The sequence below is a fragment of the Schistocerca serialis genome, chromosome 12, assembly GCF_023864345.2.
Source record: "Schistocerca serialis cubense isolate TAMUIC-IGC-003099 chromosome 12, iqSchSeri2.2, whole genome shotgun sequence".
Lineage (NCBI taxonomy): Eukaryota > Metazoa > Arthropoda > Insecta > Orthoptera > Acrididae > Schistocerca > Schistocerca serialis.
The window spans coordinates 20,978,027-21,554,742 of record NC_064649.1 but is presented as its reverse complement, the minus strand read 5'-3'; the positions used below and the strand labels follow the sequence as shown (position 1 = coordinate 21,554,742).

At 41.9% G+C, this 576,716-nt stretch overlaps 4 protein-coding genes and 1 pseudogene across 6 annotated transcripts; 1 reads left to right on the top strand and 4 right to left on the bottom strand.

The window, feature by feature from the left end:
* Positions 1–63,292: 63,292 nt before the first annotated feature.
* LOC126428246 (carbonic anhydrase 1-like) lies at positions 63,293–188,823 on the bottom strand. The gene is made up of 7 exons (XM_050090161.1): positions 188,556–188,823; positions 169,140–169,178; positions 121,400–121,564; positions 100,137–100,275; positions 85,671–85,776; positions 79,879–80,106; positions 63,293–63,522 (listed from the first exon to the last, which is right to left on the bottom strand). The coding sequence occupies exons 1-7, from the start codon at positions 188,605–188,607 to the stop codon at positions 63,352–63,354; spliced, it is 900 nt and encodes a 299-aa protein (XP_049946118.1). The 5' UTR covers positions 188,608–188,823; the 3' UTR covers positions 63,293–63,351.
* Positions 188,824–194,949: 6,126 nt separating this feature from the next.
* On the bottom strand, positions 194,950–195,067 carry LOC126428519 (5S ribosomal RNA; annotated as a pseudogene).
* Positions 195,068–211,769: 16,702 nt separating this feature from the next.
* On the bottom strand, positions 211,770–222,772 carry LOC126428358 (tyrosine-protein kinase Src42A-like). Its single transcript, XM_050090289.1, has 2 exons — positions 222,764–222,772; positions 211,770–212,868 (listed from the first exon to the last, which is right to left on the bottom strand). The coding sequence occupies exons 1-2, from the start codon at positions 222,770–222,772 to the stop codon at positions 211,804–211,806; spliced, it is 1,074 nt and encodes a 357-aa protein (XP_049946246.1). The 3' UTR covers positions 211,770–211,803.
* Positions 222,773–261,062: 38,290 nt separating this feature from the next.
* Positions 261,063–478,367, bottom strand: LOC126428298 (carbonic anhydrase 1-like). 2 transcript variants are annotated; one of them, XM_050090220.1, is made up of 10 exons: positions 478,283–478,367; positions 428,126–428,234; positions 381,286–381,377; positions 376,881–376,955; positions 344,369–344,410; positions 328,416–328,583; positions 316,558–316,705; positions 306,390–306,495; positions 280,038–280,265; positions 261,063–261,602 (listed from the first exon to the last, which is right to left on the bottom strand). In XM_050090220.1, the coding sequence occupies exons 3-10, from the start codon at positions 381,338–381,340 to the stop codon at positions 261,372–261,374; spliced, it is 1,053 nt and encodes a 350-aa protein (XP_049946177.1). In that variant the 5' UTR covers positions 381,341–381,377; positions 428,126–428,234; positions 478,283–478,367; the 3' UTR covers positions 261,063–261,371. The 2 variants fall into 2 exon arrangements, with proteins under 2 accessions (XP_049946177.1, XP_049946178.1); XM_050090221.1 differs by lacking the exon at positions 261,063–261,602 and adding an exon at positions 269,131–269,246.
* On the top strand, positions 468,037–560,906 carry LOC126428297 (F-box only protein 28). Of its 2 annotated transcripts, none has more exons than XM_050090219.1 (7): positions 468,037–468,426; positions 468,532–468,808; positions 514,727–514,975; positions 521,099–521,294; positions 539,217–539,430; positions 543,678–543,834; positions 557,012–560,906. In XM_050090219.1, the coding sequence occupies exons 2-7, from the start codon at positions 468,557–468,559 to the stop codon at positions 557,660–557,662; spliced, it is 1,719 nt and encodes a 572-aa protein (XP_049946176.1). In that variant the 5' UTR covers positions 468,037–468,426; positions 468,532–468,556; the 3' UTR covers positions 557,663–560,906. The 2 variants fall into 2 exon arrangements, with proteins under 2 accessions (XP_049946176.1, XP_049946175.1); XM_050090218.1 differs by having other exon boundaries at positions 521,099–521,357.
* The last annotated feature ends 15,810 nt before the right edge of the window (positions 560,907–576,716 follow it).

The following is a 576,716-nucleotide window of genomic DNA, read 5'->3' as shown; positions in this document are numbered from 1 at the left end:
CCTGGCTGAGGTAAACATCTCAGACAGCTACTTGTACAATACAACACTGTGTCCACACCTTGTGCGAGGTTACTTTAACACATTACAGTTGTAACAGACATCTACAACAGAGAGAAAACCACAGTTTACACATTACAATAAAGCAAATCAATTATGTACGAATTTAACAAACTGCCAAACACAGGCACATAAAAGGCTGAAACAGTCAGTGTGAAACTTCCTGGCAGATTAAAACTGTGTGCCGGACCAAGACTCGAACTCAGGACATTTGCCTTTTGCAGGCAAGTGCTCTACCGACTGAGCTACCCAAGCACGACTCACGACCCATCCTCACAGCTTCAGTTCTGCCAGTACCTCATCTCCTACCTTCCAAACTTCACAGAAGCTCTTCTGCGAACCTTGCAGAACTAGCACTCCTGGACGAAAGGATATTGTGGAGACATGGCTTAGCCACAGCCTGGGGGATGTTTCCAAAATGAGATTTTCACTCTGCAATGGAGTGTGTGCTGATGTGAAATTTCCTGGCAGATTAAAACTGAAGCTGTGGGGACAGATTGTGAGACATGCTTGGGTAGCTCAGTTGGTAGAACACTCCCCCACGAAAGGCAAAAGTCCCGAGTTCGAGTCTCGGTCTGGCACACAGTTTTACTCTGTCAGGAAGTTTCATATCAGCACACACTCCACTGCAGAGTGAAAATCTCATTTTGGAAACACCTCCCAGGCTGTGGCTAAGCCATGTCTCTGCAATATCATTACTTACAGGAGTGCTAGTTCTGCAAGGTTCACAGAAGAGCTTCTGTGAAGTTTGGAAGGTAGGAGACGAGGTACTGGCAGAAGTAAAGCTGTGAGACCGGGCGTGAGTCATTCTTGGGTAGCTCAGTTGGTAGAGTACTTGCCCGCGAAAGGCAAAGGTCTCGAGTTCGAGTCTCGGTCCGGCACACAGTTTTAATCTGCCAGGAAGTTTCATATCAGCACACATGGCGCTGCAGAGTGAAAATCTCATTCTGAGTCAGTGTGAAACTTTCACACTTAAGTAAATCAAAAGTACATTAGTTAATGCCTTACTACTAATACATCACACAAACAAATATTCATAGCTCAAAGCTGAGAGAGCACATACTGGCAAACATGTATTCGGTAAACACATTATGCAATTCCATACGTCAGTTTAATACACAAATAACAGTGTACAGCATGTCATTGACATACTAACTACCTAGCCAAATTAAGAGTGCAACTACTCTGGAGAAACTTAGTCCAAATGAAACGTCCAGCAAATTTGCACTGTTAATCAGACAGCCTTTAGCCTTCAGCACGGTACAACTAACCTGCTCCGCACCGTGACCTGCTGGGATAATGACAGCATGCTGTACTCTCAAGTATGTTTTCCGGTTGGTGTCAGTTACAAGGTTGCCTCCCAGCTGACCATATACCTCAGAACTGGCGGCCAACACACGACCAGTACAGATCGTGGTGTCGCTCTCAGCCACCAGCGCCCCACTCTATGCTCGACAGACAAACCCCGGATGCCACTGCACTGCTTCTGTGTGACCTTAAGATCCTCAAAGCCAAAGAGTGTACAGGCTATCACTGGGATGTCTCAACTTTTTCCAAGAGCAATAGCTACCCACAGAAGAATTGATATGGAAGTTCAAAATCCATTCATTGATTGGAAAGATCTTCAAGTATTTTTTAAAAATAATAGCAGCATGATCATATTTTTGCTAGTCAGCACTGATGTGGTACTGAATGGAAAAGATATATTCTTTTAAAAAATGGCTTTTGAATGCTGGCATGTTTTTCTCAAATCTAAGCCGCACTCGAATCTAAGCCGCACCTGAAAAATGAGACTCGAAATCAAGGAAAAAAAATTTTCCCAAATCTAAGCCGCACCTGAAATTTGAGACTCGAAGTTCAAGAGGAGAGAAAAGTTTTAGGCCACACCTCCAAATCGAAACAAAGTTGGTTCATTTTAATATGAGACACAATTTAGGTCGAATGAATGACGATACAACTACAGTAGTTTGGTTCGAGTCGTAAGCTTAGCACTTAAGCTTTACAAGGTAGCCATTGCTATGCGTCAGGCGCTCCATCCGTATTGATACGGGTACCCTTCCTTTTTCACGTGCTTCGTCTGGTTTGAATTGATTGCTTATTTTTCTTTGATCTGATAAGTGCCATTTTCTTTGTTATAGGTGTTTACGTCACTCTAAGCTGAAAATGCATTACTGTACAGCGTGATGCATTGTTTGTCGCATTCTGATAGTGCATGTTCATGGCCTGTCGCTGCTCACGGCATGGTTTGCTTTTCTGCGCGCTTGCGCAGCTTACAATTAAAAAAAAAGATAGGAATTGTCTCATTAGCGAAACAATGGCAAGAGACTGCTGTTTGTTGTTACTTACACTGCTGCTTTCTTTGATAATGATCAACAAGAACCAAATAATAGACTGCGTATGATAGATGTTCTGAACGAGAGTTTAGCGAAAATTTTTCCCCGTTTGAAAATCTTTGCAGACGCCGCTTTAGTACATTACATTGCATTCTGCACAGAAATTAGTCATCTTAGATTTAAAAATCTAGTCAATTGCCGTGCTTCATTTCTGACTGTATCACTATTAGCCATAAGAATTATACGAATATAAACATGACATGACATGATATGTATATTCTTCCGCGTTTGCTGTTGTCTCACTCTAGTTTCGTAGTTTATTAGGCAGATAGGATTTAAATGAGATAGCAGCAAACACGAAAGAATACATTGCAAAATGTTTATATTTGTATTATTCTTATGGCAAAGATTGTGATTCACAATTCATAAAAGTTCCTATTAGCAACCATCTCTTCTCACAGGTAGGAAAAAATTCAGAACATAGAGTTAGCCATATTGACAAAAACCCCAAACAGTCTTGCCAGTTGTATTTTCGTAGTACATAGAAATGATGCTACATTCGAAGATCAACAATACGGAATTTGTATTCACTTCGTTGTTTCGTTGGATAATGTATGAAAACGCAGTGGTCGAAACTCGGGGCGGAGAAAAAAGCTCGTCTTCCACCCTTTTGAGGTTTTGGCGCCAGTATTTATCTTTGTGCCTACAAAGCAAGCCTGTGTAGCGCTACATATTTTCGACGGCAGAAGTTAGTTGTGGCGGCACCTACCAACATTTTTCAGAACTTCCGCTTACTTTGCACTCGATTCTAAGCCGCAAGCGGTTTTTTGGGTTACAAAAACCAGAAAAAAAGTGCGGTTTACATTCGAGTAAATACGGTAGTTACATAATTCCTGCAAATAATATTAATTGTAAGAATCAAGTCAATGAATAAGTGTACAATAAATTGTGGTTAAGGATCTTCAATTTGCAAATCATGGTACATGTCATATATACACACACACACACACACACACACACACACACACACACACAAAAAATTGTTGTTACCATTGTCTCTTATGCCAATCATACCATATGTGCAATTATTATATCATTATTGAACTACAAGGCATGAGGGAAGAAAGTACTGTTTTGTACTGTTGGCACCACACCCCTAGTGTCACAGTTACGTGCATTAACACTCACCCCTCTGGTTCATTGTCTTTACACTGACACCATTACATGCAGACTGTCTTGTGGTTACATTTGTTGTTGATGTTTCAAAATGTCTAAGACAATCTCTGAGCCTGCCAACTTTGAATTTTGTTCTGTAATATGTTTTGGAATGCAGAGAGTGTTAAGCCAGCTGAAATTCATCATCAGCTCATAGACATTTACGGTGGAAATGCAATGACTGATGGAATGGTGAGAAAGGGGATGAGACAGTTCAATGATGGATGGACCAGCGTTTATGACATAGTATGAAGTGGGTGGTCTTCCTTTGTCAATGACAGTTTAGTTGAGAAAATTTGTGAAAACAGATGGTTCACAATAAGAATGCTTAGTGATAACTATCCACAAATTCCAAAAACAGGTTCTACATCTACATCTACATCCATACTCCGCAAGCCACCTGACAGTGTGTGGCGGAGGGTACGTTGAGTACCTCTATCGGTTCTCCCTTCTATTCCAGTCTCGTATTGTTCGTGGAAAGAAGGATTGTCGGTATGCCTCTGTGTGGGCTCTAATCTCTCTGATTTTATCCTCATGGTCTCTTCGCGAGACATACGTAGGAGGGAGCAATATATTGCTTGACTCTTCGGTGAAGGTATGTTCTCGAAACTTTGACAAAAGCCCGTACCGAGCTACTGAGCGTCTCTCCTGCAGAGTCTTCCACTGGAGTTTATATATCATCTCCGTAACGCTTTCGCGATTACTAAATGATCCTGTAACGAAGCGCGCTGCTCTCCATTGGATCTTCTCTATATCTTCTATCAACCCTATCTGGTACGGATCCCACACTGGTGAGCAGTATTCAAGCAGTGGGCGAACAAGCATACTGTAACCTACTTCCTTTGTTTTCGGATTTCATTTCCTTAGGATTCTTCCAATGAATCTCAGTCTGGCATCTGCTTTACCGACGATCAACATTATATGATCATTCCATTTTAAATCACTCCTAATGCGTACTCCCAGATAATTTATGGTATTAACTGCTTCCAGTTGCTGAACTGCTATTTTGTAGCTAAATGATGAAGGATCTTTCTTTCTATGTATTCGCAGCACATTACACTTGTCTACATTGAGATTCAATTGCCATTCCCTGCACCATGCGTCAATTTGATGCAGATCGTCCTGCATTTCAGTACAATTTTCCATTGTTACAACGTCTCGATACACCACAGCATCATCTGCAAAAAGCCTCAGTGAACTTCCAATGTCATCCACAAGGTCATTTATGTATATTGTGAATAGCAACGGTCCTATGACACTCCCCTGCGGCACACCTGAAATCACTCTTACTTCGGAAGACTTCTCTCCATTGAGAATGACATGCTGCGTCCTGTTATCTAGGAACTCCTCAATCCAATCACACAGTTGGTCTGATAGTCCATATGCTCTTACTTTGTTCATTAAACGACTGTGGGGAACTGTATCGAACGCCTTGCGGAAGTCAAGAAACACGGCATCTACCTGTGAACCCGTGTCTATGGCCCTCTGAGTCTCGTGAACGAATAGCGCGAGCTGGGTTTCACATGACCGTCTTTTTCGAAACCCATGCTGATTCCTACAGACTAGATTTCTTGTCTCCAGAAAAGTCATTATACTCGAACACAATACGTGTTCCAAAATTCTACAACTGATCGACGTTAGAGATATAGGTCTATAGTTCTGCACATCTGCTCGATGTCCCTTCTTGAAAACGGGGATGACCTGTGCCCTTTTCCAATCCTTTGGAACGCTACGCTCTTCTAGAGACCTACGGTACACCGCTGCAAGATGGGGGGCAAGTTCCTTCGCGTACTCTGTGTAAAATTGAACTGGTATCCCATCAGGTCCAGAGGCCTTTCCTCTTTTGAGCGATTTTAATTGTTTCTCTATCCCTCTGTCATCTATTTCGATATCTACCATTTTGTCATCTGTGCGACAATCTAGAGAAGGAACTACAGTGCAATCTTCCTCTGTGAAACAACTTTGGAAAAAGACATTTAGTATTTTGGCCTTTAGTCTGTCATCCTCTGTTTCAGTACCATTTTGGTCACAGAGTGTCTGGACATTTTGTTTTGATCCACCTACCGCTTTGACATAAGACCAAAATTTCTTAGGATTTTCTGCCAAGTCAGTATTCATTGAACGCCTCTCGCATAGCCCTCCTCACACTACATTTAGCTTCGCGTAATTTTTGTTTGTCTGCAAGGCTTTGGCTATGTTTATGTTTGCTGTGAAGTTCCCTTTGCTTCCGCAGCAGTTTTCTAACTCGGTTGTTGTACCACGGTGGCTCTTTTCCATCTCTTACAATCTTGCTCGGCACATACTCATCTAATGCATTATGTACGACGGTTTTGAACTTTGTCCACTGATCCTCAACACTATCTGTACTTGAGACAAAACTTTTGTGTTGAGCCAAGAGGTACTCTGAAATCTGCTTTTTGTCACTTTTTCTAAACAGAAAAATCTTCCTACCCTTTTTAATATTCCTATTTACGGCTGAAATCATCAATGCCGTAACCGCTTTATGATCGCTGATTCCCTGTTCTGCGTTAACTTTTTCAAATAGTTCGGGTCTGTTTGTCACCAGAAGGTCTAATATGTTATCGCCACGAGTCGGTTCTCTGTTTAACTGCTCAAGGTAGTTTTCAGATAAAGCACTTAAAAAAATTTCACTGGATTCTTTGTCCCTGCCACCCGTTATGAACGTCTGAGTCTCCCAGTCTATATCTGGCAAATTAAAATCTCCACCCAGAACTATTGTCAGAAATCACTTAAATTTTTGGAAATCGTGTTCTGGTTGGTTTCAAAAAATGCTTGCAAATGTCCACAAAATGGAGCAACTTTGACAGTACTTTGACATTTCTTGTACAGTGTTGAGGAAGAGTAATTCTTAAACAGAGTTGTGACAGGTAGTGAAACTTGTGTTTGCCACATTACTCCATAATCAAAACAACAATTGACGGAGTGGAGGAGCTCAAGAGTCCCCCAAAAACAATTCAAAACAACATTGTCAGCGCAAAAAAATCACATATACTGTGTTCTGGGACAGACAGGATATTCTGCTTGTCAAGTTCCTTCCCTGAGGTAAAACCATCAAGGTGGTGCAATACTCCGAAACACTGACAAAACTTTGGTGCACAATCAAAAACTAAAGGTGTGGAATGCACAGTTGAGGCACTGTGTTACTTCATGCCGCTGCACATCCCCATTCTGCTAGTGTCACTCAAACACTTATTCAGTAATTCAGTTGGGAGCTGCCCCAATCTCACAGCTTTTGACTACCACTTGTTTTTGAATTTGGAGCACAATTTTGGAGGAGGGTGCATTTACAGTGATGCCGATGTAAAAAAATAGTATTTAGCAATGGCTGTCTTCACTAATGGCATCTTCCTATGAAGAGAGAATGGAAATGAAATGAAGTCCCATGCTTCTTGACAGAGTGTAGGGGATCGATGCGGGAGACCCGCACTGCCGAAGTAGGCAAGGCCCTAATAGAGGTGGTTTGCTGTTGCCTTCCTCCAACCATAATGGGGTTGAATGATGGTGATGAAGACAACACAACACAACAACACCCAGTCGTCTCGGGGCAGGTGAAAATCCCTGACCCCGCCAGTAATCGAACCTGGGAACCCGTGCTCGGGAAGCATGAACGCTACTTCGAGACCACAAGTGGCAGAAAAGTTATTTTCCCATTATGACAAATGTCTGAACAAAGATGAAAAATAGTTTAAGAAATGTTCTTTCTTGTAAAAATAGATGTTTGTTTGGAAAAAATGTTTTTATGAGGTTTTTTTGAGAACAGTACTTACTTTTCAGCATGCAACATACTTCTACAGAACTGTAGAATTCATCTAATCCATCAAAAGTTGTCACTTTAGCTTTCAAACTTGTGCTCATTTTCTAACAAAAGCCTGCGTGAGATCATTCCTGGCTATTAGTTCCACTGTATTTCAGCCTATATTTATCTTAGTAATGGCATTTTACTGGCGTGATTTTCTTGAGATTTTGGTCTCGTAAGAGTGACTCGTATTCGTAGAAGCAGAGGCACCTCTTGTGTGATGGTTGTTCTCGTGTCTAATGTCCAGAGCACTGGTATCCATAACATATTTTTGAATTACAACTAGCATAGAAGTTTACACAAGTATATGTGGTATATAAGAACTCCTGTCACAAATTCGAAGGAAGATTTATAAGTTTACTGATCTATAAATCATGTTCCTTGGTAGCGATCTTTTTAATGTCTACTTGTTGACCAGAATGATCTTTAAGTAATTTCTAAAATAATTGAATACTGCTATATCAGCATACATTTTGAAGTTAATATGTGTTAATTGTCATTATCTGTCATGGTGATGATACAGGGCGAGTTACTAACTTTTGCCACCTAGAATAACTTGAAAGTATGATAGAAGCTGAAAAGTTTGTGGGACAGATGTTGCATGGAACAATGAGGGCCATATGAGGAGGTTGGTTTCTTGTTGTTAGGTGGAGTCATGTCAGAGATATGAAGGTCAATGTTGTTTTTTAAATGGGATGCTATAGTTTGGTACTTAGTTTCTGATAGCAGCTATAGAGACAAATCCAATGATAGGTAACAGTAAGGTGCTACAGAATATGTTGGAAGTGATGACCATTGGTATAAATGCAGTGCTGCAATCTCCTTATCATGGATTGTGTTGTATTCCCTATCTCTTCGGCACTTACCCAAAGCACACACGCTGACAATTATCTCTTGTATGTCATGCAAATAGTAAATATTCACAGAATATGGTGTATCCATCCAACATGCCATTGACATGTATACACCATTTGATGGTTTCACAATACAACACCAATGGGGATGGTAAGACTAGTATAGTCAAATAAAATGAATGTGAATGACGTATTCCTTCAAAGAACAAGTTGATATGCTTATTATTTACGTAGAATGCCAACAAAATTCAATGAGAGCTAGAGACTTACACGCTGAAAGATATCCTCAACATACTCATCCTACACACTGTACGTTTAAATATGTGTATGATAAACTGAGAACAACAGGACCATTAATGCATCGGAAACATATCCGGCAAAGGAAAATTACTAACGAGGAAACAAAAATTGATACTCTTACCGCTGTGGTTCGAGATCCTTGTGTTAGTTCATGTCAAATTGCAAGAGAATCTGGCATGAGCCAGAGTAGTGTTGTTTGTGTTCTGCATCACCATAAATATCATCCTTACCATATCAGTCTCCACCAAGAATTAACTGGTACAGATTGTATGCGTCGCATTGAATTCTGCTGATGGGCTCAACTTCAGATCCAGAGAGATGACACGTTTCTTAATTTGATTTTATTTACTGATGAGTCTACACTCATGAACCATGGAAATGTTAATTTGCATAACATGCATTACTGGGCAACTGAAAATTCATGTTGGCTGCACCAAGTTGCACACCAAAAGCCATGGTTGGTAAGTGTGTGGTGTGGGATTCTGGAGGACAGAATTATTGGCCCCTATTTCATTGAAGGAAATCTTAATGTAGGAAGTACACCACATTCCTGCAAAAAACATTAGGTCTGTTATTGGAACAAATGCCTTAATGCCTTTAGGAACAAGGAAAATAATGTGGTATAAACATGGCAGGTGTCTGGCACATTTTTCGCTGATGGCTAGAAATGAGTTGCAGAGACAATTCCCAAATCATTGGATTGGATGCGTAGGAGATGTGTTGTGGCTGGCTCATTTGCCAGACTTAATGCCTTTGGATTTTTTCTTGTGGTGAGTCTTAAAAGATATTATTTATAAAGAGGTTTCAACTACACCTGAAGATATGTGAGAGAGAATTGTCAGAGCATGTGCTTCGATAAGTGCTGATTTAATAAGGACTTCCTCGCAATCCATGATATGAAGATTGCAGCACTACATTGATACCAATGGTCATCACTTGGAGCACCTCCTATAAATTGGCGTTCATGCCGCCTTTTTGACCTTTGTTGACCTTCAAACACCTTACTGTTACACATCATTGGATTTGCCTCAATAGCCTTATCAGAAAATAAGAACCAAACTGAAGTGAGGCCCCCCCCCCCTCCCAATCTCCCAATCAACAAAAAACCAATGTCATATTATGGCCTCCCTTTGTGCCATACAACTTTTGGCCCACAAACTTTTCAGCTCCTATCATACTTTTGGAGTTATTCTTGGTGTCAATAGTTAGTGATTCACCCTGTATATTAATCTTCATAAGTTTCACGTACCAGATCAATAAACTCAGATACAGATGCCAACAATAATTTATCAACAAACAATTACTGTGTCATACAAATGATCATATTTACTTAATTCAGTTGTATTTCAGCATATACTACTAACATGAAAACTTACATGACTGAATGCTAAACACATGCTGACTCATCAACACTGCTCGTAGATTACTTAGCATGAACTCACTTGAAAAGTGATGCCTGCACACACCTTTACGTGATGCTACACACCAACACAGGCCACCAGGGACTCAATTGGTTTGCGCATAATGTCCATGACATGTTAAAATGCAAAGCTATGACATTAGAGAGTAACATAAAAAGCAGGAAAAGTATAGAATACAAATACAGTCTAAGTGAGCCATGCTCTCTTGTATCGGTATTGTCTCATAGTAGAAAGTGTAATTAGATGAATGACAAACACTAACTTCACTTAACGAAGGCTTATTCAGCACTTGCACATACAAGAATGCATAGCAAACTGCCTCGTGCCAGAACACATACGGTATACATACAGTTACAAAACATTCAAGCACAATGATTCTTTACATTTATGGATACTTCTATAATGTACTTGAACCAAATATAGAAATTAAAATTTTACAGTTCAGATGAGTTTTGAACTCACAACCCTCCATAAAACAGTGTAGTATCATAACCACTACACCACAGTGACTGTGCTATTCAGCTTCTTCTGTGACATGGCTCCCTCCTTAAGAGAACAGCGTCTCGATGTTAAGTCCTCCTAGTCCGGGAATGAGTCATCAGTCCTGCATACTCCGACTCCTGAAGACTGATGTTTGCACTGGTGGTGATCTTCTTAGAACTTCCTTTGCTGCTACATTCGTCATCACCTTTCTGCTTGTTACCTGTTGCTGGAGCTTCAAATTTACCCTGGGTTGCAGGATCCTTATAGGGTTTTATTCGAAGGATGTGGACCGTATCTCTGATCTTTTGTCGTCTTATGTCAGGTTCGAAATCTTCAACTTCATAAGTAATATCAGACAACTGTCTTACAACATTATAAGGTCCAAAGTAGCGCCTGAGGAGCTTCTCAGAGAGACCAACCTTCTGAACAGGAGTGAAGATGCAGACAAGGTCAACAGGCTGGTAGACAACAGGGCAGTGGCTTACATCATACCTTCGGCAATCATTTTCTTGAGCCTGCATCATGCAGAGTCGAGCTAACTGCCAGAGCTTCCTCAGCTCTGGTTAACACCTGGCCTATGTAGTTGTCGTTCACGTCATCAGGGTGTAACGCAAACACAGTGTCCATCGTCGTAGTTGCCTCACACCCATGCATGAGGAAAAATGGTGTAAATCCTGTGCTGTCTTGTTTGGTGGTGTTGTAAGCAAACGTCACGAAAGGTAGCACCCCATCCCAGTTGCTCTGCTCAACACTGACGAGCATTGATAGCATGTTGGCCAAGGTCTTATTAAGGCATTCAGTAAGCCCGTTAGTTTGCGGATGGTAGGCAGTCGTCATACGATAAGTAATGTTGCACCGACAGTTTCTCTCTGTCACAAGATTCAATTGAAAAACTTTCCCTTGATCTGTAATTAATGACCTTGGGGCACCGTGTTTTCATGTATTCTTCCACGATGAATTTGGCTACCTCAGATGCTTCGGCAGTTTCCACGGCTTTTGTAATGGCATAGCTTGTCAGGTAATCGGTGGAAACAATAATCCGTGCATTGCCACTAGCAGACATTGGAAATCATCTGAGGAGGTCAATCCCAACACGCTGGAAAGGCATTTCGGCTGGTGGAATTAGTATGAGCCGGCCAGTTGGTTTCTGAGGAACTGTCTTTCTCCTCTGGCACTCTCAACAGTGTGACACAGTGACAGACACTCCTAAATAAACCTGGCCAGAAAAATCTCTAGTGGATCCTATCGTATGTCTTAATAAATCCTAAATATCCAGCCTCAGGTGTGTCGTGCAATTTCTGTAGAACATCTAAGTGCACGTGTTTAGGAATCACTGGTCGCCACCTCTTTCCAAAAGGATCAAAGTTTTTCTTGCAGAGTACTACCTTAAATTGTCCTTTCACATCCTCTGACTGATTTAAGGCAAGCATAATTTGAGATATCTTGTCGTCCTTCTTCCGCTCAGCAGAGAGATCCTGGAGTGCAGCACGACAGTCACTATCTTCATCAAAGTCTTGATGGTCTTGCACAGGATTTCTTGAGAGACAGTCGGCATCTTGGTGTTTTCCACTTTTGTACACTATGGTAATGTCATACTCTTGAAGATGTAGTGCCCACCTGGCGAGTCATCCTGTTGGATCCTTAAGACCTGTTAACCAAGAAAGTGAATGATGGTCCGTAACAACTGTGAATGGCCTTCCATACAGATACTGTCAAAATTTGCACATGGTCCAGATCACAGCAAGGCATTCTCTTTCTGTAGTTGAGTAGTTTCTCTATGCTTTTGTAAGTGCCGTAGAAGCATAGGCTATAACCTTCTCTTTTCCATCCGAAATTTGCACCAGAACGGCACCGATCCCATACCCACTGGCATCTGTGTGTAGTTCTGTAGGTGCTGTCTCATCATAGAGGCCAAGTACAGGGCCAGTCAACAGAGCTTTTCACAGCACATTTAAAGAATCTTGTTGAGCACCACCCGAGATAAATTTATCATTGGCTTTTACCAACTCTGGGAGTAGCCTGGCTTTGATACAAAAGTTTTTGCTAAAATGACTGTAATAAGAACATAATCTGAGGAAGCTTCTCACATCTCTAATACTTTTAGGAATAAGAAAATCTGTTATAGATCTCACCTTTTCTGGATCTGGCTGCACAACTTTGTTTGATACAAGGTGTCCAAATATTCCGACTTCTTTTGCTCCAAAGAGACACTTTCTTGGATTATGTTTCAGTCCGCCTTGTTGGAGACACTTAAGAACAGCCCTCACTCTTTTTATGTGTTCATCAAATGTCTGAGAACACTATAATGTCATCTAAATAACAAAGACACCTTGTCCACTTCAGGTGACTTAGAAGATTATCCATCATCTGTTCAAAAGTTGCTGGTGCATTACACAAACCCAACAGCATTACCTTAAACTCATACAGGCCCTCAGGGACGATGAATGCAGTTTTGTCACCATCAGCCTCATTTACTTCAATTTGCTAGTATCCCAAGTTCATATCCATGGTTGAGAAAAACTTAGCCCCCTTCAGACAATCTAGTGTATCGTCAATTCGTGGAAGGGGGTAAATGTTTTTAGTTGTCTTATTAAGCTTCCTGTAATCAACACAAAAGCACCAACTGCCATCTAGTCAGTCAGTCAGTCCAAGCAAATCATTTTTAAAAGTTCTCTGCAAATCATGATCATTGCCCTTCATAGTTACCTCATAGTGTGTTTAAGGCTACTGTACTGAGCTAAAGGTTTTGGGGCATGTCACTGTTGTTAAATATTCTTGCCCCCCAGAGTGCTAGTATCATACAAGTTTCTGCACACTTGCACTTAATTCTGATTATTCATTTAATGTATGTTCATGTTTTAATATGTACAGATTTTAGTTATGTTTTAGATGGATGGCCTGGCCAGATTCTCAAGGTGTTTGTTGAGGCCATTAATAAGGAGAAATTGGCTAGTTTCTCTCCATTGCCCTATCTGATTTTGAGGTAAGGTCGTGTTTGGCCTTTCTTATGTGACTGCATCCGTCTTGGGCCTTACATTCATGCCTCAACACCCAAAAATTTTTGGGGTATTTCACCTTTTTCTTTATCCCTCAGGGCAAGTAATTGTAACTGTTTGCAGTTTAACTAATTGTTGTGTCAAATTGTATTAAATTTGGTTTGTCTCCTTTAGAGCTTTTATTGAGTCAATTTGTTTAATACAAAACTTAATGGATACTAAAATTCAAACTTGATGATTTAAGTTTGTTTTAAAAAATTTGTCATTTAATTGCACCTAATTGAAGGGGCTTAGGTGTCTATTTATCTTGTGCTTCCTTTGGTGAAGGGCTATTTTGCCTGTATTACTGTTTGATTTGGACCTGTCTTGCTTAGGCGACTCCTTTGCTGCACTGTCTCGTACCTGGCAGTGCTTCTCAGCTTGGTTGCGGGGCCTGGGGGTGCCAGACATATGTGTGGCTATATATTTCCATGTGCATCTGCTGGCAGGACACGTCTCTGGAATGCTGTTTGTCGGACAACATGAGGTCTGACGCTGTCACTTACCTCTGCAGGCACCTTTTGTGCCATTTCCCTCAGCTCCCTAAGTTGAGTTTGCCTTTCCTTCTGTAACCTTTAGCTGTTTGTTCCTCAATGCCTAAAGTACTGAGGTTCTGTCTGGCCCCTTTATTGTTAGTGTTGGTGCAATCCTGTGATATTAAGGACTTACCGGTCTTGACTCAAATACTTGTTATTCAGTTGAGTTTTTGGTAATGAATTCATTCTGTTAGAGGGGAACTTTTTAAAAGATTGTTGTTCTGAAATTGTTTCAGAACCCCACTGCTAACTTGGTATTGCTCTTTTTTCTTAGGAGGGGGGGGGGGGGGGGTGATGATTTCATAATCGGGTCTTAGCCTCCCACAAGGAGCTCCAATCCTTTTCCTATTCCTAGAGATATCACCAAGCAGAGATGCTGTTTTGATTTTAAAAAGGTGTAAATGATAGGGTTACTTAATTACAATGAAGTCTTTCGTGATGGTACTGTCATATAAAACATTCTTGGACTCTGCTGTTTTGTCAAAAAGTGACATATTGAGACCGCGGCTGCATACAAAATATAGGTTGACTCTTGCACAGAAGATTACAGCAAACATCCGCTTTTTATAATGCTATTTATTTACTTAAATAGTGTCATTACCAGTTCTGAACCAATAGGTTTCCCTAGCTGACAAAACTTCATCAGATGGGGAAACAAAACTCAAAATGTAATGTAAAATAGGCATCTGAAGATTAACCTATATGTTGGAGACCGACAATGACACTATTTAAGTAAATAAATAGCATTAGAAAAAGTGGCAGGTTGCTGTAATCTTCTGTGTAAGAGTCAACCTATATTCTTGGACTCCTTGTGAGGTCAGTTCAGGCTAAAACCTCAAGCTTTTGACAGATACTTCAGTCATCCTTGTAAGGAGCAACTGATTGTCTAAACTGTTGCTGTGGTTGCCTTATATAGCCTATAGATGGATTGTGATATTTGCTTGTGATTCTGTCCAAAAGAAAAAAAGAAACGCGAAAGTGCTGAACATTCACATGATGAGGCACTGATTGTATTCCTTCATATGTGCAACAGTACATCCAGAAAAATAAGCAGGGTACTGCTGTGAAGACAAGGTGTAAGACCTCTTTTCCAACTTCGTAAGAAGATAAAGGAGAAGGTACACATTGTTAAGGTGTGTAGCTACGTAACATTCCTTGTGAGTGTGGAGCCAGTTACAGCAGACATTCAGTCATACCATTTCCAACTGCTGTGCAGAACATCATCAGCATCAAGAACTGGAGAAATCTGCAGTTGCTGAGCACAGCCTTACAAACAATAACAAAATATTATTTGATGAAAATAAAGTTTTATGCCAGGCTCCTACATACTGGGATTCTGAAATTAAAGATGCTATAGAAAAAAGAATGTGCAACAAGAACTTCAACTGTGATGGCGGATATAATCTTAGCTGTACATGGAAGTGAGCTCTCGATGCAGAAAAGAGGCAGAGATATTCATTGCAATGTTTACGATACTACGGAAGCAGTGGTACCACCAGTGTAGATGTTCACCCCCTCTGTGACAGCATTATGTAATTACTACTAATCACAAGCTGTCCATGGGCTAATAAGACCAGCACAGGAGCAGTTGAGACAGTCAGTCACTCCTGATGAAGGTGATGGAGGCAGTCATCTAAAACTTGAGGTTTTACCCTGAACTGATGTGGCAAGAAGTCCAAGAATGTATTGTACAGGTTTATTTCATGTCACAGAAATATTGGCATGCACTAAGATTTACAAAAACCCACTAAGTATTTTCTGTATACTCAAATTTTCTAATTGGAATTTTTCGTATCCTAATGTGTTATTCTAGCAAAATTATACATTTTGGGAAACAGAAAAGTTAGGGGTACTTTTCACTGGACTTTTGAAAAGATTGCATTTTAATGTATGAAATTTTTGGAATACAACAACTTTGCTTACATGCATTTCTGAAAGAACAGACACTGTTGATCCACAGCTATATGGAATACTTAGGTATATAAATCTGATGTCAAGAAATTTGCCATCTGTGAATTAATTTTGAAGTAAAAGGATTGTAGTAAGGAATAATGTTTGAAATCCAAGTTTTCAAAAAAGAAAACATGTTGGGGAGACCATGGCAAGTTGACAAGTGGGGCAAGATGGCTAATGACATAGTTTAGGTTCATACTACTGGGTTGTACCCCATTGTCAATACTACTAGCACTCCTCATGGCAACACAGTAAAAACTATGACCTCTGAGGCACTGTCACCACTCGTAGAATATTTGTCATGTACGTTATCTGATGGTTTATAATTTTCAAGATGTCAAACATAAGCTCTTGTGGTCTGACAGGTATGGTTTTCGGATTTTACTTGTTGGACATGACAGTATGCATTTCACAGTCACTATTTCTTTGTGTTTTGTTGTTGTTGTGGTCTTCAGTCCAGAGACTAGTTTGATGCAGCTCTCCATGCTACTCTATCCTGTGCAAGCTTCTTCATCTCCCAGTACCTACTGCAGCCTACATCCTTCTGAATCTACCTAGTGTATTCATCTCTTGGTCTCCCTCTACGATTTTTACCCTTCGCACTTCCCTCCAATGCTAAATTGGTGCTCCCTTGATGCCTCAGATCATGTCCTTCTAACCGATCCCTTCTTCTAGTCAAGTTGTGCCACAAATTCCTCTTCTCCCCAATTCTATTCAATACCTCCTCATTAGTTATGTAATATACCCATCCAGTCCTCAGCATTCTTCTGTAGCAGCACATTTTGAAAGCTTCTATTCTCTTCTTGTCTAAACTATTTATCATCCATGTTTCACTTCCATACATAGCTACACTCCATGCAAATACTTGTAGAAAAGGCTTTATGACACTTAAATCTATACTCGATGTTAACAAATTTCTCTTCTTCAGAAATGTTTTCTTTGCCATTGCCAGTCTACATTTTATATCCTCTCTACTTCAACCATCATCAGTTATTTTGCTCACCAAATAGCAAAACTCATCTACTACAGGGTGTTTATAAATGAATATTGGGGTTTTAATGCTTTATAATATTTATTACAGTAAACTTACAGTTATAAATGATATGTCAAATGAAAGATCATCTCAAACAGTTTGGTTTGGCACCAGTGTGCATGCACAGAATGCAATGTATATGCCTCAATCTGCTAGACAGTGATAGTAGCGAAGATGGCAACTAGTGAACAGAAAGCGCTTTGTGTTTTGTAGCTTGCAAAGACCGACTCTGTAGTTACTGTGCAACGTGCATTCTGGCTGAAGTTCAGTTGTGATCCTCCAAGTGATAACAACATTCGTAGATGGTATCATCAATTCGAAGACACTGGCTGCCTTTATAAATGGAAGAGCACAGGATAACCAAGAGTTATTGAAGAGACTGTTGAGCGAGTGAGAGAGTCATTCACTCATAGCCCAAAGAAATCAGTCCAGAAGGCTAGTCGTGAATTAAAAGTTTCTGTGTCAACTGTTTGGAAAGTTTTAAGAAAACATGTACAACTATGTCCTTATCGTTTACAGTTACTACAGGCTCTAAAGCCAGCAGACCATGGATTACTTGCCAACTTCACAAACGAAATGTTGTTTCATGACAATGAAAATGTTCTGGATCATGTTGTCTTCAGTGATGAATCGACCTTTCACCTTAGTGGACATGTTAACACTCACGATGTATGTATCTGGGGCTCAGAAAATCCTCACGAGATGGTACAAGTGCACCGAGATTCCCCTAAAGTGACTGTTATTGTGCCGTATCCCAGGGGAAAGTTTATGGGCCTTTCTTATTTGGTGAACCTACTGTAACTGGCACTTCTTACCTTGATACACTACAGCAATGGCTCTTCCCTCAGTTGGAATAAGCTGAGCCAGAGAACTTCATTTTCTAGGAATTTGTAACTAAAATATACCCATTTGTGGTAGATTAAGTACCTGTAATTTTAATGATAGAAAATTTTAGTTACAGCACATGATAAAGCCTATTAAATAATAGAGCTATACCAAATTTTAGAACCATAATAGTAATGACATCCAATACAAGTTCTAGTAAAGGTATGGTTCAAAGGTAAAGATCTACTGTTAGTTCCACTATAAAAATTCTAGAAGGCAAAGTTTTTATTCAAGTGAGCTGAAATTTTTTCTGTGTTTTGAAACAGCTTACCAAAATACATGCAAGAATTAAGAACAATCTAAATTAATTCATAACTTTGTTATTAAAGATTACGTGTTTGAGAAAGTGGTCGTTCAGAGGCTGCTGCCGTGTGCATAAGACAGGTTACGACAGATGTTCTCTCAGCTGCCCATTGTGTCACATACATAAATACAGCCCAAGCAGCAGGAAGAAGATCATGCTGCACTCGGCCACTGTAAGATCCATGTTTGTTAAACATGGATTGCGTTCTGCCTCAGATGACGTCAGAGACAGACTGTGACAAATGGTGTATTTGTGGTAAAAACTGACAGAGGACTGATGAGGACTGCACACCATCCTGAAAGCTTAGATCTCACTAAAGGAACTGTTAGTGTGCCATCCATAATAATTACAAATCTGCATGGCAAGTGGTGACTATTGTTTCCACTTTTGTGACCAGAATTTATTTTGAATATTTATTTGACTATTAGTAGTCAGGGCAAAGGACTATTTGGTAGGAACATACCGTAGAGATCGCCTCTGAACTGATGATAGTGCTGTTTAAGATAAAAATATTTACTGTCAACTGAACATTCAAAGTGTTGTACATGAGATACTTTTCTCAATATATGTATGAACTAGAACTTTATACCTTCATTTATAATCATAGTCCTGATCCCACTAAGTAGAAGTAGACTAGAAACGTTCCTTTCAGTGGGCTGGAACAGAATGTGGCCATGCAGACTGAAAACAAAGGTCAGTATGTTCTCCATCGCTTTCTGTGTGGCCACAAAAATAGTTGCCAGGCTTGCGTGAGAAATATGGGAAAATATACAACCATCCATATCCCATAAGTTTTACCCACTGCCCCACAAGAGTATTCCAGTCAACATTGTCAAAAGCTTTCTTTAGGTCTACAAATGTGGTCAGGTGATTGGGTGTCACTTGTGTCACATATCCATACGGGAGATTTCTATACTCCTAAACATCCCTAGGTCCACCGTTTCCATGAAGTGGAAACCTGAAGGGACACAACAACACAAAAGTGTACTGGCCGACCTCGTCTGTTGACTGAAAGAGACTGTTGACAGTTGAAGGAGGTCATAATGTGTAATGGGCAGATGTCTATCCAGATCATCAAACAGGAATTCCAAACTGCATCAGGATCCACTGCAAGTACCATGACAGATAGGTGGGAGGTGAGAAAACTGGGATTTCATGGTCAAGCAGATGCTTATAAACTACACATCATGTCAGTAAACGCCAAATGATGCCTCGCTTGGTGTAAGGGGCATAAAAATTGTACAATTGAACAATGAAAAAACGTTGTGTGAAGTGACAAATGACGATACACAATGTGACGATCCAATGGCAGCGTGTGGGTATGGCTAATGTCCAGTGAACATCATCTGCCAGCGTGTGTAGTGCCAACAGTAAATTTGGAGGCCGTGGTGTTATGGTGTGTTCGTGTTTTTCATGGAGGGGGCTTGCACCCCTTGTTGTTTTGCATGGATCACGGTATAGGTCTACATTGATGTTTTAACCACCTTCTTGCTTCCCATTGTTGAACAGCAGTTTGGGGATGATGATGGAATCAACACAAACGAGCAATTGTCCATAATGCACACCCTGTGGTAGAGTGGTTACATGACAATAACATCCCTGTAATGGACTCGCCAGCATAGGGTCCTGACCCGAATCCTATAGAACACCTTTGGGGTGTTTTGGAATGCCAACTTCATGCCAGGCCTCACTGACTGATGTCAATATCTTTCCTCAGTGCAGCACTCCATGAAGAATGGGCTGCCATTCCCCAGAAACCTTCCAGCACCTGACTGAACATATGCCTGCAAGAGCAGAAGCTGTCACCAAGGCTAAGGGTGGGCCAACACTGTATAGAATTCCAGCATTACTGATGGAGGGTGCCATGAACTTGTAAGTCATTTTCAGCCAGTTGTCTGGATATTTTTGATCACACAGTGTATCTTCTAAGATAAGTCATAGGGTCAGTATTGCCTCACGTTTTCGTACATTTCTATGGAATCCAAAATGATCTTCCCTGAGGTAGGCTTCTATCAGTTCTTCCATTCATCTGTAAAGAGTTTGTATTAGTATTTTGCAGCTGTGAGATATTAAACTGATAGTTTGGTAATTTTCACACCTGTCAACACTTGCTTTCTTTGAGATTGGAATTATTATACTCTTCTTGAAGTCTGCACCTGTCTCATGTATCTTGCTCGTCAGATGGTAAGAGTTTTGTCAGGACTGGCTCTCCCAAGGCTGTCAGATGTTCTAATGGAATGTTGTCTACTCCCAAGGCCTTGTTTCAGCTTAGGTCTTTCAGTGCTCTGTCAAACTCTTCACGCAGTATTATGTCTCCCAGTTCATCTTCATTTACGTCCTCTTCCATTTCAATAATATCGCCCTCAAGTACATCGCTCTTGTATAGACCCTCTAGTTACTCCTTCCACCTTTCTGCCTTCCCTCCTTTGCTTAGAACTGGTTTTCCATCTGAGCTCTTGATATTCATACAAGTGGTTCTCTTTTCTCCAAAGGTCTCTTTAATTTTCCTGTAGGCAGTATCTATCTTACCCCTAGTGATATATGCCTCAGCATTCTTATATTTGTCCTCTAGGAATCCCTACTTAGCCATTTTGCACTTCCTGTCGACCTCATTTTTGAGACATTTGTATTTTTCTTTTTGCCTGCTTCATTTTCTGCATTTTTATATTTTCTCCTTTCATCAATTAAATTCAGTATCTCTTCTGGTACCCAAAGATTTCTACTTTCCCTCATCTTTTTACGTACTTGATCCTCTGCTCTCTTCACTATTTTATTTCTCAAAGCTACCCATTCTTCTTTCACTGTATTTGTTTCCCCCATTCATATCAATTGCTCTCTGTGATACTCTCTACAACCTCTGGTTCTTTCAGTTTATCCAGGTCCCATCTCCTTAAATTCCCACCTTCTTGCAGTTTCTCCAGTTTTAGTCTACAGTTCATAACCAATAATTGAGGTCAGCGTCCACATCTGCCCCTGGAAATGCCTTAGAATTTAAAACCTGGTTCCTAAATCTCTGTCTTACCATTATATAATCTATCTGAAGCCTTCCATTGTCTCCAGGCCTCTTCCACATACACAACCTTCTTTAATAATTATTAAACCCGGTGTTTTCTATGATTAAGTTATGCTCCGTGCAAAATTCTACCAGGCAGCTTCTTCTTCGATTCCTTACCCCCAATCCATATTCACCTACTACTTTTCCTTCTCTTTGTATCCCTACAATTCAATTCCAGTCCCCCATGACTATTAAATTTTTGTCTCCCTTCACTATCTGAATATTTTATTTTATCTCCTCATACATTTCTTCAATCTCTCCATCTGAGGAGCTAGTTGGCATATAAACTTGTACTTCTGTGGTAAGTGTGGGCTTCATGTCTCTCTTGGCTACAATAATGCATTCACTATGCTGTTCATAGTAGCTTACCCACACTCCTATTTTTAATTCATTATTGAACCTACTCCTGCATTACCCCTATTTGATTTTGTACTTACAACCCTGTATTCACCTGACCAGAAGTCTTGTTCCTCCTGCTACCGAAGTTTACTAATTCCCAGTATATCTAGCTTTAACATATCCATTTCCCTTTTTATATTTTCTAACCTACCTGCCTGATTAAGGGATTTGACATTCCATGCTCCGATTCGTAGAACGCCAGTTTTGTTTCTCCTGATAATGTTGTCATTCTGAGTAGACCTCATCCGGAGATCCGAATGAGGGACTATTTTACCTTCCGAATATTTTACCCAGGAGCACGCCATCATCATTTAACCATACAGTAAAGCTGCATGCCCTCGGAAAAATTACGGCTGTAGTTTCCCCTTGCTTTCAGCCATCCACAGTACTAGCACAGCAAGGCCGTTTTGGTTAATGTTTCAAGGCCAGATTAGTCAGTCATGGCACATAGCAATTCAGGCATGGTGAGAATTATTTGAAAAAGTCCTTTAAATGAGAATATGATAAAAAACATGTCTGCTGCTATGTTAGTGGTCAAGGAGGGAAGAATGAATTGCTCAGGTGCAGCAAATGCTTATGATATTCCCAAAGTAACACTCCTTCGCCATTTGAAGAAAAGTGATGTAAAAGTTGGATGATTTTATTTATTTATTTACACACCAAGTTCTATAGGAACAAATTGAGGAGCAAATCTCCAAGGTCATGGAACGTGTCAGTACATGAAATTACAACATAAAAGTAATAACAGATAAAATAAAATGTTTATGAACCCAAAAAAATCAAGTCATAAGTTTAAGCAAATGCAACCAACAATACGACAAGAATCAGTCTAATTTTTTAAGGAACTCCTTGACAGAATAGAAGGAGTGACCCATGAGGAAACTCTTCAGTTTTGATTTGATTGGATTACTGCTAAAATTTTTGAATTCTGGTGGTAGCTTACTGAAAAGGGATGCAGCAGTATACTGCACACCTTTCTGCACAAGTGTTAAGGTAGTCTGATCCAAATGCACGTTAGATTTCTACTGAGTATTAACTGAGGGAAAGCTGTTTATTCTTGAGAATAAGCTAATACTCTTAACAAGAAATGACAGTAAGGGGTATATATTTTGAGAGGCCAATGTCAAAATTCCCAGAGTCTTGAACTGGGGTCAACAAGAGGTTCGTGAACTTGCACCACTTATTGCCTGAACCACCCATTTCTGAGCCAAAAATATCCTTTAGAATGGGAAGAGGTACCCCAAAATATAATACCATACGATATAAGTGAATGAAAATAAGCAAAGTAGATTAATTTTCATGTCGAACAATCACTCTCTTCAGATATAATTCGAATAGTAAAAATGAAAGCATTAAGTCTTTGAACAAGGTCTTGAATGTGGGCTTTCCATGACAGTTTAATATCTATCTGAACACCTAGAAATTCAAACTGTTCAGTTTCACTAGTCATATGCCTATTCTGTGAAAATATCTTGCATATCTCTCTCTCTCTCTCTCTCTCTCTCTCTCTCTCTCTCTCTCTCTCCCTGTGTGTGTGTGTGTGTGTGTGTGTGTGTGTGTGTGCGTGCGTGCGTGCGTGCATGCGTGTGTGTGTCTATATATATTTGAGTCTTATTTTAGTAGAACATCTAAGCTGTAATAAGACAAAATTTTAAATTAGTACAAACATTTTAGAAAAAGCCTATTCACGGTAGAAGACTCCATTAAGTTTTCACCAAGGACATCTAGATAATTTGAAGAACTATTTAACACCCAATGGAAAAATAACTACACAAAGTGCAGCATCATAACAAGCTCACCAGTAAAACATGTTGGTTGATAAGGAATCACATGAGGCTGAGCAAGAGTATTTAAAGAAACAGGCTTTGGATACAAAGAATGGTGTTGTTACCAAGGAATCAAAGTACAACTTGCATAGCAAAAAGGCTACCCTGTCCGAAGTTCTGACACAAAAGATATCATCTCACACTTCCAAAGAAAGCGTAGTGCATTGACCTGCATATGATGAGATCCACATTCTCATGCAGTACTTCCTTGGAAATGTCTTGACCACCAAATTCTTTATTTATGGTGCATCTTGAATGATGTAGCCATGTATGGAAGTGAAACATGGACTATAAATAGTTTGGACAAGAAGAGAATAGAAGCTTTCAAAATGTGCTGCAACAGAAGAATGCTGAAGATTAGATGGGTAGATCACATAACTAATGAGGAGGTATTGAATAGGATTGGGGAGAAGAGAACTTTGTGGCACAACTTGACCAGAAGAAGGGATTGGTTGGTAGGACATGTTCTGAGGCATCAAGGGATCACCAATTTAGTATTGGAGGGTAGCGTGGAGGGTAAAAATCATAGAGGGAGACCAAGAGATGAATACACTAAGCAGATTCAGAAGGATGTAGGTTGCAGTAGGTACTGGGAGATGAAGAAGCTTGCACAGGATAGAGTAGCATGGAGAGCTGCATCAAACCAGTCCCAGGACTGAAGACCACAACAACAACACATTGAATGATCATCATCAGACAACTATGACCAAAATTAACACAAAGGCAGCGTATATGTAAATACTAAAAGGCCAGTGTAACATCTGGAATGAAAGTACACATTCAGTAAAAGCAGTTAAAATATGCATAGAAAAGCTCATACAAGTGAGAAATACAAGAGAAATGTAGAATGTCATTGCAGTTGGCATTCAGCATATTTTCCAAAAACAGTACTTTGATATGCCGCATGCCACACAGAAGCAGCAGATTTGAGAACCATATTACTTCAGCTTGGCACCATACAGTGTTGATGTCAAAGGTTGAAACATACTAGGACATAGCGTTTACAATAGAAAACAATGTAAATATCTCTTACCACATTACATCCATTTTTAGAATGAGCTTCACATTGTCAATGAAAGAATATAACAACATAGTATATGTTACGAACAAAACCTATCATGAGACATGTACAGGGTTGCCACTGGTTCTGGAAATCAGGGAATTTCAAACACATCAGGAATATTTAAAAAAATACTGGAATAATCTCATTCTTGTCTCAGTACACGAAATCATTTGTTTACTGAGGCGTTGTGCATCATCGCTGGCTGGGTGCAGTTACACTACTGGCCATTAAAATTGCTACACCATGAAGATGACGTGCTACAGACACGAAAGTTAACCGACAGGAAGCAGATGCTGTGATATGCAAATGATTAGCTTTTCAGAGCATTCACACAAGGCTGGCAACAGTGGCAACATCTACAACATGCTGACATGAGGAAAGTTTCCAACCAATTTCTGATACACAAACAGCAGTTGACCAGCGTTGCCTGGTGAAACGTTGTAATGATGCCTCGTGTAAGGAGGAGAAATGCGTATCATCACGTTTCCGACTTTGATGAAGGTCGGATTGTAGCCTATCACGATTACGGCTTATTGTATCACGACATTGCTGTTCGTGTTGGTCGAGATCCAATGACTGTTAGCAGAATATGGAATTGGTGGGCTCAGGAGGGTAATACGGAACGCCGTGCTGGATCCCAACGGCCCGTATCACTAGCAGTCCAGATGACAGGCATCCTATCCGCATGGCTGTAATGGATCGTGCAGCCACGTCTCAATCCCTGAGTCAACAGGTGGGGACGTTTGCAAGACAACAATGATCTGCATGAACAGTACAACGACATTTGCAGCAGCATGGACTATTAGCTCGGCGACCGTGGCTGCGGGTACCCTTGATGCTGCATCACAGACAGGAGCGCCTGCAATGGTGTACTCAGCGACAAACCTAGGTGCACGAATGGCAAAACATCATTTTTTGCAATGAATTCAGGTTCTGTTTAGAGCATCATGATGGTCCCATCCGTGTTTGGCGACATTGCGGTGAATGCACATTGGAAGCATGTATTCGTCATCGCTGTACTGGCGTATCACCCAGCGTGATGGTATGGACTGCCATTGGTTACAAGTTTCGGTCACCTCTTGTTCGCATTGACGGCACTTTGAACAGTGGACATTACATTTCTGATGTGTTATGACCCATGGCTCTACCCTTCATTCGATCCCTGCGAAACCCTACATTTCAGCAGGATAATGCATGACCGCATGTTGCAGGTCCTGTACGGGCCTTTCTGGATACAGAAAATGTTCGACTGCTGCCCTGGCCAGCACATTCTCCAGATCTCTCACCAACTGTAAACATCTGGTCAATGGTGGCTGAGCAACTGGCTCGTCACAATACGCCAGTCACTACTCTTGATGAACTGTGGTGTCGCGTTTAAGCTGTATGGGCAGCTGTACCTGTACATGCCATCCAAGCTCTGTTTGACTCAATGCCCAGGTGTATCAATGCCATTATTACGGTGAGAGGTGGTTGTTCTGGGTACTGATTTCTCAGGATCTATGCACCCAAATTGCATGAAAATGTAATCACATGTCAGTTCTAGTATAATGTATTTATCCAATGAATACCCATCTGTCATCTGCACTTCTCCTTGGTGTAGCAATTTTAATGGCCAGTAGTGTAAGTACATGTGCCATTTCTCTACTCCCTTATTCTTACTGCTTCTCCCCTCAGCTTGTAATCAGTGCTACCACCACTTCTTGCCGCTGGCCTAGCAGCTGCTGACGGGAGGCGTGAGGAGTGGTCTGTTTGGATCTGATTCTCGGAGACTGTAGACACAGTGGCCTCAGACAGTAGTCATGTGTGCATAAGTTGTGTCTGAGTGACTCAGTGAATGTGTGTGTGCTCTCATTTTCTGACAAAAGCTATGCCTGACAATGTAGTTGTGAGAGGATGATAGTCTTTTCTATGTGCCTGTCTGTGCCTCACCAATCATTTTTACGGTGAGTTGCTAGCTATCCTCATTATGATTGATTCTCAGAGTATTTGAACAAGTTATCTGTTGCACTGATTGATCACTGCCATCTCATTTCATCGACATGCTGTCTGTGACTCGTGAATAGCTGGCCACTCTCACCGATCTGGCTGCAGGCTGGGTCTGTCTGTGTGTGATGTAAAGCAGAAGATTTTCATGGTTTGTCCATGGACCCAGGACTGTCTCACCACAAGTACATTGCACAATGTGGTGTTTTATAGACTTTTTATTTGTTCTAGTACATTTTTGCTGTTCAAAAGTAGTTTATATGTCACAAAGTATGGACGATAAGAAGAAGAAAATTGTCATTCACTGGCTGTTTGTACATTATGTACTCATATATTTCTTCAAAGAAAATTCACACAATACCTGTAAAATAATAGATATAACACATTTTGTAATAGTTGACTATAACAAACATAGAAGAACCAAAATTATATTGGTGGTCACCTACAGTGTTGGTTTACATAATTATTCCCTGTCTTATACACTTCTTTCAACCTGCCTACTTTTTTCTAAGGTTATTTCTGAAATCTGATGGTATTTTAAATCTATCTTGTGAGTCCAAGGAAATGTGTATTTTTGTCACCAAATGTGATTTGTTTTATTGAAATAAAATAACATCAGTGGTCTTAATAAAACACATATATCATCTGACTTACTTTCTCCACTTAAAAACAGTTCATTACAAAAGATGTTGATGTTAGTACTTAAGATTTTTGCTCGCTTAAGGAAACTTCATGTGCTTGCAAGTTTTTTTAGATATTTCCTCATTCAAACTATTGTTTCTGGTACCTTACCTGCAAAGACAGTTTGTCAGTGTACATCTTAACATACCCTTGAGATCTCAAAATCTGTCAGGGCAAAATCCTAAAACTTGTCTGGAAATCAGGGGATTTCACTTTGGGAAACTTGTGGCAACCCTGATATACAAAGGAGGCACAGCACACTAGGCACAATGTCCAAATATTCTACCAAGAGGCAGCAGTGTAAAGGCCATCATTATAAAGAAAGACAATATGAATTTTCTAATTTTTTTCAAACAAAGCAAGGAACAGTCATCCTATTGAGATCTCAGATGGGCCATGTCAAAACAAACAAAGCCTCATCATAAGTAACAAGTTTTCTAACCTTGTTGGAATGGACTGGGGATAGGGGAGATGGTTGTGGGGGAGGGGGAGGGGGAGGGGAAGGCACTAAAGACAGGGAAGGGACAGAGGAGGTGGAAGTAGGATATGGTTGGGATGGGACAGGGTTAGTGGGAGGTGAGTAGGAAAATAGGCAAGAGGTAATGGGTGAGTAGGGGAGGGTTGGGTGGAGGAGTGACAAAGTGGAGGGAAGCTTAGCATGAAGGGACAGAGGACAACAAAGCAGGAACAGGGGGATGTTACACCAATGACACATTTTCACTGAATTTTATATAATTAACATAATAATACTTAAAATTATATTGAAACATAATGATTTTATTTTCTATCTATGTGACATACAGGGACCAATACAGAAAAAACATCATGAATATATTTTGGTACATAGCACTTTTTGAAGTACATAACCATTTTTTATCTATATGACATGCAGCCTGCCCATTGATTAAATGAGATATAACATATCCTTTGTTTAGGAACAATATTTATAAATGGACCAGTAACCTGAAATGTCATCAATATGTTTACAAGTATAGCAGTATCACTGAAGCATGTTACTGGCAGAGGGGAGGGGTTGGGGGCGGAGAGAGGGAGAGAGGAGGAGGAGAGAGGAAGGGGTATGAAAAACTGGATGAGTCATGAACAAATACATAACATTATTCAAATACTAACAATTTGAAGAGGGAACATTGTGTACATGACCCACATATAATAGAAAGGAATATACCATGTCTTTGAATACCATGTAGTATGTATCAGTCATGATCTTCAGAAGGATTCCTGAAGTCCTCAGGCTGTTTTAACAGTGAAAGAGAAAACTAGTATTTTATATTTTTCAGAATTTGTTGAATTATGCAGATAAACACAATCACAACACTACTTTTACTTCCACCAAAAAAGAAAGAAAATGAAAATTTTCCAAAGCACTTCCAACCTCTCTAATGAGAGACAAGTGCATGTCGAAATGGATATGCTAACAAAACACAATGTGATATACACCATGATCTGATATATAAAAAGTACAACTGTACTAACTTTCATGCCGAGTGGTAGTATCTATAATGAATTATATTGTTCTAGAACATACTAGAACAATGCTATCAAAATAATATATGTATTTAATGTCCAGTAATTACAAATACTGAAAAGTATTAATGAAGTGCACTGTTGATTTTTAAAAGGTCTGTTAATCATATTTGTAATGGTAAAAAGTTTAAATAATACCACAATAACATTAAAAGTGTCCAAAACATTCGACTCAGAATAGTTGTTTATGTTTTACAGAATTGCTTATTTCATGCATGTAAAAAAAGTTTGATTGAAGCTGCATACTTCATTATAATCAGGTAATCGACTGTTAGCTAGTGAATCATAAAATATTGCTGGATACATCATGGAGCAGATTTGAAAATTTGTAGCTACATGTGGTTTCTTCGAATCAAAATGTTAAACTGAAAGTAAATTACTTGCTTTTCTCATGCTAATGTTTTTTAAAATCATGTTCTTTCACTGTTTCAGTGTATAATTGATAGGATGACTATCATCCTGTGATTTTATGTTCAGTGGTTGAACTTCATACAAAAACATGAAATACAGATGCATTGGAAATTAGCTGTGTATCTTGACATTCAGTTGAAATCTAGCATAAAACTAACATTGTATGATTCCTTTAATCAGTTTGCCCTTATTTACAGTCCATTATAACATAGACTAAATAAAATGTGTTCAGCACAAGTGAGCTGGAAAACACTGTGTTAAGTGTCTAAACATCTGTGCACAGAGAGGTTTTAATGATTTATTTATTTATTTAGCATCCATGTCATTGTACAAATGATATTGGACTTGTCATACATAGAAACTAACAATATAGAATATACAAAATGAAATTGTCTACAATTGTATTTGTCATACACAGAAATTAAAATATAGAATGTACAAAATGAAATTGTCTATAATAAATTACAGCAAACTTACAGCTTCTTTCCACATAAATGGTTTATAGTAATTTGTTTCTCAGTAACAATATATAACTAGTACTATAGATGGTAAAGTATAATAAAAGCTGAAACAAACAAAGATAGAAAATTTTGGAGGTTAGTTTGTAAAGTCATTTTCTTGGTCTTCAAGATATCCATTTATTGAGTAGCAACATTTATCAACTAAAAATTTTCTAAATTCTAATTTAAAATTTGTATTGTCCTTTAAATCTTTAATGTACTGAGGCAGTGCATTATAGAGCTTAATGCCCATGTGGCTTACATGCTTCTGAGTTCGTGTTCTTCTTACTTGTTCTATGTGGAGATCAGTCTTGTTCCTTGTGTTATAGTTGTGACAGTCTGCATTTGTGTGGAGATTGCTTAGATTAGCTTTGGTTAAGAGTACACATTTAAGTATATAGACTGATGGCAGAGTAAGTATTCCTAAAGTAAGTATTCCTAACTTTTTGAAAAGAGGTCTGCAGTGAGCTTGTGTCGGACTGTGGGTAATTATTCAAACAGCCCGTTTTTGTAAAATAAAAATGTCTTTCAAATTAGATTTTGAGCTGGCCCAGAACACTATTCCAAATGAGGCAACAGAATGAAAGTATCCAAAGTATGCCATTCTGATGCCTTCTAGAGTGCAAACATTTGCAATAACTCTCAATGCAAAGCAGGCCAAGTTAAGTCTGTGTGTAAGAAATTTTGCATAGTGTTTCCAATTCATAGCTTCATCTACATGCATTCCTAACACTTCTGCAACACTGAGTGCACTCAACACTGAGTGCACTCTCTCTATTAGTTTGTCATCCAGTTCTAGATTAATGTCTTCATCCTGAATCATTTTATCAAACTGTATGTAATTTGTTTTCTTTGCATTGAGTGTAAGTTTATTTTCACTGAAGCAAGTCTCAATATTTTTTAGGATTTTGTCAGTAGTTGACTGTAATGAGTTTTTAAAGTTGCTCACTATCAGACTTATGTCATCTGCATATAGTACAATTTTGGCTGTATCATATTGTAACTGTAAATCATTGACATATATGAGAAAGAGTAGTGGTCCTAAGATGCTGCCCTGGGGTACTCCTAAAGGAACTTCTTTTGCTTCTGAAACTAACCTCATTTTTTGACATGAATTTAAAGTGGTGAGCCCTACAATCTGAGATCTGTTTTTGAGATATGACTCAAACCACATTTTAACTCTTCCTCTAATACCTACTGCTTCCAGTTTATCAAGGAGGATTTCATGGCAGACCGTATCAAAAGCTTTAGATAGATCTAAATTGATTCCTACTACACTTTTGTTTTTCTCCAAATTTTTAATTGGGTGTAGTCTATGATTGCAGTTTCTGTGCTTCGTTTTGCACAAATACCATGTTGATTACTATTCCAAAGTTTATTATTGTCTAGGTAACTACTGACTCTCAATTTCATCAGTTTCTTGAATATTTCGGAGGAAGAAGTGATATGGGACGGTAGTTTTCTATTTTATGTCTGTCTCCATTTTTAAATAGTGGCCTCACTTTTGATATCTTCAGTTGCTGAGGAAACACACCTTCACTAAAGGATAAATTTGCAATATGTGCTAAAGGTTTTGCAATCTGCACTGCAGTCCTTATTATGATTGAAACTGGTACTTCAGCAACACCGGCTGCCATTTTTCGTTTTAAGCTTCTAATCACTCTACTCACTCCCTGTTCATTTGTTGAAGGAATATTCATGCTGCAGGTAACCCTTGGAGCATGTACTATTTTCTGTTTTGTGAAGTTTAAGTTTAATGAATGTGGTACATTTAAAAATAGTCATTAATATAGTTTGCCATTTCCTTCTTTTCTATATTGCAATTTTCACTGCTTTTGAGTATTATTTCTTCCTCTTCTCCCAAGGTAGTAGTTTTATTCCTCACAATGTCTTGGAGCACTTACATTCACTTCCCAATACATTTACTTCATAATGATTTTTGCTTCTCATAATAAAAATCAGTTCCAAATGAACTTTGTTGTTGTTGTTGTTGTTGTTGTTGCTCCTGGTGCTGCTGCTGTTGTGGTCTTCTGTCCAAAGACTGGTTTGATGCAGCTCTCCATGCTGCTCTATCCTGTGCAAGCCTCTTCATTCCTGAGTAACAACTGCAACCTACAGCCTTTTGAATCTGCTTAGTGTATTCATCTCTTGGCCTACTTCTATGATTTTTACCCTGTCGCACTCCCCTCCAATACCAAATTGGTGATCCCTTGATGCTTCAGAATGTGTCCCACCAACTGATCCCTTCTTCTGGTCAAGTTGTGCCACAAATTCCTCTTGTCCCCTATTCTATTCAGTACCTCCTCATTAGTTACGTGATATACCCATCCAGTCTTCAGCATTCTTCTGTAGCACCTCATTTCAAAAGCTTATATTCTCTTCTTGTCTAAACTGTTTATCGTCCATGTTTGACTTCCACACATGGCTACACTCCATAGAAATACTTTCAGAAAAGACTTCCTGACACTTAAATCTACACTGGATGTTAACAAATTTCTCTTCTTGAGAAACGCTTTCCTTGCCATTGCCAGTCTACATTTTATATCCTCTCTACTTCAACCATCATCAGTTAATTTGCTGATAAATAGCAAAACTCATTTACTTACTACTTTGTGTCTCATTTCCTAATCTAATTTCCTCAATGTCACTTGATTTAGTTCAACTGTATTCCGTTACCTTTATTTTGCTTTGGTTTATGTTCATCTTTTATCCTTTTTTAAAGACACTGTCCATTCCATGCAACTGTTCTTCCAAATCCTTTGCTGTCTCAGACAGAATTACAATATCATCAACAAACCTCAAGGTTTTTATTCCTTCTCCATGGATTTCAATCCCTACTCCAAATTTTTCTTTTGTTTCCTTTATTGCTTGCTCAATATACAGATTGAATGACATCAGGGAGAGGCTACAACCCTGTCTCACTCACTTCCCAACCACTGCTTCCGTTTCATGTCCCTCGACTCTTATAACTGCCATCTGGTTTCTGTACAAATTGTAAATAGCCTTTCGCTCCCTGTATTTTACCCCTGCCACCTTTAGAATTTGAAAGAGAGTATTCCAGTCAACATTGTCAAAAGCTTTCTGTAAGTCTACAAATGTTAAAAACGTAGGTTTGCCTTTCCTTAATCTATTTTCTAAGATAAGTCGTAGGGTCAGTATTGCCTCACGTGTTCCAACATTTCTACAGAATCCAAACTGATCTTCCACGAGGTCGGCTTCTACCGGTTTTTCCATTCATCTGTAAAGAATTCGCATTAGTATTTTGCAGCTGTGACTTATTAAACTGATAGTTCAGTAATTTTCACGTCTGTCAACACCTGCTTTCTTTGGGATTGGAATTATTATATTCTTCCTGAAGTCTGAGGGTATTTCGCCTGTCTCATATATCTTACTCACCAGATGGTAGAGTTTTGTCAGGACTGGTTCTCCTAAGTCCGTCAGTAGTTCCAATGGAATGTTGTCTACTCCCAGGGCCTTTTTTTGACTCAGGTCTTTCAGTGCTCTGTCAAACTCTTCATGCTGTATTGTATCTCCCATTTCATCACATCTACATCCTCTTCCATTTCGATAATATTGTCCTCAAGTACATCACCCTTGTATAGACCCTCTATATACTCCTTCCACCTTTCTGCTTTCCCTTCTTTGCTTAGAACTGGGTTTCCATCTGAGCTCTTGTTATTCATACAAGTGGCTCTCTTTTCTCCAAAGGTCTCTTTAATTTTCCTGTAGGCAGTATATATCTTACCCCTAGTGAGATAAGCCTCTACATCCTTACATTTGTCCTCTAGCCATCCCTGCTTAGCCATTTTGCGCTTCCTGTTGATCTCATTTTTGAGACGTTTGTACTCCTTTTTGCCTACTTCATTTACTGCATTTTTATATTTTCTCCTTTCATCAATTAAATTCAATATTTCTTCTGTTACCCAAGGATTTCTACTAGCCCTTGTCTTTTTACCTACTTGATCCTCTGCTGCCTTCACTACTTCATCCCTCAGAGCTACCCATTCTTCTTCTACTGTATTTCTTTTCCCCCATTCCTGTCAATTGTTCCCTTATGCTCTCCCTGAAACTCTGTACAACCTCTAGTTTAGTCAGTTTATCCAGGTCCCATCTCCTTAAATTCCCCCCCGTCAAGTGCCCGTGCGTAATATAGTAACTTGCATCTTGTGCTGGTCCTAATTTCAAGTTATTGTATTTTGTTGAGAAAAAAAAACTTATGTATTCTCAATAAAGATCAGGTGCTGACAAAAAGCATTGAGTTTGGTTTTCAAATACTTAGATTTGTTTCTGAATCTGGAGGCACTGTTTACACAAGAAGTCACTTGACCAAGGAGCTTCTATAAACACCTAAGAGTAGAAGTGCGTATGTTCTGACTCAAATGAAAAACATAGATAAACAAAACATTATGCTCATATATGATGTTGATTAATAACTTAACACAAAACTTCTTTTTAAATATGTTAATGAAAAGAATGTACTTTAACACTTTCCCTTGTTAAATAGAAATCAGCAAACAGGCCAAAACAAAACAAAACAAAACAAAACAAAACAGAGTTTTACAACACTCCTATTTGATTACACAATATCTTCATATGTGTCTTCAGTAGAGCTTTGGTCATGATGTCCGCTACCTGCTCTACAGATGGGATTTGATTAACTCTAATTCTTCCTCCATAAAGTTTCCACAAATAATGGAATGCTTGATGCTAGCGACTTTTTTTTACTGCTAAATTGTCAATCCAGAGAACTGGAGTTTCAGATAGTCTTGTTTCTCCAAATAGACAAATTAACCAAATAATCTCCTTGACAGCTTCATTTGCAGCAACTAGTTCAGCTTCAGTTGTAGATATTGCTACCATGGTTTGTCGCTGACTTAGCCGTGATATCACCCCTCCTGTGTAGTTGATGACTACTCCAGATGTTGATCTGCCTGTTTTTGAGCAGCCTCAAAATCTGCATCACTGTAGCATTCTAGAGTTGTGCTCTTTCCTTTTGATTTGTATGTGATTCCATATTCAGTCGTTCCTGATGCATAACAAAAAACCCTTTTTACTCTTAATATATCATCTTTGGTGGGATTCTCGAGAGATATTGACAGAACACTTACACTGAAGGCTAGGTCTGGTCTTGTGCCAAGCATCAGATACATTAATGCTCTAACTGCTTCTCTATATGGAAAAGGCTGTTCTACTGGGTCAATCTTCACCTGACTATGAAACACCTGTAACTTTCTACACTGGGGTAGAAACTGCTTTACACTCTGAAAAATTGAAACATTTTAAAATTCTTTGTGCATAAGCCTTCTGGTGAATCTTGATACAGCCATTCTTGGCATTTTTAGTTTGCAGACCTAAGTAATAGTTTGCAGGTGCCATTGTGATCTTGGACTCCTTTTGCAATTGCTGAAATAAAATGCTCAAATCATTGGAATCAGTGGCAGCTAGCAACCCGTCGTCAACATACAAAATTACCAAAACTTCTTTGCCATTTTTATTTTGTATGTACAAACATGGATATACTTGGCTTGCTCTGAAATCTAGACCTACCAAAAATTCTCTGAATCACTTGTTCCAGCATGTTCGTGCTTGTTTTAAACCATACAGCCTTCTCTTCAACCTGCAAACTCTGTTGGAACCATCTTCATAACCTACTGATTGTGCCATATAAATGGTTTCGTCAAGTTTTCCATATATGAAGGCTGTTGACACATCAAACTGTCCAAGATACATTCTTTTAGTTGCAGCAACGCTCAGAATAGACTGAATCATTGTCATTTCTGCAACTGGACTATAAGTTTGATTGCAATCTACACCTTCTTGTTGACTGAACCCTTGGCAACCAGTCACGGTATTGCCTTGGCACCCTCGGGTAAGTCTTCAAGCTCCGAGGTTTCATTTTCGATCAGAGGTTCCGTTTCTCTGTCCATTGCTTCTTTCCATTTGAAGCTGTTTTTATGTCTAAGTGCATCCTCATAGGTTTCAGGAACTTCAGTTGTGACAAAGAAATCTTCTGTTATTGTTGCATAATCAATGAGGTATTTTGGTCTCTTTAATGATGAATAATCTCTTAACTTCACTCCTATTTCTTCTTTGCAAGTTTCTGGAATGTCATCAGATTCTGTGTCTAAACCAGTTTCATGCTCCAAACTATCTTCTGAGTGTGTATTTTTCTCATTCTCTGGTTGGATTTTAATATAATCTGGACCTGCAATGGGATTTTCAACATCTTGAAATGGTAGCGTAACTTGTTCAGTACAGCATCACAGTTTTTCTTCAAATTGCACATCTCTGGACAGCACAATTGTATTACTTTCTTCTATCCAAATCCTGAAGCGTTCATCACCATCATAACCAATAAGATATCCTTTCACAGCTTTCTTGTCCATCTCCCTTTGTTTTTCACTTGAAATGTGTGCATAACACATTGAGCCAATGAGCCTAAGATGTTTAGTTTCCAGGCTTTTTCCATTGTCACAACTCGTAAGGACTGACACCTTCTAGAGATCACTTCCCTGTATTGTTCAAGATGTAAATTGCTGTGTTAACCAGTTCAGCCCATATCTGCTCTGGATAAGTGACGTCTGAATTTGAATACTTAAGTGTCCTGGCCATCTCAACAACTGTCCTATTATCCCACTCACAAATACCGTTTTGCTCAGGACTATAGGGAACAGTCAATCGCTGTGTTATACCATTTGAACTTAAGATGGATCTGACCTCTTTGTTATCAAACTCCTTGCCATTGTCACTCAGCATCTCTTTAACAGAGTACCCCAATGCCTCTGTACATGAGAGAAAATGTTTGAGAATTGAACTCAACTCTGATTTTTCTGCAGAAAAATAACCATAGCGAAACTTGGTGTAATTGTTCTTGAACAAAACAAGGTAACATTTCTCCTGGAATGACTCATGAAAAGGTCCACACAGATCAGCTAATATCAACTCAGCAGGCCTTCTTGACTTTTCTCTAGTTCCAAATAGTAGACGATGCACTTTCCCAAATTTGTATGGTTCACAAATCTCTGGCCCTTCCTTAACATCAATGTTAAATTCCTTTTTGAGTTTTGCTTTAACATGTCACTTGTCTTGATGACCCCATCTCTCAAGATACAGTTGAAGCCCATCAAATCTATCTTCCACTTCTCTAGCACTGAGGGCTTAATTTCTGCTTTGTATAAAGTGCCACCAACTTTACGATTTCCACAAGGTCTCACTCTACCAGCAATTGTCAAAGAGCAATATGTAGTACTTGACTGAAATACACTATTTTTGTTATGATCTTGGGCAGCTAAAACAGAAATAAGGTTTTTGGAAATTTCTGGTACATACATCAGTCAGGGTCAGCTCTTCACATCTCCTACCAACGGTTGACAGAATCCAAATTGATTCTCTTCCTATTGCTTCTAGACACTTCTGTCCAGTGGCCTTTATACAGCAGGGATTGTTGAATACTTCAAAGCTGACAAAGTAAACATGACTATTTGTCATATGTTTTGTTGCTCTATTGTCAATCCACTAATTGTGTACATCCACTTCTAATGAACAAGCCTTGTCACAAATAGTAAATCATGCTACATTCGTTACTACAGTTTTGTCCATGTTTTTCTGCACAGTTGTATTTTTAGCTGGTCTTCCCTCAGCAATGCACTTCTTACAGTATTTGATCCAGTGGCCCAGTTCTTTGCAATAGATACATTTTCCTTTAATTTTGAATTTGTTAGTTTTTATTTTGTTCTGTACACCTGATTTGACTGGTAATTCCTCTTGTGAAATTTCTTTCAAACATGCACAAGTTCCTTTAATTCATCAAACGTTTCCTTGCCATCTTTCGTTAATAACATCCAACTTGATTTAAAAGAGTCAAAGCTTGCAGGTAGAATATGTAAGACTTTACATACCAATATCAGATCAGGTAGCACAGATTTTCCCTTTGCTTTAAGCCCGTTGTTTAGTTCATTCCACAGACTTGGTAACTTCACTATGTGTGTGGAGATGTCTTCTCCCTAAGTCCAATTAAATGCAAAGAAATCTGAACAAATCTTGAACAGTTGGTCCTTTGATGATGCTTCGAAATTCTGCTTCAATGCCTCCCATGTTTGTTGAGCTGTTTCTTTGTCCATTATCTTCTGATACACTGTGTCTATAACTGCACTTGTAATCCTTGACTTGGCATAACTGTTCACTTTATGATAAAAATCTGACTTGGCTTTTGATCCTTTATTGCTGCATCATTAGCACCTTCAGACAGTGGCTCAGGTTTTACTGACTTTCCATCAATTACATCTAAAGCTCCTTTGTGATAGTCAATTAGATCTCATATTTTTCTCTTCCACATTGGCCAGTCAGTTTCACTATTCAGTGGCTTGATATGTTTTACCAGATTCATTTCAACTCTAAAACCAAAAACACTCTCTCAAATATGAGTTAAAAGAAAACTGTATCTTTCACTTTTTGCACACATTTTTACACACGTAACTGGGACCAAAACCTATTGTTTTCTGTTGAGAAGAAAAACTTATTTATTCTCAATAAAGATCAGGTGCTGACAAAAAGTGGTGAGTTTGGTTTTCAAATACTTAGATTTGTTTCTGAATCAGGAGGCTCTGTTTACATAAGAAGTCACTCGATGAAGACGCTTCTAAAAACACCCAAGAGTAAAAGTGTGTGTTCTGACTCAAAAATAAAAAAGAGAGATAAACAAAACATTATGCTCATATATGGTATTGATTAATAATTTAACACAAAACTTCTTTTTAAATATGTTAATAAAAAGAATTTACTTTAACACAAGTTATCTTCCAGTGGAGTATTGTATAACTTTGAATGTTGAGCTTCTCAAAATTTTTGTCCTTTTTTGTGACTGACTGAAGTCCCTTTGATTCACTTTTCTTCCATTTGCACATTTACGGATCCAGTGTCTATGCTTTTGCACTCAGCATCACAAAATGATTTTCACTCCCTGAATCAGAGTTCTTTAGATCAGTACACCCAACTACCCTTTCCACAATATCAACATCTATAATAATTATAATAATAATAATATCAACATCTATAATAATAATGAATTAAGGATTGATCCACTTTTTTGCAAGTACACAAATTATTGTTTTGTTTTCTCACCCCAACATGTTTCACCACTTGTGTCATCCTCAGTGGATATTTAATCATTTTCCTGAAATACATACATACAGGCAATTTTTAGGTTAAAGAATATGATACATCAGATTTCTTTGTCATTTACACTGTATGTGCACTTTGCCTTTTATTTTACATTGTGTGTCTTCTGTGACTGCCGACCAAAATCAGCCACAGGTCTAAATTAGTACACCATGTCATCTGCATACATGAGGGATGTTAGAAAATTGCTGTACTGAACTTTTTTTATTACTGGGTGATAAAACAAAACAATAATTTGTGTACTTGCAAAAAGGTGGACTCATCCTTAATTCATTGTTATACAAATTTAAATATTCTTTCTTGTTGTCAAATCTCACTTTCTTGTTTGTTTCATCAGCTAATTTTTCAATTTCATGACCATATTCCACAAAACAATCATAAACTCCAGTTTTAGATTTGATAGTGTAGACTATACTTGCTTTACTATGATCATCAATAAAAGTGAGAAAATATCTGTCTCAATGCAACCTGTGAGTTTATTGAGGCCTATTTAGATCAGTATGAACTATCTGTAACATTTCCTTTGCTTTGCTTTAGTTGTTTTCAAAAGATAAATTGTGCTTTATTTTCAATACAAACTTCTCACTTCATAAATTCTGATTCTAAATTTGTTGGCAACCCATCTGCCAACTGATGTTCACACTACACAATCTATCATTAAAATTTACATTCTCAGTCTATGATGCCATTTACCTTTACTCACATACTTCCCTTACCATTCACACTATTTCCATTAATCACTTTCTTATAAATTCACTTCTCATTTTGTACAGCCTATTTTCTTTCAAAGTAACAATTGCAAGTCAATTATTATCTTTATAAAAAACTTTTGAGACATTGGCCAAATATACAATTTTATATTTTTCTATTACTTTACCATAGCTAATCAAATTTCTGTCTGTATCTTGTGTGATGTAAAATACATTTCCCATTTCAGCTGAAATCATGCCATCATAAAATGGAAAATAAGTAATTATATTCCCTATTTTTGCAGCTTGCAAAACTCTACCGTCCATAATTTTTACATTCACAGGCTCGTTTGAATGCATACACTTAGAAAAATAATTTTAATTACAAACAATGTTATCTGTGCAACCAGTATAGAAAAATAATTTTAATTACAAACAATGTTATCTTTGCAACCAGTATACCAATAACCAATTAGAATGTACATTGTTATCTGACTCAACATTACTAACTGCCACTGTACGTTGTAACTCTGTTACAAAACAGCTCAAGCTGTTTCCATTCTGTTGACAACCTTTCAAACCATATTGTCCGCCTTGACCTCTTTGTCCCAAGTATCCTCCTTGTCTGCGCTCATTCTTGCTCTTGAAGCCACTGTATAGCATTTCTTCATTTTCAGATACATTTCCATTTGCCACTTCTAGTTTCTGTAGTTTTCTCCATCAAACACTTTTGTCTTAATGTCAGCCATGTCCAATTTCACAAAGCACACTTTTCGAATAACAATATTCCCCTTAGTCCGCAACCAAACACTGCTTTTCCAAATACCAGTTTTCTTTCTACTTAACAACCACAAGCTGCTACCATATTAAGAATATTTATTAATAACATGATAAATACAATGCGCATCTGTCTTTCCACAGTGAATGCACTCATGGCATGGAATTGACAGACTGTTGGACACAAATATATGCTCATTGTTGAGATTCCTCTCAACACTGTTGATACTATCAATATAAATGCACCACTTTCCAACAGTCTACATCTGGGGTGGCCCAGATTTCTGCTCGTGGGCCATGCCACGGTCCGAGTTCCAAAGCGCTCAGTCAGGCTCGCTTCACATTTGCCCCACCACCACGCCACACTGTATGAGCATGAGGAGGCGGCAGAGGGGGGGAAAAGGTCAATGCACTGCATTTAAATGGCTGTGCAGCCACAATACGTATGACTTGGTTTTATATTTTACATTTCTCAATGACATAGATCACAAACAAAACAAGTCTTCAGTATTAATTAATTATTTTTGGCACACTGAAGACACAATATAATTTTCTTTTCATCTAGTACAAGCTGTCGGCACATGTACAAATGCAGCCAATTTCGCAGAGTTTTGCTCTCAGGCTACTACGTAATTTTGACTTATTTAGTTTCATAGTAAAAAAACTTTCACATAAATATGTCGATCAAAATATTGTAGCACTTTTGCAACCTCATTAAGGGGACTTGAAAAATCTATCTGCGAATAGCAGTAAAGGAAACAAAAGAAAAATTCGGAGTAGGTATTAAAATCCATGGAGAAGAAATAAAAACTTTAAGGTTCACCGATCACATTGTAATTCTGTCAGAGACAGCAAAGGACTTGGAAGAGCAGTTGAACAGAATGGAGAGTGTCTTGAAAGGAGGATATAAGATGAACATCAACAAAAGCAAAACGAGGATAATGGAAAGTAGTCAAATTAAGTCAGGTGATGCTGAGGGAATTACATTAGGAAATGAGGCACTTAAAGTAGTAAAGGAGTTTTGCTATTTGGGGAGCAAAATAACTGATGATGGTCGAAGTAGAGAGGACATAAAATGTAGGCTGGCAATGGCAAGGAAAGCGTTTCTGAAGAAGAGAAATTTGTTAACATCGAGTATAGATTTAAGTGTCAGGATGTCGTTTCTGAAAGTATTTGTATGGAGTGTAGCCATGTATGGAAGTGAAACATGGACAATAAATAGTTTGGACAAGAAGAGAATAGAAGCTTTCGAATTGTGGTGCTACAGAAGAATGATGAGGATTGGATGGGTAGATCACATAACTAATGAGGAGGTATTGAATAGAATTGGGGAGAAGAGGAGTTTATGGCACAACTTGACAAGAAGAAGGGACTGGTTAGTAGGACATGTTCTGAGGCATCAAGGGATCACAAATTTAGCATCGGAGGGCAGCGTGGAGGGTAAAAATTGTAAAGGGAGACCAAGAGATGAATACATTAAACAGATTCAGAAGGATGTAGGTTGCACTAAGTACTGGGAGATCAAGAAACTTGCACAGGATAGAGTAGCATGGAGAGCTGCATTAAACCAGTCTCAGGACTGAAGACAACAACAACAACAACAACAATAACTTGACGGGTGCTCACCTGTGCATAAGTTACAATGCAAACAATTTGAGTAGATTTGAAAATTGTTACAGTGATACTCATTTTAAGTCCACTTTGAAAATACTGAAATATTTGTATCTACAAAAGATATAAAGTTAAACCATCAAAGAGCTGAAAATATTGATCTATTGGATTATTTTATAGTTGTGAGTTGGACAGGTCCTCCTGTAAATCGGAAGTCTTGAGTTAGGCAACACACTAAGATTGTTTGGAAACATAATATTTGAGAAATCTAAGAAACAAGGAAGTGTTATAAAATCTTCTACTCCTGCTGATTATTTAGTATAGTTGGAATCTGTCCCTGAGATTTAGTTAATTCTAGATATTTTGAATATTTTTGGTGCAAAGACTGATGAATCTATTCAAGTATATGAAGTCAGCTCAGGGCAGTCAGTATGGCTAGATACGGCAAATTTATGAAAAATTTAAAGTATATTAAAGTACACTACCATTTTGTGAGTGAATGTTACATAACTGTAATTGCAAACATTTGTAAAAAAAGGTTCGAAAAGCAATGTAGCAGCCACTTTTACCAAATTGTTTTTTAGCAAGGATAAATTTGTAAGATTTTGAGAAATGTTGAATGTAATTTGATGGGATATAAATGTCAGGAGGTGTGCTGGAATATGGTACATACACATAGGTAGTTCTGACAGTCAATAGGGATCTCAACAATGAGTATAAATGTGTATATAAGAGATAGTCACTTCCATGCTACGGGTGTGCTTACTATGTAAAGATGTACGTTGTATTTATCTTGTTATTAGTATATGTTTTCAACATAAGCAACATTCAGCAAATAGGACTAGTTTTGGACTAATGACTATGCATGTGATCTTGTCACATCCAAAAACTAGTTTTTAGTAAATTTTTATTTACTGTTTGTAAGTACAATAATGTGTAAGAATGTTTCAGAATAATTTTTTTTTACAGAATTAATTTTTATTATTTCAAATTTTTGTAACAAGTACATAAAAATCTTAAAAGTAAGAAGTATTATTTTACAAGTAGTTTATCATACTTTGTTTGTGAAATATATTTTTATTTTAAAAAAGTCCTGAGTTTGAGTCTTGGTCCAGCACACAGTTTTACTCTGACAGGAGGTTTCACATTAGTGCACGTTCTGCTGCAGAGTGAAAATTTACGTTCTTGTGTCAGGAGTTTTGGGAGAAGCGGTGAGGGTAACACAGTTTAAACATAGGAAGTGTTCACATGTGGCAAGAACATGAATAAATACAAGAAATACTAACATTGGTCTTTGGATTTAATTTTTTTTTTTTTAAAAAGGAAACTGGACGTACTTGAACAGATATAACTAAGTGTAGTGCTTAATGCTCTTGAATAATTTCAAAGTTATTGCACTAAACTAATATTTATTTTGTGTGAACCACAGTCACAATTAAATTCATTACAAAATCAATCCTCATGAACAATCATTATTTTGTTAAACTGACAATGTAAGTATGTACTTGGAACTGATCCATATACGAACATCCAAAGCTGATAAATAAATAAATGAGAGCAGAATTGCTTTAACATTTTTTACTAATTTCCAGAATTCTGGAAGACATTATGTCAGCAACTACTCTGATTAAACAAATTATGCTATAAATCGTAGAGAACTGTCAAAGTTGCAAAATTAAATTCCTTCATTACTTGCTGACCAATTTCAGGCCTAAGCTCATTATCAAATCATCTAATTGCATAGCTAACTACATAATTTGATAATGAGCTTAGGCTTGAAACTACTCATCAATTAATAAAGAAAATTAATTTTGCAACTTTGACAGTTCTCTGCAATTTGGTGCTATAACCTTGTTCCAGTCATTGGGCAGTTTGTGTAGTTCTTTTAAATTATGCATACAAATCTGTCATTGAAACTTTTGGGGAGAAAGAAATGAGTAAGCTGAGACAAATCAGTAAGTTTGCATATTTTGAAATTTTCGTTCAATAATTTCCTATGGAAAGTGGTAACACGACTCAAATAAACCCTTTCCATTCCTCAAAAATGTGCTGTAAGAAGAATATGTGGTGCTCACTTGTGACTATCTTGTCAGTATCAGTTTGATGAGTTAGGCATTTTCACTGCTGCGTCACAGAGAGAGAGAGAGAGAGAGAGAGAGAGAGAGAGAGAGAGAGAGAGAGAGAGAGAGAATATGTGTGTGTGTGTGTGTGTGTGTGTGTGTGTGTGTGTGTGTGTGTGTGCGTGCACACACACATACATTCATCTCTTGGTCTCCCTCTATGATTTTTCCCCTCCACGCTGCCCTCCGATGCTAAATTTGTGATCCCTTGATGCCTCAGAACATGTCCTACTAACTGGTCTTCTCGTCAAGTTGTGCCACAAACTCCTCTTCTCCCCAATTCTATTCAATACCTCCTCATTAGTTATGTGATCTACCCATCTGATCTTCAGCATTCTTCTGTAGCACCACATTTTGAAAGCTTCTATTCTCTTCTTGTCCAAACTATTTATTGTCCATGTTTCACTTCCATACATGATACACTCCATACAAATACTTTCAGAAACGACTTCCTGACACTTAAATCTATACTCGATGTTAACAAATTTCTCTTCTTCAGTAACGCTTTCCTTGCCATTGCCAGTCTACATTTTATATCCTCTCTACTTCGCCCATCATCAGTTATTTTGCTTCCCAAATAGCAAAACTCCTTTACTACTTTAAGTGCCTCATTTCCTAATCTAATTCCCTCAGCATCAGCCAATTTAATTCGACTACATTCCATTATCCTCATTTTGCTTTTGTTGATGTTCATCTTATATCTTCCTTTCAAGACACTGTCCATTCTGTTCAACTGCTCTTCCATGTCCTTTGCTGTCTCTGACAGAATTACAATGTGATTGGTGAACCTCAAAGTTTTTATTTCTTCTCCATGGATTTTAATACCCTAATGAAGTTTGTTATAAATAATCCACTACAGTTTTAAAAGAACAAAGATTGTAGTCCCATCAACAATGATTGTTAACATCAACCAGGAGATAAGGGACTCAGTAAGTGAACTTCAAGAAACTGCATAATTCTGTTGCAACTATCCATTTGCTATTTTATTTATTGTGCTATACACAGTGGTGTAGCATGAGGGGAGACTTTGAGACTGTCTCCCCTGTATTTGTGCTTAAAAAAGATGCAATAGTAACTCATAACAAAAAAATAAACAACTTTCTACCAAGAGCACTAAATGTGTGAAGACACTAGTTTTGTAGCCCGCACCGCCGCACCCTGAGTATTGGTGTATCTGCCTGCTTGAGACTTGACTGATCTCTGTCTCTTCCTCCCTTCACTTACCTGGCCGTGTGCGCCTGAGCGTTCTCAGCTCCCCTCCCCTTCCCCTCTTCCACGAAGGCCGGTGCGCTGCACTTGCTAGCAGGTATCGAGATAAGTGAACTGTCGCGTGGTTTGTGTTCATAGTCATTCTTGTGTGATTTTAGTGCACATTTTCATTGTGTCGCCAACATGAGTGAGCCAGCAACTGAACACCTTATAGAATTTTTATTAAAGACACCCTTTTCTACATTAGTGTACAAAAAAAAGTGTGAATTGAAGGACAAACGACCTACTCCTATACTCAGTGTAGTTTTAAGTGAAGCCAAACAAAAATGCACTTTTCAGACAGTATGGTACAAAAAGTATAGTTGGCTGACTGCGAATCCAGTTAATAACAGATTATATAGTTATATATGTCTTCTGTTGAGTGGTGAAAAGGAATGGTGCAATGAGGGCATTTGTACAATAAAGACAGGAAAGCACAAAAGCATCAGATATCAAAAGTCACCTGCAGAACAAAGAATGATTTCATTTAATGGGCGAAATTAAAACTGAGCACACCCTTTCTGAAGCCGCTCGACTGACGGCAATAAAATACAAGGAACAAGTTGCATCCAACAGGAGAGTATTGGCTCATCTCATTCAGGTAATTGTATTTCTTTGTAAACAAGAACTACCCTTTTGCAGCCATTGAGAAGACCAATACTCCAGCAACAAAGGTAACTATCTGAAATTGTTGGATTTACTAGCTCAAGGAGAGCACTTAATCTGAGACCATCTATCATCATTTTCAACCTTGAAAGGAACTTCTCCAGATATACAGAATGATGTAATAGAAATGATAACTCTGGCAGTTAATGAGAAAATTTCATTTCGATTCAAGCTGATGAAACATTAGACGTGCCATGCAAGAGTCAAATGAGTATATTATTCAGGTATTGTATTGCAGACAAAATTGAGGAGAGATTCGTTGGATTTTGCGATGTTTCTGGAGGTAAAACTGCTGAAGGTTTGTCAAACATGATTCATGCAGTATTGAAAGAATGGAATGTGGAAGGAAAAGTGGTTAGCCAACATATTATGGCACTTCAGTGATGGCGGACAGAGAAAGAGGACTACAACAACTGGTGAAGCAGTTCTGTCCCTATGCTCTGTTTCTTCATTGTTACACACATCAGCTGAATTTTGTACTATTACATGCCTCCAAAATCATACGACAAGTACGCATGTTTATAAGTGATCTTACTGCTTTCCATTCGTTTTTCAGCAAATCATCAAAACGAACTGTGTCGCTAACTGAGAAAGAATTTAAACTGCTACATGCAAGCAACACTTGCTGGAGATTTTGATACAGGGCAGTTTCAACAATATCTAGTCATTCATCAGAGCTATACAGTGTTTTTAATTATATATTTGATGATACAGACTCTCAGTGGGACCCAGAATCTTAGAGCTGTGCTGTGGGAATGAAATGATGGATGGATGATCCTACATTTGTCTACTTGCTTTGCTCCTATCAAGGGTGCTTTGTTTATGTTGATCATCTCTTTAATGTTCTTCAGTCAAAATCTGTCAGTATAAATGCTTGCTACGATGAAATAAGAACTGTTTTGAGAAACTTACGACAGTTAAGAACAGTAACATTCGTTGATGAATGCATTAAGTGCAGCTTGTGTTTGAATGGCAACTTATCATTCTGTGATAATTGAAAGACATCTCTCAGGGCACTAAATTATGAGATACTGGATTTGCAAATGGTTCAGATGGAAAGCTGATTTCAAGAATCTCCCCAAATTCAGTTTGATGAACTTTTGAACGTAAAGTGTTTACTGAACTATCAAAAAGAATTTCCAAAGTTGAAACTGCTTCAGTTATTAGTATCCTTTCTTAAAACAAGAACAACTTCAAACTGAACTGTGTAACATATACACTGATGAGAAAAAAACACTTATATCCAAGAATCCTCTTAAAGTACATTGTCAACAATGATTTAGACTCTGTTTATGAAGAAACGAAGTTCCTGCTTTTGGTTTTGACCCTACCCGCAACGACAGCAAGCAGTGAACAAAGCATGAGTACTCTTAAACGAATGAAGAATTATTTAAGGAATTCAGTGTCCAGCACCTGGCTGTCATGTTTGAGCACGCTAGCAATAGAAAAGACACTACTTGGAGAGCTATCCAGTGATCAGATCTTTGTAGACAGAGTTATAGACTTATTTGTGGGAAGAAAAGACAGGCACATTGCACTTGTGTACAAGAAAATATAAGTGCTTCTTCTCTTGCTGCTGGAGTTCTAAAACTTTGTCATCGTTTCTTGAACAAGTTAGTTATTATTATTATTATTATTATTATTATTATTATTATTATCATTATTATTACTATTATTTCTTTCCTTTCTCAGACGTTATGTCTGATTAATAATGGAAAGTCACGCAGACCTTGATCAAGCATGGCTTCCTTTTAACTGTACGGTAGGTGTTACATTGCATTTAGGAACTCTCAGGTAATTGAACATGTATCAATAATTACAGATTTCTGTAGTTGTATCTATACGTTTGGATATGGCTGTATTGCGTTGATGTACTGGTGGATATTGTGTGGTATAACTCCTGTAGTTGATAGTATAATTGGTATAATGTCAACTTTATCCTGATGCCACATGTGCTTGACTTCCTCAGCCAGTTGGATGTATTTTTCAATTTTTTCTCCTGTTTTCTTCTGTATATTTGTTGTATTGGGTATGGATATTTCGATTAGTTGTGTTAATTTCTTCTTTTTATTGGTGAGTATGATGTCAGGTTTGTTATGTGGTGTTGTTTTATCTGTTATAATGGTTCTGTTCCAGTATAATTTGTATTCATCATTCTCCGGCACATTTTGTGGTGCATACTTGTATGTGGGAACGTGTTGTTTTATTAGTTTATGTTGTTTGGCAACTTGTTGATGTATTATTTTTGCTACATTGTCATGTCTTCTGGGGTATTCTGCATTTGTTTGTGTAGTAACACTGTTCACGTTTACGTCGCACTTCACTTAGCGTAGACCAGGACTGTGTCCTAGGCCTGCCCGATGTTAACTGACTGGGCACGGCCCGTGCTGCCGGAGTTGTTGTTGTTGTTGTTGTTGTTGTTGTTGTTGTTGTTGTTGTCATGCCGGCAGAGGTCGCGTCCGAATTCTTGCGTGCCCTCTGGTGGACGGGACTTTACTTGCGGCAACTACCGCCCGTGACGCGCCGTGCCAATGTGCGCCTCCCGCGATCTTTCTGGTGGCTACTACACTCCTCCTCCTTCGGGGGGTGAAGCCACTGTGATCCACTGCGTCGGAAGGTGGAGCGTCGGGCAGGAGCGATGACCTCCACATCCATTGGATGGCCAGAGTCGAGGTGATCTGCCAACCCTCGAGCCAGAACCTTCGAATACGGCTGGAAGTGACCCACACGAAGAGGCCCCCGTCGTCCCACCACCGGAGCCCGGGACAGAACGGGTGACAAGCTGTCGAACTCCGGATCCTGTTCCACCCCGGGAGGGGCAAGACCCAGTGGCGGGGACGAAGGGGAAGGGACGACCACAGGTGAACCAACCTCCTGAGAAATCGGGCCTGCTAGGGGGGCCGGCTCTCGCTGTGGCATCTCGAACGATGGCGATGCCGGTGCTGGAGCTACTGGAGGCTGCCAAGGCTGAGAACCATTGCAGTGCGGCAGAGGCACAGCGGGGAGAGGAGGCAACGTCCCCTGTGAAACCAACACAGGTGCTGCCAATGGGGAGGCCGGTGTCCGAGAGGGCGGAGGGTGGGTGCCTGAACGTGGACGTAGCTGATTTTGGTGATGACGTACCACCCGGCCCCCCACCTGCAAGGTATAGAGCCGGCAGCCATTTTGGCGCAGGACCACCGCTGGTATCCAACGTGGATTGCGACCAAACCCACGGGCCCAGACCGACATACCCAGTGGAAAGCCAGGTACTCCGTTTTGTGAGGACTGACGAGGACCAGGCCGGAGGAGGTGCAGCAGAGTCCTAGGTTGACGCCCATGGAGGAGCTCTGCGGGGCTGCGTTCTCCCATTGGTGTGGTCCGGTATGCCATCAAGAAAAACGTCAATGCTTCCTCCGCAGGAAATTCGTGCACATACTTTGTCATCTGCATCTTAAATGTGCGCACCATGCGCTCGGCTTCCCCATTCGATTGTGGATGGAAGGGGGGAGAGCAAATGTGCCGAATACCGAAGCGTATACAAAAATCCTGGAAGGTCTGCGAAATAAACTGCGGTCCATTGTCCGAGACCAGGGTGATTGGCAGACCTTCCACAGGAAAGATTTTTGCTAGTGCCTGGATGGCAACTTCTGAAGTGGTTGAGGAGCAGCGAACCACATATGGGAATCAGGAATAAGCATCAATGGCAATGAGCCAAAAACCGTTGAGAAATGGGCGCCAAAGTGGATGTGAACACGTTCCCATGCTTGGGTTGCCAGCGGCCGTGAAGATAACGTTGCCCTGGGAGATGCTTGTTGGCTCGCACACTGGGAACGGGCGGCCACCAAGTGCTCAATTTCGCTGTCAATACCGAACCAGTACTCATGTCTGTGAGCCAAGGTTTTAGTACGGGAAACACCCCAGTGCCCCGCATGTAATAACGTGAGGACCTCCCGTCGTAAACTTGCAGGAACAACCACGGGAGGAGCAGTATCATCGGTAGTCAGAAGGAGAACGCCTTCCAAGACCGAGAGGCGGTCCCATAGAAGAAAATAATTACGAAGAGGGTCCGAGGCCCAGCCCATAGGGCGGGATGACCACCCCTGCTGAATGAGGCGAACTACTTGCCGGAGAACCGAGTCAGCTGCCGTTTCCCTGGCGACTCGAGAACTAGTGATCGGGAAGCCTTCAACCGCTTGGCGGGACGCCACATCCAAATGAAAACATATAATCTCCTTCCGATCGAACGTAGGCTCCGGGCCCACCGGAAGACGGGAAAGAGCGTCGGCGTTGGCATGCTGTCCTGTAGGGCGAAAATGAATGTCATAATGGTACTTAGAGAGGAACAAGGCCCAGCGCTGTAGTCTGTGGGCCACCCTATCCCGAATCTGAGAGGCGGGGCCAAATAACGATATTAACGGCTTATGGTCAGTGATTAACTGAAACTTCGTGCCATACAAGAAAGGGTGAAACTTGGTAACAACGTAGACAATGGCCAAAGCCTCTTTTTCCACCTGGGAGTAATGGGCCTGTGCGGGACTAAGCGTTTTAGACGCAAACGCCAGTGGTTGCTCGGAACCATCTGCGTTGCGATGGGCCAGGACCGCCCCCACCCCATACTGCGAAGCATCTGTAGCCAGGACCAACGGCTTATGGGGGTCAAAAGTAGCCAAACAGGGGGCTGACGTGAGGAGGCCCTTCAACGAGGTGAACGCTCGCTCGCATGCAGGCGACCAATCAAAAGGAACACCCTCGTGCAGAAGGCAGTACAGGGGGTGGGCTATAGTGGAAGCCCTGGGAATGAACCGGTGGTAATAGGCTATCTTGCCTAAAAAAGCTTGTAACTCTTTCAGCGAAGCGGGCCGAGGAAGGTTGACGATACCTTGGACCAAACTTCCTAGTGGCTGGATACCGTGCCGAGAGATGGTGTAGCCCACATACTCAATGGATGGTTGAAAGAAGGTTGACTTGTGCAGGTTGCAACGCAAGCCCACAGACCTGAATTTGAGAAAGAGGGTGCGAAGGTTGTGCAAGTGTTCCTTCGTGCTGCGGCCTGTGACAATTATGTCATCCAGGTAATTAATACAATGAGGAATTGTCGACGTGACATGCTCAAGATAACGCTGGAATATCGCCGGGGCACTGGATATTCCAAAGGCCAACCGCTGGTATTGGTAAAGGCCAAACGGGGTGTTGACGACCGCCAACCGTTTGGAGTCCTCATCAAGTGGTATCTGATAATAAGCCTCCGACAGATCGATTTTCGAAAAATATTGGCCTCCCGCCACGGAGGAGAACAATTCATCAGCACGAGGCAAAGGATAGGTGTCCACCACCAATTGGGCATTAATGGTGGGCTTGAAATCGCCACAAAGACGTAATTTTCCCGAGGGCTTCCTTACAATAACTAGGGGCGAAGCCCACTCACTGGAAGAAATGGGAAGAACGACCCCTAGGGCTGTCAGCCGGTCTAGCTCTTCCTTTACCTGAGGGCGGAGAGCCAAGGGGATCTGCCTCGCGCGTAGAAAACGCGGGCGAGCCGACGCCTTCAACGTTAAGTGAGCTTCAAAATCTGAAACACGCCCCAGGCCCTCCTCAAAAATATCTGGAAAGTCGGAGATCAAAGATTCCAATGATTGATAGGGAACGTCTTCGGAGACCAACTGTATGGTGTCCGCGATAGAAAAACCGAAAGCTTGAAAGGCATCCAGGCCAAAAAGGTTAGCTGAGCCCGCATCACTGACAACAATAAAATTAATAGGCCGAGTGACTGATTTGTAAGTCACGTCGGTAGTGAATTGACCCAGTAGGGGAATGAATTGTTTACCATAACCGCGTAGACGCCGGTAAACTGGCGCCAATGGGGGCGATCCAAGGTCGGAATAAGTTTGTGCATTCAACAACGAAACTGCCGCGCCCGTATCGACTTGCAGTTGTAACCGGTGCGACCGAACCGACACCTCGATAAAGAGAGTGCGTGCCGATGCGTCGGGAGCCTGGCCCGATGAAACTTCCTGAATGTCAACGTCCATGTCCTCTGTACTTGCTTCCTTCGATTCTTTTGAGGCTGAGCGGCAAACTTTAGCAATGTGACCTTTTCTATTACATTTGCGACAAACGGCCCAACGCTAGGGGCACTCTGACCGATCATGATGTATATAGCACGACGCACAGGACGGCAACAGGGGCCGGCGGCCGGAATTCCGTTTACGCGCCGTGCGGGAGCGGCCGTAACGGCCGGATTGTACCGCTCGCACGTCGTCCACCCCTGACACAGTGGATGCGGCCGCGCCGCCCTGAACCTCCACGACGTCGCACCACGCTTCCAGCTGTTGACCTGCTGCGTGAGAGACTTCATACTGACAAAATGACACTTGCGACTAAGACCGTGCAGGGTAGCGGCCCACGCCCGGTAAGACTGATGGGGCTGTTTCTTGCATTGATAGAACTCGACCCTAGCCGCCACAACATGCGTGCGGCGGCGATAATATGAAGACAGCAATGAACACAATGCGTCAAAAGACAAGGACGAGGGTTCCTGCAACGGCGCTAGCTGCCGCAAAACTTGATACAGCGAGGGAGATATCCAAGACAAGAAGAGAGCACGACATACCTCCGCACCGGCAACATGAAACGCCTGGAAATGCTGCCGAAGGCGATGTTCATATGCGTCCCAATCCTCCGCCGTCTCGTCATACGGGGGAAAGGGAGGAGGGAACGGTGCCGGAGCAGACGGCGTGGAGAGCAACGCCGGAAGCACTTGTTTCATGGTGGCCATGAGTTCCGTCTGCTGCGCAACCAAAACTCGCACCAAATCCTCCATGCCGTGGAGAAGCTGCGAAACCGGAACAACGACGCATCACGCGAAAGAACGACCCTACTCGTCGCCAATTGTGTAGGAACACTGTTCACGTTTACGTCGCACTTCACTTAGCGTAGACCGGGACTGTGTCCTAGGCCTGCCCGATGTTAACTGACTGGGCACGGCCCGTGCTGCCGGAGTTGTTGCTGTTGTTGTCATGCCGGCAGAGGTCGCGTCCGAATTCTCGCGTGCCCTCTGGTGGACGGGACTCTACTTGCGGCAACTACCGTTCGTGACGCGCCGTGCCAATGTGCGCCTCCCGCGATCTTTCTGGTGGCTACTACAGTTAGTATTGTACATCCGCTTGTGATGTGATCTACAGTTTCCATTTGTTGTTTGCAAAGACTGCATTTATCTGTTGTGGTATTGGGTCTGGTGTTTATTGTTTGATCCTGTATTGCAATCATGAATCCTTCCGTCTCACTGTATATATTGCCTTATTATTATTATTATTATTATTATTAGTGGTGGTGTTAGTGGTAGTAGTTGTTGTTTTATTTGATGCATTTTGTTTCATTTGTTTAAATTATTGTTTCCTGTACTATTTTGTCTCCCTATAACTGTAGAGTCTCCCCAACCTTTATAACAACGCTACGCCACTGGCTATACGTCACTGATTTAAGATGTTCAAAACTAGTTCACAACATTACAAATACAGATCACACACAGCAGTGAGTTGTTATATCAATGAACTGGCCCTAGCCTCCACTTTTTGACTTTTGTATTTGCAGTTTTGCATCAGATAGCAAAGTTTAAAGCCATTATTTGCAACATTTAGGGTATAATTAAAATCATTTAATGGAAACATGTTCATCATTGACAATAAAAGTATTGTACCAGAAAAAATTGAAGTGACAAAACAACAAGTGTATTGGTCTCAGAATTTTACCTGAAAAAACTACAAGCTGTACAACTTCGCTTCTGCCGTATTTTCCCCAACATTTGAGGCTTTAATGAAACAAATTGGTTACACATGTATCATTAAAAGTATTTTCCCTCACTGGCCACTACTTTCTCCCAAATTTCAGGCAGTGTACAAATCCCGTGTCGAAGAAATTGTTCATCTTTTGAAGCGATCCACGAATCGATCCAATTTCCAACTTCTTCACGAGATCGGAAGTGTTGGTCAGCCAGGCCGTGTGCCATTGATCTAAACAGGTGATAATCAGAGAGAACAATGTCTGGAGAATACAGCAGGTGGAGTAGGACTTCCCATTTTAATGTTTCCAAGTATGTTTTGACCTCTTTTGCAACGTTGGGTCGTGCGTTGTTGAGCCGAAAAATCACTTTATTGTGTCTGCCACTGTATTGGGGCCATTTGTCTTTTAATGCTCTGCTGAAACACATTAATTGTGTTTGATAACAAGCATCTGTGACTGTTTCACTTGGTTTTAACACCTCATAGTACACGACACCGAGCTGGTGCCACCAAATGCAGAGCATGATCGTCGGTTTTGCCGTGAGTGTGGAAGCATGGCCAGGATATGCCCACGATATTTTGCATTTAGGGTTATCGTAATGAACCCATTTTTTGTCCCCGGTCACAATGCAGTGCAGAAATCCCTTCATTTTTGCCTCTGTAGCAACACACAAACGCCGTCCAGGGTCTCTTGGTTTCAGCTGACACGGGACCCAAGTTCCTTCTTTCTGAATCATGCCCATAGCCTTGAGACATTTTGAAATGGCTTGCTGTGTCACTCCCACTAATCGTACCAATTCTTCTTGAGTTTAATGTGAGTCTTCACTCAGCAATGTCTCCAATACTGCATCTTCAAAAATATTCTCTCTTCCACCACAACGCGAGTCTACGACGTTAAAATCACCGTTCTTGAAGTGTTGAAAACACTCATGACACATTCTTTCACTAATAGCCTCTTACCATACATACTTGAGAGCATTTGATGAGACTCAGCCACTGTTTTCTTCATATTGAAACAAAACAGTAACACCTCCGGCAAATGACCTGAATTAGGCTCATAAACTGACATTTTCAATCAAGAACAACTTCATGATCATCATCATCATCTTGGACAGTTTCCAGCCACTGGCTGGGTCTGTCGGGAACACAAGCCTCTCCATCGTGTTCTGTCTTTCCACCATTCCCCCTCTTCCACCTTCGTCCAGTTCTCTCCTCTTCTCGTCACACATTCCTTCACTCCCTTCACCCATCTATCTCTTGGTCTTCCCCTGGGCCTCTTCCCCTCCAGTTGCAGATCAAACATCCTCTTTGGAATTCTTCCCTCATCCATTCTCTTCATGTGTCCATACCACTGCAGTCTTGATTTTTCTATCCTGTCCTGTACTGGTTCCTCCTTTAGTCTTTCCCTCACATACACATTTCGCAATCTGTCTCGTCTTGTTACACTCAACCTGCTCCTCTGGAACTTCATTCCACTAGCTTGTATTCTACTTTTGTCGCTTTTGTGCATTACCCATGTCTCACTTCCGTATGCCAATATGGGGACAAAGTAGGTTCGGTATATAATTCCCTTGGATTTCTGTGGCACCTCCTTGCTCCAAATAAGCCCCCTAATGCATTTGAAGAACTGCCCTGCTTTTCTGCACCTTTCATTTATTTCCATTGCGTTTCCCCCCTTACTTTCAATCATGCTTTCCAGGTACTTGAAGTTCTCTACCACTTGTAGTTTTTCCCCTCCACAAGTTATATCCACATTTGGCCTATTCTTCTTCCTTGTTGTGACAATTATTTCACTTTTCCTTGCAGAGATCTTCATGATGCAGACAAAAAATCGACTAATGTTTGAATGATGTTATGTTGACCAAGGTCCAAGCTAACTGCCTGATGCCTGCGATCTGTTTCTTTCGACCGCTACATACCTTTGTCAACACCTATCGGCAAACGGTGGACGCAAAGTTGTACATTTACAACAAACATAACCTAAGGGACTATGGAAAGGCTTTCAATCAAAGGCTTCACAGTCCAGAGTTCGTATGCCAATCAGGCAAAATCACCATGAGAATGAGGTCATTATACCACTGATGCACCGGGTTGAAGATGCCTGTTTGGTAAAACACCGTGTCCTGATGCATAAAGGAGCCCGTAACTGGTTCCTCGTCCAGCAGGAATTGTTAGCATTTCAAGACCACCTTTAGCAGACAGAAGATAATGAAATCACGGGAGGGAGAGATTCAGACTGTAGGGCAGATGCTTGAGTGTCCCACACTTGAGTTGGTCCGCAGTGGATGAGCCTGGTTTCCCAGATCAACAGGCACCTTGTGTCAAATCACAAACAGTGCAGAACTTGTTGTGCCTTTCCACAATGGTGGTTTTCATCAGACATGCTGCCCTGCACACATTTTTAATTCTAGGATGGATGTCTAACAATGTTTGTCCTTTGGCAACCAAGAAAAGAATAACAGCACATTGGTCCTGTTTGGGTGCACCTGGTGATAATATTTCTATGTTTGCTGGGTGCATGTTGGAATGACGAGAATGCCACATGCCCTTGCCTACATGTCAATGCTTGTATACCTATATCAGAGTCATACTATGCTGCATATATGCTGCAGCAATGCCCTCAAATGGAAGATTTGTGATCACACCTTATACATAAAAACGCAAATAGGTAAAATAGAAACTAGTACTACTACTACTACTGCTACTAGGTGATCAGGCCCAGTGGACCGCATGCTTCTACAAGTTTCCTCCTCCATTGTATTCTGTCCATTGCTGCTATCCGCCTTCCATCTACATCTATTGATGCCTGGTTTAATTCTTCATGGAGGCCTTCCCTCCAACACTTCTTGGGTCTCCCTGTGGGTTTTCCGAGGCCATCTGTGATCTTCCATCTGGGCCACATGGCTGGCCCACTGCATTTGCTTAGCTTTAACAGTTCCTGCTATGTTGGGCTGCTGGTATAGTTCCTCAAGCTCTCGGTTGTATCTGATCCTCTATTCCCCTGTGTCTGCACCCAGAAATGGGCCGAAGATCTTCCGAAGCACTTTTCTCTCAAAAACGAGGAGCTTATGGAAGTCCTGTTTCTGAATACTCCATGTCTCACAGCCATTTAGAACAACAGGCTGGATCAGGGTTTTGTACAGTCGAAACTTGAACTGCTTGGAGAGATATCTGGACTGAAGCAGTTGTGCTAGGCTATAGTAAGATCGGTTTCCTGCTTGTATTCTAGTATTGATCTATGCTTCACATGAGCATATAAAAGAATTATGTGGGAAGATCTGAAATAGGCATAATAATTAATAAATGAAAAACAAGTGCATCTCTAGAGCTACAAAATTAAAGCACTATATTACAGAAGGAAAGCCAGTATATTCACATGCATGCAACTGTTTGGCACTGTTCTACCAGCAGGATAGGCTATAGGCTCTTGAAAAAGGGATCATCACTAAAGTAATACCAACAAAATGAAAATAAGAAACAATGATGAGATCTGATATAACATACATATGCTGTACAATAAGAGATAATAGCAAAGTGAAGACTTTACTTTTTCAGACATCTTTACGAAATGGAAGAAGATAGGTATTTTTGGAAAAGACATTAGTAATATACTGGATCCCAGAAATATGAAAAGAACATTATAAAAAAGTCAGAGACAAGAGGTGGAAATTCTTCTAGAACTAAGATCCTGTATTTAGAAGTCTATCAAGGCAGGAAAAAGGTGTACATATACTGTAAAGCACCAAGAACAGTACGGACACAAGAAAGAGAAAACCCACAGAGGGAGAAGATTAAGAATTAAATGTATTTGTCTCAACCAGGTAACAGTGCAATAGTGGTCTGTGTATCACCTAATACATGCATATTTGTAGCTCATGATTTTGACACTGTCATACAGTTTGGAGTAGATTTTTGATGCTTTTGTTTGCTAATTAGAGGATGTTGCATGATTTTGTAATTAGATTTTATAACTGACATAGTTAACAACATCAGGCAAATACATGCAAGTGAGGTGTATTTTATTGCTTACATATACAATATGGCCAGTTATATGTGAAATTTGACCCTATAACAAAAATTAAAATAACAGGAGTTGTAGTAGGGGGAAGCTTGTATTTACATGGTGTTAATGATATTTCTTTGTATGAATTAATGAAACTTAAGCACTGATACATTTGAAAACATATGCAACAAATATAATTAATAATTAATTAATGGAAATTTGCCTATTTTGATCATTTTAAAATTTTATGAAATTTTCTAGAGGAAAGTTTTCTGTTAAAAAAAATCAGTATTTTGGATGTATTATTTATTTGTGGAGAGTATATTCTCATACTCAAAACATTATGGATTTTTGATTCTTCATTGTAAATCAAAAAAGTTAAAACTGTAAAAACGAAAAACTTTGTAATTTTACACATCTACATAAGGACCGGTGCAAGGCTGGCTGAGAGAGTTGTTGATTGTTGGAGAGAAGTTCTCCCTTTGTATTATATATGTGACAGATTTGTTTGAATCAAGAATGTATTATTCTTCGACAGTTTGAAATTATGACACTGTTTTAAATGATGAGTCAATACATAATTACATGATGTTAAAAATGATGTTTCACTTTGAAATTGGAATTATGCCATGGACCTTTCGTGATCTTACACAGTGTGCCAAATTTACCAGATAAGTGCTTATTAAGATTCTACACTGGTAGAAAAATATTGCAGTGCCAAGAAGGAGATGAGATATGCTATGGTCATATGACTAGGGCCTCCCGTCGGGTAGACCGTTCGCCGGGTGCAAGTCTTTCGATTTGAAGCCACTCTGGCGACTGGCGCGTCAATGGGGATGAAATGAAGATAATTAGGACAACACAACACCCTGTCCCTGAGTGGAGAGAATCTCCAAACCAGTCGGGAATCGAACCCGGGAGCTTAGGATTGACAGTTTGTCGTGCTGACCACTCAGCTACCGGGGGCGGACAGGAACTGAGTGACATGAACGAAAGCTGGTAGACACGTTTCTACATCTGAAAGATGATATCTGTTCCAATTTCACACCAGTTGCATAAGAGTGGCACTAATAGAGCCAATATGAGGATGCAAATCAGGTTTGTTTTTAATACACTCTGTAATGGTCATAAGCATTAGTCACCTGTGAGACTGGAAGTGGTGAATTGATGTTAGTCAAGAACACCTTCAAGGTGACAGAGAACCCATTATCAACACCTAACTGAGTCTGAACAATGTCGTGTAAGAGAGCTACAAGAATTTGGATTTACATTCTGTGATAATGCAGAAAGACTAGCCACAGTACATGTTTGGTGGCAGCAGTGGTCACAAGAATACATGGTCGCAAGAAGATGGTGTTCTGTGCAGTTACATGGCAATACTGAGAGGGAAAACCATCACATTTGGTGTACAGTTCTGGTGCACAGTACTGCCCATGCAGCAGCAACTTGGGCAGGGGTTGCACCACAGTGAAACAACAAGTTGTTACAAACTGGTTTCTTCTAGGATAGCTCTGAACCAGATGCCCTGCAGCATGCACTCCACTGCCTCCAGTCCAGTGCCATTTATGACTTCAGTGGTGCCAAGCAATAGCTCACTGGAGGGCAGCGTGCAGGTCTGTTGAGTTTTCTGATGAAACCCGGTTCTGCCTCGGTGCCACTGATGGCCGTGTGTTGGTTAAAAGGAGGCTGGTTGAGGGCCTGCACCCAACCAGTCTGCATGCTAGACACACTGGACCTACACCTGAAGTTATGGTCTGGGGCGAGATTCTGTATAGCAGGAGCCCTCACGTGGTTATCCCATGCACCCTGAGTGCAGTTCTATGTGCCAGTCTCTTGTCTTGGCCTACATTATCACCAGATCTCCAATTGAGCAAACACAGGGTGGTCGGAAATTCCCATTACTAACTTCTAGGACATGTAGAGGGTAGTGAGTACATAACATTTTGAATAGTAACCCATGTCCAGAAATAAATCGTTTCCATTCTACGACAGTTTCAATGCAGATGATTATCTCATCCACACCCATGTGAGGAATGTACACTACTGACCATTAAAATTGCTACACCAAGAAGAAATGCAGATGATAAACAGGTATTCATTGGACAAATATATTATGCTAGAACTGACATGTGATTACATTTTCACGCAATTTTGGTGCATAGATCCTGAGAAGTTAGTACCCAGAACAACCACCTCTGGCCATAATAACGGCCTTGATACGCCTGGGTATCGAGTCAAACAGAGCTTGTATGGCGTGTACAGGCACAGCTGCCCATGCAGCTTCAACATGATACCACAGTTCATCAAGACTAGTGACTGGCGTATTGTAACGAGCCAGTTGCTCGGCCACCATTGACCAGACATTTTCAATTGGTGAGAGAGCTGGAGAATGTGCTGGCCAGGGCAGCAGTCGGACATTTTCCCTATCCAGAAAGGCCCGTACAGGACCTGCAACATGCGGTCGTGCATTATCCTACTGAAATGTAGGGTTTTGCAGGGATCGAATGGCGGGTAGAGCAACAGGTCGTAACACATCTGAAATATAACGTCCACTGTTCAAAGTGCTGTCAATGTGAACAAGAGGTGACTGAGACGTGTAACCAGTGACACCCCATACAATCACGCCAGGTGATATGCCAGTATGGCGATCACGAATTCACGCTTCCAATGTGCGTTCACCGCAGTGTCACCAAACATGGATGTGACCATCATGATGCTGAAAACAGAACCTGGATTCATCCGAAAAAATGACGTTTTGACATTAGTGCACCCAGGTTCGTCGTTGAGTACACCATCGCAGGTGCTCCTGTCTGAGATGCAGTGTCAAGGGTAATCGCAGCCGTGGTCTCTGAGCTGATAGTCCATGCTGCTGCAAATGTCGTCGAACTGTTCGTGCAGATGGGTCCCCATCTGTTGAGTCAGGGATCGAGACGTGGCTGCACAATCCGTTACATCCATGTGGATAAGATGCCTGTCATCTCGACTGCTAGTGATATGAGGCCATTGGGATCCAGCACGGCGTTCCGTATTACCCTCCTGAACCCACCGATTCCATATTTTGCCAACAGTTATTCGATCTCGACCAATGCTAGCAGCAATGTCACGATATGATAAACCGCAACCACGATACGCTACAATCCGACCTTTATCAAAGTTGGAAACGTGATGGTAAGCATTTCTCCTCTTTACGCGAGGCATCACAACAACATTTCACCAGGCAACGCTGGTCAAATGCTGTTTGTGTATGAGAAATCGGTTGGAAACTTCTCTCATGTCAGCACGTTGTAGGTATCGCCACCGGCTCCAACCTTGTGTGAATGCTCTGAAAAGCTAATCACTTACATATCACAGCATCTTCTTCCTGTTGGTTAAATTTCACGTTTGTAACACGTCATCTTCGTGATGTAGCAGTTTTAATGGCCAGTAGTGTACTTAGGCGTGACCCAGTACAATTGTTGCAATCCATTTGAAAAGAATACTGACTCGTTCCGTTATTACTTATGCATTTGCATTACAACTTACACCTCATGGTTTACATTAGTCAACAACAACAAGAACCCAGCATCTAAGGCGCCAGCCGCAACGTACCGATGCATTACAACAGTGGTTCGATGTGGCGACCACCAACATGGTTACACACATTGTACCTCTGAAGCATGTTCTGGTACACTCTCTCCATCCCATCTGATGTCCCTTCAGTGTCTTGTGCAGTGGCCAGAACTTGTGCCAGCAGATCTTTGCCTGTCTCTATAGGTGTCTCATAAATTAGGCTCTTCATACGACCCCACAAGAAGTAGTCCATAGGGGTTAAATCCGGCGATTGTGGTGGCCATGCGGTTGGACCACCATGGCCTATCCATCTTTCACCATACCATCCGTTGAGATGCCTCCTGACAGCCAGTGAAAAATGAGGTGGTGCTCCACATGCTGAAACCACATTTCTTGATGGACATTCAGTGGTACAGTTTCCATGAACGGGACCATTACGTGTTGTCAGGAGGCTAAGTATGCAGGACCTGTGAGCTTGGATGGACGGAGGTATGATCCAGTCACATGACCGACCAGAATACCTGCCCACACGTCAATTCCAAATCTGTGTTGAAATCCCTGAGCATGCATGGCATGAGGGTTTTGATCTGCCCAGACATTGCTATTTTGAGCATTCAGAACACAATCCCTTGTGAACCTACATTCATCTGTAAAGAGAACTCATTGTGGAAACGGGGGCACGTCAATGCAATGGTGCAGGAAGCGTGTTCAGAAGGAGACACTTTGTGGAAAGTCAGCTGGACCCATAGCGTGTACCCTTTGTAAGTGGTACGGATGTAATTGTTGCTCATGCAGGATGTCCAAGACGGTACTGTGACTAACAGCTATTGCACACACAATTGTTCGCAAACTCGTTGACGGGCTATCTTCAATGTGACACAGTACACCTTCTTCAAATTCGGGAGTGTGGTGTTGCCATGAAGCACCATAGTCCTGCCTCCTCACGGTGAAGCTACCTGTTTCTCGTAGCCGTTGTGTAACTTGGGCAAACAGTTTGTGTGAAGGAGTGTGACGGTGTGGAAAACGTTCGTGATACAGCCTACTAGAATGTCTTCCATTACCTCCAGCTTCGCCATACGCAAGGAGCATGTCTGTGTATTCTGCAAATGTGTCCTGCACCATGTATCCTCTATCGGTGATGCACAGGTATTGACTCCATCTCACAGCAAAGTGGACAATAAGTGACATCTGGGGATCATTTGACATAGTACACTTCATCGCGTCTACCTTGTTGCATACCAGGACAGGCAACTCTGAGACGTTTCTGTTGCCCTAGGCAGACACTGACGAGGTACACATCTGAACTGAAACTGTCGCAGAACAGAAACGATATGATTCCAGACACGGGTTCCTATTTAAAATGTTCTGTACTCACTACCCTCTACAAGTCCTAGTTTGTAACGGGAATTTCCGACCACCCTGTATATGGAACATCAGACAACTACTCCATCATCATCCACAAACACCATTAACTGTTCCTTCACTGACTAAGTGCAACAGGCATGGAAATTCACCCCACTACCTGACACCGGACAACACAATGTGTGCACCTTCGCACACCTGAATTCAACATTCTGCTGGTTACACAGGTTATTATGTACCAGTATTTCACATTTTCAATGGCTTATCTCGCACATACATTAACCTATGACCTTTGCAATATTAATCACTTAAATATGTTACCTAGACAGATGTATTCCCAAAATTTAGTTACTTTGCATTAATTATTTTTAGTGTTGCATTTTTTTTCTGTCAGTATATATATTCCTCCTGTCAAAACATCATGTGGTTCTTCTTCTTCTCCTCCTTCTCCTCCTCCTACTCCTCCTCCTCCTCCTCCTCCTCCTCCTCCTCCTCCTCCCTTTCACTCACTCACTCACTCACTCACTTACTCATTCTCCCTCTCTTCCTTCTTTTTCTTTTTTTCAGCTTTATGCTCCAAATTAGATAGGAGGGTATACTGCATGAGCTGGAATGACTGGGAAAGAATATGTTGCAAGCAGTGTGTTGCTCAGTGAGTTTTATTGACAGCTGTTATACACTGGAAGACTGAGCTCGCCATCTACTGGCGGCGCCTGCTGTGCTGTCCCCTTCTCCTGGCAGCAGCACCACGGCGGCGGCTGCTGCTGAAGGCGACCAAGCTGACGGTACGGTTGCCCAGCGGCTGCAGCGGCCTCCGGTTCGAGACCAACAGGCTGCCGTCCTCAGTCTTCAGGGTGCGGAAGGCAGCCACCTGTCGGCATCGGAATGCAACCGGTATGCTGTGGCCACAGTGAGTCAACGACAGTTCCTGTCCACCTCGGTATCAAACTGAACATTGTACAACACTAATTTTAATTAAGAAAGCAATCCCATATTTTAATGACGAACACCATCCAAAAATCATATATAGGGCATGTATAATAACAAATATAAAAGAAAGCTAATAAAATGTAATTAAATTAAGTCAGGAGATGTGGACACAATTAGATTAGGAAAGTAGACAGTAGAAGTAGTCAACAAGTTTTGCTATTTGGGCAGTATAATGTAATAGATTGAGATTTACTTATTGTAGTACCATATATGATACATCTGGTTACTGAATGTGATGATATGTTACAACTTTCATTGTGTTGTTTTACATTTAGACTTGTGTTTATTTCCACCTTTCGTGTCATAAAATTGTAGTTGTAGTACTTCATCTACAAAAATTACTATAGAAAGCCTGCTTACAATGTTTCAAGAACTGGCTTGAAAGAATGATTCTAGGAGTATACCATAAGGTAATAGAAAACTGGTAAGTCACATTGGCAGTTAAGAATATGGCTATCTTTGTAATGGATTCACACCTTTCCCAGTATGGAAACCATAAGCAACACTTTTACCTATTCCACTAGCACACAGAAATGAAATGGAATAAACGACAATCTGTACACCTTTGTAAACATCTCAATCTAAATTGTAGGGCTCCACAAGGGTCAGTGGTTGGTCCTCTATTTATCATACTCTGCTTAAATGATACTGCAGTGACTTTAAAGACAGTTAAAAACACCGTAATGTTCATAGATGACACAAAAACACTACTCAGGGGTCCCAACTCAAATTTAGGAGTCATGACAGATGCGATCTGAAAATGCCTACAATTGTTGACAGCTAACAGTTTCAGTCTTAAGGTCACAAACAATCTAACAATTTCTAACAAGGAATAATGACCTGTTGACAATAGAAGTATAGATTAATGGTCACACAGTACATGACACATCACTCAAGCAACCTTACTGTGTTGTACACTGCACAGGCCATACCGGTTCTCTCACCCGGTGCTATAGTCAGGTGTTTCTCTTAAGAATCGTCAGGCGCATTTTATTTGGTGTTTCAGCAGATAATAGCAAAACAGGTACTTCTTGTCTCATGCGACGCCCATTGTCACATTGTCAACAGATAGCAATGGTTTGTCTTCCATTACAAACAGAATTCTTTTTAAATCGGAATTTTATGTGCCCATTAGACAGAGCACTCCCAAATTATCCTAGTCCGATATTCGTGAAATGGGCAAACAGAGGCGATAAAATGCAAAGAATAAACAGCAATCCAGTAGCGCTCCATGCATGGCGGTAGCAGTCAGCGCGCACCAGAGCACTGCTGTCTGTTGGGGTACTGCCTATCCTTCATGTTTTACCGTCGCTGCTAATACATACCGTATCAATATCATAAATATTGCACCAGGCTAATTTGGAAGAGCTCTATCGAATGGGCACGTAAAAATCTACTTTAAAAATCATTTTGTTTGCAACAGTAAACAGATTCACGCTTTCCATCAGCTCTGGGCATCATTCATATGGAAGTCGTAATGAGCTCTATTTGTTTGGGGCGGACTCCAGCTACAGAATGCAAATATGAAAAACACCAGAGAAAATGTCCCTAATGATTCTTAGGGGAGAGACTATATGGTGTTTCTCACATTTGCATTCTGTAGCTGGAGCCTGCCCCATATAAATGCGCGCGCGCGTGTGTGCGTGTGTGTGTGTGTGTGTGTGTGTGTGTGTGTGTGTGTGTATACAGGGTGGTACATTGATCATGACGGCGCCAAATATCTCACGAAATAAGTATCAAACGAAAAAACTACAAAGAACGAAACTCTTCTAGCTTGAAGGGGGAAACCAGATGGTGATATGGTTGGCCCGCTAGATGATGTGACTTACCGAACGAAAGCGCTGGCAGGTCGATAGACACACAAACAAACACAAACATACACACAAAATTCTAGCTTTCGCAACAAACGGTTGCTTCGTCAGGAAAGAGGGAAGGAGAGGGAAAGACGAAAGGAAGTGGGTTTTAAGGGAGAGGGTAAGGAGTCATTCCAATCCCGGGAGTGGAAAGACTTACCTTAGGGGGAAAAAAGGACGGGTGTACACTCGCACACACACACACACACATCCATCCACACATATGGCACTGCCATAGGTCAAACGGATATCAACTGCGCTTTTTTTTTATATAGGAACCCCCATTTATTATTACATATTCGTGTAGTACGTAAAGAAATATGAATGTTTTAGTTGGACCACTTTTATCATTTTGTAATAGATGGCGCTGTGATAATCACAAACATATGGCTCACAATTTTAGATGAACGGTTGGTTGGTAACAGGTAGGTTTTTTAAATTAAAATACACAACGTGGGTACCTTTGAACATTTTATTTCGGTTGTTCCAATGTGATACATGTACCTATGTGAACTTATCATTTATGAGAATGCATGCTGTTACAGCGTGATAACCTGTAAATACAACATTAATCCAATAAATGCTCAAAATGATGTCCGTCAACCTCAATGCATTTGGCAATGCGTGTAACGACATTCCTCTCAACAGCGAGTACTTTGCCTTCTGTAATGTTCGCACATGCATTGACAATGTGCTGACACATGTTTTCAGGTGTTGTCGGTGGATCACGATAGCAAATATCCTTCAACTTTCCCCAAAGGAAGAAATCTGGGGACATCAGATCCGGTGAACGTGCGGGCCATGGTATGGTGCTTCGACGACCAATCCACCTGTCATGAAATATGCTACTCAATACCGCATCAACCACACGCGAGCATCATAATTTGTTGCAGGTCGTGGTTGACATTTCACATGTGGCTGAACACTTCCTGTTTCCTTAAATAACGAAACTATCCAGCGAACAGTCCGGACACTTGGATGATGTCATCCAGGATACCGAGCAGCATACATACCACACGCCCGTTCGGCATTTTGATCACAATAGCCATACATCAACACGATATCCACCTTTTCTGCAGTTGGTAAACGGTCCATTTTAACAGGGTAAATACCGTCCGCACTGGCGGAATGTTACGTGATACCACGTACTTATACGTTTGTGACTATTAAAGCGCCATCTATCACAAAGTGAAGAAAGTGGTTCAACTAAAACATTCATATTTCTTTACATACTACACGAATATGTAATAAAAAATGGGGGTTCCTTTTTAAAAAAAACGCAGTTAATATCCGTTTGACCTATGACAGCTCCATCTAGCGGGCCAACCATAACGCTATCTGGTTTCCCCATTCAAGCTAGACAGGTTTCGTTCTTTGTAGTCTTTTCGTTTGATGACTATTTCGTGAGATATTTGGCCCAGTCACTATCAATGGACCACCCTATATATATAGGAACCCCCATTTATTATTACATATTCGTGTAGTACGTAAAGAAATATGAATGTTTTAGTTGGACTACTTTTATCATTTTGTGATAGATGGCGCTGTGATAATCACAAACATATGGCTCACAATTTTAGATGAACGGTTGGTTGGTAACAGGTGTGTTTTTTAAATTAAAATACACAACGTGGGTACCTTTGAACATTTTATTTCGGTTGTTCCAATGTGATACATGTACCTATGTGAACTTACCATTTATGAGAATGCATGCTGTTACAGCGTGATTATATATATATATATATATATATCTAAAAACAAGGATGATGTGACTTACCGAACGAAAGCGCTGGCAGGTCGATAGACACACAAACAAACACAAACATACACACAAAATTCTAGCGTTCGCAACAAACGGTTGCTTCGTCAGGAAAGAGGGAAGGAGAGGGAAAGACGAAAGGAAATGGGTTTTAAGGGAGAGGGTAAGGAGTCATTCCAATCCCGGGAGCGGAAAGACTTACCTTAGGGGGAAAAAAGGACGGGTGTACACTCGCGCACACACACACACATCCATCCACACATATGGCACTGCCATAGGTCAAACGGATATCAACTGCGTTTTTTTTATATAGGAACCCCCATTTATTATTACATATTCGTGTAGTACGTAAAGAAATATGAATGTTTTAGTTGGACCACTTTTATCATTTTGTGATAGATGGCGCTGTGATAATCACAAACATATGGCTCACAATTTTAGATGAACGGTGTGAGGCAAACTGCCCCACAACTGTTTAACTAGTCCTCCATATAGTGCATACAGCCTCTGCGATTGAGTGAAGTCTGAGGTGTCCCACTTACGTTCTGTTGGAGAAAGGTCTGTAGATCTTTGTGGCCACAGCAGTACATAGAGACACATGCTGTGTGTAGATGAGCACTGGCTGCTGAAAAATGACACCGTTGCTTGAAAGATAGCACATGAGGTCAGAAGATGTCCGAAACATGCTGTTGTGCTATCCAATAAGAGATAATAGATGAGGACGCAGGTTGTCTGTGACGTAACATTATATTATTATGAGGAGCGGTCGAAAAGTTTCTTGCCATAATGTCTCATGCAAACACCACCACCTTTTATTTATTTGTTTATTTCATTCGTGTTCTGTAGACCCATTAGCAATAAATCGCTTGGGTGTAGAACGTGTCATTTACATAGATTTTAGACATTTGTTTATAATAATAGACTGTACAATGAATAATATATTACATAGAAAAAAATGTTTACAAGAATTGTTTTTTGTAAAAAGTTACAAATTACATTGAACTGAGTTACAATAGATCAAAATCAATTCGCATATTCACATACATAAATTCGTCCAGTGAGTAAATGGTTTTACTTAGAAGATATTGTTTAAGTTGATCTTTAAAAGTAGGTGGATCAGTAACTGACATTTTTTTTATAGTGTCCCATTGTAGGTATGCAAGTCAAATTTTGCGCCTCCAGCTTCAGTAGTTTTGCCGCTAGGGTGCGTTGTATACCGTAGTGTAAGCAAAATGGCGAATATCGAGAGAATCAAGAACCGTGCTGTGATTGAATATCTTCATTTGAACGAAATAACGCCAAAGGAAATTGCGGAGGACGTGCGGAATACATTTAAGGACAGTGCTCCATCTTATGCAACAGTGAAAATCTGGATATCCGACGCGGAAGAACGAGTGTGGAAGATGTGCCAATGAGTGGAAGGCCCGTCATTAAAACAGTGACTGCAATTCAAGATCCAATTCTGCAAGTTCGTCGAACAACGTCGCAGTACATTGAAACTACATAACTACATTACAATCTCCCATGGGGTGGGGGGGGGGGGGGTGCTTATGACATTGTTTTGGATATTTTGGGAATGCAGAAAGTTTCATCTCAATGAGTACTGAAAGACTTGAATGCAGATCATAGACAGGAACGTGTGCAGTGTTGTGAAGCAATCGTCTGCAAATCTGAAGTGGATGAAGATGGCTTTCTTACAAGGTATGTGACAATGGACAAAACGTAGGGTCTCCACTTTGATTCTGAGATAAGTCACAACAATGGAAACATCCTTCATCCCCTACCCAAAGAAGAATCCAGGTGCAAAAATCTGCCGGTAAGGTGATGGCATCGGTCTTCTGGGATACAGAAGGAGTAATTATGATGGATTACTTGCAAAAGGGCGTAACTATCAAGGCATCATACTATTGCACCCTCCTGCGCCATTTGAGAGAAGAGGTAAAGGAAAAAATTCACGGAAAATTGGCACGCAGAGTTCTTTCGCTTCAGGATAATGCTCCAACGCATAAAGCCCTCACAACACTGGAAACTCTGCATGACTGCGGGTTTGAATAGTTACGTCATCCACCATATTCTCCAGATTTGGTTGCATTTTTCTTTCCCAAACCTAAAAAAAGACCTCAGAGGACGACGATTTGACAATGACGATGTTGTGAATGCTTGGTTGGACTTGATATCGAAGACCTTTTATTAGAATGGTTTGAAGAAGTTATCTGAGCGTGCCCACAAGTACGAGGGCGGTTCAGAAAGTAACCTCCGATTGGTCACAGTGCGGGTTGTGGGGGGAGTAGCGACGCCATCTGTGCGTTCACACACTCAACAGGTCAGTCGGCATCAAGCTGTGGTCGAGTGAACGTCGTACCTGCGCTAGTTTAGTTTTTGTGGCAGTTTGAAATGTGTGCTGCAATAGAAAACCCCGCCAAATGTGAAGTGCGTGCTGTCATAAGGTTTTTTACAGCCAAAGGATATTCTGCAGCAGCTATTCATCGTGAGGTTTGTGCCGTGTACGGACCAAGAGTTATGAGTGAAGGAGTTGTCCGTGAATGGGTACGTTTATTTAAAAGTGGACGAGAAAACGTTCATGATGAAGAGAGGAGTGGTAGACCATCATTGGTGACTGACGAACTCGTTCAGACAGTTGATGCAAAAGTTCGTGAAAATCGACGTTTCTCAATGTCGGAGTTGTCTACTGGTTTTCCACAGATTTCTAAGACTCTCTTGTACGAGATAGTGACAGCAAGATTTGGTTACCGTAAGTTCTGTGCACGATGGGTGCCCAAAATTCTTACCGACCACCACAAAACTCAAAGAATGGCCTCTGCATTAGACTTTCTGTCACATTATGAGGATGAAGGAGAACCATTGTTAAACAGAATCGTGACCGGTGACGAAACCTGGATTAAGGACGTGAACCCTGAGACAAAAGAACAATCAAAGACGTGGGCACATTCAAATTCGCCTACCAAACCAAGAAAAGCCTCGCAAGATTTTTCTGCCAGAAAACTGATGGCAACGGTGTTTTGGGATGCCAAAGGGGTGTTGTTGGTTGAATTCATGGAACGTGGTACGACCATTAATCAAGACGTGTACTGTGAAACAATAAAAAAGTTACGACGGGCTATACAGAACAAACGCCGTGGTATGCTGACTTCCGGCATCGTTTTTTTGCACGATAACGCCCGTCCTCACTCTGCTCGCAGAACAACGGCCCTTCTTGAGTCCTTCAAGTGGGACGTTATCAACCATCCACCTTACAGCCCAGACCTGGCGCCAAGTGATTATCACCTCTTCATGCATTTGAAGAAATGGCTCGGGTCACAGCGGTTTGATGGCGACGAAGAGCTCAAAGATGCGGTCACAGGCTGGCTCCAGGCACAAGCGGGTGATTTTTATGCAGAAGGAATTTCAAAGCTTGTGAAGAGATACGATAAGTGCCTCAATCGCTATGGAGACTATGTAGAAAAATAGTGCAAAGATGTAGTTGTAAGATGTATATATTAAAATATTTTTATTTAACTTGGTGTATTTTTTTAAATCAACCGGAGGTTACTTTCTGAACGGCCCTCGTATGTTAGTCTGTATTATATTGAAAAATAAATTGGTGTTGTGAAATTTCTGTCTTTCTTTATTTGTAAGGCTAGAAACTTTTCCACTCCTCTCGTGTTTTTATAGTTTCCCCAATAGCTACATGCCATGACCTGAATTCGTACCAAATGATTTCAGACACCAAGACACCTTTAGTATCATTGCTATGCCTCTCGAAAACGTTCGAAGAATGTCTGACCTCTTGCTGGGTCACTACCGTATTTACCAACAATTGTCATCTGGTGTGGTGCATAACCACAATTCATTGTTGAACACAATGCAATGCCATTCATTGGCAGTCCACGCTTTTCGGTCATGACACTACTCCGAAGCCAGCCATTTGTGTTGTGATTTTAATGGCAACCTGTGCATGGGACGGTAAGGCCGGTATTACACTATCAAATTTCTTTGTCAAATAACTTTGTCAGAGACATTTGATGGTGTAATAGGGAACTTTGTGAAATCTCGTCTGTCGTCAAATAAATTTGATCAAATCTAGGGCCTCGTTGTCGATTTGATCAAAGAAGTCACTTGTCTTCTGTTCACTGCAATGTGACATGTTACCGCTGCAGCATTCTGTCATCTGTAGTGTTTTTGTAATCATTGCCAGTAAATACAATTGGTGTGTACCGTCAACTACAAAATTAATAGAGATGTATGAAGCTGATGAGGCACTTTTCAACGTGAGGCACCCTGAATACAAAAATAGATTAAGAAGATTGGAGACCTGACCTGACCTAACCTAACCTAACCTAACCTAACTCTCTCCTGTAGCAAGAAATCGGAGTGTTACAGTGAGCCTCTCTTCTGCAGATATAGCAGTTCCTAAGTGAGCATTGTGCTTTGTTATATGAGGATACACTTCCCTGACCACATACTGAAATGTATGGTCATCCACTCTTAAGTAGTTGATATACTACTTGACGTCCTCCACTATAAGCTCACATAACAAATTTTGTTGAATGCTTTTATTGTGTCGTCGTAAAACCCACGGCTCCACCCAGGTACGTTTCCTTTTTTCCCCCCGCTTCTCTTCTGCATGTGCACACAGTGCAATTGTGGTACATAGAACTGCTGCAGTTAGTAACAAGTTGTGGTTGTCAGCCATCTTGAACTTTGACAAAACATACGATGACAGTGTAATACCCCTTTTTAGCGCCACATCAAAGATCTTTGTCAAATATGTTTAACGAATATTTGATCAAATCGTCGACAAAGAAATTTGATAGTGTAATATTGGCCTAATTACCTAGTCCAGCTGCTCCTGGTCTCTGACCAACGGTGTGGCATGACGCAGAAGGTCGTAGGGATCTATTACTTGTTCTTGGACGGCAGATACAGACGTAAAGTGATCACAGTGTCCTCGGTACACAATACAGCGATTAACAGGAAGCGTTTCTCAATATTCTCATTGGAATTCTTACATCCAGGTATTTGTACAAGTCAGCTGATTCCAGTTATGACTCACTGATGTTGTAGTCATGGGATAGTGCTTCTTTGCGTTTTTTGATTTGCGCAACTGTACATTTCTGAATATTTAAAAGAAGTTGTCAGTATTTGCACCACTTTGAAATATTATCAAAATCTGCAGGATGTCAGTGAAGATTTTTTTCAGATAGTAGTTCACTGTACAGGGCTGCCAGAAGCACTCTGAAAAACTTGCAAGTGTATTGCAGGGTAAGAATGTGCTGAGACATAACTGTTAAGAAAAAAAATCTGTATGTTGCGCCGTTTCCGATTTAATGAGCACTGAAGTTAGTCAGTCAGGTCGTTGCACGTGCAAATTCAAGAGGTCTGCCAGATACTACTGTTCTTGTAATGTAAATGACAGCACCCGAGACTGCTCAGCATTTGGCCCGGATTCGATCCCATATCTAATTTTTGTATCCTGCTCTTGTGAGGTTTTAGGAAAACAAACTAAGAACACATTTACTGTCTCCGGCGGGCCGCTTGAATTTGCGGAAGCAATGGCCTGATTAGCTAATTTCAGTGTTAATGAAGTCAGAAATGGTGCAACGTATCAAACTTTTTTCTTAATAATTATACTTAGCACGACCTACCCTTACAATTTTTCAGACTGTTCCTGTCCACTTTGTAAATAGCTGAACCATCTGTTTACTATAAATATAGTCTTATAGCCCGCATCTCGTGGTCGTGCGGTAGCGTTCTCGCTTCCCACGCCCGGGTTCCCGGGTTCGATTCCTGGTGGGGTCAGGGATTTTCTCTGCCTCGTGATGGCTGGGTGTTGTGTGCTGTCCTTAGGTTAGTTAGGTTTAAGTAGTTCTAAGTTCTAGGGGACTGATGACCATAGCTGTTAAGTCCCATAGTGCTCAGAGCCATTTGAACCATATAGTCTTATAGGTCTTTAAAATAGAAGATGACAAGCAAGAATTCCAAATGAGATGTAAACAGACAATTAGGGGAACTGTGAATGAAATGGTTGGTAGCAGATTCATATAGGAGCAGGCAGTACAGGATCCTAGCTAAGTATGGTACACCATAAATTGTGTATTTTATTATGTTGTATTTTCACGAATGTGGTACTACATATTAATCATTTAACATTATTTGAAACCATTATCTGCAAAGATAAAGTCTATCATATCATTTCTTAGGCACAATTACGACTCTGTACAAACTGAAACATTGTGTGAAGATTTTTGTCTTGAGTAAGTTCAACGGCTTCAAATCCAGGAAGGCAGATTTTCGTTCATGTATTGCAATTTTTTGTATAAAATACGTTGAATTTTAGAATAGAAGTTTCTCAAAAACATTGTAAACGTCACAGTTAATCGTTCAAAATGTAAGTAGTCCAAATATTCATAAGCTTTAACGCGGTCTTAAAGACACATTGACGTATACACCAATAGTATTTCAGTATTTGTACATTAGTAAAAGGCACTAATAAAACTGATTAACGACTTTTTTCAAAATTTTTATGTTTCGTATTCAATTGTTAAAAATTAATCTTACGAAATTTTGTACAGGTAAGTTTCCTGTTTAACGAAAATATTTATCTTAAATGTGTCATTCGTTTACGCAGAATATGTTGTCATAACTAAAACTTTGTGAACCTTGAATTCATCGTTGTAGATCAAGTTCATAAGTTAAAATTTTGGCCATATAAAATTCCTGATAACTGATAATAATCATTTATATGAAGGTGGATGCGAGACGATAGGGCGTTTGCTTCATGATCCAGGGTAACTACAAAGACTTAAAGTTAGCATCAGTGGTGTGCTACATTTGTATCAATTACTAACAAAGTTTGTGAAATTTGGCTGTCATCTTGTTCAAAGGGTCGAATGATTACACATCTGAGCGAAATGAAAAATGGTGTTTCTCGCTCTGTAGTTTGTCCTGCAACATGTACACTACTGGCCATCAAAATTGCTACACCAAGAAGAAATGCAGATAATAAACGGGTATTCATTGGACAAATCTATTATATTAGAACTGACATGTGATTACATTTTCACGTAATTTGGGTGCATAGATCCTGAGAAATCAGTACCCAGAACAACCACCTCTGGCCGTGATAACGGCAACCATACGCCTGGGCATTGAGTCAAACAGAGCTTGGATGGCGTGTACAGGTACAGCTTCCCATGCAGCTTCAACACGATACCACGGTTCATCAAGAGTAGTGACTGGCGTATTGTGACGAGCCAGTTGCTCGGCCACCATTGTCCAGACGTTTTCAGTTGGTGAGAGATCTGGAGAATGTGCTGGCCAGGGCAGTAGTCGAGCATTTTCTGTATCCAGAAAAACCCGTTCAGGACCTGCAACATGCGGTCGTGCATTATCCTGCTGAAATGTGGGGTTTCGCATGGATCGAATGAAGGGTAGAGGCACGGGTCGTAACACATCTGAAACGTAACGTCCATCGTTCAAAGTGCCGTCAATGCGAACAAGAGGTGACCGAGACATGTAACGAATGGCACCCCATACCATCACGCGGCGTGATACGCCAGTATGTCGATGACGAATACACGCTTCCAATGTGCGTTCACCGCGATGTCGCCAAACACGGGTGCGAACATCATGATGCTGTAAACAGAACCTGGATTTATCCGAAAAAATGGCGTTTTGCCATTCGTGCACCCAGGTTCGTCGTTGAGTATACCATTGCAGGCGCTCCTGTCTGTGATGCAGCGTCAAGGGTAACCGCAGCCACGGTCTCCGAGCTGATAGTCCGTGCTGCTGCAAACGTCGTCGAACTGTTCGTGCAGATGGTTGTTGTCTTGCAAACGTCCCCATCTGTTGACTCAGGGATCGAGACGTGGCTGCACGGTCCGTTACAGCCATCCTGATAAGATGCCTGTCATCTCTACTGCTAGTGATGCGAGTTGGTTGGGATCCAGCACGGCGTTCCGTATTACACTTCTGAACCCATCGATTCCATATTCTGCTAACAGTCAATGGATGTCGACCAACGCGAGCAGCAATGTCGCGATACGATAAACCGCAATCGCGATAGGCTACAATCCGACCTTTATCAGAGTCGGAAACGTGATGGCACGCACTTCTCCTCCTTACACGAGGCATCACAACGTTTCACCAGGCATCGCTGGTCAACTGCTGTTTGTGTATGAGAAATCGGTAGGTAACTTTCCTCATGTCAGCACGTTGGTGTCGCCACCGGCGCCAACCTTGTGTGAATGCTCTGAAAAGCTAATCATTTACATATCGCAGCATCTTCTTCCTGTCGGTTAATTTTCGCGTCTGTAGCACATCTTCGTGGTGCAGTAATTTTAATGGCCAGTGATGTACTTCTGGTCGGCCATTGACAACAAAGAAACCTTCCTAATAAGTATTTTATTTTTGTGACTGAGTATGTTCCTCTTGTGAAATTACTAACATCTTTTGATTAGGTCGCTTTCTTGTCTATTTGTTTGGTACAGATTTTGTAATTTAAACTGCACCCTACCAATGTTTTCTTAGGACTTGAGTGATTTTACTTCAGGAAATTGAGAAAATATCTCTCTGAACAGTTATAATAAAAATGGTTGAAATGGCTCTGAGCACCATGGGAGTCAACTGCTGTGGTCATAAGTCCCCTAGAACTTAGAACTACTTATACCTAACCAACCTAAGGACATCACACACATCCATGCCCGAGGCAGGATTCGAACCTGCGACCGTAGCGGTCGTGCGGTTCCAGACTGTAGCGCCTTTAACCGCTCGGCCACTCCGGCCGGCTACAGTTATAATACCTTTTATTATTATGAACTTGTGTTTCTAAATTTAATGATGGAAATTACACTTCAACTATATCCTTTACGTAATGTGAAAATATCGTGATGTTAGGAATTATTATTTTGAGGTTGTAGAAATATTTTACAGCTATGAAGAATTATCTGTCGTATGGACATTAAATATTTTTCTTTCTGCCTCGAACTAAATTGGAAGTTCCTTTAATTCTGAAATATTACTTAATCATGCTGTCCGCCTCTGGTAGCTGGGTGGTCAGCGCGACGGAATGTCATACCTAACGGCCCGGGTTGGATTCCCGGCTGGGTCGGAGATTTTCTCCGCTCAGGGACTGGGTGTTGTGTCGTCGTTATCATCATCATTTCATTCTCATCGACGCTCAAGTCGCCGAAGTGGCGACAACTTGCAAGACTTACACCAGGCGAACAACGGTCTACCCGACGGGAGGCCCTAGCCACACGGCTTTTTCATTTACTTAGTGATACTCAAGCCATTGTTAATACAAGCTTCTGCTAGTGTGGTTTTAGGTAAAGATAAATTTTCAACAATCAAGGATAACCATGCTGTGTTAACAAAATCGGCTTCGTATGTAACATTAAAATGCAGGTTGTTCAGAGCGTTTGATATGAAAGAAAGCTAATTTTAATTTACTTTTGGAATTAAATTGAAATACCACATGAGCTTCCACCCATACAAGAACTGATCACATTTACGTAAATGGTAAGGAGAGGAAAAGATTTTCGTTCCAAAGCAAGAACAAATTTTTAAAATTCAACACTGATAATTGTTATTTAACGTTAATTAACTTACATGAATAGGCATAAACCCTCTATACATCGAATGGCATACAGAACTAGAGTGCAAGAAAGGACAGGAGCTAAGCAACAAGATCAAAAACACAAGCGATAAGCGGGAGATACCATGACGTCTTTCCTTTATATAGTAGTTCATCAGTTTCAATACACTACTTGTGATAAAAATACTTTAAGTATGTATCATTCCTGTTACCACTAATTAGAGGCATCACAAATTGATTTTAAAATTGCTTCCCGACGAGCTAGAGACTTGAACAGCATAGCTCAGAACTCAATGACAATGCAATATTAACTCGTTTTCTTGTCTTGTGTGTGGTGGAGGGTACTTTATTTACCACTATCGTTTTCCGATGAGCTAAGAGATTTGAAACGTTCAACATAGCTCAGAACTGGATTAAAACGCAATATTAACTCGCTTTCTTCTGTGCTATGTGGCGGAGCATACTTTGTTTACCACTATCATTTCCTGATAGGTTAAAGACTTGAACCTATCAACATAGCGCAGAAGTCGATGATAGTGCAATGTTAACCCGATTTCGTGTCTGGTATGTGGCGGAGGGTACATTGTATAGAACTGCAATTTCCCACTTTTTCTGTTCTACTTGCGAATGTTTTGTTGGAAGAACGATTACTAAATGGTTCAAATGGCTCTGAGCACTATGGGACTCAACTGCTATGGTCATAAGTCCCCCAGAACTTAGAACTACTTAAACCTAACTAACCTAAGGACATCACACACATCCATGCCCGAGGCAGGATTCGAACCTGCGACCGTAGCGGTCGTGCGGTTCCAGACTGTAGCGCCTTTAACCGCTCGGCCACTCTGGCCGGGAACGATTACTGGTAAAGCCCCTATGTGAGCTCGTCGTTGTCTAATTTTTACGTTCGAAGTCTTTTCGTGACGTAATAGTAGGAGGGAACAATGACTTGGTTGACCCAGGTGAAGAGAAAACTGAAATAACACCGAAATTTACTACATATTTCCGTTGTAATCTCATCAAAATGTCTCAAATCGATTGAAAAATTTGATGCACACAAGACTAAAACGCAGAAAATAATTATTTTTTAAAAAAGCTTTTTAATACAATACGTTTCTAAAATGGACTAAAAAGTATAAAATAATTTCTCCTAGCCCCACAATGATTCCTAACCCCATACAGATACTTCTAAAAATCTGTGCTTGTGAATTTTTAAAAGCTGTGAAAATATTTGTAGCATTTCAAATAAAAAACCTGGGATACATGCAATACATAATTCATACATGAATAGTTCACCTACTTACTATAACTATTTCATGTGCCCCACCCTTTTTAATATTTTAACGTTATTTTATCCTGCATATATTTTTATAGCTCTTACAAATTCACAAGCACAAATTTTCAGGACTATCTCTATGGGGTTAGGAATATATATATGGGCCTAGGAGAAGTTATCTTGTACTTTTTATTCTATTTTAAAAATGTGGTATACTAAGAATTTTTTATGTAAATATTATTATTTTAAGTCCACTGCACTGTTGCACTTACATAATTGGCTACAGATAGGAGGACATATTAGACAGTTTCCTGCGTATAGCTATGATTGTTTCATCTGGTCAGTTGCTGCATTTATAAAATATAGAAAGGAAACAAAAGAAAAATTACAGAAAAATGAGCAGAATTTGATAGTAATAATTTAATACTACCAATAAATATTTATGTAGATGTCGCCTGCAAATAATGGTACCCATTCGATGACAGAGTTATCACATGCAAAACATGATATGTGATATACTTAATTCGTAATATTTGATAGTTCCACGAGAAACCGAGAAGTGGCAGCTCATCTCTAATTTTATATTCTCGCTAATGACAACTTCAGTAAGATGTACTCATATAAACAGTGGTAACTGCCAAAGTATGGCTACCAGCAGTAGTATCCGTGGAAGAAAACTGCTCTTACGGATGATACTGGGAATCTGAGGATAACTGTGACTCAAATAAAGATTCTGAATATATTCCTGAGGGTGCATGGCCTTTGTTGCTAATCAGTTAAGCACGTAAGCAGTGTTGAATTGTGTCCCTTACCACAGATTACTTGAATTTAAGTGACAAAGTGATGGCAGAAATGTTACAGCCCATTCTTAACATTGTGTAGATGCAGTAGTAAGATGCTAGCTAATCGTTATAATGTGCAGAATCACAGATTAATTTTTGACGTTGTAATACTTTATTGTTGTAAATGTCGGTAGTGCAGATATTAGTATCATAAAGTGGAACAATTCGAACCGTTTAGATTTGTATATTTGAGAGTTTTCAGAATAATGCTTCGTTAACTTGCCCAGCAAGTGAACAGTGGGGAAGTCAGTGTCAGTTGTACTGAATTTGTAAGTAAATAGTGTTAAGCAACCATTGACGAATTTTTAGGAAGAAAATTTTGGGTAGATTTTACCGTTTCAAAAATACATTGTTACTTTAAATATTTGAAAACAAAGACCAATCTGAATTTAAAAATAATGGTGGATGTACTTAAAATATCTTCTCTGAGATTTCATTGAAACTTTCATGTGCATTTTCTGTAAAAGTTTTTATTCTAGAAATATTCGTAAACAGAGACCCATCTGAATTAAAAGAAACACAAGGGATGTACTTGAAATATCTTATTTATGAGATCTGAGCGAAACTTTAATTCACAGTTTCTGAAAACAGCCAGCTTGTCCCATATCACTTGTAGAGCCAAGGTCTTCATATAAAAATTGAAACATTAGCTACATAAGATGAAATATGCAAGTGCATCTTAATGTATATTAATCATGTGTATGGTGTTCTTCAATTGGCCAATCTCGTTGCAACATGAACAGCAAGCATCTCAATACACACTTCCCAGGGGCATATCTGAAGTAACTTCTACTTATGCTGATGACCCTCCATCCAAGACGTTATAATATTACAAATTTTGTTTGATATCCCTGTTCCCAACCATATAATCGTACCATTGTACACTGTACATTACATAAAATGGTGCAGTACTACCTGCTCGCTGGAGATGGGGACATGCTGGTGGAAGATGATCCAGGTGACGGCCTGATCACAGGGCGGTGTCGTCAGTGATCCAGGGTACGTGTAGTACAGGTGCCTGTCGTTGGGCAGAAGTGATTCGAGGGCCAACCTGGTGTCCAGGTTGGTCACATCACCATAATTCTGGATGCGCTGCAGTGCCCACACAACTGGAGGCAGTACTGGGTTGCCGTTTTCGTTGTGCTGCAGAACCAGTGTACATGTCAGACAGGTCAGATCCCACCAATCGTGCCTACAACTGGGGATCTCTGTCGAATTTGTATTCACCTAACATACGAGGGGTAATCACAAAGCCTTAATTATAACCTCGAAAAAAAAATAAAGTTATATAATTATTTTCTTGTCTGAAGATAAAATCTTCTATGAAGTTTGTCCAGTAAATAATGCAACATTTATTTTCTGAAAGCAGGATGGTTTTATTCACAATTTAAATACACCACTTTGTTCCTCAATTCTTTCAATTGCGCTGCCATCTCTCGATAGACATCAAGACACTTCACTGAGAGCATTCCCAGCGAAAGATGGACAAACCGAAATTAATGTCCACTCATAGCTGTCCGGATACATCTACATCTACATTTATACTCCCCAAGCCACCCAACGGTGTGTGGCGGAGGGCACTTTACGAGCCACTGTCATTACCTCCCTTTCCTGTTCCAGTCGCGTATGGTTCGCGGGAAGAACGACTGTCTGAAAGCCTCCGTGCGCGCTCTAATCTCTGAAATCGACGTCCATGACTGTGCCGGGGATGCTGGAGTGTTTCCCAACCTAATCGCTGAAGCATAGCTTTCGTCCCATTGGCAGTGTGGAGGTAGGCATAATCGTGGATGATTCCGAAATAACAAAATACTGTTAGTAGCGAGTAAATTTAGTAGGATAATTATGCACCACCCCAGGAAATAAACGGCGGCATAGCTGCCAAACGTATTCTACAATGTTTCGAATTCTCCATTAGACTCGCCACAGCCAAAAAACTTTCATTAGCCGAAGTGTTTCTTAAGCTAGCTATCAATGGGAATGCTTGCGCTTCTAAAACGCGGTGACATTAATTACCACGTGTATAGGCAAATGGATTTTATTTGCATTTCTGTAATCACAATTTATATCGAAAGTGTAGCTACGATTAATATGCTCAAGTATCGACTGCAACTAGAACATTTAGAATAAAGAGTAGGGGGAATTATTTATGCGGCCCTCATCCTCAGCATCTGCCGTAGCTATTTTCGTTGTTAGGATTTCGTCACCTAAATCGGTAAAAATGGAATCCTACTTGTCTCACTTTCTTGACCGTCTATCTGTCTACGCAACCCTTAAAGCCCGCTTACCTCGAGTACGGGTAGACATAACAAGCGGAAATGTATCGCACTTCCTGCGGTATACGGTCCCTTGGTGGTGTAAAAAAGTGAGCTTCTATGTCAACGCAATCTTAAGATACGGCCGTTTATGTAAAATTCAGTAAATGGCTCTAAGAACTATGTGACCGAACTGCTTAGGTCATCAGCCCCCTAGACCTAGAACTATTTAAACCTACCTAACCTAAGGACATCACACACACCCATTCCTGAGGTAGGATTCCAACCTGCGACTGAAGCAGCCACGCGGTTCGTGACTGAAGCGCCTAGAACCGCTCGGCCACCGCACCCGACGAAACCCTTTTCACCTCTTGTATAATGATAATATATACTGTCTAGTGAGGATAAACTGTATTCGCCAACTCAAATCGTTTGATCACGGAAATTTTACGAAGCTACATTCAAATTTTGTTCGAAGTTGTCTGCAATATGCACTAATAAACATCCTAGGTACATCCTATACGATATCCACTTCTGAAGAAGCTGACAGATACTGCAGTACCAAAACAAGTAGATAAGAATTTATTGTTATTGGTCCATGCAAAAGGTACTGAAAAGGCTATGTATGTAAGGATAATTGATCATTTAATATCACACCATTTGCTGTCAAATGTACAGTTCGGCTTTAGGAGTCGTTTAATAACTGAAATGCTATATTCTCTTTTCTCTGTGAGGTACTGGATGGGCTAAACTAAAGGTTTCGAACGCTTGACATATTTTTTGATTTAACTAAGGCATTTGATTGTGTTGATCACAAAATATTGCTCCAGAAGTTGGACCATTACAGAATACGGGGAGTAGCTTACAATTGGTTCACCTCTTACTTTAGCAACAGGCAACAAAAGGTCATTATTCACAATGTTGATAACGGCTGTGATGTGGGGTCCTGTCAAGTGAGGATTGCCCCAGGGATCAGTGGTGGGGCCACTCCTGTTCCTTATTTATATAAATGATATGCCCTCTAGTTTTACGGGTAACTCTAAAATATTTCTGTTTGCTGATGACACTAGTTTGGTAGTAAAGGATGTTGTGTGCAACATTGGCTCAGTTTCAAATAGTGCGGTACATGACCTTAGTTCATGGCTTGTAGAAAATAAATTAACACTAAATCACAGTAAGACTTAGTTTTTACAGTTTCTAATACACAATTCAACAAAATCTGACAAATTTCACAGAACAGGCAAATGATTTGTGAAACTGAACAGTTCACAATCTATGTGAACAGGTTTCACATAGATAGTATGCTATTGTGAAAAGCCCACGTTAAGGATCTTGTTCATAGACTTAGTACTGCCATTTTTACTATTCGAATGGTATCATAAGTGAGTGATCGTCCAACACGAAAATTAGTTTACTTTGCTTATTTTCATTCGCTTATGTCGTATGGTATTACATTGTGGGGTAACTCTTCTCGTTCTAAAAGGATATTTTTGGCTCAGAAATGGGCAGTTCGGGCAATAAGTGGTGTAAGTTCACGAACCTCTTGTCGACCCCTGTTCACGAGTATGGGTATTTTGACATTGGCGTCTCAAAATGTATATTCCTTACTGTCATTTCTTGTTAACAATATTAGCTTATTCCCAAGAATAAGCAGCTTTCACTTGGTTAATACTCGGCAGAAATGAAACCTGCATCTGAATCGGACTTCCTTAACTCTCGTGCAAAAAGGTGTGCAGTATACTGCTGCATCCATTTTCAATAAGCTACCCCAAGAATTCAAGAATCGTAGCAGTAATCCAGGCGCTTTCAAATCGAAACTGAAGAGTTTCCTCATGGGTCACTCCTTCTATTCTGTCGAGGAGTTCCTTGAAAAATTAAGGTGATTCTTAGTGTATTGTTGATTGCATTAATTAAACTTATGGACTGACTTGTTTTGGGTTCATAAAAATTTATTTTTATCTGTTATTACTATTATGTTGTAATTTCATTTACCAACATGTTTCACGACCTTGGAGATTTGCTCCTCAATTTGGTCCTACGGAACTTGACGTGTAAATAAATAAATAGAGACAATAAAAATACCTATACCTGATCAGTCGTTGCCCTTGTCAAGAAAAATCTATACCAGTTGCTAAGCTATGGTGGTGTAACGTCAAAATTATGGTACAGATTAAGTTGGGAACCAGAATGAAAAATGTTCCTTTCATTGCACAAAAAAGGCGAATATGTCCTGAGCAGAGTTAGAGATGTAAAAGAAAGGAAATAGCTTTTCGACTTACCTGCGAGCTTCAAAGACATTTTAATGAGAACATCTTGACGTTTTAGCTCATTTTTACGAATTAACCCTACTTCCCCAGCGCAGTGAGTTCTCTTAGTTGCATGGTGTTGGCGCACCTGTATTTTGCAATTTATGAGCTAAAGTCCCTGAATCTGCTCCCAAAATCCAGAAGATCGACCAGCCATGGTAAACGTTATGTAACATCAAATGGCTGAAGACCACACATGTAATAGCTAAAAAACTTTTTCTGGAGGGATAAAGTTTCTGAAGGTGGAAGTAATGCTAACAAGTAAGAAAAGCGCGCATATGTCAAGATGTTTTGATTTAAATGTCTTTGGAACTACTAGGTAAGTCGAAAAGCTAGTTTCCTTCTTGTAAGTCTCTAACTGTGCCCAGGACATATTCACTCTTTTTCGTGCTATGATAGGAGCATTTTTCATTCTGGTAACAGCAGTAATGAGTTTACATACACCTATCAGCCAGAACATTATGACCACCTCTACCTAGGAGCCAGTATCTCAACCTTTCGCATGGATAACATCGGCGACGAATCATGGTATGGAAGCAGTGGTGTTCTGATAGGTCACTGGAAGGAGTTAGCACCACATCTGCACATAAAAGTCACGTAATTCCTGTAAATTCTAGGGGAGAGGGTCAATAAGCTCCGATGCCAGGTTGAATCACATCCCAGATGTGTTTGATCGGGTTCAGATCTAGCGAGTTGGAGGAAGGGGGGGGGGGGGGGGGACAGCACATTAATTGGAACTCGCCACTGTGTTCGCTGAGCAACTCCACCACACTGCTGGATTCGTGACATGGAGCATTATCTTCTTGAAAAATGCCACTGCCATTGGGAAACATGATCGACATGAAGGGGTGCAACCTGTGTAAGATACTTCTTGGCCTTCATAATGCCTTGCATGAGCTCCACTGGACCCCAGAGAATAATGGAGCCTCCGGCAGCTTGTCTTTATCCCGCAGTACTGGTGATGAGGAGCTGTTACTCTACAAGGTGACGGCTTCGTAGCTTCCCATCGGCATTATTAAGACAGTATCAGGGTTCATCAGACCGTGCAACACTCGGTCACTGCGCAAGCGTCCTGTGCTGATGGTCATGTGCCCATTTCAGTCGCAGTTGCTGATGTCATAGTATTGACATTGGCACTTGCGCAGGTCACCAGCTGTGGAGGCACATATTTAGGGGTGTTCAGAGCAATGTGTGTTCTGACACAACTGTACACTGCCCAACATTGAAGACTGCTGTTGGTTCTGCCACAGTTCGCCGCCTGTCCTGTTTTACTAGTCTGCCCAACCTACAAAATCTGACATATGTAACGAGGTGTGGCTTTCCAGCCTGATGACACGTGGACGTGCTTTCACCTTGGTTTCGTCACATGTTGAAGACACTCACCACAGCACTCCTCGAACCAGATACGTCATCCAGTATCCGAATTCTTTGTGCCCTCGGTCAAACTCGGGTAGATTGCGTGTCTTCCTCTTTCTACACGTGGACAGCACACTCACTGATACTACATGCACGGTGCATGTGTTTGTTAGTCATTCCTCGCCGGGCGACGCTGGTATACCTGGACAGATTTATATCGATGGTAGGCCTGTGGTCGTAATGTTCTGGCTGATCAGTGTAAGTGTTTAGTACATCTGTTTAGTGTAATATCGAAGAAATTGCAACTAAGAGAAACAGGGGGTGGGAGGAGTAAGGGGTGTATAGTTGTAGAGGGAGACCAGGGCTTCGGTAAACTAAACAGGTTCCAATGGAAGCTGGTTCCAATAGTTATGCAGAGTGAAGACTAGCACGGGGAGGTGCCTCAAATCAGTCTTCAGTCGATCTGTAATAACACTACTGTCGACAGCACATGAAATTATAATCTTCATTCTTCCCTTTACTGGCCTCGACACCTTCTGACTATCAGATACTCTCACATGACGTAAATCTGGGCAAAACACTTTCAGTTGGATGCATAGAAAATGAAGCCATTGACAGGTATTTGATGAACTTTCCAAATTCGCAGAACAGGGATGGAATCTAATCACCGGTAATCGTTGGAGAAATTACACACACCCAATAAGGAACCTGTGCCATGCCACATTATTTTCTCACATAGATGTTGTAGGTATATATAAAGCAGATGATAGAACATGCAGTGGTGAAATCTTACATCTAAGAGGACCGACAGCACAGCAAAGCCGTCGCTATATTTGGCGGCGTTGGATGGGTTTCCGTACTCGTCCTTGTAGAACACCATGTGCATCTCCATCGTGGAGCTGAAAATGAGAAAAAACTAAAGAGCTAGAGTCAGCAGGGACGTCGGTGAAATGCGATACACTGGAGGAGAGTACAAGTGTGTGTGTGTGTGTGTGTGTGTGTGTGTGTGTGTGTGTGTGTGTGTGTGTGTGCACGTGCGTGTATAGTTGATCATCAGAATACTGCCTCCTGCCTTCCCAATTATCCCCTCCAAATACCCACTAAACCAAAAACTCAATCATCTGAACAATTAGACCCCCTTTGCCTCTTCCTTATACCAACTCCCTGACAGCTAGTCACCCCACACTCAACATTCTACAACGCGCATCCCACGACGCCTATGACACCACTGTGGAATAAACATGCTATTGCCCTTCCCTATCGTTCCTTTCATAAAAAAATATGAATTAGACCCCCTTTGTCTCTTCTTTATACCCACTCCCTGACAGCCAGTCATCCCACACTCAACATTCTTCAATGCGCATCCAACGATGCCTATGACACCACTGTGGAATAAACATGCTATGACCCTTCCCTATCGTTCCTTTAATAAAAAATATGCTATACACACACACACACACACACACACACACACACACACACACACACAGGGAGATGAAGAACACTCATATATTAACATTTCTTTTTGCATGTAGTCAACAAATACTGACCTTTTCAAACAGCATGCTTGTGTACAGTGGTTAAATACATTTTATAACATTTATGTCCAATGGATAATGTGCTAGGATGATTAAATTGCAAACCAAAATTATTTATTATTAAGTAAATGAGTTTTGTAATGTAACAGATTGAGCGAGGTAATGAAAAATGCTGTACACATCTTTAGTAATTGACCTGATACACATTGGACTATGTACATAAACAATTGTCACTGCAACTTTAATTTTCCACTCAGTGTAACTATTGATTCATTATCTCATACAACCAATGTTTATTTGTCGTATAAGCACTGTTATGTTCCTAGCATTTACATAATTTCAAATAGATGTGAACATATAACATCATTCAATACAATATGATGTTCAAACACGAAAGTTGGTGAAATGATAGATAAAGTTATTATGTATTTAATTAAAATCGGATAATTTCTGATTGTTGAAAGCAGTTACGAAGTCAATTTGAAGCTAAAAGAATGTACGTTACTAAATTCTGAGTAGAAAATCCGTATTTATATTTTGTGTACTATGGAATTGTGAATTTTACTAAGTCATCTTCATTTCTAAAAATTATAATTAAGTTAAATACTATTATCAGTAATAACTGAACTGGTTCTGATTGCTAAAAGTTTACTTGGAGTTACGCGGCTAGATCGATAAAACCTACTGACGTGTGTCAGGGCACTCTAGGTTCAGTTTATGTGAGTGCACAAGATTATACCAGTATGCACATCTGATGTCAAAGTTGATTTTTTTGTGAAAATTCAGTCAAAAATGTTTATGCACCATTAAATTGCCTCTCTCTCTCTCTCTCTCTCTCTCTCTCTCTCTCTCTCTCTCTCTATATATATATATATATATATATATATATATATATATATATATAATACACACACACCAACCAACTCAAATAATACTGTTCAGGCCTATGTTATTGTTGCAGTGGGCAATCAAACTTTCAGGTTAAGAATCTCAAAAATAACTATGACTTTTTCCTGACACCACAATATTCTGTAATTATGCCATTTTGTAAAAGCATATGAAATTCAAATGCACAATTTTTCTCATTGTGGGGTGGCAGGTGTTAAAGATAATACAGAAAAATTACAGATACATCATTTTTCGATGTACTCTCCACTATGTGTAGTGTACCCATTCCACCACTTTAGGACTACATTGGAACCTGGTGAGAAGAATTCTTTTGGATGTTAATGAAGAGCTGGTGCACCATTTATTTTGCCTCATTACCACTTCCAAAATGCTTTCCTCCTACTGCTTCTGTGAGCCATCTGAATGCATGAAAATCTTCCAGGAAAGGTCTGGTGAGTAAGGTATGTGTTCAAGACATTCAGAGTTCATGACCTGTATTATTACTATGACTGAAGTGACAGTACGGCAAAGAGGATTGTCGTGTAGCAACATAACACTTGCATCTGAAAGTCCTTACCATTTACTTGTGATTACATGGTGAAGGTGATTTCACTGCAGATTTGAGTATTAATTATGGTCACTGTTAATCCCCTTTCCATGTAATGCTCAAAAATTACCTTTTTGAAGCCCAAAAGGCATTTGATGATGACTTTACCTGACAATGGTTGAGTGCAGAGTGTTTTTCGGTTTTGGTGAACTATGGTACCATTCATTGCTGGAAATCTTTTGGTATTTATTTATTTATTTATTAGCTTTTAGGTCATTTCCCATTTAGCCATCTAAATAAAATTTTTGAGCTATAGTACTTCGTTATTACAATTCCTTACTATGTTTTTTAGCTGGTTTATGTAAGCCAGATACAACATTTTTGCTTAAGGACACAGATATAACTTGTTAGACTGAAGGTTCAAAATTAGAGAATATGTCGTATTGTTTTCAGTCAGTTAAAAAGAGAGTAAAAAAGAGAAAGAGAAAAACATAAAGGAAGGTACACACCACATGCAAGACAATTAAAAGATTTAAATAACTGAAAGAAATACAATCAGTATATTTGCGGCACAGGTCCTAGAAGAGTTAGTAATAATTAACTGTATTAACTCATGTAAATAACAGACAATTTCAAATTTGCAAGTTTTTTCTATTCTAGTTCAACATTGATTCATCTGATTGCATATTAGTATATTACATCTACATCATGAATTTAATGTTGTTGCACACGAGAAGAGAAAGAGTTCCTCATAAAGCCTGTCATTTGAGACTGGTGATCATACATGTAAGTTTCATCTCCTGTTGCAATTCTGCCCAGAAAACCATAACTTTCAGTCTCGAAATGTCGCAAACATTTCTCACAGCCATTGTTGCGACAGTATTTCAGTTCGGCACTCTGCTGATATGGCACCCACCTTGTGGACGCTTTATTCAATCACAGCACAACACAGATGAATTTGTGTGCTGAGACAACACAAATACCCAAAATGGCGGTTATTCAGTTTCCAGTTATATGTCTGTTTTCCTTCACAAGCCCTGCAACCATGGTACAACTTTTGTTTGTCACTACACAGAGCGCCTTCCACAGAGGTTATGCCTCTTTCAAAGTTTCTACACCACTTGCACAGTTTCTGCATTGTCACACACAAATGACAATACTGCACTTTCTTCCTAAAATGCCTTTCTACGTGTTTAACTTCTCAGAAAAAAGAAACTTATCACAGATAGCTCCTCTAATATGGTGCAAGCAGACACTGCAGCGTCCATCTTTGCACTGACACCACTTCGTTTTATGTGATGCAACAAGATCTCTGCCAACTGTAGAGCTCTTGGATAAATCCTGCCGCCTGCCAAGTTGACAGTACAACTATTAGGAATTTTATTACGCTTTTAAGGTTCCCATTGGAATCACCCTTATATAAAGTCATTTCTGCAGCTAGACCCGTACCCTGTAAACCCCCGCGTGTTGCATAGAAGACGGTACCTATCATTGTAGCAATTATTAGGGCTTCTTTCTGTTCCATTAATGTAGAGAGTCCAGGAAGAATCACTGACTGCATGCCCCCGGGCGTGCACTGATTATTCTAATCTCATCTTCACAGTCCTTGTGTAAGCGACACACAGAGGATAGCAGTATATTCTAAAGTCATCATTTAAAGCTGGTTCTTGAAGCTTTGTTAACAGACTTTCTTGGGATGGTTTACATCTGTCTTTAAGAATCTTCCAGTTCGATTCCTTCGGTATCTCTGAGACACTCTCCCATGGATCAAACAGACCTGTGACCATTTGTGCTGTCCTTCTCTGTACATGTTCAATATCCCCTGTTAGTCCTATTCCAGAACCAGCCACATGAGTGATTTGTAAGCAGTCTCCTTTGAAGACTGACTGTATTTCTGCAGTACTCTACCAATAAACCGAAGACCAACACCTGCCTTGCACACAACTGAGCCTATACCGACATTCCATTTCATGTCCCTTCAAAGTGTTACACCCAGGTATTTGTATGAACTGGCTGATTCCACCATTGACACATTTATATTCTAGTCATAGGATACTACATTATTTTCGTTTTGTGAAGTGCACAACTTTACATTTCTGAACATTTAAAGCAAGTTGGCAGTCTTTGCACCACTTTGAAATCTTATCAAGATCTGACTGACTATTTATGCACCTTATTTCAGATAGCACTTCATTACAGATAACGCATCAAGGGCAAAAAGTCTGAGATTACTATTAATATTGGCTGCAAGGTCATAAATGTACAACATGAACAGCAAGGGTCCCAACACACATCCCCGGGGCACACCAGAAGTTACGTCTACATCTGATGATGACTCTCCATCCAAAATAGCATGCCGTGTCCTCACTACCAAAAAATCCACAATCCAGTTACATATTTCATTTGATAGCCCATATGATCGTACATTTGACAAATAAGCACAGGTGTGGCACTAAGTGAAATGCTTTTCGGAGATCAAGAAATACGGTATCAACCTGATTGCCATGATCCAAAGCTTTACTATTTCACGAATTAAAGACATATTTGCAAAAGTCTGTTAGGGCTTTTAAATTTTTCATTCCACTGTTTACAAAAGTATCACCTCTACTATTAACTTGTCGTTTCTGCTATCAAGAATAATTTTGTTTTATAATTTATCTTCGACTTTAAGAAACTTAGGACATTGATAATTGCTTACGAGACACGATAAAATATTTGAAAGTTTGTGCTGGTAATGGTCTGTGCATGCCTGTTTCCGATACATGATGTAATGCACGTTCTCACCATTGCTCATATTCAACACACCTGGAGAGAGTAACTGATAATCCTTTTCTTGCTCCACAATAAATTTGAACAAAGGTAAGCAACAGTAAATTAGTCTAATCAAGTAAGTTGATTCTAACAGAAATACGTAGGGTCTTAAGAAACTAAGTTACAAATGTTATCCGCACTAAGACCACGCTGACCCGAATCTATGGGGAATGGGGAGGGAGGGCAAACCGGGGTATCTGTCGCGAGCGGCAATTTCAGGGAGTGCCAAATTTATATCATTGAAGAAAGAAAACCTAGTTTCTCAAAGCGCCTAGTATCCAGCACACATTGTCCAATCGATTATTCATATGATTTTGAAACGCATTCCTATTGGTTTTTGAACAGATTTATCATCTTCTGGGTTGATTTCCGACCGAATCATGATTTTTTAATGTGCCCATGAACTGGTGCTAAACTGTTCGCTTTGACTCTGTGCCTATAGTCATGTTGTGCAAATGGAGATGATGTATTAATTATTGACGACGCCTTTGGCACAATTGTTTTATTAATTTCCATTGCATGGTGTAATTTAGATTTTTTACTTCTGATGAAGGTGTATTTATATCCTGCAACTGTTTTGGCTGTCATCCTTTATCGTGATGAAATATACGCTTGTGTCAGAATCAGGAAGGAACAATAACAGTGGAAGACTAAGAACGGAGTGATCGGATTAAAAAGGGTTTAAGATAGGAATGTAGTCTTTCATTTAAACTGTTCGATCTACACATCGAAGAAGCAATACCGGAATGAAAAGAAAAGTTAAAGAGTTGGATTAAAATTCAGGGTGAAAGGATATCAGTGATAGGGTTTTTTGATGACATTGCTCAGTGAAAATAAAGAAGAATTACGGGATGTGTTGAATGGAATATATAAGGGATGCCAAGAAAGTAATGCACCACATTTTTTTGTCTTAGCTGAAAACAATGCTACGAGTCTGAAATGTTACGTATGCATTATTTGAAGTCTCCTGACTAAGTGCGCCAAGTTTCCGACAGATAGCGTACCTGCAGAACAGTTTCAAAATGGCACCTATCGGTGACGTATGCTACAAGCAGCGTGCCGTCATTTAATTTCTCACTGCAGAGAAAGAAACTGTGGGGAATATTTACAAACGCATGTGCAAAGTCTGTGGATTATCTGCTGTCGACAAAAGTATTGTTCGTCGCTGGGCACGGAGGGTGAGCTCATCAGAAGACGGTTCGGCGGAGGTCCACGACTTGCAGCGGTCGGGGAGACCATCCACGGCTGTCACACCTGCATGTCGCAGCGAGCTGGTGTTGTCATTCGCGAGGACATGGGAAGGTTTACTGTAACCTGTGGACCTTCAACTTGACGATGAAACACAGAAATTGTGTCGGAAATGAATACAACAGGCACCATGCCGACTTCTCTCCGGGAGAGTAATGCTTCTAACTGTCTGGGCTTTGATTCTTTCCTGGGATTCCAGTAATAGATTCGGATGGACATGGGTAGGTTTACTGTAACCTGTGGACCTTCAACTTGACTCGGCAGTTGGCGTTGCATGTGTCAATCAGCAAAGGAAGTGTGGCTGCAATTATCTGCACTCTTGGATATTCAAAAGTGTGTGCAAGATGGGTCGCGCAGTGTCTAACGGCGGATCACAAATCGCACAGAAAAAACATTTGTCTTGATTTGTTGCAACGTTTTGAAGTTGTCCCGGATTGTGTTAGGTGATGAAACCTGGGTTCACCATTTTGAGCCCGATACAAAGCGACAGCCGATGGATTCCCACTCCCCACAAAAGAAAAAATTCAAAGCAACTGCTTCCGCCGGTAAGGTCATGATCACTGTGTTCTGGGACTGTGATGGCGTGATTCTCACTGATGTGATGCCAAGAGGCGGTACCATTAATTCAGAAGCATATGTCAACACGTTAACAAAACTCGAGACGCACTTCCGGCGACTTCAGCACCACTGCAACCCAAGAGATGTTTTGCTGCAACGCGATAACGCTCGGTCCCACACAAGTCTACGGACTGCTGAACACATCGCAAAACAGGATTGTACAGTGTTACCCCATCCACCTTACAGCCCTGGCCTAGCCCCTCGGACTGCGACTTGTTTGGGTAACTAAAGATGCCATTTGTGGAAGACATTTTGAGGACGATGATGAGGAGGTGATCCTCACAGTGAAGCACTGCCTCTGCCACCAGGACAAGGATTGGTACCGACAGGGCATACACGCCCTTGTTTCGCGCTGGAGGAACGACATAGAACGAGATGGAGATTACGTGGAAAAATAGGATGTGTAGATAAAAAACCATTCTTTCGTGTGTGTATTTCTCATTATGTTCAATAAAGAATTGTTGAAGAGAAAAATGCGGTGCATTACTTTCTGGGCAACCCTAGTAGATTGAGAGTAAATTGAAGAAAGAGGAAAGCAATGAGAAGCAATAAAAATCACGGTAGCGATAAATTTAACATAAAAATTGGTGACCAGTGAGCGGATGAAGTAAAGGAATTATCTCTCTTCGAAGTGAAATAACCCTGACGAAAGAAGCAAGGCAAGGCAAGATTAACACAGGCAAACAGGTCGTCTCTGGTCATAAGAAGTCTCCTCGTATCAAACATCGGTGGTAATCTGAAGAATAAATTTCTTAGAATGTACATCAGAGTACAACATTGTGTGGTAATGAACCATGGACTGTGGGAAAAACTAAAAAGAAGATAACTGAAAGGTTTGATATATGGTGTTGATAAGAAGAACGGACAGGATGATAAGACATGTGTTAAGACATCAACGAACAACTGCCATGTACTAAGGGGAACTGCAAAGTGTGAAAACGATATGAGAAGTCAAGAACTATAATGCAGGATGTTAGGGATACCACTTCAAATATTGTCATCACTGGTACTTTAATATGTTCCCACTTAAACTTTTTTTTTTCCTCTGCATCTAAAACCGTTCATGAAAACATATAATTTAATATGTTCCCACTTCAGTGTGCTATTTTTCTATTTCGTCCTTTGTGTCTAACAGTCCTCCCTCAAACACCTCACATAATTTACTTCTCGCTGCTTTCTGCGTTATCATAACAGCACAACTATGTGGAGTACCCCTGTTAGTATAGACTAACTGTTTTGCGTCGATGTGTCCGTACTTCAACACCTAACATGGTGCTCAGGGGAAAACAAGCTTTAATAGTGTGCTCTTTCCACGTGTACTTCGAGGTACTTACCAACCTAGAAATATACTACTCCTAATGGCTATAGTTATTAATCTGCAAATGAAGTAAATAATGATGTAATGTTGATCAGTGCTCTGTCATCAATCAGCAATAAAAATACCTGAATTTCTACCCCTAACACTTCATACTGGAGGAGTCACCTAAAAGATACACCCCAAATGTTGCACGGTATGGAAAGTGCTGTTAATGTGCTGTTTTCAAAGAATGGACTGGTAGTCAGGGGCTCGTATTGTTAGCCAATAAACAAACTGTAATAAAACTTAGAAAGTTAAGTTTTTCAGCAAACATACACATTTTATATGGAACAATGCCTACTGACACTAACATATTAAGAGTGGGATAAATCAGAGCGTCAGTGGTGTCACTTGCAGGATTCTAGTGCACGTCATTTACTTTAAGATGTATTTGAAAAGTTTCCGCACTGACCCTTGTGTGTCCCACAGCCTGCATAGTTGTTATGTTGTTACGTTTGCTGATTGCATTTGTGTGTTCCTTGAGTGCTTGTGACGTGCTAGTCAGTCAGTGTGTGACAGTCGAAGCTGCAGGTCGTGAACGGACGGTGGGATTTACCAGTGCAGAAAAAGCCACCATGCTTGTGGTGTACAGAGAGTGTAGGAACAATGCTGTTCGTTCTTGGATCGGGTATGCGGTAAGATATCGCAATAGACGTCAACCATCTCGGCAGTCAGTTATCAACCTCTTCAATCAGTTACGCGAAACTGGCAGTGTAACACCTGCACGACGTAACAAAAGGAAACAAGTGACGGCAGAGGAGGGGGAAATTCACAGTAGATCAGCGTGTTAGATCGCGAGGATGAGGAAGTGCAATGACGCTGGCAACTGCAGTGATCTGTATACAACCTGGATGTACAAGTCTGGTCTCTGAATATAGAACTGCAGCGTGTCTGCAAATACACGTGCTTTGCATCGTACGCCATATTGTAGTTTGGCAAACAAATTTCCATCGGTCTGCATGTGACAAAGAATTGCAGACAGATTTCTTGTTTTGAACTTGATGTCAACATATGAGGTAATAGGTTTATGAAGGAGAGGAATTGAAAAGTATTTTCTTTTCGTGTTCTAGTGACGTTTCCTAGCAGCCATGTTGTAGTCTGGCAAGAAACGAAATATGAGCATCTATGGCTGGCATCATAGAATGGCTGAGGTTCAACATCCAGGTAGCATAGAGATCACTCGCCAAATGTCTTACGCATTGCCCATTGACATAGGGGTCTTTTTCTACCACGTCGCTCTCCATCAAGAGCTACAGGAAAACTATTATGAAAATCGCGTTAATTTCTGTACGTGGGCATTGAGACAGGACACTGAAGATGTATCATGTATCTTGTTTACTGCTGAAGCCACATTTACCAATTATTGCCAGGTAAACTGTCGACGCATGCAGTATACAGGGTGGTCCATTGATTTTGACCAGGCTAAATATCCCCCGAAATAAGCGTCAAACGAAAAAGCTACAAAGCATGAAACTTGTCTAGCTTGAAGGTGGAAACCAAATGGCGCTATGGTTGGCGCGATAGGTGGCGCTGCCATGGGTCAAACGCATATCAACTGCGTTTTTTTTAAATAGGAACCCCCACTTTTATTACATATTCGTGTAGTACGTAAAGAAATCTGAATGTTTTAATTGGACCACTTTTTTCGCTTTATGATAGATGGCGCTGTAATAGTCACAAACATATGGCTCACAATTTTAGACGAACAGTTGGTAACAGGTAGGTTTTTTAAATACAGAACGTAGGTACGTTTGAACATTTTATTTCGGTTGTTCCAATGTGATACATGTACCTTTGTGAAATCATTTCTGCGAACGCATGCTGTTACAGCGTGATTACCTGTAAATACCACATTAATGCAATAAATGCACAAAATGATGTCCGTCAACCTCAATGCATTTGGCAATACGTGTAACGACATTCCTCTCAACAGCGAGTAGTTCGCCTTCCGTAATGTTCGCACATGCATTGACAATGGGCTGACGAATGTTGTCAGGCGTTGTCGGTGGATGACAATAGCAAATATCCTTCAACTTTCATCACAGAAAGAAATCCGGGGACGTCAGATCCGGTGAACGTGCGGGCCATGGTATGGTGCTTCGACGACCAAACCACCTGTCATGAAACATGCTATTCAATACCGCTTCAACCGCACGCGAGCTATGTGCCGGACATCCATCATGTTGGAAGTACATTGCTATTCTGTCACGCAGTGAAACATCTTGTAGTAACATCGGTAGAACATTACGTAGGAAATCAGCATCCGTTGCACCATATCGATTGCCATCGATAAAATGGGGGCCAATTATCCTTCCTCCCATAACGCCGCACCATACATTAACCCGCCAAGGTCGCTGATGTTCCGCTTGTCGCAGCCATCGTGGATTTTCCGTTGCCCAATAGTGCATATTATGCCGGTTTACGTTACCGCTGTTGGTGAATGACGCTTCGTCGTAAATAGAACACGTGCAAAAAATGTGTCATCGTCCCGTACTTTCTCTTGTGGCCCAGTGGCAGAGCTGTGCACGACGTTCAAAGTCGTCGCCATGCAATTCCTGGTGCATAGAAATATGGTACGGATGCAATCGATGTTGATGTAGCATTCTCAACACCGACGTTTTTGAGATTCCCGATTCTTGCGCAGTTTGTCTGCTACTGATGTGCGGATTAGCCGCGCTAGCAGCTGAAACACCTACTTGGGCATCATCATTTGTTGCAAGTCGTGGTTGACGTTTCACAAGTGTCCGAACGCTTCCTGTTTCCTTACATAACGTAACTATCCGGCGAACGGTCCGGGCACTTGGATGATGTCGTCCAGGATACCGAGCAGCATACATAGCACACACCGGTTGCGCATTTTGATCACAATAGCCATACATCAGCACGATATCGGCCTTTTCCGCAATTGGTAAACGGTCCATTTTAACACGGGTAATGTATCACGAACCAAATACCGTTTGGTTTCACCCTTCAAGCTAGATGAGTTTCGTTCTTTGTAGCTTTTTCGTTTGATGCTTATTTCGTGAGATATTTGGCCCGGTCACTATCAATGGACCACCCTTATATCTGTTGACAGTCCCCATTGGTCCATTGGTCCTTGGAGTGTAAACGTGTGGTGTGGTATAGTGAACCATCAGCTCATAAGCGCGTTTTTCATCGATGAAGCACTGAAAGTGTACAAGTATCGCAACCTCCTAACAGACCATCTTCCACACATGCTAGACCACATACCTCTTCAGACTAAGAGGAACCTGTGGTACCAACGTGATGGATGTCCAACCCATAGGCACGAAGTACCACAGCATGTCTTCACGCGTTGTTTCCAAATCGTTGGGTTGGACACAGAGGATCTATACTTTAGCTGGCCCATTACCCAGATTTGACGCCCATATACTTTTTTTCTGTGGGGAAAGCTGAATGACATTGTCTCCAAGGACAAACCAACTGCACCAGATGACATGCGATAATGTATCACTGCAGCCTGTTCGGACATCCCGACTGAAAGGCTAGCATGTGTGCACCAGTCGTTCAGTACCAGACTGGAAGTGTGTAATGACGTTGCCGTTGGTAATTCTGAACGCAACCTATGATGGTCAATTATCTGGTTACTGTCAGAATCTAAGTAACTAATGTACGCACCTGTGTTGTTCTTTAGCGTGTGCTACCTCATTGTTTTGTGGCATCAAGAGATCACAAATTTAGCATTGGAGGGCAGCGTGGAGGGTAAAAATCGTAGAGGGAGACCAAGAGATCAATACACTAAGCAGATTCAGAAGGATGTAGGTTGCAGTAGGTACTGGGAGATGAAGAAGCTTGCACAGGATAGAGTAGCATGGAGAGCTGCATCAAACCAGTCTCAAGACTGAAGACCACAACAACAACAACAACAACAACAACAACAACAACCACATTGTACTAGTGTTGGTGTGGGAACTTTCCAAAATACGATATCTTGCAAGCGATTTGCATTAGAATCCTGCAACAAACACCGTAGATCCTTTAATTTAACCTACTTTTAGTTTGTTAATATCAACAGGCATTGTTCCATTTCAAAAACGTGTATGCTTGCACAAAAAATTACCCTTTCTAAGTATTATTAGAATCTGCTCTATGGCTAACAATACGAGATCCTGACTAGCAACTCATTCTGTGATAACCGCACATCAATAACACTTTCCATTTCCGCAATATTTGTGGTTAAAGTTTTAGGTGGTTCACCCTGTATGCTGAACAAATAACTGAGGACGTAAGTTGTGAATACTACTCTGAGATGTAGACGTTTGCACAGGAGAGGAATTAACAGTCAGCTGCGCCGAACCAGTCGGAACAGTGAAGAGTCCCTCCTGCCGCACCCCCGACGCTCCCCCGAAAAGCTGAAGCATCAAGGAATCTTCAGTTTGGTAATTGAGGGAAGTGTAGAGGCAGATGAAGACTTGACTAGAGTAAGCAAGTGCAAATGTACATACACTACTGGACATTAAAATTGCTACACCAAGAAGAAATACAGATGAAAAACAGGTATTCACTCAACAAATATATTGTACTAGAACTGACATGTGATTACATTTTCACGAAATTTGGGTGCATAGATCCTGAGAAATCAGTACCCAGAACAACCACCTCTGGCCGTAATAACGGCCTTGATACGCCTGGACATTGAGACAAACAGAGCTCGGATGGCGTGTACAGGTACAGCTGCCCAGGGAGCTTCAACACGATACCACAGTTCATCAAGAGTAGTGACTGGCGTATTGTGTCGAGCCAGTTGCTCGGCCACCACTGACCAGACGTTTTCAGTTGGTGAGAAATCTGGAGAATGTGCTGGCCAGGGCAGCAGTTGAACATTTTCTGTATCCAGAAAGGCCCGTACAGGACCTGCAACATTCGGTCGTGAATTATCCTGCTGAAATGTAAGGTTTCGCAGGTATCGAATGGAGGGTAGAGCCACGGGTCGTAACACATCTCAAATGTAACGTCCACTGTTCAAAGCGCCGTCAATGCGTACAAGAGGTGACCGCGCCGTGTAACCAATGGCACCCCATACCATCACGCCGCGTGATAACGCCAGTATGGCGATGACGAATACACACTTCCAATGTGCGATCACCGCGATGTCGCCACACACGGATGCGATCATCATGATGCTATAAACCGAACCTGGATTCATCCGAAAAAATGACGTTTTGCCATTCGTGCACCTAGGTTCGTCGTTGACTACACCATCGCAGGCGCTCCTGTCTGTGATGCAGCGTCAAGGGTAACCGTAGCCACGGTTTCCGAGCTGATAGTCCATGCTGCTGCAAACGTCGTGGAAGTGTTTATGCAGATGGTTGTTGTCTTGCAAACGTCCCCATCTGTTGACTCAAGAGTCAAGACGTGGCTCCACGATCCGTTACAGCCATGGGGATAAGATGCCTGTCATCTCGACTGCTAGTGATACGAGGCCTTTGGGATCCAGCACGGCGTTTCGTATTACCCTCCTGAACCCACCGATTCCATATTCTGCTAACAGTCATTGGATCTCGACCAACGGGAGGAGCAATGTCGCGATACCATAAACCGCAATCGCGAAGGGCTACAATCCGACCTTTGTCAAAGTCGGAAACGTGATGGTACGCATTTCTCGTCCTTACACGAGGCATCACAACAACGTTTCACCAGGCAACGCGCGATCAACTGCTGTTTGTGTATGAGAAATCGGTTGGAAACTTTCCTCATGCCAGCACGTTGTAGGTGTCGCCACCGGCGTCAACCTTGTGTGTATGTTCTGAAAAGCTGATCATTTGCATATCACAGCATCTTCTTCCTGTCGGTTAAATTTCGCGTCTGTAGCACGTCATCTTCGTGGTGTAGCAATTTTAATGGCCAGTAGCGTATTTTGCAGTAATTAGGTGGAAATGTAGAGGCTTACACAGGATGGAGCAGGGTGGACAGCGTATACAGTTCGTGTTGAAAACCACATCAACAGTAAATCTGACACGGGCACCGATACTTTAGATTTCTTAGGAAGTCACAGAGCTGTTTTTCGTCGTGATACCGTACATCAAAAGCATCACCAATGTAGCTGTACCACACCTCTTGTGTGCCGGGTACCGAGGCAATGCCCGTCTTTCGAAATAATATGCAAAAAAATTATCAACCCCTGGACTAAGCAGTTGCACGTGCCGACACTGTACAGGTGTTTATTGAAAACGCCATCTGATGTGAGGCAGAATGTGCTGAGATGTTAGAGAGAGTGTAGTGAGAGCTTACAAGTGCGAGCTGATGGCGTGCTCGCTGCCCACGGAGTCGTTGCTGCCCCAGTGGAAGTGCAGCTGTTGGAAGGCATACGGCGCCGACAGAGGTCCTCCGTGCAGCGTGATGGGCAGTGCCGGATCCAGTTTCAGCAGCGCTGAAAGCAACGACACGGAAGTTGAGCAGACCACAAGGTAGTGTTTCGGGCCATTAGTGTACACTACGTGCAGTGTTACTGTTAAGTACGAGGGTCACTTCAAAAGAAATGCACACTACTTCTGTAAAGATACAGTTTTCATTCTGGATGTGTGAAAGTTTTACAGTGTGTAGATACATTCTTCCCGCTTGTTTTCAAACTTAGTTCAACCTGTTCCCGTGAGTGGCGCCGTCACAGCATGTCTTCAAGATGGCTGCTACACTTGACGTTCGTCAGAAGCAACGTGCTGTCATAGAATTCCTGTGCTGTGAGAACGAGACAGTGGGAAAAATCCACAAGAGGTTGAAAAAGGTTTATGGAGATGCTGCTGTCGATCGCAGCACAGTTAGTCGGTGGGCGAGCAAGTTACGTGATGAAAGCGGGCACGGCAATATTGAGGATTGTCCTCGCAGCGGCAGGCCTCGTACTGCACACGCTCCAGACAATTCGTGACTGCTGACAGACGCATCACAGTGCACGAATTGTTAAGCTACGATGGTATAGGGGAAGGAAGTTTTGCAGAATACTGAAAGTGTTGGCGTTAAAAAAGGTTTGTGCCAGGTGGGTTCCCAAGACGTTAACAGTGGGTCACAATGAAACGAGAAAAACGGTATGCAGCGAACTTTTGGATCAGTACGAGAATGGTGGAGATGAATTTCTTGGAAGAATTGTGACGGGTGATTAAACACGGCTCCGTCATTTTTCACCAGAGACGAAAAGGCAATCAATGGAGTGGCATCATGCAAATTCACCCGAGAAAACAAAAATTCAAAACCACACCTTCTACTGGAAATTTTATGGCTATGGTGTTTTTCGATTCCGAAGGACTCTTGCTTGTGGAAATCATGCCAAGTATAACCTCCATAAATTCTGATGCATGACAATGAAGAAACTTCAAGCTCGACTCGTGTCCGACCACATGGGCAAAAGCAGGATGTTTTGCTGTTGCACGACAATGCACGGCCACATGTCAGTGAAAACACCGTGGAAGTGATCACAAAACTCGGATGGACAACACTGAAACACCCGCCTTACAGTCCTCACCTGGCCCCATGTGACTATCATCTCTTTGGGAAACTCAAAGACCCTCTTCGTGGAACAAGGTTTGAAGATGATGACTCCCTTGTGCACGCTGTCAAACAGTGTCTCCAACAGGTTGGTCCAGAATTTTACCATGCGGGTAAAACTTTCAAACATGTACAATAAAAGATGGATTTAAAAAAAAATTGTCTGCATTTCTTAGGAGTCACCCAGGTACTTCTAGGGTTTCAGGAGAAAATTGTACGAAAAGTACAAGAAATACAGAAAACAGAAACATATCAGTGGATAGAACACATCTCCACGTTTTTAACTCACACTGTCATGCAAACGACAATACTCGCATGCAGTTCGTTGAAATCACAACTACTGCTGCCCAGAAAGGCGGGACTGCAGCTTGCATTGGATATCTGTTCATCAGGTTGCCTATCTACAGGCAATAAGATGCGGATGTAAAATTAGAGTGGCTACACAAAAATATCGAAACACCGCGAGAAATGTATGCTTGAACATACAGGGTGTTTCAAAAATGAACAGTATATTTGAAATGGCAATAAAAACTAAACGAGGAGCGATAGAAATACACCGTTTGTTGCAATATGCTTGGGACAACAGTACATTTTCAGGCGGACAAACTTTCGAAATTACATTAGTTACAATTTTCAACAACAGATGGCGCTGCAAGTGATGTGAAAGATATAGAAGACAACGCAGTCTGTGGGTGCGCCATTCTGTACGTCGTCTTTCTGCTGTAAGCGTGTGCTGTTCACAACGTGCAAGTGTGCTGTAGACAACACGGTTTATTCCTTAGAACAGTGGATTTTTCTGGTGCTGGAATTCCACCGCCTAGAACACAGTGTTGTTGGAACAAGACGAAGTTTTCAACGGAGGTTTAATGTAACCAAAGGACTGAAAAGCGATACAATAAAGGATCTGTTTGAAAAATTTCAACGGACTGGGATTGTGACGGATGAACGTGCTGGAAAGGTAGGGCGACCGCGTACGGCAACCACAGAGGGCAACGCGCAGCTAGTGCAGCAGGTGATCCAACAGCGGCCTCGGGTTTCCGTTCGCCGTGTTGCAGCTGCGGTCGAAATGACGCCAACGTCCACGTATCGTCTCATGCACCAGAGTTTACACCTCTATCCATACAAAATTCAAACGCGGCAACCCCTCAGCGCCGCTACCATTGCTGCACGAGAGACATTCGCTAATGATATAGTGCACAGGATTGATGACGGTGATATGCATGTGGGCAGCATTTGGTTTACTGACGAAGCTTATTTTTAACCTGGACGGCTTCGTCAATAAACAGAACTGGAGCATATGGGGAACCGAAAAGCCCCATGTTGCAGTCCCATCGTCCCTGCATCCTCAAAAAGTACTGGTCTGGGCCGCCATTTCTTCCAAAGGAATCATTGGCCCATTTTTCAGATCCGAAACGATTACTGCATCACGCTATCTGGACATTCTTCGTGAATTTGTGGCGGTACAAACTGCCTTAGACGACACTGCGAACACTTCGTGGTTTATGCAAGATGGTGCCCGGCCACATCGCACGGCCGACGTCTTTAATTTCCTGAATGAATATTTCGATGATCGTGTGATTGCTTTGGGCTATCCGAAACATACAGGAGGCGGCGTGGATTGGCCTCCCTATTCGCCAGACATGAACCCCTGTGACTTCTTTCTGTGGGGACACTTGAAAGACCAGGTGTACCGCCAAAATCCAGAAACAATTGAACAGCTGAAGCAGTACATCTCATCTGCATGTGAAGCCATTCTGCCAGACACGTTGTCAAAGGTTTCAGGTAATTTCATTCAGAGACTACGCCATATTACTGCTACGCATGGTGGATATGTGGAAAATATCGTACTATAAAGTTTCCCAGACCGCAGCGCCATCTGTTGTTGAAAATTGTAACTACTGTAATTTCGAAAGTTTGTCTGCCTGAAAATGTACTGTTGTCCCAAGCATATTGCAACAAACGGTGTATTTCTATCGCTGCTCGTTTAGTTTTTATTGCCGTTTCAAATATACCGGTCATTTTTGAAACACCCTGTAAATGCAGATGACAGCCTGCAATGGCGCGGTTATTTGTTTCTCCTGCAAAAAAAATGTCCGCTCACTTTGTGGCGAATTTCTTCATCTCCTATCCCGTCCATGCGCGTGACCCACTACAAAACGTGTGATGTTCGCCAGCTACAGAAAGCTCTAGCAGAAGTTACATGCCTCTACAAGTTGCATCGTATGTTTTCTGGTATCAATTCAGCAGATCTATTAAAAGTCAGATATCTGTGAGTGAAAACCTCAATATATTGTTGCTTGTTTGATACAAAAACATCGCCAAGCCTGTGATAACCGTAAGTTATAGTTTCAACATTCAAATGCGATAACAGTCACTCCTAATAGCCAGCTTGTGGTCTCCGACGAAACCAATTACCAAAAATATTACAAGACGAATTGCCTGTGACAAAATTCTACCACTAATTTTATCCAAATCCATGTCTTTGAACGTTCAGTTCTCAGTCCCGACTCGTACAATATATCATGCGTATTTTGGTTCTTTGAAAGTCACAGTTCACACACAAAGTCGGGCTTTCTTGCATTCGTCTTTCTGGCACGTTCGCGTTCATTTTGCGGTCCTCCACCGTCGAGTTTGTAAGTAGCCTGTTTATGTGTTTGTATGTTGGCAGCCCTTTAGTCTGCATTAATATCATTGACAGCGCTGTGTGCCCTCTGTAAGAGACTCTGTGGCTGGTCAGACTCGTAGTTAGGAGCGTATAGCTAGCAGTTATGGAAGTTAGAAGTTGATAGTTAGCAGTGATGTCGGTTCGAGGTGAATAGTCAGCAGTGTTGGAGGTTGGATGATAATAGGTAGCAGTGGGGTTAGAGGTTTGAAGTGTTAGTGCGAGCGGATGGTCTGGACATGTGTCTGTCATGGAAATGTAAGATTGTTCATGATTATATAATTTTTTTGGAACTGGATGTCATGGACGATTATATCATTTTTGGAACTGGATGTCACATTATTAAGGTAAAATTTGCTAAATACGTTGTTTGATCTGCAACAAAATCTCTGTGCTAACCACATGCCTATTAGTAATTAGAGCCTACAGTAGTTAGAATCTTTTATTTAGCTGACTCTATTGGTGCTTGCTGTATCACTGTAGTTCGTTTAATGAAGATTTTTTTGTGAGGTAAGTGTCTTAGGTTATTGTCAGGATTTCTCCTAATTCAGGTCCATTCTTTTGTGTTAATTATTTGAGCAGTCAGATTGCGTATCGTTGTATGTTGTGTGTCATAAATGAATAGAATAACTTTGTGCTGAATTTGTCAGGGAAAGTTCTGTAGGTCAGTGTTGAAATGATAAACACAAGCAAAGAGACAGTACGTTCAGTTTCACACGGCAGTTTAAGAACACTGAGTAAGCATTCAGCAGTATAAGTGTGTATACATGAACATGGCTGACTTCCAAACTTTACTTACACTTTACGAAGCAATTCTGTAGCTCATAAAATACGTGCGAACGGACTGTTCTCTGATTGGCTGCTACACATCATATGCAATCCGATATTAATATTAAATGGCGCAATCCCACGTCTTTTACATTTGACCAATTCATTAAATGAAAAATTTAGAAAACTTCCAATTATCAAAATAACCTCTTCCATAAATGATTTAATTATTGCAAAATGTTTTTTGTTTCCCAGTACCATAAATGGGCTAGATGCACTGTACAAATTTCCCCTGAGTGTATGATTCACTCTCTCTGTACATCCACAGTCCTCATCATACCATACACGCAGTTAACAAACATAACAATCTTCATTTATTAAATCACATTCACATCATCATTAACAGTAATAATTAAACCCATTAAATAAAAAATATTAATAGAAGTCATAATATTCACTGAAGATACAGTACTGTTTCCAAAATGTATTGTTTTGACTACTAGATTCCATAGTGTACAAGATGCTAACACCCCTGAGCCACAGTCATTGCTTCTTGAAAGTGCTGCTGGATCAGAGCAAACATCTGTCATGCTGGAAGCGTGACATGTGTGAAGCTGTTTGCTCGCTAGTGTCAATCTTAAATAGGCGTGATAATCGACGCTACGCCTCAAGCCAAACCTGCAGCTTACGCTGTTGCATTTGGCCACGGTCGGAACATGTGCAAAGTCCCCAATACATTACTAGTGTCTGCCATGGTCAGGATAGTATTCTGCATAGTTGCGAGGGCATTGTCTACAAATTGTTGGTGGTCTTATGTTGTGTCCTTCCGTATCCTGTGTGTTTGTTGTTTCAAGAGGTGCCGTATTGAAGGTTTATACCATATATAGGGAAAGTGGGGAAACATCATCCGCTAAGTCACAACGCTGGTCGTAAGTCGGAGCTCACATAGTCCCTTCACTTACAGACTATCGACACACTGGGACTGAAGAAATGTATAGAAACATCACAAACAGGAGTCAGTCCCATGCGTGATAGTGTGTGCTGAACGTGTTGACATTCAAAACTGTTTCGAGTCATCTCGAAATGAATATAGAGCCTGTATGATTTTCAAGGGAATCATATACCATTCTTCCTGCAAAATAGTGGCAAGTTCAGGAAACAGTGATGGACGTAGATAGCGACCACGAACTCTTCTCTCTAGACTGCAGAGGCTCAATTAAATTGAGATCTGGTGATAGTGGTAACCAGGAGACAATTCAACCCCGTACTCACAAAACCAATTGTGTGAGCAGGGGCCTTGTTGTCTTGGATCACAGCATCACTATTGGGGAGCAAATATTGAACTGTGGAATGGACCTAATCAGCCGAAATTGTCACATGATCCATGGCAGTAATGCGACCTTGCAATCTGTGAAATGCCTCGATATGGCTGTCCAAGTCAACACTGAATCCTCCGATGGTCCACTACATGAATGTAAACACGGCCACATAAATAGTGTGAAATAAGACGCATCCAACCATAAGACTTTCTTCTATTGCTCCATAGTCCATTTTTGTGAGTAGGATTATTTTGTAGGTTCTGGTTCTCTAGCTTAATTTTATAAAAAATAAAAAATTGCTCGTTAACACTCACAATTTAGTTATATTTCACAAAATGGACCTAATTATCCACAACCTACAAAATCATCTCACTATCCCTTTACCAAAAAATTAACAATTATAATATCATATAATAACAATATAATAATATAATAATAACTATAATAAAAAATCATTTATTTTACATACATTTCCCATAGTTGAACATAATAAAATAAATAAAATGAATTAGTTAACAAAGGTAAATTACATTAAAAATTTTATATTGTGAATGTAAGTAAATTAATTAAAATGTATGAGTTAACAAAGGTAAATTATGTTAAAAATAAAATTGACAACAAAAAATGGACAACATTAAGAAAATAACTAAATAAATGTATTCGTTAACAAAAGTAAGTTATTTTTAAAATTTTTAACTGTGAGCGTAAATAAAAATATTAAAATGTATTACTTAACAAAGGTAAATTATATTTAAAAAATCAGTTTTTATTTTTTCTATATTTCTTAAAATGTTTTAGAAATGCATGTAAACATGAAGTTAACATTTTTATAAATTTAAGTTTTTCATTCATTTGTATACAAGCAAATGTTAATGATTAAAAACTTTCAGTAAGTAATCTATTTTTCACATCATATGTAAGATTCTTTTTACCATATACAACTACATAGGCAAGTGTATCATTTAGAACTTTATGATTAAAAGTTGTACAAAGTTTCATAGTTGTTTTTTGTGTAGTTACAAATTCTTTCTATGTGTCATATTAATTACATAAATTGGATAATTATTTATAAAACTAAATGGACAAATATCAATATCTGATTGTAGTAAAGTAATTATTTTAAACTCTAAAAATGCATCATATGCTTTTAGAAAATTATTTAGTGGATTAATATTCCACATTTTTGAGGAAAAACTTCATTTATACCATTTTTTAAATAAATATTCTGTACTTTAACATGATCAAATAATGACGAATCAACCAACTGATTATTTTTACGATTCGTCTGATATACAACAAAAACAAAATATGGCATATCAAATTCTGTAGAGTTATAGTAATTTGTTGTACCTAGTACAAAGCTGTTTTTACCAGATGAACTGGCAACTTCTTCTGTTTGAAATTCATATAAAGAAATAGGAATATTAGGATTTTTTAAAATATTTTCATGTCATTCAAGTTCACAATTTGGTTCATATTTAACAACATGTACACGAATTTCCATAGATCCTATAATAATTTTACGTTCTTTAGGTAATGTACTTTTATTTCAATTCCAGCATCATTTGTATCAGACCAACATAGAATTACATCTCCAGAAGATGAACTACGTGAAAAAATTACAGTTAAGTATCCTTCAAACATAATTTCTTTGTTGTTGTTGCTGTGGTTTTCAGTCCTGAGACTAGTTTGCTGCAGCTCTCCATACTGCTCTATCCTGTGCAAGCTTCTTCATCTCCCAGTACCTACTGCAGCCTACATCCTTCTGAATCTGCTTAGTGTATTCATCTCTTGGTCTCCCTCTACAATTTTTACCCTCCATGCTGCCCTCCAATACTAAATTGGTGATCTCTTGATGCCTCAGAACATGTCCTACCAACTGATCCCTTCTTCTAGTCAAGTTGTGCCACAAACTCCTCTTCTCCCCAATGCTGTTAAATACCTCCTCATTAGTAGCACCACATTTCGAAAGCTTCTATTCTCTTCTTGTCCAAACTGTCTATCACCCATGTTTCACTTCCACACATGGCTACACTCCATACAAATACTTTCAGAAACGATTTCCTGACACTTAAATCTATACTCAATGTTAACAAATTTCTCCTCTTCAGAAACGCTTTCCTTGCCATTGCCAGTCTACATTTTATATCCTCTCTACTTCGACCGTCATCAGTTATTTTGCTCACCAAATAGCAAAACTCCTTCACTACTTTATGTGTCTCATTTCCTAATCTAATTCCCTCAGCATCACCCGACTTAATTCGACTACATTCCATTATCCTCGTTTTGCATTTGTTGATGTTCGTTTTATATCCTCCCTTCAAGACATTGTCCATTCCGTTCAACTGCTTTTCGAAGGCCTTTGCTGTTTCTGACAGAATTAAAATGTCATCGGCGAACCTTAAAGTTTTTATTTCTTCTCCATGGATTGTAATACCTACTCCGAATTTTTCTTTTGTTTCCTTTACTGCTTGCTCAATATACAGATTGAATAACATCGGGGAGAGGCTACAATTCTGTCTCACTCCCTTCCCAACCACTGCTTCCCTTTCATGCCCCTCGATGCTTAGAACTGCCATCTGGTTTCTGTACAAATTGTAAATAGCCTTTCGCTCCCTGTATTTTACCCCTGCCACCTTCAGAATTTGAAAGACAGTATTCCAGTCAATATTGTCAAAAGCTTTCTATAAGTCTACAAATGGTAGAAATGTAGGTTTGCCTTTCCTTAATCTAGCTTCGAAGATAAGTTGTAGGGTCAGTATTGACTCACGTGTTCCCATATTTCTACGGAATCATAATCTTTAAAAAATCCACCAAGTTATGGTAATGGATAAAGTACTTCATTACTTTTACTATTTATTTCTCCTGTATTAAAAATATGTCCTTCTAAACTTATTTTGTCAGTAACAGATGAAGTTAAATGTAATAAAACTGTTGATGAAATAAAAGGATGTTCAATTCTAGATGAAAAATTATTTCCATTTTTTATTCTTACAAAGTCAAACAATTTAGTTCATAATTATCAATTAACTTTTTGTTTGATTTTCCATCATAAGTTTGATAATCTGTACCATCATTTCCAATAATACTAAAATTAATGTATAATTGTGCATCATTTCAATTTCTGTATCTGTTTTAGGAACATTTAAAATATTTTTATTTTTTTTCATTAACAGGAAATGAGTAAAACTGATAACTTTCAATTTTATTCATGACATAGTCTAATATTGTTTTAGTAATTATTCAGTTTTGTTCATGACATAGTCTAATATTGTTTTAGTAATTATTTACTAAGGAAAAAATTTATTAAGTTATTTTTTAAATAACTGTTACAGTAGCACCACTAAAGCCAATTAAAATACCTTTTTCATCAGTTATAGTAACTTCTAAATCTTGAATTGTATTAAAAAAAGGAACAATTACAGGTTATTTTGGTTCATAAATTTTTGGTCCACCAAATTCTGCATTAGGTTCAAGTGAAGCAATAACATTAGTTTCTTTATGGAAATGATCATAATGCTTTACATACATTCCAATAGCCAGATTGAACTTTATATTTATTAATTCAAAAGGAATTTTTTAGGAACATCTTTAGCTACAGCTTTTTCATTATGTTAAATCAACTTGATTATTAAAACCAAGTAAATTTCCAATACTATCTCGTATACCCATATATAATCTTACATCGCTTTCAATAGTAATTCTATTTAAAATTACATCTGCTTTTAATATGCATATTAAGTTTTTTAATGTATAATTTTTTTGATTTTTAAAACTATATTGACCTACAGGAATTTCTATTGTTTCTCTGGCACAATAAAGTTTCTTATTTTTTGTTGTAATATTTGGTGTTAAAAAAGGTGAATAAAAACCAACTAATGAAACATTATTATAAGTATCACAGTTAATTTTTTTCTAAGTATACTAGATTTATCACTAAGTTGAAAAAGGCGGCTCATTTACTACTTGAAAAATTATTAATAAATATGAAAGTTATTAAAAGAATAAAATAAATGTAAAAATATAAATAAATGAAAAATATAAATAAATAAATTATTAAATAAATGGACCAAACAGATTGGGAACCTAAAAAAGAATTCCAAAAAATAATTTAAAAAATAAACATGGTAAACCTTTACCAAATTCTATACGATGTGCAATAATTGGATCAATTGGTTGTGGAAAAACAACATTAATGATTGATAATTATATTTTAGCTCCATGATGGTTAAATTGAGATAAAAGTAAACATTCCTATATTTATTCAAAAATTTTAGAATAACCAATGTATCAGGAATTTATAAAACAATGTAAAAAAATTGAAGATAAAATTAATAAAGAAATTGTTAGCTTTATCGAAAGTAATGAAAACATTATTTCATTAGATGAGTGTAACGAAAATTCAGTTGTTGTATTTGATGATTTTATTTTATGAAACAAGATATTGTTAAAGATTATTTTACCAGAGGCAGACACAAAGGTATATATTGTTTTACATTTTGCTCAAACGTCTTCAAAATTACCAAAACCATTAGTTGGAGACAATTCTAAATTTTTTAAATATTTTTAGACAAGATGATACATTCTTAAAACATATTTATCATGAATTTGTTGGTGGAGATTTAAAGTTTGATTATTTTAAAGAAATGTGTAGTAAATGTTGGAATGATATCTTCGTTTTTTTAACAATAGATATGACTAGTAAACTAAATGAAGGCAAACGTAGAAATAAAATAGAACATTTCTTAACCACATAAACATTAAATAAAAACATTAATTTTAACATTAAGCCAAAAACATAAACATAAACACTTAACATAAATATGAAACATAATTAATGTTTTTTCTTCCTTAATAAATGCTTGCAAAGTATGATGAGTAAGATGTTTGAAAAGCTAAACAAAATAGAAATGAAGCTGAAGAATTGAAAGAAAAATTTAAACTTTGGGAAAAGCAATCAAGAACAGAAAATGAAAAATATAAAAAGGAAGATCATCCTGGTATTGATACTATTGAAAATGGAAGGTTTAGATAATAATGTTTTAAAAGCAGTTAAAGAAAATGTGGAAGTTGAAAAACAAATATTCCATATCGTCATCATATAGAAGAATTTGTAGATTTATCACCAATTAAAACATTAAAACATTGGTCTGATGATATTCCTGGAAAATATGATTATACATTTAGTGAAACAGAAATTAATGATATATTTAATAAATGTGAAGAAGAAAGTAAGTAAAAATATAAATGAAAATAAAAGTAAAAATATAAACGAAATTAAAAAGATAAATGTTAGTGAAAGAATGTTAATGTATATAAATCATATTGGGGATAAAGTATTTGGTTTAAACCTGGTTGGAATGTTTAAATATGTTTGTAATTTACCTGTAGAATTTAATGGTGATAGTTTAAAAAATTGTGATAAAACATATGTAAGTATAGACGGATTAATGAAACTTTTAACTGAAAAACAAATTACAATGGAAGATTTAAATAAAGAGTTTGATGCTGTATATTTATCTAATTATGCAGGTATATATTTAATTCAGGAGCATTATATTCTGATTATAATCCACATGAAGGTGGATTTTTACCATAATTAGTAGCTGCTTTACCATGTTTAGCAGCAATTGGTTCCTTAGCTGGTGGTTCTGCAGCAATTGCAATTGCAGTATTAAATAAAAAGAAAAATGATAAAGACTTAGAAGAACTAAAAAGACATAACTTAGAAATGGAAAAGGAAGTAGGAAATGGAATAAAAGAAAATCATTAATAAACGTCCTAATGCATTAAGTTATTTTGAAATAGAAAAATTAAATAACATATTAAAAATTAAAAGTTTCATTCCGTATACATGATTGATGAATTAGTAAGTAAACCATTTAAAACTGAATGTGGTATAGCTAATTTGGATATATAAGATGATCCTGGTACTCATTGGATATGTTACTATAAAAATTATAGTAATGTTGTTTTTGGTTTATTTGGTGGTAATATACCAAAACAATTAGTTAATTATTTAGGAAGTAATGAATTCTACTACAATACAGAAAGAATACAAAATTTTTAAAAGTAACATGTGGTCATTTGTGCTTCTTCTTTTAAAATTGCTTTGTTATAATTATAATTTTAATGATATTTTAGGTTCAATAAATGGACATTTTTGGAAATAAAATACATCTAATTAAACAAAATTAACAAGTAGTTAATACATCTGCATTAAATTTAGAAAATATTGAGAATAGTATTGAACAATTACAGTCATCAATAGATCCAAAGATAAATTAAATAATTTAAAATAGAATTTAATGTTATTTTTAAAATAACTAAAGATTATATTGGTTTTAAAAATAGAATGTTGATAATGAAAATGATCCAATTGATTTAAAACATGTAGTTAACAAACAATTCCTAGAGAAAGAATATGTTACAAAACCAGAATACGAAACCATTTTAACACAATTTAATAACTATGTTAATAAAGAAGATTATAACAAGTTACTTTTATATTTAAATCAAAGAAATTGTATTATGGATGGTACTTGCAACATTATAATAAGGAAATAAACAATACAAAAATAGTTTTCCTAGTGCAGTAGTTAAAATTGATTCAGTAGAAAGTAATGTTAAATCATTAATATCACAAATTAATAAATGCTTCGTTTAGAAAGTAAATGAAGATCTAGAAGTATTGAAATCATTTGATTATTTTTAACTTTATTAAATTTTTTATGTGTATGAATGGAAAATATACCTCACATGACTATCATATCTAATGTTTAAGTTAAAAAATAACTAATATTATGTCTAATGTAGCACCTAGTCACAGCCTGAAGTCTGCTTTAGCTGACACAAAGTTTAAAAAAGGTGATAAAGTTAGAACTAATAAATTTAGAGGTCTTTTTGAAAAAAAGATATTCAGCTAATAGATCAACAGAAATATTTGAAGTTGAAATTGTTATTCAATCTAATCAGATTTCAAATAGATTGAAAGATATAAATTTTTATGAACAAGACCTGCAGAAAACGACATATCCAGTTGTATACTTAGTTCAAAAAGTCCTGAGAAAGAAAGTAGATAACGTTTATGTGAAATGGTTAGGGTTTGAGAAATGACACAACTGTTGGATACATAAAGATAAAGTAACTTTATAAAGTAATTTTATAAAGATCTGGTTTACTATTTAGTTTAACAAATAATTAAGTTTTAAAAAAATATGTACCAAATATTTCCATCAAATTTTGAATGAAATATCTTTGATTTAATTATTTCAACTTTTATTTTAATTCTTTCATCTTTTATTTCAATTATTTTATTGTTTAATTTATTCAATCTAAGTACTTTATATATACAACAATCTTTACTTTTTATTTGACTTTTATAAAATTTTATTTTATCTTTGTCAAAAGATTCCTTTTGTATTTACAGTTGAATTATTTCTAACAAAATTTGGATGATTACTAATAATAATTGAACTATTACTAATTATAAATCTAATTAAATTAGCCTTATGTAAACTTGAATACCCTTGTATATTATTTATTTTACAAAACTGATGTAGTCTTTCAACAGGAAATTGTTCTAGTTGATTAGCATGTTGAGTTAGTTGAGCAGCAATGTTACTTTCCATTTTGCTCTTATATTTATTAAAAAATTCATTAGATTTGAAAAAATTATTAATTAAATGATAATTATTTAATAACTGGATAAGTATCATTATGAAATAGATAAATAATGAAAATAGAATTACTTTATTATTTAGTTTAACATTAAATAAATTTTTAAATTATGAGCTTATTATTCAGTTTAGCAATCAATTAGCTTGCTCTTCTATTTAATACAAAAAAATTCATTAGATATGTAAAATTTATTTTTATTATTTAAATGTTAATTATTTTATAGATGGATAAATATTATTTTATAACGGGTATTTACTCATAAAGGATTATTATTTAATAAATAATAAATCATAAAGTTAAAGCTTTCTCATTCTTAATATACTCTAAAGTATATTTCTTACATTTATTATTATGTTTATCTTTATATAATGTATCTATATAAAAATAATTTAAATCTTAAATTTCTTGACAAATTTTACATCTCTTTGTAGATGTAGTTGTTTCTTCAGTTACAACTTCATCATTATTCATTGTAGATTCCGATTTTTCTTCAATATCCGTTGTTAATAATATTATCGTTTGTTCTTCACTTGAATTTCGTCTTAAATGCTCTTTAAAATAATATTTAGCAACAGTTTTTCCACATAGACAAGGAATTCAATTATTATTGTAATTTTGTACATGATAATAATTTATACATGGTCTACATATAGTTCTATAACCATCTTTTGTATATTATTATGAAGTAAAGTTATCAACTCATATCTCTGTATTACAATGTTTAAAAAATGTTCTTTTCACAGAACAATCTTGTTGAACTTGCTCCATTTATATATACAAACAATTTATTAGATTTGTGAAAATGTAAATTTTTATAATTTTTATAATCATTATAATTTTTTATATTTTAATTTTAAATTAGTCATGAAAATTATTTTTAAAATAAGAATCCTCAGAATAATCAGATTCATAATACTGATTTCTAAATTGTTGAATTCTGGCAAACAAAGGATAATAAGATCTTGTAGTTAACCGGTAAAGAATCAAAGAATTGATCAAAAGATCTAATTATAGTTACTGGTAAAGACTCAAGTGTTGTCATTATGTCAACTGATGTTGGTTCTTTATTTTTAATAATAATTCTACAATGTAGACAATTTCCCTTTTCCTTTAACCGTTTATCAATACATTATTTATGAAAAATATGATTGCAGCTTGTTTTAACACACTGATTATTATCTTCATTAATTAAAGAAATAGGACAATCGATATCTTCTTCACATAGCTCAATAAGTATATAAGTTTCTTTTATTGTAGTTTCCATTTTGTTTAGGATCTCCATTTATAAGAAATAATTTTTATTAGGGATATAAAAAATAAAAAAAGAATAATTTTCAATGAATCATTTAGCTATATGTTCAAAAATACAATTTTTAAAAAATATCTTTAATACAATCTATGAATTTATTTTTGAAAAACTAATAAAATTTTTTTCAATATAAATGGAAACTACTTTAATCAAGAACCTAAATAATGTAAGTATTTCTAAAGAAATTAGAAAAGTAAATGTGTTAGAGGAAAATGTTTTATATATTATTTCGAACTGTGAATATTTAAATGCTAGATTCGGAGAACTACTTTGTCTAGAACTCATTAATGATTTTTAAGTTAATTTACCATATAGATCTTCTAAATTAATTGATGATATGGATCTTGAAATAATTGAAAAAGGACAAATGACATAAAAATATACAGGAATGAAGAAACTTAAAAATAAAAATAATGAATTTCATGATACAGGGTTTGCTAGTTAATACATTTTAGTTTTCTACTTATGTTCACAATGTAAAATGTTTTAAAAAATTATTTTTCTCATTAATTTTATTTTCTTTAAGTGTACAACACTAAGCCACAGTTAAGACAGTGTACTTAAAGTATGATTTAAAAAAGTATTGGGAATTTCATAGAGATAAATATCGAACAGGTGTACATAGATATGTATGTAAAGAATTCTGCAAAGAACGTCAGAAAAATACATTTACAAACAACAAATCTTAATAATCTTATGGCTGCTTCCCCCCAAAAAACATTCACAAACAACAAATCTTAATAATGTTATGGCTGCTAAAGCAGAAAGTAAAATATTTTATAAATTTCATTTATGATATATTTATTGTATTTAATGTATCACATTCACCTATGGGATATTTATGTAAAATAAGTGATTTTTTATTATAGTTATTATTATAATGTGTTGTTTTTGTTGTGGTCTTCAGTCCTGAGACTGGTTTGATGCAGCTCTCCATGCTACCCTATTATTTGCAAGCTCCTTCATCTCCCAGTACCTACTGCAACCTACATCCTTCTGAATCTGCTTAGTGTATTCATCTCTTGGTCTCCCTCTACGACTTTTACCCTCCACGCTGCCCTCCAATGCTAAATTTGTGACCTCTTGATGCCTCAGGACATATCCTACCAACTGATCCCTTCTTCTAGTCAACTTGTGCGACAAACTTCTCTTCTCCCCAATCCTATTCAATACCTCCTCATTAGTTACGTGATCTACCCACCTAATCTTCAATATTCTTCTGTAGCACCACATTTCGAAAGCTTCTATTCTCTTCTTGTCAAAACTATTTATCGTCCATGTTTCACTTCCGTACGTGGCTACACTCCATAGAAATACTCTCAGAAAGACTTCCTGACACTTAAATCTATACTCGATGTTAAAAAATTTCTCTTCTTCAGAAACGCTTTCCTTGCCAGTGCCAGTCTACATTTTATATCCTCTATACTTCGACCATCGTCAGTTATTTTGCTCCCCAAATAGCAAAACTCCTTTATTACCTTAACTGTCTCATTGCCTAATCTAATTCCCTCAGCATCACCCGAGATAACTCGACTACATTCCATTATCCTCGTTTTGCTTTTGTTGATGTTCATCTTATACCCTCCTTTCAAGACACTATCCGTTCCGTTCAACTGCTTTTTCAGGTCTTTTGCTGTCTCTGACAGAATTACAGTGTCATCGGCGAACCTCAAAGTTTTTATTTCTTCTCCATGTATTTTAATACCTACTCCGAATTTTTCTTTTGTTTCCTTTACTGCTTGCTCAATATATAGATTAAATAACATCGAGGAGAGGCTACAACCCTGTCTCACTCCTTTCCCAACTGCTGCTTCCCTTTCATGCCCTTCGACTCTTATAACTGCCATCTGGTTTCTGTACAAATTGTAAATAGTCTTTCGCTCCCTGTATTTTACCCCTGCCACCTTTAGAATTTGAAAGAGAGTATGCCAGTCAACATTCTCAAAAGCTTTCTCTAAGTCTACAAATGCTAGAATCGTAGGTTTGCCTTTCCTTAATCTAGCTTCGAAGATAAGTCGTAAGGTCAGTATTGCCTCACGTGTTCCAAAATTTCTACGGAATCCAAACTTGATCTACCCAGAGGTCGGCTTCTATCAGTTTTTGCATTCGTCTGTAAAGAATTCGTGTCAGTATTTTGCCACCGTGACTTATTAAACTGATAGTTCTGTAATTTTCACATTTGTAAACACCTGCTTTCTTTGGGATTGGAATTATTATATTCTTCTTGAAGTCTGAGGGTATTTCGCCTGTCTCATACAATTTGCTCACCAGATGGTAGAGTTTTGTTAGGACTGGCTCTCCCAAGGCTGTCAGTAGCTCTAATGGAATGTTGTCTACTCCCAGGGCCTTGTTTCGACTCAGGTCTTTCAGTGCTCTGTCAAACTCTTCACGCAGTATGTTATCTCCCATTTCATCTTCATCTACATCCTCTCCCATTTCCATAATATTGTCCTCAAGTACATCGCCCTTGTATAAACCCTCTATATACTCCTTCCACCTTTCTGCTTTCTCCTCTTTGCTTAGAACTGGGTTTCCATCTGAGCTCTTGATATTCATACAAGTGGCTCTCTTTTCTCCAAAGGTCTCTCTGATTTTCCTGTAGGCTGTATCTATCTTACCCCTAGTGAGATAAGCCTCTACATCCTTAGATTTGTCCTCTAGCAATGCCTGCTTAGCCATTTTGCACTTCCTGTCGATCTCATTTTTGAGACGTTTGTATTCCTTTTTACCTGCTTCATTTACTGCATTTTTATATTTTCTCCTTTCATCAATTAAATTCAATATTTCTTCTGTTACCAAAGGATTTCTACTAGCCGTCGTCTTTTTACCTACTTGATCCTCTGCTGCCTTCACTACTCCATCCCTCAAAGCTACCCATTCGTCTTCTACTGTGTTTCTTTCCCCATTTGTGTCAATTGTTCCCTTATGCTGTCCCTGAAACTCTGTAAAACCTTTGGCTTAGTCAGTTTATCCAGGTCCCATCTCCTTAAATTCTCACCTTTTTGCAATTTCTTCAGTTTTAATCTACAGTTCATAACCAAGAGATTGTGTTCAGAGTCCACATCTGTCCCTAGAAATGTCCTACAATTTAAAACCTGGTTCCTAAATCTCTGTCTTACCATTATGTAATCTATCTGATACCTTTTAGTATCTCCAGGATTCTTCCATGTATACAACCTTCTTTTGTTATTCTTGAACCAAGTGTTAGCTATGATTAAGTTATGCTCTGTGCAAAATTCTAACAGACGGCTTCCTCTTTCATTTCTTAGCCCCAATCCATATTCACCTACTATGTTTCCTTCTCTCCCTTTTCCTACTGTCGAATTCCAATCACCCATGACTATTAAATTTTCGTCTCCCTTCACTACCTGAATAATTTCTTTTATCTCATCATACATTTCATCAATTTCTTCATCATCTGCAGAGCTAGTTGGTATATAAACTTGTACTACTGTAGTAGACGTGGGCTTCGTGTCTATCTTGGTCAGTATGCTGTTTGTAGTTGCTTACCTGCACTCCTATTTTTTATTAATTATTAAACCTACTCCTGCATTACCCCTATTTGATTTTGTATTTATAACCCTGTATTCACCTGACCAAAAGCCTTGCTCCTCCTGCCTCCGAACTTCACTAATACCCACTATATCTAACTTTAACCTATCCATTTCCCTTTTTAATTTTTTAACCTACCTGCCCGATTAAGGGATCTGACATTCCACGCTCCAATCTGTAGAATGGCAGTTTTCTTTCTCCTGATAACGACGTCCTCTTGAGTAGCCCCCACCCGGAGATCTGAATGGGGGACTATTTTACCTACGGAATATTTTACCCAAGAGGACGCCATCATCATTTAACGATACAGTAAAGCTGCATGCCCTCGGGAAAAATTATGGCTGTAGTTTCCCCTTGCTTTCAGCTGTTCGCAGTACCAGCACAGCAAGGCCGTTTTGGTTAGTATTACAATGCCAGATCAGTCAATCATCCAGACCGTTGCGCCTGCAACTACTGAAAAGGCTGCTGCCCCTCTTCAGGAACCACATGTTTGTCTGGCCTCTCAACAGATACCCGCCCGTTGTGGTTGCACCTACGGTACGGCTATCTGTATCATTGAGGCACGCAAGCCTCCCTACCAACGGAAAGGTCTATGGTTCATAATTATTAATTATTAGGTAAAGGGATAGTAGGATGATTTTGTAGGTTCTGGATAATTAGGCCAATTTTGTGAAAAATAACAAAATTGTGAGTATTAATGAGCAATTTTTTATTTTTTATAAAATTTTGCTAGTGCAACAGAACCTACAAAATCGTCCAATTTATGTTGTTTAGGCACAGCACCACATTCTCCTGTTACGGGCATTTGCGTCCCTCCATATTGTTTGGGCGCTGACACTGTGCATGACTGACATTCAGTTCTGCAGTAACTTTTGCAGCTGTCATCTCCTTACTTTTCGTCACAATCCTCTTCAGTGACTGTCTGGCACGATCACTAACCTCACACTTCCACCCGAATTGTGACTTACTGGATTATTTGTGTTCGCTTGCCCTCTACAGAGCATAAATCTCGGATACAGTGCCCCTTGGTATACCAAACACTTCGGCTATCTTGGTTCCAGAAGCACCCTCCATATGAGCTCAAACAATATGCCCAAATTCGAACTCACACAGCTCCAACACAGTACACTGTTCTGACCTTGGATGACAGTTGCAATGCAATGAAGACCTTTCACAGCTGGCAGCCCTGGTCCAATACAGCAGCACCAGCTGCAATCTTGGTTAGTGTCTACATTTATGTCCAAGCATGCATTTCTCGCAGCGATCCCATCATGAGCCCTAAGACAGGCAACTCAACAGACACCCACACCTGTGGCAGGTGATGTTAGCTGGATTGCCTATCTTAAGGGGACATTGTATGTTCTATGCTGCAAATGTTAAATTATCGAATTTTGTGACCCATTATCTTGGAAAATTTTTAAGACACCAACTTACAATTTTCTATAATTATTGAATGCACCTTTGTAGATACAGTGAATAGAATTATTACTAAATTTGTACTGTTGGGGCATGTTATCTTTTTTTTTCAGACACTCAATTTTTTGACAGAATTTTGTGAATAAATGAACACAAAAACAAAACAACTCAGGATATCTGGTTCCATATGTGTTGAATCTCACACTTGGCATGCTGTGAATATTTCATGTCTCTACCATCAGTACTTTTTTAGAAAATGGGTCATTTACTGCAAAAAAATGTAGGGTAGGTCAGGGATATTGAGGTTTAAAACCTTTTTATTACAAATTCTTATACAGACTTAGATTACTGCGTCTTTTATACACTAGAATTGCTCTGGCGCATAGACTGTGTCTTTTTCAGTGTTGCAACAGCCCGGTGCTTGCTTCCTCCTTTTCTTTCATGCTTCTTTTGTCTTCCGCTTCACATACACGAAACTCTTCCAGTTCTCACAGTCCTTTATCTGTGTTCCGTCCCAATCTTACCCCTAACTTCTCCAGAACCTTAAACTTAGCCATATGGCACCACACAACATTATTGAAGGACTCATTCACATTCTGGGTCTACCCATGTAAACACTTCTTTAGTAGCTCAGGATTTGCCAATCTCGGTAAATAGGTTTGATTGCCTCCATTACTGCCAAAAGAAGGGAATTTTTATGCGTTAATTCATGCAGGGTGCCAGAAAATTCAGCTTGCCTATGTTTACACCAAGTGTTTGGCGGAGGTGGACACAAAGCATGACATAGATTTTCATCGGTTGATATTCGATGAAAGAAAGTGCTTCACACAGCTCTTTTCATCTTCTCTAAATTGTCACTGTTATCTCTAATGGCCTTCCCATAATATTTCTGTAATTTATCAATTACTTTGTCTGTTAGATTTCCAGCACATTTTATTGTCTAGCGATCAGGCAGTCTTGTGTTACCCAGCTTGGTTTTTAGGACTGATTTGTTTATTCGTAATGCCAACTTCTGAGACGTAGCAGTAGGATAAAACAAAGCAATTCACAGACTTCTAGACTGTGTAGTTCCCAAGATATGACTGCTCAACTGCAGCAGTATATGCGTAGTCAGTCGCACATCAACATTCAATATATTTTTTAAGGTCTCACAATTTTCTGATTTTAATGTATTATATTCCAAAATGTTCAGGAAAGTCCAAAGTATATTATGGCATAGAAAACAGAAAAGTCAAATTTCAACGAATTTCATGTAGTGCATGAAAGATTTTTCCAGGACAGTTTTATTTTGGTCGCCCTACGGCAGGCTTACCGGTGTGTCCATTGTTGGTGAGGTTGGCCTCCCATGGGATGGAGCCAGGATAGTACAGCCAGAGTGCCGGAGAAGTCGTATTCTTTGTGCGGCCCTCCTGGATGTTGACCGGGCTCTGCCGACTGCCTCCACACATGGGATACAGCTCTGCCCAGTGGTCCGGACCTACAACACCAGGGAACCACTTATACATGACTATCTTGCAAATTACAGATACAGGATAACAACCAGATTCCATCGACTTAGAAAACCCACATCATCTTCCTGTCAAGGAAATGACAGCATGCCGATAACAGCCAGTCCAATGTAGTGGACACTGGTTACTCCAATCTGCAGGAAATGTGGCTGCGAGTTGTGACTGATGGACCGCTCCCCTACCATGAAACCTGGGATGAGGACTGGGTGTCGTAGGCGAATGCACTCTGGAATAGGCAGCTCACAGATCTATACCATACAGCTATACATCCGTCACTCACATGCAGCCAGAGACTAGTCTCATCATTAAAGAGAACTGAACAGCTTTTCAGTCTCCAGTCGACCCTTTGAAGACACGAGAGTAGCTGTGCTTGGCAGTATCATGGTGTCACTGCTAGTCGGCCAGAGGCAAACGTGACCTTAACCCCACTGCAAGCACATGGTTCCCAGTGGTGCCTAACAACACATCAGGCGCAACATGGGCCCATATTCCATACATGGACGATGTTCAGTCACCCACTGCTGCCATCATAGTGTGTCGACCTTGATACCTATTTGTACTATGTGGACGTTCAAAACCTGGGTCTACAGGTGTGGGAATGCTGCACAGACTACTGTTGAAATCAGGGGCCGGCCGGTGTGACCGAGCAGTTCTAGGCACTTCAGTCTGGAACCGCTCGACCGCTACAGGCACAGGTTCGAATCCTGCCTCGGGCATGGATGTGTGTGATGTCCTTAGGTTAGTTAGGTTTATGTAGTTCTAAGTTCTAGGGGACTGATGACCTCGGATGTTAGTTAAGTCCCATAGTGCTCAGAGCCATTTGAACCATTTTCGAAATCAGCGGCACACCAATGATACGTTTTGTCCAACATGTTCAGCAGTTCATCAGTTCCACAATTAATAAAATATTCCGGATTATTATGCCTTCAACCATGGGGTAGCAGCAACTGCGTAGGAAGACAACCGACAACGGTCAGTTGTGCCCAGGCATTCAAAACATGTGACGTCATGCCACTGCGCGGAAGCACGAGTAAAAGGAATTTTGCTGCAGTCAGTAGCGAGCCAGGATGTGACTCAGAAACTCAAAGAAGCGACGATTCCCCTTGAAAACGTCCTCCACATGTGGGGACGAAACTTTGGGTTTAAATGCGAAATGCATTCGACCATGGCACAATAACCGGGAATATTTCCATAACTGTGTCATTTCCAGCCATTTGATAACCCGTTAATTCGTCCTTTCAGCTTTCTGCAGGCCCACTATGCGATCCTGTTCAAATGCTTGAAGCTGTCCAACAGGAGTACGTTACTCGTCGACAGGGCGTGGGTCTTCCCTAGAATGAATGTCTCAACCATTGTTCATCTCTAAGCTCAGTACAGTTACTGCCTGCAACGTCAAAACAGAGGGCACAGAGACAGGACTCCTGAGCTCCATCTGATCGCTGATGACCGCAACAGATGAATTGCTAACACTGTAACTCCTCAGTATACACATACCGCACCCAGGTGCCACTTAACACAGCCCTTGAGGGCGCTGCATATGCACCTTTAATCAGAGCAATTTGAAGTGGGACTTCAGTGTCCACTTCTACTAGCAAGTCACATCGAATCGGACAGCAGACAGAATATTTCAAGAATTTGGGTTTACTGGCTCATACTGACTGGTACAGTGGTCTCTCGTAACCACGTGTTTGAAATTGTCTCATTTGGGGACCCAACTTCACTGGTAGATTTTTGGATCTGTTGTCATTCGAGGGCAGTCAAATGAAAAGTAAACACGAGCCACAATCGGACCACAGAATGGTTTCATTCAAAAGTTATGACCGCACAAGTTAAGGCATTTATTCCACTGGGAGACCAGACCATCAGTTCCTGTTTTGTAGAACGCAGTGGACCGCTGACAGTTCCACAACTTAACACACTCTTGCTCTGTCTCGTCCGACTGAAATGGACGTCCATGACTGTGCTGGGGATGCTGGAGCGTTTCCCAACCTAATCGCTGAAGCGTAGCTTTCGTCCCTTTGGCAGTGTGGAGGTGGGCGTAATCGTGGATGATTCCGACTGACAGCAGGAACGGAAGAAATTCTGCGCAGAATCGGAGAGGAAAGGAACATGTGGAGCGCTGACAAGGAGAAGGGACAGGACGATAGGACATCTGTTAAGACATCAGGGAATTACTTCCATGGTACTAGAGGGAGCTGTAGAGGGCAAAAACTGTAGAGGAAGACAGAGATTGGAATGCATCCAGCAAATAATTGAGGACGTAGGTTGCAAGTGCTACTCTGAGATGAAGAGGTTGGCACAGGAGAGGAATTCGTGGCGGGCCGCATCATATCAGTCATAAGACTGATGACCTTAAAAAAAGCATTCCCAAAACCCAAGGATAAATGGCAAAGCCAACGGTGGAAACATTCCACATATTCCCCGCCAAACAAATCCAAACTGTTCACGTAAGTTATGGTAAGATCGAGATGACTTCACTTGGCGCCACCATTTCGAACCTGGGTACAAACGGCAAAGCAAACAGTGGAAACATGCCACAGCTCTCCCACAAAACAAATTCAAAACTGTTCACGCAGTTTCCGCTGAGGGCACGGTGGCTTTCTTCTTCTACTACAGGGGCCTTCTATTCATCGAGCAACCACAACCAATGTGCAGTGTTGTGAAGACAGTTTGCAGAAACTGTGATGTGCCACAAAGTCTAAACGGCCAGGAATGCTGTCGGACGGAATCATCCTGTTGCACGATGACGCCCACCCCAGCACTGGTAATCGGGTGAAGGCTACGCTTCAGCGATGTGGTTGGGAACACTGCAGTGTGTTCCACACAGCCGGACCTTTCACCGTGTGGAAGAAAGACATCTACATCTACAATTATACTCCGCAAGCCACCCAACGGTGTGTGGCGGAGGGGACTTTACGTGCCACTGTCATTACCTCCCTTTCCTGTTCCAGTCGCGTATGGTTCGCGGGAAGAACGACTGCCGGAAAGCCTCCGTGCGCGCTCGAGTCTCTCTAATTTTACATTCGTGATCTCCTCGGAAGGTATAAGTTGTTGTTTTGTTGTTGTTGTCTTCAGTCCTAAGACTGGTTCGATGCAGCTCTCCATGCTACTCTATCCTGTGCAAGCTTCTTCATCTCCCAGTACCTACTGCAGCCTACATCCTTCTGAATCTGCTTAGTGTATTCATTTCTTGGTCTCCCTCTACGATTTTTACCCTCCACGCTACCCTCCGATACTAAATTGGTGAACTCTTGATGCCTCAGAATATGCCCTACCAACCGATCCTTTCTTCTAGTCAAGCTGTGCCACAAAATTCTCTTCTCTCCAGTTCTATTCAATACCTCCTCATTAGTTACGTCATCTACCCACCTTATCTTCTGTAGCACCACATTTCGAAAGCTTCTATTCTCTTCTTGTGCAAATTTGTTATTGTCCATGTTTCACTTCCATACATGGCTACACTCCATACAAATACTTTCAGAAACGACTTCCTGATACTTAAATCCATACTCGATGTTAACATATTTCTCTTTTTCAGAAATACCTTTCTTGCCATTGCCAGTCTACTTTTTATATCCTCTCTACTTCGACCATCATCAGTTATTTTACTCCCTAAATAGCAAAACTCCTTTACTACTTTAAGTGTCTCATTTCCTAATCTAATCCCCTCAGCATCACCCGATTTAATTTGACTACATTCCATTATCCTCGTTTGGTTTTGTTGATGTTCATCTTATATCCTCCTTTCAAGACACTGCCCGTTCCGTTCAACTGCTCTTCCAAGTCCTTTGCTGTCTCTGACAGAATTACAATGTCATCGGCAAACCTCAAAGTTTTTACTTCTTCTCCATGAATTTTAATACCTACTCCGAATTTTTCTTTTGTTTCCTTTACTGCTTGCTCAATATACAGATTGAATAACATCGGGGAGAGGCTACAACCCTGTCTCACTCCTTTCCCAACCACTGCTTCCCTTTCATGCCCCTCGACTCTTATAATTGCCATCTGATTTCTGTACAAATTGTAAATAGCCTTTCGCTCCCTGTGTTTTACCCTGCCACCTTCAGAATTTGAAAGAGAGTATTCCAGTTAACGTTGTCAAAAGCTTTCTCTAAGTCTACAAATGCTAGAAACGTAGGTTTGCCTTTTCTTAATCTTTCTTCTAGGATAAGTCGTAAGGTTAGTATTGCCTCACGTGTTCCAACATTTCTACGGAATCCAAACTGATCCTCCCCGAGGTCCGCTTCTACCAGTTTTTCCATTCGTCTGTAAAGAATTCGCGTTAGTATTTTGCAGCTGTGACTTATTAAACTGATAGTTCTGTAATTTTCACATCTGTCAACACCTGCTTTCTTTGGGATTGCAATTATTATATTCTTCTTGAAGTCTGTGGGTATTTCGCCTGTCTCATACATCTTGCTCACCAGATGGTAGAGTTTTGTCATGATTGGCTCTCCCAAGGCCATCAGTAGTTCTAATGGAATGTTATCTACTCCCGGGGCCTTGTTTCGACTCAGGTCTTTCAGTGCTCTATCAAACTCTTCACGCAGTATCTTATCTCCCATTTCATCTTCATCTACATCCTCTTCCATTTCCATAATATTGTCCTCAAGTACATCGCCCTTGTATAAACCCTCTATATACTCCTTCCACCTTTCTGCCTTCCTTTCTTTGCTTAGAACTGGGTTGCCGTCTGAGCTCTTGATATTCATACAAGTGGTTCTCTTCTCTCCAAAGGCCTCTTTAATTTTCCTGTAGGCAGTATCTATCTTACCCCTTGTGAGACAAGCCTCTACATCCTTACATTTGTACTGTAGCCATCCCTGCTTAGCCATTTTGCACTTCCTGTCAATCTCATTTTGAGACGTTTGTATTCCTTTTTGCCTGGTTCATTTACTGCATTTTTATATTTTCTCCTTTCATCAATTAAATTCAATATTTCTTCTGTTACCCAAGGATTTCTACTAGCCCTCGTCTTTTTACCTACTTGATCCTCTGCTGCCTTCACTACTTCATCCCTCAGAGCTACCCATTCTTCTTCTACTGTATTTCTTTTCCCCCATTCCTGTCAATTGTTCCCTTATGCTCTCCCTTAAACTCTTTACATCTTCTGGTTCTTTCAGTTTATCCAAGTCCCATCTCCTTAAATTCCCGCCTTGTTGCAGTTTCTTCAGTTTCAATCTGCAGTTCATAACCAATAGATTGTGGTCTGAATCCACATCTGCCCCTGGAAATGTCTTACAATTTAAAACCTGGTTCCTAAATCTCTGTCTTACCATTATATAATCTATCTGATACCTTTTAGTATCTCCAGGATTCTTCCAGGTATACAACCTTCTCTTATGATTCTTGAACCATGTGTTAGCTATGATTAAGTTATGCTCTGTGCAAAATTCTACAAGGCGGCTTCCTCTTTCATTCCTTCCCCCCAATCCATATTCACCCACTATGTTTCCTTCTCTCCCTTTTCCTACTGACGAATTCCAGTCACCCATGACTATTAAATTTTCGTCTCCCTTCACTACCTGAATAATTTCTTTTGTCTCGTCATACATTTCATCAATTTCTTCATCATCTGCAGAGCTAGTTGGCATATAAACTTGTACTACTGTAGTAGGCATGGGCTTTGTGTCTATCTTGGCCACAATAATGCGTTCAGTATGCTGTTTGTAGTAGCTAACCCACACTCCTATTTTCTTATTCATTATTAAACCTACTCCTGCATTACCCTTATTTGATTTTGTATTTATAACCCTGTAATCACCTGACCAAAAGTCTTGTTCCTCCTGCCACCGAACTTCACTAATTCCCACTATATCTAACTTTAACCTATCCATTTCCCTTTTAAAATTTTCTAACCTACCTGCCCGATTAAGGGATCTGACATTCCACGCTCCGATCCGTAGAACGCCAGTTTTCTTTCTCCTGATAACGACGTCCTCTTGAGTAGTCCCCGCCCGGAGATCCGAATAGGGCACTATTTTACCTCCGGAATATTTTACCCAAGAGGACGCCATCATCATTTAATCATACAGTAAAGCTGCATGTCCTCGGGAAAAATTACGGCTGTAGTTTCCCCTTGCTTTCAGCCGTTCGCAGTACCAGCACAGCAAGGCCGTTTTGGTTAATGTTACAAGGCCAGATCAGTCAATCATCCAGACTGTTGCCCCTGCAACTACTGAAAAGGCTGCTGCCCCTCTTCAGGAACCACATGTTTGTCTGGCCTCTCAACAGATACCCCTACGTTGTGGTTGCACCTACGGTACGGCCATCTGTATCGCTGAGGCACGCAAGCCTCCCCACCAACGGCAAGGTCCAGGGTTCATGGAGGGGAAGGTATAAGTAGGGGGAAGCAATATATTCGATTCCTCATCCATAAACGCACCCTCTCGAAACCTGGACAGCAAGCTACACCGCGATGCAGAGCGCCTTTCTTGCAGAGTCTGCCACTCGAGTTTGCTAAACATCTCCGTAACGCTATCACGCTTACCAAATAACCCTGTGACGAAACGCGCAGCTCTTCTTTGAATCTTACCTATCTCCTCTGTCAACCCGACCTGATACGGATCCCACACTGATTAGCAATACTCAAGTACAGGCCGAACGAGTGTTTTGTAAGCCACCTCCTTTGTTGATGGACTACATTTTCTAAGCACTCTCACAGTGAATCTCAACCTGGTACCCGCCTTACCAACAATTAATTTTATATGATCATTCCACTTCGAATCGTTCCGCACGGATACTCCCAGATACTTTACAGAAGTAACTGCTACCAGTGTTTGTTCCGCTATCATATAATCATGCAATAAAGGATCCTTCTTTCCATGTATTCGCAATACATTACATTTGTCTACGTTAAGGGTCAGTTGCCACTTCCTGCACCAAGTGCCTATCCGCTGCAGATCTTCCTGCATTTCGCTGCAACTTTCTAATGCTGCAACTTCTCTGTATACTGCAGCATCATCTGCGAAAAGCCGCATTAAACTTCCGATACTATCTACTAGGTCATTTATATATATTGTGAAAAGCAATGGTCCCATAACACTGCCATGTGGCACGCCATAGGTTATTTTAAAGTCTGTAGACGTGCCTCCATTGAGAACCACATGCTGTGTTCTGTTTGCCAAAAACTCTTCAATCCAGCTGGTTTGATATTCCGTAGGCTCTTACTTTGTTTATCAGGCGACAGTGCGGAGCTGTGTCGAACGGCTTCCGGAAATCAAGGAAAATGGCATCTACCTGGGAGCCTGTATCTAATATTTTCTGGGTCTCATGAACAAATAAAGCGAGTTGGGTCTCACACGACCGCTGTTTCCGGAATCCATGCTGATTCCTACAGAGTAGATTCTGGGTTTCCAGAAATGACATGATACGCGAGCAAACAACATGTTCTAAGATTCAACAACAGATCGATGTCAGAGATATAGGTCTATAGTTTTGCGCATCTGCTCGACGACCCTTCTTGAATACTGGGACTACCTGTGCTCTTTTCCAATCATTGGGAACCTTCCGTTCCTCTAGAGACTTGCGGTACACGGCTGTTAGAAGGGGGACAAGTTCTTTCGTGTACTCTGTGTAGAATCGAATTGGATGTCTGTTTCAGTCAGACGAAGAAGTTCAAGAGTGGGTGCGGTTGTGGATCCGTCGGCATCCGCCCCCATTCTACGAAACAGGATTAGATCGTCTTGTTTCCCAGTGGGATAAATTTCTTAATGCGTGTGGTGATTACTTTTCAATGGAACCATTCCATGGTCATGTTGTGGTGGGTGTTTGGTTTTCATTTGACTGCCCCTTATATACAGACTACCAACGGCCTTGCTGTAGTGGTAACACCGATTCCGATCAGATCACCAAAGCTAAGCGCTGTCGGGCTGGGTCAGCACTAGGATGGCTGACCATCCAGTCTGCCGAGCGCTGTTGGCAAGTGGGGTGCCCTCAGCCCTTGTGAGGCAAACTGAGGAGCTACTTGACTGAGAAGTAGCGGCTCCAGTCTCGTGAACTGACATACGGCATGGAGAGCGGTGTACTGACCACATGCCCCACCATATCCGCATCCAGTGACGCCTATCGAGTGAGGATGACACGGCGGTCGGTCGGTACCGTTGGGCCTTCATGGCCTGTTCGGGCTGAGTTTTTACATACAAGGTGACAGTTATTGGACTAAATAAAATCTTTGCAAAAACAGACATAATGTCTGCAGGAATACCGCAATCACTGTTACTTTTAATCTGTCTTGATTGCATTTGTGAATTAGTAAATTAGTATCAGCGTCATTTCAGATCTGAAGATGGTTCTAGAGGAACCGAAACCTATCATGTGAAAATACGGGTCATGTGAATAAATATTTTTACAATCAATATGATTTATAAGTAAAAGTGCTGAACAAAATCGTCATAGCTTCTGAGCGGTTTGCGTTAGGACATTCTACCTGCACGGCTGACTGCGGGGCAATATGAGAAGTAGTGTACACATGCGCGTGGTTTGGTTTAGCGACGAAGCCCATTTTCGTTTGGACGGATTCATCAATAAGCAAAATTGGCCCATTTGAGGGTTGAGAATCCGCATTTCGCGGTAGAGAAGTCTCTTCACCTTCAATGGCTGGCTGTCTGGTGTGCAATGTCCAGTCACGGAATAATCTGTGACATATTTCTCGATAGTACGCTGACTACCGAAAGGTACGCGAAAGTTTTGAAAGATGATTTTATCCCCATTATCCAAAGTGACGCTGAATTCGATACCATGTGGTTCGTGCAAGACGGAGCCCGACCCCATCGAAGCTGGAGAGTGTTTGATGCCCTGGAGGAGCGCTCTAGGAACCGCATTCCGACTCTGGAGTAACTAGAAGCCACTGGCATGGGACTCGATTGGCCGCCGTATTCTCCAGATCTGAACACATGCGATTCCTTTTTGTGAGGCTGTATTAAAGACAAGGTGTACAGCAATAGTCCCAAAACCATTGCTGAGCTGAAAACAGCCATTCAGGAGGTCTTCGACAGCATCGATGTTTCGACACTTCAGCGGGTCATGCAGAATTTCGCTATTCGTCTGCGCCACATCAACGCCATTGATGGCGAGCATATCGAACATGTCATAACCTAAATCCGAATATCTTTAGAGTAATTACGTGTTGCATAAGGCGGGTGCACGCCGTAGTTTATAACTGATTTATGTTTTTTTCATATCTACATGTACGTGATTACTTTGCTATTCACAATAAAGTGTCTGAACCACCTTCAAGCTATCCCTCTACCGTTCCATTCTCGAACGGCGAGCGGGAGAAACGAGCACTTAAATTTTTATGTGCGAGCCCTGATTTCTCTTATTTTATCCTGATGATCGTTTCTTCCTATGTAGGTGGGTGCCAACAAAAAGTTTTTCGCAATCGGAGCCGGTCGGAGTGGCCGTGCGGTTCTGGGCGCTACAGTCTGGAGCCGAGCGACCGCTACGGTCGCAGGTTCGAATCCTGCCTCAGGCAGGGATGTGTGTGATGTCCTTAGGTTAGTTAGGTTTAATTAGTTCTAAGTTCTAGGCGACTGATGACCTCAGAAGTTAAGTCGCATAGTGCTCAGAGCCATTTGAACCACTTTTTTCGCAATCGGAGGAGAAAATTGGTGATTGAAATTTCGTGAGAAGATCCCGTCGCAACGAAAACGCCTTTGTTTTAATGATTTCCACTCCAATTCACGTATCATGTCTGTGACACTATCTCCCCTATTTTGCGATAATAGCAAATGAGCTGCCCTTCTTTGTACTTTTTCGATGTCATCCTTCAGTTCAATAACTGTCGCCCTGTATTACGAGCCACGTCAGTTTGCATCATTAGTTGTAATTCACTCTGTAAACGAGTACTAACACACGTTGGCTCAATACGCTCTTATTTACCAAGAGCCGCCATGACTTTTTGAATGTACATTAAAACCATCCTAAAATGTTTAAATCTCAGACAAAGTGGTAATTCGTACTCAATGCCGTGTTCTATGGTTTATTCTCGACTTGGAGATGGACCATTGTGGCATTTACAGTTCTAAAACCAGGTTGTTCCTTTGTATTATTAAAATTTAATGTGTTCTTCTTCCTACACCAACGGTTTTCAAACTTTTTATACCAAGGTGTAGCGCACCTTTTCAAATGGCTGCAAAGTAATATTTCTTCTTATAGGCTTCTGCGTAGTAATTACTAACATGACTTCAATTAATATGTTTGTGGAATTATAACAGTAACGCTAAAAGGACAGTAAAAAAACTGCACTTATAAAACGCCAATACTTCCGAAAAATTAATCTCTGCAAAATTTTACATAATAATATATGTTCTACGAAGTTTTAATTGCTTTTTATACGCAAGAGACGACAGTAATTTGTCTCCTTCTACCTCTCCCAGCAGCGGTACGGTACACATGTGTCTCCGTTGTAAGTTTGTTGCCCACAATAATAGGTTCAATTTCTTTCAAACTGCACTTTTATTTGTCAAATGATCTACCTTTCAGTTTTCCTGAGTTAACCATGTGTAGGAAATGAATTTTGGCAATTAAATTTAATTTGGCGGAGACTTGTTTGGTGACGCAACGATCTAACGCCATAACACGTCTAACGTTTGTTCTATATCTTTTGAAATTCGAGCATGTGTATACATCTACACACATACTCCGCAAGACATCCCACTAGTCATTTCCTTTCCTGTTCCACTCGCAAACAGAGCGAGGGGAAAACGACTATCTATATGCCTCCGTATGAGCCGTAGTTTCTCTTATCTTCACGGTTCTTACGCGAAATGTTGGAAGCAGTATCGTTCTGCAGTCAGGTTCGAATGTCGTTTATATACATTTTCCCAGCAGTGCTACTCCAAAAGAACGCCGGCTTCCCTCCGGGGATTCCCATTTCGGACCCCAAAGCATCTCCGTAATACTCGCATGCTGGTGGGCCGTACCAGCAACAACTGCAGCAGTCCACCTCTGAATTGCTTCGATGTCTTCCTACAATCTGACGTGACGGAGCTCCCAAACACTCGATCAGTACTCAAGAATACATCGCATTAGTGTCCTATACACAGTCTCTTATACAGGTGAATCATATTTTTCTACAATCCTCCCGATAAACTGAAGTCCACCATTCCACCCAGTATGTTGTCCTCTACGCCGGGGGTTCATCAGAGACAAGGGTAACGTCACGAGTGGACCAGGGAACTGTGATAGGACCTGTTGTTGTTCTCTGTATACATAAATGTTTTGGCGGACAGGGTGGGTTGTTTGCTGATGGTACTGTGGCGTACGGTAAGGTGCCGAAGTTGAGTGACTGTAGGAAGTTACTAAGCGACTTACAAGGGGACCCTCCAAACTGTAAATCACGGATTTCGATGCGCTTCAAATATGTTGTAGAGCCACTTACCCTGAGTACCTGGCTATCCGGTTTCTTAGCGACGGGCCTTGGTTTTTGAGAAAATCGATTTTGAAGTTCATTACGCGATTTCTATACCTGTAGCATTACATGTGCTCCGACCAATTTAGCGTAGCGCAGCGGTAAATGTTCACAGCTGTTGTGCTGGACGTACCGTGTTCGAATCCTGCTGGTGTACTTTTTTTTTTTTGTCAAAATCTACCAAATTTTTCAATTTTATTTCAAAGAATATCAACACAGTTTAAGGTGTGCCAAATTATAAATATGTATTCAGTTATTAATTTTTTTCCTTCATACAATATTACAAAATCTTATTCTCCATCGTCCACATTGCTTGATGTGCCAGAACAATATTATGGGTGATACTTATCACAGAAACAACCGAAGCACAAATTTTCGCAGCACCACGTGCTTTTTATGAAGGGAACAGTATTGCAGGGGCACGGTTTCTTCGTGAGCGATACCGAGAAACACAATTCTTTTGCATTAAAAAATATTTATCTTTCATCAACTAATTTCGATGCGATCCATGTGTATCTAATCATGCTTTCAAAATTAGGGGCGCTAAATTGATGTAGGATTAACGGATGTAATTTTATTGAACCTTCCCTAGAAGCGATCTCTCTATTGTCTTTCATCAAGTTAGGAGCATTCTGAAATTTTCGTGAAGATTTTCACCTGTCGGTAAAAATAAACACTGCAGGGCTGCCAATAAGGAGTGCGCTTTGGCGGGGCCACTTTTAGGGTGCAGGTGCTCGCTTTCCTTTCATCAGTGAATAGATGATCGAATAAAGTTGAATCGGTTTGCCCTCCACACGAATCGATAATGCACAAAAAATTTTTCTACTCACGTACAGAACACAAAAATTCTTCGTGCACCAATTTCGTGAACTTCCCGGATTTTGGCAGGACACGACTACATTTCTATATTTCCCAGTTAATTCGTCTACTCGTTTTTTAACGTTAGGACCAAATTTTCCGGACGTTTCTTACATACATAAAGAAACATATGGGAGCAGTATTCGAACACGGTAACTCCAGCACGGCAGCTGTAAACCTTTACCGCTGCGCTACGATGACTTGCTCGGAACAAGTGTAATGTTACAGGTATAAAAATCGCTTAATGAACTTCAAAAACGATTTTCTCGAAAACCAAGGCCCGTCGCTAAAAACCGAATAGCCAGGTACTCAGGGTAAGTGCCTCTACAACATATTTGAAGCGCATCAAAATCCGTAATTTACAGTATGGAGGGTCCCCTTGTTAGACAAAATTTGTAGTTGGTGTGATGAATGGCAGCTAAAAAATGTGGAAAAATGTAAGTTAATGCTGATGAGTAGGAAGTAGGAAGAACAAACCTGTAATGTTCGGATACAGTATTACTGGTGTCCTGCTTGACACTATGGAGTCGTTTAAATATCTGGGCGTAACGTTGCAAAGCGATATGAAATGGTACGAACATGTGAGGATCGTGTATGGGAAGGGCCAATGGTCGACTTGGGTTTATTGGGAGAAGTTTAGGAAAAAGTGGTTCACCTGTAAAGGAGGCCACATGTAGGACGCGGGTGCGACCTATTCTTGAGTACTGCTCGAGTGTTTGGGATCGGTATCAGGTCGGACTGAAGGAAGTCATCGAAGCAATTCAGAGGCGGGCTGTTATATTTGTTACCAGTAGATCCAAACAACACGTGTTACAGAGATGCTTCGGGAACTCAAATGGAGAACTGAAATGGGAATCATCTATTTATTTTATTTATTTCGTTAACAGTACAGAGTAACCCACCGCGGGTGGGTCAGATGCTTCTGAATCTAATAGAAAAGACTTCTCATTGTTACAATCTTATTGGTATACAGTTAATAGTGATTTTTTTTCGCTGGCGACGTTCTTTTCGAGGAACACTATTGAGAAAATTTAGAGAATCGGCATTTCAACCTGGTCACCGAATGATTGTACTGCGGCCAACATAAATAGCTCGTAAGGACTGTGAAGAGGCGAGAAATTAGGGCTCATACGGAGGTAACAGACAGTGGTTTCTTCCACGCTGTATTCGTGAGAGGAAGAGGGGAGGGATGACTAGTAGTGGTACATGGTACCCTCCGCCACGCACCCTACGGTGGCTTGCGGAGTATGTATGCAGATGTAGTAGGTGTAGATTCGCCTTCCCTAATACGAGGGGCGTTTGAAAAGTCCGTGCAAAGTCCGAGAGATGGCACCAACAGCGCGTATCGAGGACATGTTTGGTTAGTAGCATCTTTGGAAAGAACGCACACCAAGTTTCAGCCATATTGTCTATTTCTTTGTGTTTGGCATTCGTGTGAATCAAGGAAGTCGAGTGATTGTCAAAAAATGGACGAAAAGGAATTTCGTGTGGTGATTAAACATTACTTTATGAAAGGCAAAACGCCTCAGTAGTCTAAAGAGAAGCTTGATAAACATTACGGTGACTCTGCACCTTCGATTAGAACAGTTTATAAGTGCTTTCAAAATTTTCGGAGTGGCCATATGGGCACAAGTGATGCTGAACGTTCTGGACGCCCAGTGGAGGTTACGACTCCAGAAATCATTGATAAAATCCATGATGTGGTGATGGATGACAGAAGAGTTAAGATGTGTGTGATTGCTAGTGCTGTGGGCATCTGGAATGAATGGGTACATAATATTTCGCATAAACATTTGGATATGAGAAAGCTTTCCGCAAGATGGGTTCCGCGAATACTCACGCTTGACCAAAAACAGAATCGTGTGAAGTGTTGCAAGGATGGTTTGCAGCTGTTCAGGAAGAATCCGCAGGACTCTAAGCGTCGTTTCGTCACTGTGGATGAAACATGGATACATTACTCTACTCCTGAGACCAAACAACAATCTACACAATGGGCTACCAAGGGAGAATCTGCACCAAAAAAGGCGAAGACCATTCCTTCAGCCGGAAAGGTTATGGTGACTGTCTTTTGGGATTCGCAAGGGATAACCCTCATCGACTATCTGGAAAAGGGTAAAACTATTACAGGTGCGTATTATTTATCGTTAGTGGACCGTTCGAAAACCGAGCTGCAAGAAAAACGCCGCCGATTGGACCGCAAAAAAGTCTTTTCCATTACGACAATGCACTAGCACACACCTCAGCAGTTGTGGTCGCAAAATTAATGGAAACAGGATTCCAACTCGTTTCACATGCCCCCTATTCCCCAGACTTGGCTCCCTCGGACTACTATTTGTTCCCCAATTTAAAGAAATGGCTGGCGAGTCAAGGATTTTATTCAAATGAGGAGGTGATTGCAGCAACTAATAGCTATTTTGCAGACTTGGAGAATTCGTGCTATTCGGAAGGGATCAACAAATTAGAACAGCACTGGATGAACTGTATAAGTCTAAAAGGAGAATATATCGAAAAAAAGGTTTACCCCAAACACGTAAGTAGTTTTTATTTTTGCACTGACTTTTCAAACACCCCTCATATCACCATTATGAGTTCGTTCCACTTCATATCACTTTGCAGCGTTACGTCTAGACATCTAATCGACCTGACTGTGTCAAATAGCATACTACTAACTCTGTATTCGAAGGCAACGGGATTATTTTTTCCTACTCATCTGCATTGACTTACAATTTCTTACATTTAGAGTTAGCTGCCATTCATCACATCAACTAGAAATTCTGTCTAAATCATCTTGTATGCTGCAACGGTCACTCAACCACGGCACCTTCCCGTACACCACACCATCATCAGCAAAGAGCCACGGATTGCTGGTCACCCTGCACGCCAAATCATTGATGTGTGTAGAGAACAAGAACGGTTCTACCACAATTCCCGTGTCTCTCATGAAGAATCGCCGTCGAGAACAACGCACTGCGTTCTATTACTTAAGACACCTTCGAGCCACTCACATTTTCCGGGAACCTATTCCATATGGCCGTGCCTTCGTTAACAGTTTGCAGTAGGCTACCGTGTCGAAGGCTTTTCGGAGATCCAGGAATTTGAAATATGCCCGTTGACCTTGGTTAGCAGGACATCTTATGAGAAAAGGGTAAACAGAGTTTCGCGCGAGTGATGCTTTCTAAAACCACACTGGTTCATGGACATAAATTTCTCTGTCTCAAGAAAATTTATTATATTTGAACTGAGAATATGTTCAATAATTCTGCAGCAGCCCCATTTTGAGGGTCAGTTGTTTTACCCTTGTTATATACACGAGTCACCTGTGCTTTTTTCGAGTCACTGGGTAAGAGATACGCGATATGTGGAAGCTGGGTAAGGGAGGTGCCGTATAGTACTCCCTGTAAAACAGAACTGGGATTGTATGCAGATCTGGCGATTTGTCTGTTTTTAACACTCTCAGTTGTTTCTCTATGCCAGAGATGTTTATTACTATGCCGTCCATATGGGAGTCTGTTCGATGGTCAGGCGATTGTTTGTTTGTACTATTCTCCTGTGTGAACGTTTTCTTAAAAACGAAATTTAAAACTTAAGCATTCGTTTTGTTGTCTTCTGTTGCCACACCATACTCCTCCACGAATGACTAAGACCCGCTTAGCGATTTTACGTAGGACCAGAATTTTGGTTCAAATGGCTCTGAGCACTATGGGACTTAACATCTGAGGTCATCAGTCCCCTAGACTTAGAACTACACTACTGGCCATTAAAATTGCTACACCAAGAAGAAATGCAGATGATAAACGAGTATTCAACGGACAAATGTATAATACTAGAACTGACATGTGATTACATTCTCACGCAATTTGGGTGCATAGATCCTGAGAAATCAGTAACCAGAACAACCACCTATGGCCGTAATAACGGCCTTGATACGCCTGGGCATTGAGTCAAACAGAGCTTCGATGGCGTGTGCAGGTACAGCTGCCCATGCAGCTTCAACACGATACCAGAGTTCATCAAGTGACTGGCTTATTGTGACGAGCCAGTTGCTCGGCCACCATTGACCAGACGTTTCCAATTGGTGAGAGGTCTGGAGAATATGCTGGCCAGGGCAGCAGTCGAACATTTTCTGTATCCAGAAAGGCCTGTACAGGACCTGCAACATGCGGTCGTGCATTATCCTGCTGAAATGTAGGGTTTCGCATGGATCGAATGAAGGGTAGATCGACGGGTCGTAACACATCTGAAATGTAATGTCCACTGTTCAAAGTGCCGTCAGTGCGAAAAAGAGGTGACCGAGACCTGTAACCAATGGCACCCCATACCATCAAGCCGGGTGATACGCCAGTATGGCGATGACGAATACATGCTTCCAATGTGCGTTCATCGCGATGTCGCCAAACACTGATGCGACCATCATGATGCTGTAAACAGAACCTTGATTCATCCGAACAAATGCCGTTTTGCCATTTGTGCACCCAGGTTCGTCGTTGAGTACACCATCGCAGGCGCTCCTGTCTGTGATGCAGCGTCAAGGGTAACCGCAGCCACGGTCTCCGAGTTGATAGTCCGTGCTGCTGCAAACGTTGTCGAACTGTTATTGCAGATGGTTGTTGTCTTGCAAACTTCCTCATCTGTTGGCTCAGGGATCGAGACTTGGCTGCACGATCCCTTACAGCCATGCGGATAAGATGCCTTTCATCTCTACTGGTAGTGATACGAGGCCGTTGGGATCTAGCACGGCGTTCCGTATTACCCTCCTGAACCCACCGATTCCATATTCTGCTAACAGTCATAGGATCTCGACCAACGCGAGCAGCAATGTTGCGGTTCGATAAACCCGCAATCGCGATAGGCTAAAATCCGACCTTTATCAAAGTCGGAAACGTACGCATTTCTCCTCCTTACACGAGGCATCACAACAGCGTTTCACCAGACAACGCCAGTCAACTGGTGTTGTGTATGAGAAATCGGTTGGAAACTTCCCTCACGTCAGCACGTTGTAAGTGTCGCCACCGGCGCCAACCTTGTGTGAATGCTGTGAAAAGCTAATCATTTGCATACCACAGCATCTTCTTCCTGTCGGTTAAATTTCGCGTCTTCATGCTGTAGCAATTTTAATGGCTAGTAGTGTACTTAAACCTAACTAACCTAAGGACATCACAGACATCCATGCCCGAGGCAGGATTCGAACCTGCGACCGTAGCAGCAGCGCAGTTCCGGACTGAAGCGCCTAGAACCGCTTTGCTTGAATCTCATTGATATTCGTTTCACTTTGAGCAGGAGCCAAGCTGCGTCTAGTACAGTCAAGTACGAGCGTTAGAATACGTTTTATGCCGTGTTAACACGTATGTCGGCTGAGCGATAATGCGTACAACAGCTTTACCACTTCGACAGCAGTGGCTAGTCAGCAGCTCCGTAACCTGCGACGATGTAACCAGTTTCAATTAAGACGTAAAAAAGAGACGATCAAAGAAACAATATAGCTTCGAATGTCAATTAATTTTTAAAGGGAATGAAATAATATTCGGCAAATCTCCAGCTCTACCGCACGCTTCTTAAATGACCAGACAAAAAGCATAAAATACTCTCGTTCTCACCTTACATTGAATTCTAATTACAATCAAGAGTGACGAAAACTCCTAACTTAAAGACAGGGTAATTTTTCTGAGCAAGCTGTGTGTGATGCAAAAGCGTACTGCAGAGGCTTCAGCGTACGATTGTGTACTGAAGTCACGGAGGGTATTAATTACAGTCAGTCGTCTGATAATCTCTTAGCTCCTTCCTTATCCGAATCCGAGAAATAAATTCCAGTTCTGTAACTGTCATCCACTACGTTAATAACGAGTCGATCAACAACAGAATTCACGAAGCGACCCAGGCGCTGTATTTTCTCCTCTTCTTTTATGACGTGCCGTTCTATATCTCGCCAGTGACACGTGAATAGGCTGCGTTAGTTCCAGTACGTCTGACAGCTTAACAGTCTTGTTATTTTTCGGGCAAAATCCCTTAACTTGGCTCCATATCAGTTCTGTTGGGCTCGCATTGTTAATGTTACATGTGAGACTATATATGTAGTATAAGACAGTGGTCATAGTCCAAATAATGAGTATCTGAATTTTTATTTTTGCCGTAAAAATTAAATAGTTATGTTTTCTTAATTTAAGCAACCATTCTTAACAATCTTTCATAAAATATCGGTAACTAAGAATGTATACTAGAAATGAAAACAGGAATTTCGCGTGCAATATGTAATTAAAAACGAGAAGACGTGCATTGTTCATAAAAACTGATGACGAATTTTACAGCTGCGAGATGTAGGTATTTCAAATTGAACGAAAAACAGGTAGTTTAGGCGAGACTTGAACTCGCGACCCATGAACTGCACTAGGTTAGCAATGTACTCGGCTATTCATTCGATATGTAGATGTATCACGAGTGTATCAAATACTGTCGCTCAGAAAACTGCAAAGCCGATTTTTCTTTAAATTTGTGAGAATAGTTAAGAACCACCTATTTCTCGGCACGTTTCAACCGTGTTCCACACGCATGTTTTGCTACGGAGCAGGAAGCAGCCTCGTTCATTTTCATGCTGCGTATTAACATCACGACAGTCAGAGCACAACGGTTTAGAGACTGTGACTGTACACAAATTTCGAAATAAACACTACACAGCTAAACCGTGATAACAACAACGATGATGGCTGTTAACACATTATAACAACTTAAAGTTTCATCTAACGTAACTTAGTAATAACACACCTGATACATAAGTAGGACCTACTTCCAAGAGCGTAAAAATGTCAGTGTACGTGTGCTACTGCTTCTAACCAAACGTCGCGTTTGTGTTTGTTTATACGAAGCATATTCTTATGATGAACAGTGTGTTTTTTTCGTAGTTGTATGCCTCGCGCATCGACTTTTTTTTGCACAAAGTAATATTACTATAAACAAAGTTATATTTCGCAGAGAGTGCTTATCTTATTCGCAACGGGCTTGCCGCAGTGGTTACAATGGTTCCCGTGAGATCACCGAAGTTAAGCGCTGTAGCCTACCCCCATGAACCACGGACCTTGCCGTTGGTGGGGAGGCTTGCGTGCCTCAGCGATACAGATAGCCGTACCGTAGGTGCAACCACAACGGAGGGGTATCTGTTGAGAGGCCAGACAAACGTGTGGTTCCTGAAGAGGGGCAGCAGCCTTTTCAGTAGTTGCAGGGGCAACGGTCTGCCTGATTGACTGATCCGGCCTTGTAACAACAACCAAAACGGCCTTGCTTTGCTGGTACTGCGAACGGCTGAAAGCAACGGGAAACTACAGCCGTAATTTTTCCCGACGGTATGCAACTACACTGTACGGTTAGAAAACTATCGAACTATCAGTTTAATAAGTCACGGCTGCAAAGTACTAACACAAATTCGTTACAGACGAATGGAAAAACTAATAGAAGCCGACCTCAGGGAAGATCAGTTTGGATTCCGTAGAAATATTGCAACACGTGAGGCAATACTGACCCTACGACTTATCTTAGAATCTAGATTAAGGAAAGGCAAACCTACGTTCCTAGCATTTGCAGACTTAGAGAAAGCTTTTGACAATGTTGACTGGAATACTCTCTTTCAAATTCTGAAGGTGGCAGGGATAAAATACAGGGAGCGAAAGGCTATTTACAATTTATACAGAAACCAGATGGCAGTTATAAGCATCGAGGGGCATGAAAGGGAAGCAGTGGTTGGGAAGGGAGTGAGACAGGGTTGTAGCCTCTCCCCGATGTTATTCAATCTGTATATTGAGCAAGCAATAAAGGAACCAAAAGAAAAATTCGGGGTAGGTATTAAAATACATGGAGAAGAAATAAAAACTTTGAGGTTCGCCGATGACATTGTAATTCTGTCAGAGACAGCAAAGGACCTGGAAGAGCAGTTGAACGGAATGGATAGTGTCTTGAAAGGACGATATAAGATGATCATCGACAAAAGCAAAACGAGGATAATGGAATGTAGTCGAATTAAGTCGGGTGATGCTGAGGGAATTAGATTAGGAAATGAGACATTTAAAGTAGTAAAGGAGTTTTGCTATTTGGGGAGCAAAATAACTGATGATGGTCGAAGTAGAGAGGATATAAAATGTAGACTGGCAATGGCAAGGAAAGCGTTTCTGAAGAAGAGAAATTTGTTAACATCGAGTATAGGTTTAAGTGTCAGGAAGTCGTTTCTGAGAGTATTTCTATGGAGTGTAGCCTTCTATGCAAGTGAAACATGGACGATAAACAGTTTGCACAAGAAGAGAATAGAAGCTTTCGAAATGTGGTGCTACAGAAGAATACTGAAGATTAGATGGGTAGATCACATAACTAATGAGGAAGTATTGAATAGGATTGGGGAGAAGAGAATTTTGTGGCACAACTTGACTAGAAGAAGGAATTGGTTGGTAGGACATGTTCTGAGGCATCAAGGGATCACCAGTTTAGTATTGGACGACAGCGTTGAGGGTAAAAATCGTAGAGGGAGACCAAGAGATGAATACACTAAGCAGATTCAGAAGGATGTTGGTTGCAGTAGGTACTGGTAGATGAAGAAGCTTGCACAGGATAGAGTAGCATGGAGAGCTGCATCAAACCAGTCTCAGCACTGAAGACCGCAACAACAACAACAAGAGCTGTTGGGCGTGGTCGGCACTTGGATGGGTGACCATCCAGGCCGCTATGCGCTGTTGCCATTTTTCGGGGTGCACTCAGCCTCGTGATGCCAATTGAGGAGCTACTCGACCGAATAGTAGCGGCTTCGTTCAAGAATACCATCATAACGACCGGGAGAGCGGTGTGCTGACGCCACGCCCCTCCTACCCGCATCCTCCACTGAGGATGACACGGCGGTCGGATGGTCCCGGTAGGCCACTCGTGGCCTGACGACGGAGTGCTAATCTTATACTGTAGGCGTCGTTTCGGAAGAGACTTTCCGATATTCCATCCCTAAGGGGATGAAATTGGGGATGAAGGCTTTTTTTTAAAATATGTCGCTGTTAAGGTAGTTTTGAAGCTAGAAATTCGAAAGTAGTATTTGATTACTGGGCCAGAAATAAATATGTGTTTCAGCATTATTGGAAATTTAACCCTATGGGGATAAAATAGTGGGTGAACGTCTTTTTGAAAATGTATCATTATTAAAGAACTACTAAAATTTTTTTAAAGTTACATCTATGAAAACTGATATTTGACTTATCGGTTACAAATAAAAAATACGTGTTTCAGTGTTTTTGGAAATTCAACCACTAAGAAGGTGAAAAAGGGGATGAGATGTTTTATGAAAATATTTTGAAGTTAAATCTATGACAATTTAAATGTGGCTTCTCTGTTAGAAATCCAACCCCTAATAGGGTGAAATAGGAGATGAAAATATTTAAGGAAATATATCGTTACATAAAAAAAATTTGAAGCTTAATCTTTGAAACTGGTATTTCAGTTCTCAGTTAGATATAAAGAAATACATGTTAGCGGGTGAAAGTTTCTATGGAAATATCTCCTTAAGAACGCAAAAGGCCTCATTAATAAGAATCTTAGAATCCAGCTACCAGCATCGGTTTTTGGTCAGATGTACATTTCGGAAAAGACCATGTTTCTGTGACCGTATTTAGGGTGAAAAGTTTAGAAGTGTTGAAATTTGTGAACATCAATATCCGATTAAAGAAAAGCGAAAAAAAATTAGTTTTATGCGTATTTTGCAGCTTCAAAAATGACTATACTCAATACACTCCACGTATGAATTAAAAAACGCCTTCAGCCACAACTTTTCGTCTTTTATTCATTACGCTATGCATTTCGCATCCTGTTACGTGATTATGGCAGCCTCTAATTTAGAGATACGAAATTTTTATCAAGAAAACGAAGCAAACACCCTGTTTGTGCGACTATCGGCTATAACGACCGTAATCCGAACGTAATTATGTCGAAAAATAGGGTTTGTAGCCAAAAGAGTGAGGAATAACACGGTGTATTGCGATCATGGCCCGCATCTCGTGGTCGTGCGGTAGCGTTCTCGCTTCCCACGCCCGGGTTCCCGGGTTCGATTCCCGGCGGGGTCAGGGATTTTCTCTGCCTCGTGATGGCTGGGTGTTGTGTGCTGTTCTTAGGTTAGTTAGGTTTAAGTAGTTCTAAGTTCTAGGGGACTTATGACCACAGCAGTTGAGTCCCATAGTGCTCAGAGCCATATTGCGATCATGAATAAAACCTCGTACTTACCTCCTATCACTACCATCACACACGTTGTTTCCTTATTCAGAAAGGAACTACACTACTCCTCATTAAAATTGCTACACCACGAATATGACGTGGTACAGACGCGAAATTTAACCGACAGGAAGAAGATGCTGTGATATGCAAATGATTAGCTTTTCACAGCATTCACGCAAGGTTGGTGCCGGTGGCGACACCTACAACTTGCTGACATTAGAAAAGTTTCCAATCGATTTCACATACACAAACAGCAGTTGACCAGCGTTGCCTGGTGAAACGTTGTTGTGATGCCTCGTCTAAGGAGGAGAAATGCGTATCATCACGTTTCCGACTTTGATAAAGGTCGGATTGTAGCCTATCGCGATTGCGCTCGCGACATTGCTGCTCGCGTTGGTCGAGATCCAATGACTGTTAGCAGAATATGGAATCGGTGGGCCCAGGAGGGTAATACGGAACGCCGTGCTGGATCCCATCGGTCTCGTGTCACTACCAGTCGAGATGACCGACATCTTATTCGCATGGCTGTAACGGATCGTGCAGCCACGTCTCGATCCCTGAGTCAACAGATGGGGACGTTCGCAAGACAACAACCATCTGCGCGAACAGTTCGACGACGTTTGCAGCGCCTGCGATGCTGTACTCAATGACGAACCTGGGCGCACGAACGACAAAACGTCATTTCAGCAGGATAATGCACGACCGCATGTTGCAGGTCCTGTACGGACCTTTCTGGATACTGAAAATGTTCGACTGCTGCACTGGCCAGCATATTCTCCAGATCTCTCACCAATTGAAAACGTTGGTCAATGGTGGCAGAGCAACTGGCTCGTCGCAATACGCCAGTCACTACTCTTGATAAACTGTGGTATCGTGTTGAAGCTGCATGTGCAGCTGTACCTGTACACGCCATCCAAGCTCTGTTTTACTCAATGCCCAGGCGTATGAAGGCCGTTATTACGGCCAGAGGTGGTTGTTCTGGGTACTGATTTTTCAGGATCTATGCACCCAATTTGCGTGGAAATATCACATGTCAGTTCTAGTATAATATATTTGTCCAACGAATACCCGTTTATCATCTGCATTTCTTCTTGGCATAGCAATTTAAAGGGCCAGTAGTGTAAATTATTTTTATGAAAGCAACACAGCACCCCTACTTTAGGACACTGATGTCTTTGAGCAGCTGCGACACATAGTTTCTAAACCCTGCCCTGCGGGATTGGAGATTCAGATAATATCCTTTATGTTACAACTAGTAGACCTGTAGTTTTTGTCCGTGGCCGTGCTACGAAGTAATGCTACCAAATTACGGGGGTCGTTCAATAATTAATCCCCCACATTATTTTTTCTCAGGACATATTCATTGTTAAGCGTCAGAATTTGGTGACAATATACATCAACATGTCTTGTCCATGTCCTATTTTTCTACGTAGTCTCCATCACGCTCTATGGCCGTACGCCAACATAGTGAAAGAGCATGTGTTCCGTGCTGGTAAAAGCTCTTGTCCTGTAGGCGTAGCCATGTTTTCACGGCGTGACTGACACTCTCGTCATCTTCAAAGTGCTTTTCCCGTAGAGAATCTTCAAGTGGCGTTTGGCACGAATAATGGCATTCGCACGATTCAGCGTGTCTGGGCCAGTGGCTGTGACAGGACGTCCCGAGCGTGGCTGATCACAGAGCTCTGTTTCTGCTTTTCCTGAGTCTGTAACTTTCTTTACCCATCGCCCAACTGTACTTCTATCGGCTCCAGCATAGCCATACGCTGCACACAAACTTTTATGGATGTTCTCCACGGTTTTTTTTTTTCACACAAGAGTTCAATAACAGCACGCTGCTTGTAACACGGGTCGTATTTAGACGCCATTTTGACGCTGTACTACGGCTCTGCCATGTGCCATAACAGTTCGAAACTTCACCGGCGCACAGAACAAATATCAAATACGAAGCACCAACAAGGACGTTTATCTATGTTTATTAATGGCTTTTTTTGTAAAAAATGTGGGGCATTACTTATCGAACGATCCTCGTATATATGTGAAAACTCTAAAAGCATTTTAAATAAAACAAGCTTTATCGACATTCTACATCGCTATTCTTCACGTCTACATACGTATTTCTCAGCGTTGTCACCCTGACGACCAACACTTTTCTCCAAACGAGAGCCCAGTTTGTTGATTCGTTACTGTAGAATGTTTGACTTTGTTAACGGAGCCACACCCTCATCTCTGCTTGCACCTCTTCATCACTTTCAAAGTGAAGTCCTCGAAGGTGTTCTTTAAGTTTTGAAAACAGGTGAAAAGGGATGGGGCCAAGGTGGGACTGTGTGGAAGATGATCTACGACAGTGAACCCAAGGTGTCGGATTGTTGCAGACGTCGCTGTCCGCCCCTGGTAGTTGAGTGGTCAGCGCGACAGAATGTCAATCCTAAGGGACCGGGTTCGATTCCCGGCTGGGTCGGAGATTTTCTCCGCTCAGGGACTGGGTGTTCTGTTGTCCTAATCATCATCATTTCATCTCCATCGACGCACAAGTTGCCGACGAGGCGTCAAATCGAAAGATTTGCACCCGGCAAACGGCCTATCCGACGGGAGGCCCTAGTCAAACGACATTTACATTTAGCGCTGCGTGTGGTCTGGCATTATCGTGCTGAAGGAGATACGTGTGTGGACGAACTCTTCTGCGGCTGGAAACTCGATTACAGCATGCTGTTTCTCACGCACTGACACAGTTAACGTTACGCGTTACAATTCGAAGCCGTCTTTTCATTGTACGAACGACCCTGATGTAAACAAACCCATGTGCGGCCAAAGCTCTCAGCGGTTCGTAGCATATGTTCACGGGTGTTGTTACGCCACTGGAAGTAGATCCTAATCATGTATTAGATATTTTGTATTATAGCCTACCGCCAATGAAACTTTAAGACGTTCTAAAGCATTAACAAGTAGCAATGGTTTTGCTGTCCAGTATGCTAAGTGCTTACGACATGTGCAGTCGAAACCGGTTATAACGACGTCGAAGGGGCCGGCAGATTACGGTAGTTATAGCCGACAGTCGCGAAAACAGGGTTTTTACTTCGTTTTCTCGAAAAATATTTCGTATCTGTAAATTAGAGGCTGCCATAACGATAAAACTACAAAAAGTAGAAGAAATATAGTACACTTACAGTATTTACAGTACAATACAATAAACAAGAGGCGTATCCTTATGTTTACACGGTACGTACAGCAATAAATTGCCAGAAAAACGTAAAAATCTTTGACAAGAGAAGAAAGAAGTAGCAACATTGTAAATTGTTCAATAATGGCAAACACGGTCTTGAGATAAAAGCTGAGCATGTACAAAACTTGTTGTAAAGTGCCGTACAATACAATCGTCGTAAATTACACAACTATGTTCCAGTTGGGGGAAGTGGCAACAAAACGACTATTCACGTTGGTGTGTAGAATATATGAGTCTGGCGATATACCATCTGACTTTCGGAAAAGCATCATCCACACAATTCCGAAGACGGCAAGAGCTGACAAGTGCGATAATTATCGCACAGCCGGCCGCGGTGGCCGAGCGGTTCTAGGCGCTTCAGTCCGGAACTGCACGACTGCTACGGCCGCAGGTTCGAATCCTGCCTCGGGCATGGATGTGTGTGATATCCTTAGGTTAGTTAGGTTTAATTAGTTCTAAGTTCTAGTCGACTGATGACCTCAGATGTAAAGTCCAATAGTGCTCAGAGCTATTTGAACCAATTATCGCACAGTCAGCTTAACAGCTCATGCATCGAAGCTGCTTACAAGAATAATATACAGAAGAATGGAAAAGAAAATTGAGAATGCGCTAGGTAACGATCAGTTTGGCTTTAGGAAAAGTAAAGGGACGAGAGAGGCAATTCTGACGTTACGGCTAATAATGGAAGCAAGGCTAAAGAAAAATCAGGACACTTTCATAGGATTTGTCGACCTGGAAAAAGCGTTCGACAATATAAAATGGTGCAAGCTGTTCGAGATTCTGAAAAAAGTTGGGGTAAGCTATAGGGAGAGACGGGTCATATACAATACGTACAACAACCAAGAGGGAATAATAAGAGTGGACGATCAAGAACGAAGTGCTCGTATTAAGAAGGGTGTAAGACGAGGCTGTAACCTTTCGCCCCTACTCTTCAATCTGTACATAGAGGAAGCAATGATGGAAATAAAAGAATGGTTCAGGAGTGGAATTAAAATACAAGTTGAAAGGATATCAATGATACGATTCGCTGATGACATTGCTATCCTGAGTGGAAGTGAAGAAGAATTAAATGATCTGCTGAACGGAATGAACAGTCTAATGAGTACACAGTATGGTTTGAGAGTAAATCGGAGAAAGACGAAGGTAATGAGAAGTAGTAGAAATGAGAACAGCGAGAAACTTAACATCAGGATTGATGGCCACGAAGTCAATGAAGTTAATGAATTCTGCTACCTAGGCAGTAAAATAACCAATGACGGACGGAGCTAGGAGGACATCAAAAGCAGACTCGCTATGGAAAAAAAGGCATTTCTGGCCAAGAGAAGTCTACTAATATCAAATACCGGCCTTAATTTGAGGAAGAAATTTCTGAGGATGTACGTCTGGAGTACAGCATTGTATGGTAGTGAAACATGGACTGTGGGAAAACCGGAACAGAAGAGAATCGAAGCATTTGAGATGTGGTGCTGAAAATTAGGTGGACTGATAAGGTAAGGAATGAGGAGGTTCTACGCAGAATCGGAGAGGAAAGGAATATGTGGAAAACACTGATAAGGAGAAGGGACAGGATGATAGGACATCTGCTAAGACATGAGGGAATGACTTCCGTGGTACTAGAGGGAGCTGTAGAGGGCAAAAACTGTAGAGGAAGACAGAGATTGGAATACGTCAAGCAAATAATTGAGGACGTAGGTTGCAAGTGCTACTCTGAGATGAAGAGGTTAGCACAGGAAAGGAATTTGTGGCGGGCCGCATCAAGCCAGTCAGTAGACTGATGAAAAAAAAAATGTTCCAGTTACTGTATTGAAGAAATTAACCTACAGTACCAAAATGATAAGACAGGATTCTATATATAAATTAGACGATGGTCTACATTTTCTCCCACATTTCTCTTTAAAATGTTGTAGAAATGTGCTGTACCTAACCTATTCTAAATATTTAACATACATTGCCACAAAACATCAATAACGAATACAATACTACTCCACATCCGTACTTCACATATTCGAATTAAATTTTTTAGTTTTCTGCAATCATAGAAAAGATAATGTTGTGTCGCTTTTTAACCAGTTGCTTTAAATTCAAAATGCAAATCAGTATATACAGTATACTCTTCTGCTTAAGATAATCAGTTAGCTCTGTTTCCTTTTTGTTGTTTGACGATGCAATTCCTTTTAGTGACTGATTTGAAACCAAGAATCTGCAGAAAATAAGAGCCTGAAAATAAGCTTTACGTTTTTGATACTAACTCCAAATACGTAACAAACAAAAATGAACAGCAAGCGTTGTAGCCTATATATTTCTCAGATAATGTAATAAAAATACGTCGTTTCACATAATGAGCTGCAATAAACGATGTCGTGCTAAGCGATTTTTTGTAAATACGGCGTTTACTTGGAACTGAGAGGCGAGAACGCAGGATTTCGCTTTTATAGCCAACACGTCGTTAAAAGTGATGTGGCAATAAACGGCATAAACTTTCTTATTTCAAATCTCGGCGTCCAGTCGCTTTCTCTGAATTACTGTGTGCACGACGTTACGGTTAACTCAGACTTGTACATGTCGGATTGGTTTGTACACTACTGGCCATTAAAACTGCTACACCACGAAGATGACGTGCTACAGACGCGAAATTTAACCGACAGGAAGCAAATGCTGTGATATGCAAATGATTAGCTTTTCAGAGCATTCACACAAGGTTAGCACCGGTGGCGACACCTACAACGTGCTGACATGAGGAAAATTTCCAACCGATTTCTCATACACAAACAGCAGTTGACCGTAGTTTCCTGGTGAATGGTTGTTGTGATGCCTCGTGTAAGGAGGAGAAATGCGTACCATCACGTTTCCGACTTTGATAAAGGTCGGGTTGTAGCCTATCGCGATTCCAGTTTATCGTATGGCGACATTGCTGCTCGCGTTGGTCGAGATCCAATGACTGTTAGCAGGATATCGAATCGGTTTCAGGAGGGTAATACGGAACGCCGTGCTGGATCCCAACGGCCCAGTCGAGATGACAGCCATCTTATCCGCATGGCTGTAACGTATCGTGCAGCCACGTCTCGATCCCTGAGTCAACAGATGGGGACGTTTGCAAGACAACGACCATCTGCACGAACAGTTCGACGACATTTGCAGCAGCATGGACTATCAGCTCGGAGACCACTGCTGTGGTTATCCTTGACGCTGCATCACAGATAGGAGCGCCTGAGATGGTTTACTCAACGACGAACCTGGGTGCACGAATGGCAGAACTTCATATTTTCGGATGAATCCAGGTTCTGTTTACAGCAACCCGATGGTCGCATCCGTGTTTGGCGACATCCCGGTGAACGCACACTGGAAGCGTGTATTCGTCGTCGCCTTACTGGCGTATCACCCGGCGTGATGGTATGGGGTGCCATTGGTTACACGTCTCGGTCACCTCTTGTTCGCACTGACGGCGCTTTGAACAGTGGACGTTACATTTCAGATGTGTTACGACCCGTGGCTCTACTCTTCATTCGATCCCCGCGAAATGCTAAATTTCAGCAGGATAACGAACGACCGCATGTTGCGCGTCCTGTACGGGCCTTTCTGGATACAGAAAATGTTCGACTGCTGCCCTGGCGAGCACATTCTCGAGATTTCTCACCAACTGAAAATGTCTGGTCAATGGTGGCCGAGCAACTGGCTCGTCACAATACGCCGGTCACTACTCTTGATGAACTGTGGTATCGTGTTGAAGCTGCATGGGCAGCTGTACATGTACACGCCATCCAAGCTCTGTTTGATTCAATGCCCAGGCGTATGAAGGCCGTTATTACGGCCAGGGGTGGTTGTTCTGGGTACTGATTTCTCAAGATCTACGCACCCAAATTGCGTGAAAATGTAATCACATGTCAGTTGTAGTATAATATATTTGTCCAAGGAAGCCTGTTTATCATCTGCATTTCTTCTTGGTGTAGCAATTTTAATGGCCAGTAGTCTAAATATGTACTCTATCAATTTATCCTTTGAATATGAAATGCCGAAACGCTAAGGTTTTCACCCTCTTTTTAGTTTTGCATTATTATAAAAATATCACCAAACTACACAGTTGTTGTAGCGTGATGGATATAGTACCTGACTTGTATACGCAAAGCTATGCGTTCGATTCCACTCTAAATTAATTTTCTTAATGCTTATCGAAATCACATAATGTGTTGTACACTTGAGAGAACACTGAGGTTGAAAAGTCGTGGGACACCTCTAATATCGTGCTGGGCCCCTTTTAGCCCCGTGTAGTGCATCAGCTCAACGTGACATGGGCTCAACAAGTCGCTTGAAGTCCCCTGAAGAAATATCGAACCATGCTGTCTCTACAGTCATCCATAATTGCAAAAGTGTTGCCGATGTAGGACTGTGCACGAACTGAACTCTCGATTACGCCCAATAAATGTTCAGCGGGGCTCATGTCGGGCCATCTGGGTGGCCATATCATTCACCCGAATTGTCCACAATGTTCATTAAACCAATCGTGAACAGTTGTGTCTCAGTGACGTGGCGTATTGTCATCCATAAACATTCCACAGTTGTTTGGGAACAGAAAGTCCACGAATGGCTGCAAATGATCAATTATCGGTTCAGCTGGATCAGAGGCGCCAGTTCATTCCATGTAAACACAGTCCATACCATTATTGAGACGCCATTAGCTTGCAGTGTGTCTTGTTGAGTTAGTTAGTTAGTTAGTTGGTTGCATGTTCCATTGTTCAATGCACGGTATTGTAGCCGTTATGATGTGGAACGTATCAAGTGCACAAGAAATGCACACACACACACACACACACACACACACACACACACACACACACATATATATATATATATATATATATATATATATATATATATAAAATTTACCCCATTCCCTTACAATGTCACAAAATGCATATACTATATTTACAGATATTTATTTAATTCCTATTCAAGAATTCATCTGTCGTCTAGAAGGAGTTGTCAAGGAGAGATGATTTCAATTTATTTTTGAAGCTATTACTGTTGTCTGTCAGACATTTTATTTCATATGGTAATTTGTCGAAAATTTTTATAGCAGCATATTTTACCCCTTTCTGTGCCAAAGATAGGTTGAGTAAAGGATAGTGTAAGTCTTTCTTTTTTTTGGTATTGTAATCATGAATGTCACTGTTGTTTTTAAACTGGTCCATGATGTTGAGAACAAATTTCGTTAGTGAGTAAATGTACTGTGAGGCTGTTGCAACAATTCTCAATCTTTTATAAGGATGCCTACAAGGTGTGCAACTATGAGCCCCACACATTATTCTAACCACTTTCTTTTGAGCAGTGAATCCTTTTTGTCTAAATGTTGAGTTACCCCAAAATATTATTCCGTATGACATCAGAGAGTGAAAGTATGCAAAGTATGTTACCTTACTATTTTCTGTATCCTCGAAATTGGCAATTATTCTGAGTGCAAAAGTTGCTGAGCCTAGTCGCTTTAGAAGATACAAAATATGAATTTTCCAATTAAGATTCTCATCTATGTGTACACCCAAAAACTTAGTATACTCTACCCTGCCTACTGACGTCTGTTGATGTGTTATATTTATTGAAGGAACTGTACTTTTTGCAGCAGGAAATTGGATGTACTGTGTTTTTTTCAAAGTTTAGAGCTAGCCCATTTGCAGAAAACCAATTAAAGACTTTTCCAAAGACCTTCGTTGTATCATTTTCAATTGGAGTTTCTTTTACAGGATTAATAATGATACTTGTATCATCAGCAGACAGTGTCAGTTCAGCTTCCTGTTTCAGATAGGAAGCGAGGTCGTTCACATATATCAAGAACAGAAGGGGACTCATAACTGAACCCTGCGGAACACATAATGTAATTTCATCCCAGTTAGATAAAGCGGCAAACTTATTTAAATCACTTGACCGATATAAGGAAACTTTTTGCTTCCTGTTCTGTATGTATAACTTAAACCACTCATTTGCTATTCCATTTATACCATAGGATTGTAATTTCTGTAACATAATGTCATGGTTCACACAATCAAATGATTTGGACAGGTCACAGAAAATTCCTATTGGTGACATTTTACTATTTAAAGACTGTGCAACTTCGATCCATGCTGTCATGCGTTCTGCGCCATACTCGAACCCACCACCAGCTCTTACCAACTGAAATCAGGAGTCATCTGACCAGGCCACGGTTTTCCAGTCGTCTAGGGACCAACCAATATAGTCGCGAGCCACAGAGATGCGCTGGAGGCGATTTCGTCGCTGCCATAGCCCATTAAGGCCAAATTTCGCCACACTGTCCTACCGCATACGTTCGTCGTACGTCCCACATCGATTTTTGCAGTTATTTCGCTCAGAATTGATGTCTGTTAGCACTGACGACTCTTCGTAAACGCCGCTGCTTTCGGTCGTTAAGTGAAGGCTATCGCCCACAGCATTACCCATGGTGAAACGTAACACCTAAAGTTTGATATTCTCAGCACACTCATGACACTGTGGCTTCCGGTATACTGAATACCCTAACGATTTCCGAAATGGAATGTCCAATGCGTGTAGCTCCAACTACCATTCTGTGTTCACAGTCTGTCAATACCCTTTGTGCGGCCATAGTTATGTCGGAAATCTTGTCACGTGAATCACCTGAGTACAATTAATGACACTTCCGCCGATGCACTGCCCTTTTATACCTTGCGTACAAGATAATACCGCCGTCTGTACCGTAAATGCGCATATCGCTATCCCACGACTTCTGTAATCTCAGTCCATTAACGAGTATTGATTTATATTAATTTATCGTAGAAGTAATATCCTCGGAGTACTGAAGCAACTTAAATCAGTTAATAAAAGCAAGTCATCTGGTCCAAACTGTATACCAATTAGGTTCCTTTCGGAGTATGTTGATGCATTAGCTCCATACTTAACAATCATATACAACCCTTCGCTAGACAAAAGATCCGAACCCAAAAACTGGAAAGTTGCACAGGTCACACCAATATTCAAGAAAGGTTGTAGCAGTAATCCACTAAATTACAGGCTCATATAGTTAACGTTGATACGCAGCAGGATTTAGGAACATATGTTGTGTTCGAACATTATGAATTACCTCGAAGGAAACGGTCTATTGACACACAGTCAACATGGGTTTAGAAAACATCGTTCCTGTGAAACACAACTTGCTCTTTATTCACATGAAGTGTTGAGTGTTATTGACAAGGGATTCCAGAGCGATTCCGTAATTCTGGATTTCCGGAAGGCTTTTCACACACAAGCGGCTGGTGGTTCAATTGTCTGCTTCTGGAATATCGTCTCAGTTATGTGACTGGATTTGTGATTTCCTGTCAGAGACAGTTCGTAGTAACTGACGGAAAGCCATCGAGTAAAACAGGAGTGATTTCTGGCGTTCTCCGAGGTAATGTTATAGGCCCCTTCCTGTTCCTTATCTATATAAACGATTTGGGAGACAATCTGAGCAGCCGTCTTCGGTTGTTTGCAGATTACGCCGTCGTTTGTCGACTAATAAAGTCATCAGAAGATAAAAACAAACTGCAAAACGATTTAGAAAAGATATCTGAATGGTGCGAAAAGTGGCAGTTGACCCTAAATAACGAAAAGTACGAGGTCATCCACATGAGTGCTAAAAGGAAGCCGTCAAACTTCGGTTACACGATAAATCAGTCTAATCTAAAAGCCGTAAATTCAATTAAATACCTAGGTATTACAATTACGAACAACTTCATTTGTAAGGAACACATAGAAAATGTTGTGGGGAAGGCTAACCAAAGACTGCGTTTTGTTGGCAGGACACTTGGGAAATGTAACAGATCTACTAAGGAGACTGCCTACACTACGCTTGTCCGTCCTCTTTTAGAATACTACTGCGCGGTGTGGGATCCTTACCAGATAGGCTGACGGAGTACATTGAAAAAGCTCAAAGAAAGGCAGTACGTTTTGTATTATCGCGAAATATGGGAGAGAGTGTCTCAGAAATGATGCAGGATTTGGGCTGGACATCATTAAAAGAAAGGCGTTTTTCATTGCGACAGAATCTTCTCACGAAATTACAATCACCAACTTTCTCCTCCGAATGCGAAAATATTTTGTTGACACCGACCTACATAGGGAGGAACGATCACCACGATAAAATAAGGGAAATCAGGGCTCGTACGGAAAGATATAGGTGTTCATTCTTTCCGCGCGCCATACGTGGTTGGAATGATACAGAATTGTGAAGGTGGGTCGATGAACCCTCTGTCAGGCACTTAAATGTGATTTGCAGAGTATCTATGTAGATGTAGATACCTTTTAAAATTTCAAGTTTCCATATTTTTCCGCTAATTGTCGATTTTATTAATTATCTGGAGCTGTAATGTTTGATCTAATCTGCTTCCAAATCTTTTATTTTAATACCTTTAAACCTAATGATTTGAGCGTTTCAACGTTTTCAAATACCTGTTTATGAGAAGTATTAAGCAGAAGGAATTGGAAACAGACAAAACGTAACATTATTAACATCCAGTTGAGGAATGTCGAACGGAAAATTATACTCTCCCCCACGATTATCTACACTTGTCCACATCCCTGCGGGCTTGATGGTTGGCCTTACCCACTTAAATGCGCCGGTAAAGCGTTATGCATTGTATCTTCGGTGAGTAGTACAGGCGAGCTACGCTGCCGCATAAAACATAAGGCCATTATTGTATCCGACTATACACAGCTGAAGCTATATAGGAAATAAACCCAGTGAGATAACAGCGAACGCGGAAGAATATGGTGACAAAGTCATTTCATAGCGATAGCCAGCGAGTCTGGCCGAGCGGTTCTAGGCGCTTCAGTCCGGAACCGCGCGACTGCTACGGCCGCAGGTTCGAATCCTGCCTTGGATATCGATGTGTGTGATGTCCTTAGGTTAGTTAGTTAGGTTTAAGTAGTTCTAAGTTCTAGGGGACTGATGACCTCAGATGTTAAGTCCCATAGTACTCAGAGCCATTTTTATGTAATTAATGACGCTGTGTTTCAGTGAAGAGCACACTGTGATACATTTTTGAATGGGGCTTTAGGACAGGAAATGAATTACGGAATTAAAAATATAGGGCGCCATTTAAAAAAGTCATACCACTATTCATATCTTAGTAAAAAAAAACAAAGCTACAACAAAGGCATTCATGCTGATTGATGTCCCCCTGACGGCTAAAGAACATTTGCTTGAAACATTTTGTAATTTGCATCTGGACAAACTATTTAGAGTGGTCAACATAAATGGGACACCCTGTACATTATTTTTTAAGACGCCGTCTGTACTTCCCGTGTAATATTTAACAAAATACGAGTTACGAGATTTACATTGCCTACCATCGATACAACAAAACTGCATGTTCCTCTGTGTACGTCCATTCAGTGAATACCTCTTACTAATATCCTGAACCACTCACAAAACTAAATGCGTGTTACTACTCACGTGACTCGCCCCATTCTTTTGAAGCCTTGCAGCAAACGCCTATGGGTGACAGATCACGTCATGGGGAACAACTTTCGTCTGAGACATTTCGAGTCTACTGTAGGTATGTATACAAGGGCTAATCCGAAAGAAACCGAACTAATTTTTAGGAGGGCAGAGCTTTTGTAGTAGCGCATTTTGCCGCTAGGAGAGCATAAGGCGAACATTCCCGAGTCAGTAAGCCGAGTGCCGTCGCTGGAGAAGGTCGAAACTAGGTTCAACAGAATTTGTAATGATAAATGTTTCGTGTGATTGTCGTTTTTGCAATGGCTGATTTTCGTGAGCAGCGTGCGGCAGTAAAATTCTTCTTTTTGCTCGGAAAAAGTGGAACAGAAACTCTTCACATATTAAAAACGGCAGACAAGGAAGACGCTGTGAGGAAAACTCAAGTATTTGAGTGGTTTTTCTTTTTCAAAAATGGTGAAATGTCAATTCATGAGGAACCTCGTTCTGGTCGTCCTTCCACGTCTCGAACACATGAAAACGTTGAAAACATTCGTCGTGCATCCATCAGCGAAGATGGACGACGGACCATTGAAGGAACAATGGAGCTATCGGGGCCGACTTGGAGTTCAGTGCAGCGGAATATGACAGCAGATTTGAGAATGAAACAAAGATGGCTGCCAAATTTGTGCGTCGACTGTTGACTGCCGCGCAGGATTAGCCGAGCGGTCTAAGACGCTGTAGTCACGGACTGTGCGACTGGTCCCGGAGGAGGTTCGAGGCATCCCTCGGGCATGGGTGTGTGTGTTTGTCCTTAGGATAATTTAGGTTAAGTAGTGTGTAAGCTTATGGACTGCTGACCTTAGCAGTTCAGTCCCATAAGATTTCACGCACACTTGAACATTTTTTGACTGTTGGCTGCTGAGTAAAATCAAGGTCGCGTGGAAGCATGCATTGAAAGAAGAATCCCGAAATAGTCCAAACTTTTTTCAAAAATTATCACGGGTGACGAAACTTGGTTCTATGCCTACGATCCCGAACGAAAGCAACAATCGGACCAGTGGAAGACTTCAAGATCGCCTCGCCCCAAGAAAACTCGTCACGTGAAATCAAACATTAAAACAATGCAGATTTGTTTTTTCGATGTGAGAGGGCTCTTATATTCAGAGTATGTTCCGCAGGGTCACACAGTTAAACAGGCTTTCTACACTACTGGCCACTAAAATTGCTACACCACGAAGATGACATGCTACAGACGCGAAAATTAACCGACAGGAAGGAGATACTCTGATATGCAAATGATTAGCTTTTCGGAGCATTCACACAAGGTTGGCGCCGGTGGCGACACGTACAACGTGCTGACATGAGGAAAGTTTCCAACCGATTTCTCATACACAAACAGCAGTTGACCGGCGTTGCCTGGTGAAACGTTGTTGTGATGCCTCGTGTAAGGAGGGGAAATGCGTACCATCACGTTTTCGACTTTGATAAAGGTCGGTTTGTAGCCCATCGCGATTGCGGTTTATCGTACCGCGACACTGCTGCTCGCGTTGGTCGAGATCCAATGACTGTTAGCAGAATATGGAATCGGTGGCTTCAAGAGGGTAATACGGAACGCCGTGCTGGATCCCAACGGCCTCGTATCACTAGCAGTCGAGATGACAGGCATCTTATCCGCATGGCTGTAACGGATCGTGCAGCCACGTCTCGATTCCTGAGTCAACAGGTGGGGACGTTTGCAAGACAACAACCATCTGCACGAACAGTTCGACGAAGTTTGCAGCAGCATGAACTATGAGCTCGGAGACCATGGCTGCAGTTACCCTCGACGCTGCATCACAGACAGGAGCGCCTGCAATGGTATACGCGATGACGAACCTGGGTGCACGAATGGCAAAACGTCATTTTTTTATATGAATCCAGGTTTTGTGTACAGCATCACGGTAGTCACACCCGTGTTTGGCGACATCGCGGTGAACGCACATTGGAAGCGTCATCGCCATACTGACGTATCACCTGGCGTGATGGTATGGGTTGCCATTGGTTACACGTCTCGGTCACCTCTTGTTCGCATTGACGGCACTTTGAACAGTGGACGTTACATTTCAGATGTGTTACGACCCGTGGCTCTACCCCTCATTCGATCCCTGCGAAACCCTACATTTCAGGAGGATAATGCACGACCGCATGTTGCAGATCCTGTACGGGCCTTTCTGGATACAGGAAATGTTCGACTGCTGCCCTGGCCAGCACATTCTCCAGATCTCTCACCAATTGAAAACGTCTGGTCAATGGTGGCCGAGCAACTGGCTTGCCGCAATACATCAGTCACTACTCTTGATGAACTGTGGTATCGTGTTGAAGCTGCATGGGCAGCTCTACCAGTACACGCCATCCAAGCTCTGTTTGACTCAATGCCCAGGCGTATCAAGGCCGTTATTACGGCCAGAGGTGGTTGTTCTGTGTACTGATTTTTCAGGATCTATGCACCCAAATTGCGTGATAATGTAATCACATGTCAGTTCTAGTATAATATATTTGCCCAATGAATACCCGTTTATCATCTGCATTTCTTCTTGGTGTAGCAATTTTAATTGCCGGTAGTGCAGTTGGAAGTTTTGCTATGACTGCAGAACAGTGTGCGGCGGAAGCATCCTGATTTGTGGCAGTCGGGTGACTGGATTTTCCATGATGACAATGCCCCTGCACACACAGTCCTGTCTGTACGAGAATCCTTGACCAAAAATGGTATGACCACTGTTCCACCCCTCCCTCTTCCCTTCCCCCCCCCCCCCCCTACACACACACGCGACCTTCCCTTGTGCGACTCTTTTTTTTGTTTCCTAGAATGAAAAGAGGCACGAAAGGAAACGTTTTGCTGAGGTGAAGAAAATACAATGGAGGCCATATAGATGAAGTCAGACAACATTTTGAAAAATGGAATAACAGATTAGACTAGTGGATTAGTGGAAGTGGAGAGGATTTTGAAGGGGACTGAAGGTCTGTGCTTCAAATGTAAATAAATAAGTTAAAAAAGTTCGGTTACCCCCTCGTACTTTTGTACTGGTTATCTCCTTGAGAGTCTGCATCTACATCTACATCTACATCTACATCTACATACATACTCCGCAATCCACCATATGGTGCGTGGCGGAGGGTACCTCGTACCACAACTAGCATCTTCTTTCCCTGTTCCACTGCCAAACAGAACGATGGAAAAATGACTGCCTATATGCCTCTGTACGAGCCCTAATCTCTCTTATCTTATCTTTGTGGTCTTTCCGCGAAATGTAAGTTGGCGGCAGTAAAATTGTACTGCAGTCAGCCTCAATTGCTGGTTCTCTAAATTTCCTCAGTAGCGATTCACGAAAACAACGCCTCCTTTCCTCTAGAGACTCCCACCCGAATTCCTGAAGCATTTCCGCAACACTCGCGTTATGATCAAAACTACCAGTAACAAATCTAGCAGTCCGCCTTTGAGTTGCTTCTATGTCCTCCCTCAATTCGACCTGTTAGGGATCCCAACCGCTCGAGCAGTACTCAAGAATAGGTCGTATTAGTGTTTTATAAGCGGTCTCCTTTACAGATGAACGACATCTTCCCTAAATTCTACCAATGAACCGAAGACGACTATCCGCCTTCCCCACAACTGCCATTACATGCTTGTCCCACTTCATATCGCTCTGCAGTGTTACGCCCAAATATTTAATCGACGTGACTGTGTCAAGCGCTACACTACTAATGGAGTATTCAAACATTACAGGATTCTTTTTCCTATTCATCTCCATTAATTTACATTTATCTATATTTAGAGTTAGCGGCCATTCCTTACACCAATCACAAATCCTGTCCAAGTCATCTTGTATCCTCCCACACTCACTCAACGACGACACCTTCCCGTACACCACAGCATCATCAGCAAACAGCCGCACATTGCTATCCACCCTATCCAAAAGATCATTTATGTAGATAGAGAACAACAGCGGACCCACCACACTTCCCTGGGGCACTCCAGATGATACCCTCACCTCCGATGAACACTCACCATCGAGGACAACGTACTGGGTTCTATTACTTAAGAGTCTGAAGTGCTTAGGCACTCCGCAGCATGTGTGTGCCTTGTCTGTTGCCTATGTTACAGTCGTCTGCTCGGCGTGACATGGGGTAGGTCAGGAAAATTAAACTTGCTAATTAAACCCATCCTTAATGTTTTCATACTGAAGATTACTGTTTTAATTTCCCCATGTTTGCAGAATGCGGCACATCTGGGTAACAGACCCTACTAGTCTGGTGAAATCTCGTCGCCCCAGGGATAGTGAACACTAAAGGACGGCTAGTATCAAAGGGAAACATGAGCAAAGATTTTGCTTCTAACGTAGGTTGTTCCCCATGATGTCATGTATCACCTCCGTATGTATGATGCAAAAACTTTGAAACACCTAGTCACGTGAGACTTCATTTCTTAAAGCCAGATTGATCCCTCCAGAATGTTAATTTACTGTTTCTATACCCTTACAATTCATGTAATGGATCACACTGAGGTGACAAAAGTCACTGGACATTTCCTAACATATTGCCGGACCTCCTTTCACCCGGCTTAGTTCAGTTACTCGACGTGGCATGGACTCAAAAAGTCGTTAGAACTCATCTGCAGAAATACAGCATTGAGCCATGCTGTCTCTATAGTCGTCTGTAATTTCGGAAGCGTTGCTGGTGCAGGATCTTCTGCACAAACTGTGTCGTGTCCTGACATAGGTGGGTGAGGGAGAAAAAGGATTGCTGGTCAGTCGGCGCTCCCGAGCGGTACAGAGCAGAAGGCAGAAGGACAATTCACAGTGAAGGCATTTGATTGTTGTCTTCTATCTGAGCCAACACTGGTACAGGCATTTACTAGAAATGCAGGTGGTGAGACTCGGTAGGGAATCGTTGTGGGGACTCTTGGACAAACAGGGTTTTGAAATAGTTGTTTATTCCAGACGGGACTAACTAATCCACTGGAGGCTAATTCTAGGGTTAGAAAAAGCGTGAATAACACTGTTACAACAGAAGCCAGTGCAGAAGTCCCAGGAGTGGATGCTAACCACAGTAGCAAACACAAGCAGCATCTTAAGACAACAACTCAGTTGCAAAATAAAACATACTGAATGTGACGCAGTTCACTGAGGCACTCCAAGTGGGAGACATACGCGGAGCTGGACCGAGGCTGGAGTCGACGGACGCGGATTCGGCGGCCAGATCGTCTGACTGCATACTACGCCAAAATGCGGAATCTAGGGGTTTTAAAGAGTCGCGTGTGGGGACTGCTTTTCCCACTTAAAGCCATCCAGCCAATACCGCAGGTCTGTTGCAGGCGCCTGCCAACCACGGTATAGTTAGGTCCCCTCTACCGCTCCTAATGAAGTTGCAGTAAGTCCGCATTTGGTATCAACATCGTTCAGCTGAAAGCTAAACCTAACTGCTCTGCCAAATAAGGCTTGCAACATTATTGTTACACGTCATTTAGCCCTGCCCCTCGGACTCCCTGAAGTAGGGACTGCTAGGTCAACAGTTTTTGGCGTTTTCGCTCTCTTTCTAACCCTTGCGAGCCTACTGACGTTGCTGTTCTCAGGGCTGGTATCAAGCTGGCTTTATACGTTAGTACGTGCCTGTTGCTTACAAAGTTCTACGGTGGCAACCTACCACAGCGTCTAGACGACATATGAAGTTACATGTTAATTCCTTGAAGGGTAACTAACGGCCTGAGACCGCGTCTGCAGGCGTCTGCATTTTCGCAAGGCTCTCCCCTCACAGTTTACTTCATGTAACAATATCTCTCCTAGTTTCGTCTGCCCTCAGCATCGTCTCTACGTCCACGCCTTGGAACGCCTGTGCTCCTTCCTCAAAGCTTCAAGATAGCACTACAGTAGCAAGGAATAATCAATATACCGGGTGACCAAAAAGTCAGTATAAATTTGAAAACTGAGTAAATCACGGAATAATGTAGATAGAGAGGTACAAATTGATACACATGCTTGGAATGACATGGGGTTTTATTAGAACCAAAGAAATACAAACGTTCAAAAAATGTCCGACAGATGGTGCTTCATCTGATCAGAATAGCAATCATTAGCATAACAAAGTAAGAAAAAGCAAAGATGATATTCTTTACAGGAAATGCTCAATATGTCCACCATCATTCCTCAACAATAGCTGTAGTCGAGGAATAATGTTGTGAACAGCACTGTAAAGCATGTCCGGAGTTATGGTGAGGCACTGGCGTCGGATGTTGTCTTTCAGCATCCCTAGAGATGTCGGTCGATCATGATACACTTGCGACTTCAGGTAACCCCAAAGCCAATAATCGCACAGACTGAGGTCTGGGGACCTGAGAGGCCAAGCATGACGAAAGTGGCGGCTGACCACACGATCATCACCAAACGACGTGCCCAAGAGATCTTTCACGCGCCTAGCAATATGGGGTGTTTTTTTGGGTTCTAATAAAACCCCGTGTCATTCCAAGCACATTCGTCAATTTTTACCTCTCTATCTACATTGTTGCGTGGTTTATTAAGTTTTCAAATTTATACTGACTTTTTGATCACCTGGTATTACAACTGACGTCTCGATTATGTCCCATGAATGTTCGACTCATGCTGGGTGATCTAAGTGGCTCGAATTGTCCAGAGTGTTCTTCAAACCCCAATGACAAGGCGCATTGTTTTCTGGGAACATGTAGTCCATGAATGGCTGTAAATGGTCTCCAAGTAGCCGAACATAACTATTTCCAATAAATAATGGGTTTAGTTGGACCACAGTCCATTCCAGTCTCACGCCATTATGGTGCCACCATCAGCTTGAACAGTGCCTTGTTGACAACTTGGGTCCATGGGTTCGTGGGGTCTGGGCCACACTCGAACCCTGCCATCAGCTCTTACCAAATGAAAGCTGGACTCATCTGACCAGTCCGCAGTATTATAGTCAGCTAGGGTCCAACCAACATGGTCACCAGCTCAGGAGAGGTGCTGCAATCGATAGCGTGCTGTTAGCAAAGGCACTCGCTTCCGTCGTTAATGCCATAGCCCATTAACGCATATACCGCCGCACTGTCCGAACGGACACATTCGTCGTACGTCCCATGTTGATTTCTGCGGTTATTTTACACAGAATTGCAAGTCTGTTAGCACTGACAACTCTATGCAGATGCGGCTACTCTCGGTCGTTAATCTGGGACCGCACGCCGCGGAATTTGAATCCGCGCCAGACGTCATGGACGTCGTAGACCCCTAGAGGTCTCTGCACCATCGCGCCTTAAGCTGTGGCGGCGCGCGCCTCCTGGCCCGCTTTTAATGTGAGGGCGCCACAGTGGAACACGTGGTCCCAGCGACCAATAGCGGCGCCCCCGAGAGCGTACTTAAGCGCCAGCCACTCGCTCATCCAGTCCCAACCCCCAGTACCCTCTCCTCCTTAATGACCGTCCCTTTCCTGCCAACCTCAGTAAGGCCAACCACTTTGCCTCTCACCTCTCCGATGTTTTTTCCATACCAGATGATCCCCACTTTGATTATTCCCTCTTCCCTGACGTCATGGACTGTACGAATACCTCTGTTCCTCCCCTTGCTCCTAGCTTCCAGTACTTGGGCCACACACCACCATCTGCACTTAACACTCCCATCACTATGCAGGACATCAGCCTCACACTCTGCACTAAACGCAACACTGCTCCTGGCCACGACTGCATTACCTACCGCCACCTCAAACACGGCCCTCTCTCCTTCCTTTCAGTCCTTGCCACCCTCTACAATGTCATCCTAGCCACTGGCTTCGATCCCGACCTGTGGAAAACCTCCCGTATCCTGATGTTCTCCCAACCCAACAAGCCTCCATCTGATGCCTCTTCCTATCGTCCTATCTGTCTCACATCAGTGTTCAGCAAGCTCTTGGAATCCATCCTTTCCCGGTGCATCCATCACCACCTCTGCCAAAACCACCTCCTCCCCAACACCCAATGTGGCTTTCGACCTTCCTTCTCTGCTGATGACCAACTCCTCCGCCTCACTCATCTCCTCTCCCTCCAGCTTAACTCCCGTCGCTCCGCCATTTTTGTCTCCCTCGACCTCGAAAAGGCCTACGACCATGTCTGGCATCCTGGTCTCCTGTTTAAACTCCAAACCTACACCCTTCCTATCAACTACATCCGTCTGATGGCCTCCTTCCTCTCCCACCGCCCCTCCTATGTTACCATCCATAATGCCAATTCCCACACCTTCTACCCCTCTGCAGGTGTGCCCCAGGGCTCTGTCCTCTCCCCTCTCCTCTACCTCCTGTACACGGCAGATATGCCCCAACCCCCCCCCCCCCCCTCCAGTACACCTCTTGCAATATGCTGATGACACCGCATTCCTCGCCCTCGCTCCTACCCTCCAACAGTCCCAACGCCTTCTCCAGAATCACCTTGACCTTTTTGCTGCATGGTGTAACCAGTAGCTCCCGAAAATCAATCCTTCCAAGACCCAGGCAATCATCGTAGGTCATACCACTCGCTCCTTCTGGCTCCTGGATTTCTCCCTTACTGTCTGCGCCCATCCTGTCCGCCTCACCCCTACCCTCACCTACCTTGGCCTCACCATTGACCGTCACCTCACCTGGATCCCTCATCTCCACTCCATCCAATCCAAAGCTCACAACCGCCTCCAACTCCTCAAACTCCCCTCTGGCCGGACATGGGGGTTGCACCCCTCTACCATCCTCCACACCTACAAATCCTTAATCTGTCCCATCCTCTGTTATGCCAGTCCTGCCTGGATATCTGCCCCCCCCCCCCCAAATTCTATGAGTCCCTCCAGATCCTTGAGCATCATGCACTCTGCCTCGCCTTCTGTATACGCCTCCCATCCCCCACATGGATCCTCTATGATCTCATTCCGTTCCGCCATCTGCTCCTATTCCTCGAACATATCCGCATCCTCTACACCTCCTGCCGCCTTGATCCCCCTCACCCCCTGGTTGCTCCTCTCCTCTCCCATCCCCGCCCCCTGCCATGTTTTCACTGTTGTGTCCCCCCTACCCTCCATCTCTACACCCTTCATGTCCTTTCCCAAGGTGGCTTCCATCAACTCCCCCTCCCAGATGATGCCCTCTCTCCCTCCGTTTGTCCCTCCTATCAACTCTGATCCTCACTCCCCCTCCATTCCTCTGTCCTTTTCCCGGGCTCCCTCTCCCCCCCTTCCATCCTCTTTTTTCCCCACCTCCCCTCTCTCTGCCCCCTTCTCTCCCCTGAGTCCTTTTGCATTTCCCTCCTCTGCCTCTTCTCATTCCCTCTCGCGTCTGCCCTGCCCCTCTCCCCCTTTATGAGTCCTCTCCCTCCTTGGTTCCCACCCTTTTTCGTTTTTCCTTCCTCCCTCCTTGTCCTTCCCCATCCTCTAGGTCCCCCCCCCCCCATCTGCCTTTGGCTCGGGAGTGTCATCTCTGTGCCGCCATTTTCGTGCAGTGTTTTACAGTGAGTGTTTTACAGTGAGTGTTCCGTGTTGTGTTTTTTGGGAAGTGTTGCGAACGGCCATCATACTGTCGCTGGGTGTGCTTTCTATCTCTTGCGAACAGAAACCAGACTATCGCCATGTTTTTTAATTGTGTGTGTACTATGTTGCTTGTCTGAGTCCTGTGCCTTTTATTAACATTGCCAACCCCTTTTTCCTTCTGTTTTAACTTTCCGCATTTTTTCGCCATTTTACACTTTAAGTCACCATTTTATCGCCTTTTTTCTTGTTTCTTTTCTTCTTCGTTTTTTTAAAAAAAGTCTGTAGGCTGTAGAGCAGCGTACTAAGCTGCTGCCAATAAAGAAAAAAAAAAGAAAAAAGCTCATCCAGTCAGTCTAATCTCGCTTACGTCGGTTTACACCTCGCTTTGCGCTAGACTGCTACTTCCTGGTTCGTGTACGAGTTTGTTTCCTTGCGACTCCGTTGTTCGATCTTGTTGTACTCGTTCTTTCCTTCGTTGGTTGTGTCCGTCCTCTCCCGTTGTGTTGTTCGCGGGTCCCGCCGCGCCTTCTGTCATTGCTACCCCGCGAACGTCCTGGTCGCAGCTACAACAGTTAAGTGAAGGCCGTTGGCGCTGCTTTAGCTGTGGTGAGAGCTAATGCTTGAAACTTGGTATTCTCAGCGCCCTCTTGACATTGTGGATCGAAGAATATCTGACTCCCTAATCATTTCCGAAATGGCACGTCCCATGCGTTCAAAATATGTTAATTCCCATTGAGTGACCATAACCATGTCAGAAATCTTTACACATGAATCACCCGACTACAAATGACAACTCTGCCAATGCACTCTCCTTTTATACATTGTGAATGAGGTTCTACTGCCATCCATATACGAGGGGCGTTTGAAAAGTTCGTGCAAAGTCCGAGAGAGAGCGCGTATCAAGGTCATGTTTGGTTAGTAGCATCTTTAGAAAGAACGCACACCAAGTTTCAGCCATATTGATCAATTTCTTTGTGTTTGGCATTCGTGTGAATCAAGGAAGTCGAATGATTGTCAAAAAATGGACAAAAAAGAATTTCGTATAGCGATTAAACATTGCTTTATGAAAGACAAAACGCCTCAGGAGACTAAAGAGAAGCTTGATAAACATTACGGTGACTCTGCACCTTCGATTAGAACAGTTTATAAGTGGTTTCAAAATTTTCGGAGTGGCCATATGGGCACAAGTGATCCTGAACGTTCTGGACGCCCTGTGGAGGTTACGACTCCAGAAATCATTGATAAAATCCATGATGTGGTGATGGATGACAGAAGAGTTAAGATGTGTGAGATTGCTAGTGCTGTGGGCATCTGGAATGAACGGGTACATAATACTTAGCATTAACATTTGGACATGAAAAAGCTATCCGCAAGATGGGTTCCGCGACTGCTCACGTTTGACCAAAAAATGGAATCGTGGGAAGTGTTGCAAGGATGGTTTGCAGCTGTTCAGGAAGGATCCGCAGGACTGTAAGCGTTGTTTCGTCACTGTGGATGAGACATGGATAGATTACTATACTCCTGAGACCAAAGAACAATCTAAACAATGGGTTACCAAGGGAGAATCTGCACCAAAGAAGGCGAAGACCATTCCCTCGTCCGGAAAGGTTATGGCGACTGTCTTTTGGGATTCGCAAGGTGTAATTCTCATCGACTATCTGTAAAAGGGTAAAACTATTATCCATAGTTACTGGGCCGTTTGAAAACCGAGCTGCAAGAAAAGCGCCAGCGAATGGACCGCAAAAAAGTCCTTTTACATCATAACAATGCACCAGCACAAGCCTCAACAGCTGTGGTCGCAAAATTACTGGAAATAGGATTCCAGCTCGTTTCACATCCCCCCTATTCTTCAGACTTGGCTCCCTCGGACTACTATTTGTTCCCCAATTTGAAGAAATGGCTGGTGGGAGAAAGATTTTATTCAAACGAGGGGGTGATTGCAGCAACTAGTAGCTGTTTTGTGGACTTGGACAATTCCTATTATTAGGAAGGTATGAACAAATTAGAACAGCGTTGGACGAAGTGTATAAGCCTGAAAGGAGGCTATGTAGAAAAATAAAAAAGGTTAACCCCAAACACGTGAGTAGTTTTTATTTTCGCACGGACTTTTCAAACGCCCCTTGTATCTGCATATCGGTATCCCATTACTTTTTGTCACGTCAGAGTATAGCAGTAATAAAAATGGTTCAAATGGCTCTGAGCACTATGGGACTCAACTGCTGAGGTCATTAGTCCCCTAGAACTTAGAACTAGTTAAACCTAACTAACCTAAGGACATCACAAACATCCATGCCCGAGGCAGGATTCGAACCTGCGACCGTAGCGGTCTTGCGGTTCCAGACTGCAGCGCCTTTAACCGCACGGCCACTTCGGCCGGCATATAGCAGTAATAAACACAATACACACGTGGATAAGAGTCCATCGCAATTCATACCATCATTTTATGACTAACAGCTGTTTGTCTCGAACTAATCGTGGGACAGTTTTCTGGAAAGAAAGTAATGGACTTCTTGTCTAAAAAAACAAACACTGAAGACACGTAGAAGCATCCCACCTTACGCTTAAGGCGACAGAATTGGCGTTCAATAATAGAAGTTGGTACGGTTCGACAAAATGATCATATGATGAATAAATACTTTTAATAGTTTCCAACATGTATGCTCACACAATAAGCAAATAATCACAGATAAGAAAAAAGGCAACAGAACGAATGGGAAAGAGTATTGATATTCAGACATAGCAGTGCGACACTGTTTCCTTTGGCTGGAAAAACATCAGCATAAAAATGACCATATAGAATAATAACAATAATAAAAATTTGCTACTTCTCTGTATTAGATGTTTCTTCTCACACTTGGCTTCTTCACTCTGTGAATTAGGTGGGATGCAGAATGGTACTCACCATATTCTCCTTCGTATGAAAAATCCACCTGGGCTTTCCCTGAAATAAACGAAAAAATAACGTTAAAATATTTTCAACTGTGATGAGTAGCCTATCGAGAATCTCCATCTGAAATACTCTCTGTGAAGGTTTGTGTGAGGTTCCTTCCTTGAGTTTAGTCACAACTCTCCCACCAAACTAAATTTCTGATGTTCACATAAGTCTCTTCTCTTACAACTTGTTGTCAGCTGTTGAATATATATTCATTACTTCGTGTACACACAGGGTAGACAGAAACAGCCTCAAAAGCTTGTAAGGATGTTGCAGCGCAGGTTGTGCTGAGAAGTAATTCTTAAGAAAAAATTCTAAACATTGCGCCGTTTTCGAGGTAATTAGCATTGAAGTTAACTAATCAGGCCGTTTCATGCACATATTCAAGTGGCCCGCCAGATACAATTAGTGAAAGTTGTTCTCACAGCACAAATGATAGCGCACAACACTGCTCAGCCTTTGACATGGATTTGGTTCAAACTGCTGTACCATGTCCAATTTTTGTATCGCTCTGTGTAGGAAACCAAACGAACACATTTGGCGACGCAGTCTCTGACAGGCCGCTAGAATTTGCGCACACAACAGTCAGATTGCGCAACCTCAGTGACAATTAACTCAGAAATGGCACAATATATCGGATTTTGTAAGGACTATTTCTGAGTACAACCTACCCTGCAACACCCTTACAAGCTTTTCAGACTGCTTCTGATCTCCATGTATAGTGCGCGCGCGCGTGTGTGTGTGTGTGTATGTGTGTGTGTGTGTGTGTGTGTGGAGAGAGAGAATTAGGGTGAAAATGGTTCAAATGGCTCAAATGGCTCTGAGCACTATGGGACTTAACTTCTGAGGTCATCAGTCCCCTAGAACTACTTAAACCTAACTAACCTAAGGACATCACACACATCCATGCCCGAGGCAGGATTCGAACCTGCGACCGTAGCGGTCGCGCGGTTCCAGACTGTGGCGCCTAGAACCGCTCGGCCACCCCGGCCGGCCTCAGAATAAGGGTGAGTTAAATATGTATAAAGAGAGACAGAACTAGAGACAAAGAATGTGAATTAGAGAGAAACAAAGTAAGCAAGGAAGGTAGATACAATTGAAGAGAAAGACAGAAAAATGCTAAGAGTAAGAGAAATAGAAAGCAGGTGACAAAGAAAGAGAATAAGTGAGAGACATGGCAAAAGGAGAGGCAAAAACAAAAATAGTGGGGTATACAGATAGAGAAGAAAAAGAGACAGAGAAAAGAGGAAGGGGTGAGAGAGAGAGAGAGAGAGAGAGAGAGAGAGAGAGAGAGAGACAGAGAGAGAGAGAGAGAGAGAGAGAGAGAGCGCAATTGTGAAAGGGAGAAAAATTAGAAGGGAAGGAGGAGAAAGAAAAAAAATAGGGTAAAGTGGGATAAGGTTACCAGGGCAGGATTACTATCCATTGCATCTTTTTTTTCGCATTTAACGGCGCTGCTGCCTGCCGAAACCAGTCACCGCAGTTCTATTACACAGAATCATTGTTGCCAGCGAATTTTACAAAGGCAACTTGCACGAGTAAAAGTTTTCCTGATTCTCACTCGTCTGATCTATTACTCCTGTTAGCCTAGTCACATACAGAGTAAACTTTTTGTATAATATCATTGTTTAAACAACGTCATTTGGCCTAGAACTACAGTGCAGTCCACGATAAGTCACCCGATTGAATTTTAATCTATAAAATTGTGCGCTCAACTTGGTGCAGTTCATGGAAATTACGCTGGATATCGCTGCTAGTCCATCGCTTCCGTTGTGAGTCCGCCATTTCAGTTTGCCGCGATGGCGGACAAAGGACGTTTGACCGTCGCACAAAAAACGAAGATTGTGTTACTGTTCGCGGCGACGAACAGCGTTACATTGAGACAGAGAAGGTTTCGTGCTCATTTGGGCACACTGTGGGCTCCCAGCCCACAGACAATACGCAGATTACACAAAAAATTAGTGGATCTGTTCTGGAGTGTCGGCGACCACAAGCACGTACTGTACGTTCGCCGCAAAACATTGAAGCAGTTCGAGTGGCTTTGATTGGTAGTCTCAGTAAATCAACAAGAAGAGCCAGTGCCGAGTTGAGAATTTCACGCCGATCTGTACAAAGAATTATTCAATCCGACCTTCGCTTGTATCTATACAAGACGACAGTGGCGCATATGCTTACTGCGAGAGATAAGGAGTGGTGACTGCATTTTGCAAGGTGGGCAATCGCACAAGACCAAGAGGCAGTGCTACACAACACACGGTTTTCTAAAGGAGCTTATATGTACGTAAACGGTGTTGTGAACAAACAGAACGTCCGATTCTGGGCACTAGAACCTCCGCGAATAATCCTCACGAAAGACACCTACGGGGAGAAAGTGTGCGTGCGGGTCGCGATGTCGAGCCGTGGAATCATCAGTCCGTTTTTCTTCGATGCTACAGTAACTGGTGAGCGCTATTTACACATGCTGCGAAACCAGTTCTTTCTTCAACTCTTCATGCACGATGGAGCACGCCCCCGTAATGACATCGTTACGCTCGATTTCCTACACGAAAGACTTGCCCTTAGGGTATTGTCAAATAGATTTCCTGAACGTTATGCAGGAGGAGGAATGTGGCAGCGGCACATCTACATACATACTCCGCAATCCACCATACTGTGCGTGGCGGAGGGTACCTCGTAAAACAACTAGCATCTTCTCTCCCTGTTCCACTCCCAAAACAGAACGAGGGAAAAATGACTGCCTATATGCCTTGTAAGTAGGCTGTTTATGTTTTCTTGTTGGCAACGTTACGTAGCGCTCTGTATGAAAATCACTGGCTGTGCTGTGTGCAGTCTGTGGCTGCTTTGCATTGTTGTAATACTCGCCATTGTAGTGTTAGGCAGCTGGCTGTGAACAGCGCGTAGCGTTGCGCAGTTGGAGGTGAGCCGCCAGCAGTGGTGATGTGGGGAGAGAGATGGCGGAGTTTTGTGATTTGTCATGAACTGCTATATATATTATGACTATCAAGGTAAATACATTGTTTGTTCTCTATTAATATCTTTCATTTGCTAACTATCCCTATCAGTAGTTAGTGCCTTCCGTAGTTTGAATCTTTTATTTAGCTGGCAGTAGTGGCGCTCGCTGTACTGCAGTAGTTCGAGTAATGAAGACTTTTGTGAGGTAAGTGATTTCTGAAAGGTATAGTTTAATGTTACTCAGGGCCATTCTTTTGCAGGGATTTTTGAAAGTCAGATTGCGTTGCGCTAAAAATATTGTATGTCAGTTTAAGCACAGTCTTGTATAAATTCTTCAAAGGGGACGTTTCAGCCTCTGTACGTGCCCTAATCTCTCTTATCTTATCTTTGTGGTCTTTCCGCGAAATATAAGTTGGCGGCAGTAAAATTGTACTGCAGTCAGCCTCAAATGCTGTTTCTCGAAATTTCGTCAGTAGCGGTTCACGAAAAGAACGCCTCCTTTCCTCCAGAGACTCCCACCCGAGTTCCTGAAGCATTTCCGTAACACTCGCGTGATGATCAAACCTACCGGTAACAAATCTAGCAGCCCGCCTCTGAATTGCTTCTATGTCCTCCCTCAATCCGACCTGATAGGGATCCCAAACGCTCGAGCAGTACTCAAGAGTAGGTCGTATTAGTGTTTCACAAGCGGTCTCCTTTACAGATGAACCACATCTTCCCAAAATTCTACCAATGAACCGAAGACGACTATCTGCCTTCCCCACAACTGCCGTTACATGCTTGTCCCACTTCATATCGCTCTGCAACGTTACGCCCAAATATTTAATCGACGTGACTGTGTCAAGCGCTACACTACTAATGGAGTATTCAAACATTACGGGATTCTTTTTCCTATTTATCTGCATTAATTTACATTTATCTATATTTAGAGTTAGCTGCCATTCTTTACACAAACCACAAATCCTATCCGAGTCATCTTGCATCCTCTTACAGTCACTCAACGACGACACCTTCCCGTACACAGCAAACAGCCGCACATTGCTATACACCCTATCCAAAAGATCATTTATGTAGATAGAAAACAACAGCGGACCTACCACACTTCCCTGGGGCACTCCAGATGATACCCTCACCTCCCAGACATCAACCCATGTGACTTCTTCCTTTGGGGGTTCCTTAAAGACAAGTTGCACCACAGAAAACTCGAAAATGCCGTGCAACTTAGGGCCATCATTGTGGAGTTATGCCGCGCCATTCCAAAAGATTTGTGTTGGAGAGTCGTCACAAATGCACGTGTGCAAGTTGAAGAAGTTGTAAAACAAAACGGCAGTCATATTGAACATGTGATTCATTAGGTTATATTCAGTGCTTTTTTTAGGAAAAAAAGTTTGAGGGTACTTCGACATTGGATATAATGCAACGAAAAGTACTTATTACTGAAGCATGGGATACCACCTGTCTGGTTTTAGCCATGACGACATCATCAACACGTCGAACAAAAAAAAAAAGGTATCGGACTCTTCAGTTGACTCCAGCTCAAATTAAGCAGGCGATACCGACAAACACCCAAACATACAAGAGAATGTGGTATCGAACACTTCAGTTTACATCACCTCAAATGAAGCATGCGATTCCCATCAACTCCTGAACAATAAAAGAAAATGGTATCGTACACTTCAATTGACCTATAATAAACCCCAGATGAAACAGGCGAGTCCAATCAAACCTCCAGTCAATGACATCGCTTTTCCCACCAAAAACTGTAGTGGTATCGTTCGTATTGCAATTGCCAAGACGAAAAAATTAAATAAAAAATTTACGTCCGTGAAATAAATCTTTGGCACTCTTCCAACTGTTCAACATCGTAAAAAAATTACTTTGACGACGGAAAAGTTTGGGTACGCATCCGCCAGCGTTCCCTCAGAAAAACAGCACTGGTTATATTTCCAAGCTGTATTCTTTACTTCTATATCAAGAAATTACAAATCTTGTCAACAACAAATGTGTTATTCATGAAAGAAATCAGGTGACTTACCGTGCGCCACCTTGTATATTTTCTTGCTATTTCTTTCGGTTAGTAAGTCTGATTTGTGAACCACTAACTCCGACATGACGTCCGATCAGGAAAAGTGACCTCATTACTCGTCAGAAAAACCGGCCAAGGTGCTGAACCCCAATTAAAGAGTTAGCAGCGGCCTATACAAACAACATAGACTGGTCAGGGCGGCTCCATATTTGAAATCAAAAAGTTAGCCGCCATGTTTTTCAACATCAGGTTGCCTGATAACAGTTTTCTGCTTGCACGGAATCATACGTTTGTTCTTCTTAAGCAAATTCACTTGCTGCTGTCGTCACAGAAAAGATGCATTTCGGGCAATGATATCTATTATGAAGTGCGTTTATCTTGCACTATGTCACCTATAGCATAATAATTGCGATTTGCGAGCTGCTGCATTATTTGAGTGACTTTAAACAAGCGTCCCTTTGTAGTTACTGATGTATCTTTCCCTGAGCATACAGGCGAATTCGTTTATAACTGCCCGAGCGAGATGGAGCAGTGGTTAGTACACTGGACTCGCACACGGAAGGATGTCGGTTCAAATCCGCGTCCGGCCATCGTGATTTAGGTTCTGCGTGATTTTCCTAAATCGCTTCAGGCAAATGCCGGGATGGTTACTTTGAAAGAGCACGGCCGATTTCCTTCCCAATCTTTCCCTAAACTGATGACCTCGCAGTTTGGTCCTCTCCCACCAAGTCAACAAACCAACCGTTAATAACTTCTACAATCGGTTGTTCTACTTCAGACTGGAATTGCACTTCTCGCTTTGAAGAATTACCTTACCCATTTACGCGGAGAATATACGAGTGTCGTTCAATAAGTAACACCCCACATTTTTTTTAAAGCCATTAATATACATAGAAAAACGTCCTTGTTGGGCTTAATATTTGGCGTTTGTTCTGCGCGCCGGTGAAGTTTCGAACCGTTCTGGCAGACAGCAGATCCGTAGTACAGCGTCAAAATGGCGTCTACGTACGACTCATATTACAATTGTTTCAGTTTTACAAACTGTGTGTATTTTTTCTTAATAAAATAGGGGAACTTACTTATTGGACACACGTTAACTCATTCGTAAAGTAATCAGATGTTTGAAGCTGTTATATACATGGGACGTAGAGTCTTTACAGAATATCTGTATTCGGGCGAGGGGGGTGGACAATGAAGAGGGTTACTGCCACAAAAAGTTGCCCAACAAATCACAGTGACAACGATAGTTGAAAAATTCAGTTACGTAAGCTCATGTACAAGCCCACGACTTGAACATTAAAACAGAAATGACAACCGATAGTAAACCTAAAGCAATGGGAGTGTCAATACGCTAAATGAAAACTTATCTCCGTAAGCAACTGTATCTCTTTAGCTAACCTACAGAGTGCGTTCTATAAGTAATGCGTCCAATTTTTTTCTGACGCAACGGTACACCACAGCGTGTTGTAACCGGCAGGGCTAAGTGGAGGGGGGTATTAGCTTCAAAACGCCCTTTGTCTCATTCGGCTGCGAGCTGCCGGAGAGTCAGGACGTGCGTTTCCGTCAACCCCGCTTCGAGTTTATGTAACACGGCACAATGGATCATTCTGTAGAGCAACGGTGCGTTATCAGATTTTGCGTTAAACTTGGGAAGTCCGCCACCGAAACGTTTCCATTACTTCAGCATGCCTTTGGGACTGACTGCTTGGCCGAATCACAAGTTTTCGGATGGCACAAGTCGTTCATGGAGGGCCGAGAGGAGATCACTGACGAACCTTGCAGTGGACGGCCATCAACAGCACGAGTCGACGAAAATGTGATGCGTGTGCGCGATTGTTTGAACTTTGACAGACGGCTGAGCCTTCATTTGATACCACCAACTCTAAACACGTCAAAAAAGAACCGTTTTCCGCATTGTGACTGAAGATTTGAAGATGAGGAAGGTGTGTGCCAAACTCGTCCCAAAAGTGTTGACCGACGAACACAAGCACATGCAAGTGCTTCGGTGCCGAGAAATGTTGGAAATGTGTGAAAATGATCCTCATTTTTTAAACTCAGTCATCACTGGTGATGAGTCGTGGATTTTTGAGTTCGACCCTGAGACAAAAAGGCAGAGTTCAGAGTGGCACACCCCATCGTCGCCCCGTCCCAAGAAGGCATGCATGAGCAAGTCCAGATTCAAAACTGTGCTCATTGTCTTCTTTGACGTCAGAGGCACGAATTCGTACCTACTGGGACTACAGTGAACTCAGCTTTCTACTTGGAAGTGCTCAAAAGACTGAAAATGAGGGTCTCGCCCTGCCGAAGCGACATCGAGGACACGTGGAAAGTTCACCACGACAATGCGTCAAGTCACAGCGCCTTCATTGTCCATGACTTCCTGGCCAGGACCAATACCCCATTGGTTCCCCAGCCTCCCTACAGTCCTGGCCTGGCTCCCACTGACTTTTTTTGTTTCCTCTGTTAAAAGGAGTCATGAAAGAAAAACATTGGGACACAATTGAAAGCATGCAGGCGCATGTTACATCGACTCTAAAGGACATTCCATAAAAGGCATTCCAGGATGCTTTCCAGTCATGGAAACACAGCCTCCAAAAGTGTATCGACGCAAGAGGGTGCTATTTTGAAAATTTTTGATTATTTGTGCTAATATATTTAATAAATTATTTTCTATGAATTTGCGCAACGCACCTTGTACGTTGGCCACATGTTGTACTGAATGTTTTATTTGAATTTTAAGGTCCGATCAAATAGTTTCCATTTGAGGGCATTCCTGCAGTCTATACGCACGTATTCCAATGCAGATATACAAGCACCAGCATGTAGGCGAGGAATCAGTGTGGCATTCGTCTCTTTCTAAAGTGCGTGCGCTAAATGCTGAAATATGAACTATGGCGACGTTATTACCAAAGGCGTCCAAACAGGACCATTCATTCATTCATTCATTCATTCATTTCCATGCCTGGTCAGCATTTCCAGAAGGTAGCGCCGGCCGCTGTAGCCGAGCTGTTCTCGGCGCTTCAGTCCAGAACCTCCCTGCTGCAGTGGTCGCAAGTTCGAATCCTGCCTTTGGCATGGATGTGTGTGATGTTCTTAGGTTAGTTAGGTTTAAAGTAGTTATAAGTCTAGGGGACTGATGACCTCAGATGTTAAGTCCCATAGTGCGTAGAGCCATCTGAACCATCCAGAAGGTAGCAACTGCGATGGCCTTGTTGTTTCCCTCGATCAGGTCCTGTGTTGTGCAGGGTTGTTCAAGTTGAGGACAAATTAGCAGGTGGGCTGGGTCTTGTGTTGTTTCGCGCTCGCAGGATGTATCTCCATCAGCTGGAAGAATGCCCCATTTTCACATGTTGGTTGCGCAAAGAGGAACGCCCACCCTAAGACGATTGAGCGATCTCCAAATAGGGTAGGGCAAGTCATTTCCTGGAGCTAGCTCTTCCTTTACATGGATATCAGGTGGTAGCTTGCTCTCCCAACTGGTGATACAGTTAAACTCTGGTGTTCCCTCTAGTGGTTGAGTCCTGGCGATGAAGCTCTTTCTGGACTTCAGTCGGCGGAGCACAGACCGATGACCATGCAGTGGGTGTCGGGGATCATAAGTTTGCTTAGCCCACTCTACATCAGCAGCTACAGCCCTTCTGATGGTGTGGGGAGCTATCCCAACAATCGGGTAGATTTTATCGACTGGAGTTGGCTTCATACTTCCGGACAAGATTCGGACAGTCTCATTGATTGCAATATCAACCTATTTGGTGTGAGTGGATGCACTACACACAGGTGAAGCATACTCTGCAGCGGACACACACAAAGCAAGAGCCGAAATTCTCAGGATTGGAGGACTTGCTCCCCAGGCAGTGGATGTGAGCTTCCTCAAGATGTTATTCGGTGAACTAACTTTCAGCCTGGTGTTATGGCAATGTTTCTTGAAGGACAGAGTTCGGTCAAGGATAACACCCAGATATACTGGTGTTGAACAATGTTCCAGTCGTTTGCCTTGCCATGTAACGTCCAGTTCCCGCTGAGCTTCTCTATTCTTAAAGTGAAATGCGCACACCCGAGTCTTGTTGGGATTTGGCTTTAGATGATTGGCTTCGTAGTAGGAGCCAAGCGTATCTAGCGCAGAAGTCAACCTCTCCTCTACTTCTACAAACGTCTTTCCTTGAGCAGCCACTGCAGTACCGTCAGCATAGATGAAAAGCCTGGAATTTCCCGCTATGGACTGGTCATTAGTGTAAACATTGAAGAGCACAGGGGCGAGTACACTGCCTTGAGGTAAGCCATTCTTTTGTATGCGCCATCTGATCTTCTTACCGTGGAGAGAGGCTTGGAATCTTATCTTCTGCAGGAGCGTACCCATTAGGGATGTTAGTTGGTAATCCTTGGTGAGTTGGTGAATTTTCCTCAGCTACTACCCGTGATTGCAATATCAACCTATTTGGTGTGAGTGGATGCACTACACACAGGTGAAGCATACTCTGCAGCGGACACACACAAAGCAAGAGCCGAAATTCTCAGGATTGGAGGACTTGCTCCCCAGGCAGTGGATGTGAGCTTCCTCAAGATGTTATTCGGTGTCATATGCAGCTGTTAGTTCGACAAAGGCAACTCCTGTTATTAAATTAAAAGGAAGGTCACCGTTGGTCGTAATATTGACGTTTTATTAATAGCAGAATCGATTTTCAATCACATGGGGATCATCTTCGGTGCTGTACACATTAAACTCAGACACTGGTATCAAGTTATGAATAACCAAAACTGGGAATCGACCACGTGATCGAGTGTCTCCCCCTCCCTGCCCTGCCCCCTTCCCTTCCAGCGCTCATTTGTGTGCCATCGTACACTCATCCCAAATGATCATTATGCAATTCTGTAGAAGTTTCGACATTGCTGAATTTTTGGAGCTGTTGCACGTCTGTTAGTCTATTGCAGTGACTCCCAACCTGGGGGCAACTGCCCCCTGAGTGGTAAAATGAGATTTTCTGAGTGTTAAAAAGCCAAAAGGGTTCATTGTGTTTCAGTCATCAGACTAAATTACTTTTAAAACATCATGGCTATTATCTCAATTTTGTAAGACTTTGGTACTGATTATATGAGTTATCAGGAATTACGTTTTGATCAATTACTAGTGTTAACACATGGCACCACACGTTGGAGGTCACAGGCAAATCACACAGACCACCGAGTACACACGTTCTTTGAACTGTACATCCAGGAAAGAAAAATGAGACATACACTTAAGAGCCAAAGAAACTGGTACACTTGCCTAATATCGTGCAACGCCCCCGTGAGCAGAAGTGCCACAACACGACGTGTCATGGACTCGACTAATGTCTGAAGTAGTGCTGGAGGGAACTGACACCATGAATCTCGCAGTGCTGTCCATAAATCCGTAAGAGTACGAAGGGGGTGGAGATCTCTTCTGAACAGCACGTTGTAAGGCATCCCAGATATGCTCAAAAATGTTCGTGTCTGGGGAATTTGGTGGCCAGCTACAGTATTTAAACTCAGACGAGTGTTTCTGGAGTCACTCTGTAGTAATATGGACCTGTCGGGTGTCGCATTGTCCTGCTGTAATTGCCCAAGTCCGTCGGAATGCACAATGGACAAATGGACATGAATGGATGCAGGTGATCAGACAGGACGCTTGTGCATTTGTCACCTGTCACAGTCGTATCTAGACTTAAGGAGGGGTCCCATATCACTCCAACTCCACACACACCACACCATTACAGAGCCTCCACCAGCTTGTACAGTCCCCTGCTGACATGTATGGTCCATGGATTCATGAGGTTGTCACCATACCCGTACACGTCCATCCTCTCGATACAATTTGAAACGAGACTCGTCCGACCAGGCAACATGTTTCCAGTCATCAACAGTCCAACGGCGGTGTTGACGGGCCCAGGAGAAGCGTAAAGCTTTGTGTCGTGCAGTCATCAAGGGTAAACGAGTGGACCTTCGGCTCCGAAAACTCACATCGATAATGTTCGCAAGGTGGCACTTGTCGACGGCCCGGCATTAAAATCTGCAGCAATTTGCGGAAGTGTTGCACTTCTGTCACGTTGTACGATTCTCTTCACTCGTCGTTGGATCCGTTCTTGCAGGTTCTTTTTCCGGCTGCAGCGATGTCAAGAGATATGATGTTTTACAGGATTCCTGATATTCACGGTACACTCGTGAAATGGTCGTACAGGAAAATCCCCACTTCATCGCTACCTCAGAGATGCTGTGTCCCATCGCTCGTACGCCGACTATAACCCCACGTTGAAACTCAGTTAAATCTTGATAACCTGCCGTTGTAGCAGCAGTAACCGATCTAACATCTGCGCCAGACACTTGTCTTATATAGGTGTTGCCGACAGCAGCGCCGTTTCTCTGGCGCTTCAGTGTATGTCACAAACGCTAAATATGTCATGAAAATGTCGTCTGCAAGTTGTAGGTACTCGCTGCAATAGACCATAAATTGCTTCATTACTTACTCTGAAACGGATATATGAACTAATCAGCAGCACCACACTTTAGGATGTGCACAGAATTATCATTATCGCTGTTATTGCAATGGTCAGACACAAACGTCAACAGCCTGAAGTTTTGTAATGTCTGCCACTTCAGAAGCGCACAAATTTCAACTAGATGGATTTTAAATGGGGATGCATGGTGTGGGTGAAGCAAATGCCGCTATGGGCAGGAGTGCAGAGGCAGCACGTTTTATAACAAGTGTCTACACTCACAGTGGATACATAGCTTTGGTGACTGAGTTGGAAGCATCACTCGCTATTCACCGGGAATGGTTTCATCATTCACTACAGCACATACACACACCCACACACACACACACACACACACACACACACACACACACACACACACACAGAATGGCTCTGAGCACTATGGGACTTAACATCTGAGGTCATCAGTCCCCTAGCACTTAGAACTACTTAAACCTAACTAACCTGAGGACATCACACACATTCATGCCCGAGGCAGGATTCGAACCTGCGACCGTAGCAGTCGCGCAGTTTAGGACTGAAGCGTCTAGAACCCCTCGGCCACCGCGGCCGGCCACACACACACACACACACACACACACACACACACACACACACACACACACACACACACACAAACTAAGTATCATTTACACTACTGGCCATTAAAATTGCTACACCATGAAGATGACGTGCTACAGACACGAAATTTAACCAACAGGAAGAAGATGCTGTGATATGCAAATGATTAGCGTTTCAGAGCATTCACACAAGGCTGGCGCCGGTGGCGACATCTACAACGTGCTGACACGAGGAAAGTTTCCAACCGATTTCTCATACACAAACAGCAGTTGACCGGCGTTGGTTGGTTGGTTTGGGGGATTAAAGGGACCAGACTGCTATGGTCATCGGTCCCTTGACCGGCGTTGCCCTGTGAAACGTTGTTGTGATGCCTCGTGTAAGGAGGAGAAATGCGTACCATCACGTTTACGGAATCGGTTGGATCAGGAGGGTAATTCGAAACGCCGTGCTGGATCCCAACGGCCTCGTATCACTAGCAGTCGAGATGACAGGCATCTTATCCGCAGTGCTGAAACAGATCGCGCAGCGCGGTCTCGATCCCTGAGTCAACATACGGGGACGTTTGCAAGACAACAACCATCTACACGAACATTTCGACGACGTTTGCAGCAGCATGGACTATCAGCTCGGAGACCGTGGCTGCGGTTACCCTTGACGCTGCATCACAGACAGGAGCGCCTGTGATGGTGTACTCGACGACGAACCTGAGTGCACGAATGGCAGAACGTCATTTTTTCGGATGAATCCAGTTTCTGTTTACAGCACCACGATGGTCGCATCCGTGTTTGGTGACATCGCGGTGAACGCACATTGGAAGCGTGTATTCGTCATCGCCATACTGGCGTATCACCCGGCGTGATGGTATGGGGTGCCATTGGTTACACGTGTTCGTCACCTCTTCTTCGCATTGACGGCACTTTGAACAGTGGACGTTACATTTCAGATGTGTTACGACCCGTGGCTCTACCCTTCATTCGATCCCTGCGAAACCCTACATTTCAGCAGGATAATGCACGACCGCATGTTGCAGGTCCTGTACAGGTTTTTCTGGATACAGAAAATGTTCGACTGCTGCCCCGGCCAGCACATTCTCCAGATCTCTCACCAATTGAAAACGTCCGGTCAATGGTGGCGTAGTAACTGACTCGTCACAATACGCCAGTCACTACACTTTATGAACTGTGGTAACGTGTTGAAGCTGCATGGACAGCTGTACCTGTACACGCTATCCAAGCTCTGTTTGACTCAACGCCCAGGCGTATCAAGGCCGTTATTACGGCCAGAGGTGGTTGTTCTGGGTACTGATTTCTCAGGATCTGTGCACACAAATTGCATGAAAATGTAATCACATGTCAGTTCTAGTATAATACATTTGTCCAATGAAGACCCGTTTATCATCTGCATTTCTTCTTGGTGCAGCAATTTTAATGGCCAGTAGTGTAACTTTCATCATTTTAAAAACAAAAGTTTCCAAAGATAATTCTTTTTTATTCTAAAGTTTAGTTAGGCGTTAAAGTTGATGAATGGCGCCGAGGGGGGAAGGGGGCGGGAGGAGGGGCAAAGCGGTTGAGGGGTGGGAGTGGGTTAGGGTCGTCGTGGGGGTGGGGGGGGGTACTAGATAATATCTGATTACACTCAGGGGTAGTTGTGCAAGAAAGGTAGGGAACCACTGATCTACCGTTTGCAAATTCTATGGCAGTTTGAGCGCAGAACGAATTCTTCGTACTTCTCCTAAAAACGTGGCAGCGATTCCAGGTGATCCTACAGCCAGCGCTATTTGACTTCGAGAGCGTATCGGAGCTGAAATCCAAATTTCCGAGACCGAGGGTGGTGGCGCAGTGGTTAGACACTGGACTCGCATTCGGGAGGACGGCGGTTCAATCCCGCGTCCGGCCATCCTGATTTAGGTTTTCCGTGATTTCCCTAAATCGCTCCAGGCAAATGCCGGGATGGTTCATCAGAAATGGCACGGCCGACTTCCTACCCCATCCTTCCCTAATTCGATGAGACCGATGACCTCGCTGTCCGGTCTCCTTCCTCACCAACCCAACGCAACCCCAAATTTCCGACTTTTCCGGTGGATTTTCCAAGAACTGTCTTTCATACAAGCCTTGTCCTGAGAGTTACCAACTCAACGAAGACAAATCAGCTGAGTCGGTGGGGCCGTTCTCAAGTGATGATCTTTTATACACGCGGCAAATGAGTTTTATTTATACAGGGTGTTACAAAAAGGTACGGCCAAACTTTCAGGAAACATTCCTCACACACAAAGAAAGAAAATATGTTAGGTGGACATGTGTCCGGAAACGCTTACTTTCCATGTTAGAGCTCATTTTGTTACTTCTCTTCAAATCACATTAATCATGAAATGGAAACACACAGCAACAGAACGTACCAGCGCGACTTCAAACACTTTGATACAGGAAATGTTCAAAATGTCCTCCGTTAGCGAGGATACATGCATCTACCCTCCGTCGCATGGAATCCCTGATGCGCTGATGCAGCCCTGGAGAATGGCGTATTGCATCACAGCCGTCCACAATACGAGCACGAAGAGTATCTACATTTGGTACCGGGGTTGCGTAGACAAGAGCTTTCAAATGCCCCCGTAAATGAAAGCCAAGAGGGTTGAGGTCAGGAGAGGGTGGAGGCCATGGAATTGGTCCGCCTCTACCAATCCATCGGTCACCGAATCTGTTGTTGAGAAGCATACGAACACTTAGACTGAAATGTGCAGGAGCTCTATCGTGCATGAACCACATGTTGTGTCGTACTTGTAAAGGCACATGTTCTAGCAGCACAGGTAGAGTATCCCGTATGAAATCATGATGACGTGCTCCATTGAGCGTAGGTGGAAGAACGTGGGGCCGAATCAAGACATCACGAACAATGCCTGCCCAAACGTAGACAGAAAATCTGTGTTGATGACGTGCGGATTATCGTCAGCCCACACATGTTGATTGTGAAAATTTACAATTTGATCATCAGAATCGAGGAAGTACAGTACATACTGACGAAACTAAAATGAGCTCTAACATGCAAATTAAGCGTTTCCGGACGCGTGTCCACATAACATCTTTTCTTTATTTGTGTGTGAGGAATGTTTCCTGAAAGTTTGGCCGTACCTTTTTGTAACACCCTGTATAGATTAGGGAATTGCATATACAGTATATCCTAAATTCATTGCCCCTCTCTGTGAGTCCATCTTCTTATCCTCCCTCTCTCTCTCTCCCTCTGTATATCTCCTCCCATCACTCTGTCAACTTCCTCCTCCATCGCCTCTCTGTGTCGATTTTCGTCTGAATGTTCAGTAGAGTCTCGTGTATAAGTTTGAAGTAAATCGGTCAAGACTGTAACACAATATATTACAAAAATATATTGTGTATGTCCAAATGTTCGTTAGAGTATGGTGTAAGAATTGGAAGTAAATCGGTCAAAAACCTTTCCAGGTTTGTCGTGACAACGCTTCCCCCTTTATATAGGGTGACTCAGCAGGAAAGGCACATGCTTTGAGACGCGATAGTATTAGTGATTCTGAACAAAAAACTTCATATGGACATATGCTCTATTGCGAATGGTTTCCGAGACAGAACACATTTATCACTTTTGTACATTTCTCTTTAATAACTCGAAAACCATACACTCCAACGAAAACGTGTCTCAGTACACAAGTAAACTAAATTAAATTCACAACAAAAAAAGTCCTATTTATTTTTTTGTCTAGGACAAACAGTTTGCGTGTAAAGATCGCGAGGATATTGGAAATCTCGAGCGACGCACGTACGCTGTACCTTAGGTACTTTTTGTGGGCCAGTTTGAGGTGGTTTTCCGACTTGATAGACCACAAGAGGCCTGTGTCAAAATGTTCGTCTCATCTTCCTCTAACTACTGTGGTACGTTGCAAACAATGACAATGAATAATGCAGAAAGTAAATAGAAATGCACATTAAGTGTTATGTCTCGGAAAGCATTCGGAATAGGGCATATGTTCACATCAAGTTTTTTGTTCAGAATCACTAATGCTATCACCCCTAGTTCACGTACCTCTCCTCCTGACACACCCTGTATATTACATAGATTACAAAAGTATTTAGCCTATCTGTCTATGTTAGTCCGAAACTTACACGACGTTTGGAACGCGGATTTACTTCAAACTTCGTACACTCGTAGTGCTTCATTAGGACAACAAAATGTGTAAGCAGTAGCGCGTACTTCTCAAGCATTATTGAGAAGATCGCAAGATAATTTCGGTCGTCAAATATATACTTGTGCGTGGCCATTTGTACCACGAAGCGGCGGCAGCCGAGTGGGTAGCGTTCAAGTCCCGTAATCGCTGGATCGAGTCTCGTTCGTCAGTTTTTTTTATTTCTAACACAGTCATTTTCTTTACTATTTACATTACAATTGATATAATGGGAAAAACACGTGTTAATCGGATGAACTTTTATTAAATTTACAATGTTCTTTGGCAGTCTACAAATTTTTATTATCACAAATAATATAATATTCATAACTATAGACTAGTAAACGACCAAACGCACAAAGTGATACTGAAAATGTATGAGAAATCCCTTATACCTGGAAGGAGCCCGAAACTACTTGTTACCTCCAAGTTTTGACCTGCACACACGGCTTTCGAAAGATGTACAATTAATCGTCGCTTTCGACATTACGAGTACAATGGCAGGATGGTATTTTTCGTAAAAACATGGAAAACAAAAAGTCAAACGGCATTGAATAAATGCTGCTTCCGCATACGCAAGGTCTTTTGAGGTTTTCCGTGGAAAAACAAACGTCGTTAATATTTTCAAAAACCTCTCTTTCAGCCGATAATTTGGAAGCAAACCATGAACAACGCAGCATTGCCTCGAATATCGGCGCTGATAGTTGATCATGCAGTATCGAGTGTATTTTAATAGCGTCTTCACGACAAGCAGTTTCTCGTTCTTTTTCGATTGAATACGAACAATTTTGAAGACACGGACAAGCATACATTTTCAGTATCACTTTATGCGTTTTGTCGTTTACTAGTCGACAGTTATGAATATTATATTATTTGTGATAATAAAAATTTGTAGACTGCCAAATAACATTGTAAATTTAATAAACGTTCATCCGATTAACACGTGTTTTCCCATTATATCAATTGTAATGTAAATAGTAAAGAAAATGACTGTGTTAGAAATAAAAAAAACTGACGAACGAGACTCGATCCAGCGATTACGGGACTTGAACGCTACCCACTCGGCTGCCGCCGCTTCGTGGTACAAATGGCCACGCACAAGTATATATTTGACGACCGAAATTATCTTGCGATCTTCTCAATAATGCTTGAGAAGTACGCGCTACTGCTTACACATTTTGTTGTCCTAATGGACTACTACGAGTGTACGGAGTTTGCAGTAAATCCGTGATCCAAACGTCGTGGCCTCCCGTTGTTAGCTAGAGTATCGTGTAAAAATTTGAAGTAAATAACTCAAGAGCTTTTCGAGATTTGTGGTAAATACGCTTCTCCTTTATAAGCTACACATATATGTATATATTACCTACATTACAAAAATGTGTAGCCTATGTCCTTTCGAATGTTCAGTAGAACATTCGATGTCGCAGCTTGTGTTCATTAGAGTGTTGTGTAAAAATGTGTAGTAGATCGAGATTTTCTGTTACAAAGTTTTCCCTTTACATATTACACATGTATTTATGTATTATACGGTATATATAACAGTCAAACTGATTTTTCTTACTTATGAAGATATGTGATGACAGAACTGTCACATCGAACGCAAAGTATTTTTTTTTTCAGTTTTCTTTTACCTACCAAAATACCATTACTATCCACAATTACGAAGAAAAAGATCAACCAAATTGACGAGCGTTTCTCAAGTGATGATGTTTCACAATTAATTTTAATTTTGGGTTTTTCTGGTGGATTTTACAAAAATTTTCTTTCATACAAACCTTGTCTTGACAATTACGAACACAACAAAGACAAAAATCAACCATATCTGTCGAGCCATTCTTAATTGATGATATTTCATACATGCGGTAATTGACGTTAATTTCCGAGTTTTCCGTTGGATTTTGTCAAAAATCTGCTTTCATACAGACCTCCTACTGACAATTACGAACACAACAACAACAACAACAACAACAAAAGGAAACATTATCCAAATTGGTCGAGCAGTTCTCAAGTGATGAACTTTCACACAAGCGGCAAATGTAAAATGGTGCAAGATGTGCGAAATTCTGGAAAAGACAGCGTTAGGCTATAGGGAGGGACGGGTAATTTGCAATACGTGCAAGAGCCAAGACGGAATGATAAGAGTGGACGACTAAGATCGATGTGCTCGGATTAAAAAGGATGTAAGACAGGGATGTAGCGTTTCCCACCTACTGTTCAATCTCTACATCGAAGAAGCAATGATGGAAATAAAAGAAAGATTCAGGAGTGGAATTAAAATTCAAGGTGAAAGGGTATCAAGATACGATTCGCTGATGACATTGCTATCCTGACTGAAAGTGGAGAATTACATGATCTGCTGAATGGAATGAACACTTTAATGAGTACAGAATATGGATTAAGAGAAAATCGAAGAAAGTAATGAGAAGTAACAGAAATGAGAACAACGAGAAACTGATCAGCAGGATTGATGGTCACGAAATAGATGAAGTTAAGGAATTCTGCTACCTAGGCAGCAAAGTAACCAATGACGGACCGAGTAAGGACATCAGAAGCAGACTCGCTATGACAAAAAGGACATTGCTGGCCAAGAGAAGTTTACTAATAGCAAACATAGGGCTTGATTTGAGAAAGAAATTTCTGACAATGTAAGTTTGGAGCACAGCATTGTATGGTAATGAAACATGGACTGTGGGAAAACCGGAACTGAAGAGAATCGAAGCATTTGTGATGTGGTGCTACAGAGTAATGTTGAAAATTAGGACTGATGAGGTAAGGAATGAGGAGGTTCTGCGTAGAATCGGAGAGGAAATGAACATGTGGAAAACACTGTCAAGGAGCAGGGAACGATGATAGGACATCTATTAAGACGTCAGGGAATGACTTCCATGGTACTAGAGGGAGCTGTAGAGGGCAAAAACTATAGAGGGAGACAGAGATTGGAATACGTCGAGCAAATAACTGAGGACGTAGGTTGCAAGTGCTACTTTGAGATGAAGATGTACAGGAGAGGAATTGCTGGCGGGCCGCATCAAACCAGCCAGAAGACTGATGACTCAAAAGAATATTTCTCCTGTGACACCCCGCACATCATTTATTACATCAAAGTCACAAGAAACTAATCCGCAAATACGGCTAATGATTGTCTACTATCTCACCTGCGGCGGCGATGAGAACGACGCCCAAGACAAGCGCCTGGTGGAACACCATACTTCAGCTACGCTGGTGGACTGGCAGAACTCCTGTGTTTGCTCGCCCTGCAACGGCGAAGTGCAAACAGAAAATACCTGCACAGCGCAATTTCTGAAGCGGCGTAGAAAACAAGAGTTTCTTGTGGCGCTGTAGGTGGGGGATGTCTTTCGTAACTAGTCAGTCACCACAATAAGGTATCACACACAATGCAGCACCAGTTGAAAGTCTCTTAATGAGGCGTGTCCGAGGATAATTCTTCTATATTTAGGTGCGAAACGCGTTACAACGTGCTTCAAATTTTTCCGAAGACACCGTCACTTCCCTACGTAAATTAGTCGGAGTGACAAGGTAGCATAAACGCTCACGCCCTAATGCCAAGGGCGTGTTATCCTCTCAGGGTCACCAGATTATGGCAAACTGGCTGATAGAGCCGCACGGCGACTCCAAGAAGGTTATCTTTTTCCGGGTTGGGGCTTAACGACGTATGATTATGCACCTCGTTAGAAAATAATTACCTACGTATTAGCTTAGTGGACGAGGTCGTAGCGTTTTTCCATAACTTTGATCAACACAACGGATTCACATAATAGAGACTAAACTAAATACTCTCCGAACAGGCCTTGGAAGGCCCTACGGAACCGATCGGCCGCCGTGTCATCCTAAGCCCACGGGCGTCGCTGGATACAGATATCTACATCTATGTGATTACTCTGCAATTCACATTTAAGTGCTTGGCAGAGGGTTCAACGAACCACAATCATACTATCTCTCTGCCATTCAACTCGCGAACAGCGCGCGGGAAAAACGAGCACCTAAACCTTTCTGTTAGAGCTCTGATTTCTCTTTGCTTTAATGACTTCCATCCCAACTCGCGTATCATATCTGCCACACTCTCTCCCATATTACGTGATAATACAAAACGAGCTGCCCTTTTTTGCACCCTTTCGATGTCCTCTGTCAATCCCACCTGGTAAGGATCCCACACCGCGCAGCAATATTCTAACAGAGGACGAACGAGTGTAGTGTAGTGGACTTGTTGCATCTTCTAAGTGTCCTGCCAATGAAACGCAACCTTTGGCTCGCCTTCCCCACAATATTATCTATGTGGTCTTTCCAACTGAAGTTGTTCGTAATTTTAACACCCATGTACTTAGTTGAATTGACAGCCTTGAGAATTCCAACGGATTTCTTTTGGAACTCATGTGGATCACCTCACACTTTTCGTTATTTAGCGTCGACTGCCACCTGCCACACCACACAGCAATCTTTTCTAAATCGCTTTGCAACTGATACTGGTCTTTGGATGACCTTACTAGACGGTAAATTACAGCATAATCTGCGAACAACCTAAGAGAACTGCTCAGATTGTCACCCAGGTCATTTATACACACTCCTGGAAATGGAAAAAAGAACACATTGACACCGGTGTGTCAGACCCACCATACTTGCTCCGGACACTGCGAGAGGGCTGTACAAGCAATGATCACACGCACGGCACAGCGGACACACCAGGAACCGCGGTGTTGGCCGTCGAATGGCGCTAGCTGCGCAGCATTTGTGCACCGCCACCGTCAGTGTCAGCCAGTTTGCCGTGGCATACGGAGCTCCATCGCAGTCTTTAACACTGGTAGCATGCCGCGACAGCGTGGACGTGAACCGTATGTGCAGTTGACGGACTTTGAGCGAGGGCGTATAGTGGGCATGCGGGAGGCCGGGTGGACGTACCGCCGAATTGCTCAACACGTGGGGCGTGAAGTCTCCACAGTACATCGATGTTGTCGCCAGTGGTCGGCGGAAGGTGCACGTGCCCGTCGACCTGGGACCGGACCGCAGCGACGCACGGATGCACGCCAAGACCGTAGGATCCTACGCAGTGCCGTAGGCGACCGCACCGCCACTTCCCAGCAAATTAGGGACACTGTTGCTCCTGGGGTATCGGCGAGGACCATTCGCAACCGTCTCCATGAAGCTGGGCTACGGTCCCGCACACCGTTAGGCCGTCTTCCGCTCACGCCCCAACATCGTGCAGCCCGCCTCCAGTGGTGTCGCGACAGGCGTGAATGGAGGGACGAATGGAGACGATTCGTCTTCAGCGATGACAGTCGCTTCTGCCTTGGTGCCAATGATGGTCGTATGCGTGCAGGTGAGCGCCACAATCAGGACTGCATACGACCGAGGCACACAGGGCCAACACCCGGCATCATGGTGTGGGGAGCGATCTCCTACACTGGCCGTACACCACTGGTGATCGTCGAGGGGACACTGAATAGTGCACGGTACATCCAAACCGTCATCGAACCCATCGTTCTACCATTCCTAGACCGGCAAGGGAACTTGCTGTTCCAACAGGACAATGCACGTCCGCATGTATCCCGTGCCACCCAACGTGCTCTAGAAGGTGTAAGTCAACTACCCTGGCCAGCAAGATCTCCGGATCTGTCCCCCATTGAGCATGTTTGGGACTGGATGAAGCGTCGTCTCACGTGGTCTGCACGTCCAGCACGAACGCTGGTCCAACTGAGGCGCCAGGTGGAAATGGCATGGCAAGCCGTTCCACAGGACTACATCCAGCATCTCTACGATCGTCTCCATGGGAGAATAGCAGCCTGCATTGCTGCGAAAGGTGGATATACACTGTACTAGTGCCGACATTGTGCATGCTCTGTTGCCTGTGTCTATGTGCCTGTGGTTCTGTCAGTGTGATCATGTGATGTATCTGACCCCAGGAATGTGTCAATAAAGTTTCCCCTTCCTGGGACAATGAATTCACGGTGTTCTTATTTCAATATCCAGGAGTGTAGATCAGGAACAGCAGAGGTCCCAGGACGCTTCCCTGGGGAACACCTGATATCACTTCAGTTTCACTCGATAATTTGCCGTCTATTACTACGAACTGCTGCCTTCCTGACAGGAAATCACGAATCCAGTCGCACAACTGAGACGATACCCCATAGGCCCGCAGCTTGATTAGAAGTCGCTTGTGAGGATCGGTGTCAAAAGCTTTCCGGAAATCTAGAAATACGGAATCAACTTGAGATCCCCTGTCGATAGCGGCCATTACTTCGTGCGAATAAAGAGCTAGCTGCGTTGCACAAGAACGATGTTTTCTGAAACGATGCTGATTACGTATCAATAGAGAGTTCCCTTCGAGGTGATTCATAATGTTTGAATACAGTATATGCTCCAAAACCCTACTGCAAAACCGACGTCAATGATATAGGTCTGCCGGCCGCGGTGTCCAGTGGTTCTACGCGCGCAGTCCGGAACCGCGGGACTGCTACGGTCGCAGGTTCGAATCCTGCCTCGGGCATGGATGTGTGTGATGTCCTTAGGTTAGTTAGGTTTAAGTAGTTCTAAGTTCTAGGGGACTGCTGACCACAGAAGTTAAGTCCCATAGTGCTGAGAGCCATTTGAACCATTTTTTTTATATAGGTCTGTAGTTCGATGGATTACTCCTACTACCCTTCTTAAACACTGGTGCGACCTGCGCAATTTTCCAATCTGTAGGTACAGATCTATCGGTGAGCGAGCGGTTGTATATGATTGCTAAGTAGGGAGCTATTGTATCAGCGTAATCTGAAAGGAACCTAATCAGTATACAATCTGAACCTGAAGACTTGCCCGTATCAAGCGATTTGAGTTGCTTCGCAACCCCTAAGGTATCTACTTCTAAGAAACTCATGCTAGCAGCTGTTCGTGTTTCAAATTCTGGAATATTCCATTCGTCTTCCGTGGTGAAGGAATTTCGGAAAACTGCGTTCAGTAACTCCGCTTTAGCGGCACAGTCGTCGGTAACAGTACCATCGGCACTGCGCAGCGAAGATATTGACTGGGTCTTGCCGCTTGTGTACTTTACATACGACCAGCATTTCTTCGTATTTTCTACCAAATTTCGAGACAATGTTTCGTTGTGGAACCTATTAAAGGCATCTGGCATTGAAGTCCGTGCCAAATTTCGCGCGTCTGTAAATTTTAGCCAACCTTCGGGATTTCGCGTTCTTCTGAACTTCGCATGCTTTTTCCGTTGCCTCTGCAACAGCGTTCGGACTTGTTTTGTATACCATGGGGGATCAGTTCCATCTCTTACCAATTTATGAGGTATGAATCTCTCAATTGCTGTTGCTACTATATCTTAGAATTTGAGGCACATCTCGTCTACATTTGCATAGTCAGTTCGGAAAGAATGGAGATTGTCTCTTAGGAAGGCTTCTAGTGACACTTTATCCGCTTTTTTAAATAAAATTATTTTGCGTTTGTTTCTGGTGGATTTGGAAGAAACGGTATTGAGCCTAGCTACAACGACCTTGTGATCACTAATCCCTGTATTAGTCATGATGCTCTCTATTAGCTCTGGATTGTTTGGGGCTAAGAGGTCAAGTGTGTTTTCGCAACCATTTACAATTCGCGTGGGTTCGTGGACTAACTGCTCGAAATAATTTTCGGAGAAAGCATTTAGGACAGTCTCGGAAGATGTTTTCTGCCTACCACCGGTTTTGAACAAGTATTTTTGCCAACATATCGAGGGAAGGTTGAAGTCCCCACCAACTATAACCGTATGAGTGGGGTATTTATTTGTTACGAGACTCAAATTTTCTCTGAACTGTTCAGCAACTATATTATCGGAGTCGGGGTCGGTAGAAGGAGCCACTTATTAACTTAGATCGACTGTTAAGCATAACCTACACCCATACCAATTCGCACGGAGTATCTACTTCGACTTCACTACAAGACAAACCACTACTAACAGACACAAACACTCCACCACCAATTCTGCCTAATCTATCTTTCCTGAACACCGTCTGAGACTTCGTAAAAATTTCTGTAGATCTTATTTCAGGCTTTAGCCAGCTTTCTATACCTATAACGATTTCAGCTTCTGTGCTTTCTATTAGCGCTTGAAGCTCAGGGACTTTGCCAGCACAACTACAACAATTTACAACCACAATTCCGACTGCTCCTTGATCCAAGCACGTCCTGTATTTGCCATGCACCCTTTGAGATTGCAGCCCACCCCGTACTTTCCCGAGGCCTTCTAACCTAAAAAACCGCCCAGTCCACTCCACACAGCCTCCGCTACCCGTGTAGCCGCCAGCTGAGTGTAGTGAACTCCTGACCTATTCAACGGAACCCGAAACCCCACCACCCTATGGCGCAAGTCAAGGAATCTGCAGCCAACACGGTCGCAAAACCGTCTGAGCCTCTGATTCAGACCCTCCACCCAGCTCTGCACCAAAGGTCCGCAGTCGGTTCTGTCAACGATGCTGCAGATGGTGAGCTCTGCCATCATCTCGTAAGCAAGACCGGCGCCTTCACCAAATCAGATAGCCGCTGGAATCCAGAGAGAATTTCCTCAGATCCAAAGCGACACACGTCATTAGTGCCGACATGTGCCACCACCTGGATCTGGCTGCACCCTGTGCTCTTCATGGCATCCGGAAGGACCCTTCCCACATCAGGAATGACTCCGCCCTGAATGCACACGGAGTGCACACTGGATTTCTTCCCCTCCTTAGCCGCCATATCCCTAAGGGGCCCCATTACGCGCCTAACATTGGAGCTCCCAACTACCAATAAGCCCACCCTCTGCGATTACCCGGGCCTTGAAGGCTGAGGATCATCTTCTGAAACAGGGCAGGCAGCTGCATCTGGCTCAACCAGAGACAGTGGCTGAAACCTGTTTGTCAGACGCACCGGGGAGGCTTTCTGATCAGTCTCCGGGGACGTCTTTCGCTGCCTGCCACGCCTTGGAACGACCTACCAATCAACCACAGGCGAGGGCTCAGCCCCACTGCGGGCAGCAACCGGGGCAACCACAGTGGCAGACCGATCTGGGGACAGACGGGACGAGGTTGACATCCCCGTGATACCCAAGTCCGGCTCCCCACAGTGGTGCCCATTGGCAACAGCCTCAAGCTGCGCGACCGAAGTCAGCGCCGCTTGCAGCTGTGAGCGAAGGGATGCCAACTCAGCCCTCATCCGAACACAGCAATCACAGTACCTGTCCATTCTAATCGATGTTGAACAACAGTTACGGAAACACGAGTCCGTGCCTAGATAACGCAAGGGAAACACGCAAAGAATGTATTAACTAACCGGTACAAATGCCTAACGACTGCGCTACAATCTGCCTGAATTTACGAGACTAAACTAAACACTGTCCGAACAGGCCTTGGAAGGCCCAACGGACCGACCGGCCGCCGTGTCATCCTCAGCCCACAGGCGTCGCTGGATGTAGATATGGAGGTGCATGTGGTCAGCACACAGCTCTCCCAGCCGTATGTCACTTTACGCGACCGGAGCTGCTACTTCTCAGTCAAGTAGCTCCTCAGTTTGCCTCACAAGGGCTGAGTGTACCCCGCTTGCCAACAGCGCTCAGTAGACCGGACGGTCACCCATCCAAGTGCTAGCCCAGCCCGACAGCGCTTAACTTCGGTGATCTGACGGGAACCGGTGTTACCACTGCGGCAAGGCCGTTGGCACATAATAGGGACTAGTCTTCAGTAATCTATTCTCTTTCACTGTTTACAGCCGGCCGAAGTAGCCGTGCGGTTAAAGGCGCTGCAGTCTGGAACCGCAAGACCGCTACGGTCGCAGGTTCAAATCCTGCCTCGGGCATGGATGTTTGTAATGTCCTTAGGTTAGTTAGGTTTAACTAGTTCTAAGTTCTAGGGGACTAATGACCTCAGAAGTTGAGTCCCATAGTGCTCCAAGCCATTTGAACCATTTTGAGCCACTGTTTACAACAGTCTGCCAACGCTGGGGTAACTTTCCGATGCCGCGACAGTAGAAATCATGTGCCTTTGAAGTGAATAACTCGTCGATCCATGTTTGGAGCACGTCTTCATCCGGAAAGTATGTTGCTTGTAGGTTGTTTGATAGAGGGCGAAAAAGATTAAAATCTGATGGCGCAAGATCAGGTGAATAATGTGGGTGCGAAGTGACTCCCCAAACCAACTCCTGTATAATGTTTTCGTCAGTCTGTCAGAATGGGGGAAGGTGTTCGCGTGGAATAGTATCACTTCCGCAGTCTTCCTGGTCGTTGTTCTTGCACTGCATCTGAAAGATCTCTCAGTTGTTGACAATAAATGCCAGCAGTCATGGTTACAACTCGGGGAAGCAATTCCTAGAACACCACACCGTTATTGTTCCACCAGATGTATTACCTTTTATGAATGCGCGCAGGTCCTTCTACGGCCAGTTGCTGCTTTGTTTGATCTCAGCCATTCCTTTCTTTTCCTTACGTTAGCGTAAAGACACCATTTAACGTCACTAGTAACGATATAACATAGGAATAGTCCGTCTTGATCACGATGCCAATTGATGACGATCAAGCAGAGATGGACATATGGCCACCAGCTGATTTTTGTGATTTTTGGCTTAGAGCACACCCATACATCCGATTTTTGAACGTTTCCCATTGCATGCAAATATTGCACGATGGTGGAATGATCACAATTAATCACATTGGCCAGTTCTTGACTACACTATTCGAACGGTTTCTGAGGTGAGTGATCGTTCGACACGAAAAATAGTCTACTCTGCTTATTTTCATTCCCTTATGTCGTATGGTATTATATTTTGGGGTAACTCTTTCCATTCTAAAAGGATGTTTTTGGTCCAGAACCGGGCGGTTCGGGCAATAAGTGGTGTAAGTTCGCGAACCTCTTGTCGACCCCTGTTCACTAGTCTGGGTATTTTGACGTTGACCTCTCAATATATATGTATTCTTTACTGTCGTTTCTTGTTAACAACATCAGCTTATTCCCAAGAACCTGTAGCTTTCATTCAGTTTATACTCAGCAGAAATCGAACCTGCGTTTGGATCGGACTTCCTTTAACTCTCATCCAGAAAGGTGTGCAATATACTGCTGCATCCATTTTCAATAAGCTACCACTCGAATTCAAAAATCTTAGCAGTAATCCACGCGCTTTCAAATCGAAACTGAGGAGTTTCCTCATGAGTCACTCCTATTCTGTTCAGGAGTCCCTTGAAAAATTAAGCTGATTCTTATGTTATATTGTTGACTGCGTTTACTGAATCTTATGGTTTGACTTTTTTGGGTTCAGAAACATTTTATTTTTATCTGTTATTACTTTTATGTTGTAAGTTCATGTACTGACACGTTCCATGACCTTGGAGATTTGCTCCTCAATTTTGTCCTACGGAACTAGACGTGTAAATAAAATAAATAAATCATAGTGGACCAATGCATTTAAAAGATCTTCATCAAACCTCGAAGGTCTTTCTAAACACAGAGAGTCACTAATGTCATACCGGCCCTCCATTTTCTTGCCATGCTCTGTCCGACAGCGTTTTCCCATACACGGCGCGAATGTTTCTGCCTGTCTTTTCCGCTGTCACCTCTTTACTGAACTAAAACGGAAGAATGTCACAAATGTTCAGATTTCTCCACATGGCACTCGATTTTCTGGCGTGCACAGCTCCACTCACTATCTCCAAATGACAAAATGACAATATGCACACTCAAATTGCGACAGGGGTCTATGACAATCGATAAATAAACCAATAGCAACCGGAATACCATGAGCCAACCAAATATCTCACGAAATAAGCGTCAAACGAAAAAACTACAAACAACGAAACTCGTCTAGCTTGAAGGGGGGAACCAGATGGCGCTATGGTTGGCCCGCTAGATGGCGCTGCCATAGGTCAAACGGATATCAACTGCGTTTTTTTAAATATGAACCCCCATTTTATTACATATTCGTGTAGTACGTAAAGAAATATGAATGTTTTAGTTGGACCACTTTTTTCGCTTTGTGATAGATGACGCTGTAATAGTCACAAACGTATAAGTACGTGGTATCACGTAACATTCCGCCAGTGCGGACGGTATCTGCTTCGTGATACATTACCTGTTCGTGTTGATGTATAGCTATTGTGATACATGGGCGTGCGCTAGGTATGCTGCTCGGTATCTTGGACGACATCATCCAAGTGTCCGGACCGTTCGCCGGATAGTTACGTTATTTAAGGAAACAGGAAGTGTTCAGCCACATGTGAAACGTCAACAACGACCTGCAACAAATGATGATGACCAAGTAGGTGTTTTAGCTGCTGTCGCGGCTAATCCGCACATCAGTAGCAGACAAACTGCGCGAGAATCGGGAATCGCAAAAACGTCGGTGTTGAGAATGCAACATCAACATCGATTGCACCCGTACCATATTTCTATGCACGAGGAATTGCATGGCGACGACTTTGAACGTCGTGTACAGTTCTGCCACTGGGCACAAGAGAAATTACGGGACGATGACCGATTTTTTGCACGCGTTCTATTTAGCGATGAAGCGTCATTCACCAACAGCGGTAACGTAAACCGGCATAATATGCACTATTGGACAACGGAAAATCCACGATGGCTGCGACAAGTGGAACATCAGCGACCTTGGCGGGTTAATGTATGGTGCGGCATTATGGGAGGAAGCATAATTGGCCCCAATTTTATCGATGGCAATCTAAATGGTGCAATGTATGGTGATTTCCTACGTAATGTTCTACCGACGTTACTACAAGATGTTTCACTGCATGACAGAATGGCGATGTACTTCCAACATGATGGATGTCCGGCACATAGCTCGCGTGCGGTTGAAGCGGTATTCAATAGCATATTTCGTGACAGGTGGATTGGGTGTCGAAGCACGTTCACCGGATCTGATGTCCCCGGATTTCTTTCTGTGGGGAAAGTTGAAGGATATTTGCTATTGTGATCCACCGACAACGCCTGACAACTTGCATCAACGCATTGTCAGTGCATGTGCGAACATTACGGGAGGCGAACTACTCGCTGTTGAGAGGAATGTCGTTACACGTATTGCCAAATGCACTGAGGTTGACGGACATCATTTTGAACATTTTTTGCATTAATGTTGCATTTACAGGTAATCACGCTGTAACAGCATGCGTTCTCAGAAATGATAAGTTCACAAAGGTACATGTATCACGTTGGAACAACCGAAATAAAAAGTTCAAATGTACCTACGTTCTGTATTTTAATTTAAAAAGCCTACCTGTTACCAACTGTTCGTCTAAAATTGTGAGCCATATGTTTGTGACTATTACAGGGTCATCTATCACTAAGCGAAAAAAGTGGTCCAACGAAAACATTCATATTTCCTTAGGTACTACACCAATATGTAATGAAAATGGGGGGGCGGGGGTTCCTGTTTAAAAAAACGCAGTTGATATCCGTTTGACTTATGGCAGCGCCATCTAGCGGGCCAACCATAGCGCCATCTGGTTCCCTCCTTCAAGCTAGACAAGTTTCGTTCTTTGTAGTTTTTTCGTTTGACGCTTATTTCGTGAGATATTTGGCCCGGTCACGATCAACGCACCACGCTGTATATATACATATTCTCTTGTGCACAGCTTTGCATCAATTAATTTTTCTTTTTTAAACATCGTCCTTCATGGCGGTAGGTACCGATCTCTGTGTTTTGCGAGCAGCAGTTTATAAGATTCATTCGTAATGTTTCTGTTTTTGTACACCTCTGCCCTTGAATCCCAAATTGCCGGAAGTGGTTTATAAATTTCGATACACTGTAATAAGAGCAAGGGAGCCCATACGATGGTCTGTTGGGTTGGTGGGGTGGGGAAGTTCGGGGTTATGGAGTATTTTTAACACTGTGGAAGACAAATGGCGACTTGTAAGCACCCACAAAAAAGTTCCAGTCCCGACCATGTTAAAAATCTGCGCAATATCAAGTTTTAAATCATTATCTTGAAAGAAAAGCACGTGACTACACGCCGGCCGGTGTGGCCGTGCGGTTAAAGGCGCTTCAGTCTGGAACCGCGTGACCGCTACGGTCGCAGGTTCGAATCTTGCCTCGGGCATGGATGTGTGTGATGTCCTTAGGTTAGTTAGGTTTAAGTAGTTTTAAGTTCTAAGGGACTGATGACCACAGATGTTAAGTCCCATAGTGCTCAGAGCCATTTGAACCATTTTTGAACCTGACTACACCATATATTTTCTGCTTCCCTCCCCCCCCTCCCCCCCTCTTGCACCTGGTATGGACGTCCTCGAATGAGAAGAGAACGTTAGTGCTGTGGACGGATGGCCTCCAGCGTTATCTGACGTACCTAAACTTGTTCCAAGTGCTATTACAGTGCGCACAACTGACTTCTTTCTTTTTACCGTTACTGAAACATTATTGTTCACTCTGAAGCAGAATGGAAAAATGTTATTGTCTTCAAAAGAAAGAGGACCGTGGCTCATGTATGCGATTTCGTGCTTCATCTGGAAGAAGCAGCCTCGTACTTCAGCTGCAAAACAGAAACAACTGCTAACATTTTTGGCATTTCCTGCTAGACAGCACAAAGATCTTGTAATAGGTCTTAGTGAGGAACTCACTACGGAATGTTCAGTATCGTCTAAGATAGCTTTCGAGTATACCACGCGATTCACACTACGCAGAGCACATTACGTAATGAAACATAAGCAATTAGCCATAATCTATAATTACCAGTAATGCGTTGTTTTTGGAATCAGCAGTGTGATAAAGGTTATGGGAAAACTAATTACGTAACTTTTGAAAACAATGAGTGAAGATGTCGTGATAATGTTAACATAAAATTCCAGCTTGTAGCTAATTAGCAAATTAATGCGTTGTTTCGGTATCAGCACTGTGACAACGGTTACGGGAAAACTAATTATGTACAGTCTGAAAACAATAAGTGAAGATGTCATGCTAATGTTAACATCAAAGTCAAACTTGTAACTAATTACCAAATTAATCATTAAAATTCAATTATTTTATGTGAAGCGAAATTAACTATTCGAAATGTTTCACGATATCAGATGTAATTAAGCTTACGTAGGAACTTAGGGAATCATGCTATTGCCGGCCGCGGTGGCCTTGCGGTTCTAGGCGCTGCAGTCCGGAACCGTGCGACTGCTATAGTCGCAGGTTCGAATCCTGCCTCGGGCATGGATGTGTGTGATGTCCATAGGTTAGTCCCATAGTGCTCAGAGCCATTTGAACCATTTGAATCATGCTATTAAAGAGGCCAGACTGAGCATGACTGTAATCAATTTTGTAACTACATCTTCCAGAAATTTCCGATATAAACAAATGACCTTTTTGAGTTACTGACAAAACGTAGTTTTTGTATAAAATTTGAAGCTTCTAATACTATTCCGTAGTCTGTAAAGTTCTCTATTTATGTTAATACAAAAAGTTATTCAGTAATTAAAAATAAATCATTAATTTTCTGTCAAGTATTGTTGGCCGACTTTGATTTCTTTATTTCCGTCGCAAAACGTAAAATCCGATACTTGAAACTAAATCCATTATATACGGACATTTGTTTACTTCAAAACTGGTTTTCTCAGATCTATCTGGAAGTGGATTGAGCACCCAAATCTACAGCTTCTGCAACGTGGTGGAGATTTCCGTTACAAAAGCTAAGTAGTCAGCGTTCTAAAGTTTACTTAAACTGACAGCAACTTGTTATTAAGTTAATCAACTTCTTTACGTGATGTGAAGTTTAATTAATTAATCAGAAGGCGGTTGTGTTAGGAGATCTACAGCGAACTTTGCGACGACTCATCCCAGAATGGTCAAATGTAAGAAACAGGAGTCAGTTTTTCCTCGAAATTAATTTTATTATTGTCATATTAAAATGTGAACTACATGAGAGAGATGCTTAACGGAGAGCCAATACACCAATACATCCTATGAATATACAGGGCTACTATAAATGATTTATTCGTTTTCAAAGCCCTTTATTTTCCGAGGTATTAAATGTACAAATATGACTGATGCAAAAATAGAGGCGTAAACTCGTGAAGCTTGTGTGTTGCTCTCTACAAATTTTCTATGAGTGTCCTTCTGGTCACACGATAGTTCTCCAAGTGGTAGTCAAGTTCGTTCCATACGTAACCATCCGAATAAAAAAAAGAGGACAGTAAAAAGCGAGAAAAATTTGGTGATGTATCGTTATTCGTATTCTTGATTATTCAAAAGTCGGAATGAGTCACAGTGACCACCGCGGGAATCAAACACATAAACCAGAATTAAATTAAATACCGCCGATACATTATAATTTCTACTGCGAATGGTACTTTTTGTCGATTCGTTTAACCGACATGCCAGGTGCCAAACCGTTTCTGGCAAGCTGATAAAGTTGGTGATTGCGGACCATGTTTATTTAAACGTGATCTTACAAATACTTTCGCATTACGTGGAACAGTGTAGATCGGACTTCATGGGGCAAATTTAGATCGCAAATTTTCGACTTCTCTGAGGTGTGATTCGTGCGCAAATCGAGACAGTCACCAAACCGATCTCCTTCCAACTTCAGATATACTGAAAAACAGAGATATTATTATCATTCATAACAACGATTAGCAGCCATGTTCTTAAAATGAAGCGTAGACAATTTTATATATTACCGTTATTTACCTGCTTAAGTGCTAAGACGAGGGTGTTTACATACTGAGGTGTTTGAAACTATTCACCACCAAGAAATGAAAATTAGGTACTTCTCAATGCACCTTATGACGAAGCTACAAATATTTATTTCGCTTTCATACTAAGCTGCTGCCGGTAAGAAAGCTATCCGGAAAGAAGCGGTGGCAAAAAGATAGAAGGCGAATCGTGCCTTACTTATTTACAATAAAATGTTGTAATTCTCGTCCGCGGTTGCTGTACAAATATACTCTGAAGAGCCAAAGAAACTGGTACATCTGCCTAATATCGTGTAGGGCCCCCGCGAGCACGCAGAAGTGCCGAAACACGACGTGGCATGGACTCGACCAATGTCTGAAGTAGTGCTGGAGGGAACTGACACCATGAATCCCTCAGGGCTGTCTATAAATCCGTAAGAGTACGCCGGGGTGGAGATCTTTTCTGAATAGCACGATGCAAGGCATCCCAGATATGCTCAGTAATGTTGATGCCTGGGGAGTTCTGTTGCCAGCGGAAGCGTTTAAACTCAGAACATGTTCATAGAGCCACTTACAACGTCTCTCTACTGTAATTTATTATTTGATAGCTATATTGATTTAGTAGTGTTGACTGTTACGTAAAAAAATACAATAGAGGGCGCAATAAGGAAATTGATTTGTAGGTGGCCAAAAGAAATGTTTAGTTATAATTTACTTGGTGCCAGACTCCCTACAAATTATTTCAAATGCAATTAGCGTAATGGAATTCCGGCAAAGTCCACTGTTCTAGAAATAATTGCATCTCTGAAAATAACTGGTTTTTGACAAAATAACATTATTGAACTTTTTCACTTTAAATAACTTAATGACTTGTACTAATTTTTACTGCGCTGTCTATTAAACTAATCTGCACAAAATAGCAATTTTAAATATGCCGCGTAATGGCGGCCAATTGTTACCAGTCAAAGATCACCGCCGCTCGCTTCGCAGCAACTGAAAAATGCTAAATAACTTTTTTCAATTGACACTTCATGAAGAGGTGCTTGTATGTGTTTTTAAATGACACAATGCTTGGTTATATATATATATATATATATATATATATATATATATATATATATATATATATATATCACCAAGCACAGGATACACTCTAATTAATCGCTAAGCAAGAGAACAAACAGAATAAATGCTACCACTATACGTAATCTCTCCAGTACAATAGCCATCGTACCTTACAGACAGCAGACTAACGGCAGAAGAACAATTCATCGTCTTTTTTCAGTTTATATATAAGAACAAAGATCATAATGATTGCCTCTATACGCCTATACACTACGATTTCATCCATGACATATAATGTCTTTTTTTAACATTACGATCGATATAATATATCCTTGAAATTAATTTGATAAATTTTCATAATAAATTTTTGACGTTCCTGTCCATTTAATATTATTCACAGTCTCTTTTTTTTAGTCATTTCTAATGTATTGTCCTTAATATTTCAAAAGGGATACAACACACTATGTAGCAATTCTGCACGTGTGGGGTGTCGCATTGTCCTATTGGAATTGACAAAATCCGACGGAATGCACAATGGAAATGAATGGACGCCGGATTCTTAAGTTCTTGTCACCTATCAGAGTCGTATCTAGACGTATCATGGGCCCCTTTCCACGCTAGCTGCTCACAACCCACACCATTATAGAGCCCCCAGCAGCATGAACAGTCCCCATGCACTCATGAGGTTGTCTCCATCCGCTTGATACAATTTGAAATGGGACTCGTCCGACCGGGCAACATGTTTCCAGTCACCAACAGTCCAATGTCGGTGTTGAATGGCCCAGGCGAGGCGCAAAGCTTTGTGCCGTGCATTCATCGAGGGTACACGAGTGGGCCTTCGGTTCTGAAAGCGCATATCGATGATGTTTCGTCGAATGACACTTGTTGAAGGCCGAGCATTGAAATCAGCAGCAGTTTGTGGAAGGGTTGCACTTCCGTGACGCTGATCGATTCTCTTGAGTCGTCATCGGCCCCGTTCTTGCAGGATCTTTTTCCGGCCGCAGTGATGTCGGAGATTCGATGTCTTACTGGATTCTTGATATTCACGGTACACTCGTGAAATGGTCGTACGGGAAAATCCCCACTTCATCACTTCCTCGGAGATGCTTTGTCCCATCACTCGTGCGCCGACTATAACACCACGTTTAAACTCGTTTAAACCTTGATAACCTGCTACTGTAGCAGCAGCAATCGATCTAACAACTGCCCCAGGCACTTGTCGCCTTTTGTAGGCGTTGCCGACCGCAGGGTCGTATTCTACCTGTTTACATATCTCTGTATTTGAATACGCGTACCTATACCAGTTTCTTTGGCGCTTCAGTGTACATATACAAGTATCTATTTTCGCTAGCGAAATAGTTACTTACACGTATCTTATATGGCAACAATCTGTCAATGGTCACCACAGCAGTATTGATCTGAGCTGTTTCAGTGATCTTGGCAGTGGCAGTACGTAAAGATGGTCTGTAATGGATCCTCAAAGGAAAAAAGTTACAAGGCGTTAGGTCAGCTGACGGGGGCGGTACATGAAACAGATCCCACATCATCTTCACCTCTACGTGCAATCCAGTGTGCAGGAGTCCCTCGTAAAGGTAGCGACCAACACTGATGCTCCAATGAGGGGCTGGCACGTCTTCATCTACATCTACATCTACATCTACATCTACATCCATACTCCGCAAGCCACCTGACGGTGTGTGGCGGAGGGTACTTTGCGTACCTCTATCGGTTCTCCCTTCTATTCCAGTCTCGTATTGTTCGTGGAAAGAAAGATTGTAGGTATACCTCTGTGTGGGCTCTAATCTCTCGCATTTTATCCTCATGGTCTCTTCGTGAGATATACGTAGGAGGGAGCAATATACTGCTTGACTCCCCGGTGAAGGTATGTTCTCGAAACTTCAACAAAAGCCCGTACCGAGCTACTGAGCGTCTCTCCTGCAGAGTCTTCCACTGGAGTTTATCTATCATCTCCGTAACGCTTTCGCGATTACTAAATGATCCTGTAACGAAGCGCGCTGCTCTCCGTTGGATCTTCTCTATTTCTTCTATCAACCCTATCTGGTACGGATCCCACACCGGTGAGCAGTATTCACGCAGTGGGCGAACAAGCGTACTGTAACCTACTTCCTTTGTTTTCGTATTGCATTTCTTTAGGATTCTGTCAGTGAATCTCAGTCTGGCATCTGCTTTACCGACGATTAATTTTATATGGTCGTTCCATTTTAAATCACTCCTAATGCCTACTCCCAGATAATTTATGGAATTAACTGCTTCCAGTTGCTGATCTGCTGTATTGTAGCTAAATGATAAAGTATCTTTCTTTCTATGTATTCATAGCACATTACACTTGTCTACATTGATATTCAATTGCCATTCCCTGCACCATGCGTCAATTCGTTGCAAATTCTCCTGCGTTTCAGTACAATTTTCCATTATTACAACCTCTAGATATACTACAGCACCATCCGCAAAAAGCCTCAGTGAACTTCCGATGTCATCCACAAGGCCATTTATGTACATTGTGAATAGCAACGGTCCTACGATACTCCCTTGCGGCACACCTGAAATCACTCTTACTTCGGAAGGCTTCTCTCCATTGAGAATGACATGCTGCGTTCTGTTATCTAGGAACTCTTCAATCCAATCACACAATTGGTCTGATAGTCCATACGACTGTGGGGAACTCTATCGAACGCCTTGCGGAAGTCAAGAAACACGGCATCTACCTGTGAACCCGCGTCTATGGCCCTCTGAGTCTCGTGGACGATTAGCGCGTGCTGGGTTTCACACGATCGTCTTTTTCGAAACCCATGCTGGTTCCTACAGAGTAGATTTCTAGTCTCCAGAAAAGACATTACACTCGAACACAATACGTGTTCCAAAATTCTACGATGTATTCACGTTAGAAATATAGCTCTATAGTTCTGTAAATCTGTTCGACGTCCCTTCTTGAAAACGGGGATGACCTGTGCCCTTTTCCAATCCTTCCGAACGCTACGTTCTGCTAGAGACCTACGGTACACCGCTGCAAGAAGGGGGGCAAGTTCCTTCGCGTACTCTGTCTAAAATCGAACTGGTATCCCGTCTTTTTGGAAGATGAAATTCTCAGCGTCAGCTGTCAGCTGTGGAAACAGCCACTATCGCTGATGTCTAGGTACGAGACACTCGTCACAGTCCTCACACAGATGAAAAACTGCCCACGCAGCTCCTTCTGTGACACTGCACAAAAAACATTAACCTGCGGCGAATCTCGTTCATGCGCCGCAATATCATCAGTATTTTCAGTGTCCCATATTCTCTATAAAAAAAAAATTGTGGCGATTAACCCTTCCAGGTAATTGGAAGGTTGCCACGTCGCTAAATATCACCTCGGAGGCGAAATGCTCAGGTTCATGTGCTTCCTGCGTTGCGATGCAAATTTGAAGGCGCCGGTCATAATCTTCCGGTTTTAACTGTTTCACGAGCTGCAGACGGTGTGGTATGGAATGTAACCGTCGTCGCAAAATCTTACACACAACTTGCTACGGTATTCCAAGTTGTAGTGCGTTAAAAGTTAGATGCGACTTTTGACGTTTTGGTCAGGAGGGGAGCCCCGGTAATAGCGACAATGTAGGAGGAAAATAAAGTGAACATATAAACTGAAGTTTGTGTTGGAGAGCGCTGGAGTTGGGTGGTCCGTGCAGCAGTCTGGGCTATGTTGTTGTGTGCTGTAATGGTCAGCCTTTCTGCCTCCGAAGCATGGAGACCTGCGTTCGAATCCTGGTCGTGGCACAATTTTTAATTCATTTCTTCAGCTTTCATTCTTATCGTAGATGCACCTACGGTCATCAGCTCTCGTTGTAAAGCGGTATGTTCTCGCACTGAGATGTTCTCCAGTAACCGCGTAGTGTAAACAGTGTTTTGTGTTGGCGTCGCATTATACACTCATGCTCATAGATTAAGGATAATGCTGATACATGGTGAAACAACGCTCTGGTGGGCGGTTTACGGGTTTAAATCACCTCGGGGTATGACCATGAGGTGCATTTGACCTGCGGTCGTCGCACGGTCGCGCTGGCAGCAGTCCACATACGCAGAGGTGTGTTGGTGCATGTCAGAGTATGGTGCAGCGAGTAAGTGTAAAGATGTTTTCAGACGTGCTAAAGGCGATTGTGTGTTGAAAATGGCTCATAGAACACATATTGATAAACGTTATTAGGGGTAGAATACTAGGGCGACTGGAGGTTGGTCAAACAGAGCAGGTCGTAGCACGGGCCCCCCGTGTGCCACGAAGTGTGATCTCTGATTTTGGCATCGATTCCAGCAGACAGGAAACGTGTCCAGGCGCTACAGTACGGGACGTCCACAGTGTACAACACCACAAGAAGACCGATATCTCACCATCAGTGCCCACAGACGACCACGGAGTACTGCAGGTAGCCTTGCTCGGGACCTTACCGAAGCCACTGGAACAGTAGTCTCCAGACACACAGTCTACAGACGATTGAACAGACATGGTTTATTCGCCCGGAGACCTGCAAGGTGCATTCCACTGACCCCTGGTCACTGGAGAGCCCGTAAAGCCTGGTGTCAAGAACACAGTACATGGTCCTTGGAACAGTGGTCCCAGGTTATGTTCTCGGACGAGTCCAGGTATAGTCTGAACAGTGATTCTCGCCGGGTTTTCACCTGGCGTGAACCAGGAACCAGATACCAACCCCTTAATGTCCTTGAAAGGGACCTGTATGGAGGTCGTGGTTTGATGGTGTGGGGTGGGATTATGATTGGTGCACGTACACCCCTGCATGTCTTTGACAGAGGAACTCTAACAGGTGAGGTGTACCGTGACGTCATTTCGCACCAGTATGTCCCCCTTTTCAGGGATGCAGTGAGTCCCACCTTCCTCCTGAATGGATGATAAGGCACGGCCCCACCGAGCTGCCATCGTGGAGGAGTACCTTGAAACAGAAGATATCAGCAAATGGAGTGGCCTGTCTGTTCTGCAGACCTAAACCCCATCGAGCACGTCTGGGATGCTCTCGGTCGACGTATCGCTGCACGTCTTCAAACCCCTAGGACACTTCAGGAGCTCCGACAGGCACTGGTGCAAGAATGGGAGGCTATACCCCAGCAGCTGCTCGACCAGCTGATCCAGAGTATGCCAACCCGTTGTGCGGCCTGTGTACGTGTGCATGGTGATCATATCCAATATTGATGTAGGGGTACGTGCGCAGGAAACAGTGGCGTTTTGTAGCATATGTGTTTCGGGACGGTTTTCTCAACTTATCACCAATACCGTGGACTTACAGGTCTGTGTCGTGTGTGTTCCCTATGTGCCTACGCCATTAGTGCCAGTTTTGTGTAGTGCCACGTTGTGTGGCACCACATTCTGCAATTATCCTTAATTTATGAGCACGAGTGTAGTTCGTTTAAAATTAGTTGCGAATTTTGACGTTTGGCTGACCGGAGGGGGATACAAGTATAGCTATCACACCCAACAGACAAGAATTAACTTATGAAATTGTAAACGATGTTTTTAGAAAATAATTAAATGTTTCTCTGCTAATGGGCTCTCATTAAACTTTGACAAAACACAGTATACACAGTTCCACACGGTAAATGGAATGACACCATTAATAAATATAGACGTCGATCAGAAATCGGTAGCTAATACAAAATATACAAAATTTCTAGGTGTATGCATTGATGAGGGGTTGAACTGGAAAAAACACACTGAAGATGTGCTGAAACGTTTCAGTTCAGCTACTTATGCTATTAGGATCATTGCAAATTTTGGCGATATACATCTCAGTAAATTAGCTTACCTCGCCTATTTTCGTTCTTTGCTTTCGTATGGCACATATTCTAGGGTAACTCATCATTGAGTAAAAGAGTGTTCATTGCACAAAAGCGTGTAATCAGAATAATTGCCGCGGCTTATCCAAGATCATTCTGCAGACACTTATGTAAAGAGCTAGGGATCTTCACTGTAGCCTCACAATATATATATTCACTTATGAAATTTGTTATTAAGAATCCGAACGAATTCAAAAGTAATAGCAGTGTAGCTGCTACAACACTAGGAGAAAGGATGATCTTCACTACTCAAGGTTAAATCTAACTTTGGCTCAGAAAGGGGTAAATTACGCTGCCACAAAAGTCTTTGGTCACTTACCTAATAGCATCAAGAGTCTGACAGATAGCCATATACCATTTAAATGGAAATTAAAAGAATTTCTGAATAGCAACTCCTTCTACTCATTAAATGAATTTTTAGATATAGTAAGTGGGTAATTTCCCCACCCCCGTACAAAAAAAAAATAAAAATGTTAAGAGTCATGTAATATTTTGTGTAATGTAATATCTTGTATAGACACCTTGTAAGTAGGCTGTTTAGGTTTTTTTTATTGGTAACGCCACCTCTGTATGAAAAATCACTGGCTGTGCTGTGTGCAGTCTGTGGGTAGTTTGCATTGTTGTCTGCCATTGTAGTGTTGGGCAGTGGCAGCTGGATGTGAACAGCGCGTAGCGCTGCGCAGTTGGAGGTGAGCCGCCAGCAGTGGTGGATGTGGGGAGAGAGATGGCGGAGTTTTGAAATTTGTCATGAACTGCTATATTTATATATGATGATATCAAGGTAAATACATTGTTTGTTCTGTATTAATATCTTTCATTTGCTAACTATCCCTATCAGTAGTTAGTGCCTTCCGTAGTTTGAATCTTTTATTTAGCTGGCAGTAGTGGCACTCGCTGTATTGCAGTAGCTTGAGCAGCGAAGATTTTTGTGAGGTAAGTGATTTGTGAAAGGTATAGTTTAATGTTAGTCAGGGCCATTCTTTTGTAGGGATTTTTGAAAGTCAGATTGCGTTGCGGTAAAAAAAAAAAATATTGTGTGTCAGTTTAAGGACAGTCGTGTATAATTGTTCAAAGGGGACGTTTCATTTTTTTTTTTTTTTTTGTAATAGATTTATGTTTCTTCATACAATTACACTGTCATACAGCTAATATATAACAAGCACTTTTGAATCGATAATTTTATTTTTAGGAAACATCCACATAAATTTTGTACAAAAAAGATACTTGAATTAAATGCAAGTAAAATAAATCAAATAGGCTAATCTGAGATTTTAAAAGTTGTAAAACACTGCATAAATTTTTGCAAGCTTATACAGGGTTACTTTATAAAATGGAAAACATTTCTACTAATACATCTTCACTGCCGAACACACACACACAATAATTTCACAACAGGGACCAAGTCAATCAATGTTCAATGAATAATCCAAAATGTAAACTTTCCAGAAAACTCTTTGTGCGAAAGTGTGCATTAAGTCTTTGTACCCACAGAGGCTAATGAACATGATACTGACATAAAACAAGCACAGAGGGTTAGCAGGAGGAGAGAGAGAGGGAGAGAGAGATAGAGAGAGAGAGAGAGAGAGAGAGAGAGAGAGAGGTAAGGTACCTACCGATCACTACTTTGGTTTGTTCCAGAAAAATAGAATCTGCTCAACAGTCAGCGTCTGCTATTAAACAAATATTTCTCAACAGTGAACTTTGTTCTTTGTAACATGCATACCTATGCATGCATTGTAGAAAAGGAAATCAGAAGATTTGCTTGTTAAAATGAAACAAGAATGGAATTGTACAGCTAGCAAATTACACAAATATTTTACAACTGAATAAAAAACAAATCGTAAAATTTGAATACAGTGATGTAATTCATCTCTGCTGTAAACTATATAATAAACACAACTATTACTGTGATTAGGCTTCCACAAGTAAGTTCTGTGGCTTATAAAAAATTAAAGAAATAATGTCTCAGTTCTATAAGCCCTAAAGATGGGCAACTAGTTTATAAAAATAATATTTACATTGCATAATTACACATCCTTAACAATATAGGAGTATGAGCATTTCAAACATATGTACTATCTAAATATGACATGATATTTTTTTACATTTTATCTATTCACAGCCCGCATCTCGTGGTCGTGCGGTAGCGTTCTCGCTTCCCACGCCCGGGTTCCCGGGTTCGATTCCCGGCGGGGTCAGGGATTTTCTCTGCCTCGTGATGGCTGGGTGTTGTGTGCTGTCCTTAGGTTAGTTAGGTTAAGTAGTTCTAAGTTCTAGGGGACTGATGACCATAGATGTTAAGTCCCATAGTGCTCAGAGCCATTCAATTCATTCTATTCACAATTCCAAGTAACATCTAAAATAATGAGTGAGGGAATGCTTGTTAATGGAACTGTTTTCATTTTTCACTTCAGCACTATTTAATCAAGCAACATTCCCACCATAGAATCAAGTCACAATGTTTAAATCAAAACATGAGAACTTGATAATTTTCCAGAGGAAGCGACACAAAACAAGGTTGTTGCAGACACGAGAAAAATACATAAAAGCTATATATTAGGCAGTCTTTCATGAAGTGTGTGTGCTTAAGTAAATAAATACTCCACTATTCAATATGTTTGGCTGTGAACAAATAACTTTTTTGCTCCTGAATACTCTGACACTTCAGCTGGTACTGCCTGACTGTACTGCACTCACTTTTGTAGGTTTAATACTGCAAGTCAGCTGAGGAGCCTACATTTACTTTTTGCAGCAGATAACGGTTTACACCGTAAAGTTCTATGCTCCACATTTCATGCCAATTGAAAGGTACTTTTAACGAAATATATTTCACATTTAGTGATGACCAGAATACTAAGTTTAAGAGCAGAGTGTGCAGTGGCCATTCCGGGAGGTGGGCGCATTCTCAGTATGCCGAAGCTTCCTTGTACTCTGAACCTTCCATTGTAAAGAAGTCTTCCAGTTTCCACTGCAACGTTTCAAATGTAGGGCGTTTCATTGGATCCTTATGCCAGCATTCCAACATTATCTCACACAGGCTATTTGGGCAACCAGGAGGACACGGCATTCGATACCCATGTTCTACTTGATGAAGAACTTCTGCATTTGTCATACCTGGATATGGGATACGACCATAGGTGACTAACTCAGTGAGAAGTATACCGAATGACCAGACATCAGACTTTATAGAAAACTTGCTGTAATTGGCAGCTTCTGGAGCAGTCCATTTAATTGGAAACCTGGCACCAACACGAGCTTCATACTCATCCTCCTTTATGAGTCTCGCCAAACCAAAATCAGCTATTTTAACGATGTTTCCATCACCAACCAGAACATTTCGTGCCGCCAAATCCCTATGGATGTAGTTCTGTGATTCCAAGTATGCCATTCCTGCTGCTATTTGTGCAGCCATATCTATCAGCTGTGGCAACTTCAGAGAGCGTCCCTTCCCTTGCAAATATTCTAGCAAACTTCCATTCTTCATAAGTTCAGTGACAATATATATGGGTTCCTCTAATGTGCACACTGCATAGAGCTGAATTAATTTATTGTGTCTTAGCTTCTTCATAATATGAGCTTCCGCCATAAAATCTTGCCCATCCATGGTTCCTGGCTTAAGGGTTTTTATGGCTACAGGGGTAGTGTTGTTCCACAAGCCCTCCCAGACCTCACCAAACTGGCCGTGACCTAACTTGCGGACGAACTTGAGGGACGAGCGGTCTATCTCCCACTGGTCTCGCGTGCTATGGGACAGACCACCAGTAACTGGCTTCTCCACCTGAATGCATGGTTTCCTAAGGTTCACACACAGTCCATCTGCATCCTTGCTGTAGTGTTCTACAAGCTCTTGCAGAGTACAGAATGCTGTGCGACGAGCGATGAAGAAGCCTCCCTCATCAAGTTGCCTTATTCGATAGTGCTTAACAGTATCCCCATCCCTTACAGACAAAGAATAATCATTGCGACGACTCTCAAGAAGAATATGATAACACTTTCGTGGACCAAAATGTGTGTAGCTGAAATGAATGTACCTTTCCCAAATACATGTAAACTTCGACACAAAGACATAATTGATTTGGCTCTTAAAAATATAAAATCTGCAGCAGACAAAAGGAGAAACCTACACGGTAAAGCAAATGCAAAGAAATTGTATATTGGTCAGAAAGTTCTCATTAAAGCTCATTCATTGTCACATAAGAAGAAACACTTGAGTCACAAATTCTTTCTAGTTTACAATGGACCTTACAGAATCCGACGTATACCACATGATAATTGCGTTGAAGTTGAAACTCTGCGTACTAGGAAGAGTAAAGGTTTACACCACATTTCACATGTAAAACCGTTTATTGAAAGATAATCTGCTTTTTAACTTTGTCTTTGCCATATAACTTTTCACTTTACATTACTAGTATGCTGTGTCAGACTTAAGAAACTGTTAACATACAACTATGTTTGAAGTTAAATATCCAGTCTAGAACCTAGGGAACATTTTTAAACAGAAATTACGATTGCATTGTTATAGTGAACAGACGACACAGTGTTGTATTTGTACATTCTTGCTTGTTAGTTGCACGATTACGTAACGACTATAAGGCTTACATACTTAGAACATTTACCAGTACTGCTAATGAGATTTTAATGCAACATTTTGGTTTACTTGAAAATATATTCTGGATTTAAAGTACTTTCAGTGAGATACCAGATGGCACAGTGGTTAGTTTATGTGACAGCTACACGATTTTATCACGACGCTACTAATGAGTGACAATTTACAATGTTGCTTTTGCAGTGTTTCTGTTTTATATCTGCACAGTTTTCTGTTTTATTCTGGAAAGTAAAACAGGTTTTAGTAGTAACTTTTGTGGTATAGCTACAATGAGACTGCCTTTTCCGTAGCACAACAATACGTTACAGCACAGTACTTTCCTCATCACGGCAATAAGCGTAATAACTAAGACATTTATACGCAAAGCATTTCACTTTTGTTTATCATGAGGTAAGTACATTGACTTCAGCAGAACTTAGCTTTCGGAGGACGATAACTACGACACTTCCACAGAGATTATGTTGCAACAAGACGCACATTTAGCGCTACAGTACACGTATTTGAGTGATTAATTTTGTACTTAAAACATTTATTTTTGAAGATTTTTGAATTACAAAGAAAGTTTTCCGTGATACATTTCATTCCATTGCTGTAATCTGTAACACCTGAGGGTATAATTACATTAATCCTCAGGGGGGTATACGCCTACTTTGTGTACCATGTGTGTGGCAACCACAAGGAACCCTAGCTAATATGGTATTTGCTTATACAACTTTACACATCAGTACCATATTTCTCTAACACACAAATTACACAGCTATCTGATCATTTAACTGAGAGATAAACATGTTTTTTACTACGTCAGTGACACATGTTTACGTAATTACACCGTTGGATAACTTCACACTTACGAAATTGTATTTTGTCTGTACTGTGTGAACTCTTCATATTTTTTCGGAACCATTGTGATACTATGAGAGCTTTGAACGATGTATTTGGTAAGGGAGCATGATTTTAAAGTACGTTTGAGGTAGATGACACTATTGAAATGAGCAGAGAATATTTTTTTAGGTTTTGAAATTACTGGAGGAAGCTACGACGATTTTGAGAATTGACCGAGATGTTACGATATTTTTACGATGACGATGTGTATTATGCTGTAAGATTTTGTTTCTACAGATTTGTAACGCAAATTCTTGACCTGTGAAATATTTTTATATGAGACTGTCACTGTAGCGGAAACTGCTGTCGTAAATATTTCCGTAAGAAAGTTAAGTGACCACCTGCACGTAATGCGTCGCGGGCACCCACCTGGGCGACAGCCGCCCGAAAAAAAAAAAAAAAAAAGCCATTAGCCTTTCAGCGGTACAGGTAGAAAAAAAAAAGGGGAGGCCATTGTCCGTGCTACTGACATTTCCTTGTTGAAAGCATACTGTGGAGCTCGTAATTTATGATATTTACTGAAATGCCTAATAAAATGACAAGAAATATTTTTACATCTGCACACCTGATTATGACAAGCGTCTTTCTATGAGAGTTGAGAGAATTTCTACTAGCTTATGAAATGTCACATGACTACTGAATAATATTTTTATGCTTTGCTTTTCATAGTTGCTTATTTCATTTGATATCTGGTTTCCAGCTGTGTTGCAGCATTGCTTTTATAAAATGAAATGCATTTGCTAATGTGAACACTTTCTGTCAACAGATCTATTAAATAATTATTTTATGATCCACATTCTTTAAAAAAGGAGCACTTGGAAAGGAAAGAACAATAAGAAGGAACTAGTAACAGTAACACATAATTTTCTTTTCAAGTACATGGTAATATTTCTTTTTACAATCAGTTGTTGTGGTGCACCACTTTAATTACTTAGACATTAAGATGTGATTATACATTTCCCTTATCTGCATTGTTATCTTTAGTGTACTATTTTTTCTGCTTGAGCTATGTCATGTTTAGATATAAGCTGCTGTTTGCCAGGCATAGTGCTACTGAACTTTAATTTGTGTTACTCTGCTAAGCCAGATTTATTTTTTTGTTTGCTGCGCATTGCCTCATATTAGTTGTAATGTTGAATTGCTTGGTAATTTAGATTTAGTGTAGCTTGCTTTGCGATTTTCCATTTTTTTCATTGCTGTTTATATTAATTGTTTTATGTGATGCTGCATTGCCTCGTCCCTTAGTTTAGCATCTGAGCTCAGTAGATTTAAGTTAGCTTAAGAGGGGGTAGCCTATATGAGAATGAGTTGCGATGAATTTGAAGAAATGCACTGAGAGGCTATACGAGAAAAGTACAGAAAGCAGGTATAGATAGGACTTTTGGAAATAATGAAGAACGAAGGGAGATCTCCGAGAAGTAAAGAAAGTTTTGTTTGCAAAATACTGCAGTAAAACAAACCCTGTCCTTTCCTTGTATTATTCCGCTATATGTTTGTGTACCCTTGGGTATTTATGTTTTTCCTGTATTTATATGTTTATCTGATAAGACTTACATTGTAGAATTTTTCTAATACTAAGCTACATTCACTATGATGAGGAATACTGTTATCCTCGAATATAATTGGCATTAATAATATGTTATTTACTTTGTAAAGATGTTAGACATTATTTATTCTGTTTTGTGTTAATGCTCATGTGTGAAGTTGATGTTTCGAAAGTTATTCCGATCTTTTATGTATGTACTCATGTCATAATTCCTGTAACATTGATGTATATGTTTATTTCTATTCTTTTGTAAAGCCCCTATTATCTACAAATGTTATCTGTATTATTATGTTTCAATGATGTTTTCTGTATCTTTGTAATTGTATTCTCATGTTATAAAATTGTACTTGACACCAGTTCATCAAATTAAGTAACTTGTGAGTTACATTTCACTGCACACGTTTCTGTTGGTCATAGTTTATGGACAATATGTGAGAAGTTGGGACTGTTAGTGTTTGCACGTGTGTTACTAATTCAGCAAGGGACTGGATAAAAGCATTGCTGGTTCTAAGGACAATTCCAAAAACTTTGTGAGTTCACAAGTGGTGGTTTATGGACTTGCTATGTTCTCTGCAAGACTCTTCGATGGTGAATGTGCACCTGCACAATCGCAACAGATGGCTGCTGGATATTTCTACAAGGACTACAGTGGGTCTGCACCTCTGGTGGCCCACCAATACCATTATCTCTACAAGGACTACAGTGGGTCTGCATCTTTGATGGCCCACCAATACCATTATTTCTACTAGGACTACAGTGGGTCTACACCTTTGCTGACTCACCAGTACCATTATTTCTGCAAGGACTGCAGTGGGTCTGCGCCTCTGGTGGCCCACCAATACCGTAATCTCTACCAGAACTTACAGTGGGTCTGCTCTGTGATGACCTACCTACCAATATTCTTCAAAACTTCGAATGATTCTGCTGTGGGTTTGCTCTGTTGTGACCCATTACTTGTCTGCATGTCGAGAGTCAGTACTGTCTTTCCGTTGGAAGGACACTACTTCCTCAAGACTGCATGGAAATCCACTACTTCCATGAGCATTTTATTTTACTGCTCAGACTTTGAGAAAAACACTGATATTTTACTGTGATGAACGATTAGGACTCTCTTTATGGACTGTGAGAAAATTTTAGCTTTTGACCAACATTGTATCAATAAGTGTGTGCATTTGATTTCTTTGTTATTGTAATTATGAAAATTTTTTTTCAAATCTGTATTGGCCACTGCCCAATCCAATTTGTAAAATTTTTTGTGGGGAGCATGGGGGCTATGTAAGTAGGCTGTTTAGGTTTTTTTTATTGGTAACGCCACCTCTGTATGAAAAATCACTGGCTGTGCTGTGTGCAGTCTGTGGGTAGTTTGCATTGTTGTCTGCCATTGTAGTGTTGGGCAGTGGCAGCTGGATGTGAACAGCGCGTAGCGCTGCGCAGTTGGAGGTGACCCGCCAGCAGTGGTGGATGTGGGGAGAGAGATGGCGGAGTTTTGAAATTTGTCATGAACTGCTATATTTATATATGATGATACCAAGGTAAATACATTGTTTGTTCTGTATTAATATCTTTCATTTGCTAACTATCCCTATCAGTAGTTAGTGCCTTCCGTAGTTTGAATCTTTTATTTAGCTGGCAGTAGTGGCACTCGCTGTATTGCAGTAGCTTGAGCAGCGAAGATTTTTGTGAGGTAAGTGATTTGTGAAAGGTATAGTTTAATGTTAGTCAGGGCCATTCTTTTGTAGGGATTTTTGAAAGTCAGATTGCGTTGCGGTAAAAAAAAAAAATATTGTGTATCAGTTTAAGGACAGTCGTGTATAATTGTTCAAAGGGAACGTTTCAACCTTCTATTAAGCTGGTATGTTCCACATCATAACGAAGTGTCATATTCATGATCTATGGAACAAGGAATAATCTAATCTAATCGAAACGCCTTTGCCCAGGTAACACCAATGGCGAGCTGGCCTTCGTTACCACGCCGACTGTGTTTCTGCTGGTAAAGTGCCCCTGCTACCACGCCATGAATGAACAGTACGTGTGGTGTCACGCGTTAGTTGCATCAACGCTTGTCAGCTCCGTAGTAAAGTCGTATGTTGTGGCATTAAAGTGTTCTGTAGTCGTCAGCTTTTGTGAACAAGTGTTTCACGAGTGCAGTACATTTGAACACGTGTTTTGCAATAAAAATGGCATCCAAGATTCACCGGCTGGGAAGATAACGTTTTGCTGCAAAACATCCCTCGGAATTCGTCAGTAGTAATGGACGAAATGCCGCACCACTCTGTTGTAATGCATAAAGCTCCAAAAACGCAGTGGACGAATGTGCATATTTTGAAAAGAAATGTTCCTCGAGAAAAAGTTGAACCTAACATGTACAGGGCGAAGTTAATGGAACTTTTACTGCTGTACAGGTAGACGAACAGGGTAACGATAAAGAGCATAGTTTAATCACGCTTCCTCCATACTATGCTCCTTTAAATTCGACTGAGGATATATGAGCCTAGGTGAAAAGTAATGGGACAAAAAACAGCAAGAAGTTTATACTCACTGCGGTTGGAATGCTGACGATAGAAGCACTGAAAATGTTACACGACAGGACTGATTTTGAGTTGTTAGCCATACCAAGAAGATAGTTGAGGAGACACTGATTCATGAAGGACTGCAACAAGTTTTGAAGAATACATAGCTTGTGTTGTTGCCTGTATTCGAACATAAAGAAGTACCTCGAAGAAAACGATTACTTGACACAAAGGCAGCACGGTTTCAGAAAATATCGTTCTTTTGAAACACAACTAACTCTTTATACTCATGAAGTAATAACTGCTATCGACAGGGGATGTCAAATTGATTCCATATTTTTAGATTTCCAGAAGGCTTTCGACACCGTTCCTCACAAGCGTCTTCTAACCAAACTGCGTGCCTACGGAGTATCGCCTCAGTTGTGCGACTGACTGGATTCGTGATTTCCTGTCAGAAAGGTCACAGTTCATAGTAATAGACGGGAAGTCATAGAGTAAAACAGAAGTAATATCCGGCATTCCCCAAAGAAGTGTTATAGACTCTCTATTGTGCCTGATCTATGTTAACGACTTAGGAGACAATCTGAGTAGTCGTCTTAGATTGTTTGCAGATGATGCTGTCATTTACCATCTAATAAAGTCATCAGATGATCAAAACGACTTGCAAAATGATTTGGATTAGATATCTGTGTGGTACGAAAAGTGGCAATTGACCCTGAATAAGGAAAAGTGTGAAGTTATGCACATGAGTACCGGTACTAAATGAAATCAGCTAAATTTCGATTACGCGATAAGTCACATAAATCTGAAGGCTGTAAGTTCAACTAAATACTTAGGGATTACAATTACAAATAACCTAAATTGGAATGATCACATAGATAATATTGTTGGTAGAGCAAAGCAAAGACTGCGATTCATTGGCAGAACACTTGGAAGGTGCAACAGGTCTACTAAAGAGACTGCTTACACCTCGCATGTCCGCCCTATTCTGGAGCATTGCTGTGCGGTGTGAGATCCGCATCAGGTGGGACTGACGGATGCCACCGAAAAAGTACAAAGAAGGGCAGCTCGTTTTGTATTATCGGGAAATAGGGGAGATAGTGTCACAGGCATGATACGTCAACTGGAGTGGCAATCATTAAAAACAAAGGCGTTTTTCGTTGCGACGGGATCTTCTCATGAAATTTCAATCACCAGTTTCCTCCTCCGATTGGGAAAACATTCTGCTGCCACCCACCTACATAGGGGGATATGATCATCACGATAAAATAACAGAAATCAGGGCTCGCACAGAAAAATTTAAGTGCTCGTTTTTCCCGTGTGCCGTTCGAGAGTGGAACGGTAGAGAGACAGCTTGAAGGTGGTTCATCGAACCCTCTGCCAGACACTTTATTGTGAATAGCAGGGAAATCACGTAGATATAGATGTAGATATGCTTATTTTGTCGAACCACATCAGAGCTTCGAAAAATTCATCTCTGTAACATTGTAATGCAGTTAAAATTGCGACAGAATCGTGAAATAATGTATTATTAAAATAACAACTGAGTGCGATTCAGATCAATAGTTCATGAAGTGGCCTATTCTTAGTATAAAAAAAAACATGTAACTTCTTCATTTATACTGTCACAAAACCCACAGCAGTTCTCGTTTCACCAGCTATCGATGGCCCTTAATAATTATATTATTTCATTAAAAAATCTGTAGTACTTGAATATAAGAGTAGATACGGATGTTTCGCGTATTAATTTTATGGCAAAACACTCTCGTGTTTGCGCGCTATCTTTGCCAAAATCGTGTTTCGATATCTCAGACTTTTTATGAAGTACGAGGAATTTATGAATATTTCAATCAAATTTTTTGTTTTCACTGATCCACAATTTCGTGACGGAGCGCTTTACATGCATTGCATTTTCTCGAGATTGGAGACAGTGATGTCGCTCCAAGTTTAAAGAATGATTCAATATATTATCTGCATTTAATACGCAGCACGAAACACAAATTTATAGCGACACCTATTTTTCACTGCAAACTAAGGATTTCTAGCAGTAGATGCCACCTACTAATGAAATATCACAATAACTATGGTCATTAAGGAAACGATAGGCGTTTCATCATGAAGCTGGCTAATTAAGCCTTAAGCTGTGCGGGAATGAGAGTTTATTACCCATTGACTTCTTCAACCCTCCTTTGTTCGCGCGGATGACACTCGTAATCCACATGACTTCCCGCTCAATTTTGTCTGATAGGGCTGGATTGGGTTCGCACCATTTTCAGTACCTTTCTGTTAACTCTCCTGCTGTTAGTTCCAATCATTGTTGTCTTTCACTTACGAAAGGTACATTGTTTATGAAACATGATTATAGTCTGGAGGACACTTGGCATCCGTGCAAGCTCGGCTGCCACAATCTGAAACAAAGTAAGTCTGTATAACTTTATTGCTTTCCTAGATTCAAGCGATCTTTCGTGTGCGTAAATTTAGACGTATTGAAACTGATTGCAGTTACCTTCCATGTTACCTAGTATTCTCTTTATTTTTAAATTGTGGAAGAAATGTCAAAGACAAAAAACCTCGGACAGAGTTTAGTAGAGATTCTAATGTATGGCTGGAATGGTTCAATGAGCTGAGTGATGGAGATGCTCACAGTGCACTGATTCAGGGACTGAGGACTGTGTTCGTGAAAGCGGTCATGATTCAGGAACAGAACGAGAAGTATCAGAAAATGATGAATATGAATCACAGGAAGAAGTAACTCAAGAGGATGTATTTTTTAGGGAAAGATGGAATGACTAAACGGAGGAAAAATAAATATCCTACCAGTGTTAGAAGCAGATCTTGTAATTCTATTACGCATTTGCCTGGACAAAAAAATGAAGCTCGTATAAAAAAGACAGAAATAGAAATTCTGAATTTGTTCTTGAATGAAAACATAATAAGCACTATCGCAACATGCACTAGTATATAAATCAATTAAGTTCGTGGTAACCTCTCTAGGGAAAGGGACGCTAAAGAAACAGACGCGATAGAGATCAGAGCTTTCATTGGTTTGTTATATCTATGTGGATCTATGAGATGTTCTAGGAAGAGTATATCGAAATTGTGGGATAACTCAAAGGGAAACGGACTTGAATCAACCGATTCAGGTTTCTGTTTAGATGTCTGAGGTTTGATAACATCCGTGATACAGGTGTTCGCAGAGAGATTGACAAGTTGGCTGCTATCAGAGCTATCAGAGAGGTACTTGAACCATTCACGAACAATTGCCAAAAATATTTTTCACCTAGTGAATATCTTACTGGCGACGAACAGCTTTTGGCATTTAGAGGAAACTGCCCGTACAGGCAATATATTCCTAGCAAACCAGCAAAGTGTGGGTTAAAAGTGTTTTCTTTGGTTGATGTAAAAACAGCTTACACTTTGAATTTAGAACCGTGCGTCGGTAAGCAACAGTAGGGACCATGTAATGCCAATAATTAAGTTGAAGATATTGTTCTTCGAATGGTCAAACTGTTTCAAACGTTAGAATATATTATACTGTGTACAAGTATTAAATGTTAGATTCAATAAAAAAATCATAAAACAAGTCATAAAGACCGTTCAAAGTGTACAAATAGACCGCTTGCTTTGTGGATGACACGAGCCATCCGCGCGAGTGACCATGTCACGAATTTTCGCACGAGTAACGGAGGGTTAAAACGCGTTTGAGAAAGATCGCAGTACGTTGTGAGTCAAGCGAGCTGCTGACGCGCCCAGCACACGATGGCAACTACGCTTTCCTCCACTCGCATCGTACCGAACTGTCAAAAATCGCAACTTATTTTAAACGCACTACAATAATAACAGTGCAGCACGTCCGAACACAAAATTTGCAATGAAAGTGATCGTCCAAGAGCACCTTCACTGGCTGTGAAGATAATGTGCTTCAGAATATTCCTTCGAATTCGACAATAGTAGTGGACAATGCGACATACGTCTCTGTTGTGATGGATAAACGTCCAACAATGCATGGAGGAAAGCGGATATTTTGCTCTGGGCACGAAAAAATGTTCCATGGAATAAAGGTGAACCTAGATTGTCCAAGGCGGAGATAATGAAACTTCGGCAGAGGCTAAAAACTTTACGCTACCATGGCGACCAACTGGCTGACGCTAAAGGGCATAGTTTGATCAGGTTTACTCCTGATCGTACTCACTTAAATCCGACAGAGAATCTATGGGTCTAGGAGAACAGTAATTTGGCAAAAAACATGAAGTAATTTACGGTCACCGAGGTTGAAACGCTGGCAAAAGAAGCCACTGCAAATGCTACACCACAGCCATACCCAGAACATAGCTGAAGAGATGTGTATTCGTGAAGGACTGTGACGAGTTTCGAGTAATACGAACTTCTCTTGTGCCTTGCCTAAAAACAGCAGAGCTTAGAAACATTCATCTCGCTAACATTCTAATGCAGTTGAAACTGTGACAGACTCCTAAAACAGTTTATTATTAAACTGACAACTGAGGGAAAGGCAGCTCAATAGTTACGGGAAGGCCCACACACTGTATAAAAATAGAAGTGTAAGTCCTTCACTTCTATTGTTGCAAAACCCTCAGCAAATCTCTTTTCAGCAGCTATTGGTGGTTCTTGAATGTTACATTACTTCAGCCAAAAAAACTGTAGTTGCTTGAATATCGCGCCAGATACGGAAGTTTCCTTGTCACTCATATGGGAAAATACTCTACTCTTTGCCTGTTATCATTTGCCTAAAACTCGTTTCCGTATCTGATACCGTTTATGACGTACGATGTATTTGTGACTATTTCATTCTGGCATATTCAGTGGCTTTCGTGACGGACCGCTTTACATACATTCCATTTTCTCAACATTGGAGACCGATAGCGATATCCTTCCAAGTTTAAAGAATAATTCAATACGTTACGCATGAATGCATGGATTCGCGGCAATGACTGAGGAGAGCTCGGTCGAAAGCTCGTGGGATTTTAACCGCCTGACGCGGCTGGAAGCCCGAGAAAATTTTATTAATTCAATACGTTATCTAAATTTTATATGCAGTTGCGTAGGCCGTAACACGCACCAAAAGCAAGTTCACAGCGATCAATGTTTTTCAGTGTAAACTTTCGCTCAGTAGTTTACCAGAAATATCACAATAGTTATGAGCATTAACGAAATGATAGTCAGTTCACTATGAAGCTCACGAATGAAGCTATAAAATGTGCGAGAATCCAAGTTTATTACCAAATAGTTGGGTTTTCGCGATTTCCTGTTCACGCAGTGAAGCGAGCTTAGGAGGTTCGGCGTTTTGCGCACGCCAGCATCTGCGCCTCCCACCATTCGCCCCGTACTGACCTGTCAAAAATCGCAACTAATTTTAAACACTATAGTGTTTGTAAGTAGGCTGTTTAGGATTTTATGTTGGTAACGCCACGTAGCGCTCTGTATGAAAATTACTGGCTGTGTCTGTGTGCAGTCTGTGGCTGGTTGGCACTGTTGGAATATTCGCTATTGTAGTGTTGGGCAGTTGGATGTGAACAGCGCGTAGTGTTACGCAGTTGGAAGTGAGCCGTCAGCAGTGGTGGATGTGGAGAGAGAGATGACAGAGTTTTGAGAGCGGATGATCTGGACGTGTGTCCATCAGAGATAGTAAATTTGTAAGACTGGATGTCATGAACTGATACATATATTATGACTTTTGAACACTATTAAGGTAAATTCATTGTTTGTTCTCTATCAAAATCTTTCAGTTGCTAACTATGCCTATCAGTAGTTAGTGCCTTCAGTAGTTTGAATCTTTTATTCAGCTGCCAGTATTGGCACTCGCTGTATTGCAGTAGTTCGAGTAACGAAGAGTTTTGTGAGGCAAGTGATTCATGAAAGGTATAGGTTATTGTTAGTCAGGGCCATTCTTTTGTAGGGATTATTGAAAGTCAGATTGCGTTGCGCTAAAAGTATTGTGTGTTTAGTGATGATCAGAATAAGTAAAGAGAGAAATGTCTGAATACGTTCAGTTTTACTGAGCTGTTTGAAAATCAAATAATTTAAGGGATTTACAGCACAGTAATTCATTAATTTTTCTAAGGGGACGTTTCATGTTTTATGTTGACCGTTGATTGTTTTGGACCGTGTACGAAACTTTCCGTCACCTTCTCCACAGTTTCTTTGGCTCTTCAGTGTAAAACCTGCATAGGGGAAGCAGATGAGTGTAACAACTGCGCTGTAAAACGGTAAGTATACATCGTAGAACGGTCAGTAATTGCAACTTGACAATAAATGTATACATACAACAATAAAATCGGCGATAGTGAAAGTTGGCCGTTAATATTTCTTTGGAAAGTGAGCCACTGATTCTGCTGTGGTGTGCACAGACGAACTCTGAATTGAGATATTATTATCGCCAGTGGCAGCGAGCGAACAGTTGTCGAGCGGAGTGGGAAGTGGTAGGACTCAGGGTGCGGTGAAAGGAGCCAAACTACAGATGAGGTTGCAGCCTGCCCTGACCGTGCTAGTAACGCCGGAGGAGACTTTGGTGTTAACTGAGGATTTTTGGTAATTTGCCTTTTTGCTGCACGTAGTTGTTGCTTGCTTGCGCACTGGAAGGATTTTGCGAGGTTCGTAGATGTATAGATTGAAACTAATATGTGTATCGTCATTGTGACCAGATATGTGTTTATTGATTAAAGGCATTGTGAAATAATTAAAGTTTTTGCTAATCAAACTATCCAAGGTACAGGAAAGTCTTAGTAAAGTTTGTCAGTGTGTCGGTCGTTAATCTTCAGAATATAGTAAATTAAAAGTTTTTATTGTTCCTTTCATTTTCTTTATGCCGCTTAAGGTTTTTTGACCAAACTCCTCCTGATCATTTAATTTTTCTTTAAACAAAACTAGCAGTAGTTGCATCAGTAGTTTTGTGACTGTGCATCGTAATCCGCCCGGGTAGCCGCGCTGTCTAACGCGCTGCTTCCCGAGCGAGAAGGCTTGCCGGTCCCCAGCACGAATCATCTCAGCGGATTAGTATGGAGGTCCGGTGTGCCGGCAAGCCTGTGGATGGTTTTTAAGGCGGTTTTCCATCTGCCTCGGCAAATGCGGGCTGGTTCCCCTTATTCTGCCTCAGTTACACTATGTCGGCGATTGCTGCGGAAACACTGTCTTCTCGTACGCATACATCATCATTACTTCACGACGCAAATATTTGGGATTACACTCGTCTACTACGAGACGTCCCCAGGCTGGAGGGGGGTGTTCACTGGGGGCGAACCGCACATTAACCCTGCGTTCGGTGTGGGGCGGCGGTTGAGTGGGTGGACTGCTGTGCCCTGTTGTGCGGTTGCAAACCACTGAGGGCTACGGCAGGACGAAGTCTCCCCGTCGTTTCTAGGTTCCCGATATACAACAATGCATTGTAATCTGCATGGATCACAGTATTTCTTTTGAATAAGTTTAGCATGTTGCTGGATGCAGAATATTCACTCAGCTGCAGCGACAAGATGAGGCAAGTCGTCTGTTGCATGCAGGAGCATTATTGTATTTATTAATTACTAGGAGAGCTTCGAAAATATTTTTATAATCGCAGTCAGAGAGCTTGACTTTTCATATTAATAGGAAGGATAATGAATATGTGTTCTTTTTTTTTTCCTCAATCAGAATACTAGCATTGTCAGTGGTGGACTGTGGAGCTTTACACCTTTCCATATGTCTTTCAGCAGATAAATAATAATGACAAATATTGAACTAAACAACTTTCAATAGTCCAACCTGTCAAGAAAAAAATTCTATGGGACATGAAACTTATGGTTTCATCATATGCATGGGTTTCAAGGTTGAAGAAACCTTGACAAAATATGTCTTATTAATTCCGTTTTGAAAAACTCGAAATTCCTGTCGGAGCTGTGTATAGTGTAATAATTATGGCATCTTCCCCAAACGTCTACAAAGGAGGCAAATTTACTTGTGTGGCCTGGTTATAATTAAACTTTCCCTATCTGGGCATCCAGTGAAACATGAGTGATCATAGGATGTTGTAGCGGCCCCTAATCAGTTAGAGGGCCCACACAACAGACAACCAAGGTGGGCTGCCGACCTCCCTTCAAGAGCTCATGTCAACACATCGCCGGTGAATGTAAACATCAACAGAGTTTCCGCATAAACATGGCACTACTTCGTGAAAAGCCATATGACAGTGGTCCACCAATTGGAACTAATGTGACTACGTGTAGCAGTCCACAGAATCGGTGTTATAAGCCCGCCAGCATGTATATATCAAAAATTAGTCTTGACTTAGCTTCTACATGTCCCCCTTTCCAGCCCCTCTCCATGAAGTAGTAGGTGATTCTTATCCTCATAGAAGTCTTCATGGGCGTGTGCACAAGTCAAAATTTAATCATAATCGGATACTTGGTATAGGAAAGCATAGAGGAGGAATAAGAAACATTTAAGGTGTTAGTATCAAATCAGCCATGTCACTTAAAGAATATTTGTCAGTATGGATAACAAAGTTCCAGACACAAAACAACAATGGTCAGAAACGTTTTTCCTTTCATAGTTAAAGCATTTAATGTTTAAGTTTTTTTGTTTTTTGGAATCTGATTCATGGTGAACCCACTTTTTTGTTAATTTCAATTTCGACTTGTCCGCTTTTGTTGCAGCTTTCCGTAACTTTACTCTTTTTTTATAAAACTGTGCTCTTTCTAAGTTTCAAAATCTCGTGGAAAAAGGAATTAAATGAATATATAGTGATGTGGTGATTACTTTTCCTTAAGACAATAAAAAGAAACCATTTCAAAATAAATTGGATACTAACATATGAAGAATAACATTAAAGATCTTAGGAAATTAGAAATTAGGATTTCTGTCACTAAAAGTTTCTAGTTCACTAAGTTCATGAACATAACAGAAAGAAAATAATATGAAAATAATCAAGTATATTAATAGAATATAATAATAATAATAATAATAATAGTAATTATTATTATTATTATTTCTTTCTATTCTCAGACGTTCTGTCTGGTCAAAAATGGACAGTGACACGGACCTTGATCAAGTGTAACTTCCTTTTAACTGTACGGTATATGTTATATTGCATTTAGGAACTTTCGGGTCATTGAACATGTATCAATAATTACAGATTTTTGTAGTTGTATATATATGTTTGGATGTAGCTGTATTGCGTTGATGTACTGGTGGATATTGTGTGGTATGACTCCTGTAGCTGATAGTATAATTGGTATAATGTCAACTTTATCCTGATGCCACATGTCCTTGACTTCCTCAGCCAGTTGGATGTATTTTTCAATTTTTTCTCCTGTTTTCTTCTGTATATTTGTTGTATTGGGTATGGATATTTCGATTAGTTGTGTTAATTTCTTCTTTTTATTGGTAAGTATGATGTCAGGTTTGTTATGTGGTGTTCTTTTATCTGTTATAATCGTTCTGTTCCAGTATAATTTGTATTCATCATTCTCCAGTACATTTTGTGGTGTATACTTGTATGTGGGAACGTGTTGTATTATTAGTTTATGTTGTATGGTAAGTTGTTGATGTATTATTTTTGCTACATTGTCATGTCTTCTGGGGTATTCTGTATTTGCTGGTATTGTACATCCGCTTGTGATGTGATCTACTGTTTCTATTTGTTGTTTGCAAAGTCTGCATTTATCCGTTGTGGTATTGGGATCTTTAATAATATGCTTGCTGTAATATCTGGCGTTTATTGTTTGATCCTGTATTGCAATCATGAATCCTTCCGTCTCACTGTATCTATTGCCTTTTCTTAGCCATGTGTTGGATGCGTCTTGATTTATGTGTGGCTGTGTTAGATGATACGGGTGCTTGCCATGTAGTGTTTTCTTTTTCCAATTTACTTTCTTCGTATCTGTTGATGTTATGTGATCTAAAGGGTTGTAGAAGTGGGTATGAAATTGCAATGGTGTAGTCGATGTATTTATATGAGTGATTGCTTTGTGTATTTTGCTAGTTTCTGCTCATTCTATAAAGAATTTTCTTACATTGTCTACCTGTCCATAATGTAGGTCTTTTATATCTATGAATCCCCTTCCACCTTCCTTTCTCCTTAAAGTGAATCTTTCTGTTGCTGAATGTACGTGATGTATTCTATATTTGTGGCATTGTGATCGTGTAAGTGTATTGAGTGCTTCTAGGTCTGTGTTACTGCATTTCACTACTCCAAATGAGTAGGTCAATACTGGTATAGCATAAGTATTTATAGCTTTTGTCTTGTTTCTTGCTGTCAGTTCTGTTTTCAGTATTTTTGTTAGTCTTTGTCTATATTTTTCTTTTAGTTCTTCTTTAATATTTGTATTATCTATTCCTATTTTTTGTCTGTATCCTAGATATTTATAGGCATCTGTTTTTTCCATCGCTTCTATGCAGTCGCTGTGGTTATCCAATATGTAATCTTCTTGTTTAGTGTGTTTTCCCTTGACTGTGATATTTTTCTTACATTTGTCTGTTCCAAAAGCCATATTTGTATCATTGCTGAATACTTCTGTTATCTTTAGTAATTGGTTAAGTTGTTGATTTGTTTCTGCCAGTAGTTTTAGATCATCCATGTATAGCAAATGTGTTATTTTGTGTGGGTATGTTCCAGTAATATTATATCCATAATTTGTATTATTTTGCATGTTGGATAGTGGGTTCAGAGCAAGGCAGAACCAGAAAGGACTTAATGAGTCTCCTTGGTATATTCCATGCTTAATCTGTATTGGCTGTGATGTGATACTACTTGAATCTGTTTGGATATTAAGTGTGGTTTTCCAATTTTTCATTACTATGTTTAGCGACTGTATTGATTTAGGATCTACTTTGTATATTTGCAATATCTGTAGTAACCATGAGTGGGGTACACTATCAAAAGCTTTTTGGTAATCAATGTTTAGTTTTAGCTTGATATGTCACCTCTGCATCTGTTATCAGTTGCTCTTTACATCCTCATGTTCCTTTGCAACAGCCTTTTTGTTCTTCATTTATAATTTTGTTCTGTGTTGTATGTGTCATTAATTTCTGTGTAATGGCTGAAGTTAATATTTTGTATATTGTTGGCAGGCATGTTATGGGGCGATATTTTGCTGGGTTTGCTGTGTCTGCTTGATCTTTAGGTTTCAGATAAGTTATTCCATGTGTAAGTGTATCAGGGAATGTGTATGGGTCTGCAATGTGACTGTTAAATAATTTAGTTAGATGTGAATGTGTTGAGGTGAACTTCTTTAGCCAGAAATTTGCTATTTTATCATTTCCAGGGGCTTTCCAATTGTGCATAGAATTAATTGGTCGGATGACTTCATGTTGCAAAATTATCACTTCAGGCATTTGTGGTATCATCTTGTATGAGTCTGTTTCTGCTTGTATCCACCGTGCGTGTCTGTTATGTTGTACCGGGTTTGACCATATGTTGCTCCAGAAGTGTTCCATGTCTGTTATGTTTGGTGGATTGTCTATTTTAATGTGTGTGTTATCTATTGTCTGGTAAAATTTCTTTTGGTTTGTGTTGAATGTTTGGTTTTGTTTCCTTCTATTTTCACTTTTTTTGTATCTTCTAAGTCGTTTGGCCAATGCTTGTAATTTCTGCTTCTTTTCATCTAATTGCTCTATCGCTTCTTGTTGTGAGATTTTACCTAACCTTTTTCGTTTTTCTCTGATATTTCATTTCTTATAAATTGTGTTAGCTATCCAATGTCTTTTCTCAGTTTTTCTATTCTGATCTGTAGCCTGTGTTGCCATGCTGGTTTTGTGGGTTTCTTCTGTGTGTTGGTTGGTTCTGATCTCTGCCTAGTGTGTATATTTAGTGTAGTGAGTGCTCCTATATAAATCAGTAGTTGTAACTCTTCCATAGTTGTATTTTCATTTATTTGGTTGTGTATGATTGTGTTGATAGTTTTTATTGTTGTTTCGGCTTGTGGGTTATTTGGTGGTCTACGCAAGAATGGTCTTATGTATGTATTTGTGTCTTTGTATTCTATGTATGACAGCTGAAATTTTTCTTCTATATCTAACATGTGTGTCACTTCGTGTTCTATTTGTGCTTGTTCTGGTGGTTGTCTTAAGATTTCGTTTTCCTCTGATTGTTTAATTGATGTGTGGTGTTCTTTGTTTGTTTACTCTGGGATGTTTTTCATTACTGTATTTTCTTCTTCTTCTTCTGATTGCACATGATTTTGTTCCAGTATTTGTTGTACTTGTTGTTTGATGTTTTCTAATTCTGACTGGGGTATCCTGTTATTTTTGATTATTACACGAATCTGATCAGCTAGTCGTTGTTCTGTTGAAAATTTTAATTCTGGGTGTCTGGTAATAAATGTTGTGTATACTTGTGATCTGTATCCAGTTGTGTTGGTTCCTAAGTTTGTTGCTTGGTAATAACAGAACATGAGGTGTCGGTTAACTTCATCTGACCATCTCATCCTCTGTCTTTGTTTTCCTTCTATGGTGGTTGCAGGAAGCATGTCCTGCAAAACACCTCTATTTGGATTTAAATCGTTTTCTGTGTGGCTAGCAGTGTCGTTACTATTGTGGACGGGCATAGGGTTCAAGCGTCGTCCCCGACCATGACAGTGCTTGTCCAAGACTTCATTAGTTCTGTCCTGAACCAACTAATCACACTAAAAGGGGGGTTAGCCCTATTAGTGGTTTGTTCTTTTCGTCGCCTTTTACGACTGGCAGAACATACCGAAGGCCTATTCTTTTCCTGAGCCTCCACGGGGGGTTATTATTATTATTATTGTTATTATTATTATTATGGGAGACACAGCTCACACAAGCTGAGTAACAGTACGCTATTAATTCTTCAGTTTGCTCTCAATTGGATTACAATATCAGGCATTTCACATGGACCATTAACGCCGACTTCGAAGACTGCGTTGTAACTCTCATTACAAGTGCAAGCTGTTCAACTAGTTGATATGGTTATTTAAAACTGCAATGGCTAAAGAGCTTTCAGTCTTGGGCCAAAGTGTTTCTGCAGGAGATTTGTTATGTCTTTTGTTTTGCAGACAGGATCAGTCTGCAAGGATGCCATGCCTCCTAGCTTCTTTTTAGTTCTTCTACAAGCATTGCCTTCAATTACAAAAATTACATTTCATTCTTGTGACCATAAAAAGCCTGTGAATGCGGAAATTAGTGCAAAAGATTACTATAACAACAAAGAAATGAAATATCACGACTTTAAAGAATATACAATATAAGGAATTATTTTGCTGGTTGATAGGATCACGTTGTTGCGTTATCTAACTACACAAGATTCCAGAAAAGACTCTGCGGCACGAAAATTGTAGCTCGTTCCTTGACCTGGCCGGGTATGAATTCCTGCATGCAAGTCTTTCCCTACTTTGTTGCACAACAAAGAATTCAATGCTCTGTAATACGAAAACAAGGCGGATTTTCTTGCATTTACTTGTTTTACCTGATAGTGACGTACTTCTTCTTTAAACCGATGACTTTAACTTATTTTCATAAATTTTATGACTCGGCCGGTTTTGATACTGGACATGTCATTTATTTTTTGTCAAATGCTCGAGTGGAGCGGAAATAAAAATTGCACATTCGGTTTGTGTTCGAATTTTTAGAGCCAGATGTGTATAGTGGAAAATGTACAAATAGCGTATTAAACTGACCAGCGTGAGGTCTAGTTTTGTAAAAAAATATTTGATTGCTTTAGGGTACTCAGGGTTATTAAGAATTATCTTGATAGTGTTTCAAGGGAAAATTAAACTATTTGATGAGCAGCTGCTGCTAGCTATGTAAATCTAAAGTAAGTTCATTGATTGAAGGCCTAACTATTTTGTGTATAAAATGTTACAATAGTGTGATATTTAACTGCCAAAGTGGTACATTTCAAATCAAGTACTAAATTCAGGACATTTCGAGAACAGAAGACACTAGGAAAGCAAATGGGGTGTCAAGAAGATTAAGATTTCAAAACTAGTAAGAACAGCAAAACATTTGAAAAAAATCGCTCACATGTTTTGTGAAAGGATCTGAGAAAAATTAAGACACAAAATAGATCTTAGACACATCTGATGCACCTTTGAATTGTGCTTGAACTAATGTACAGCAAACAAGGTGCATAAACATTTTTCTAATCTATTCTATTTCTCTCAGTTAGACAAATTATTTCACAAAACATCTGTACAATTTATTTTTCAATTTTTGTACAAGGGCTATTTTTTTCAAGGTCCTATCCATTGGGAAATTAAAACCACAGATGAAAATCCGATGGAGCTTTGCTCAGGTGTGTTGTGTAGTGTCTCTAGTAAGTTATGTCCTTCGATGACATCACATCACACTTCTCAGTTCTGATACCACAGTGGGCACGTAAAGATGCCTTCAACAATAGAGTCTACTGACAAGTTTGAAGTGTGTGCTCTTGTTTGATTTCTTCGTGCTGAGGGGTTCCACCTGATTTCACGCAACCCACATAACGTAACTGTCATGCGTTACAGCAAGTGTGGCACTGATGCGGGAACTTCCAAGTGGTCATACACTCCTGGAAATTGAAACAAGAACACCGTGAATTCATTGTCCCAGGAAGGGGAAACTTTATTGACACATTCCTGGGGTCAGATACATCACATGATCACACTGACAGAACCACTGGCACATAGACGCAGGCAACAGAGCATGCACAATGTCAGCACTAGTACAGAGTATATCTACCTTTCGCAGCAATGCAGGCTGCTATTCTCCCATGGAGACGATCGTAGAGATGCTGGATGTAGTCCTGTGGAACGGCTTGCCATGCCATTTCCACCTGGCGCCTCAGTTGGACCAGCGTTCGTGCTGGACGTGCAGACCGCGTGAGACGACGCTTCATCCAGTCCCAAACATGCTCAAAGGGGGACAGATCCGGAGATCTTGCTGGCCAGGGTAGTTGACTTACACCTTCTAGAGCACGTTGGGTGGCACGGGATACATGCGGACGTGCATTGTCCTGTTGGAACAGCAAGTTCCCTTGCCGGTCTAGGAATGGTAGAACGATGGGTTCGATGACGGTTTGGATGTACCGTGCACTATTCAGTGTCCCCTCGACGATCACCAGTGGTGTATGGCCAGTGTAGGAGATCGCTCCCCACACCATGATGCCGGGTGTTGGCCCTGTGTGCCTCGGTCGTATGCAGTCCTGATTGTGGCGCTCACCTGCACGTCGCCAAACACGCATACGACCATCATTGGCACCAAGGCAGAAGCGACTCTCATCGCTGAAGACGACACGTCTCCATTCGTCCCTCCATTCACGCCTGTCGCGACACCACTGGAGGCGGGCTGCACGATGTTGGGGCGTGAGCGGAAGACGGCCTAACGGTGTGCGGGACCGTAGCCCAGCTTCATGGAGACGGTTGCGAATGGTCCTCGCCGATACCCCAGGAGCAACAGTGTCCCTAATTTGCTGGGAAGTGGCGGTGCGGTCCCCTACGGCACTGCGTAGGATCCTACGGTCTTGGCGTGCATCCGTGCGTCGCTGCGGTCCGGTCCCAGGTCGACGGGCACGTGCACCTTCCGCCGACCACTGGCGACAACATCGATGTACTGTGGAGACCTCACGCCCCACGTGTTGAGCAATTCGGCGGTACGTCCACCCGGCCTCCCGCATGCCCACTATACGCCCTCGCTCAAAGTCCGTCAACTGCACATACGGTTCACGTCCGCGCTGTCGCGGCATGCTACCAGTGTTAAAGACTGCGATGGAGCTCCGTATGCCACGGCAAACTGGCTGACACTGACGGCGGCGGTGCACAAATGCTGCGCAGCTAGCGCCATTCGACGGCCAACACCGCGGTTCCTGGTGTGTCCGCTGTGCCGTGCGTGTGATCATTGCTTGTACAGCCCTCTCGCAGTGTCCGGAGCAAGTATGGTGGGTCTGACACACCGGTGTCAATGTGTTCTTTTTTCCATTTCCAGGAGTGTAGAAACGTTGATGATGGAGGTTGTGATGGAACAAAGTGGGTGTCAACCGATAACGTTGCTCAGGGAGTGGATTAGGCCATTCGAGAAAATAGCCTAGCAATAGCAATTCAAAACATGTGAAGAGGAACGTTGTCACCGGGCACTGTCCTTATTCATGACAGTGCTTTGCCAGGCACTGCAGCTGAAACACAAACGCTCCTGCAGCGTTTTCGATGGGAAGTTTTTGATGACTGACGCTACAACTCGGGCTTGGCTCCCTCCGATTTTCAACTCTTTGCTTACATGAAAAGGACACCATTTTTGGAGCAGAGGACGAGATGCAGACCAGAGCAGGGAACTGGCGGAAAGCACAGGTGGCTGCCTTGTGTGACGGGGGTACAGGAAAGTTGGTAGCACACTACGTCAAATGCTTAACGGGGGTAGGACGTCAAAGGGGCCGACTTGGAGCAGGAGAGATACCACAGGACACTTTAATTTCCACTGTCTATACTTTTACAAATAAATTCGTAAAACTTTAACAGCATGACCAGGAAGGATTCAGGATTCATACTCATAGCAGTGGAAGCTCAAAAACGTAACAAAACACATTTTTTTACATGTGAAATTTCATCTTTTTTTCACTTACTACTGGCTGCATTTCTGCTATAGTTACACTTTTCTTCCTAAGTAAGAGAGATTCTTCGATGACTTTTGTACAGCATACAAACCATAGTTACCGGTGTATTAAACTGTAGAAGTTATTTAATTTATGAAAAAATGAATGAACTGTTAAATTTTAAACTTCATGTACAGAAAAAACTCAAGTTTTATAGTCAATTATCTCAATTTTCCACAGTTTTTAATAGATTTGGAAAATTCTAGAGTTTCATACACCTGTAGCTACTGTTTGTATGCTATGAAAAATTCATCGAAGAATCTCTCTTACTTAGGAAGAAAAATGTACCTACAGCAACAAATGCAGCCAGTAATAAGTGGAAAAAATGATGAAATTTCACACGTAAAAACAAGGTATTTTGCTACGTTTTTGAACTTCGACTGCGATGAGTGTGAGTTCTCAATCCTTCCTGGTCATGGTGACAAAGTTTTACTAATTTATTTGTAAAAGTATAGACAGTAGAAATTAAAATGTCCTGTGGTGACTCCTGCTCCAAGTCGGCCCGTTTGACGTCCTACCCCTCTTAAGTCGGAGAGGCGACTATGTAGAGAAGTAACTGGGGGATGTAACTAACTAATGCAAAGAAAAGATTGTTTTTTCACTGTCGTTTCCATTCTGCGACCGATAGCTCCTAGAACAAATTATTGCTATCATATACACTGCCAGAAAGATTTAGTACACCTGGAAAGACGACGCCGATTTTGACCTGATGATGGCACATGTCCCCTGGGGGATAGTAGACGGCCGGCCGGTGTGTCCGAGCGGTTGTAGGCGCTTCAGTCTGGAACCACGCGACCGCTACGGTCACAGTTTCGATTCCTGCCCCGGGCATGGATATGTGTGATGTCCTTAGGTTAGTTAGGTTTAAGTAGTTCTAAGTTCTAGGGCACTGATGACCTCAGATGTTAAGTCCCATAGTGCTCAGAGCCATTTGAACCATCTGGATAGTAGACGTACTGATAATTGTTTCAACCTCATCCGCCAACAGCGTAGTGGCATAGCTAGCAGTGTGGCATCTGTGCCTACCATTTGATGGAAAATGCTCACAGCCAGAAGGCTGAGCGTGCTGGAAACGCGTAAAGCAAGCAGGCCACCATGCCACAGGGATGCACTCGTGCTTCGTACAGCCAGCTGAGCGAGTTTGAAAGGGGTCAGATCGCGGCCTTCTGAGTTGTGGAATGGCCCATTCGCAGAAGTGACACACAAGTTGGACGTATTGCGTCAGTTGTGGAACGATGCTGGTATCAGTGGTCACGTGAACAGTCTCAAAACGGAAGGCGAGGTTCTGGACGTCCACACAGCACAGACGCCGGCCAGGATTGTGGTATTGTAAGGCCAGCAGTGGCAGATCGTACAGCTGTCACAGCGTGGATAAGAGGACTTGTGAACCCAGACATGTCAGAACGAAGTACTGTGAATCGGTTAATATAGGTGGGACTACTGGCACGCACACCTCTTCCCAGTCTTCCACTCGCGCCACAGCATCGACGAGCACAGCTCGACTGGTGCCGGCAGAGGACCACTTGGAAGATCGTATGGCGCGCCGTGGTCTTCAGCGATGAAGGCAGAGTCTCCTGCACGCAAGTGGCGGTCGATTGCGCGTGCGACGTATACATGGTGAGCGCTGTGTGGCAATGTGCATTAATTCAAGACACAGTGGCCCCATCCCAGCCCTCATGGTCTACGGTACGACAAGCTACACTACTGGCCATTAAAATTGCTGCACCAAGAAGAAATGTAGATGATAAACGGGTATTCATTGGACAAATATATTGTACTAGAACTGACATGTGATTACATTATCACGCAATTTGGGTGCATAGATCCTGAAAAATCAGTACACAGAACAACCACCTCTGGCCGTAATAACGGCCTTGATACGCCTCGGCAATGAGTCAAATAGAGCTTGGATGGCGTGTACTGGCAGAGCTGCCCATGCAGCTTCAACACGATACCACAGTTCATCAAGAGTAGTGACTGGCGTATTGTGACGAGCCAGTTGCTCGGCCACCATTGACCAGACGTTTTCAATTGGTGAGAGATCTGGAGAATGTGTTGGCCAGGGCAGCAGTCGAACATTTTCTGCATCCAGGAAGACCCGTACAGGACCTGCAACATGCGGTCGTGTATTATCCTGCTGAAATGTATGGTTTCGCAGGGATCGCATGAAGGGTAGAGCCACGGGTCGTAACACATCTGAAATGTAACGTCCACTGTTCAAAGCGCCGTCAGTGCGAACAAGAGGTGACCGAGACGTGTAACCAATGGCACCCCATACCATCACGCCAGGTGATACGCCAGTATGGCGATGACGAATATGCGCTTCCAATGTGCGTTCACCGCGATGTCACCAAACACGGATGCGACCATCATGATGCTGTAAACAGAACTTGGATTCATCCGAATAAATGACGTTTTGCCACTCGTGCACCCAGGTTCGTCGTTGAGTACACCATCGCAAGCGCTCCTGTCTGTGATGCAGCGTCAAGGGTAACCGCAGCCATGGTCTCCGCGCTGATAGTCCGTGCTGCTGCAAACGTTATCGAACTGTTCGTGCAGATGATTGTTGTCTTGCAAACGTCCCCATCTGTTGACTCAGGGATCGAGACGTGGCTGCACGATCCGTTATAGCCATGCGGATAAGATACCAGTCATCTCGACTGCTAGTGATACGAGGCCGTTGGAATCCAGCACGGCGTTTCGCATTACCCTCCTGAACCGACCGATTCCATATTCTGCTAACAGTAATCGGATCTCGAACGACGCGAGCAGCAATGTCGCGATATGATAAACCGCAATCGCGATAGGCTACAATCCGACCTTTATCAAAGTCGGAAACGTGATGGTACGCATTTCTCCTCCTTACACGAGGCATCACAACAACATTTCACCAGGCAACGCCCGTTAACTGCTGTATGTGTATGAGAAATCGGTTGGAAACTTTCCTCAATTCAGCACGTTGTAGGTGTCGCCACCGGCGCCAACCTTGTGTGAATGCTCTGAAAAGCTAATCATTTTCATATCACAGCATCTTTTTCCTGTCGGTTAAATTTCGCGCCTGTAGCACGTCATCTTCGTGGTGTAGCAATTTTAATGGACAATAGTGTACAACTCTCGTCCACCTTTGGCGCTTCTGGAAGGGAGGCTAACTTGCGCTCGGTACGTGCAAAATGTTGTTAGAGCTGTTCTTTTGCCATTACTGCAACAGGAAGGAGATGTGTTGTTCCAACAGCATAATGTTCGCCCACGCACTGCCCATCAAACATAACTCATCTCCAATCAAGAATCTACATCTACATCTACGTGATTACTCTGCTATTCACAATAAAGTCCCTGGCAGATGGTTCAATGAACCACATTCAAGCTGTCTCTCTACCGTTCCACTCTCGAACGTCACGCGTGGAAAACGAGCAGTTAAATTTTTCCCTGCGAGCCCTGATTTCTCTTACTTTATTGTGATGATCATTTCTCCCTATGTATGTGAGTGCCAACAGAATGTTTTCGCAATCGGAGGAGAAAACTGGTGATTGAAATTTCATGAGAAGATCCCGTCGCAACGAAAAACGCCCCTGTTCTAATGATTGCCACTCCAATTCACGTATCATGTCTGTGACACTATCTCCCCTATTTCGCGATAATACAAAACGAGTTGCCCTTCTTTGTACTTTTTCGATGTCATCCGTCAGTCCCACCTGATGCGGATCCCACACCGCACAGCAATACTCCAGAGTAGGGCGGACAAGCGTGGTGTAAGCAGTCTCTTCAGTAGACCTGTTGCACCTTCTAAGTTTTCTGCCAATGAATCGCAGTGTTTGGTTTGCTTTACCAACAATATTATCTATGTGATCGTTCTAATTTAGGTTATTTGTAATTGTAATCCCTAAGTATTTAGTTGAATTTACAGCCTTCAGTTTTGTGTGACTTATCGCGTAATCGAAATTTAGCTGATTTCTTTTAGTACTCACGTGAATACTTCGCACTTTTCTTTATTCAGGGTCAATTGCAACTTTCCGCACAACACAGATGTGTTATCTAAATCATTTTTCAAGTCGTTTTGGTCATCTGATGACTTAACAAGACGGTAAATAACAGCATCATCTGCAAACAATGTAAGACGGCTACTCAGATAGTCTCCTATGTGGTTAATATAGATCAGGAACAATAGAGGGCCCATAACACTTCCTTGGGGAACGCCGGATGTTACTTCTGTTTTACTCGATGACTTTTCGTCTGTTACTACGCACTGTGACCTTTCTGACAGGAAATCACGAATCCAGTCGCAGAACTGAGGCGATACTCCGTAGTCACGCAGTTTGGTTAGAAGACGCTTGTGAGGAACGGTGTTGAAAGCCTTCTCGAAATCTAAAAATATGGAATCATTTTGACATCCCTTATCGATAGCACTTATTATAAAAAGCTAGTTGTGTTTCACAAGAACGATACTTTCTAAATCCGTGCTGACTGTATGTCAATAAATCGTTTTCTTCGAGGTACTTCATAATGTTCGAATACAGTATATGTTCTAAAACCCTACTGCAAATTGACGTTAGTGATATAGGCCTGTAATTCAGCGGATTACTCCTACTTCCCATTTTGGGTATTGGTGTGAATTGAGCAATTTTGCCGGCCGAAGTGGCCGTGCGGTTAAAGGCGCTGCAGTCTGGAACCGCAAGACCGCTACGGTCGCAGGTTCGAATCCTGCCTCGGGCATGGATGTTTGTGATGTCCTTAGGATAGTTTGGTTTAAGTAGTTCTAAGTTCTAGGGGACTAATGACCTCAGCAGTTGAGTCCCATAGTGCTCAGAGCCATTTGAACCATTTTGAGCAATTTTCCAGTCCTTAGGTACGTATCTTACTGTGAGCGAGTGGTTGTATGTAATTGCTAAATATGGAGCACATGTGGGATATGATGGGATGAGAAGTGACTCGTACCACTCGTCAGCCAACAACGTCAACAGGTCGAGCAGGTGTGGCATAAACAACTATAGTAGGACAGTGCTTGCCTTCTCTACGATCGACTGGATGCAAGAGTCAGCGCCTGCATTGCTGCGTGTGTGGGCAACCACGTACTAATATGGGTGTTTTAGCATGGATCGATACCTGGTACCTCAGAAACACTTGCACTATTGATCCGTAGACTTTATCGATTCATGTACTCGATATGCACTGTTACAACAATTACTTGAATGGCTTGGAAGCCTCTAAGTGGATGTACTATTATTTTCTTGTGGGAGTTTATTGGATTAGATGTCTTCCCCCGGTAGCTGAATGGTTAGTGTGATGGATTGTCACTCCTCTGGGCCCGGGTTCGATTCCCGGCTGGGTCGGGGAATTTTCTCAAACCAGGGACTGAGTGTTGTGTTGTCCTCATCATCATCCTACCATCCTCATCGACTGCAGGTCGCCGAAGTGGCGTCAAATTGAAAGACCGCCACCCGGCGAACGGTCTGCCCGATAGGTGGGCCCTAGCCATACGAATAAATTAATAAATTGGATTAGATATCAATTAGTCATACAGGCACAGTCGTTGCCATGGGTGACTGATCGTGGCCAGGTGTTGGCGAGAGGCATACCAGCACAAACTATACCAGGTGTACCGGTATGAAATGAGCGTTAAGATACAAATGTGTCGATAGGGAATATTTGTTGTGAATGAGCCTTAATTTTTTTTGTTTGGTTGGTATGACATCTGTCACAGATATTTAGTATACATCAACTCATGGAACAAACAACATCATATGTTTTCATCGTGTTAACAATGTCGAATTTTGTACCAGAAAGTGATGATTTGCGGAAAGCATTAATTTTTTTGTTTAAAAAAAAAAGGTTCAAATGGCTCTGAGCACTATGGGACTTAACTGCTGAGGTCATCAGTCCTCTAGAACTTAGAACTACTTAAACCTAACTAACCTAAGGACAGCACACAACACCCAGCCATCACGAGGCAGAGAAAATCCCTGACCCCGCCGGGAATCGAACCCGGGAACCCGGGCGTGGGAAGCGAGAACGCTACCGCACGACCACGAGATGCGGGCGTTTTTGTTTTCATTTGAAAAAAAGTGTTGCAGAGTTGCATCGAATGCTTGTCGAGGCAAATGGTGATCATGCTCTATCAGAAGCAACATGCAAAATATGGTTTCAACGGTTCAGAAATAATGATTTTGGTGTAAGAAATGAAGAACGTGGAAGACCACCAAAAACGAAGACGCCGAGTTGCAAGCAATATTGGATGAATATGATACTTTGAGTCAGAAGCAAATGGCAGCAATGCTAAATGTTGCACAACAAACAATTTCTGATCGTTTGAAAGCTATGGGAAAGATACAAAAGTGTGGAAAATTGGTTCCACATAAATTGAATGAAAGACAGATGGAAAACCGAAAAACCATTTGTCAAATTTTGCTTCAAAGACATGAAAGAAAATCAATTTTGCATCGAATTGTTACTGGCGACGAAAATCGGATTTATTTTAAGAATCCTAAACGGGAAAAATCATGGGTTAATTCGGGATAACCATCAACATCGACTGCAAAACCAGATCGATTCGGCAAGAAGACAACGCTCTGTGTTTGGTGGGATCAGAAAGGTGTGGTTTATCATGAGCTTCTAAAACACGGTGAAACTGTGAATACTAATCGCTACAGACAACAAATGATCAATTTGAACTATGTATTGATCAAAAAAAGACCAGAATGGGCCAGAAGACATGGGAAAGTAATTTTTTTACACGACAATGCACCTGCACACAAAGCAAAACTGGTTCAGGATACAATCAAAACACTTGCCTGGGAGCTGCTAACCCATCCGCCGTATTCACCAGACTTGGCCCCTTCCGACTATCATTTGTTTTCATCAATGGGACACGCATTGGCTGAGGAACACTTCGATTCCTACGAGGAAGTCGAAAATTGGGTGTCTGATTGGTTTGCTTCAAAAGACGAACATTTCTATTAGCATGGTGTCCACTAATTGCCAGAAAGGTGGTCAAAATGTATAGAAAGCAATGCTCAGTACTTTGAATAAAATGCTTTTACTTTTCAATTCTAAATTAGTGTTTCATTTTCACAAAGAAACGCTCATTTCATACCGGTACACCTTGTAGCCCTCACAGCTAGGAAACTGCACCGAAGAAGCTGAGTGTTTGTGAGCCACGGCACATAGTTTTTGTTGGCTACTTGTGTGAGGTTCTCCACTACAAATAGTACACAGAGTTCACTAGCAGGATGCACGGGAAGAATAGTCTGGACTGTGTGGCGGTCTCCCTGTACGTGGGGACTGAAGATGTCCTGTACACAGTCCGGTCGTTGAGCGGCTGCACCGGCCTTCTGTTCCTTCTCAGCTGTCCATGTGGGGACTTGACTCTCCTGAAGCCTTCCACCTGCCACAGACGAGAGGAGAAACGTGAGTCACACGTCTCCAAAAATGCTTCTCATCTATATACTTATAATATTGTAAGAATCCATTTAAAAATATTCATATCATTTCTCAAAAACAGACGTTCTAGACTCAATTTATTATGCTCGTTCCAAAGATTACTCTAATTCTCTTCTGACGCCTCAGGATTTTTCACAAAATACGAAAAGTTGTTAAAGCTTTTCATAATGCTACACACATGAAAAAAAGTCTTTCATCACCGCGGGTCCCAGAACTCCTCAAGATAGACGTTTTCTGTGGATATTGAATCACAGGAACAGTCCGTTTGACTGTTCAGAGATGTCACTAAACCCGCACAAAGATGTAAACAACCATGCATGAGCAGTGCCTATTAGACGGAGGGGGCCGACAGCCGATCAGTTCTAGTCATTTCACCAGGAAGTAGGTGCACGGCTCGTGTTGTCTGTAGTTCAACCATGCCTAGATGGTCAATACCGCGGTTCGATCGCGTCCGCATTGTTACTTTGTGTCAGGAAGGGCTCTCAACAAGGGATGTGTCCAGGGGTCTCGGAGTGAACCAAAGCGATGTTGTTCGGACATGGAGGAGATACAGAGAGGCAGGAACTGTCGATGACATGCCTCGCTCAGGCTGTCCAAGGGCTACTACTGCAGTGGATGACCGCTACCTACGGATTATGGCTCGGACGAACACTGACAGCAACACCACCATGTTGACTAATGCTTTTCGTGCAGCCACAGCACGTCGTGTTACGACTCAAACTGTGCGCAATAGGCTGCATGATGCCAACGTCCATGACGAGGTCCATCTTTGCAACAACAAAAAAACAAAAAAAAAAAAGGCTCTGAGCACAATGGGACTTAACATCTGAGGTCATCAGTCCCCTAGAACATAGAACTACTTAAACCTAACTAACCTAAGAACATCATGCCCGAGGCATGGCGCGCGGTTCCGGACTGAAGCACCTAGAACCGCTCGGCGCCATTTTTTCCAACAACGACACCATGCAGTGCGGGTCAGATGGACCCAACAACATGCCGAATGGACCTCTCAGAATTGGCATCACGTTCTCTTCACCGATGAGTGTCGCATACGCCTTCAACCAGACAATCGTCAGAGACGTGTCTGGAGGCAACCTGGTCAGGCTGAACGCCTTAGACACACTGTCCAGCGAGTGCAGCAAGGTGGAGGTTCCCTGATATTTTGGGGTGGCATTATGTGGGGCTGGCATACGCCGCTGGTGGTTATGGAAGGTGCCGTAACGGCTGTATGATACACGAATGCCATCCTCCGACCGATAGTACAACCATATCGGCAGCATATTGGCGAGGCATTTGTCTTCATGGATGACGATTCGCGCCCCCATCGTGCACATCTTGTGAATGACTTCCTTCAGGATAACGACATCGCTCGACTAGAGTGGCCAGGATGTTCTCCAGACATGAATCCTATCGAACATGTCTGGGGCAGATTGAAAAGTGCTGTTCATGGACGACATGACCCACCAACCACTCTGAGGGATCTACGCCGAATCGCCGTCGAGGAGTGGGAAAATCTGGACCAACAGTTCCTTGATGAACTCGTGGATACTATACCACGACGAATACAGGCATGCATCAATGCAAGAGGACTTGCTACTGGGTATTAGAGGTACCGGTGTGTACAGCAATCTGGACCACCACCTCTGAATATCTCGCTGTATGGTGGTGCAACATGCAGTGTGTGGTTTTCATGAGCAATAAAAAGGGAGGAAATGATGTTTATGTTGAACTCTATTCCAATTTTCTGTACAGGTTCCGGAGCTCTTTGAACTGACATTCCTGATGTCCTTGGAGATGTTACCAGCAACAAGCTGTAATTCTGCAGTTGTGATGTTGATAAATCTTCAACTAATGTCCCACCTGACATCGTCTACTGTGCGAGGATTGTCAGCATCCACTGTTGAGCCGAAACGGCACCGTTCATCGTGCATTGTTGAACAAGTAGCTCCACAGCAGACCACACCCACGCGTTCACATGTTGACCCAACTACATCGTCAATTAGGCCAGTATTACACTCTCATATTTCTTTGTGAAAGTTGATATGTCAGTTATTTACGTCAAAGAAATTCGATAGTGTAATAGGGAACTTTGTCAAATCTCGCCTGTCGTCAAATAAATATGATCTAATCTGGGGCCTTGCAGTAGATTTGATCATGAAAGTCGTTCGTCTTCTGTTCACTGCAATGTGAAATGTAACCGCTTGGAGCGCTGGCGTCGCTACAGCTGTTTGACGTCTCTGTAGTGTGTTTGTAAACATGGCTTCAAAGTTGGTGTGTTCCTTCTGGACTCTGTTTTCTTTTTTAATAAACTTGGTTCGACTAGGGTGGGGGGTGGGGGGGGGTTAGCAAGGGGCACAGTGCATGCTATTAATTGCGTGTTGATAGGCAGGTGGAATACGCCGCAGGCGACTTCATGTCGACAATCACAGCGACAACCACCCACCTTTACATCTGGGAACATACAGGCAGCTTTTCAGCAAACTAGAGTAGTGGATGTGATCATAATCTGAAATAAGAAGTTCTTTCTTAGCTTTCCGTTCTACTTTGTTCATTTTTGAACTCTGGATGCCACAAGTTATACAGCACCTCATCTGTTTCGTACTTTATATTAATTTTGTAGTGTTGCAACACTGATTCCATTAATTAAATTATTCAGATATAAAAATAGTTGTTATTCGCCAAACAGTGTACTAAAAATTTATTTACCTTCACATATTTATAAATCGCTTCACACGTTTCTGGAATTATTTTGGTTAATGTGCAGTGTGATACTTGAGTGTTGTGTTGTAAACTAGAGTAGTTCTGTCCTGTATCAAGAAATCCCAGTGTCACAGTTTGCCTGTCTTTTGCACACACAGCATTTCTCAAGAGAGTATTCTATTTTGTAATATGAGAAACCACTTTACTGAACAAATACTGAAATACACTCTCACCCATTCGTAAGTAATTTTTACATAAGACTTGACGTCGTCCACTAGCATCTCTCGTAAAAAAAAAAAAATTGCTGAATGCTTTTACTATCTCTACGTAATTCCCATGGCTTCATCCAAGTACGTTTCTTTTTTCTCCACCGTTTTTCTTTCAAATACACACACACAGTGCAATTGTCGTACTGGCAACTGCAGCGCATAACAACAAATTGTTGTCCGCCATCTGGAAATCTGATGAAACATATGACGACAGTGTAATACCCCTATTTAGCGCCACGTCAAAGATCTTTGTCAAAGAAATTTGACGGATATTTGATCATATTTCTTTGTTAAAGAAATTTGATAGTGCAATACCGGCCTTAGGATTTCACTGGTCACGGCACCATCGGGATTCGGCCGCCGATCATTGGAAACGTGTCGGCTCGTTGGGTGGCCCATTTTTCCTACACTAGATCGACGGTCGTCTCTACAGATGCCGTCATCGAGGCGAACGGTGGCTCCAAATGTGCAGCGCCAACAGATTTGGGTTATTTGGGGAGGACCAGACAGCGAGGTCATCGGTCTCATCGGATTAGGGAAGGACGGGGAAGGAAGTCGGCCGTGCCCTTTGAAAGGAACCATCCCGGCATTTGCCTGGAGCGTTTTAGGGAAATCACGGAAAACCTAAATCAGGATGGCCGGACGCGGGATTGAACCGTCGTCCTCCCGAATGCGAGTCCAGTGTCTAACCACTGCGCCACCTCGCTCGGTGCAGCGCCTACAGATGCAGGCTGGTGGCAGCAGTGTTGTGCTACGGGAGACATTCCCCTGCACCTCCATGGGACCTGCGGCAGTGATCGACGACTCGCTGACAACTGCGAACCACCTGCATCGCTTCATGCTCAATGTCTTCCAACTCCCGTAGCATTTAGCCTATATCGTATGGCGATATTATTTGTATGTGCACTACTGCCCATTAAAACTGCTACACCAAGAAGAAATGCAGATGAGAAACGGGTATTCATTGGACAAATATATTATACTACAACTGACATGTGATTACATTTTCGCTCAGTTTGGGTGCATAGATCCTGACAAATCAATACCCACAACAACCACCTCTGACCATGATAACGGCCTTGATACGCCTCGGCATTGAGTCAAACAGTGATTGGATGCCGTGTACAGGTACAGCTGAACATGCAGCTTCAACATGATACCACAGTTCATCACCTGGCGTATTGTGACCAGCCAGTTGCTCGGCCACCACTGACCAGACGTTTTCATTTGGTGAGAGATCTGGAGGATGTGCTGGCCAGGGCTGCAGTCGAACATTTTATGCATCCAGGAAGGCCCGTACAGGACCTGCAACATGCGGTCGTGCATTATCCTGCTGAAATGTAGGGTTTCGCACGGATCGAATGAAGGGTAGAGTCACGTGTGGCACACATCTGAAATACAACGTCCACTGTTCAAGGTGCCGTCAATGCGAACAAGAGGTGACCGAGACGTGAAACCAATGATACTCCATACCATCACGCCGGGTGATACGCCAGTATGGCGATGGCGGATACACGCTTCCAATGTGCGTTCACCGAGATGTCGCCAAACACGGATGCGACCTTCATGATGCAGTAAACAGAACCCGGATTCATCCAAAAAAATGACGTTTTGCCATTCGTGCACCCAGGTTCGTCGTTGAGTACACCATCGCAGGCGCTCCTGTCTGTGAGGCAACGTCACGGGTAACCGCAGCCACGGTCCCCGAGCTGATAGTCCGTGCTGCTGCAAACATCGTCGAACTGTTCGTGCAGGTGGTTGTTGTCTTGCAAACGTCCCCATCTGTTGACTCAGGGATCGAGACGTGGCTGTACGATGCGTTACAGCCATGCGGATAAGATGCCTGTCATTTCGACTGCTAGTGATACGAGGCCGTTGCGATCCAGCACGGCGTTCCGTATTCCCCTCCTGAACCCACCGATTCCATATTCTGCAAAACGTCATTCGATCTCGACCAACGTGAGCAGCAATGTTGCGATACGCTAAACCGCAACCACGATAGGCTACAATCCGACCTTTATCAAAGTCGGGAACGTGATGGTACGCATTTCTCCTCCCTACACGAGGCATCACAACAACATTTCACCAGGCAACGCCGGTCAACTGCTGTTTGTGTATGAGAAATCGGTTGGAAACTTTCCTCATGTCAGCACGTTGGAGGTGCAATTAAGAGACAATGAACCATAAGGTACTAAATAAGAACCTTCATTAATAACAATAATTTCGGACAAATGTACAGTACGAAATGCCAAAGCTTCACGAGATGTAAAACTTTCCAATCCAGTCCTAGAAGCATCATGACAAACAACAGCAGCGAATGTAACCCAACCATTACCTATACTACTAGATTCAGATGATTTAGCAATAGAAAAATTCAATTTTAGACCTAAAAAGTATTTAGGACCTGACAATACAGATATACTAGCAATCTTCTTCAGATTGGATACCTTCTTACTAGAACCTGGCGCTAGAACGGAACCAAAAGTGCCAGAAATATTCAACAAATCTTTATAGACCAGCATACGTCTGCGACGGCGATATCCAAAACGGCGACCCATTCTAGAATGATGCTATTCATATAATGAATGCGCGAGGTTGCATCAGCAGCTATTTATAGCGAATGCTCTGAATGCTCTGAAAATGCTCTGAAAATCTGCTCTGAAAATCTAATCATTTACATATCACAGCATCTTCTTCCTGTCGGTTAAATTTCGCGTCTGTAGCACGTCATCTTCGTGGTGCAGCAATTTTAATGGCCAGTATTGTATTTGTTTCGCCTGATAGTGATATACTTTTACTTTCAATCAGTAACTCTAACACGTTTTCTTAAATTTTATGATTTAGTCAGCCTTCAAACTGGACGCCTCATTTCTTTTTTAAGTCAAATGCTTAAGTGCACAGTACACAGTCGGTTTTCGTTCGAATTTTTTATAGCCTAGCGAGGCATGGGAAATGCATAAATAGGATAGTGAACTGACCAGCATGGGTCTAGTTTTGCAAAAAAAAAAAAAAAAAAAAAAAAATTGCTTTAGAATAATCAAAGTAATTAAGAAATACTTTGTTAGTAAATTGAGTGAAAACTAAAAATTCGACGAAGAAGTGCTGCTAGCTATGTAAATGATAAAGAAGTTCATCTCTCCAAGGCCTAACTATTGTGTGTGTAAAAAGTTACAGAGGTGTGATATTTAACTGTCAAAATGGTTCGATCCGAATCAAGTACTAAATTCTGGGTATTTCTAGAACAGAAGAGGCTAGGAAAGCAAATGAGGTGTCACTAAGATCAAGATCTCTGAACAATTCTTGAAAATGAAGCAAAAAATTTGATAAAATGGCCAAATATGTTCTGCAATCATTTGTCTAAAACTAAGAAATAAGATAGGTTTGATACACATTTGACACACCTTTCAATGTTGCTGGAAGTAATGTACAGCAAATAAGGCACGTTCAGTGTTTTTTCAGATCTGTTCTGTTTCTCATTACTAGACAAATTAGTTGAGATAACATTTCAGCAATTTATTTTTGAAATTTTTTTCCTTACAAGGGCCCTTTTTTTTTCAAGGTCCTACCTTTTGTGAAATGAAAACCACCGGTGGAAATCTGATGGAGCTTTGCCCAGACATGTTGAGCAGTGTCTCTAATAAGCTATGTCCATTGATGACATCTCATCACATTTTTCAGTCCTGAGTGCAAAGTGGGCATGTGAAGATGCCTTTAACAATAGTCTCGCACCAAGTTTAAATTGTATGCTGTGGTTCGATTTCTTTGTGCCGAGGAGTTCCACCTGATTTCATGCAACACACAAAATTGCTACATGTGACAACAATGCGTGGCAGTGGTGCAGGAACTATGAAGCAGGTTGTAGTGGCGTTGATGATGGGGGCAGTGAGACAACGATGTGGTGTCACCAGTGATGTTGCTCACCGAGTGGATCATGCAGTTCGAGAAAACCATCAGTGAAGTGCAGTGCAGGAAAAGCTGTCAGGCACTGTTGCCCTGGGGAGAACAATTATTATTCATATGGAATTACGAACAGTGCAGTGAATTAAGACTTCTATGATTCTTGAAAGATGTAGTGAAAAATGTACAGAAAAATCATTTTGTATTTAAAAACAGTATCGATTTATTATGGTTCAAATGGTTGAAATGGTTCAAATGGCTCTGAGCACTATGGGACTTAACTGCTGAGGTCATCAGTCCCCTAGAACTTAGAACTCCTTAAACCAAACTAAACTAAGGACATCACACACACCCATGCCCGAGGCAGGATTCGAACCTGCGACCGTAGCGGTCGCGTGGTTCCAGACTGAAGCACCGAGAATCGCTCGGCCACCCCGGCCGGCGATTTATTATGTATATTATTCTTTGTACTACGTTAAAAATATTAATAACTGTGAAACAGTCGAATTATTTTATGTAATTACTTACTCTGATATTGACCTTCGGTGAGGATGGGCATGAGAGACATTGTAAGCGTGCTTATGTTACATTTTGGTTAAATGCAGGGTGATTCAAAAAGAATACCACAACTTTAAAAACGTGTATTTAATGAAAGAAACATAATATAACCTTCTGTTATACATCATTACAAAGAGTATTTAAAAAGGTTTTTTTTCACTCAAAAACAAGTTCAGAGATGTTCAATATGGCCCCCTCCAGACACTCGAGCAATATCAACCCGATACTCCAACTCGTTCCACACTCTCTGTAGCATATCAGGCGTAACAGTTTGGATAGCTGCTGTTATTTCTCGTTTCAAATCATCAATGGTGGCTGGGAGAGGTGGCCAAAACACCATATCCTTAACATACCCCCATAAGAAAAAATCGCAGGTGGTAAGATCAGGGCTTCTTGGAGGCCAGTGATGAAGTGCTCTGTCACAGCCTGCCTGCCTTGAACCAATTTCAGACGATAAGGTTTCATAACTAACCTTTTTCGTAGGACTCTCCATACAGTTGATTGTGGAATTTGCAGCTCTCTGCTAGCTCTGCGAGTCGATTTTCCTGGGCTGCGAACAAATGCTTGCTGGATGCGTGCTACATTTTCATCACTCGTTCTCGGCCGTCCAGAACTTTTCCCTTTGCACAAACACCCATTCTCTGTAAACTGTTTATACCAACGTTTAATACACCACCTATCAGGAGGTTTAACACCATACTTCGTTCGAAATGCACGCTGAACAACTGTCATCGATTCACGTCTGCCGTACTCAATAACACAAAAAGCTTTCTGTTGAGCGGTCGCCATCTTAGCATCAACTGACGCTGACGCCTAGTCAACAGCGCCTCAAGCGAACAAATGTACAACTAAATGAAACTTTATAGCTCCCTTAATTCGGCGACAGATAGTGCTTAGCTCTGCCTTTTGTCGTTGCAGAGTTTTAAATTCCTAAAGTTGTGGTATTCTTTTTGAATCACCCTGTATATGTGTTTACTTGCTCTCAAACTTTTATTTATGTAACATTAGCACCCCTACAAGTTAGAAAACAAATTAATTATTTTTTCAGAGTATCAGAACGTGCAGTACAGCGCTAGCCTATGATTATTGTTGTTGCTCATTTGCACGGCCGCAACGGTTTATTTGAATATTTGCAGTATTATACGTCACAGAGGCGCGGAAATAACTGTTTGCATTGTAATTATATTATTCAACTTCAGTGTCATTTTAATTTATTTGCAAAGATTAGTAGCAGTTTTCATTAAATTATTATGGTTGCTGCATAATGGCCATCTTTGGTCTCACTACGTAAATTCACAGAAATTAACTTATTCCAAAATGACCAGTGATAAATATGCCACACATTTCTCTACAGAAACCCATGAGATTAAAACCGTATTAATCTCGACGAAACTGCAATGCAAAACTATCCTGAGATATTTTGTTGACACACGAGCTAGTACAGTGCTTCACACTATTTTTTACGTGTTTTGTATTGCAGGCATCAAACCTTCAAATAATATTTCCATAAAAAAAGATTGTGTAATTTGCCTGTGGTAAGTTCTGTTGTCACTTTAGTGTGTGTAGCGTCATTTGATTTGTAGCTGTAAGTATATGTGCCTTCAAATCATAAAGTTCAATAAACTGCACATGTACACACAATTAAAGCACAGCTCTTGGCGTACAGAACTGAACACAGCAACTTACATACTAAAAACAACACAATTTCATTTTGGTCATTATGGAACTGTTAACGTCTTAACTTTCATATATCGATATGCACACATGTGAGAGAATAAATATTGAACACAGATTTGATAGGAATGATTGAATGAGACAATGGCGGGAGTGGATTTTGAAAGCAGTTTTGTGAAGAATTGATTTAAGATGAATTTTCAGCTTTGTATGATTACACATCGTTAGCACTCTGTTGTAATTGTCGTACCGAAATTTGGTTGAAACATATCTCATGGATTGCTCACAGCAAGAGAAGTTACTTCTCCTCCTCCACATATACATTTTTGTGAAAGAATAGGTATCATTTTGTGTAGGTTAATCCTCTGGGTAACGTAAAAGTTTTGAATAATCAAAACAGTGATTTTTGTATAAAGTCAATATTGTTCACGATCTTGAAAGTCAAGGTGTAAAGTAATTGTTTGCTGTAAAATAGTTTCAGAAAAATCATGTGTAGAGCCTTAGCACCCAAAATTATTACCACACAAGAAATATTGTGATGCTTGCGAGCACATGACACGTGATGGTAGACATTCATTTGAATGTCATGTACAGTTTACCATTTTAATTTAGCTTTGCTGCGGCGCTGCTGGATGTGCTACACTTTCGAGAGAACTTTTACTGAACTGCAAGAAAGTCCAGGGCTGCAGTCGTATAGTTGCACTATATACACAGAATAAGGTCATTAGTTGTTAGGTCAGACAGCTTACATTCAGTTCAGAAGTTATTTTCTTTCTATACAAAGTATATTTCAGTGAAGAGTCTTATATATCTATGTGTGAAACATTTTTTGTATTCTGAGTTTGGTTTCGCAATTTAGGTACGTAAATCTGCAGTGGCCTCTTATTAAAGCAATTTGGATGATTTATTCGGACAAAATTTAGTAGTTTATCTCATGTGCAAATTTTATTGCTTTTATGTTGGTGTATTTTTGAGATGTTGTAAACCGTCCGACCTAGACTTCAGGCAATACACCACTGTTCACTCGACTGCGCAATACAGGGCTTAAGTCATATATTTCAGCAATTAGTTTCGTGCCCTTACATACTACACACAACACAGAGATCAAGAAGAAAAGTTACACTGTGAAGAAGAATGTTGTCACAAGACATTACCCTTCATCATGACAATGCTCGGCCACATACTGTAGCTGCAGCGAAAGCGCCCCTGCAGTGTTTTCGATGGAAGTGTTCGATCGCCCACAATAAAGCCTTGCTCCCTCTGATTTTCATTTCGGTTCTCATGAACCGTTGGCTGGTAGGTTAGCATTTTGGTACAAACACCGAACTGCTCACAAGCGTACAGAATTGGTGGAGAGCACAGGTGGCTGCCTTCTATGGCGAGGAGTTAGTTACGTGTTCCATTGATGAATCTCACGGCAACTGTTATGATGTGGAACGTATCAAGTGCATAAGAAATGCACACATGAATCAAGTTTTTTTTAAGCTTAAAATTTTTATTACCTACCCAGTTCCCTTATATGGCACAAAATGCATATATTACACCCGTAGATTTATTTATTCCTATTCAAGAACTCATCTATGGTATTAAAGGAATTGTCAAGGAGACATGATTTCAGTTTATTTTTAGGACTTTTACTTGTGTCTGTCAGACATTTTATTTCATCCGGTAACTTATCGAAAAGTTTTACACTAGCATATTTTACTTCTATCTGTGCCAAAGATAGGTTCTTTCTTCTGGTATTGTAATCATGAATGTCAGTGCTTTTTTTAAACTGGTCCATGTCGTTGAGAACAAATTTTATTACTGAGTAAATGTACTGTGAGGCTGTTGTAAGAATTCCTAACCTTTTAAACAGATCCTTACAAGATGTGCGACTGTGAACCCCACACATTTTTCTAACCACTTTCTTTTGAGCAGTGAATACTATTTTCGTAAGTGTTGAGTTACCACAAAATATTTTTCTGTATGACGTTAGAGTATGAAAGTATGCAAAGTATCTTAGCTTTCTAATTTCTATATCCTCAAAATTATCAATTATTCTGATTGGAAAAGTTGCTGAACCTTTTGGACATTGAAAGTTGGTACCACGCCATGACAAATGTCTTAGTCGGAAGCGGCGACTGTGTAGAGAAGTAGCTGGAAAGTGTAGCTAACTGTTGTAAATAAAATATTTTTGATTGTCACTGTTGTTTAGATTTCATGGACGATCGGACCCTGAGAAAAATGTTGTCGTTATACAGGGTGGTCCATTGACAGTGACCGGGTCAAATATCTCACGAAATAAGCATCAAACGAAGCAACTATAAAGAACGAAACTCGTCTAGCTTGAAGGGGGCGCTACGGTTGGCTCGCTAGATGGTGCTGCCATAAATCAAACGGATATCAACTGCGTTTTTGTAAATAGAAGTTCATATTTTTATTACATATTCGTGTACTACGCAAAGAAATATGAATGTTTTAGTCGGACCACTTTTTTCACTTTGTGATAGATGGCGCTGTAATAGACACAAACGTATAAGTACGAGGTATCACGTAACATTCCGCCAGTGCTTCGTGATACATTACCCGTGTTAAAATGGACTGTTTACCAATTGCGCGAAAGCTCGATATCGTGTTGATGTATGGCTATTGTGATCAAAATGCCCAACGGGCGTGTGCTATGTATGCTGCTCGGTATCCTGGACGACATCATACAAGTGTCCGGATCGTTCGCCGGATAGTTGCGTTATTTAAGGAAACAGGAAGTGTTCAGCCACATGTGAAACGTAACCACGACCTGCGACAAATGATGATGACCAAGTAGGTGTTTTAGCTGCTGTCGCGGCTAATCCGCACATCAGTAGCAGACAAATTGAACGAGAATCGGGAATCTCAAAAACGTCGGTGTTGAGAATGCTACATCAACATCGATTGCACCGGTACCATATTTCTATGCACCAGGAATTGCATGGCGACGACTTTGAACGTCGTGTACAGTTCTGCCACTGGGCACAAGAGAAATTACGGGACGATGACAGATTTTTTGCATGCGCTCTATTTAGCGACGAAGCGTCATTCACCAACACCAGTAACGTAAACCGGCGTAATATGCACTATTGGGCAACGGAAAATCCACGATGGCTGTGACAACTGGAGCATCAGCGACCTTGGCGGGTTAATGTATGGTGCGGCATTATGGGAGGAAGGATAATTGGCCCCCATTTTATCGATGGCAATCTAAATAGTACAATGTATGCTGATTTCCTACGTAATGTTCTACCGATGTTACTACAAGATGTTTCACTGCATGACAGAATGGCGATGTATTTCCAATATGATGGATGTCCGGCACACAGCTCGCGTGCGGTTGAAGCGGTAATGAAGGTCATGAGAGGTAGATTGGTCGTCGAAGCACCATACCATGGCCCGCACGTTCACCGGATCTGACGTCCCCGGATTTCTTTCTGTGGGGGAAGTTGAAGGATATTTGGCATCGTGATCCACCGACAACGCCTGAGAACATGCGTCAGCGCATTGTCAATGCATGTGCGAACATTACGGAAGGCGAACTACTCGCTGTTGAGAGGAATGTCGTTACACGTATTGCCAAATGCATTGAGGTTGACGAACATCATTTTGAGCATTTATTGCGTTAATGTGGTATTTACAGGTAATCACGCTGTAACAGCATGCGTTCTCATAAATAAGTTCACAAAGGTAGATGTATCACATTGGAGCAACCGAAATAAAATGTTCAAACCTACCTACGTTCTGTATTTTAATTTAAAAAACCTACCTGTTACCAAGTGTTCGTCTAAAATTGTGAGCCATATGTTTGTGACTATTACAGCGCCATCTACCACAAAGTGAAAAAAGTGGTGCAACAAAGACATTCATATTTCTTTACATACTACAGGAATATGTAATAAAAAATGGGGGTTCCTATTTTAAAAAAAAACGCAGTTGATATCCGTTTGACCTATGGCAGTGCCATCTAGCGGGCCAACCATAGCGCCATCAGGTTTCACCCTTCAAGCTAGACAAGTTCCGTTCTTTGTAGTTTTTTCGTTTGACCCTTATTTCGTGAGATGTTTGGCCTGGTCACGATCAATGGACCACCCTGCGTACACTGGCAGAAATGAAAATTAGTACACCTAGCAAGGTGACGTCGATTTTGATCCAATGACGACATATGCCACCTGGGGGTGGTAGATGTACTGATACTGGTTTCATTGTCGTCTGCCAACAGGTACCGCAGTGACGTAGCTACCAGAGCGCTATCTGTGTCTACCCTTTAGTAGGAAATGGTCACAGTGAGAAGGCTCAGTGTGGTGCAAACGTGTGAAGCAAGCAGGCAAACATGACATGGAGACACACTCGTGCTTCCTACAGCCAGATGAGTTAGTTTGAAAGTGGTCAAATTGTGGCCTTCTGATCGTCCGGATGGTTCTTTCGGAGAACTGTCACGCAAGTTGGACATCCTGTGCCAGTTGCGCAATGGTGCTGGTATAAGTGGTCGCGAAAACATTATCACACCCATAATGAGGTTCTGGATGTCCACACAGTGCAGACGCCCGCTAGGGTCGTTGTACTGTAAGAACGGCAGTGGCAGATCGTACAGCTGCCACAGCACAGATAAGAGGGCTTGCGAGCCCAGACATGGCAACACAAACTGTTACAAAATAGCTGTAGCAATGGGACTACTGGCACACACATCTCTAGCCCGTCTTTCACTCACACCACAGCATCGACGAGCACGGCTCGACTGGTGCCGACCGCTTGGAAGACAGGTGTCAACAGAGCATCACTTGGAAGAGGGTATGGCGCGAGTTGGTCTTCAGCGATGAAAGCATATTCTGTGTGCATGCAAGCGTTCAGTGTTTGCACATACGATGTAGACGTGGTGAGCACTGTCTGGTAGAGTATATTCATCACAGCCACACTAGTCTGACCCCAGGCCTTACGGTCTGGGGTGCAATAAGCTGCAATTCTCGTTCACCTTTGGTGTTTCTGGAGGGGATGCCAACCAGCGTTCAGTACACGGAGATTGTTAGAGCCGCTCCTCTGCCATTCTTGCAACAGGAAGGTAATGTATTGTTGCAACAGCATAGCGTTCGTCCAAACACTGCCGGTGAAACGTAGCACCCTCTGCAACATGGGCACCAACTTCCCTGTCCAGCACGATCTTCGGACTTGTGTCCAATCGAGCACTTGTGGGATATGATAGGACGAGAAGTGACTTGTGTGACTCGTCAACCAACACGTCTCACAGAACCACATGAACAAGTCTAGCAGGCATGGAATAACGTATCCCAAGCCATCTCCTCTGCCATTCTTGCAACAGGAAGGTAATGGATTGTTCCAACAGCATAGTGCTCGTCCAAACACTGCCGGTGAAACGTAGCATCCTCTGCAAGATGGGCACCAACTTCCTTGTCCAGCACGATCTCCGGACTTATGTCCAATAGAGCACTTGTGGGATGTGATAGGATGAGAAGTGACTTGTGTGACTCGTCAACCAACATGTCTCACAGAACCACATGAACAAGTCTAGCAGGCATGGAATAACGTATCCCAAGCCATCTCCTCTGCCATTCTTGCAACAGGAAGGTAATGGATTGTTCCAACAGCATAGTGCCCATCCAAACACTGCCCGTGAAACGTAAGCATCCTCTGCAAGACGGGCAGCAACTTCCCTGGCCAGCACGATCTCTGGACTTGTGTCCAATCGAACATGTGTGGGATATGATAGGACGAGAAGTGACTTCTGTGGCTCGTCAACTAACAAGTCTTACAGAACCAGATGAACAGGTGTAGCAGGCATGGAATAACATATCCCAAGCCATTACTCACCATCTGTATGATGTATTGATGTCAGAGTCAGCACCTGCATTGCTGCGTTTGGAGGTTGCACCATGTACTAATATGGGTTTTCAGTGTGGGTGTATAGGGGAACTCGGGGCAGAACGGGATAGCGGGGCACAATGGGAAATTGCTCTTTTCTAGACTGGACAGTGCTGCAACCTGTCGTATGGGCATGTAACTATTTCTCCGAATGGAAAGGAAGTCAGGGCAGCCATTTTGATTTAGTTTGAAGTGCGAGATCTAAGTGAATTGTTGTCGCTCACGTTACCACTTGTGTTGTTCTAACGTTTGGTGAATTTCAACGCCAGGTAAGCTGTTAATTATTAATTGTATACCCTAAAATGACGCATTCCCTTAAAGGTCCTGGCATTTTTTATACTTTAGTTATTTAATGCGTTTAAATAGGTCAGGTATTACACTCCATAAAAGTTGTTAACATCAAAAGCGCTCTTGGGGCGGAACGGGACGGGGCAGAATGGGATAGTGTCCCGTTCTGCGTCGTCATATTTTGATGCAAGTTGAAATCAAACTGTATTCTTTTTTCTTTCCCCCTTGCTGTTCCAGATGGTGCATACATACATGAAAAAGACTTATAGACAGCAATTGGACGTAAAAGCGATGGAAATGGCAGTTTCAGCCGTTTCATCTTCCCACATGGGATTTTTAAAAGCATCTAAGCAGCTCAACGTACCGAAATCAACATTGGAAAGATATGTGCGTAAAGCTACGAATAATCCTGACCACATAATTGACAAATCAGATGGGAAATTTAAACAGGTGTTCACTGCAGAATAAGAACATGAGCTGGTAACATATCTGAAGTCAATGGAAAGCAGACTTTTTGGTCTAACAATGAAAGATCTCAGATCGCTAGCCTATCAGTTAGCCGAAAGAAATGGCTTACCACACAGATTTGACAAACATACTTGTCTAGCTGGACAAGACTGGGTTAAAGGATTTATTACGAGGCATCCTACACTGTCTATTCGCAAGCCAGAATATACTTCTGGTGCTCGAGCAATGGGATTCAACAAAGTAGCAGTTTCACAGTTTAACTCTCTTCTCAATAATGTTATTGATAAGTACAATCTGACTGCTGACAAAATATTCAACTGTGATGAAAGTGACTTGACAGTTAATCCTAAAAGTCAGTCGAAAATAATAGCACTCAAGGAAAAAAGGCAAGTAGGAGCGGTAACACCTACAGAACGTGGAGAAACCGTTACAGCAGTAATCTGCATGTCTGCATCTGGGTTATACATGCTGACCGTGCTTGTCTTTCCAAGGAAGAAGAAGAAACAAGAATTTGAGCTTGGATTGCCTCCTGGGGGCTGGTCCGAAGTTCACCCCTCGGGGTGGATCACTAGCGAATTATTTCTAGTATGGTTTAGAAAGTTTGTGGGATTTTATCTGGCCATGAGAGAATCACCTGTGCTTCTAGTTGTTGATGGACATTCAACTCACACTAGAAACCTGGAGCTGCTTGGTATTGCCAGAGACAATGGTGTAGTCCTCCTTTGTTTACCGCCACACACTTCACATAAATTACAACCCCTGGATGTAATGCTTTTCAAGCCCCTGAGTTGTTATTATAGTGAAGAGATAAAAAAAATGGCTACGGAGACATCCAGGAAAAGTTGTCACTCTTTTCTAAATACCATCACTATTTGGGGCCGCGTTTTTACGTGCTGCAGCGATGCCGACGGCTATAAATGGCTTTAAGAGAAATGGAATATGGCCGTCTGACCTGAATGTGTTTTCAGACACAGACTACCTCCCATCAGCGCCAACAGATATTCAGTTCGAAAACTGCGAAAGCCCGACTACAAACTCTACAGATGGACAATCTAACACATTGATTACAGGCTCTCCAGTATCTACTGAACCTGCCACTAATAGGCCTACGACTAAGACTGACCAAGACTCAATTATTGACCCCCCACCTGGATGTTCACGGATGCCATACTCTCCCAGTCAGCTGTGTTCGCCGAACAACTCAGCTCTCCAGATATCGCCAGAGGCTGTCATTCCAGTCTCACTAATCTGTCAAAATACTCGGCGGACTACAAGACGAAAAGGAAAAACCGTCGTATTAACAGATTCTCCTTATAAGAAAGAACTGCAGAATGCTGTCACATGCAAAGTAGGCCTACGGAAAGGAGGAGGGTGCATAAATACAAACAATGTCAGGACAGAGACGTCAGGTGCAGTGCAACTCAAGGCTAAAATATCAAACTGTACACATAAAAAAAACCAAAACAGAGGACATCAAAGACCTTAAGAAAAATAAAAGGAAGAAGATGATGGACAAGAGAGAATCAGAGAGAGAGAGAAAGAGGGAGGAAGCTGAGTGTCTCTACTGTGGGGACTTCGTTTCTAATGAGAGCTGGGTCGCATGCCAGAGGTGTTTCAAGTGGGCACACAATTCCTGTGCTTGCATAGACAGTGAAGATGAAGAGGAAATACTAATTTGTGACTGTTGTCGAAAGGACTAGTAGTTAGTGGTTTGGTGGTTATTAAGCATTGTACATTTTTCAGAATGACGTTAAAATACAGGGTGATTCAAAAAGAATACCACAACTTTAGGAATTTAAAACTCTGCAACGACAAAAGGCAGAGCTAAGCACTATCTGTCGGCGAATTAAGGGAGCTATAAAGTTTCATTTAGTTGTACATTTGTTCGCCATTTCAGCCAATAAAGTGTTTGGTCGCTTTTTCTTCGAAGGTGCTACTGTAACTGGACTACAGTATCTGGAGATGTTAGAGAATTGGCTGTTCCCTCAGCTCGAACAAGAAGCACAACAATTCATATTTCAGCAGGATGGAGCGCCACTACATTGGCACTTATCTGTCCGTAACTACCTGAACGTCAACTACCCGAGGCGATGGATCGGCCGCCAGGCAGCCCGTGACAGAGCACTTCATCACTGGCCTCCAAGAAGCCCTGATCTTACCCCCTGCGATTTTTTCTTATGGGGTATGTTAAGGATATGGTGTTTCGGCCACCTCTCCCAGCCACCATTGATGATTTGAAACGAGAAATAACAGCAGCTATCCAAACTGTTACGCCTGATATGCTACAGAGAGTGTGGAACGAGTTGGAGTATCGGGTTGATATTGCTCGAGTGTCTGGAGGGGGCCATATTGAACATCTCTGAACTTGTTTTTGAGTGAAAAAACACCTTTTTAAATACTCTTTGTAATGATGTATAACAGAAGGTTATATATGTTTCTTTCATTAAATACACATTTTTAAAGTTGTGGTAATTTTTTGAATCACCCTGAATTTTCTTATTTTGAAGAATAATTTTTTAATTGTTTAAATAACACATTCCTTAGTCTGAATTGCCTTTTATACAACATTTTCTCATAGTTTAATACGATATTCGTACTTCAGATTCAATGTTTATGCAATAATTTAACAAAAAAAACCTTATCCCATTCTGCCCCGTGGGTGGGGCGCAACGGGAAACATGCAAGACTTTCTTTGAAAAATTGTAAAAAATGCAAAATGTATTGTTTAAGTGATTTTAAAATAAGGTACATTAGATTACACTACAAGGTGTTTTGTTTATGTCTTTAAGAAGTGTTTCCTTGTGTTCCCTTATTTTATACAAATTGCTAAACATTAAGTATCCCGTTCCGCCCCGAGGTCCCCTACCTGATAACTCAGAACTGCTTGTGCTATTGATACGCAAGTGTCAGCATTTCATGCACTCCGTATGAACTGTTGCAACAATATATTTTGACTTGTAAATCTCAAAAAGGATGTACTAATTCCTCTTCCAGCAGTTTATCAGATCAGATATCAATTAGTCATACAGGCACCGTCGCTGCCTTGAGTGATTGATCGTGGGCAATATTGTCGAGAGGAGTACCACTGTAAACTGTACCCCTGATACCTAGCAGACTGCACTGTAGAAACTGAATTTTTGTGAGCCTCAGCACGTAATTTTTATTGGCTACTTCTTTGAAGTTCTTTGCTAGAGGTAGTGCATGGAGTGCAGTAGCAGCGCACACAGGAAGAACAGCCCGGATCGTGTGGTGGTCTCCCTGAACCTGGGCTCTGGAGACACACTGCGAGCTGTGGCACTCTCCGTGAACTTGCGGTTCGGAGACACAGTGTACACAGTCCGGCCGTTGAGCGGCTGCACCGGCCTTCTGTTCTTTCTCAGCTGTCCATGTGGGGACTTCAATCTCCTGAAGCCTTCCACCTGCCACAGAGGAGAGGAGCAGCGTGAATCACACGTCCCCAAAAATGCTTCTCATCTAAATACTTATAGTATCGTAAGCATGCACTTAAAAAATATGCACATCATTTCTCAAAAGTAGGTGTCCTAGAATCAATTTTCAATGCTGATTCTAAAGTCTACTCTAATTCTCTTCTGAAACGTCAGAATTATTCACAAAATAAGAAATTTTTTTGTGTTTTTATAGTGCTATTTATACTCTGATCAGCAAAACATTATGACCACTGCCCACCGTGACGTTACATGCTGCCTGCTGGCGTTGCTGTAACAAAACTATGTAAGCGTACACGGACGGGGGATCGCCCTAGCGAAGATATGAACCCCTACAGAGGGCAGGATATCTTTATGCAGAGCCCGTGAACGAGTGTCTCGAAAACAGCGAAGCTGGTCGAATGTTCACGTGCTACTGTCGTGAGCATCTCTACCGTATCTTCCTCCGCCGTCGGCGTTGTCGTTGCTACCGTGAGGCACCGTTATACCAAGTGGAAAGGCGCGTCGATCTTAGAGCATGAGATATGATGACCTTAAGCCATTGACAACACACAACGGTCACGGTAGCACGTGATTCCAGAATAGCTGCTGTAGTCAGCATCTACAAACTACCCCCTCTTGACCAGGTGCCCAGAATTTAACTCGTAACGAGATCCCTTCGAACCAAATTCTCATAACGATCATCTGTAAAGGCTTCGTACAACGATAAGAAATGTTACAGTTTATGGAATAATAACAGATACGACCAAACTGTCTTGTTTCTTCTGTTTTATTGAACGTAACTTTGTTCACAGTTTTATTTCGCATTCACCACTCACTCACAGTCTGATGTGGAGTATATGCGAGTGCCTGAACCCTAACTCCCAAGTTTCATCGAAACCCTTTGATGAACAGTTTTGGTTGCTCGACACCAATAGTCAATGATACTGATACAGTATATTGTAATTGACTCTTCTAGTTTAGCCACCGCCTCCACGAATGTTTGTTAGGCGCGAGACAATTACACACTTTTCTCTCCGATTCGCAATTATTGACAGTTCGCGTAAAAGTTAACGTTTTCCTCCTTTTCATAAATTGGAGCCAGCTCTCCGCGATATAATTAAAAAAATAAATAAAAACGGTCTCAATACCGCGTCCCTCGTGAGATGCGTGTAGATTTATCCCGGAATTGACCGCCCTTTAGGTGCACTCAATTTAATGACCACACTTCGCTATCCGCGATTTCGTGTAATTAAATGTCCTTTTGTTACTCTGATTGTATACCGTAGCTATTTAAAACTCGCCCCTATATTTTTTCACTACGCACAATTAGCACTTCTTTACTTGTTTTATATCTAAGAGTAAACGAAAAAAATTACGCCGTATCATCGGCTTCGTCGATATAAAGCAAAACACCTCAATATGCCCAGTTTTAGCTCTTCTTATAGGATCGGCTACCTTACTCATTAATTTACTACATATTATTTCCAATAACATTAAACAGGTATCGCCGTTATATTTTAATTGTATTCAAAAGCATGTTATTATTATTACGACCGACCAAATCGCGCGGCGTGCGTTTTTAACGATAGCTTTAGACTCGCCCAGCCTTTATCATGCAATATCATATATATAAATATACAGACGGGACCGAAAGATCGATCTCTCTACCGTAACCAATAGAGGCAAATACGCTATTCAAGTTCCGTTACATCTATCTTGACTCGTATTGTTACAAAAAAATGGTTCAAATGGCTCTGAGCACTATGGGACTTAACATCTGTGGTCATCAGTCCCCTAGAACTTAGAACTACTTAAACCTAACTAACCTAAGGACATCACACACATCCATGCCCGAGGCAGGATTCGAACCTGCGACCGTAGTAGTCACGCGGTTCCGGACTAAGCGCCTGAACCGCTAGACCACCGCGGCCGGCCTATTGTTACACATCTACAGGAAAAGGTAGACAGACAGTGAAACTACCACTAGGCGCTAAATGGTTGGACGTCCACGACTCTCCACAGAACGTGGGGTTCGGAGGCTTGTCTGCTATGTAAAGTAGGACAGATGTTTATCTGTGGCATCTCTCCCAAAAGAGAACAGTGCTGGTGCATGCGCAAGGGTTTTGGGGCACACCATTCTTTGTACACTATTGAAAATGGAGCTCTACAGCAGACCATCCCAAATGTCACATATTGATCCGAAGATATCGCTGATTATGATTGCAGTGGGCGCTGACCATCGATCAACGGAAACGTGTCGACTCTTCAGGTGAATCACATTTTTGCTACACCAGGCCAAGCCAAAGGCAGCGATTCATTGGCAGAACACTTAGAATGAGCAACAGGTCTACCAAAGAGACTGCTTACACCACCCTTGTCCGCCCTATTCTGGAGTATTGCTGTGCGGTGTGGGATCCGCATCAGGTGGGACTGACGGATGACATCGAAAACGTGCAAAGAAGGGCAGCTCGTTTTGTATTATCGCCAAATAGGGGAGATAGCGTCACAGACATGATACGTGAATTGGAGTGGCAATCATTAAAACAAAGGCGTTTCTCGTTGCGACAGGATCTTCTCATGAAATTTCAATCACCAGTTTTCTCCTCCGATTGCGAAAACATTCTGTTGGCACTCACCTACATAGGGGGATATGATCATCACGATAAAATAAGAGAAATCAGGGCTCGCACAGAAAAATTTAAGTGCTCGTTTTTCCCGCATGCCGTTCGAGACTGGAACGGCTGAGAGACAGCATGAAGGTGGTTCATTGAACCCTCTGCCAGGCACTTTATTGTGAATAGCAGAGTAATCACGTAGACGTAGATGTAGACCAGGTCGATGGTCGTCTCCACAAAAGCCGTGGTCGAGGTGAACAGCGCCTCGATACATGCTCCATGGTCGCAGCCTGGTGCGACCAGTGCTATGCTATGGGAGACATTCTCCTGCACTTGCATGGAACCTGTGGTAACACACGCTGACAACTGCGAACTAGCTGCATCCTTTCATGCTTGAGGTCTTCCCCGATGGGATGTCATCTTTCAGCAGTATAACTGTACCTGTCTCGAACCCAGAACCGTGCTACAATGGTTTGAGGGGCATTGTCGTGACGTTACGTTGATGTAAATTGTATGGAACCCAGTTGGGTCGTTATCGGCCGCCATCACCGCGTACGCAAATCAGCGGTCCGTTATTTATGCGTATTACATGACCTTTGTGTAGACATCTAATGACACATACCTCCACCTCCACAAACCTACCACCCAACTGTCGGATCCCTTATACACAACACTGGACTCGCATTCGGGAGGACGACAGTTCAATCCCGTCTCCAGCCATCCTGACTTAGGTTTTCCGTGATTTCCCTAAATCATTTCAGGCAAATGCCGGGATGGTTCCTTTCAAAGGGCACGGCCGATTTCCTTCCCCATCCTTCCCCAACCCGAGCTAGCGCTCCGTCTCTAATGACCTCGTTGTCGCCGGGACGTTAAACAACACTAACCTAACCTAACCTTATACACAGAATCAGTGTTGCGTTTCATTCCAAAGATGGACAAACGACCTACCAGGTAGGTGGTCATAATGTTTCGGCGCATGTGTGTAAATTGGCTCATCAAATATTTCAAACCTTGAATAATAAAATATCGCCAGTTGGTATCTTTTTATCTTTGGAAGGCGTTTCATTGTATAGATCATGTCAAAATCTTGAGAAAACGCAAATTCTATGAACTGATGGATTTTCACCCTGCTGGTGTGAATCATATTTAACAAAGAGAATGGAAAATGTTCTCCTGAATAATTCAGACAATGTGTTTAGGGCACAGAAAATTTTAGTGACTGGGCAGAGTTCACAAAGAGAGTACCACAGGCCTCAATTTTGGGTCTACTTCTACTTGTAATATATATAATATATATGACTCCCAGTTAACAGTTAACAAGAAGAACTGATACTTTTTGCATGCAGTATTAGCGTTATAATAAATCCCATTAAAGAGAAAGCAACAGAAGAGAATGTTAATGTCGTTTTTTAAAAGAATTGTTTAGTTGCACTGGTTGACTGTTCCGTCCATTCTTGGTAGAATATTTTATACATTATGAATGAAGCTCTCACAACTCAGTGTAATATTCTGCATCATCATCACCAGGTACAAAGATGTTGAGTCGATGATGGCGTAACAGCCGAAAACCAGTTCGTGCAACAAATAATAAATATTGAAGAATATTTCACTAGTGTTCTGTGGGTTTCATTCATAATGAATTGCTTAGTGGTTCTCTGAAAATGGACTATCCCAAAATTGTGAGAAAACACACTACATTCAGTTATGTACAAAAAATGGACTCATTAACAATTCATGTAGCAGATGAGTGGGAAGAAGCAAACAGGGTGGAATGCTCCAAATTTTTGGGTGAACATATTGAGCTTCTCAAACAAATTTGGGTGCTTTTGCTAATCTTGGAAACAAACGAATTAACCTCCAGAGATATTTTGTGTATTAACACTGAATAATGTCTCATCGATAACAAATTTGTTGCCGTTCTCATCTCTTAGAGACAAAATTTGGTTCCACAAAAGTGAGCAGAAAGAATAATGAATCTCATTATGATCTACAGCCGTCATGTCAAGAATCTTCTAGAATCCAGGCATCTTAACTGCGCCATCACAGAACATATATTTGCTAGTGAAATTCATCGTAAATAATCCATTGCAATTTCACGAGGATTGGTCTCCACAGAAAAACATAACCCTTATTATACATAATCAAAGCCGTCAGTGGCTCAGTAGGAGTTCCTTATGTACAGCAAAAATTCTTGATCATTTTCCCAATAACATAAAATATCTGATGGGTAGCAAAGTAAGTTTTAAATGTTACCCAAAATCATTTCTCCTGGACAACTACTTGTACTCCAATGATGAATTTCTATTTGAAAACCGATACCTCGTAAAAAAAAGCAAACTTGTTTTTAAGTGTAGTTACATAATTTCAAATGATCTATGGAACACTTAGCTAACTAACTAAAGGCTTAAGAATTTGATGCTCAAACGTTACACTAAAAGTTCAATCAAGGTCCATATCTTCGTAACTATTGCTTTATTTTTTAGACAAATTCTAAACTTGATCTGTCTGGATATCCACGCCGCTTCCAAGATTCGGGGAGACACGCCGGAGGTGGATAGAATCTACATGGTAGACTAACATCGACGTCCGGTGTGCTAGCCAACTTGGATTTTAGGTGGTTTCCCACATCTGACAGGGTGAATACTGTGCTGGTAGGGGAGACCAGGGCAGAACGATCCCTTTAAGGAGTCCGTCCATTTACTCTGGCTAACATACAAAATATTTTATAAAATCCATTGGGTATATGTTTTGCACATATTTTACTTGTTATATGTAAAGGATTATTTTGCCCCTGGTCTTTGGGGTAAAATGATCCCCTGGCTTAGAATTTGCACTTTACTGCCATTCTTTGTAAATTTGTTTCCTTTAGTAAATTAAATGCATATGTTATTCAACTTTTACTGCGCAATGTACTTAGATAACGTATTATTTTACATAAATGCATTTAGTTAAGGGGAAATGAAATTCTGATTCACTGTCACAAAGTTAAAAAATGAAATATTCAATGTTATTATTTAAAATACAAATTGAACAGAAAGAATAAAAAGCTGTTTACATATTAAACTTCCTTTTACTTGGCAGAACATTTCTATTTCTACAAAAATCACAAATGGAGTCATTATCATCATCGTCAACTCCAGCACATTCCTCATGAGCCCAGTTTTTACAGCCCTGACATATAATCCAACCTTCACCACTTAACAAAGATAGAAAAGTTTCTTTGCAGTAAATACACTCTGGGTTACCATCGACGTCCTCGGCATCGTCATTCTCACAACTCTCTAGCATGCATGACCCTCCTGTCTTCTTAGACGTTTCTTTTCTTCTCTGCAAAGAGCCATCAGATGTTTTTACATGAACTTGTTTACGTTTAGGTCTTTGTAGGCATTTCCCTTTCTGTAAATCATCCTTTTTTCTTTTTTCCTCCACTGAGGCATTTTTATATGGACTGCTAGTCAGTATTGTTGCGCCACCCCTCTGCCTCTTCCTAGCAGACCTTGGTCCATTCATTTTGGGAACTGGAATGATTTGGGCTGGCAATCTTGTACCGAATGACGTTTTCCTACATAAAGATCCACCCACCCCACTTGGTCCTGGTTGGGAAATATCTAAACGTGGGAGGTCAGATTCAATAAAAGTTGTGATTGTTGAGTGATTTCCATGTGTTGTAGGCTCTGGAGACGCTGATTCCTTATTGACAGAAGACTGTGCATGTGGTATGCATTCTTCAGTTAAGACTTTAGAACTGCTTCCAGTTTCCATTGCTACGCAATTTGACTGATCTAGTTGGTCGGTAGTTTCTGCAGCTATAAAGTCTGCATCAGTAAAGATTTCTGGGTCATAAGGATATATCCCACATTTCTTAAATCCATTTATAGCATTCATGGGTATGCATGCTTTGAGGTAAGCTTCCCCAAAAATCTGACTTATCTGGAAAAGTGTGAGTACCCTCCCTGAGTGGTTGTTAAGCCGTTTCTCCAAAGCCTTGTCATAATGTGTGCTTGAAGGAAACATTATTGACCTATCTAGTGGCTGGAGCTTGTGTGTGCAGTGGGGAGGTAAACATATGGTGGTAAAAAAGTTTTTTCTGGCAGCTTCAATCACATCCAAATTTTTCGTGTGGCTGAGGTGTCCACCCTTTATTAGCAGTGCTGGATCATCCTTTGATGGTTCTGCATGTTGCACAAAATGCTGAAACCAATCCTCGAACACCTCGAGTCTCATCCATGCACTAGAGTTGCAGACAAAAATAGTTCCAGGCGGAGCTCCATCAGTTAACTATGCTTTCATCCTTTTTCGGGGAAATATGAGCATCGGTGGTATGAATGTTCCTCCAGCAAACATGCATAAAACAGCTGTAGTGGACTCACCACGCTCACCAGACACAATTCGCCCTACTTGTAGTCGACCCTTCTTCGCCAAAACTCGCGAATTCCTAGATGAAAATGTTGCAATACAAGTTTCATCCACGTTAAAAGCTCTGTGAGGAGGATATGGCCGATCAGGATTTACTTCCCCAAGATTTTGAATAATTTCGTCACAACAGGCCGATTGAATGCACGAGCTCTTGCAGCTGACGTTGATTCTGGAACTCTGAGGAAGAGATCTGGATGTCGTCGTCGAAAACCAGCTAACCGACCTTCTCCAGCCATACCCAGTTCTGTGTTAAAAGGACGTGGTATACCATTTTTCACTGCTAATTGGAGTGCTAAGTGGCGCACATCTTTTGTTGTCAGACCATAAAATCTTGTTTCCATATCCACAATATGCTTAACCAGTTCCTCCTCTTGGCATTGACTGAAAACAGGTTTATAATTTTCGAAGACTTTCTTATCTTGCACAGCAGATGTATTTTTTACTGTTACTCTTCTTTTTAGTGCCATTCTAGGGACATTAAAATTCCTACTTTCTGGTTTTACAGGCATTCCAATTTGAACTGCATCAATGGCGTTGTTCATATTGTCAGCACACCAGCTTTGACGATCAGTTTTCCGAACGTAAGTTCGCACCATTGTTGAGTCTGAAAACTGAAACACTTAAATAAAAAATCGCATGAAACTAAACAATTAAGTACGTTGTTAAGTAAACGCATGCATAAAAATATATAAGTAGGCTTATTTATATGTAATAGTTTATTAATGGGGTAATATGATCCCTACGGGGTATAATGATCCCCTCTACATGATCATTTTGCCCCAAACCCTCGTCCTGCAACAGCAACAACATTGCAGGAGAACGCCATCTTGTATGCTAACAACAACGCGAATACAACTTCCTCATAAACTGCCTTAAAAGCCGAAATATTTGTGACTCGCTTTAGAGGCACACAGTGTGACATAAACAATTACAGATTTAGAACTTACCTTAGATCAACAGTGCATACAACGAAGTTTTCTTCTGTAAATCTTGTTGCGGAACACACGGCGGAACCATATCACTGGTGTATCCTTAGACTCATGCGAGCTCTTAATTCACGAATTGCCCGCTTCATGGCAGCACTAACTGTGAAGACAGAGAGTGTGACCATTATGCCCCAAGCGAACGTTTCGCCCCAGTCTACCCTACTTATTTACCGCATCGGCTACATGATTCACAAACATTTAGGAAACGTTCTCAAACTTTCACAGGGAAGATATCACAGATTTAGACAGAATGCGCACACACATCTCGTCTGGGTTGGAGAAGGGACTGAGACAGGAAGGGCATCTGGTGACCCTCTGCCACTAACATTGCCAAATCTAGATTAACATGTCGATCCCATGCAGACGTGGGATAAAATATGAGATGTCTTTTAATAAAAACACGAGGATGAACTCTGGCGCCTAAGAGGGGCTTGATAATAACAACGTCAAGCGATATTCCTACTTGTGGACTGCGAAGTAACGGTTACTAATACTTTTTAATTTGCAGTTTTTGGGAGATTACATCTGTTCCATTGAGAGAACAGCAAAAACTATTTCTTTTGGCAGTACTTACGAGAAAACAACGTCTTGAAAAAATTAATATGCTATACCAATATTTCTTCTCTAATAACTGTAATTATTTTCTTTGTGATAAATGAGACACTAGATTGTTCCTTCTTCATGTTCTTGTATCGACACGAAAAGGATGTTAAGTTGTACTCGCTGTGTTTGTTTGCTAATAATAACTGGAATATTGCGTTTTAAACATTTTTTTCTCATGTTGTTGTTGTGGTCTTCAGTCCTGAGACTGGTTTGATGCAGCTCTCCATGCTACTCTATCCTGTGCAAGTTTCTTCATCTCCCAGTACCTACTGCAGCCTACATCCTTCTGAATCTGCTTAGTGTATTCATCTCTTGGTCTCCCTCTACGATTTTTACTCTCCACGCTGCCCTCCAGTACTAAACTGGTGATCCCTTGATGCCTCAGAGTATGTCCTACCAACCGATCCCTTCTTCTAGTCAAGTTGTGCCTCAAACTCCTCCTCAATTCTATTCAATACCTCAATTTTTTCTCAGTAAAGCGAAAAACCTCTCAATTCTCCTGTTTTGAATACATCATGCAATTAATTTCTGGCACTTTAATTTAAGCTGGAAGCGACTTGGTTAGGAAGCAATGATCGAGTGCGTTATGCGCTCTATTGGTAGTTTTTTAATTATAAAAAAGTCGAGCCTGAATCTTAATTGTTACAGAATAATTTCTTTTGTAAGAACATTAACTACGTACATGATCGATCGTCACCAAGTGCACTATTAACCAACAATGGCCTTTCCGCTGGGAGCTCGTTTTCATTTATTATAATAAAGTCAATGAATATGATTCCATTTACAGCAAAAATTATTAGCATTCACAACAGTTTCAGTTACAAAAGAGGGTAGTTGCAGTTTTCCTTTCTTCGAGTGGATCCTTTTGTTTCAGACTTCATGATGCTTCTGGTCTGGAAAATCGCTTCAAAGGCGAGGAAAAAGAAGAAGATGAGGCATATACTAAAATTACTACCAATAGTTTCGTTAGCAACACTGATTTGTAAAATTTTCTCTTCCTCATATCTTCGCAGAACTTGGACCTTTACTGTCCTCCTTCAAAATCCAGCAGTAGTCTGACGTCATACGTTCATTCCACCTTCTCTGTTACCTCTTTTATGATTCCCTATGCTCCTGGTGGACGCTTTCTCCTTGCTCTCCACTTTAACGCCTTACGTTTTCAAAGAAGTCGTCAATATTTGAATGTATTAACAACCCAACTCCCCCACATTTTTCAAAATGGTTTTAATAACGTTCATGAAATTTGTATGCTTTTTATTCCCTAGAAAGTTTTCACTGGCGGGCCTGAAGGCAGTCAGTGCATCTTTTTGTTCAACATTCATGGTATTCTCAAATTCGTGATCTTTCATCAGTTTAAAAATTTGAGGACCAATAACAATTTGTGCTTCCAGTGTTTCTTGACTGATTAAGGGAAATATACATACAAAGGTAACTACACTAGTATCCACTTCATAAAAGAGCGCCTGCAAAGGGCTTTATTAATCTCAATTTGATATATAGGGGTGGAAAGCTTTTTTTCCCTCCACTAGCTAATTTCGGTCCTAGGCGCAAGGCACGAAATGTCTACAATCTGGCAAAAACCTTTACCTTCCAGCGCTTCGCCTTTGCCCAGTTATCGGACTCACATAAAAGCAGTGCATTTTCAGTCGCCAGCTTTCGGTTCCAATGAAATACCTCCAACTAAAATAAACTGAATCTCATTATGAAGAAAATTGTACGTCATAGAAGAAAAAATCGAAGAGTCTTGAAAACAACATGAAAAATTTAGTGAAATACATATATTAAATTGAATCACCTATAACATTGTAGCATATTGTAGAAGTATAAAATACTTTTCCTTTCAGACACAATTGCAAAATTTTACATGAATTATCGGATCGACGAACGTTTTCTCAGGTTTAGTTGTTGCAGTTATTTTATATATTTTATTGTTATTACTGGTAAAGTCCTACATATAGGTATGTCACAAGCTAAATGAGGAGACCTTAACACATGTCCTAACGTCCTGCCTCTTCTTGTCAATATTTCGCACATGCTCCTATCCTCGCTGATTCTGTGGAGAATCTCTTCATTTCTTATCTTATCAGTCCATCTGATTTTCAACATTCTTCTACAGCACCACATCGCAAACGCTTTGATTCCCTTCTTTTCCGGTTTCCTACTCCCACGATTCACTTCCATAGAATGCTGTACCCCAAACATACATACTCATTGATTTTGGCTTGATACCAGTAGACATCCTTTGGCCAGGAATGTCCTCTTCGCTATGCTAGTCTCCTTTTTAAGCCCTTCTTCTTTCTTACATCACGTGTTATTTTACTTCTAAAGTAGTAGAATACCTTCAGTTTATATCCCGGCAGGCAGTGATGATGTGCCTCTTCATCCATCTCCAGGTGGGGAACAGATCGCATTATTGCCAGATTTATCCCTGCCTCTCAACTACTATGTCATGGATTTCCCCCCTCCCCTCTGACACTGGCCAATTGCCCTACGTATGAAACACTGGGAAATTCAAAAATTGACAGGAATTCAAAATTTGTTCGGAAATTCAAAATTTAACGAGAAATTAAAAAATAGCGCAATTATGCTAGTGCATCTTCCCCCACCCCTATGACATCACTGTGGAAGTAGGACCAGTGCCCTAAATATTAGTGGGAAATCCACAATGATGCAATATCCTGTTGGAATTCAGGACAACAGACTCTCTAATATATGCACAGTCTGCACTCTTGTCAGATTTCGTCAGTTTTCCCCTGACATCACGCACCTGAAACAAACTACGTTTGTTTCTCATGCAGGTCCAAGCCTGCCTATTAGGGAAATGATGTTTTCCTGCTGCCAGTATAAGCATGCGGTTCTAGGACAATTGGTTTTGTTCCCCTATATCAGTTCTAGGACAAAGAACATTGTCTCACCCAAGACAAATAATGGGTTTCCCCCATGCAGGTTCAAGCCTGCCTGCTATTCAGAGTCAAAACAAAAGGTGTTTGTTTCCTCTGCAGGGCCATGTGTGTCATGCCTGCCAGTCTATGCATGTTGGTGGAATAAACATGTTATTCACCCTACATGTACTATCCAGTCTGCTGACCTACTTAACACGTTTCCTCCAAGTTATTATTCACTCAGACCAGTGTGGCTGTTTTTAAGTCAGGTCGCTTACAGAATTAAAGATAGCCACTGACATCACACACCTGCTGCTTCTCCTAAGTGCAGCTCCCCAAAGTTTGGACCTGTCCACATGTGTTATGTTGGTAATGGATAGGAATTTGGTGTCTTTATTTTTAAAGAAATTCCACACAATGGAGAGACGATCGGCCATCACCATCGTCACAAGAGCCCCACTGTAGCTCCTTCCAGTCACCTCGTCACACTGGAGCGAGTTGCACAAAGTATACTATCGTTCGGCTGCTTAACATGAAGTGCATAATAGTAGTTCCGATTTCTACCAATATTATGTTGTTTGCGATGGCACTATAATCACAGGCCACGTTACTTGGGTTAAAGTGGAAAGGTAATTTGAAAATGAAAGCGTCAAACATATCCTTTAAATAATAGTGCAAAATTATGGGGGAATTCGAAATTCACCTAGATTAAAAATTATATATACTCCACACAAACATTTTGCAGGGATATTCAAAAATCGCGTGGTGTACTATTGGAGTATGCATCAAACTGCTTCTAGCCAAAAAAAGGAGGTTGAGGTATTATGGTTTTAAAAATCTCCACAAAAAATCTGTATGTTGGAAGGGTGAGACCTTTACTGGAAGCTATAGTCATAGACTGACACTACCAGTTATATGTGCAAATTACTTCAGAGACTGCTGTATAATAGAATACATATGGAGATACTTTGAACGATGCCTGTCAAACAGTCCGGTTTCTGACCAAACAGTAGCTGTGTGAATCAGGTACTTTCATTTACAATCTACACAGAAGTTGGATTCCAGAAACAACTAATGACCTCTACTGTATTTATTCAGCTGTCTTCAGCTTACTATGCAATGTGGAGACAGGGCGTTGTGTATCATCTGCTCCATGTAATGTTTTGCAGAAGAATAATAAAGCTTCTTAACAGTATGACGGCTGATATACCATTTCAGGTACCCTTAGGCTATACCATTAGTAACCAGAAAACCCTCAACAATGGATTACTTCAAGGCTGAGTCCTAGCGCCACTGCTATTTAGCTTGCACGAGGTGCATTCAACTTCTAAGGCCTCCGATTTTTTTTCTCCGGACTGGAAAGAGATAGAAACATGCGCATTGTTTTAAAATGAGACCGCGTTCATTGTCAATACGTCCCAGAGATGGCAGCACCGTACGGCAGATGGAATTTTACCGCCAGCGGCGAGAATGAGAACTGTTTTAATACTTAAAATGGCGACGTTTTCCTTACTTGAACAACGTGCAATCATTAGTTTTCTGAATTTGCGTGGTGTGAAACCAATTGAAATTCATCGACAGTTGAAGGAGACATGTGGTGATGGAGTTATGGATGTGTCAAAAGTGCGTTCGTGGGTGCGACAGTTTAATGAAGGCAGAACATCGTGTGACAACAAACCGAAACAACCTCGGGCTCGCACAAGCCGGTCTGACGACATGATCGAGAAAGTGGAGATAACTGTTTTGGGGGATCGCCAAATGACTGTTGAACAGATCGCCTCCAGAGTTGGCATTTCTGTGGGTTCTGTGCACACAATCCTGCATGAGGACCTGAAAATGCGAAAAGTGTCATCCAGGTGGGTGCCACGAATGCTGATAGACGACCACATGGCTGCCCGTGTGGCATGTTGCCAAGCAATGTTGACGCGCAACGACAGCAGGAATGGGACTTTCTTTTCGTCGATTGTGACAATGGATGAGATGTGGATGCCATTTTTCAATCCAGAAACAAAGCGCCAGTCAGCTCAATGGAAGCACACAGATTCACCGCCACCAAAAAAATTTCGGGTAACTGCCAGTGCTGAAAAAATGATGGTGTCCATGTTCTGGAACAGCGAGCGCGTAATCCTTCCCATTGTGTTCCAAAGGGCACTACGGTAACAGGTGCATCCTACAAAAATGTTTTGAAGAACAAATTCCTTCCTGCACTGCAACAAAAACGTCCGGGAAGGGCTGCACGTGTGCTGTTTCACCAAGACAACGCATCCGCACATCAAGCTAACGTTACGCAACAGTTTCTTCGTGATAACAACTTTGAAGTGATTCCTCATGCTCCCTACTCACCTGACCTGGCTCCTAGTGACTTTTGGCTTTTCCAACAATGAAAGACACTCTCCGTGGCCGCACATTCACCAGCCTCAGCGATTTTCCAGTGGTCAAAACAGACTCCTAAAGAAGCCTTCGCCGCTGCTATGGAATCATGGCGTCAGCGTTGTGAAAAATGTGTACCTCTACAGGGCGATTACGTCGAGAAGTAACGCCAGTTTCATCGATTTCAGGTGAGTAGTTAATTAGAAAAAAAAATCGGAGGCCTCAGAACTTGAATGCACCACGTATATTGCAGATATGCCACCCACTCACCGAGAGAGGTGGCACAGTGGTTAGACACTGGACCCGCATTCGGGAGGACGACGGTTTAATCCCGCGTCCGGCCATCCTGATTTAGGTTTTCCGTGATTTCCCTAAATCGCTCCAGGCAAATGCCAGGATGGTTCCTTTCAAAGGGCATGGCCGACTTCCCTCCCCATCCTTCCCTAATCCGATGAGACCGATGACCTCGCTGTCTGGTCTCCTTCCCCAAAACCAACCAACCACCCACTCAGTACAGGAAGTTTGGTTAAGCTGATTATTAGGTTATAGCAGCACAGCACAAACAAATCATGGTCACTGAAGACGTGTTAATAGAAGACATAAGTGTAATGTTTCAGTATGTTTATAAATGAGAACTTCAACTGAAATCTAACAGCAGTGAATTCACTTGCTTTTGTCCGAGTTATATCCTAGCTGACTAAAGTAGACAGCGTTTGATAGGAGAAGTTCTGCAAGTCAGCTTTTATTTTGCTACATTCTTCAGGCATTGCGATCTCGTTATAGACAACGACATCTGCAGACAGTTTCATAGATCTTTTAAGATGGTTAGTAGTGGTTGCATGTACTTACAGTTCATTATTCTGTCAACTCACGTGTTTTCACATCTCAATTTCCAGTTGTCAGCTTCTCCTGTGGTGATGTACTGGAGATCAGAAGTGGATGCATGCGCTTCCAGTTCTTTACCTCATCCTCCTATACATTCTACTATGATGCTTCTGCCTTCTTCTGAGGTGATTTCTCTAAAATGGTTAGTAGCGGATGCATGCACTTCCAATTCTTCAGACTGTCATCCCATTTGCATCTTCTAATTTATCCTTTTGACACATGCACTTTCAATTCTTGATCCCGCCATCCTATGTAGCTTCAAGCCTCTCCTATGATCAAAACTTTAAGGTGAGTAGTAATGATCATACACACTTCCATTTCTGAACCATGTCACCCCTGTGTGTCCCCATCCATGTATGAAGCTTCTGGGATCTCTTGAAGTGACAGTTTCAAGGTGAGTAGCAGTGGACACATGAACATCCAATTCTTCTCTTCATCATCCCATGCAAGCCACCATTCCCATATGCTGCTATCAATTTCTCCTGATCTAATGCTTTTACAATGAGCAGTGGTGGATACATTTCTTCCAGTTCTTTACCCCATCATTCTATATGTGTCCCTAACCCCATATGTGACTGCCAGCCTCACCTACTGTGGTTTTCTCGTATGGATAGCAGTGAAAGCACGTACTTTAAATACTTCATCACTACACCCCATCTGTGGCCACTCCCCCATGCGCCACTTCTGGCTCCTCCTGAGGCCATGTTTTAAGGTGTCCACTTACAGTTCATTACCCTGTAATCCCATACGTTTTTATATCTCTAATGCCAGTATTCAGCTTCTTCTATGGTGAGGTTTTGAAGATTGGTACTAGTAGATGCATGCACTTTTAATTCTTTACCACATCACCATATTTGTGCCCCCTCCTCCATATGCAACATCTGACGTCTCCTGAGGTGATGTTTTTCAGCTGATTGTTAATGGATACATGCACTTCCAATTCATTACGCTGTCATCCCATATGTTTTCAGATCCATGTTTCTAGTTTCCAGCTTCTTCTTCAGTTATTTTTTTTTGGACATTGGTAGTAGTCGATTCATGCACTTTTAATTCCTTATCACATCGTCCAGTTATCAATTTCTACTTAACATTATCCAGTAAAAGAAGTTTAATTGTGTTAGTAGGCCTAAAAGTAAAGTGTTTATGTATTTATTTATTTACACATCTAGTTCCATAGGACCAAATTCAGGAGCAAATCTCCAAGGTCATGGAAAGTGTCAGTACATGAAATTACAACATAAAATTAATAACAGATAAAATAAAATGTTTATAAACCCAAAAAAGTCAAGCCGTAAGTTTCAGTAAACGCGATCAATAATACAACATAGGAATCAGATTTAATTTTTCAAGGAACTCCTCAACAGAATATAAGGAGTGATCCAAGAGGAGACTCTTCAGTTTCGATTTGAAAGTGCGTGGATTACTGCTAAGATTTTTGAATTCTTGTGGTAGTTTATTGAAAATGGATGCAGCAGAACACTGCACACCCTTCTGCACAAGAGTCAAGCAAGTCGGATCCAAATGCAGATTGGATTTCTGCCAAGTATTAACTCAGTGAAAGCTGCTAATTCTTGGGAATAAGCTGACACTGTTAACAAGAAACGACAGTAAAGAATATACATATATATTGGAGATGCCAATGTCAGAATACCTAGATTACTGAAAAGGGGTTAACAAGAAATGAGAGTAAGGAATATATATTTTGAGAGGCCCATGTCAAAATACCCAGACTCTTGAACAGGGGTCGACAAGAGGTTCGTGAACTTGTACCACTTATTACCCAAACTGCCCATTTATGAGCCGAAAATATCCTTTGAGAATGGGAAGAGCTACTTCAGATACCGTTCAAATAGTAAAAATGGCAATATTAAGTCTTTGAATAAGATCCTTAACAAGAGCTTTCCATGACAGCTTACTATCTATCTCAACACCTACAAATTTGAACTGTTCAGTTTCACTAATCATATGCCCATTCTGTGAAATTAAGATGTCAGGTTTTGTTGAATTGTGTGTTAGAAATTGTAAAAACTGAGTCTTACTGTCATTTAGCGTTAATTTATTTTCTACAAGCCATGAATTTACATCATGAACTGCACTATTTGAAACAGAGCCAGTGTCACACAAAACATCCTTTACTATCAAGCTAGGGTCATCAGCAAACAGAAATATTTTAGAGTTACCCATAATACTACAAGGCATATCATTCGTGTAAATAAGAAACAGGAGTGGCCCCAACACTGATCCCTGGGGCACCCCCCCCCCCCCCCCCACTTGACAGTACCCCACTCAGACCCCACATGACAGCCGTTATCAAAATTGTGAATAATGACCTTTTGCTGCCTTTTGCTAACGTAAGAGGTGAACCAATTGTGAGCCACTTCCCATATTCCGTAATGGTCCAACTTCTGGAGCAATATTTTGTGATCAACACGATCAAATGCCTTAGTTAAATTAAAAAATATGCCAAGCGTTCGAAACCTTTGGTTTAGCCCATGCAGTACCTCACAGAGAAAAGAGAATATAGTATTTTCAGTTGTTAAACGACTTCTAAAGCCGAACAGTAACTTTTGATAGCAAATCGTGTGATATAAAATGATCAATTATCCTTACATACACAGCCTTTTCAATAACTTTTGCAAACACTGGTGGCATAGAATTGGGTCTAAAATTATCTGTATTATCCCTTTCTCCCTTTTTATAAAGCGGCTTTACTACTGAGTACTTTAATTGTTCAGGAAACTGACCATTCCCAATGGAACAATTACAAATATGGCTAAATACAGCGCTAACATGTGCAGCACAGTACTTTAATATTCTGTTGGGCACTCCATTATATCCATGAGTGTCCTTAGTCTTCAGTGATTTAATTATTGACCCAATCTCCCCCTTTTCTGTATCACAGAGGAGTATTTCAAACATCAATCTCAAAAAGGCATTTGCCAACAGAGTTATGCGGTTCCCCGTATAAACTAAATTTTTATTTAATTCTCCAGTAATGCTCAGAAAATGATTGTTAAATGATGTACATGTATCTGATTTATCAGTAACAGAAATATTGTTACTACAAACTGACTTTATATCATCGACGTTGTGCTGCTGACCAGACACTTCCTTCACAATTGACCATTTGGTTTTAACTTTATCCTGTGAAGTACCTATTCTGTTTGCGTACTACATGTTTTTGGCTTTCCTAATAACTTTTTAAGCACCTTACAATACTGTTTGTAATGGGCTACTTCTAACGTTTTGGAGTAGTTACCGCTTTGTTCTACATGATATCCTTATCCCTCTAATCAGCCACCCAGGCTGCCTATTGCTGCTAGTACCCCGTTTAGAACATTCTAATGGAAAACTCTCAAAAAGCTCTCTATTGCTGTTGGGTTAGCTTTCCTACATTGTTTGTAATTATCTGTGACATTTGTTTGAATACAAAAGCCTTTTAGTGTTAAAATTTGTACATCATAGCCTGACAGGCAAATCACCCATTTACTAACAGAATGCCCATCTAGTAATGAAGAATGAATAAAAATACTGTCTATGGTTGTGCTACTGTTCGCCTGCGACCTGGATGGGAAAAACTCGGTCTACACGCACCTCCCCACTGTGCCTCCTGTCGTGACCTGCCACATTTGGCTAACAGTCTTGGCGATTCCACACATGCTGCAGTACCTGATCGGAAGAGATAGTGATTGGCTGACGGAAGATGATCCAGGTGACGGTCTCCGAGCACGGTGGCGTGGTGAGCGACCCATTGTACACCAGCAGGCTGCCCCGCTCTTCAGGAACCAGTTTTATGGTAGACATGGACATCTGTGGGTACACCTCGGAGTCCACCTCCCGCAGTTGTGGCAGGTGTGACACCACGGGCTTTAGTACAGGGTTGTTATCGTCAACCAGCTGTTGAGACAAACAAGCTCGCCATCAGCAAATGGTTCAAATGGCTCTGAGCACTATGGGACTTAACATCTGAGGTCATCAGTCCCCTAGAACGTAGAACTACTTAAACTTAACTAACCTAAGGACATGACATACATCCATGCCCGAGGCAGGATTCGAACCTGCGACTGTAGCGGTCGCGCGGTTCCAGACTGAAGCGCCTAGAACCACTCGGCCTCAACGGCCGGCTCGGCGTCAGCACATTCCTTGAAAGGATACAGTAACACTACTTCAGACACCAAAGTGCAAGTATAACACTAGTAACTAATAGTTCTGGACATTGGAATGTGGTAAGCAATAATGTACTATTTACCATGGCATTTCATTTTTAGCCTATCATTTGCCTTTATACACAGCAAAATACTTGACAAAGCAACAACTAAAGAGAGGAAATACAAGGGATGGCCAAATGTACAGGAAACGTTCCTCACACATAGGGGACGAAGCTGCACTGTATAACAAAAATTAAATGATTTTTTCAAAAGGGAAACTGAGCAAGTCAATATTACGTTGGTCTACCTCTGGTCCTGATTGGCAGAGCTGTTAGATGTCTTGAGGGATATCATGCCAAATTCTGTATACTTTGCATATTAAATCCTCAAAACCCCAAGACTGCTGGTGGGCCCTGCTCATAATACTCCAAACTTTCTCAACTGGGACAGGTCCAGCGACCTTGCTGGCCAACGTTTTTGGAAAGGACGAAGACAAGCAGTAGACACTCTCGCTTTGTGGGAGTGGGCGTCATCCTGCTGAAATCTAAGCACAGGATGGCTTGCCTTGAAGAGTAACAAAACTGGGTACAGAATGTTGTTGATGCATCACTGTGGTGTAAGGATGCCAGAGATGACAACCAAAGGGGTCGTTCTAAGAAAAGAGTTTGGCAATCCAGGCCATCACTCCTGGTTGTGTGTGAGTCTGCAGTTCATGGTCTAGTGGCTAGTGTTGCCACCTCTAGATGGTGGAGTCCTGGATTCGATTCTCAGCCAGGATGAGGATTTTCTCTGCCCAGGGACTGTGTGTATTGTCCTCATCATTTCATCATTATCATCATCATCATTCGTGACAGTGACTAGATTGGACTGTGTAGGAACTGGACTGTGTAAAAATTGGGGCTTTGTACAGGCGATGATGACCACGCAGTTGAGTGCCCCACAAACCAAATATCGTCATCATCAACTCCTGGTTGTCGGGCCATATAGCAGGCGATAGGAAGTTTGGTATCCCCCCACTGTCCAAGGCGTCGCCAGAGACATCTTTGTTGGCCATTGGGGCTCAGTTCTAAGTGTGCCTCATCAGCGAAGACAATCCTCATCTACTCAATGAGATTCCACGCCAAAGATGTATTTGGAGACACTCTGGGCAGTAATGCAAAACCGACCTGCCTGTCATCTGCAGTACGGTCTGACAGCCATGAGTGATGGCCTCAGGTCCCATTTCTTTGCACTGCAGGACCCCTTTGGTTTTCATTCATGGCACCCTTACAGCAGAGCAGTACGTCGACGAAATACCACGCCCCAATTTGTTGCCCTTCATGGCAAGCCATCCTAGGGTAGCATTTCAGCAACACAATGCCTGCCCGCACAAGATGGGAGCTAGTTTTTACTCGTGTTGCCGAACACTACCTTAGCCAGCAAGATCGCCAGACCCCTCGCCAGTTGAGAACATTTGGAGCTTTATGGACACAGCTCTCCAATAAGCTCGGGATTTTGACTATATAACGGACCAATTGGACAGAATTTGGCACGATATGCCTCAAGAGGACATCCAAGACATCTGTCAATCAAAGCCAAGCCGAATAACTGCTTGTATATGGGCCAGAGGAGGACCAACACATTAAGTTGTGCAATTTTTGAAATTCTTTCTCCTGAAAAAATCATGCAATTTTTCTGAAACTGTGCTCATTTGTCCGTCTGTGCATGCCCATAACACGTACCAATTTCCGTTCCATTTGGATAATTCGTTCGCGGTGCGTCTTTTCTTTGTCTTACAATGTAATGGACGATGTAACAAGACGAATTGCAGGATGTAACAAAAAGAGGTGGCCAAACTTGCGAGAATCACTCCTCACACGTTATACAGACTTGGGTCCAGAAACTCTCATTTCCTGCACCTCTTCATAATCACGATAATTATGGGGAACACTTAGGACAAAACGTATCAGCACAGTATGTAACACTTTCCTAAATGAAATTTTATAAATGCACTTCGTTACCGAGGATACATGCTTCAACCCATGATTGCATCCAATCCCTGATGGGCTGATGTATCCCTGGAGAATCATACATTTCATAGCCTTCCACAATATGGGCACACAGATTCTGTACACCTTGTGCCATATTTCCGTACACAGGATCCCTCAAATGTCCCAACAAATAAAAGTGTAGTCCATTTAGGCCTGGACAGCATGGAGCCAGGGAATTGGTCCGCCTCTGCCTATACATCTGTCAATGAATCTGTTATTTAGAAGCCTACAAACGTTGACCTTGAAACGAGGTGGAACTCCTCCTTGCATGAAACACATGTTTTGTCGCACTTAGGCAATTGTTCTACCAGAGCGAGTAGATTTTTTCTCTAAGAAAACATGGCAAGTTTCTCTGTTCAGCCGTGGTGGAAGAACGTCGACAAAAAATCTATTTTGGTGACGTGATCCCACAATTTCGTGAGTATTCTCGGCAACCGATATGTGCTGATTGTGAAAATTTATAATCTGATCATGGTGAAATGAAGCCCCATTTGTGAATTCTACACTTGTACGAAATTGATAGCTGACACATTGTTGAATGAACTATTCGCGGAAGTGCAGGAAAATCTACTGATTATGGTGTCTACACACGTTGTACATGGTACAGATACAGTTGAAATTACAGTGAAATCCAGACCTTTGTAGCTGCTTACAGGCGTTGATAAATAGCAACGAGGACAACTGGAAATATGTGCCCCAACAGGGACTTGAACCGGGGATCTCCTGCTTACGTGGCACACACTCTGTCTGATTGAGCCATGGAGGACACAAAGGATAGTGCGACTGCAGGGATGTATCTCTAGCACGCTCCCCGTTAGACCCACATTCCTAACTTACTGTCCACACACTACATTTGTAGTGCCCCTGTCCACTACACTCATTACTCTCGGCAGTCAATCTACCGAATCCCGTAAGACTTTGAGCCATGAGAGTGCGTCCACACTGCAGATGATCACTGGCCGGTAAGCCTCATCTATATGGTGTCCGAAAGGACAGACATCATTGGTGATCTGCAGCTCTAGAAGTAGGAAATTACAGTGGCATCTAGACCTTTGTAGCAGCTTGCAAGGGTTGATAAATATCAACAGGGACAGCTGAAAATGTGTGCCCCAAAAGGGACTCGAACACTGGATCTCCTGTTTACATGGCACATGCGCTGTCCGACTGTGCCATCGAGGACACAGATGATAATGGACAGGGACACTACAAATGTGCTGTGTGCACAATAAGTTGGAAATGTAGGTCTCATGGGGAGCTTGCCAGAGATAAGTCCCTGCAGTCGCATTATCCTCTGTATCCTTGATGGCTCAGTCAGATAGGGCGTCTGACATGTAAGCAGGAGATCCTGGGTTTGAGTCCCGGTTGGGGCACACATTTTCAGCTGCCCCATTGATATTTATCAACACCTGTAAGCAGCTACAAAGGTCTGGATTTCACTGTAATTTCACTCTGCGAGAGCGGCTGATTACCAATGGTATCTGTGCATTCGAACTCCATATTCATACAGATATAGGTGGTTCTCATGCAGAACTCTCCAGACAGTCATAGGGTCAACATTATTTGTCTCATTTAAATCTTTTACTCTGGCACTATGGGTTGTCATCAACTGCACGAAGAAGTTCCTCTTCCAGTTGAGGTGTCCTTGTCCTTTTAGGCATCCCCCAGTCGCTTCGCGATTATCACGCTTAATGGCCCCATGCTCCCTCAGACGACGGTCAGTTGCTTCTAACATCCTCCCGTCTGGGCACCGTCGTTCTGAAAATCTCTCCTGATACAAAAGTTGAGCGCCATGGCCATTATCATCTGCTAATGAATATAGAAAATGGGCAACAGGCAACTCCGCATCTGAGTACTCGCCTTGAAAAATTTCTCGGGTATTCAGCTGGGTAGCGTCGTCCATAAGACGCGATATTTCGGCAAGCCGACTTCTTGCCATCTTTAGGCGTTCTTGGTGTCTGATTGGTCTCTGATAGATGCCGACTTTATATAATCTCCACCCCTCTCCCACAGCCTCCGTCTGGGCTCTTCTGAGTAGTCCACAGCCGGTGGTGGGAGAAGGGTGGCGCTGGGTGGTGGGGGAAGGGCGGCGCCCCGCGCTCCGCTCAGAAAAGAAATGTCAAGTGCGTGTTTTGCCCTCCATCCAAAACGAAACCGTTTTTAGGATCTGTCAAGGACGACTTAGGACTCCGGAAACCGGGAGTTTACTGCATCCCTTACCCGTGCCAACCAAGTCCGCTGTGGGACAGCACTGCATCTCACATGGACATGACATGAACTACGATGGCACAAAGGTGTTACAGCAATCGAACACCATCTGGGACTGCATCCTCAAAGAGGCAGTGGAGATCCATCTGCATGATGAACTAATAAATAAAGACAGCAGTTTCCAGTTAAGCAAAGCCTGGGATCCAGCTTTGAGTATGATTAAAACACAACGACACTCTACACGGAAATCCGCTCCTGTCAGGACACCTGAAGAAGAAGAAGAAGAAGAAGAAGAAGCATTGCCACCACGGCGGCAGAGTTCCACAAGCAGCTATAGCCGCGGAAGGACTGCGGCCCATGATCTGTCGCGGGGCGCCGCGCTTCCCCCACCACCCATCGCTGCCCTTCCCCCACCAGCCAGCGCTGCCCTTCCCCCACTATCCAGCGCCGTCCTTCCCCCACCACCAGCCGTGCACCACTCGGAAGTGCCCAGACGGAGGCTGCAGGAGAGGGGCGGTGATTATATGAAGTCGGCATCCATCAGAGATGAATCAGACACCAAGAACGCCTGAAGATGGCAAGAAGTCGGCTTGCCGAAATATCGCGCCTCTTGGACGACGCTACCCGGCTGAATACCCGAGAAATTTTCAAGATTTCTGTATATCTACATCTACATCTACATCTACATTTATACTCCGTAAGCCACCCAACGGTGTGTGGCGGAGGGCACTTTACGTGCCACTGTCATTACCTCTCTTTCCTGTTCCAGTCGCGTATGGTTCGCGGGAAGAACGACTGTCTGAAAGCCTCCGTGCGCGCTCTAATCTCTCTAATTTTACATTCGTGATCTCCTCGGGAGGTATAAGTAGGGGGAAGCAATATATTCGATACCTCATCCAGAAACGCACCCTCTCGAAACCTGGCGAGCAAGCTACACCGCGATGCAGAGCACCTCTCTTGCAGAGTCTGCCACTTGAGTTTATTAAACATCTCCGTAACGCTATCACAGTTACCAAATAACCCAGTGACGAAACGCGCCGCTCTTCTTTGGATGTTCTCTATCTCCTCCGTCAGACCGATCTGGTACGGATCCCACACTGATGAGCAATACTCAAGTATAGGTCGAACGAGTGTTTTGTAAGCCACCTCCTTTGTTGATGGACTACATTTTCTAAGCACTCTCCCAATGAATCTCAACCTGGTACCCGCCTTACCAACAATTAATTTTATATGATCATTCCACTTCAAATCGTTCCGCACGCATACTCCCAGATATTTTACAGAAGTAACTGCTACCAGTGTTTGTTCCGCTATCATATAATCATACAATAAAGGATCCTTCTTTCTATGTATTCGCAATACATTACATTTGTCTATGTTAAGTGTCACTTGCCATTCCCTGCACCAAGTGCCTATCTGCTGCGGATCTTCCTGCATTTCGCTACAATTTTCTAATGCTGCAACTTCTCTGTATACTACAGCATCATCCGCGAAAAGCCGCATGGAACTTCCGACACTATCTACTAAGTCATTTATATATATTGTGAAAAGCAATGGTCCCATAACACTCGCCAGAGGTTACTTTAACGTCTGTAGACGTCTCTCCATTGATAACAACATGCTGTGTTCTGTTTGCTAAAAACTCTTCAATCCAGCCACACAGCTGGTCTGATATTCCGTAGGCTCTTACTTTGTTTATCAGGCGACAGTGCGGAACTGTATCGAACGCCTTCCGGAAGTCAAGAAAAATAGCATCTACCTGGGAGCCTGTATCTAATATTTTCTGGGTCTCATGAACAAATAAAGCGAGTTGGGTCTCACACGATCGCTGTTTCCGGAATCCATGTTGATTCCTACATAGTAGATTCTGGGTTTCCAAAAACGACATGATACTCGAGCAAAAAACATGTTCTAAAATTCTACAACAGATCGGCGTCAGAGATATAGGTCTATAGTTTTGCGCATCTGCTCGACGACCCTTCTTGAAGACTGCGACTATCTGTGCTCTTTTCCAATCATTTGGAACCCTCCGTTCCTTTAGAGACTTGCAGTACACGGCTGTTAGAAGGGGGGCAAGTTCTTTCGCGTACTCTGTGTAGAATCGAATTGGTATCCCGTCAGGTCCAGTGGACTTTCCTCTATTGAGTGATTCCAGTTGCTTTTCTATTCCTTGGACACTTATTTCGATGTCAGCCATTTTTTCGTTTGTGCGAGGATTTAGAGAAGGAACTGCAGTGCGGTCTTCCTCTGTGAAACAGCTTTGGAAAAAGGTGTTTAGTATTTCAGCTTTACGTGTGTCATCCTCTGTTTCAATGCCATCATCATCCTGTAGTGTCTGGATATGCTGTTTCGAGCCACTTACTGATTTAACGTAAGACCAGAACTTCCTAGGATTTTCTGTCAAGTCGGTACATAGAATTTTACTTTCGAATTCACTGAACGCTTCACACATAGCCCTCCTTACGCTAACTTTGACATCATTTAGCTTCTGTTTGTCTGAGAGGTTTTGGCTGCGTTTAAACTTGGAGTGGAGCTCTCTTTGCTTTCGCAGTAGTTTCCTAACTTTGTTGTTGTACCACGGTGGGTTTTTTCCGTCCCTCACAGTTTTACTCGGCACGTACCTGTCTAAAACGCATTTTACGATTGCCTTGAACTTTTTTCATAAACACTCAACATTGTCAGTGTCGGAACAGAAATTTTCGTTTTGATCTGTTAGGTAGTATGAAATCTGCCTTCCATTACTCTTGCTAAACAGATAAATCTTCCTCCCTTTTTTTATATTCCTATTAACTTCCATATTCAGGGATGCTGCAACGGCCTTATGATCACTGATTCCCTGTTCTGTACATACAGAGTCGAAAAGTTCGGGTCTGTTTGTTATCAGTAGGTCCAAGACGTTATCTCCACGAGTCGGTTCTCTGTTTAATTGCTCGAGGTAATTTTCGGATAGTGCACTCAGTATAATGTCACTCGATGCTCTGTCCCTACCACCCGTCCTAAACATCTGAGTGTCCCAGTCTATATCTGGTAAATTGAAATCTCCACCTAAGACTATAACATGCTGAGAAAATTTATGTGAAATGTATTCCAAATTTTCTCTCAGTTGTTCTGCCACTAATGCTGCTGAGTCGGGAGGTCGGTAAAAGGAGCAAATTATTAACCTAGTTCGGTTGTTGAGTGTAACCTCCACCCATAATAATTCACAGGAACTATCCACTTCTACTTCACTACAGGGTAAACTACTACTAACAGCGACGAACACTCCACCACCGGTTGCATGCAATCTATCCTTTCTAAACACCGTCTGTACCTTTGTAAAAATTTCGGCAGAATTTATCTCTGGCTTAAGCCAGCTTTCTGTACCTATAACGATTTCAGCTTCGGTGCTTTCTATCAGCGCTTGAAGTTCTGGTACTTTACCAACGCAGCTTCGACAGTTGACAATTACAATACCGATTGCTGCTTGGTCCCCGCATGTCCTGACTTTGCCCCGCACCCGTTGAGGCTGTTGCCCTTTCTGTACTTGCCCAAGGCCATCTAACCTAAAAAACCACCCAGCCCACGTCACACAACCCCTGCTACCCGTGTAGCCGCTTGTTGCGTGTAGTGGACTCCTGACCTATCCAGCGGAACCCGAAACCCCACCACCCTATGGCGCAAGTCGAGGAATCTGCAGCCCACACGGTCGCAGAACCGTCTCAGCCTCTGATTCAGACCCTCCACTCGGCTCTGTACCAAAGGTCCGCAGTCAGTCCTGTCGACGATGCTGCAGATGGTGAGCTCTGCTTACATCCCGCTAGCGAGACTGGCAGTCTTCACCAAATCAGATAGCCGCCGGAAGCCAGAGAGGATTTCCTCCGATCCATAGCGACACACATCATTGGTGCCGACATGAGCGACCACCTGCAGATGGGTGCACCCTGTACCCTTTATGGCATCCGGAAGGACCCTTTCCACATCTGGAATGACTCCCCCCGGTATGCACACGGAGTGCACATTGGTTTTCTTCCCCTCTCTTGCTGCCATTTCCCTAAGGGGCCCCATCACGCGCCTGACGTTGGAGCTCCCAACTACCAGTAAGCCCACCCTCTGCGACTGCCCGGATCTTGCAGACTGAGGGGCAACCTCTGGAACAGGACAAGCAGCCATGTCAGGCCGAAGATCAGTATCAGCCTGAGACAGAGCCTGAAACTGGTTCGTCAGACAAACTGGAGAGGCTTTCCGTTCAGCCCTCCGGAATGTCTTTCGCCCCCTGCCACACCTTGAGACGACCTCCCACTCTACCACAGGTGAGGGATCAGCCTCAATGCGGGCAGTATCCCGGGCAACCACAGTCGTAGTCCGATCAGGGGATGCGTGGGACGAGCTGGCCGTCCCCGAAAAACCCCCATCCGGACCCCCACAGTGATGCCCATTGGCAACAGCCTCAAGCTGTGTGACCGAAGCCAACACCGGGGAAACCTCAGGTCACAAATTGAGTACACTTCCATTGCACTGTACCAGAAACCAAGTCCGAGATGAACATAAAACTGTTGATCCCCATGAGCTTGATGCTAGTAGAGCAATGGAGTCAATCCCATGTCAACACAAGCAGTGAAGTGAGCCACATGTCAACATTACCTCCCTTCAATTGGACCAACATAAACTGGCTGTGAACCTAAGCATGACCACTGACTGTACACCCTAAGCAAACGTAGCCAAAAGCGTATTTTGAACATTTCATGCAAGAAAAACACTTCATGTAATGCTGGTGCGTTCTATTTCTGTGTGTTTCCCATGAATGATGTGTATATGAAGGATTATAGAAAATGAACTCTAACATAGAAATAAAGCATTTCCAGACACATGCCCATATATCGTATTTTATTCTTCCACGTGAGGAATGTTTCCTGGAAGTTTGGCCATACCATTTCGTTACACAGTGTATACAATGCCGTCTGAGAATAGCAAGGGAAGCTTATCTAAAAGAGAAACCTTTCAACATAGACAATAAGTTTGAACTCAAATAGCACCCTAGCTTTGAAGTAATGGGGATAACTTGCCTGTGCCTCAGGCATAGGTAATATATAGATCTGATATAACTAAGTATTGCCTGAGACACATGAGTCGCAACTTCATCTATGATAAAGAGAGAAGCTGAAGAAATGAATTAAAATCTGTGTTATGGCCAACACTTTGAACCTGTATCTTGTGCTTACTAGGCAGATGGGGTTAGCTGTTACACCACTGTAGCCGTTCGGTTTAATTATTTCTACGTTCTAGGGGACTAATGGCCTTAGAAGTTAAGTCCCATAATGCTCAGAGCCATTTGAACCATTTCTGTTACCGATACTGTTATGGTGTTGTAGTAGCTAGCACATCTGCCTAGTTTGAGGGAGATCTAGCTTCAAATCCCAGAAATAGCACAAATATAATTCATTTCTTCATCTTTTATCATTGTCCTAGATAATATTGAGACTCATGTGTCTCACGGAATATTTAATTACATCAGATAAATTTAAATGTTAGTAAGTCGTTTCTGGACGGATTTGTCTGGAGTGTTGTCTTGTACGGAAGTGAAATGTGGGAGATACGCTGTTCAGTCAAGAAGAGAGTAGAAGCTTTTGAAAGGTGGTGCCACTGTATAATGGGTGAATTACGAAGAACTACTTGAGCTGAACTGGGGAGAAAAAAAGTTTGCGACACAACTTCACCTAAACAAGCGATCAGTTGATACGATGTACTGTGAAGCATGAAGGAATCGACAGTATTGTAACGAAAGGAAGTGTGGGGTGCAAAAGCTGTAGAGGCAGACCAAGACCTGAACATACAGTAAGCAGATTCAGACGATGTAGGCTGCAATAGTTATAAGGAGATGAAGATGCTCACACAGGATAGAACACCATGGATAGCTGCGTCAGTAAAGAGTTGGGAACAGGGACCACTCTAGTCATATTCCGAAACGGATATATCTTGTGAAGGTGAAAGCCATTACATTCCTTCAGTTGCCTTTTTTGTTATTGATTGCAGCTGCCACAAAGCAATGTTCTTCTTACTGTCACTAAAATACTTCAGTTGATCAACAAAGAAGGATAGTACAAAAATATTCAGGAAAGTACAGAAATAGAGCAATAAAAATCACTTTGGAATGAAATAAATAGGCAGTTCAGGGAAGCCAAGCAGAGAAAATGACAAAAAACTGAAAGAGATATGGTCGTCACAGGGATTGAGCCATCATATAGGGAAGCAAAATAAATTCACTGAAATTGCAAACAGGGTCGTCAAAATTAACAGTGCGAGAGGAATGTTACTGTTAAGCACATAAGAGGCAGTAGAAAATGGAAAGTGTACATCCAAAGTCTCTATAAAGGGGATAAACCGTCTGATAATGCGATAGAAGAAGAAATACACTCCTGGAAATTGAAATAAGAACACCGTGAATTCATTGTCCCAGGAAGGGGAAACTTTATTGACACATTCCTGGGGTCAGATACATCACATGATCACACTGACAGAACCACAGGCACATAGACACAGGCAACAGAGCATGCACAATGTTGGCACAAGTACAGTGTATATCCACCTTTCGCAGCAATGCAGGCTGCTATTCTCCCATGGAGACGATCGTAGAGATGCTGGATGTAGTCCTGTGGAACGGCTTGCCATGCCATTTCCACCTGGCGCCTCAGTTGGACCAGCGTTCGTGCTGGACGTGCAGACCGCGTGAGACGACGCTTCATCCAGTCCCAAACATGCTCAATGGGGGACAGATCCGGAGATCTTGCTGGCCAGGGTAGTTGACTTACACCTTCTAGAGCACGTTGGGTGGCACGGGATACATGCGGACGTGCATTGTCCTGTTGGAACAGCAAGTTCCCTTGCCGGTCTAGGAATGGTAGAACGATGGGTTCGATGACGGTTTGGATGTACCGTGCACTATTCAGTGTCCCCTCGACGATCACCAGTGGTGTACGGCCAGTGTAGGAGATCGCTCCCCACACCATGATGCCGGGTGTTGGCCCTGTGTGCCTCGGTCGTATGCAGTCCTGATTGTGGCGCTCACCTGCACGGCGCCAAACACGCATACGACCATCATTGGCACCAAGGCAGAAGCGACTCTCATCGCTGAAGACGACACGTCTCCATTCGTCCCTCCATTCACGCCTGTCGCGACACCACTGGAGGCGGGCTGCACGATGTTGGGGCATGAGCGGAAGACGGCCTAACGGTGTGCGGGACCGTAGCCCAGCTTCATGGAGACGTTTGCGAATGGTCCTCGCAGATACCCCAGGAGCAACAGTGTCCCTAATATGCTGGGAAGTGGCGGTGCGGTCCCCTACGGCACTGCGTAGGATCCTACGGTCTTGGCGTGCATCCGTGCGTCGCTGCGGACCGGTCCCAGGTCGACGGGCACGTGCACCTTCCGCCGACCACTGGCGACAACATCGATGTACTGTGGAGACCTCACGCCCCACGTGTTGAGCAATTCGGCGGTACGTCCACCCGGCCTCCCGCATGCCCACTATACGCCCTCGCTCAAAGTCCGTCAACTGCACATACGGTTCACGTCCACGCTGTCGCGGCATGCTACCAGTGTTAAAGACTGCGATGGAGCTCCGTATGCCACGGCAAACTGGCTGACACTGACGGTGGCGGTGCACAAATGCTGCGCAGCTAGCGCCATTCGACGGCCAACACCGCGGTTCCTGGTGTGTCCGCTGTGCCATGCGTGTGATCATTGCTTGTACAGCCCTCTCGCAGTGTCCGGAGCAAGTATGGTGGGTCTGACACACCGGTGTCAATGTGTTCTTTTTTCGATTTCCAGGAGTGTAGAAGTCAATATGGAAGTCAGAGAGGATGCAGTGTTAGAGTGAGAGTTAAACAGAACCTTCAAATGGGTGCAGTCAAATAAGGCGGAGGGGATACATCACACCCCTTCGGATTGTTTAAAATCATTGGGAGGGGTGGGGGACACTGACAACCAAATGACTACTCAAGTTGGATTTTACAATTAATGAGTCCAAAGATATACCATCAGACTTTCGGAAAAATACCATTCAAACAATTCTGAAGATAGAGTAGATACGTGTGAGAACTTCCACACAACCAGCTTAGCAAGCACGTGCACCCAAGTTGCTGAGAAGAATAATGTACAGAAGAATGGAAAACAGAGGGTCAGTTAGATCAGTTTGAATTTAGGAAAGGTGAAGGGGCCAGAGGGGCAGCACTGACGTTATGATTGATAATAGAAACTATAACTAAGAAAAAGCAAGGTACCTTCGTAGGATCTGGCCACCTACAAAAAGCGATCGGCAAAGTGAAATGGTGCAAGATGTTCGAAACTCTCGGGAAAATCAAGAGTAAGCTGTCGGCATAGATGGGTAACAAACAACATGTACCAGAACAAAGTGGTAACAACAATAATGGAAGACCAAGAATGAAGTGCTCGGATTAAAACGAGTATAAGCTAGCGTTTCTCCCACAGTGTTCAATTTTTACAGCGAAGAAGCAGTGACGGAAATAAAAGAAAGATCCAGCAATAGGATTAAAACTCAGGATAAAAGGATACCAATGATAAGATTTGCTGATGGCGTTGCCTCAGGGAAGGTGAAGATCTGTTGAATGGAATGCGAAGTCTAATGAGCACAGAATATGGATAGACAGTAAACTGTATAACGACGAAAGTAATGTGGGGGGCGTAGCACAAATGAGATTAGCGACAAATTTAACACAAAAATCGAGGACTACGAAGTAGACCAAGCGAAGAAATTATAACTTTGGACACAAAGTAATACGTGACGGACAACGCGAAGAGGACATAAAAATCATATTAGTTTACAGTCGCTATTTTATTTAACGTACTGACTACCAGTTTCTGTACCAAGTACGATCGTCAGGCCGCGCTACAGTCAAATGAACACAGTACACACTTAAAATATTCTTTGAGAAACGTTTACATAATATTTTTAGCCTAAGAGAGCAAAAGCATTGTGCAAAGCGCAACCTTAAAATATAGGCAGCCGTTTAACCACGGCACTGAGTCGTCAAGTTTGCTTACCAAAGTAGATGTGACATATACTTAAAGTAAAGGTCAATGCTGTGCTTTACATAGACGTTAAGAAAACGAAGTGTTAATAACGCCCATTATTTCTTAAAAAGAATAACAATATCTTAAAATAAAAATTATGTAAAATATGGAATGTAAAAAGACATGTAATAAAACATTATGATTAATCAATCGTCACTGTAACAAGACATTAAAGGCAGAATATCTCATCTAAGCTGCTATGATTTCATCCATCGTTTGTACGTTGTCTGTACCACTATAAAACATCCCTCTGACAATGGATCTACCAAACATGAATGACTGCAAACAATATTAGAACAATTTATGTTGAAGTAATATCCAGATACAAATGGTATAGTATTAATCTACAATTGTCAGCTGACAGTCTGTGATCGCATTTATAGCTGCGTGTTCATCTGTACCATGTAATGGTACTTGAATTACGTAACCATTACGGCACCTCATCTGAACCTCTCGATACCAGTAATATTCTACTGTGTTTCTGTTAACTACTTAACATATTTCTGAGACAACATTCAGATTTGATTTCATTTGTGATACATCGATATGTTTATATTGCAATGATATTATTCTTATGTGTATTCTTTCTTTTGTCACTATGATCTTTGACGTACTTGTAACTCTGATTTTTGGGCGCGTAAGCGGTTATTAGTTAGTTAGTTACTTGAGTTGTTAGAGAGGCGGACCTTGAAAAAGTCGAGTCTTGGACGTCATGTTGGAAAGATGCATATTGTAGTTGACTTATAAAATGTGAGGAAGATGTTTTCAAGTATGTTTTGTATTGTGAAGTGATGTTTAGTGTGTCTTGTGATATTGCAATAAAAGCAGTTAAAAGGAAGTGTAACTTAATTTCGGAGTGCTGATTATTTTTTTACATCACCATTGTCCAGCAAAAGTGTAATCTCCAAGAATGGTTTGAGAAGCGCATCTACAAAATTTTTGAATATAGCAGAATAAAACCTAGGCCTCTTTGCATCCGAACTTGGAATCATCACCATCTAGATTTTCGACGATTTTACAACGAGACCAGCGTGGGAAACACAAAAAGATGAGTGCCTAGTTTTTTCATTATTACATGAAATGACTATTAACTGTCCTGGCCCATAATATAACTTCGTTGTTGCCCGATAATGCAGTATTTAGCAGCGTGAGCAACACCACAATCGTTATTAAAATTTTGACCTTCGTTGTGGTAGGGTTGTTAGAACCAGCAGTGCCCAGGTGTACGGTTAAGCCCCTGATGGTATGGCACTTCCTCCTCTCTCCCTCACAGTTTGAAATGTGGCAGTGATACAAGGTGCGTTCCATAAGTAATGCGACCAAATCCATAAGAAAATCATTAACTGAATATGTTCGTACAAATAATCAAACATTTTCAAAATAGCACCCTCTTGCGTCGATACACGTCTGGAGACAGTGTTTCCATTCCTGGAAGGTATTTCCATGCCTGAAAGGCATCCTGGAATGCCTTTTCCGGAATGTCCTTTGAAGCTGATGTAACACGCGCCTGGATGCTTTCAATCGTGTCCCAGTGTTTTCTTTTCATAACTCCTTTTAACCGAGGAAACGAAAAAAAGTCAGCGGGAGCCAGGTCAGGATTGTAGGAAGGCTGGGGAACCAATGGGGTCTCGGTCCTGGCGAGGAAGTCGTTGACAATGAAGGCGCTGTGACTCGGCGCGTTGTCGTGGTGAACTTTCCACGTGTCCTTGATGTCGCTTTGGCAGCGTGAGGCCCTCCTTTTCAATCTTTTGAGCACTTCCAAGTAGAAAGCCGAGTTCACTGTAGTCCCAGTAGGTACGAATTCGTGCCTCTGACGTCAAAGAAGCCAATGAGCACAGTTTTGATAGTGGACTTGCTCATGCGTGCCTTCTTGGGACGGGGCGACGATGGGGTGTGCCACTCTGAACTCTGCCTTTTTGCCTCAGGGTCGAACTCAAAAATCCACGACTCATCACCAGTGATAACTGAGTTTAAAAAATGAGGATCATTTTCACACATTTCCAACATTTCTCGGCACCGAAGCACTCGCATGTGCTTGTGTTCGTCGGTCAACACTTTTGGGACGAGTTTGGCACACACCTTCCTCATCTTCAAATCTTCAGTCACAATGCGGAAAACGGTTATTTTTGACATGTTATGTGCTATCAATTGAAGGATCAGCCGTCTGTCAGAGTCCAAACAATCCCGCACACGCATCACATTTTCGTCGACTCGTGCTGTTGATGGCCGTCCACTGCAAGGTTCGTCAGTGTCCAAACAATCCCGCACACGCGTCGCATTTTCGACGACTCGTGCTGTTGATGGCAGTCCACTGCGAGGTTCGTCGGTGACCTCCTCTCGGCCCTCCATGAACCACTTGCGCCATCCGAAAACTTGTGATTCGGCCAAGCAGTCAGTCCCAAAGGCATGCTGAAGTAATGGAAACCTTTCGGTGGCGGACTTCCCAAGTCTAACGCAAAATCTGATAACGTAACGTTGCTCTACAGAATGATCCACTGTGCCGCGTTACATAACCTCAAAACGGCGTTGACTGAAACGCACGTCCTGACTCTCCGGCAGCTCGCAGCCGAATGAGACAAAGGGCGTTTTGAAGCTAACACCCCCCTACACTTAGCCCAGCCGGTTACAACACGCTGTGGTGTACCGTTGCGTCAGAAAAAAAGTTGGTCGCATTACTTATGGAACATACTCGTTATGTGCAACCACTGTCCTCGCTCATTGTGGACGTAGTTGTCTGCAACCGTGAGAGTCGAGTAACAGGAGAAAGAGATTGGAGTAGAAGGTGTAGGGGTGTGGTCACTTATTAAAGACCCTTTGGTGAAAACCACGTGGTGATCAGACTTATAGACGACGAGATATTTCAGATTTAATTTAGTACTGAAATCAGAATTCGTGGTACCATACAGAGGCAGGGGGCGAACATTGTCGTCAGGTGGGGAGGCAGAACCCCTTCAGGTATGGTGAGTTGTCATAGCACAGTTCGCACATGTCGATGGAAAGTTTAGGCGAAACCAGCAGAAGAGTACGAAATACACAGTCTAAAAATTGGACGCAATTTCTCAGACAGACACCCCTTGGCGACACGCAGATGAACGAGTCCAAGGAAAGAAAAACAGTACATTATAGAAACACATTTTATAGGAGTATAAATAGACTGAGCTTTTTTTTGCTATCGTTTCGGCCTGCTATGGATCACGAAGATTTTTATCTCCGCCCTGATTGTGTTTTCCTCTTTTGCCAGTAGATTTTCATTTTGGCTGACTGTGCTTCTTTTCTCTGTTTTGACCATTTGGAGGCAGGACGTGGGACTGATGTAGTAAGCGAAATAAAGTTTTTAGTAATTTTGAATTTTTCTCTGAAAACTTCTCGATCCTGAATGTCATCAAATGAAATTTCAGCTTCCTGTAAATCCTTTTTAACTTAGCTTGCCCATTTTGAATACGATTTTGTTTTTGAAATTGATGAGTGTATGCGATGAGCAAGCCTTTGCAGGTTTACTCTTTTCAGATGACCAAAAAGCATCATTCTCCGCTTCCTCATGCTGGTAACAATGTCTTCTGTATGTTCGTATAAATGACAGTTGTGTCTTCGGCGGAATTCTCCATTTTCTTTGATAGGGCCAAGGATTTTCCTCAAAATTTTCCGGTCTTTTATTTCAAGTTTTCGTAGTGGACCTTTCTTCGTCATGGTGAAACATTCTGATGCATACAGAACTGACAGTCTAATTACGGTGTTATAATGATAGAGTTTCAGGTTTAAAGTCAGGCTTTTGCTTTTGTAAAAGTCTTTGCACAGATGAAAAGCACCTTCTAGTATTATTTCAGAAGATTTTGCCACTGGAGGAAGCGACGTAGAACATTATAGTTTTGATAGTAAAATCATCGGCAAAAGGCTTGTCAGATCCCAAAATAATGGTTCAAATGGCTCCGAGCACTATGCGACTTAACTTCTGAGATCATCAGTCCCCTGGAACTTAGAAGTAATTAAACCTAACTGACCTAAGGACATCACACACATCCATGCCCGAGGCAGGATTCGAACCTGCGACCGTAGCAGTCGCTCGGCTCCAGACTGCAGCGCCTAGAACCGCTCGGCCACTCCGGCCGGCAGAAGTCTACACACAGTTCATGTAATTCGCATAAATAACGGGGTGCTGATTTACGTACGTAGTGATGGCACCCGATAGCAACCCAGATGTGTTCCATAGGATTTCCATCAGGCGAATTTGTTCTCCCAAACATCAGTGTGAGTTCACTATAATGCATCTGAAACCACTGCAGCACGGTTCTGGCTCCGAAACACGGACAATTGTGCTGCAGAAAGATGATATCACCGTCGGGAAACACATCGAGCACGAAGGGATGCAGGTGTTTCGCAGCTGTCAGCGTGTCTTCGATTACTACCACAGGTCCCATGCAAGCGCAGGAGAATGTCTGCTATAGAATATTACTGCTCCCACAAACCTCCGTCCGTGACGCGCAGCACGTTTCCAGCCGTCGTTCACCTCGATGACAGCGTTTGTGGAGACGACCAGCGACCTTCTGTAGCAAAAGTATGATTCACCCGAAGAACTGACATGTTTCCATTGATCAGCGGTCGAATGCATATGGTCCCATGCCCACTGCACTAGTAACTCACGATTTCGTTGGACCAGCGCGTGAACGCGTAGCGGTGCTCTGCTGCAGAGCTCCATGTTCAACGATGTGCCATGAATGGCGTACTCCAAAACTTTTGTTCGTGCATCAGGACTGTGCTCTCTCGGCAGAGATGCCACAGATCAGCATCTATCCTACGTTAGAGACCAGACAGACCTCCGAACCTCACGTTCTATGAAGAGTCGCGGACGTGCAACCATTTAGCCCCTAATGGTAGTTTCACTGTCCTATCTCTTTTTGTAGATGCTCACGACAGTGAAAGGTATGTGCTAAACTATGATCAGGGTAGATCCAGAAAATAAAGTCGGTAGTTGCCAACCACAAAGTAGAATGAGTATAATGTCTTTGAGAAGGAGGCTCTTTGATGGTTAAGAGACCCGGGCACGTGCAGTAAAAAACTCGTGAGCAGCTAGGTGCCCAGAGGAAGCAGATGTGTGGTGACAGCTTTAAGGTAGGACTCGCGCTGCACAATTACACTGAGCAAACTTTAGCAAGTAAATGAGAGGAGATATACAATGATTTCAAAATGGTTTTTTGGTAGATAATGTTCAGAGATAGGATTTGTATGTGCAAGGTTTGACACAGTAAGCGTTTTGTAAAATTTTTTTGTATAAGTGATTCATGCTACAACAATGTTGGTAATGGTAGTTTTTGTGTATGACTTAAAAATTTAACAATATATAAATTGAGATCAACATTGTGATTAACTGTAACAGCCTGAATCATAATCCACATCCTTAGCTTGTATTGAATATGAAAATGAGTAGTGAAGTAACGTTACCCACCAATGAAAGGAAATGAGGCCTCTATGCAATATATACGTGCAGTTCATGGTTTGAAATCGATTTTGGTATAACTAAAGTTATGAGAGCAAAGTTATTTCAAATAATTAATTTTATGCCATTTGCACAACTGGCATTAAACAAGGGAAAATATAATTTCATTAAGTAAACATCAGGGCCAAAAGTTAATTTTTCAGTACCATCTTAATGCCATTCCACAAACGGCATTATTCTCTTAAACTTGATTGCTGAGTCAAATACATGTTTCATTACTGGCAAAAATGGAGGAGTGCAAGAAACAAGTTCGCAGACACAGTCAGATGCAGGTTGGTTGAATAATTAATTTGGAACGATTTTATCTTTGATACTTTCACTAATTAAAAAGTAAACAATTCTGGTTAGATACTTTCACTTTTAAACATAGATTTATCCATGTTACTTTCAACAGTAGCACGTCAACATTCGACCAGCTTCACCGTTTTCGAGATACTCGTTCAATGTCTGCCTAATAATAATCTGCCCTTATCCAAAGTCACTTATCTCAATGTATTTCCCCATTTGCAGCCCATACCTTTGTTAGGGTGATCCCCCTATCCGTGTCTGCTCCGCTTACATACATCTGTTACCGTGTCACTTGCCCACAACGCCTCCAGGTGGCATCCGACCATCGCAATGGGTCATAATGTCTCTGGTGATCAGGGTATGTCAGATGGCAGTCCACTTTAGTCACATCATAAGCTCTGTCTTTGTTCGTTTGACGTTAAATATGTCTGATTGTAAAGAAATGCTTCAAACTATATTTTAGATAGTTACTATGTCTATAAACTTAAACTCCCTGACGTTATTCAATCTGTATATTGAGCAGGCAGTAAAGGAAACTAAAGAAAAATTCGGAGTAGGTATTAAAATACATGGAGAAGAAATAAAAACTTTGAGGTTCTGCGATGACACTGTAATTCTGTCAGACACAGCAAAGGACTTGGAAGAGCAGTTGAACGGAATGGACAGTGTCTTGAAAGGAGAATATAAGATGAACATCAACAAAAGCAAAACGAGGATAACGGAATGTAGTCGAATTAAATTGGGTGATGCTGAGGGTATTAGATTAGGAAATGTGACAGTTAAAGTAGTAAATGAGTTTTGCTATTATAAATAACTGATGATGGTCGAAGTAGAGAGGATATAAAATGTAGACTGGCAATGGCAAGGAAAGCGTTTCTGAAGAAGAGAAATTTGTTAACATCGAGTATAGATTTAAGTGTCAGGGAGTCTTTTCTGAAAGTATTTGTATGGAGTGTAGCCATGTATGGAAGTGAGACGTGGACGATAAATAGTTTGGACAAGAAGAGAATAGAAGCTTTCGAAATGTGGTGCTACAGAAGAATGCTGAAGATTAGATGGGTAGATCACATAACTAATGAGGAAGTATTGAACAGGATTGGGGAGAAGAGAAGTTTGTGGCACAACTTGACCAGAAGACGGGATCGGTTGGTAGGACATGTTCTGAGGCATCAAGGGATCACCAATTTAGTATTGGAGGGCAGCGTGGAGGGTAAAAATCGTAGAGGGAGACCAAGAGATGAATACACTAAGCAGATTCAGAAGGATGTAGGTTGCAGTAGGTACTGGGAGATGAAAAAGCTTGCACAGGATAGAGTAGCATGGAGAGCTGCATCAAACCAGTCTCAGGAGTGAAGACCACAACAACAACAACATAAACTTAAACGGAGATAGGTTAACTGAACAACGCTTATGGCGCGTCAATACACATCAGCTAAAGTGTTGCATCACCCTGGGATGTCGTACAGGTGTCTTGCTACTGCTTTAGGAAGGTCAATATTGACGTTTTTCGGAAACATACACAGTTATCAAGAGTGGGGTAGAATGCCGCACTACAATGGATTCCAGCATTTCAGTTGAAGGTAAAGCACCAGTAGGGACGCATTAGAGACGTCTGTGAAGCAATAGGATGAATATTATCATGCCATGAACGACAACTGCGACCAGTGATTGGGTCTGCATCATCATGATGCATGCAGACGGCTTCTCAACCAGGGAAGTTGCTCGACATGTGCACCAGAGTCAAAGTGATGTAAAGCAGGCGTGGGATAATTCCAATTGACAGGTAGTGTTGAGGGCTTACACCATGCATGTTGTCCACATTCGAGAAGTGCACAGGACAATCACTATCTACGACTTTTGAGTCAAAGAAACCATGGGATGAACGATCCAGAATGGAATTTGGCTCTCGCAGAAGCTGCAGAATGTCATGTATCGCATCAAATTATTAGGAGACGACTGAAAGGTGCGAATCTCCGTAACACAGTCATAGCAAGCACCATGTCGTACACCACAGCACCATGGAGTGCGTTAGAGGTGTGCAAGAATTCACGCAGAATGGATGTCCCAGGATTGGTGTCAGGTGTTGTTTCCGGACGAAACTAGGATGTGTTTCTACCATGATAATCGCAGGCAACGTGTTGGACAGCCTGGTCATTCCAAAGGCCTCCAGTACTGTGTGCCAGACGTACAACAAGGTGGTGTGGTATTGTTGAATAGCATTAAATTGGGCCCCCATACGCCTGTTATGGTTGTTGAGGCCCACCTCACTCAGGGATGAAATTCTGCAAGCACTAGTGTGACTGTTCTGGTGACAGTTTCAGCTTGAAGGGTGGTAACGCGTCTTCTCATCGTGCTGTGTCCACGAACACATTCCTTCACTATGTTCGCATGACCAGGATGGAGAGGCCAGCTTGTTCCCAGGAGATGAACGTCACTGAAACGAACTCTTTTTGGATGTCGACAAAAACCACCTACTCCATATGACTTATGCTAATCGCCGCTGAAGAGTGGGACAATTTGGACCACAGCTGGCTCTATGATCTCATCGATGGTATTCCACAATGCACTCAAGCCTGCGAGGGAACGCTCCACCACATACTGAAGTTGCTCAGGAACGTTGTGAAAAACACCCCACGGGTAAAACGTTCTCGGTTTTCAGGCCGCGTCAATTCGAATAAAATCCTCGAGCCTTCGATGACCATCTCCACCACCGTCGTCAGTATATATCCGGAAAGCTAGCGGAGCTGTTGCCTGAGGGAGCATCGGTGACGTCAGGTGGCAGTTTGAAACTGCCGCTCCCGCGTCGTGCATCTGTCTTTGCTTTCTTTTGATGTCCAACGCCCGTCCCCATGCCCTGCTGAGTGTATACCCCTGGCGTCTGTTGAAATTGTTGTAGTTTAAACGAATCTCAGCCGCTTCCTTTATAGCGGAGTCCCAATATGTAGATGCATGAGCCAACAGTTTTGTATTTTCGAACTGTATTTTATGTCCGTTTATGCATGAGCCAACAGTTTTGTATTTTCGAACTGTATTTTATGTCCGTTTATGCGTCTACATATTGGGACTCCGTTATAAAGGAAGCGGCTGAGATTCGTTTAAACAACAACAATTTCAACAGACACCAGGGGTACACACTCAGCAGGGCATAGGGACGGGCGTTGGACATCGAAAGAAAGCAGAGACAGATGCACGACGCGGGAGTGGCAGCTTCAAACGTGGCGCCTGCCGCTGGCGCCACCTGATGTCGCCAGTGCTGCCACGGGCAATAGTTCCGCTAGCTGCCCTGGTCGACTTAAGCGCGCGCGCCACAGTGGGTCTCTCTGATTGGCTGCGGATGATGTCATCATGCCTATATAAACGAGAAACCGTAGCAGCCCCGGCAGTCAGTGAACTACTGACGACGATGGTGGAGATGGTCATCGAAAGCTCGAGGATTTTATTCCAATTGACGCGGCCTGAAAACCGAGAACGTTTTATTCAAGTGTGCCATCGCGAAAGACTCCTAGGACACAACCCCCCATGGGAATCCTACGATTTTGTCGTTATATAAATGATTTTGGTTTTTTAATTCGGTGATCTGTAACACTGTGAATGAATATATACACATGCCTGAGAGTCAGTTTTTGTTTTTATGCCTTGAAGTCCGAAATAAGGGATGATCCAAAACTGTTGTTAATGTGTGTATGCTTTCAGTCAACCCAATACCAGTAAGTTGGATGTTGCTAATTTGTGATTGTGTAGTAGCTCAGAGTTGCTGTAGATTGTCGCTGATTGCCATCTAATCGTGTGACTTATTGTATGCTGATTTTAAAACTATCCTAGTGGTCTATGTTTATTTCTGTGTCACAGGGCAGCAAAGTGGTTTAAGCTGCTAGTAACTAATTTGATATGGAGGGATTATCTTCTCAATCGTATTTGGTTTTAGTCTTGCAAGCTCCCTCAATGCTGATGAGTGATAATAGCTTTGCATAAGTGTTGTAACGTCTGTACACCAACTTAATTGCAGGAGCAGTGCCCTCAGTAATATATTTGATTTTACCGGGTTAGTTTCTTCTTTCTTTATCGGCGTTCCAACCTTTTTCAGAGTTACTATTGTATTCACGCAAGGTTCAATTACATGGGCACATAGGAGTGCAGGCAAGCTTAGCTCATTGAGAATGTGCAGCTGCACTGCAAGAACGCAGTATCTGAAAGTAGGTCAGTGTTGTAAATAACATTTCCGTTACCACTTACCGTCCCAGACACATTGTTCGATACTACTTTGCAGCAGTTAGCTTTCGGCTGCATGTTTTTCTTGGTAGAAAGAGATGTGTCTATAATGCTGAGTGATTTGTGAAGTTATGTAGAACATGTTTTTATTCTCAAAAGCATCATTTGCGAAAAAGGTAGTAGTTTCATAGCTGAGGGGAAGTAAACCATGTTGCAAGCTCACAAACCCACCAAGGATTTGTATGAAACATGCTGTTATGAGAGTCTACATCGAGGGTCTCAATATTGGGTGAAGTCCACAAAACTGATCTGTTCAGTTGTCTTATGTTACCCTCTTGTGGCAGTTAAATCTATTCTTTACATCCTAATCTTGGTGGTACTTTATGGCAGTAAGTGATAAGATCACTCGTACATTTTATGGCAGTAAGTGATAAGATCACTCGTACATTCATAATTTCCTCGTGGATCTGAAACTTAAAATAGTAAATCGAGTGTATTTAACCCTTCCATGCTTAAATTTTTGCATATATTTGAAAAATAAAATTTCGGTAACTATCTTCCTTTGTGATAAATAATACACTTCCATTAGCAAAAAAAAAAAAAAAAAAAAATTGAGCTGACTGATTTCGAATATCGGTGAAGTCGAATGTGTGTGTTCTACAATCCTAGCTAAATTCATGTTTTCATGTGAACCTAGGATTTTCAGAGTTAATTTTTTTAAAATATTTATATAACATGATTTCACATTGAGTTTATTTCGTAGAAAGGTTTTTAACTGCAGTTGTTTACAAAATGTCTTACAATGAGTCTGGCAGTTTTCATACTGAGCAAATGGGACACAAAGTTTGAAGAACATTCTGTAGGTACAGCTAAAGTTACCTTTGGGAATAACATTATTTAAAATGAGCATATGATACAAGAGATAGGAAGTAATCATGAACTTTTATACTTAATTCCTGTTGTTGTTGTTGTGGTCTTCAGTTGTGAGACTGGTTTGATACAGCTCTCCATGCTACTCTATCCTGTGCAAGCTTCTTCATATCCCAGTACCTACTGCAAACTACATCCTTCTGAATCTGCTTAATGAATTCATCTCTTGGTCTCCCTCTACGATTTTTGCCCTCCACGCTGCCCTCCAATACTAAATTGGTGATCCCTTGATGCCTCAGAACATATCCTACCAACCGGTCCCTTCTTCTAGTCAAGTTGTGCCACAAACTCCTCTTCTCCCCAATTCTATTCAATACCTCCTCATTAATTATGTGATCTACCCACCTAATCTTCAGCATTCTTCTGTAGCACCACATTTCGAAAGCTTCTATTCTCTTCTTGTCTAGACTATTTATCATCCGCATTTCACTTCCATACATGGCTACACTCCATACAAATACTTTCAGAAACGACTTCCTGACACATCTATACTCGATGTTAACAAATTTCTCTTCTCCAGGAACGCTTTCCTTGCCATTGTCAGTCTACATTTTATATCCTCTCTACTTCGACCATCATCAGTTAGTTTGCTACCCAAATATCAAAACTCCTTTACTACTTTAAGTGTCTCATTTCCTAATCTAATTCCCTCAGCATCACCCGACTTAATTCGACTACATTCCATTATTCTCGTTTTGCTGTTGTTGATGTTCATCTTACATCCTCCTTTCAAGACACTGTCCATTTCGTTCAACTGCTCTTCCAAGTTCTTTGCTGTCTCTGATAAAATTACAATGTCATCGGCAAACCTCAAAGTTTTTATTTCTTCTCCATGGATTTTCATACCTACTCCATATTTTATTCCTAAGGGACCATTAATGAACATCTCACTATAAATGAATATTTACAGGTACCTGAACAGAAGAGCAGTAAGTTACTCAAATATCAAGTGGAGCTTAGAGAAAAGCAACTCCCACAACTTATTACAAAATGGATATACAAATGTTACATCACCTGATAGATACACTTCTGTTCCACATCTAACTGATGTTGATAATAATATTTACCCCCTTACTGCCCTCCCAGCTTCTGATCTTCGAATGTACCTGCCCTGGTTTATCTGTTTCTGCTTCCCTTGCTCCTCTCACTCTTGGACCTCCATATCAGCCCCCACCCCCCACCGACCTCTATGACCAACCTGGATAATAATATACAATTTTTGAGGCTAATTATCAATGTATTATTTTTTTACATAATGGAAACATTTATATGTTCTCAAATCTAATCATACTATCACTATGACAGATTTAGTTGTAGGCTTAACACACACACACACAGATATATATATATATATATATATATATATATATATATATAAATCTATTTTTATTCAAAGACCATTACAAAGTCTGCACACACACACACACACACACACACACACATATATATATATATATATATATATATATATATATATATATATATATATATATATATCTGTGTGTGTGTGTGTGTGTGTGTGCAGGGTTTGTGATGATCTTTGAATAAAAATAGATTTGTACATTTATGATGTTCTATGTTGTTGAGCATCACCTCATTATGGATCTGTAGAAAGAACACCAGAACACCACACCTAATAGGATACAGTTATACCTCCAGGAAGACCGCCAATACTGCTGCATCACCATGTTCCCTATAGGAATTCTCCTTGCCACGTGCTGCTTTTCTTGAAAATACCATATGCATCTCCATAGCATAGCTGAAATTAGAAGAAAGATATTGGTTCGTCATGATTTTTAAGATAAACTGGTAAGAACATTAACTTTACTGCTACAGTCTACTAGTATTTTTTTTGTACCCATCATGTGAGGGCATCATTGGAGAATATGTTGATAGCACAATTAAAGACAATTGCAAGCAAGTAAACAGTTTTTGGAAATATGTACTATAGTCCAAAGGAGTGTTGGAGAAATCGAGCAGTAAAAATTGTAATACATAATGTAAACAAAAAATACAAAATTGAATGTTCAGGAATGCATAGTTTATATAATTGGTATTTTTAATATCCCTGTCAATGTGCAAAATCGATAGAGGCTCATAGGTATTACAAATCGTGACTGACAATCGCCATCAGGGATGCATGCAGCATGTGACGTGGAGAAAACTGCTCACAACAGTGAGGCCAGGCAGACAGATGTGACCCAGTCTAGTAAAGTCCATTGCAGTCACGCCTATCTGCTCTTCGGAATTCGACTCTTCATTGTACCTTGTAACACTTTTTACAAGATACTGATCCTATCACTTTATAATCAGACTGGTAGCCAGGGGAGGTTACTTGAAAGGACTCATTATGGTTTGGTTTACACCCATGATGATTCTGTTGTCCAATTCCTAAGGCATGCAGAGTAGCTGAATAAGCTATCTGAGAGAACAGATACACAAAACTTTGACTATGGGAGACCTAACTTGGGAAATAACAGTCATCACAACATTAATAATAACGAAGGTAGAAGGGGTTGCAATAATTACAGGAATTCCCAGTCAGAGAGAGAACATATGTGAGGTAATCAGGACTAGATTTTAGATAGAATAGTAACCAAGTGTTTGAAAATAGAGGTATATCATGGCAAGAGTACAGTCAGCCACAACAACCTTTCATACCTAATGGTGCAAAGAATTGCCTATTAAAACTCAAGACTCTGTGTTGGTGGTCTATAATGTGAGAGTTTGATGTGATAATGCAGGGACCACTGACAATGAGCAATGTTAAAATCAGAATTATGATGATGCCAGTGTAGTGGATATCTTTTAAATGTATGCAGTTACCACTGATGAAAACTATTGGAGTAAGTTTTGGAAAGAACAATTAAGCGATAAAAGCAGTAAAGAAACAAAATGTGATGACTATTGTTTGAAAGATGGGGAGTTGCATGAGTTGTTCAGTCAAGAATTTGGGGGTGGACTAGAAGGTGAGGACAGTCGAGAATTACTTATTTTTGAGCAGAGAGCTAAGGACAAAGTAGACAATAAGTTAACTAACGCTTTTCTGAAAGGTAATTTGGTAAATAAAGATGCTGAAGATGTGACAGTTGAAGATGAAGAAGAAGTGGGTTATTGTGTTCGTTCAGTGAAGAAATGATGTTAGTAGATGAAGATCATGATGTCTTAGACATTGTAAAGCTGTTAGATTCTGTAGAGGATTCTAAGGAAATGTGTGTTATTTGACGTTTGTCACATTAAAAATGCCTAATTGAGATCATGTTTCTTATAGCAATGGAGGTGGAGATCATTTAAATACTGAGCAAAGTTCACAATGTGTAAATTTAGATGTTGGTATGGGAGAAGGTGAAAGGTGTCTTTACTGTATTTGGACTAATTTAGGAACATTTCTTATTAAGTCCTTTTGTGAAAGACTGACTGCGATAATCAGGTAACTGTATCCATGGTGGTAGAAAAAGTATAAAAATATGTTTTAGAACTATTTTAAAGAAAATATGAGTAATAGTAACCAGAATTTTAGTGATGTAGAGATTCTGTTTCAAAATAGTAGCCAAGAGCAGAATGATCGCAAAATTTGAAGTGAATATTAAACCAGCAGAAAGTGTATCTAATATTAACAGTAATAATAAAGAAACTGAAGTTAATGACGTGCAGTGTGATAGAACAGACGAGTATGATGATGGCATACCTTGCAAATTTGTGGAAAAAGCTCTAAAGCGAAGCTTTTCGCAGACATAGTAACTCAGGGGAGTGCTAATCAGTTGAAATGCTTGCAAACACAATATGTAGTGTACTGAAATTTTGTCTTCTGAATTTATTGGTGTGTGCTAAAAACACACATTGTGCATAAAAGTGTCATGTAATTAGAATATAGTGGATGGAAATTTTAAATTTAAACCTTACTTCCATATTTTAGCAAGAATAAGGTACACAAAATTGAGAAAAATGCATATCTTGTTTTCAACAAACATAGTAGTTTTTTATGTATACTAATTTGTTGCTTTAATCACTGTCGCTTTCAGGAAAGCTGCTTATTCTTGTAAGCTACACCAATGTTCTTCCATAAGCTTGTGTGTACATGATTTATGTAGATCTTCTTAAAAATTTAATCTCCCAAAGGAGTTCAAATTTTATATATGTATATACAGGGTATTTCACTTAATGTGTTTGCCTCTGTAAGTTATGAGGTAATAGGCGACAGAAATATTTATTGTGGTAGGTCACCATAAGAAACTTACACTGTCTGTGGAGATAGTTCTATCGCCTATTACTTCGTAACTTACAGAGGCAAACACATTAAATGAAACACCCTGTATATTATGTGGACATTTGTTCCTGCTCTTACTCAAATCACATTTACTTTTCATGTGGTTAACATTAGCCTTCAGGCATAATTATATTAGTCCTATGAGTAAAAGTAAGCAATTTTACATTCATGAAACAAGTTGTAATATACAAGAAGGCATTAAGTATAAACATTTTAGAAGATCTCAGCCAAACCTTAATTTTGAACATAATTTACCTGAAGTACACAACTGATCAATATCTGCACTGACTGAACAATTCTCATCTAATTCATATTTGTTTATTTGTCTACTAGAATATGATTTCTCAGAGTTTCAATTTTACTTTTATATTTCTAAGAATGTGCTAATGAACTGATTGTAACACATAAACTACCTCTCATTTTTTTTACACTTTGATTAGTGTCAATAATTCACTCACAAATTCCTTACATTTTGTAAATTATTGCAAAACCTGTATGCCAAACTGATGGGGGTTGTACCACACCAGTTACAAAATTTTATTGCTCATCTGAGGAATTGGATCACAGTATCCCTTTTTCTGCCTCATTTAGCTATAAAAACCCAATCTGCCAGTCACTTCCAAGTCTAATGAGATGAAATATTCTGCATGTGGTTGCGTCAATCTGGGTTCTGTAGCTGAAAGAGATTCCACTGTTGTAAAACATAAGCTTATTCCGGGGAAAGTCAACTTGAAGAGGATTCACCACCCAAATTCAATGAAATAAGAAAGATGGTGACGAAGAAGGCACCTAACACCAGGAGAAGTCAAGATTCCAACGCCATGCCCTCAAGAAACTGACGACAACAAGGGGAGGATGGAGGTTTAATAGTCAAGAAAAACAGCGTAGGGCACTTTCTGTAAGCTTCCTTGATACAAAAGAGCAATTAATCAAACCACTGCAACTCAAAGTTCCTAACATTAAAGTTATTACAGAAAGTCAAATTTTCGACATCACTTAAATATATGACCACCATTTTGAATATTACATTTCATATTTTGTATTTTAAAAAATACAGAGACCGCCAGAAAAATGTATGCACACTTTAAGGACGAAAAGTATTACTTATGTATTTATTTTACATTTAATAATTGACCACACATGTTGTGAACCTTCAGCTTAGCACATGGTTACTTTAAATGTTCAAAATGTTCACCGTTGGCGGCTATACATGTAACAGAACGACGAGCAGGCGCCGCAGCTATGTCAGTCAATGTTACATTGGAGGTCGCCGCACATGTCGCTGTAATCTCGTGGCGAAGTTCCTCCAGCGTGCGTGGCTTACGTCAATAGACGTTATCTTTCACAGCTCCCCACATGTAAAACTCCTTAAGTGTTAGAACTGGTGACAGTGGAGGGAACTCAATGGGCCCTCTTCGTCCAATCCAATTCCCTCGAAAATTGTCATCCAGGAGAGCTTGTACGGCTAGGTGGTAGTGTGGTGGCGCCCCATCCTGTTGGTAGAAGACCTCTTCATCAGCTCCATAAAACGCACGTACACCTGGCAAAATCGATGTGCATAACATTCTTCTCCGTGACAGTAGCATCAAAGAGAAAGGGTCCTATTAAGCCTCTAGATGATAGTCCACAACACACGTGAACCCCTGGTAGATTGACCGCTTTATCTACATAAACATGCGGTTTTTCCGGTGCCCAGTACACACTGTTACTCCGATTCACGGTGCCATTAAGTTAAAATTGTGCCTCGTAACTCCACACTACCTTTGTCACAAATTGTTCGTCATCAGTTAACATTTGCAGATAACATTCGCACAATTGCATTCGGCGATCAGAATCGTCGTCATTAATTACGTGAAGTAATCGTGGAACGTAAACTTTCCACTTTGCAGCTTTCAGAATTCTTTGCACACTTGTTCTGCAAACCCCCACTTCATGTGCACATTGTGTAGCTGACTTCTGTGGAGAATTAACAAACGTTTCCAACACGAGAGCCGACGAAACAGGACTTGTAGCTGTATACTGTCTTACTGGTCTTCCTTTGTGATTATCACAAATCGTTTCATGCAATTCAAATTTGTTGATGATGCATTTAATTGTTAGAAGGGTTGGCGGTTCTGTTCCAAACTCCCGCCTCCACTGGCGTTACACTTCAGTGGCTTTATCGAACTTGAAAAACGAATTCACAATACAATTTCGTTGCTCGAATGTCAATCGTGCTCCAGGCATCTTGTTTTCCCAATACTGAGATGAAAATACTAACATCTGTTGAACCAAAGACCATACTAGAACACACCCATAACTCAAATCTAACGACAATATCGATAGAGCCTGACAAAGAGTGTACACATTTTTCTGTCAGAAACTGTATATCTGCGAGATTGTTATTCAGATTTTGCAAAAACACCAGATTTAAAGTAAGAATTTACCTAATTTGTGTAACATCAAACATGTTACTGACATAAATAAAACTTATATCTGGGCAAAGCTGTTATAATTGCATCAATAGTGGAATATGAATGGATGTTAAGTGGGTATTGTGACACTTCTTGCATAGTATCAATCCTTCAACTTTATGATCAGGTCGATACCTGAGCAACAAAACTCGTCAAACTAAGTTTCAATAAGCTCGATTTGCATTTTTATCTAGGAGTTTGAGCATCAGCGTAACTGACTGAAGTTTGAAGCGGTGTCAGCACTGAAACATGTATGGTCCATTTTTCTTCAGTGAGCTAAAGGTTTCAACAAACAATTACGCAGACGTGCTTGACCAGTAACTGGTGCCACAGATAGATCTGGGTTCCACAGATTAATTACATCTTCGACCATGATCAGGCACCTGAACATTGGAGTATGGGGGTTTGGACGTTTGTAAATGAACATCTTCCAAACAATTGGGTCTGTGCTACTGGATACCTATGGGACTATTTTTATGTGTTAAGACCTTCTGTATGTGCATCCTTTGCCAAAAGCAATTCTAGGATGCAGAAGATGCCTTTTTAATATTCTTGACTCGATAATTGCACATATCCTTTCGTATCCTTGGCATGTTGTTAGATATAGTCCGTGTGACCAGGAGTTGTACTGAACACATAAAAAATATTACACAGTTACAGCCATTTGGTTTTTGCCAGTGGCAGTGTAATGGTGTCTGATGTGGCAAAGGACTTGGGATAACAGCTGAACAGAATCAATAATGTCTTGGAACAAAGTAAAACTAGAATAATAAAAAAACATAAAATATTTGTATATACTGCTCACTGCCCTGATCATCTGTCAGGAGATGTCAAAATAGGTGAATATTTTGCAGTAAACTGGAACAGTTAATATTTACAGAATTAATACACTGTCAGAATGAAATATAGTTATGTACTTTTAATAAATTTATGCTCAAAATATCTGATCTTGACTTATGTGACCAAGTGCTGTCAAAACTGAAATCTAACAGACGTTTTTACTTAAGCTGGACTAACTGTCCCTGTTAAGATATTCATTTACAGAGTAGAAGGAGCTGCCTATCAAAAAGTCTTTCAAACTCTTTTTAAACTGTGCTTTATCTGAAACGAAGTTTCTAATGGTTGCTGGCAATTTATTGGAAATGTGTGTTCCTGCATATTGGACCACTTTCTGGATCAAGGTAAGTGATTTCAGGTCTTCCCGTAGATTGTTCTTATTCCTAGTATTGATAGCATGTATTGAGCTGTTGGTTGGAAATTGACATATATCACGTGCAACGAATTTGTTAAAGAGTAAACATACTATGAAGCAATGGTTAGGATGCGAAGTTCCTTGAAGAGCTTTCTACATGATGGTCTTGAATTTACACCACAAATGAATCTTATTACACGTTTTTGCACGCTCAAAACTTTTGCTCAGTATGATTAATTACCCCAGAATATAATCCCATATGACATAATAGAATGAAAATAAGCAAAGTACGCAAGTTATTTTTATATTTATATCTCCTACATCTGACATCATTCTCACTGCAAATACGGACTTGTTTATGCACTTCAGCAATTCTGTGGTATGCCCTTCCCAACTGAATCTATTATCGAGTTGTAATCCCAGAAGATAACACCGTCAACCTCTTCGATCTGCATGTCATCATATGTTATGCACATGCTGGAAGGAAATCTCTTACACATTCTGAAGTGCATATAGTTGGTCTTTTCAAAGTTTAATGACAGTTAATTAGCTTTAAACCGTTTACTAATGCCAGAGAAAATTTGATTAGCAGCCATTTGCTACGTATTTCAATGTTTGTATCACATGCTAAAAAACAAACTTATCATCTGTCAATGTAACAGGCGAGAGTTTGGTAATGTACACAAGAAAAAGCAACAGACCATAGATGGAACCTTGAGGAACACCACATTTAATTACTTCCCAATCAGATGAAGACTGACTGCTTACTGCACAGATATCTCACAGCGACACCCTTTGTTTCCTGTCAGTTAGATAAGACTCAAACCATTTTGCAGCACTGTCGGTAAAATCGAAATAAATCAGGTGATGCCGGTAGCTGAAGTGGGGAGGATATAAAATGTAGACTGGCAATTACAGTAATAGGAATTTGTTAACATCAGGTATAAATTTCAGCGATAGGAAGTCTTTTCTGAAAGTGTATGTGTGAAGTTATCTTTTTGTGTGGAAGTAAAATGTGGATGATAAACAGTTCAGACAAAAAGAGAATAGCAGCTTTCGAAATAATTTGCTACATAATAAAGCCTAGGACTGGATACATTGATCGAATAACTGAGGAGGAGATACTAAACTACGCTGGGGAAAGAAGAAAATTATTGCATAACATGACTAATAGAAGGAGTCGGTTGATGCAACACATAGTGACGCCTTACGGAATCGTCAGTGTAGTATTGGGGTGAAGTGTGGAGAGTAAAAATCGAAGAGGGAGAACAAGAGATGAATAGAATAAGCAGATACGGAAGGATATAAGCTGCAGTAGTTATTTGGAGACGAAGAGACTCACACAGGATAGAGTAGCATGCAGAGCTGCATCAAACCAGTCTTATGAATGAAGACCACAACATTCGATATTCAGGCGTCCACTGCTATTACACTCATGAGCCAAGACATAATGACCACCTGCTTGATAGCTTTAGAACATCACTGATTCTGCGTATAAGAGACCGGTTGTTTGTTGGTAGGTTTGTGGAGGTATGCGGCGTTAAATGTCTGTACACAGGTCATGTAATTCGTGTAAATAATGGGCCGCAGATCTGTGTAGGCAGTGGTGGCGCCTGAATGCGACCCAGATGGGTTCCACAGGATTTTCATCAGGTGAATTTGGTCGTCCAGACACGAACGTGAGTTCACTATAATGTTCCTCAAACCACTGTTGCACAGCTCTGGCTAAGAGGGTATTATAATGCTAAAAGATGACATCGCCATCGGGGAATACATCAAGCATGAACGGATGCTGGTCCTTTGCAGCTGTCAGCGTGTCTTCGATTACTGCCACATGTCCCATACAAGCGCAGGAGAATGTCTCCCATAGCACAACATTGCTCCCACCAGCCTGTTACCGTGGCGCGCTGCACGTTACGATCCACTGTTCATCTCGATGATGGCGTTTCTGGAGACGACCGTCGACCCAGTATAGCAAAAATGTTATTCACCCGAAGAGCCAACACGTTTCCATTGATCGACGGCCGAGTCCCGATGATCCCATGACCACTGCAATCGTAACTGACACCGTCGTTGGGTCAACATGTCAACATGTAGGGGTGGTCGTCTGCAGAGCTCCATGTTCAACAATGCACAATGAACGGTGTACTCTGTAAACTTGTGTGTGCACCAGCATTGTGCTCTTTCGGCAGAGATGCCACAGATGACCTTCTATCCTGCCTCACACAGTAGACACCCAACCATTTAGCGCCTAGTGACAGTTTCACTGTCCTACCTCTTTTCATAGATCCTCGCGGCAGTAGCACGTAAAAATTCGATCAGCTTCACCGTTTTCGAGCTACTCGTTCATAGGCTCTATATACACTACTGGCCTTTAAAATTGCTACACCAAGAAGAAATGCAGATGATAAATGGGTATTCATTGGACAAATATATTGTATTAGAACTGATATGTGATTACATTTTCACGCAATTTGGGTGCATACATCCTGAGGATTCAGTACCCATAACAACCACCTCAGACCATAAGAACGGCCTTGATACGCCTGGGCTTTGAGTCAAACAGAGCTTGGATAGCGTGTACAGCTACAGCTGCCCATGCAGCTTCAACACAATACCACAGTCCATCGAGAGTAGTGACTTGCGTATTGTGACGAGCCAGTTGCTCGGCCACCATTGACCAGGCGTTTTCAGTTGGTGAGAGATCTGGAGAATGTGCTGGCGAGGGCAGCAGTCGAACATTTTCTGTATCCAGAAAGGGCCGTACAGGACCTGCAACATGTGGTCGTGCATTATCCTGCTGAAATGTAGGGTTTCGCAGGGATCGAATGAAGGGTAGAGCCACAGGTCGTAACACATCTGAAATGTAAAGTCCACTGTTCAAAGTGCCGTCAATGCGAACAAGAGGTGACCGAGACTTGTAACCAATAGCACCCCATTCCATCACGCCGGGTGGTACGCTAGTATGGCGATGACGAATACACGCTTCCAATATGCCTTCACTGCGATATCGCCAAACACAGATGCGAGCATCATAATGCTGTCTGTGATGCAGTGTCGAGAGTAACCGCAGCCATGGTCTCCGAGCTGATAGTCCATGCTGCTGCAAACGTCGTCGAACTGTTCGTGCAGATGGTTGTTGTCTTGCAAACGTCCCCATCTGTTGACTCAGTGATCGAGACGTGGCTGCACGATCCGTAACAGCCATGTGGATAAGATGCCTGTCATCTCGACTGCTAGTGATACGAGGCCGTTGGGATCCAGCACGGCGTTCTGTATTACCCTCCTGAACCCACCGATTCCATATTCTGCGAACAGTCATTGGATCTCGACCAACGCTAGCAGCAATGTCGCGATACGATAAACCGCAATCGCGATAGGCTACAATCGGACCTTTATCAAAGTCGGAAACGTGATGGTACGCATTTCTCCTCCTTACACGAGGCATCACAACAACGTTTCACCAGGCAACGCCGGTCAACTGCTGTTTGTGTATGAGAAATCGGTTGGAAACTTTCCTCATGTCTGCACGTTGTAGGTGTCGCCACCGTCGCCAACCTTGTGTGAATGCTCTGAAAAGCTACTCGTTTGTTTATGACAGCCTCTTCTTCCTGTCGGTTAAATTTCGCGTCTGTGGCATGCAATCTTCGTGGTCTAGCAATTTTAATGTCCAGTAGTGTAATAATAATCTGCCATTTGTCAAAGTGGACCATCTCAATGGATTTAAGCATCTGCAAGCCATATCTTCGCTAGGGTGATCCCCCATCTGTGTCTGCTCCGCTTACATACTCTTGTTACCGCGTCACGTGCCTGCAACGCCACCAGGAGGCATACAAAGTTGCTGTGGTCAGTGGTCTTATGTTTTGGCTCATCAGCATATGTGAAGGTTCTGTTAACGCTGCCACTTACTAGGAGCCATCAACAGCGTGCTCGCTGCCCATATCGTCGCTCTCACCCCAGTGGAAGTGCAACTGGAGAAACTGGTACTCGCCCGTCAGCGGACCGCCTCGTAGGACCGATTTCTCCACAGAGGCTGGATCCACTGGCTGCAGCTGCACTGTAAAGCAGAAGGCCACACACTCGTGACAGTATTCAGAGATCAGTTTCCTAAAGCAGTCTGACATATTGTTCAAAAGATCTCAGAAATATCACCTACAGAAATTAGGGTATGTTCCAGTGCTGCTGAACACAAAGCATTTGACATACATTATGAAATTGGTGGTATCTGACTCAGTAGCTTACTAGTTCAGTAAACACGAACATGATGGTTCGATTCTCGCTAGTAATACCTTCTTTTTATTTTTATTTAATTTTATTCATACTTTTTATCAAATGAAAATCTTAATTAACAAGAATTGTGTCAAAATTTTTCAATCAAAATAGCATCCTTTATTTTTAATTATGTTCTGCGTTCTATAATCACTAGGAAATAAATTTCAGTTTGATGCAGGCATATAATACCCCTCACTGTTAAGAAACAAACTGTATACATGCCCACCCAGTTAGCCGAGCGGTCTAACGTGTGGCTTTCCGGAGTGGGAAGGAGCGCCTGGTCCCCGGCACAAATCCGCCCGGCGAACTTGTGTCGAGGTCCGGTGAGCCGGCCAGTGTTTGGATGGTTTTAGGCAGTTTTTCATCTGCCTCGACGAATGCAGAGTGGTTCCCCTTTTCCGCCTCAGCTACACTATGTCGGCAATTGCTGCACAAACAAGATCTCCACGTACGCATACACCACCATTACTCTAGCATGTAAACATAGCGGTTACACTCGTTTGGTGTGAGACGATCCCTGGGGGGGGGGGGGGGGGGGGGGGGGGGGGTGTCCACTGGGGGATGAACCGCACAGTAACCCTGGATTCGGTCTGGGGCGGTAGACGGGTGTACGTGGACTACGGTAGTTGTCGTGGGGTTGTGGACCACTGCGGCTGCGGCGGGGACGGAGCCTCTCCGTCGTTTCTAGGTCCCTGGTTCACATACAACATGCATACAACAGCAATATACACCAATAATACTATGCAGTATACAGGGTGAAAAGTATTTAAACCAACAATCTCTGGGACGTTGTAGGGGACATCAAAACAAATATATTTTTCTAATGTCATTTTTTCCTATGAGGAGTATTTAAACCGGTAGAGGAAGATTTCTCTGGTGGCATATTAATTAAACTAACAAACACTTTTCCTTTTTTCTATGACCAAGAGACAACACATTAACACAACCCAATTTCAATTACAGTAGATTTTCAAAAATGCCACCATTGACACGTAAACAAAGGTTACACCGTAGGATCATGTTCTGCCTGACACGAGGAAAAACCCCAGGAGTATTCTGAATTGTTCCTGCTGCTCCGGGCAACCAGATCCTCTTCTGATGCAAGAGGAGTTGCGTAAACAAGGTTGCGCATCTCCCCACACACAAAAAAGTCCAGAGTGGACATATCTGGGGATCGAGGTACAGGACTGCCTCTGCCGATGCACATTTCTGGGAACCGTCGGTCCACGAATCGACGCACACCACGACTGAATTGTGCCGGCGCCCCGTCATGTTGTAACCACATGCGTTGTCTTGTAGGGAGTGGGACGTCTTCCAGCAATTCTGGCGATGCTCTGGCGAGAAAATTGTAATACTCCCTGCCATGTAATGGCCTAGGTAGCAGATACGGCCCAATTAAACAGTCCCCAACAACACCGACCCATGTATTATCGAAGAACCGCACTTGATGCGGGCTAGTAACTGTGGCACGTGGGTTGTCCTCACTCCAAACATGCGAATTGTGCGTGTTAAAAGACTTCATCACGCCCGAACGTTGCTTCATCGGTAAACAACACAGAGGATGGAAATGTAGGATGCTTTCACACTGTTCCAGGTACCACTGCGAAAACTGTGCTCTGGGTGTATAATCAACTGGTTCCTGGTTGTGGACACGCTGTATGTGAAATGGACGTAACAATTGCTCTCGAAGGACTGTTCTTACATTCGTCTGATTCGCCCCCATGTTACGTTTAATTGCACGAGTGCTGATTGAAGGATCCCACTCTACATGCTGCAAGACAGCTTCCTCAAATTGCAACGTTCTTACCATGCGACGGCGTCCCTGTCCAGGTAATCTGCTAAATGACCCGGTCTCACGCAGATGTTGGTACGCAGCAGCAAAGGTCGTATGATGCGGGATACGGCGATTAGGATATTGCTGTTGATAAACCCGCTGTGCAGCTCGCCCGTTGTGGTGCGCTACGTAGTAAGCACCAACCGTATCAGTGTACTCACTCCAGGTGTATCGGTCCATTAGTAAACAGAGACAATGCACTACTACACTGGTGGACAGCAGTTGCCTACAACTGAAGAGCGTAATACGCCCTCTAACAACTACAGATCGTAATACTAGCTCTACCAACTGAAGAGCGTAATACAGCCTCCACCGGATTAAATAATCCTCATGGGAAAAAATGGCATTAGGGAAAAATATTCGTTTTGATGTCCCCTATAACCTCCCAGAGTTTGTCGGTTTAAATGCTTTTCACCCTGTAGAGGGCATCCCAGAAATGTTGCGACGAACTTCCAGAGGCTGTAGAGGATGTCGTCAGGGACAAGTAGACAACAGCAAACCTAACCTGTAAACGACGTACTATGACGTTTTGGAGCGTCGAAGTTATACACGTCGGCCCGTGCCGCTAGGCCATCCCTTTGGCAGCAAACGTGACTTTATACGCTGACAGACCATAGGTGGAATGTCTTGCAATGTTGTTTGTTACTCAGTGATTGTAGTTGATCGCCACGATGCAAGTGGAGAACATGGCAATAGTTGCTGCGCAGACAGATCTTGTCTCATATGGATGCGATGGTGGATGACAGTTTCAGACACAAGTTTCCATTTGCAGTTTTCTTCTCCTCTGCACCGAAAAATACTGGAGATTTAAGAGGGTTCCAGGAGAAAAACTGATTGTAGATTGAAACCTATATCTGAAACTGTGATCCACCAAGGCAACAGTGCATCATATTCGTAGGAGACAAGGCATGTCTATGCAGTAGCTATCTCCATTTCTTCACTTGTGATTGTAGCAACCAGTGGTGGTCACTCAACAACAAACAACATTGCGAGACTTTCTGCCTATGGTCTGTCCGCAAACAAAGACACATTTGGTGTTGACGGGGTAGCCTAGTAGCTGGCGCCAGCGCTTATACCTTTGACAATCTATAGCGCCGTTGGATGATGTTTCCAGACACGGGTTCCTGTCCTCGATTTGTTGCTCAAGATAACCTCTACAACCTCTCGAAGTTTGTCACAACATTTCTGGAACACCGTCTGTAGAAATAAAAACAATACTTTATTTACTCTTTTATGTTTCACGTTTTTGCACCAAATTGCAACTGATAGTGTATCCACATATTTCCATAACATTAGTAATTAAAAAATAAAAATATTTTACCTTTATTTAAAAAAATTACACCGTATTTGTTTGTAACACACTGATTTGATAATATGAGTACACACAAAATTTAAATTAGAGGAAAAAAATTCTGTTTGTGAGAACAAAACCATAGACTTGTAAATTAACACGGTACCAACTCGACTACAAGCGATTTCCATGAAAATCATCTAATGCTTCATATGAGGGCATTCATAAATGCATCCTGAGTTTCTGAAGACGATTGCACAGAAACTATGAGACATGCAGAAAGCAGACACATCTCAGTGGAAAGAGCACATCCTGAAGTTTTTGACTCACTCTATGGGTCCTGAGTATGGACGCAGTTTGTGATGCGGCAAACGTCGTTATGTGTGGAGAACCTAGGAAGATGCGACAACAACCCACTTTGGAAATCTCTGAGCAGAGTTGTCTGTCTGCAGGTAAATACTTCGAGCGACAGTACAGAGTGGACGGTTTCTCTAAACGTTATGAAACGCCTGTCTTCTAGACGTGGGATCTCCAACTACGTCACTACGAGTATTACAATTTGAAACTTGGAAAAATGCTCTTACCAGTGACATGTGTCAAGTTTCTTGTATGCCTTGAAGATTTCGCGCAGCCATCCTCTGAAATTTAAAATGAAGAACACACAGGGCCCTTTTTTGGCAAATAAATATTTTTATTCCTATTCCCTGTAGTATCCAGTTACATTCCAAAGTCCACGATTGTCTATGCAGTAGCTATCTCCATTTCTTCACTTGTGATTGTGGCAACCGTTCCTGATCACTCAACAGCAAACAACATTGTGAGACTTTCAGCCTATGGTCCGTCCGCACACAAAGACACATTTGCTGTCGACAGGGTAGCCTAGTAGCAGGCGCCAGCGCCTATAATTTTGACACTCTGTAGCTCCATTGGATGATGTTTCCAGACACGGGTTCCTATGCTCGATTTGTTACTCAAGACAACCTCTACAACCTCTCGAAGCTAAGCACCAAGTGAGTTGGCGCAGTGGTTAGCACACTGGACTCACATTCAGGAGGACGATAGTCCAAATATGGGTCTGGCCATCCTGATTTAGGTTTTCCTTGATATCCTTAAATCGCTTCAGGCACATGCCAGGATGGTTCCCTTGAAAGGGCACGGCCTACTTCCTTCGCCATCCTACCCTTATCCAATGGGGCAATGACCAAGCTGTTCGATCCTCTCCCCAAAAATCAACCAACCAACCACTAATCAACCCTTTCGCCTTGTGAATATCAAATTTGCTACTTGCACAGTTAATATCCTGTTGTATTCTCTGGGCAGCTTCTGCAAAGGAAGATGCGGAAAGATAACTACAGTGTCACGTCACTTCGATATCGAGGTGTCTGAGCACAAGCTCAGATTACAAAAGGGTGGGGAAGGAAGTCGGCTGTGCTCTCTCGAAGGAACCACGCTGACATGTGCCTGGAGCGATTTAGGAGAACTACAGAAAACCTCAATCAAGATTGCTGGAAGCGAATTTGATCCCCATCTCACAACCCCAATCCCCTCCGGCAATACGAGTCCAGTGTACTGACCACTGTACCACCTCACTTCCTGCAGCTTCTGCATTTGGACAGCACACTGAAGTCCGTCTTCAGTACGGATTCACATTGACTTAAGAAAATCTGCAAAAGTCTCTACATCTACATATATACTCCGCTAGCCACCAAGTGGTGTGTGGCGGAGGGCCGAATTCGCGCCAAAGTCATATTTGCCCGCCTGTGTTCCACTCGCAGATCGCGCGAGGGATAAACGACTGTCTGAACGCCTCAGTACGAGCTCTAATTTCCCTTATCTTTGAATGTTGACCATTGCGCGATTTGAAAGTTGATGGTAATAATATATACTCTACATCCTCGGTGAAGATCGGATTTCAGAATTTAGTGACCAGCCCCTTCTGTTTAGCGCGCCATCTATCTGAAAGTGTGTCCCACTTCAAACTTTCTATGAGATTTGTAACGCTCTCGCGATGGCTAAATGTACCAGTCACGAATCTTGCCGCTCTTCTTTGGACCTTTTCAATCTTCTGAATCAGACCAACTGGTAAGGGTCCCATACAGATGAACAATACTCCAAGAGTGGACGAACTAACGTATTGTAAGCAATTTCCTTCGTTGAAGGACTGCATCGCTTCACGATTCTACCAATAAACCGCAATCTAGAGTTCGCCTTGCCCGTTACTTGTGTAATCTGATCATTCCATTTGATATCATTTCGAATAGTCACGCCCAGATACTTGACGAATGTTACCGCTTCCAAACAATGGGCATTTATTTTGTTCTCGTACATCACTGGGGATTTTCACCTTGTTATATGCAGTAGGTTACACTCTCTAATATTGAGAGATGACTGCCAGTCTTTACACCACGCATTTATTTTCTGTAAATCCTAAGTGATTTGTTCAGAACTTTCGTGTGATACTACTTTTCTGTAGACTACAGCATCATCGGCAAACAGTCTAATGCCGCTGTCAATACCATCAACCAGATCGTTTATGTAAATCGTAAAAAGCTGCGGACCTAATACGCTGCCCTGGGGCACACCTGATGGTACGCTTGTTTCTGTTGAAGTCGACATACTGCTCTCTGTCTGTTAGAAAACTTGCTATCCAACAGCATATGTCATCGGATAGACAGTAAGCGCGCACTTTTTGGAGCAAGCAACAGTGCGGAACTGAGTCGAACGCCTTTCGAAAGTCGAGAAATATGGCATCAACCTGGGAGCCGGTATCTAGAGCCTGTTGTATATCATGCACAAAGAGGACCAGCTGTGTCTCGCATGACCGCTGTTTCCTCAAACCGTGCTGGCTTATGCAGATGAGCTTCTCAGCTGCTGTAAAGAATCTTCATTAAACTTGTAAGTTTTATTATTTCTTACAGATTCTACAACACTGCGTAAACGTTTCCGGACACCCCTGTGGAAGGCAGAACTGCTTCAAGTTGGGATGAGAGGCGGACTCGCCAGTACAGAAGGTGGCGGGGAGTGTCGTATTGTCATCAGAGGAGCCAAGATAGCAGAATGGGTCGATCAGCAGTGCTCAGTGTCTCGGAACATGGTCTGGTCATTGGATGTCATCTGAGTAACAAATCTGTCTGGAACATCTCAACCCTTCTAAAGCTGCCAAAGTCTTCTGCTGCTGGTGATGTGAGCGAGAAGTGGAAACGGGAAGGAACGATCACAGTTGAGCCGACACCGGGCACACACTGACGGACCGTGAGCGTTGAGCATTCCGGAGGGTAATTGTAAAAAATAGCACTAAATCAGCGCGAGGAACCACTCCTGAGTTTCAAAGTGCCGCCAGCAGTCCAGCTAACACAATGAGTGAGCGCAGGGAGTTGAAAAGAATGTGGCACAGTGTCGAGGAGCTCCTAATGACACGTACGTTTCTGCAGTCAGCGTCAAGTGGTGTTTGAGGTGGTGCAAAGGGCGACGCCAGCGGTCAGTGAATGACAGGAAACGAATATTTCCAGTGGTGAATCACGCTATATCCTGTGGCACTGTGACTGAAGTGCTTTGGTTCGACCAGACCCTCGAGAATGTTACATGCTGTCACATGCAATGACAACAGCGGAATAAAGAGGAGATGATGTTACAGTATGGGGGCGTTTTTCATGGTTAAGGATTGGTCTTTTTGTTGTGCTTAAGGAAAGGCAGAGTGAAGAAGAATATGAACATGTTTTCAAATGGTTCAAATGGCTCTGAGCACTATGGGACTTAACTTCTCAGGTCATCAGTCCCCTAGAACTTCGAACTACTTAAACCTAACTAACCTAAGGACAACACACACATCCATGCCCGAGGCAGGATTCGAACCTGCGACCGTAGCGGTCGCTCGGCTCCAGACTGCATTGCCTAGAACCGTTCGGTCACAGCGGCTGGCGAACATGTGTCATAGCATTCTGTACAGCATTTACGAGGGCAGTTCAATAAGTAATGCAACACATTTTTTTCTGAAACAGGGGTTGTTTTATTCAGCATTGAAATACACCAGGTTATTCCCCAATCTTTTAGCTGCACAACACTATTTTTCAACGTAATCTCCATTCAATGCTACGGCCTTACGCCACTTTGAAATGAGGGCCTGTATGTCTGCACGGTACCATTCCACTGGTCGATGTCGGAGCCAACGTCGTACTGCATCAATAACTTCTTCATCATCCGCGTAGTGCCTCCCACGGATTGCGTCCTTCATTGGGCCAAACATATGGAAATACGACGGTGCGAGATCGGGGCTGTAGGGTGCATGAGGAAGAACAGTCCACTGAAGTTTTGTGAGCTCCTCTCGGGTGCGAAGACTTGTGTGAGGTCTTGCGTTGTCATGAAGAAGGAGAAGTTCGTTCAGATTTTTGTGCCTACGAACACGCTGAAGTCGTTTCTTCAAATTCTGAAGAGTAGCACAATACACTTCAGAGTTGATCGTTTTACCATGGGGAAGGACATCGAACAGAATAACCCCTTCAGCGTCCCAGAAGACTGTAACCATGACTTTACCGGCTGAGGGTATGGCTTTAAACTTTTTCTTGGTAGGGGAGTGGGTGTGGCGCCACTCCATTGATTGCCGTTTTGTTTCAGGTTCGAAGTGATGAACCCATGTTTCATCGCCTGTAACAATCTTCGACAAGAAATTGTCACCCTCAGCCACATGACGAGCAAGCAATTCCGCACAGATGGTTCTCCTTTGCTCTTTATGGTGTTCGGTTATACAACGAGGGACCCAGCGGGAACAAACCTTTGAATATCCCAACTGGTGAACAATTGTGACAGCACTACCAACAGAAATGTCAAGTTGAGCACTGAGTTGTTTGATGGTGATCCGTCGATCATCTCGAACGAGTGTGTTCGCACGCTCCGCCATTGCAGGAGTCACAGCTGTGCACGGCCGGTCCGCACGCGGGAGATCAGACAGTCTTGCTTGACCTTGCGGCGATGATGACACGCGCTTTGCCCAACGACTCACCGTGCTTTTGTCCACTGCCAGATCACCGTAGACATTCTGCAAGCGCCTATGAATATTTGAGATGCCCTGGTTTTCCGCCAAAAGAAACTCGATCACTGCCCGTTGCTTGCAACGCACATCCGTTACAGACGCCATTTTAACAGCTCCGTACAGCGCTGCCACCTGTCGGAAGTCAATGAAACTATACGAGACGAAGCAGGAATGTTTGAAAATATTCCACAAGAAATTTCCGGTTTTTTCAACCAAAATTGGCCGAGAAAAAAAATGTGTTGCATTACTTATTGAACTGCCCTCGTAGTAGAGGAACGGTGCGGATATGATGTTTGCTTCTTTCAGCATGACAATGCGCCTGTCATGCAGCAGCATCCATGAGCCAATGATCTGTAGGCAGTAACATTCCTGAAATGGCATGGCCTGCCCAGAGCCCAGTCTGAACACAATGCAACACCTCTTGGGTGAGTTACAACGTCTACTTCGCTCCGACGCTAGCGTCCAACACCGTCTCCAGTTTTGGCCCCTGATGAAGAATGGGCTGCCATTCCTCCGTAGACATTCAGACACCTCACTGAAGAGTCCTCAGCAGAGTTCAAGTTGTCCTAAAGGCGAAGGGTGGCCGCACGCCCCACATCAATATTCACTAATAGTTGTCCAGAGCCTTCTGATCAGAGAGTGTATTTTGGTCAGCAACGCTGACGTCGTCAATCGTTCAGTGCTCATACCAAGAAGAATTGTCTCAGGTACAGCACTGCGCCAGACTTTCTTCTTGTAATGATTACCGTTAACGTCCTACACAAAATGTTTCGTGGTGTAACCCATTAACATACATCATATGATCAAAAGTACCTGCACATCCCAAAAAACATACGTTTTTCATATTAGCAGTATTGTGCTGCCACCTACTGCCAGGTACTCCATATCAGCGACCTCAGTAGTCATTAGACATCGTCAGAGAGCAGAATGGGGCGCTCCACGGAACTCACAGACTTCGGCCGTGGTCAGGTGATTGGGTGTCACTTGTGTCATACGTCTGCACTCGAGATCTCCACACTCCTAAACATCCCTATGCCCACTGTTTCCGACGTGATAGTGAAGTAGAAACGTGAAGTGACACGTACAGCGCAAAAGCATTCAGGCCGAACTAGTCTGTTGACTGACAGAGACCGCCGACAGCTGAAGAGGGACGTAATGTGTAATAGGCAGACATCTGCCCAGACCGACACACAGGAATTCCAAACTGCATCAGGATCCACTGAAGTACTATGACAGTTAGGCGGGAGGTGAGAAAACTTGGACCGCTACGGTCGCAGGTTCGAATCCTGCCTCGGGCATGGATGTTTGCGATGTCCTTAGGTTAGTTAGGTTTAACTAGTTCTAAGTTCTAGGGGACTAATGACCTCAGCAGTTGAGTCCCATAGTGCCCAGAGCCATTTGAACCTTTTTTTTTTTTTTTTTTTTTTTTTTGAGAAAACTTGGATTTCATGGTCGAGAGGCTGCTCATAAGCCACACAACACGTCGGTAAATGCCAAACACCGCCTCGCTTGGTGTAAGGAGCGTAACCATTGGACGACTCAACAGTGGGAAACGTTGTGCGGAGTGACGAACCACGGTACACAATGTGGCGACCCGATGGCAGGGTGTGGGTTGGTGAATGCGCGGTGAACATCATCTCCCAGCGTGTGTAATGCCAACAGTAAAATTCGGAGGCAGTTGTGTTATGGTGTGGTCGTGTTTTTCATGGAGGGAGCTTCCATCCCTTGTTGTTTTGCATCGCACTTTCACAGCACAGGCCTACATTGATGTTTTAAGCACCTTCTTGCTTCCCACTGTTGAAGAGCAATTCGGGGATGGCGATTGCATCTTTTAACACGATCAAGCACCTGTTCATAATGCACATCCTGTGGCGGGGTGGTTACACGACAATAAAATCCCTTTAATATACTGGCCTGCACAGAGTCCTGACCTGAATCCTATAGAACACGTCTGGATGTTTTGGAACGCCGACTTTGTGTCAGGCCTCACTGACCGACAGCGATGCCTGTCCTCAGTGCAGCACTCCGTGAAGAATGGGCTGCCATTCACCAAGAAACCTTCCAGCTCCTGATTGAACGTATGCCCGTGAGAGTGGAAACTGTCATCAAGGCTAAGGGAGGGCCAACACCATATTGAATTCCAGCATTACCGATGGAGGCCGCCACGAACTTGTAAGTCATTTTCAGTCAGGTGTCCGGATACTTTTGCTCATGTAGTGTACGCAACTGATACGTTCTGTGTCGTGAAAGATGGAAAGTTGTGGAACTAAGCAGTTTTGGCAATTACATCCGCCACTGCAGGCCGTGCAGGTGTACATCTGCATCAACACCTACGTTCATATTCCGCAAGCCACCGTATGGTGCTTGGCGGAGAGTACCCTGTACCACAGGTAGTCGTTTCCTTTCCTGTTCCACTCGCAAATAGAACTAGGGAAAAACGACTGCCCTTATGCCTCTGTACAAGCCCTGATTTCTGGTATCTTCGCTGTCCTTACCCAAAATGTATGTTGATGGCAGTGGAATCGTTCTGCAGTCAGCTTCAAATGCTGGTTCTCTAAATTTTTCTCAACAGCGTTCTTCGAAAAGAATGTCGTCTTTCCTCCAGGGGTTCCAATTTGAGTTACCAAAGTATCCCCTCAATACTTGCGTGTTGTTTGAATCTAGGAGCCCGCCTCTGAATTGCTTCGATGTCTTCCCCTGATTCCAACCTGGTGCTAATCCCAAACGCTCGAGCATTACTCAAGAACAGGTCCCACTAGCGTCCTATGTGTGGTGTCGTTTAGAGATGAACCACTCTTTCCCAAAATTCTCTAAATATACTGAAGTCAATCATTAGCCTTCCCTACCACAATTGTCAAAAAATGTTCAAATGTCTGTGAAATCTTATGGGACTTAACTGTTAAGGTCATCAGTACCTAAACTTACACACTACTTAACCTAAATTATCCTACGGACAAACACACACCCATGCCCGAGGGAGGACTCGAACCTCCGCCAGGACCAGCCTCACAATTCTCACATGCTCATTTCGCTGCATAACGCTTTGTAGTGTTACATTGAGATATTTAAACGGTGTGACTGTGGTGAAGCGGTACACTACTAGTGCCGTATTCAAACGTTATAGGTTTGTTTTTGTTACTCATCCACATTTACTTAAATTATTATTATTTTTTTTTTGTAGCTAGTTGTAGAAATACAGACGCAATTTTTTTTTTTTTTTTTTTTTTTTTTTGTAGCTAGTTGTAGAAATGCAGATGCAATGGCTAACAGCACGGCTTTTGAACTCAGTTTCACACAGCAGCGTCTCTGTGTCAACAAGGCTTTAGGAAGAAGAGGTTGCTTACCTGTGTGGCCATTATTCAATATCTTAAATTGATATGAAGACCACATCAAATCTGGGACCTCCAGGGGTGTCTGGATATCGAGGGACTCGGTTTGACTTATGTCGATGTCCAAAGGGCTCTGCGCTCTGCCACCGCATTCAGGGAACGTACTCGGCCAGTGGACAGGACCTGCCAAATGGAGGGCACAACTCAGGCATCACGATGAGTCAATAGCAGAGTCAGTGAAAGAAGATACCTGACAGCTACCGTGGACATGGCGCAGTCACTTCGCACATTTACATCAACCAACCACGTAAAGCGATTCTGTACACATCTCTAATGTAATGCCTCAGTGTTGCCGCAGCTCTGTAGATGACTGTTGTTTCTACATTCTGCTGCTGCCAGTTGTCAGGAATCTTCTTACACCGATTCTACCACAACTGTCACAACTCAGAAATAGGTTCATCAGTAACAATACTCTGTATACACTACACTGTCACGTTATTATGAACTCCCCCTTGTGTTCAACCACTGACAACAGTTTTCTTGTTAAGGGGAGCTTGCAGGTCCAATGCAGTCAAGTTCAAATAAGAAAAATTGATGTATCTTAACCTCCAGTGAAAAGAACAATTTAAAACTATATATACCGGGTGATCAAAAAGTCAGTACAAATTTGATAACTTAATAAACCATGGAATAATGTAGATAGATAGGTAAAAATCGACACACATGCTTGGAATAACATGGGGTTTTATTACAACAAAAAAACACCCCATATTGCTAGACGCGTGAAAGATCTCTTGCGCGCGTCGTTTGGTGATGATCGTGTGCTCAGCCGCGACTTTCGTCATGCTTGGCCTCCCAGGTCCCCAGACCTCAGTCCGTGCGATTATTGGTTTTGGGGTTACCTGAAGTCGCAAGTGTATCGTGATCGACCGACATCTTTAGGGATGCTGAAAGACAACATCCGACGCCAATGCCTCACCATAACTCTGGATATGCTTTACAGTGCTGTTCACAACATTATTCCTCGACTACAGCTATTGTTGACGAATGATGATGGACATTTTGAGCATTTCCTGTATAGAACATCATCTTTGCTTTGTCTTACTTTTTGTTATGCTAATTATTGCTGTTCTGATCAGATCAAGCGCCATCTGTCGGACATTTTTTGAACGTTTGTATTTTTTTGGTTCTAATAAAACCCTATGTCATTCCAAGCATGTGTGTCAATTTGTACCTCTCTATCTACATTATTCCGTGATTTATTCAATTTTCAAATTTATACTGACTTTTTGATCACCCAGTATATATATATATATATATATATATATATATATATATATATATATATATATATATATATATATATATGGGTTGAAAAGTAATATGAATCCCTGTACTTACTTGAGAGTGGTTTATTAATAAAGTTCTGGACCCCCATTTGCCCATAATACAGCTGTGAGTCTTCTTGGAATAATGGCGTATAATGTTTGCATACTCTGCAGTGGAATGTTATGCCACTCTTTGGTCACAACCTCTTCTAACTCCTGTAGTGACAAGGGAGACAAAGATCTGCCCCGGAGTCTGTGCTCCAATACCGCCCACAAGGGTTCGATAATGTCCAAGTCCTGGGACTGTGCTGACCAGGGAAGACGCTGCAGTTCAGCTGCATCCTCCTCATACCATGACTGTACTGCCCTGGCTGAGTGAATCGGTGCGTTATCGTCCTGAAATATGGCATCATTGTTGGGGACCAACATTTGAATCATGGGGTGCACCGGATCACCAAAAATGTTGGTTGTAACACGGCCTTTGAGAGTAATGATGGGACCAGCAGAACACCCACACCACCACACTTCCACCTCCATGCTTAACCATTGGAATCAGGCAATCAGGATTGTAGGCTTCTTTTGACATTCTCCAGAAGTAAACCCGGCCCTATGTTGAAAATAACGGAAACGTTGACTCGTCGGATCGTACGTTGTTTTTCAGCTGATCAGCCATCCAGGATTTATGCTCCTGGCATCATGTTATGCGGTTCTTTTCGTTGGTGTTCGTCACTAAAGGTTTCGGTATAGCAGCTCGTCCATGAATATTCGCTTTATGGAGTTCTCGGCGGACAGTGTCGATAGAAACAGGGTCTTGAAGATGGCCATTGAGCTCTGCAGTCACTTTAGCCGCCGTAGTTTTGCGTTGTTTTGACACAATTCGTGTTAGCGTACGACGATCTCTGTCACTTGATTTTGATTTGCGCGCACTATTACGTTTACATGACGATGTCTTTTCATGTTTTGTGTAGACTGTCATGACTGTTGAAGCAGTTGCTCTTAAAACATTCAATAATTTGGTTGTCTTGGTTACTGACACACACACACACACACACACACACACACTCAGAGAGAGAGAGAGAGAGAGAGAGAGAGAGAGCCTGAACTGTTGCCTCTTGAGTCACAGACCAATATAATAGCATCAAGAGGAGAAAACACACATTAAGGGATTACCAATACTTGTTTATCACATGGTGAGGGCAATAAGCTCAAGGAAAAATTCACCATAGCCACTGATTTTGTCCTAAAAGTTATCATTCATTCTCAGTCTGTTGATTTCTTACTGACTTATTTGAGGTAGCCAATGTTGCGATAAAAATAAATAAATTAAGCGTTCTTTACCAGACTTCTGCCGAAAATGAAATCTAAGGTAAATGCTAAAATTTCGGCCAATAGAGTTTTTAATATTTACAAGGTTTCATTTACCAGTAGTTAGCAAATTTTTATTTCACATTGCTCTTAGTACAAGTGTAATTTTTTATTTATTTTCAGTTTTCTGCACTTTAAAGAGTTGTTATTAAACACACACACACACCATTTTTCTTCTCTAGTGTGCAAAATCCCATTTTGCACATATAATAACAGACTGAAAACATTTATTCCAACCAGCAGAATACATCTAAGTAGTTATATAACACAAACATAATGTGTGTGATACTTCAAAATAAATTATGTTCAGCCTATACGTTCAAATATCCGTAATTCGCCATTGCTGTTACCAATAAACTCATGGTAAAACTGCAGCAAACACGCGTAATATTAAAGTTTCGATGTCTGCAGAAAGCGTAAACAAACAGCGTTATCCCAAAGTCATGAGACAGTTCCAGTTTAATGATGGCGACACTCACAGATTACGGCACTCCAGTGATATTTCTCCTGCACACTAGACATCGTTGTCAGATAATTAGTTCACAAAAATCAGTCCAAATACTTTCGTTTCCATAAAATTTCTAAATGTCGTCATGCATTTCCGATCGAGGTACTTGAAGATGAGCTGCTCTTTGGCGAATGGATTTCATTAGAGATTGCCAATTAGTCGAGCTACTGCTGCAAACGTTCTCTTACGCTCTCTATGCTGTCTGCTTTCAACACTGGCTCAAACAAAAGCACGTTTGTCCAAGTCGAACAGGGTTTCTTTGTAAGTTGGGACCTCGCCAAAGCGACCTTCAGACACACCCCATCACTGTCACTTGTCACCCTATCTGTGGCGTCGTTGCATCGACACACATGCTCAAAAGTGTGCCAATGCAAGCTCACATCAGCCATGGCTTCACAACTGAAACAGTTCTATACTGAAACAAAGTAATAAAACATGGACTACAATGCTTTTCGTCAGCTTCAAAGCAGGCATACCAGTAAAAAAAAAAAAAAACATACACACACACACAAACACACACACAGACTTCTCAGACATGGCTGGAACAGCAAAGGAAGTGTTTCATGTACTTTAACATGCATATATTTAAATTTGTGTGATGGCTATCCTACCAACTTGTAAATGAAAATGAATATCGTTTTCCTCTTTCTTCGTGGGAAACACTTCACTAATGTTAAGAACGCTTATGCTCGACGGCAACGTAAATAAACAATCACATACTGCAGCTGGCAGCACTAGCAGTGGAGGATATATAAAGTAGATGGTTACTGCACCCATGTCGTCTGCTGTTCGCCGGCGACAAAGGCCGGAATTTGCACACCAATATCACAACTTGACCTCCACCGAGTGGTGACAGGTGGCCTTTTCAGATGAATCACGTTTTGTGCTCCATCGGACAGATGGCTGTTGGCGTGTACAGCGTCAAAGTCTGCAACAGTTATTGCCTGGGGGATGTCTTCGTGGCATTCCCGGGTGATCTCGTCATTCTCAAGGGCACAGTGGATCAACACAAGTATACATCTATCGTTTGGGACCATTTCCACCCGTACATGCAGTTTGTGTTTCTTCGGCACGATGGCATCTACCAGCAGGACAACGCGACGTGTCGCACAGCTCGCGGTATATGTGCGTGGTTCTAACAGCACCTCGATGACTTTACTGTACTCTCCTGGCCACCAAACGCCTCTGGATTTCAACCTCCTCGACTGAGAAACCTATCGCAGCTGGCAACTGAACTGGAGTTGGCTTGGCTCCAGATCCCTGTCAGTACCTCTCAGAACCTTTGACACCTTTCATGCACGCCTCACAAAGGTCCACGCAGCAAAATATGGTTATTTGCGCTTTTTACAGGTGGTCACATTAATATACGAGGGTCACTCCAAAAGAAATGCACACTGTTATTGTAAAAATACAGTTTTCATTATCCATGTGTGGGAGTATTACAGTGTGTAGATTCATCCTTCCCGCTTGTTTTCAAACTTAGTTCAATCTGTTCCCGTGAGTGGCGCCGTCACAGCATGTCTTCAAGATGGCAGCTACACTTGAAGTTCGTCAGAAGCAACGTGCTGTCATAGAATTCCTGTGCTGTGAAAACGAGACAGTGGGAAACATCCACAAGAGGTTGAAAAAGGTATATGGAGATGCTGCTGTCGATCGCAGTACAGTTAGTCGGTGAGCAAGCAGGTTACGTGATGAAAGCAGGCACGGCAATATTGAGGATTGTCCTCGCAGCGGCAGGCCTCATACTGCACACACTCCAGACAATGTGTAGGGAGTTAACGAATTGGTGACTGCTGACAGACGCATCACAGTGAACGAATTGTCACGCTACATTGCGATGGCGGAAGGAAGTGTTGGCGTTAAAAAAGGTTTGTGCCAGATGGGTTCCCAAGATGTTGACAGTGGCTCACAAAGAAACAAGAAACTTTTGGAACAGTTCGAGAATGGTGGGGATGAATTTCTTGGAAGAATTGTGACAGGTGATGAAACATGGCTCCATCATTTTCCACCAGAGACGAAGAGGCAATCAATGGAGTGGCATCATGCAAATTCACCCAAGAGAAAAAAATTCAAAACCACACCCTCTGCTGGAAAAGTTATGGCTACGTTGTTCTTCGATTCCGAAGGACTCTTGCTTGTGGACATAATGCCAAGTGGAACCACCATAAATTCTGACGCATATGTGACGACACTGAAGAAACTTCAAGCTCGACTGAGTCGTGTTAGACCACATCGGCAAAAGCAGGATGTTTTGCTGTTGCCCAACAATGCACGGCCACATGTCAGTCAAAAAACCGTGGAAGAGATCACAAAACTCGGATGGACAACATGGAAACACCCGCCTTACAGTCCTGACCTGGCTCCATGTGACTATCATCTCTTTGGGAAACTGAAAGGCTCTCTTCGTGGAACAAGATTTGAAGATGATGACTCCCTTGTGCACGCTGTCAAACAGTGGCTCGAACAGGTTGGTCCAGAATTTTACCGTGCGGGTATACAGGCGCTGGTTCCAAGATGGCGTAAGAATGGAAATTATGTGGAGAAATGAAAATATTGTTCCTAAAGGATGTATCTACACACTGTAAAACTTTCACACATATAGAATAAAAGATGGATTTAAAAAAAATAGTATGAATTTCTTTGGAGTGATCCTCGTAAATCGACAGTGTAGATACTCGTTGTTGGCTCTATCATGCAAAGCAGTTCAGTAAGTTTTGTCTACATTTATTAGATTTCTTTTTCTTTATTTCAGATGTTAAATAATTACTCTTAAATAATTACCAGAAATGCCAACACCTCAACAGAGAGATCAAAGTGTGATGTGGTAAGTGAGAACGAAATCACCCAGTGCTGTACAATGAGATTTCCGACGTGAAGTTCAAAGCGAGTCACCAGATGTTAATACGGTTAAGACTTGTTATGACAAATTTCTAGCCACTTGGAGCGTAAACAGGCAGTCTGATTCTGGCAGAAAACAAATCTGTGTTGAAATGGTAGAGGAGATCAGAGAAACGCTCCAAAGGAACCCATCAGTCAGTTTTCCAATCATCGCGAGAGCTAAACATCCCTCACTCAGCAGTTCACAAGGTGCTGCATAAACAGCTTCTCTTGCACGATTACAAATTATTGAAGTGAAACGGCTAGTCATTGAAGAAGATCGGCTTGCAGCTTCGCCACGAATTTGCTTTTGAGACCCTGGATTGGATCAGGCAAACCCCCTGGCATCTAGGAAATCTCATTTTCTCTGACAAAGCAACGTTCCATACATGTGAGAAGATCTATCGGCACAATATTCGTATCTGGGGTTCGAAAAATCCCCAGACGTTTCAGAAACATATACACTCCTGGAAATTGAAATAAGAACACCGTGAATTCATTGTCCCAGGAAGGGGAAACTTTATTGACACATTCCTGGGGTCAGATACATCACATGATCACACTGACAGAACCACAGGCACATAGACACAGGCAACAGAGCATGCACAATGTCGGCACTAGTACAGTGTATATCCACATTTCGCAGCAATGCAGGCTGCTATTCTCCCATGGAGACGATCGTAGAGATGCTGGATGTAGTCCTGTGGAACGGCTTGCCATGCCATTTCCACCTGGCGCCTCAGTTGGACCAGCGTTCGTGCTGGACGTGCAGACCGCGTGAGACGACGCTTCATCCAGTCCCAAACATGCTACATGGGGGACAGATCCGGAGATCTTGCTGGCCAGGGTAGTTAACTTATACCTTCTAGAGCACGTTGGGTGGCACAGGATACATGCGGACGTGCATTGTCCTGTTGGAACAGCAAGTTCCCTTGCCGGTCTAGGAATGGTAGAACGATGGGTTCGATGACGGTTTGGATGTACCGTGCACTATTCAGTGTCCCCTCGACGATCACCAGTGGTGTACGGCCAGTGTAGGAGATCGCTCCCCACACCATGATGCCGGGTGTTGGCCCTGTGTGCCTCGGTCGTATGCAGTCTTGATTGTGGCGCTCACCTGCACGGCGCCAAACACGCATACGACCATCATTGGCACCAAAGCAGAAGCGACTCTCATCGCTGAAGACGACACGTCTCCATTCGTCCCTCCATTCACGCCTGTCGCGACACCACTGGAGGCGGGCTGCATGATGTTGGGGCGTGAGCGGAAGACGGCCTAAAGGTGTGCGGAACCGTAGCCCAGCTTCATGGAGACGGTTGCGAATGGTCCTCGCCGATACCCCAGGAGCAACAGTGTCCCTAATTTGCTGGGAAGTGGCGGTGCGGTCCCCTACGGCACTGCGTAGGATCCTACGGTCTTGGCGTGCATCCATGCGTCGCTGCGGTCCGGTCCCAGGTCGACGGGCACGTGCACCTTCCGCCGACCACTGGCGACAACATCGATGTACTGTGGAGACCTCACGCCCCACGTGTTGAGCAATTCGGCGGTACGTCCACCCGGCCTCCCGCATGCCCACTATACGCCCTCGCTCAAAGTCCGTCAACTGCACATACGGTTCACGTCCACGCTGTCGCGGCATGCTACCAGTGTTAAAGACTGCGATGGAGCTCCGTATGCCACGGCAAACTGGCTGACACTGACGGCGGCGGTGCACAAATGCTGCGCAGCTAGCGCCATTCGACGGCCAACACCGCGGTTCCTGGTGTGTCCACTGTGCCGTGCGTGTGATCATTGCTTGTACAGCCCTCTCGCAGTGTCCGGAGCAAGTATGGTGGGTCTGACACACCGGTGTCAATGTGTTCTTTTTTCCATTTCCAGGAGTGTATATGAAGATAGTAACTGTTCTCGAAAGAACAGATACCATTGATGACCGTGCAGCTTCTCTAGAATAAATGATAATTAATGGAAACCCTCAGCTGGCGACAGGTGTTGTTGATATACCTCAATGGGAACAGCTGAAGATGTGTACCCCGACCGGGACTCGAACCCGGGATCTCCTGCTTACATGGCAGACGCTCTGTTCATCTGAGCCACCGAGGACACAGATGAATAACGCGACTGCAGGGACTTATCCCTTGCACGCTTCCCGTGAGACTCACATTCCCAACTGTCCACAACACCTGACGGCCGCTGAGGGTTTCAATTAATTATCATTTATTCTAGAGAAGCTGCGCGGTCATCAATGGTATCCGTTATTTCGAGAACAGTTACTATCTTCATATATGGTTAAACGGCTACCTGGCCATTGACCTTCGTCTGTGCGAATGCGCACAGGTCGCCCGAACTCCTACGGGAATCGTCACCTTAGTGTGCGAGAGTAATGAGTGGATGGGCAAATATCTGTTAGGAACATTACGTGTGTAGATTGTGGACAGGTGGGAATGTGGGTCTCACGGGAAGCGTGCAAGGGATAAGTCCCTGCAGTCGCGCTATTAATCTGTGTCCTCGGTGGCTCAGATGGATAGGGCGTCTGTCATGTAAGCAGGAGATCCTGGGTTCGAGTCCCCGTCGGGGCGCACATTTTCAGCTGTCCCCATCGAGGAATATCAACAACACCTGTCGCCAGCTGAGGGTTTCAATTAATTATCATTGTTTCAGAAATATATCAGAGACAGTGAAAAGGTAAATGTGTCAAGTGCGCTGATGAGAGGCGGCGTACCTACACCAGTACCCCCACCTAGGAAATAGTAACAGAAACTGAGCAATTTGATGCCCCTCGGTTTCTTCCCGTTCTACCAAATGTGATCTTCCAGCAGGATGGTACACCACCGCTCTGGAGTTAACATGTTCGTGACCTCCAGGACTGAACATTTCCATAGCAATGGATAGGAAGTTATGGACAAACCAACGGACCACTGCCATCATCAGACCGTGATCTGGATTTCTTCTTGCTGGCTTACATGAAAGACATCATGTATGCTCGAAATGTCAGTGCGGTAGCTTTTATTACCCCAGGCATGTCAAAATGGGGCGATCAGAGTCGTTCCATAAATCTCGCACTCACAATGCATCCGCATGATTCTCACTATGCACTTTACGTAATTTGGTTTTCCAGCAGACTCTGGAGAAGGTCTGAACGAATGTGTTACGTTACTCCGCTTATAAAAATCCCTTGCAGCCCCCACTGATAATTACCTGTCTATTGTCAGACTGGTGCATATCATATGCTACTCATTACTGATCTACTGTCATTAGTATTTGGACTTTATTCCCATATCTGTTGCTAAGGTAGAGTACTCAAAATTTCTGGGTGTGTGCATTGACGAGAAATTGAATTGGAAGAAACACATCGATGATGTGCTGAAACGGTTATGTACAGCTACTTATGCTGTTAGGGTTATTGCAAATTTTTGTGATAAGCATGTCAATAAATTAGCCTACTTGCCTATTTTAATTCACTGCCTTCATATGGCATCATATTTTGGGGCAATTCGTCATTAAGAGAGAAAGTATTCATTGCACAAAACCGTGTAATCAGATTAATAGCTGGAGCCCAGGAACTCGGGATATTCACAGTACCTTCGCAATACATATATTCACTTACGAAATTTGTCGTTAATAGCCCATCCCAATTCAAAAATAACAGCGAAGTGCATAGCTACAACACTAGAAGAAAGGATGATATTCACTATTCTGGATTAAATTTCACTTTGGCACAGAGAGGGGTGAATTATGCTGCCACAAAAATCTTTGGTCATTTGCCAAATCGTATTAAAAGTCTGACGGATAGCCAACCAACATTTAAAAGCAAATTTAAAGAATTTCTGAATGACAACTCATTCTACTCAATAGATGAATTCTTAGATATGGAGTAGTAACTGTAAAAAAAAAGGTTAATTAATTATTTCGTGTAAAGAAAACTTATGTTAAAGTGTCACATTCCACATCATTACAAAAAATATCGTATTCATGATCTATGGAACAAGGATTAATGTATGTATGTATGTATCAGTTAATAAAATAGTTAAAATTTGTAATTAATAACGCCAATTGCACTTAGAAAAACAGTCCTGATCACACAAATCACATTTATTGGTGATTCGTTTCAGTCCAAAACTGGACCATTGTCAGACCATACTCCAAAGTTGATGTGTGGAGATGGCTCCATGGAGCAGCAACTGCAATAGTCTGCATTAAGAGTGATGTAAAAATTCTGAGTGTCATCAGTGGTAATGTTTCTCCTCTCATCTTCAAATAGTGTATGTAATTTTAATGACATAGATTATTAATTGACTAGTGGATGAGAATGAAACTTTCTTTTTTTGTTACAGTTGGTGAAGTTACTGTAGTATCCTCGTCGCTACTGTAGTGCCCTCGCCGGCCGCGGTGGTCTAGCGGTTCTGGCGCTGCAGTCCGGAACCGCGGGACTGCTACGGTCGCAGGTTCGAATCCTGCCTCGGGCATGGGTGTGTGTGATGTCCTTAGGTTAGTTAGGTTTAAGTAGTTCTAAGTTCTAGGGGACTTATGACCTCAGATGTTGAGTCCCATAGTGCTCAGAGCCATTTTTTTGTAGTGCCCTCGGCGCCACTGTAGAGTTTTGTGCCAGAAAGAAAGAGAGAGGAGGTTTTCTGGTGGCTGATATCCTCTTTCTGCATCACAACTGCGCACATGGACTAACAGGTTTCATTAATTACATGACCAGGAAGCTACTTATTTTCAATACAGTCCATGTGTTGTGGTACAAGCTCTTCTGTAATAGTCCTCTTGCAGACAGTATCAGTAATCTGGCCATAATATAACACTATTGCAGCTGCACCACCGTTTAGGATAGGGGAAGTTAGATTTGTGCGATATTCCGAGCGCAAGTCACAGCCAGGTGCTGGCTGGATTGCAGTGAGTTATGCGTACCAGCAGTTGCGAAGTAGAATGGAGACTGCATGGCCATTGAAACATTGAAAAGAGTAAATGCAGCGAGTTGCATGTCTCAAGGTACAGGTAGAAGGGGCCCACTGGTGCAACCCAGGTGTTGTGCATACGTGACTTGGAGCGGTGCGTTAGGGAAACAGAGGTGCACAGCCGACTATAAATAGGTGTCATGTTCTAACGAGATTGATTCAAGTGTGGCAGCTCTCCTGGATGGCGGGGCGTGTCACACCTCCGGGCTACACACAGCAGCAGATGGGGGCCAGCATCCCAGTCCATGGCGGGTCATTGGTTCGACCCTCTGAGGCCGACACGGGGACCGCAGCCAGCGAGCTGTGGGCCACTCTGCGGCTCACTACTGCGGCAAGTTGTCTCGTCTCCCAACACACACCAGAGACTTCCAAGGCGAGGGCTGCAGATCCGGACACCAGATTGCAGGCACTTGCAGTCATCATGATCTCAGCTACGCCAGCGAGGAAGGAATGTCATGGTCCTACAAGGCCGACACACGGCAGTGTGTTGCGCTGGGTCGCTGGGGCGGTGACCTCAGCATTGCAGGGCCCTGTGGCAGGGACCGAGGTGAGCGGAGTACTTAGTGGAAACAAATAAATCATTTGGGAACTTCTTGATGAGTTTTGATATGGCAACTCATGGCAACCACGTACTACATTTGGTGTCTTCTGGCTACATTTGGGCATCCTGGTACATTCAGTGGCAGAAGTCGCCATTACACTATGTCCTATTCTGCAAATGAATGACGGATGCCAACTGGAATGAGTCAGTGAGAGTAACTGAGCTAGTAACTGACTGAGGACCTCTGGTCAGCAGTGGGGGCCTAAATAGGTGCTGTGAAGAGGGCGTTGGTGGATTGTTGCTCGCAAGTCTGTCTCTGGCCTCTCTTGTGGCAGGCACATTTGATCTTTGTCGACCAGTGTGCTGGCGACAGCTTATGCCTGTACTGTTATTTTCTACATTTATCTACATCTATATGGATACTCTGCAAATCACACTCAAGTGCCTGGCAGAGGGTTCATCGAACCACCATCACAATACTCTGTCATTCCAATCTCGTATAGCACATGGAAAGAATGAACACCTATATCTTTCCGTATGAGCTCTGATTTCCCTTATTTTATCGTGGTGATCGTTCCACCCCCTCAGGTCGGTGTCAACAAAATATTTTCGCATTGGGAGGAGAAAGTTGGTGACTGGAATTTCGTGACAAGATTCCGTCGCAACGAAAAACAACTTTCTTCTAATGATTTCCAGCCCAAATCCTGCATCATTTCTGTGACACTCCCTCCCATGTTTCGCGATAATACAAAACGTGCTGCCTTTCTGTAACTTTTTCGATTGTACTCCGTCAGTCCTACCTGGTAAGGATCCCACACCGCGCAGCAGTATTCTAAAAAAGGACGGACAAGCGTAGTGTAGGCAGTCTCCTTAGTAGGTCTGTTACATTTTCTAAGTGTCCTGCCAATAAAACACAGTCTTTGGTTAGCCTTCCCCACAACATTTTCTATGTGTTCTTTCCAATTTAAGTTGTTTGTGAGACTTTGACAACATCTGGAGACATCTGCAGCTCCTTCTCTGTGGATCTGTCTCCACACACCAACTTTGGAGTACGATCTGAAGATGGACCGCTGTTTCACTGAAATCAGTTACCAATAGATGTGCGACTAAGTATAATTGTGAAACTGATCGCTGTTTTCCCAAAATGTTTTCGGAGATATGTGAACAACATCAGTGATTAATGGTTTATTGGTTGATACAGGGGAGGGGACCAAACAGCGAAGTCATTTGTCCCATCGGATTACAGAGGGACAGGGAAGGAAGTCGGCTGTGCCCTTCACAGGAACCAACCTGAAACGATTTAGGGAAATCACGGAAAACCTAAATCAGGATAGCCGCTTGCAGGTTTGAACTGTTGTTCTCCCAAATGTGAATCCAATGTCCTAGCCACCCGCTCAGTCAGTGACTGCCAGGAATAAACCATCTACTTATAGATTAGCAATAACAGCCAGCCAGTTGCAAAATTCTGGTTTATAAAACTTTCGTCACGGTTTAGACCCTCATAGTCTTCAAGAACTGCAGCAGAACACTTCGAATGGGACTGCAGCAATTCCAGCAGTCCAGTTTCGATCCACCTTCAGCAACTTGCTGAAGAAGGTCCGTAATTGCCAAGAGATGAATGGTGGTCACTTTCAACATCTGCTATAGCCAGCTTAGTACTGCATTTCCTTCCCTGTGCTGTGTTTCTTTGTACCCAGGAACACTGTTCTCCAGGCCAGTTTTATTTGCCCCATCCTGTGTTTGAGTGTACTGGTTTAACATGCTGGAGTCTTTAATCTGGTCAGTTTCAACAACAGTTATGTTAGCCAAACGTTTCGATAACCCGTATTACGTTCCTTTCAATTAATTTCGAATATCAGTCTAGTTTGATGGTAATGCCTTGTTTGGACCATCACGAAGCATGCTGTCACATAGCATGCCCAGTGTTTTGTGCCTTAAGCACTGTGACCTCAATTTTTATTAATTGTGTTTTCTTAACAACCGACTTACCGTGTGGAGGGTTCTGCATGGAGTTAATACCGTGTTTAGTTGGTTATTATTTGTGTTTAATATCGCGACTTTTGTCCACTAGCAGTCGATGCGATTGTGATGTAGCTTTTGCACAACACTGCTGCGCATTTGGTAGTGCATGAGATCCTATTCCAAGCGAACCTCTATATTGAGTGATAAACATTGTTTTCTGATTTGTAACAAAATACATGACACTGTGGCTACTTAATATAATGGTGGCTACTTGTCTTAGTAGTGAAGGCAACGGCCTTGCCACAGTGGTTACACCGGTTCCGGTCAGATCACTGAAGTTCAGCACTCGGGTGTAGCCGCCATGCGCTGTTGTCATTTTTCGGGGTGCACTCAGCCTCATCTACATCTACATTGATACTCCGCAAGCCACCCAACGGTGTGTGGCGGAGGGCACTTTACGTGCCACTGTCATTACCTCCCTTTCCTGTTCCAGTCGCGTATGGTTCGCGGGAAGAACGACTGTCTGAAAGCCTCCGTGCGTGCTCTAATCTCTCTAATTTTACATTCGTGGTCTCCTCGGGAGGTATAAGTAGGGGGAAGCAATATATTCGATACCTCATCCAGAAACGCACCCTCTCGAAACCTGGCGAGCAAGCTACAGCGCGATGCAGAGCGCCTCTCTTGCAGAGTCTGCCACTTGAGTTTATTAAACATCTCCGTAACGCTATCACGGTTACCAAATAACCCTGTGACGAAACGCGCCGCTCTTCTTTGAATCTTCTCTATCTCCTCCGTCAGACCGATCTGGTACGGATCCCACACTGATGAGCAATACTCAAGTATAGGTCGAACGAGTGTTTTGTAAGCCACCTCCTTTGTTGATGGACTACATTTTCTAAGCACTCTCCCAATGAATCTCAACCTGGTACCCGCCTTACCAACAATTAATTTTATATGATCATTCCACTTCAAATCGTTCCGCACGCATACTCCCAGATATTTTACAGAAGTAACTGCTACCAGTGTTTGTTCCGCTATCATATAATAATACAATGCCAATTGAGGAGCTACTCGAGCGAATAGTAGCTGCTGCGGTCACAGAACACCATCATGACGACTGGGAGAGTGGTGTGCTGACCACACACCCCTCCTATTTGCATCCTCAACTGAGGATGACACGGCGGTCGGATGGTCCCGATGGGTCCCTTTTGGTTTGAAGATGGAGTGTTTTGTGTTAGTAGTAGCAGAGGATAGAATATGCATAAAACTGCGTTATTCTTTTGCAACTTAGTTGGGAACTTTGTTACTTCTGATGGCAGCCTGAATCAACCTCAGTTATCCTTGGAGACATGCATCCATAAGGTAACACTAATTTAGGAGCCCCTATTAATGCCTGTTATGGTGTTTTCTCTTACTGGAACCATCAATTTCCCTTAATTAATGTGCTGCAGAGTGTTACTGGTGACTACCCCATGTGTTTATCTAAATAAATCGTCACTGTCCATGACGAAAGAATCTCATTGTCTCCGTATATAATTTTCAACCATACATTGCTGCTTTTCATCCTCCCACATCCACTTATTTCTGAATGATCAATACGCAGGGAACAGATCTAAAGAAAGAAATGACTAGAATGAGAAATAAAGAATTCGATATAGTTCAGTACGATTTGAATTATCTTGCCTTGCCTGACATGCTTGCCTGGTTTTGAATTGTCCATTGTGCTAAATAGTAGATTATCTTTCTTGTAGGGTCACGTACGTGGCGTTATCATTCTAAAGATTACAAACAACGTGATATAACGAGAAACGTACATACTTACCTGCATTTACCTAGAAATTAATCCCTTTATGCAGGACTTGGGTTCACATGTGTTTATCCTTTTTCAAACGCTTGAATTCACATGGGTCTAGACAGAGTATCATCTAGAACTCTAGACACTTAATGGGTTACAAAAGTAGCCCATCTAGAAATATATTAATATTCTACACAAAACTATCTGACTTAGTTTACATGATGCCACAAATCGCAAGCATCTGTGAGCCATAGTTCTCGGTAATTGCATTTGAAAATGATGGAGGTTTCACCTGGGCATGCTGTAGAACACATTTTTCGCATATAAAATAATGTGTATAGTATTTGTGCTCATTCCATACGTTCCTAGTAAAGTATTTCTCACGAGGAAAGAGGAAAAAACAACATTTTTTTCCAAGTTGACAAGATAGTCGCCTAAATATGTGTATCTTAAAATACTTATTATTTTGTGTATCAAATAGATGTTCTACATCGTATTTTTCCGATATTTTGCTCGCAGATGGAGATACTGATTTGTGGAACAAACAAAGTAATCTATTCTGTCTAATCTAATCTAAGGTGAACTAATATGTTGTAACCTTGAATATGTCAGCAGGAAGGCTGAAATGTAACTCACCATGCTCTCCTTCGTATCCAAAGTCTCTCCTGAATGGTCTCACTGAAACAAACGACCAAGATGCGTCACTAATTACTTCTTATAATTACTGGAATTTGGGCAGTAATGCTGTACATTCAAAACAAGCATTCCAGATGCGCTTACAACCAAAATATTCCGTTCGAAATGTCGGATTTACCAGCAAAACTCCAAATAACTAACGTCACAGAGAAAAAAATTTCACATAATATTTGACAAAAATAGACTAATACACATAACATTAACTGAATTTGCCATCAGTGCTTGGCAAGATGTGATAACAATGTCGTGTAGGAAATACCTAATTTTATGGAAAATTATGATTCTTTGTTCACATTTCAGTTTTCTGCTTCTTCGGCCATCGTTATGTGACAAGCGAACATCACAACGGCAAATAAAATTACGTGCGGCTTACGCAGACATTGTTTATATAGAAGATACAAATGATACAAGAGTGTTTACAAAGCAAAATCTTAAATTTTTCTGTCATGCAAAAGCAGTTCGATGTAACTAAAAAACTAAAAATAAAGTCTTTTGTGTGGATATTGATATATTTAAAATCAGATGAAAAATATAGTTCAATTTGCACTTGTAGTGTAATATTTGTGCAATTGAAACTTAAATTAGCAGTGAGGAAAATGGAAATTGAGTTTAGGCACTTAACACCAAGGTAGTATTCTGTGCAAGTATTTCTGCTCTTCACGACAGTATGTAAAACTTCACAGTCTACATCATATTGATGGTTTCCTGCTTAAACATGACGTTCAGCAAAGAATGAGTCTGTCTTTCTTATCTCCAACCTCCCTGATGTTCAGACTGCCTAACTCTGACAGACCAGCATATTTTTTCCGCAGCTTTATACGCACCAGTCAGCGTTGCCAAAGGCTGCAACTTGCAACGTAGCAACTATGTTACGTAGTACTGTGTAAATGTACCATGCCTATTTCTCACTTTCAATTTCCTTTAAGGGGACCACACCGTGGTTCTGGTTGAAAAAAATTGATTATCGGTTTTCATCATATTTCGATAGAGTAGGTTTTATTTAAGCATCCCGAAAAGGATTTTGATGAAAAAAAATTTTCGAGCATTTAAAGAGCATTTTCCTACCACGGGTGTTTATGTGCCACGCCCACTTTCCTGTCACCCACTTTTCTGCACATATTTTAGATCTTTATATCCCCCTACATTGCACGTTAGGGATTTTTTTTTACTCCCGTGTGTGTTGGCTATCCTTGCAAATCAAAAGTCGGTATTCTTTTGTTTCTGCTGTTTGTAAACAACACGCTTTCAAACACGCGGTTAGTTCAAGTGTGATTGCGAGTAGTTGTTACAGAAAACTTGCAGTTATACTGTGGGCAGGCGATTAGGAGCAATAAAGAAAATCTGGAGGCAATGAAGAGAGATCTAGAATCAAATTTTCACTCTACAGCGGAGTGTGCGCCGATATGAAACTTCCTGACAGATTAAAACTGTGTGCCGGACCGAGACTCGAACTAGGGGCCTTTGCATTTCACGGTCAAGTGCTCTACCAACTGAGCTACCCAAGCACGACTCACGCCACGTCCTCACAGTTTTCGAGTTCGAGTCTCGGTCCGGCACACAGTTTTAATCTGCCAGGAAGTTTCAATGAAGAGAGATGTTTGGGCCATATTCTTCCATAAGTTCTCTACTGATGATAAGCCATCTCATGGATTGTGTCCATAAGGGGAAAATTCGTGGTACAAATACAACAGGGTTCAGCCAACTGGAGAATCTTATTCTCACCAGCATTCTCTTCCTGCTGCTGTTAAACCTATTTTCAGAGACTTGGCTCATCCGGACCTCCTAGGGAAATGTCTGCATGGGCAGACACAGAACCCAAATGAATGCTTCAACAGCATAATTTGGAACCGCCTTCCTAGAACTATATTTGTAGGCATGCATACAGTGAAACTAGGAGTTCATTATGATGTTATTACATCCAATTGTGGTAGTATTGGAAAGTGTTGGTTACTGAAAAAGCTGGGAATTAATCGTGGTGAAAATATGATCACTGGGCTGCAACATTGCGATAAAATAAGGATAGGCGATGCAGACAGGTCTGCATCTATTATGGCCAAGAAAGCAAGACAAACATCCAGGAAGGTGAAAAAGAAGCTGGAAGACCTGCTAGAGGCCAAAGAAGGGCCATCATATGCAGCAGGACAGTTTTAATTAACTGTAAGTAACAAATTTCAAAAGTTTTTTTCTTTAAAGTCAATTTCCTGCAAACTAAAATTTTCAGTACATATGCCCCATTATATCAGAAACTATCATAGATAAATGAATGAATTTTTCAGAGACTCTGCATAACATAAAAGCCACCTCTGGTACTACATTCATTAATATTCCCCCATTAGGAAGTTCACAAAAAATATTTACTGCAGAAAAACTTAATATTTTTTGTCAATAAATTTAAAAAAGTATTTCTTAAAAATTATAAAATGGATAAAGTAGATTTTAGTACAGTTGACTCTATTTGCATCATGTAACAAACAGTAAAAATATTACGGTCCTCCATCAAATAGTTTTTTTTTTTTTAAGAAATGGGTCAAACACTTGCCTGAATTAACATGGGTTAGATAGACAGGGTGTGGTCCCCTTAAGAATTTCTAGAACAATATTTATAATAATAAAAGCATAACGGTTTCACCCATAATTAAACTGAAACAATTCACGCCACCCATATTGCGACATGAACCATTTTATTTGCCTTATTATCCAAACAAATGTAAGCGAGAGTACTCTGATGACATAGGGCAGGCGTACGCCAGAACTATTTGTGGAAAATGCTCTGAATTACATAGAGCAGGCAGACGCACTGGTTCACATGGCGGGACGTATTACGCAGTCACAAGTGCGCGGGATCGTAAAAAGCTTCTAGTAGCTTCTAGAACAAATCCAGCGTAGGAATACCTTTCTGGTAGTAACAAAGCGAGCGGGGTTGATATTTCAGCGGGGAACGCCCGTACGACTTTGATGTGCGATACTGCCAGTTATCGTCATAGAGGCAAAATACTCCCACTTACGGATAGTCTCTCAGGTTAAGAAAAGTATAATTTAATATATTAACAGAATCTCCCATGGGTTCTTGGTAGAATAACATTATTTGTTCTACAATATTACTTTTATTGTTAACCGGTTTTCGGCTTACAAGGCCATCTTCAGACATTTATTGAGTATTATCAACAAGGAAGTTACAATGTTTGCAAACAACATTGGAAGAGAAGTAACACGTCTAGACTGAAATAAGCCGGCCAGATTGGCCGAGCGGCTCTAGGCGCTTCAGTCTGGGACCGCGCGACCGCTACGGTCGCAGGTTCGAATCCTGCCTCGGCTACGGATGTGTGTGATGTCCTTAGGTTGGTTAGGTTTAAGTAGTTCTAAGTTCTAGGGGACTGATGACCTCCGATGTTAAGTCCCATAGTGCTCAGAGCCATTTGAACCATTTTTTAGACTGAAGTAGAAACATAGCGTAAGTAACATCTTTGACACTGTGGTGGTAATGTAATGTAAAAGTAAAAATTGAACAGTTCATAAATAACAATGGAGTAGACAGGAAAACCTTTAGCACAAAATAGGAATAGCATGCCTACATAACAGTTCCTATTAGTAAACAAAACTAATAAAATAAAATAAAATTAGTACTAGACAAGGCTACATTAGGAGGCATGAAACATGGAGAGTGATACACAAACCAATTAAAAGAAGAGACAATTATCAATGTAACTACAGTTTTCATGTTTCATACCTCCTGATGTAGCCTTGTCTACTACTAATTTTATTTTATTTCATTAGTTTTGTTTATTAATAGAAACTGTTATGTAGACGTGCTATTCCTATTTTGTGCTAAAGGTTTTCCTGTCTACTCCATTGTTACTTATGTACTGTTCAATTTTTACTTTTTCATTGCATTACCACCACAGTGTCAAAGATGTTACTTACTGCATGTTTCTACTTCAGTCTAGACGTGTTACTTCTCTTCCAATGTTGTTTGCAAACATTGCAACTTCTTTGGTGATAATACTCAGTAAATATCTGAAGATGGCCTTGTAAGCCGGAAACCAGTTAACAATAAAGGTAATACTGTAGAACAAAAGCAAACTGGTGTTTTTCATTTATTATAATTTAATAATTATCTAAAGAAGTTGAGGACAGTGCGTGAGGAAACTTAGATTTCATATTGTTTGATTTAGTTTCAAAATCGAGTGACTCATAGGTGGAGGGGTGCCGGCTTAGAGACTGGCGTGCTCAATCCAGAAAGCCATTTTTGGGTCATCATTGAGATCAGATCCGTATCTGATCGCTCCGCTAAAATATTCAATGTACGAGGTCTGTTTAAAAAATTCCGGAACATTCGTCATTTCACGCCAATGGCGTCTTGGAGCGAAATGCTGTTGACATTCCTGCGCACGCCTGTGTTCAATGTGTAACTGCCCGAAGTTTCATTGTTGTATGTCTGTTAGTTATTGTTCAGTGCTGTATTGAGTAGACCGTTGTGTCGCACAATTTGCGAATTTAGAGATGGCAGAGTTAGAGGAGCAGTATGTCGGCATTAAATGTTGCGCCAAACTCAAGAAAACCCTTACAGAGATACACCAAATGTTGCAGGAAGCCTACAGTGATAAGTCTTAAGCCATACTCGGTGTTGCGAATGGTTCACACGGCTTAAAAATGGCCGGACAGAAATTAAAAATGACCCTCGTTCAGGACGCCCTTCGACGTTTACAATCGGCGCTCGTGTCAGGGCCGTCAACGAAACCGTGCGTGCCATCAAAGACTGACTATCCGAGAGACTGCAGAAGAATGTGACATTTTTTTGGATCATGTCATGAAATCCTGACACAGCATCGTGTTTTTGCGAAGTACGTCCCATGGCGCATGAATCAAGACCAAAAAGAGTTCGCCTCGTAATCTGTGAAAAACTTTTGGATCGCGTAAATGAGGACGAGATTTTCCTTGAGAGAATCATAACTGGTGGAGAGACGTGGGTCCATGGCTATGATGTTAAGACGAAGGTGCAACCTTCACAGGGGGTCGGGAAAGATTCTCCAAGACCAAAAAAAGCTCGCCAGTTCAGGACAAGTGTCAAAGACAAGCTGATAATTTGCTTTGTCTCTGAAGCATTAGATATATAAGATAGATATTCAGCGACCACAGGCCCTGCAGACCACACGCTGCTTCCACAAACTGTCTCCATTCCTTTCTGTTTTGTGCCCGGTTCCTCCAGGTGTCTTCAGTCCCCAGGACTGCTAGGTCCTTCGTCAGGTCGTCCATCCAGCGCTGCCTTGGTCGTCCAATGGGGCGTCTGGTGTTTGGCTTCCCCTCCAGTGCCATCTTCGCCTGTCTTCCATCTGGCATACGAGCTACATGGCCCACCCATTGTATTCTTTTGCTCTTTATCTTCTGTAGGACAGTCGGTTGTCGCATCAGAAGGCAGATTTCCTCGTTTTTCCTCCTCCTCCATTCTCCGTTATCTAAAACTGCCGGCCGCGGTGGTGTAGCGGTTCTAGGCGCGCAGTCCGGAACCGCGTGACTGCTACGGTCGCAGGTTCGAATCCTGCCTCGGGCATGGATGTGTGTGATGTCATTAGGTTAGTTAGGTTTAAGTAGTTTTAAGTTCTATGGGACTGATGACCACAGATGTTAAGTCCCATAGTGCTCAGAGCCATTTGAACTATTTTTATCTAATACTGGTCCCCATATCTTCCTCATAACTCTTCTTTCAAATATTAATAGTTTTTCCCCTTTCTCGCTCAGTCATGCTCCATGTTTATGAACCGTACATTACTGCTGGGCATATCACTGTGTTGTAGGTTTTCATCTTAGTGTTCACTGAGATCGATCTAGTGCCAAGCGTCTCTCTGAGGGAATGCATGCATTTCGTTCCCACTGCTATTCTGCTATTAGTTCATCATAAATTCGTGCCACAGAGACAAACTGTTAATCAATGGTAACATTGGACGTGTTGCGACACCTGCGCGAAAATGTGAGCAAACGGTCTGAAATGTGGCGAGACAATTTATGGCTCTTGAATCACGATAACGCCCCCGCTCATTCATCCCTGTTGGTGCGTGACTATTACACAAAAAATTAAATCATTGTGCTGCCACTTCCCCCGTACTCTCCAGACCTGGCCCTTGCGGACTTTTTTTTTCCAAAGTTGAAAACCTCGTTGAAAGGATGAAGATTTGGAACGCAGACGGAGCTTCGCGCGATCCATCATGAGGCATACTACGACCGCCCCCGGCATTAGGAGCGGTGCATCAATTGTGGAGGAGAGTATTTCGAAGGAAACCATGCATAATAAGTAAAAGCTAAGCGTGGAAAAATTTTGTGGAGAAAGTTCTGGAATTTTTGAACAGACCTCGTATGCGGTCGTTAAGTACTTTCAAACTACTAAAGCTTTACAGGCACTGCTCTGAGTATATGGAACAGTTGTTGAATAGCGACAGTTTATTCCGCTATTAATACACACCAATAAACGTGTACGCGAGGGAGTGACTTTGCGTAGTACAAGATTTCATTTAACTGCGAAAAACTGAAGAACAACGATAGAACCGCGTACCGCAATCAAAATGCTGGCTCATCGCCATAGGTAAGTGATTTCATAGATGACTCGGCGCTTGTGTGAAATTCCGATATGCCTTCGAAAGTACTGCACGTAGGATGGGCGTCTGGAAGAGTGCAGACAACAGAATCCGAATTCATTGTTTCGCGTTTGTGTAGGCGAAAGAGTGCAGTTGTAGTTTCAGTACTAAAAGGCCCATCTGGCAGTGTAAAATTAACTGTTTATGATTACTCTGAGTGAAGCCAGTATCCAAATTCGATGTGCTTCCAGTACAGATGTATTGTACTAGAAGTGGCTGACATATATCAAATTTATGTAAGTAGTAGGGCCTGACAGATAATGAAGAATAATATGAACATGAATGGTGGCTGTGTAATCATATGCGGCGGAAGGAAACACATAAGTCTGAGATTGTAATTCGTGTCCTCTCTGATTCAACAATAGGTGCCAAGTACTACTGTAATAGCAGTCCCTTGCAGATGTAGCATGTGCTTTCTTAGAAGACAATGTGCCGCTCATTTACATCTCATTTATCATGGTATATCCGTTTCCTTATTTACAACGAACCTTTCCACTTTCCAAATTACTTTGTTTATTTGTTTCTTCCCACAAGAGATTATAGCGGTCACGTCGAGGACCATCTTTGAGTGCAAAATGTCTTCCTGAAGTATGGTCTGTGATGCTCGCAACGCTTAACAAACGTCAGATGGCCGTTGGCGCAATGCACACCCTAATTAAAGTACGAGGGTCACTTCAAAAGAAATGCACACTATTTTTGTAAAAATACAGTTTTCATTCTGCATGTGTGAAAGTTTTAGTGTGTAGATACATCCTTCCCGCTTGTTTTCAAACTTAGTTCAACCTGTTCCCGTGAGTGGCGCCGTCTCACCACGTCTTCAAGATGGCTGCTACACTTGACGTTCGTCAGAAGCAACGTGCTGTCCTAGAATTCCTGTGCTGTGAAAACGAGACAGTGGGAAACATCCACAAGAAGTTGAAAAAAGTGTACGGAGATGCTGCTGTCGATCGCAGTACAGTTAGTCGGTGGGCAAGCTGGTTACGTGATGAAAGCGGGCACGGCAATATTGAGGATTGTCCTCGCAGCGGCAGGCCTCGTACTGCACACTCTCCAGACAATGTGCAGAGAGTTAACGAATTGGTGACTGCTGACAGACGCATCACAGTGAACGAATTGTCACGCTACGTTGGGATAGGGGAAGGAACTGTTTGCAGAATACTGAAAGTGTTGGCGTTAAAAAAGGTTTGTGCCAGGTGGGTTCCCAGGATGTTGACAGTGGCTCACAAAGAGACAAGAAAAACGGTATGCAGCGAACTTTTGGAACAGTAAGAGAATGGTGGAGATGAATTTCTTGGAAGAATTGTGACAGGTGATGAAACATGGCTGCATCATTTTTCACCAGAGACGAAGAGGCAATCAATGGAGTGGCATCATGCAAATTCACCCAAGAGAAAAAAATTCAAAACCACACCCTCTGCTGGAAAAGTTATGGCTACGTTGTTCTTCGATTCCGAAGGACTCTTGCTTGTGGACATCGTGCCAAGTGGAACCACCATAAATTCTGATGCATATGTGACGACACTGAAGAAACGTCAAGCTCGACTGAGTCGTGTTCGACCACATCGGCAAAAGCAGGATGTTTTGCTGTTGCACGACAATGCACGGGCACATGTCAGTCAAAAAAACCGTGGAAGCGATCACAAAACTCGGATGGACAACACTGAAACACCCGCCTTACAGTCCTGACCTGGCTCCATGTGACTATCATGTCTTTGGGAAACTGAAAGACTCTATTCGTGGAACAAGGTTTGAAAATGATGACTCCCTTGTGCACGCTGCCAAACAGTGGCTCCAACAAGTTGGTCCAGAATTTTACCGTGTGGGTATACAGGCGCTGGTTCCAAGATGGCTTAAGGCAGTTGAGAGGGATGCAAATTATGGGGAGAAATGAAAATATTGTTCCTAAAGGATGTATCTATACACCGTAAAACTTTCAAACATGTAGAATAAAAGATGGATTTAAAAAAATAGTGTGCATTTCTTTTTGAGTGGCCCTTGTAATTTCTTTGGCATTCCTGCTATCAAGAGACTAACCAGTGCCAACGATACCTACCAACAACAATCAAAATTATTTTTAATCATATTACAGCATTTGGTTTAGACTCCATGGTAGTTAGGCGGAATAAATCTCCGAGTAATAAACATCTCCACCAAGCCTGCTAACTTCTAAACTTATCTTTACTACAGAATGAAAATGTAGTCTGCTATTATTAGTACAAACTTAAGGTTTGTACTGTAGTTGCAATACTAATTTTTTCGCTGCGTTGTCTGAAGTCTTGACAATGTATGGGATTGCACCAGCTTGTAAAACTAATAACTACATCCTGTTGGCCACCATAGAGAAGTGGTACAATTTCACGCATTTCTTTTTTTCCTGTGTTATCAGTCAGGGAAGAGCTTCAGCCATTACCAGAGGTGACAGTCTGTAGTTGTATCTGAAATGCAGATTCAGATAATGGAACAGATATAAGGCGATGCGCCGTCGAATGGAGAGCTGTATGTTTGGAGCTGTATGGGTGCTGGAAAGTTGCAGGGATTACCTCAGTTCAGTATGTGGTTTTTATGAAAGTGTTAGGTAAAAGTCTCCAGGTGCTAATGTCTTTACAGTTGCCATGGAAACAAAAATCGACGACTAAACTCCTTCAGAATCAACATCATTATATTGCGTGGTTATAATGAAACTGACGGTGTTGCGAGTGCTACAGTGTGGGCTGTATACATGGCAAGACGCTGATACGTCTTAGATATGTTCATTAATCGGTGCGCTCGCGCAGTATGCTGAAAAAATAATAGTTTCACTTCCCGCCGACGGGTGAAAATATCGCGCTGTAGGTAGAATGTCGTGTGGATGCAGGAAAAGGGAAGGAACTGCTGTAATAACGGTGGTTCTGGCTCATTTATTAGCATATGGTCACAAGTTACAATATGCATTCAGTATGATCCCACAACTCATTAAGATGCTGCATCCGTAACATGGCATGTTTGACAGTTGCTAGTGGCATATCTGGTGTAATAAGTCATCGTGTGCTATGCTTCAGATTAGTAAGAGTCTGAATGCATCACTGATAGATAAAATCTTCCATGGACCCCACAAACAGAAGTCACAGGTACGCACACCAAAAAAAGTTTTGCATCACCCCTATTCCCAGAACTCCTGAAGATAGATGTTGACTGTGGATATTGTGTCACAGACATAGTCCCTTTGACTGTTCAGAAATGTCACTAAACCCGCCCAAAGATGTAAACAACCATTCATGAGCAGCGCCTGTCAGACGAAGGTGGTCCGACAGCCGATCAGTTCCAGTCACTCCACCAGGAAGGAGGTACACGGCTCGTGTCGTCTGTAGTTCAACCATGCGTAGACCGTCAATACCGCGGTTCGATCGCGTCCGCATTGTTACTTTGTGCCAGGAAGGGCTCTCAACAAGGGAAGTGTCCAGGGTCTTGGAGTGAACCAAAGCGATGTTGTTCGGACATGGAGGAGATACAGAGAGACAGACATGCCTCGCTCATGCTGTCCAAGGGCTACTACTGCAGTGGATGACCGCTACCTACGGATTATGGCTCGAAGGAGCCCTGTCAGCAACGCCACCATGTTGAATAAAGCTTTTTGTGCAGCCACAGAAGGTCGTGTTACGACTCAAACTGTGCGCAACAGGCTGCATGATGAGCAACTTCACTCCTGACGTCCATGGCGAGGTCCATCTTTGCAACCACGATACCATGCAGCGCGGTGCAGAAGGGTCCAACAACACCCCGAAGGGCTGCTCAAGATTGGTATCACGTTCTCTTCACCGATGAGTGTCGCATATGCCTTCAACTAGACAATCGTCAGAGACGTGTTTGGAGGCAATCCGGTCAGGCTGACTTCCTTAGACACACTGTCCAGCGAGTGTAGCAAGATGGAGGTTCCCTTCCGTTTTAGGGTGGTATTATGTGGGGTGGTCACCGCTGGTGGTCACGGAAGGCGCCCTAACGACTGTACGGTACATGAACGCCATCCTGCGACCGACAGTGTAACCATATCGGCAGCATACTGGCGAGGCATTCGTCTTCATGGACGACAATTCGCGCCCCCATCGTGCACATCTTGTGAATGACTTCCTTCAGGGTAACGACATCGCTCGACTAGAGTGGCCAGCCAGCATGTTCTCCAGACATGAATCCTATCGGACGTGTCTGGGATAGTTTGAAAATGGCTGTTTACGGACGACGTGACCCATCAACCACTCTGAGGGATCTATGCCGAATCGCTGTTGAGGAGTGGGACAGTCTGGACCAACAGCGCCTTGATGAACTTGTGGATAGTATGCCACGACAAATACAGGCATGCCTCAATGCAAGATGACGTGCTACTGGGTATTATAGGTACCGGTGTGTACAGCAATCTGGACCACCACCTCTGAAGGTCTCACTGTATGGTGGTACAACATGCAATGTGTGGTTTTCGTGAGCAATAAAAAGGGCGAAAATGATGTTTATGTCGATCTCTATTCCAATTTTCTGTACATGTTCCAGAGCTCTCGGAACCGAGGTGATGCAAAAATTTCTGTGATTTGTGTATTTAAATAAGGGGATCTGGAAAGCCACACATCTAGAAACTGTCTAGAGAAGGTTTCTCAAAGCAAACCTTTCACATGGTACGCGATATGTAGAGTCGTCCCATCTTGCATGAAAGTAGTGGTGTGGATACAGTTGCAGTCTTTGAAAACTGGAGCCACATGTTCCATAAGGAGGTCCTGATAACATGCAGATGTCACTCCACACTTAACAAGTGTGCAAGGTGTCATCTCCTCAAAGGACACCGGACCCAGAATGAAGAAGCTTGTGAAACCAAACCACACAGTCACACAACCTGAATGCAGTGGGTATTCCTGCACAACATATGGTGGAGCAGAACTCCATATTATACAATTTTGTACATTCATGGGTCTGTGCAGAGTAAAATGTGCCTCGTCCGTGTAAAGAATACACTACTGGCCATTAAAATTGCTACACCACGAAGATGACGTGCTACAGACTCGAAATTTAACCGACAGGAAGAAGATGCTGTTATATGCAAATGATTAGCTCTTCAGAGCATTCACACAAGGTTGGCGCCGGTGGCGACACCTACAACGTGCTGACATGAGGAAAGTTTCCAACCGATTTCTCATACACAAACAGCAGTTGACCGGCCGTGCCTGGTGAAACGTTGTTTTGATGCCTCGTGTAAGGAGGAGAAATGCGTACCATCACGTTTCCGACTTTGATAAAGGTCGGATTGAAGCCTATCGCAATTGCGGTTTATCGTATCGCGACATTGCTGCTCGCGTTGGTCGAGATCCAATGACTGTTAGCAGAATATGGAATCGGTGGGTTCAGGAGGGTAATACGGAACGCCGTGCTAGATCCCAACGGCCTCGTATCACTAGCAGTAGAGATAACAGGCATCTTATCCGCATGGCTGTAACGGATCGTGCAGCCACGTCTCGATCCTCGAGTCAACAGATGGGGACGTTTGCAACACAACAACCATCTGCACGAACAGTTCGACGACGTTTGGAGCAGCACGCACTATCAGCTCGGAGACTGTGTCTGCGGTTACCCTTGACGCTGCATCACAGACAGGAGCGCCTGCGATGGTGTACTCAACGACGAACCTGGGTGCACGAATGGCAAAACGTCATTTTTTCGGCTGAATCCAGATTATTTTTACAGCATCGTGACGGTCGCATTCGTGTTTCGCTACATCGCGGTGAACGCCCTTGGAAGTGTGTATTCGTCATCACCACACTGGCGTATCACCCGGCGTGATGGTATGGGGTGCCGTTAGTTACACGTCTCGATCACCTCTTGTTCGCATAGACGGCACTTTGAACAGTGGACGTTACATTTCAGATGTGTTTCGATCTCGTGGCTCCGCCCTTCATTGGATCCCTGCAAAACCCTACATTCCAGCAGGATAATGCACGACGGCATGTCGCAGGTCCTGTACGGGCCTTTCTGGGTTCAAAAAATGTTCGACTGCTGCCCTGGCCAGCACAATGTCCAGATGTCTCACCAATTGAAAACGTCTGGTCAATGGTGGCCGAGCAACTGGCTTGTCACAATACGCCAGTCACTACTCTTGATGAACTGTGGCATGGTGTTGAAGCTGCATGGGCAGCTGTACCTGTACACGCCATCCAACGTCTGACTCAATGCCCAGGCGTATCAAGGCCGTTATTACGGCCAAAGGTGGTTGTTCTGGCTACTGATTTCTCAGGATCTATGCACTCAAATTGCGTGAAAATGTAATCACATGTGAGTTCTAGTATAATATATTTATCCAATGAATACCCGTTTATCATCTGCATTTCTTCTTGGTGTACCAATTTTAATGGCCAGTAGTGTATGTCATTCATTTCATTGGGTGCCAAACAAACAAAGGACAAAGTCACAGTGATGTAGCTCATCTTAGGGCTCCATTTGGTGCACATTCTGAATCTTGTAGGAGTACCAGTGTAAAATGCCCCCAAAATCTTTTGAACCCTTGACCAGTGGACAGACAATTCCCCTCTCACATCTCGAGTAGTGGCCGTAGAATCTGCGGCATGTGCTGCACGTTCGGCTGTAGCTACAGCAGATCCATCAACAAGTGCCATAGGAATAGACCACCTCCCTCGCCCTGCCGCACCACCTAAATCACCTGTTTCTCCAAATTTCTTGATCACATTCTTTAGCCCATTTATTAAGAAGGGGTCTCTTCGCAGCTGCTTCTGTCGGCGATATTCCCGCTAGGCAGAGTTGCTAATGCTGCCGTTCTGTTAAAATAACTTTACCATCACTGGACAGGTTTTCCTCTCACTAGCTACGGCGTTTCGTACGGAAAACTTCAACCCTCTTAACCCTTTTCCACCAACAATCACTTCACAAAAGAAATCAACAAACATCGCCGAGTGACGAACACCATACTGATGTGAAAACAGGAAACATCTTACATTCTGACTACTTGCAGTGCCGTATTTTCACCTGGTTGCTGAAAAGTGAACTATTACTTTCTTCAGAATACTAGGTGAGTGCAGCGATTAGTGAACATACAGGTACCTACAATGTTTCAGTCTCCTATGATGTATACAGCCCACAGCGCTGCACTCGAAACACCATCATATCAATTATAACCACCAAATATCTGTATTTCCGATATTCAATTATCACCTAACGATGGTCTAAGAAGCCAGAAGCTGGTTCGTGCCCAAGTACATATAATTTTGCAGAACGTTAGGATTTTTTTTCCTGTTTAAGAACAAGTTACAAAAATTATCCAGAAAAATTAAGATTTTTCCAAACTAGAAAACATGGTCCAATATATGACATAGTTATGTGCCTAGGAACAAATATTTTGTTCAAATTTAAAAGTACTGAAACCGAGAAAATCTTTTCAATACTATATTTAATTTCTATGTGCTATATTATCAATACAGAGGGTGACAATTATTAAACGATATGAAATAAAATAGTCGTAGCTTCTGAACGGTTCGCATTAGGAAGTTCAACTGCATGGTTGGTCACGGATTTGATGAGAATTAGCATGTTAATATGGTTTGGTTGAGCGGCGAAGCCCATTTTCATATGGATGGGCTCGTCAAGAAGCAAAATTAGGCCATTTGGGGGACTGAGAAGTCTCTTAATCCTCAACATGTCCAGTCACTGACTAATGGGTGCGATATTCTTTGACGGCGCAGTGACTGCCAAACAGTATGTGAAGAGTTTGGGAGATAATTTCATCCCCATTATCAAAACTGACCCTGATTTCGACAAGATGTGGTTCATCCAAGATGGAGCTTCACCCAATCGAAGCAAGAGGGTGTTTGTTGTCCTGGAGGAGCGCTTTGGGAATCGCATTTCTGGCTCCGGGCTACACAGAGGCCACTGGCATGGCCCTCCATTGGCTGGCACAGTCTCCGAATCTGAACACATGCGACTCCTTTTGTGGGGCTATATTAAAGAAAAGGTTACAGCATTAACCCCAAAACCATTGCTGAGCTGAAAACAGCCATTCAGGGGGTCATCGAGAGCGATGTTCCAACACTCCAGTGGGTCATGCAGATTTACACTGTTTATCTGCATCACATCATTGCCAATGACGGAAGGCATACGAAACATGTCATAACCTAAATCCGAATATCTATAGTAACGTTTACATGCTTCATAAAGTGTGTGCACGCCGTAGTTTGTAACTAATTTACGTTTTTTTCACATAGTTCAATAATAGTCACCCTGTACTACATAGCAATAACAAGTAAGTAATATCAAATTAGGAAGTAGTAGTATAAAAAACTAGTTACAAGTTAAATGCTTTTCCAAATAAAAGCTACAGGAAACTGACACAAAGCTCCATTTTCAAGAGAGATAAAATTTGTAAATAATAGATTTCAGCTATCAGTCGTCTCTTTAAATTTTGTTGGCAGATCCAGATTTCAGCTAGCAATTAGCCATTCTCAGTGCTAAGAATACAAGAGGTACATAGTTAGATGATGCCAAAAAAAAGTTGAAATTAATGGCTTAACTCATCTGGTTTGTATATTACATACCACTATCATTTTTTATCAATACGTGTAATGCCTGTTGGTCGGGCTTCGTTCACAGTTCATTGAATACCACTGTTTGTGGAAGGTGGGCTGCATGGAGAACACATCTGTTGGTTACATGGCACCATTTATGTGAACTACGTATAAACCTCTGTGAACTGTTTAGTAAATATGATGAACAATATACTTATTATATTTTAATAAAGGGAGATATAATATAAAAATAAATATATTCAAGCCATATCAACTAATAGATGTATACAGCATGTGTCTTCTAGTGTACTACAAATTTTTAAAAAAATGCCTTTAAAAAAATTTAAGTTTTACCCACCTGACGTAATTTAAATGTTTTAATAATAATAACGGACTCACGAGGAGTGAACATGGAAATTTTATTACTTGATGATAAATATCAAATAAGTCGGACGACTGTGTAAGAATTTTACTTATGTTTCATTTTATGTAATTAAATTTGAAGTGGTTTACTTCCCTTTGTGAAGTTCACATAGATGGCGCCATGTAACCAACCGATGAGTTCTCCATACATCCCGCCTTCCGCAAACAGTAGTATTCAATGAACTGTGGACGAAGTCCGACCGACAGGCATTACATGCATTGATCAAAAATGATGTGTTGTTGTTGTGTTGCTGTTGTGGTCTTCAGTCCTGAGACTGATTTGATGCAGCTCTCCATGCTAATCTATCCTGTGCAAGCTCCTTCATCTCCCAGTACCTACTGCAATCTACATCCTTCTGAATCTGCTTAGTGTATTCATCTCTTGGTCTCCGTCTACGATTTTTACCTACCACGCTGCCCTCCAATGCTAAATTTGTGATCCCTTGATGCCTCAGGACATGTCCTACCAACCGATCCCTTCTTCTAGTCAAGTTGTGCCACAAACTCCTCTTCTCCCCAATCCTATTCAATACCTCCTCATTAGTTACGTGATCTACCCACCTAATCTTCAACATTCTTCTGTAGCACCACACCTCGAAAGCTTCTATTCTCTTCTTGTCCAAACTATATAATGTCCATGTTTCACTTCCATACATGGCTACAATCCATACAAATACTTTCAGGGAACGACTTCCTGACATTTAAATCTATGCTCGATGTTAACAAATTTCTCTTCTTCAGAAACGCTTTCCTTGCCATTGCCAGTCTACATTTTACATCCTCTCTACTTCGACCATCATAAATTATTTTGCTCCCCGAATAGCAAAACTCCTTTACTACTTTAAGTGTCTCATTTCCTAATCTAATTCCCTCAGCATCACCCGACTTAATTCGACTACGTTCCATTATCCTCGTTTTGCTTTTGTTGATGTTCATCTTATACCCTCCTTTCAAGACACTGTCCATTCCGTTCAACTGCTCTTCCAAGTCCTTTGCTGTCTCTGACAGAATTACAATGTCATCGACGAACCTCAAAGTTTTTACTTCTTCTCCATGGATTTTAATACCTACTCCGAATTTTTCTTTTGTTTCCTTCACTGCTTGCTCAATATACAGATTGAATAACATCGGGGAGAGGCTACAACCCTGTCTCACTCCCTTCCCAACCACTGCTTCCCTTTCATGCCCCTCGACTCTTATAACTGCCATCTGGTTTCTGTACAAATTATAAATAGCCTTTCGCTCCCTGTATTTTACCCCTGCCACCTTTAGAATTTGAAAGAGAGTATTCCAGTCAACATTGTCAAAAGCTTTCTCTAAGTCTACAAATGCTAGAAACGTAGGTTTGCCTTTCCTTAATCTTTCTTCTAAGATAAGTCGTAAGGTCAGTAATGCCTCACGTGTTCCAACATTTCTACGGAAACCAAACTGAACTTCCCCGAGGTCGGCTTCTACCAGTCTTTCCATTTGTCTGGAAATAATTCGCGTTAGTATTTTCCAGCTGTAACTTATTAAACTGATAGTTCGGTAATTTTCACATCTGTCAACACCTGCTTTCTTTGGGATTGGAATTATTATATTCTTCTTGAAGTCTGAGGGTATTTCGCCTGTCTCGTACATCTGTCCTCAAGTACATCGCCCTTGTATAGACCCTCTATATACTCCTACCTTCTGCTTTCCCCTCTTTGCTTAGAACTGGGTTTCCATCTGAGCTCTTGACATTCATACAAGTGGCTCTGTTTTCTCCAAAGGTCTCTTTAATGTTCCTGTAGGCAGTATCTATCTTACCCCTAGTGAGATAGGCCTCTACATCCTTACATTTGTCCTCTAGCCATCCCTGCTTAGCCATTTTGCACTTGCTGTCGATCTCATTTTTGAGACGTTTGTATTCCTTTTTGCCTGTTTCGTTTACTGCATTTTTATATTTTCTCCTTTCATCAATTAAATTCAATATTTCTTCTGTTACCCAAGGATTTTTACTAGCCCTCGTCTTTTTACCTACTTGATGCTCTGCTGCCTTCACTACTTCATCCCTAAGAGCTACCCATTCTTCTTCTACTGTATTTCTTTCCCCCATTCCTGTCAATTGTTCCCTTATGCTGTCCCTGAAACTCTGTACAACCTCTGGTTTAGGCAGGTTATCCAGGTCCCATCTTAAATTCCCACCTTTTTGCGGTTTCTTCAGTTTTAATCTACAGTTTATAACCAATAGATTGTGGTCAGAGTCCACATCTGCCCCTGGAAATGTCTTGCAATTTAAAACCTGGTTCCTAAATCTCTGTCTTACCATTATATAATCTATCTGATACCTTTTAGTATCTCCAGGATTCTTCCATGTATACAACCTTCTTTTATGATTCTTGAAGCAAGTATTACCTGTGATTAAGTTATGCTCTGTGCAAAATTCTACCAGGCGGCTTCCTCTTTCATTTCTTAGCCCCAATCCATATTCACCTACTATGTTTCCTTCTCTCCCTTTTCCTACTGTCGAATTCCAGTCACCCATGACTATTAAATTTTCGTCTCCCTTCACTATATGAATAATTTCGTTTATCTCATCATACATTTCATCAATCTCTTCGTCATCTGCAGAGCTAGTTGGCATATAAACTTGTCCTACTGTGGTAGGCTTGGGCTTCGTATCTATCTTGGCCACTATAATACGTTCACTATGCTGTTTGTAGTAGCTTACCCGCACTCCTATTTTTTTTATTCATTATTAAACCTACTCCTGCATTACCCCTGTTTGATTTTGTATCTATAACCCTGTATTCACCTGACCAGAAGTCTTGTTCCTCCTTCCTCAAAAATGATAGTAGTATGTAATGTACAAACCAGATGAGTTAAGCCATTAATTGCAACTTTTTTGTGACATCATCTAACTGTGTACCTCTTGTATTCTTAGCATTAAGAATGGCTAGTCTCTAGCCTAAATCTAGATCTGCCAATAAAATTGAAAAATGACGACTGATAGCTGAAATCTATTGTTTACAAGTCAATATAACGGTCGCTGCGTGGATCAGCCTTCTGAATGAAGGGTAGCCTGATGAAGAGACAAAATTCTTAGAACATTAAATAAACTCCATTGATTTGCAAATATCACCTGCTCCATGGTAAAACATCTTCTTCTGTTGCAAGGTGCATGGTCGATGAAATATAGGATATTTTAGAAAAGTATCTGACCTTTGGCCAGGGTGGAGTATTCTACACCTAATCACCCTCAAACTAGATCCCTTGGGACTCCCGAGACTTGTCCCAGTGTTGCCGCCATTGTTGGAAGCATGGAGTTTAGCTCAGCTGTCATTGCTACCATAATGTCCTGTTTTGTCTGAAATCGCATTCCTTTCAATGGCCTCTTGAGTTTGGGAAAAAGCCAGGAGTCGCAAGGGGCCATATCAGGAGAGTAAGGAGCCTGTTGAAGCACAGCAATTGAGGAATGTGCTGGAGCATTGTCATGATGGAGGCGCCAATTTTCTGTTGACCACAAGTCCGGTCTCTTGCGCTGCACAGCACCACGTAGGTGACGGAGAACATCCCTGTAACACTCTTCGGTGATGGTTTGACCCAGTGGTGCGTGTCCGTGGTGTACCACACTGCGGGAGCCAAAGAAGGCAGGCAGCATCAATTTGTCACTGCTGCGCACCTGGCGGGCCTACTTCGGTCTCGGTGACGAGGGATGCTTCCACTGTGACGACTGGGATTTGGCTTCCGGGTCATACCTGTACACCCACGACTTGCCACCTGTGACTGTGGAATTCACAAAGTCGGGGTCACTATTTGTGAAGTCCGTGTCCTCTCTGACTTTAACACAAAGTTGCTTTTTACACTCTCTTCGTAGCGAAATCTTCAGTCATAGCAGAATGTGCTGCTCGCATCTGCCATCGAATACGATTCCATTCTACACTCCTGGAAATTGAAATAAGAACACCGTGAATTCATTGTCCCAGGAAGGGGAAACTTTATTGACACATTCCTGGGGTCAGATACATCACATGATCACACTGACAGAACCACAGGCACCTAGACACAGACAACAGAGCATGCACAATGTCGGCACTAGTACGGTGTATATCCACATTTCGCAGCAATGCAGGCTGCTATTCTCCCATGGAGACGATCGTAGAGATGCTGGATGTAGTCCTGTGGAACGGCTTGCCATGCCATTTCCACCTGGCGCCTCAGTTGGACCAGCGTTCGTGCTGGACGTGCAGACCGCGTGAGACGACGCTTCATCCAGTCCCAAACATGCTCAATGGGGGACAGATCCGGAGATCTTGCTGGCCAGGGTAGTTGACTTACACCTTCTAGAGCACGTTGGGTGGCACGGGATACATGCGGACGTGCATTGTCCTGTTGGAACAGCAAGTTCCCTTGCCGGTCTAGGAATGGTAGAACGATGGGTTCGATGACGGTTTGGATGTACCGTGCACTATTCAGTGTCCCCTCGACGATCACCAGTGATGTACGGCCACTGTAGGAGATCGCTCCCCACACCATGATGCCGGGTGTTGGCCCTGTGTGCCTCGGTCGTATGCAGTCCTGATTGTGGCGCTCACCTGCACGGCGCCAAACACGCATACGACCATCATTGGCACCAAGGCAGAAGCGACTCTCATCGCTGAAGACGACACGTCTCCATTCGTCCCTCCATTCACGCCTGTCGCGACACCACTGGAGGCGGGCTGCACGATGTTGGGGCGTGAGCGGAAGACGGCCTAACGGTGTGCGGGACCGTAGCCCAGCTTCATGGAGACGGTTGCGAATGGTCCTCGCCGATACCCCAGGAGCAACAGTGTCCCTAATTTGCTGGGAAGTGGCGGTGCGGTCCCCTACGGCACTGCGTAGGATCCTACGGTCTTGGCGTGCATCCGTGCGTCGCTGCGGTCCGGTCCCAGGTCGACGGGCACGTGCACCTTCCGCCGACCACTGGCGACAACATCGATGTACTGTGGAGACCTCACGCCCCACGTGTTGAGCAATTCGGCGGTACGTCCACCCGGCCTCCCGCATGCCCACTATATGCCCTCGCTCAAAGTCCGTCAACTGCACATACGGTTCACGTCCACACTGTCGCGGCATGCTACCAGTGTTAAAGACTGCGATTGAGCTCCGTATGCCACGGCAAACTGGCTGACACTGACGGCGGCGGTGCACAAATGCTGCGCAGCTAGCGCCATTCGACGGCCAACACCGCGGTTCCTGGTGTGTCCGCTGTGCCGTGCGTGTGATCATTGCTTGTACAGCCCTCTCGCAGTGTCCGGAGCAAGTATGGTGGGTCTGACACACCGATGTCAATGTGTTCTTTTTTCCATTTCCAGGAGTGTATAAGACAACCAGTGTCTGGCGCAGTTGTTAGATCGGTTACTGCTGCTACAATGACAGGTTATGAAAATGTAAGTGAGTTCGAACGCGGTGTTATAGTCGCGATGAGACACAGCATCTCCGAGGTAGCATTAATGTGACGATTTTCCCGTACGACCATTTCACGAGTGTACTGAGCAAATCAGGAATCCGGTAAAACATCAGATCTCCGACGTCGCTGCTGCCGGAAAAAGATCCTGCAAGAACGGGACCAATGACGACTGAAGAGAATCGCTCAACGGGACAGAAGTCCAACCCTTCTGCACATTGCTCCAGATTTCAATGCTGGGCCATCAACAAGTGTCAGCGTGCAAACCACTGAACGAAACATCATCGATATGGGCTTTCAGAGCCGAATCCCACTCGTGTACCCTTCATGACTGCAAGACACAAGGCTTTACACCTCGCCTGGGCCCGTCAACACCGACATTGGACTGCTGATGACTGGAAACATGTTGCCTGGTCGGACGAGTCTCGTTTCAGATTGTATCGAGCGGATGGAGGTGTACGGGTATGGGGACAACCTCATGAATCCATGGACGCTGCACTGTTCAAGCGGGTAGAGGCTCTGTAATGGTGTGGGGCGTGTGCAGTTGGAGTGATATGGGACCCCTGATACGTCTAGATATGACTCTTGACAGGTGACACGTACGTAAGCATCCTGTCTCATCACTTGCATCGATTCGCGTCCATTGTGCAATCAGAAGGGCTTAGGCGATTCCAGCAGGACAATGCAACACCCCACACGTCCATAATTGCTGCATAGTGGCTACAGGAACACTCTTCTGAGTTTAAACACTTCCGCTGGACAGCAAACTTCCTTGACATGAACCTTATTGAGCATATCTGGGATGTCTTGCAACGTGCTGTTCAGAAGACATCTCCCCCCCCCCCCCCCCCCCCGGTCCTCTTACGGATTTATAGACAGATGGACAGTCCTGCAGAATTCATTGTGTCAGTTCCCTCCGGCACTGCTTCAGACATTAGTCGAGTCCATGCCACGTCATGTTGCGGCACTTCTGCGTGCTCGCGGAGGCCCTACACGATATTAGGCAGGTGTAGCAGTTTGCTGGGCTTTTCAGTGTGTATGAGAGTACTGAAAGGGACGTTGAGTATGAAAGGGGAGATGATAACATAATAATCGTGGGGGATTAGGATATTATTGTAGGAGAACAAACAGAAGGATTTTTAAAGGAGAGTATGGGCTTGACAGTAGGAATGAGGCAGGATAACAACTAATTGAGTTCTGCAATAAATTTCAGTTAGTAATAGCGAACACACTGTTCAAAAATCACACGAACAAAAGACGTAGTTTGGAAAGGCCTGGAAATACGGAGAGATTCCACCTGGACTCCATCCCGATCAAAGATTCTGAAATCAGATTCTGCATTATAACGCATACCCAGGAGCAGATACAGACTCGAATCACAGTTTAGCAATGATGAAGGGTAAGTAAAGTTTAAGAGACTCGTCAGGAAGAACCAGTACGAAAGGAAGTGTGATACTAAAGTACTGATGAATGATGAAATAGTTTGAAGTTCCCAAAGGATGTGGACACTGCAGTGAGCAATACAACAGTAGGTACTCCACTTGAAGAGAAGCGATGTCTTTAAAAAGAAGCGCCATAAATGTCGGGAAGACAAACAGAGGCATTAGGAAGTTAACTGCAAAAAGCCTCGCGTAACACATGAAATACTTCAATTGATAGACGAAAGAAAGAAGTACAAAAATGTTCAGGGGAAGAAAGAAAGACAAGAATATGAATTACTCTGGAATGAAATAACTAGGAAGAGCTGAGAAGCCAAGGCGAAATGGCAGCAGGAAAAATATGAAGAAACCGGAAAATGAATGGTCTTCGGAAGGACAGATTCACCATATAGAAGAGTCAAAACAACCTTCGGTGACATTAAAAGCAAGGGCGTCAATATCATGAGTGCCATGGGAAATCCACGTCTCAACACAGAGGAATGAGAGATTAGGTGGAAAGAGAGCACTCGAGGCCTGTATGAGGGGGAGGAACCGTATGAAGACGCGATAGAAGAAGAAGCAGTAGATATGTAAGGCGTTCCGTCAGACTTTCGGAAAAATATCGTCCACACAATCCCGGAGATGGCAAGGACAGGAAAGTACGAGAGTTATCGAACAATCAGCTTAACAGCTCATGCAGTGAAGTTGCTGTCAAGAATAATATTCAGAAGAGTGGAAAAGAAAATTCATATTCTGTCGGAGGACAATAAGTTTGACTTTAGGAACCGCACCAGAGAGGCAGTTCTGGTGTTGCGCCTGATAGTGGAAGCAAGACCGAAGAATAATCAAGACATTTTCATAAGATTTCTCAATCTGGAAAAAGCGTTCGAGATTGAGAAATAGTACAGGATGTTCGAAATTTTGAGGAAAATAGGAGTAAGCTATCGAGAAACACGCATAGTGTACAATATGTAGAAGAGCCAGGAGAGAACAGTGAGAATGGATGAATGAGAACGCAGTTCTCGAGTTAAACATCATATCTTTTTCAGCTCTACTGTGCAGTCTACACACCGAAAACGCAATAGAGGAAATAAAAGAAATAGTCAAGGGTGGAATGAAAATTCAAGATGAAAGGAGGTATGTGATAAGATTCGGTGATAACGTCAATATCCTCATTGAAAGTGAAGAAAAACTACAGGGACTATTGAATGGAATGAAAAATATAATGAGATCAGCATATGGACTGAGAGCAAACCCAAGAAAGACGAAAGTAATGAGAAGTAGAAGAAGTGCAATTAGCGACAACTTAACACCAAAATTGGGGACCACGAAGTAAATGAATTCAAGGAATTCTGTTACCTTGGAAGCAAAAGGACTTCTGTTACCTTGGGAGCAATAAGACATTTGACAGGCAAAGCAAAGAGGACAAAAACAAACAGACTAACACAGGCAAAGAGGGAATTCCTGTTCAAGAGAGGTCTGTTATTGTCAAACATTGGCTTTAATTTGAGGAAGAAAATTTAACTTCGGATGCAGCATAGTATGAAAGTGAGCCATGGATTATGAAAATATGGGAAAAGAAGATGATCAAAGCGTTTGAGATGTGTTGCTACGAAAGAATGTTGCAAATTAGGTGGACTGGTAAGGTAAGGAATCATAATGTTTTCCGCAGTTTGAGCGTGGAAAGGAATATATAGAAAACACTGATAAGAAGGAGGGAGAGGATGATATAACATCTGTTTTTCCATGGTACTGGAGGGAGCAGTAAAAGATAAACACTATACGAAAAGATAGAGATTGTAAAACATCAAGGAAGTAATTGAGGACATAGGTTCAGAGAATTACTGGTAGCCCAGGAGAGAATTCAAGATGGGCTGCAGCAAACTAATCAGTAGAATGATGAACGAAGAGATGAATTATCCTTATGTTACTTTCCTTGATGTTCATCAACCTATTTTCAAGATATTATCCATCCGTCTCAAAAATGAGATCGACAGGAAGTGCAAAATGGCTAAGCAGGGATGGCTAGAGGACAAATGTAAGGATGTAGAGGCTTATCTCACTAGGGGTAAGATAGATACTGCCTACAGGAAAATTAAAGAAACCTTTGGAGAAAAGAGAACCACATGTATGAATATGAAGAGCTCCGATGCCCGCATCTCGTGGTCGTGCGGTAGCGTTCTCGCTCCCCATGCCCGGGTTCCCGGGTTCGATTCCCGGCGGGGTCAGGGATTTTCTCTGCCTCGTGATGGCTGGGTGTTGTGTGCTGTCCTTAGGTTAGTTATGTTTAACTAGTTCTAAGTTCTAGGGGACTGATGACCATAGATGTTAAGTCCCATAGTGCTCAGAGCCATTTGAACCACCATTTTGAGCTCCGATGGAAACCCAGTTCTAAGCAAAGAAGGGAAAGCAGAAAGGTGGAAGTAGTATATAGAGGGTCTACACAAGGGCGATGTACTTGAGGACAATATTATGGAAATGGAAGAGGAAGTAGATGAAGATGAAATTGGAGATACGATACTGCGTGTAGTGTTTGACAGAGCACTGAAAGACCTGAGTCGAAACAAGGCTCCGGGAGTAGACAACATTCCATTAGACCTACTGACAGCCTTGGGAGAGCCAGTCCTGAAAAAAATTCTACCATCTGGTGAGAAAGATGTATGAGACAGGCGATATACCCTCAGACTTCAAGAAGAATATAATAATTCCAATCCCAAAGAAACCAGGTGTTGACAGATTTGAAAATTACCGAACAATCAGTTTAATAAGTCACAGCTGCAAAATACTAACGCGAATTCTTTACAGACGAATGGAAAAACTGGTAGAAGCCGACCTCGGGGGAAGATGGGTTCGGATTCCGTAGAAATACTGGAACACGTGAGGCAATACTGACCCTACGACTTATCTTAGAAGCTAGATTATGAAAAGGCAAACCTACGTTTCTAGCAATTGTAGACTTAGAGAAAGTTTTTGAGAATGTTGACTGGAATACTCTCTTTCAAATCCTGAAGGTGACAGGGGTAAAATACAGGGAGCGAAAGGCTATTTACAATTTGTACAGAAACCAGATGGCAGTTATAAGAGTCGAGGGGCATGAAAGGGAAGCAGTGGTTGGGAAGGGAGTGAGACAGGGTTGTAGCCTATCCATAATGTTATTCAATCTGTATATTGAGCAAGCAGTGAAGGAAACAAAAGAAAAATTCGGAGTAGGAATTAAAATCCATGGAGAAGAAATAAAAACTTCGAGGTTTGCCGATGACATTGTAATTCTGTCAGAGACAGTACAGGACTTGGAAGAGCAGTTGAACGGAATGGACAGTGTCTTGAAAGGAGGATATAAGATGAACATAAAAAAAAGCAAAACGAGGATCATGGAATGTAGTCGAATCAAGTCGGGTGATGCTGAGGGAATTCGATTAGGAAATGAGACGCTTAAAGTAGTAAATGAGTTTTGCTATTTGGGGAGCAAAATAACTTATGATGGTCGAAGTAGAGAGGACATAAAATGTAGTCTGGCAATGGCAAGGAAAGCGTTTCTGAAGAAGAGAAATTTGTTAACATCGAATATAGATTGAAGTGTCAGGAAGTCGTTTTTGAAAGTATTTGTATGGAGTGTAGCCATGTATGGAAGTGAAACACGGACGATAACTAGTTTGGACAGGAAGAGAATAGAAGCTTTCGAAATGTGGTGCTACAGAAGAATGCTGAAGATTAGATGGGTAGATCATAATACTAATGAGGAGGTATTGAGGAGGATTGGGGAGAAGTGAAGTTTATGGGACAACTTGACTAGAAGAAGGGATCGGTTGGTAGGACATGTTCTGAGGTATCAAGGGATCACCAATTTAGTATTGGAGGGCAGCGTGGAGGGTAAAAATCGTAGAGGGAGACTATGAGATGAATACACTAAACAGATTCAGAAGGATGTAGGTTGCAGTAGGTACTGGGAGATGAAGAAGCTTGCAAAGGATAGAGTAGCATGGAGAGCTGCATCAAACCAGTCTCAGGACTGAAGACCACAACAACAACAACATCAATTCTGTTCACTTGTTGTCCAAAGCTGTCTCTGATATAATTTTACGCAGCTCGTGGACTAGTGGCTAGCGTTGCTGCCTCTGGATCACGGGGTTTCGGGTTCGATTCTCGGCCGTATTGGGGATATTCTCTGGCCGGGGCCTGAGTGTTTGTGTTGTCCTCAGCATTTTATCTTCATCATTCTTGACAGTTGCTAGATTTTACTGTGCACAAATTGGACGGTGTAAAAACTGGGACTTTGTACGGGCGCTGAAAACCGCGCAGTTGAGTGGCCCACAAACCAAACATAATCTGATATAATTACGAAGCCTCAATAAAATTTCGGCCTCTTCTGCGATAACAGACTCCGAGTATTATGTGGTCAGAGACAAAACTTTCGTTTTTACAAATTATATTTTATGCCCTAAATTAGAATAAAAACCGACAGTTTTAACAGAGACCAGTGGTACACGCTTAATAGGGCATGGGTGAGGGCTTCGGAAATTGAGCGAAAGTATTGACGTAGGTTTGACGCTTGTAGGGACGCTGGAGCGGCAGTTTCAAACGTGGCGCCCGCCGCTCGTGCCATACGACACCACTCCATCCCTCTGTGGGACGGAGCCGCTTGGAGGTGCCCAACTGCCAGGCGTCACTCCGACCCTACATGGAAGGTTCTAGACGCTGCCATTACATCGACACTAAAGAGCCAAAGAAACTGATACACGTGCCTAATATCGTGTAGGGTCCCGGCGAGCACGACGTGGCAATGAATCGAGTAATGTGTGAAGTAATGCTGGAGGGAACTGACCTACAGTTCTGTCCATAAATCCGTAAGAGTACGAGAGAGTGGAGATCTCTTCTGAACAGCACGTTGTAAGGCATTACAGATATGCTCAATAATGTTCATGTGTGGGAAGTTTGCTGTCCAGCGAAAGTGTTTAAACTCAGACGAGTGTTCATGACGCCACCCTGTAGCAACTCTGGACGTGTGGGCTGTTGCATTATCCTGCTGGAATTGCCCAAGTCCGTCGGAATGCACAATGGACTTGAATGTATGCAGGTTATCAGACAGGATTCTTATGTACGTGTCACCTGTCTGTTGTATCAAGACGTAAATCATGGGTCCCATATGACTCAAACTGTACACGTCCCACAATATTACAGAACCTCCACCTGCTTGAACAGTCCCCTGCTGACATGCAGAGTCCGTGGATTCATAAGGTTGTCTCCATACCCGTACAAGTCCATCTGCTTGATACAATTAGAAACGAGACTCGCCCGACCAGGCAACATGTTCCAGTCATCAACAGACCAATGTCGGTGTTGCGGGTCCAGGCGATGTGTAAAGCTTTGTGCCGTACAGTCATCAAGGCTACACGAGTGGGCCTTCAGCTCCGAAACCCCGTATCGATGATGTTTCGTTGAATGGTTCGCAAGCTGACACTTGTTGAGGGCCCAGCGTTGAAATCTGCAGCAATTTGCGAAAGGGTTGCACTTTTGTCAAGTTTAACAATTCTCTTCACTCATCGTTGGTCCCTTTCTTGCAGGATCTCTTTCCGGCCACAGCGATTTGATGTTTTACCAGACTTCTGATATTCACAGTACACTGATGAAATGATGGTACGGAAAAATCCACACTTCATCACTACCTCAGAGATGCTGTGTCCCATGGCTATTTCGCCGACTATAACATCACGTTCAGACTCACTTAAATCTTGATAACCTGCCATTCTAGCAGTAGTAACTGATCTAACAATTGTGGCAGACGCTTGGTGTCTTGTATAGGCGTTGCCGACTGCCACGCCGTCTTCTGCCTGTTTACATACCTTTGTATTTGAATACGCATACCTATACCAATTTCTTTGGCGCTTCAGCGTATTCAAGCTGCCCACTGGCAGTCACTGATTTCAACTCCTGATGGCAATGGCGGAGACAGCTGTCGAAAGCTTGAGTGCTTTATTCAAAACGACGCGGCTTGTAAACCGAGAAGATTTTATTGACGCATGCCTCTGCAAAAGTCTCCGACGACCTAACTACGATGCCATCGACAAACCACGTAATTTTTATGTAAATTGGAGGTGGATGGGGGCAGTAAGGACAGGGGCTACTGGTGTCTGCTGCATCGACACTTTATGTGGAATCAGCGGCGACGAGGAAAAATGTGTGCTGAGCAGGGATTCAAACCCGTGACCTCCCGCTTATTAGGCAGCTGCGTTGACCACTGCACCACCCAGAAGCAGTGTTTATCGCAACTGCATGGACTGTCTGAGCATGCTCCCTGGCCAACTCACACTTCCACCTAGCATCACCTATCTGGAATCCCCACCTATGTCCTGCTACATAATATGTTTCATAGCTGCAGATACCACGTAGTCTCTGACATGTCCGAAAGAAAAGATGCCACACATTAGTACATACAGGGTGGTCCATTGATAGTGACCGGGCCAAGTACCTCACGAAATAAGTAAATGAAAAAACTGCAAAGAACGAAACTCGTCTAGCTTGAAGGGGGTACCAGACACGGCGCTATCGTTGGCCCGCTAGATGGCGCTGCCGTAGGTCAAACGGATATCAACTGCGTTTTTTATTTTAAATAGGAGCCCCCATTTTTGTTACATATTCATGTAGTGCGTAAAGAAATATGAATGTTTTAGTTTGACCACTTTTTTCGCCTTGTGATAGATGGCGCTGTAATAGTCACAAACGTATAAGTACGTGGCATCACGTAACATTCCGCCATTTTGTATTTGCTTCGTGATACATTACCCGTGTTAAAATGAACCGTGTACCAATTGTGGAAAGGTCGATATCGTGTTGATGTATGGCTATTGTGATCAAAATGCCCAATGGGCGTCTGCTATGTATGCTGCTCGGTATCCTGGACGACATCATCCAAGTGTCCGGACCGTTCGCCGGATAGTTACGTTATTTAAGGAAACAGAAAGTGTTCAGCCACGTGTGAAACGTCAACCACAACCTGCAACAAATTATGATGCCCAAGTAGGTGTTTTAGCTGCTGTAGCGGCTAATCCGCACATCAGTAACAGACAAATAGCGCGAGAATCGGGAATCTCAAAAACGTCGGTGTGGCGAATGCTACATCAACATCGATTGCACCCATACCATATTTCTATGCACCACGAATTGCGTGGCGACGACTTTGAACGTCGTGTACAGTTCTGCCACTGGGCACAAGAGAAATTACGGGACGATGACAGATTTTTTGCACGTGTTCTATTTAGCGAAGAAACGTCATTCACCAACAGCGGTAACGTAAACCGGCATAATATACATCATTGGGCAACGGAAAATCCACGATGGCTGCGACAAGTGGAACATTAGCGACCTTGGCGGGTTAATGTAGGGTGCGGCATTATGGTAGGAAGGATAATTGGCCCCTATTTTATCGATGGCAATCTAAATGGTGCAATGTATGCTGATTTCTTACGTAATGTTCTACTGATGTTAGTACAAGACGTTTCACTGCATGACAGAATGGCGATGTACTTCCAACATGATGGATGTCCGGCCCATAGCTCGCGTGCGGTTGAAGCCGTATTGAATAGCATATTTCATGACAGTGGATTGGTCGTCGAAGCACCATACCACGGCCCGCACGTTCACCGGTTCTGACGTCCCCGGATTCCTTTCTGTGGGGAAAGTAGAAGGATATTTGCTGTCGTGATCCACCGACAGCGCCTGACAACATGCGTCAGCGCATTGTCAATGCATGTGCGAACATTACGGAAGGCGAACTACTTGCTGTTGAGAGGAATGTCGTTACACATATTGCCAAATGCATTGAGGTTGACGGGCATCATTTTGAGCATTTATTGCGTTAATGTGGTATTTACAGGTAATCACGCTGTAACAGCATGCGTTCTCAGAAATGATAAGTTCACAAAGGTACATGTATCACATTTGATCAATCGAAATAAAATGTTCAAACGTACCTACGTTCTGTATTTTAATTTAAAAAACCTACCTGTTACCAGCTGTTCGTCTAAAATTGTGAGCCATATGTTTGTGACTATTACAGCGCCATCTATCACAAAGTGAAAAAAGTGGTCCAACTAAAACATTCCTATTTCTTTACGTACTGCACAAATATGTAATAAAAAATGGGGATCCCTTTTTTAAAAAAGCGCTGTTGATATCCGTTTCACCTATGGCAGCGCCATCTAGCGGGCCAACCATAGCGCCATCTGGTTTCCCCTTCAAGCTAGACAAGTTTCGTTCTTTGTAGTTTTTTCGTTTGACACTTATTTCGTGAGATATTTGGCCCGGTCACAATCAATGGACAGCCCTGTATACAAGGTGTCACATTCAAACCTCCTTGGTTTCAAAAACCCAGGAAAAAAGAACCACAGTAGATACGATAACGAAAAATGCACCACATTGTAGAGCATGACAAAGAATTTATCTGTTTATCACCAATACATCTCTACGTGTGAACCATTTGTAGCACGAAGAATATCGAGTCTATATTCAATTTCTTGCCAAGTTCTTTGTACCATTTCCTCTGGTATTGTTGCAATAGCATTAGTGATGCAATCTCGCAACGTAGCAATATTGTCCACTTTCGTCGCATACGCGCGGCCCATCACGAATCCCCACATGAAGAAATCAAGCGGCATAACGTCAGGTGAACGTGATGGCCAGGCAGTGGGTCCTCCGTGTCCGATCCAACTATTGGGAAATTTCCTATCCAGGAACTTCTGAACAGCCATTGACCAATGCGATGACGTTCCATCTAGTTGAAAAATGATGTTGGGTTGCAAGTCTTGTATCTGAGGGTACATAATCTGCTCCAACATGTCCAGATACACTGACCCATTCACTGTTTGTTCCGCAAAGAAGAACGGTCCAACAATCCTGTCGTGCATTATCACGCACCAGACGTTTAGTTTAGGGCTATCACGAACATGTTCAATGACAAAGCGCGGATTTTGCGAACCCCAAATCCGAACATTACGCCTATTAACCCTTCCTGATAGATGAAAGGTTGCCTCATCTGAGTATAAACATCTTTCCACGAAGCTGGCATCCATATCAATATGCTGCAGCATATCCCCAGCAAATTGTTGTCGGCGTGGTATGTCGTTCGGCGTCAGATGTTGCAGAATTTGCACTTTGTAAGCACACATACGAAGACGGTGGTGAACTAACGATGCAATGTTGATCGAGGTACATAAGGTTGCCTAGATGCTTAACGAATTGACTTACGTGGGCTTCTGAAAAACGTTTGTCTGGTGTCTTCTGAAACTGCGTAACGTGCACTGCCAGAATGTTTCAGAGCACTTCCTGTTGCCACAAACTTCCTGTACCATTGCTTAATTATTTTCGCATCAGGTGGATCACATTCATACACACGACGATAATTTCGCACAGTAATCGGCGATTTTGTTTCTGCAAACCACACTACTGCTTGCGCGCGCTGCTGTGGAGTCGCCATTTTCACTTCATGCGACCATCCTGCACTCTGGCGACCATACTTGGCACTTGTGACGCGGGAACATAAATTGTTTCAGATGCTCTATAATGTGGTGCATTTTTCATTGTCGTACCTACTGTGGCTTTTCTGTCTTGGGTTCTTGAAATCAGGGAAGTTTGAGTGCGACACACTGTACTTGTAGGTTTTGTTTCATCTCCTTGAACTATAATCCCCTTTCCTTTCTTCTTATCGATTCAATTTATTGCTTACTTAATCTACAGAACGAACAACGCCGTGGTGAGGCTGCTACCCAGTCTCACTCTTCTCTCAAAAACTTTGCTTTCATGCAGTCTTGTTTCTGTACAAGTTGTAGACAAACTTTCGCATTCCATGTTTTATCTCCACTATCTTCAGAAAGCCAGGCAACGCTGTAAAAGCTTTTGCTAAATCTGCAAATTCTATGAATGTAGGCTCACCTTTTTTCAGTGTGTCTTCTAAAATTAATCTTAATGTAAATGATGGGCTCGTGGAATGATGACGGATAGCAGGGTGATTACTACGAGAGTGGAGAGCAGTCTTCTACTGTAGAACAGTGTACTTACTTAGTTCACTCAAGCGATAACCACCAGGAACTTTGGGGTTTCCTCTTCCGTGCACGCGTCCTTCATCAGCCAGCACTGTAATTTAGGACAGAAGAATAGATAATAACGTTGCTAAAGATAAACATAGCTAATGCAATTAAGGACATGACGTCCCACACATATCTGGTGAAAATAACAAAGGCACTAGAGAATCCTAAAATTTGTTCTGAGTTCAAGAAACTTATTGTCTGCCAGGCATAGTTAGTATTTTATTGTGAAATATATCAGGTTTGCTAGTCTCGTGCGGATCACTATCTCCCCCTTGCGATAGCGCTACTGTTAACTAAAGCAATACCAATGCGTTTTCCATACTATGCATTATCAAGGGATGGATGGGAGGATGTACTTTATGGCCACCCTAATAAAAGTTAATAAAAAACAAAATCCCTTAATTGTTGGCTTATAAGAAGAACATACTTACAAAGAAGTACTGACACTCAATGCATTTTCAGTAAAATGTACTACCAAACTGGGGGTACTTTGTGACCGCCACAAAAAGTATTTTAAAAGGCAGACTTCGTTCACTCTTCTTACTTTTGCTCACAACATACCTTTTATAGAGTTTTTGATGTTTCAGTAAGGTCTTGGAACTGAAAATATTGAATAGCATTCATTGTGGAAAGTGACACCTACTATGTACACTTAAATTTTTGGGGACAGCTTAACTGAAAATTTTTAAGCATTTATAGAACCTTGTATAAGAGTTCATTAAGAACAATAAATATTTTTCTTCAAAATTTTAACATATAAAGTAACTATATTATAATATTTTCAAAAGGTGGGCATAAAGTACCTCCCTCCCTTGGTGTTGTGCGGGTTAAAGGAAGGGGCCACGAACTTTTGGGGATCATGGATCTGTTGTGCATTAAAATCCTATGTGTATAGGAAGTTTGTGGAGAAACCTATAATGTTATCAGCGGTAGCAATTTGTTCTGTATAGGCTTTATTCACGTGGAGTATCAGTCTCCTCATTTATTATTGCGATGTGGTATCAGTCTGTTCTGGTTGTGATTTTCGTGAGGTTGGTACCAATTTTTTTCATTTATAATTTTCTGGAGGTGAGATTCTGCCATTTTAAATGAACTTGTGCATATTGTTGGAGGCTATCTGTTACACGCAATTTTCGCGTTTTTTTATCACTATGCGAGTTGCCAAACGCTCATATGGCTCAAGGGCTCTGTACTCTGTGATTTCACCTGCGGATTAGTCCTGTATTTTCTTGTTTAGTGCAAGGCATGTCGTTAGACAGTACTTTCAACACAGAGGCCAGTCACGTTGCTTGGCACAGAGTTTCGAATTCGGCAGGGCTTCGTGGACGGGCAGACAAGTAATCTTAATGCGCTGTAATAACTACATCTTCAACTGCACGTATTAGTTTTTATTTATTTGATGAAGATAAGCGTAGCTTATGTTGCGTTTATGCCGACAACTTATTGCTGGCATCTCTCCACCATGGCCCAACGGTGATAAAACAAACCCACCGATTCCTACTGTCACAGCCGGCCGGAGTGGCCGAGCGGCTCTAGGCGTTTCAGTCTGGAAGCGCGCGACCGCTACGGTCGCAGGTTCGAATCCTGCCTCGGGGATGGATGTGTGTGATGTTCTAATGTCCTTAGGTTAGTTAGGTTTAAGTAGTTCTAAGTTCTAGGGGACTGATGACCTCAGATGTTAAGTCCCATAGTGCTCAGAGCCATTTGAACCTACTGACACATTCAGCCCGCACCATAGCTGTTCGCTACGATCCTCACCAGGTGAAAATATCAGTCTGGTCTGTGTTTCGAGATGTGGCCACCGCCGGCAGTCCTGAAACTCGAGCTGTGAATGGCTGCTTCAAGGTCACTCTAGGTTTCGTTTATGTGCTTTCCTGCACATCATACATGGAGTTCTGTATCTCCATCTACATGCATACTCTACAAACTAAAACTAAACTCCTCCCGAACAGGTCATGAAGTCCCATCGGTACCGACCGGCCGCCGTGCCATCCTCAGCCCAAATGCGTCACTGGATGCGGATATGGAGGCGCATGTGGTCAGCATACCACTCTCCCGGCCATATGTCAGTGTAAGAGACTGTAGCCGCTACTTCTCAATCAAGTAGCTCCTCAGTTTGCCTCACAAGGGCTGAGTGCACCCCGCGTGCCAACAGCACTCGGCTGACCGGATGGTCACCCATCCAAATGATAGCCCAGACCGACAGCACTTAACTTCGGTGATCTGATGGGGAGCGGCGTTACTACTGCGGCAAGGCCGTTAGCATCCATACTCTACAAACAACTGCAAAACGTATGGCAGAGGGTACATCTCATTGTACTTATTAAGGATTTCTTCCCGCTCCATTTGCGTATGAAACTCGGGTAAAATAGCTTCTTAGATGGTCCTCTGTACTGTAATTTGTCCAGTCTCATCTTCTTTATTTCTAGTGCAGTGAAACTCATTTCATCACCATCTCCGACGCTCAAGTCGCCCACTGTGGCGTCGAATGCAGTAAGTATTTGCCCGAACAGTCCATAAAGTCCCAATGGTACCGACCGGCCGCCGTGCCATCCTCGGCCCAAATGCGTCACTGGATGCGGCCAAACTTCCCCAAACGGGCGACTCCCGGGCCACAATCCCGTACGCTTATTTCATTTCATATGGGGTTATAATATATTCCTATATTTTTCAATTAACTATTTAACTTAAGAACTATGGAAGAGACATTAGCGTATCTCCTTTTCTTTTTTAATATAGTATTTATTCTCATTTTATGACAAGTTCTATGTTCTTGAACATTTTCTAACTACAGCATAAGGAACGAAAAGTATATTTAATCTGATTTTAAGCTGATTACTGAAAACGTATATGAATGTTTGTTTTGTGAGGTATGGTGTCATAGTTATAAATCAAAGTAGAACACTATTATTTTAGTTGAAAATACGAAAAACAAATCTTATAATGGAACTGAACATTGATTTTTGGCTTATGCATGATCAGTGAGTTAGCATTTCATAAATGGTTGCCTAGACACAGCAATTCAAAAATAGGACTCGTGTTCTGATGTGACACATATTACAACCATATCAAGTCAGTGCATTTCTTTCAACTGATCCTCATTAATACCATCAATTACAGTATACATTGGATGACATCAAAAGTGAAGCACACAGAAGACGTAGTGATATGTTAATATAACTTCCTATGTGCACACACCAGCAGGTATGTAAATGATTAGAGTTGCAATTCTCTGTAAGTGCATTAGTTTTATTCGTGTTTAATGTTGTTATTAAAACTGTTAAGGTATGTAAGGGGCATTGAACAACATGAGATGTTGAGCATTCACAGTGGAGGCCACAGAGATGCACATACTCTTGTGAGATGGCGTTATCAGCATCCAAAAGAATCGCGTGAAATCCAGTGAAACCATCCAGAGCGACTTAAACTGCAACGACCTCATAAAACAAATAGTAGGAAAAGCACATGCCAGACTGAGATTCACTTGGAGAATCTTTAGGAAATGTGATCCATCCACAAAAGAAGTTGCTTACAGATCAATCATCTGACCGATTCTTGGGTATTGGTAGTCAGTCTGGAACTTGCAGCAGGTTGGTTTGGTAGGGAAATAGAGGAGATACGATGGGGTATTTTGACATGTAACATATGTAAGGCATTTTGTAGGTACTGAACAAACTCTTGCCGCAGATGCCACCAGAGCGGCCTTCTCCATCACTTAAGAGGTTACTGTCTAACAGCCATTTGTCCCATGCACTATTCATGAATGAAAAAGCTAAGGCCCGAAAAATTATCGCAACCGAAATATCAGAAAAATTTGAGCTCATACGTATATTTGCTGACAGCTTCTCATGGCGTACACTATTCATAAATAGAAAAGGTAAGAGCTGAAGCAATGATGACAATGAGAAATTCAGGAAAATTTGAGCTGATATATATATTTGCTGACAGCTGTTCATCGCATGAACTATTCATGAATGGAGAAGTGAAGGTCAGGAACGTCAGAATATGTGGATATATCAGAAATACCTTCTGTCACACACTGTAAGGTGGTTTGAGATGTAGATGCAACAAACATCTTAGTTAACACCATGAAACTGTTCGTATTTAAAGTTCATCCTTTGATTTAAACTAACCCACGGTGAGGTGCCTTACTGGGCCTGTTTTCTCTGTTAACACTTCTCTCGCATTGTGTCTGACAAGTGTGTAAATTTTTTCTACGACCAAAATAGGAAACGAAGTGCAAGATGGTCCAATTTCGACAGAATTTTGTATAGTCTACATTCTAGTAACGATATGTAATTTGTATTGTACTTATATTGAGACAGATTGGTACTACCCTCTATTCTACAGACATCACAAGCAGATGAGGGTCTTACCTGTGACAGCGAAGAGAGTGCATACTATAACAGCGATGCACTGGTGTGGCGGCATGCTGCAGAAATTTGTCACACCGGCTCGTAGTCAGCACCTGCAATGAGATAACGTACTGAGTTTTTGTTTAATTTAGGACTTACTTCACACTGGCAAGATTAGGAAATTCAAGTGCACTTTTGCATCTAACCTGAGTTCCGTAGGAGGAACCATAGTTATCCAACAGAGGAAAGGGGACCTTCGGTTTATTTTTAATGAATTTTATATTTATATGGTGCAGGTATTCGAACTGAACGAAAAAGATAAAACGATGAAAGAACCCATAGCGAGAATCGGAACAGTAGTCCACTGATTAGCCAATACCAGTCCCCAACGCTATCGAGCTTTTATATACAGACTGTCCAGAAAATAAGGCAAAATTTTCACACCTATACGAAAGTGGGAAACAGAGAAAATTGATCAGAGTGAGGCCTTGTTTTACAAAAAAAAAAAAGGATATATTTGCTTGATAGTAATCAGGGTAATTAAGAAAAACTTTAACTGGCGATTTGAGGAAAAATTGCTGCCAGAATTTTCAGAGCCATATGAAAAGTAGGAAATATAGAAATGGAGTATCAAATTGAGTACCACGAGTTCTAGTTTTGTAAAACGATATTTAATTGCCTGAAGGTAATGAGAGTAATTAAGTAAAACTTAGAGATTTGCGGTAAAATTGAAATATTTCACGAGCAACGGCTACTAACAATGTAAATCATGTATTGAAAAGTTCATCTCTTCAGGGCGAAGCTATTTTGTTCATAAGAAGTTACATTGGGGTAGGAATTGTGGGATTCACCCTTTCATGTTGAAAAACTGAATTAAATATCAGATTACAGTATAAATTGAAACTTTTTTGCTTTCTCTTGATTTTAACAATACTAAAATACCCATCGACATTGAGATACGGTATATTATATTTCATGCTTTCCGAACGGAACTTGAAAATAAAAAAAAAGTTGAAAAATAAAAGAACGGTTTTGAGTAATGATTTGTCCGAAATTAAGATGTAAAACAGATTAGAGAAACAACAGCCTTGCCTCATGTGCTGTGCACAATTTCGAGTATCATTCAAAGGCACGCCAAATGATTCTCTAATCTATTTTATTTCTTACTTTCAGATAAATAATTTCACAAAAAATTTAACCAGTTCTTTAAAAATATTCTTTCCTCATCATGTCGCGATTTCCGAGGCTGTGGTTAGATTGGTGCCTAATAGCACATCTTAAATTGCTGCAATAATTTGCAAAACTCTTCTAAAAGATTCTTTATTCTGAATAACACCTCCAGCCAATATTCAGCTAATGAGTGTTATTGGACTCCCCCTAAAATCTTGTTTTTTTCGTGACAGATTGATCTGTAGCATAGCCCTAGGTCTAGGTTAGGTTGAAAGGCGATAAGATGATCGTCGTTGGCGATGCCAACGAATGTGCCTTCCAAACAAAGGCTGTGACAACAGTCTTTTTAAATACGTCAGCGCCATATTTAAAGCACTTTCCATCCTAAAAGTTAACACAGCAAGGCTGACTCGGAAAACGTACACTATATAATGAACGAGTCTCCGACGAGTATTTTGCCTCATATTGTATACACAGATCGTACTACGAAAAATTCAAAGGGTAACTTTTAATCGATATCCTGACATTTGAACCGAAATCGAACACAATATATATTCAATTTCCATTTTCTGTGGCAAATAGAATACCACTAAGAGAATGTTTGTAAATAAAATAAGCAACTTACAGCTGAAGGAAGTATCTCTGCACGTTTTCCATCAACGCAGACAGCACAATGGGGAAAATAAAAATCATTCGCTATACTGGGCCAAACATAAAGAGTTCGACATATTTCGGATGCAAACTGACGCATGTACAATCATTGTTGGGTCGCTGGAGGCGTAAAGAATTTGTGCACGCTTGCGCAAACTGCTTGATCATGCGCATTTATCAAGCATACAGTTGCGGTATTTTTTAAATCTCTTACTAGTATGAAACCATATTCAGATCTTTGTGGTTCTTACCTAAGAAAGAGATATTTCGATTTGCATCTGCAGCAGCAACAATTTTTCGCCATTGGTGTTACTAATAGATTACTGGGTAAACGTGGAGTAAATTAGTGGGTAATTTCCAAGAATATTTGCCTATCGAAGCCGCGGGCCCGAAACGATAGATATCGAAGGCGTGATTCCAAATCGACCACTTGACTGCGACTGTGGTGGCGGGAGTTACGAGCAGTGTTTACAATGGTCACTACAGCAACGACAAAAGAAGAACGTGGACTAAAATTCTTATAATTGTAAAGGGAATGACTTACCTCATTCGTCATCGACGTTGACGTCATGAAAAAGTCCATTTGATGTTCATGCTACGCGAAGCATTCCCTTTTTGCCATAACCTGCGCAGACTCTGCCTATGTCACGCAAAGGTATGATAAAGTGTCACATGCGTCAACTCTCCTTGCAACCGCAAGTTATGGAAATAAAGATACTGAAACTGTTAGAGTTGGTCTCTTTCTCCTGGACACCCTTGTCTTTTAATGGAAAATTTCACTGATTTCCACAGCCTCTCGATGTTTTGCATGTGGACGCTGGAATCATGGGAAGACACGTAACTCTACACAATGGTTCACGTACTCGCGGTTGAATCCTTCTGCTTTTAGTGTCTTGCAGGATGTAAAGCCTTCTGTAATGACTCTGCTATTGTGCAGTATAAAGTGCTTTATTAAACGGACTAAAGTTACCTTGTCTCTAGAGAATGCTCTTACCATAAACTTCCGGGACTCGCATTCTGTGCCACCGAGAACCCAACTATGTTCAATTTCATTCTCTGAAGGTCGTCCTCTCTGGTTTTTCCCACTACGTGCGACTCGTCCACTTCAACAACTTCATTTGGTCCACCGATCGGTACACTTTCATTCGTCACTATTACATTATTAAAGTCACTTTCTGATGCTCTTGCTTGCAGGGTGTACTCACTAACCCATCAAGATACATGAACTATGCTGGTCTAGATCGATAATTAAGTAAAACTTAATTAGAGATTTGTGGCAAAATTGAAATCTTTCACGAGCAGCGGCTACTAGCAACGTAAATCATGTATTGAAAAGTTCACCTCTTCAAGGCGAAGCTATTTTGTTCATACAAAATTACATTGGGATCGGAATTGTGGAATTCACCCTTTCATGTTGAAAAACTGAATTTAATATCAGATTACAGTATAAATTGAAACTTCTTTGCTTTCTCTTGATTTTAACAATATTAAAAATCCTATCAATATTTAGATACGGTATATCATATTTCATGCTTTCCGAACGGAACTAGAAAATTAAAAAAAAAAAGTTGAAAAAATAAAAGAACGGTTTTGAGTAATGATTTGTCTAAAAGTAAGACGTAAAACAGATTAGAGAAACAACGGCCTTGCCTCATATGCTGTGCACAATTACAGTATAAATTGAAACTTCTTTGCTTTCTCTTGATTTTAACAATACTAAAATACCTATCAATATTTAGATACGGTATATTATATTTCATGCTTTCCAAACGGAACTAGAAAATTTAAAAAAAGTTGAAAAAATAAAAGAACGGTTTTGAGTAATGATTTGTCTAAAAGTAAGACGTAAAACAGATTAGAGAAACAACAGCCTTGCCTCATATTCTGTGCACAATTTCTCGTTCAAAGGCACGTCAAATGATTCTCTAATCTATTTTATTTCTTACTTTCAGATAAATCATTCTTTCCCTATCATGACGCGATTTCCGAGGCTGTGGTTAGATTGGTACCTAATAGCACAGCTTGAATTGCTGCAAGTAACACAAATTACCAGTTAAATTCATTTACCAAGCATAGGAACTTTTCCTCGCAACGGCAAGTTATGAAAATAAGGATACTGAAAGTATTGTTCCTGATAGTCGCTTTACCACAGTTTCCACAACGAAATTGTAAAGATATTTCACTATCACAACTCTTCTTACGAACTTTTATTGACTTCACCCCACCGCAATCTCTCCTTTCGTCATCCGGTATTACCCCATATTTCCGACAGAAATTCAAACTACATTACATAAGCGTGGAATTAGATTCTTCCACGTCAGGCAATCGGCCGAAGAAACGTCTATTGCATCAGACACTCAACTCACTACCGACACAAATCTTATGGGTTTTCGTAGCAACTCACAAATCGTAGCAACTCACAAATAATTTATTGTAAACCCCGCCACTATAGTCGTGTGATCGATTTATAATCACACGTTCGATATCTGTCGTTCGGAACTAGCAACTTCGATAGGCAAACATTCTTGGAAATTACGAATAGGTGTGATATTATAGTTCTAGTCCTAGCGCAAAATGTAAATATACAGAGCTATACTGAAGTCACACAAGAGTTCCAGTTTGGTTTTGGTGACAAAGGAAGTAAGTTACGCTTCACCCCATAGATATTATTCCTGTATGAGGTACATAGCGTATACACTAAGGCTCAAAGGAAACTAAAAGCATGGAGGTGAATAAATGTCTGATCGATACGATCTTGGTAGCAATGTCGACGCAAATGCCATGGAATTTAATTATTTCCTGCAACATGCAAATATATTTTATCTCATTAACTGTTAAAAGAATAGTGTATAATTAACACAGCCCTTCTGTGAAACTACGATCAGTTGGTTGCATTGTAAACATTGGCCGTTTACTAATGAAACGTAAACACTGCCCGTTCCCTAGATTTAGTTTCATAGCGATGTTGTACTACAAATCGTCACTGCTTTAAAAAGTACTGAAACATATAGGATTTACGGAAGGATAAGAACGTTTAATCCACGTGGATAGCCCATGACTATGACGGAATACTGTCAGCCAAAATGTAGGGAATATTGGAAACTGACCTACCTCGAGATATTGTCGCTACTAGTAGATTGTCGAGACGGTAAGAAACGTATGTCAGACATCAGTCACAGGCGATTCTTTGTTGCGGAACGGGTGGGCAATTTCGTGAACCGACGAGTGAATGACGCAGCACTACATCATTGCTAATGCCCACAAAACAGTGAAGTTGTTGACCAGTTTCTATGGTAACCTTGAGCACCTGATCTTAAAATTCCTACTCATCTGCACACCAGTTTCTATGGTAACCTTAGCATCCCATCTTAAAATTCCTATTCATCTGCATCTATATTCTACAACTACTGTGTGGTGTATGGTGGAGTCTACTTACCACCACTGCAATTATTAGAGTTTGTTTCTGACCTATCCCCATATGGATCGCGGGAAGAATGCTTGTTTAAATGCCTCCGTGGGCGAGGTAAACAATCCAGTCCTGTCTTCACGATCCCTACAGGAGCGATATGGACAAGGTGAGAAAAGTAATCATAGTGATTTTTTATCTACCAAAGTTTTTATTGTCCCCTACAATGTAGTGCCCCTCGGCAGCTATACACTGCTGGAGTCGTTCCCTGTCTTGTTAGCACCACTGAAAGGCTTCAACTGGTAGGGCCTCTAACATATCGGTCACGTTATTGTGAGTATTTCTCCACAGTCACAGAACGATGCCCTTTTAAAACATACTTAAGTGTCGGGAAAAAACTAAAGGCGCAAGGACTCAGATCAAATGAACAGGAGGACTGTGTAACAACAGGAATGTCTTTTGAGATCGAAAATTCGTTGATGGAAGTGGCCGTGTGGGATGGGACATTGTCATGATGAAGCAGCCACTTGTCTGCAATGTCCGGTCTCATTCAATTCACCCTTTCCCTGCGCCTTTCAAGGACATCTGTGTAAAACATTTTGCTGACAGTTTGTCCTGGAAGAACAAACTCTTTCGACGTTTTCGTCGCATTTTGAAGCTGAAGGTCTCCCTAAGCAAGGTTCATCTTCAACGTGACCTCAGCCTCCCAAAACTGATTTGTGCCATTGAAAAACTCGTGCTTTTCATAAGAAATGTTGTCCGTGGGCCTGTTTCTACTTTAAAGGTCACACTAGCGGATTCCCCAAGTTTAACAAAGAACTTTCTGGCAAAACAGTGCCCTAAATCCCGCTGTCCCATTTTCGCTACACACAACAAACACACAAGTTCATTAATTGCGCTCTTAAGAATCACGTCGTAGCTTCACGGAGCTGAAAATCGGACTGAGCATCTGGAATAGATGAACACACCGGTCTACACAAGTGGAACAACACAGCGTTGCCAGATCGCTTGCAGTGTGGTTGTGGTGTCACCGCCAGACACCACACTTGCTAGGTGGTAGCCTTTAAATCGGCCGCGGTCCATTAGTATACGCCGGACCCGCGTGTCGCCACTGTCAGTGATAGCAGACCGAGCGCAACCACACGGCAGGTCTAGAGAGACTTACTAGCGCTCGTCCCAGTTGTACAGCCGACTTTGTTAGGAAAGGTTCACTGACAACTACGCTCTCATTTGCCGAGGCGATAGTTAGCATAGCCTTCAGCTACATTTGCTACGACCTAGCAAGGCGCCGTATTCAATTGATAATTAATATTATGATGCATGTACCGTAACGAGAGATGTTCTACAATTGTGGATTAAAGTTAAGTATTGTATTAACTACGTACTTTATTTGCAATTCTCAAGATATTGTCCTGTTCCAGACCTCACGCCAGTCAGTGTGTAATTAAACGCGTGCATTTCGGCCTCCTCTAGAAAAACAGTGTTGGCTTTTCTGCCAACACTACAGTGGTCGATCTCATTACTTTTCTCACACGCCTCGTATGCTCCTAGATAACTCATCACTGGTTCTTGAAATACTGTCAGTAGTCTTTCCTGGGATATGCCTCACAGCATGTTCCATTTGAGGTTATTCAACACCTCCATCAAACTCTCTCAAGCACTGCTGAAACCATTTGCATTGCTCTTCTTCGTATATTTTCATTTGCCTTGTTAGTTGTAATTGGTATGGGTGCCACATGCTTGAGAAATATTGTAGGAAGCGTAGCATGAGAGCAATCTTCTGTGTAACCTGATTTCATTTTTTCAGTATCCCACCAATGAAGTCAACTGCTCCACCTGGTTTACTTACGACAAATTTTGAGTCTTTGTGATCATTCCATTTCTTATCCATACGAATTGTTACAACCAGTTACTTGTATACGCATATACACTGAAGAGCCAAAGAAACTGGTGCACCTGCCTAATATCGTGTAGCGCCCCCACGAGCTCGCAGAAGTGCCGCAAAATAACGTGGCCTGGACTCGACTAATGTCTGAACTAGTGCTGGAAGGAATTGACACCATGAATCCTGCACGGCTGTCCATATATCCGTAAGAGTACGATAGGCTGGAGATCTCTTCTGAGCAGCACGTTGCAAGGTATTCCAGATAAGCTCAATAATGTTCATATCTGGGGAGTCTGATGGCCATCGAAAGCGTTTAAACTTAGAAGAGTGTTCCTAGAGCCACTCGGTAGCAATGTGCGTGTGGGGTGTCGCGTTGTCGTGCTGTAATTGCCCAAGTCCGACGGAATGCACAATGGACATGAATGGATGCAGGTGATCAGACAGGATGCTTACGTACGTGTCACCTGTCAGAGCCATATCTAGACGCATCAGGGGTCCCGTATCACTGCAGTTGCACACGCTCCACACCATTAGAGAGTCTCCACCAGCTTGAACATTCCCTTACTGACATGCAGGGTCTATGGATTCATGAGGTTGTCTCCATACCCATACATGTCCATCTGTTCGATACAATTTGAAACGAGACTCGTCCTACCAGGCAACATGTTTCCAATCATCAACAGACCAATGTCGGCTGGCCGGGGTGGCTGAGTGGTTCTAGGCTCTACAGTCTGGAACCGCCCGACCGCTACGGTCGCAGGTTCGGAACCTGCCTCGCGCATGGATGTGTGTGATGTCCTTAGGTTAGTTAGGTTTAAGTAGTTCTAAGTTCTAGGGGACTGATGAACTCAGAAGTTAAGTCCCATGGTGCTCAGAACCATTTGAACCAATATCGGTGTTGTGTTGACGGCACAGGCGAAAGGTAAAGCTGTTGTGCAGTGATAAAGCGTTAACAAGTGAGCCTTCGGTTCCGAAAGCCTATATCGATGATGTTTCGTTGTATGGTTCGCAAAATGACTCTTGTTGATGGCCGAGCAATGAAACCCGTAGCAATTTGGGCAAGGGTCCTTTTCTGTCACGTTGAACGAGTCTCTTCAGTCGTCGTTGGTCCCGTTCTTACCAGACCTTTTTTCGGCTGCAGCGATGTCGGAGATTTGATGTTCTACCTGGTTCCTGATATTAACGGTACACTCATGAAATGGTCATTGGGGAAAATCCCCACTTTATCGATATCTCGGATATGCTTTGTCCCATCGCTCTTGCGCCAACTATAACACAACGTCGAAACTCACTTAAATCTTGATAACATGCCATTGTAGCAGCAGTAACCGATCTAACAACTGCGCCAGACACTTGTTGTCTTATATAAGCGTTGCCGACTACAGCACCGTATTCCGCCTGTTTACATATCTCTGTATTTGAATACACATGCCTATACCAGTTTCTTTGGGGCTTCGGTGTAGATTCCATCTGCGACTCACTGGCGTATTAACCATAGAGAAGAATTTTTTTTTCGTTTTGTGAACTGCCTAATAAGAACTTTTGTCTTTACAGGCGAGTCCTGGATTTGTGAACAGCGCTATGACAGGCTTATTCGTGTGCTGAGGCTCTCTAGGATGTGTTGAGATACCGACAATGATCGTCAGATGTCGTCGCCAGAGATCGCCCTATAACATCAGCCAACGGCTTGGTCACGGTTCATAGGATCTCCTACGTCAGTTTTTAGTGGGGTCAAGGAGGTTAGGGTCTGTTAGGTTCTACACTAAGGTGGCAAAAGTCATGGGTTAGCGATATGTACGTTCAAGATGGCACTAGTGTCGCGTACACAAGGTACAACAGGGCATTGTGTTGGCAGAGCTGTCTTCTGTACTAAATGGTTCAAATGGCTCTGAGCACTATGGGACTCAACATCTTAGGTCATAAGTCCCCTAGAACTTAGAACTACTTAAACCTAACTAACCTAAGGACATCACACACACCCATGCCCGAGGCAGGATTCGAACCTGCGACCGTAGCAGTCCAGCGGTTCCGGACAGCAGCGCCAGAACCGCTAGACCACCGCGGCCGGCTGTCTTCTGTACTCAGGGGATTTATGTGAAAAGGTATCCAGCAGGATTATGGCCACACAACAAAAATTAACAGGTTTGGAACGCGGAATGACGGCGGGAGCTATATGCGTGGGGCATTCCAATTTCGGAAATCGTTAGGGAATTCAATATTTAGCGATCCACAGTGTCAAGAGTGTGCCGAGGACACTAAATTTCAGGCATAACATCTCACCACGGACAATGCAGTAGCTGACTGCCTTCACTTAACGACTGGGAGCAGCGGCGTTTGTACATACACTACTGGCCATTAAAATTGCTACACCAAGAAGAAATGCAGATGATAAACGGGTATTCTTTGGACAAATATATTATACTAGAACTGACATGTGATTACATTATCACGCAATTTCGGTGCATAGATCCTGAGAAATCAGTACCCAGAACAACCACCTCTGGCCGTAATAACGGCCTTGATACGTACGCGTGGGCATTGAGTCCAACACAGCTTGGATGGCGTGTACAGGTACAGCTGCCCATGTAGCTTCAACACGATACCACAGTTCATCAAGAGTAGTGACTGGCGTATTGTGACGAGCCAGTTGCTCGGCCACCATTGACCAGACGTTTTCAATTGGTGAGAGATCTGGAGAATGTGCTGGCCAGGGCAGCAGTCGAACATTTTCTGTACCCAGGAAGGCCCGTACAGGACCTGCAACATTCGGTCGTGCATTATCCTGCTGAAATGTAGGTTTTCGCAGGGATCGAATGAAGGGTAGAGCCACTGGTCGTGACACATCATAAATGTAACGTCCACTGTTCAAAATGCCATCAATGCGAACAAGAAGTGACCGAGACGCGTAACCAGTGGCACCCCATACCATCACGCCAGGTGATACGCCAGTATGGCGATGACGAATACACGCTTCCAATGTGCGTTCACCGCGATGTCGCCAAACATGGATGCGACCATCATGATGCTGTAAACAGAACCTAGATTCTTCCGAGAAAATGACCATTTGCCATTCGTGCACCCGGGTTCGTCGTTGAATACACCATCACAGGCGCTCCTGTCTGTGATGCAGCGTCAAGTGTAACCGCAGCCACGGTCTCCGAGCTGATAGTACATGCTCCTGCAAACGTAGTCGAACTGTTCGTGCAGATGGTTGTTGTCTTGCGAACGTCCCCATCTCTCGACTCAGGGATCGAGACTTGGCTGCACGATCCGTTACAGCCATGCGGATAAGATGCCTGTCGTCTCGACTGCTAGTGATACGAGGCCGTTGGGATCCAGCACGACGTTCCGTATTACCCTCCTGATCCCACCGATTCCATATTCTGCTAACAGTCATTGGATCTCGACCAACGCGAGCAGCAATGTCGTGATACGATAAACCGCAATCGCGATAGGCTACAGTCTGACCTTTATCAAAGTCGGAAACGTGATGGTACGCATTTCTCCTCCTTACACGAGGCATCACGACAGCGTTTCACCAGGCAACGCCGGTGACCTGCTGTTTGTGTATGAGAAATCGGTTGGAATCTTTCCTCATGTCAGCACGTTGTAGGTGTCGCCACCGGCGCCAACCTTGTGTGAATGCTCTGAAAAGCTAATCATTTGCATATCACGGCACCTTGTTCCTGTCGGTTAAATGTCACGTCTGTAGCACGTCATCTTCGCGGTGTAGCAATTTTAATGGCCCGTAGTGTAGTTGTTAGTGCTAAGATACAACCAATGCTGCGTCAGAGAACTGCATAAATCAATGTGTGACTTACGACGATTGTATCCGTTAGGTCAGTGCGGCGAAATCTGGCATTAATGGGCTAAAGCAGCAGACGACTGACGCGAGTGCCTTTGCTAGCAGCATGACATCGCCTGCAGCGCTTCTACTGGACTCGTCACAATATCGGTTTCCCGTAGACGACTGGAAAACCGTGACCTTGTCGGATGAGTCTCGGTTTCAGCTGGTAAGAGCTGATGGTAGGGTTCGAGGCTGGCGCAGATCCCACGAAGCTATGGACCCAAGTTGTCAACATAGCACTTTGTAAGTTCGTGGTAGCTCCATAATGGTGTGGGTTTTGTTTACATGGAATGGACTGCATCCTCTGGACGTTCGCCTACTTGGAGACCAATTACAGCCATTCATGGACTTCATTCTCCGACGTAATTTTCATGGATGACCATGAACCATGTCACCAAGACATAACTGTTTGTGATTGGTTTGAAGAACATTCTGGACAATACAAGTGATTGGCCACCCATCGAACATTTATGAGACATAATCGAGAAGTCAGTTCTGGAACAAAATTCTGCTCTGGCAACTCATCCAAAATTATGGACGGCTGTAGAGGCAGCATGGCTCAGCATGTCTACAGGAGACTTCGAACGACTTGTTAAGTCCACGTCACATCAAGCTGCTGCACAATGCCGGCAAAAGGAGGTCCGACACGATATAAGAAAACATCCCACGACATTGGCCGGCCGCGGTGGCCGAGCGGTTCTAGGCGCTTCAGTCCGGAACCGCGCGACTGCTACGGTCGCAGGTTCGAATCCTGCCTAGGGCATGGATGTGTGCGATGTCCTTAGGTTAGTTAGGTTTAAGTAGTTCTAAGTTCTAGGGGACCGATGACCTCAGATGTTAAGTCCCATAGTGATCAGAGCTATTTGAACCATTTGAACCATCACACGACTTTTGTCACCTCAGTATGAGTATTAAGTGGGTTAAATTTTAATCTCATGGGGTGGTGTGAATACCAAGACCATTCTTTATTTGGACACGAGTGTTGCATTGCGTCTTTCTACTACAAAGACGCCAAATGGACCTGAATGAGCTATATTTGCCTCGACAATAGCCTGGCGAGTACTGTACACTCTTTCCTCAGTTACTGGAATATTCGAGATGATTCGTGGTGACACTGAAAAGCAAGATTAGAAACACTCTCCACAACTTCAAATTAATTCAGCGAAACAGACATACAGGGTGGCCCATCTGAAGTTTCGGATGAGATTATCTCAAAAACTATACATCGGGTGAAAATAGTGGATAAGACAATCTCGTAAGCTCAAAGGGGGACATCGAATGATACTACACGTGACCCCCAGCCCCCGCTCCCTTGGGTGGGGCCACTTTTAAATCTTAAATGGAAACCCCCATTTTTTTACTTCAGATTCGGATTCTCCATAAAAAAGTAATCAAGTTTTGTCTGAAACATTTTTTTAAACCATTGACAGATGGCGCTGAAATCGAGAAAAATTAAAATTGGGGAAGAACTCCGATTTATTTAGAATGATCCGAGAAGGACGCATCAAGTCGATACAGAATGTGCACAAGTTCTTTCATTACTCCAAATTAAGCTACTTTTTTACAAAATGTATGCTACCCACCAGACTTTTTGATAAAGGGAGGCGGAATGATATTAAAATCACGTTAGGTTAGGTTTTAATATCACTCCGCCTCCCTCCATTAAAACAGGGGCTGGTAGGATACCTTTTGTAAAAAAAATAGCTTACGAGCAATTTAGCGTAATGAAAGAATTGGTGCACCTTTGTATCGATTTGATGCGTCCTTCTCGGATCATTCTAAATAAATCGGAGTTCTTCCCCAATTTTAATTTTTCTCGATTTCAGCGCCATCTGTCATTGGTTTAAAAAATTGTTCCTGACAAAACTTGATTACTTTTTTATGGAAAATCCGAATCTGCAATAAAAAATGGGGTTTCCATTTAAGATTTAAAAGTTGCCCCCCACCCTACCCAAGGGGGCGGGGGCTGGGGGTCGCATGTAATATCATTTGATATCCCCCTTTCAACTTAAGAACTTGTCTTACCCACTACTTTTACCCGATGTATAGTTTTCGAGATAATCTTATCCAAAACTTCAGAATGACCACCATGCATATCAGTCAACCTTCAGTGAGTATCATTCAGTATACATGTGAAACATAAACATCCATATCCAAAGCATTGAAAAATGGAAACACATAGCTACATATGCAAACTAGCTCATATAACAGAATGACAACGTCTCTGGCATAGAAAGACTAATAAGCAGTAATAATACAGGGTGTCACCTCCAAACTTCCCACATTTCGAAGGCACAGTAAGAAGAAGCTGAAGCAGATGTGATAATGAAATTGCACCGTATGCTAGGGCTTCTGAATGAATTTATATAATAATCGCCAGTACACCTCTACATTTGAACAGTTCGTAGCATGAAGAATGTCGAGTTTATATTTCATTTCCAGCCATGTTCTTCATAATCGCATCGTCCACTTTGCCCAGATACACGTGGTCCTTCACGAATCCCCACAAGAAAAAATACAGTAGGGTAATGTCGGTGGAAAGGTAAGGCTAAGGAATGAGACCTCTGCATCCGAGCCAGCGATTGGTAAATTTTGAGTTCAGGAACTTGCGAACAACCGTTGACCAATTTGGTGGAGCTCCATCTTGTTAAAAGATGATGCTGGGTTCCATGTCTTGCACCTAAGGGTATACAAACTGCCCTAACATGCCCAGTTTTACTGAACCATTAACTATCTTTTGCAAAGATAAACGATCCAGCAATCCCGTTGTGTGCCGGCCGCGGTGGCCGAGCGGTTCTAGGCGCTTCAGTCCAGAACTGCGCGACTGCTACTGTCGCAGGTTCGAATCCTGTCTCGGGCATGGATGTTTGTGATGTCCTTAGGTTACTTAGGTTTAAGTAGTTCTAAGTTCTAGGGGACCGATGACCTCAGATGTTAAGTCCCATAGTGCTCAGAGCCATTTGAGCCTATCCTGTCGTGTACTACCTCATACATGACATTGAGTTTAGGGCTATCAAGAACATGTTCAGTGACAGCGTGTGGATGTTGCGGGGCCCCAAATCCAAGCGTTATACCGATTAACCATTCCCGATACATGAAAGGTTGCCTCGTCTGAGAATAAACATTTCTAGGAAATTGGCATTCGTGTTAATACGCTACAACTTACCCAAAGTAAATTGTTGCCGACATTGTTGGGAATCGGGTGTTGCAGAATATGCACTTCGTGAGCATACAAACTAAGATACGGCTGTAGTACACAGTACAGCGTTTCTCGGAGTACACTGCCTAGATGCCTGCCAAATCAGCTTATGTGACCAGAATGAGATTTTCACTCTGCAGCGGAGTGTGCGCTGATATCAAACTTCCTGGCAGATTAAAACTGTGTGCCCGACCGAGACTCGAACTCGGGACCTTTGCCTTTCGCGGGCAAGTGCTCTACCATCTGAGCTACCGAAGCACGACTCACGTCCGGTACTCACAGCTTTACTTCTGCCAGTACCTCGTCTCCTACTTTCCAAACTTTACAGAAGCTCTCCTGCGAACCTTGCAGAACTAGCACTGCTGAAAGAAAGGATATGGCGGAGGCATGGCTTAGCCACAGCCTGGGGGATGTTTCCAGAATGAGATTTTCACTCTGCAGCGGAGTGTGCACTGATATGAAACTTCCTGGCAGATTAAAACTGTGTGCCCGACCGAGACTCGAACTCGGGACCTTTGGCTTTCGCGGGCAAGTGCTCTACCAGGAGAACTTCTGTAAAGTTTGGAAGGTAGGAGACGAGATACTGGCAGCTGTGAGTACCGGGCGTGAGTCGTGCTTCGGTAGCTCAGATAGTAGAGCACTTGCCCGCGAAAGGCAAAGGTCCCGAGTTCGAGTCTCGGTCGGGCACACAGTTTTAATCTGCCAGGAAGTTTCATATCAGCTTATGTGATTCTGAGAGAAGCTCGTTTGAGCCTTCGGCTCCGAAAGCCCTTATCGATGATGTTTCGTTGAATGTTTAGCACGCTGACACTTGTTGATAGCCCAGCATTGAAATCTGTAGCAATTTGAGGAAGGGTTGCACTTCTGTCACGGTGAACGATTCTCTTCAGTCATCTTTGGTCTCACTGTTGCAAGATCTTTTTCCGGCCGCAACGATGTCGGAGATTTGATGTTTTACCGGATTCCTGATATTCACGGTACACTCGTGAAATAGTCGTACAGGAGAATCCCCAATTCATCGCTACCTCGGAGATGCTGTGTCCCATCGCTCGTGTGACGCCTGTAACATCACGTTGAAACTCACTTAAACCTCGATAGCCTGCCATTGTAACACCTCACTTATTATTTTATATACGCGTTGCTGACCGCAGTGCCGTATTCTGCCTGTTTACATGTCTCTCATATTTGAATGATCATACTTACACCAGTTTCTTTGGCGCTTCAGTGTATTTTACCAATAACCGAGTTGTTGTTGTTGTTGTTGTTGTTGTTGTCTTCAGTCCAGAGACTGGTTTGATGCAGCTCTGGATGCTACTCTACCCTGTGCAAGCTTATTCATCTAACAGTGCCTACTGCAATCTACATGCTTCTGAATCTGATTAGTGTATTCATCTCTTGGTCTCCCTCTACGATTTTTACCCTCCTGCTACGGTCGCAGGTTCGAATGCTGCCTCGGGCATGGATATGTGTGATGTCCTTAGGTTAGTTAGGTTTAACTAGTTCTAAGTTCTAGGGGACTAATGACCCCAGATGTTGAGTCCCATAGTGCTCAGAGCCATTTTACCCTCCGCGCTGCCCTCTAATATTAAACTGGTGATACCTTGATGCCTCAGAACATGTCTTACCAACCGATCCCTTCTTCCAGTCAAGTTGTGCCACAAATTTCTCTTCTCCCTAAATCTATTCAATATCTGCTCATTAGTTATGAGATCTAGCCATCTAATCTTCAGCATTCTTCTGTAGCACCACATTTCGAAAGCTTCTATTCTCTCCTTGTCCAAATTATTTATTGTCCACGTTTCATTTCCATACATGGCTACACTCCACACAAATACTTTCAGAAATGACTTCCTGACACTTAAATCTATACTCGATGTTATCAAATTTATCTTCTTCAGAAACGCTTTCCTTGCCATTGCCAGTCTATATTTTATATCCTCTCTACTTCGACCATCATCAGTTATTTTGCTCCCCAAATAGCAAAACTCATCTACTACTTTAAGCGTCTCAATTCCTAATCTAATACCCTCTGCATCACTCGATTTAATTCGACTAAATTCCATTATCCTCGTTTTGCTTTTGTTGATGTTCATCTTATATCCCCCTTTCAAAACACTGTCCATTCCGTTTAGCTGCTCTTCCAGGTCCTTTGCTGTCTCTGACAGAATTAGAATGTCATCGGCGAACCTCAAAGTTTTTATTTCTTCTGAGTGGATTTTAATACCTACTCCGAATTTTTCTTTTGTTTCCAAGTAAAAAAACGATATATAAATTAGCCATATCAGCAGTTCTAAAATTTTTTTGTTTTTTATAACCTTTTTTGAAAAAGGAGGCATCATATTCATAAAATTTGCGTAGTTTAAAATTTTACGTTAATACAGAAAATAGTGTCAGTGTCGTCAGTGTTATTTTAATAACAATGCTGATAGGAACGAGCAACAACACATGGCATAACAATTGGTTCAAAAAATGGCTCAAATGGCTCTGAGCACTATGGGACTCAACTGCTGAGGTCATTAGTCCCCTAGAACTTAGAGCTACTTAAACCTAAGTAACCTAAGGACATCACACACATCCATCCCCGAGGCAGGATTCGAACCTGCGACCGTAGCGGTCTCGCGGTTCCAGACTGCAGCGCCAGAACCGCGCGGCCACTTCGGCCGGCTAACAATTGGTACGTCACTGCTGAGACAGTACTGTCCCTGTTGCCGTGTGTCGTTGCTTAAAGTATGCGTGCTCGTGCTGTACAAGACTTCTCTCCACTTGCTCTATGCGATACCTTCTAAATTGCCATCGCCGGACATCAGTTGTATTGCAGAATGCCACCAACATTAATCTGGAAATATTTCCGTGAAGTGACGTAGCAATGACGTACAATCCTTGATTTGCTTTAAAAGACATTTCTGTGAAACACTAAAAGAGGAAGGAAACTATGGTAACAGCAATAAGTTAAAAACCAACAACAGTTGCCGGCCGCAGTGGCCGAGTGGTTCTAGGCGCTACAATCTGGAACCGCGCGACCGCTACGGTCGCAGGTTCGAATCCTGCTCGGGCATGGATGTGTGTGATGTCCTTAGGTTAGTTAGGTTTAAGTAGTTCTATGTTCTGGGGGACTGATGATCTCAGAAGCTAAGTCCCATGGTGCTCAGAGTCATTTGAACCATTTTGAACTAACAACAGTTCATTCATAGTATAAAATAAAAATTCAAAGTAGCTGATGTGCTGTCTGTGCCTACATTATATATCTTTATCTGCTTGTAGGCCTGTAAAACGGACAAATTAATACGAAAAACAGCGTCCTTCAACTTCAATTTTAAACCTTTAGCACATTTTTCGACTGCCCAAATACCGTACTGATATGATCTCCGATTACGACATGATTTTTGAGAAGAGTATCAAAAAAATGAGAATCAGTAGGGGAATACTGCTGCTTCTTTGTAGTATTCGACCACTTATGACTCCGAGAAAAGCAACGAACGGTGGATGAATTAATTTGCTTTTATTTGCCAATTGAAATTAATATTTCGGTTCTATGTATCTCGAAACTGAGCGAGTCTAAATTTTTCAATCTTTGTTCGATTCCTACGTTTATTACACGGAAATAAATAATAATCTGAAAATCGGTTATTTCAGCAACCGCTTATTTTGAGCGATTTTAACAGTCAGCTTAAACTGGCGTGGAAAAAAAACGATATAACTGAAAACCAGTTGTTTCAGCGATAACCGCCATCCCTACCACGTTGGCACCAATAACGCCTGGCGCTTGGGTTTTGATGTCATCCTCAGTTTCTACGGGCAGCTGGCGGAAGCGGTGAAGACAGCTGGCCTTGCTTGCAAGGTGCTAGCACAGCTCACAATTTGCAGCATTCCACCTAGGGTCAAGCAGGATCCTTTGGTTTGCAGCAGAGCGAAGGGTGTCAGCAAGTGGCTCTATCGATTCTCTGAGGTCAGGGCTGAAGGTTTATGGACCTGCGTCGTAGCCCCTTGATAGGTCATGCACAAAGGAAGCAGCTCCCCGGGTAGTGGAGGACTTGTGGAATGCATGTGTTTTTTAGGGTACGCAGTAGTTTGAAGTTCTCTGATGAAACTGGGCGGGGTAGCCGCGGTCTCAGACGCCTTGCCACGGTTCGCGCGCCTTCCCCCGTGTGAGATTCGCGACCTCCCTCAGGCTTGGGTACGTGTGTTGTCCTTACCGTAAGTTAGTTTGATTAAGTAGTGTGTAAGCCTAGGGACCGATGACCTCATAGGTCTCTGATGAACTCTCGCCAGGCGGTACGCAGAGAGAGTAATCAGGCTTCGTACACACACTCTTTGACTGTCAAAGTTCTGACAGTAAATTGTAGAAGTATGTAACAAAGTTCCCGAATTTACCGTCCTGCAGCAAATTTCTCGCGCTCAGGTTATTCTCGTGACCGAGAGCTGATTGAAGCCCGGAGTAGAAAGCTCCAAAATATATAACGCTTCGTGAAACGTGTATTGGAACGATGGATTAGACGCCATATGAGCGCTTTTGACAATTTTGACTGGAATACTCTCTTTCAAATTCTGAAGGTGGCAGGGTAAAATACAGGGAGCGAAAGGTTATTTACAATTTGTATAGAAACCAGATGGCAGTTATAAGAGTTGAGGGGCATGAAAGGGAAGCAGTGGTTGGAAAGGGAGTGAGACAGGGTTGTAGCCTCTCCCCAATGCTATTCAATCTGTATATTGAGCAAGCAGTGAAGGAAACAAAAGAAAAATTCGGAGTAGGAATTAAAATCCATGGAGAAGAAAAAAAAACTTTAAGGTTCGCCGATGACATTGTAATTCTATCAGAGACAGCAAAGGACCTGGAAGCGCAGTTGAACGGAACGGGCAGTGTCTTGAAAGGAGGGTATAAGATGAACATCAACAAAAGCAAAACGAGGATAATGGAATGTAGTCGAAGTAACTCGGGTGATACTGAGGGTATTAGATTAGGAAATGAGACGCTTAAAGTAGTAAACGAGTTTTGCTATTTGAGGAGCAAAATACTGTAGCTTATGATGGTCGAAGTAGAGAGGATATAAAATGTAGATTGGCAATGGCAAGGAAAGCATTTCTGAAGAAGAGAAATTTTTTAACATCGAGTATAGATTCTTAATGTCAGGAAGTCGTTTCTGAAAGTATTTGTATGGAGTGTAGCCATGTATGGAAGTGAAACGTGGACGATAAATAGTTTAGACAATAAGAGAATAGAAGCTACAGAAGAATGCTGACGATTAGATGGGTAGATCACATAACTAATGAGGAGGTATTGAATAGAATTGGGGAGAAGAGAAATTTGTGGTATGACTTGAATAGAAGAAGGGATCGGTTGGTAGGACATGTTCTGAGACATCGAGGGATCACCAATTTAGTGTTGGAGGGCAGCGTGGAGGGTAAAAATCGTATAGGGAGACCAAGAGATGAATACACTAAACAGATTCAGAAGGATGTCGGCTGCAGTAGGTACTGGCAGATGAAGAAGCTTGCACAGGATAGGGTAGCATGGAGAGCTGCATCAAACCAGTCTCTGGACTGAAGAGCACCACACACACGAGAGAGGGAGTGCTCATTCCAGTTGACAAAAATATTGTTTCTACTGAGGACGAATTTGAGTGTTATAGTGAGGTTATCTGGATGCGTATAACAGATCTAGGTAAAATCAAGCTAACTGTTGGATGTTTTTACCGACTACCCTATTTTGCTGTGACCGTTCTAGAGTCATTCAAACAAGTCTATAGTCAGTAGCGCGGAAGTACCCATATCATGCAATATTAATAGGAAGCGACTTTAACCTACCGAGTATAGATTAGGACGTCTTCGGATTTACTGCAGATGGTACTGGCAGACAGTTTTGTGAAATACTCCTGCACACGTTTCCCGAAAACTGCCTTGAACAACTAGTTAGACAATCCACATAAAATGGAAATATTTCACACCTTATACAGGGCTATTACAAATGATTGAAGCGATTTCATAAATTCACTGTAGCTCCATTCATTGACATATGGTCACGACACACTACAGATACGTAGAAAAACTCATAAAGTTTCGTTCGGCTGAAGCCGCACTTCAGGTTTCTGCCGCCAGAGCGCTCGAGAGCGCAGTGAGACAAAATGGCGACAGGAGCCGAGAAAGCGTATGTTGTGCTTGAAATGCACTCACATCAGTCAGTCATAACAGTACAACGACACTTCAGGACGAAGTTCAACAAAGATCTACCAACTGCTAACTCCATTCGGCGATGGTATGCGCAGTTTACAGCTTCTGGATCCCTCTGTAAGGGGAAATCAAGCTGCAGTGAGCGAAGAAACGGTTGAACGCGTGCGGGCAAGTTTCACGCGTAGCCCGCGGAAGTCGACGAATAAAGCAAGCAGGGAGCTAAGCGTACCACAGCCGACGGTTTGGAAAATCTTACGGAAAAGGGTAAAGCAGAAGCCTTACCGTTTACAATTGCTACAAGCCCTGACACCCAATGACAAAGTCAAACGCTTTGAATTTTCGGCGCGGTTGCAACAACTCATGGAAGAGGATGCGTTCAGTGCGAAACTTGTTTTCAGTGATGAAGCAACATTTTTACTTAATGGTGAAGTGAACAGACACAATGTGCGAATCTGGGCGGTAGAGAATCCTCACGCATTCGTGCAGCAAATTCGCAATTCAGCGAAAGTTAACGTGTTTTGTGCAGTCTCATGGTTTAAAGTTTACGGCCCCTTTTTCTTCTGCTAAAAAAACGTTACAGAACACGTGTATCTGGACATGCTGGAAAATTGGCTCATCCCACAACTGGAGACCGACAGCGCCGACTTCATCTTTCAACAGGATGGTGCTCCATCGCACTTCCATCATGATGTTCGGCATTTCTTAAACAGGAGATTGGAAAACCGATGGATCGGTCGTGGTGGAGATCATGATGAGCAATTCATGTCATGGCCTCCACGGTCTCCCGACTTAACCCCATGCGATTTCTTTCTGTGGGGTTATGTTAAAGGTTCAGTGTTTAAACCTCCTCTACCAAGAAACGTGCCAGAACTGCGAGCTCACATCAACGATGCTTTCGAACTCATTGATGGGGACATGCTGCGCCGAGTGTGGGAGGAACTTGATTATCTGCTTGATGTCTGCCGAATCACTAAAGAGGCACATATCGAACATTTGTGAATGCCTAAAAAACCATTTTGAGTTTTTGTATGTGTGTGCAAAGCAATGTGAAAATATCTCAAATAATTAAGTTATTGTAGAGCTGTGAAATCGCTTCAATCATTTGTAATAACCCTGTACTTACGAACAGGAGTGACCTTATTGACAGTCACGGACTGTGTTCATCTACTAAAAGTGGAGAAACCTCATACGTATCCCCTGATTTCTCATATACGTAAGTTTTACAGTAATTGAAACTAAAAATATTTAACTTTACACACACCTAACTGTTTATTAGATCCACCCACACAAGCAAGGCTTCAAAACGTAATGCCGGCCAACACACAGTTGCTCAACACACAGTAATCCACTCGGGAATTGACATGAAAACAAAAGAAGATGCAAATAGAGAATAGTATCAGCGAACAACACAAATAAATGGGCATAAGCAATTGAGAGATGGATGAAAAATAAAGACTGAATAACTTTGGTCTTGTTAGTAATAATAGCCGTTATTTGCAATAACATGGACTGTGTCGCAAGATAATGGGCTTCCAAAGAACTGACATACATGCCTCCATTTCCAGCAACAATAAATGAAATGAGACATCGTATAACAGCAGCTGTAACTCAAGGCATGCTCACTGCAGTGTAGAAACATATTCCTTGCATCTCAAGGGGGGGCATATTAAACACTTATGACAAGGTACGAAAAAAACTTTTTGAATTCCCCCTTCCATTCATTTCATTCATTGTATATGTTTGTTAGTTTCAGAAAAACAGATGTGCCAAATCGAGTGATTCTTTTTGGTACACTCTATACATCAAACAATCTGTGCCGTGCACAATAGTGGCCATAGTCACTTCAGTTGCGAGGTGGTCGGCACTTAGTATACTCAAGATCAAAGACACTAATATCAGTTCACGACAAGGAAATGCGTTACCGTATTTCTTGTTAATTTTACAGTCCACGGTACACAATAAATAGTCTGTGCTGTTTACAATCAAAACAGCGCACTTATAGCGTCACGAAACTTAGCTGTCAGCACATCATAGTCTTGAAGCCTAATGTGCCGAATAACAGTTCCATCTAATAAGCAACGCTATATGTAATTATTCCTTTGACCGCAGTACACTCCAAAATCACAAAACGTATCACCGCTCGAACATATTTACTATATCGGCCAAGGTCACAGTACACGCTAGCAATGTTGCCAACTCTCCACAACGAAATAAGCTAAATGTATCTACAAAAAAAAGTCAGAAAAGAGCTGAAATAAAACATAGTGTATTAGTGTGCAGATTTACTTTTGCAGTAATTATACTGTGTAAGGTATTTAAGAAGAGGAGGGATGTACACAAAAATACAATAACGTACATATTGTTAGAAAATGCAATCAACACTGATATTATTTTCATGTATTTCTCTTCTTTTTTTTTCTTTTGATTCAAGTTCTTGAAAAATAATTTACTCAGATTTTCTCAAGCCAGGTACGTAAATCAGTTTAAAACAAATTCAGGAAATAATTGTTTCACAGACTTTTACATCGCATCTTAAATGCGAGCACATTATTTAATTTCAAAAGCTTTAATAGCTGGTTAGAAAATGTGGAGATATTAAATAATTGAAAGCTTCCACAAACCACTAAAAGATAAATATTTAGAGGCATGCCTTTTGCATCTCACTAGAGAAAAGATTTCTATATGCACTTATACTTCAAGTGCAGGTATAACAATTCGAGATTTTATTTCTGTGACGTGCAGCAGCAGCTGTTGTGTGAGAGCACAAGTGCGCATGAACATCCTAACTTTTGACAGCTTTCGGATTTATTGGTTATTTCTCTTTGGATTCTGATAAACGTAATGCAACTGAGGTAATCTGAAATACAGAGCACTGAATCTACCGCACTATGTTACACCGCTACTGGCTCTGTGAAACTCGGCATCAGGGTCGTGAGCATACCTTCAGTTGTACACATTTTAAGGAGCTTCCGCACATGCGTAAATAGTGTGACGTAATTGCCTTACAGACCAAATACATATGGATATGATAAATAATGTGCACGGTTCACTACAAGTTTACGTCAATGCCCCCAGGTGGTAGTATGAGGTGCATTCAAGTTCTAAGGCCTCCAATTTTTTTCTCCGGACTGGAAAGAGATAGAAACATGCGCATTGTTTTAAAATGAGGCCACGTTCATTGTCAATACGTCCCAGAGATGGCAGCACCGTATGGCAGATGGAATTTTACCGCCAGTGGCGAGAATGAGAACTGTTTTAAATACTTAAAATGGCGACGTTTTCCATACTTGAACAGCGTGCAATCATTCGTTTTCTGAATTTGCGTGGTGTGAAACCAATTGAAATTCATCAACAGTTGAAGGAGACATGTGGTGATGGAGTTATGGATGTGTCGAAAGTGCGTTCGTGGGTGCGACAGTTTAATGAAGGCAGAACATCATGTGGCAACAAACCAAAACAACCTCAGGCTCGCACAAGCCGGTCTGACGACATGATCGAGAAAGTGGAGAGAATTGTTTTGGGGGATCGCCGAATGACTGTTGAACAGATCGCCTCCAGAGTTGGCATTTCTGTGGGTTCTGTGCACACAATTCTGTATGACGACCTGAAAGTGCGAAAAATGTCATCCAGGTGGGTGCCACGAATGCTGACAGACGACCACATGGCTGCTCGTGTGGCATGTTGCCAAGCAATGTTGACGCGCAACGACAACACGAATGGGACTTTCTTTTCGTCGGTTGTGACAATGGTTGAGACGTGGATACCATTTTTCAATCCAGAAACAAAGCGCCAGTCAGCTCAATGGAAGCACACAGATTCACCGGCACCAACAAATTTTCGGGTAACCGCCAGTGCTGAAAAAATGATGGTGTCCATGTTCTGGGACAGCGAGTGCGTAATCCTTACCCATTGCGTTCCAAAGGGCACTACGGTAACAGGTGCATCCTACGAAAATGTTTTGAAGAACAAATTCCTTCCTGCACTGCAACAAAAACGTCCGGGAAGGGCTGCATGCATGCTGTTTCACCAGGACAACGCACCCGCACATCGAGCTAACGTTACGCAACAGTTTCTTCGTGATAACAACTTTGAAGTGATTCCTCATGCTCCCTACTCACCTGACCTGGCTCCTAGTGACTTTTGGCTTTTTCCAACAATGAAAGACACTCTCCGTGCCCGCACATTCACCAGTCGTGCTGCTATTGCCTCAGCGATTTTCCAGTGGTCAAAACAGACTCCTAAAGAAGCCTTCGCCGCTGCCATGGAATCATGGCGTCAGCGTTGTGAAAAATGTGTACGTCTGCAGGGCGATTACGTCGAGAAGTAACACCAGTTTAATCGATTTCGGATGAGTAGTTAATTAGAAAAAAAATCTGAGGCCTTAGAACTTGAATGCACCTCGTACATTGCAGCAGACCTTTATCGACGTTCGCTAGGCATAAATCCCACTTGACATTCGCACGCTTGTCAGATATGCCATTTCATTCCCTACATAGTAAAATTAGATCGGACATCAATATATCTTGCACTGACAGAAAAACCTACTTTGTGGAATTCTGAATCATATATAGTATATAAAGCTTTGGATTTTATCATACAATAATCCATTTGAGGCCCTGAGTGTGAGAACTGTAAAGTACATCATCGTTGGTTGTGAGACTGTTGCATGTCTTCATGTTTCTGGTATCTGTTGTCTTATGGTGGGTCAGCTTTATCTGTGCTGTAGGCCCACATTGTATATGTGAATATTCACGAAAAGCTGACGGTGTGCTTTAGGCACTTGTGGTTTTCGATGGTTCATTTCTATTCTACTAAAGTGATCATGTTGGTAGAGAGTACAACTTGAATTTAATCATCTCCACAAACAGCAGTTTGTGTTTGAAGTTGGTCGTTTGCTGTACAGGTATCTGCTTTCGTGTGTAGTGTCAACGTGAAGTCTGTTGAATCTGTGCTAACAGAAAAGAAAACTAGCCGGAAAAGTTAGCCCCAAAGGAGCTAGGGCCTCCCAGACCAGATCCATTGACTGAGAGAGTGACGAAATGAAATGCGTGACTGCAAGCTAACAAAGAAGTGTATAATAAGCTTAAGTTGTTGTGTGGATGCAAAATAAGAATGCCTGATTTTAAGCCAGGAAGTCAGTTCGTTAACTAACACATGTCTTAGGGATCTTATACATTTATCCGAAAAAATAAAAAAGTATGAAAACTCTCACACATAAATGCGAAACAGAGAGTAAGGAAAGATTAAACATTATTCGTTTCTTGCTCTAAAATGTACTTAATTATGTACAAAACAACAAAATTCTACAGAAAATTCTTTCTTTTTTTCAGACAACTTACGCATATCATTACTACTACTACTATTATTATTAATATTATTATTATTGTTGTTGTTGTTGTTGTTACTGATATTATTATTGGCAGTGGCTGTAGTTGTATAAAAATGTTGATAAGCATAATTGTTATACAGCAGATGCTGTTAATTTCACACACTCATATTTATCTGAATCTACAAATTTTTGAACACCCAGAATGTATACACACTAGCCGCCACTGACGATATGCATATAAAATGTCAACATATTTTTAATCTTTGATATTTTGATGCAAACATTTACTTAAATCAACACCTGCATGACATTTTCTTTCGAATAAATTCCTTTTTCTCACAACAAAAATATAAATAATGCTTCTCCTAGGTACTTATAGGGCAAACTTCACTACATCTGCACTGTAATATTACATATCCCTTACATTTAGCAAACTACTGCACTGAATAGAAATTCGATGTTCGTCTCCTGGCACATTTACTGCAACTCTGAAACGACTGACTTCTGGTTAGTCTTGCGTAAGTCAAAGTCGGCTTTTTTCAGGACAGCTTCCTTCGTTATTGTGAAGTTGTGAAGCTTTCTGATGTCGGAAATGCTACAACAGCGTTTCCAGTAAGACTCTCAACTGTTTATATTTTGTAGTTTTTTTCCCTTGTGTATGTGCCCAAAACACACACCAACACAGTCTCAGTTCGATTTGTTGTACTTCTTAATTCAATCTAATAATGTAGTTTCATGGAATACTGAAGTATGTTTTGAAATTTAATTTCAGTGCAATTACGAGGGTCACTCCAAAAGAAATGCATACATTTTTTTTTTTAAATCCATCTGTTATTCTACATGTTTGAAAGTTTTACAGTGTGTAGACACATCCTTTAGGAACAATATTTTCATTTCTCCACATAATTTCCATGCCTCTCAACTGATTTACGCCATCTTGGAACCAGCGCCTGTATACCCGCACAGTAATATTCTGGACCAAACTGTTGGAGCCTCTTCGTCTCTGGTGAAAAATGATGGAGCCATGTTTCATCACCTGTCACAATTCTTCCAAGAAATTCATCTCCACCATTCTCGTACTGTTCCAAAAGTTCGCTGCATACCGTTTTTCTTGTTTCTTTGTGAGCCACTGTCAACATCCTGGGAACCCAACTGGCAGAAACTTTTTTTAACGCCAACACTTTCTGTATTCTACAAACACTTCCTTCCCCTATCCCAACGTAGTGTGACAATTCGTTCACAGTGATGCGCCTGTCAGCAGTCACTAATTCGTTAACTCTCTGGACATTGTCTGGAGTGTTTGAAGTACGAGGCCTACCGCTGCGAGGACAATCCTCAATGTTGTCGTGTCGTGTCCGCTTTAATCACGTAACCTGCTTGCCCACCGACTAACTGTACTGCGATCGACAGCAGCATCTCCATACGCCTTCTTCAACCTCTTGTGGATGTTTCCCACGGTCTCGTTTTCACAGCACAGGAATTCTATCACAGCACGTTGCTTCTGACGAACGTCAAGTGTAGCAGCCGTCTTGAACACATGCTGTGACGGCGCCACTCACGGGAACATGTTGAACTAAGTTTGAAAACAAGCGGGAAGGATGTATCTACAGACTGAAAAACTTTTACACATGCAGAATGAAAACTGTATTTTTACAAAAATAGTGTGCATTTGTTTTGGGGTGACCCACGTAATTTTCCTGTACCCAACACGCATTTTTGTGTTTTTCTATCCTAAAAAAGTTTTAAAAAAAGAAGCCAATTGATTGCGAAAAAAGCCATTCTTCCAGACCCCAGCTAAATCACTCATTTGGCAGCTAAATGATATTAATAAAAAGTCAGAGTTAGCTCTAAAAAAGCTGATTTAGCAACACTGTACACTAGCACTCAAAGGGCACGACAGTCACCTTCTCGTTCTCACTCCCAAATTTCTCGTCAATCTATCAATCTGTTTCTACACTGCTCAACCCACCTCGCTTTATATTACATTTTCAAAAATTCCAAATAGGTCTATTTACAGTTTCATACAAAATTACTACATCACATTAAACTGTTCACGGAGGATGAGTCTAAAAAACATGTTAATAAACGAAAAAACATATAGCATAAAAAATGAGAATAGCAACTATATTCATGACCAATGCATGATGTAAACGAAAAGGTACTTGTACAAAGAAATAGATTTACAAAACTTGTCCTACAATAATTCTAACAGCGTATCATGACAATAAAGTAGAAAAGGGAAAGAGAAGGTACAGGAAAACAGAAAAAAAATCTAATCTGTATGTATATCTTCACAACAGGGATTAGTGATCGTGATGTCATCACAATCACGATGGTTACTCAAGTTAATAAATCCATCAAGAATGGAGAGTGTTAATGCAAAAAAAAAGATAACCAGTTGTTAATAGCCCACTTGGACAATGAATGGCTATCATTTAGGGATTAGGAGCAAAGTTTAAACAGTAGAAAATTTGCACTGTGGAGACGTTTGTGCCAGGTAACTGTATCTGGGATGGAAAGGAACCCCTTTGGTTTAATAATCAAATTCAGAAAATCCTAAGGAAACAGAGATTGTTGCACTCTTGGTGCAAAAAAGAATGCACAAATGATGACAGGCAAAAGGTTGTAGAAATTTGTGTGCCCATAAGAAGATCAATGTGCAAAGCATACAACAAGTTCTGCCGTCACACCTCAATGAAAGGTCTTGCTCAGAACCATAGAAAATTCTGGTCATACCAAGGGGGTACCCACACAATAGTTTGTAAGGGGAGGGTTAGAACTAGGGGTGCAGGGCATTTTTAATATTTTAGATGGCTAATGACGACTTAGAAATACCCATAAAAAGTTCGGTCAATCAACTGAAAATTGTAGACTCTTACAAATCAAATTCCATTTTCAGCATGACATAACTTTTTTCAACTACTTCCTTTGCTACTGTTATTTCTTCATTTTCATGTTGTAGATAAATTTAGACGATAAATAGAACATTGAACAATTAATACATTAATACTCACCGCACTATGAAATATGCTCTGCCTGAAATGTCCTTGAGAACTCAAAGAAATAAAACTTTCATTTTATATTTCAACAACAAAATAATAGACTCCCCACACCTCCATTTCACCTCATGGATCCCAAGCTTCACACTGAAATATCATTCTACTCATTAGAGTCATAGTTTTTTCTAGTGATGTGCTTGTTTTGTATGGCTTCAAATCAACTCCATTCTTTGGAGCAAATTTCGAGCCTCTGTACAAATCAAAAAGCTTTGATATTTCATTGTTTATTTACTTTTCTTTTCTCGTTATAACTTTACTAATATAGATCCCTGACCTTAATATCAACACCTTTCATTTTAACATCATCTCATTTTTTTCCCTCTTACAGTTTCTTCTGCGCCAATTCTCTTACTCTCTTCTTTCCCTGTGCGAGCATAGCTCATTTCTCGGAGGAAAAGATATTGTCTCCTCCATTGCTTTCTAGGCACCTGCATGTCCCTACTCAAATGGATGTAATCGATTACTTTATATAGCCACTGGAACAACACACTTTCCAGTCTTCCACTAACTTTCTTGTTGAAGTCCCTTTTTGCCATCTTCCCTACCTCATTCTGATTTTGATATTTTCTCAGATTTTACAGATGCTTTCAATTTTCTCCTCCTCTTCAATTCCCTTTATATGAAGCAGTTTAATATGATCCTCTTCCATATCATCCAACCTCTAGTAGTGGCAGCCTGGATAAGCATCTGATACCTTGTTCTGTATTCCCTTGATATTTTTGACTTCAAACTGAGATTGTTGCAAAAACAGTGTTCACCCTGTTAATCATGAATGCATCAGTCTAATTTCTTTTAAAAGTATAAGGGCTCTGTGGTCAGTGTAAATGACGGTTTTATTTCCCTATACATAACCTTCTAAATTTTGGAAGCCTCAAACTATTGCCAGTGCTTCCTGTTCAGTGACACTATAACTTTTTGTACCTAGTTAATGATCTGCTTTCAAAAGCTATTGTTCTATAATCTTCGTTTTCCTCATCTCCAAAAATTCTGGAACAATTCCACTCCAGTGTCATATCCACTTGAATCAGTTCCTAAACAAAATGGGCGACTGAGGCCAGGATGGTGTAAAAGCCTCCGTCAAAGCGAACTTACGTTCATCAAAACTTCTTAACACTCATTTGTCTAAACAAAAGCTACCTTAGGACTTAATAAGTTATTCAAATTTGGGTCGTTGAAGACTTATTCAGACTATACAAATTACGCAAACCTAAAAAGATTTCAGTTGTTCCTAATGTTCTGGAGATGGACATTCCTTACTTGCTGTTATCTTTTGTGGATCAGCTCTAATACCAGTAGTGAACAGGATCTCTTTTCTAATAAACTCACTTTTTTTTAAGCCTGAGGGTCATGCTGCCTATTCGTAAAGCTTGAAATACTTCGTTCGACAGGTTACAACGTTTCTCTCATGATTCAGCTGTTATCAACAGGTCATCCACATATATTGTTACTGTTGAACTCAACTCTAGTCCTAAGATTTGATCTAATGCTCATATGAACACTGAAACACTAATATTCAACCAGAGTGCGACAGCAGTATACTGACAACATTTCCCACTCGTCAGGAAGGCTGTATACTTTCGATACCCTTTTGTAAGTGGGACTTGACAGTACCCAATCTTAAGTCAAAACTGGTCATATAATTCATATTGTAATACTTTGCAATGCCATATTCATATTTTCTGGGTAATTGGTATCTCTTTGTACTCAGCTTCTCTCATTTCAACTGGTATAGTCAAAGTTTTTATTGAAAAAACCTCTTGCAGTTTCATATTCAGCTTACGTTCAAAGTTCTTAACTGATCTGTCGTAGAACACATGTCTCTCTACCATTAAAACTTCTCTCAGTTCGTCTTTCTGTTACTCATTCAATCCTTCAACCTTATTCATTTGGTTCCTAATTCTTTAATACCCAAAATGATATCTTCACTCCGAGTAGTTTCCACAAAAAACTGTGCACTAATTTCAGATTCCAAAATTATTTATCTTTCAACAACTTCTCTTGATTTACCCGTAACACCCGCTATTTCTAGTCCCATTACTGCCATATGTATTACATCATTGTGTTCCTTGATAGCATTAAAAAAGCTCTCAGCAGCCACACTAATTTCACTACCAGCGTCCAAAAGAGCATTTCCTTCTAATTTTTACTAATAATGAAAACATTAACTTCCTCCTTATCGCCTACAGGCATCTCATGATTCAAAGACTCTGCAGTAATTTTCTCCTCAGTAAAATTCAAAGTTCAGAAAATGGTCCTCCTCTTTCCCAGTGTCCTTCCTAAAAACCACTGTGTAAAAGAAATGCATCTCCTTATATCCTTTCATCTTCCTCTTCACGACTATTGCTATCACTAATACCTGTGTTTCTACTATCACTTTCATTTTGCAACACAACAAATCCCTTTCGTTCCTGCCATCTCCTTGCTGCTCCTCATACTCTTTTGCTTCGCCATACATCTCGGAAAACATTGTATACAAGACCTCACTCGTTCTACATCACTCCCATAATTAACTTTAGATACAATTTCTTCAGTCACCAGGTTGTGACTTTGATGTATCCTATTACCATAACTAGGATTAATATCACTACAAACTACAAAACTTTCTGTTTCAGCGTGCCAATTTACAGCATTTGGAGGCCCAAAAGTTTGACCCACCCCAGCAACAGCCTTGACCATCTGGGGCTCTAACCCTCTATAATGGCCAGTCGGAGTGGCCGAGCGGCTCTAGGCTCTAAAGTCTGGAACCGCGCGATCGCTACGGTCGCAGGTTCGAATCCTGCTTAGGGCATGGATGTGTGTGATGTCCTGAGGTAAGTTAGGTTTAAGTAGTTCTAAGTTCTAGGGGACTGATGACTTCAGCAATTAAGTCCCATAGTGCTCAGAGCCATTTTTGAACCCTCTGTAATGGACCTCTATTATTACATCTGAATTCATTAGACTTCTTCCTCCTCTACCTCTCACATTTATTTTATTTATTCTGTCTGTCTGATCCCTGTTCTCATGGTACCACTCAGAATCCCTGTTTTCATTAAATGAACAATTTGTTTGTCATCTATCTACATCTATCTACATTCCTTATTCTATTCAGAAAATCTTGAACATTTTCATTACGTCCTATTAATTTCATTACTTATTACCAGTCAAATTCCTCACTGATACCTCTATACTATCAGTTTCACTCCATTGACTATCCAAATGTTTCAACTTATTGATCCACCTCTCACAGTACTCGTTCACAGTCTCCCTGTTTCTCCTGCATACCATAGAGCCTTCTTAAAAACTTCTATAACCTCACTTTGTTTTTCTTTGCACCAATACTCTCCACTATACTATATTTTTTCTAAATTAGCTACCCTATTCTCAATCTCAGCAGTGCTCTCTTTAATCTCTTTCACTTTTGTCTTTGTCTTTTTACTATGTTGATCACATCAGCAATTTACTTCTGTTTTCCCTTGTTTACAATGCATTTTCCAAGCATTCTGCTGTTTCCTTTGTGACATCTCAAATTTATTTTGTTTTTCAGTTAATTCGAATTCCGTTTCCTTAAATGTCTCTTTAACATCATCTTTGAATTTACCAAAATCTTTATATACCCCTAACTTGAACTCAGAAATTTTCTCTTCTAACCCGGCTTCCATCTGCTTTTTAAAGTCCTTCAAGCTTTGTTCGATTTTTTTATCTAGGTTTTTTTAGGCTTTCAACTATTTCCTTTTGTGATTCGTTTACGTTTTAGTAACAGTTTTTACTCCTGTGCTAATGTACAATTTTAAATTTCAAATATTCAATTAATGATTTGCAAGTGCACATGTGGTATTTTGTGGTAATCTCTTGCCAAATAAAGTAATATTAAGTCTTCACGTGACACCTGTCACATAGAGGGCGTTCCAAGCCCCTGTCACACCGACGTCTGCTGTATAGGTTAATGTAAACAGCGGCTTCAGCTATTGTGATCGTTTCATAGCTTCTGTTACTGCTAATAACTAGATACCACTGCCTACGAGCTTTAATTTGTACGCTAAAGATATGTTCTTACCAACAGTTGGTTTATACTCAGGTGTATTTGCGGTCTTTTGTTTCTTATTCACTGGTTGCTATGTGAAAATTTTTAACATGCAGCACTGAAGATGATCATTATGTGATCGAAAATCTATTTTGCCGTTAATAAATCATCAAAATTACGGCCAACGCTGACCTTCCTTCTAAGAGTGATTATAATTTTTAATTTTGGTTGATACTGAGAAAATGCATTTCAGTATTAAGTGCAACTTCAGTTATTCGAAAGACAGTGACCACAAAGAAGTAACACAACCTGAACACAGTTAATAACTTGAATTTACAGTTCTTTTTAGCAGTAGTTTGCCTGGGCTGATAATTTGTATAATAAGTCAATATTTTCTTCCGATACTGCAGTGTCTGGGTCTGTAAGAAGTACGATGAAATTGATTGGTTTTGCGAGACAGGACCAAAAAGAGAGGTCATAGATCCCATCGAATGGAAGGAGTGGGAAGGAAATCGGCCGTGCCTTTTCAAAGGAACCAACCCTGGCATCGGTCTGAAGCGATTTAAGTAAATTACGGAATACCTAAATCAGGATGACCGGACGCGGGTTTGAACCATCGTCCTCCCGAAAGTGAGTCCAGTGTGCTAACCTCTCTCTCGGTTACGATGTTGTGACCCCCTAGTTCGACAACACCCTCGGTGCTATCCACGCACCTTTGATGAGCACGATGCAGATGTACCGCGTGACACTGAACTATATGAAAAAAAGCCGTAAATTAGTCACAAACTACGGCGCGCAAACACTTTATTCAACACGTAAACGTCACTATAGACATTCGGATTTAGGTTATAATATGTTCGATATGCCTATATCATTGGCCATGGTTTGGTACAGACGAATAGCGAAATTCTGCATGACTCGCTGAAGTGTCGGAACATCGATGCTGTCGATTACCTCCTGAATGGTTATTTTTATGTCAGTAATGGTTTTGTGATTACTTGTGTACAACTTGTCTTTAATATAGCCCCACAAAAAGGAATCGCATGTGTTCAATTCCGGAGAATACGGCGGCGAATCGAGGCCCATGCCAGTGGCCTCTGGGTACCCCAGAGCCAGAATGCGGTCCCCAGAGTGCTGCTCCGGGACATCAAACACTCTCCTGCTTCGATGGGGTCAAACTCCATCTTGCATGAACCACATCCACATCTTCTCGAAATCAGGGTCACTTTGGATAATGGGGATGAAATCATATTCGAAAACCCTCACGTACCATTCAGTAGTCGATGTGCCATCAAGGAGTACTGCAAGGATTATTCCGTGACTGGACGTTGGTCACCGCACGGTCGCCTGTTGAGGGTGAAGAGACTTCTCAATCGCGAAATACGGATTCTCATTCCCCCAAATGCGCTAGTGTTGCTTATTGACGAACCCATCCAAATGAAAGTGGGCTTCATCGCTAAACCAAACCACACAGTGCACGCTAATTCCCATCATGCCCCGCGGCCAACTGTGCAGTTTGAACGTCCTAACGCAAACCGTTCAGACGTTATGACAATTTAGCTACATATAGTACAGTAACTCTCACCCTGCACCTTTCACACACTTCCACACACATTCAGCTTCGGGGACGCTCTAGCGCCTGCAGGCAGGCAAACCGCACTTGAAGTGTGTCTAAGGGGTTGTTTAACCTTCAGGCGCTAGAGCACCCGCGAGGCTGAATGTGTGTGGAAGTGGCTGACAGGTACATTTGTAACGTGCTCAACAAAGGTGCGTGGGTGGCATCGAGTGTGTTTCCCCGGCCTGAGGGCCTTAGGGGACCCTTTGCCGTTTTATTCACGTACAATTTAGTGTTGCCCCCCACTTGATTACGCCACAGGAGGGAGTGAAAAAGTAAAGATGAAAAATTTTTATGCTTCGGCTCAGGTTTAAATTTCGATCTCTAGTGGTTCCACGCTGTATACCGGGGCAAAAATTGTGGTCGCACTACACTCCAAACGGGTCACATCACTTGGACGGGCCTGCAGCCCCACGATGTCCTTATAGTAGGACTGAAATGCCGAGGGGTTGACAGCAGTGTCGGACGTTGTCAAGAACATCGTCCTATCCCACATCGCACTGCGAACTGTAATTTTCGACTGCGAAATGTGTGGGAATCAAAGCCCCAACGCAGGGGTGGTTTCATTGCCGCCCTCTATCCCACTCGCTGAGGCCTTTTCGTGTCGATTCTGAACGGTAGTGTGTGTGAAATGTTTTCTTCCACCTCCCATAAGGAAACCGCGTGATTTCCATACTGGATGTCGTGATTCTGACGTCCGTCACATAGGTGTCAAAAGAAGGAGTGAAACGTGGGTAAGAGGTACTGTGGCGACCTTTACATAGTGTCTCTCGTCCACAGTAGCGTTGGAGAGAACTGTGGTGAAATTTGGTGCCAATATGACATCATCCACCCACCTTACACGTCATATGAACCTCTGAGCTCTGGCCTTTCTCGCCTGTGTCGTCACGTTGCTGTTTGAAGCGTCGCAGAGCCAGAGAATGACGTCACAGGAAGGCCACAATTTTGCACCACTACAGAGGAAGGGTGAAGGCACTTTTGAGCCAGATTTTGTTAACTTATGATTCGGAATCCTTTAATTTTGTTACGCAGTGGATTTTGGTACGTGAAGTTCAGAACTCTAATACGAGTTTAGGTCAATAAGTAGTGCCCCACATTTATTTTTACAAACCCATTAATATACACAGATAAAAGTCCTTGTAGGTGCTTCACATTTGATATTTGTTCTGTGCGCCGATGTAGTTTCGAACAGTTCTGGCAGATGGCAGAGCCGTAGTACAGCGTCAAAATGGCGTCTACACACTCGCTTTACAAGAAGCGTGCTGTTATTGAATTCTTGTGTGCAGATAAAGAAACCGTGGTGAACATCTATAAACGTTTGTGTGCAGTGTATGGCGATTCTGCAGTTGCTAAGAGTACAGTTGGGCGACGGGTAAAACCTGTTACAGCCTCAGGAAATGCAGAAGCAGAGCTCCATAGTCAACCACTGCTGCAATCATGTTGAATCGTGCTGATTCCATTATTCGTGCCGACCGGCGCATCACAACTCGACAATTGCCTCTACAGTTGTCGGTCAGCATTGGAAGTGCGTCTGCAATGATCGAGACACTCGGATATTCAAAGATGTGCTCACAGTGGGTTCCACGCATGCTCACAGCAGACCACTAGATTCAAAGAAAAGCCATTTCATCTGAATTGTTGGAGTTTCTTGAGATCGACGGAGAGGCCTTTCTGTCACGGATCGTTACGGGGAACGAAAGCTGGATGCACCAGTTTGCGCCGGAAACAAAAAGGCAGTCCGTGGAGTGATACCATCCTAATTAGGGACAAAACGAGAATTCAAGACAACTCCCTCTGCCGGAAAACTCATAGTGACACTGTTCTGGGAATGTGATGGCGTCATTATCGTGGATGTGGTGTGAAGAGGGTCAACCATCAATTCAGAGGCATACGTGAAGACTCTGAATAAACTCAAGAACCGTTTCCGACGTGATCGATCGGACAAGAATCCAACAGAAATCTTGCTCGAACACGATAATGCACGTCCACGCACAAGTCTGAGAACCCAGGAACACAGAAGTTGGATGTTCCAGCTGGAAAAAGTTTTTGTTCAATATTGGTTGATGAGTCGAGCGAAAATGAAATGGACTTTGAAGACGCATCAACTTCTACACCTAAACCCAGGGGCTCAACGTAGAAAGCAAGAACCGGCAAGCGAATCAGATAACTCTAGTTCTTACAGTCTTCATGATAGCAGTGCTTCTGATGGTGGTGCACAACTTCCTTCAACTAAAATTGAATCTGAAGATTTTGATGAAGAAGTTGGTACCATCGAGTCTATCAAGGGAACACCACCGGCAACAGACCTAGAATCATTAAAACGTAACTTGAAAGAAGGCGACTTTGTTATTGTCATGTGTGAAGGAAAGCATTATACAGGTTTGATAACAAAACTGTCTAATGGGGTAGAGCTAGGCCCTACAGTAGATTTTATGAGCAAGACCAAAAAGTCCTGGAAGTGGCCAGACGAAAAGAATATTCTTGTTTATGAGTGGACTGACATGAAGAAAAATATCAACCCACCCAAGCCCATGAAACGAGGACACTTATTTTGAGTTAGTATAAAAAATTAGCATTAAAAAAGTCTGTAGAACGATAATAAAGGTTTTAATGTTTTTCAAAACAAATCTAAAATTTTGTTTTCTTTACAGGTATTTAAATAAGTAAATTATTATCTTTTTGCTACTTTGTATTGTCATTTCATTACATGATCGTTGTGTAATGGGTTACAATAGTCTAACAGGTGAATTGTATTCAATTTTTATCAAGATAAGGGGGTGGTCCAAAGTAGCTCCGAGCAGGGGTTACTTTGTTCCAACATTTAAAAAATAGTGAAAAAATTAAAAAAAGATAATTTCTTTAAAATAAGTTCATACGGATTACTTCTTAATACTTTGTTCATTGGTTAAAACCCAATTTTGACGTCGAAACCCAGTTATTCAAATTTTTTATTAATTAATATGCAAGTGAAAACATGAAAAACTGGCGCAAAGTAACCCCGGTCGACGGCATTTTAACAATTTCTAGCAGTTTGTAGCTGCTGCTCCGTCAGGAAATAGAACATCGCTGGTATGCAACAATCAACTGCCATTACGCGGAAATTTCAAATATTACAAAATATTTCATGTATTTTTCTACAGCAGCAGCCACAAAGCAGTTTAAAGCATTTCATTTAATAATAGCTTGCATAGCAAAGAGTTCATTTTATTACAGTATCAGTATTTACAATATTTTAGATGCAAGTTAGATACATCAGCTTTGGCCTTGACTTCGAACGAAAGAATATACACTGAAGAGCCAAACAAACTTGTACACCTGCCTAATATTGTGTAGGGCCCCCGCGAGCACGCAGAAGTGCCGCAACACGACGTTGCATGGGCTCGACTAATGTTTGAAGTAGTACTGGAGGGAATTGACACCTCGGATCCTGCAGGACTATCCATAAATCCGTAAGAGTAGGAGGAGGTAGAGATCACTTCTGAACAGCACGTTGCAAGGCATTCCAGATATGCTCAATAATGTTCATGTCAGGGGAGTCTGGTGGCGAGCGGAAGTGTTTAAACTCAGAAGGGAGTTCCTGGAGCCACCCTGTAGCAATTCTGGACGTGTTGGGTGTCGCATTGTCCTGCTGGAATTGCCCAAGTCCGTCGGAATGCACAATGGATATGAATGGATGCAGGTCCTCAGACAGGATGCTTACGTACGTGTCACCTGTCAAGAGTCGTACCTAGACGTATCATGGGTCCCATATCACTCCAACTGCACACGCCCCACACCATTACAGAGCCTCCACCAGCTTGAACAGTCCCCTGCTCACATGCAGGGCTCATAAATTCATGAGGTTTTCTCCATACGGGTACACGTCCACCCGCTCGATACAGTTTGAAATGAGAATGATCAGGCAACGTATTTCCTGTCATTAACAGCCCAACGTCGGTGTTGACTGGCCCAGGCGGGGAGTAAAGTTTTTTGTCACGCAGTCATCAATGGTGCCAACGGCCTTGCCGGAGTGGTAACAACGCTCTCGTCAGAACACCGAAGCTAAGCGCTGTCGGGGTGGGCTAGCACTTGGATGGGTGACTACCCTGTCTGCCGAGCGCTGTTGGCAAGCGGGGTACACTGAGGAGCTACTTGATTGAGAAGTAGCGGCTCCGGTCTCGGAAACTGACATACGGCCGGGAGAGCGGTGTGCTGCCCAAATGCCCCTCCATATCCGCATCCGGTGACGCCTATGGGCTGAGGATGACACGGCGGTCGGTCGGTACCGTTGTGCCTCCATGGCCTGTTCGGGCTGAGTTTAGTTTTAGTCATCAAAAAAAATGGTTCAAATGGCTCTGAGCGCTATGGGACTTAACTTCTGAGGTCATCAATCCCTTAGAACTTCTTGTTGTTCTGGTCTTCAGTCCTGAGACTGGTTTGATGCAGCTCTCCATGCTACTCTATCCTGTGCAAGCTTCTTCATCTCCCAGTACCTACTGCAGCCTACATCCTTCTGAATCTGCTTAGTGTATTCATCTCTTCGACTCCCTCTACGATTTTTACCCTCCACGCTGCCCTCCAATACTAAATTGCTGATCCCTTGATGTCTCAGAACATGTCCTACCAAGCGATCCCTTCTTCTAGTCAAGTTGTGCCACAAGCTCCTCTTCTCCCCAATTCTATTCAATACCTCCTCATTAGTTGTGTGATCTACCCATCTAATCTTCAGCATTCTTCTGTAGCACCACATTTCGAAAGATTCTATTCTCTTCTTGTCCAAACTATTTATCGTCCCTGTTTCACTTCCATACATGGCTACACTCCATACAAATACTTTCAGAAACGACTTCCTGACATTTAAATCTATACTCGATGATAACAAATTTTTCTTCTTAAGAAACGCTTGCCTTGCCATTGCCAATCTACATTTTATATCCTCTCTACTTCGACCATCATCAGTTATTTTGCTCCCCAAATAGCAAAACTCCTTTACTACTTTAAGTGTCTCATTTCCTAATCTAATTCCCTCAGCATCACCCGACTTAATTCGACTACATTCCATTATCCTCGTTTTGATTTTGTTGATGTTCATCTTATACCCTCCTTTCAAGACACTGTCCATTCCGTTCGACTGCTCTTCCAAGTCCTTTGCTGTCTCTGACAGAATTACAATGTCATCGGCGAACCTCAAAGTTTTTATATCTTCCCCGTGGATTTTAACACCTACTCCGAACTTCTCTTTTGTTTCCTTTATTGCTTGCTCAATATACAGATTGAATAACATCGGGGAGAGGCTACAACCCTGTCTCACTCCCTTCCCAACCAATGCTTCCCTTTCATGTCCCTCGACTCTTATAACTGCCATCTGGTTTCTGTACAAATTGTAGATAGCTTTTCGCTCCCTGTATTTTACCCCTGCCAACTTCAAAATTTGAAAGAGAGTATTCCAATCAACATTGTGAAAAGCTTTCTCTAAGTCTACAAATGCTAGAAACGTAGGTTTGCCTTTCATTAATCTTTCTTCTAAGATAAGTCGTAAGGTCAGTATTGCCTCATGTGTTCCAACATTTCTATGGAATCTAAACTGATCTTCCCCTAGGTCCGCTTCTACCAGTTTTTCCATTCGTCTGTAAAGAATTAGCGTTAGTATTTTGCAGCTGTGACTTATTAAACTGACAGTTCGGTAATTTTCACATCTGTCAACACCTGCTTTCTTTGGGATTGGAATTATTATATTCTTGTTGAAGTCTGAGGTTATTTCACCTGTCTCATACATCTTGCTCACCAGATGGTAGAGTTTGTCAGGACTGGATCTCCCAAGGCTGCCAGTAGTTCTAATGGAATGTTTTCTACTCCTGGGGCCTTGTTTCGACTCAGGTCTTTCAGTGCTCTGTCAAACTCTTCACGAGATATCATATCTCCCATGTCATCTTCATCTACATCCTCTTCCTTTTCTTCCATTTCCATAATATTGTCCTCAAGTACATCGCCCTTGTATAGACCCTCTATATACTCCTTCCACCTTTCTGCTTTCCATTCTGTGCTTAGATCTGGATTTCCATCAACCTAGAACTTAGAACTACTTAAACCTAACTAACCTAAGGACGTCACACACACCCATGCCCGAGGCAGGATTCAAACATGCTACCGTAGCAGTCGCGCGGTTCCAGACTGTAGCGCCTAGAACCGCTCGGCCACTCCGGCCGGCTTTTAGTCATCAGGGGTACATGAGTGGGCCTTCGGGTCCGAAAGCACATATCGATGATGTTTCGTTGAATGGTTCGCAAGCTGACACTGGTTGATTCTCTACAGTCTTCGTTGGTCCCATTCTTGTAGGATCTTTTTTCTGGCAGCAGAGATGTCAGAGATTTGATGTTTCTGATTCCTGATATTCACGGTACACTCGTGAAATGGTAGTAGGGTAAAATCACACTTCATCGCTACCTCTGAGATGCTGTGTCCCATCGCTCGTGCGCCGACTATAACACAACGTTCAAACTCAGTTAAGTCTTGATAACGTGCCATTGTAGCAGCAGTAACCGATCGAACAACTGCTCCAGACACTTGTTGTCCCATATAGGTGTTGCCGACCGCAGCACTGTGTTCTGTCTGTTTATATATCTCTGCATTTGAGTACGCATGCCTATACCAGTTCCTTTGGCGCTTCAGTATATATAAATTGTTTAGCTGCCTCTTTTAATAAAAGTGAATCGACCAAATAAAAGTAAATACAAAGTCAACATTTTATAATCTTTACAAATTCTCATTTCCTTGTTTTGCGTGTGAAAGTCTGATCTATGTCACATACAAGTATACGTAATTAATAGGCAGACTTTGTGTCGGAATATCAATTAAAACTGAAGAAACTACAAAAAGGTGGGAATTTAAGAAGATGGGACCTGGATAAACTGAAAGAACCAGAGGTTGTACAGAGTTTCAGGGAGAGCATAAGGGAACAATTGACAGGAATGGGGGAAGAAATACAGTAGAAGAAGAATGGGTAGCTTTGAGGGATGAAGTAGTGAAGGCAGTAGAGGATCATGTAGGTAAAAAGACGAGGGCTAGTTGAAATCCTTGGGTAACAGAAGAAATATTGAATTTAATTGATGAAAGAAGAAAATATAAAAATGCAGTAAATGAAGCAGACAAAAAGGAATACAAACGTCTCAAAAATGAGATTGACAGGAAGTGCAAAATGGCTAAGCAGGCATGGCTAGAGGACAAATGTAAGGATGTAGAGGCTTATCTCACTAGGGGCAAGGTAGATACTGCCTACAGGAAAATTAAAGAGAGCTTTGGAGAAATCAAGAGCTCATATGGAAACCCAGTTCTAAGCAAAGAAGGGAAAGCAGAAAGGTGGAAGGAGTATATAGAGGACCTATACAAGGGCGATGTACTTGAGGGGAGTGTTATAGAAATGGAAGAGGATGTAGGTGAAGAGGAAATGGGAGATATGATATTGCGTGAAGAGTTTGACAGATCACTGAAAGACTTGAGTCGAAACAAGGCCCCAGGAGTAGACAACATTCCATTAGAACTACTGACAGCCTTGGGAGAGCCAGTCCTGACAAAACTCTACCATCTGGTGAGCAAGATGTATGAGACAGGTGAAATACCCTCAGACTTCAACAAGAATAAAATAATTCCAATCCCAAAGACAGCAGGTGTTGACACATGTGAAAATTACCGAACTATCAGTTTAATAAGTCACGGCTGCAAAATTCTAACGCTAATTCTTTACAGACGAATGGAAAAACTAACTCGGGGAAGATCAGTTCGGATTCCGTAGAAATATAGGAACACGTGAGGCAATATTGACCCTACCACTTATCTTAGAAGCTAGATTAAGGAAAGACAAACCTACGTTTCTAGCATTTGTAGACTTAGAGAAAGCTGTTGACATTGTTGACTGGAATACTCTCTTCCAAATTCTAAAGGTGGCAGGGGTAAAATACAGGGAGCGAAAGGCTATTTACAATTTGTACAGAAACCAGATGGCTGCTATAAGAGTCGAGGGACATGAAAGGGAAGCATTGGTTGGGAAGGGAGTGAGACAGGGTTGTTATTCAATCTGTATATTGAGCAAGCAATAAAGGAAACAAAAGAAAAATTCGGAGTAGGTAGGAAGAAATAAAAACTTTTAGGTTCGCCGATGACATTGTAATTCTGTCAGAGACAGCAAAGGACTTGGATGAGCAGTTGAATTGAACGGACCGTGTCTTGAAAGGAGGATATAAGATGAACATCAACAAAAGCAAAACGAGGATAATGGAATGTAGTCGAATTAAGTAGGGTGATTCTGAGGGAATTTGATTAGGAAATGAGACACTTAAAGTAGTAAAGGAGTTTTGCTATTTGGGGAGCAAAATAACTGATGATGGTCGAAGTAGAGAGGATATAAAATGTAGACTGGCAATGGGAAGGAAAGCGTTTCTGAAGAAGAGAAATTCGTTAACATCGAGTATAGATTTAAGTGTCAGGAAGTCGTTTCTGAAAGTATTTGTATGGAGTGTAGCCATGTATGGAAGTGAAACATGGACGATAAATAGCTTAGACAAGAAGAGAATAGAAGCTTTCGAAATGTGGTGCTACAGAAGAATGCTGAAGATTGGATGGGTAGATCACATAACTAATGAGGAGGAATTTAATAGAATTGGGGAGAAGAGGAGTTTGTGGCACAACTTGACTAGAAGAAGGGATTGGTTGGTAGGACATGTTCTGAGGCATCAAGGGATCACCAGTTTAGTGTTGGAGGGCAGCGTGGAGGGTAAAAATCGTATAGGGAGACCAAGAGATGAATACACTAAGCAGATTCAGAGGGATGTCGGTTGCAGTAGGTACTGGGAGATGAAGAATCTTGCACAGGATAGAGTAGCATGGAGAGCTGCATCAAACCACTCTCAGGACTGAGGCTCACAACAAAAACAACAATTAACGGAGCCGTAAGCAAGAATAAAATGACATACGGTGTGTAACATAACTATGTCGGTACGTGAGAAACAGAGTGTTGTAATCAGGTTTCGATTTCGAAGAGTTCGTCCACAGACGGATCACCTTCTGCTTCAGCATGACAACGCCCGACCACACACGAGTGCTGCGACATCTGCAACATTCCGACGCCTCGATTTCACAGCCATCGATCATCCTGCATACAGATCCGACTTGGCTCCATTCGGTTTTCATCTGTTTGCAAAACTTAAAGAACACCTTTGAGGGCTTCACTTTGCTAGTGATGAAGCGGTAAGCAGAGGTGATGTCGTTGGTCCGTCAACAGAGTCACACATTCTACGGTCTGACCACTTGTTGGGGGAAATGTATTTGCCGCCATGGTGACTATGTTGAGAAATAAATACGTAGACACGAAGAATAAAGTTACATAATATTAATAAAGTTTGTTTTATTCAAAATCCTTAAGAGTTTTCACGTAAAAATAGGAGTCGTTACTTTTCAGCATGCTCTCATAGTCAGTCGTATTTCTTCACCATAGAAGACGAAGTAAATATTCAGAATTCGAATCAAGAACAGCTGCCAGCCAACATGAGTGACTCAGAAGCATACATCCTCGGTGTACCGAAGCACCTTAAATCACTTAATAAAGGCAAGCCTTTCGTTCTTTATTGTATACCAATTAGGTTCCTTTCGAGTTTACTGATATAATGGCTCCATACTTGACTTCCAAGTGCAGCCGCTTCGTCGACGTAAGATCCATACTTAAAGACTGCAAAGTTGTACACGTCACACCAGAAAATACCAAGAAATGAAATAGGAATAATCAGCTGAGTTACAGAACATAACTCACGTCGATTTACGGTAGGATTTTGGAACATATACTGTGTTGGAATATTATGAATTACGTCGAAGAAAATGATCGATTGACGCACAGTCAGGATGGATTCATAAAATATCGTTCGCGCGAAACACAAATAGCTCTTTACTCACACGAAGTGGTGAGTGCTATCGACAGGGCATATCAAAGTGATTACGTATTTCTGGATTTCAGAAGGGTTTATGATACCGTTCCTCAAAAGCGACTTCTAATGAAATTGCCTGCCTATGAAGTATGGTTTGAGGTGTGCGATTGTACAGTACTGGCCATTAAAATTGCTACACCAAGAAGAAATGCAGATGATAAACGGGTATTCATTGGACAATTATATTATACTAGAACTGACATGTGATTACATTTTCACGCCAATGGTTGCATAGATCCTGAGAAATCAGTACCCAGAACAACCGTAATAACGGCCTGGATACGCCTGGGCATTGAGTCAACAGAGCTCGGATGGCGTGTACGGGTACAGCTGCCCATGCAACTTCAACACGATACCACATTTCATCAAGAGTAGTGACTGGCGTATTGTGACGAGCTAGTTGCTCGGCCACCATTGACCAGACGTTTTCAATTGGTGAGAGATCTGGAGAATGTGCTGGCCAGGGCAGCCGTCGAACATTTTCTGTATCCGGAAAGGCCCGTACAGGACCTGCAACATGCGGTCGTGCATTATCCTGCTGAAATGTAGGGTTTCGCAGGGATCGAATGAAGGGTAGAGCCACGGGTCGTAACACATCTGAAATGTAAGGTCCACTGTTCAAAGTGCCGTCAGTGCGAACAAGAGGTGACCGAGAGGTGTAACCAATGGCACTCCATACCATGACGCCGGGTGACACGCCAGGATGGCGATGAAGAATAGACGCTTCCAATGTGCGTTCACCGCGATGTCGCTAAATACGGATGTGACATCATGATGCTGTAAACAGAACCTGGATTCATTCGAAAAAATGACGTTTTGCCATTCGTGCACCCAGGTTCGTCGTTGAGTACACCATCGCAGGCGCTCCTGTCTGTGATGCAGCGTCAAGGGTAACCGCAGCCGTGGTCTCCGAGCTGATAGTCCATGCTGCTGCAAACGTCGTCGATCTGTTCGTGCAGATGGTTGTTGTCTTGCAAACGTCCCCATCTGTTGACTCAGGATTCGAGACTTGGCTGCACGATCCGTTACAGCCATGCGGATAAGATGCCTGTCATCTCGACTGCTAGTGATACGAGGCCGTTGGAATCCAGCACGACGTTCCGTATTACTCTCCTGAACCCACCGATTCATTCTGCAAACAGTCAGTGGCTCGACCAACGCGAGCAGCAGTGTCGCGATACAATTAACCGCAATCCCGATAGGCTACAATCCGACCATTATCAAAGTAGGAAACATGATGGTACGCATTTCTCCTCCTTACACGAGGCATCACAACAACGGTTCACCAGGCAACGCCGGTCAACTGCTGTTTGTGTATAGAAACCGGTTGGAAACTTTCCTTATGTCAGCACGTTGTAGGTGTCGCCACCGGCGCCAACCTTGTGTGAATGCTCTGAAAAGCTAATCATTTGCATATCACAGCATATTCTTTCTGTCGGTTAAATTTCGCGTCTGTAGCATGTCATCTTCGTGGTGTAGCAATTTTAATGGCCAGCAATGTATTCCTGATTTTCTGTCAGAAAGGTCACAATTCGCAGGAAAGTCTTTAAGTAAATTAGGAGTTAAATCCGGCGTTCCCTACATACAAACAGTCAACCAGCTGCTTTAGCAGTTTAGGACATTTATCCTTGGGCAAGTCATTGACATTTTTTTCCTTCCACGAAGTCAATATCTTACGCCACTCCCTTTTCATAGGGCCATGGTAGGTGACTTCCTGTGACAGGGCGATATGTGTCGAGTTTGGTGGCAGACACACAAACTTTACATCGTTGTCCTCACAAGCTTTTACAATTTCTAAGTTTATAAGGGAACTTAAGTTGTCCTCAATCACAACCAAGACACCAGGAAGCTTTTTCAAGCGAGGAAGTAAGGTGGTCATAAACTAATCTTCGACTGTCTGCGAATCAATCCACCCATTTTTTCACTATTTATTCTGTTGTACTTGCATCCCGCAAGACCACCTTCGTTCCACGCAGACCATAAATGCTTAGACCTACACACTACGTAGGGTGATAACATCTCTCCACAGCCACTTCCACAAAACATTAGAGAAATACAAGACTTTGTCGTTCCATTATCCGTTTAACCTACTTCTGCCCCCTTTTACAAATGATCTTGCTTGCTCCAGGGTCATCTCGCAGGTTCGTCTCGTCATAATTCCATACGTTCTCATCTGGAACGTTGCTGAGAACAGTTTGTACGTTGTCAAAATAATCATTGACAATCGTTTCATCGGTAGCAGCCCTTACTCGTTTAATTTTACATGCTGTACACACCCTTAACTTGAAGTAACGTTTTCTAAATGAAGCTGCCCAATCGGGACCTGGAAAGTTGTTTTTAAAACTCTTTACTGTACGCCCCTGTATGTCAAGATAGTATTTTATGGAGTATCTTAAATCAAGATCAGTGATAGGAAATCCAAATGTAGCTAATTTGACAACATGAGCCTTAAAGGCTTGTTCTTCTTCTTGATTGAAGACTGTAGGGTGATCATGGGGTACCAGCAACCCATAGATTTTAAGCTTATTTGTTATTGTGCTTCTAGGTACATTGTAGTACTGACTTGTACTTCATTGTGTTCTTACTCTACTTCGTATGTCCTTCAAACAAACTTCCAAGGTCTCAGCATTATAATCAGTGTAGTTTCTTGAAACTGGCTTCTCCAGTAGGTTCTCGTCATTCTGCGATCAGCAACTGGAACAAAAACAAACAAAATAATATTGCACAACTGTAAGGTATACAACAATGTTAGTGAGAATATTTTTGTTTTAATTTGGAAGTAAAAAATGTATTTGTAAACCGATGGGGCTACTTTAGTCCAAATTAGGTCTGTTACAAAGTAGCCCCGAAAATCTAGTTTTTAGGTGAACCTTACAAAAAGTTAAACATGTACTGTTTAAAAAAAAGAATAAGGATAAACAATTATCAACCCTTGGTAACAGATGATGAAAGATGGCATTTTGACACTTACCTTATTTTATCTTGTTACTGAATTCGCCCACGATGAAAAGTTTGGAGGTAAACAAATCATGCATCAGAACAAATGTTTACAGAAACTCCAGTGTTGCCAATGGTAAAAATTTTAAATTACCCAAAATTATTAAAATACCCTCAGGTAGGGTATAAAATATATTTTAATCCAAAAAATACCAATATATCTTGTTTTGTTTGTTCAGCACAAAAGTTTAAAATTTTTTGTTGTTGGACCAAAGTAACCACGCAAGGACCAAAGTTGACAGATGTTAAAAACATTGACGTGAGGGATTGGAAGGTTACATTCAATAATAACAAAGCTAACATGTAATATACATATATATTAACAATTGCAACATACCCACCTCCTCAACGTAAATGATTCTTTCTCCAAGAACAGCGAAAACAAAAGTAAGGCAGACAAAAGACCTAGCGGCTATTACGACCGCTTTTTTGTAATTGAACAAGTAAAGATACTATTATCTGTAATTGCAGTTGGCGGGGATGGTAGCTATGTTTTTCAGGCTATGTCTCTGATGAAAAATAATTACTGTACACTTTAGACATTTTAGTAACAAGTTACAAAGATCAAACCATCTTTAATGTCCAGATTTGGAGACGTTATAAGAGTCTGTCACACGCTACAATTCGGAGCCCTCTATCGGCAGAGTGCCGGAAATATGTAGATCAGAAAAATAAAGACGTAGAATGTTAATAACGTTTGTTTTATTTAAAAAGCTTCAAGAGTTTTCACACAAAAAATGCGAAAGCGTAACTTTTCATTACACCTTCGTAAGGACCTTTAAGAACGCTAGGGACTGACTGTGGACGAGAAGAAATGAATTGTAAATATAAGTCAAAACAAGTGCTTTTCGTTTTGATTTCATTCATTCAGATATCGCTGGGCTGTTTACTGAGAGTCACGAGGAAATTCAACTACTAGAGGCTGTTATGGAAGTATGAAGAGATAACTACTATCTTGTGACAACAGTATAAATGAGCGGCATTTGAAATCAGCCAATTCATGCAAATATCTGGATATCACAGTTTAGGTACGAAACATGGGATAAATTGTAGATAAAGCAAGTGACAGACTTTGGTTTATTATTATGATACTGAGACAATGCTGTTAGGATGTTCACATCGATCCTGGTATCAGTGACCATGACGTGATTGCGGCAACAGTGATTACCAGAGTACAAAGGACAGCTGAAACAAGCACAAAGATATATATGTTCAGTAAACTAGATAAAAAAGCAGTGGTGTCATATCTCAATGATGAAGATGAAACTTTCAGCACAGGACAGGAGCCTGTAAAGGAACTACGGGTCAGCTATAAAAGAATAGCTTACTCTGCACTGGATAGATTTGTACCCAGAGAAAATTCATAATGGAAGGGAGTCTCTATGGTATACAGTCACCGTAAAGAAATTTCTAAAGAGACAGAGGTTATTGCATAGCAGGAGTAAAACGAAGCATAATGCTAAATGAAACACTTTTGGCTGTCAAAGGAACAATGTGTGAAGACTTCAATGACTACTGTAGCAGAATCTTGTCAAGTGATCTTTCATAAAACCAAAAGAAAGTCTGGTCGTGTGTAAACGCTGCAAGTGACACCGAAGTTAGTGTCTAGTCACTGACGAGCAACGCAGGAACTGGAACTGAAGATAGCAAAGCAAAAGCTGAAATGATTAATACCGATGTCCGCCCCCGGTAGCTGAGTGGTCAGCGCGACAGACTGTCAAACCTAAGGGCCCGGGTTCGACTCCCGGCTGGGTCGGAGATTTTCTCTGCTCAGGTACTGGGTGTTGTGTTGTCCTAATCATCATCATTTCATCCTCATCGACGCGCAAATCGGCGAAGTGGCGTCAAATCTTTCGACTTGCACCAGGCGAGCGGTCTACCCGACGGGAGGCCCTCGTCACACGACATTTTATTTCATTTCATTAATACCGTTTTCAAAAGTTCCTTTACAAAGCAAATGCTAGGAGATATGCCCCAATTTAATCCTTGTACCACTGAAAAGATGAATGATATAAGTACTAGTGTCCGTGGTGTTGAGATACCACTAAAAATCATTAAAACTGAACAAAACTACAGGCCCCTATGTAATTTCTGTCAAATTCTATACTGATTTGTGGCTGAGTTAGACCTTCTTCTAACAATAATCTGTTGCAGTTAAAACCGCGCGCAGTTCTTGGGAAAAGGCACAGGCCACACCCGCCTACAAAACGAGTCGCAGAAGTGATCCACAAAACAGGCATTTAACATCGTTGACATTGATTTGTTGTAGAATCTTAGAGTGTATTCTGAGCTGAAACAAAATGAAGTATCTCGAACACGCCAACCACCGTGGATTCCGAAAACATCGGTCATGGGAAAACCAACTCGCGCTTTTCTCACATGACATACTGAAAGCTTTAGATCAAGGCAGGCAGATATATGCAGTATTTCTTTATTTCGGAAAAGCATTTGACTCAGTACCACATATACGCTTAACATCAAAAGTACGATCGCATGGGGAATCAATCGAAATTTGTGAATGAACTGAAGATTTTTTGTTGGGAAGAATCCTGTAAGTTATATTCGATGGACAGTCATCGACAGATGTAGAATAACTTCAGGTATGCCCCAGGGAAGTGTGTTGGAACCCTTGCTGTTCCTGTTGTATATTAATGACTTTACAGACAATATTAATAATAACCTCAGACGTTTTACAGATGACGCCGTTATCTACGATGAATTACTGTCTGAAAGAAGTTGCACGAATATTCAGTCAGAGCTCCATAAGATTACGAAGTCGTGTGAAGACTGGCAACTTGCTTTAAATGTTCAGAAAAACGTTCACTTCACAAAACGAAGAAACGTACACTCCTGGAAATTGAAATAAGAACACCGTGAATTGATTGTCCCAGGAAGGGGAAACTTTATTGACACATTCCTGGGGTCAGATACATCACATGATCACACTGACAGAACCACAGGCACATAGACACAGGCAACAGAGCATGCACAATGTCGGCACTAGTACAGTGTATATCCACATTTCGCAGCAATGCAGGCTGCTATTCTCCCATGGAGACGATCGTAGAGATGCTGGATGTAGTCCTGTGGAACGGCTTGCCATGCCATTTCCACCTGGCGCCTCAGTTGGACCAGCGTTCGTGCTGGACGTGCAGACCGCGTGAGACGACGCTTCATCCAGTCCCAAACATGCTCAATGGGGGACAGATCCGGAGATCTTGCTGGCCAGGGTAGTTGACTTACACCTTCTAGAGCACGTTGGGTGGCACGGGATACATGCGGACGTGCATTGTCCTGTTGGAACAGCAAGTTCCCTTGCCGGTCTAGGAATGGTAGAACGATGGGTTCGATGACGGTTTGGATGTACCGTGCACTATTCAGTGTCCCCTCGACGATCACCAGTGGTGTACGGCCAGTGTAGGAGATCGCTCCCCACACCATGATGCCGGGTGTTGGCCCTGTGTGCCTCGGTCGTATGCAGTCCTGATTGTGGCGCTCACCTGCACGGCGCCAAACACGCATACGACCATCATTGGCACCAAGGCAGAAGCGACTCTCATCGCTGAAGACGACACGTCTCCATTCGTCCCTCCATTCACGCCTGTCGCGACACCACTGGAGGCGGGCTGCACGATGTTGGGGCGTGAGCGGAAGACGGGCTAACGGTGTGCGGGACCGTAGCCCAGCTTCATGGAGACGGTTGCGAATGGTCCTCGCCGATACCCCAGGAGCAACAGTGTCCCTAATTTGCTGGGAAGTGGCGGTGCGGTCCCCTACGGCACTGCGTAGGATCCTACGGTCTTGGCGTGCATCCGTGCGTCGCTGCGGTCCGGTCCCAGGTCGACGGGCACGTGCACCTTCCGCCGACCACTGGCGACAACATCGATGTACTGTGGAGACCTCACGCCCCACGTGTTGAGCAATTCGGCGGTACGTCCACCCGGCCTCCCGCATGCCCACTATACGCCCTCGCTCAAAGTCCGTCAACTGCACATACGGTTCACGTCCACGCTGTCGCGGCATGCTACCAGTGTTAAAGACTGCGATGGAGCTCCGTATGCCACGGCAAACTGGCTGACACTGACGGCGGCGGTGCACAAATGCTGCGCAGCTAGCGCCATTCGACGGCCAACACCGCGGTTCCTGGTGTGTCCGCTGTGCCGTGCGTGTGATCATTGCTTGTACAGCCCTCTCGCAGTGTCCGGAGCAAGTATGGTGGGTCTGACACACCGGTGTCAATCTGTTCTTTTTTCCATTTCCAGGAGTGTAGTACGCTACTACTATAATGTCAATGAGTCTAGATGGATCAGTCAACTCATACAAATACCTGTGTATGAAGCGGAATGATCACATAGGCTCAATCGTGGGTAAAACAGATTTTAGACTTCAGTTTATAGACGTAATACTGGGGAAGTGCAAAGAGATTGCTTACAAATCACTCGTGCGACCGGTTCTAGAATACTGCTCAAGTTTGGCGGTCCCTTATCGGATGGGACTAACAATGGATATTGAATAGATGCAGAGAAGGGCAGCACGAAGGGTCAAATACTTGCTTGACCTGTGGGAGAGTGTCACAGAGATACTGAAGAAACTGAACGTTCAGATTCTTGAAGATAGACGTAAGTAAGCTCTCCGGAGAAAGTCTACTAACAAACTTTCAGTAACCAAATTCGGATGATGACTCTAGGAATATACTTCAATCCCCTATGTATCGCTCACATAAGGATCGTGAGGGCAAGATTAGGATAGTTACTGCACGCGTAGAGGCACTCAAACAATCGTCCTTCCCACTCTCCAATGATGACGATGATGAAGTGTGCTTTGTGGAGCGATCAACTGTGCAATCATCAGCGCCCGTAGAAAGTCCATTTTTGCACAGCCCAATTTGTACACAGTCCAATCGAGCCCCTGTTACGAATGATGACGATGATGATGATGATGATGATGATGATGAAATGATGAGGACAACACAAACACTCAGTCCCCGGGCAGAGAAAATTCCCAACCCAGCCAGAAATCGAAACCAGGACCCTGTGTTCCAGAGACAGCAACGCTAGTCACTAGATCACGAGCTGCGGACCGGAACCGAAGAAAAAGAGGAGAAGGAGGAGGTTAGTGTTTAACGTCCCGTCGACAGTGATGTCATCAGAGACTGAGCGCAAACTCGGGTTGGGGAAGGATGGGGAAGGAAATCGGTCGTGCCCTTTCGGATGAACCAACCTGACATTTGTCTGAAGGGATTTTAGGGAAATTATGCAAAATCTAAATCTGTATGGCTGGATGTGGATTTGACCCGCTTCCTCCTGAATGAAGGTACAGTATGCTGACCACAGCGCCACCTCGCTCTGGAACTGAACACACCCTAGTAACTGACATAATGGGTCATACTCTGTGCTATGGACTTCACAATGGTTTACTTTAGTGTATCTATAGATGTAGGCTCTGCAGGGGAGATTTCTTACAAAACACTCCTGCAACCCATCCTAGAATACTGCTAAGTATAAGGAGCCCTTTCTAAATCAGACTAACAGGGGTACTGAATTTATACAAAGAAGAGTTGCACATGTGGTCACAGGATTGTTTCACCTACAGAGTAGCTGTACAGAAATGATGAAAAATCCGAACAGACAGACGTCACTAGCCTACAAGAGCCTGCTCAGAGACAAGGCTTTTGTAGTTGGAGTCCACTCCAGTAAGATTCTCCTGGGTGTGCAACCACATCGTAATTTCATGTCGTAACCAGAATCAAGTCCAATTTCGAAAACAGGGTCGTCAATAGTGTACAATGCTTAGCACGGAAAACACATTCATCACTGTCACCAACGTGCAGACAGCACTGAACTGAACTGAACTCCTCTACACCCATACTCTGCAAACCACTGTGAAGTGCGTGGCAGAGGGTATGTCCCATTGAACTAGTCATTAGGGCCTTCTCTCGTTTGAGAATCGCAGGAAGAATGATTCCTTAAGTGCCTATGTGTGTGTTGTAAATAGTGTAATCTTCTCTTCCTGGTTCCTGTGGGAACGGTATGGAGAGGGTTAATGTAGGCGCGCAGAAAAGTATTGGCTTGGAATCTTCTGTTCTCAATATCAGTTGAGGTATTGTACCGTACTGTATTGTATCGTATGTTAACCGGGGGCATAGAAACGACGGAGAGGCTCTGTCCCCGCCGCAACCGCAGTGGTCCACAACCCCACGACGACTACCGCAGTCCACTTCACCCCTCCGCCGCCCCACACCGAACCACTCTTTCAGGGTTACTGTGCGGTTCGGCCCCTGGTGGACCATCCCAGGGAACGTCTCACACCAGACGAGTGTAACCTTTATCTTTGCGTGGTAGAGTAATGGTGGTGTACGCGAACGTGGAGAACTTGTTCGCGCAGCAATCGCTGACATAGTGTAGCTGAGTCGGAATAAGGAGAACCAGTCCGCATTCGTCGAGGCAGGTAGAAAACCGCCTAAAAACCATCCACAGACTGGCCGGCTCGCCGGACCTCGACACAAGACCGCCGGGGGAATTCGTGCCGGAGGACCAGGCTCTCCTTCCCAATCCAGAAAGCCATGTGTTAAACCACATGGCTAACCGGGCGGGCTTGAGGTATTACACTGCTGGCCACCGTAAATGCAACACCAAGAAAGACAAGAGGTAGCACAACAAAATTTATTTTGTAGATAACATGTTGACCAAGTATCAAATGATTACGTTTACAGACGTCTGTGGCATGTGGTTCCTGCCAGAATCAGTAGCCAGAGTAGCCGCCATTGTTGGAGATCACCGCTGCCACACGTCTCGGCATTGAGTCAAAGAGACGTTGGATGTGTTCCTGGGGTACAGCAGCCCAAGCAGCTTCCACACGTTGCCAAAGATCATCTGGTGTGGCAGCTGGGGATGTAATCTGGGTCACTCGTTGAGCAACCATGGACCACATGTTTCCTATCGGCGAAAGATCCGGAGAGCGAGCCGGCCAGGGAAGCAATTCAATCTGGTTATTGACGAAGAACCTTTGGACAATGCGTGCCACGTGTGGTCGCGCATTATCCTGTTGAAATATGGCTGTGGCCGAGCCCTGAAGGTAAGGAAGGACAACTGGCTCCAGCACCTCGGATATGTAGCGCCGGCTATTTAAAGTACCGGCAATGCGTACTAGAGGCGTGCGAGAGTAATATCCAATACCGCCCCATACCATAATACCCGGTGCAAGACCAGTGTGGCGGTGCATAATGCAGCTGTCCAGCATCCTCTCTCCACGGTGTCTCCACACTCGAATCCGACCATCGTGGTGCTGCAGACAGAAGCGTGCCTCGTCAGTAAAGACAACGTCATTCCATTCTACCGTCCACATCCGTCTGTCATCACACCATTGGCGACGGAGACGTCTGTGGTTCTGCGTCAATGGTAGACGAAGCAATGGACGTCTTGCGGACAGACCACTCTGCTGTAAACGGCGTCGAATGGTACGCGCAGACACTGGATGATGCGTTACAGACGCAATATGCTGTGTTATGGTTCGGGATGTCACTGAGCGATCCGTCACTGCCATGCGCACAATTTGCCTATCAGCACGTGCAGTGGTGCACCGAGGTGAATGCGATCGACCACGTCGGTCCGTCGTACCCTCCTGCATCCAACGGTCACATATCCGCATTATAGTTGTTTGGTTTCGTCCAACACGACTAGCGGTTTCTCTGTATGATAATCCACAATCTCGGTAAGCCACTATCCTTCCTCTGTCGAACTCGGATACTTGATCAAACGATGTTCGCTGTTGTCTACGAGGCATAACTGATCGTCTTGTGAAACAACCACAAGGTAAACACACGTGCCGAACGTACACTCGTCGAAATCGCCAAGCCTTAAATGGCGCTATGAGGTGGCGCCACAGGCGCGCGTGATGTGCGTCTGCGCTGAAATTGTAATCAGTTGCATATCTCATCGCTGCAAACTCATGGTGTAATTTCACTTGATTCGGATGCTTCCTTCAGGGTGTTGCATTTACGGTGGCCAGCAGTGTATATGCCAACCACATTGCTCAGTCGAATTTTTCTACTGGAACCTTCTACCGCTAGAGGGCTTTAAATTGCAGCGTGTAACATGGTATGTGTCGCATAACCATGTCTGTGCCTGAGAAACAGGTGTGCTGTAATCGAGTTTCTAATTTGAAAAGTTCGTCTACACATGGAACACCCCTTGACAATGTCAGGCCACACACGAGCTCTGCAACATCTTCAACAATCCGATGCCTGTGTTGAAGCAGTCTGTGTTGCAGACTGTCATAGATCATCCTCCATACCGTCCCGACTTGGCTCCATCTGATTTTCGTCTGTTTCCAGAACTTAAAGATCGTCTTCGAGGGATTCACTATGAAAGCGATGAAGTGATGAAAGCAGAGGTGAGGTTCTCAAACATTCTACAGTGTCAGTATCAACAGACTGGTCTCTCGTTGGGAGAAATGTGTTTACCAAGTCTGCCTGTTCCGTTTTTCAATATCTCTGTGATACTCTCCCTCAAGTCAGACAAACCTGTGAGCATTCGTGTTGCTCTTCGCTGTACATTTACAGGTCGCATACACTTGAGCAATACTTTAGGATGAGTCGTACAAGTGATTTGTAAGCAGTCTGTGTTGTAGACTGATTGCATTTCCCCAGTATTCTATCAATGAGCAGCATTCTGCCACCTGTTTTACCTATGACTGACAAGCGGGTCATCACGCCTGTTAATCACGAATTTTGATGAGTCTCAGGTGTATTGTCGAAGGACCTGTTCTGAGTATCTGGCTAGCGGCAGTGGACCACAATTTCCGATACAATCCATATTGGAGTTTTGTGCGAATCTGCTATGTTAGCGTTGTTTCAAGCGAGTGAGCATAGCGCAGGTGCTAGTGTTCAGAGCTACACTCTATCAGTATGAGTTCAAACACATCTTGCGTAGCTTTATATTTTTAATTTTATCGCGCAGAATATCATTAAATAGGATATGTCATGTAAAATTATTATTTTCCGCGTAGTGATTGCGTTAATAAATCAATCATTACAGCACCCTTTCTTCAGAATTTAAATAATGAAAAACTGCTCTAGTTAACTGTGGAACAGTTTTTCGTTATTTAAATCACGAATGAGACAGTTGCAGGCTTTGTTAAAACATCGATTATGATGTACGAAATTAAAACATCTTCAAATGTGTAATCCGTTTGTGATTCGTAGTTACAATTCTAAATACACTGACGGAAATAAAATCGCAGCACCAAGAAGGAGTTGTGTGACATAAACGAAAGTTGGCTGGCGCGTTTCTACAGCTGAAAGATGATTGCTAAAATTTCACCCCAGCGCCACTATGAGGCTGTAAATCATGTTTTTCTTTAAACACACTATCATGAGCGTTGAGACTGGACATGGTGAGCTGATGTTAGGCAAGAATGACTCTGAGCTGACAAAGACACCGTTATCAACACACACACTCACACATACAGAGTCACACAGACAGAAAAAGAGAGAGAAAAATAAACAAGATTCAAACTCCGCGCCAAACTGACTTTGAAACAAATGAATGCCGACGGGGTCATGAAACACAAGAAGATCGTGTAGATCCCGTTTTGCGAAGTGAAAAAGACGATTGCAAAACCAAAAATAGGCAAAGTACATTTCATATGTGTGTGCAGTGCCCTCGGAACTAGAAAGAAGAAGCGTCAGTTGCAACAAAACGTGAGTAATAACAAACATGTACACAAAACTTGTAGCCACACCAAAATTAAGTTTTTAAAAAAAATTAAGGAATAGGTTAACTCGCTTATGAAATTCACATTTACATCGTTTGGTTTGCAGATGACAAGCTATCAGTGCAGGACGCCATGCAGATGTTCCTGCCAAATCACATAATATGAAATCAAGATAAGAACAAAAACGAACAAAAACTGTCTTCAGACTTCATTTTCTTAGCTCAGTTACAATCTAAAATATGTTCACTTTTACAGTTGTCCAGTAAACAAAACCCACTGATGATGGCACAAAGGTCTGAAACATGCTTGGGAAAAAAGCAAAAATAGCGTTTTGCGTAACAGGCGAAACCTGTATCTTCTAATCTTCTTCACTGTTTACCACAGAAAAATCGCGAAACACGCGTATGTTTTCAGAAGTTACCATCTTTGACCACTTCCTCAGACTGTAGGTGTGCTCAGTTGTCGTCAGGTCTTCGAAGTAAACACTGCTAAAACCAATTCACAGAATCCAGATTTTGATGGCTCCAGTTACGCAAGTATCGATATATCTGTTTGTCTATACAGGGAGTGCATAGGGGCCTGAAGATGACATTAATGAGATACAGAAACTGGTCGTCTAAATAAAATAACTGCTGAAAACATGCAGCTGTTTTGCAATTTTTCTGTGGTAAATACAGGGTGTAGCAAAAATGTATGGAACAAATTGCAGGAACATTCCTCACATGTAGACGAAGAAATTACGTTAAATGGACATGGGTGTGGAACACTTTGTTTCCATGTTATAGATCATTAGATTAGATTAAATTAGATTAGATTAGTACTTGTTCCATAGATCATGAATACGACACTTCATAATGATGTGGAACATGTCATAGCTCATTAGATTAGATTAGATTAGTACTTGTTCCATTGATCATGAATACGACACTTCGTAATGATGTGGAACATGTCAGGTTAATAAAAGGTGTCTATACAAGATATTACATTACACAAAATATTACATGACACTTAATTTTTTTGTGGGGGTTGACGAAATTACCCACTTACTATATGCAAAAATTCATCTAATGAGTAGAAGGAGTTGCCATTAAGAAGTTCTTTTAATTTCCTTTTAAATGCTATATGGCTATCTGTCAGACTTTTGATGCTATTAGGTAAGTGACCAAAGACTTTTGTGGCAGCATAATTTACCCCCTTCTGAGCCAAAGTTAGATTTAACCTTGAGTAGTGAAGATCATCCTTTCTCCTAGTGTTGTAGCCATGTACACTGCTATTACTTCTGAATTCGTTCGGATTGTTAATAACAAATTTCATAAGAGAATATATATATTGTGAGGCTACAGTGAAGATCTCTAGCTATATAAATAAGTGTCTACAGGATGATCTTGGATGAGCTCCAGCAATTATTCTGATTACACGGTTTTGTGCAATGAACACTCTTTTACTCAATGATGGGTTACCCCAGAATATGATGCCATACGAAAGCAGAGAATGAAAATAGGCGTGGTAAGCTAATTTACTCAGATGTATATCGCCAAAATTTGCAATGACCCTAATAGCATAAGTAGCTGAATTCAAACGTTTCAGCAGATCCTCAGTGTGGGTTTTTTTTTTTTTCAGTTCAACCCCTCATCAATGCATACACCTAGAAATTTTGAATATTCTACCTTAGCTACCGATTTCTGATCGAAGTCTATATTTATTAATGGGGTCATCCCATTTACTGTGTGGAACTGTATATACTGTGTTTTGTCAAAGTTTAATGAGAGCCCATTTGCAGAGAACCACTTAATGATTTTCTGAAAAACATCGTTTACAATTTCCCCAGTTAATTCTTGTCTGTCGGGTGTGATAGCTATACTTGTATCATCAGCAAAAAGTACCAGCTTTGCATCTTCGTGAATATAGAATGACAAGTCATTAACATACATTAAGAACAGCAGAGGACCCAAGACCGAACCTTGTGGCACCCCATTCTTGATTGTTCCCCAGTTTGAGAAATCACCAGTTTTTTGCACATTATGTGAACTTTCAGCCATCTGTCCCTCGGTCTTCCTCTTGGTCTCATTCCTTCCAGTTTCATATCACGTATCCTCCTGGGTATCCTCTTCTCCTCCATTCTCTTAACGTGTCCATACCATCTCAGCCTTGATTTCTCCATCTCCTCCTGTAATGGTTCCACCTTCATTAACTCTCTGATCCTCTCATTTTTTAACCTGTCTGTCTTTGTCCTCCAATACTGTTCCTCAAGAATTTCATCACACTAGCTTGTACTTTGCTTTTCTGTCTTCCTTTCATAACCCAGGTCTCTGATGCGTATGTCAGGATCGAGACATAATGTGACCACTGTATAACCTTTTTACTGATTTGGGGTACATCCTTGCTCCGTATCAGGCTTCTGACACTCTTCTGAAATGCTTCTACTTTTCTCCCCTGCTCATTTAATTTATTTCTCTGTCTTTTTTCCAGCTTTCTGTACCAGGCTACCTAGGTTCCTGAAACTATCCACTATCCTCAATCGTTCCCCACCAAATGATATTCTAGTTGTTCCTCTCTCCTTCTTCTTGTTGTGATAATCGTCTCACTCTTACTTACAATAAATTTCATCCCATATTCTTGTATTGATCGTTCCCATACGTCCAACTGCTCTTGTACTTCCTCCTCCTTATTCCCCCAAATCATCAGATCATCTGAAAACACCATAGCTTTCATCTTCCTTTCCCCAGTTACTCTCATTATATCATCCATCACTACAATGAAGAGTAATGGTGAAAGTGCACTTCCCTGACTCAAGCCATTCTTCTGTTCAATCCAAGCTGATCTCTCTCCTCACACTTTCACACAGCTCACACACACTTCCTTGGTAGATTTCCCTTATCCTCCAAATAATCTGTTTTGTTACTCCTCTGTTCTCCAGGGCTTTCCACACTTTGCTTCTACGTACACCATCATACACTTTTTCAATGTCCAGGAAGGTCATTAATAGATCTATACCATGTTCATAGTGCTGTTCCTGCAGTTGTCTTACAGCAAAAATTAGATCCACTGTGGACCTTCCAGTTCTGAAGCCATGTTGCTCTTCTCTCATTCTTCCTTCTAATTTTGCCCAAATTTGTGCTTCCAAAATTTTCTCAAAAATCTTTACACAATGACTCATCAGTTTTATCCCTCAGTAGTTCTTACACTCTTTTCTATTTCCCTTCTTAAAGATTGGGACAATTATTCCCTTCCTCCAGTCTTCTGGTATTATCTTCTGTCTCCACACAATTTTCATTACTCAATACAGCCATTGTATCCCCACCTCTCCTGCTGCTCTCACCATCTCTACACTTAGCTCATCCAGACCTGTTGACTTACCTCCCTTCATCATGCCCAAAGCTTCTTCCTCTTCCCTCCAAGTGAGGTCTTTCTCTATTTGCTGTTCCTCCTCTTTTTTCTCCTTGGTTTGTTCCTCCTCATCCAGGTCTCCATACTGGCTCAGTAGTTTTTTAAAATACTCCTTCCACATATTCTTGAGTTCCTCCTTATTCTCTACATCTTGTCCACTTTTGTTCACCATTCAACCACAATCTGTCATACTGTTCTTCCTCTGACTTTTAATCATCTCATATAGTATCTTTTTTGAACCTTCACTATGCTCCTCCATCATTCTGGTCCACTGTTCCATCCACTTTCTTCTTTTCTCCGTCACCACTATTTTTGCTTCTTTCTTTCTTGCCTGATACTATTCTCTTGTCTCTACTGTTCTGTTCTGGAACCATACCCTAAGGGCTCTATTCTTCTTCTGTACCATATCCTTTGTTTTATCATTCCACCAGAGTGTTTCTTTCCATCTCTCACTAATACTAATGATAATTAAGAAAGCAAAAAACATTATTTAAGTTGACAAAACAAAATGGGAATGGGTCCCAGCTTCCTTTGTTATCCAAGAACCTCCCACTGTCAATCTGCCCCTCTGTATTGCAGGAGGGCTCCATACAGGAGACCGCTACGTCTCTGTGCATTCATCTTAATGATGAAGAGTCATAAGACGTCTGACAAGCGACAAAGGAAGGGATACAGCCCAAAGTAACGCTTTAGGAACTTTTCCAATTGTACCATTTTCCATACAGGTGTAAAATTCGACATTTACCGAATCTACTAGTCTGTACCCAACAGGCTGGTGCTTTGCATTATAACAGTCTTGAACCTTCCCCTGAGCATTCAGGGATCATATGCAGGATAGCCTTCTTGCTTTTTTGATCCTGATGATCAATGTTTCACATGGGCATCCTGAGTATCGTCCAGCTGAAATGGGAACAGTGTATCCTTTGCCATTTTGCCCCACAACCATGAAACAGAAAGAACAATTTGAGGCCTGTAGTGTCTTGCTTCACTGTCTTATGTGCAAATCTCATGATGGACAGTATTGTACCCCGTGCTCTCTGTTTGATGTCAGTGTACATCGAGAGCATATCTATCAATGTCTTATAAAAGCATGTGAATAATGATAATTGAAACCAATAGTTCTATTGCAACCCAATGTCGTTTATTCAAAACATGCTGAAAGTTTCGACGCCAAAAAGCAGCATCTTCAGCCCCCAACCGTAATCTGCTCTCAGCATTCAAACCATAATCACAAACACAAACGACCGAGTGAAGTGGTGCAGTGGTTAGCACACTGGACTCGGATTCAGGAGGATGATAGTTCAAACCCGCTTTAGGCAAATGCTGGAATGGTTACTTTGAAAAGGCATGGTCGATTTACTTCCCCATCCTTCCCTAATTCGATGGGACTGATGACCTCGCTGTTTGGTACCCACCTCCAAATCAACCAACCAATCAACAAAGACCAATGGAGTCTTCAATTGGAAACAATACAATTTATTTAGAATATACCAGCATGCGCAGTCGATTGCAGCAGAGCCAAAATCAATTGGATTCTGTATCTCTGTAGCAGTAACAGGCCCACCAATGCTCAGACCATTGGTGGTACCATTGGTTCCTGCTTGGCTGCTGCCCAACTGTCCTCAGTGATTCACCAGAGACTTATTTAAGAGTTTTGTGAGGCCATTCGTCTGTGAATGGTAGGCAGTTGTCATCATGTGCATGATGTCACAACATAAAATTATCTCACATAGGAGTCTCGACAGGTCACCTCCGCAGCTGAGTGCTCAGCGCAGCTGACTGCCATTCGTTGGACCTGGGTTCGACACCCAGTACTGCCAGCGATTTTTCCTTCACGGGATGATGATGTTTGGTTTGTGTGGTTCGTGGGGCGCTCAAGTGCGCGGTTATCAGCGCCCGTACGAAATCCCAATTTTTACACAGTCCATTTTTTTCTCTCAATCGAATCTAGTCACTGTCACAAATGATGATGATAATGGAATGATGAGGACAACACAAGCACCCAGTCCCCGGTCAGAGAAAATCCCCAACCTGGCCGGGAATTGAACCCGGGACTCTGTGATCCAAAGGCAGCAACGCTAGCCACTAGACCACGAACTGCGGACATTCCTTCACGGGATGACTGGTACAAGGTGCACTAAGCCTCGTATTGCCAGCTCAGCAGCTTCTAGACCTAGTACTTGCGGTTCCAGTGTCAGGAACATGACAATGACTGGAAGAGCGGTATGCTCACCATGTGCCCCTCCATATCACATGCACTGACGCCATTTGCCAAGGATGACACAGTGGTTGGTCGGGCCTGGTTGGCCCGTCTAGAATGAGGAACTACGAGGGTCGTTCATAAGTAATGCCTCCCATTTCGTTTCTCAAAAAATATTTATTGATAAAAGTCAGAATATGGTGACAATATACATGGTGGCGCACGAAATGTGTTACCAATTGTTTCTTTCACAATTTACGACGCACATTAGATATCCCGCTGGGATCTCTACAGCAGTACCAGCAGAGCTTGGAAAAACAAATGAGTTACGATATGACGTGTAATTCACGATACTGCCGCTAGGAGAGTAGTAAGCAGCAATGGCCGACAGTAGAAGACTGACGACACAGCAGCGATCGGCAATTGTGTTACTTTTTCATGTTACGAAAAGCCTTGTTGTTACTCAGACGCGTCTTCGACAACAATTTAACATAAGATGGGTCCCTTGCAAGAAGACCATCCACAAGTTGTACGATAAATTGTTACAGGAAGGAACAGTATTTGAAGCTAAGCGACCTCGGCCTAAGTCTGTTTGTTCGCCGGAGAATACTGAAGCAGTACGAGTTGCTGTACAAAGATGTCCCAGGAAATCGTGTAGAAAGGCAGCAGTGCAACTGGGAATATCCAGACGCTCCATTCAAGGCATTCTTAAAAGTGACATCCATATGTACCCATACAAGATGACCTGAGCACAGAAGCTCGCTGAAGAACACAAGCAGCAGAGACTACTGTTTGCTCAGTGGATGCAGCATAGAGAAGAAACTCTCAACAATGTTTGGTTTTCAGACGAGGCGCATTTTCATTTAGACGGTGTGGTTAACAAACAAAAGGTACACCTTTGGGCCACTGAAAACCCACAAGTGTTCCATGAACGACAACATTATGCTCCGTGGATTACAGCGTGGGCAGCAATTTCCATTCACAGACTTATTGGACCCTTTTTCTTTGAAGAAACTGTGAACAGCGAGCGTTATTTGAGCATGCTTCGCAATAGCTTCATTCCACGGCTTCTTGCTACTGCCTTGCCCTTCAACACGCAGTGGTTCATGCAAGATGGAGTAAGTTTACTGCAAACACTGTGTTGGAGATTTTACACGAGCATTTCGACAGGTGGGTCATTTCACTCAGGTTTCCAGGTCGCTTCAATGACGGACAAAATTGGCCCCTCAATAGTTCAGACCTCAATCCATGTGACTTTCTTCTTTGGAGGTACCTAAAGGAAAAAATTTTCCCGAAACGTCCACGTGATTTAATGGAGCTCAGAAGACTTATTCTTCAAGCTTGCAGTGAAATTACGGAAGACATGTGCCGTAGGGCAATTACTAACTTCAGTGTTCGTTTGAAGGAAGTTAGGAAACGAAATGGTGGATATATTGAGCGTGTGCTGAGTTAGAACAAATCTCCATGGACGGCTCTTCATTGTAGTATATGTTCCTTTCAGATTGTATTAACAATCAAGTTTATATTCAAAAACAAAATGGTAACAAACTGCCTATTGGCTTCTGTCTCGGGTTCTTCGGCTGACGTTCATCTAATGATTTTTCTGACGTTTCGCCAGCACGAGTGGCTGCCATTGTCAAAGCTTCACCCTCCATTGCCGGTGGTGAACTGGAGCCGAGCTCGCGGGCGCAGACTATATGTACCTGGCGCGCCAACGTCCGAGGGCTTCTCCGCGGTCATTTCCGGTGCGGTTCTCCTCTTGCTACCTGCGACGGTCGTTCGCTGCAGTACGGGAAGCCAGGATCCGTTTACGTTAAGGCTTTCCTCTTTCTTGTTCAAACTGTTCGCTTGTTTTTGTATTTCTACGGCTTCTGTAAACAAGCGCGTGTGATAGTGCTTCTCTACAGCCAGAACTTCCGTGTCGGCGAATTTTATTACGTGGTCGGTCTCATTCAGTGCGTGCTCTGGCACGGCCGATTTCTCCACCTGCCCCAACCTGCAATGTCGCTTACGCTCTTTGATCCTGGTGTTAATGGATCGTCCAGTCATTCTGACATAAACTTTTCCGCATGTGCATGGTATACGGTATATTCCCGACATTGCAAGTGGGTCTCTTTTCTCCTTCGCCGATCTAAGACACTCTTTGATCTTCCTTGTCGGTTTGAAAATCGTCTTTACACCATGTTTGCGCAATATACGGCCGATTCTGTCCGTCACTCTGGGAATGTATGGCAGAAAGGCCGTACCCGACATTTCTTTTTCTGGTTCCTTACTTCGCCGAGTGTTTGGCTCTGTTACACTTCTAATGTAATTTGTGCTCCTCAGAACAGTTTCCAGGTGTTGCATTTCTCGTTTGAGGTGTTGCGGCTCACATATTCGTCCTGCTCTCGTTACGAGCGTACTAATCATGCCTCTTCTCTGGCTCGGGTGGTGGTTTGACAGTTTGTGCAGGTATCGGTCCGTGTGGGTCGGTTTTCGATACACGCTGTGTCCCAGGTTTTCGCCTTCCCTTGTGACCAGCACATCTAGAAATGGCAGTTTCTTGTCCTTCTCTACTTCCATGGTAAATGTTATGTTGGCCTGGAGGCTGTTCAAGTGCCTTAGGAAGTCACCGAGCTGTTCTTCACCATGGCTCCACACCACGAAAGTATCATCGACGTACCTGTACCACACCTTAGGTTTGCAAGTCGCCGAGTCCAGTGCCTGTGCTTCGAATTGTCCCATGAAGAAGTTGGCCACCACTGGACTGAGAGGAGTACCCGTGGCGACGCCTTCCAGCTGTTCGTAGAAATCACCATTCCACGTGAAATAGCTCGTGGTGAGACATGCATGGAAGAGCTTTTTGATGTCTTGCGGGAAAATGGAACCGATGTGCTCCAGAGCGTCACTGAGTGGCACTCTCGTAAATAACGAAACAACATCAAAGCTGACCAGGATGTCGTTTGGTGCAAGTTTCAGTTCCTTCAGCTTCTCAATGAAATGTCCTGGGTCCTTAATGTATGTGTCGGTCTTCCCCACGTGTGGCTGGAGCAGAGAGGCCAAGTGTTTCGCCAGTTTATATGTCGGAGATCCAGGAGCGCTAACGATCGGTCTCAGTGGAACGTTGTTCTTATGGATCTTGGGTAATCCATACAGCCGAGGCGGTATAGGGCTTCTGTGTTGCGCTGGTTTCTCTGTATGTCCGCTGGCAGAGAAGACGCCTTGATTAATCGATTCGTATTCCGAGTGATACGCTGCGTCGGATCTGCACTTAGTTTTCGGTACGTCGTCGGATCTAATAGGTCTCGGATCTTTTGCTCATAATCTTCGGTCTTCATTACGACGGTCGCATTCCCCTTATCGGCAGGCGGTACCAATATACTCTTGTCGGCGTTGAGATTCTTAATGGCTTGTACCTATTCTTTCTTCTGGTTGCAAGCTGGTGGTTTTGCTCGGCGCAGTATCCTGGCTGTTTCAGTGCGTATTTCCTCTGCCCTTTCACAAGGAAGGGTCCGAATGGCTGCTTCGGTGTTGGCAATGATATCCGCCATAGGTATAGTTCTCGGGATGATAGCGAAATTCCCACCTTTTTGAACAACAGACACTTCCTCTTCGGTCAATTGTCGTTCAGTGAGGTTGACCACTGTGTGTGACATGTCGGGAATCGCCTTGTCGGTCTGCTTCCGGCATCTTTCAAACTTTTTCTTCTGCCGCTCGGTGCAGCGCTCGAGTTCGTCCTGCATGCTCCTGTGAGTGATGCTGTCGATCTTGTCCCAGTCGTCTCGATGCATTCTGCTACTTAGTTGATAGAAAATGTCCAGAAGCTCCTGATCCGTTCTTGCCAAGTCCCTCCGTGTTGTATGTACCTGCACAAACTGTCAAACAACCACCCGAGCCAGAGAAGAGGCATGATTAGTACGCTCGTAACGAGAGCAGGACGAATATGTGAGCCGCAACACCTCAAACGAGAAATGCAACACCTGGAAACTGTTCTGAGGAGCAATGGGTACTCCACAAATTACATTAGAAGTGTAACAGAGCCAAACACTCGGCGAAGTAAGGAACCAGAAAAAGAAATGTCGGGTACGGCCTTTCTGCCATACATTCCCAGAGTGACGGACAGAATCGGCCGTATATTGCGCAAACATGGCGTAAAGACGATTTTCAAACCGACAAGGAAGATCAAAGAGTGTCTTAGATCGGCGAAGGAGAAAAGAGACCCACTTGCAATGTCGGGAATATACCGTATACCATGCACATGCGGAAAAGTTTATGTCGGAATGACTGGACGATAAATTAACACCAGGATCCAAGAGCATAAGCGACATTGCAGGTTGGGGCAGGTGGAGAAATCGGCCGTGGCAGAGCACGCACTGAATGAGACCGACCACGTAATAAAATTCGCCGACACGGAAGTTCTGGCTGTAGAGAAGCACTATCACACGCGCTTGTTTACAGAAGCTGTAGAAATACAAAAACACGCTAACAGTTTGAACAAGAAAGAGGAAAGCCTTAAGGTAAACGGATCCTGGCTTCCTGTACTGCAGCGAACGACCGTCGCAGGTAGCAAGAGGAGAACCGCACCGGAAATGACCGCGGAGAAGCCCTCGGACGTTGGCGCGCCAGGTACATATAGTCTACGGCCGCGAGCTCGGCTCCAGTTCACCACTGGCAATGGAGGGTGAAGCTTTGACAATTACAGCCACTCGTGCTGGAGAAGCGTCAGAAAAATCATTAGATGAACGTCAGCCGAAGAACCCGAGACAGAAGCCAATAGGCAGTTTGTCGACAAGTGGCCACGAAAGCCTTAACAATTTTGTAAAATGGTAACACATTTCGTGCGCCACCCTGTACATCAACACGTCTTGTCCATGTCCTATTTTTCTATATAGTCTCCATGACGTTCTATTGCTATATGCCAACATTGTGGAAGAGCATGTATTCCCTGCTAATAAAAACTCCTATCCTGTAGGCGTAGCCATGTTTTCACTGCATGACTGACACTCGCATCATCTTCAGAGTTCCCCGTAGAGAATCTTTAAGCAGCCTAAAGAGACGGAAGTCCGAGGTTACCAGGTCTGTGCTGTAGGGTGGATGAGACAATGATGTCCAACTCAATTTGGCGATACGTTCCTGGGTCCTCAGACTTGTGCGTGGACATGCATTATCGTGTTCGAGCAAGATTTCTATTGGATTCTTGTCGGATCGAACATTTCGGAAATGGTTCTTCAGTTTCTTCAGAATCTTCACATATGCCTCTGAATTGATTGAATTTATGGTTGACCCTCTTGCCATCACGCCCACGACAATGACGCCACCAAAATCCCAGAAGACTGTCACCATGACTTTTCCAGCAGAGGGGATTGTCTTGAATTTCTTCTTTTGTGGTAAATGAGGATGATGCCACTCCATGGACTGCCTTTTTGCTTCTGGCGCAAAGTGGTGCACCCAGCTTTTCCCCCCATAACGATCCGTGACAGGGAGGCCTCTCCATCAGTCTCAAAACACTCCAACAATTCAGATGAAATGGCTTTTCTTTGAATCTTACGGTTTGCTGCGAGCATTCGTGGAACCCATCGTGGACACCTTTTTCAATATCCGAGAGTCTCGACCATTGCAGACGCGCTTCCAATGGTGGCCGATAACTCTAGAGCCAACTGTCGAGTTGTGATGAGCCGGTCTGCACGAGTATTGGCATCTGCACGATTCAGCATGTCTGGAGCAGTGGATGTGACAGGACGTCCCGAGTGTGGCTGATCATGGAGCTCTGTTTCTGCGTTTTCTGAGGCTGTAACTTTCTTTACCCATCGCCCAACTGTACTCCTATCAACTGTAGCATCGCCATGCACTGCACACAAACGTTTATTGTTGTTCACCATGGTTTCTTTATCTTCACACTGCTTTATAACGCGAGTCGTATGTAGACACCATTTTGATGCCGTACTACGGCTCTGCCAGCTGCCAGAACGGTTCCAAACTTCACCGCAGCACGGAACGAACATCAAATGTGAAGCACCAACAAGGACTTTCTTCTGTGTATATTAATGGCTTTTTAAAAAAAAATGTGGGGCATTACTTATTGAACTGCCTTCGGAGTCTCGACTGGAAAATTCTGCAGTCAAAGGTCATCACACAGGGTGCTCCATGCTTCAAAATGATGTCTTGTACGAGGTGTGTGAGAAAAGTAATAATACTGATTTTTTATCTACCAAAGTTCTCGTTTTCTTGAAGAAACAATATTATTCCCATCAAAGAAGTTCCTTTCGACAGCTATACACGAACGGCGTCGTTGTTCGTAGTCTTGGTAGAAGTGCTGTAAGGCTTCAACTTGTAGGGCCTTTAACATGTGCTTTCGATTTCAAGCGAGGCAGCACAGTGGTTAGCTCACTGGACCTGCATTCAGGACGATGACTGTTCCAGCCATCCAGAATTAGGCTTTCCCTAAATCGCTCTAGGCAAATGCTGGAATGGTTCCTTTGCAAGGGCACAGCCAATTTCCTTGCTTGTGTTCCATCTTTCATGACCTCGATGTCGACGGGACGCTAAACCCAATCTTTTGAATATTCTCCAGAGTCGAAAAATGACGACATTCTGAGTCGGGAAAAGAAAAATGTCACAAGGACTCAGATCGGTGAATAGGGGGTCTGTGGAACAACAGGAATACCTTTTGAGCTCAAACATTCTGTGATGGAACTGGCCATGTGACATGGGGCGTAATCATGATGAAGCATCCACTTCTCTGCAATGTCTAGTCTCACTCGATTCACCCTTTTCCTGAGCCTTTCAAGGACAACTATGTACAACACTTGGTTGACAGTTTGTCCTATTCTTATGAAAGATACCCCTACAGTCAAAAAAGTAAATCAGTATTATTCCATTCTTTGATTTGCTCATTCGAGCTTTTTTCGGTCAAAGAAATGACTCAATGTACCACATCTCACTTTGTCGCTTTGTCTCAGGATTGTACTCAGAATTCCAGGATTAAACACCGGTGATCAAAAGACTGAATCATTTGCACAACTGATTTCATCAAAGTGTATGGGCCTGAAGATGGCGTTGACGTAACGCCGAAACTAGTAGCGAAGTAAATAAAAAATCTTAAGTACAGCTGGAGGAATTTCATTTTAATAAAAATTATACCAGCTGTGTCCCACCTTCATCGAGTTTAAATATGGATGTACGAATAATGAACCATTTGCGGTCACTGGCAGTCCATTCAGGAAGATTTACGCACATGTTTCTTCCATTGTCATTCTGCTCAGTTGTGAGGTTTTTCGCCATTATTTCTGCACGATTCTTTTGCATGTCCAAAACTTCAGTCAAAACTTTATGTACCGTGAAGGTGTTTATGGTTAAACACATCATTATTCTTAAACGTTGGTCTGATCTAAAAAAATGGTTCAAATGGCTCTGAGCACTATGGGACTCAACTACTGAGGTCATTAGTCCCCTAGAACTTAGAACTAGTTAAACCTAACTAACCTAAGGACATCACAAACATCTACGCCCGAGGCAGGATTCGAACCTGCGACCGTAGCGGTCTTGCGGTTCCAGACTGCAGCGCCTTTAACCGCACGGCCACTTCGGCCGGCGGTCTGATCTCACAAGAGCAGAAGTTGGAGGTCTCCCTGAGCAAGGTTCATCTTCAACCTGTTCTCGGCATTCCAAAAATGATTCATGTCGACGAAGAACTTGTTCTGTTGACAAGAAACGCTTCCCATAGGCCTGTTTAAACTTTTCAAAGATCACACTCGCAGATTACCCAAGATTAACACAAAACTTGATGGCATAAAATTGCCCTAAATTCCGCTGTTCCATTTTCGTAACACGCAACAAAAACACAACTTCACTAATGACGCACTCAGAAATCATGTGATGGCTGTATGGAGCTGAAACTCGCGCCAACCATCTGGAAGGGATGAGCACACTGGTCCACACAAGTAGAACAACACAGCGCTGCCAGATCACTGGCAGTGTTGCCAGTCTCATTGCTTTTCTCACATACGTGCAATTTTCAGATCTCTGGCAATCGACACAGCTCAGGTGAGAGCATGTTGGTGGAAGAGATAGTCGGCACGAACTATTATCTATCGATTCCTGTTTGTTGACTTCGGGATCCTCGCTAAGAAGTCAATTCCAATCCGGTGGAATGATGCTGCAGCAGGCAGTTTTGTTATCAGATGCCCCAGAGGCAATATTGTGGTGAATACTTTCTTTGCTGCCAGTCCTTACTGTGGCTGACTCAGTTTCTAAGTAAAAAGTAGAGGTGTGCCCCGTTATACCTGCATTTGATTCTGTCCAAAGTCTTCACGAACACCAAGTGACCAGATGTTGGGGTGTGCTGCAAATACTTCAAGACAGCTGTCCGTAGATGACTGAGGATTATGAACAACAATTTCCATCCAATTGGATCATTAAAGATTTGATCCAGTTGTCAGTAGGTGATGGATGGACGCCATATGCCATCCTTCCTCTTCACAAGGACTACAGGACTGGGAGCAATGACTCTTGGAAGATTCAGAGGTGTCATCTTTTAGCATCTTCTCTACCTCCTCTCAGATTATACGTCATTAAGTCAGAATGGTTGAGCGCTGGCTAATTGGTGGGTGATCCCCAATGTTGATACGTTTTTTTAGAATGGACCACTTTGTCTGTGTTTTCTCGATTCGGGATCTGAAGGCATCCGAAAACTGATGCAAAATGCCTATCACTCATCGAAATTGTTCCTCAGTCAGGACAGATCCTGTTAGTAGCTCTTTCCCTGCGATGTCTGCAGTGACAGCAGGACTGGTTCTGCTGTCCCTTCGCACGTACCTTTCTACATCTACATTTATACTCCGCAAGCCACCCAACGGTGTGTGACGGAGGGCACTTTACGTGCCACTGTCATTACCTCCCTTTCCTGTTCCAGTCGCGTATGGTTCGCGGGAAGAACGACTGCCGGAAAGACTCTGTGCGCGCTCGAATCTCTCTAATTTTACATTCGTGATCTCCTTGGGAGGTATAAGTAGGGGGAAGCAATATATTCGATACCTCGTCCAGAAACGAAACCTGGACAACAAGCTACACCGCGATGCAGAGTGCCTCTCTTGCAGAGTCTGCCACTTGACTTTTCTAAACATCTCTGTAACGCTATCACGCTTACCAAATAACCCTGAAACGAAACGTGCCGCTCTTTTTTGGATCTTCTCTACCTCCTCTGTCAACCCGACCTGGTACGGATGGATCCCACACTGATGAGCATTACTCAAGTATAGTTCGAACGAGTGTTTTGTAAGCCACCTCCTTTGTTGATTGACTACATTTTCTAAGGACTCTCCCAATGAATCCCAACCTGGCACTCGCCTTACCAACAATTAATTTTATATGAGCATTCCACTTCAAATCCTTCCGTACGCATACTCCCAGATATTTTACAGAAGTAACTGCTGCCAGTGTTTGCTCCGCTATCATATAATCATACAATAAAGGATCCTTCTTTCTATGTATTCGCAATACATTACATTTGTCTATGTTAAGGGTCAGTTGCCACTCCCTGCACCAAGTGCCTATCCGCTGCAGATCTTCCTGCATTTCACTGCAATTTTCTAATGCTGCAACTTCTCTGTATACTACAGCATCATCCGCGAAAAGCCGCATGGTGCTTCCGACACTGTCTACTAGGTCATTTATATATATTGTGAAAAGCAATGGTCCCATAACACTCCCCTGTGGCACGCCAGAGGTTACTTTAACGTCTGTAGACGTCTCTCCATTGAGAACAACATGCTGTGTTCTGTTTGGTAAAAACTCTTCAATCCAGCCACACAGCTGGTCTGATATTCCGTAGGCTCTTACTTTGTTTATCAGGCGACAGTGCTGAACTGTATCGAACGCCTACCGGAAGTCAAGGAAAATGGCATCTATCTGGGAGCCTGTATCTAATATTTTCTGGGTCTCATGAACAAATAAAGCGAGTCAGGTCTCACACGAATGCTGTTTCCGGAATCCATGTTGATTCCTATAGAGTATATTCTGGGTTTCCAGAATCCTTTACGGATGAGTTGTGGCTCCTCATGACAGTTAATCATCCAAAGTTCTTCTTGACAACCCACAATGCTTATGATCGCCACTGGTGCTTAGATTTCTTTTGTGATTCTGAGTAGCTTGCTGTAGTTTATGAAAGCTTCTCTGTTTAATTGCACCTATCGACTGACGACTGGTACTCATCTCGTTCATGACGGCAGGACAACAAAGTCTTGAACGGCAAACAACTGCCCAGACCGGTCTTTGTTATGTATGTTTGTTGAAACAGCGTCATCAGTCTGCAGCTGCAATCTTCCCCAGTTCTTGTGATGCCTGCAAGAAATACCATCCAAGAATAACACTACAACTAGGTTCTATTAAAACGGAGGCCGCGGCCTTGCCACAGTGGGCCCACCAGTTCCAATCAGATTACCGAAGTTAAGCGCTGTCGGGCGTGGCTGGCACTTGGATGGGTGACCATCCAGGCCACCATGCGCTCTTGCTATTTTTTCAGGGTGCACTTAGCCTAGTGATGCCAATTGAGGAGATACTCGACCGAACAGTAGCGGCTCCAGTCAAAGTAAACCATCGTACCAACTGAGAGAGCAGTGTGCTGACCACACACCTGTCCTATCTGCATCCTCAGCTTAGGATGACACGGCGGTCAGATGGTCCCGATGAGCCACTTGTGGCCTGAAGATGGAGTGCTTTGCTATTAAAACGGCATATTCGAAAGGCTGTGTCCTATCATTGATAACTATTCTTACAGCGCATGTTGCTGTCGGTTGGACGTGTCTTCCACTTGCGACCTTCAGCACAATCGCTTTCGTATCATGGAACATAGTCTTCTGTAGTTGGCAACAGTAAGCATTAGACATTGTTGAAAAAGAAATCTCTTAGTCGACTAGTGCCGGGAAGGGTTGGCCCTCGAAAATGTTGATGTGATTTCCTATCATCTTGGTAGCTACATATATGTGGTGTCTTTTCTTTCGGACATGTCCAAAGGAAAAGACGCCGTTTTGATCCTGCAGTCACTATGAATCAAGACACAAAGAAATTACCGGTAATAACATTAGCTGTCAGCGGGCACTGTTTTAAATCAATGAGGAGAGTTGGAAATTTATGCCGGACCAGGATTCGAACTTGAGTCTCCTGCTTACGAGGCAGATACATTGACCACTGCACCACCCTGACACAGTGGTTATTTCAACTCCACGGACTGGCCTGTCACGGTTCCCATCAGACCCAAATTCTCAACTTATGGGCAAATTACTGATGTAGTGCCCCTTGGCCATTACCTTCATTAGGCACAGCCTTTCATCAATTCCCAGAAGAGTTCGAGCGTAGTGTGCATCAGCACTGAAGTGATCAATTGGTCATCTTCATCTTCATTATACAGGATAATGGGCAGGGGGCACTAAATCAGTAGTGGGTGGATAACTTGAGAATTTGAGTCTGATGGAAGGTGTTCTAGGGTAGCCTCTGCAGTTCCAATGACCACTGTGTCTGGATGGCGCAATGATCACTGTATTTGGCTAGCAAGTGGGAGACCCACGTTCGAACCCTGGTCTAGCACCAAATTTCAACTTTCCCCATTGATTTCAGTCAATGCCCACTGGCAGCTAATTTCATTAATTACTTTGTATCTTGATCTTGGTAAATGTCATCCATAGAGGATTTTCATCTGTGTTGGCTTCACCTCCATAGATAGCTGCCTCGCTCAGTATTCCTGAATTTGATAATTAGGCAAGTGGCTGGTATCTCTACACAGTGATGGGAAATGGCTGTGGCATGACAGTGTGTTGGAGAGTGTCCTCATCGAGGGAACAATGATGAGCTTCATCCCACAGATCGCCTATAATCATTTGTAGTTGACTGAAACATGTTGGATTGTTTAGATGGTTGATACCTTCAGCATAATAGTCGTCCAACACACATGTTCTTTCTCTGCTGTAGCGTACAATGTGTCCAGGGCACTAACAGTGAAACCAGCCCAGCATGTTGTTCTTCATCCTCCAAATGTCTGTTCTATTATGGGGCATCATACTCGGTGGAGGAGTTGGTTGTAGCTTCATTGGCCGGATGTTAATTTATCTTTTGGCAATAGTGACATGGATCTAAGTTGGTCAAGTCCATCCCTCATGAATGTTCGACTGGTGGTCGAGACTTGTGTCAAAGAAAGATACAATGTTCTTTATTACCTCATGACTACTTGATGAATTCGAGTGTTCTTGTGACATCCTGTATCAGAAGAGCTTGATAAATGTATTTTGTGACTACTTTCATCAAATGTTTCATTTTGTTGTTTTTAGCCATATTTGGATTCATAATGTTGCGAAGGGGCAAAACTTTCTGTATGTGAGAGTGTGTCTTTCCGCTATGACATTGCGTCCTGTTCTTCCACTAAGTGGACTTGCTGTTGATTGTTGCCAAATGTTTTCTTCAGTTTAGCTGGAATTTGTCTCACCTACTGAAATAATCTTCATTGTTCTGGTACTGTTGCTGGGCTGTGCCATCCAACTAAAAGTATACCTTTTTCATGCACAGTGTCATCCCACCTGTCATATTTGTGTCGTATTTGGCTACATGGTCGAATTCTTTCAACCATTTCATCAGGTCCTGACCATAGTCCCGAAAACACTGATGGATGCCTCATGTGAAACTGACTTACTGCTACCTTGGAATCATTTGGTACCCAGAATATGTGCACCTTCTGAACGATGCACTGCGTGTATTTTAGTTCCAGTCCATGTAGGCAATGGTTTTTGCATTGGCTAATTGAAGCATCAGCGATATATATGTTTTGAGGTACAGTGTTATGTTGTCACCATAATCATGTCCAAATCCAAAAGAAGGGTCGTCAATGAAATACAGTACTTATTTCTGAAAGCACATTTGTTATGAACGCCAACATACTGCCAGAATAGATCTAACCTCCTGGATGGAGTGTGCAACTATTTACACAAACTTCGAATTTTCCAGAATACTGGTATTTATACATACATCGAATATTCCAGCATATACAGATGTTACAAACATAAAATATTTCAAGAACCTTCCAGAACTGATAAATACTAAATAACAAATAATTACTCAAGGTCAGGTTTGAGCTGGTGATCCACAGCATGCAAGCTAGCGACACTTATCCCTACACCACACCACATGAACCACAACTCACAGCAATGTAACTTAGATGAAAGAAGGCAGATCCAGTTTTGTTAGGGTTCAGTTGAATTCCACATTTATGAAAATACTGTCTCATCTGTCTTGGGTCTCTGTTAATATACCTTCAATGACCTTGCTTTGTTTCTGCTGTCTTGCTACCACCCAATCATCAGTATAACCAAACTCCCGGCACTGAGTGTCTGGCATATCTACAATACACAAACTAAATGGTAATGGAGCTAGTACTAATCCCTGAGTTAGGTCATTATTAAGGGTTTTCTGTCACTAGTGGCATTGCATATGACCATCTGAAATAGTCTGTCAGTCAACATATTGTTATGAAATTGTACTATTCTTCTACAGGGTATTACACAGAGCAGCTAGTAGACAACACCCTGCCTCCACACAGTGTCGCCCATTGCAGACAAACCAATACAGACAGCAGAGGTCTTTAGTTGCTTCATAGATTTAGGAATCACTAGGTTGGTAGGTGCGAGTCCTTATGACATTTAACAATTAGGGATGTGGTTGGTGGTAGGAAGAGATACATACTGTCTTGTGGCGACAATAACAATGTGATATTGCATGCATGCATGTTTAAAAGAACATTTCCTTCTTTCTACTTCTGAACAACATAGGCACAGCAATATCATAGTCATTAGCCAACTTCGGGCAAGCAACTTTCTGTTAAAGTGCGTTCTTTGTACAGAAATATACAACGAATGTATGAGGTCATAGACACATGGTTGACAACATATGGAAGTTTGGGTCTGGCCACAAGTGATGCTTGGATAGCGACCGCTCGCGATAAGCGGGAAATCTGGATTTTAGTCCTTGTCTGGCACAACTTTTGACTATCGTCAGTCCATTATATAGCTGATAGTTGTCCATATTTGCAACTGTGAATACACTTCATGTATTCCTTAATGGCTATAATTGCAGCAGCGCCTGTTCCTTTGGACTTGCATGCACATCCAAATAACATTGCATCATACTTCTGAACAACAAAGGCACTACAATATCATATTTATCCACTGTTACCGGTCAAGCGACTTTCAATTACAATGACTCCCCTGTATGTGAATATGCATAATAAATATACAATTGCAAATTGAAGACACACAGTTGATGACATATGTAATTTGAGGTTGGCCACGAGTTGCGCTCGAACTCGAATAGCCTAATGGTAAGGCAGCTGCCTGCGATAAGTTTCGAGTACTGGTCTGGCACAAATTTTCATTATACAGTTGATGTTTGTACATATTTGCAACTACAGATACATTTAATGTGTACAATATCAATGTGTCAGAACAGAAATCAGTTAGTTCATGCAAGTACCTCAAACTAATTTCTGGGATTATGGAACAGAATGATCACTTGGGCTTAATAACAGGTGAAGATCAGATTAGATTAGATATACTTTTCATTCCAATAGATCCATCCTTCAGGATGAAGAAAGTGTCAGAGAAACCAAGAATGCACAATAAATATTTGCAAAGAAACAAAAATATGCCGATAACAAGTGACAAGTTTTGTTTGTTGTTGATACTGGGAAAATGCAGAATTCTATGAAGGAAATTTCTACCATGGGTAAAACACTCGTGCAACCCAAACCTAAAATTATGTTCAAGTATAGGAACATATACCTACACATTGAAGAGGCGCTGAAAAAAGTAAGAGAAAATTCACAGCCAGGTGTAGTAATTCATGGCCAACGAATAGATATGATAAGATATGCCAATGATTCAGCTGTCCTAGCTGAAAGTGAAGAAGATATTGTAGTCCTACTGAATAGAATGGATAAAGTTATGGGGGAAGAATATAATGTGAGAATTAATAAAGCAAAAACAAAAGTAATGGCATGTGACAAAAAAGATCAAGTGAAAGTCCAAGTTCATGTAGGCAATGAACTGCTTGAACAAGTTTATGATTTTACTTACCTGGGCAGTAATATTACCAGGGCTGGACGGAGCAAGGCAGAAGTGAGAAGCAGAATTGCTCAAGCAAAGGCTGCTTCGAACAAGAAGAAAAAATCTTAACATCTAAGAACATCAGCCTTGAAACCAGGAAAACATTTTTGAAATCATATGTGTGGAGTGTGGCATGCTATGGGTGTGAAACACGGACTCTCAGGACAGAGGAAGACCAGAAGCTAAATTCTTTTGAAATGTGGTGCTATAGACGCATGCTCAAAATAAAATGTATCGACAAGGTCACAAACGAAGTGGTTCTGGAAAGAGCAGGTGAGAAGAGAAGCTTCTGGAGTTTCATTGTTAAAAGAAGAGTGCAATTTACAGGCATCTATTAAGACATAAAGTCCCCTGAACACAGAGGGATATGTCGAGGGAAAAAGACCAAGAGGAAGACCATGGCTGAGGTACATGGATCAAATCGTGAAAGATGTCGGATGTAACACCTATAAAGAAATGAAGAGAAAAGCTGAAAGATGCGCAGAATGGAGACAAGCTGCCATTGTAGCTGTTGCAAACCAATCCTTGGATTGACCACTACAGAAGAAGAAAATAGGAAACCCATTTTAAATAGGACTAACAGGTGATATTGAACTTGTACAAAAAAAAAAAAAAAAAGAAAAACGGTAAGCGAGCGAGGTGTCACAGTGGCTAGCACACTGGACTTGCATTCAGGACTTGCTCCAGGCTAATGCTGGGATGGTTCCTTTGAAAGGGCACGGCCGACTTCCTTCCCCTTCCTTCCCTAATCTGATGAGACCAATGACCTCACTGTCTGGTCTTCTCCCCAAAACAACCCAACCCACCCCAAAAAAGCAGTAACACAAATGGTCACCAGATTGTGTGACTCGTGGAAGAACTTTATGGAGATGCTGAAAAACTTGAACTGGCAGACGCCTTAGAGCTGTGAGGCCATAGGCCTTTGTAGTTGGAGTTCATTCCAACAAAACCCTTCTAGGTATGTGACTGCATCATATGTAACAAAACTACGAGTAACACTAAAATAAAACACTTACAGCTGAAAGTAAGATGACACCATTTAATAACTTTATAGAAGCTGTGGACCCATATTACAAGAAAGTAATCAAAAATACTATCGTTTCAACTGCTATTGTAGACAGCCTTCATCAAGTTGACTACCCTGACGAAGGCTATCTGCAATACCAGTGGAAACATTGATAGTTTTGTTACATGTGATGAAGTCGCACGCTCAAAGGATTTTACTGAGATGTACACATAAATTTCAATAATCAGTATTAAGTGAGAAGCTCCGAAAGTATCATACCTGTAGAGAATGTGAAGATAAGATTAGTCAAAATATAGTATAGATGCTGGAATTTAAACAGTCGTTCTTCCCCCTTCATGTATGTGAATGGAATGGGATAAAACCCTATGATGTGGTACATTAGAAAGTACAGTCTGCTATGCCCTTCATGGTGATTTTCAATGAACAAAGAAAGTAATGGGAGTGCAACGGCGCGAATACTGTGTGATTCTTCCTACAGCAAACAGTTCCACTCACCTGTTAGTGACTTCTTCTTCTCCCGTCATATCCACACCCCTTTCCTGTCAGAAATATGCGTAATGTACGCCGGCTAGAAAAAGCTGTAGCACAAACTAGCCGCACTACACATCTTTACTGGCCGTATCAAAATGTTTTACAGTATCAGGCTGGCTGAGCGATTAATTGAAAGGTAGTTGTGAGTAGGAACTTCAATATATTGTGACTTGTTTGATACAAAACATCGCCAACCCTGTGCTGATCTCAAGTTACTCTTTCATCATTCATACGCAGTCATACTCATTCATAACAGTCAGCACATAGTAATTAACAAAATCCATTACCAAAGGATTAACAAACGTATTGTCTGTGACAGTATCTTCGTTCAAATATTATGCAATTTGACCAATACAAAAGTTCAGTTTGCAGTCACGCCACGCTAAAAATCTTCAAATGTGTGTAAATTCCTAAGAGTACAAACTGCTGAGGTCATTGGTCCATAGACTTAGACACTACTTAAATTAACTTAAACTATCTTATGCTAAGAACAACACACACACCCATACCCGAGGGAGGACTCGAACCTCTGGCAGGAGGGTCTGTGCAATCCGTGACATGGCGCCTCAAACCACGCTGCCACTCCGCGCGGCACGCCACGCTCATTTTGGTTATCCAAAAGTCACAGTTTACATACTAAAACCGGAATTTCACATGTCCGTCTTTCTCGCGCGTTACGTCCACTTTGGGACACTTCACGGGCAAGTTTTAACAATTATTTCGTAAAGTTGGCACATCTACAGTATACAGAGCTCCTTATCTCCACGTCTGCATGTGATTATGTCTGAGATCCGAATTGAACTTCGTCCTCACAAAGCTATTCTCTTAGACCACAAAATCCGCGCGACCGTACTGTCCACTGAGTGGCTGATACACACATTATGACCACCTGCTTAATAGCTTGTTTGTTCGTCGTTGGAACGAAATACCTCACTGATTGTGCGTATCAGAGATACGACAGTTTGTTGATAGGTTTGTGGAGGTACGTGGCATTAGATGTCTGCGTACAGGCTATGTAATTCGCGTAAATAACGAACCACCGATCTACGCACGTGGTTCTGGCGCCCGATAACGAGCCAGATGGATTCCATAGGATTTACATCACGTCAATTTGGTCGCTGACACATCAATGTGAGTCCACTATAATGCTCCAAAAACCATTGTATGACGGCTCTGGCTCCGATACACGGACAATTATACAGCTAAAGATGTCGTCGCCATCGCAGAAGACATCAGGCATGAAGGGATGCAGGTGGTTTGCAGCTGTCAGCGTGTCTTTGATTACTACCACAGATCCTACGCAAGCACAGGAGAATATCTCGCATCAGCCTGTGTCCACAGCGCGTTGCATGTTTCGAGCCTCCTTCACCTCTATGACGGCATTTGTGGAGACGACCATCGACCTGGTGTAGCAAAACAGTTACTCACCCAAGGAGCCGACACGTTTCCATTGACCGACGGCCTAATCCCAATGGTCCCGTGCAGATTGCAATCGTAACTGATGATGTCGGGTCAACATGTGAACGGGTGAGGGTGGTCTGCTGCAGAGATCCATGTTCAACGATGTATAATAATGAATGGTGTGCTCCGAGACACCTGTGTGTGCACCAGCATTGTGCTCTTTCGGCAGAGATGCAACAGATCACCATCTGTCTTAGTTTACAGAGCAGATGAGCCTCCAAACTCTACCTTCAGTGAAGACTCGTGGACGTCCAACCATTTAGCGCCTAGTGGTAGTTCCACTGTCGTCCTACCTCGTTCTGTAGATGCTCACAACAGTAGCACGTGAACATTCGATCAGATTTGCCATTTTCGAGATACTCGTTTGCAGGCTCTGTGTACCAATATACTGCCCTTTGTCAAAGTCACTTATCTCAATTGATTTTCCCATTTGCAGCCCATATCTTCACTAGGGTGACTCCCGCCCTTGTCTACTCTGCTTACATACTTTTGTTACTGCATCACATGCCTGCAACATCTAACGTCATGGTGGGCAGGGGTCATTATGTTTTGGCTCACTAGTGTACATCGTAACCAATACAATATTAGTATTAAACCGCACAATCCCCGCTCTTTTACTCGTGACCAATCCCATCTTAATAGTTTTCATGAACAATTTATCAAAAGAATATCAGTATCAATATCAGTGATGTATTTCGTTTCAAAGACAGACAAACAAGCCATTAAGCAGGTGGTCATAATGTTTTAGCTCTTCAGTGTATGTACCCAGTACAACAGTTTGTAATAGGAGGAACCCTCTGTGGTACACAGTAACAGTAAAGAAACTTCTAAAGTAACAGAGATTACTGCATAACAGGTGTAAAACAAAGTGTAGCATTAGAGTTAGAGAGATGCCAAATGAAACGTGTCTGGCTGTCAAGAGAGCAATGTGCAAAACCCTCAATGACTACTGTAGCAGAGTATTGCCATTACAAAATCTAAAGAAATTCTTGTCGTATGTAAAGGCGATTAGTGGCATCGAAGTTAGTGGCAAAAACTGAGGACAGTCAATCAAAAACTGAAATACTTAACTCATTTTTCAAATCTTCATTTACAAAGAAAAATGGAGGAGAAATGCCCCAATTTAATCCCCATACCACTGAAAACATGCGTGAAATAAGTTTTAGTGTCACTTGTGTTGAGAAATAGCTGAAATCGTTAAAACTGAACACAGCTCCAGGGCCAAATGGAATCCCTGTCAGATTCTTCACTGAATTTGCAGCTGAATTACCCCCCTTTTCTAACTCTAATCTGTCGTAGATCTCTCGAACAAAAATCCGTGTCCAGTCGTTGGAAGAAAGTACAGGTCACAACTGTTTACAAGAAGGGCGGTAGAACTGCTCCACAAACCTGCCGTCCAATAGTATTCTTGTTATCAACTTGTTGTAGAATCCTTGCACATACTCTGAACTCAAACATAATGAGTTAACTCGAGCGGAATGACCTCCTCTATGGCAACCAGCATGGATTCCGAAAACACCAATCATGAAAAACCAACTCACACTTTTCTCACATAATATACTGAAAGCTTTGTATCAAGGCAATCAGGTAGATGCAGGTTTTTTTGATTTCCGAAATGTATTTGACACTGTACCACACTTATGCATATTGTCAAAAGTGCAATCATATAGGGTATCAAGTGAAATTTGTGACTGGATTGAGGACTTTTTGGCAGGGAGGGCGCAGCATGTTATCTTGGATAAAGAGTCATCACCAGATGTAGAGGTAACTTCACTTGTGCCCCAGGGAAGTGTGTTGGGACCCTTGCTGTTCATGTTTTGTATTAATGACCTTACAGACATTGTTGATAGTAACCTCAGATTTTTTGCAGGTGATGCAGTTATCTGTAATGAAGTACTGCCTGGAAGAAGCTGCATATATATTCAGCCAGATCTTGGCAAGATTTCAAATTAGTGTCAAGATTGGCTACTTGCTTTAAATGTTCAGAAATGTACAATTTATCACTTCACAAAACGAGAAAATATAGTATCCTATGACTATATTATCAATGAGTCACAGTTGGAATCGGCCAGCTCATACAAATATCTGGTTGTAACACTTGTTAGGGATATGAAATGGAATGATCACATTGGCTCAGTTGTGGGTGAAGCAGGTGGCAGACTCTGCTTTATTAGTAGAATACTGGGAAGTGTAATCAGTCTATAAAGGAGATTGCTTAGAGATCACTTGTGCGTCCCATTCTAGAATATTGCCCAGGTGTGTGTGGCCCATACCAGATAGGATTAACAGGGGATATTGAACATGTAAGTTATAAATAAAGACAGTACAAACAGTCCAAGGTGTGTCTGACATGCTGAAGAGTGTTAGTACTATGTTGAAGAAACTGAACTGTCAGACTCTTGTAGATAGACGTAAACTATCCTGAGAAAGTCTACCAACAAAGTTACAAGAATGGGTTCAAAGTGATGATTCTATGAGCGTACTGCAAGCCCCTACATCTCACTCACATAGGGATCATGAGAACAAGATTAAAATAATTACAGCATGCACAGAAGCAATCCATAGCTGAACAGAAAGGGAATAAAATCTAATAACTGGTACTTGTGATGTACTCTGTGCCATGTGCTTCTCAATGCATTGTGGAGTATAGATGTAGATGCATGCAGATGTAGGTGATAGGGTATACCAGTGTCAAGACCTGCATCAAAACAGTCTATTAATTGGAGGCTACAACAACAACCTGTTTTGTTGTGATGTGACATTCCAGATATTTCTGAACTGAGTGTATCCAATAAAGTACACACACCAAAAAACGTTTTGCATACCTTGGTTCCGAAAGTTCCGGAACTCGTACAGAAAATTTTAATAGAGATCAACATAAACATCATTTCCGCCCTTTGTATTGCACATGGAAGCCACAGATTGCATGTTGTACCGCCATATAGCGAGACCTTCAGAGGTGGTGGTCCAGATTGCTATACACGCAAGTACCTCTAATACCCAGTAGAACTTCCTCTTGCAATGTGCATGCCTCTCCACAAGTTCATCAAGGCACTGTTGGTCCAGATTCTCCCACTCCTCAATGGTGATTCGGCGTAGATCCTTCAGAGTGGTTGGCAGGTCACGACGTCCATAAACAGTCATTTTCACTCTATCCCAGGCATGTTCGATAGGGTTCATGTATGGAGAACATGCTACTGGCCACTCTAGTCGAGCGATGCCGTTATCCTGAAGGAAGTCATTCACAAGATCTACATGATGGGGGCGCGAATTGTCGTCCATGAAGGTCACTGCCTGGCCCATATGCTGCCGATATGGTTGCACTATCAGTCAGAGGATGGCATTCACGTATTGTACAGCCGTTACGGCACCTTCTATAACCATCAGCGGCGTACGTCGGCCCCACATAGTGCCACCCCAAAACAGCAGGGAACCTTCACCTTGCAGCACTCACTGGACAGTGTGTCTAAGGCGTTCAGCCTGACGGAATTGCCTCCAAACACGTCTCCGACGATTGTCTAGTTGAAGGCATGTGCGACACTCATCGGTGAAGAGAACGTTATGCCAGTCCTGAGCGGTCCATTCGGCAAGTTGTTGGGCCCATCTGTACCGCACTACATGTTGTCGTGGTTGCAATGATGGACCTCACCACAGACGTCGGGAGTGAAGTTGCGCATCATGCAGCCTATTGTGCACAGTTTGAGTCGTAACACGACGTCCTGTGGCTGTACGAAAAGCATTATTCAACATGATGGCGTGCTGTCAGGGTTCCTCCGAGCCATAATCAGTAGACAGCGGTCATCCACTGCGGTAGTAGCCCTTGGGCGGCCTCAGCGAGGCAAGTCATTGACAGTTCCTGTCTCTCTGTATCTCCTCCATGTCCGAACAACACTCTGAGACCCTGGACACTTGATACTTCCCTTGTTGAGAGCACTTCCTGGCCCAAAGTAACAATGCGGACGCAGTCTAACTGTGGTATTGACTGTGTACCTCCTTCCAGGTGGAATGACTGGAACTGATTGGCTGTCAGACCCCCTCCATCTAACAGGCGCTGCCCATGCATGATTGTTTACATCTTTGGGTGGGTTTAGTGACATCTCTGAACATTCAAAAGGACTGTGTCTGTGATACAATATCCACAGTCAACGTCTATCTTTAGTAGTTATGGAAACTGGGTTGATGCAAAACCTTTTTTGATGTGTGTGTATATCTCTTTTCTTTAACTTTCTCTTGGGTTTCATTACGTCATTTGAGTCGAAGCTACTCAGCTATGGAACTAGCTGCTGAACACATAATTCACAGAGTAGCTATATAAAGATTATAGATACAAAAAAAATAAGATATTTGGGATAGTACATACAGATAACTACCTAACCCAATACAGTAAAAAGTTCTTGGCTGCTGGTAACCTTCATGTAGAGAATGGAAGAATCAGCACACCAAATGGCAGCCTTGTGCCTTTTGACTCGAAATCACTATTTTTCAGTTATTCTGGTAGCTTACAGAAAATGTAAACTATGGAATAGTGTTGTTGTTGTAGTTGTGGTCTTCAGTCCTGAGACTGGTTTGATGCAGCTCTCCATGCTACTCTATCCTGTGCAAGCTTCTTCATCTCCCAGTACTTACTGCAACCTACATCCTTCTGAATCTGCTTAGTGTATTCATCTCTTGGTCTCCCTCTACGATTTTTACCCTCCACGCTGCCCTCCAATACTAAATTGGTGATCCCTTGATGCTCAGAACGTGTCCTACCAACCGATCCCTTCTTCTAGTCAAGTTGTGTCATAAACTCCTCTTCTCCCCAATTCTATTCAATACCTCCTCATTAGTTATGTGTTCTACCCATCTAATCTTCAGCATTCTTCTGTAGCACCACATTTCGAAAGCTTCTATTCTCTTCTTGTCCAAACTATTTATCGTCCATGTTTCACTTCCATACATGGCTACACTCCATACAAATACTTTCAGAAACGATTTCCTGACACTTAAATCTATACTCGATGTTAACAAACTTCTCTTCTTCAGAAACGCTCTCCTTGCCATTGCCAGTCTACATTTTATATCCTCTCTACTTCGACCATCATCAGTTATTTTGCTCCCTAAATAGTAAAACTCCTTTACTACTTTAAGTGTCTCATTTCCTAATCTAATTCCCTCAGCATCACCCGATGGAATAGTAAGCTACACAATTTTCTGTGCAGTCACTAGAAACTGGTTTTAGAGGCCTACATTACTTACACTTAGTGCGTTAACCGAGTGAATACTGCATTTCATTTCGAATGTGTCCTCGTTATTAACCGAATGGAACACAGTTTGGAGATCCATGGTTAGTAGCTGAAGAAATTAAATTGAACTAAAGAAAAAACACAACTGATGTAATAGGCCATAGTAAATAGGTTTGAGTCATTAGAAATGAAATGGGAAATTTTCATCACAAGTCCTCTCATTTTATAGGGGTGAGAGAACTAAATATCGAAAAAGATTAACTAGATGAAATAATGTATTGCTGCAGTCTCAGATTTAGATGTAACTTCCTTGATTGACAGTAACAGAACACAGTGGTGTGTGACGTGCAGATACAGTTGTATCATAATGTGTAAAGGAAACAAGTAAATTTAAGGTAGTCACACTGTACGAAATTTCGCAACCTTTGAACTCGAATCGGTCCAGGTGTAGGATTAATTCTTCTCGCAGCTCTTAGAAGAGCACATTTCTGCTATCTTGATTCAGCATTTCTGTCTTACCACCTCTAAATAACGTAATAGTATTATTTGCGTCGTAATTGTCAAAATAGATAAGCCCATAACAGATGTTGCATTATCTCTGGCTCTAGACTGAAACTTTATGACATTTCGCATAGTTAGGATTGTATGTGTAGTCATACTCATAATGAATGACTGCGTTTTGTGGTACGCAAGACAATATGGCATTTTCGAATAACCAGCAGAACATTAATTTGCAAATACATTAAAGGTTGGCGAACTTGCCACTGTGCGCGGCTACATTCGGATCACAGTTATTATTATTAGGTGGTGTTGCGCTCAGCTAGATAGCTATACAGCTTCACGTAAGATCTTTGGCACTGGGTCCAACGGAGTAGTTTCAGACAGGGCCAATTTTTATAATTAATTGTAGCTTTGTGTCTTTGTTGAGTTGTGCGAGAGCTGCTTCTGTATATTCAGAAACGATCAAATTAACGTAAAAGGTATAAAAGTCGCGGAACAGGCCGAGAATTTCCATGAATTAAGGTTGCAGATGTAGTGAGTTGTTGGCTGTTTGAGGGTATGATCAACCATTTTTTGATCTATCAAGACTTCACTTCCGTGGCGTAGCTTATGCTATGATTTAAAATTTCTACGTTCTGACTGCTGCGAGGTAGTTCATATCGAACATGCGCGTAAACGGAAGCTGAAATTACTCGTTAAAACGAGTAAAGGAGATATTATTAAGGTACGATTGAAGTTTTTCCGCTGTAATCTGTGTGGTGCTTTGTGTGTAGCGAATGTTTTTCTTTAAGTAATACTATAATATTGAGCATTGAATCACATTTTTAAGGAGAGCGGCGGAAACAAGAAGAATCATGGTATCAACTAGACTCTCCGGAAATTTTGGCGGTGGAGGTGAAAGCCCTACAGCGGGGCCCGAACCAGGACCGTCCAAATCAGCTCGCACTAGCTTGGTACAAACGTCAATTTGTGAACCCAGTACAAGCGTGGTAATTGTGAAGCCAGCCGAACCAAAACCACCACCTACTTTGTTAGACTTTCCTGCCGAGATTCTGGAGAAAATCTTTTCGTACCTGAGTTTTAAAAATGTAGCACATCTTCGTCCGGTAAGTTCAGATTTTTTTGTGCATTCTACGGGCCTGTAATCAATAAATTTCGTGCCTATCGTAAAAAAATTTGCAGTAGGGTTTTTTCTACATGCATTGTTTGACTATAGTGTTAAGTTGTAGATCGTGTGTAATGTTTCCAGGTATTACTAAATAGTAAAAAGTCAATATGTTGTATGTCCGTCTTTTGCGATTTTCTCTTCTCGCGTAGATTAGTTGCGGAGGAAGTAGGCTTGAATTTCGAATTTTTATCTAGCATCCTCCATTTTGTGCGTCACATATGACCTTAGTGTAGAGAAGGTAATATGGTATGGCACAGAGAGGTTTTTTAAATTCAGATTCAGTAGGCAGCCGAAAATAAATTTTAATCTAAGCCCATCTTGTCATTGAGGATTATTTTCTTCCATGAATCTGCAATTGTGTGTTTGTCTCTATTTTATGGAGAAACATTCCTAATATTTGCCACTGCCTCCAGCATTTTCTTGCTTAACAATTAGTTGTTCACCTTTCTGGTATTTTATTTGTACAGTAAATTAATTTCAGTTTTAACCACAGGAGGTTGTGCTCTAGATGAAGCAGCTATTTATCGACTTGTGTTCTTCAAATTTGCTCTCAATTTTTTTAGCCCCTCAAAACTGCTGCTGAATAGCAACACAAGTGGTTTGATAAGTATGTTGTTTAAATACCAAGATGGCTGCTATATGTAGTGCAAATCTATGCTGCACACTCATGAGTCTTAAACTGAGTTGCTTTGTCAAGCCCTAAATGAACTTGTCAATTTAAATAGTAAAGGCAACAAACCACTGAATACTAGATGTGATGTCGTGCAAAGGAGGTGTGTTTTTTAAAGACCAAAGATGTGCATTATAGACATAATATGGCATGTACTGTGAAACATTAATAAATATATTCTCAGAAAACTATGTAGAACACATAGTTTAGAACCCTACACAAATAGACGTGACCTCTTTAAGGATGTCCACACCAAAACTGGTATCCTTGACCATGATGCGGTTGTGGCTACAATGATTATGAGAGTACAAAGCACAACTAAAATGTGCAGAAAGACACATATGTTCAGTAAGCCTGATTAAAAAAATCAGTGATGATATCTCAATGAGGAGCTTGACGCTCTTACCACAAGACAGGAGCGTGTAGAGGAACTATGGCTCAGGTTTAAAAGAATAGTTATCTGTACACTGGCTAGATATGTTCCCAGTACAACAGTTCATAATGGGAGGGACCCCCTGTGGTGTGCAATCACTTTGAAGAAACTTCTAAAGAAACAGATTACTGCATAATAGATATAAAACAGTGTAGGGCTATATATGTAGGGAGATGCTCAATGAAGCCCATTTGGCTGTCAAGATAAGAATATGAGTAGCCTTCAGTGACTACTGTAGCAGAATATTGTCAAATGATCTTTCACAAAACCCAAAGAAGTTGTGGACATATGTAAAGGCTGTTAGTGGCACAAAAATTAATGTCCAGTCCATATCAAATGAGATGAGAACTGAAATAAAGGTTAGCAAAGCAAAAGCTGAAATGCGTAATAACATTTTCAAATGTAACTTTACAAATAGCCCCAATTTAATCCTCATACCACTGACAAGATGAATGAAATAAGTATTAGTGTCAGTGATGTTGAGAAACAGCTAAGATCGTTAAAATTGAACAAAGCTCCAGGGCCTGATGGTATCCTTTTCAGATTCTATACTGAATGTGCAGCTGAGTTTACCCCTCTTGTAACTATAATCTGGCATAGATCCCTTGAACAGTAAACCCTGCCCAGTAGTTGCAAAAACTTACAGATAACACCCATCCACAAGAACGGTAGTAGAAGTGATCCACAAAATTACCATCAGATATCCTTGACATAGATTAGTTGTAGAATCTTAGAACATTTTATTAGCTCAGACATAATTATGTACCTAGAACAGAATGACCTCCTCCGTGCTAACCAGTATGGGTTCCAAAAACATCGTTCATTCGAACTCCAACTTCCACTTTTCTCACGTGGAATACTGAAAGCTTTGGATCAAGGCAGTCAGGTAGATGCAATATTTCTTGATTTACACACTTGCTGTTCATGTTATATATTAATGACCTTGCAGACAAAATTAATAATTACCTCAGACTTTTTGCAGATGACACAATTACCTATAGTGAAGCACTGTCTGAAAGAAGTTGCATAAATATTCAGTTCAAAATGGTGTGGAGATTGAAAACATGCTTTAAAAGTTCAGAAATGTAAAACTCTGTGCTTGATGAAATTCAAAAGAAAGTAGCAATCATACTATAATATCCATGATTCACAATTGGAAGTGGTCAACTCATATGAATGTGGATAACACGTTATAGAGATGTGAAATTGAACAATCTCATAGGCTTGGTCATGGTTAAAGCAGGTGGTAGATGCCAATTTGTTGATAGAATGCTAGGGAGATGTAATTCATCTGCAAAGGATATTGCTTACGAATCACTTGTGACACATTTTAGGATATTGCTCAAATGTGTGGGACCCATACCAAGTAGGACTAATCAGCAGATATTGAGCATATATAGAGAAGGGTAGCATTGATTGTCACAGGTGGAAGTGTTAAGAGATACTGAAGGAACTGAACTGAAAGATCATGCAGATAGACAGAAATATTCAGTGTACATCTACATCCATACTCTGCAAGCCACCTGACGGTGTGTGGCGGAGGGTACCTTGAGTACCTATATCGGTTCTCCCTTCTATTCCAGTCTCGTATTGTTCATGGAAAGAAGGATTGTTAGTATGCCTCTGTGTGGGCTCTAATCTCTCTGATTTTATCCTCATGGTCTCTTCGCGAGATATACGTAGGAGGGAGCAATATACTGCTTGACTCCTCGGTGAAGGTATGTTCTTGAAACTTCAGCAAAAGCCCGTACCGAGCTACTGAGCGTCTCTCCTGCAAAGTCTTCCACTGGAGTTTATCGATCATCTCCGTAACGCTTCCGCGATTACTAAATGATCCTGTAACGAAGCGTGCTGCTCTCTGTTGGATCTTCTCTCTCTCTTTTATCAACCCTATCTGGTACGAATCCCACACTGGTGAGCAGTATTCAAGCAGTGGGCGAACAAGCGTACTGTAACCTACTTCCTTTGTTTTCGGATTGCATTTCCTTAGGATTCTTCCAATGAATCTGTCTGGCATCTGCTTTACCTATGATCAACTGTATATAATAATTCCATTTTAAATCACTCCTAATGTTTACTCACAGATAATTTATGGAATTAACTGTTTCCAGTTCCTGACATGCTATATTGTAGCTAAATGATAAGGGATCTTTCTTTCTATGTATTTGCAGCACATCTGCTAACAAAGTTTCAGGATCCAGCTTTAAATGATTATTCTGTGAATATATGCAACCATCTACATTTCACACACACACACACACACACACACACACACACACACACACACACACACACACACACACGAGAGAGAGAGAGAGAGAGAGAGAGAGAGAGAGAGAGAGGGCCGGGGGGGGGGGGGGGGGGATCTCCATTGGAGTGACAGACTGATCAGTAGTGTAATCCAAGGTCTACGTTAGGTTGAAAGGTGATCATTTGAGAGTTGACAAAGCCAACATATGTGAAAGCTAAACTTTGCTCTTGTTAACAGATTGACCTGTAGTGGAGCCTAATGTTTACATCTGCAGCATATTCAAGCACAGTTTGCCACACTTAACTCTTTTCAACATAAAAACCAAAATTGCAAGTTAAATTCAGGAAATGTACTTTAGATAATGGGCAAGCCTGAATATACTGATGCACATTATGTGCATATATCATCAATAAATTGCAAACAATTAAAGAGGCCCCCCACTGTGTAATGTTTACTGAAAAAGCATTCACCTGAAATGTAGCAAGGTTCTCAATCTTGTTTATTTTGCTCTCACTGACTCATTGCATGTACATCCTAAATTATTTTCCTTGCACTTGAACTCACCATTACATTACCTAAGTGAACTGTTATGTTAAAAAAAATCATACTGAAATTTACTTTCCCTGTTTGTGGTATTATTTTTAATAGTTCTTAGTAGTTTTATTTTTGCACATTACTGAGAGGCTTGATATGATCAAATATGTTAAACAATGTTTCAGAGGGTCCTTTAATGACTCAGTGCAGAGCTAGTATCCTTGAGTGACAACTTTGCTAAATGTGTTAACAATCAATTTGTTATTTAATCTGGAGAGTTTTTAGGTAGAGTAACTTAGGACTACAGTTAACTTCAATCAAAGGCATACTGTAAAGTGTCAAATGACTATCTGGATAAATATTCCCCATACGAATGTAGTGTCTAGTGGAGGGATCTTTTTACGCATGTTGGATGGCCCCTGTCCTGTTCCATTAGCATATGTCATGGAGGAAAAGCTGCTGTTGTATGCCTATGTACACACCCTAATTTCTCTCATAATCTCTGTGTGAAATGTATGATGGGTGCTGCAGATTTGAAAACTACCTAGTACAGTGGGTTACTAAATTACCAGCAGTGTTTTGGGAGACTATTGTCTACCTTCTAAAAATCCCCATTTATGTTCCCTCAGTATAACGGTTCCTCTTTCATGATGGCTATACCAGCTGGCAGCATTGTGGCAATGAGCTCCTTTTTCAATTTGTGAGGCGAACTTTTTGCAGACCTCAATTTTTTTTTCTTCTAGTATCACTTTGTAGTACTACCTTTAAATATTTAAAACTATTAGATGCTCCGAAGTTTAACACAAATTTTTGGATCTGGTACTGCTGTACATCTTTCTGCTAGGGGACATTATCTTCGACTTATCCACAGTTGAAGGGAATGTCATTCACTACACAGTGTAAATGCTGCCAAATGTACATCTACTTAATTTCCTTGCAGTCATACTTTTCTGTATGCAATGCCATAATTAGTCAACAATGTTAGTGATGCTGACTGAAATGGACCGATTTTTATTCAAATAGGCTTGCATTTACAAGCAGAATCTTTCAAATCCCTCTCAAGGTCTTTGCGATTCAGATTTTCAGCGTTTTCCTTCTGTCATAGTTCAGTCCAATCTGGTGCTCTGTTTCTAATGACTCCATGATCAGTATGATGCTTAAGTCTATTTCTTCAAGACAATCACAAATTTGGGAGGCTACTTTGTCTTTGTTGTTCATTCTCACTTTGATAGAATGTCAAATACTTTCCATTTGTGAAGGAAGACAGTGTACACACACACACACACACACACACACACACACACACACACACAACTTGATTTGCAGTGGTTTTGGGGATACTTACATTCGGCTGTGACTGGTCTGCCACTGTAAGCATTATTATGATTGACACTGATCTGTAGTGTAGCCCAAGGTCTAGAATCAGGACAAAGGCCAGGTCCGTTGAGAGTAGAATTCAAGATAAGTCTTAATTGAAATTCTCACTGGAACTTCTATTTCTCCACTGATCTATGATAGCATAGGTACTATAGTGGTCTTGTGAGGGTGCCAAGTTGTGCTGCAGATTAAACCTGTTACGTTGTATTCTTCGCTACAAAGTAATGTCTCCATATTTTTGTCCTGTTCTCAATACCTGTTGAGATATTGCTCAGTCAACTTAGCACATTGCTCTCACTAATTGCAACCCTTCAACGCTCGAGAGCTTCAAAGTGCAGCATGTAACATGGTGCTGTCTCGGTATGTGAGAAATGGCAGTTTCATAGTTTCTTACTGCAGAAGATGTCCACACATGGAGCGCACACTCCTTCAGCATGACTGCCAGGCCACAAGAGTGCTGTGACATCTGCAAGAATCAGATGCCTTGGTTGTTCACTGTCATTGACCATTCTCCATACACCCATGAGTTGGCACCATCTGATTTTCATTGGTTTCCAGAATTTGAAGAAAACCTTTTAGAATTTTATTTTGATAGCGATGAAATGGTGCAAGCAGAGGTGAGGTTGTGGCTCTGTAAACAGTCAAGTTTTGTGCGGTGACTGTATCAACAAACTGGTCTCTCGTTGGGAGAAATGTGCTCATCACCAGGGTGATTATGTTGAGAAATAAATAAGTAGACATGCAAAATAAAGATGTAGAATGTTAATGTTTTATTTAAAAAGCTTTGACCGAGCGAGGTGACGCAGTGGTTAGCATATTGGGCTCTCATTCGGAGGGTGGCAGTTCAAGCCCACATCCGAGCATTCTGATTTAGGTTTTCTGTGATTTCCTTAAATTATTTAGGTTTTCTGTAATTTCCTTCAGATAAATGTCTGGATGGTTCCTGTGAAAGGGCACAGCTGACTTCCTTCCCCATCCTTCCCTAATTTGATGGGGCCAATGTCCTCTCTGTTTGGTCCCCTCACCCAAATGAACCAACCTACCTCTCTTCCTGGTGCTCCAAACCTCCCTTCCTTATCATATTAACTACATTAAAAAGCTTTGAGTCTTCACATAAGTTTGGAGGCATTACTTTTCAGGATGCCCTCGTGCTTACATCACTCAGAAGGAAGCAAAGTGCAGTCAGCATCTAGGGTTGCCACAAGTTCTGGAAATCTAGGATTATCAGGGAATTTAAAACAGATCAAGGATATGTCAATTTGAAAAAGCCATTGGAAAAATCTGTTTTGTCTCAGTAGATGAAATTGTTTATTGTGATAGCATGCATCGTCACTGGCTGGCACTGCTTCCCTACTCCATCATTCTTACTGTTTCTCCCCTTCCTACAACTTCAGTCAGTACTGCCACAACTTTGTGCCATTAGGCTAGCAGCTGATGATGAGAGACAGGGAGACTTGAGAAATGGCTTGTTTGAATCTGATTGTCAGAGATTGTTGACGCAGTGGCTGGATACGGTGGCCATGTGCGCACGAGTTGTCTGAGTGATTGTATGAGTGTTTTTGTGCTCTCGTTTTCTGACAAAGGCTGTGACCGAAAATTTAGTTGTGAGAGTGTGATTGTTTTTTCTACTTGCATATCTGTGGCTCAGCAGTTATCTTCACGGTGAGTTCCTACCTATCCTTGCTAGTACTGTTTCTCAGAGCATTTGCACAAGTTACCTGTTACATGGGTCACTGCTGTCGCATTTCATCAATGTGGTGTCTGTGATCCATGAATAGCTGGCCACAAGAGTGAACTTGCACAACAGGCCAAAACTGCAGGCGATTTCTGCAGGTACCTCTAATTGACTGGGCCTGCCAATCTGAAGCTCACGTTTCCCATTAATGTGCGAGCCCTGCCCGTCAGATCTAGTCTCACAAATCTGTCTGTAGGCCGGGTCTGTTTGTGTGTGGCTCAGTGTGGAGGATTTTTGTGGTTTATCCATGGACTCAGGACTGCGGTGCTCCTTGGCAGGCCAGAGGCCACTGGCAGTAGATTTCAGGCATTGAGACTGTCTCACCACAAGTACATTGTACAGTGTGGTGTTTTATAGACATTTTACTTATTCTAGTACATTTTTGCACTTTGAAAGTAGTTTATATATTAGAAAGTATGGATGATAATAAGAAAGCTGTGGCAGTTGCTGGTGGTTTGTATGCTTTCTCAAAAGAAAAATCACAGAAGAGATCTAAAGTAATAGGCATAACTCAGTGGTAAAACTGACAATAACGAACATAGTAGAACCAACATTTTATTTGTGGTCACCTATAGTGTTGGTTTACACAAATCTTCCCCACCTTATACACTTCTTTAAAGAGGCCTGCATTTTTCTGAGGTTATTTCTGAAATCAGTGAAGGTATTTTGATCTGTCATTGGACTCTCAGGAAATGTGTATTTTTGTCACCACATGTTTAGTTTTATTGAAATAAAACGGTGGTTTTAATGACACATGCACCATATGGTTTGCTTTCACCATCTACAAACAGTTCATTACAAAAGATGTTGATGTTAGTACTTCAGATTTTTGCTCACACAGGGGAGAAATAAAGAAGTCCTTACTTTATCAACTTACGTCTTTACTTACCATCGACATCTTAAAATTTGTCAGGGAAAAATGCTAAAACTTCTCTGGAACCAAGGGGAATGTCAACGAATTTCACATGGGGGAAACTTGCGGCAAACCTGGCATCGTTATTTTTGCATTTCGTGATGTTTTGTAGTTTCCACATTTAACTGTGCAATAGTTTGATCCTTCAGGGTTCTGTGTACTGTTCGCACTCTTTCTGTGAAGTTCTCAACGTAACAGAAATTAGAGGCTTATTCTTCCTTATTAATGCAGAAAGATTATACACCTCTTCTTTGTTTGTTGTAGTTACATTATTCATTTTGCTGACTTTCAGGTGACAGTCCAGTATTACACTCTAGTCCTGAACTTAAGCTCCCTCGAAATATGATGCCATGTGACATCAAAGAACAAAGGTTCAGAAACTTCGTGATGTTTGTAGTTTGATGCAGCTCTCAATGCTAATCTGTCCTGCACAGGCCTCTCACCTTTAAATGTTTACTGAACCATGCATCAACTTGAACCTGCTAACCAAAATCAAACCTCACTTAACAGTTCTGTTTTACCCACACTTGCCTCCTTTAACAAATTAGTTATTTCTGAATGCCTCGGGATGTTCCTGTCAACCTCTTAACAAGTCACTCGACACCCCAGATCTCTGCATCTCCATTCTTCCACATTTTAAAAGCTTATGTTTTCTTGTCTGTATTATTTATCATCTAAGTTTAAATTCCCTGTGAGGCTACATTAAAGGCTACTTTGAAACCTTCTGACACCTAAATTTAATGTAATTGAATAGATAAAAAAATCTGCTCGCCAAGCAGCAGCAGCAGCAGCAGGAGTATACATGTATAAAGGTATTGAAATCTGCAAGCTTTTGGAGCCTGTGACTCTTCCTCCTGGCAGAAACGTTTGAACAGAAAGTAAAGGACCAGTGAGGGGTGGGAAATGGGGAGAGTTCAGAAAAGTCACCCGGAATCCCAGGTCGGGGGACGAAAAGTATTCGGAAGGCACGTGTGGTGAAACAGGCACAGAGTTTGCAACTCATGTTGTAGAGCATACTCTGCAACAGGATATTGTGTGTTGCCACTGTACACCCTCTGTCTGTGCCCTTACACTCCCACCAAGTTATCAGTTAGCATGAATGATCAGAGCCAAAGGATTTACACCGTAAACACACAATATCCAATTGCAGAGAATACTCGGAAACATGGCAGATGTGACCTCAGTGCCTGTTTCACCACACGTGTCTTCTGGATTTTTCCCTCAGGCAAGAGATTCTCAGAACTCCACAGTGGAGGCTAGCATTACATGTCCTTGGTTCTTGTCTCTCGCTGGCCTTCATTTACATAAATTTGATCTCAGCATTTCTGCCCAGTAAATATTTCTTTCTTCACTCCTGGTTAGTTTTCTATATCATTTGTTTTCTGATCTGCCTCTTCCCTTCCTCCCCCACCTCTACCACATACTACAGTGCACATTGCTTTCCACTCTTAACTTGTGCACTATGTTTTGTTAGTATTCTGTCTTGTTTATTAACCTACCTTCAACCTTTAAGCTCTCGGGTTTTCCAGTCTTGTCCAGTGCAGGCTCCAACAGTCAGTCTTCCCTTCTCATCCTGTCTTGATAAGTCTCCCCAGATCTGGTGTTACGCGTAATTTTCCTGGACTTTTCCTGTTATCTTAACTTCACCAGTCCTTTATCTGGAAGCCCCTCTTCATTTCCCTATGACCTTCTGCCAGGAAGAGGAGTCACTGGCTTAGAAAGCTAGCAAATTTCCATATATTTATATGTTTGTTCTTTCATGTCTTGCTCGGTAATTTTATCTGTACAGTTACATTAGATTTTCAAAAATTGATTATTTTCATCAACTCGTAATTTTGTATCTCATGTTAGTATATTTATCTTTTTGACAATAGCTTTTCTTGCCATTGCCAGCATTATTTTATCAATTTTATTTCCGCCAACATAAGATATTTTGCTGTCCAAGTAATAAAGCTCAGGGCCTACCTATTTCCTTCATTCTCTAATTTCATATTCAGATTCCTTCAGCATTGCCTATTTCGCACTTCAATGCCTTACCTTCATTTAATTTCTGTTGATGTTCAGATTATAATCTCTTTTTCAAGACACTATCTATTCACTTCATCTGATCTCCAATTTGCTTTGTCTTATCTGCCAGAATTATGCTGTCATTATCAAACATTAGTTGCAATTTTATTCTTCATGCACTTTTATAAATTTTCTAAATATCCCTTTGGTTTCCTTTACTGCTTGCTGTAAGTACATATTTAATAAGATGAGGGGTAGAAGCTATGATCATAGATATCATCTTTAGCTAATTTTGGCTTATTTTCTAAGAAACGTGTTGCTACATTTCTCCAGAACCGAAATTGAGCTTCTTAAGAGAACTCATGTTAGTATTTTGCCCAGAACCGAAATTGAGCTTCTTAAGATAACTCATATTAGTATTTTGTGACCAAGGCTTTGTAAACTAATGGAAATACTTTGCTTAAAATAAATTTGTGATGTTTCTGAGAGTAGAATGATAGGGCCATGCGTCAATCACAGCTGTTTCTTGGGTTCCATGTGCTTGCTCTTGGGTGTTCTGCAGACACAGCAAGTGCCCTGCTGAGCATTAGATTCCAAGGAGTGACAGGTTTTCAGGAGCATATGGCATGTTGTGTGAAAGGTGACAATTCCGCTCCGCCCCGCTGCCATCTGTCCATCAGAAAATTATTTTGATCAAAGTCAGGTACTATGGCATCACTTGCATTCAGGATGGGTGTGCCTATGTAGGTTACAAATTCTGATGAGTTTTAGGGGTCCCTGCCTGAGTCAGTAAAAACTGAACTCTTACAGGCTCACTTCATTGTCTGTCTCTTTTCTCCCTGTCCAACTTTTAAGAGGTTCCCCCATTTCTTTCCCCCGGATTGGGTAGAAGTATAAAGCTGAAATTAGACTGACTGACAAGACCCCTACTTCTCAGCAAAGACCGAGTGGGGTGGCACTGTGGTTAGCACACTGGACTTGCATTCTGGAGGGCAATGGTTCAAACCCATATTGAACCACCCTGATTTAGGTTTTCCATAAATTGTTTAAGGCAAATGTCGGTATGGTTCCTTCGAAAGGGTATGGCCAATTTCCTTCCTCATCCTTCCCTAATCACAGCTTGTGCTCCTTCTATGATGACCTCATTGTCGATGGGACATTAAACGCTTATCTCGTCCTCTTCTCAGCAAAATGTAGACATATGAAGCTGAAAATTGTCGCATACTAAGGTGTAAGCTTGTAAGATAATGCTATCAAAATATACAAAAACTGTAGAGGGGAGAAAAGAAAACAGGGGGAAGGCACTATTGATGTCATCTGCATTGGAGCATTCGTGGGATCAGTGGGGACGAATGAAAATATTTACCAGGCTGTGATTCAGACTCTGGATCTCCTGCTTACTAGGCAGTTGCATTAAGCACTAAGCCACTTGGACACACCACCTATCCAGGGTCCCTATCCATGTCTTCGCCCTCCATGTTCAATACTTTGAGATTCGCGCAGGAGACCAGACATAATTGTGCATCTGGCCTGAAGAAGTTGGATTCAGTTCCCATTGAGGGGAATCAATTATGTACATGTGTGGTGTCTGTACTTTCCGATACGTCATTTTATTATTTATTTCTCGTTCAGCTACAGGCAAAGCGTGATACACTTACAAACATCAACATAAAAATTTAAATTAACATTAACAATGATTTACAATAAAATTTTCAGGGTTTACAGCCACAAAAGTGCTTGGTCACTTATCACATGTATGTCCATCAGATTTCCTCCCTTAAGTCCGTGTACGTTGCACTCAACTATATGCTGCATGGTTTGACTCTCTCCGCACTCACAATTGGGGTCCTGGGAGAAACCCCACTTTTTCAGCAAATATCCGCACCGACCAACACCTGTCCGCAGACGATTTAGGGTTACCCACACTCTACGTTGGAGTTGGAAGCCTGGAACTCGTTGAGATGGGTCCTCAATAAGGAAACTGTTATTCACTTTGCTTTCCTGCCATTGCTGTTTCCACAGGTTATCGATATCAATCTGTTGTTTGAGTTCTTTCCAGAAGGGATTTCTTGACATCAATCTGTCAGGGGGAGGAGGTAGGTCCCTGAACTTTTCTTTGTACCTCTGGATTGCTCTTTCACGTCTAATCGAGGGTGGTTCGATATTGGCAAGGACGGGCAGCCAAGGTTTCGGGGTGGGTCTTACTGTTCCTGTTATGAGCCTCATTGTCTCGTTAAGTTGCACATCAATATATCTGACATGCCTACTGCGGGCCCAGACGGGTGCGCAATATTCCGCTACACTATACAGAAGTGCCAGTGCTGATGTGCGTAGAGTTTCAGTGGAACATCCCCAGGTTGTTCCTGCCAGTTTCATTATGATGTTGTTTCTTATTTTCATTTTTTGGGCGACTTCGTACAGGTGGCTCTTGTATGTGAGAGTGCGATCTAGCTTAACACCCAGATATTTTGGCGTTCTATCGTTTTTCAACAATTTACCTTTTATTTGCACTTTTAGCTCACGATTTGCATCTTTGTTACACAAGTGCATTATTGATGCCACGGATTTAGTCGGATTTACTTTGAGGTGCCAGTTGTCATAATATTGTTGTAGTCGTTCCAGATCCTTGTTTAAAATTTCTTCCAGTTCTTCGAAAGTGTTGGCGTGAGCCGCGATAGCGATGTCATCTGCATACATAAGAGAATGAGATTCCAGGTTTGGGATGTCCGCTATGTATAAATTGAAAAGGCATGGAGCCAGCACAGACCCTTGGGGGAGACCATTTTGTAGTGTCCTGTAGCTGCTTGTTTTCCCATTCAGAGATACCTTGAATCTCCTGTTTATCAACATATTTCTGACTAGATCTATGATCTTCTTGCATTTCACGACTTTTGACAGTTTATACAGTATCCCTTTTGTCCATACGGTGTCGTATGCTGAGGTGAGATCTAATAATACCATGCCCGTTTTCTTTTTGTTTTGGTAACCTCTTTCAATGAAAGTGGTTAGAGCGAGAACTTGGTCGCAACAATCTCTTCCTTTTCGAAAACCGCCTTGCTCTAGATTTTACTTTCTATTCTGCCTAGGATGACTCGTTCAAACAGCTTGTAAGTGGTGCACAATAAAGATATCGGTCTATAATCTTTAGCATTCTCTCCTGTTTTCCCTGGTTTCTGGATGGCTATGACTTGTGCGTTTTTCCATTGCTTTGGTAACCGGCTGGTATCTATGATATTAGAGAAAAGAGAAGACAGCCATGCTCTTCCCTTTGGCCCGAGGTTCTTCAAGAATTCTGGAAGAAGGCCGTCACAGCCAGCTGCTTTACCAGGTGACATTTTCTTTAGTGCTATATTTATCTCTTCTTGTGTTACCCAGTTCGCTAAACCTGCTTCCTCCTCGCTTGCATCTAGCTCTTCGTTCATCAGTTGGTGCAGTTCTTTTTTCTTCGAGGCGGAGGCATGGATTCTGGATGTTTGTAGTATAGAAGAGCATATATTGTTAGGGGTCATTTTATTATTGATGTTCCGTCCCTTGAATTGTGCTCCGCCAAGTTTCCTCAGTAGACTCCAGCTCTTCTGTGAGGAGTGCGTAAAGTCCATTTGTTCCATCCGCTTTTGCCATCTCTGTTTGCGTTCCTCGTCCATAGCTCTTATGAGCTGTTCTCCTAGTTCTGGATTCTCTGTTTTGTTATATTCATCGAGTAGTTGTTCGCACTCCTTTGTCCAGCATGGGATGTATTCTTTCCGCGCTCCTCTTGGTATTGAGTTATGTGCCGCTTTAATAATTAACTTCGTAAATCTGTCGTAATTTTCTGGAATTGGGGGAATTCTGTTTACATTATTTTCAATGGTATCTTTAAACTTAACCCAGTTGGCCTTCCTGAGGTTCCAGCGGGCTATAGGGGGGCTCTTTATTACTGGTATTTGGATCCCAAGGTCTATAATAACTGGTCTGTGTTGGCTCCGAGGAATACGGCTCAGTACAGTTCTCTTGGACGGAAGTGCTATTCCAGTTTCTCCAGATGAGACAAAACAAAGATCGGGCGTTGATGTTGTGCCCCACGCTCCTGAGCAGAAGGTGGGGGTATCTTTTGCATCGTATATTAATGTATAATTATTTATATCTGCCCAGTCTGCCAGCATGAGTCCTTCTTTGTCGCAAGACTGATAGCCCCATCTGGGGTGGTGGGAGTTAAAATCGCCAATTATGACTGCAGGGTGTTGTGGGTTAGGTAAAACAGGTTGTTCCCATTTTTCTGAAGGTGGCTTGTACACGTTATACACAGTCATATCGTTTAGTTTGATTCCTACGGCAAATTCGTGGTGCATAGTTTCCTCAATATTATCAACCAGTTCTTTCTTGATCAGTGTTGCAATACCGTGTTTATTATGGGCTTTATAGCCCACAATTTCATAGCCTGGTATTAGAAGTCTCGAGATATTTTCTTCTGATAGATGTGTTTCCTGCAAGGTCAGCACATCAATTTTTCTTCTGTTAGTAGCTTTGTGAGGATGTCTCCTTTTGTCCTCGTGTATCCTTCTATGTTAACTTGGCATATACGTATTCGTCCACGCACTTGGCTCCGGGGGGGAAACTGAGGCATTTGTCTCGCTCTCTTGCGTAACTTCGCCTGTGAGGGCCGGGAGGTATTACTACGTCCGGCCGCCGTTTGGTGGTGACATTTGCTTCTCGTGTCGCAGCTCGTTCTGAGCATTTCGATTTTCTTCTCGCAATGCGATCGTTGTGCGGCACGATACTGGGGGGGTAGGCCACGTCGATGCTGTCACCATCTACCCCGATACGTCATAAATAAGTGCTAGTGTTGATAACAGGCAAAAATTGTCGAATTTCCTGTTTCCTGGGCTGCAAGGGATAATAATAGTAATGTTCCCAAAGTTGATGATTAATTTTCTTGTTGGCTATTATTTAGCTAACTGTAGTTCGTGACTGTGACTGCGTGGGCTTGTTGGCCTTCTTTCCCATAGTCTGCAGTCTAGAATATTGCTTGTAATGGTGTTACTTAACACCTAAAATACTGTGAAATAAATTCGATGAGTTTTTTCAGAGGCATTTTCCATGTGTTCTTAGAAACCAACACAGTTAACTCTTCATGATAAATTTGGATAAGAAATTAGTTCATGGAGAAGAAATAGAGTTTTTCCGATGACACCATAATTCTGTCAGTGACAGGAAAGGACTTGAAAGAGCAGTTGAGAAGGGTAGACTGTGTCTTGAACGGAGGATATAAGATGAACATCAGTAAAAGTAAAACGAGGGTAATGTAGTCAGATTAAATTAGATGATGCTAAGGAAATTGGATTAGGAAGTGAGATGTTAAAAGTAGTAGCTGGATTTTGTTATTTAGGCAGCAGAAAACTGATGGCCAAAGGCATAGCCCATATCAATTCAGGCAGGCTAGGAAAAAATCTTATCATAGTCTCGGATGTTATATTGAATTTAGCATATGTTAAAATGAAGGACTGAGTAAGGAACATGTAGTTTCTTGTTTTCTCCAAAAAAATTCTGCTCAGAGATACAGACCTCCAAAGATAACACTGTGCTTACCATTTTGAAGATGCAAATTTTGGAAAAAAATTTAAAATGCTGTATCTCGGGAACAGTTCTAGATATTTTGTTTGTTTATTTTAAACATAGGCCTAATTGCTTTGTAATTACAAAGAAATCCTCCTTTGGACTTTTCTGTCAAAGTTCTTTTACTATAAAGTTCTGAACTTTCTTTATAATTTATGGAAACAATACTTTTTTAAAAATGCCAGTCCATAATTTTTTCCCCTTTTGATTAGTACCATATAGTTCTACATTCCCTGAAATGGAGAGCTTCCACTTTTAGGTTGAACAGGTTTTATAAACAACTGAAATTTTTCCCATACATCAAACCTGTTTTGTTACTTTATCATATAACAAGCTCATAAAAATCAAAACCTAGCCTTATTTAACATATCTTGGTTTTGAAAGGAGTGTAAGAGACTCACTTTTCAATCATTTTAAATGGTTCCAAAATGTATGTGAGTGGTCCAAAGACTTCAATGTTTCAGTTTATACAACTTCTGTGCACTCTGTTTTGTATGGAAATTAGCCAGTAAATGAACTAAAAACGTGTTCCATAGCTTCAGTATCTTCCTTTTATATAGAGTGATGCCTTCCTGTTGAATCAATAGGAACTGGAGCACTTACAATCTTCAAAACATTGTGAACAGAAAATGAGCACTGTCCTTCAGCTGGAAACCTATATCCAGCAGGAAACCTAAACCTGTATCCAGCAGCTGGTCCATGTGGTACCATAAAGTTACTACAGTTTCGTTTAACTCATAACTGGTATCTATAATCTCTGCAATCCACCAGTCAGTCATACATTCATGCCACAAACATCTCCCTTCTTAGAATGAGAATTTCACTCTGCAGCGGAGTGTGCGCTGATATGAAACTTCCTGGCAGATTAAAACTGTGTGCCCGACCGAGACTCGAACTCGGGACCTTTGCCTTTCGCGGGCAAGTGCTCTACCATCTGAGCTACCGAAGCACGACTCACGCCCGGTACTCAGAGCTTTACTTCTGCCAGTACCTCGTCTCCTACCTTCCAAACTTTACAGAAGCTCTCCTGCGAACCTTGCAGAACTAGCACTCCTGAAAGAAAGGATATTGCGGAGACATGGCTTAGCCACAGCCTGGGGGATGTTTCCAGAATGAGAATTCACTCTGCAGCGGAGTGTGCGCTGATATGAAACTTCCTGGCAGATTAAAACTGTGTTCCCGACCGAGACTCGAACTCGGGACCTTTGCCTTTCGCGGGCAAGTGCTCTACCATCTGAGCTACCGAAGCACGACTCACGCCCGGTACTCACAGCTTTACTTCTGCCAGTACCTCGTCTCCTACCTTCCAAACTTTACAGAAGCTCTCATTCTGGAAACATCCCCCAGGCTGTGGCTAAGCCATGTCTCCGCAATATCCTTTCTTTCAGGAGTGCTGGTTCTGCAAGGTTCGCAGGAGAGCTTCTGTAAAGTTTGGAAGGTAGGAGACGAGGTACTGGCAGAAGTAAAGCTGTGAGTACCGGGCGTGAGTCGTGCTTCGGTAGCTCAGATGGTAGAGCACTTGCCCGCGAAAGGCAAAGGTCCTGAGTTCGAGTCTCGGTCGGGCGCACAGTTTTAATCTGCCAGGAAGTTTCATATCAGCGCACACTCCGCTGCAGAGTGAAAGTCTCACTCTGGAAACATCCCCCAGGCTGTGGTTAAGCCATGTCTCCGCAGTATCCTTTCTTTCAGGAGTGCTAGTTCTGCAAGGTTCGCAGGAGAGCTTCAGTAAAGTTTGGAAGGTAGGAGACGAGGTACTGGCAGAAGTAAAGCTGTGAGTACCGGGCGTGAGTCGTGCTTCGGTAGCTCAGATGGTAGAGCACTTGCCCGCGAAAGGCAAAGGTCCCGAGTTCGAGTCTCGGTCGGGCACACAGTTTTAATCTGCCAGGAAGTTTCATCGCCCTTCTTAGGTTGTGAATCTGAATATTATCCTACTGTTTGAGGTGTTGGCCAAACGAACGAAATTTCTTTGTTGCTCTTTAAAGTGCGTACAATGTGAGTTATCCCATTATTCTGAGTCGAAAAATGTGTCTTCAGAATTCCTTTCACAATAGTAGTTTGTGTGGACCATTGTTGTTTTTTTTTTCCCCCCCCTCTGCTCACAGAATTCTTCGATTTCCTCTTCGGATAAAAGAATGAGGGCTGTGGATGTGTAAAATTTCAAGACTCTCGTAAAATCCTCAGCGTTCTGAATTGCAGCTGTATTGGTCTAGAAAGATTGTTTTGTAGCATGGTGCTTCAGCAGGCCTCCTACACCATCACAAGGCCCCTTCCCATGACCAGTAGCACTGTATACACAGTCAGTTGGCACAGGTGGTGTACTCAATTCAAACAGATGGTAATGATTTTAAAAATGACTAGGAGCAATAATGATAATCTTCTATGCCCCTGTTTGCAGTTGAAGAATTTTGCGCATTGCTAGTAAAGCATGTGCTGAGTCATGTCCTGTTTCATCACTTATAACTGCAACACTTGTGGTCTTGTTTTGAAAATGTCACTCCTGTAAAAACTGAAACGTGGTCATTATTCAATGATACCCTTGTACTTCTTGTGGGAGAATTACAGATCAGTTCTCAGCAAAATCAGTGATGCACTAAACATAGTTCTTCAGCCTGTACACACTCTTTCAGTTCTGCAATGTGTTGTTGCAATTTTTTCAGATGCTGGTGTGTTACTGCTTTCACTGTCCATTTACCAAGTCCATCAATGAAACTGTCAAAGGCAACAGTTTTCTTAATTAATTTTCCTCCTGTGTTGCTTATGTAATTTCTTCATAATTATCTGCTATGTCTTCCAGGCCAAGTGATTGTAAAGACAGTTCTCCCTCTCCAGGGCAGTCACCACATTCTTGAAGCAAACCAGTCTCTTGTTTTGTCACAGCATCCTTGAAACAAACCAGTCTCTTGCTTTGTCACAGACTACTAATGACTTCACACGCCCAACCAAGTTGTCATATGTCACATGGTGCAGTAAGTTCTTCAAAGTTACCACACAAAGTTCAAAATTCGTGCAGTACACACGTAAACAGACATTCCTAGGTGGGTGTGGAGCTACCCACTTAGGTCGTAGTGCATGAAATTTTGATTTTCCAATATGTGAAGTTGTATAGTTGCTCTTACACATTGCAAAAGTTTCTTTAATACTGCGAATCATGTACCTTTTCACTTTCACAACTTTTTGACCTTCACCTGTTACAGTTATAGTATCTCTTTTTGTTGGCACTCTGGTGAGAACAGTTCCATTTATCTTCCAGATGAAATGACTGCACTATCTGAACTTGTTGCTTCTACAGGATAACCATAATAGGGATCTGGTCTTCCAAAGACTCCTTTACAGACCTCACATTATTTGATTTGTCTACCATGTACTTTGATACTGATGGAACGTGGTTCAAAACTGTTTTCTTCAAAAACACCTCTGGAATGATAGTTAAAACTTGCAGCTTTTCACTATAGGATGCACAATATTCAACAGCTGAATTGCTGTTCATGAAAAAATTCCTGGTAAGAGGTGCAAGAGTGCTTTGGTTCGTTTTCTTCTGAAGATGGAATTTCTACTTCGAAGAGTGTGGTCAGTTTCACTGTAGTGTATTCATCTATAGCTTTAGTAATTTCTCTGCACTTTCTTGATTCATAGAGTTAAGACTCGACTTCACTGACCACGGTTTCTTAACAGGACTAACACCTACCTCTGTAGTTGACTGATTCAGGGTATTTAATTCTTCCTCTGTTGATGTAAAATCTGCATCATCTGCACCATGAGAGGCTTCACCTTGTTCAGATACTATCATTGTTATGTCAAAACATTTAGAACACAAAGTAGTTATGGGAAACATCTTTACTTTGAAACAGTCTTCAAATGAGAACACTAATTCCCAACCTGAACGAAGGGTTTCTTAATCACTCTTTTATGGCTATGCAAATAGTCAGCACACTTCATTCTCCTGTGGCCCCAGTCAGAAGAAATTTCAAACAGTCCTTTTCACAAAACACAGTGCAACTGTGTCAACTGGAAAATTCCTCATGGAAACACAGAACTCACTGCAGTCTAAGATTTCTTAGAAGCCTCTTCAGTAAACAAGTTAGCACTGAAAAACTAAAATACAGAAGCCTACCCTGAACAACCAGGACAAAGAAACTGACAAGTGAAAAGAAATAACTGCAACAAAGACAATAGAAATAAAAATTATAACAAAGAAATTAGTAAGAAACTGCTTCAGTGAAGACATACATTACCCTTGAAAACTAAAAAAATGATTTTTTTAAAAATAAAACCTGTCCAACTTCGTTCGGTATACACACACACACACACACACACACACACACACACACACACACACACACACACACTGTAAATTATAAAAAAATTAACGAGGCGACAGTAAAAGAACTTTGACTGTTATGTCCAGACAGAGGATACCATTGTAATCATAAAGCAATTACCTTTCAAATAAAAAGTCTAACAAACTATCTAGAACTGTTAAAGATGCAACAACATTTTTAAAAAATTTCTGAAATTTGCATCTTCAATATGGTGTTTGCAGTGTTGTCTTTGGAGGCCTGTATCTGGGGGCAGGAATTTTTTGAAGAAAACAAAAAACATGTGTTTCTTACTTCTGAATGTTAACAAATGCTAAATTCAATAACATCTGAGACTATGAAGGTAGCCCCCCCCCCATCTGAAGTGATATGGTCTATGCCCAAAGTACAGAGTATATAACATGTAAAGTGACAATGACGAGGAAAAGGTTTCTGAAAAAGGGGAATTTGTTAGATTACGTCAGCCAGTCTTTCCTAAAAATATTTTGAGTATAGCCTCGTGTGGAACTGAAATGTGGATTATTAACTGTCCAGGCAAGAAGAAATAGCTTTTGAAATGCGGTGCTGCAGAAGAATGCTAAAGATTAGACAGGAAGATCAAGTAACTTGTGAAGTGGTCCTGAATAGAATTGGGGAGAAAAGAAATTTGTAATGCATCCTGACTAGGACAAGGACTCAGTGGATAGGCCACATTCTGAGACAAGGGACTACCAGTTTAATAATGGAAGGAAATGTGGTTGGGGGGGGAGGGGGGGCAAATATAGAGGGAGACAAAGAGATACAGTAAGCAGATTCAGAAGGATATAGGCTGCAGTAGTTATTTGGAGATGGAGGCTTGCACTGGGTAGGGTAACATGGAGAGCTGCATCAAACTAGTCGTTGAGCTGAAGGCAACAGCAGCATATTAAGTAGTGTAGATGATTAAATTTGTATGTGATAAGGGGAATGAAGGGTTCGAAATTTAGTAGAGCGCTGTCCTCTCTGGCAACAGCAAGGACTGCTATAATTTGGCTGGGTATTGAGTGAAACTGAAGTTGGATTCTATGCTGCTTTAATCCTCTGGTTTGTAAACCTTCAGAGTTAATGAGATCAGGTGCACTGCAATGTTCATGGCACAATTTCGTCTGCACATCATCATTATTGTTAGGCAAACCAGAAAGGGAATACTGAAATAAAACAGCTTGTCATTGCATTTGAGATGAAAATAAGTAAAGAAGCAGTCACATTATTAAAATAATTTCAGTATAAATCTTCAGACCAAATTTGAGTCTGCTATTCATTACCATCGCTGGAGAGAGAAACATGGAATGTTCTGATGAGTGTTTCTTGCAGACGTTGTTTGTGTAACTGTTGCACAGTGTCTTCATCCTGACATTTCTGTATTGTCCACATATGTGACAAATTCCATGTTAAGGAATATTTGCATATCTTTCTGAAGGTTTGTTAGTTCGCTCTTTGTTAGTACTATACAATAGGTTTTCTAGAAATAGGTATTGCCTATCATTATTATCTGGGTTGTTATGGCTTAAGATGGTTTGACTTAAATCTTGCTCTATCAAGATGTCAGTAGAATAATGCGAGCGGCCATCTCTTGGTTATTCCAGCTGTCACATATATTGCACATGTCTGATCCACAGCATCCAACCATCCATTGGTTCTGTTGGAGTGTAAACTTATTGATACTTTCCCACTGTCAACATATATTTCATTTGTATTGTGCATTGTAAAGTTGAGAATCACAGCTCTGGCTTTAGTTTAGTTTCAAAGTGCCATTGGTGGTAAACCGTTTATCCAGCCGAGTCAGAGCTGTTGTAGTCGTTCGATTATAATATTCCTATTTGTCCCTTTAGTGGGAGTTATTTGTTTTGACTGTCTTCAGGATTATTTAGCTTTAGGTATGACCCAGCAACTGTTTGCCACAGTACAGTACGAAATTTAGGGTATAAAATGTCTGCTTAACTAAGGGCGTATATTTTGAGACCATAATTAGCAGGCTTATTTGAATGTACTGAACAAAACTTCTAAAAATTTGCAGCATTTCATAAATTGTAACAAATTCACTGACATTACAGTGAGCAATACCGTTATTTACAAGTTTTTGATGAAATTCACAAAGAGGTGCCAGTTCATCTGTAGATTTTCATTCAAGTCTCATTTCTATTATTGTCAAACCTAAGTGCTGTAAAAAAGAAAACAATTATTTGTAACTGAAAGGTATTTTTAAGTTAGTCATACCAGTGCCATTATATGCCCTCAGTTCACTGCAGTTTGCACGATTACCTTTCTTTATGCCAATTAAAGAGCATGAATTTCTTGTCCTGTGGTGTCTTTACAATCTCGAATAGTTGCTATCACTACTTTTGCTTCCAAACCATCTGTTGGTGTGAACTGTGATTCTGATATCTTTTATGTTTTCAGTGATAAACGCATCTAAATGTGGAAGTGCAGTCCCTTTTGGTCAAAGTAAAATTCTGGTGATGTTTCATCGCTTATTTTTCCTGCATTTAGCAGCTGACTAATCCAGATAATTTCATTGTCTTTTTCAATATAAAATGTGTAATTACCTACAGTAACATCACATGCAGCCTTCTCCTGACTATCATCTCCCTCATTCAACTGTTCTGATTCACTGTTGTGGTCGTCAGCTTCAGTAATTTCCTCATCCATACCAAAATTGTCACTGGGTTCATCACATGTCAAATCTCTTTCCGAAATGTCCACAAGTATTCGTAGAATCTCTTCACGATTCCGTACAATATCACTTTCCGAATGTACTGATACAACAGCCATTTTGCAAATAAGAATAAGCATTGAAAAAATGTGTAACAAACCGTTAACAAACAAAACTTAACAAATACTTACACGATAAGGCATGTGGCGACAATCATGCCACTGCAGCTTAACTGAAGTTAATGATGGTGTTGCATATGAACAATGGCCAGGTCTGGTTTCAAACGTCACACAAACTCCACCTATGATGAAGATAGAGTACTAGTTTCCATGGAAGCTGACTACTAACACCAAACAAGGGCCACTCAGAAAAAATTTGCAGTGGATGTGCTGCGGGGCGCACCCACCGGAGGATTAACTCCATGCCAGAGAACATCAGTTGTATTCGCTACCAAAGGGTGGTATGCTAGTGTGTTGGCAACTTGAGAGCAGGTGTGTTCAGTGGGTGAGACATCTGAGAACTAGCTGACTAGGACAGCAGTCAACACCCTCTGTATCAAAGCAGGTCAGGGCAGCACTGGCAACACGCAGAGTTTTATTATCTTTTGAAAGATGACATTGTGGACACTTTGAAGGTAGAGCACAGCTACAGTGTAGCCCTCTTCAAATATATGAAAACAGATAGCATATTCCATCCTCCTCCTCCTCCCCCCCCCCCCCCCCCCCAAGTAAGATAAAAAATATTGACAAAGCTGATGATACAATTTTATTCCTTACCCTCAAGAAATCATTATTGTGCCCACATTGGACATTCTTTGCAACCGCTGCACTAAGTGGAAAGTCCCCTTGCAGTTGGAACATTGGTTGTTGGTGGCAATTCCTGAAATAGTCTCATTAGGCCTGTAACTAAATAATTTTGTACAAGACATTTTCAGTATGTTTCATATTGGCATATATAGGATACTTGAAAAATATTAAGTTACAAGATGATGATGTGTTGAACCAAATGCCATTTTCTTCGCCTACAAAATCGAGGCAAAGGTACGTACCAAAAACAAACTTCTGAAGATATCGGAAAACAGTGGTGTCCGCTGATAGTTAGGTTTAGAATGCCAGCCTCAAATTTCGATCAAAATCATTTGTCATTCTCATGTTCTGTTTCCCACAAATTTGAAAAAAATATAGTTTTGAGAAAAACACATTTAAAGTTTTGTAGTAAAGTGAAACATTCCTTTCTAATCAGCAGTTCCTGAATCATATAGCAGCCCTTCCAGATCTGAAAGGATGTTCCCCCTCCATCTTCTTCATGGCCGTGGTTGGTCAGCGGGCCTCATTGGCAGCTTCAGTCATCTGCTGCTCTGCTAGCTCAATGGACTTTCCTTCCGTTTTGTGCAGAAGTTGTAACTGGCTGCGTATTAGGCCATCATTGAAATTGCATGCTGCCGCATTGGCCTCGATGTAAATTCCCCCTGCCCCCCTCCCCCCCCCCCCTTTCTGTGAATGGTTTACACACACACTTTTGACATATTACCTTGCAGTTCAGTGACGGAGATTCTGGTGAACGTGGGATGAAGTAAAGATCGCAGAGAACTTCTTAGGCCAAAAAGTCTTTTTTTTTTTTTTTCTTTTTCTTTTTTTTTTTTTTTTTTTTTTTTCCCCAAACAGGTTAACCCCCTTAACACATCAGAAATGTAACAGCTGCTGTCCAAATTACAGGCTCTATGTTACCTTCAAAATATTGTCAACTTGACTTCAAGATCTGGATGCCTTTCAAGGAATAGTACAGCAGAGACCCACTAAGCCAAACCCCAGTAATCCGAATGTTCGGTTAATCCAAAAATGGAAAAATATAAGTCTAAGTAATGAAAACTGTGTGGTAAACTGCTGCACATACACACTATTTTTATTTACACAGTACAGTAAAAATGTATTAGAAAAATTTGCAAGAAAACATTAGGTTTAAACAATGCAAAACAATGAAAGCAAAGCTGTCAAACTAACTAAAATACAGTGGACATTTTATCCCTACATTTTAAATGGCAAAAACATTTTTTTTTTTTTTTTTTTTTTTGCGTGATGAAGACAGTCTGTTATGTGACGCATAGTTGCGCCATTGTCTCGTAAACATGAAATCAGCTAGTGTAGCAGTGGGCTGTTGCTCCAAATAATGTAGCGCGAGGTCAGGGGCTTCTGCTGCTTCACTGTGTGGCACCAGCTCTTCGTTGTCGCTTTCAGGCTCATTGTCACTTCTGTCACAGCAGTCCACTTCTTCGTGGTCGTGAGTCACAGCAGCAACTAAATCAGTGTCAGTAAGGGTCTCCACACATGCCCCATCTGCTGCCATCCATTCATCTATGCCCCCTTCACTAGCTTCTTCACATCCAGGAATTGTCTGTCTCGTTTGCAGTAGATTTTCCTCTTCATTTTCAACTAGGTTGTCCTGAGATTAAAGATATGTTCTCAGTTTTCTCCACGATTTTCTGAGTATTTTCTGAAATATTCTGCCATGCCTCAGCGGACCAATAATAAATATCCTTCACATAGGTCTTTATTTTGTCCACTAAAGGAATGCTATCATCTTGGAACAGCATTTGTAAAAATTGTTTTCTGTAAATCAGTTTTAATGTTTGCAGTACGCCCTGGTCAATCGGCTGTAGAAGTGGTGTAACATCAGTGGAAAAAACTTCGCCACAATTTCTCCATGACATAATTCCTCTGTGCTGGGGTCAGATGGCGCGTTATCAGTCAAAAGGATTGCACGGGGAGACAAATGATTTTCCTTAGAAAACTGTCGAACAGAGGGAACAAACTGACCGTGAAACCATTTGTTGAACAATGTACCATCCATCCATGCTTTTGTCTGGTTGCGATAATATACGGACAGGGATTTCATGTTGCAGTTTTTAAAAGCTCTGGGTCTAGCAGATTTGCCAGTCAGCATTAAAGGCAGCTTGTGGTTACCAGCAGCGTTGCTGCATGCTAATAAAGTTACACAATCTTTGCACATTTTAAAACCAGGAGCGTGGTCTTCTGCTTTTGATGCCAGGATTTTTGTTGGCAATGCCCTAAAATAAAGACCAGGCTCGTCAGCATTATAAGTTTCTTGGGTAGAATACTTTCCCTCTTATTATTTCAAACTTGCCCAAGTATTCCTTCGCTGAATGACGGTCAGAAGAAAGCTTCGCTCCAGTAATTGTTAGCTGACGGATTCCATGACATTTTTTGAATCTGTCCCACCAACCCGTACTCGCACTAAAAGACTAATCACCATTCATTAACCTGTTCAGGTAGACAGCCTCCTCCTGAACCAGTGCTCCACTCCAAGGAGCTCCCCTTTCTCTTTCCTGCGTAAATCAAAGGAAACGAGCTTCATCCACTTTATCGTACTAGGACAGTTTCAAAGTCTGCCGGATTTCAAGTGTTTCTCCCAAAGACATTGCATAGGACTGTTCAAGCTTCACTCACTTCTTCCTCTAATCACAAATGGTTGATTTACCAACACCCAGTTCCATTGCCAGTTTAGGTACATTCTCTCCATTGTCCATCCGCTTCAAAGCATTCAGTTTTTCTTTGAGAGTTAATGTTGTATGTTTCCATTTACTCATGACAAAAATACATACACCACTACACCTGAACGAATGCAGTACAACTGTTACGCGTGCCAGTGAATGATAACCAACGCAATAAAGTGCTTTGCGAGACAACTGTCAGTGCACTGACCTCAGACACTACGAAGGTCTCAACAATGCACGACAACAAGGCCAGGGAGTGAGAGTGAGCCTTTGTTGCCATGGTGTACCTACTTATCTGATTGGTAAACTTTATTCTAGAAACTCATCACCGTAATTGCGGCTAATCCGAACAAATCGGTAATCCGAATAGGGTCTGGTCCCAGTTAGTTCAGATTAATGGGACGCTACCGTATACTGTTGTTTTTGTTGTTGTTGTTGTGGAATATTTTCATTTCCCCTCCATTGCAGGTATTGAATAAACTCTCACTTCTAACTCCTTTAATTTTCTATTCTTGCTCCCAGTCATATCAAGAAAAAATTTCCCACATGCTCAGAACGAGTGGAGCAGTTGTGAGGAGTTATGAAAAAGAAATCAGGATATATAGAGAGAAATTTGTTTATTTTTGAAGTCTCTAGTTCATGCATTTTTATATTAATTCAGTGTTGAATTAATATCCTCAAGATGGCAGCCACTAGCAGCAGCACATTTTCCTAGACCATCTCTGAAGCTTTGAACAGCTCATTTACACTTATTGTGGCAGTATGACATTCACTTCAATAATCTGGCCCCTTAGCTCTGGCAGCATAACATTTAAACAACTTTTCTTTCAGACACCCCCAAAGGAAGAAATCCAAATGTTAAAATCTGGTGACTGTGCAGGCCACCCAACATCACCCCTCAAAGAGACCAGACGTCCCAGTAACATTTTTCTCAAAATATTAAATGAAATTGGGCTGTGTGAGCTGTAGCACCATCCTCTTAGAACCACAAGTTCCTTAATGGCAAACATAACTTCTGGAATTAAGTTGTGCCTTCTTTCTCAAAGAAGTATGGGGCTATCACGTCAGATTGTGATCAGGTGCACCACGACATTAAAGAAATGTAACAGTCTTTAGTGATGATTTGGGGGTTATTTAGAGGAAAGTGATAGTTGTTGCTACTGAAGAAAATTGCCTCCAAAGGGGCACTTTGCTCACAAAGATTTCAGAGGTTGGCTTAGTCCGTAGGGCTTCATTCTTGAACCTTTATTATTTTTGGGGGAAGGAAATTCAAATCGAAATGCAGGATCCTCCTCAAACAGCTGTCTGAAATACCCAACACAATAGCATGTGAGTAGAACATCTCTGCTATTGCTCAACTGCTGCTCCCACCAGCTGCGCATTTTCTGATGTTACAATGGATCTGTGTCAGCCATGTGTACATTTTCTTAGAGTGCTATCAGTTTCTTCCAACTGCTGAACCCAGGGCCAATTGTGACGAAGAAAAGACGCACTATGAAGGAATTATCAGAATAGGATGGAAATCATTAGATGTGACATACATGTGCAGACAAACAAATGATTATAATTTCAGAAAAAAATTGATGATACTGTATATTAAAGACAAAGATCTTCACAAATTGGGCAAGTCAGTAATGCGTTGGGCCTCCTCTGGCCCTTATCCAAGCAGTTATTCAGCTTGGCATAGATTGATAAGAGTTGTTAATGTCACCCTTAGGGATATTTTGCCAGTTCTGTCCAAAGGGTGCGTTACATTGTTTAAATTCCGAGCTGGTTGGAGAACCCTGCCCATAATGATTCAAACGTCCCCAGTTGGGGAGAGATCCAGCAACCTTGCTGGCCAAGGTAAGGTTTGACATGCACTAAGACGTGCTGTAGAAACTCTCACCATGTTTGTGTGTGCATTGTCTTGCTGAAGAGTAAGCCCATGATGGCTACCCATGAAATGCAACAAAACGGGGTCATAAAATATTGTCAGCGTATTGCAGTGTTGTAAGGATGCTATGAAATGAAATTGCACTCCGGACCACCACTCCTGTTTTTCAGGCCATATATGGTGGAAGACAGTCAAGTTGGTACCCCACCACTGTCCAGGGCAGCTCCAGACATGTCTCCAGTCTGGAATCTCATTGACTGAAGTAGACTTGTTATCAGTGATGAGTCCTTCAAATTGACCCCTATGATCAGTGAAGACATGTCTGGAGATGCCCCAAACAGTGGTGGGGAAGCAACTTGTCTTCCACCATATGGCCTGAAAAAACAGGAGTGGTGGTCTGGGGTATCATTTCTTTTCATAGCAGGACCCCTTTGGTCATCATCTTGGCACCCTTGCAGCACAGTGGTATGTCAGTGATATTGTACACCCTGCTTTGTTGCCCTCCATGGCAAGTCATCCTGGGCTTACATTTCAGCAATATGGTCACAACCTATTAACGAGAGTTTCTACTGCTTGTCTTTGTGCTTGCCAAACCGCAGCTTGGCAAACAAGATCGCCGGATCTCTTTCCAACTGTGAATTTTTAGAGCATAATGGCAGGGCTCTCCAACCATCTCAAGATTTTGATGACCCAACACACCTATTGGACAGAATCTGGCATCATCTCTTTGGAGTACATCCACCAACTGTCAATCAGTGCTAAGCTGAATAACTGCTCGTGTAAGGGTCTGGATGTGGACCATTACATTGTTGACTTACTCAATTTGTGAAGCCATTTCTCTTGAATAAATCATTAAATTTTTCTGGAACTGTAATCATTATTTGGACTGTACATATACTTCACATCTACTGATTCCTTCGTGGTGTGGTCTTTTAATTTAATTATTATTAGGAATGGTAGTGTTTCTCAGAATGTTGAACTGTTTCCAAAAAGCTCTTTGCATTGCAATCAAACCTTGCCCATTTCCAAAATGCGCATGCATGGCAATGTCCCAGTGTGCTCTGGTCCAAACCAAGTGGGCTACTGACATGGGTCAGTGACAGAAGAAAGGACCACGAGCAATGCCCCCCTTCCTGTCTGAGCAGATGTACCTTGAAACTGCTTAGTCATCTCTGCCCCACCCTGTATTTTGTTGGTTCCTTACCGTTTCCTATGGCAACTGATCAACTAACGATTTTTGCACTAGCACATTTTGAATAGCATGAAGCTTTTGGATATGTTAGTTACCTCTAACAGTAAGTTTGTCACTGTAACAGGTTTTTGCTATGACCTGTATTTAGGATGAACTGGATCCAGATTTTGCAGTGGTAAGTTTTCTCTTCATAATTATGGGACAGCTTGCTGAGTGAGAGGAAGAAAAGATAAGTTAACTTGTTGCTTATTAGCTTATTTGTTAGTTCCATGCTGCTTATAGGTAATTGTTCATGTATATCCATTTAATGACTATGCGGACTTACACACTGAAGCAGATAATTCAGTTTATTTTATTCCATTTAACTTTAGATCAATCAAAGAAAACTTGCTAAAATATGCATAACTTTTTAAAAAAGAAAATCTGATTAATAATTTTGTGGTGCTGGTTATAAAATGTAAGAATTTTTCATATTACAGATCATCGTGAAAGAAAGAGGAAGGTATCAGTTACAACGTTGTCCTCTGTATGCAAACAGTTTTTTTGTACTTAAGAATTCATTTTAGTTAATAAAAATTACCTCAGCCAGGTGATCTAAATTTTGTATGAAAAATATATGGTACTTTCAGTTACATTCATATACCACAATTATGTAAATGTAGAATACTGTCATTTAGAATAGTTTATGGTTTTCCATTTGTGGTCTTTTGAAAACCTGTCCTTTTTTAGGTACAGTTATAAACTACTTTGGACATGGTAAGGTATGGTGTACGCTGTTTAAATCCGTGCTTAATGATGCACAGTGCTGTAAGCACCTTTTCTGTATTTGTTCATTGGATTATGAGGTATGGTAAGAGAGTAATGGAATTTTTTGTTTTCCTCACAGAATCTTTTTTTATGCATCAACTTTTTTTAGAGTTCATGGTTTTGGTAAATATCAAAATACTGTGTTTAATATTCCACATTTTCTGAATTGTGAAATACGTTTTCAGTGCATTCCTCAGGGAATAGGTCTATGTCATCCAAATATGTACGTACACATCTGTATAAGTTGGGATTTCTATGTAGAAGTGAATATAGGTAATACAAAATAAATACCGAGCATGGATTTTGAGAACTAACCCCTTTGGTGGATGTTCGTCTATGAAAATATGAGGGTGGTCTGCAAAGTTCTTAGCCTGGTAGTAAAAATGACAACATATACTTTCAAAGTAGTTCTATTTTTCAACATAATTCCTCTAATTTCAATACATTTCATCCGTGGTATCCCAGTGCCGTTATCCCCTCTTTGTAGTATTCCTCCAGAAGTGCTGCAGAGTACCCATCCACAGCCTCAATGGCTTCTCGATTCAACAAAAAGCACTGACCATCATGGAATTTCTTGTTTTGAGAATAGATGGAAGTCTAAGAAAACAAATCTGGCAAACAGCGTGGGTGTTCCAGCACTTCATAGTGCATATCCCTCAATTTCCCCATTTCCAAGTCAACTTTGTGGGGAGGTGCATTGTCCTGATGGAAAATGATTTTGTTTTTCCTTCTTTAGCCTAGGTCTGTTTTCATGAACACTTGAGAGTAGTATCCACCAGTTATGATTTTATCTTTTGAAGATTGTCGGTCAACAAAATTCCTTTAATATCCCTAACCAGACGCCTTTATATTTTCTGCCGATAGCACTATCCTTGTCTTAAATGGAACTGGCTCCTGTCCCCTACACTGACTGCTGCTTGCATTCAGACATGTAGTGATGAGTCCATATTCCAATACTGTCACATATCAATACAAATAGTCAGTCCCATTCTTCTTAAAACACACCAAGCAATACTTAGAAAGTGTTGTGGGAATGCATTCGTGATCTGCAGTGAGCACATGAGGCACACTTGTTGCCCAAAGCTTTCTCTCATTCAATTCCTGGTGCAACATGTGATGAACACATTCCTTTGATATCCCCTGAGGAATAGCAGTTTGACACACCTTTATGTGTCAGATCTTCCAACATAACATCATGCAATTTGTTGATTTGTGGTTTGCATTGCACTTCTTGAATGTCCTTTGCATTGATCACCTTGGACGCTTTCTTGGCCACCCGTGGTGAAAATTGTAGGTGAATAACCACCGTACACGTGCAAGCTGTAAGCGCATTTCGGTCAGTGTTAAGCATGCTTTTATGAAGATTTTAATCACTTGTATGATAAGTGACTTTCTTATTCCTTTTTCCACCGCCACACACACAACTGCTCAAATGACTGCTTATAGGCAGCTGCTGCCTAGAATGACTTGCAATTTTATGTGGTATATGTGTACCAATATAAGGGGAAAATCACGTGCGCCCCTATGGCTCCGGCAGTTAGAATAGGCCCAAGATATTCCTGCCTGTTGTAAGATGCAAGTAAAAGGAGTCTCACTTTTCGGCCCTATGAGTTCAGGTCCCATTCTATGATTTGACCTGCCACTTTCAAAATTCTACAGAAGTATGGGCCATATGGAGGAGGGCACCTTACATGTTGCATGAGTTATCCATAGTGCCCTTAGGTTCGATCTCCCGAATCTCTTGTCATGGCTTTGCATCTCCACCTGCGATTCAACTGCTCAAGCGAGGACACTTTCCGGGGTATGTCATCTTCTTCCGTTGTCTCCTGTCCTCTTTCACCCCCATGACAATATTTGATTTCTGTGCGCCCAATATCCAGTACGGTAGCCAGTCCTTTGTAGTGGGGCCTTCATGAATCCATTTGGTAGTAGCCCCCCCGACAACACAGGGATCACACTGCTGATGCCTGAGCTGTAAACTCCCCATGTATGCCAAGGTGCATGTCTTCCTGGGCACTCATGCCAGTTGGCCTTTGCTGTGTCTGGATGGCACCTGTGTGGACAGCCCCTGATCAGAGTGGGTGGCAATGAAGCGGAGTAAGTCATCTCTTGTTCGTGACCGTACGTCACCAGCAGTCTCTAAGAAGGGCAAGATCGTATACTATGCTTACAGGTATGACCCTAAATCGTTTCGCTCCCTCGCTACACCTTGGGAGGAACATAGGGTTACAAAACAGAGAGAGCCATATTCGCTTCGGTTTTTAGTCTGTTGCAGAACTGATGTGGACTCCTTTCTACCTACGAAGCCACAATTTTTTATTGAACACCTTGAGGATAAGCTTGGAGCGTTGTCCAAGATGCAAAACGGCGAGTCTTGATTCAGACAGCATCCCCAGCCCAATCCCGAGTGTTACTCACCTGTGACAAGCTGGGTGTTTCTGTCATTTCCCATAAAAGCCTCAACATGGTCCAGGGGCCTATTTTCCATCGCGATCTCCTCTTGGAGTCTGACGACGAGCTCTGGACCAACTTAGAACGGCAGGGTGTTCATTTCATCCGGCGTGTTTACTGGGGGGGGGGGGGGGGGGGGGGACAAAAACAGGGTTGCTACCTGTGCCTTCATCTTGGCCTTTGAGGGTGATTCATTGCCTGAAAGGGTCAAGGTGATGGTTTACCACTGTGACGTTACACCGTACGTACCTTTACCTATGCGGTATTTCAAGTTCTGGAAATTTGGGCACGTCTTCCTGCTGCACTTCCAGTGCCACATGTTGAGACTTCGGATGTCCACTGCATCCAGATACTCTGTGTGCGTCTCCTCCCACTTGCATCGGCTGTGGAGAGCACCACTCCCCTTGCTCGCCAGACTGCCCGTACTCCAAAAGGAGCAGATCATCATGGAGTACAAGACCCTGGACTGATTGACTAACACAGAGGCTAAATGTAAATTTGAAAGATTACACCCCATTTGGTGGACATTGACATATACTGCAGCTATGTCACCAAACTACAGTCTCCTCCAGCTCCTCTTGTGTGGAAGGGGTCCCTTGGGACCCTCTCTCCCAAGGTCTCCACTAATGCCCTGGCAGACACTCACCAGTGGCTCAAGGAGCCAAAAGCTGCTGGACGAAGAGCTTCACGGTCTTCCTCCGTACCTGAAGCTGCTCCATAAAAATCTTCCCAGCAAGCCCCTAAAGAGAAGTAAGAGAGCAAGAAAACTAAGTAGTAGTCTGCTAAGAAACAGGATGTTCTGGTGGCCCCAACACCACCACTCGCTATCAGTTATGCATCTGAGGATGCAGTGGAGATCTTAGTGTCCCCTGTGGACCTGGATCTCACTGATGCTTCATCCACCATAGAAATGGCTACAAATACTCAGTCGGTGGCAGCAGGCAACCCTGAGGCATAACCTGCCTCCTTGCACATTTCATGCCTTTCCAGCCACACGATATCATCATCCTCCAGTGGAATATAGACAGTTTTTTCCATCACCTTGCTGAGGTACAGCAACTCTTAAGCTGTACACCTGCTTTCTGCATTGCCCTTCAGGAAACCTAGTTCCCAGAAATGCAGACACCCACCCTCTACGGCTATAGGGGACATTACAAGAACCATAGTGACTATAATAGTGTCAGGTGGAGTTTGTGTCGGTCTTGAACTTGGTGTACAGTGCTTGAACTCGGTATGCAATGAACCTGTCCCCCTTCAAACCCCTCTTGATGCTGTGGCTGTCAGGATAAGGACGATGCAAGAAAAAACTGTGTGCAACGTATATCCTCCTCCAGTACCCCTGCAGGCATTGGCTACACTGATTGATCAACTTCCTAAACCTTTCCTACTTCCGGGAGATTGTAACACCCGTAACCCCTTGTAGGGTGGCACCGTGCTTACTACCAAAGCTGAGATGTCGAAAATTTACTGTCACAACGTGACCTCTGCCTCTTACATACAGGTGCTGCTACACATTTCAGTGTGGCTCATGGCACGTATTTGGCCATTGCTCTCTCAGTTTGCAGTCCTGGCCTTCTCCTGTCTATCCACTGGAGAGCACATGACGACCTTTGTGGTAGTGACCACTTCCCCACCTTCCTGTCACTGCCCTGGTGTCAGGCCCACAGACGACTGCCCAAATGGGCTTTAAACTAGGCAGACTGGGACACTTTCACCTCTGCTGTAACCGTTGAATTTCCCCCACATGGTAACATCGATGTGGTGATTGAGCAGGTGACTAGCACAATTGTTTCTGCAGCAGAAAATGTGATCCTTGCTCTTTAGGACGACCCCAGTGAAAGACAGTCCCTTGGTGGTCGCTGGAAGTCGCTGAGACGATTAAAGAGCGCCGGTGAGCTCTACAGCGGCATAAGCAGCACTCTTCCCTGGAGCACGTCGTAACCTTTAAACGGTTCCGTGCCCGCGTACACCAGCTTACCAAAAGACGGAAACAGGAGTGTTGGGAGAGATACATGTCAACCATTGGGTGCCATACATCACCTTTCCAAGTCTGGGCAAAGATCAAACGAGTTTTTGGGTCCCAAACCCTGGTGTTAACATAAATGGCGTATTATCTACCTACGCAAACGCGATTGCTGAGCGCTTTGTTGAGCATTATGCTCACACCTCTGCATCGGAGAATTACCCCAAGACTTTCGGACTCTCAAACGGCGGATGGAAGGGAAAGTCTCCTCTTTCGCTGCAGGCCACAGTGAACTGTAGAATGCCCAATTTACAGAGTGGGAGCTTCTCAGTGCCCTTGCACACTGCCCCGACACACCTCCTGGGCCAGATCGGATCCACAGTCAGACGATTAAACATCTTTCGTCTGACTACAAGCACCATCTCCTCGTGATCTTCAGCCAGATCTGGTGCGATGGCGTCTTTCCATCACACTGGCAGAAGAGAACCATCATACCACTGCTCAAACCTGGCAGAAGTCTACTTGATGTAGATAGCTATCAGCCCATCAGCCTCACCAACATTCTTTGTAAGCTGTTGGAACATGGGGTGTGTCGGCAGTTTGCAATCCAAACAGCCTTTTCCAGACTCGAACACCTTGTTGCCATTTTTTTATTTACAAAAAGTGTATGACACCACCTGGCGACATCATATCCTTGCCACATTATACGAGTGGGGTTTCCGAGGCCCGCTCCTGATTTTTATCCAGAATCTCCTGTCGTTTTGTACTTTCTGTGTCCAAGTTGGTGCCTCCCATAGTTCTCCCCATATCCAGGAGATTTGCATCCTGCAGGGCTCGGTATTGAGTGTATCTCTATTTTTAGTGGCCATTAATGGTGTAGCAGCAGCTTTAAGACCATCCATCTCACCCTCTGTATGCAGACGACTTCTGCATTTCGTACTGCTCTTACTGGTGTTGCTGAGCGGCGCCTTACAGGGATCCATCCACAAGGTGCAGTCATGGGCTCCAACCCATGGCTTCCAGTTTACAGCTGCAAAGATGTGTGTTATGCACTTCTGTCCACGTTGCATCATTCATCCGGAACCAGAACTTTACCTTGTTGACAATCCCCTCACTGTAGTGGAGGCATATCAATTTTTAGGACTGGTTTTCGCTACCCAATTGACGTGGCTTCTTCACCTTTGTCACCTTAAGCAGAAGTGCTGGCAGCACCTCAATGCCCTCCGCTGCCTGAGCAACACCAACTGGACTGCAGACCGCTCTATGCTGCTGCATCTATAAAGAGCCCAGAGCCCTTGTTAAATCCCGCCTTGGCTGTGGGAGTCTGGTTTATGGTTTGGCAGTGCCCTCAGCATTGCGTTTACTTGACCCTGTGCACCACTGCGGGGTTCGATTAGCGACAGGAGCTTTTAGGACGAGTCCGGTGACAAGCGTACTGGTGGAGGCTGGTGTCCCTCCATTGCAGATCAGGCGTGCACAACTGCTCACCAGTTACGTTGCACATGCGCATCCGAATTACCGTCTCCTTTTCTCACCCATGGGGGTTCAACTCCCTCATCGGCAGCCCAGGTCAGGGCTTAAAATTGCAGTTCACGTCCGATCACTTCTCTCTGAACTGGAGTCCGTGCCTTTACCGTGTATACTTGAGTTCCAATCGCGTACACATCCATGGTGTACACCTAGGCTGCAACTTCGCCTGGACATTTCACATGGCCCTAAGAACTCAGTTGACCCTGGGGCTCTTCGCTACCACTCCCTCTAGATTCTTGACATGTACCGAGGCCATGAAGCAGTTTACACAGACGGCTCGATGGCTGATGGTCACGTCGGTTTCGTGTATGTCCATGGAGGACATATCAAACAGCATTCCTTGCCTGATGGCTGCAATGTTTTCACTGCGCAGCAGGCGGCCATACCTCGTGCTCTTGAGCACGTCCGTTCATGCCCTGGGGAGACATTTCTTCTGTGTACCGACTCCTTGAGCAGCCTACAAGCTATCGACCAGTGCTACCCTCATCATACTTTGGTAGCGACCATCCAGGAGTCAATCTATGCCCTGGAACAGTCTGGTCGTTCAGTGGTGTTTGTGTGAACCCCAGGACACGTCATAATTCCAGGCAACGAACTTGCTGAAAGGTTGGCCAAACAGGCTACACGGAAACTGCTTATGGAGATCGGCATTCCAATAACTGACCTGCGTTCGTTTTTACGCCACCAGGATTTTCGGATTTTGGAGATGGAATGGTGTAGTCTCAGTACGCACAAGAAGTTACATGTCATTAAGGAGACTACAGATGTGTGGCAGTCCTCCTTGCGGGCCCCTCGCAGGGACTATGCGGTTCTCTGCTGGCTCCACATTGGCCAAGCTTGGGCGACCCACAGCTACCTTGTGCGCCTTGAAGACCCGCCTCAGTGTCAATGCGGTGCCCGATTGACAGTGGTCCATATTCTTCTGCTATGTCCTCCTTTGGCTGCCCTGCGACTTCATCTTCGGTTGTCGGACTCGTTATCATTGGTTTTAGCAGACAACGCCTCATCAGCTGATTTGGTTTCATGTTTCATCCGTGAGAGTGGGTTTTATCATTCGATCTGAGTTTTAGCACCTGTCCTTTGTCACTCTTGTGCCCTCCACCCTAGTGCTTTTAGGGTGAAGGTTTTAATGGGTTGCAGGGTGGCTGGCTTTTCCTTTTTATTTTCGTGGTCGGCCAGCGACTGTAATCTGCTTCCTTGTTTTACTCTCTTCTGTTTCTTGCATCTCTCTGTTGTCCTCTTGCCCTCTTTCGTCCCTTTTAGTGTTTGTTGCCTTTCCTTCATTCTTGTGGTCTTTCCTTTCCTTCTGTTTTGTGTTGAATGTCTCATCTATTTTATTCTCACCCTCGTGGCACTGTTTTATTCTGAACAAGGGGCCGATGACCTAGCAGTTTGGTCCCTTGCGCCCCCCTCCCCTCTTTTAAACCAACCAACCAAAACACCAAAATCACATGTGTAGTGCTGTGAACTCTGGGAGAGGTAGAGAACTTCTCGGACAACCCTTATATTATTAGCAAGGTTTCACATGGAACAGACTGCCAGATACAGGGTGTCCCAGACGGAATGCTCAATATTCAGGGGATGACAGGATTGATCATTGAAGCAAAAAATGTAGTAAACATGGGCTCTAAAATGCATGCTTTAAAGAGCTATGAGCACTTGTTCATCTTCTCTTGTGAAACACATCTCTTCTATTGAACAAGTATTCGTAGCTCTTTAAGGTGTGCAGTTTAGAGCCTGTGTTTACTAGTTCTTTTTATTTATTTATTTATTTTTTTCAAATGATCATTGTTATCGTACCCCTGAATATTGAGCATTCCTCCTGGGACACTATATGTACGAGTGGAGAACACTTAAAAGTTGCAATAAAGTAACCTATAAGACCTCCCGCATGTTAGAGGTTTATTTACTGTTGACTTAGGCTCATAATTGTGCCTGGTCATGACCAACTCCAATACATCAAGCTATGCATATGCATATGACGTTAAAGTAAATCCCTGTGGAATATTTTAATTTGAAATGTCAGACATGGCACGGTCTCCAAACTTATGGAGCGAAGCAGTTTTGATAACTCCTCAGAGTGGAAAAGACCAAAATGCTCCAGTAGTTACAAATGTGTCACCATGACAAGCTGTGCAGGAAAGGGCTTTAAGCAAATGGTTGGTCATAGTATGGTCTCGATATTAGAGAACATGGAACTCCTTGATCCCTGTGTGTGGATTCACAGGTGTTGCTCCACTTGTGACAGTCTGACTCCGCTAGAGGTGGCTATCCAGCATGGTTTCCTACATAAACAACATTCTATAAGGATGTATTTTGACATCAGTAAGACATACGGCACTACCGGGAGATGAAATATTCTAGGGCAGCTCCCCCCATGGGGCTCGAATGGCTATCTACGCATATTCATTCAACCCTTCATATTAAAATGCTCTTGTAGGTACCTATTTGGTAACATGCTCTCAAATACTTTTGAAGAGGAGGATGGTGTTCACCAGGGGAGTGTTTAAACTATTGTTCTCTTTGTCACAGCCATAAAACAGTATGTGTGTAGTGAGGATTCCTATTCAGTGCTCCTTATTCGTGGATGATTTTTGTGTTGTTGTTGTCGTTGTTCCCCCCTCCCACCTCAAACCCTGCAACATTAACTTCTCAGTTACAGCTTACAGGTAGGAGGTGGAAAGAATAGGCTGCAAATAGGTAAAGAAAATAATATTGAAGTTCCTTAGCCACAAGTCCTGGGGAGAGGGCAGGATGTGTCTGCTCCAGTTTTACTAGTCTTTTGTGAGATGGCAGTTAGACTGTAGATGTATCAGTGAGGATTTCTTACATGAAGATCATTGATGCTATCCACCATGAGGGGATCAGGTTGGCCACGGGTGTTCACAGGATCGGCCACGTATCCACTCCGTGTTGTGTGTGGAGGAGCTGCCACTCACCATCTGGCAGCAACTCCTCATGGTGTATCGAGCATGTAAGATCCCTGCTTTCTAAATTCACCGCAATGACCTAAAATTACTTGACCAACAAACGAATGCCTTTTCTCAAACTGTCAAAGAATGAGACCACTTGGGATCAATGTGAAGCATGAGCTGAAGTCGCTTGGTGTGACCAAAGTGCAAACCCAAATCCAGGGTTGGAGCCAACACCAATTTACCCTGGTTACTATTGATGAAAAAATGGATTGCTACTGACCATATTGTGGAGATAACGGAGTTGCAGATAAGCATAAGAAAAAGCGCCCCACACACACACACACACACACACACACACACACACACACACACACACACACACACACACACCACTGTCTGGCTGCCGAGGCCATACTGCCAGAAGAAGGGAGAAAGCCTTTTGGCTGAAAGCGTGTTTCTTACATAGTCTTTTTATAGTGCCTATCTGCAACTCAGCATCTCTGCTATATGTTGAGTAGCAGTCTGTTCCTTTCGTAATATTGACATTATTCCATTCTGGATTATCCATTGCTTTAGTAGAATATAATAAGACACTGACAATCACCACATCTATATTGATGTTATATTCACAGGTTGTTCTAAATGTGGAGTCTCCCTTGGGTGCTCTCCTACCCCTCCCCCAATCATACTCTCAAGATTGATATGGCAAGAATTCAGTGTGTTAAAATACAGAATTATAAGCAATCTTTAGGCCACTGGAGCATGTGGGATGTGCTGTGACTGCTAAATTCCTGATCTGAGAAGACTCCCTGAGTGACCTTCACTCTCTGCAGCACTTGCACCCAGCAGATAAAGTAGTCCAGAATATCCAGGAATCTCTTCTTCACCTATGAAGTCTGGAGAAAGTGCCATTCTGCAGAGTACCAGGGTACATGGGAATTCAGGAAAATGAATTAGTGATAGAGCAACCAAGGAGGTGTGTCAAGATAACTAGGTACAAGGATGATTCAAAATAAAACATTAGATTTTCCATAAAATTTTGAAAAGGTGTGTAATGGAGTTGGTAGGTGGCAGTAGTAGTGTTCCTTGAGGTTCAGAAAGTGAGTGCCAGGAGGCAGTGATTCTACAATGCAGGAGAAGGCAGCTGCATCCACAACAAGATGGCTGCCCCACTGTCAGCATGCACAGTGATTGAGAAGCAATCTGTGGTGTGTTTTATGTCTAGTGAAGGTGTCAAACCAGTCAAAATTCATTGCAGAATGACAATGCAATATGGTGATACTTGTTTGTCACTGCAACAAGTGCAAGTGTGTAGGTAGTTTAAAAGTGATGTAACTTCTGTTGAGGATGCCACAAAGACCATGGCAGGCTCACCGTGTAGTGACGGATGAGAACACTGCGTTAGTGGAGGTACTCGTAAAGGACAGATGCATAACTGCAAACGAAATATCTGCAAGTTTAAAGACTAGTGTTGATTCAGTGCATAATATTCACAAGGCACTGCACTTCAGGAAGATGACTGTAAGATGGGTGCCATGTCAGCCAGTTGCCAAATTGAAAGACCATCACATTGGTGCCTGTAAAGAACTTTTGCATCATTTCCATGTCGAAGGTGACACACTTCTGGGAAAAATTGTTACCAGCAATGACACTTCGATCCACTATCACCAATCACAAATGAAGAGGTCAAGAAAGGAATGGTGCCACAGTTTGTCACCAAAACGAGAAAAATTCTACACAGAACCGTCTACTGAAAGGATCATGCTAATTTTCTTCTGGAATACAGATGTAGTAATTTTGAAGCTTCGTGTGGATGACTGTAACAGACGCTGAAAAATCAACTTGCCCTGCTATCGGGAGTAAACGAGGACTTAAGACTTCAGGAGTATTTCTACAGCATGACAACACCCAACAGCATATAGCCCGTGGGACAGTTGAGACTGTTCAGGAAATTTAAATTTGAATGTCTGGTACATCCTCCTTATTCACCAGACCTCACTCCTAGTGACTTTCATCTGTTCTGTGCACTCAAAGAAGCAATGGAAGGCAGGCATTTCAAAAATGACAAAGAGGTGAAAACCGCGTGCACAACTGGCTTCACACACGACCAAAAGAATTCTTTCATCATGGTATCTCTGCACTCCCATAGCGATGGAATACACGCATTCAGTGTCAGGGAGACTACATTGAAAAAGGCATGTAAGGGTTCATTGTTGCAACTAAACATTTTATAGCACTTTAAGGTTTTCATTTCGTCCTTATTTTTCATGTGCTGTCCTTACGAAATGCTATTACATCTGCTGTTGAAGTGCAGAATAATGCATAGATAGGAAGAAAAGCATCTGAAAGTGGCAGACAATAAGCTGCACCTAGTGAAATAGACAGCTCAGCTGTTGCATATAGATCATATAGATCAAAGTACGGCTGTTTTTTACTCATATATTCAGACAAAAGAGCAGGAGCTAATGTAACTACAGACTTTCACTCTATTTTAAAACTGATAATCATTGCAGTAAAACTTTTAAGGTGCTGTGACACGTCGGACTTCTTCCTTAAAATTTTAGGGAAAAGTTTTTTTATATATTACCATGGTGGCTGGCTCATTCAAATTTTAAATCAAATCTGTTCATATGGTTATAAAAAAAGTCTCAATCATGTTATTTAAAGTTAATATTGTAAGCACATGTTGTGCACATTGCCATAAAACTGCAACATCCTAGTTGTAGATAAAGAGTAATGGGCATCAGGATCCCTGTTGTTGCAGGCTAGTTCTACCGCTGATATGATCCCTTCTTTTGAATTTCAGTGTTAAAGAAATGAAAATCTAAGGACTGGCCTGTTTTAACACAAGATTTATGTACCTACAGTAAATATAGGTTGCAATACTGGTCACAGTAAACAAATGTATAGTTTTAGGTATGTTATGCACAGTATAGAGCATTTATTCTGAATTATATATGCTGTTCTCTATAATTAAAACAGATTAAGTAGTCAGTGCAATAGTTTTCATTGTTTTTTGTTTTGTGGGCTGCATTGAAAGCAACATGTTCACAATTCAAGCATTTTTAACTTAAAAGTGAGAATCACTGTATAACTTTGGATAAGTTTCTCAGCATTGTTCAGCACAGCTACTGTGAAGCTTTGTTTTATAAAATTTAATGAATAATAGCCTAAGACATAGCTCTAGATAACAAGAACTTTGAAGTACTGGGCCATGATTTTCTATCTAACAAACATTTTGCGCCCTTCTTAATTATCCTTCTTGTGTGTTAGATTTTTGCAACACTAGTCAACTATATCTGTCACTCAGTAAAACTCACGGGCACGTAAAGATAGAGAATTTTGCTAATTACTCGGCACGTAATTTAACTTTCAGATTACAGGAACATTTCACTCATGCTCTAGACTGCATACTATTCAGAAGATCCACAAAGTGCAAAGTATGTACAGTAGTTAAATTTCTTGGGCGTGGCAGTTACACTGCTGTAGGTGTCCAATGATTTGCAACTTCTTAATGGTTTCATCTCGTGAAGTTTCTGGTTGTAATACTGCTTGTTGGCAGTAATTCTGCTGTCACCCCCTTGGATATCATTAACTACTTGATACATGGATGCAGTACCCAGTGATAGACTTGAGACTTGTTTAAAGACAATAGTGGCATCATAAGTTGTTAATGGAGCATTATCATGTTGTTAATATCTATTACTTGATACACACCACTGTAACAAGACCCATGATAAATTATGGGGCTACTGTATAGAGGAATGAAGAGCAGAAGGGTGGCTGCTAAGGAGCATAGCAAGTTGCGGTGACTGCCCTGTTTAGCAATAACGGGAGGAATTAGCAGCATACCCACAGCTGGGATGAAGACCATGCTTGACATGCTCCCATTACGCCTTTGGGTTAAAAGGGAGGAAGTGACATATAGGTTAAAAGCTTGAAATCCTTAAGATATCAAGAATCCCACAATGATTTAATGAATGTGGCAAATATATGAGTGATCTGGGAAATACTGGCCAACTATACAATAACTTCCACCTGCTTCAATAAACCTTCCAATGTAACGATTCGAAATGGGAAGTAGTGGAAGAACGAAACACATTACTGTCCAGGAGATAGTGTTGCTGACAGGTCAAAAAAGACAAAGGCACTGGGACTGGGATATGCGGGATACAGACTAGAAAGAGCGGTCTCTCTCTAGGGCAGCTGACCACAGTATTCCAGGTAGAGAAATCTGCTACCAGGGTGCATGCGGTGTAGAATTTGCATAGGTGCTGCAAATCGAGCAACTCTGAAATCTTAGACCTTGCAATGATAGCAAAGATCGTTGCAAAACGTTATCGAGCCCTTGGGATACAAGGGGAAGCATTGCTATGGGTCCATGGTCACGCAGAAAGTAGTGGCAATGAACAAATTGGGAAGCATGCCAGGACAGGATTGATGATTCCACCAGCCGCTGTGGCCGAGTGGTTCTAGGCGCTTCAGTCGGGAACCGCACTGCTGCTACAGTGGCATGTTCGAATCCTGCCTCGGACGTGGTTCTGTGTGATGTCCTTAGATTAGTTAGGTTTAAGTAGTTCTAAGTCTAGGTGACTGATGACCTAAAATGTTAAGTCCCATAGTGCTTAGAGCCATTTGAACCATTTTGCTTGATGACTCCATTTGTTGAACTGGAATCTCTCCTAAGCATCATTAAAGTGATTGTAAAACCAAAACTGTGTAGCTGGATCAGTAGGCAGAACAGTACAGTGTCTGGCCATTGGAATGTTAAGAAACACCTGCACACAATGTGTATAGGGAAAGAAGCCTCTAACTGTAGATATGTGGCGATGGTGATAAAACCGCTCCACATTTGGCTTCCAATGCTTCATATTGGAAGATTAAAAGCTAAAGAATATTCACGTTGTTAATTCTTAAAGATATTTTCTAATAATAATAGTACTTTCTAAGGGTACTGCAGGCTTCACCAGAATCACAGGCAGAAAAACTGCGCAATAAACAGTTTTGTTGTTGGCAGTAGCAAGTTAAGACAACTGTTGTTTTATTTCCCTGTGCAAATCAAATCAACATTTGATGCATATTTGAATGATGCTGAAAATCATGTACAGTAATTATGGCTGCACAATGTATATAATCCAAGAGCCAGATATATCCTTTGGTACTGTTAAAATTCTACATTGTAAGTTAAACATGATTTAGAGAATCATTCAAAGGCATTTCAAATTTCTTTCAAATCTGTTTTACTTCTTACCTATTGACAGATAATTTCACAAAACATATAAATTGTTCAAATTTTTGTTTTTCAAAACAGAATTTTGTGTTACATATTGCACCAATGTAACTTTTTGTGTGCAAAAATCTAGCCCCTGTAAGAATTGAATTTTTTAACACTCCAGTTTCATAGCAGCAGCTGTTCATAAAATATTTAAATTTTCCATCAAATCAGTAATTAAGTTTGCTTAAGTGCCCTGATTACATTTGAGCATTAAACCATTTTTGCAAAAATAAGACACCCATGGAGTTCAGTTTGAAGCTCATTTTGTCCTCGTCCCTCTGTCTGGCTAGGAAATGTTCGACAAAAATCCATTGTAGAATTTCTAAAGTGTCTTTGTTTTCACTCCACTCAAAAATATTACCAAACATAAACAATTTCGTGTGCATGCTTGTGGTTCCATTACGTACATCTGAGATGGTATTAGGATAATTATTGTCCCCAACAAAATACTGTTGATAGCAGACATTAAGAATAACATAATATTAATTAGTTCAGCACATCCGAAGCTGTGGTTAATACCATTAGAAACAAAAGGGATAATGACAGTAATAGTAAATGTTAACATGAGTTTCAATAGAGACAAGGTGGATGGATTTCTGTAGAGTGTTGACACAGTGTTCTCATTTCCAAAATGATTACCACTCTGTAACAGGTGTGCTAATTTGAGATGTCCTAGCAGATTAAAACTGTGTGCCAGAGAGCTGCTTGTTGAAGAGGTGCTGGGGAAAGTAAAGTTGTGGGGATGGATCCTGATTCGTACCTATATAGATTACTGTTGAGCATTGCCCAAGAAAATCAAAGATTTTGGTCTCAAGTCCCAGTCTGGCATGCAGTTTGTCTGCTGGAAAGTTTCGATGTCTTTTCTGTAACATCAGTTCCGTTACTTTTAATGCCACATTCTCCTTCTTTCATTGTTGTCAAATGATTCAGCTAGTTACAGGTAGTCAGAAAGGACTTTACAGGTTTGTCAGAAAGGACTTTACAGGTTTGGGATGATACAGAAATTTATTGAAATAACTTATGGAATTGGTAGAGGTAATTTTGTAGCAAATGACCTCGAGTTTGATTCATGTAGTGCATCATTACCCCATTATGCCACTAGGAGCACCAGTGTATTGCAGTTAAAATGAATACTTTCACTTGTGCAGAGTGTGCTTGCTGTGTGTTTTGGTGTCATGAAACAAACTCTGCTACATCATCAATGAAAATGACTCAGCTGGGATGGTTTACCACCAGCAAGACAGTGCACATCATCATTTCCCCTCATAAGTTCTAAGTTTGCTCGATAATCATTTGCTAGGTAAGCAGATTGGCTGTGAAGGACCAGTTGCATGGCCATCTCGCTTCCCAGACTTGACAGTACTGGATTTGTTTCAAAGGTATTTCATTAAAGACTGTGTGTTCTGACCCTGTCAAACAATTTTGCTGACTGGAAAAAGGGAGTTTGGGGGTTGCTGTTGCAGAAGTTAAGCCTGCTTTGCTGCAACAAGTGTGGGAATTAATTGATTACTGGTGGGACGTTTGTCGCATTACAAATGGTAGTCACATCGAAACCAGAATGACACTTGATACTTCGATGTTAAACTTGAGACTGTTTTCTTCAAAATAAGACATCTACAGATTCTATCAGTTATGTTAGTAACTTTGTATATCATTCCAAAGTTTTAGAGTTCTTTCTGACTCGCCCTATAGTTTCACTTACGCATAAGTGACTGACTCTTTGCTGTACCAGTCAGATGTTTTCAGCTTTAGGTTATTGTTGATTGATCCGCATGTACAGAGTACAGTTTCTGTAGGATTTTAAGATTGTAGAAGACTGCGTTGGCTTTGTCGACAGGTGTGCCACAAGATAAACAGCATCTGCTGCCACATCCTCAACACGACCTTCCAGCGACTGCAGGGCCAGATGCTAGTGCGCTTCCAGAGCATAAAGTCAAGGATGCCGCGCCGCGAGTCGGCGCGTCGCAACCACCCACTGGCGTGCGAATCTGACATTGTGGAGACACTGCACATGCGGCTGACTCTGCTGCAGATGACGTTCGGCAAACACATAGAGCGCAAGCACTGCTGCTTCTTTGCTGGCGAGGTCAGTCTCTCAGGTTATGAAAATAGGTAAAAATTGCCAGTATCTTGAAAGCTGAATGGCTTTGCCTGTAATGATATTGAAAATAGATTACTCTACCCAAGGCCAGTTTAAGGTCTGCATATGAAACACTTTTCAGAATAGTCCCTTTGTCTTTCCTGTTCAGATGTGCTGTTGTCTGCTGGAAAATATTGTTGCTTGCTTCTTCAAATGCTGTTAAATGTGCTTTCACCCTCGCAGTACCGAGGCAGGGTGGGATACTTTGTGCTCTCCTTTTGAAAATATTGCTGTCTAATTAGTTAATTTAGAAAAAAGTTGTTTATCAATTCTTTTACGAAGTTCATAAATGTTTTAAGTTTTTAATTAAACTGAGCTCGGTAATTTAAATTGTCCATAAGTTTCCATAATGAATGTTATTCAGTATTTTGATGTTCAGGACCCTACTTACACATCAAAATCTCGTTAAAAGTATGTTGTAAGAAAAAATTAACAAAATGAACAGAATTTGCCTTTCTAAAACTCTTTTGTGGTGTTCATGAAGCTTGAATTACTTATTATGGAAAATGCATTGATATTACTAAGAGTGTAGTAAAATATATTTTAAGGTTCTGGACCTTACACGCAGGTCATTGCTTCTTTAAAAAGTTTCTTAATGTGTCAGTAACAATTAATGAAATCTTTTTAGGGTGGGCATAAAGTACATCACTCTTTCAGTAATGGAAATTACATTGGTGTTGCTAGGATTAATAAACAGATGCTACATATGTTGCCAAATTACAGAATTAACTATCTTGATGGTGTCGTGTTATAAATGTGTGTGCTTAACATAGTGGTATACACATATTGAGCCAGTAGTGAGGAACTGCATTGTAAGACTTCAATTTGTTGGAAGAAAACCACTTGTAACATCTAGTTTGACCTATTGATAAATATTGCTCCAGCATTAGAGAACCCAGATCAAGTCTGTAGGTGGAAGGCATTACAGGAATTCAGAGTTGTAAGTACACTCAAGTCATTTAAATATCTGGGCACAGCATTGTAGAGTGATACGAAGCGGAACGAGCATGTGAGAACAGCTGTAGGGAAGGCTAATGGTTGATTTCGGTTTATTAGGAAAATCTTAGGAAGGAGTGGTTAACTTGTAAAGGAGACCGCATATAGAATACTAGTGTGACCTGTTTTCAGCACTTCTAGAGTGTTTGGGATCTGTACCATGTCGAATTGAAGAAAGACATCGAAGCAAGTCAGAGGCGGACAGCTAGATTTATTACTGGTAGGTTCGAACAACACTTAAGTGTTGGGGACATGCTTCCGGAACTCAATTGGGAATCCATGGAGGAAAGGTGACATTCTTTTCAAGAAACACTATTGAGAATATTAAGGGCCAGCATTTGTAGCTGACTGCCGAACCATTCTACTGCCACTAACATACTTTATACATAAAGACCATGAAGGTAAGATACGAGAATTAGGGCTCATATGGAGACATACCTACAGTTATTTTTCCTGTCGCTCTGTTTGCAAGTCGAACTGGATAGGTACAGGATACTCACTGTCTTTGCAGCACGGTGGCTTGTGGAGTGTTTATGTAAACGTAGAAGAGAAATGTCCTGGACACTTAAACGGGATGAATTGGAAAAAGGGTAAAGTTCTTTTAGAACACAGCTATGTGAGGTATTTTGTTGTTGTTGCTGTGAAATCATTGTACCAGTGTGTGAGCACTGTCCCAGAATGATGTGACCAAAACTTGTTACACCACACATTTGCATATGTATACTAAACAGACCTGTTATAAATGAAGTACAAAAGTAAGAGAATAACACTTCTTTTTTTCTCCTCCTACCTCTCCATCTCAAAGCAGCACTTGCACCTTACATCTTGAATAATTTGTTGAATATCGTCCACTCTGTCCTCTAACAGTTTCCACCCTCTTCAGCTCCCTCTAGTATCAGGGAAGTTATTCCCTGATGCCTTAAGAAATTTCCTATCTGTATGTCCCTTTTTGTTTTCATTGTTTCCAACACCGATTTTGCAAGGATCCTCCTCCGTTTAGAGTTTACCTGATTTTCAACATTCTTCTATAACATCACATCTCAAATACTTCCATTCTCTTCCTTGACCAGTCTGTGATTCACTATCACAAAAGGCTCTGCTCCAAATGTACATTCTCAGAAATTGCTTCCTGAAATTAAGGCTTATGTTTCACACTAAATGATTTATGACCTGGAATGCCCTTTTTGCCTGTGTTATTCTGCTTTTTATGTCTTCTATTGTCTGTTATGTTACTTCACTTCCACACCAGAACACCTTAACTACTGTTTCTTTGTGGTCCCTAATTTTTATAAGTTTACCACTAATGTCATTTCTGCTACTCATTACATGTATATTACTTCAATTTACTCTGTCTTAGTCAACTGTTTATTCCATTCAACAGATCCTGTAATTATTGTTCACTTTTACTGAGAATAGCAGAGTTGTCAATGAATCTTATCATTGCTATCATTTGACTCTGGGTTTTAATCTTACTATTGGGACCTTTTTTTTTCCATCATTGCTTCTTTGCTGTAGAGGTTGAACGGAAGGGGAGACAATCTGCATCTGTCTTACACCTTCAGCCCGAGCACTTCGTTCTTGGTCTTCCATTGTTCTTGTTTCCTCTCACTTTACCTATGGCTTACTCTATTTTGCTTGCACCATTTTACATTTTTAGTTCAATAATGCCTTTGGAGGGTCTTGATTTTCCTCAAGTCCTGCTGCTGTTATCAAGCACATCATTAGATGTAGAAGTAACTTTGGATGTGCCCGAGGAAGTGTGTTGGGACCCTTGCTGTTCACATAGTGTATTAATGACCTTGCAGTCAATATTAATAGTAAAATAGTGTTTTGTAGATGAAGCAATTACCTATATTGAAGTACTGCCTGAAAGAAGCTGCATAAATATTTAGTCAGATCTTCATAAGATTTCAAAGTGATGCAGCAGTTGGCAAGTTACTTTAAATGTTCACAAACATAAAATTTTGCGCTTCACAAAATAAAAGAACATATCCTATCTGTAATGTCAATGAGTCATTGTTGGAATCAGCAAACTTGTACAAATACCTGGGTGTAACACTTTGTAGGGATATGAAATGGAATGATCTCATAGGTTCAGACATGGGTAAAGCAGGTGTTGCACTTCGGTTTATTTGTAGAATACTGGGAAGTGCAATCGGTCAGCAAAGGAAATTGCTTACAAATCACTCGTGCGGCCAGTTCTAGAATATTGCTCAAGTGTGTGGGACTCGTACCAGATAGGACTAACAGGGGTACTGAACAAATATAGAGAAGGGCAGCACAAATGGTCACAGGTTTGTTTAATCCATGGGTGAGTGTCACAAAGATAGTGAATGAACTTAACTGGTACTCTCTTGAAGATGGACGTAAACTGAGAAAGTCTGTTAATGAAGTCCAAGAACTACCTTTAAATGATTACTCTAAGAATGTACAACCACACCCTATGTACCAGTCACATAGGCATTCAAACACTCATTCTTCCCATGTTCCATATGTGAATGGAACAGGAAGAAACCCTAACAACTGTTACAATGGGACATACCCTCTGCCATGCACCTTACGGTGGCTTAGAGAATATAGATGTAGATATATCAGAACTGCCTCTCTAGTAGCCTTCCCTTTCCTGAAGCCAAAGTGATTATCTAACAGGTCTTCAAACATTTTTTCCATTCTTTTGTATATCATTCTTGTCAGCGACTGCATGATCTGTTAAGATGTGCAATAATTCTTGCTCTTATCTGCCTTTGCTATCTGATGAATATGTGGATGATATGTTTCTGGAAGTCTGATGGCACATCTCAAGACTAAAGAGACTCTACAAACTAACCCATCATGTCAAATAAATTAGAAATGTGAGAAGGCAGGAATTTCTCATTGCAGTTATCTACAAATGCCATCAGAGAGATTCTCAGATTATACTGTGGCTCTGCTGAATTTCGTATGTTTAACCAGAACATGTTGCCCTAGAAGTATGGTTACATAATTGAAGCAATATGCACCTTTGTGTACAGGTCCCACTTAGCCAGTTTGTCAGTTGGAGTACTCATTAAGTTATAACAATGTGACCAAATTGCTGTGCAATGACTGAAGCCTTGGGCGAATAGAGTTGCTTTGAGAATTTCATTCTGAATAGAATTTTATCAGAGAATAAGACTTGTTCAAAATATGATAAAAATAGTTTCACTGTATAACCAAAAAAAAATTCTAAGATTGTGGACAGTGTTCATCAGAATTGTGTGTAACATCGTGTAAAATTTCTCTCTTAAGTTATTGTATTCAGACTAGTCTTCTGGTATAGCTACTATGTGAAAAGATTGATTGCACTGTCTGTTGTGGAATAGCCCCTTTTGTATAACGAAAAATTAACAAATACAGAACTTACAATGTCTATTCTGTACTTTGCTAATCATAACAAAACTTATTCAAACACAGTTGAGAATTGCTTAAAAAGTAAAGAGGGAAAAGATCCTGTATGGGAAGAGAAATCCTGTATAGGCTTTATGGAAAACAGGATACAACAGCTTATAATTCTCTCACTTATGCACAATATAGAACTTCTAAAAAGTTGAGAATTTGGCCATTTGTAAGCTGCTTTGGAGTGAGATCATTGTCATTGGATTGGAAATTTTGTAGAGTTGATTAGATGCTAGATGTGTTCTGTTTGTAACTTTATTCTGTAACTTTTAATGTTTTAAAATCCTGCCTCGTTCCGTCTAGTCGTTTAATGGTGTTATTAATTTGGTCCAAAATTTTCTTATAAGGAGCGGTTCCTAAAAGACTTTTTGAAGCCATCTGTTCAGAGATGTGGGTGGAGGTCCCATGTATGATGTCCTGGCAGGCCCTTGTTTGAGTAATCAACAGAAAAAACTATAGAATTTCGTGTGGTGCTCTACAGCTTTAACAGTGAATGTTATACAGGCTGGTTATGTATTGTAATGGTTAAGGTACAGTCCTCATAGGCCAAGGATCGTTGGTTCAGATCTTATCAGGTGCTTTGAATTTTTTTTAATCTTTATCGAAACGTCTGATAATTATTTTTATACAGTTTATTGGTTTAAATGTATTTTCTCATTTCTATTCCTTTCTCATGTTATTTTTATCATCCTAACTTTTCATTTGCTCTTATCTTTCTTCCTATTGTTCTTTTTCCACTTGGAGTCTTTGTTCATGTGAATTAAATTATTGTTATGTATGAACTTCAGTTGAATTTCTTGTTCGTGTTATTGCATTTTTTTATTTCTATTTTTCATTTTACTTTACTTTCATTCTACTTACACACCTTCTTTCATTTATATTTTTATCTTCGTTGTTTTGTACATAGTGCAATAACAATTTGTTTTATGTTAGTCCGGCAGTTACCATCCAAGAAATATAATCTTCTAATGAAAAATATATTTTTTAAACCATTGCATGGGTAATACAAATAGATTATTTCGTCTTTTGTTTCTTAACCAATAGATCAGCATTTTCAAATGTTAAAATATTATAATAAATAAAAAAAATTAAGTTCACATGCATAAAGATTGGTAGGAAGAAAAAATTAGAGCAATTCAAAAAGTTAACACAATGATTAAAATGTGACAGAGAAATAGAAATATTGCATCATTTAAACCAGTAATTCTGTATAAATAAAAATATAAATGTTACTATAAAATCAAATCTCAGAAAGTTCTTCACTGATTGCTTTGAAATTTTTTCACATTGCATTCAGATGTGCATGTTGTTACGTACCCACTGTGGTGCCATATATAATACATAAATATATATGTGATGTATAAAGGGGAAATACTGTTAGATTGGGTACTTCAGGATCAACTACTTAGTCACCAAACTGGCTCCTCCTCTTCCAGTCTTTCTTGTGTTAATACACACATTTATTTTCTTATGTTGCTTCTTTTTACAGTGTTGCAGCTGTTGTTTCTTGTCTTAATTTTGACACCTCAAGGCATTATGTGTAGTCTTAGCAATAAATTTTCATGCCAGAGTATTTATTGTTTGTTGCAGATAACTTTGGAATATTGTACTTTTTGCTGCAGCCATTGTGCGTAGTAGAGTTGGACGTTGCTGTTACAGATTCTGGACGAGGTGTATCGGATCCTGCACTACATAAGTGTGACTCCCGTCATGGCACGGCCGTACAAGGTGACCGACGAGCTGTTCGACCTGTCGACTATGGCCATGGAGTATTTCAAGGAGTTTATAGAGCCGAAACTGCCAGAAATCAACTACTTCAATGCGAACTTCCTCGACTTTGCCTCGGCCTACAACAGTGAGTGGGAGGGTGCAAAGAGTGTGTACTCTTTCTGCTACAAGGCATTCTGCCAGGACAAGAGTAAATAATCCCTGTTGGCTGGTTACTTAGAGTGTAAACAGCTGCAGCAAGGTTTTTTGATGTTGGCACTCTGGACAGACACAAATTTTGTGTGTGTGTGTGTGTGTGTGTGTGTTTAGAGTTGTGAGCATTGAGTAGGACATGTACACATGAATTAAGAGTGACATGTACTAAATTTCAAAACCCAAAATCCCTTCATACAGGGTGGCACACAAAATGATCCAACATTTGTTTTTGTTCTAATTTTGTAGGTTATTGGTTGTTGTTGCGTGTTCTGTTGGCAGAAGAGAGAGTAGCTCAAGATTACTTTTTTACTTCTGACTGCATTGTTTCTCATTCCAAGATGTCTGATAAAGTAAGACTGATAGCTGACCAGTGTTTTGAAATGGTTATATTTTCATGAAACTGAAAGTGTGGTGTTTTGAAACTGAAAGTGGGGTACTTTCACTGAGACAGTTACGTGCACATTATAAACCTGATGGTCACCCTCATTTACTATAATACGAGGGGGGATCATATATAAATGGGATTTTTGTTCCTGAACATCAACAGTTTGTAGGAATGACCCTGCGCCTCTGCTATGCTTAGGTGGGACCATTAGAAGTGAGAAGAGCATGTTGTTAGATATTTCCCGCCGTTTCATCAGTAACGCTCAAGATGTCTGAGCAGCAAGTGTACCCCTCCATTGCGCAACGCATAATTATCTCCTTTCTCGCTCGTGAAGGAGCTACAGCGGCAGAAATTTGCCAAAGATTGACTGCACAGTTCGGTTATAAAACATTATCAAGGATGCGTGTTTTTGTCTGGCATAAAAAGTCCAAAGAAGGACAAGAAAGTGCGGAAAACACGATCGCCATCCTTAGACCAGCATTACAGACAAAAACATTCGTGTAGTTAGACATTATTGATGACGATCGATGGGCAAGAGTATCAGAAATGACGCAAAAATGTCAGAATCAGTTATGGGAGCTGTCAAGCAATCATAAATGACCTACAGTTCCATAAAGTGTGTTCCAGATGGGTCCCTAAACTTTTGACTGAAGATGTGAAGTTAAGACGTTTGAAGGTATGTGGCTTACAGCAAGGTTTGCGGAAGAAAATAATGCATTTTTGAGTCGGAGCGTCACCTGCGACGAAACATGGGTTCACCACTACACTCTGGAATCCAAACAAGCCAGTAGGTAGTGGCGGGGGAAATGGGAGGCAGTACCAGTGAAAGCAAAGACTCTACTGCCAGCTGGCAAGATTCTTTCAACCATTCTTTTCGATCAGTGAGGCATTTTCCTGATTTATTTTTTGCATGAACAACGCACAATCAATGCTGCTTACTACTGCGAACTGTTGAACAAGGCGAGAGTTGCATATCACCGCAAAAGACGAGACCAATTGATTTGACAGGTCATCCTCCTCCGTGACGAAGTTGCGACCCCGTACTGCAGCTCTGTCTCAAAGCTACAGGAAATGCACTGGACTACACTTGATCCTCCTCCTTACAGCCCAGACTTATTGCTCTGCAATTTCCATTTTTTTTTGGACTGCTTAAAGAAGCTCTAGGAGGGCGACAATTTGAAGATGACGAGAGTGGAATTCTTCATGTGCAACTGGCTGGTGACACGACCCAGTTCTTTTTGTGATGAGGGCATCAGAAAGCTGCCCATACACTGGAACAAATGCATTCCCAAAGCAGGAGACTATGTAGAAAAATAAATAATAATTGCCTTGAGTTTTTCAATGAATGAATTTACATAAAAAATAAAATCACGTTTATATTTGATCTGCCCTCGTACATCGACTTTACAAAACCTTTAATTTTTATGGTTCAGTTTTTGAGAGGAAGCATGGATGTCCTGCCAATGTTGGTTTTCCACAGAATGTCAAAGCTGTGAGAGCAGTGTTACTGAGAAGCCCGAGCAAATCAACTAGGAAAACTGCAGCACACTTTGGATTTTCTTGATAATGTGTACAGCGAATTTTAAAAATTCATTTGCATTTGTATCCTTACAAAATAAATGTTACCTAAATTATTGAACGACAAAAAAACATCGATGAATTGGTTTTCAGATGAGACATCTTCGCTTTGATGGCGTTCTTAATAAAGAAATTGTGCAGTTTCAGGCTTCCGGGTATCCAGACATGCTTCATGCGAAGCTGCATCCCACTCAGCCTTATTATATGGACGGCTATCTCAAGTCATGGGGTAATATGGCCATTCTTCCTTGAACACACAGTAAACATTATGCTGTGTAGTAATTTTGTTCCTCAGCCTTTTTTCATAAGGGTTTACATTACAAAATCAGTGGTTCATGCAGGATGGAGCCAAACCACACACAGCTAAAGTTGCCACAGAGTTCGTGCATGAAACATTTAAAGCAAATGCCATTTCATACAGATTTCCTAGTCACTTTATGTGTGGACAAAACTCTCCCCCAGTCAGTCCTCTGTTGAATCTCCCCCCCCCCCCCCCCCCCCTTTTTAAAGTGGGGGTTTGAAAGAAAGATTTTTGGTAAACATCCTCGTACCAGGGAAGAGGTGCTACTTCCAGACTTGCAAGATATTAAAGTAAACCATGTGCAACAAAGGACGTATGAAACCTATGCAGTTAATCAGCACATTCTCAGATATTATAGCAAGAAAGTATGCCCCACAAAAGGGAAGTTGCTAATTTCTTTAAAAGAATGTGAAGTTTTCCCAGGGGGTTAAAAAGTATAGGCTTCTGCTTTAAAAAGGTAGACAGACAAACTGTTACTTGAAGCATCTCATGTAATTACAGCTCATAGTATTTTCTTAGGAAAGGATATACATTTAACTATGTGGTTAAATGAAACCTAGGTAAACACTGGCAAAGCAGTTGATAAATGCCACACAGAAGGCACTTAAAATAGCAGCAGTCGTCAGCCAGTGGGAAGAAGATCCCGATTAATTGTAGCCATGCAGATTGTTCAAACAGTTTTGTGCAGGAAGGACACCTAGTTTTTCGATTAAGAAAAACCTGTAACTGCGATGAGAATATGGATCACCTGTGATTTCTGCAGTAATTTCAAAATTTGTTGCTGGAGTTTAATGTTAGTGTTCTTAATAAATAATGCATGTTACCATTCTCTGATATTAGACAAAGCTCCAACAGCTAGTGACCACAAAGAAATTAGAGTGCAGTTGTTACAGGTGACACGTTGCTGTGGACATCAGCATGAAAAATTAAGTTACTGCCTTATCACTGCCATTTTAACCCAGCTGAATTGGTTTGGAGAGATGTCAGGGCCTGCATTCGAAATACGTCCTTTACAGTAACAGAAAGGCTGCTATTTGGAGGTCTTGTTAATGTAGATACTACCTGATGGCGAAACAAAATAGACTGTTGGCAAGCTTATTAGAGGAGCACAGACTGTAGGCGGAATTATAAATTCGTGTGAGCAGTTAATGTGGTGGTGGTGGTGGTGGTGGTGGTGGTGGTGGTGGTGGTTTTGATGCCAATTCCAATTATAGTGTAGGAGAATCAAATTGAGCTCCACCACTGACATCATAAATTGGTGAGTGTAAATGTATACAGAATTAATTTTTTCTCACTGCAACTGAGTAGGATAAGCACCTTTTTCTTTATTTTGTTCTAAGATTGTGGGTAGCGTGTTCTTTGGTATGTATAGGTTTACATTATTAGACAGCATTTTGTATGCACCTATTACGGTAACAATTCAGAGCAACATCCCATAGACATTTTCATTTACTTCAGATGCTGTTTATTTACCAGTTTCATATACTATCTAATGATTTTTCTCCATAGTTCTCTCTGTTGTTAGAAAAATGTTCTTTATTGTACTTATGTATACATTATTATGCAGTGGCTTACATAAACATTGGTTGTAGCCTCCATTCAAGAAGCATACTTAAGAGCTATCGGCTATGGGCAAATGTGGTGGCAGTTTTTGCAACCTTGCAGTCACAGTATAGCCAACTACACACGAGCTGTCAAATAACATGTTTCAGTGGCCCAAGTATTTATTCTTAATACATTGTATCTTACATTTATGTATATAGACTGAAATTTTTTTTACAGAAGCAAATGTTGGATCATTTCATGTGTCATCCTGTATATCAAAATGGATGGGGATATATTAACAAGAAATGATGTTCGTGGTAACATGTAATTCTTATTCAGGTTTCCAAAGAAAGTAACACAGTAGTAATACACTAGACTTGCTTTTGAGATAATAGTGGTTAAAATTCTCACTGACCGTCTCGATTTAGGTTTTTTGTGATTTTACACTTAAGGCAAATGCTGCATTCCTTTCCTTCACCATCTTTCCACAGTCAACAACTAACGCACCATCTACATCAGGGACTTGAACTCCAACAAAATTTTGGAGATGGTTCAGAGATATTTTCTGGGTATTTTCTTATAAGGAACGTACGGTTTCCGTTGGCTCATTAGCATGGCACGTCTCCTGTGTGGGAGGCACAGGTTGCATTCTGCCAATCCCATGAGACCTGGTGCTCGAACGAACCCCTGATATTGCGAAATCTTCACCACAGCAGCACTTCCTGCTTGCACTGTGATTGTCAGCCTGCTGTGTTATGTGAAGGCCGTATCATGAACTATTTCCAAATGAGATACATCTCAGGAATTCAGTCTGTATCACAGAATTCAGACCCCTGTTTTTTGTATCATATTTATTCTTTTTTATGATAGAGGTTGACATGTTTGAGGCTTTTCCAAGAATTAAAAACCATTTGTTATTTGTGGCAATATGCGCAAAAATTTTTTGCTAGTTGGCAACACTATCTCGTGCGGGCTTCAGCCTCCACAACAGGTGGTTGTGCGGCTCATTAGTGGCTGCTGTTGGAGATGGACACTCCACTGCCCTCTCAGGCCAAGTGTGAGGTGCGAGTGGTTATCCACTTTATTAATGTGGAGAAGATCCACCCAGTTGAAATCCGTCATAGGCTGATGGCCATCTATAGTGGAGTGATTAACTAGTGTAATGATAGGAAGTGGTGTGCTGAGTTCCTGAGTGGCAGAATCAGTGTGCAAATTAAGGACGGAAGGGGAAGGTGGTCTTAATTTGATGATGCATTGTTGGAGAAACTTAAGGCTAAACTTCATGAAGATTGCATCCTGACAGTCCAGGATCTTGCAGTTTTGATTGTAGAAGTCAGCTGAAAATCAGTGCTCTAAACCATTTTTATGAGAAAATTGTTGTACATGAAGGTGTGCACTTGATGGATGCTGAAAACATTGACAGAGGAGAATCATGTGGAGGGTACTCAGAAATTTTTGGGCCATTTTAAAAGGTAGACAGAATTTTTGAACCTGATCATTACAGCTGGCGAAATGCAAGAAAATTGTGTTAGGCAACCTCTGACAAAAAAATAATGTTCATCATGTTTTGGGATTGAAAAGTTCTTCTTGCTAAATTTTTGCCAAAGGGCACACAATCATCACTGATTGTTATTGTGAAATATTTAAACTTCCAAGAGTGACACAAAACAAGTTTGTTGTGACAATGCCTGACTCCATACAGCAGCTCTAAGCACCGCGCTTCTGCATTCTTTGAAGTGGTATGTCAGCTGTCCGGCTTATAACCCTGACTTGGCACCAAGTGATTCTCATTTCTTCCTTCACCTAAAGAAAGCTGTCTGGAAAACGCTTCTCAACTGATGAAGTCCAGGAAGTGACATCAAGTTGGTTGAGGACTGCGTCAAGAGATTTTTGAAAAGGGATCAAGTATCTCTTACCCCAACTCGAGATATGTGTTGAACTTGCTGCAGATTACATACAATGCCGTGTACAAATTTTGTACAAATAAAATTTTTGTGCTTTTTTTGTATGAAAAATGTCTTTAATTTGTGGCAGCTATCATATGATATGTTTTACCACCATGATACACACACACACACACACACACACACACACACACACACACACACACACTCATACTCTTATTTTCATTGTGTTGGAGAAAGTAGGAGGATCAGAAAAATTAGTAAAATGTTCATTGCAAATGTAGCAGTAAGTTTCTCGCAACTAAATCGTACAGGTGTTCGATTAAGTCTGTGCAGGATCTTTGAAACTGTGTTCTGCGACTGGTACTCCTGCCGAACCGTCAATCCTAAAGCAGTTTTGAACAGACGTAGTAAGTATGTAGTGGCAAATGAAAATTCGTGCCAGACACAGACTCGAGCCCATATTTCCTCGTTACTGCAAGCAGTCACTTCAGTTGTTATGCTGTCTGGACACACATCCGGGCCCCGACTCAAATTATTGTTGTCACTGATGTTTCTTCATACAAGTTTCAAACACTACTACCAGAGATTCTCCAATAGAACTTACAAGTGAAATGGGGTCTGTGGAGGAGTGTGGATTATATTGCTGCAAGGGATACATCTGAAATTAGTGAAATGCATTTTAGTTCAATGCATTGACATGGTTTAATGAGATACAAAGTTTTTAAACTATGTATTCATGCTTTTGTCAACAAATAAGAGATCACAAGACAGAAGTTTCTCACAAAGACATCCTCGTATAAAACAGTCTCGGGTTACTTTATGCATCAAATCTGTGTAATATCGTGAAAATTCGGCCCAATCCTCCATAGTCTTCAGGAGCGACCAACAGGTTGCGATAAATCGGCATGTTATCGAGTCATATTGCCAGAGACAGTGTCCATGTGTGCACTGGTGGTGCCAGCACTCTCATAAGAGTGTAAATAATTTGGCACAGTTCTGTTTCTCACTGTTGAGAGGTTGTTCCCACACTACTTTTGCACTGAGAATGCTGAATTAATGGACCCGCTTTTAAGGAAATCCCACTTTTAATGAATATTTTTCGGTCTCTGCAAAACTCCCATAAAAACAGTGCTATTCTTTCCCAGTTTTTAATGATTCCTGCTCTAAGTAAAAGACTACTTTTAAGAACTAAACGTGAAACATTCTACAAATTAAAATTCAGTTCTTATTCAATTCCTATCATATTGTCGAGTTTCTGATTTACACTGATGAGCCAAAACATTATGACGACCTGCTTAATAGCTTGTCAGTTACTTCGGAATGAAATGCATCACTGATTTTACGTGTTGAGGATCCGATAGTTTAGACACCAAGCCTGAAGGGATGCAGATGGTTCGCAAGCTGTCGGCGTGTCTCAGTTTACTACCACAGATCCTGTGCAAACACAGGAGATGATAATACTGCTCCCACAAACCTGCGTCAGTGGCGTGCTCCATGTTTCGAGCCGCCGTTCACCTCGATGACAGCGTTTGCAGAGATGACTATCGACTAGTGTAGCAAAAATGTGATTCATTCAAAGAGCCGACAGGTTTCCATTGATCGACGGCCAAGTCCTGATGGTCTCGTGCCCATGTCTGTCATAGTTGTCAATGTTGTTGGGTCAGTGTGTGAACATGTAAGGGTGATCTGCTGCGGAGGTCCATGTTCAGGAACATACGATGGATGGTGCACTACAAAACACTTCTGCATGCACCAACGTTGTGCGCTTTTGGCAGAGATGCCACAGATCACCATCTGCTTTACTTTACTGAACAGACGAGTCTCTGAACCCCACATTCAGTAAAGAGTCGTGGAGATTGAACCATTTAGCATCTAGTGGTAGTTTCACTGCCCTTCTACCTCTTTTTGTAGATGCTCACACCAGTAGCACATGAAAATTGCAGTTTTCGACATGCTGTATTTAAATTTGGAGCAAATTATTGGTAAGTTTGTAATGGAATACCTCCTACATCATGTAAATGTGCTTGAATTGATTCTGCGTCACTCCTTCCATGTACCTGGGTAAGACCCCTCCCCATTGAAAGAAAATGTTTGGATCCCCAGTGACACGTTAAGGAGTGGTTTTACTTTAAATTATAGCCCCCATTCCAGTTACATTTCTCACTCGTTCCAATTTCCACTGCCTAATAAGACTCACAGAATGTAGATGTATGGGAAAAATTTTAGTGTCAGTCTATCCGAATTATCAGCAGTTGCCAGGCACAGTCTCACAAACACACAATAATGTTTGATGAAACTAAAGTTATCCCACACTTCTACATGCTGGGATTCTGTTGTTAACTGGCACAACGGCAGATGTAGTCTTAGTTGTGTGTAGAAGGGATCCATTTTCACTAAGAAGATAGAGAAACATGCTTAATTGTTGATATTCTTAAGAGAGCACTGGCGCCACCATTGGAGACATGAGTACAACATCTGGCAGAATGATGTAGTAAAATATGCATGCCAACCAATCACAAGCTTTTTTCATTCATGCATTAGGCCTGCCTTAGTCTTGTGTAGCTGCATTTGGTGCTTCCATCGTTTTGTTGGACTTCCACATTTTACCTTGTGAAATATATTGCCAAAATTGTAGTGGTAATCTTGTCTCCTCCATTCACAACAAATGGGATGTCCATATTAGCCTATTTTCTACAAGCTTTTCGTTTATATCAGATATTTTCTATTACTTTGTAATCTTTGTTTCTCTCATAATCTAATTTTTTGTATTCCGCTTTATACATGAGGAATTTCATCTCATTGGCCTGTAACCTTATTTTGAAAAAGGCAGACAGAAACCCATATGACAAACAGGATAAATGAAGAGCTTTCTGTTGCCTGTTAATGGTTACCACAATGTCAGTTGTTCCTTAAAAAGATTATGGTAGACTTTGTTGAAAATTCAAGATTTTACCCTGATTTCTAGTGATATTTAAATTGAGAATGTTTTATACAGTTAAAAGATCAGATTTAAAAACACACTTTCCTACCAGTTTTGTGGTGTAATGTACTTTGCTATAGTATATAACATTTCCGTAAAATAAAAGATGCTCACAAGTGTAAACAACATAACATTCTGAAATCTCTCCCCCTCCCCCCTTCCTTCTCCTCCCCACCCCCACCCACCCCTCTGAAACTTTATATCCAGAGTACACTCAGGCACCTTAAGAACAAACTTTGGAAGAAAATAAAATAAATTTCAGTGCTGATAGCTAAGTGTTTGGTCCCTAGAGAGCCTGCAGTCCTGTATTTGTAGTGTTGATGTAATGTTTTGGTTGAAGTGGTTGGCACAAGATATCAGCTTTAATTTGTGCAGCTTTGGATGAAAATGGATTTCTATAATGATACTGAGTTTGACAATTAGTGTTCAGAAAGTGAACAAAGTGATACTACTTCATTGGAGACTGAAAGTGGTGGCAGTTCATCAGATTTCTACTTGACAGGAGCTCGCCGATGGTGAGGTTAAATATGTCTACTGTGCGCCACCCAGGTCCTCAAAGATTTGAGTTTGTGTTGATTTAATACGTTGAAAAAGTGCCTGTGTTTTCCTGAAAATTCAATGTACAGTTAAATGAACCATCCACAGCTGAAGCTAAATAAAATATGTCCTGCACTTAAGCACCTCAACAGCAGATTCAAAATTTTTTGCTCGCCAGATGCAAATAGAACTATTGGTGAGAGTTCATGTTGTATAGAGGGAAACTTGGATAGTTACAGTATCTATCTAAGAGGAGAGGAAGGTTTGGAAAAGACATTCATGCTATGTGACTGCCAAAGTCAGTGTGCATGGTCATTTATTACATTCACAGAAGAAAGGAGGAAATTTGATGAAATACGTTAAGATTTTCCACAGTGAACTGATTTATTTAAATAATAAGTCTCATGCTTGCAGAACTGATACATATGGAACATTGCAGCCATCCATGGCTCTATCATTTCATCATAAGAAACTAAAAAACAGGAATTATTGCTTTTCAGGAGGGACAAGTGACAGCTGTTTGATGGAGGAATAAAGAGCTGTCTTTATGATGACAATTCATGATGTTGATATGAATTGTGCTAAGAAAAGACACAAGTTTTGAAGACAATAGCTGTTTTGGCATATAATTATATGATGAGTGGAGTAAATAAGATAGGTCAATACCTGGACAATAATCTGGCAACTTGTAAAAAAGGAAAGAGGTATTAAAAGAAAATCTTTTTCTGTCTCATTGCACTTACTTCGTGGAAGACATGTCCTAGTCAAAAAAGGGGATAGTAAAAATTGCCTTGCATTCTATATTGTTGTTGTTATTGAGAAAACTATTTCAAAACACCAGAAAGATGGGTTTGCATCACGAGTACCATGTCCTACGTCTTCGAGCACCAACCCCAGATGACTGATTGGCCAACATTTTCTGTCGATAATTCTACCTACTGCACAGAAACGCCATCTGACAATGACTTTGAGACAAATTGTAGCGATGTTTGGAATGCAGATGGGAGAAAGGTGAGAAGGCAATAGAGATATTGTTGTGAAAACTGTAATGTAGTCCTGTACATTGTTTACTATTTTTGCCCTTACTGCACAGCTATTAATATTTAAAGCCATTGTGAAATTCATAGTTAGACTTCATACCTACACAGAACTTTTAAAAGACATTGTTATGGATATTTTAATCAAAGCCAATGCATTAGCATACTTGGGATTTTATTTGTTGTGCTCTTCAAAAATTTGTAACTCCTTATGTTGAGCGTCAAGAGCTACCTTTATGTCTACATGTAAAGTCGTTTGTTAAAGAACATTGTTCCCTAATATAAAAAAATATTACTTTTTGGAACGTAATTTGTTTAACCAGTCAATGTCTTAAGGAGTTAACGTATAAAGAAGTAGTGAACCCACAACCCTGTGTGATATTTAGAATACTTCATTCATTATGTTAGTATTTGAATGAAAAAACTATTTTCAGTAAGTTCTCAAAAACTTTCCACATTGCAAATCAGAGGTACCATAGATACAAAGGGGAATTTCAGCGTTTAAAATATTATCAGTAACTCTGGTGTTTAAAATTGGTATTATCATTTTATTTTCATGGATTATCTATCCTAAAACATGCAGTAAACTGAGCAAAAGCACTGTATCTTTTTTGTATATGTGATATAACTCAAATGTAATATGTAAAATAAATAATGTATTGCACATCAATAAAATATTTTTTCCTTAATTACTTGTAACGTGACAAAAAATATGTAAAAATCATAATGTGACACTTGATAGTTTGATAAAGCATTCCAGCCAAATATATGCCTAAAGGAAAAGGTACTTGTGACATATTGAAGACACATTGACACTTCTCTCTCTCTCTCTCTCTCTCTCTCTCTCTCTCTCTCTCTCTCTCTCTCTCTCGCTCCTGCCCGCGCTCCCTCACTCCCCATTACTCCCTCCTTTCTTTCTCTGCCTTCACATTTGTGTGATTTTAACCTAGTGACACTTTACTATACCTGTTGTGCTCATTGGAATGCTGTACTCATTGATGTGATGTTTGCATTCAGAAATACTAGGCTGGTGGTGTGCTTGTTGTACAACACACACATTGGGCGAGTGCAGCAACATTTACATTTTGATGGCAAGACAGTCCATGATTGCCATAAGGCAGAATTCTTGCAGTATTTTGTAAATAAAGTTAAATCGAACAGTTGAAGCCGGCTGGCTTTAAATTTGCCCCTAATGTGTTCAGATGTTCAATGTGTTGGTCAAAAATTCTAAGTACACTCAGCCATTGTTGTATCTTATTTTTTCATCCATTGCAGAGTCGGCTTACTTCTAGAAAATTTCGTTTTAGCCATTCTTGCACATTGTTCTTTCAAGATACAATTTGTTTTTGCCATTGGTTGAATAAAAAAAAAAACTTTTTGTTCTGTGACATAAAAATTACTATTCCATTTTCCTCAAAAAATATTGACTCTGAAAGTGTCAATATTCTTTGATCTGCTTATTTTTCTGACGGCTGTCAAGCTTTGGGACAGTTCTAGCTGAGCTGAGAGACAAATGTGGAAACAATCTTTCTTTACTTCAGTAACTTTCATTCCAGAGTTTAGTGTTGTAACAAGAGTGAGAGGGAGAAGAAATAAGTAGGATACAGTGTGCAGCCAGAAGCACTTCAAGCTCTGAACAGGGAATACTGAAGTTTGAGGAAATCTTTCAGAAGACAGGTTGGACTAAGATCTCTTAGGATTAGGTGTCCTTTCATAGTCATATTCAGCGTAGCCACATTGTCTTGAATGCTGCACTTTCACAGTTGTCTTGTTTTTCCTCTTTTGATTTTATTTGTTGTTTTGTAAAAGGATGAGTTAGGCTGTCCTCTTGCATCCCGTTTACCTGCTCAGTCAAATGTAGTCTCCTCCCTCGTATGCTTCACAATATTCTGATGTTTGGAGTGGACAGTGGTACCAATAAATTTTCCTTGAGTTTCCATTCCAGCAACAACTGTTTCCTCATCACTAACATATAGAGACCTCTACATGACAATTTAGTGATAATTTTGCTACTAATGTGTGAGCTATTCCCCTAGTCATCTTATTAAGCCAGCAGAAAAATGCTCCCGTCAGAGTACAAAAAAGTGAGTATGCTCCTGCTTAAAAAACTGACTGCTTCATTTTGCATTCTTCAGCACCTACAAAAATGGCATGTTGAACACATTCACAATCTTTTTAACATGGATTTTGCTTCACTCTCCCAAACTCCCCTGAACTGTAACTCTCTCACCCCCAGTAGTCCGTCAGTCGCTCATACCCATCCACTCCCACTTGCCTGGTCTCTCTATCATTCAGCCCACCAACACTCTCTCCCTCTCTCCCTCTCTCCCTCTCTCCCTCTCTCCCTCTCTCCCTCTCTCCCTCTCTCCCTCTCTCCCTCTCTCCCTCTCTCCCTCTCTCCCTCTCTCCCTCTCTCCCTCTCTCCCTCTCTCCCTCTCTCCCTCCCTCCCTCCTCCTCCTCTCACTTCTCTTTCCTCCCTCTCTTCTCTCCGTTCTCTCCCTCTCTTCTTCGTTGTCATTGTCATAGGCTGTGTCTGTCATTATGACTGACTTTCACACACTTCCACATTTTCCTTCTCTTTATACTGCCCCGTTGGTGTGGTCTTCTTCATTCTTTTCGTTAGCTCTGTCCTGTCAGCTGTATTCCACTACCACTGTATCCCTATCTTTCTCTCAAATAGCCATTGTCTGCTTCGCTCTTTCTGTAACGCAATTGCTGTCTACTAGTTCCAGTATTTACTACTTTTCCATCTCTTTCACATAACCACTGTCCCTTCTCTCAGCATAAGACACTGCAGACCCCTACTAAAGCTCATAAAACATCATGCCAAGAAGATATGGAGGTTTGGTAAAAGCATGTTGTGTAGTCAATGGAAGAAATGTAAAAGAACATAACTTCTTGATAATCTTGTACACTGTTTTACCAACAAGATATGTAATTATTCTGTTTACAAAGATCAAAATTGTTTCATTATGTGCTGCTGTGATTTCATTGCAGTATAGTAGAAAAATGCAGTAGTTCATAAAATGAACCTAGGGAAATATTCTTGAAGTGTAGTTAAGATAGTCGTAATAAAAATATAAGGAGAGGCAGATTAACAGAGTATAAAATCAGATTTAAAATCTAAGAAACATAAAAACTGATGCATTTAAAATGTGTAGTGGTACAGTAATTCCTCCAAATTCTGTGTGTCTCACTTGCATGGATAAAGCTGGTTATTGTTATTCTTTACATTTTAAATACAGTTCTCAATTCTTTGTAAATCGAGAAATAATGTTAATAACTCCTTCAGTAGTAAAGTTGTCATAAAAAGGCCCAAACACACAAGCAGGATGAGATGGTTCCTTTATCATGAAACAATAAGCTATTTAATTACATAATAAATCTAATGAAATACCACTGAAATTCATGGTCAGTAAGAACTTTCTTTGTATGTTCAGTCACAGAGATGCCTTATTTTCAAATTTTGAACAAAGAGCTCATGTCACCAGGCCGCACAGCATTGTTTCCAGCCTTCTCAGCAAAAATTGTGACACATTTCTACATCTTGTTACATACATATGTCTTCAGTTTATGAAGTGGAACACTAAAAAATCGAGGTTAAATGTTTTCTGCTTGGCAGTGGAACCGTACTAATTTTTTTATATACTCTCCTTCTTGCAATACATTTAGTCGAGTGGTATCCAGGCTAAACACCAAACAAACAAAACATGTTAGGCTTCGTCTCTGAAGTGAAAGTCGGAGGGTCCAGAAGCATTGAGGTGCCTGACTGCTCACTGAATAGCAGAAGCATTGAGAGAGCGCACGACACACACACACACACACACACACACACACACACACACACACACACACACACACGTACCTCCCTCGCGTGTGTCCAACTGGCTCAGTGTAGGTCCACAGGTGTGGGTGTGGGTCCGGGTGCATGTACATGTACATGGTTTTTCTTTGTCACTCACTCTACCTTGAGAAGAAAGGATTCACCAGAAAGCTAGCAAAGTTTTCATTCTATTTTGTGTGTGCTTGTCGACATTCAGTGCTTCTGCTATTAGGTGAATGGTCTCGTTTACTCCTAAATTATTTAAATTCTGTCAGTATTTCCCTGTCTATATTTACCCTTCAATTTTCTCTTTTGAAGCACCTTGATGAACAAGTGTATTGTCCTGCTTTAAGATTGATTCTGTTTGTTTTTTACACTCTTCTCACATTTTTCTTTTTTAAGATAGATGACAGATTTTTTCCTAGTTATTGCTGTACGCTTTGTGAGACAATATGGGAAACACTTTGAAAAGTAGTATTTGCATCCCACAGAGCTTGCAATAACAATTTTTCAGGAACAGGCTAATCTTTTGCACTTTGTAGTTTTCAACCTATCGTACCAATTTCGGGAAAAGTTTCATCTGGAGTATCTTAAAAGCACATCATTTCAGTTCGCTTACTATAACAATTCGTGTGTGTCAATGGAGTGCAAGTATTTAGATTGAACAACCATCCAGCAACTTCAGTGTCCCTAACCTACAGCATTTATGCAAGCAGGGAAACAGGACATACTGTTTAATGAGGAATCTGAACCCCAAGTCATTCCTGTAGACTCCTCATGTCATGTAGAGGGGAAGAAAAGATTAAAGGCAGACTGAAAATTTCCATGGCAAAACCAGGATTTGATCCTGCCACCTCACTTTTCCAATCACATACTTTAATGCTAGGCGATCAGACTTGACAATTTGGTTGCTCATTTTTTAATCGATGGAGAATAACATAACCTTCCTTACCGTTCATCAACATTGGATGAGTTGTAGTTTGTGATTAGCAATCCAAGAGAGACATCAGTGCTAAGTTATTTCCAGTTCATCCAGTGTTAAAGTAATCACTTTAAAAAGCCACACACACAAAATCATCCAGCTAAAATGTTGACAATAGTTATAAATCATTAACGACTACCAGCAAAACAAAAACATAATTTAAGTGCTCTCTGCTTCCTACAAGATACACCTTTTACCCTTGTTCTTATATGTTGAGCAATGGCCAAATGATTCTCCCTGTTGTGGTCTTTAGTCTGAAGACTGGTTTGATGCAGCTCTCCGTGTTCTTCTATCCTGAGCAAGCCCCTTCATCTTCGAATAACTACTGCAACCTACATTCTTCTGAATCTGCTTACTGTATTCATTTCTTTGTCTTCCTCTATGATGGTTACCCCCACAAGTACTTCCAGTAGTAAACTGATGGTCTCTTGATGTCTCAATCTGTCCTATCAACTGATGCCTTCTTTTAATCAAGATGTCCTGCAAATATGTCTCCCCAGTTCTATTCTGTACCTCCACATTAGTTACATGATCTATCCATTTAATCTTCGGCATTCTTCTGTAGCACCTCATTTCAAAAGCTTTTATTCTTTTATTGTTGAGACTGTTTATCATTCATGCTTCACTTCTGAACATGGCTACATTCCAGACAATACCTTCAGAAAAGACTTCCTAACACTTAAGTACAGGTAAAATAGTTTCTCTTCTTCTGAAACACTGTTCTTACCATTTCCAGTCTGTTTCATATCCTCTCCACTTCAGCCATCATCAGTTGTTTTTCTGTCCACACAAACCACCTCATTTTCTACTTTAAATGCCTCATTTCCTTGTCTAATTCCCTGAGCATCACGTGATTTAATGGACGACATTCCATTATCCTTGTTTTGCTTTTGTTGTTCATCTTATATCATCCTACCAAGATGCTGTCCATTCCATTCCACTACTCCTCAAAGTCCTTTACTGTCTCTGACAGAATTAGTGTCATCTGCAGCCCCCAGTTTTTATTTCTTCTGGGCTTTAATTACTACTCCAAATTCTACTTTGATTTCTTTTACTGCTTGCTTGGTGCAAAAGTTGAATAACATCACTGAATAGGCTACAACTGTGTCTCACTCTTTTCAACCACTGTGTCCCTTTCATGCCCACTGGACATGTATAACTGCTGTCTGGTTTCTTAACAAGTTGTAAATAGTTTTTTGCTCCCTGTATTTTACCCCTGCTCCCTTCAAAGTTTCAAAAAGTGTTTGTCAACTTTGTCAAAATTTTCCTTTGAATCTACAAATGCTATAAACTTAATTTTCCTTTCCTTAACCTATCTTCTAAGATAAGTCATAAAGTCAGTATTGTTTCTCATGTTCCTACATATCTCCGGAATCCAAATTGATCTTCCGCGAAGTTGGGTTCTGCAAGTTTTTCCATTCTTCTGTAAAGATTTCATATTGTCATTTTACAACCATAAATTTTTAAACTGATAATTGGGTAATAATCACACATGTAAGTACCTGCTTTCTTTGGAGTTGGAATTATTACATTCTCCTTGAAGTCTGAGGGTATTTCACCTGTCCCCTACATCATGCACACTAAATGGCTGGTTCTCTCAAGGCTGTCAATAGGTCTGATGCAATGTTGTCTACTCAAGGAGCCTTGTCTGACTTAGGTCTCTCATTCCCCTGTCAAATTCTTCTCGCAGTATCATATCTCTCTTCGCCTCCTCAGTATTGCTTTAAAGTTCATGTTCTTTGTGTAAACCCTCTCTTCCATCTTTGAGCTTTCTCTTCTTTGTGTAGGGCAGGTTTCCCACCTGAGCTCTTGAAGTCCACACAGTTGCTTCACTGTTCTCCAAATGCCTCTTTAATTTCCCTGTAGGCAGTACCTATCTTTCCCACAGTGAAATATGCTTGCCCTGCATATGCTCCAACAAATGTTACAAGGCAACCGTTTTCCTGTCTAAGGTGCTATCAAAACTTTCTATGCATTGTCATAATATAGGGTGTTTAAACAAGATTCAACCAGTTTCAAAAGACTACGAATGAATATTGTGAATGAAGGTAGAAACCTGGGGTAATCCTTAAATTGGCCTCAAAATTAAATCTTCACCTCTGTGCCACTTGCAAGTTGCTAGTTCATATGGTTATCATTACAGGTCTCCACAGTGCAGTTACCTCACTCACCTACTTATTTGTTACCTGACATGCATAGTTATGTTGACAACACAGCAACCTGCAGATTTCTGCTTACATAAAAAAACTAGTGCCTCAGGCAGAGCAGTACAACATGCAGTGCTGTACTCGTGACAAAAATTAAAATGACATGACCTTATTTTAACAAAATCTCATGTGTTGAAAAGGTGAATGCCTTTAGTCGCTTTATCGCCATCTCGACCCAATGCACACTGGGTAATGAGTGAGTAAGTTAGTTAACAGCAGGAGACTCCAACTGGCAACCTCATGAACCAGCAATTTACTTCTGGCACCAAGTTAAACTTTTAGTTTTGGTATATGACTTAATATCCACATCTGTTCCTATTTCCCTACTTGTAAAATCGACTGAATATTACTGTATTTATGTCTGCCAAAATGATTTTCACTTTTTTTTAGCTGTAAGAGCGAGACTTGCATGGATTGTGCAGTTAGTCTGATGACCAAGAAAGACAAGGTTCTGGGTTCTAGTCCCAGAAGTTTTTGAGCTGTGATATTCATTTTCCCACTGTGCGAGACTGTCAGCTACTATGTTCGTTGTACTGATGCATGCTGCGTGTGTGTGTGTGTGTTTGCGCAGATCAGCCGTACCTGGTGCTGGACAGCGCCTCCACATCCGGCAGCAGCCGCACGGGCGGTGACGATGGCCACATGTACGGTGATGACCCCGCGTCTGTAGTCGCCGCAGCAGCTGCCGCCATGTGCTTCCAGGACGACCAGCTGAGTGACCCGCCCCCACAGTCAAACATGGTGCTGCGCAAGCGCATCCGCAAGATCAAGCAGGGCATGAAGAGGTAACGGTCCACTGCACTCACATTGAGCTTACCCTCTAGGCATATGTGTCAGTCAAATACGCCACGCTGAGTAACTCAAACTGTCAAGATTGTGACGTCTTGATCTCAGAGTTCTGGAGGGTTTTTGTCTGTCAATTTTTCAAACTCTTTAACAGCTCTAGTCTGACCCAAACTGTCCCTGCATCAGTTACCTTCGACCTAGCTATGCAAGTTGTGATCAGAAAGAAATGGGAACTTTTTCCCTTAAAGAATCTTTATTTATTAGTTGTCAACCTTGTCTCCTTCAAAGAAATGCCCCTTAGATATAAAACTTTCCTGCCATTGCTTTTTCCATTCTCGGGAGCACTTCTGGAAGTCGCTTTTCTTAAATGTTCAGCTCCGTCAGTGATTGTGTTGTTCTCCCTTCGGCGGTGCCAAAATGACATCATTTCGTGCTTCTCTTCAGCCTTGGGAATAGAAAGAAGTTGCAGGGGGCCATGTCTGGCAAATATGGTAGCTGAGGCAATGTAACAGTTTTGTTTTTTGCCAATAAATAACATAACCAAGCATTGAGATAGGAGTGGGAGCATTATCGTGCCGCAGTTTCTGAAAGTGATTTTGCTACAATTCTAGTCACTTTCTTCAGATTGCTTCATGCAGATAGAGCATAACTTCTTGGTAGTATTCCTTATTGGCCATACGACCACAAGGCAGGAACTCATGATGAACTATCCCACTGTGATCGAAGAAAACAGTGAGAACAACTTTCACATGTGATCGAACTTGTCAAATTTTTTTCGCTCGTAGCTCTTCAGGCAGTTTCCATTGGGACAATTCGGCCTTGATTTTGACGTTGCACCAGAATACCCAAGTTTTGTCTCCTGCTTTAACGTTCTTTCGAGGTTCTGAATTATTGTTGGCTTCATTCAGCAATTCTTCAACGATGTCTACAAAGCACTTTCGGTTGAAGTTCAACAATTTTGGAACTAATTTTGCTGCTACTTATTTCATGCCCAAAACATACAAAAAATGCACATGAGCCAAAGGACTTGACTTGTTGACGTCATCAGCAATCTGTATGATGGTGGTCTTCCCCGTGCCTCCTCCCCCGCCCCAGAACCATTTTCTTTTGCAGTAATAAATGTGCTAGGGCAGTTGTTGTCTTCAACATCTTCTCGGCCCTCTTCAAAACGCTTATAGCAACCATAAACACTTGTCTTACTCATAGTAAATTCGCCAAAAGCCACAGTCAGCATTTCGAATGCAGGGCTGCACTTTACTGCGCTTTTCAAGCAAAACTTAATTCAAATTCTTGGATTCATCTTTTTTGAAAGTAAAAATTTACTGAGCACTTGAAAACATGTATAACGTTTCTGAATGTCAAAGTAAACTAAATGTGCAGGAGAGCTGAAAATGCAAATATACATGAGGAACACGTGTACCAACAAAATAAAAATGATTTTTTGAAAATCGGATATAGAAAGCTTGCAAAATTAAATTCCTGCTACTTTTTGATCACTCCTCATATACAGGATGTAAAGGATAACTGCTTACAATGTACCACATTGGTGTACAGGAAGTAGAAACGATAAATTTAAGACACTGCAGTCTATCAAGCCTGGGAACAGCTTAAACTTGGCCTACAAAAGCCTGTAAGTTACAGCATATGCATGCAATGCAAGATTTTAAATATCGTCTTGTGTTCTCAGGCCACCAGCTTATGTTAACATTAGCAAGTGAACCTTTCATGTGAAGATATTGAAAGAGCAAATAGTTTTGAACATGTTAAGCAAAAACTGTTTAGTTTAATCTTACCACAGTAGTCTTGTAGTAAATAGGTCAGAGAAACAGAATTTGTTAAATTTACGTTGTTAAAATTCACAAAATTGTGAGATAAAACTTACAAAAATGGCAGTTTGACAGTTTGTAAGTACACAAGTTGGTGACATGAGGCTGAGAGAATATTTCAAAAATCGTGTGTTATAGCATAGTTAGCTTTTCTAGGTCAATTTGAGGTTTCCCAGCTTGACTATACATATTTTCCAAAAACCTGCATCAAAGAAAGAAAGGAGGGTTGGCTACTATCCTGCATTGTAAGTGCTTGAGAGTTAAAAAATTATCCCAAATGGAGAGTATAAAGGACACTAAAATTCTGTATTAAATTGTTTCCTCTAAATTCTTTTTCACGTAACTCATTAGCTACACCTGTGTGTCACTGATCAAAAATTTGAAGCATGAATTTGTCTTAGAACAGTTTTGTTGGTATCACAGTATGGTACATAATCTTGCTTATTTATTATTATACAATCCAACTGAAATTGCATTATTTAAACTGTAGCCCAAGTCAGTTCTCAAAGTAACTTAACAGTATATGTACTAATAAATAATACTCTGAAATTTTACAAGCCTTGTTTAAGCAAGCAAGCCAATACTAAGTGGTAGTTACGTGTAGGTACCATATTAGTTGATTTTTGTACAAATACAATTAACATTTAATCATAGTGAGTAGGAGAGTTGCTCCCCTAGTTCACCGATTCTGCCACGAAATGTCAGTTGCTCTGCTCATGACCCCCTGAAGTACACGTTACTTTGTCATATGCAGCACATGAACATGAAATTTATGTAATGAATTGAAACGTACATGCATTTAACTGACTTGCCTGAATGGACATCAGTTGTCAGCTAGTTTTGCTTCTGGGCAGTCTTCAAAGTTTATTGAAGACTTTAACTCCTCCAGAATTTGTATTATGCCCATGAAAGCTTAGGAAGTATGCTCATCATATGATTTTCGCTGTATCCAGCATTACACTAATGTATCCGTAGTATGTAAAGGTATCCAAAAAAAATATTGTCCCATAAACCGTCCATGTGTACATTCACCGTGATGATATTTTCAAACTGCATACAAAATTGAATACACCTTTCACTGGGTACATGTACACTATCTTTCTTGTTGAGGAGTCATAATCTCCATTAGATGTAAGCAGAGTGGCATGTCACACAAATTGTCAGTTAAAAGGTACAAATGTTAAAGACATTTTATGACACCTTGTGCTTGAGGCAGGTGATAAACTAGGTATCCCTTTGCTGACTTGCAAGATTCTCTGGCATATTTCATTGATTGAATTGAAACTATGAAGTTGTTATGATAACAATTTCTAAAACTATCTGTCAGTTTGCTGTAAATGTTTGGCTAACATCCTCATTTGGATTACATATAACATTAACAAAAATTTACATTTATTTTCAATTTCCACCATAAAATATTAAAATCTTTACAGGAATATAAATACACTGTAACATGTGCAAGCTGTGGAAGTCTATTACTGATGGTTGATCATTGCAGTATATAAATGAGGTTCAAGTGGATCCTGATTAAATTTTGCTCATGGGGCACAGCTGAAACCTCTTTTCCATAAGTATTCAGATATTGCTAAGGTACTTTCAGTGCTTACTAAGTTGTTTAGGAAGGAAAGTTGTTAATTTATCTCCATGTATGTGCATTTTGTTCAATTGTTCTTCATAAATATTTCAATGAATGGTTCGGTGAACTAGGCCATTAGTTATGTACAGTTTGAAATAAAAATTAAACAAGTATACTTACATAGCAATTTTATTTTCCCATGAAAGCATTTACTTTAACTTTCTACATAATTCCCACCAGTATTGGGGCACTTACATCATATAACCAGCATTGAGTACAGTCTTAGTAGATATCAGCACCTGACCATAACTTTCAATAGTTTAAACATTCTGTCCCATCACTTACAAGTGTCAAGGAGTTGCTTTATGAAATTGGTACATACTGAACATTTAAATTATTAAACATTATGTTCAATCATCAATTCATTTGAAGATATGAGAAGAGTATATGCCTTCCTAAACTTTGGGCGTGCCCCATTATTAATGTGCAATAACCCAGACGAAATTATGTTGCATTGACATGCCATGAAAACCCTTGTTACCAATACATTTTGTATTTATGCAACCTATGTAATAATCTTATTGTCTCCTGTTTAAGCTAAAAATTCATGTTGCCTGTTTTCTGTGCATTCAGTTTTAGTTTATTGCATATTCACCAGTTATAAACAACATTGAGAGTTTTGTATTCTCCAGCAGGGATCTTGGTGTAACAGTAGTCGTCACTCATACTAAGAATTGTCTTTTACGTTATTATTATTTTACATTTATTATTCCTGCCTCTTAAGTTTGCGAACATGTATTCAAAGCCATGTGATATTACAATAGAGCTTGTTATGTCTGTCCAGATACAATAGCCAGCTGTCGCTGATGCGTCGTGACTTGCGGAACTGCAAGAATAAGATAGCTGACCAGCAGAAGCAGATTTTAGACTATGCGGCAAGACTTGATGAGAATGACAAAAAGAACGAAGAAACTTCACGGAAATTCAGTACATTGCTGCAGGTTCGCACACTGCATTGTTAAATGTTTAATAAGCTAGCTGTTTTTATTTCAAATTACCCCTATATGACAGAAAGAAATTTGCCAAGATAAACTTAGTGTCTCACCAAAGTTGTAGATTCACTAAATTAAAACTTTATATCTAGCTTATGTTAATTGTTGTACTTCTACATTTGTATTGCTAGGAATATTTGTAAGTACTCAACCTTCAGGAGCAACAGCTACATCTAAAATTAATAGAAGCAATAAAAGTAAATGATATTACTCTCAATGTTACAAGAAGTGCTTAATATGAAGTAGCAGATAAAACACAATCTTAGTAGTGTGTAAGGAAGAGCAGTGACTTTTGTCATCCATGAAAGTTCTTTCATTCATGGCATAAGATGTACGATGGATTGAATGAATAAAAGATGATTTATTACACACATGCAGGTAGGCAGGCACCAATGCATTTGGAAACCTAAGTTGCTCCTTCAGGGGAGTAAAGTGTTGGAAGGAGAAAAAAAATTGAGGGGAGGGGGGAGATGACACAGAAACCTTGTCAGGTCCCGTGGGATACATGGAGATAGAGTGAGTTCTATTTTAGTGTATATATCATTATTGATTCCCGGCTGGGTCGGAGATTTTTCTCTGCTCAGGGACTGGGTGTTGTGTTGCCTTGTCCTAATCATCATCATTTCATCCCCATCGACGTGCAAGTCGCCGAAGTGGAGTCAAATTGAAAGACTTGCACCAGGCGAGCTGTCTACCCGAAGGGAGGCCCTCGTCACACGCCATTATTATTATTATTATTATTATTATTATTATTATTATTATTATTATCATCATCATCATCATCATCATCATCATTGACAGATTCAAACTGGAAGCTCTCAATGTCTTGATCATGTTCCTTCATCTGTTTGTTTTCGTCCATTTCTGGAAGTCTTTCATCATTCCAATTCTCTTCCTAACCTCTTCCTTTCATTCGTGCCACTTTTCCCCCTATAATTCTTTGTTGCAGACAATTCCTGTTCAGCATATTCCCTGGACAGGATTTTATTCTCTTCCAGAAACCTGTCTCCTGTTTTCATGACTCCTTCATTCGTAAGTCTTTAAGTCCTCTTCACTTTGAGCATTTTTCTCCACAACCACATTTCAAAACTTTCTAATCGTGGTCATTCCTTCTAACGCTTCAGGATTCACGCTCACCTTTACTGCTGATAGGAAACAGACACCATTGTCAATAAAGTACTGTGTGAGAGAAGTTGCATAAATATTCAATCAGATCTTGATAAGATTTTTACATTGTGCAGAGATCGGAAAATCGCTCTAAATGTCCAGAAATGTAAAATTTTGCACTTCACAAAACAAAAAATGTAATATTGTATTACTATAATATCAGTAAGTCATTGTTGGAATCTGGCAACTTGTACAAATACCTGGTTGTAACACATTGTAAGGATATGAAATGGAATGATCACATATGTTCAGTCTTGTGTAAAGCAGGTGGTAGACTTTAGTTTATTGATAGAATACTGGGGAAGTGCAATCAGTCTACAGAAGAGATTGCTTACAAATCACTCGTGTGACCAGCTTGTAACCTCCCTCTTACTAATCGGCCTATCCTGCTTGCGATATAAAATATGACCATGGATCGCGTGTATGCCTAATGGATTTTTTCTAATTGTATAAGGCTGTCTTTCTCAAAGAAGTGATACCGATAAGTAGGAGGAAAGTGTACAACCGACCCTTCTGATGGAAAGTCTACTAAAAATAAAAGCAATTAAACCAAACAGGGCTACAATTTGGAAAATGAAAGTTATTTTGTGCATTCACTCACAAACAACACTGGACAGAAAGGGATACCACTGATCATGAATCCAAAAGTTACACTAATGAACGAAAAGGAAGTAATTAACAGTCGCCAGCCCACTAGGGCAGTTTACATCCAAAATCCTGTACAAGATTTTCACACTAATTTTAAGTGAGTGTGTTGATAAAGAAAACTGAGGTCACTCTTACATTATGTTTGACATTAAATTTTGAAAAAGGCAATCGAGTAATGATTTGAAAGTATGCAATTAAACTGTTAGTACTGAACTTTGTTATGTAAACAGTGACTTTCAGTGACCTCAGCACTTAAAAAAAAAAGGGCGAGCACTTTTTACTTTGCCATTACTTATTTTGCAAATTGGATTTCATATTGTCTGAACAACTGATCCTTTTTTACTGACTTGAACAGAATCAAATACTAGAATACGTGCAAACCAAACAGCCATGTTCTCCAAGCTATATGTAAAATAAATAAAACTTCTGCACTCTTAATTTGTGCATTTCTTTAGATTTGAATTTTTTCCAGTGATTGATTCTCAAACTTGACAAATGAAATCGCTTTACTTTAGTCCTATACTGAAGCCTCTGTTGTACAACAGTTAATTGAAAGTAGACTGAGGCTTAAATTCTTAAGTGAAATTATTCATTAATAAACTGGCTGTAACTATTCAATTTGTTTCTTATGACACTCAGTTAGCATATTAGGAAAAAAATTATTTTCTGTCCATATAACAAAAAGTTTTCGGACATTGTCAGGAAAATTTAGATTACATTACACATATACAGAAAAATAAATACATTCTTTCATAACAACATATGGATCAGACACATGTCTGTACACATTATTTTTCAAAAGGGCACTACAAGTAGATTCATAGTTTTCGGTTACTGCTAGATGTCTAAGACAAATTTTGTAAAATGATAAAGATTTTGCGTTCGAGAAACAGCTGCAGAAACCTGCCCTAACACCCATACGTAAACATGATAGATCGAAGTTTGCTGAAAAGTATAGTGTGGATTTGTGAATGGTATGACATTATCTTCAGTGGTGAGAAGTTTAAAGTTTAGGTGGTCAGATGGATTTCACTATTATTAGGATGATCCGAGAACAGTACCAGGAGACGTAGGGAATGAAAGTCTTCTTCAACAAGATAATGCATGTGTGAGTTGAAAAGTGCAATAAGGAAAGAATAGGCGACAATTTCACTAAAAGAACTAAAAGCCACAGCAAAATCAATGATGAAGAGAATTTTTGAGGTAATTAGGAAGAACGGAGGTTGGGCAACATACTATTAATGCAGTAACACAACAGAACACTGTGTGCCTTTATACCAATTTCCATCCCAGAAAGGTGAAAACCTTATTTTGTTAATCATGTTATGAAAGAAATTATATAATTAAATTGTGATTGTGCAACGAAAACAGTCAATTATTGACAAAATTATATAACTGGATAGATAAAACATCTACTCACCAACTGGTGGCAGAACACACATGTAATAAACAGTTGTAATTGGTAATTTCCCTTCAACCCTTCTGCCTGAAGATGCAGCCACTGGCTCCAAAAGCTTGCTGATTACAACTGTCTATCACGTGTGTGTTCTGTTGCCACTTAGTGAGTACATTACGGTGGTTGTTCTTATATGTATCGACTATTTTCATAAGCAGAGACAGTATGCTGCAGACATTGTACTATTACTTTTGTTGGAACCCTGCCACACTGATTTCCACTAGTATCTTCATTCTGTACTTCTTTCACTTTATGGAATGCTTGACACCATCTGCTGTAGCTTCTATGCATCCTCTCTGGCTTGCCTATTAATTCCTCTCCATATATATATATATATAACAGCGACAATAACAAACATAATTGTTGGGTTCAAATTAATGATATGGTTATAATAGAGGGAATCATTCCACGTAGGAAAAATATATCTAAAAACAAAGATGATGTGACTTACCAAATGAAAGTGGTGGCAGGTCGACAGACACACAAACATACACACAAAATTCAAGCTTTCGCAACAAACTGTTGCCTCATCAGGAAAGAGGGAAGGAGAGGGAAAGACGAAAGGATGTGGGTTTTAAGGGAGAGGGTAAGGAGTCATTCCAATCCCGGGAGCGGACAGACTTACGTTAGGGGGGAAAAAAGGGCGGGTATACACTCGTGTGCGCGCGCACGCGCGCGCACACACACACACACACACACACACACACACACACACACACACACACACGTCTGTATATGTGTGGATGGATGTGTGTGTGTGTGTGTGTGTGTGTGTGTGCGTGTGCGCGCGCGCGAGTGTATACCCGTCCTTTTTTCCCCCTAAGTTAAGTCTTTCCGCTCCCGGGATTGGAATGACTCCTTACCCTCTCCCTTAAAACCCACTTCCTTTCGTCTTTCCCTCTCCTTCCCTCTTTCCTGATGAGGCAACAGTTTGTTGCGAAAGCTTGAATTTTGTGTGTATGTTTGTGTTTGTTTGTGTGTCTGTCGACCTGCCAGCACTTTCATTTGGTAAGTCACATCATCTTTGTTTTTAGATATATTTTTCCTACGTGGAATGTTTCCCTCTATTATAACTATATATATAAAAAGAGGGAAACATTCCACATGGGAAAAATATAATCTAAAAACACAGATGATGTGACTTACCGAACGAAAGTGCTGGCAGGTCGATAGACACACAAACATACACAGGAAATTCAAGCTTTCGCAACAAACTGTTGCCTCATCAGGAAAGAGGGAAGGAGAGGGAAAGACGAAAGGATGTGGGTTTTAAGGGAGAGGGTAAGGAGTCATTCCAATCCCGGGAGCGGAAAGACTTACCTTAGGGGGAAAAAGGACAGGTATACACTCTCTCTCGCGCGCGCGCGCGCGCGCGCACACACACACACACACACACACACACACACACACACACACATCCATCCGCACATACACAGACACAAGCAGACATTTGTAAAGGCAGAGAGTTTGGGTAGAGATGTCAGTTGAGGCGGAAGTACAGAGGCAAAGATGTTGTTGAAAGACAGGTGAGGTATGAGGGGCGGCAAATTTAAATTAGCGGAGATTGAGGCCTGGCGGATAACTAGAAAGGAGGATATACTGTAGGGCAAGTTCCCATCTCCGGAGTTCTGACAGGTTGGTGTTAGTGGGAAGTATCCAGATAGCCCGGATGGTGTAACACTGTGCCAAGATGTGCTGGCCGTGCACCAAGGCATGTTTAGCCACAGGGTGATCCTCATTACCAACAAACACTGTCTACCTGTGTCCATTCATGCAAATGGACAGTTTGTTGCTGGTCATTCCCACATAGAAAGCTTCAGTGTAGGCAGGTCAGTTGGTAAATCACGTGGGTGCTTTCACACGTGGCTCTGCCTTTGATCGTGTACACCTTCCGGGTTACAGGACTGGAGTAGGTGGTGGTGGGAGGGTGCATGGGACAGGTTTTACATCGGGGGCGGTTACAAGGGTAGGAGCCAGAGGGTAGGGAAGGTGGTTTTGGGATTTCATAGGGATGAACTAAGAGGTTACGAAGGTTAGGTGGACGGCGGAAATACACTCTTGGTGGAGTGAAATGAGATCCAGCCTTCATGAAATCCTCCCCTAAGGTGAGTCTTTCTGCTCCCGGGATTGGAATGACTCCTTACCCTCTCCCTTAAAACCCACATCCCTTCGTCTTTCCCTCTCCTTCCCTCTCCTTCCCTCTTTCCTGACGAAGCAACCGTTGGTTGTGAAAGCTAGAATTTTGTGTGTATGTTTGTGTTTGTGTGTCTGTCGACCTGCCAGTGCTTTTGTTTGGTAAGTCTCATCATCTTTTTATATATGTTGAACAGCTTCAGTAACAATGATGATCCTTACCTTACCCTCTTCCATTGCTCATTTTTTTTTTCTGACTGCTCATCGATTGACTCCATTGAATGAACTTTCCCACTCAAAAAGTCAAATATACACCACTTTATTTCTACAATTTTCTCCAACCATCCTCAGACAACCTACTGCATGTCTTGTTCGCCCTTTCTAAACCTGAACTGATGTTTAGTATGACTCTTTTTTAACAGCCATTGTGATGTGATTGATAAAACAAAAATCCTTGCATTCTTTTGTGATGCACTTTATAGGTAAAAATGGTAGAATTGTCTTAAGTAGATCTTGGGGTCAAATTCCTTTACCATAAATTCTGTTTACTATCTCAGTCAATCTGATTATTGAAACTGCACTAAAGTATTTCAGTCTCTGGCAAACTGTCACAGCCCAATCTTCTTTTCCCAGAGGTCCTGAATTGTTAGCTCTAATTCCCATTTTAATATCCTAGGGCCGTAGTCTTTCTTATTTTGCTTAGTCTTTCTTATATTGTTTGAGAAGGAAAGACAAGTTCAGAAAAAATGCAATATTTTTTAGAAGGGCAAAGATCATACACATCTTAGCTTATCTCTTAGATATAGTAGTTGTAGTGGGAAAATACTGTTTGTGGAGGGAAAAAGTAAACACATTGCAGTTAATATTTACTGTTACTCACAGTTTATTATATTTCAAAATAAAATTCTAAGTTCCGTAAAAGTGACGAACAGATACCCCTTTATATCTTACATAATCTGGAAAATACTGTCGCAGAGTAACATATGAAAGAAAGGCCTAAAGCAGAGGCAGTATCCATCATTTCAGATTTAAAATCATAAAAATAAATATCTACAAATTTGATTCAACATACATGTTAACCAATACATCTGTGATGTGTTACATTAATACGACAAAAGTTGTGTTGCTGATATACTGATGACTGAAGTCGCATTTTGCAATTACTCGTACACAGCTGCTAGTACACATGTCAGAGAATAAAAGGGAAGTGTCATTGACGCCTCATGTATTGAAATAGCATCTACTCTTTGGGCATGGCAGACTAGGCTTCACTTGAACTATTCTGCATTTTATTGGTAACATCCACTTCGTAAAACATTTCTTGCTTGACAAAACCGTTATACCTAGCAAACAAGATCATGGCAGAAATCTGAAAAACAAGCATGCTTAGCCTCATGACAGAAAGGTAGTGAAACTTCCACTTACGGGGCAACACGTGGAAATGGAGATAACTGAACACATCATGATTGGCAGGTCATTGTTCTCCACAGTCGCGGACTGGTATCCCTACTTCCCACTTGATGTAGATGTTTGGGGAATGGGCTGTAGGCAAATTGACACATGCACAGTTTCCCAAGTAGGGTCAGTATTGTGCATTCTCATCGTGTTTGTAATGCTTGAGAATTTGCTGTATACAAGCCTGGCAGTGCTTGTAGTTTCCCAGTTAGACAGTCATTATCTCCAGCTTTGTAGCCATCTAACACTCACGCAAAACAGCAGTCAGTGGGCTGGGGTTATAATGTCTCACCCTGTGAACAAAAGAGCCCCCTTAGCTGACGGCCAGAAATGTGTTTTGGTGTGCTGAAGATGCCTCATTTCTTGATTATGTGCAAGGACAGTAAATTCTGAAGACTACTAGCAAGAGCTATTCAAAACGAGCAATGTGGTCCTCTTCACTACCATTGGGCACACCCACAAGAATTGCTGCATCTGTGCCAATGGGGCATTTTTGATCATCATCTCTACAGCTCAGAGTTACACTGAGGTGACAAAAGTTGTGGGATGGCGGTATGCACATAAGCAGATGGGGGTAGTATCACGTACAAAGGTATAAAAGAGCAGTTCATCAGCAGAGCTTGTCGGTCGTACTCAGGTGATTCATTTGAAAAGGTTTATAACATGACTAAGACCGCACAATGAGAATTAACAGTCTTTGAATATGAAATGACAGTTGGAGATAGATGCAGGGGACATTCCATTTCAGAAGTCGTTAGAGGATTCAATGTTCAGAGATCCGCAGTGTCAAGAGTGTGCTGAGAATACAAAATTTCAGACATTAGCTCTCATCACGGCATTTTCGTGGAGATGTCAGCACTGAACAGAAGAACACTACTGCATGAAATAACCACAGGAATAAATACGGTACGTACGATGAACATTTATGTTAGGACAGTGTGGCGAAATTTGGCATTAACGGGCTATGGCAGAACAAGACAAACATCAGTGCCTTTGTTAACAGCACAATATTGCCATGGGATGAATTCTGTCATGAGGCCATATGAGATCGTGTTTTTGCCTGTCAGTTGTGAACATCTAACGGTTCCAAAGATGTGGTATTTTGTGATGACTTCAAGAAATGTAATTTGTTTTTGTGAAAACTCAGGCTATTATGTTGTGTCGATACAGGGAGGCTTCTCAGTTTCTTAGTTGTTCCTCGATTTCTGGCCACGATGAGTTGCATGTGAATGTTGTAAAGAGGTCATGTCATCCATGTTTTCCTATATAGGTCGTGGCATCTTGAGTGTATTTGTGCACGTGTCTCGGACTTCGTATATGTGATGAGGGTAAAAGGTGGATGTATTCTTTCATGCATAGTTTTTTCTGATTCAGTCTAATGTAAAGCATCCCTTCCTCTTCCCTTTTTGCGTACATATCTACCAGAAACTGTTGGAATAAACGGCGAGTATTGAGAATATGATTGTATGTTTCATTGTCTCTGATCATTAAGCGGTAAGCATAGAACTCCTTGGAAGTCATGTTTTTGTTTGTTTCTCTGCCTGTTTGCTTGTTTCGGGTTGGATTTTTTTCACATTAAAATGCTATCCGTCCTCTCTGTACAGAAATATCAATGGATATTGGAGGGCATCATACGAACAGTGTGTCTCTGCAATGTGTTGCAATCCTTCTCTCCGTCATTTTACAATTGCCACAGCTTGTGTTTCCGTTGTTCACCATTATGATGGCGACTTAGTCTATTTGAGCTGTGTTAAATAAACATTGGTATTCTCCATGTGGTCTTTTGTCGGCTCAAATTATAACTTCATAGTCATCAGAAGTCATTCAGTCTAGTGCTGTTTGAATATGTAACTCAGTTAATCGTATTCCTATAAGATTCTCTGTACATCTCGGACTGCTTACCATCCCAATCCACTGATATTTTTGCATTGTTGATCAGTTCCTGTTTCTTCATTTCAGATGAAATATACCTGCATAAATTTATAGTATTCTTTGGTAGTGGCAGTAATGATCCCATGGTGTGATAGATTTTTCCACGGAGGGAAAAACGTAATCGATTACATCTTTGTTAACATTGAAAAGAGTGACAGCAAAAGAAGTCATTTGCAAGCAGGCATTGTACGGTTTTATATTTTGAAGAAATTGTTTTCATTCTGGAGTTTCCCTGGTCATATAATGTAAAAATTACATGGAGGTGCTTTCAGTGGTGGTAACTGAATTTTTCCATTTGTGCAACAGAATCTTGGTGTGTCTCTACTGAATTTTTTTTTTTTTTGTGTTGCAGAATTAGCATATGTTATCTATTTTTTTCCAATTACGACATTTTTGTGTTTGTTACAGTGTTTTGTTGGGCTGTAGTGGAATGCTTCATTTGTCATGTTGTACTGTTTACTTTCCCTCATCTGCGCTTGCCGTAGGGTGATATTTCCCTGGCTGGATTGAATTCTCAGTCTTATATTATAAGATTGTCGCAATTCTTGAGTCTTCAATCTCTTCATTTCGTTGTTCTTCATTTTCTCTGCGTCTCAAGGTGCCCATTCTCATTCATTGGGAACCTAAATGTGCTTCACACTCTTTGTAGTTTTGCTTTTCTGCCTCTCTCTCTCTCTCTCTCTCTGTCCCTGGTGTCGTCGTCGTCGTCCCCCCCCCCCCCCCCCCCCCCCCCCCCCCCCGCCATTTTGCTCCAGAATGGGTGAGATCTCTTGGTTGTTTACATTTGGGCTTTGTCTAAAATATAAATCGGGTCAACTTTTTGTTCACAAATACACCAGGTACACTTTACACATTCTTCACACTTTATTTTAGATTTCTATTCAGTCACTGCTGTATCACGTAGATTACTCTCACTTCAATATGTGTTTTTATTCACTCATTGCAATAATTTTTCGGTTCCTCCATTCGTCACTGATAAGGAACTGACATTCAAACCCACGATGGGTCTTGCTTTGTGTACTCCTACCAATGGGCAGCACCACTAGTGGCGAACTCCATAACATAGCAAAAAGCCTTCGACTGGTCCACAGTGTACCAGAACATTGCACAACATTAGTGTGTGTTCTGGAAAGTTCCACAATGATATGGGATGGTCCTGAACATTCGAGAATCTTCCCTAATGTTCCAGACTATTCCTGAACATCTAGGATCATTTTGGAACATCGCGGAACATTGTGGAATGTTCTGGTGTGTTCTCGAATGTTCTCGAGGACAATACTACCGAGCCTTTATATCTTCAAAAGCATGCCCTTCAGGTAAAAACAGGAGCCTTCTTCATGGACGGGGGATAGTGGGCTACCACACCATAACTCACTTGATCACACTGGGACACGTTTCTTAGTTTAAGAAGCAGGCATATTGTACACTTATTTTTGTAATATATATTGATATTAATTATTTATATTCTACCAGAACTTGTCATTACCAAATTATTGTACCATATATGTAAAACAATGGCATTCTGTTTCGTGTATTTTTCATTAGTACACTACCTTACATCCCAAACATAACATAATGTTGTGCATACAGGGTGATTGAGCTGCTCCCACCAATGCCGTTTTACGCAACCTGCAATTTTATATCAGGCATTAAAAAACCACACGACAGATTTTCATAGCCTTTTGCTTGCTATACACAGAAAAACTGAACAGGACCTTTTTTGTAGGAAATTTAATGTAGTTACATTTTGTACTAAGGTATGTTTTTGATGGCAGCCATAGGTCAATCAAGAAAAAGGTAGAAAACTGACCTTCACATATCTGCACTCCCACGCTCATACCTCACCAGTCAGGATTTCTAGTATATTGTTCGTGGCATTCCCTCTCATCACTGTACAAATATCGCAAAAACAATTTCCCACTTTTGGCTTCATTGATGCCTTAGTAGGCCATTGACTTAGTCGAACACTTACAAATTGTAAAACTGATGTTTGTTATCACAAACTAACGTTGTGTGAATTTTAACCACAGAATAATTAAATCATAGTATTCATCGGGCCTTGTGCCCATGAAACTGTCATTATAAAGATTAAGTTTGAATTGAATTGTCAATGTAAATAGATTCACACACATTTGGTTTAATGATACTAACAGAACAACAGACTACACTGGTGGCATAATAGCCCACTCAGTAGAGACCAGAAAGGTCAGATGTAGGAAGTAACTTGTGTGGCCGAGTTCAAATCCCGGTGCTGGTACAACTTTTAATTCATTGCTTTGGCCTAAATAACTATCATAGGTAAAGGTGGTACTCAATACGTATCAGGAATACCACCTTTATACGGTTGATATTGTCACCTATGTCTCAGGTACAGGGGGGATTAACTCTTATTTTGCTCATTGGTACAATTCCAATATCGGAGAGCCTTGGCAATATTGATGTGAGTTAGAAGGGGAATAACAATGGGCTGAGGCCCAAGTTGGAATTTCTATGGGTGAGGGTGACATACTATAGGCTAGTCCGTGCAGTTGTGATATCTGCAGTGCCAGTACGGCATAACAGATAGCGCATCTGCCTAGTAAGCAGGAGACTTGGGTTCATATAGCGATGTTGGTACAAATTTTAATTCATTGCTTTCACCTACATGGTTATCATACACTGAAGAGCGAAAAAAACTGGTACACCTGCCTAATACGTGTAGCTTGCAGAATGGCCGCAACACAACGTGACATGGATTCAACTAATGTTTGAAATAGTGCTGGAGGGAAATGACAACATTAATACTGCAGGGCTGTCCATATATTGATAAGAGTATGAGGCAGTGGAGATCTTTCAATAGCATGTTGCAAGGTATCCCATATATGCTCAATAATGTTCATATCTGGGGAGTTTGATGGCCAGCGGAAGTGTTTAAACTCAGAAGAGTGTTCCTGGAGCCACTGTCTAGCAATTCTTGATGTGTGGGGTGTTGCATTGTCCTGCTGGAATTACTCAAGTCTGTCGGAATACAGAATGGACATGAATGGATACAGGTGATAAGACAGGATGGTTACGTACGTGTCCCCTGTCAGTCGTATCTAGATGTGTCAGGAGACCCATATCACTCCAACTGCACACGCTCCACACTATTACAGACCCTCCACCACCTTGAACAGTCCTTTACTGACATGCAGGGTCCATGGATTCATGGAGTTGTCTTCACACCCGTACACGTCCACCCACTAAATACAATTCAAAATGACTAATCCAACTAAGCAACATGTTTTCACTTGTCAACAATCCAATGTCTGTGTTGACGGGCCCACACGAGGCATAAAGCTTTGCGTCGTCCAGTCATCAAGGATATACGAGTGGGCCTTCGACTTCTAAAACCCATATCGATGACCATTCATTGAATGGTTTGCACGCTGACACTCGTTGATGGCCCAGCATTGAAATCTGCAGCAATTTGCAGAAGGGTTGCACGTCAGTCATTGTTGGCCCCATTCTTGCAGGATTTTTTTCCGGCCACAGTGGTGTCAGAGATTTTATGTTTAAGATTCCTGATATTCATGGTACACTCGTTAAATGGTCATATGGGAAAATCTCCACCTCATCGCTACATTGTAGATGCTATGTCCCATCGATCGTACACTGACTACAACACCACGTTCAAACCCACTTAAATCTTGATAGACTGTCATTGTAGCAGCAGTAACCGATCTAACTGCACCAGACTTTGTTGTCTTGTATAGGCGTTGCCGACCACAGCACCGTATTCTGCCTGTTTGCATATCTCTGTATTTGAATACACATGCCTATACCAGTTTCTTTGGTGCTTCAGTGTACACTGGAAATAGCTCATATGGTCAGAAAATTTGTACAGTGATAAGAGAGAGTGCCATAAATAACATACTAAAAATCATGACTGGTGAGAGAGACGGGTGGGGGGAGGTGGGGTTGTAGATAGTTTGAAGATGACTTTGGTGTGTTTTTCTTGAATAACTCTACTACTGTGACCTCCAGCAAAAACATATCCTAGTACAAAATTTAACAACATTAAATTTCCTACAAAAAGGTCTCGTTCATTGTTTCTGTTGGAATAATAGTTTCTGCGTAGCAACCGAGAGAAAATGGAAATCTCACACGTGGTTTTTGAAGGCCGGGTATAACATTACAGGCTGCAGAAAATGACACCAGTAGGGACAGCTGAACCACCCTGTATACTAAATAATAAATAGTACAGTATGATGACAGTACTTTCCGGGTAGTCTTCATTATACATTTGCCTAGATGATTATTGTATGTTTTACTACGAATGTGGACAAAAAGGTTGTCACACTCGTACATTTTAAGGAGCTGAACAAGTGCAAGACGGAGCTGCAGTACTGGCGCTCCAAGTCTCCCGCGAACCTGCCACTCTGCGTGTCGTGCGGTGTAGCAGTGGCACCCGCACCACCAGAGGACCTGCAGGCGCTGGCCAACCAGGGCGCACTGCCCCAGGGGCTGGACCTCGCCGCCGTCGACTTCGTACCCATCGCGGGCTCCGTCAACAACCCGCCCGCACCCGCCTCGGACTCGACCGATGCTGCGCCCCAGCAAGTGCCGCTGCAGCAGCCCCAGCCACAGGTGCAGGTCCAGCAATTGCAGCTGCAAGAGCCACAGACGCAGCTGAGGCAGCCCCCGATGTTGGCGGGTGCGAGCTCGGCGTCCCAGGAAGCAGAGGTGGCCACATCTGGCGCAGTTGCGGGGGCTGCGTCGCCGGCCTGCCAGGCGGTCCACGTGCAGCTGGCGACCCCCGTCGCGTGCCGGGCGTGTCCCTCCACAACAAAGAGGAAGGCACCGGGTGGCGACACTGCGCCCGAGCTCCAGGAGGAAGAGGCAGCCGTGACACCTGTGGCCGTGCGGCCCGGATCCCCCAGCACCGACGATGCAGACGGATCGGCCTCACCGAAACGGGTCCGCCGCCTGTCCAAGTGCAGAGGGAAGCGCCTGAAGGTGCAGTAATGGGTGGGGGCGTTCTCTCTCTCGTGAGGTTTTGTGGTGTTCTCTGCCGGGTCGGGAGCACGAGATTTTAGAGTCTGAAATCGCGCCTCTGCAGGAAAGTGCAGTTTGTCTGCAAATGTGCTTTTAAGTGGTTTGCTCATTGTACTAAGTAAAATAACCGTTCCATTCCATTATCGTGTCGAAATTCCGAGAAATTCAGTGGAGCAGTAGGAATAGTATTTTTGCAATCTTTGTAGGAAACCCCAGTGTCCCACCTGCAACCTTCACAATACCTGTGACAAGTTGATTAATACTGTGTCACTACACTTGCAGTCTGTAGCTTAATAGCTGTTGTCAGAATGTGACAAAATCTGTGTAGTTTCACTAATAAGCAGACAAGTCTTCACTTTGAAAGAGAACGGTGCTAGTGGCAGATAAAACTTGTGAAACCAAATAAATGTAAAAGTCTGTTCACACATGTGCACAATACTACCTGCTTCTGGCCAAACTGGAACTATCACGTGTTGACCAAAAACTCTCGTGCTCCCTGCTGCCGGCATACTAGACGAAATTAGCACAGTTTTTGAGGAAACTGGAAAGGAAGCTAACATTGGTTTCACAATTGGCCTGTTTTAATCTGCACGATATATCTGGTCGTTGAACAGATATTAAAAATTTTTAACTGAAATTACTACCAATGATTTTAGGCATCAACTTTTAGCCCTCACTTTTACAAACTGGTGCACTGTAAATTAAAGCTCACTCATTAATGAGATGCACAAGATAAAAACTTGAAATTGTCTAAAAATGATCAACATTAACACAGTGTGCTGTTACTTGTATAAGTGAGAGATGAAAACTGTGGCTTAAAATTCAGAGTAACTTCTTGGTAAGATAGAAGACTGTGAGGCGCAGCTTCGAAAACACTGTATTGCTGCACCTGCTAGAACAGGACTTTGGCTAAACAAATGCTCCACATCGTTGCGCATAATAAAATTCAAAAACAAAGGGCAAGTGGTACGTGCATTGTTTAATGAAGGAAGATATAGATATTTTTAGAAATGTTAGTCTGACAAATTTTAGGAGAAATGGTCATTTTGGTGTGTGGATGCTCTACTACTCCTTGCACTGTGATTTTACTATTCTCCAAAACATGAGTTACATTGAAGCATAGCTTTTGATTGGAGTGAGCAAAGAAAACATCTCTGTAAATAAATTTATGCCTTAAGAAATTACGTTAGGAAATATTTTGTTAGGAATCTTGATAAGGGAATATGCCTGTAAGGTTTTATAAGAATTCTGCCATGTTACAAAACTATTTATTTGGTTAAGGAATCATTGGGCTACGCATTTTTTCTGTAGTATATTAGTGCTTGAAGAAATGTTTTAAGGAAAGTCATAGTTGTTGTATTGAACTGAGCCAGTTGTTAGACTTTTGTGTGCATGAAAATGCAGTAGGCAGTAATACAATCAACAACACTACAATATTTATTTGCAGCAAAGAATCTCATCTGCTAAATGTTAACAGCTTTTACACAGTTGCTTGCGGACAGTTTGATCGTTGTAGCTCGATTATAGCAAGACGAGTGTGAGAGTTCTGTTTCAATATACAACCTTTGCAGTAGCTGCTCCTGCAGTTTTTTGCTTGATGTTAAACAGGAAATAGTCATCAGTATGCAAAAAGCTTCTTAAGTCTTTCTAACTTTTTGACAGTTGTGCTACAGCAGTGTTTATTTTATGATAAAATGCATCCCTTAGTATCGTAGGCAGTCAGGGATGTGCGAGAAATGTTTATTTTTGTGTAAAATGGTTCGTTGCTGCCTGAATTGGACCTCTTGTTGGAGGTTGGTGACATTTTGTGGAAGGTAAAGTGTTTACTGACTTTTAGGCACTGCCTCTCGGTGTGTGTGTGTGTGTGTGTGTGTGTGTGTGTGTGTGTGTGTGTGTGTGTGTGTGTGTAATATAAATAAGAAAATGTGTGGACTACTATAAGTACCTACTTTTTGTAACTGTAGTATTATATTGCCAGCAGTTTCTCCAAAACATGTTTGCTGTGTGGTTAGTTTACTGTGAGTGTTTAACAATAAATTCTGTATAAACATGTGAATATTAGATATTATATTTACCATCACAATACAGTATTTTTCTTTTTTCTTCAGAATATAACCTAACTTCCAATCTCTTATGTTGACAGTAATGTGTGTTCTATGATAGGATTTCTTCTATCTGTACATGCAGAAAATACGAACTCTTTGTTTTGTACAAATATCAGAACAGGTGCACCACAAATTTAAAAAAAGTATTGTAGCCTACTTACTGTACTTGCCACAACTATCATCCTGTTGTAGACTGGTCACTTCGGTAAGCTGTGGCACCTTTGTAATTTTTGACCTAGCTTGTAAGCTGTAGAGTAAAATTTCTTGCTGTTATACGCAATTCAGGCAGGTGCTCGTCGATATTGAGGAATGTTGTTCGGTCATGAATTTACATTTCGATTACTGTGATAGATGGAAGGGAAGTGCACATCCCATTTTTTGTTACAAAGGTACCACAGTTTAGAGACCAGCACTCAGGAATTACTTAAAAATATTTTTGTTAGTGTCACTGGCAGATGTTTGCTTCAGTGGTCTGAAATATAGAGCAACATACATTATTTTAACTAGTGGTAACATACTGTATGTTAATAAAGTACATGATATGAGTAGTAGTTTGACTATATGAGTGATGCACATTGAAGAGACCAAAAGGGATAAATTTGATTGGTAGAGTTATAAGACTACTATAACGTTTGTCTAGAAGTGACCTTGAAAAATTTAAAAAAGATTTTATTCTCACTTTTTACTTGTATTGCAAAATGTTTTCAGATGTTGTGTGTTTAAGGTCAATATGTATGTGGATTGATTCTCCAGTCTTTATTTCCAGGGGCACGTGATAGTTATGTTACATACATGTGTACATGGAAAGTAGAGCTTTAAAAATATATATATAAATATACGTACATATATTTTATGATCCCAGTCTGTGTGTGTGTGTGTGTGTGTGTGTGTGTGTGTGTGTGTGTGTTGCTTGAGTAGAAGTGTTGCAGTGAGATGGGGCACTCAGTTTTATATTTTGAAGTCTACTGATATATCTTTAAATGAAAGCCATGACACAAAGAAAGTGAGTTGTACAAGATATTTTAGTTCAACAGTTGAGCATACAAGCATGGATGTGTGTATGTACATACTACTATGATCTCTAATAAACTGGATATATTAAATATGAACTTATTTGTTTTGCTTTTTACCCACTCTGTCAGTGATGGGGTTTAACTGTATGGTTCTGAGAAGTGATATTTTTGGGAGACAAGTTAGCGAGATAAATTTCATGACTGTGCTTTTGGAAAGAAATGCACCTTAATAATGCCCAAATTGACATTTAGGTGTGTATTTACTGAACTGTCAACAGAGAACTCAGAAATGGTGTCATGAATTTATCGTGGGAATAAACATAATCAGACAGCTTTGTGTTGCTCTGAAAGTGCTTTTCACTTTGAAACATACCGTATGTGCACGAATATAGGCCACACTTTTTTCCTGAAATTTTGACATGAAAAATTGTGGTGTAGCATATAATGTTTACCCCTCTGATCATAAATAGTAGATTTCTAAATGACACGCACACATATCTTGAGAGTTGAAATTAATTCCATTACTAGTTACTTTTGTAAATCATCAGACTTGAGAAGAAAATAGCAGTAAACCATGTTTGCAAATACTATAGCTGTTCATGAAAAAAGAAATCTCTGAATTTTAAGCATCACATGTACATATTTACACACTGCATTTCCCTATATTATTTACTATTGTGGTGTTTGGCATATCAAAATAGAATGGGCTTTGCCAGCATTCCCTATTAGGAAATGTAAATAAAAATTTTGCACTGAACCTAGGTCACATAACACAGGAAAGATATCAAACTGTTTTCATTAAGCTCAGGGCAGGTATTGCGCAATTGTAGTTATGTGATAAACAGAACCCCCGCCCATATGGAACTTTAAATTTAATTGGCAAAAAGTTACTTTTGTGCTATTTTGCAGCTCTCAATTTGAATCATTTCAAATGTAGTGGCATATCCATATTTCCTGTTTCCACACATGGATATTTGCACTTTTGCCCTCAAATGAACACTGGGACTTCTCGAAGTGTTTAAGTTTCCCCCCACTTGGACACCACTGGTATATTTTTATTTATTTATTTATTTATTTATTTATTTTTTATTTTTTTTTTCGCCTGTGTGAAACCTGTGTCCAACTTCCCATAACCTGTGTGGCTTTGCACAATGTATAGCTGATAACTTGAAGTGGCTCAGTTATGTGAGGTTGGCAACATAATTTAGTGTCTGCATCTTGTACAAAGTAATAGTACTTCGCAATAGGAGGTAAATTCAATAGTGCAGCCCACATTCAAAATTTACTTTTTTCTATAATCCCGCTTCAAAAGTGTAGGTGTTGCCTATATTCATACAAATACTGGAACTGCGCAATGCTGTCGTCCAGCGGACATTATTTTTTGCAAGGGTTCATTTATATTTTAAGTTACCTCGTTGTGGTCATCTTGGAATAGTCTGCAACCCCCTGACATGTTAAATATTCTTATCTGTAGAATAACTTAATTTTTACTAAAAACCAGGACTGCATCTTCGGTTTTTACTGGGGACCTTCTGGATAAAGAATAACAAGTGCTTTTTCAATAAATACATACATATATAAATTATTGACATAAACTTCTGATCATTGGTATTCCTTGACAGCATGGCTGGCGCAGAAGATATTGCCATCTTTGACTACTTTGTGCATCAAGACTTCCAAGCATGTCCTTCACTCTCATAATTCTGCTAATAAAGTTTGTTCACTTATATTCGAAATTAGTGAGAGATTTCACTTTGTCAACAAAAACAAGGGCGATGTACTTGAGGACAATATTATGGAAATGGAAGAGGATGAAGATGAAGAAGAAATGGGAGATACAATACTGCGTGAAGAGTTTGACAGAGCATTGAAAGACCTGAGTTGAAACAAGGCCCCGGGAGTAGACAACATTCCATTAGAACTACTGATGGCCTTGGGAGAGCCAGTCATGACTAAACTCTACCATCTGGTGAGCAAGATGTACGAGACAGGCGAAATACCCTCAGACTTCAAGAAGAATATAATAATTCCAATCCCAAAGAAAGCAGGTGTTGACAGATGTGAAAATTACCGAACTATCAGTTTAATAAGTCACAGCTGCAAAATACTAACGCGAATTCTTTAGAGACGAATGGAAAAGCTGGTAGAAGCGGACCTCGGGGAAGATCAGTTTGGATTCCGTAGAAATGTTGGAACACGTGAGGCAATACTGACCTTACGACTTATCTTAGAAGAAAGATTAAGAAAAGGCAAACCTACGTTTCTAGCATTTGTAGACTTAGAGAAAGCTTTTGACAATGTTAACTGGAATACTCTCTTTCAAATTCTAAAGGTGGCAGGGGTAAAATACAGGGAGCGAAAGGCTATTTACAATTCGTACGGAAACCAGATGGCAGTTATAAGAGTCGAGGGACATGAAAGGGAAGCAGTGGTTGGGAAGGGAGTGAGACAGGGTTGTAGCCTCTCCCCGATGTTATTCAATCTGTATATTGAGCAAGCAGTAAAGGAAACAAAAGAAAAATTCGGAGTAGGTATTAAAATTCATGGAGAAGAAGTAAAAACTTTGAGGTTTGCCGATGACATTGTAATTCTGTCAGAGACAGCAAAGGACTTGGAAGAACAATTGAATGGAATGGTTAGTGTCTTGAAAGGAGGATATAAGACGAACATCAACAAAAGCAAAACGAGGATAATGGAATGTAGTCAAATTAAATCGGGTGATCCTGAGGGAATTAGATTAGGAAATGAGACACTTAAAGTAGTAAAGGAGTTTTGCTATTTAGGGAGTAAAATAACTGATGATGGTCGAAGTAGAGAGGATATAAAATGTAGACTGGCAATGGCAAGGAAATCGTTTCTGAAGAAGAGAAATTTGTTAACATCGAGTATAGATTTAAGTGTCAGGAAGTCGTTTCTGAAAGTATTTGTATGGAGTGTAGCCATGTATGGACGATAACTAGTTTGGACAAGAAGAGAATAGAAGCTTTCGAAATGTGGTGCTACAGAAGAATGCTGAAGATAAGGTGGGTAGATCACGTAACTAATAAGGAGGTATTGAATAGGATTGGGGAGAAGAGAAGTTTGTGGCACAACTTGACTAGAAGAAGGGATCGGTTGGTAGGACATGTTTTGAGGCATCAAGGGATCGCAAATTTAGCATTGGAGGGCAGCATGGAGGGTAAAAATCGTAGAGGGAGACCAAGAGATGAATACACTAAGCAGTTTCAGAAGGATGTAGGTTGCAGTAGGTACTGGGAGATGAAGAAGCTTGCACAGGATAGAGTAGCATGGAGAGCTGCATCAAACCAGTCTCAGGACTGAAGACCACAACAACAACAAAATTATTTATCTCCAAACTTTGGCTTCAAAAATCTGGAAAACCTTGTACCTCACACTGTGTGGAACTAAATCTTCTATTTATTCTGTCAAAAGCAAAAACATGACTAATAACACTTTATAAAATACAGATACATAAGTCGAAAGAAAAAGTTGTAAACAGCAAATATCTCCACTAGTATATAACAGGTACTGTGGGGCCACTTGCCACATTCCTCTCGTTTGTCACTCTTCCTCAGTCTGTAGGTCACCACATACAAGATGCCGTGAGTGACCCTGAAATGAAAAATCCCTGCCCCCCCCCCCCCCCCACACACACACACACACACACACACACACACACACACACACACACACACACATTCGACAACATAGATGTGGACTACTGCTACATATCTGTGGCATCTGGAATGTTTCCGACCCCAGCTTCCTTGAACCGTTGCGGTGGAAACTCTCCCTGCAACATATCCTTCATTGCTGTAGCACCTGACCTCAAGCTTCAGGAGTACATTTTCACATCTATATGTGCCCCCTTCTCTACTCCCCTTGGCACCTCTGCCTCTCACATGCCTGCTGTCCCACACAGCACACCTGTGTAGTCCTTTGCTCTCTCTGCTTGTTTCTCCCTATTCCTCCCCCCCCCCCCCCCCCCCCTCCTTTTGCCTAGCACACTATCCCAATACTGTACCTTGCAGCCCACCATCCTGTTCCTGCCAAATTCTTGCGCACCTCTGCAGCAGTATCTTCTCCCATCCTTATCATGCTATTCCTCCATGTCCCTGCCCCTCAGGTTTTTTGTATGCCAACTACTCACAACAGCTGAGATTACTGCTTACCAGTTGGACCTTAATGCATGTTCTCTCTCTCTCTCTCTCTCTCTCTCTCTGTGTGTGTGTGTGTGTGTGTGTGTGTGTGTGTGTGTGTGTGTGTGTGTGTGTGTGTGTGTGTGTTCCAATAGCTTAGTCTACTTTTAAACGTATGTGTCTGCCACTCAACACGTCCATTATGTAGTGAGTAGCAATCTGTCTCAGTTCATATTGTTGTTCAAATATTAAATGTGCAATATCCATGCTTTATTTCTGTTCTCCTGATTGAGATAATTATCTTTAACATCTAATAGGGTCAAGTTTTAGGTGATACTGAAAATAATATAGGGAACACCAAATCTTTTATCAACTCTCAACTACACTCCTGGAAATTGAAATAAGAACACCGTGAATTCATTGTCCCAGGAAGGGGAAACTTTATTGACACATTCCTGGGGTCAGATACATCACATGATCACACTGACAGAACCACAGGCACATAGACACAGGCAACAGAGCATGCACAATGTCGGCACTAGTACAATGTATATCCACCTTTCGCAGCAATGCAGGCTGCTATTCTCCCATGGAGACGATCGTAGAGATGCTGGATGTAGTCCTGTGGAACGGCTTGCCATGCCATTTCCACCTGGCGCCTCAGTTGGACCAGCGTTCGTGCTGGACGTGCAGACCGCGTGAGACGACGCTTCATCCAGTCCCAAACATGCTCAATGGCGGATAGATCCGGAGATCTTGCTGGTCAGGGTAGTTGACTTACACCTTCTAGAGCACGTTGGGTGGCACGGGATACATGCGGACGTGCATTGTCCTGTTGGAACAGCAAGTTCCCTTGCCGGTCTAGGAATGGTAGAACGATGGGTTCGATGACGGTTTGGATGTACCGTGCACTATTCAGTGTCCCCTCGACGATCACCAGTGGTGTACGGCCAGTGTAGGAGATCGCTCACCACAACATGATGCCGGGTGTTGGCCCTGTGTGCCTCGGTCGTATGCAGTCCTGATTGTGGCGCTCACCTGCACGGCGCCAAACACGCATACGACCATCATTGGCACCAAGGCAGAAGCGACTCTCATCGCTGAAGACGACACGTCTCCATTCGTCCCTCCATTCACGCCTGTCGCGACACCACTGGAGGCGGGCTGCACGATGTTGGGGCGTGAGCGGAAGACGGCCTAACGGTGTGCGGGACCGTAGCCCAGCTTCATGGAGACGGTTGCGAATGGTCCTCGCCGATACCCCAGGAGCAACAGTGTCCCTAATTTGCTGGGAAGTGGCGGTGCGGTCCCCTACGGCACTGCGTAGGATCCTACGGTCTTGGCGTGCATCCGTGCGTCGCTGCGGTCCGGTCCCAGGTCGACGGGCACGTGCACCTTCCGCCGACCACTGGCGACAACATCGATGTACTGTGGAGACCTCACGCCCCACGTGTTGAGCAATTCGGCGGTACGTCAACCCGGCCTCCCGCATGCCCACTATACGCCCTCGCTCAAAGTCCGTCAACTGCACATACGGTTCACGTCCACGCTGTCGCGGCATGCTACCAGTGTTAAAGACTGCGATGGAGCTCCGTATGCCACGGCAAACTGGCTGACACTGACGGCGGCGGTGCACAAATGCTGCGCAGCTAGCGCCATTCGACGGCCAACACCGCGGTTCCTGGTGTGTCCGCTGTGCCGTGCGTGTGATCATTGCTTGTACAGCCCTCTCGCAGTGTCCGGAGCAAGTATGGTGGGTCTGACACACCGGTGTCAATGTGTTCTTTTTTCCATTTCCAGGAGTGTACAAAGGGAATTCTAGTAAGGCAACAATTTCTTTTTCTTGGCCAATTTTGGATGAAAAATGTGGAACTTTTTGTGGGAGATGGTGGAATATTCCCACTTCCCTTGTATTTTTATGAAGTTGAGATAGGTGACAGCACTGTAGGTAGCCTTCAAAATTGTCTATAATGAAGGTGCCTTCCAGAGAGCTGTCATTGAGTTTCTTTTGGTGAAAAACTTGGCAGCATAAAAATTTGAACCTTCTAAGTCAGTCCAGCCAAAAGCTATGGCTGCTTAGGTCATATTTTGTTACTCACTAATCAAAACCTATAGGGTACTTACTGTTCGTTTAGAATCATTAAACTTGACAAGAAGGAGGTTTCTCAGTACAACCAAAGGAAAAAAAATCTGGAAACTGTGAATCTATGATATCACATGAAAAAAGTATTTCTTGTATCATTTTTTTATCTGATGTTGGATTTGAAATTAAAACAATCAGTAGCTCTGCATTCAGGCTGACTGGATCACAAGCATAAAAGTCAAACATCAGGCATGGACTGACTTTATTGTTCATATGACTAGTCTGATAATGTTTGTTTTGCATTCAACTTGAAATGCCATGTCTGTGCAGTAATCGCTCCCGAGCATCTGATTATGGATAAATTCTGAAATAAGTCGCACGAGCAATAAACTCACTACTCGCCTGGTGTCTTGATTTTTACCATTGTGACCCTGTCAGCCTGAATGCAGAACTACTGATCATTATATGAGGGCTGTTTTTTTTTTTCTTTTTTTTTTTTTTTTTTTTTTTTCAGCCTCCGATTGGCTGTAAATAAAAGAAAAATGTAAAGAAAATAATAATTTTATTACCAAAAGTACAGTAAAGCCTTAACTTATTTTTCTACATAATCGCACAATTGAGGCACTTGTCATACCATGACACAAGCTTTTCGACGCCTTCCTCGAAGAATGTTGGCGGCAGTGAGGACAGGTAAGTCTTGACAGGATCCCGAAGTTCTTCATTAGTAGCGAAGCGCTGCCTGCCTAACCATGACTTCAGTTCTCGGAACAGGTGATAATCACTTAGTGCTAGGTCCAGGCTGTATGGTGGATGTTCAAAAACTTCCCATTTAAACTTCTTGAGGAGGTCTTTTGTCTTGTTGGCACTGTGTGGTCGGGCGTTGTCACGGATCGAAACAATGCTAGACGAAAGCATTCCTCTGCATTTGTTTTGAATGGCGGAGACGACGTAAAGTTTTGCAAAAAACTTCCCTGTTTATCGTCGTAGCTTGCTCCGTAAAGTCCACCAGCAACACTCCTTTATGGTCCCAAAACACAGTGGCCATTGTTTTTCTTTTCGTCAGTGAATGTTTAAACTTTTTTGGCTTGCTTGGGGAAGCTGTGTGCATCCACTGCTTTGATTGTTTCTTTGTTTCAGGATTGTCATAGAGGACCCATGTTTCATCGCCAGTAACAATAGACTTCAAAAAAACGTTACCCTCATTGGCATAATGTGTGAGAAGCAATAATGCTGACGCCATCCTTTGCGTTTTGTGGTCGGTACTCAGCATTTTTGGGATCCGACGTGCACACAATTTCAGATAGCTTAGGTCTTGAGTCACAACTGTGTACAAAGCAGACCTTGAAATGTCTGGAAATTCATCAGACAGTCCGCTAATTGTAAACCTTCGTTTGCATCTCACTGCCTGATCAACACGCTAAACGCGGCCTACAGTGGCGACAGAGTTGCGGCCTTGTCCACCTTCATCATGGACGTCTGTTCGTCCATCTTTAAATTTTTGACACCATTCCCGAACACTACCGTCACTCATAACGTTGTTACCATGCACTTTGCTCATTGTGAGATGGATTTCCGCAGCACTACATCCTTCTGCTTGCAGAAAACTGATTACACTTCGTGACTCACATTTGACGGGAGCATCGAGCGTAGCGGCCATGTTTACATGGACGTAGCTCGGCTACGACAGACACACTGCAGCTGAAAATGGCAGAGGTTGTGGTGGGGGAGCTGCGCAATCTCATGACACGCAGGTCTGGCCCCTCCCTACCTCTTACTTGCTTAGATGGACGATCGGAGGTTGAAAAAAAACAGCCCTCGTAAAAATGGTTGCCTACCTTCTGCATGACTTTGTCACATATATATTCTTGAAATTGAAACATTCTCAAAAATCTGGGAATCTGTGGGACTGATATCTTGCCAGTATCAATGTTGTTTGAGAGTCTCAATACTCAGAATGTGTGAACAGTCTGTGTACATAATTAAGTCTGTAAGGAAACCTCAGTGTGCGAGTCCTACTTGCACCTGGCTAATTTTTTACTTCCATAGTAAATTTAACACTGGCGTGGAGATTGTTCAGATGTCTTCAGAAGACACAGGGCTGTTCCTGACCATGGCTCCACACAACAAAGGTATTGTCAGTGCTTGTGTGCCACACCTTAAGTCTACAGGGCACCATGTCCAGTGCCTGTCTTTCAAAGTGCTCTATCAAGAAATATGCAACCACTGAAGTAAATGAACTGCCCAAAGAGATGTCTTCCAGCTGTTCATAAAAATCACCAGTCCACATAAAGTAGCTCATGGTAAGACATGCATTGAAAGTTTGTTGACGTCCTATAGGGATGCCAGTTATCACTGAAACAGTTAGTTTTCAGTTACACCTGTTCTTTTTGTCTTCAGTTTAACACAACTGTTAAAACTGCTCAAAATAACCAGTTTCTGAAATAACCGATTTTCAGTTTTTAATTGCTATTACTTCTAGTAAAAAATATAAACTTGGAAAAAAGATTGAAAAATTCTAGTGAAGGTGAAGGTATGGGAGATCACGAACAATATGGGGTTGAGGCTGTGGCAGAAGTCAGTCTTACTGCCTCCAGCAAAGTTTGTGAAGATGAAATAGATAGGTACGGTGACAGCAAGAGTGAAAGGTCACAAGTTTGTGACTTCCATGCATAGTCAGTTTTGGATAGTGTCAATTTTTAACCCCGAAACAACCACAAAATTAAGGGTTCAGTTATTAACCTAAGTCTATAGCACACCAATCAGTAAAATTTACCTTGTAAGATCTCCTGTGTGACTTGCATTTACTGATGGGGATAGAAAAATTGTTGTCGGCATACTGAGAGAAAATTAATTTAATAATTTTTGAAAATCAGTTATGCCTACAATTTGAGGATGATTCTCGACGGAATTGTTAGTCCCAGCACACACAAGGGATTCACATTAGTGAGAGAGGTACAAATGGGTTATTTCTTAGTGCCATATTTCATGATTATGGTCATTTTACAATCCATAAAAATAAAAAAAATACGTGTCTCACTTTAGAACAGTATGCAGGAGGCAGAGAACTTCTCTGATGAGCTTACCTATAGAAAACTATTATTCGTTTTATATTCTGACTGTGAAATTGGAAAGTTAAAGACTGGAAGCTCTTGAAAAGGATGGGAATTTTACTCACTTAATTTTTACATACTGTGCTAGTGGCCATATTGACCCAGTCCAAGCCAGTCAGGAATTCATCTGTTTTCACTTGCCTCCTTTTACAGCCTCGAAGAACAGCTAAATTTCTTTGCTTTTTCTATAGTAAGAGGAGCCACAAGATTGTAACAATAATTATGTACATTAATTTGTTCACTTGAATCATTATTATTAAATAATGAACAGACATACTCCCCATCTGACCAAGCTCTATTCAACATTAGTAAGTAAAGTTATCAGAATGTGACAAACCAAGATCAGCCTTAACATACCTACTGTTTTTTTCTGCAGATATGATATTCCATCTGGCTCCCAAAATTACTTACCGTCTTCTCAGTCTGTGTGACTCCTTTACTGCACCCCCCCCCCCCCCCTCTTTCCAGTTTTTAGATTTGGTCTCACCTTTTATGCTTTTATTGCGTGAGTTTAATGTTCATTATTGTATAATTTGACTCCCTGACTGCTGGAGCTGTCCGCTTTTAACAGACCCTCTTTCTTCTGTAACTCACTTTGGAATCGTGGGACTGATGACCTAGCCGTTTGGTCCCATACCCCTCAATTAATCAATCACTCAGTCAAAATTATTTATTGTAACTCTTCACCTCCTCTTGCAAGAAAGATTGTGGATATTTTCTCCTTACACGATCTCATGAGTCTGTTGTGCCTCCTCCACTTTTTAATCTCGTAAAGCAAATGGAGCACTGTACTTCATTGCTACCACACTTAGTAAAATACTTCCAGACTAAGGATGGTACCATTCTGCTCTACAACAGATGTCAAAGTATAAAAGTGAGAAACTATCATACAGATGAGGTGCGGACAAATATTGCACATTTCACGTAAACGTGTACCATTTAATATGTCAGAGCAGGTATACTATTGTCTCTGCAGTGATTTACCAATTCTGTTTGTTGCTAGTTTCTAAGAGTGGGTGCTGATGTTAAAAACAGTGATGGTTGCTTTTCCCAGCTTCCACAATAATCCAAAGCCAATGGCCTTGCCGCAGTTGTAACACCAGTTCCAGTCAGATCACCAAAGCTAAGCGCTGTCGGGCTTACCTGGACGGGTAATCGTATGGGTCCACCAAGCATTGTTGCCAAGCGGGGTACACTCAGCTGTTGTGAGGGCAACTGAAGAGCTACTTGACTCGGAAGTAGCAACTCTGGTCAACAAAACTGATAATGGCTGGGAGAGTAGTGTGCTGACCACATGCCACTCCATATCTGCATCCGGTGATGCCTATCAGCTGAGGATGACACAGTGAACAGTCAGTATCATTATTTTTCTCAGTCATCAGTAAGAAATTAAAAAACCCATCATAACAAGACCAAACAAATACCGAAAAATACCAGTATCAGTTGTAACCAGTTTGTTTTCCCCATTCCTAATGTTCTAGAGGAAAATGGAATCTATATATTGCAGAGTGTCACTGAGTGGCATTTTGCTTAACAAAGGAACAACATTAAAAGTTTACCAGCCTGTTGTTGGGTCCAGGTGTTAGTTTCATCAACTTCTCAGTGAAATGTCCCAAGTCTTCCACATATGCATCTGTCTTTCCCACACGTGGCTGAAGCAGATGGGCCAAATGACTCATCAATTTATATGTCAGTGAGTTAGGAGCGCTTATGCTCCATCTTGATGGTACACCATCTTTATGAGTTTTTGATTACCCATACAGCTGAGTTGGTTCTCTGTGTTGTGCAGATTTCTCTTATGTGCATTGAGAGAGGAGACAGCTTGATTATTTGACATGTATTCTGCGTGATCTGATGTGTCAGATCCACACTTCGCCATCAGATTTCGCAGGTAACTTATCTTCTGCTCATTATCTTCAATGTTCATTACAACAGTCACATGTCCTTTGTCGGCAGGCAGAAGTGATAACTCTTGTTGAGCATTAAGACACATGATAGCTTTTAACTTTTTTTTTCTGGCTTGCAAGTTGGTGGTTTTGCCCAAAAAAGTATCCTGGCAATTACTGTGGGTAATTCCATATAAAACAGTGATTGAACAGACAGTCTAAAATCAGCTGCACGATAATTATGAGTTTGGGACATTGCTGGATTGTCTGCAATACAACACAAAATGTATGAGAAGCTTTCAATAAGTAATGCAACTCAGTTTTTTTCTTGGTGAATTTCAGTTTGAAAAAATGTGGAATTTGTTGTGGGACATTGTGGAATATTCCCGCTTCAGCCCCTATAGTTTCATGAAGTTCTGATAGTTTCATTGCTATACACAGCCTTCAAAATGGTGTCTGTAATGGAGGTGCATTCCAAGCAGAGAGCTGTCATTGCGTTTCTTTTGTCAGAAAAACCAGAGCATTGCATATATTCATAGGCTCTTGCAGAATGTCTGCGGAGACCTGTCAGTGAACAAAAGGGTTTCTCATCCTGTCCGCTATGTCTCCTCTGATCCTGGGTTGTGGGTGACTTTTCCAAACTACTCCATTTCCTAAACCTTTCCAATCCTTTTCCTTCGCCCCTCTTTCTTCCCCTTCAACTCTTCTGTTTGAAGAAGGAGGCACTGGATCATCCTTTTTTTGTACGTGTGTTCTCCTGCCACTGTTTTTTTTATCTATTCAGTTACATTACATATACAGGGTGATTCAAAAAGAATACCACAACTTTAAAAATGTGTATATAATGAAAGAAACATAATATAACCTTCTGTTATACATCATTACAAAGAGTATTTAAAAAGGTTTTTTTCACTCAAAAACAAGTTCAGAGATGTTCAATATGGCCCCCTCCAGACACACGAGCAATATCAACCCGATACTCTCTGTAGCATATCAGGCGTAACAGTTTGGATAGCTGCTGTTATTTCTCGTTTCAAATCATCAATGGTGGCTGGGAGAGGTGGCGGAAACACCATATCCTTAACATACCCCCATAAGAAAAAATCAGAGGGGGTAAGATCAGGGCTTCTTGGAGGCCAGTGATGAAGTGCTCTGTCACGGGCTGCCTGGCGGCCGATCCATCGCCTCGGGTAGTTGACATTCAGGTAGTTACGGACAGATAAGTGCCAATGTGGTGGTGCTCCATCCTGCTGAAATATGAATTGTTGTGCTTCTTGTTCGAGCTGAGGGAACAGTCAATTCTCTAACGTCTCCAGATACTGTAGTCCAGTTACAGTAGCACCTTCGAAGAAAAAGGGACCAAAAACTTTATTGGCTGAAATGGCACAGAAAACGTTCACCTTAGGCGAGTCACGTTCATACTGAGTTGCTTCCCGCGGATTCTCAGTGCCCCATATACAGACATTGTGACGGTTGACTTTCCCGTTAGTGTGGAAGGTTGCTTCATCACTAAACACAATCTTTGAAACGAAAGATTCTTCTGTTTCCATTTGAGCAAGGATAAAATCACAGAAATCGATTCTTTTAATCTGATCAGCTGCAGACAGTGCTTGAACCAATTTCAGACGATAAGGTTTCATGACTAACCTTTTTCGTAGGACTCTCCATACAGTTGATTGTGGAATTTGCAGCTCTCTGCTAGCTCTGCGAGTCGATTTTCCTGGGCTGCGAACAAATGCTTGCTGGATGCGTGCTACATTTTCATCACTTGTTCTCGGCCGTCCAGAACTTTTCCCTTTGCACAAACACCCATCCTCTGTAAACTGTTTATACCAACGTTTAATGCACCACCTATCAGGAGGTTTAACACCATACTTCGTTCGAAATGCACACTGAACAACTGTCGTCGATTTACTTCTGCCGTACTCAATAACACAAAAAGCTTTCTGTTGAGCGGTCGCCATCTTAGCATCAACTGACGCTGACGCCTAGTCAACAGCGCCTCAAGCGAACAAATGTACAACTAAATGAAACTTTATAGCTCCCTTAATTCACCGACAGATAGTGCTTAGCTCTGCCTTTTGTCGTTGCAGAGTTTTAAATTCCTAAAGTTGTGATATTCTTTTTGAATCACCCTGTATTTTGTTTTTCCTCTGCATGATGAACTGTGCCAGCAAGAGAATGTGTCACATTGCTTACAGTGTATTTGCGTGGTTCAAAGAGCGCAAGGATAAGTTTGCTGTTCTCCCAGCACTACAAATTCCCCAGATTTAAACTCAATCGAGAATCTATGAGACCACCTCAATTGCACTGTATGTGCCATGGGTTCTCAACCGAGGAACCTAGCACATCTGGACACAGTACTGAAGTTGGTGTGGCTCCACATCCTTGTCAGTACCTTCCAGAACCCCACCGCCTCTCTACCTGCATGCCTGACAGTGTTCCACACCACATAAGGCAGTTACTCAGGCTTTTGACAGGTGATCACATTAATGTCTCTGGACAGTGTATGTCAGTGCATGAGAAACAGTGTGCTGTAATTGTTTTGAATTCACATAGTTCATCCATACATGGAGTAACCAGACCACTCACGAGTGCTGTGACATCTGCAACAATCTGATGTCTCAGGTTCACTGTCGTCGATCATCATCCTTACAGTTCTGACTTAGCCTCGTCATATTTTCACATTGAAGAAAATGACTTATTGATACATAACCAACACGGATTCAGAAAATATCATTCTTGTGCAACACAGCTAGCTCTTTATTCCCGCGAAGTAATTAGTGCTGTCGACAAGGGATATCAGATCGATTCAGTATTCCTAGATTTCCAGAAGGCTTTTGATACTGTTCCTCACAAGCGACTATTAATCAAATTGCCTGCATATGGAGTATCATCTCAATTGTGTGACTGGATTCGTGATTTCCTCTCAGAGAGGTCACAGTTCGTAGTGATGGACGGTATATTATCGAGTAGAACAGAAGTGATATCTGCCTCTCCGCAAGGTAGTGTCACAGGCCTTCTGCTGTTCCTGATTTACATAAATGATCTAGGTGATAATCTGAGCAGCCCCTTAGATTGTTTGCAGATGATGCTGTAATTTACCGTCTAGTAAAATCATCAGATGATCAATTCCAAATACAAAATTATCTAGAGAGAATTTCTGTATGGTGCGAAAAGTGGCAATTGGCACTAAACAAAGAAAAGTGCGAGGTCATCCACATGGGTACTAAAAGAAATCCGATAAATTTTGGATATATGATAAATCGCACAAATCTAAGGGCTGTCAATTCGACTAAATACATAGGAATTACAACTTAAATTGGAAAGACCACATAGATAATATTGTGGGGAAGGCGAAACAAAGACTGCACTTTGTTGGCAGAACACTTAGAAGATGCAACAAACCCACTAAAGAGACAGCCTACATTACACTTGTCCGTCCTCTGCTGGAATACTACTGCGCGGTGTGGGATCCTTACCAGGTAGGATTGACGGAGGACATCGAAAAAGTGCAAAAGAGGGCAGCTCGTTTCATGTTATCGTGCAATAGGGGTGAGTGTGTCACTGATATGATATGCGAGTTGGGGTGGCACTCACTGCAACAAAGGCAGTTTTCTTTGCGGCGAGATCTATTTATGAAATTCCAACCACCAACTTTCTCTTCCAAATGTGAAAATATTTTGTTGACACCCACCTATGTAGGGAGAAATGATCACCATAATAAAATAAGAGAAATCAGAGCTCGAACAGAAAGATTCAGGTGTTCCTTTCTCCTATGTGCCATTCGACAGTGGAATGGTAGGAAAGTCGTATGAAAATGGCTCGGTGAGCCCTCTGCCAGGCACTTAAGTGTGAATTGCAGAGTAACCATGTAGCTGTAGATGTAGATGTAGATCTAGATCTAGATGTCCTTTCAAAAGTTAAAAAACATCTTCAAGGACTTCACTTTGATAGTGAAGAAGTGGTGCAAGCAGAGGTGAGGTCTGGCTGTATCAACAAAGTCAAGCATTATACAGTGAATATATCTATAGACTGGTCTCTCATAGGGAGAAATGTGTTTGTTACCAGGGTGACAAAGTTAGGAAATAAGAATATGGACATCAAAAATAAAGGTGTAGAATGTTAAGAACACTTGTTTTATTTAAAAAGCTTTAAGAGTTTTCATATAAAAATTTGGAAGCATTACTTTTTCACATAGATGTGATAATCTGAGTCATTTGATTCATATCATGCAGCTTTCCAAACCATTGTTCTTATTATACAAGTCAGAAAAGTTGTGGTGATGTGTGTGTGTGATTAATATTGTAGTTTTCCAAGGATGAACATACACTGAAGAATCAACGAAACTGGTACCCCCTGCCTTATATCATGTAGGGCCCCCCACGAGTACTCAGAAGTGCCGCAACACAATGTGGCATGGTCTCGACTAAAGTCTGGAGTAGTACTGGAGGGAACTGACACCATGAATCCTGCAGGGCTTCCTATAAATCCGTAAGAGTATGAGGGGTGACAATCTCTTCTGAACAACACTTTGCAAGGATCCCAGATATGCTAAAGCTAAATAATGTTCATATCTGCAGTTATGGTAGCCAGCGTAAGTGTTTAAACTCAAAAGAGTGTTCCTGGAGTCACTCTGTAGCAATTCTTGATGTGTGGGTTGTCGCACCATCCTGCTGGAATTGCCT

Bases quoted from the DNA above. Each gene is read 5' to 3' on its own strand.
- LOC126428298 (XM_050090220.1), bottom strand. From the start codon at position 381,340: ATGCCGCCACACCAGTGCATCGCTGTTATAGTATGCACTCTCTTCGCT. The intron at 328,584-344,368 runs GTGAGTTACATT...TCCATTTGGCAG, and splicing joins TGGATACGAAGGAGAGCATG to GTCCTGTCCACTGGCCGAGT. The intron at 306,496-316,557 runs GTAAGTGGCAGC...TTCTAATTTCAG, and splicing joins CACGCTGTTGATGGCTCCTA to CTATGCTATGGAGATGCATA.
- LOC126428246 (XM_050090161.1), bottom strand. From the start codon at position 188,607: ATGGTGTTCCACCAGGCGCTTGTCTTGGGCGTCGTTCTCATCGCCGCC. The intron at 169,179-188,555 runs GTGAGATAGTAG...CGTTTATTTCAG, and splicing joins CGTTCTCATCGCCGCCGCAG to GGAAAGCCCAGGTGGATTTT. The intron at 63,523-79,878 runs GTAGTACTGCAC...CGATGCCGACAG, and splicing joins TCCCCATCTCCAGCGAGCAG to GTGGCTGCCTTCCGCACCCT.
- LOC126428297 (XM_050090218.1), top strand. From the start codon at position 468,557: ATGGTATCAACTAGACTCTCCGGAAATTTTGGCGGTGGAGGTGAAAGC. The intron at 514,976-521,098 runs GTCAGTCTCTCA...TTGCTGTTACAG, and splicing joins GCTGCTTCTTTGCTGGCGAG to ATTCTGGACGAGGTGTATCG. The intron at 543,835-557,011 runs GTTCGCACACTG...GTACATTTTAAG, and splicing joins AATTCAGTACATTGCTGCAG to GAGCTGAACAAGTGCAAGAC.